Below are 506,127 nucleotides of genomic sequence, written 5' to 3'. Positions count from 1 at the left end.
CCACAGACCAGTTGTTGAGAAATAGCGCCCTATATGATTTGATTTTGATGGTTTGTTGAGAAATCAGCATATAGGAGCTCCTTGGCCATCTGCTGTGTTAATGTGACCACGATTCATTAGTTTTACACATATATGGCCATATCCTCAACTGATGAAAATTGGCATAGCTCTCTTGGTATCTAGAGTGACACCAGTTTTCATCAGGTGAGGCTCTGACCTGTAATTTATAAATCATTTTTCTTACCAAGAATCCAAGCTTTTTAGATAGTATCCAGAAGAGTTCTGTTAAGTAGGGTCAGTTTACTTCTCTCAATGACCAATATGACATTAATCACAGGGTACTTTATATCATTTGTTTCTCAAAAATACAATTTTCACTCCTTGTCAATGATTAAAAAACACAATGAATCTCTTAGGTCTGCACGCTGTCTTTCAGATCTAAGTGCTTCACATAACTGAACCTCCTGAGAATTAACTGTTGTTTGTATAGTTAATCCTTAAATTTCTTGGCCAACAGATTAAGGACTAATTCGCAAGGTTATTGCCCTCTGTGGCTTCTCATTACCGACAGAAAAATGGGAAGAAAAGTCTTCTGATAAAATCAGTGGCTATAAGATTACATTTGCTGGTTACCTAAACCTAAAACAGGTGGTCAGGGCTTATCACCAATCAGAGATGATTGCTACAACCTTTCCAATATAATCCCTCTCTAAGGCCCCGATCTGCCAGGCTGTTCTAGGTAGGTTCCACTGACATGGGTTGGCTTTGCAGAAGATAAGAAAGAACCTTAATGAATGAAGTCTAGGGCCATTCCATAGGTACTGAAAATATGGCCCCCATTACAGTGCCATGCTATAATGAGAGAATTATTGTGTCTGGGCATGCTCCTTCAAGCCAGCCCCTCTCTTCCTGCTGCCGGGCCACGATCACTACCAGGCTGCTGTCGGCCTCTTTCTCCTCCACGCTATTGCTGCCTGGGGAAGTGAGAGCGGGGTCCGGGCAGCAGCAGCACGGCAGAGGAAGCAGCCAGACCCACTGAGCATGCCAGTCCACAGCCCGTTCCCACCCTGCACATGTCCCAGAGGCGCTTTCTTTGTGCTGCTGCTGCCTGGGGAAGTGAGCATGGGAGCACCTCCAGCGCATGCGTGACCAACCTAGATCCTTCCCACAACCCACTGGTGGGTTGGAAGCCACTGCTTGGGAAACACCATGTCAAGGCACTCAGGTAGGAGATATTGGTTTAAGTCCCTGCTCCAAATCAGGTAGAGGAAGGACTTGAAACATAGTCATCCCATATCCCTTAACCCCTGGACTATTGGCTATACGGACGGGACAGTCTCCCTCTCTTTTTTTGCAAGAAAGATCTAGGTTTCAGCTGCTGGAGCAGGGGCTGCCATAGGTACCCAACTCCAAGAGAAGCTTCACGGCTGAGAATCCTGAGCAGATGCCTCCACCTGGGCCATCGGTCAGGACTAGGGCCCAGCTCAATGGGAATTAGGCACTTCCATAATTTTGAGGAGCTGGGTCCCATGCTCTTTGGGAAAGGTTAGTCGTCGCCTGAAGTTGACACTTGCCTTAAAAGAAAAACTATAAGGATGGAGTAAAATAAAAGGGAATATATTCAAATCTGAGCAGCCCTGTCAATGAGAGTGTCCACAGGCGAAGAGAGGCAATTCCAGGACCACTTCCCTAGGATTTGTTTTGCTAATTCCTGTCAAGGAGCTCCTAGAGCCCTTCGCAGGACGAAGAGAAAAGTTGGGATTTTTTAGCAGGAGGAGGAGTGGTTTGCCGTTTCATGCAGATAGAGAGAGAGAGATGCCGTGGGTCGCTGTCAATTTATTTCCCATCATCCTCGTTTCTTTTCTGTTTCCCCAACGTTGTCATTTCTCCATAGAAATCTCCTTACTTACCAACGGACAAAGTTCACTTGCAGCTGTCTTTCTGTCACCTAACACTGAAGTTCAGTAGGCAAGTAAGGCCAATCGTCATTGTATAAAACACAAGATGATTACTGGCACCAATCCCAACAAATGAGGGGGATATTTTCACAGACATGTTTCTGAAACTTTTATTTTGAAATTTCAACATTCAAAAAAAAAGTTTTGACCCTCCCTTCTTAAGTGGCTGAATAATGGGTTAGTCATTTGTGGGAAATGTATCAGTTTTTCCCTGTTTGTTTTCCATAATTATGAAATTTTTAAAATTGTTGACATCTCTTGTGGATACAAAGTATTCATTATCTGCTAACAAGGCACGGTAAAGATCAAAAGAGCAATGAGCGTCTCTAGGCTCCAGGATATTCCTTATATTAATGTCTCCAGTCTTCATTCAACAGCAAATGTGTTCATGTAGGGCTACTTGGAAAAAGCAATCTCCCAGAAGTTCCATGTACACTCTACCCCTTGCTTAAATTCATCTCTCCAATATTTTCCATGGCAACAAAATTAAATAAAGGCCAAACATATAGTCACATCATATAGACCAGGGGTAGGCAACCCATGGCACACGTGCCAAAGGCGGCACGCGAGCTGATTTTCAGTGGCACTCACACTGCCGGGGTCCTGGCCACCGGCCCAGGGGGCTCTGCATTTTAATTTAATTTTAAATGAAGCTTCTTAAACATTTTAAAAACCTTATTTACTTTACATATGACAATAGTTTAGTTATATATTATAGACTTCTAGAAAGAGGCCTTCTAAAAATGTTAAAATGTATTACTGGCACACAAAACCTTAAATTAGAGTGAATAAATGAAGACACGGCACACCACTTCTGAAAGGTTGCCGACCCCAATATAGACAATTGAAACCTGCTTTTCTCCTGTGACAAAGAGCAAGAGAGAAGTCCTTTGCCATAGTTCCTGCTCCCTGCCTGATGGATGTGTAAGCTTTGCCACGGTTGAACGCCAGCGAGCTGGTTTACTATCTGAAGAATGTTTGGAAGGCCCACGATAAGGTAGGAGAAGGGAGGATGCCAGCTCTTTAACGGGCCTATGTCTTATGAGTTCTCACAATATGTTTCAGATTATAGGCCCCCTCAGAGGGACTAGGAAGCAATAAAAGTTTAGCAGTTAGCAATCAAAGAAGCAAGAGTGACAGAACCCATCAGTTTGGGGGAGAAGTAAGCCCAACTCTTGGCGTGGTAGCAACAGCCCAGCTAATGTTCCTATGGCCATGTGGTCAACCCTCTGAAAGTTTAGAGGATAAGATATTTACCCAACAGCACGGATTACCACCTAAAACTCCAAACCCCATGTTCCAGATCCTCAACGATATTTAGGCTAATTCCTATTTATGGCCTGATTCTGTAGCCGTTCCCCACTGTACACGCACTGTATCACACCCAGAGATCCCTCCTCTCTCAACGCAATTTTATGACTCCAAGAATACAGGTGTATTAGAAAGGGGAACCCAAGAGCAAAGGCATGCAGGACTGTTGTCCCACTCAACCCAGGCAAGTGATATTTTGGGGCAGAGCGACCCTTTGGGGCACACCACACAAAAATCTAGGCCAACATTTTCAAACATGGCTGCTAAAGTTAGGCACCTAAAATTATAGTGAGGCACCTATACAAGTGATCTGATTTTACAGCACCTATTGCAATGGGGTTCTGGGCCATGCCTGCGGCTCCCAAGCCCTATGACAACACAAATCATTTGTTTTAGTATGTAGAGTTACATCTATTAAAGTAGTGTTGCCGATGAAGAAAAGAAAGAACCGATAATGCTTTTGTCAATTATTAGTGCCAAGCAACTCCAGCCACGGATCAGGGCCGCCTGGTGCTGCTCACAAGAAAAAGAGAATCCCTGCCCCAAAGAGCTTACAATCGAAGTATCAAGCATGTGACAATGACATAGCCAGAAAGCACAAGGCCGCAATGAGACCGTACTGGTCAGCATGAGAAACGGTGACCTCAGCACTGCCTGACCGCTGCTGAATTTTTTTAGGCATGTGGCAGAGGAGAGTTTTAAGAAGCAGGAGGAGTGTTCTGTCTTGAGCCCCAGGAATGATGCTAAGTATGGTTTCAGGGGTTGGGGGGGACTCAGTTTTTAACCCAGTTTTTGTCTCTCAAACCAGAATCGTCTGGTTGGGTTACGGCTCTGACCTGGCGTATTGATAGTTTTGTGAGAAATGCTACTACAGAGAAGCCTCGTCATACACATTGCTTCCTCTCTAGAGAGCCCCTAAGGTTGTTTCACATACAGCATCTAGTACCAGATGTGACCTCGCTGATAGGCCAGGCTGCTTTGGGTGTATTTTAGGGCACTCTAGATACTTGGGACCTGCTTCTCCTTTACACTAGAATAGCCGCTGTCCACCTTGAAAGATGACAGTGTAAGCACAAGCCTCTGTGACCCCCTGATGCAGTGCAGCTCTCCCGCCTTGCCTGTTCCTAGCTGCCTCTTCCCAGCTTATGTCATGTCAGTATTGAACGTGTTCAAGTCCCTCTTGCAAACATCCTGGAACCTGAGCCTACATCAGCCCAGTGGCCTTGGAGCATCCACAAGTTCCCCCCTGCAGGAGATCCTTTGGAATGCGCCCATTGTCCATTCAGTGCAAACGACTAAGCCAACGAGCTGAGGCTAGTGATTAGACTTGGCAATCTTGCTTTCTCGAGTACTTCAGTGTCAAGACTTTGGATATCCACTTGATAATTAGAATATGGTGACGACAATGGGTGTGGAAGATGTGTAGCCTTCTCTCATGCCTGCTGTAGGTGGGCCAGGTCTTGCCACCATGCAGCAGCAGGCTTAGCACGCACGTCTGGCAGACCTGTAGCTAATAGTTCAGGGTTAGTTTCCTGTTTTCTCACATGCACTTGGTCAGTTGGCCAAATGTGGTATCTTGCCAATGTAAGAATTAAGCTATTCATCTGGAGCGAAGTTAGCCAACACTGTAGATCCTAGATAGCAGAACTTGTGCACAACCTCCAGCATAGTGCACTAGCTATTCTAACGTCTGGTGCAGTCAACACACCTTGTGCCGCAATCATGGTCTTCTTTAGACTGATGGTTAGTCCAAAGCCACCATAAGCTGGAGCAAAGCTACCGCAAAGTTGCTGGTGCTCCTCTTCGCTGTGTGCAATGAACACTGCAGCGTCAGTGAAAAGTTCTCTTATCAGCTGGTGTTTGACGTTGCGTTTTTCTCTTAGACATGCACTGGTGAAGCATATTCCACCTGATCTTGCATAGAGCTGTATATCCTTGGTGCTAGATGCCACAGCATGCCAAAGCAGTGAGGGAAGAATGTTGGTGGCAAAGCGCATCCTGGCTTGACGGCACTATGGATTTCAAAGCTGTCAACTTCATCATCAGCATACTAAACTTGGTCTATAGCCTTCATGCCACCATGGACGGATCAAATCAGATTGAGATGTGGAAGGCAGGGAAACCAATTCGCTCTTGCAGTTGGAAAAGGCCCTTTGTGCTGACCAGGTCAAAAGCCTTTGTAAGATCTATGAAGGCCATGTAGCGAGGTCTTCCTTGGTCTTGACACTTTTCTTGCAATTGCCTTAGTGTGAAGACCGTGTCGATCATTGATCTGTCAACACAAAAGCTGCACTGACTGGTTGGATATACACACTCATCAAGACCTTAGTCTTTTGAGAATGACCCATGTGAATGCCTTGCCAGCAACACTAAAACGATAGCTTCCTCTTTAGTTGTTACAAACACTCTGATCTCCTTTGTTTTTAATCTGTTATGATGTTGGCATCCTTCGTATCATGTGGTACCCTTTCTTCCCTACAGGAGGCAAGCAAAACATTGGCCAGATGTTTAAGTACAATCTGTTCTTCTTGTTTCAGTACTTCAACTGGAAGTGCATTTTTTTCCCTGTGGCCAGGGAGGTGTTGCCATTTCAAGCTCATTCATAGATGGTTCTATAGCAATACTTCAATAGGCTGGAGCCTTGGGCATCGCATTTAGTGCTGCTTCAGAAACAGTGGTTTCAATCAAATAGAGTTTGTGATAGTATTCCACCCAGCATTGCATATGTTTGCTTCTGTCAATGAGGTCTCCATTAAGAGATTTGAGTGCAGCAAGCTTCTTGGCTGAAGGACCTATTGTAGTCTTGATTCCATCATATACACTGCTTAGATCTCCATTCTCAAAGGCTGTTTGCATCTTCTTGCACATACCGACCGCTGTGAATGGGCACATTGCTTTGCTGTTCATTGCAATGCGTTCTTGGCCACTCTGAGTTTAGCACGTCTCAGGACATGTGGTGGTGGAAGTATGCGGTACAGCTGACTTCAGTAACTGGAAGCAGTTCTTCGGAGTATGCTGCAAACCAGTCTTTATCGCGTACAGATTTGTTTTTAACCAGAAGTTAAGATTGTGGCCACATGGATATTTATTCTGAGTGCATTTCATGCTGCATTAGCATTCAGGGGAGGTGCACTCAATGACGTAGCTTCCCTGAGATTTGTAGTAAATTGGAAACACCTTCCTTGGTCTTTTGTGCTGTTGATGTTAATGCGTGGGCAACAGCTGTTTTTGGTATGATGGAATTTTCTCAGCGAAAGCCTTTTTTTTTTTTTTTTTTGCAACATGCATACTCATGGCCTGTGTCACCGTCTGCATTGTGAAAACTGAGAGTGTGGAGAACATCCTGTAGGTGTTTTCTACAATTGACAGTTAAATCCAGTTGGTGCCAGGGTCCAGCTCTGAAGTGTCTCCACCAGACCTTCCGGCAAGGACCACCGTGGAAGCAAGTGTTGGGTAATGCAAAATCCTTGGTGGGTGCAGACCTCCAACATTCTTTGCCCATTGTCGTTCATTTTTCCCAACCCATGGCGACCAATGCATAGCAACCACATCTTGTGATCTGAGTCAACTCTAGCATTGAAGTCGCCTGGTAGATAGAGTTCCTCAACCATTGGTAACTTACGAATGACACCGCTGAGTTGCTGATAGAGCAAGTCCTTTTCTTCAGAGGTGGAGGAAAGTGTTGGGCCATATATAAGGGTGATAATGGCAAAGCAAACTGTGATGGATATTCATGTTGCAACGGGACATTCAACCACAGGTTCTAATAAGATTTTGACTGCAAAACCCACCCCGAGTTTGCTCTTTCCAAGGTAGAACGAGATGTAATCTCATGTAGCAAACCTGCCTCAACTAGGCTGGTTTTGGAGAAGTGGTTATGTCTACATCAAGTTTCTCCAGCTCTCAGTCAATGATGGAGGCCTTTCTAGGGTCACTGACCGCCTCTAGATTGTTTGTTGGTCATACCTGTGCATGTACAAAAAGAGTAACCATCATATCCAAACCTTTGGCACGTCTGCCTTGGCAGACACTAATAAGCAGGCGAAGCCCACCTCTTGGCAGTACCAACTGGGCCTAAAGCCTTGGAGGCCAAGACATACAGAAGCCAGCTCAGCGGCAGAAGATGCCAGAGGGCAGAGCTGAGTTGCAGTGCAAAGTGTCTGACATTTTTCCCCACTGTGCCTTTGGTTCAGGGTTTACACCTCTCACCTTAATTCGACCAAGAACTAGCTGCAAGGCAGTAGCACCAGAGGGAGAGACTCCTTTATGGATACTGGCTTTCATTCAAGTGGGTCTCTGGCGTTCCCTGCCCCCAATCACTCAGCGAGTGGTGGGGTTCCTGGTTTAGGCACCGAGCGCCCAACCCATGGTAGGTTGTAGGTAGGTTGCCAGGAGCAGGCCATACAGGACTGACTGAATGTATACCATGGACCTTTTATACTTACAGAGTAAACAGCAGAGATTTTAAAGCTAGAAGGCACTGCCCTGAGCCCCTAGGCTGCAATTCTGCATAACACAAGGCAGAGAATTTCACCCCGGGATTCTGGCCGTGGAAGGAATTTTCCCTCTAATTTTCAGTGAATTAGGCTCCATCTTTCTTAAGAATGTTGCAACATTGCCATTGTTAATCTCTGTTTTAGCTCCTCTTTCATCCTGATCTTCAGAGCTCTGCGCACGCATGGTTGTCAAGCTCTGTGGTCAGTGGAAGCCGGGGGGTGAGCCACTCCTCCAGAAACCAGGCCATTCATAATGCAACTTGAAGGACTGTGTCTTCCCCCCCGTCCATCAGCTGCTTTCCTTTCAAGCACATCCAACACCATCTGTAAGGGATCGAGGCTGTGACGCGGGGCTGCTATTTGGCACTTGCTGCCCTGCTTGGAATCTTTCGTGTGGGCTGCCTCCAGGAGCCTTTTTGAACATTTTAGCTGGAGCTCTGTGCCCTGCAAAATGGAGCTAATGCTTTACTGATGTCTGCACGACAGCTGGAACTTTTCAATAAGATTGCAGTGAAAGAAACCAGGCCCTTTCCCCCAGAGGCTTAATACAACTGTGTTTGTCTAGTAGGAGGAAGCTGCCTGTTTCCAGCAGGGTATGTCTACGCGGCACAGGTCTGAACGCAGCATGTGTAGACCCACCTGAGCTAGGTTTGCCCTCGCTAAGCCCTGGTATTGATAACAGTGAAGCTGCAGCAGCATGTTCTGCACCACAGGCTACCTCCCTGAGCACTGACTCAGGGCCCCCGGGGGGGCTTGTACACAGACTGCTTAGTGCCTGAGCTAGCGACATGTGCTGCAATCCCGTCTCCCGCTTGCAGTGGAGGAACCCACGGACGCTGCACCCAATTTCTGGCCCAGTATCTGGGAGCAAGCAGAAGGCAGAGGTGTGTGAAATCTCCCAGGCTTGCTAAGTATCCCTGTGAAATAAACCACCTCAGCTTACTCGCCATAGAACCAGGGGCAAACGCATAGCGGAGAGGGTCAACCTTCCATTTTAAATTGAGGGCCCGAGGCTGGGGCAGAGGAGCGGGGCTCCAGCCCTCACCCCGTCAATTCCCAGCGGAGCTCGGCGAGGCCACAGGGAGGTTTGCATACTGATCACGCAGTATCATGAATGCTGGGTGAGTGACAGTCACCGTCACCCAGGGAGAAAAATGAACCGCACCTTTAGCACCACAGCTACGCTGCCCTTTGTTTCGCTTCCTTCCCCTACTGTCCTTTTCTCCCGCTTCCCTGTCTCTGTGTGGCTCTTCTTTTCTCCCCTCCGCAGTTCCTTCCCAGTAACCACTCCTTCTCCCCATGGGGGTCACAGCCAGCGCCTTCCCCATCCCGGAGAATATCTGACATGGGGAAGGATGATACGGACAGTGCTAGCACTAGATGTTAGATTTGTACTCTCGCTGTGCTGTTAAGTACGTGGGGATGGTCACACACCTCTAAGCCATTGTTTCAGGCTGGCTGCAGACTCAAGCAGCCATCGCTGTTTCAGTTACACTCTGTTCACACTAGGGGGAAGAGGAGGGGCAGGGCTACGGAGTGGGCGGGGCCTAGGGTTGCCAAGTTTTCAACCAAAACGTCCGGTTGAAAAAGGACCCTGACCATAACCGACCTACCACCACCGAGTGGGAAGGGAAGAGCTGTGGCTCTTCCCCACCCACCCCCCAGCCTGACGGAGAGAACTGGCTGCTCCCGGACAGTGGGGATAACCTATCTACCACCCCACACCCCGCCGTGCCCGATTAGCCCAGCCCTTTGCTCCAGGGACAGACACACCACCCCTGCCCCACTGTGCCCCAGTTAGCCCAGGCCCTCACTCTGCCCCCCCCACACCCACCCTGCTATGGCCCAATTTGCCTGGCCCCTCACACCGCTCACCTCCCCCACCGCCCAGCTGTGCCCTGAGTTCCCTGGCCCTTTACTCCAGGAACAGATCCCCCACCCCCTCCACCCCACTGTGCCCCTCCCCGCTCTGCTCTGCCTGATTTCCCCTCTCCAGCCCCTCGCTCCACCCCCCCTGCTTTCCCCTCTCCAGCCCCTCGCTCAGGGAACTGACTCCTGCCATGCTCCGCTGTGCCCCCATTGGGCCGGTGGGCCGGCGTCGCGTCTGCTCCTCCTAGCTCGACTCTGCAGTTGGCAGGTGAGTCCCAGTGGATGGCAGAGTGAGTGACCGGGGGGCGGGGGGGGGTGGAGTCTCAGGGGAATGGGTGGGGCAGGGGTGTTCGGATTTCAGGGATTAGAAAGTTGGCAACCCTAGTGGGGCCTCCTGTCCCTCCCCCCAACAGACAGACACTTTTAGGAAGACTCCCTCGCCCCTGGACACCGTACTCCAGCGGAGGCCTCTCCTCTGCTGAGTACAACAACCCAATTTCCTTTCATCTGGCACATCTGTTAATGGTAGGGTGTGAGTCCTGCCCCCCCCCCCACCCCGCAGGGCTAGCAGCGCTGCTTGCTCCGCCCCCCCCCCATCCCCACACATTCCTCCTCACCCCATGTTTCTGGCAAAACGGGCATTTGTCCCGTTTGCTCTTGCCAGGATGGCTGGGACAGGGCTTAAAAAAAGGACCTGTCCAAGCCAAAACGGGCTGTATGGTCACCCTCGTTAATGGGCTTTGGGTTCTCTCCATGTGAACCTACTATCCGGACCTGTTCGTCTCACTGCTCACTGTTCAAGCAGTCCCAGCTTCAGCGCGTCAAACGCCGAGGTGTCGCCAAGAAAACAGACTGGCCTCAAGGCGGGCTCCGTACGTGCCGTGGTTCAGCTGCCACCCAGCTTTGCTGTAGGCCTGTGTTGTTTTCAACCATACAAAAGGCAGCGTGTGGGCTGGCTGGAGGAAGATGGGAGATGCGCCGCACGGCTTTGCCCTTCTCTGAGTTCAGCCCTTGCTGAAGGGAGTGTGCTTCAGTTTGTAAAAGGCGACACTGTTGGGCAGTGACGAAGCATATACACAACGTAGCGCACGGGGAAAACCACAGGGTTTGGATGGGCTACTATCTCGCATCCACTATACATGAGAAAACTATTAATGCTTTCTGTTAGCCTACGTGGGGCATGATTAAACGGGTCTGACAACCCCACTGAACTAGGACGCTGGTGCTACAAACCTGTAACCTTCTGCTCTGTAACCATCGGGCCCCGCTGCACCAGCAGTGGCTAGGCTCTGAGCCCCTGTGGGAACACAAGTGAATTTAGAGAGTTATTGTCTTTGCTATCGCTTTGCAGTTACTAACGTTCACATCCCCAGCAAAGAAAGGGTGCTGGCACGCTGGTTACCGTAAAAGGTGCAATGTTTATGGCTCAGAAGTGTAATGGTCATGAAACGTTATTAAAGGCGTAGGGTATTGCCTTTGCCAAAAGACGCGCCATCACTTTCTTTGGACGCTTTGCCAGCTGTATGAGCAGCGCTAGGCTAGCCTGGCATCCCTTTTGCTAAAACTCTGATCAGGTATATGATGCTAAGACAGTCAAGCCAAGCCCAGAATTAGTACCCATTTTATCAGCTCCCCACCCCCTTCATTTTAGTCCAGCCCTAATTACCATTCATTTAAACAGCTGCTCAGAAATTATTTCCGTTCTTTTTTTTTTTTGGTCTCAATTGTTGTTTCAGCTGCTGTCTTCTTGGACTGGTTATAGAGTTAAGAAAACAGGCAGCAAGTTCAGCATGATTCCTAGATAAAAGGGGTGGGATGTGCGCCTAAGAAAAGCCCATGTCTTAATTGTGGGTACCGGCTCCAGCTAGCATCCTGATTAAATGTAAAGTCCTCCCAGTGATACTTAGCCACTCATTCAAGGCCGGGGGGGGAACCAGGGAACTCGTCAAACCAGGGAACTCGTCAAACGTAATGGTTTATCAGGGCCGGCTCTAGGTTTTTTGCTGCCCCCCCCCCCCCTTTTTTCTTTGGCTTTTACACATTTGCACTTAGCAATGTGTTTTTTTGTTTTGGCTCCCCCGGTGTGGGGTCTGGAGCGATTCCATTTGCCCCCCCCCCGGTTCCCTTTCTGTCTCTCTTCAATATAATAATAAATAATATATGGAGCTATACTGATTTCCTAGAACTGGAAGGGTCCCTGAAAGGTCATTGAGTCCAGCCCCCTACCTTCACTAGCAGGACCAAGTACTGATTTTGCCTCAGATCCCTAAATGGCCCCCTCAAGGATTGAACTCACAACCCTGGGTTTAGCAGGCCAATGCTCGCACCACTGAGCTAGCCCCCCCCTCCCCCCTTTGCTCTGTGCTGGAAGGCAGGGGGTGGGGGGACTCTGGACATTGGGGAGAAGTGATGTGCCTGGGTCAGGGACTGGGATTCTGGACCGGGGTGTGCCTGGGCCGGAGGGCAGGACCCTGGCCCAGGACAGCCCCGGCGGGCTAGGCTGGCAGAGCGGCAGCCAGGGGTGGGTCTCTGCGCGCGCCGCAGGGGGGGGGCGGGGGGCAATGGCAGGAGCCCCTTTATGGGCGGCAGCAGTGGGGTGCAGTGCGGGGCCATGGAGCCGCGGACCCGCTGGACGGCGAGCCCTACTATTACTACGGGGAGGCGAACGAGAGCAGGCCGGGCGCACAGTGCGAGTGGCCAGCGGACTGGGAGGTGTCCTTCTCGCTGCTGCCCGTGCGCTACATGCTGGTCTTTGTGCTGGGGTTGTCGGGCAACAGGCTGATGATCGTCACCGTGTGGCGGGGCCCGTGGGCCAGGCACCGCTCCGCCGACCCCTACATCGGTGACCCTGCCGCCGTGGGCCACCTACACGGCGCCGCGCTTCCACTGGCCCTTCGGCTCGGCGCTGGGCAAGTTCAGCAGCCACCTGGAGCTGCTCAACATGTTCGCCTCCGCCTTCTGCCTGGACTGCCTCAGCTTCCAACGCTACCTGGCCATCGTGCGCCCCCGCGCTGCTCTCGCTGCCCGCGCGCTGGCTGCTGGCCCTGCCCGCCCTGCTGCTGCGCAACACCCAGCCCAGCCTGGCCCACAACCGGAATGCCGCCCCTGGAAATGGGCCGCCCCAAGCACATGCTTGCTTTGCTGGTGCCTAGAGCCGGTCCTGTGGTTTATAAAGCACGGTGACTGTACAACCACTCGTCACTAGTTAGTCAAGCTTCGGTTGCATCCCGAAAGGCATTCCCACTGCTTCTGCATGTGGCCTATGTGTCATTGAAAGGGGCATGATTACGATGCCACAGGCCCATAAAAATAATTGGCAACAGGTGGCAGAAGAACCAACTCATGACATGCTCCCACTGTCACTGGCTCTCTACTGCATCATCAGACCCGCCATGTTAAACAAGTCAAAACTGCTTCCTGGGGTGGCACTTGGCATTGGTGATGACACAGGTGGAAGTAGCAATGTAATTTTGGTCAAGTGGTTGCAGTTTTCCCCAAAGTCTATTCAACTGACTAGACGACGTAAGTGGCACTTACACGGTGAATTGGGCGTGTGCTGGCCCTATCTCGGGGCACACATTTTACCCACAGCGATGTGTTACTACTGCAGCTATTCGGCAATTCCAAAGCCAGACAAGACCACTGTGAGCATCTCGTCTGACTAGCTCTGAGTGACACACGAATGGCCATGAATTTATTTTGCAATATTTATCCAACCCTGCAATATTTGTCCAGGTCCCCAAGGACTAAACTGAGGTCCACCAAGGATTCTCATACCATTTTCTCTTTGAGCAGCTTGCCTCTAAAGCCCATTGTTTCATCTCATGGCTTACTGCTGCCCACAAAACCAACGCTTACTGGATGCACTTACTATCCTGGAGTGTTTGTATGGGGAAGCAGTGTTTCCTAGTAGTTAGAGCAGCGGGGGGCCTGGGGAGGTCGGGGTGCTGTGTTCTACTTTCCACTAGTTGTATGACTTTGAACAAGTCACTTTAGCGTGTACCTCAGTTTTCCCAGCTGTAAAATGGGACTAGATACTAACTGGCCTCAAGGGTGTATTGTGAGGCTTAGTTAATTGATGTGTAACGTGCCCTGAACGTCTCCAATGTGGTATGCAAGTATAGTTGTCCCATTCTCTAGCAAAAAGCTGGTACAGCTGTCCCATGGTACATCAACAGCAATCGCTTACCCGAGCTCGGTTCTGGCTCCTGAGAGCTATGTATGCGTTGTGAGACTCCTAACAACTCACTGCCTTCTTGGCGGCGCTACTTCTTGGCATCTTTAACAAACTGAGTAGTAGACTCAGGCCTCAGAACAAGCCCGACACTTGGCTTAGAAAAGATCCCTCTTCCGGTAAAGCCACCCTGTTTTCCAGTGCTGCCCCACTGTAACTAACCCGTCTGAAAGCAAGAATGGACGTATTGGAAAGAACAGGTACTAAAGGGCGTTTTAATACAGAAGAGAAAGGCAGAACAAGAACCAACGGCTGGAAACCAAAGCCAGACAAATACAAATTAGAAATAAGGCACAACCTTTTACCCAGGAGGTTTATTAACCATTGTAACAAACTACCAAGGGAAGGGGTGAATTCCCCATCTTGATGTCTTCAAATCAGGACTGGATGCCTTCCTGCAAGGTGTGCCTTAGTTACACGCAAGTTCCTGGGCCCAGTACTGGGACACCTGGATGAAATTCTGTGAGCAAAGTGAAAGAGGACAGAGAACATTTTAGTGGGTGAGCAGAAATATTGTTTCCATGTGAGTCTGTGGGATACTGCTAGATAGCTCCAATATCACCTGTAGTGAACAACTTGCTGCCGTCTTCCTGAAAATGATAAACCGCTCTCTAAAGCATGTGTGAATCCTGTAATGTACTTCTGAGTCTTTGCAGCAAGAACCATCGCCCCCCTTCCCCCAGCAGATTCACATTTTCAAATTCTCTCTGTCACTCTGAAGCCATAAATACTCAGGGAAACTCCCAGAAATCTGGAGTCCTAGTTACAGAGAGTTCAAAAGCCACACAGAAGTGAATTCACCCAGACAAATTGTAATCAGATGGGCATAGACTCTGCTAAAGGAGCCGGCAATAGGAAGTAAAAGATTTTAAAATAATCAGAACCACATTGATCTAGAAATGGTTATACTCTAACTGCTATTTGCAAGTAGAACAAATTCGCTTATTTCAGTCTCCCGGTGCAATGCATTGTGGGCTTGCACCAGCAAGTGTGCAAGAGCAAGCCAAACCAAACCAAAATCAATCAATAACATCCGTGCACACGTGTGATGGGCCAGAGATCGATTTCAATGGGAGTTGAAGGTGTACAGCAGCTTGGAAAAAACAAGCCAATTCTTTACGTGTCTCCATGTGGCTTTAAGGGCTGGATTTCAGAAGAACACTGGGTTGGCCTAGCTTTGCTCCCACGGACGTCAGTGGGCATTTGACTGTTGACTTCAATGGGAGAAGAGAGAGGCCGATGCTGAGCACTTCTGAAATCCCACCCTAAGTGCTTCAACTTCAGCCTTCTAAGGTTGCAAGTCCTGGCCATGCTCAATCCAACTCTGCTCAAGGGATCCAAGTCCCACCTGTACATCAGCTAGCACCCACCTTGTGGGAGGTGGGGTTGAGTCAGGGTTTGGCCTGATGCTGTGTTTTGTTTTGCTCCTTTCATTTACCCCCTTTTTAGTTCAAATCCTATTTTTCCCAATTCTCCAGCACCTCTCCTGCCAGAGAATCCACCATCCACCTTCCCACAACCAAAACAAAAACACACCAGGGCTACTTAGCTATCAGCAAGTGGGCTACTCAATCTTCTTAAATTCCAGAGCAGGCTAGAAAAATACCTGCCCTGTCATTGGGAAACCTGAGAAAACAGAGTTCTCGCAAAGGTCATACATTTGGTACCAGCATTTAATACTCAGAAAGGACTGCCTGGGGGTTGTACTAAATAGTGCCTCATCAGTATTCAGCATGACGAAAGAGAAATATAAGGAAAACAGTTCATTTTTTTTCTCTCGCGCTAATGGAGCTCCTTCCCAGCTTACCCTCGGTCAGACAACTGGCAGGCGGTGTGTTCTGCAGATGGAGCTGTGCTGTCACACCTACAGCTGTACATACAATGCCGACCGCTGTAAAGAGAAGTTCAGGCGATACTTTTGCTATATGCGCCCTTGAATCTCCAGGAAAAAAAGTATCCAACCCCATTTATCTTGCCTAGTAGAAGAGTTTGCATCTGGCCTGGATAACCACAGCTTGCCTTGCCGTTATCTGACAACGGCTGTTCTTTTTTAGGTCGCAAAGAGGAAAATATTTCTCGGTGCTGTTGTACAATTGTGCTATTCTTGAAATCTAGGGTGTCCTCATTCTCTGTGAGAATGTCTGTCACCTATTAGAGCCGTTTGACTAACGTACCAGGGGATAATTCAGTAAGTAACTGAGAGCAATTTCATAGATCTTGAAGGACAATTTGTTCTCTTTGTTCCCATTTGATTCACTACCACTCCTTAAACACCTGAAAGAAAGTGTCTAAGGGCCAGATCCTCGAAGGTGCTTGCGGGCCTGACTTCCGTTCACGTCAATGAGAGTTAAGCACCTAAAGACTTTGAAGGATCTAGATCAGTGGCTCTAAAACTTATTTTATGCCCCCCTCCCCCTTCTTTGTGTCTGTAGTCGTCAGTAGCACTTTTCACAGTGGCCTTAGCGCCCAATTGCCACCCTTACTTCTGCACTGCTGCTGCCGCCCCGGGGCTGAGAGCCGGCACCCTGCCGCCAGGGATTGGGGGTGGGGGGAGCAGAACTTGAGCCTGGGCGGCCTTCCAGTGAGGGATGGGGGCAGAGGGGAAGGAAGGCCTCCGAAAGGGTGGTGGGGCTCCAGACATCCTCTTTCTCCCTGCCACTCGGGTGTGCACGGCCCTTGTGCACGAGCCCCAGCCCAGCCACCCCAGGCTGACAGCCAGAGCTCTTCCAAAGAAAATCAATCAATCGAGCACACAGTTCGCGCCTCCCTTGGGAGACCTGCCCTTTAGCTGAGACCTGCTGATCTAGACCTTAGTGACTTAGGACCCGAAGCCCCATTTGCAAAGCACCTAAATCCTTTAGCAGCCTAAGCCCTAATGACTTTAAAAATGGGACTTAGGTACGTTTGAAAACCTTACCCAATGAGAACGTTCTCCTGGTAGTTTCCAGAGGTTTTTAATCAATAAAGAATTTGTAGGGCACTTCTCTAATCTAGCCACCAAAGTAGCAACTCAGTCCTGTGATATCAGTAACGATGACAAGGGCTTGGCTCTCTGGTCCATGTTTTCCCTTCTTTCTTTGGAAGTTGTCCCTGAGCATGCTGGCCTCTGCTATTGCCAAAACCTAAACAAATTCAGTAAGCCGGAGGTTTTGACTCTTTTCCAAGGGTCACAGGATGATTGTCTTGCAAACGTTTAGTTTCAGGATCTGTCTAACCATGCTGAGACAATGGAGAGGACTGTAAAGGTGTACTGGTTCCTGATGTTGGAAAGCTCTTCTTGCCACTTATCCATTGAGTTTTGTGGCCTTGGCTTTAAAGAAATAGAGATGCCCTCAACTCTAGTGTGGCTTATAGTGATAGGTTGACGTTTCTTGCACCATCATGAGCTCAGTTGGCCAAGTGCCTTACAAATTCCTTTCTTTGTCTGTCTTAAGTAAGTCTCTAGTCACTTCCTTTAGCTTGTCTATTTGAATCTCTTGGCAGGTTTAGTAGTAAAGATTTACTAATCCTTGACTTCAATAGGAGGTAAGCACCCAACCTGGTTAGGTGATTTGAAAATCCCACTAGACAGCTATCTGATAATATAGGCACTGAAATACCTTTGAAAATCTAATCCAATGTCTTTTAAGAAAGAGCTTTAGTCTTTCACAGAATGATTTTCTACCTCTGCACTGTGGAAGAAAATAATTCTCTTCTCCTTAACCCAGATAGTTATTCCCAGATGCTCACATATTTGTTCAGCACCTGGCCATCCTACTATTAGTGTTTAATGCAAGGAAACTGGTCTAGATCGCCTGAATTCTCTCAGGCACAAGAGGAAGCCATAAACTTTAACTTGCTTGACTCAACCATCCCTTCCACTGAAACCTGCTCCTGGGTTGAGGCATTCTTCATTGTCTCTTCATCCTTCACTGCAAGCAGCAAACACAGCTGGTAAAGAGATACGCCTCAAGCTCCCATCACCGGGTCTTCCTTAGGAGAAAGCTGACTTCTATGCACTTCCATCATGGTTCAAACTGCGATAATCTATTGTGTGCCCGGCCTGCCACATTCTCTTTCTCAATAGCATATTTTTTTACAAAGCTCAAAGCACTTCTGACCTTTGCGTCTACAGACAGAGTAATTGAGATGCAGCTAAAAAAGGTGTAGTATGATGAGTGGAACTGGAGCAAGAGGTGAGATTTCAGGAGGGACCTACTTCAGTATCGCACCAGAGGGTTCAGAAATGGAGGGTGCTGAGTCTAGACTGCTGGCACACAAACTCTCGAGCGCCCATCATGTAACACTGGCCACTCAGCATACGTTACGTAAAGATCTTTCCCACAACTTTGCCTGCCTGTTGCATGGCTTCCTGCTAATGAAATAGTGGCAGGGTACCTGCTTCCCTACTTTAAACAAAACCATGTAATCAATTGCTAAAGAATCTCCAGGCATGTTTTTAAGTTGTGGGGGCAAATGTTTCAAGAATATCTGCTGTACTTTTTTTTTTGTAAGTGTTTAGATACAGTCAGTTTCATAAGCAAGATCTGACTAAATGGAACTGACAAGCAAACAAACAAGTTAATTCAATCTAAATAAACCCGGAAGAATGTGCATTGTATCACAGTACATATACATCATTCATAAAGTAAAATATGCATTAAGTCTTGAATGTGATCTTGAATTACAATCTTCCGCTATGAAAAAATCACTGGTACCTTAGAAATAAGGCGAGGTCCTTTAAGTGTAAGACTATGGTCCAGCCGTCAGGACAGGAGACAGGGAGTCAACAGGCTGAACTTTGGCGGGAAATCCGGCTTTGTTAGACGGGAAAGGTGACGCTTAATAAGTGTCGGCCCCGTTTTGCGTTTCATGGTTTTGTTTTGTATTGCAACCATTTGTTTCCACCCCTCCCTCTTGTTTCTAGTAGAATCTCTATCCTCTCTTAAATAAACCTTCATTGGTTTCACTACAAGTGCTGTGTGTCTAGCAGGAGTGAGGTGTAAGGTGAAACTGATAAATTGGGGTACTCTGCTTTTTGGGGGCAAAGGATCTGGGATTTCTGTGAGTAACCAGAGTCGGGCAGGATTTCACAGAATGCTCCCCAATCCCTTTGAATCAATCTATTGTTTGCTGCCAGGTGAACACAGGGCTAGGAAAGCACAGAGGAGAGGGCTTGAATGCTGAAAGGCTGATGATATTAGGGAGATGACACCCCTGCTACCACAGGAAGGACTCCGTCAAGCTAGATGAAGGGAGTACCCCGAGAACCATCACAATGGGTATGTCTCTTCCTCAGTGCCACATAAAAATGGATTTTATTTGGTGTAGCTGTTTGTTGTCAGCCCGGTGCATCACTTCACTCCATCGAAAGGATCAGCCGGCTCCAGCTGCACCCACATCGCACTGAACTGCCTGTTGAAAAACAGTTGCAAGCGCTGAGATCTGAGCCACCTATTGTTCCCACTTCAGTGATTGTACACGTGCATTAAAGCTCCATTCATTTCTTTATGTATACGCTTCACTGAGACCTTCAGAATCCTAAAAAACTCGGTTCAACTGGATAAAGGATTTTTTTTTCTGGAAGTCAATGCCTTTAATCTCCAGTTTTAGCTCACAAATATTCGTTTATGGGCAGCTGACACTGGATTGGGCAAACTGTTTTATTTGGTGCTTGGTTTAATTAGCTTTCTTTTGTTTTGTTCCTCATCCTTGCAGCTCATCACAGTAGAACCTCAGACTTATGAACACCTCAGGACTGGATGTTGTTTGTAATTCTGAACAAAGCGTTATGGTTGTTCTTTCAAATGTTTACAACTGAACATTGACTTAATACAGCTTTGAAACTTTACGATGCAGAAGAAAAATGCTGCTCTTAATCATCTTAATTTAAATGAAACAAGCACAGAAACCATTTCTTACTTTGACAATTTTTTTTTTAATTTCCCTTTGTTTTTTTAGTAGTTTATGTTTAACACAGTGCTGTACTGTATTGGCTTTTATTTGTCTCTGCTGCTGTCTGATTGCGTACCTCCGGTTCCAAATGAGGGGTGCGGCTGACTGGTCCGTTCGTAACTCTGGTGTTCGGAACTCTGAGGTTCTACTGTATTTACATTTTCAGTTCCCAAGTAACTCAACACACAAAACAAAACAAAAAAAATGAAGCCTGGAACATATACCAAACATCTGGGAATATGATTACTATTTATCATCTGCAATGCACAACAGTTCCACAAAGTGCTGCATAGCAACTTACAGACCTCATTAGTTTGTTTGCAAGAATATTAAAATACTGCCTATTATGTTTCGTGTCTTGTTAATTTCTAACAGGGAACTCTGTATTGTCACACTCTGGCACACACGTTAGCAAACTACCATGGTAAATAAAGGCTGACCCTGGTTCTCATTTAATTCAGTCACAAAACTCACATTGATATCAAGGGGAACAAGAGCTGATGCACATTTTCAGAAATACTTACATTTGGTGACTTTAGCTTCAACGTCTTATGAAAACATCAGTCATCTGAAAATAGGTGACTGGATTTTTGCCATCTCTTTTTCATAGAATTGTTTTTCTTTTATGAATTTAAACACCAAGTAGCATTTTTCTTCAAGCAAAGCCATCTTGAGTAGCCTGTGTCAACACCCTGGGAGAGAGCAGCCAATCCAAGCACTCCAAAATTGGGGTGAAGGATTCCAAGTGAAATCCCCCTGATCTGATTCCATCCATGCAGTTTCAATTTCATTCTGGGTCAGCGCCAAAAATCTGAAAGGGTAACATTTCTGGTTCTAGTTCCGAGGCAGAAGCCTTATGAGATTTTAGTCCAAGATAGTAAATACACCTGGTCAAATTACTGCCATCAAACCATGTATGTCATGATTTGTGCAGATTTAGCAAGGTTCCCCCATTATTTACCCAACTTATGCAGCTGGTGTGTATTTTATATATTCAAGCAGTTAAACAAAATTCACAACGGTTTTTTAAAAAAAAATGTTTTGAAAATGTTGAGTGAAATACTTGCAAATTACGTTTCATTATTCACCCAGATCTAATGGTCAAAAGTTAGCAAGAACTGCTGATACCGCAAGACTCCCATCATTTGGAGCCAAATCCTTGCAATATTTCATTGCCATCAGCTTGGAACCTGAACTCCACCTTTGATTCTCCCAAACACTAGGCCTACTTGACATCTCTGAGAGCTTTTTCCATATACCGATGTTAAATTACACTGTTGAGCTATGAGAACAGCTGGGTGAAACATGGTCGTTTCAGTTTGTAAGAGCTTGTGTGAACATTTTCTTCAGTTTTGGTTCACCCAGTGCTTGCTTGGCATTCAAGGTTCCTTCAGCCTACAACCAAACCAGCCGGAAGCTCAATCAAAACCCGAGTTTCATCCTCTTCTGAATCAAAATCTTCAGCGGGCCCAACTCTGCTTTAAGCTATGACTCCATCTCTGCAAACTTTTCAGTTAACCTGGTCTATTTTGGGGACTGTAGTGTAACCTAGGAAATCTCCTCAGACGTGCCATTCCAGCCCAGGCCCAGTCCTGTGTGCTGGGAGGAAAGGAGAACAGCTCTTCCCTGAACGCCAGAATGTCTCATTGATAGCTAGCCCCAGGGAGGAGGATGTGCAGAGCAGCATTGAAGTTCTGGGAGAAACGGTGCCTTCAGAGGATATCCCCGGTGTGCCAGCAGGGAGCATGGACATGCTTTTACATCCCTCTGGATATTGCATTGTGCTACCCTCTTGGGATCTGACCAGCTCTCTAAGTTGTTCCTTGCCCTCAGTGGGATGGGTTGTGCCACTGGGGGTACAAGGAGGAAGCAGTCCTGGTGCTCCCCCCGGGACACAGATACTGCAAATGTACCTGTTCTTGTCATCAGAAGTATAAGTGGGGAAGAAAGAAAGGCTCCTTATACTTACACACATGAACAGGCTAGGCACGCTTTAGCTCTTCAGAAGTGCCTGCTGCCAGCCAGCACTGCTGTCCACCAGAGAGGCAGTCAGCACTCCCCTTTGTTGCTGGTAGGGAGGAGAGAAGAACAGTGGTAACTCAGACATGTAAGTAAAGAGGTTTCCTAAGGGGTAAAATGGTATTCACATGTATGTCCTCAGAGTCCAAACTGGACTAACGTTCCCTCAAGCCCTGCAAGAAGAGGATCTTGCACTTGGATAGCCGCAAGACAGTAAAACTTCACACACCTGACCCAGATATGTCCCAACAGCAGCCAAGTTACTATTGCGAAAAAGTGTGTTGGGAAAAAACCCAAACGCTTTTGCATTTCCACAAAGCTAGTGTGCTCAAAAACTAACATGTTCTGTCCCCCCATGGCTTATTTTTCTGACTGCTACCACTGAATATTTTGTGCTCAGACCGGTGATTTCATTTTTCTTGATCTGAAGTCAAATGTATCATTCCCCAGTAGCTGAGAGATTCCTTTGCTCCTCCTGAAACACTGAATGCAAGGCCCTGAGCCCAAGTGACAGGCCAATAAGCAGCACACTTGGCTGCGGAGCGAGACACTGATGGGTTGTGGTTCAATGCACATTGTTTGAGCGCCTCTGGAAATACTGTCTAGCCAGAGTATTGTAGAACTCAGTGGCGTTGTGCAGCTGCTTCATATAAAACCTACATTTTTCTTCAAGTCCTTTTCCCAGTAGTCTGTGTGACATTTAGAATTATTTGGGTAACTTTGCCTCCTTGAGTGTATTGTTGTGCCTGATTTGTCATTGTCCCAGACCTGAAGCAGAGCTCTGTGGAACTCAAAAGCTTGTCTCTTTCACCAGCAGAAGGCAGTCCAATAAAAGATATGACCTCACCCACCTTATCTCTCTAACTGCCCCCTTTGTGAGAGCTAAGGGTTTTGCTTGCAGCAAAGAATTCACTGGATATTGATGAATGGAGCGATTTATTGCAAAAGGTACGACAGGAGATGAATTTTGATATACAGCATGTGAGGGGCTAGCAAACAAGGGGAAGCATTCAGCATCACTTGCCATGTTGGCTTAATTAAAGAATCACAGGTGACTAACCTGATGGGAGTCATAACAACAAACTACTTGTACGGGGAGCTTGCTTTCAGGTTAGTAAAGGCGACACTGTCCCGTTAACATCGTTTGATATATTCTCTTTCTTTCTTACTAATGAGTACAAAGAAATAAAAGAAAAAGAAAAGCACGTTTAAAAATGTCCTAATTATATTGTAATGAGAACTGCACCACCATTACACCTAGTGGGCAGGGCACTGGATTGGGACTCAGCAGACCAGTCTCCAAACCCTGCCTCTGCCACTAGCCTTCTGGTGATCCTGGGCAAGTCACTTCGCTACTCTGTGCCTCAGTTTCCCCATGTGTAAAATGGCTGATGATGCTGGGCAAGTCCCTTCTCTACTCTGTGCCTCAGTTTCCTCATGTGTAAAATGGAAATAATGATCCTAACCCTTTCCTGCTTTTGTAAAGTGCTTTGAGATGTAAGCCTGAAAAGGGCTATCTAGAAGCTAGGTATTATCATGACAACAGCTCCAGAACTTGGGCCAGCTCCCCAGTTGGTGTCAGCTAATATAACTCCACTGAAGTCCATGAAGCTGCACCAGTTCACAGCACCTGAGGATCTGGCCCCATAAAGTCTAAACCAAACTTCCTCCAACATCTTGCATGGTCTGCAGATCCTTCTCACTCAGGAAAAGCTCACCAGAGGGCAGCGGTGCATGATTTTGTGTGTTGTACGGAACACATTTCCATGGACACTGTGGATAAGAAATGCGGTTGTTGAACCTCTGTACAATCATACCACGCTTTCAACATTGTGCAAAAGACGAAAGCATCCAGCATGCAGGCACAATAGCCCCTTTTCAAAGTAACTGCCACTCTGAACAATGAGTCATAAACACAATGGGGCCCGATTCCTGAGATCCCTGCTCAGGTTTCATTCAGTCCTCAGGCAAACTGCACGTATGGCAGGACTTGGCCATAAGGTGCATGATAAATGGGGAAAAAATACATCGCTGAACTCACCAACTTCTGCCTCCCATTTCTGGATGAGTCAATATTGTAAAACAACTCAAGAGAATTAATTCTTTAGAAAACATGACATGATAAATCCCAACCCGATGAAAACGGCTGCCATCTGATCATGGCAAAGGCAGCATACCACTCGCCATATGGACACTGGTGAATACTGTTAGATTAAACCACATGACTTTCAAGAAACTAAGAGGAAGAATGAAATTAACTAAAGAACAGGCAAAGACAATAGAGAGCTAAGTAGGAGCCCACGCCAAAGGGAGTTAAACCCAGAGAGATGAAATACAGAAGGTTCTTGTAAGCGCCAAATTGCTAAACCAAGGAAAACTTTCCACTTGTAAAGACCTCTGTCTGGAAATTTGCCAGACCCAGGGAGAATACCACGCTGTGGTCACTGTGTGTATGAAATCTCTTCAGGACTGAGGTTTTGTTCATGGTAAAATTAAAGGGTCTGTTGCCCATAGAAACAATTTTTCTTCTGTGTGACCTGGATCCATCTTTATGAAAGATTACACAATCAGAACAACCCTGGTGTGACACGAGCTGGTTAAAAGTGGAGAGCACTCATTAGCAATCCCAAATCTGATTGTGTGGCTTATATCAAGCAATCCTTGTCATCAGCAGGATTTCCATTTAATAATACTAGTAATTCAAACACCCTGTTGAATAACTTGCAAAGCATCTAGAACTCTCCGTGAGGAGATTCCTCACTCTGCTATTGCCAGAGAAGCCAAAAAGTTTGCTAAAGAAATGCCTTGGTAATTGATTTTCCAGCTGAAGAAGTAGTTAAAGACAGAATTCCTTCAGCAGAATGTACAGCAGAAAACATGCTTCAGTATAGGCTTCTGTTTTGCATTCAGCGAAGAACTGTGGAGATTTGAAAGTATTTCAAGTTGCAGGCATTATTATTATTATTTTTTAAAAAGCACAAGTAAATCTGCTGCCTATTTGGATTAAGGTTTATTTCTTTAACCAGTATTGCACACTGGTGCAGAGACTGAATCCCGGACAACTTGAGCTGAGCTTGCTGCACAACTTGGGGATGGGTGGTGTGGGAGAAGGTAAATTTAAGACACCTTTATGCCCCCACAGTTCTGGGACTGATTGGTGCAGGCTTGGGGATGCTCTAATTTACCCCAGCTTACCCATGGCGCCAACAGGCTATTCCATCTGACCCAGATTGCCAGGGTATCGGAATGTCCCAGCCATAAGAACGGCCATACTGGGTCAGACCAAAGGCCCATCTAGCCCAGAAGCCTATCTTCCAGCAGTGGCCAATGCCAGATGCCCCAGAGGGAATGAAAAGAACAGGGAATCATCAAGTGATCCAATGGTCCCTCTCCCCTGGCCACCAAGCTGGAAGCCAGAAACAGGTGGTGATGTAGGACCAGGGGAAATCCTCAGGGGGCCTGATACAGCACCTCCAGTGCATCTCCAGTGGGGACTGGCCTTGAGTCAATGAAGAACAGAGAGCCTTTTCTTTACCTTTGCTGCCAGAGGAACAACACTAAGGACCTGAATGGCATTATTGTAGCTCTCTTTTCCCTACTGCTTTTTAACTTTCGGGATTTGTAATGTATACGAAAAGGGAGAACAAAATGAAAATCAGTTTCAAACGGGAAGCTAGCCCCAGCCCTAAATATGGAGGGATTCACACCCCCTCATTTATTCCAAGAGGGGGGAATAATTAAGACACACAAATGAACACACCCACTAGTGTTTGTTCATAACACCTCACATTTTAAGTGACGAATTGTCAAGAAATTAATATTTTTAAATCAGAGACTATATCCATTAATCCCCAGGGGGACATCACAGTAATCCCTAGACCTATGTAAAGTAATGCACCACAACATGGTTAGCCCTGGAAAAAGCAAAGTCTCTAGTACTGTGTGACTTCGTTGCTGCTTTTGCAATCATGTGCTTCCTCTTCAAGTATCTCCCCAATCTCCATTTTGTGAACCTCAAGTGAAAAGCTCAGGATCTAATTCCATACCTGATGTGCTTTCTTCAAATAGCCCCGATAACCACACTGGCTCCATTGCCATTCTATGTTGCTTATTCACTCTTGAATAGACTCTACTGTTCTCACAGGGTCTTCAGCACCACTTCTTCAGCTTAGGCCCAAGGGAAGCCAATTTTCGGCAGGCAGCAGTATATGGCCAGGAAGATTACATCCAAAGCCTCTCCACCTACCTGCAGAGCACAGGGAGGAAAAGACATACTACAAGTGATGCACAGCAGGTGGGTCAAGAGTTTCAGGCCTCTTCCCCAAGCCCAACACATGGTCCAGAAAGCTAGATCTTATTTAACAAGGGTTGTGGTGGATTCTCCATCAATGACTGCTCTTGAATCAAGATTGATTTTTTGTTTTTAATTTGTGGGTCGGTGGAGGGGAGAGGGTATGATATGCTCTAGTTTAAAGGGAATTATTTTGGGCCAGTTCTCTGGCCCATGTTACATAGAAAGCCAGACTAGATGACCACAATGGTCCCTTCTGGCCTTGGAGTCTATGAAACAACGGGGTCCCATTTTGCCCTGGTATTTATGTCTGTTGATTGGTTAGTTTTCCATTTGTGCATAAGAGTGCCAATGGCACAAGCAATGCTGAAGTCAATATGTGGGTAGCTAGCTTGTGATAGACAGGAGGTCAGACTACCAGTAGTCCCTTCTGGCCCTAAATTCAAGTTTTGGGAGGGCAAAAACTTAAGCAGAAACTTGGATGCACAACTTCAGGTGTGCAAATATAAAGGCTACTTTTGAAAATCTGGCCAAGGTTATGCATCCGTTAAGAAAATAGTTGAAGAGGAATTTACTGTTGCAGCAGTGGTATCGTATTTCAGTTCTAAACTAAGGACAGGAGGTGGGTGGACAGCAGGAAGTAAGCTCATGGTCAGCAGCCTGGGATGGCAATGACAAACTACAGCTTGCCAAAAGGGGGAAAAAGAAACTTCTACCGTTTCTTTTAGTCTCTTTTTTCCCTTGGCCTAAATTGCCAAGGTCACCCACCTAACCTTTTAAAGAGTGGGGTTTAACAAAATTGTGAGAGGTGAAATGCTGACTCATTTCTAGCTGGTTTTAGACTTAAGCAACCTTAATTTACTTATTTTTCCGCTACATTTTTCTCTTCCTAACTGTGGATTTCCTAGAGCAGTTGGCCCCCTAACCTCACTCTTTCAGCTACAACTGTATAATTTAAAAAATCCAGGCAAGATGAACAAAGAGTGCTTAAACTTCTTGAAGAAATTCAAAGAGGACAAAAGCTCCTGTGGGATTTTCACCTACTTCTGTACATATTTTCAGTTCCATAATTAGAGCTCTTGTCATTTCATTTGAATCTCTGTCCCATCTCTCTGCCGCTCACCTGACCCCATTTCCATATGCAGTTACACTGTTTCCATTACAGTCCTCAAAAGAGAAGAGTGTTCTTGACCTTCAGTCAAATGACTGAAATCTGGAAGAGCAACACTAAATTTGTAATCCAAGGGAGAGAGCCTTTGTTTCAGATTAAGGGTTTCCAAATAGATCTAACTCCAGCTGGACCCATGAGGCCTGTTTGGTAGTAGCTACTGAAGAGCCCAGTGGGACTTAATATTACCTCCAAGAACTTCAGTGATACACACTCACCAAAGGTCTGATTCTGACAGGTGTTGAGCATCCTCATCTCTGGAGCCAACGTTGGCCAAAGCTAGAAAAAAATGGGCCCTGAAAGACTATTTTGTGGCACCACTAAATGTACAAATGCTAGAAGGATCTATTCCATAGACAGGCTGCTGATAGCGTGAGGTGCACCAGCACCAGGGTAAGAGAGGAAGCTTTACATCAGAGCGCCATGCAGGAAGGCTGCACAGTAGTTTTGAATTTTAAATGAGAATCAGAATTTATTAGCAGTGAAAATCTGCTTGTCTGGGAAATGGAACATGCGGCGAGTCAGATACAATGTGGTGAAACCCACCTAAGCAAATGCCAAATCTAAGAATAGATTAGCTGTGTGTCAACCCTGTTGCCTTTTTATCACATATATGTTTATTTAGTAATGACAGAATAGCTGTTACATAAAAGAGAACCACCTGCTGCCAAACAGTAACCTTTACTGCACAGCAGAATAAATGTCTAAGCTAATTTATGAGAATGCTGTATTTAAGGTTACACTGTACATGCCACATTTTGAAACAATAGATTGTTCAGTGCTGCAATATGATCCCAAGAAGCGTCTACCACATTTTGATTGTAAGCGCACAGCAATTTGGAGCATTCACTGATAAAGAATGTCGAACAAGTCAAATGGAACTTTCACTAGACGAGGATCTGTCAGTATATTTGGCATTGGGGAGGTGTTTGGTGTATCTGATTTCCCCTCTTTTAGTCATCTCCATTTGCAAACACTTAGCTTTATGGCTTGTTATTGTCATTTGTATTACTCGGGTATCTAAGACACTCTTCAGTGGTTCCCAGTAACGCATATGTGCTCTGATTTCACCTGGCCAAACTGCAATATGGTCTACTTTGAGGTCACTTTTTCCCTGCCAAAGGGATGGGCTGTGCAGCATGCATTCCCGAGGATGGATGAGCACTGATCCACAAGACGAGGCTGTGCATTGAAAAGCACTGAAGTGGTTAACCTAGCTTATAATCAGCCTTGGCATTACCATAGCAACTCGAACAGATGCGACACTTATAATCACTCATAAGAAACTGCAGTTTCTCCGTGCACACCCACAAGTAGCTGTTATAATAGAGTTTCTGCCTTGGTCATCTCCAAATAGGCGACAATATAATGCATGGGGAATTAATGAGAGGCAGCAGAACTGTCTCAGACACTACAATTTTTGCCATTATTGCTATGAATCTAAACCAACCTGTGCTTTCAAAAGGTTACAACATTTCATACCCTATTCCTCAATCGCCAGCTATATCAAGTATATTTATCAAAGCGTATCTGAGGGAAATGAGATGAGTTCACTTGTTCTGCCTAATAAAAGGGACATTCAAGCAAAAGTGACCTAAATAATCGCATCAGAGAGGTTCTATTGAAGGCTCCAAGTAGCATTTCTCTATTGCACAAGCAAGAGACCTGCAATTGCCCTTGACTCCAATTGACTTCAGAACTGTAGGTCTGATGCAAAGCCCACTAAAGTCAATGGGGGTCTTTCAATTTACTTCAATGGGCTTTGGATTGGGCCCCACATTTTCAAATACATGCATGTAGTGTCATCTGCTTCTTTGTAACTTATGGAGCCAAGCAAATAATTATTAGAAAGTAATTTTATAAATGATTCTTTTTGCCTAGTTGCAGATTATATTAGAGCAGTTCGAGATTTGGGCGAATACATTTGTTATTCAAAATTATTCACCAGCTAGCATCGGTGAATAATGGAATGGGCTGAAATGTTTTGATTTTCAACAATCGGACCAAATTTTTATTGAAATTTTGGAAGCAAAAAGAAAGTGTGTGGGTAAAGAATTGACCTTTTTTAAAACTTATTTTTTTAAATCCTGCTCTAGTGCATAGCCCTCGTTCTGCTAATAGTTTATGAGCTATCCATCAAGCGTGCTCAATCTTCATCATTCAAGAGAAGTCAGTTAGTTTTGAGTGGACAGAGAGGTTATATGATATCGCTTCTGTTTCTTGGTTGTATAACTCTTCAACTCACATTTCTGGTGCGAATGCTCAGATTGGACATTCATTGAAATTGTGTTTCTATAAGCGCTTCTGTTCACGGCCATGTTGATTATTTGCAGAGAGGGCTCTTCTGAGAGGTTGATTCACAGGTCTTGTGCTGGCCCACTGCAAGGGGTGGATTTCAACCAAGGTGAACACAAAAGGGCGTGGAGCAACCTTTACATTTTTATTCAAGTGAATGTTTCAAATAGTTTCCCATAGCATTTGCTCAGCTCGAATTTGGATGGAATTTGTTAAGCAGTTGTCAAAAGGGTAAAGATTCACCTTTATTTCAGAGAAACGTTTCAGAAACCTGACTTAAACTGCTAGGCCAAAGATTCACACAGTGGCTAAAAGCTGCCCAGTGACCAATTTCTTTAGATGAAGCTTCACCACTTCTGGCTTTCTTTTGAGGGTCAGTGATCACATTCTTTGTAATCCTTGAGAATTTTCCAGGTCATATATTACACCCACCTGAAATTCTATTGAGTTGCTTTGTTTAGATAACAAAGCAATGCTAGCTGATGGAGAAGTTCAGGCCCTGATCCTAGAAGTACAGGGAAACCCTTACATCACATGATGGCCCACTGTAGTCAATAGGGCTTTATATGAGCACACGGTTGCACTCAAGAAGATCCGGGTCCTTCATCATTTTTCAAGAGCCTCTGGGACATAAGATGCTTCTGTCTTATGGGCTACCTCATAATCTGTTACTGTTTCTATAATCATGAACAGTGAACTATTCTTACTACAGTTTTAGGGTTAATGTATTTGCATTCCAATTCTGAGCCCTGCTTTCACATCTCTGACATCATCAAGCAAATTTCACACCGTTGGAAAAATGTCAAAGAAATATAAAAAAATCTGATGTGTGTGATATTTACTGATGCCACTGAGGGACAGGGGGGAGGGAAATACCTTGAATGCTCATATATTTTATTCTCCATCATGCTTCCTATAAAAGAGAGAACAGATCAGTGGCAATTCATTGTTTTTAGCTTTACTTTGTACATGCAAGTGAACATAGTTTCATTTAACTAGTTGAGGTGCACAGGCAAATCACAATGTTTAGAAGAACATAAGAACGGACATGCTGGGTCAGACCAAAGGTCCATCTAGCCCAGTATCCTGTCTTCCGACAGTGGCCAATGCCAGGTGCCTCAGAGGGAATGAACAGAACAGGTAATCGTCAAGTGATCCATCCCCTGTCGCCCATTCCCAGCTTCTGGCAAACAGAGGCTAGGGACACCATCCCTGCCCATCCTGGCTAATAGCCATTGATGGACCTATCCTCCATGATTTTATCTAGTTCTTTTTTGAACCCCATTATAGTCTTGGCCTTCACAACATCCTCTGGCAAAGAGTTCCACAGGTTGACTGTGCATTGTTTTTGTTTGTTTTAAACCTGCTGCCTACTAATTTCATTTGGTGACCTCTAGTTCTTGTGTTATCAGAAGGAGTAAATAACACTTCCTTATTTACTTTCTCCACACCAGCCATGATTTTAACCAGGTGTTTACAATGCGACTCAATTTTGAACAACAGCTTCATTACAAATTGTTTCCCACATAACTTCACAGAGTTAAGCCACCACAGAATGAGACCCAAATTAAGAGGTACAGGCAAGGCAATGGGGTTTGAAAAGAGATGCACTGTCACAAGTCGAGGAAACAAAAGCAGGCTGGTCTAGATGGTGGAAGCTATAAAAATGGTTCTTGGACCAGCTGTGGCAGTGCTATGCAATGGGACCAAAGGAGCCCACACAAATTGATGGGGCAGGGAAAGGAGTGGGAGAGATAAGTTCATATAAGGTCTAAGAACTTCTCAGCAATCTGGGCTGTGGCGTCTAATATGCTGTTATAATTGTTTAGCATTTACACTGAAATAGTGCACGTGGGTCCCAACCATGGGAGAAATAAAACTCAGGACTCTACAGAAAAATCTTTAAACCATGAAATAATAGTCTGCACTTTATTAAAACTGGCTTTTGCGAAATGGGCCAGTGTGAATTACGTTTATATTTCTCTTGATGAATTTGCCATAGGCGCACCACACAAATATTCCTTTCGATCACATGCCCCGACACCAAATTCCCACCCATTTTCCATGTTCTGCCGCTCTGTGACCCTTTCCTGCCTGCGGCACAGTCCTGATGTTACTCCAGCTGATTTCACATGTATCAGGGGAAAAGAAGCAAGCTCACAGAGAATAGAAAGAGACACAGCCCAGCTGTACTTACACAAAGGATTTGATCCTGTTCATTTTGAAGTCGAATGGTGCAGGATCAGACCTACCAGCTCAACAGACAAAGCTCTTAAAAAGAGGGATGTCGATGGAAGAGAGGGATCCTTCGTGAGTTAAAGAACAGGAGAGGGGAGGACCCTATTTTGGACCCGCACCCAAAAGTAGGGATCAGGTCTGTCTTTTAAAGTGTAAAATACCCTGCCAGGAAATGAGCAACAAGTAAAATCTAGGCAAGAAGAAACTTCAAATGATCTGCAAATAGAATCACTGCTGTCACTTCACACTCTGCACTCTGCTCCGGGGCCAGCATGACATGGGAACAAAGTGAAAATGAAATTTAAATCCACTGTCTCCTACAGTGAGATAGATAATAGCCAATGCTTTCAGACATAGGTAAGGCACCTAAATCTAAAGAGCTAAGCTGCTGTTCTTGATGATTAAATACATGGATGTAAAACCCGCCTCAATGTTGGAATGTGAAGTGATCCTCTGAAATGTCAAGACTGCCCACCATGCCCGGTGTAACACAAGTTGAAATCAATGCACAGCCTGAGAAAAAAGTGTTGTGCATGAAAAAAAAAGGTCAGAAATGTTGCTGTTGAAAACAACAGCGACATATTGTATTGTCCCTGAAAGCCACATGGAAAGAATGAAATAAGCCAGGTTGTGCAGTTCAGACAAGTTGATGAACTACTCATACCATGAAAGCTACATTGACAGAAGTGGGGAGAATGAGAAACCAGCCCATCCAACCTGTAGAAACCTCCAAAGCCACAACACTCAAAGCTTTTATTTGGGGGGGGGGTGACGGGTTGGATCACAGAAACCCCCTTGGGAGCTGCCACCCGATGTGCAAAGACTACCTCTGCTCCTGTTTTCCCTGCCAGCTCAGGACTCCAGCACCCTGTCTTGCTGAGCCAGGCACTCCCGTCTGCTCCAACACAGACCCAGGGTCTGAATCACTTGTCCCAAAGCTGCAAGTTTACCTGAAAACAGCTCACAGAAGTGTGCTTATCTTTAGCACTCAGATGCCCAACTCCCAATGGGGTCTGAACCCAAATAAATCCGTTTTACCCTGTATAAAGCTTATGCAGGGCAAACTCATAAATTGTTTGCCCTCTATAACACTGATAGAGAGATATGCACAGTTGTTTGCTCCCCCAGGTATTAATACATACTCTGAGTTAATGAATAAAAAGTGATTTTATTAAATTCAGAAAGTAGGATTTAAGTGGTTCCAAGTAGACAGAACAAAGTAAGTCACCAAGCAAAATAAAATAAAATGCGCAAATCTATGTCTAATCAAACTAAATACAGATAATCTCACCAGTTCCAGAATGCTCCCTTTTACAGGCTACTCTCCTTTTAGCCTGGGTCCAGCAATCACTCACACTCCCTGTAGTTACTGTCCTTTGTTCCAGTTTCCTTCAAGTATCCTGGGGGGTGGAGAGGCTCCTTCCTTAGCCAGCTGAAGACAAAATGGAGGGGTCTCCCACGGGTTTAAATAGACTTTCTCTTGTGGGTGGAGATCCCCCCCCCACTCCTATGCAAAGTCCAGCTCCAAGATGGAGTTCTGGAGTCACCTGGGCAAGTCACATGTCCCTGCATGACTCAATCTTTACAGGCCGAAGCCATTGTCCACATGGTATCTTGTATGTCTCCAGGAAGACTTCTTATGTGGATTGGAGCATTCCAAGATGCATTGTTCTCCAAGTGTTTCCTGATCAGGTACTTAATCTGGCGAATTCCTTCCTAAAGAAGCTGACCAAATGCCTCACAAAGCTTACTTAGAAACCAAGCAAGCATACAGCCCATATTCTTAACCTCAAGTGGAAAATGATATATATGTACAAATAGGATGAATAGATACAGTAGACCATAACCTTTACGGAGATATGTTACATGGCACAGGTAGCACAAAACATATTCCAGTTATGTCCTACATATATTTATAAGCACCCCCCCTAAAGCCTTATGGGGTACACTGTCACAGAGGGCATCTCTCTCTTCCCAGGTGCCATCGCTAGCTTTTTTTAACCACTCCCTGGTCTGATCCATTTCCCTCTACCTAAAAGATACCTTCACCTCCCTATTTAATCATTTACTATCTGTGAAACTCCTTTCATGAGTCAAGATCTGGGAGGATCCATTTGTCCTTTCTCAACATCCTTCTGGTGAAAGAGGACTTCTCCTGCGTTCTAGCTTCCATTGGAGCACTGCTGTTCCATTGCCTAGGCTGATGCTACTTTCCTTTCTTTAGGGCAGTGGTTCCCAAACTTGTTCCGCCACTTGTTCAGGGAAAGCCCCTGGCGGGCCGGTCCGGTTTGTTTACTTGCCGCATCCACAGGTCCGGCTGATCGCGGCTCCCACTGGCCACGGTTCGCTGTTCCAGGCCAATGGGAGCTGCAGGAAGCAGCGCAGGCCGAGGGATGTACTGGCCACTGCTTCCAGCAGCTCCCATTGGCCTGGAGCAGAGATCGGCCGAACCTGCGGACGCGGCAGGTAAACAAACCGGCCCAGCCCGGTCCGCCAGGGGCTTTCCCTGCACAAGTGGCGGAACAAGTTTGGGAAGCACTGCTTTAGGGAATTGAGATGGGGGTATGAGATTAGAGAGGCTTCAAAAACAGAAAACCCAATAATAATGGGAGGTTTCAACTATCCCCATATTGACTGGGAACATGTCACCTCAGGATGGGAGGCAGAGATAAAATTTCTAGACCCCATTAATGACTGCCTCTTAGAGCAGCTAGTCCTGGAATCCACAGGGGGAGAGGCAATTCGTGATTTAGTCCTAAGTGGCCCACCGGATTTGGTCCAAGAGGTGAATATAGCTGAACCACTCAGTAATAGCAACCATAATGTACCTGAATTCCTTGTAGGGGGAGAAATACCAAAGAAACCCACCACAATAGCATTTCACTTCAAAAAAGGGAACGGCAAAAAAATGTGAAATGTAGTTACATGGAAATTAAAAGGAACATTTACACGATTGAAACTGCTGCAAAGAAACTGTTTAAAAACAGAACATAAAAAGAGAGGAGGAAGCTGCTCCCTGAAAAGAGCAAGAGGGAAGCAGGGGAGCAGTGGTGCCTCACTCACAATTCATTCTCCAGTCTCCTCCTGGGCCAATGCAGCTCCAGGCCACCCCACCCAATACTCAGGGCTGATTGTAAAGGCACAATCCAGCCCTTTGACTTGAAAGTCCCTTCTGTGCCAGAACAATAAATATTGGGGTTCAAAGCGCAGTATGTGGTTAAAAGAGAAAATTCTCCTTAATATTTATTTTTGCCTCCTAAGCTGACTCCCTCAGGTAAAAGAAACTCCTTTGACCACGCAGCCCGAACACAGGGGCGACTGCTCTGCTGAGCCACTGCCCACCATCCGGAGGGGGGAAATCAGCGCACCGAATCCAGCTCGTTACACAGCAATAGAAATGTCCCATAGCAGGAGCCCTTAATTTGCGGTTTATTTTGTTTTCTGAGATAAGCGATTAAAAAAACCTCATCACCACAGCTTAGTGAGGTGTCGAAATGCCATGAGAACTGCTCAAATCCCAAACCATAAAGAGGGCAAAAGACTCTCTCAATATGATTGGACAGTGGTGCTAGCCATCTCAAACAGAGCAGGAAGCGGTGGGGCCATGGCCCTGTCCCTATACCGCAGCCAGAGGAGCAGACTGGCTGGTGACGGGAGCTCATGTTTCATCCCTCACAGGGTCTGAAGCTATGGGCAGGTGCATCTGTGGAGGCAGAGTGGCTCTGCCTTGCTCCCAGTGCAAGCCAGTGTCTGTAAGGCCCTACCTGTCTCTAGGCCTTGGTTTCACTTTTTGGTAATGGGGATCGTGCGGTTTACTTTGCTCACAGGGGTAAGATTAGTCTGAAGTTATGAGACAAACACTATGGTGATGAGCATCCCAGAATAAATGAATGATTTGGGATCCTCTGATACCAGCTGCGACAGAGATGTAAAGTACTTACGTTCTGGTTTCATTTGAGGCCACATTTTCCAAAGGGCCTCAGCCCAGAAGGGGCCTGGCCAGTTTTATGTCAATGTAGCCCCACCAGTCAGTGAGGTTGCACTGCTGAAAAGACAGGGTAAGGGACGTCCAACTACCTGATCTTCAGCCACGCAGGCAATAGAGCTGATCAAAGAATGCTAGTCGGATAATTTACTTGCTGCCTTTTGCACACATGCACAATAATAGTGAACTAGAATATCTGCACTCAATTATTTATTTACTTACTTATTTATGGCCTCTAAGGACTTACATTCTAGCCCACCACTGAGAACTCCACAACACTGCATCTGCAACCTACCCTGTAAGCAAAATTCTTATCCTTTTTAGGGACTCAGATAGCCTCCATTACCATAATATCTGAATACTCCAAAATGGTACCGTACTTATCTTTATAATGCCCCGGTGAGGTAGGGAAGTGCTTTGGGGAACTGGCAGACTAAGTGACTTGCCCAAGATCAGGCAGCATGCATGTGGTAGAGCAGGGACCAATCTAAATCATAGGCTAGTGCCTTAACCACTGGACCAAGACAAGTTTTGAAAATGTGGCTTTAAGGTTGGGATTTGGCTCTCATCATTCTTGCAAAGCTGAAGAGGAGCTTCCATGGTCTGGTGCATTAAATTCAACCATCATTAATTCATGATGCTTTATTGATACCCAGACATCAATCAATATTATTTACTTGAGTGAGTTTTGAGTTAGCCTATGAGTGCAATTTCATTTTGCTACAGAAAAAAGCCTTCCAATGGGGATTAGAAGCATGCTGTATGAAAGCAATATGCTCCAGGGTACATTTTGGAGAGACATTCAGCATCTCAAAAATAGAACTAAAAGTGTTTGTGGCAAGGAATATGCTTAATTAGATTCATAGATGAGAACTCACCAGCTGTTCTGCAGACAACCAGAAATATTTGAAATTTCTTTCAGCTCTATGGAGACACAGAAAATGGCTTCTCTCCCTGTTGTTCACCCCGGTCTAAAAGAGCCTTTGCACATATATAATTATCTGTTGCTCTGGTTCAGACAGGTCAGAATGTACACACAATCTCTATGCACAGAGCAAATTTGGCAGGGTTTTTTTCCCCCCCAGCACTGCTCACTTCACTTTTTGACACATCTTAGCTACATTTTCATGCAAAGGACTTTCTGGATGTTAGACATCGCACACAGTTATGAAATGAAAATATTTCAGATGGAAAAATAGCTTTTCTTTTAAGAAAGCTTTGTGAGCTTATTAAAAAAAAACCCACTCTGCAGTTAACTGTCAAATGAAAAAAATCCTTCCTACTTTCTCAAGGATATGTGTTGCTTTTGCGTAGCCAGGCACTCTCTGTCCAGTCTCCAGTAAATTCTAATGGGGTCCTTCTAACTGGGAAAAAGATAAATGACTTCTAGCATTATCTAGGAAGCTTGTAACAAATCCATATGCTGCAGACAGACTCTTATAGCTAAATCACACCTGGAGAGCAGCTGTGACTAGAGTCATGTCCTTTAGTGCCAAAACCCCAGATAGAGAGTAAAAGCCATGGTGCTGAAGAACTCCATAATGTCCTGTTAAGTAGCAGGTTCTGTATCCACTGGTGGGCAACGACAGTCACTCACACACCAAATGCTTGTAGATTAGGAGCTCCAGCTAGGCAGTGACTGCTCTCATTGCTGTGAAAACAACAGTTTGATAGGCTCTGCATACATTAGTTTTGTTATACGATGGCAAATGTTACACGCCGTGTGCCTGATCTCAGAAACGTTTGGCATGCCGTTCCATGAACAAATATGCAAATCAGGCACCGGTGGCCAATCAGGTGCAAAATTGACCATTTCTGTGCATTTGTCCCTAGTTAGCAGGCAATGGCTGAAGCGTAGCCGAGGGCACAAAGGCACACAAAGTGAGCACCTGGCATTTTGGAAAACAGGCTCTCACAAAGGCTTTGTTTTCACACGCTGGGGCGTTTTTCCATAAAGAAAGAGCAGACGGAGCTTTCAGATGGAATGACCTTTATTTTCTATCTGGAGAACAGCAAAACAAGAACAGAAATATCTCCACAGGATTGCCCAGCGAGCAAGCGAGTGTCCCCCTGCAACAAGCTACATCTGACATGCAAACAAGCAGTCAGAAGGGAGACTCTTCTTTCCATTTAAATTGAGAAATGACAAAAAACAAGTCATGACAGATAGAAGCTACGGGAACCCCACACTGGACTCCTATCAGTTGGTTTTCCATGAGTGTTGCTTCTCTCTTTAAATAAGACAGAAGCAGAAAATGGTGGCTGTTTCACTGCAAACTTTCCAGCAGGGTTTTCTCTCACACCTGCATACAATGGACCTATCTGTAGTTTGCAAGATCCAGGTCACCCCAGACAAATCATCACTGTCACAAGGACTGCTCCTGACTATGACAGCCGGAACCTGGTTTAAGCTGGAGTAGACGGTCCTCTTCTGATGTCTCCTCTTTTGCTGCCACCAGAGATTTAATAACCATCATCCCACCAAGCTCTAGGAGCAGCCTCCATCTTTAAGTTTTGACTCGTGTGAGCAAAGGAGTTTGTGGGCAGGGCCTCTTCTCCATTTGAAATCAGACAGGCACAGAGCAGGCCCAACCCCTCTCCCTTACACTCTCTGTTTTGAGTGGTTCATAGCGCTTAGTTAGGGAAATCCCGCCAGGCCTCAGGGATGCACAAAAGTCGGGTTTATCACCCAAAAGCAGCCTGTGGACGCTGCCAGCATTGATGATGAATAGTGCTGACCCTAAGTATCAGGCTGGTGATCCCTACCACCGCTCCTCTGCAGAGACAGACACAGCTGGAATCTGAGGGAGAGGCAATATGTGCCTGAAATACAGTGGGTCTCAGTATAACTGCACTGTATTCATTAATGTGGCCCATTGTGAATACAGCTATAGCATGGTAACGGCAACGGAATGGAATGCTAAATGTGTTCTACTGTTCAGCCACAAGGTGCTGCTATATGTAAAATAGCTTATTGGAACTCAGCTATGCCAGGCAGAACATTAAAGCATCCTGTGATGAGCATATCTAGGGTGACCAGATGTCCCAATTTTATAGGGACAGTCCCACTTTTGGGGTCTTTTTCTTATATAGGTGCCTATTACCCCCCACCCTCTGTCCCGATTTTTCCACATTTGCTGTCTGGTCACCCTAAACACATCTGGTTTGTATCTTGCTCTGTGACCAGTCCATATCTGGTACAGAAGTACCTGCCAGGCAATACTGTGGTGCTTTTATGATGACCACTGTAATTAGGTCACCTCTGTGACACAATGGTTATGTGGTGTCTGTCTGCTATTCCTAAAAAACCAGACGCAGGTGACTGTGTCCAAGTTTGTATCAAACAAGGGGCCCGTAACCAATAACTTATTAAGAAAGTACAATGATAGCGTAAAAATTCTGCTAACCAGGGAACAAAACACTCTGATAAAACGCACTGTGCTATCTGATGGAAAAAAGAGAAAGAAAAAGGCTTTTTTTTTTTTTTTTTTTTTTTTTTTTTTCAGACACTGTAAAGTTCTCACTCTACTTCCTCCATGAAGCATCTCTGACCACCACCAACCTGGATCTTTCCCTAATTTGCAAATGGAATCCCAGCCTCTTAGAATGATTGGCTCTCCTTGGAAATGCCTGTTATTTTACTACAAATACAACCAGGATGTAAGGGTCTTACAGTCTAGAGAGTCATATGAAAGTCACAAAGCTCAGACAATTTGTTTTCATTTGGAAAGACAAATTCCTCCAACAAGGCTGTAAAACTTTTATCTTTAGTCTAACAGAACTACTACAGAGCAACTAGAAGGATGAATAAATGTTCAAAGAGCTTTGAAGAGCTAGTGTCTACACAAAGTAGTAACACTTATTATTCAGTTACTACTCTAAATGGCATCTATTGGTCTCCCTTGTGCTCGTATGAGCCCATGAGTCAATTGATTTGTTAGGCAGGGGTTGGTGGGTTGCTTAGCACTTAGGCAAATCAGTATTCAAAGTCATTCTCTGAAAATGCAGAAGTCACATTTGTTACAGTTAGGTACTACTGAACAGAGTAACAGGTTTCAGAGGGGTAGCCGTGTTAGTCTGTATCAGCAAAAACAACAAGGAGTCTTTTTGGCACCTTAGAGACTAGCAAATTTATTTGGGCATAAGCTTTCGTAGGCGAGAACCCACTTCACCAGATGCATGGAGTGGAAAATACAGGAGCAGGTACAGATACATGAAAAGATGTGATTTGCCTTACCAAGTGTGAGGTCAGTCTAACGAGACAATTCAATTGACAGCAGGATACCAAGGGAGGAAAAATAACTTTTGAAGTGGTAATGAGAGTGGCTCATTTCAGACAGTTGACAAGAAGGTGTGAGTAACAGTAGGACAGTGCAGCCCAGTGGCTAGAATCCATGTAATCGCCCTCGGGTGCAGGGCAGGGTGGCTCAGCAGCCAGTGTTCAGCTAACAACCCTCAGGTTCAGGGCGGTGCGGCCCAATGGCCGGAGTTACAGCCTAATGGCTAGAGTCAATATGGCGGGGAACGGTGAGGGCTGCCACCAGGGGCGGGTGACAGCCCAGGTAGGGGGGGCCCGGGCCCACCCAACTCCACCGGGCCCCAACCCAGGGCCCTAACAGTGACGGAGCGGTCCGTCACTGGGTCAGCAGGGAATCCCACCGAAACACGCTGACCTCACTCGGGTGGGAGATACCACTTGCTCACTCTCCCTGGGTCACTTCCTACCGTACTTCCAGAAGCTGCTCCTCAGCGTGGATGGTCCTCTGGGGCTCCTTGGGCTCCAGGCCTCCAATCCAGCTCGAGGGGTCTCTGGCTCTTGCAAGCAAGGGCTGCGGCAGTTCTTTAGCTGGAGCTTCAGCTGAAGGTCCTTCCCCTCCGGCCATCCACCCAGAATGAGCTGGGCTGCTCCCTTTTATACTGAGGCAGTAGAGTTGGAGCATGCCCAGCACGGCCTGAGGGGCAGGACTTCCGCCGCCCATAGTGTGAGGGTTAACCCTTTCTTCTCCAGTGCGGAGTATGCACACCCCGTCACAGACCCATAAACCTCTGGCTAAGTTACTGACATCTTCAAATCATGATTTAAAGACTTCAAGTTACAGAGAATCCACCGTTTACACTAGTTTAAACCTGCAAGTGACCCGTGTCCCATGCTACAGAGGAAGGCAAAAAAACCCTACGGTCTCTGCCAATCTGAACAGGGGGAAAATTCCTTCCTGATCCCAAATATGGCAATCAGTTTAGACCCTGAGCATTTTGGCAAAGCTCAACAGCCATACCCCAGGAAATAATTCTCTGTAATAACTCACAGCCCTCCCCATCTAGTGTCCCTTCACTGGCCTTTGGGGATATTTGCTACTAGCAGTCTCCGATTGGCGACATACGATTGTAGGCAATCTCATCATACCATCCCCTCCATACATTTATCAAGCTCAATCTTGAAGCCAGTTAGGTTTTTTGCTCCACTGCTCCCCTTGAAAGGCTGTTCCAGAACCTCACTCCTCTGATAGTTAAAAACCTTCGTCTAATTTCGAGCCTAAACTTGTTGATGGCCAGTTTATATCCATTTGTTCTTGTGTCAACATTGGTGCTTAACTTAAATAACTCCTCTCCCTCCCTGGTATTTATCCCTCTGATGTATTTATAGCGAGCAATCGTATCTCCCCTCAGCCTTTGTTTTGTTAGGCTAAACAAGCCAGATGAGGTCTCTTCAGTCCCTTTTATAATGGTAATAACACTTCCCTATATCTAGTGGAAATACCTCGCCTGATGAATCCTAGGATTGCATTAACCTTTTTCATGGCCACATCACATTGGCGATTCATAGTCATCCTGTGATCAACCAAGGTCTTTCTCCTTCTCTGTTGCTTCCAACGGATAAGTCCCCAGCTTCTAGCAAAAATTCTTGTTGTTAGTCCCTAAAGTGCATGACCTTGCAGTTTGCACTATCATTCCATTTCTATTACTCCAGTTTTCAAGGTCTTCCAGATCTTCTTGTATGATATTTCAATCCTCCTCTGTACTCCTCTGTACCTCTCAACTTTGTGTCATCCACAGATTTTATTAGCACACTCTGACTTCTTGTGCCAAGGTCATAAAAAAAATGTTAAATAAGATTGGTCGCAAAACCAAGCCCTGAGGAACTCCACTAATAACCTCCCTCAAGCCTGCCAATTCACCTTTCAATATGACCCGCTGTAATCTCCCTTTCACCAGTTCCTTATCCACTTTTCAATTCTCATCTTCTCTAATTTAACTAATAATTTCCCATGTGGAACCATATCAAATGCCTTACTGAAATCCAGGTAGATTAGATGTACTGCATTTCCTGTGTCTAAAAAAATCAGTTATCTTCTCAGATACAATCTACCTTTTGTAAAACCATGTTGTATTTTATCCCAATTATCGTTTGCCTCTATGTCCTTAACTACTTTCTCTTTCAAAATTTGTTCTAAGACTTTGTATAGAGCTGAGGCTAAACTAACAAGCCTATAGTTTCCTGGATCACTTTTTTTCCCTTTCTTAAAAATAGGTATTATATTGGCAATCCCATTATAGGGTATGGCCCCCAAGTTTACAGATTCATTAAAAATCCTTGCTATTGGGCTCGCAATTTCATGTGCCAATTCCTTTAATATTCTTGGATGGAGATTATCCCCAATTTAGTCCCATTATTATGTTTGAGTTTGACTTTCACCTTGGATGTGGTAATTTCCACTCTCATATCCTTATTTCTATTAGCCACCCTGCCATTACCCTAACCTCCTAACTGTTAAAACACAAATTTTCAACATCACATGTCAAAACATACAATCAATATCCTTAAATCAACAAATCATACATGTTTTTACTATTCATTCGCTAGTTAATTTGTAATAAGCCTAACTCAAAAGTCTAAATCACTGGATTTTGACTCTAATGAGTTCTAAAACAGCATTTTTCTTACTTTGCCTATCTGTAAATGTTGATTATTATCAATGGAAATATATCTTTGTCAGTTTGGGTGTGTATGGTGAAATCAGTACTTGCCGATATTTATCAACAAAAATCTAATCCTTGCAAGCCTAGTTATGTTTCGTCACGGCTTAAACTCAAAATATGCTCCACTGAATTCGGTTTGAGGCAGACAATCATCTTTACTGTAGTTTGTGAGAAAGACAAATTTTGGGATTTACAGGAAAGGTTCACTTTACTGCAGGTTTGAGAATCCGTTCTCTCAGAGTTCATTGGCATTGCTAGGTGCTGTTAAGAGCCAGAGCAAATACTTCTCTGGGCCTCCATTCACACGCAGTGTGTTTTAGATTACAAATAAAAGGATTCAAGAAAGAAAGCTAGAAAAAAAGGGAATAGATTAGAATGAAAGGAACCAGCATATGGAAAAATGGAAAAAAACAGTCAACTCAAGGAAAAACAACACAAGCACAGTAAAGCGGAAGAGGTTTTACAAGTTGGCAGGGTTTGGTGTAGGAGGGGAAAAAAAGCCAAGAATTATATGTGCCAGAATGAAAAAGATAGTGTATCAAAGGATCAACACTCCGCACTTGAAGGAAGCATCGTGAGCAAAGCGGGGTGGAATGAAGTGAGTGGGAGAAGGGGAAGAGTAGATGAGGAAATAACAAAAAGATGTTGAAACAAAAGCCAATTTTTTTTGCATGAACCTGCAGTAAGAAAGTGAACATTGAGCCTAATCTGAAATGTGACCAGGATAAAAGGAATTAAAGGTTATCCCCAGTTTTATTGCCATTTTCTAGAGCTAGTGACCTGGTAGTGTGGCAATACACCGGGTCTCCAGGTAGTTCTAACCTCGTTCTGAATTACTCAGATGAGCAAGAGGAGGGAGCGCCATGAAAGCTTTCAGTCCAGCCCCTCGGGGGTGTGCAGACTTCATTTTGCGCTCCAGCATCCCCCGATGGCCAGAGCTTTCCCAGATAATGGAGTGATGGGTGCGCTCGGAATACCTAGCTACAATGACAAAAAGACAGACAGATGGACCCCAAAATACAAAGTCTGATTACAAACTACAAAGTGAAAATAAAGATGTGTATCTGGGATGACCACTGCTACTTCAAAATCAATGGAAACCATTATATGGATCAACTGGGAGGTGGCAATGAATGAGGCCAGAGCTAAATGTTGATTCCAACCGGAAACTGTCAGGAATGGTAATAAAAAAAGATGGATCATAACTATGAATCAATTCTTGAAACTCAAACCACTATGCACAGGGAATGCCAGCAATAAGGGCCATATTAATACTTCGGTTTACTGGCAATAAATATTGTGGGAGTGGGAGGGAAATTAGTAGGGAGGCTGAAAGGAAGAATCAAATCAAGAGAAAATGGCAATATCCAAGTGGAAATTCTAGTCAGCTAAAAGCAAGTATTTAAAGCAGAGGCGGGCAAACTTTTTGGCCAGAGGGCCACATCGGGTTTCCAAAATTGTATGGAGGGCCGGTTAGGGGAGGCTGTGCCTCCCCAAACAACCAGGCGTGGCCTGCCCCCCCCCCCGCATCCGACCGCCCCTGCTTCTTGTCCCCTGATGGCCCCCCCAGGACCCCTGCCGCATCCACCCGTCCCTGTCCCCTGACCGCCCCCGGATCCCCCCGCCCCTGACTGCTCTCCACCGCCCCATCTGACCCCCCCTCCTTCCTGACTGCCCTCCCGGGACCCCTCTGTTCCCCGCTCTCTGACTGCCCTGCCCCCTATCCACACCCCCTGCTCCCTGCCCCCTTACTGCGCTGCCTGGAGCACCGGTGGCTGGCGGTGCTACAGCCACGCACTGTGCAGCACAGAGACTGGGTCAGTCTGGGCTCTGCAGCTGCGCTGCCCCAGGATCTCGCAGCCCCGCCGTCCAGAGCATTGTGCCAGCGGCGGGGCGAGCTGAGACTGCAGGGGAGGGGGAACAGTAGGGGAGGGGCCGGGGGTAGCCTCCCGGGCCAGGAGCTCAGGGGCTGGGCAGGAGGGTCCCGCAGGCTGTAGTTTGCCCACCTCTGATTTAAAGCCGGGGTGAAAGTGAGCCGGTACGGGCCGGTACTCTGTAAGACCCTGCACCGGCCTATACCCAGCCCACATCCCTGCCCCTTTTGCATCCCCTGTCGGGGGCCCTGCCAACTGGGGAGGGGAAGGGGCAGCACCCAGCCCCACCACTTCCTCCCAAGGCCCCACCCCTTCCGGGGACCAGATTTCCCCCCCCCCCCACCGTACCGGTAAGTGTCCTCAGTTACTTTCACCCCTGTTTAAAGTAATCCTAAACTGTAGATACCTACCAAAGCCAGAGTAGACTGAATTCTCTATCCAACTAACAAAGATTAGTATAGATTGTTACATGGATAGTTATGAAATAACCATGTGTAAAGATTTCTATAGGTACCAAGCAGTTATTGCAATGTTTCTTGGGGCACCCAGGACCGAGAGTCACCTTGTTACCCCTGCCACCAGCACAGGTGTGGCGCTGAGGAGCAACTTGCGGCGGCTATAACCACACAGAAATTTGCTTTAGCCCCCACGTATCCATCCCTCCCAGTGCAAAGGTCAAATATTACGCAGATACTTCTGCACTGCTGCTGGTGGCGGCCCTGCCTTCAGAGCTGGGTGCCCGGCCAGCAGCCACCACTGTCCGGCTGCCCAGCTCTGACTGCAGGGCCAGCAGCAGCACACAAGTCAGCCCGGGAAGGGGACCAGGATGCCTGAGAGCATCCCCCAGCCCATGTCCTCACCCACCGGGGAGCACTGCCCAGGGCAGGTGGAGGGTCTGGGGCTCCCCACAACGGCCCAGCTTGACCCACGCCTGCCCTGGCTCCTGGCCCTGCTCCCCACAGTCGCTGCTCCCTGAGGGCTATGCTGGCCCTGGAGCCAGGTCCCCCCCGCTGGGTGGCTCTTACTGGCACGAGCAGTTGAAGGGTGGTGGAAAGCTGAGGAACAGCTGTGGCCCCGGGGCCCCAAGCAGCAGCAGGAGGAGAGTTGGAGGAATGCCATGGCCACCCGCCCCATGGCACCAGCCCGCACAGCAGCCGCTCTGCACTGCACAGCTTCAGCTTCCAGCCTCCAACCTGGCCAGGGGGCAGGGCCTCGGGGGAAGAGGGGTGGGGAGAGGAGGTGGGCCTGGCACTTACCTGAGAAGGAGAAGGGGTGGGGCCATGGAGAGGGGCAGGGCCTCATGCCAAGGGCACCACAGTCTCCCAATTTTCTGTCTAGGCTAGCCCACCTCAACCCTGCCCCACCCCAGGCAGAGGCTGGTGTCATCGCTGCACCAGCAGGAGGGAGTCATGCTTGTGCTGACCTGGGTGTCAGCTGTCTGACACCACCAACTGTACCACTCAAGTACTCTCTTCTGGCCTATGCCAGACCTTACTTTGCTTTGCAAGTCAATAGGTGCATCCCAGTCCCTTTGAAGCATTCCCCTGTGATATCTAGCCCCTGACACTTGTTACCCACAGAAATACCAGGTCTGTTGTCAGGTCTACTGCCAGGAAAAATACACTTGTAAGATTCAGCTCAGGACCCAGTTCTTTGCTTAACACCATAGCACTGAGATATAGTTATAGTTATAAATAAATTTATTATCAAAGTCTAGAGATTCAAGAGATGAGTAAGGATATTGGAGACAAATGGTTAAATATAAAACAAAATCATAACTCACTTTCTAGAGACTAAACTTAACTAGGGGTTAACCTCCTGTCAAAAGAAGTTTCTCTCTCCACCTAAGTCTTTTGAAGCATTTTTAACCAAGGTTAGCCAAGATCCCGTTTTTATTAATGTAAACACACTGCCCATTTCCTTCGTAGGTGTAGGATGAGAGGGTGTCTTCTTTGCCTCCTACATATCAACTCAAAGTCTATTGTCTCCTGTTCTCAGAGACAGGATAACTACCAGTGGCTTGTTTTTTCTGTGCAGTTTCCCTATTGACTTTGCATCTTTTTGTTAACATTTGACTTTGAATGTACAAGGGCATTCACTGTGTTAGCTTACAATGCTTAATTTCTTACCTCCTGTCTGGAGGAAAACCTTTTTCCACCTCTGTTGGTGACCAATGCCTTGATACAGACTTTAAAAACATATTTTTCAGTATATATGCATATAACTCCTTACATAGTATCATACATACATTTCACAATGATATTAAAGACCAGTGTGATCATGGCTTTCATTTGAAACCTTACAGAACATGGGGGATCCAGTGGATATAGTGTACTTAGATTTTCAGAAAGCCTTTGACTAGGTCCCTCACCAAATGCTCTTAAGCAAAGTAAACTGTCATGGGATAAGAGGGAAGGTCCTCTCATGGATTGGTAACTGGTTAAAAGATAGGGAAAAAAGGGTAGGAATAAGTCATCACGTGACACCCTGGCACCCCCTTATTGACCACTGTCATACAATTAGGATATGTTTTGCACAAACTATGCCTTGTGAGGTATCATTCTAAAAGTCTTGATCTGCTAGACATTAATATCTCATTGGATTGTATGTGCTATCCTCATATGTGAAGTTATGACGTTTGGCTATGTATCTGTTACAGAAACATGTTGTGAGGTTGAAAACAACCACAAGCAGCCTTTCAGGTATAACAGTAAAAAGGCCAAACAATTGTTTATGGATTATTGAGGAAAGGCACAAGCACAAGGATTACCCCAGGAACTGTGTACAATAGAAACCTCTCAGAGATAGTTCCCATTGTGTAGTGCTGTTTGACCCAGGTCACAGCAAAAGAGCTTTCCAGCAAGTGAGAAGATATAAAAGGGTGATAATATCATCATGATGGTACCTTACTCTCTCTACACCAACACACCTGGAAACACCTGAGGAACAAAGACTGAACAGGGGGGAAGTGATGGTCCCAGGCTAAAGGAATTTCTAGCCTGTGTATGAAAACCTGGGAAACCCAAGCTGAAAAGCAAAAGCAGCTTGTGCCTTAAGAATATGCCAGTGTGTTTATTACTCAGGGTAAGAATTTGCTAATTCATATCCTACCTATCTAATATATTAAGCTCAGTTTGCGTTTTTGTTTATTTGTAGGTAATCTGTTTGCTATCCCTTATAATCACTTAAAATCTATCTTTTGTAGTTAATAAACTTGTTTTTGCTTTATCTAAACCAGTGAGTCGTAGTGAAGTGAATGAGAATCATAGCTCAAGGGGCAAAGGCTGTTGCATATTCCTCTCCACAATGAGGGAGGGGGCAAACTTTATGAGCTTACGCTGTACAGTTCCCTGTGCAGTGCAAGATAGGATAATTTTGGGTTTATACTCCAGAGGGGGTCCATGCCTGGGGAGCTGGGAGTTGCCTTGGCTGTAGCCTTCCTATGCTGAAGTTGGTCAGAGAGCCTGCATGTAACTGCAGCTGGGTGTGTCCCTACCTGTATGCATGCTGCAGGCTGGAGGGCTTTGCAGCTTGTCACAGCAGTAAAGTGTGAGAGCGAGCCCAGGCTGGTGGGTCAGGGGGCTCAGTGGTACCCCAGTTCCAGGTGGCACCCCGGGGGAAACCATCACAAGTCAGTTTTCACAATGGAGAGAGGTAAATAGTGGTGTCCCCCAGGGGTCTATACTGGGACCAGTCCCATTCAACGTATTCATAAATGATCTGGAAGGGGTAAACAATGAGGTGGCAAAATTTGCAGATGGTACAAAACTACTCAAGATAGTTAAGTCACAAGCAAACTGCGAAGAGCTACAAAAGGAATCTCACAAAACTGGGTGACTGGGCAACAAAATGGCAGATGAAATTCAATGTTGACAAATGCAAAGTAATGCACATTGGAAAACATAATCCCAACTATACATATAAAATGAGGAGGTCTAAATTAGCTTGTTACCACTCAAGAACGGGATCTTGGAGTCATTGTAGATAGTTCTCTGAAAACATCCACTCAGTGTGCAGTAGCAGTCAAAAAAGCAAACAGAATGTTGGGAATAATTAAAAAAGGGATAGATAATAAAACAAAAAATATCATATTGCCTCTATATAAATCCATGGTACGCCCACATCTTAAATGCTGCGTGCAGATGTGGGGGGACCCTGTCCAGTATGGGGCTAGTGTGGCCCATCTCCCTTAGGGTGTAGGCGCAGGGTGTATGTCACCAGCGTCTATGTCTCTGTAACCAGAGTCAATATACTTGCTTCTGTTAGTGGAGCATTGAGGCCCAATGGCCAAAGTCAATGTATTAGCCCCGCTTAGCAGGACAGCATGGCCCAATGGCCAGAGTCAATAGATCCTCCCTCTTGGCAGGGCAGTAAGGCCTAGCGTCCAGGGTCAATGGATTTATCCCTCTTAGCAGGGTAGTAGGGCCTTGTGGCTAAAGTCAATTAGAACTGTCCCAGTTCGCAGGGCCGTAAGGGCTAGTGATCAAAGTCTATGGATTCATCCCTGTCCGCAGGGCAATAAGGCCTAATGGCCATAGTCAACGGATTCACCCCCGTTCGCAGGGCAATAAATCCTAGTGGTTAAGTGGACTCAGTCAGGGAAGGAGGCTGCCATGCCCAGAAAGGGATGTAGTGGCAGCCTGGGTTCTCCCTCTCCACCAGGCTCCAGCCCAGGGTCGTGGTAGTGGCAGGAACGCATGTCACTGAGTCAGCGGAGGTTGGGGGAACACAGAAACATGTGGACTCAATATTCTGGTTCACTAACCGGGCCACTGTTTGTTTCCCCTGGGCTGCTTCCTACTGTGTTTCTCGCTGTTGCAGTCTGGGCATCTCAGCTGTCACTGGGTTCCCCGAGCTGCGCTGTCCCCCGGCAACTCTGGACTCTGCAGGACCTCTGCGGGTAGCCTGGCATCTGCCTGGTTGCAGCAACTCTGGCTCCCACAGTCTCTGGCTTCGGCTGATCCTTGGCTGGAGCCAGCAGCGTGTGGCCTTCCTCTCCGGCGGGCAGCCCCAACTGAACTGAGCTGCTCCCTTTTATACTGGTGCATTTGGAGCATGCTCAGAAGAGTTGAGGGGGCGTGGCATCCTCAGCGCACAATGTAGGGTTAACCCTTCCCAGTCCAGTGTGGGGCGAGTGCTCCCCGTCACATCGCCCCATCTCCAAAAAGATATATTGGAATTGGAAAAGGTTCAAAAAAGAGCAACAAAAAATATTAGGCATATGGAACAACTGCCATATGAGGAGAGATTAATAAGACTGGGACTTGTCAGCTTGGAAAAGAGACAACTAAAGGGAGATATGATAGAGGTGTATAAAATCATGACTGATGTGGAGAAAGTAAATGAGGAAGTGTTATTTACTCCTTCTCATAACACAAGAACTAGGGGTCACCAAATGAAATGAATAGGCAGCAGGTTTAAAACAAATAAAAGGAAGTATTTTTTCACACAATGCATAGTCAACCCGTGAAACTCCTGTCCAGAAGATGTTGTGAAGGCCAAAACTATAACAGGGTTAAAAAAAGAACTAGATAAATTCATGGTCAATAGGTCCATCAATGGCTATTAGCCAGGATGGGTAGAGATGGTGTCCCTAGCCTCTGTTTGCCAGAAGCTGGGAATGGCCGACAGGGGATGGATCACTTGATGATTCCCTGTTCTGTTCATTCCCTCTGGGGCACCTGGCATTGGCCACTGTTGGAAGACAGGATACTGGGCTAGATGGACCTTTGATCTGACCCAGTATGGCCGTTTTCATGCTCTTATGTTTGGTGAACCAGGAGGTACAGACCAGAATCAAGATATTCCTGTACCCACTGGCCAGTTGTCAAAAAGGGATTCTTGAGTCACAGTTACGACATGAGAAGACCACCAGGAACTAATTGCTGAGATTTACACTGACACGTGCAAATGCAGGTGCAGAAATTTCAGATGAAATAGACAACTAAAATGATTACTAACAAAAAAGAAAACTGTATAAATCCAAATCAAACTGATCAAATAAGAGTGACCACAGGTTGACCCTCACCTCCCCCCACATAAAAGACAGAACTCTACAAACTCCAGAGTACCAGTCATTACAGGAACTATGCTAGAACTTAAACTAATACTAACTTAGCGCTTACAAAGGGTCAAATCCTACAATCATTTCATTCACTGACCATGGGTGTTTGCAAGAGGATCATCTCCATCGTGTTCCTTTTCACCCCACAAGAGCATAGGATCTTTTGTTCACAGGGAGACACAAGTGGAACGTCAGTTACAGCTGCATGTAAGGAAGAGAAAAACAGATTAAAGTAAAGTAGTTATGGGAAGTTGGGCTACTACAGTTCTGGAAATGTAGGGTCTGATCTTGCTTGGCAGTGGCCGTCCTGAACAACCATTGAGTTGAGATGCTCAGCACCTTGTAAGATTGGGGTCTTATGGTACACAGGCCAAAGGCTGGTAATTAGCAGAATTTCCATTCAAAGCCATTAATTGGAACTCACTGACTCTCTCTGGGTTGTTCTCCCTCCAAATCTGTATTTCTCCCCCTTTCCAGGAAGAAACAAACCCAGTCCTGTTCTTTCCAAAGTTCCCCTCCTGTGTATTTATTCTGATGTATTGTATCCCATACACATTTGGTGGGATACAGGTTTACTGCCTAGCCACCTTGGGTTCCCTTCATCTATAGAACACCTGTAATTTGTCATGAAAGTGATATCACAAATTTAATATGGATAAACTATTCAAAAAAATGAACGTTTATATGTTCCAGGACAGTCTGTCGGGACTTAGACATGGGTGCTTAGACCTAGTGGTCGGAGAAGAGGTGGTCAGGCCTAGTGGTCAGAGGCAAAGACAGGTGTCAGAGCCAGAATCAGAGTCCAGGAACCAATCCAGGGGTCAGAGGCAGAATCAGGGATCAAGGTCCAGTGCAGCAGCCCACCATGAAGTTTCTCACTTGCGCAGACAACTTCCTGTGCTTCCTTCTGGCTTAAATAGTGTGGTTGGACAAATCGGTGGTGCCGATCATCATCCCCAATCAGGATCCTCCTGGGAGGTGGCTCTGGGAGGGGTCAGAGTTCTGCTAGCCCCTCACTTCCAATAGTTCTGGATGAAATATCTGGGGGTGGCCAGGGTGTGAGGGCTGCTTGGGAGGCTATGGGCCTATGCTTGAAACCTGTAGGCCCTTACACACTGTCATAACCACAAACAACACTATAACTGAGTGATATGCTAACGTTTACAACCCTTAAACCCTCACTGGATAGAGTTCATCCAGGAATCACGCTCAGTCAGTGAAACCAAAGGCACTTGATGTTTTATTCAAATCAGTGGGCATTATGAAACTGCTTTCCAGGCACATGTACATTCTGCAGCAGTGAGCAGAGCTGAAATTCACTAACCGTTAGGATAAGCCTGATCCTCAGCTATTGTAATACAATGTTCTGAAACATCACTACAATTCTGCTTGTTTTAAAGGATAACATTATATTGCAGCATAGTTGGCATCACTTCCTCTGGAGACGAGTGTGTGTGTGTGTGTGATTTGATAAGGGATCAGGCCTAAGGAGAGTGCATGTAACACTTCTTTGCTGGGAGCCTTTCTTATTACACGATGTGAAAAGGACTTACTCTTTGCAAAGAGAACAGTGAAACAAATTAAACCCTCAGAGTCCTTGAGCTCGGAAGGCAACCTAGTTGCAGAGAATTGGAAATATGGTACAACGTTTTCAATGATATCTAGAATAAAGCAGCACACTGTAAGGAAAAAATATTCAGAGGGCAAAGGTGGTTACACTGTTCCATGAAATCAGAGTAGAGGCATGTGAGCTTGCTAACCTAGATCAAGCATTGGAAAATACCAAAAGAAGGGACAAAAATATTGAAATATTTCACAAATCCCATTCTCCATTCCAGATCATCTCAGTGGAAAGGCTTAACTGTAAAACTAATAATTCAGCAACCTGGTGATTCAAGCAATCATTCTGCCTCCAGCTCGTGTAATAATGCCAAATCCAATGAATTCCAAGCAGATGGTTTATTTAAAGATCATGTTGTACATGGTATAATCAATATCCAAATTACAGCAGGAATGTTGCAAGGAAAAAAAAGATATAATTGTACACATGTGAAAACCCTCCAGTTTGGACATAGACAGGGCAAGGGTAATCAGCACTTCTTAAAGTCTTAGAAATGCAGTGAAAGAACTGAAGTGCGTGTAATTAACAGTGAGAGTCATTGTAGCAAAGCAGATAAAGTTAATTATACAGTAAAGGAACATTTTTATGCAGTCGATGTGGTAGTAATCAGAATCAACAGAAAAGTCCAGAAGGAACTGTGTACAATACGAACAATGACGTGGTAAAAGTGTACTGCACAAATTACTTAAATAAAAAGACATAATATATAGGCACACAGCTGGGGAGGGCAAATGGTAATGAAGAGTCATGGATTTTTGCATACTCTAAGTTATTTAAGAAAATAATGGGCCTCGTGCTGCAGACTTTACTCATGCCAAAGTCTCATTTACTTCATTCTAGAGGTGTTCTAGAGGTTACACTGAGATTTGCAATTATAGCAGGGAACTAAAGCCCAAATCCATTGCCCATCAAAGCCAATAAAGATATTCCTACTGACTTCAATGGATGTTGACTTCTAAGGTATTTGGGTGTTACTGTGTGCCGACTCCTAAGTGCCTAAATCACTTTTGAGAGATTTAGGAGTACTTGTGGCACCTTAGAGACTAACAAATTTATTTGAGCATAAGCTTTCATGGGCTACAGCCCACTTCATCGGATGCATAGAATGGAACATATATTGAGGAGATATATATACACAATTAATTGGCCTCTCAGAGTTGGTAAGACAACTCCCACCTTTTCATGCTCTCTGCATGTGTATATATATCTCCTCAATATATGTTCCATTCTATGCATCCGATGAAGTGGGCTGTAGCCCACGAAAGCTTATGCTCAAATAAATTTGTTAGTCTCTAAGGTGCCACAAGTACTCCTGTTCTTTTTGCGGATACAGACTAACACGGCTGCTACTCTGAAACTTGAGAGATTTAGTCTCCTAAATCAGTTAGGTGTTGCAACAGTGAGTACAGCAACACCTTTAAAAATCTGGGCTCAGATTCTTTTGTTATATATGAAAAATAATCTGTATCCCCACCAAAGTTCATCCGTTTACACTTTGAGTAGAGAGTTACTTTCCAGAAGTAAATCTGTACTTTAGGAGAAAGGAGAAGCTAAAATGTCCTTCTTCTGAAATTTAGACTTGCAATCTAGCATTTCCTTAGGATTCTTCTAGCTAATAAGTGGCTTGGTTCTAACAGTTGAGAGTTTGCATCCACAAAACTGTGGCCAGAACTTCAGATGGGGTGAGGCTCTGGCATATAATGTCCAAAATGTAAAATTATCTTTAAGTTGCATTTCAAAAGCATAAGTGGGAGATTTCCTTATTTTAATGTATATATTTATGAATGGTGTTTGCCAATTTCCCCTGCATTTTAATATTAGTTTGGTTTGGTAATATATATATTATGACAATCTTAACTCTATACTGATGAAGTACCGTATTTTATACTGGAACCAGAGACGACCCTTGCCTGCCGATGGGGGGGAGGGGCGGAGTGAGGGCAGCTGGCTTCAGCAGTGTTACCGAGCATGCTCAGTCTCTGTGAGCATGCTCAGTACAAGCCCAGCAGCAAATCGGGGGGAGGGGCACGTGACCCCGCATACCCCCCCCCCATGTGTCACCTCTGGCTGGAACATATATAAAGATCACCTTTCATCTAGTGTATTCACTGACCTTTTGGGTGAGTGGGAAATTCAGCTTTAAATTTCCACGAGACAGAATTGTGATGAGATTTTCCCCAGATTCTGCACTGTGCCCACTTAGGTATCGCACAGCTAACAATCCAGTGAATAGGGAACCAGACTGGGACTCAGGACATCTGGATTCTGTTTTTGGCAATGACACTGACCTGCTGCGTGACTCTGGCCATGTCATTTCCCCTAGCTATACCTCCGTTTCCCCTCTCAAACTTCTCTCTTGTCTAGTTAGATTGTAAGCAATTTTCGGCAGGAACTGTCTCTTACTATGTGTCCAGATCTTTGTTGGTACCTTTAGGTTTTACTATCACACAAATAAGGGAACGATAAAACAAAATAATAATAATTAATAGCAGACGCTGGGAGGTTCACCGAAGTTTTGTAGGGGATCCTATAATGGAGTAGAGACAGTGTTGCAGCTTCTGTACCCTCCCCCTCCATGCTATCAGTGGAGGGGGTGTGGCTGGGACAAAAGTAGGGAAGGGGTGGATGGGTCTCCTTCACACTCATCTGATCTATAGCTAGTTTTTGACACCTCCTGACCATCAGAGGCCAAAGGTCTCTCTAACTTGTAATTAATTATGATAGTTTAGTTTGCTTCTTCCCATGCTAATAAATCCCTTAAAATGGCCATTTGTTCGTATGTACTGAATAACAGAAAAAAAAAAGTTTAAAGAGACTTATTATTAGGACTACGTGAAAAGTTGTATCTCAAAGCATCATGCTGAAGTAACAGGAGGGGACTTGCTGATCGGAAAACATCCAGCTAATTTTTTCTAAAAAGGCTACAAACCAAACCCAAACCAATTAAATTGAAACAAATGTCTGATTGGTTCAATGAAATTAGCAACACGGAGATGCCGGGAATGGGCACTCAGTGACAAAAGAATTCATCCAGTCCCCAGAAAGATTCAAGAAATTCTTGAGATGGAAAGATTACAAAACAAGGTCATTTTCTGGATATCATTTGACTTAATAATGTACATGGGAGAATGTGGGATAAATACTCGGGTGGCTTAATGCCACTCAGATAATGGAGTTACACCAGCAGAGATTTTGCTCCTGTATCTTTAATTTATCAAACACAAAGATTATTATTTTTGGATGTGAGAATTTCCACAGATTGTAAAATGTCAACAATAATCAGTTATTAAAGCAGATCACAATCTTCTAGATGACATATTCAGAGACACTCCCTGCAAAACACCCCCCTAGGTTTCAAAAAAGATACAGAGATATATATTAATTTGATAGGAAGCATAGATCTAGGACAGATCTTAGTGCTACATTCAACAGTTCATAGCAGTGAACTGAAAGATAAAGAACGAACGTCTCAAGTATCATCAGTTCCAAAGTCAAGTTAGGGCAGCCTGGAAAATTAAACAAGCTGTACCAGCATTGCAGCCTGGTTTCAAACAGTCTGAGAAAACGTAACTGGCATTTGAGAGAAGAAACTGCAGCTTGGAATGTCATTCTGTACAAAGGATACTTAAGCATAATATCAGACACTACAATGGCTGAAATACTACAATTAGTCCATGGTATGTACACGTATGCATTTGCAATGCAAAGGCCAGGGATGCCATGCTTCCAGATGGTCCTGGATTCAGAAAGCAATGCTCTAATATCCATTCTGACATTTGCACCAAACACAGATGTTGGGGCAGAAAAGAGGTGCAAGAGTCCTCAGCCTTAAAGGCGCCATGGTAGATATCTCAGCCACAACGTCCCTAGTCTCACAGGGTCTGTCTCTATTGCAACCCACGCTGTGATCGCAGCCTAGGTAGACATACCTGCACTAGCACTGCGAAAAATAGCCGCCTAGATGAAATGGCACAGGCTTTGGCCATGCAAGTAGATACCCATGTTCCAGGAGGGCTTGTACAGCCTGTGTTGAAGCCTGGACCACCACATTTACACTGCTATTTTTAGCAATGCTAGTCCAGGCAAAGCTGGAGCAGGTATGTCTACCCGAGCTGCAATCACTCCTTGGATTGCATTACAGACATACCTATAGTGACGTTTCTTCCTCCCACCCTTTTGAGATGGTGCCCAGAGCTCCAATACCAAAAATTTCTTGGTACCCTTTTTAAAAACTTTTTTTTAGTTTGATGGCAGTGAAGAGAGGCACTGAAGTGTCCTTGAAATGAGGATTACTTGAGACTGAGGTGATGGTAACAACAAGGACCTTGTACCGATTTCCTTGGCATCAATGAACACCTGTAGATTAAGTGAGGACCTACACTGGCTTTTGGCACTGAGAAATCTTTGTCACTGCGAATGCTTCCTTAGTATCCAATTTCTTAGCTACCTGCAGAGCAAATGGCACCAATGATGGACCCACATCAATGGGTTCCTAATAAGTGAAAAATCAGCCATGGCACTGGTGGAATTCTAGCATTGGCAGGTTCACTTCTTAAAGCGGATGTTCTCAGTGCCAATGAGATTTCAGTCCTGCAGAAGACTTGGGTCCTACACTACTGCCCTGGAACCTGATCTATCTGCAGTGGACTTTGACCTCAGGACTGTCCCTGACTTTGAAGCCCAAGATGGACTGCTCTGTCCCTTCATAGAGACAGATGACTGATCTGACATTGGATCCAGCAACCTGACACATGAGGCTGCTGGCAAGGAAGGCCCACAGCCTCCACAACCTGTCTGGGTGGGCCTGGGGTGTGGAGGCTCTATGCACCAAGCAGTGATATGAGGAATGCTCTTCCCCCAGGCTGAACAAACAATCAATATGCTTCAGGAACATGAAGGCCTACAACCCATATCACTTAAATCTGCCCTGCTTATCTGAGTCCTTGGAGATTGGACCAGCCCTGACCGAAAGCTCTGAGCACCCAAGGCCCAGAATAAACTAAATGCCAAATCATGTAAACTATCTAATATTTTGTTAACTAGCTAAGTACCTAATATGCTAGAAATTAAGGGAGCTGTGGATCAGACGTTGCTACATGCACTGACAGAAGGTCATTACATCCACCGCTGGGCTTGGGAAAGAACGACTGTAGGTGGCTAGGGTCACATGACACTTTTATAATCTCAGCTCTACACAAGGAGTGTTGCAAGATGGTGTTTGTCGGCGCTAAGAGGCACCGGTATCCTGAAATTCCCAGGGTCAGAGTCCAACGTCCCCCAAGTGGGAACATTCACAGGCAATCCGTAAGGAGAAACAAGCATTCTTGATTTAAGAACAATGAATTTGGACAGATGAAAAAGAGGCAAAATCATCTCTATGGTGATTTCAGGCAGCCTACCCCAGACTTCCACAATTATGGCTTTAATTACCTAAGCATTTCGACAACTGTTGCTTAGTGATAATTTGGCGGTACCTGATCATTTTAGTTAGGATTTAGTGATGCCATAGTTTCACTTTACACTGTGAAAAAACAACAAAAAGGAGAGGTAAAATTATGCTTCAATATTGCTCTGAAACACTGTCACCTTGTGGCAATTTGCAGGTGTAGCACTTCACATCACAGTGCAATCCAGATCACTTCTTGAGAATAGGCGCGGTGCTAGAAATAGATTACGGTTCAGAAGAAAGGGGTAGGAGGACTTCTTTTGTCAAAGCAGTCCACCCATCATTACTTCTTATTTTTAGTGAAAAGTCTGGGCATTTGTGATAATTTGAGCTTATACAATATTGTAGTTTGGTAATCCTTTCAACTAAATGATAAATATAATTACTTTCTTCCTCATAATAATGCCTGCATCTGTAATTTTCACTCCATGCATCTGAAGAAGTGGGTTTTTTTACCCACGAAAGCTTATGCCCAAATAAATCTGTTAGTCTTTAAGGTGCCACCAAACTCCTCATTGTTTTTACTTTCTCCTTGTTATTTCTGAATTTAGGACCACACAGATACAAGAACAGACAAACATGACCTGCTACAGTGGGATTGTGAAGAGGCAGAGGGCCTGTCAATAGAGAGCTACTGTACTCCCATTGAGGTCAGTGGAACTGCTCACATGCTTAAAGTTACTCCTGCGTGTAAGTGTTCACAGGATTGGGCCTTACAGGAAAAAGAAAAACAATAAACTTGCTGGAGACCTTCAGCTCAGCAGCTGCAGCTGGCTAGGTGCCAGGCTCAGAACGCAGTCAGGAAATGATGGGCAGCTCTGCATTGTCCTTTTTGAATGGAGGCAAGCCTCAGTTTTATATGAAGGTCTTTAGGAAAATCAGGGAACCTGTAAAAACAAATTTGAGTTGTGATCTGAATTTTGGATAATACAAAGCTTTGCATATTTTGAAGACTAAATACTTCACATATTATTCGCTTCTACCATATCATCTGAGGTTAATAGTCTGATAGTTTTCTATTCAAACTATACCCTCCACGTTCACACTAAAAGCACAGCAGAACTATTTAAAATGGATTAACTAATACAACTGCATAAATATGGCATGTTACGCCATTTAAATAACCATGTAAGAGCATCTACATTACCCCTCTTCAAGCACTATACCTGTTCTGGAATGGATGAAGTAATGTGAATATAAAGAAGCATCCCAGGAGTTCTGATCCCATTTCCCCATCTGACCATTTCAGCTCTACTTTTTGCAACATAGGAATTTATTTATTTGGATTCTTTTAGAGATCTTAATCCGAATTAGAATTATTACCACCAAATTAAGCCTTATTTTCTTCTTATAACAATTGGTGATATAAGAATTACCTCCCTGAATTCTAACACGTTTGGCATTAAAGACCAAAGGCAGACAATTAGGTTCCTCTCCTCCTAGTTATTGTTTCAAGCAACCACTAGGTAAGGGAAGAACAAAGATGCATAAATTTAGAAAACTGTGGGCTAAATATTTAGACAAAAATTGAAAAAGAAATTAACTAGGTTTTCACATATAATTGCCAAAACAAAATGCATCACTTTAACAATAATAGAAAACCACATTGAAAGTAAAATCAACTGTCTTATTCTCTTTTCACTCATAGCAACATACTGTTATAGGTTGGGCTAAACCTCATTGAATCTGGTGGGTGAGCTGATGTCCATCATTTAAGATAGTAAAAACAGTTAAGCTCCTTTATGAAATATCAGTGTCCACTCACAACAAAGGCATGTCCAAGGCCACTCGGAAATGTGAAGTATGTGGGCGAAGGCCTTCACCAAGTATTGGCTGAATGAATGTGGGTGGATACTGGCGGAGCTAATTGATAGGCTAGGAGTGCATGCGTGTGCCTTTTCAAGCATATCATGCAATTCACAAAAGGAGGAGTCTGACACAAATTTTCACACAGGGCTATTGAGAAAACCAGCCCCACACTCATTCGATAGCAGCTGCTGCAGTCCCACAGATTGGGCCTGGCTTCTTGTTCCGGGTGTTGTGATGTGGCACTGCAATCCCATATACCATGCCGCAATGCCACACACTCAAAATTAACCCAGTCGCCCCTCTGTCATGATGGAAGAGTGGCCGGGCTCCAGGTGGCAACGTTCAGAGTGGGGAGCTGGGCTGAGCATTGGGACAAGAACCGCCACTGCCAGGAGAATGCATGGTGGGCTTGCTGTCCAGTCCACCACCGCTTCACCTCATCTGGATGCAAAACTTGATTCTGGCACTGGATGGGGGGAAGACAATAAGAAAAGCACACAGAAACTGAAGGAAAGGAAGCTACAGACACAGCCTGGATAAGCATGGTGTGTGGCCCTGAGAGAAGCTAGTAAGAGGATTTTGGGGTCTGGCTAAGAGAGGATTAGCAGCTGTTGTTTGGTTCCTCGTGTGTTCAGGGAAACAGGACTTTGTACATTCTTTGTAAACAAACAAGACTGCATCAAGGTACCTAACTCCCTCATCAATTTCTCCTCCTAACTGGGCCAACCTACAAAACCCAGAGTTATCGGGTGGGCACTCAAAAGGGGTAACAATAGTTAGGGCCTAATTAAAAAGTGGCAAGTCAAAAAGAAATACTTTTTCACACAATGCACAATTAAACTGTAGAACATATTGCCATAGAACGTTGTTGAAGCCAAAAATTTAGCAAGATTTAAACAGGGATTGAATATTTGTATGGAAAACAAGAATATCCAGAGCTTTCAGTTAATGCAAACAGATGTTTTGGAAGAGATATAAGCCCTCAAGTTTTGGGGTGAAAACTAATCACTAACTAATGGGGGGGGCATATTATCCCACATCTGCCTAATGCAAGGTTGCTTTTTCTGAGGAATCTGGTGCTGGCCAGTCTTGGAGACAGGATACTGAACTAGATGGACTCTGGGTCTGCTCCGCCTGGCAATTCCTATGTTTCCAATCCTGTCACAATGATGCACAAGGAATTCTTAACGTTGTAAACAGTTTCATTGAGTTTAATGGGAATAAGTCTGTGTCTGAACAAGAAAAAGAGAGTCTGCATGTAAATGTGTGTGCAAGGGGAGTCTGCGTGTGTTGAGACATTAGCCATATTTATCAGACCACTGCAAACCAGCTTTTGTATTCTTAAATTATACCATCAACAAACAACATACCTCAAAACCAACACAGATTGCCCAAAATATATTTGGGCACAAGAATCAAAAGAAAAATACAAAAGAGCCCTGAAACTCTAGTCATAGATAACCTGAACAAACACTTTGACCAACAGGCAAATGACATAAACATCGATGCAAAAGACCTACACAGAGTTCTCAGCAGAGCATCAAAGCAATCCCTAACCATACAACCAGCAAAAGAAGACTGAACATTCAAAAAGAAAAAAGAAGAAAAAGAGTTTGATATAGGCTGTCATAAGCAAAGGGGAAAAACAAAGGAACTCTCCAAATTAAAACACTGAAACAAACACTTGAAGCTAACATATCTCATACTCACCACACCACAACACTACTAATTAGTGCTTCGACAGGAATAATAAAAAAATAGATCCCATTTTAAAATATTTAGCACAAATCAAAGACGCATTGGGCAACAATTTCTATTGGCAAACCTGTCAAGAATTTAAACCCAATAAAAAAGAAAAACTTTAGGAATACACAGTAGTAAAATCTGGACAAAACAGTTCTTTCCAAGATCTATATGAAGAAATCCAACCCCAAACTTTATTCAAGAACACAAGAGCATAATTTTTAAAAAGATTCGACTTGAAGATGCGGTTTAAAACCACCAAACCATTCCGGAGATCCCTTTCACAATACTCAAACTCAAGAAAATCCTTCAGAAACACAAATTCAGAAAATATAGGTAATATTTACAAAGACACTAATGGCAGTTAGGAGCCCAACTTGCATTAGCAGTCTGTAGGAATTAGGTGCTTGGCTGCCATTTTTGCCTTTGTAAATTTACTTCCATCTCAAATTGATACTGAAACACAACATAGAAATCATTTAAAAAGCCTTTTACATTTTTAGCCCAACCTCCCCAATGTCGACACTTCCCTCAGAAAAGGTCAGATGGACTAATAATTCCAAAAGCAGAGAGAGACCCTCGACTCAGACAATCTCGGAGGTCGTTATATTACCGATATCATCATCAACTGTTCTGTAGCACCCCCAATGAAAACAATAATACATTTGAGTCTAGCCAGTAACAATGTAATAATAAAAAGCCAAACTGTATTAAGCCACTGATTGCATTTCACCCAGCAGATGATCAACAAACATATTAAAAAATAAAAGGGGATGAGAGTTTTCTGCTTTTTGTAACTTTTAAAAAAGCTTTTGATTCAGTCTGGCACCCAGGATTGACTCGTAAATTGATACTAACTGGAATTAGTGAAAAAACATGACACTATATCAATCTACCAACCTATCAATACAGAAGAAAAATAAACAATTTTCAAACAGCCCTAAGGCAAGAGAGGGGAATAACACAGGGATGTAATCTGAGCCTAAGCCTTTTCAGCGTAGCTATAAATGATTTATCGACTCTGCTGGAGCAGTTTGCAAATTCAAGACTTCCACTAAACAACACAGAGATAGATTGTCTAGTTTTGCTAATGACCCAGTCACACTATCACTCATACAAGATCATCTGTATGTATAGTGCCATCTGGTGACTCCAGATAATGTTACAGTCTCCAAACAAAATCACACCACCAGAAATGGACTGAAATACATGGGCTTTATGTGTTCACTTGGGAAAATATAACAAAATTGAGATATTTGGAGATAATTTTACAATCGTAAAATTTTATTAGACAGAAATTGAACACAGTCTAAATTATAAATACATAGGCCGTACTGCCAACCCTGAATGTTCAAAAATCATGTGTCTTGTCTATGTAAGTGGTTTCCTACATAGGGGCCTTAGATTGTAAAATCTGTAGGGCAGTGACTACTGACTAGTATAGTACCTAACACAATGGGGCCCCATCTCAGCTGACATCACTGGGGCTACCACAATACAGATACCTAATAACAAAAACAGTTTGCTATTCTAATGTCCAAACTACAATATTGTATAAACTCAAATTATCACAAATGCCCAGACTTTTCACTAAAAATAAGAAGTAATGATGAGGCTGGTAGGTCTAACTGATTGCCATATTGGGTTTCAGGAAGCAATTTTCCCCCAGGTCAGATTGGCAGTGTGTTTTGCCTTGCTCTGCAGTATGGGGCACCGGTCACTTCCTTGTTGAAGTACAGTAAATGATGGATTCTCTATAACTTTTAAAATCTTTACATTGAGATTTGAGGACTTCAGTAACTCAGCCAGAGGTTATGGGCCTATTGCAGGAATGGGTGGGTGAGATTCTGTGGCCTGCGATGTGGAGGAGGTCAGACTAGCTGATCAAGATGGTCTGTTTTGGCCTTAAAGTGTATGAGGGAGAAAAGAAAGCTACAGCAGAGATAACATGTTTTACACAGTGTGATGCTAACAGCAACAGATGAAAAGTGTTAGAAAAGTGTGAAATATTAGAGCTGACAGAAATGTTTCACATTTCAATTAGAAATTTGAAAATCTGGGTGGGGGGAACTGGTGGCTTGTGCATGTCTCCATTGGTGGAGTCTGATTATACTGAGGTCATGGTGTATTTGGGTCTCTTAGTGGGAGGAGTCAATGTGTGGGGGAGGAGTGTCTGTGTCAGTGGGAGGAGTCTATGGTGAAATATTTATGTCTCATTTGAAGGAGTCCCTGGGTGCAGTGGAGGAGGGGAAGGTGTTAGCATCTGGGTTCATCGGTGAGGGGGGAGAGGGGAGGTATTGGTGTCAGGGGGTTCTGGGTGCATTGTGGGGGTTGTTGGCCTCAGTGGTCTCTGAGGACATGGTGGGGGTCAGTGTCAGGGGTCTGGCGGGAAGGTCAGGGTCTTGGGGCACCATGGGGGTGTCAATGTCACAGGTCTTGGGGGGGCGTCAATGGTCTCTAGGGAGGGTGCTGGGGGGGTATCTGGGGTCATTGAGATGGGGCGGGAGGGGTCTCTGAGGGCACCATGTGTGGTGTTGTTGTTGGGGGGGGGTCTCCAGGGCGTTGTGAGGGAGGGTGTTAGGCAGGTGTCAGGGTCTTGGGGTGTCGATGTTGGGGGTGTCTCTGAGGGTATGTCGGAGGGTGTTATGGGGGTGTCGGTGTCGGGGGTCTCTGAGGGTGTTAGGCGGGTGTCGGGGTTTCTGGGGGCGTTATGGGGAGTGTTGGTGTCGGGAGTGTCTCTGAGGGTGTTAGGCGGGTGTCGGGGTCTCAGGGGTGTCGATGTCGGGGGTGTCTCTGAGGGTGTTAGGCAGGTGTCAGGGGTGATATGGAGGTGTCGGTGTCGGGGGTGTGAGATGGGTGTCGGGGGCAATATGGGGGTGTCGGTGTCAGGGGGGGTGACGAGTGTCGGGAGGCGATATGGGGGTGTCGGGGGGTGTCAGGAGGCGATGTGGGGGTGTCGATGTCGGGGGGTGTTGGGAGGCGATGTGGGGGTGTTGGTGTCGGGAGGCGATGTGGGGGTGTCGGTGTCAGGGGGTGTGAGGCGGGTGTCGGTGTCCGATATGGGGGTGTCGGTGTTGGGGGGTGTGAGACGGGTGTCGGGGGCAATATGGGGGTGTCGGTGTCGGGGTGTGTGAGGCGGGTGTCAGGAGGCGATGTGGGGGTGTCGGTGTCAGGGGGTGTCAGGAGGTGATATGAAGGTGTCGGTGTGGGGGGGGTGTCAGGTGGGTGTCAGGAGGTGATGTGGGGGTGTCGGTGTCGGGGTGTGTGAGGCGGGTGTCGAGAGGCGATGTGGGGTGTCGGTGTCAGGGGGTGTGAGGAGGCGGTGTCGGGAGGCGATGTGGGGGTGTCGGTGTCGGTCGGGGGGCGATGTGGGGGTGTCGGGGTGTGTGAGGCGGGTGTCGGTCGGGGGGCGATGTGGGGGTGTCGGTGTCAGGGGGGGTGAGGCGGGTGTCGGTCGGGGGGCGATATGGGGGTGTCGGTGTCGCGGGCTGTGAGGCGGGTGTCGGTGTCCGATATCGGGGTGTCGGTGTCGGGGGGTGTCAGGAGGTGATGTGGGGGTGTCGGTGTCAGGGGGTGTGAGGCGGGTGTCGGTGTCCGATATCGGGGTGTCGGTGTCGGGGGGTGTCAGGAGGCGATGTGGGGGTGTCGGTGTCAGGGGGTGTGAGGCGGGTGTCGGTGTCCGATATCGGGGTGTCGGTGTCGGGGGGTGTCAGGAGGCGATGTGGGGGTGTCGGTGTCGGGGGGTGTGAGGAGGGTGTCGGGGGGGGATGTGGGGGTGTCGGGAGGCGATGTGGGGGTGTCGGGGTCGCGGGGTGTGAGGCGGGTGTCGGGGTCCTATATCGGGGTGTCGGTGTCAGGGGGTGTCAGGAGGCGATGTGGGGGTGTCGGTGTCAGGGGGGGTGAGGCGGGTGTCGGTCGGGGGGCGATATGGGGGTGTCGGTGTCGGGGGGTGTGAGGCGGGTGTCGGTGTCCGATATCGGGGTGTCGGTCTCGGGGGGCGATATGGGGGTGTCGGTGTCGGGAGGCGATGTGGGGGTGTCGGTGTCAGGGGGTGTGAGGCGGGTGTCGGTGTCCTATATCGGGGTGTCGGTGTCAGGGGGTGTCAGGAGGCGATGTGGGGGTGTCGGTGTCGGGGGTCTCTAGGGCGCTGCGGGGGGAGCCGGGGCGCGGCCGGGGTCCCTGGGGCCGGGAGGCCGCTCCCCCGAGCCGGCAGGGGGCGCTGCGAGGCGGAGGCGGAGGCGGAGGCGGGGCCGGGCCCGGGCGGGCGGAAGCGGCCGCCGCCGGTTTCCGTCTCTCGGCGGCTGAGTCACTGGCCGCGCCGCTGCCCGCCGCCGGCCGCTCGCTGCCCGGCCCCGCCATGCCGCTGGAGAACCTGGAGGAGGAGGGGCTGCCCAAGAACCCCGACCTGCGCATCGCCCAGCTCCGCTTCCTCCTCAGCCTGCGGCCGCAGCGCCCCGACCCCGCCGTGCGCGAGGAGCTCATGGCGGCCGTGCGGCGCCACAGTGAGTGCGGGCGGGACCGGGACCCGGCCCTTCCCTTCCCCCACCCGCCCCGGCCCCCGGTCCTTCCCCATCCCCTCCCCTCCCCCATCCCATTCCCTCCCCTCCCGATCCCCTCCCCCACTTCATTTCCCCCCACCAGGCCTTAATCCCATCCCCCCCCTTCAGCCCCCGTTCCCTCACTGGTCCCCTCTCCCACTCCATCTCCCCGCCTCCCCCACCAGCCCCTAGCCCTCTCCCCCCACATCCCCTAGCACCAGCCTACAGTCCCCATCCCCCACTCCCCCCCCCAGTTCCCAACCCCTCCCTCCCCAAACTTCCCACTGCCACTCCCCTTCCTGCCCCCTCCACATCCCCCCAACCTCAGACCCCATTCCCTCCCTCGCTGCGGGGGTGCAGCCTGGGGCTTCTCTCCTTCCCCCTGTAACAAGCTGTGGGCCCCCAGCATGCCCTGCCAGCACTCATAGGGGTGGGGGGAGAGGAGAGGGAAGTCTGTCCATAGGGACTGATCCTTTGGGGTCAGTGTTCACAGCATCGCCTTATTCTGTAGGGTGTGGGTGCATCTCAGTCTCTGGGCCCCATGGTCTCTACTGCTGAAGAGAAATGGCTGTCATTTAACTTGCAGTAGCACCTCGCCGTGCCGGTCCAGTTGTGCTTTGTGCTACATAAGCAAGTAAAGAAAACAGCCCCCGTGCCACACTAGTAGCCTGGCAAGAGTCAACAGGTGAATGACATAGCGAAAGAGCAGGCTGGGGACCAGGGAAGCAAATTAGTTGTGCATAAGAGGCAGGAGACTGTCAAACAGAAGAGAATCTGAAACACAATCTTCAATGCATAGTGTCTAAACGTCCTTTTAACAGGCAGCTCCTGATAACTAATCTGGTTATATTCCTCCCTCAATGGGAGTTTTCCTTTAGCACTTCACACTATTGATATGTGATCTTGCAGCAATGTTTATGACAGCAAGAACTACCCCAATTCTCTTTCAGATATGGCCCCATACTATGAAGCACTCTGCAAGCCGCTTGACTGGCAGATGGACATGGAGCTGTTGAATAAGATGAAAAAGGCGAATGAGGAAGAGTTGAAACGTCTTGACAATGAACTGGAAGATGCTGAAAAGATCTTGGGGGAGAGTGAAATCCGTGATGCAATGATGGCCAAGGCTGAGTACTTGTGCCGAATTGGGGACAAGGTGAGTTAAAGGCCCAGGTTCCTTGGGCTGCTGTCATTAAAATCATTCTTAGTCTTTCAAACCAGGCAAATTCCTATGCGTTCCATCCAGTTAGAGGAGGGCCACTGACTCATGATCTGGAGAAAATAGAACCACACCTGGGTGGGGTGAATGGTGAGATCTAAGCAGTGCAGCAAGAGAAAGGAAAGGGATGTAAAACTGGGAAGTGAAAGGCAAACTAAAAAGAGAACAAATAAAAGTTTGCCATTTAAAACTTTTCAAAACGTTTTGTAGACAGTGTTTTCTACCTACCTAGTGTTTTGTTTTTAAACTGTTACATCATAATTGCATATGCAGTGTGAGTTAGTTACTGAACTCATATAATCAGTGGGGACTCTGTTAAGGTATTTTGGGAGTAACTTTTGGAACTTCAGATTTAAACTTTGACAAGTTGTGAATGTTAATCTCCTTTTTTGAAGAAGGTTGGTATTTTAATTATTTAGGATAGACATTTGTACAGTTCTGTTGTGGATGATACACCTTGATCAGAGCATGCTAACTTAGTTTAAACTGGATTTCTAAGATGGCTGCCAGCTTTTTTAAGAGCCAAGACACATTTCACTTGCCTGTGGTTTTTTTGCCCCCACAGTACTGTTAAAATGTCCTTAAGCAAGATAAATCTGTACACTACCCTGGTAACACCCAAGGCAGCTTCTCTTGATAAGACATTTTAGTGGAGTGCCAGTTCCTTTTTATGTTCTAATATTAGAAAATATTGTCTTGTTAGGAAGGAGCTCTGACTGCTTTTCGTAAGACGTATGACAAAACGGTGGCACTGGGACATCGTCTGGATATTGTGTTCTACCTTCTAAGAATTGGTTTGTTTTACATGGATAATGACCTCATCACACGGAATATTGAAAAGGCAAAAAGGTACCATTGTTAGATTTGTGGCAAATACCACCTTTTGAAGTAAAGCATCATTGGTTGCATATGTCTAACAAAACATTAGTTTTGAAGATGACTATAGAACTGCCTGATTGCCAGTGAATAGGTTTGGCTTATTTGTTAATAATTTAAAAAAATTAATACTTATTCTCGTTATAAATGCACGGTGCACTTTGCAATCTGAAAGAAATCTGAGTTCCTGCCACATGGAGCTTATTATTAAAATAAAGTGACATTTGTATTCTCATTATTTACTAATTTTCAGTTAAATCTAGTTCTTATACATTATGATCCTGGATAAAGTGATGAAAGACACAAACGATTATAACCAGGGCTTGAAAAACTTCCCAGATGCCCACTAGCTAGAGGACTAAACTTACTAGCTAGAGTTAGATATGAAAGATGAGTGGATGCTACATCAGTTAGTCATGGGACAATCCCATAGGAGAAATGCTGATGCCCTTACAATCTCCAGCTGCTGGGAGTGGGGAGGTGGAGGTGTTGGGGTTTCTGTGAGGCTGCTTGTTGCCCCTGGACACTACCCGGGGCTTGAATCTTTTGTGTCTGCTCCTGACTAGCCTGTGTTTGATGAGTTTGAATTTCCAAACTTCTTCCTGCCTGTAGCTGCTAGAAGGGAGAGGAACTTTTTCCCCCTTAACACCGTGGAGCTTTCAGGCTGCTGTAATGAGCTGGTCTCCACTACTGGTTCCTGATCATCTTGGCTGTTGCAATGAGAGATCTTTGACTTCACTTTTCCCTCAGTCACTATTTTTTGTGTTCTCCCAGAATGGCTCCTGGACCTGCCTCTGCTGCTGCTTGTGGCTACAGCAGCATTACATGGCTCTTGAAAGTTTCACTGCTGCCCATAGGTTTTGGGGGGTTTTTTCCTCACTTTTTTTTTTTTTTTTAATGATTTTAGTCTACTACTGGTGGTCAAAGCTGTGAGCAACAGAGGCATTGGAGGTGTGTGCCTGCAGACTCAGGATCACAGTACTGCATAGGTTCACGTTTGGAAGATTAGCATCACAACTAAATAGGCTAGAAACTTTTTAATTTTTTAAAATGTAGCTTGAATTCTGGCCTCACCGAGGAAAGCGTCCCATCTACCACCGACAAGCGCATTTTTGAAGCCCTAATTGTTACGATATAGTGTACTTCATAACTAAGATTTCCTTATGCACTCTAATCTTGTTAAATGTACTGCACTCATTATTTCAGATAATGAAAACAAGTAAATATATATCTTATTTGTTTTAAGTCTAATAGAGGAAGGAGGAGACTGGGACAGGAGAAATCGTCTAAAAGTCTACCAAGGGCTTTACTGCGTAGCTATTCGAGATTTCAAACAAGCAGCAGAACTCTTTCTTGATACAGTTTCAACATTTACATCTTATGAACTTATGGATTACAAAACATTTGTAACATATACTGTCTACGTCAGTATGATTGCATTAGACAGACCGGACCTTAGAGAGAAGGCAAGTAAAGCAAATGACTGCATTGATTCAAGCTGATCAAATTATTCTTAATTTTTTTCTCTCTCGCTCTGATACTAGTATATGAAATTTCTAAATATTGTTTGATTGCTTTCAGGTTATTAAAGGGGCAGAGATTCTGGAAGTGTTGCATAGTTTACCAACTGTACGACAGTATCTCTTTTCACTCTATGAATGTCGTTATTCAGTCTTCTTCCAGTCATTAGGTAAGGATATTTCATACACCAGTATCTTTCCCCTGTGTTTCTCATCAGGTCCTGTGAGCAGCTTGCTGCAAATCAGAGCTGAGTTTTGCAGAATTGCTTAGGAGATGGGCTGTAGGTATAGTTAGTATTGTCAAACCCCTGACAGTTAAAATCATCCATTTACTTTAGGTGAATCATTCCTAAATACCACTCTCCCTTGGCAGCACAGTGAGGGAGATAAGCTGCTCTTGCATGGATTTATGGCTCTCTAAAATGTTTTTCTTATAAAATGAGCATTCTGAAAGATGGCATCTGGTTGGATGAGGGAAGGTTCTTACAGGGTACCATCAAAGAGCCAATTTGCTATGTTTGGTCCTAATTCTGTGGTCAGACCCATAGGCTGTATGCCAATACAAGACTCCTGGGTGTGGAATTGGGACGGTAGGAGTACTTAACTCCATTAAAATGGGAATTCTGAAAGGCTTCCTTTAAAAGAGAATATAGTTTTTTATAAAGTTAAAACACTGGATGCATCAGGAAGCCAAATGAGTTTAAATTCTGTAGGTTGATTTTTAAAATCTGAACTTTCAGGTTTAAATTACAAAGGGGAGATTTCATAGCCGCTGGCTATTTAGGGCTGTTTTGAACTGGTTTCTATGGGAACAGTGCAGAAACGAGGAAAGAAAACAGTTTTAAAATCCATTTTTTATCATTGCCACTGTTCTGTCAGTTTTTATGCTGCTGGTTTCTGCTCCAGTTTCCATGAAAATGGGTTCTAGGGTAGCAAAAATAAGACTTTTAAAAAAAAGTCTTCCCCTTTACTTTGGGGAAGACTGGATCTGAATGGCTGCCCTGCAACCAAAAGCAGAGGGCAGAAAATCTCAGCTGCTGTTGAGAACTGCAAGTGCCAGTCTGATAAAAAACAAGAGCTCCTGAAGCGTCTGTAGTTTCTTAAAGCCAATTTAAGACCCTCTCAATAGAAAACTAGTCTTACCCTCAACTATTCTATTCTTAAAAACAAGTTTTGATAAAGCAAACATAAACCAAGTACTATCAAAGATGTGAGTATCTACTTTGATTGTGCCTTTGTATCTCAATGCACACATACGGGACACAGGGATCTAGTACAGTCACATACCATATCATGTTGCTTATTGAACTTCGTTATGTGTTGGGTTTTTTTGTATAAAGAGGAACAGATTAACTCAGAGATTATAGACTGTATTTGTGATTTTTATCTTTTCAGCTATTGTAGAGCAAGAGATGAAAAAAGATTGGCTGTTTGCTCCTCACTATCGTTATTATGTACGGGAAATGAGAATCCATGCGTACAGCCAACTCCTAGAATCCTACCGGTCACTGACACTAGGGTACATGGCAGAAGCTTTCGGAGTCGGTGTAGAATTCATAGATCAGTAAGTTAAAAGTAACTTTTGTAAGTTAGAGACGTTAGTCATCATTTATAAAGTAATGAGTTTACAGTGATCCTGCTACAAATAAACAGACGATACCAAATAGAGAGAAGAGGTATTTACTTACACCATCCACAAACCAAGTTATCTGCAAGATTATTTTTTACTGGTCTCATGTTTAAGTGTAGAAATCAGTTTAACTTTAGTCTGTTTAAAAAAAATTCATTGTCCAGTATTTCTTTTTCTCTCTGCATAAGAATTTTATATTTAGTTTTTACACATGAAGCATCATGAGATAATATTGTCTTAAGGTATCTTTTTTTCTTTAAATGATAAGATCAAGGGCTATCTGGATGACTACAATTGAATTTAGGGAACGAGGCTATAACACAGTTAAAAGTTACGATGTAGATGAGACTTCATCATGTTCTTTAAATTTTGACTGTCCATGTTCCAGTTTTGGGACATTAAGTTCACTACAAGTTTTAACTGGATCGCCTGACTCACCTATCATGGCTGTGTCGATTGGACCTGATATTTGTGGTTTAAATCAGGTAAAGTGTAGGCAGCTGTTGTGCAAGCTTTCCAAAAATCACACCTCAACCTGGACTTGTTTGGTCTCACCTTAGAACTGGAACTACAACTTGTTTTCACTGTGGCCTAAATTGGGATTTGAAGCTAAATCTAGGGTGAAAGATTAGTGGCTTTACCTCTGATACCTGTAACAGCCAGCTTGTGTTTGAATACCTCTAGAGCAGTGTTTCCCAAATTTGGGACGCCACTTGTGTAGGGCAAGCCCCTGGTGGGCCGGGCCGGTTTGTTTACCTGCCCCGTCCGCAGGTCCGGCCGCTCGCATCTCCCAGTGGCCGCGGTTCGCTGCTCCAGGCCAATGGGAGCTGCTGGAAGCAGTGGCCTGCGGGCCGAGGGACGTGTTGGGAAACACTGCTCTAGAGGAACAACTTGCTTCCGTCTATAAGTATTTTTTTTAAATATTCCCAATTAAGAAAAAATAGGCATGAATCTGAGTCCTGACTGAAATGTACATTAATAAATTAAAGCAAAAAATGAACATTTGAAAGGAAACTGAATATAATCATATTAATGAGATCAGCACTTAAGTTATACCAGTTTCTATTAATAGTGAGAGTAGATAGTTATTAATGATTGTAACTTACCTGGTTTACTATAGGCACTTATCCATGTTGTCATGCTCTACTATGGGAATATGGGTTTGTTTATTTTCATTGTCACTTCTTTCCTAGCGACTAACAGGAAGAGTTTAACCCAGGGGTCGGCAACATACGGCACGCGAGCCGATTTTGAGTGGCACGCTGCCTGCCCAGTGAGAGGAGGAGGAGGGGGAAGAAGCAGGGGAGGGGAGAAGCTTCTGCCTCCTGCCCCCGGCAGGGGAGAGCGGTGGGGGGGTCCTGGGCCCCCGCCCCACTCAGCCCCCCTGCCCACCGCTCTCCCTTGTGGGGGCAGGAGACCGAAGCTTGGTCCTGCCGCAGCCAAGCTTCTCCCCCTCCCCCGCTTCTTCCCACAGCTTGGTGCGTTCCAGTCCCTCCTCCTCCCGCTCCTTCTCCCTGTCTGCGATGGCCCTTGCAGGGGGAGGGGGAGCAGAGCAGCAGCGTGCTCGCTGCTCCGTAGAGGAGGCAGAGAGAGGTAGGGACGGGCCTGGGGGAAGGGGGTGGAACAGGGCATAGACTCATAGACTTTAAGGTCAGAAGGGACCATTATGATCATCTGGTGTGACCCCCTGCATGCTGCAGGCCATAAAACCGTCCCTACCCCTTCCCTGGACTCTGCTGTTGAAGTCCCCAATCCTGTTTTTAGTGACTGCAATCGGCAGAGACCCTCCTGCTAGAGATCCCTGCCCCATGCTGCGGAGGAAGGCGAAAAACCTCCAGAGGCTCAGCCAATCTGCCCTGGAGGAAAATTCCTTCCCGACCCCAAATGTGGCGATCAGTAAGACCCCGAGCATATAGGCAAGAGTCTCCAGCCCGACCCCGTTAGCCATTATACTATTTACCCACCATTGCTTGGCTTTCCTTGACTACTATGTTTTACCATTAAACCATTCCCTCCATAAACTTATCTAACTTTATCTTAAAACCAGACAGGTCCGTCGCCCCCACCGTTTCCCTCGGTAGGCCGTTCCAATATTTCACCCCTCTGACGGTCAGAAACCTTCGTCTAATTTCAAGTCTGAACTTCCCCACGGCCAGTTTGTATCCATTCGTTCTGGGCAGGGGGCTGGGAGCACCCCCACTAGCCAAGCACCCCAGCCCTCTGCCCTGCACCTCCACACCCTCCCCAGCCTTCTGCCCTGCACCTCCACACACACACCCCGCCCTCTGCCCTGCACCCCCCCAGCCCTCTGCCCTGCACCTCCACCCCCCAGCCCTCTGCCTGACCTCCCCCCAACACCCAGCCTCTGCCCTGCACCCCCACATTCCCCCAGCCCTCTGCCCTGCACCTCCACACACACACACACACACCGCCCTCTGCCCTGACCTCCCCCAACACCCAGCCTTCTGCCCTGCACCTTCACACACACCCCAGCCCTCTGCCTTGACCTCCCCCCAACACCAGCCTTCTGCCCTGCACCCCCACACTCCTCCCAGCCTTCTGCCCTGACCTCCCCCCAACACCAGCCTTCTGCCCTGCACTTCCACACACACCCCAACCCTCTGCCCTGACCAAGTCCCCCCCAACACCCAGCCCTCTGCCGTGTACCCCCACACACACCTTGCCCTCTGCCCTGACCTCCCCCCAACACCCAGCCTTCTGCCCTGCATCCCCCATCCAGCCCAGCCTTCTGCCCTGCACCTTCACACACCCCAGCCCTCTGCCCTGACCTCGAGTCTCCCCACAACACCCAGCCTTCTGCCCTGCACTTCCACACACACCCCAGCCCTCTGCCTTGACCTCCCCCCAACACCAGCCTTCTGCCCTGCACCCCCACACTCCTCCCAGCCTTCTGCCCTGACCTCCCCCCAACACCAGCCTTCTGCCCTGAACACACCACACACACACCCCAGCCCTCTGCCCTGACCTCGAGTCCCCACCAACGCCCAGCCTTCTGCCCTGCACGTCCACACACCCCCCAGCCCTCTGCCCTGACCTTGAGTCGCCCCGCTCAGCCCGCTGCAGGCCTAGGTGAACGGAACCCCAGGCTGGAAGCGAGCTGAGCAGGCTGGCGGTGTAAGATCAGCATTTTAATTTAATTTTAAATGAAGCTTCTTAAACATTTTGAAAACCTTGTTTACTTTACATACAACAATAGTTTAGTTATATAATATAGACTTAGAGAGAGACCTTCTAAAAAACGTTAACATGTATTACCGGCACGCAAAACCTTAAATTAAAGAGAATAAATGAAGACTCGGCACCCCACTTCTGAAAGGTTGCCGACCCCTTGTTTAACCAATCCTTATCAATTCACAGGCACTTGTTCAGCACCAGCATTATTTTTTCCTTTCTCCACACTTTGATCCATAATAAACCACTCTAGTTCGTTTTATTGCGATATGGCCTCATAAGAATTAGCTGGACCAGGAAACAAAATTAACGTGAGCAGCAGTTTATTAAGCAAACAATCTAACATGCAGGGCTATTAGGAAATGGCAAACAATTTTGTACTGTTTCTCTTAGAAAAACATATACAATTGTTGACAGGTTGTGTTAAATCCCTTATTTTCAATGCCAGGCAGTCAGACAGGTCTTTTTGTCCAATTATTGACTCCTCCATACCATCAGTCTCTTCTGCTGTTTGTTCACATTCTAATGGACTGTTTACTGGAAGGATTCAGGGTTTAACCACATGATCTTAGGAAATGGTGGAGAGCAAGTCACAAACTGCTCTCTGCTTTCCTCTACATTAGAAATGTTAATGGTTTTTAATAACTTGTGGAGGGGAACTTTCAGGCAAGGGACTAGGGTGGGTAAAAATGTGTAGTAAGGCTACTCTCCATTATAGGAAGGGCTGAAACATGAGAAGTAGGCTGTGCAGTTTAATTTTTCAGAGGTATAGGAGGGCAGTGGCAACTGGGAAGAGGACTGTCTAATCTGAGTAATTTGAGCACAGGTGCTACTGCCCAACACTGCTGGTGGGATAAAGATACAGAATCAGAACAGATGTGCAGAAGGAGGAAGTGGGAGTGCTCCGAGCTGGTAAGGAGACTGTTGGCTCCTCCAACTGGCCCAGAACGTCAGGAGATGATAGGTGTGGCAAGAGGTTAAGGGAGACGTACGTGGATTTTGGATTGAATGGGCTGGACGTGGTTTGTAGTAGGAGAAATATAAATGGTGGGGTAACCATGTTTGATTGTGGCCTTCTGACAACTTACTTCAACCTCCAAAATTGAAAGGTGGCTTTCCACAAAGCATAAAATGCATCATTCTGCACTTGGTGACAAGACAAAACTCCCCTTGGCTTCAGTAGGAGCCTGGGCTGATTAGGGAGTTCTAAATAGAGGGTCCTTACCCAGATTCAGAGTGTAAGGGTAATCTTGTTAGCTTTTAGGAAGCAATGACACCGTTATTTAATGTAATAGCATCTAATTTTGTAGTTGCCCTGCCTTGGAGCCATTCCACTAATGTCATTGTAGACAGTGTCAGATGCTCAGGAGCTGTTCAATAGAATAAAAACGAAGTGTACACAATACACCCCCACCTCCTAACGTCCAAACAAACGAGGTGCAGCTTAAAAGAAGAAAAGGAAGGAGATGAGCAAAGGTGGAACCTGAAAGGCCCTTCTAAAAATAGCTGTGGGGGAAAATGAACTTTAAAGCATTTCTTTAAAAGTGGGGTGGGAGGAAAACAAGACACTTCGTGGGACCCTGTAACTCTTTTGTGCAACATCTATATATTTAACATACTTTTTTTTTTAAATTAGGGAGCTTTCAAGATTTATTGCAGCTGGGCGACTGCATTGCAAAATAGACAAAGTAAACGAGATAGTCGAAACTAACAGGTACAGTATCTATAATCTGGTTTATAGGCTGTATATTCTAATCAGTTACTAAATTGACAGTGTTGTTGAAAAGCTTGTCATGGTTTAATTTGACTTCTCACTATAAAACCCTTTCTTCCTAATTTGTAGGCCCGATAGCAAGAACTGGCAGTACCAAGAAACCATCAAGAAAGGAGATTTGCTGCTAAATAGAGTTCAGAAACTTTCCAGAGTAATTAATATGTAACGCTTTTTAAAAAATAACGGAATGCAAAATGTAGATGTTTAAGGCCATTTTGGAAGTAATGTGTACTGTATGAGTTGATATGCGGTAGCTAAGAAAATTATAAGTGAGAAGTAGGGTTTTTACAGTCTGCTTCATTATGTAAACAACTGAACTGTATAAACGTTACAGTCATGGTTTCAGATCCCAGTTCATTAAATATATAATACAGTGGGATGTAATGTGCTATGTTCATGTACAATGTTCAGTATTTTGTTTCATAGTAAACTATTATGTTTAGAAAGCAGGGCTAATATTTGAGAGAGATATCAAAGAACTAGTGACAGTCCCAGAATTACTCATGGGACTTGTTCATTTGTGCCTAAGAAAACTAGATAGTTTAACAGTAGAAGGAAATATTTACATTATAGTAGTACCCAAAGGCTTCTGTAGTGTTTGGGGCCCCATGGTGGTGGGCACTATACAGAGAGATTCCCTCTCCTAAAGGGATTACAGTCTAAAGACACTGACAGACAAGAGTAGAGGGTATACAGCAGCACACACCCTAACCAATATGGTACAGAACGTGCATAGCTTTGTTAGTTGCATAGATTGCAGCTTTAATTGATTAAAGTAACATTGCCCTGAAAAAGGTATGTTTGCTAGCTGCCTACTAATGCTATATGTGGCAAAGAACATTGATCGGTTACATTATCTGAGCATTACGGTCGGGGTTAGATTTCCAAGTTTCAGAATGATGGTATGAAACAGTGGGAGACACTAATGCCATTTGATGCATCAATCAGCAGTAGAAATCACACACTGTAGATAGCCCTGGGCAGCTGTGGAGAAAGAGAAAATTTTACTCTGGTTCAGGCGTTGTCCCAGTGACACACAGCTCTGTCTTTAACAAGAGCCTCCAGCAACTGCTTCCACCATCCTTGCGTGAGGTGGATGGCTCAGAGCTTTCTCTAAAAAAGAAGAGCTCTCAAGTGCAGTGATATTAGCTGAAACTCGATTCGAAGTGCTTGGGAGCTACACCTTTTTACCTTGCGTTCATTGCTGGTCTGATATCTGCTAAGGAAGGTGCTGCTGGGTGTCAAAACCCTTATCTGGGATGTATGGAAGGGAGTGCAGGTGAATGGAGGATAGAGGACCATAATTACACTCTATCTCCACGTGTTGTGGGGGACTCTGGGCATCTCCCTACGTCTGAGTAACTACCACTTTGCTGGCCTGTGGAGGTTAGCACCCTTAGCCACAAGCTGTGCAGGTGAGGGGTCACTTTATATCATGATGCTGTAGATCACTCTTCACTGGATTGTTCTGGAATTCATGCTCTAGGAAGTTGGGTCATCCCCATCCCCTCCCCCAAATACCCGAATTTGTAATCAGCTGGTTGGGAAAGACGAGGTGGCCAGCTCACCTATAACTTTTTCTAAGCAATACTAGTGTGGGCAGTGTTAAAAAATGAAAAATGTTTCACACACATTCCCTGTTAAAAAAAAATCCTGATTTTCCTGAATTTGCCTCGCGTGGTCTGAATAATGGAGGAGAGTGTTGAGAGTTCGTTGCTGTGGTGTCAACTCAAGCAGTTAATTACGTGTTGGGACAGTGGTAGGTGCTCTCACAATAACTGCAGTGTTTACAGTGCTGGAGTTTTAATTTGAATCCAAATTCTCTTTTCGGTGTATTAGCAAACCTTCCGTGAATACAGTATTTCACTCCGATTGTTTTCATTGCTGTGAACGGCTGGTTGCTTCTTTTCCTAACCTGCACTTGTTGTATATTAGATGAAGAGTAGCACGCGGGTAGTGATACACGTCAGGTTAGTTCTGGCTGGCCAGGAGCAATCTTTTTGCCTTTAATTCACTCCTGGCCAGACCACACTGCAGATGGCGGGAGCCAGAGACTCAAGTAATGGGATTTTGAAGGTTGGTGGTGAGACTGTTTAATAGAACTTTTGGGGGGTACAGATTAATTTCCCCTGCTCAACAGTTCTATTTGAACAGGTCTTAAATAACCGATAGTGCTTTGATATGACTTTCTCTAAACCCCATGATGCCATGAGGTGGCTCCTCTCCAGAGGAAGAGAAAATCACTGCCCTTTTTTACACAGCTCTTGTAAGTAGAACCTGCCAAAGTGAATCCTTTTAAGACCATTCAAGCTAAGTTAACAGGAACATCATTCCAAAAGCTGTCTTCAGGGACTAATTAAATGGGGCACAAGTGCCACGGCTTCATTTTTTTCCTCCTTGTAGGGCTAGCCTGCATTTTGTCACAGAATTAAACTTTCACTAAAATTTTAACTTGGCTTTTCTATTTTCACATACATATTTCAACCCTACAGTGAAGAGAACAGACACCCTCAAAGTATGGATATGGAGTTACAGTATAAGACCTTGCAGATATTTTAACTCAGTTAAGAACAAGGGAAGAAACTAAACCATCATCCTCAGTACACCGTAATGCCACCCCCCCGTTCCGTACCTAGATTCCTTGAGGAACTGCCTTTATGTTTGTGATGAAGCTGGTTGTGAAGACTTCACATCTGTGGTTTTTTTTTTTTTTTTTTTGTTCCTGCCAAAATGAAAGTGAGCAGAATGTTAGGATATTGCAAAAATAAGTTCACTCTATGAAGCAAACTTTCAGAACATACAGTTCATTTGCATGGCTGTGTGAAAAAGCACTGAGCCAATTCAGAGCATCAATAACGCACCTCCTAACCGCCAAAACTGAAGATTATTTTTAACTCTGTCTGGGATAAATTCAGTCTAGTAAGGTTAATCAAGGTGATTAGCCTTATCCCCGGGCCATTAATTGCACTAAAGACAAGTATACATGGCCTCATCTTTTAATCCCTCTCCTTCCTCATTCCGCTGCTCCCTACTCCTTTCTCCACAGGAGATTGTATGCTCTGGCCTACACAGCCTCTGTTGTCACTCCCTGACCTGAGCGGGGTCAAGAGCTGGCAGGAGGAGTCAGGGGAGTTCATACCTGACTGATCTCAGGCTTTCAATGATTGTTCAGGGCTTTCAGCTGTGCTGCGGTGATCATAGTCAGGTGACGCTGAGCAGGGAGAGAAATCTTGGCCAGGTGCACTGCTCAGATGACACTGGTTGAAGGCCAGGCCTGTCTGGATTCACAGAAGACCCGAAGAAGAGCTCTGTGTAAGCTCAGAAGCTTGTCTCTTTCCAATAGACACTTGTCCACCTCGCCTCTGGATTCAGAGAGAGCAGCCACGGTTTATGCCGTTTACCTGAATGAGGAATATAAAGGTGGTGTACAATTTTTTCAAATGTCAGCAAAACAGTAGGGGAAGGGGCCAGGACATTCACAGGCAGTGCACTTCCCATGGTATTTACCTATGTGTCTTGGACATCATCACAGCGAGAGGTACTGGGACTGCTCTAACTCATGTCGGTGTGTGGTACAAATTTAAAAACAGGCCTTCCTGCAAAGATGAAGTCCAAAGATTGCAAGAATTCCACCCCAGTCATTCCCTAAATTCTTAGTATACCTGGTGCTGGAGAAACTCCTCAGTGGTCAAGGAGTTAACAATACAAACAAGACCTTCTAGGGTCGGTCTATGCTGTGCTTAGATCCCCGTGGCTGGCTGGTGTCAGCAGACGCGGGTCCATGGGGCTGTTTAATGGCAATGTAGCTGTTCAGGCTTGGGCTGAGGACCAGAGCCTGGGCTGAGGACCAGAGCCTGGGCTCCAGCCCAAACCCAGACGTCTACACTGCCATTGAACGGCTCAAGTCAGCTGGCACGGGCCAGCCACAGGTGTTTAACCTGGATTGCCCCGGAGGATGGGGTAAGTATTCTTTTGCTTCATGCCCGTGACTTGTAGTTCTATCGTGGTTGCATGGATAGCACCTTACACACTTGCTCTCATGCTTTGGTTTTAACCCCCCCTCCCCCAGCCTTGTAATCTGCAGGCCCAGCTGCACATATTTTCCCATAACTCAATCCCACCACCACCAGTGTTGCTTTTTGAATTCTCTCCAACGCACTGACATCACGCTGGTAGTGATGTAGCCAGAACCAAATCCAGCATTCAAGGTGCAGGCTCACCAAAGGACTCAATGCTTCCTGATCCACCTCTGTCTGTGCAGCCCCTCAAAACCAAACCCAGAAACACTTACTTGGTAGAAAACTGCATGCTCGTCTCAAACACGCTTTCAGTAGCCACTGGAGGCTCTTGGGGGTTCTGCTTTGCAAACGCGTGACCTGGATGTTCACTCCTGCCCTCGTTCAGTTGTATTTTCCCAGGGAGTATCCCCATTTCTCCCTCCTCTAGGTCAGAGGTGGGCAAACTATGGCCCGTGGGACCATCCTGCCCGGCCCCCGAGCTCCTGGCTCCGCAGGCTCACCCTGGCCCCATCCCTGCTGTCCCTCCTCCCCCGCAGCCTCAGCTCGCCACGCCGCCAGCGCAATGCTCTGAGCAGGGGGGCTGCAGAGCTGGGCCTGACCCGGTGCTCTGTGCTGCGTGGTGGCGGCGGTGACGTGGTCTGGCTGTAGCGCCACCAGTGCTCCAGGCAATGGGGGAAGGGGGCAGGGGAGTTCGGGGTGGTGGTGTGGATAGGGGTTGGGCCAGTTGAATAGGGGCAGGGGTTCCCAGGGGGCAGTCAGGAAGGAGGGGGGGGGTTGAATGGAGCGGCAGGGGGCAGTCGGGACAGGGAGAAGGGGCAGAGGTCCCGAAGGGGCCATCAGGAATGAGAGGACGGGTTGGATGGAGGGTCGGGGGCGGTCAGGGGACAGGGGGTGTGAGGATGGGGCAGGGGTCCCAGGGGGCCGTCAGGGAACAGGGGGGGTTGGATGGGGCAGGAGTCCTGGGCTGGGGGGGGGGGGCATGACCCCCTCCCCTAACCGGCCCTCCATACAATTTATGAAATCCGATGCGGCCCTCAGGCCAAAAAGTTTGCCTGCCCCTGCTCTAGGTCCTAATCTAAGGGTGTGTTTTTTTTTTTATGGGAGTGAATGGGAAAGGGAAAAAACCCTCAGATAGATGCGCCTACACAAAGCTCTCAGGCTTAGGGAACGACGAAGCCAAGACCTGGCAGAAGCTCCCTGGAGGATTGTGCGCAAGCTTCTGCATTTAAGTGTCTTTACTTAAAAACAGAAAAGCCGATCTCCAAGTGCCCTCCCCCGCCAGGACTGAACCAGGCAGCCAGAAAACAGGGTGCTGTGGCTCTCCCCACACGCGTGAGCATACCAAGTGGGGTACTGACGGGAGTCCCTCCTGCCTGGCACTTCTACGCCCTGGGGTGCGCCCAGCCCAAGCAGGTTTGCAGCCTGCCGCAAGAAATGCTAGAGGCGGAGCCTCCCCCCGCCTGTTGGTACCTTGCTTTTCCCTTTGGGCCGAGGAAAGCCTGTCCCTTTGCACTTGGATGAAGGGACAAGGGAGGTCTTGAGTAGCTTGTCAGTAACACACACCTGCACTGTGGTTGAAATCCCTTTGTTTACCTGCTGCTCTGCTGGGCTGCCAAAGACTGTCTTGCTTCTTTCACTGACGTGCCCTGCCCCATAATGTACCATCATCCATGCACACACACAACATGCCCACCTTAGCTGCTTCTACTAGGGGCCTCACACTGATCTCTGCAGGAAACCACTCGGGTGCCTTTCTCCAACCTTACACTTCACTACACGCCTGGGAATCGACACTCGATCTTTGGCTACTGTACAAAAGTCACCTGTCACTGGAGTGGGGGTCAGGAATTGGGGCACGGTCGGTACCAGGTCAGAGCTTGCAGCTTTAAAATAAGCTGGACATGCTCCAGCCTTGTTTACGCTTGAAGCTACCCAGCGTTGAGCACCATGTCAGCTCCACTTACTGTCAGAAGTGGGTCGTTTCTGGAGGGTGGACGAGCCCTTTAGCTGCAGTCCTTGAGCTAGGTTTCAATTTGCCTGCATTTGTAAGTAAAATTTCTCAAGAGCCTCTCGACAGCTAATTTGGGAAACCAGCAAACCACAAACCAATGCCATTCTTCGTCAATACGCAGCTTAGCGGTGAATCAAATATGTAATTGTAGCACTGGAGACAAACAGCCAAGAACTTGGAACAGCGTTCAGTCAAATCCGAGTCCAACTGCAGATTGGGCAATTGATGGCACGGCCACAGGTCTCTGATCCGTTGTGGTCGCAGGACGTTTGTGATAACAAGCAGAACTGGTGGAATAATTTCCCCTGAAATGCAGCAAAGGGCTGGTTGCTCTCTTGGCCCCTGTGGCCGCTGGTGCAAATAGGAGCAGCTCAGAGTGGAGGGGTAAGCGTAGTTCACAGCTGGCCCAGGGTTGGGGCTTGCCACGGCTTGGAGCCACTTTTCCACTCGCTCCCTGAGCTGTGGGCTCTCCAGCTGCCGCCCAGGAGCTGGGAGTGCCGTTTTTTCTATATATTCTGCAGAATCTGAATCCATCCTGGAGGCGGCAGAAATACACTGAGCAGGGAGGAGATGGACATCTTTAGGTTCTACCAACACTCTACCAGCCTTGATTCTCATTTAAAGGGATTCGGTATGGGAAGTGTTGTTTACCCCTTATTCTTCACACAATGCAAAGCCAACCTGTGGAACTCATTGCCAGGGGATGTTGCGAAGGCCAAAAGTATAACTGGGTTCAAAAAACAATGATGTTCATGGAGGGTAGGTCCATTAATGGCTATTAGCCAAGATGATCAGGGACGCAACCCCAGGCTCTGGGTGTCCCTAAGCCTCTAACCGCCAGAAGCTGAGACGGATCACTCGATAATTCTGTTCACACTCTCGGAGGCATCTGGCACCAGTCACTGTCAGAAGACAGGATACTGGGCTAGATAGACCATTGATCTGATCCAGCATGGCTGTTCTAATGTTAATTTGCTTTAAGAGCCCTGCCATTTTCAGCAGGGTAGACACTGCGAATGTTATCTGTTGGGCCCAAACTTTTCTACTTTACAGCAGCAGAGAAGCCTGTAAACTTGCTCAAATGCCGAGCAGGGGCAGGAGAGAAACTGCTCTTTATGGGCGTTAGGACGTCAGGTGGTGTGACTGGGCTGGGCTTACCCGTGGTGCTCCCTAGCGGTTAGGTCACTGGGTCCCAGCTCTCCCGTCTCCAGTGTCCCTGGCGAGCAGTGACTCCAGCGGTGTTGCGGTCCCTCTTATGGTAGTTAGTGACTCAGTCTTCTGGCCAGGCTACTAGTGGAGTCACCCCCTTCTGGGGTGACGATCCCAACAAGATATATACATCCATATATATCCCCATAGAAGGAAGTCTTCAGCCACCTCTGGGCCCCGGTGGGTTGCACACCCTTGCCTCAGGGCGTGCAATAGCTCTATCCCCCCCTTCTCTCCAGGAGGGTGAGAGATGGGGTCTGTGCCCCCTTCGTGGTTGGTTGATAGGGAAGACTGGGCCCAATCCAAGGCTCTATGAATAGCAGCAATACCAAGCATCCAGCAGGGCTCTGAGGCTGCCTCCCTGGGCCTCTTCCTAACACTTTCCCAGTCCGGGGCCTGGCCGCAGTCTCAGAGCCAATCCAAGGGGCGGGTTCCTTAAGGATAAGCTAGTCAACTCCTCTGGGACCTGGGGTAGCTGCTGCATGCAGACCCCTCCTTTCCTTCAGCCAGGGCTCCTGCTGTACCCTTACTCCAGAGATCTCAGGATAGATGTGTCCCCCTATCCCATCTGCTATTGGCCCCCCTTTCTGAGCTGTCTGGCTCTCCCTTGAACTCCTCCACCTAGACCAGCCAGGACCACTTGAGCCATGAACTGCTCCTTAACCCTAGCTATGTAACCCATCCCTCAGGTTCCATCCTACATGGTCTGGACACCTGAGCAGCCTACCAAGGTTCAGACAAGCAGAAGTTAAGATATACAAGAGAAACATCATCATCATCACACACACACACACACGCACTTCAGTACATCGTGGGAAGTGACACCATATTGGATGATGCCTGTCCTGAGTTTGATGCACTCTGCTTATGGGGAGCTTTGAGGCACCTTCTTTTCTCTCTTAAGAGCAGACACTTAGATAGCAGCTTTTTCATAAACAATCCACCCACCAAATTCCGGGGTACGGGAAGGATGATGCCCATAATCCTACCTTTAAAAAGTAAAATAAAATGCCAAGATAACCTTCCAACTGCCTCTTGCTGAGTCTGCGGCCAGCCTGAAACAGTAGCTCAGAGTCGCAAACTCCCTTGTCTTGCGTACATCTCATGGGCCAGCGATCTCTAAAGCCCAGTGATGAAACTTCAGTGTCAACATTAACTATTGTCTTGCTGGTGATCTTAGCATATAGAAGGGAGTGGAGCCCATGGGGAGGTGACAACTGGAAATACCTACAGGAAACGCAGAGGGAAGAAGAGAGGAGAAACTCAGGGAAAAAGGGGAGAAGCAGAAAGGAGACTGGGGAAGGAAGAGACACAAAGGTAGAGGTGGGTACTAAAGGAGTGCGTATTTTCTGAGTGCTACTGAGCGGGACTCAAAGGCAATAATAAATGATGGTAAGGACACAAAGACTAAATTTTACACTTGACCTTGACAAACATCCTGTTGACCCTAAGAGGAAATACACTGTGGCCTGAGGGGAGCTTGAAGCCTTAATTGTATAAACCACAGATCATCACTTAAAATAGAACGTGGACCTTCCCAAATGAATGCCCCGCCTCTGGGTCGATTCATGCCATTGGTTCGAGCTTAGCACGCCAGCTAACATTTGCTTTTTGTAAGCAAGCGATTTGTAAGTTAGAAGGAATCTGAAACGATAGACGCCAACAATGAGTTCCAAAGAATGTCATCGGAAACCGTTAACTCCTCAACTACTAGATGGATGAACTGGTGACTTGCCAGAAAATAAAATCTTTACCTCAGAAGTGGCGTAATTTTGGTTATAAAGAGCTGTTTTGTGTCTAACAGAGGACTATAAATCCCACTTTACCTGAGCAACTCAATGCATCCTTTGCCCTAAGAGTCACTACTGAAGCCTACATAATAAACTGAGAAGAAAACATTAAAAACAAAACAAAATGGGAACACTCCTTCCCATGCACAAACCCACAACTTTTGTGTCAGATACTCCTTTTAAAAGAAAAGTTGGGGGGGGGGGGGAAATCTTCCCTTTGTGATAAAAATGACAGACACAATTACTGCTACTTAATGCAACCATGGAGCATCACATTACTAATGAGACTTTGATCAAAACTTATGCCCCCGTCCTGCAAACTGACCCATGTGGGTGGACCAGCCCCATAGGTCTCCATCTGAGTCCATCCACTGATCAGCTTGCAGGCTCAGGGCTTTAGATATTGAATGGGATACAGAACTGCTCACTCAGGCAAATTCTCATCACCATCAATGGGAGATTTGCCTGAATAAGGAGTGCCAGATCCTATTTCGGAGGCCATTTCTATTGATTAATGTTCTAGGAATACGTATGTTGACAAAATCAGAGTTCTGTCACACAATATTCCATGCCTGAAGTGAAGCAATGAATTATATTTTGGTAACCCTACGCCCTGGTATCTTTCTGTATTTTTTCACTGCAGAAACGTATTTTTAAAATAAAGAACTATTGTTCAACACACTGCATTTCGTATTTCAAAACAGAAATATTAAAAAGCTTCTTCCAATTATTCTGCTTACACTCCATAAAACAAGAATCTTAAATAAGCAAACTTTCTGTGAACAGGGCAAAGTACTTAGACACTTCTCAAGAATATGCCAAAGTAAACAAGGTTGTACTTTTGAAAGGATCGGATGCTACCAGCCTCACGTACACGGGGGTAAGGGCTGGCAGAATCTGACCCAAAGTAATTCTCTGAAATTAGTTCACTGTGGCACCAATATGGATGTCTACCTTCAGTGCTAAATTGTTTTGCTTGGTACTACAATGAAGCAGAAACATATAATGTATTTCATGCAACCAACCTCGTTTATTGAAAAAGCCTAATTTTATTGCCTTGTGTAGTAACATCTGTTTGTGTAATTTTTTTCATGAAGCAAAGCACAACTTTTTCTTATAAATAGTATAAATTATTTTATTTACAGAAACTTGTTACAAAACAAATAGACTATATCTTTATTTTTCTTTTAAATATCCAAAGTAATTTTTCTATCCCATGACATTTGTTCATGTACTATACAGCAGCCACCACAAAGTTCAGCTGATCAGATGCTCTTGATTATGTATACAAATTATCAAACTATTCACACATTTTACACAGGAGATTGCTTTTTAGAACCAGGCTCAACACTGAGCAGGATACTTTCGAGGCCTACATTCACATTGACATTATGTAGTGCTCAGTTTTAAATTATCTTTCAAACGTAAAATATTTTGCACAAAATGTAAAAATGATTTTCTGCTCAACAGTGAAAAGTTAAGAATTTTTCAAGCCCGATTCCCTCCCCCAGGACAGAATGAGTGAGAGACAACAGAGATTCCTTGGCAAGAGAACTCTTAGAGGAAGACAACTGCCGTAGAAATGACATTTGGAAATCACACATTTTTTTAAATTGTTTTAAGAGGTACTTATCTGGGTTTTTTTGTTTGTTTTTTGTTTTTTTTTCTGGAACACAAAATATTTTAAACATTCTCTTTTTCTAAACTATATCGTTTAAGAATGAATAACCAAAAAAAAGGAGACCGTTCTGTAAATTTCTGTTTGAAAAAAAATATTTAACCCTTGGCATTATTTTGAGATGCACTATTGATGGGCTTGTTTCAAAACACGTTATTCTATTTAAAATGCTTTACAAAAATCACCAGCATCGGTCATTTTTGTGTTTTGAACCCCTTCGAATTAAAATGTTAGAAATATATAGGTGGAAAAAGCAAGCTCCAAAATTTCAACTGAACATTCAAGTCTTTTAAGGAGAAGCTGTCTGAACAGTCCAAGCTTAAAACTAGTTATATCAGGCACTTTCAGTTTTTCCATTAGTTTTAAACCACGAGACCCATACAAATGCGCACGCGCGCGCACACACACACACACACATACACACACACACATACTAAAAAAAGAGAAGCAGAGTGTCACTTAACTAAATGTAGTCTTCTGGGAATCAGACAACTGATAAGCAATGCCACCTAGACCATTTAGACCCTGATCCTGCAATCAGATCCTTGTGGCAGACCTCTGCATGGGTCCAACTGCAGGATCTTGGCGTTAGTTTGTAGGTATCCACTCCCAAGACACTAAAAGGGACACAACTTTCACAAAACAAAGGCATCCCTTAATTTGCAAAGTAGGCATGTTACTGTTAGCTTGGCAGTGAACCACTTCAAATTATAAAAAAGGTATTTGCTATTTTTAATTAATTAATAAATAAATACTAGATGATCTCAATTGTACCAAAACTGGATATAAGAAAAAAAAGACCTGTGCAAAAATACATATTTAAATATGTACAATCAATTAACAAAATATGTCTTCTGAAATAGGGATACTTCAATATTTATAATAGAACAAGAAATTCCAAAATAAAGATACAAAAGTATGGTTTTTGTATAATTCTTTGTTCATCATTGCAGCAATATTTTAGGTTAAGAAAACTGCAGGAGTCAGAACGAGACGTTGGAAAGCCTATAAAAATTGTATCTCTTAAATTACTACGAAAATCTGTCTAGAAACAACCCAGCCACTGCAAATTCAATTTTGCACGGTAAATTAATTTTAAGCTTCCTTAAATATTTACAGTAAGAATTATGAGAGACAATAAAAGCTTCAGGAACCGGGTTCTGTTTAGAACCAAGATCTAAGCTGTAATATTTAAGCAGGTCTGTACTCAAGGGCAGATGAAATTTAAAATGGCCTCACTTCCTAGTCCCAATAGATTAAAACTACGAGCCCTACAGGGCCGGCTCTGGCTTTTTTGCCACCCAAGGCAAAAAAGCCTCCGGCCGCCCCTCCCTCCCTAGCGTGGCAGGGGAGGGCGCCGAGCCCGGCCGGGTCTCCGCTCTCTCCGGCAGCCAGAGCGCCGGGGGGGAGGGCGGCGAGCTGGCCGGGGCTCCGCTCTCCCTGGTGGCCGGAGCGCCGCGCCGCCCCCCTCCAGGTGCCGCCCCAAGCACAAGCTTGGTGGGCTGGTGCCTGGAGCCGGCCCTGGAGCCCTAATGCAGGTGTAGTTAAAACCCGGCCCTACATGAAGCACAGTGATTAAATACTAACTTTCAAATGTCTGCATGGTTTTGAATGAGCTTTGACTTGCCATTAAGCTTTCAGATCAACATAATCTTTACACAACTAAAGATGTTCCATCACTTAAAGCCACAAAGGTTGATGAATATACATTTCTGTTCACCTGAAATGTAAGTCTATCCAACCAAATTGCACTTGTGACTGAAACATGTAGGGGTGAAACCTTGGCACCACTGACTTCAATGGGGCCAGAATTTCACACCCACTGTGCAGGAAACAATCCTTTCAGTTGGGCATCATATTACATCTTCAACTTTTTGTTCCTGAAATACAGTTAGTTTATGTTTGCATAATAAACGTCTGAAGTGTTTTTTCATGGTGACCTTTTATATAAACTCAAAGCTAAAGTGTCTGCATAGAGGCTCGCTGTTGTTTTGCGGTACATAATAATTCTGCAGCAAGTTCAAGGTAACTTGGAAACGTGAACAGGTAACCAACCAAGCACCTGCTGCTCTTAGTGGCTTGAGAATCCCTGATGTACGATGTGCCACCAAACTGGGAAGAAGAAGGCTGGACTGCGTGAATAATTTGATAGGCTCAGATTGTCTGATCTCAGCAATATCTGGTGCCCCTTTAAGGCAAAAAGAGTATATTCTTGATTTAGAAGTTGTTTTCCTTTACTTCACCCCTTAACAAAGGTTCAAGTAAAGTCTCAAAATTCATTGTTAAAAAGCTTACTGAAAATATCCAAATCAATTACATTATAATAATGCTAAAGCCCTTTAAAGGATTTCATTTTTGAGATGTTTTAAAACAAGATAAAAATCTCTCGTGAAAACTGACCGTCTGGACTGTAACATAGTATAGTCCTCTTTATTCATAAAACATCTGTGTCTGAGAAAAAGATGATAGTAACCCATCCAGGTGGACTTAAAGCTGAACTCAGTTGCTAACTAGCATCTAGTGCAGCATTCTGAAATATCTGATTGTGGGTAGCTGAAAGCATGAGAAGTGTTAATGATTTGATTACAAGAACAAGGCATAAACTAACTGAAAAGCTTTCAGAAAATCTTTAAATATTTTAAATATTTAGTTTTAAAAGGGCTGTTTTTACAGGCCGGAAGTTACAACCAACCTAATTCAACTAGTAGAGTTCTTCTTTAAAGTAACAAAGGCTTCTGGTATACAGTATAGGTCAAAAAATATGTTCTTTGGGAATAGTTTTATAGGTTATTTGCCTTTGTTGATTTGATACTTTTGCATTCGGATTTCCTTCATCAAAAGGAATTAACAATTTTTACTTTCTTTTGCAATAGAATCTTACTCAAAATAATAATCGCTTTTCCATCAGGCAAGTACAACATTATTTTTATCTTTGTTTTCTGAACGATGGCCTCAAACAAGTTTTTAAAAGTTTTTGAAACTCCTGACAGCTTCTTATCCCAAATGACTTGCAAAAGGCTGGGCAAAACACAGACTATTTAGTTTCTGAATTGTGCTATTTTTGTGTTCCATTAAAGGAACACTGCTATAAAAACACTAAAGCCATATTCCCTTCTTGAGGGCTTCTTTTCATTGTGCCTAACACACTGTACCCCCGCTGGAGGGTTTCTTTCAATTGACAGCGCCTATCGGGTGGCTAATAACCTACAAAAGACACCATCAGCATAAAAAGAGTCCACAGTAATGGTTGTCCCCAAACATTCTTTTGCCAGCCAATCTATGTCAAATAGTGGCAAGATGATGTACTCCCGTAGGTAACAGCTCACAGATTTGTAGCAAGCAGTCCAGACCACTGTTAACACTGGTAAGAGCAATTATGTGGCTGAACTTCCATCCAGTGTCCATTTACAATATTCACTGCTACAGACATGGCTTCAGGGAAATTCCTTGTTTGAATGACAGTCCAGTAGATTTCCACACCTGAGGACCATGGGAAGCTGGGATAACTCAAAGGCATCTTGGAGTCCAGAATTCCAGATGGAGGTTTTGCTTATAGTGAACGTTGTCCAGTTCTTTTCTCACCACGGCATATTCAGCTATCAAGGACGTGCCTTTGGCTTTCAAACAAAAAAGAAAGCGGTGTAAGCAAGCATGTTGTAATAGATACAGTAAAGGCCACATCAGGCAGGACCTTTCTGGACAGCAAGAGAACACGTCAGAGGGAGTTACAAGGCACCAGGTAGCACTATTAACAGCCAGTCGGCTTGTTTGCATCTGGAATTCTAAAGTTTCTGCCTTCCCAAGTAATTGTGCTCTCCAATTACACTCCTAAGTGGCTGACTGGTGTCGTAGTCATGACAACAATAATCAGAAGCCCGCAGGTGTGACTTTCCTCATTTCTTAAAGGTATACATTCAATTTAATTATTTCAAAAGTAGCTTTTCCCCCATCAGGTTGCTGAGTTAAATGAAAACCGTCAGGAAGTACCAAAAGTGAAAGTTCCTAGAGCAATGATGGCTGAGCTGTATTATCCATAGATAGTCATTTCTTCTTCCTATACAGCATGTACACTAGTCAGCGTACAACAGCAATGACAGACCTGGTCTTTGGAGGAAAGGGAAAATTCAGAGACCTAAGACGGACCTTTGTGAGCTCCTAACACTTCAGTTATATGAACTTCCGCAATAATGAGGAAAAAAGCAAACGGGGGGGTGGGCTTGTAGGACTGGCGGAAATAGAAAGAAATCGTCAATATTTCAACACAGTAGAAAACATAGCATGGGGAACAATCATGCAATGTCAGGGATCTGGATGATCTGATAAATCTTCTCCATATCTAGCTTCTCTGAGTCTATTTTTTCCCTTTAAATAGACTCTTTTCCTTCAAGTGATCGTCCAACCTATTTCTCATAGTTTTGCAAAAACAGCCTTATCTGATTTTTCTCTGTTATTTCCCATTCCTCTCCTCATGACCCCACTATGCATGGCAAAATAGTTTTTAAACAACACATTCATTTCAATGTGATTCTATTTTGAGAAGTAACTAGTCTATAACAAGTTACTCACTCACAAGCTCTGATCCCTTTGTGTTTTCCTTGTAATTTCTGCTGGTTTTAAACTAACAAAAGTAATTGTTAACTACTCTTTTCTCCTGCTCATACTGCAGAGCCTGGCAACAGAGCTCTGGGGAAGGAAGCTGTATTTTATTGCAACTGAGTTATAATCAAAATGGTTAACTACGTTCTGACTGTAGAATGCTTACTGTTGTGGATATGGAAGTCAGAAAGATCCCAGCCTGACTTTCAGATACTTGGCTCAGTTTGCAAGGCTGACACTCAGGAAAAATATTTTTACTTGTGAAGCGAGTGAATTTCATCTGGGAGTAATTAGGTAATGATTATGGAACCCATTATGCCACTTTTAAACGCAACTTTTCAGAGTAAAACCACACTTTAAAAAAAGCGGATTTGTTGTAATAATCTGACAGCAAAAGATTCACAGTGAAAAATATTTAAAAAGAGCAGCAGTCAAATAGGAAAACAGATATCCACCTTTCACTAACAGAATGTCTAGAATCAGCTAGTCAACCAAAACCAACAGGACACGACCTAGATGTTGTAGGGGTCCCTTCTGGCCTTAAACTCTCTGACTATGACCAATATAACCATGTGCAGTCACCAGTGCAAGTCTGCAGATTCCAAAGCTAATCTGTCAAGTGAAATATCTTCAATACAAAATGTCATACCTGATGAAGAAGAGAATTGTTCATCAGTCCCTGTGTCCCTGTGATTGCACTGGTGTGTTTTGCATGAACATTGTTCACCGATGGCAATTTGGCAACCTTGTTTGATTTGCTGCTGTTTATGCTGCTTGAACCAGGTGAGCACTTTCTTTTCTTTCCTATGAATTTGTCCAGGGAAGTGTGTGCATGTGAAAAACTGCTGTGTGAATTTACAGTCAGTTCACTGGCCTGATGAACAAATGGCCCTAAGGAAAGAGTGGAATCACTACTGTTCATCATCACACTCATTCTTTTTATCGATTCTGCAGGGCTTCCAGTAGGAGGGCCCCTCCCTGATTGGTCATGTTTGAGGCTACCAGAGTTAGCTTTGCTAGTCATACAATTGAGGCCAACACTGTGCGACGAAGATGTCATGGATGAATGATAAGAGGTCCCAGAGTTAGCCACACAGTTTTTCCTAAAGGACTCTGTGGAATGAGACGAAGGTGCTAGCAGTGCGGAACTGTTTTTACGCTTCTTTCCTGAGCCGCCGCTGCTACTGTTGCTACTGGTACTGTTACAGTTGGCGCTGCTAGCAGAAGATTCCTTAGGTTTAAAAGACTTGCTGGATTTCAATTTCTGAGGTTTGCTGGGCATAGGTGAAGGTACTGAGGAAAGCACTGTAGGTGTTGAAGGGGACGAAGACACTTGTCTTGATTGCATACTGCAGACAGGGTCCACTGCACCCAGATTAGAAGGATTGGCATTTAGTGTAGTTCCATGTGATGGGACTGATTTACTATTAAGAGACACACAGGAAGGAGAAACCAATGTTGGTGATGACATAACCGTGGTGGGTAAAAGGAAACCTGCAGCACTGACACCATATTGTGACGCAGGCATTGAGTTTGTCCAATGTGGAGCACGAACAGACGCCGTGTTGCTAGATGCTGGGGGAATTTTCCTAGAAAAGAAAAAGAAGAAACGGTTAGTGCTCTTTGTGCACAGACACCAGGCTCTGGAAATTGTCCTGCAGTAGAATAAGCCTATTGGTGTTTGTTCAGTGCACATCTACCAATGTGATATATGCCATCATGTGCCAGCAATGCCCCTCTGCCATGTACATTGGCCAAACCGGACAGTCTCTACGCAAAAGAATTAATGGACACAAATCTGACATCAGGAATCAAAATACTCAAAAACCAGTGGGAGAACACTTTAACCTGTCTGGTCATTCAGTGACAGACCTGCGGGTGGCTATATTACAACAGAAAAACTTCAAAAACAGACTCCAACGAGAGACTGCTGAGCTAGAATGGATATGCAAACTAGACACAATCAACTCCGGTTTGAATAAGGACTGGGAATGGCTGAGCCATTACAAACATTGACTCTATCTCCCCTTGTAAGTATTCTCACACTTATTGTCAAACTGTCTGTACTGGGCTAGCTTGATTATCACTTCAAAAGTTTTTTTTCTCTTAATTAATTGGCCTCTCAGAGTTGGTAAGACAACTCCCACCTGTTTATGCTCTCTGTATGTGTGTATATATATATCCTCAATATATGTTCCATTCTATATGCATCCGAAGAAGTGGGCTGTAGTCCACGAAAGCTTATGCTCTAATAAATTTGTTAGTCTCTAAGGTGCCACAAGTACTCCTGTTCTTCTTTTTGCGGATACAGACTAACACGGCTGTTACTCTGAAACCTGCAAAAATACTGACCTTCTCAAACCCTAAAACATTTTGATAACTTAACCCAACTACGCTGCAAACAAGCGAAGCACTGCTTAGTGATCCGATCCCTTTGGTGGATGTATACGTGGTTACTTATCTGTAACTGGAGTTCCCGAAATATCACGGTCTGCTCTTCTGGGTATGATTTTCAAAAGTGCTCACCATAGGCCTAACTCTGCTCCCACTGAAATCCATGTGAGTTTTACAATTGACTTCAGCGCGGAGTTCCCTCTGCCTCATAGATCTTGAGCCATGGACAGGCATCAAGTCACTAGGGGCGTCGTGCCTTGAAGCAGTAACCTCGGCATTACCAAGGAGGCTCCAGGACAGTTCTCAGCACCAACTGTGATGCCAACACCAAGAGCTTTTGCGGAAGTGTTGTGTTGAGAGGTGACGAGCAGGACCCTCGGGTTTATGGGGAGGTGCCACAGGAGCCTTTTTGACCCCAGAAGGAGAGGAAAGCCAATAGAGAAAAAGACCACAAAAGAACTGCTCTCATTGCAAGAAGCTTTAGAGACTGGGCTGGAGCTGGCACCGTTACGGGCTCTGGGATAGCTTGAGCAGTGGGAAATTATGACTAAATGGGACCTGGATCCAGTCCAACCAAACAGCACTCCCCAACTGAACAATTCAAGTGCTCATGACGCTCCTGGTCCCTGCCTTGCCACTAGCTCCTGCTCCCAAGTCCCCCACAATGGATACCAAACACCCTCTACAGCAGTGGTCGCCAACCTTTTAAAGCACAAGGTCACTTTCTGAATTTAAGTGCAACCCAGGATCTACCCTGCCCCGCTCACTCCATTCCCCCCTCCCTCCGTCGCTTGCTCTCCCCCATCCTCACTCACTTTCACCAGGCTGGGGCGGGGGCTAAGGCAGGCTCCCTGCCTGCCCCGGCCCCACGGTGCTCCCGGAAGCTGCTGGCACTTTCATGTGGCCCCTGAGGGGGGACACGTGAATCTACGCGCTGCCCCTCCCTGTAGGCACCGCCCCCACAGCTCCCAGTGGCTGCAGTTCCCCGTTCTCGCGAATTACCAGTTGATGACCACTGCGCTATAGGGATACCTGGAACCAAATTGTGTGGGTCCACTAAGACCCTTCTTAATCTAGGGCCTTGATAATCTACCCCTAGCCTTGAGGATTATTCAAGATGAGTATGATGTTGAATGCTTTTTCCTAAATTCTGTATACTACACTGCCAGCCTCACGCCTGGAATTATTTCCATATAACCTGGCCCAAAGCAAACCTTTTGAACACGATTTACCGATTGGTGAAAAATGTCTTTGTTCCAAACACATAAACTACAGAAAAGCTCATCTTTGAAGAACAATATGGCTAAAGTTATCCCTACTGTGTCTCAACCTGTTTTTTCCAGAATCAGAGAGAACTGTTAGCCCCAAAACTCCTCAGACAGGAAATCCATCAGTCTCAAAGAGCAACACCACATGCACATTAACTGTTACAGGAAATAAATGGGGAATAACTGGCTAGGTGGTAGCACTGCTGAAAAGGATCACGGAGTAACTATCCTCTTTATAACAGCCCATGGCATATTTGAAGACTTATCAGGTTGTCGTGACTTATCAGGTTGCCCCCCCACCCCCCCCCCCCGGTCTTCTAGTCTCAAGACTCAACATGGCCACTAGTTTTAAGATTTCCTCATAAAAGGTTTAGAAAAATCTGACCTATCGTTTTTGTTGCTCTCATCTGGACTCTAAGAAAGATTTGGAAAATTGGGTAAAGTGTGGACACAATACTCAGGCTGAGGCCTCACCAGTGCTGAGTAGGGCAATTGACTCGTGTTCCGTTTATGATACTCTATACCCACCCAGATCTGAAGATAGGACAAGAAGTAATGAGCATAAACTGCAGCGAGGGAGATTTAGATTAGAAATTAGGAAAAACTTTCTAATTATGAGGATAGTTTAGCACTGGAATAGGCTTCCAAGGGAGGTTTTGGAATCCCTATCACTGGAGGATTTTTTGGAGGTTGGACAAACACCTGTCAGGGATGGCCTAGGTTGACTTGGTTCTGGTCAGCACAGGAGGATGGACTTGATGACCTCTCAAGGTCCCTTCCAGCCCCACATTTCTATGACTCTAGGACTAATACTTACAATTCATCGCAAACCACATTGCTAAGAAAATTTAATATTGAAGCTATAAACAAATCAAACTACTAAAAATATTAAGAAAACCAAAGCTATAGAAAACAGAGATGGGATGAAATACAATTTGGATGTAGAACATGGATTCAAAATTAATGTTTGAGGATGAATCATAATTAGGGTTTGAGGAACTAGAATTTTAGAAACTGCTCAAGAGATTTCATCTCTGTGTCCAGCAGGAAAGCACAAGTTGTCAGCCATCATATTGCTTTAAAAAGGTTCCAGCTACTCTCAGCGCAGCACAAGAATACAAAGAGAGGAGATCTGTGGGTACAGTTTTATGAATAAGTAAAGAATATAGTCTCCTGGTGAATGTAACTCAATCCCCTCCTATTCTCCAGATGACAGTTAAAATGGAGCTGTTGCTCACATTTACCATGTTCCTGGGAGGTGCTAATTTAAAAAGAGGTCTTTAATGAATTATTATTACAACAGGAAAGCCATTTTTCTCTCAAGCTTTAATCTATTTGTATGATAGCAAGAATAATAATACCAAAAACCCCTTTCACTTCTACTCACTTCCACATCTGAGAATTAAGATGCTTGTCCACCATGAAGTTAAGTGCACATCGGATATGGTTCCACCGCTTATCAAACACGTAATAACCTCTTCCAATTTGCCGGCTCCCAAATGTGCAAAACTGAAAATACAGATTTTATTTTGGTGTTTTCTAATTGTAATAACAACTCTCTAAATAATAAATTAACACACTTAATTACAGACCAATAATACACAGGAAAAGTCCAAGGACCTAAGATGGCAAACATGTACATTAGGACTTTGATCCTTATGGCCCAAAAAGTATGTTCAATATATATTCCCAAATAGCTCAGGCTCAACCCGGAAGGAGGACCTCTGAGATGCTGCCACCTTTAATTGGAGTCACCTTGATTAAAGAGAGGGGGAAAGTGGTAGATTTTTTTTTTTTGAGGGGTCGTTAGGTTTGCAACCTTCTCCCATACTTGCTCTGACATTCAGGCCATTCTGTACGGTCTATGTGAGAAGGCCCTGAAGTTTATGGGGGAAGCTTCTTTTGCTCTGAAGCTGAGTCTTGTTGGGAGACAGCTGCTGGTTTTTAGGTGAACTGGTTTTTTAAATTTTGTCAAAGGCAATTAGGATAAGATATACATTATATACAGGATAAGATGTACCTTATATATCTAAATAAATATGTTAGCTCTCTATAAGAAACTGCTTGCAGTCATTTAAAATCTGTTTTTAAATGATTCCACTAAAAGATCTAGGAGTTAAATTACATCACATGCACAAATATTTTAGTAATTATTATTTTTTTTTTTGCTTTTGGAAACGAAAGTATGCCACATGTACCAACTGCTGCCAAGATTTCCACATTAAGCCGTGTTACTGCAAGCCATTATTTCTATGCAAAAATAAGGCTAGCACTGTGATTTAAAAACAGATCGAATACTGAAAGTGTTATTAAACCATACCACTATTTTGCATGTACCGGTTCCACATCTACCCTTTTCTCAAAACACTTTAGAAAGTTTCCGCTTCCACCTGCAATATTTGTGGCACTTTGATTTCTCTTATGTTACAGTGGAGATATCTCAGAATATGTTTTCATAGCACACTGATTCTGATCATTATGATTAAACCCTTCCTGCCTATTCTGTAACAAACACATTTTCCTGTGGCATGAGAACATTTTAGTGAACCCCCCAAAAAATACACTGAAAAACCGTAATCGATTTGTTCACAAATTCAGAACATACAGCGGCTGGCTGAGGATGATGACCTGAATAACGACAATCCAGTTTTTCACCATGTTCTTCTTTTTCATCACACTCTCCCTCATCGCTGGATAAACGGGATGCTGGCTCAGCTGCAGGCAACGGAGGGTGTGGAGATTCATGGACCGCAAGAGAGTCACTAGGGGCATTTCCGCTGTGCTGGGTTGGACAGCCTGGAGGCCTTGACAAGTAAATACATGTAAAAGGTATTACTGAACAAAGGCTACATTAGTAGGAATTATTTATGCCTGGAATTTTTTGCTTGTATAGAAAGGTGCTTTTTTTTAAACCAGGTTTTCCACGTTTCCCTTTCTGTCATAATACCAGTATTTCAGAATTCTTTTAACAGTTACGTCTCACAACTCTCCAGGAAAAGGAGGAATCATTATATCCATTTTGCAGATAGGCAAACTGAGACACAAAGATGAAAGTGGCTTGTCAAGGCCACTCAGCAAGTCAGTAACAGAGCCAGAAATAGAAACAGTAGTCTAGTCCCAACTCCCAGTCCCCAACCACTTCCACCAGCTACTCCCAACCGCTCGATTTGCAGTTGTCCCTTCTTTTTCTCTCCTCCAAAAACTGCTGGGTATTTTAAAAAGCTGGTAACCTACTCATTAAATAAAGGTATCGCCTTCACACCATCCTGACTTGCTGCTATTCTGGATCCGGAGGTAAAGCTAAACTGGATGCCTTAAATTAACTTACTGTTGCAACAACTTCTTCATTTTGCATTCACTTCCTTCTCCTCTGTACTCCAAAATCACATTTCTATTTATCCATTGCCACCTTGCTGGAGCACCAACACTGAATAGCTGCTACAGAATGGAGCTTCTGGTTTGCATTTACTCAAGCCAGCATTTACCTCCCTGGGCCACCCATCAGGGCCTCTTGTTAGAAGGGCAGGAGATACAGCTCACCTAAGACTAAGGAAGGCTATGTCTACACTACGGGGCAGTGTAGACATAGTCGAAGATCCAGTGTGGAATTTTTGAGTGAGAAATCATCAGGCACAGAGAAAGAGCCCTAGGTTGCGAATGAATCTGCATTTCCCACGTGGTAGCACTCATTGGGGAGCAACTTGATGTGTTGATGGCAGACTAATTTCACACTTGGTGGATAAACAGATTTCACTTACCTTGGAAGACTGGGGGGGTGAGGTTTGGGTTTATTAGGTACTAAAGGCTTTGATTCTGTAGGAATAAGTCCATGAGAATTTTGGTGCAGCTCCTGGGAAGTTTTAGAAGGTGAGGGATGTGGTTCCCTGAGAGGGGGCATCTGCTGATGATGATCCGAATGTCGAAGCAATTCCTTTTCCCTGGTTTTGCTTTTGTGCTCGGCTAATAACAAATCAAATCGTTTTCTTCGACCCTGAACAGCCCTCCGCTGGGTTAAGGAATGTGTCTGCAAATCAAAGCATCAAACATTAATCCAAGGCAATTTGATTTGCGGAAAACAAACACTCAGATATATAACAATTCTAGAACACAGGAAATAAAGCAAGGGATGGCTTTTACAAGAAACGTAAAGATGGTCTAATGGGTGTTTATATTCCTATTTGATAAGCCAATAGTAATTAAAGTCAATGCTCTCTGTCAAAGGTCTAATAAGCCTGAGTTTGACATTCAAGCCTTTTTCAATGTCTCACTTTCATTACTAATACAAGAATGCTACCTGACCATTTATTTTAAATCATGAAGCACAGCACATGGTCTTCTCTTAAGAGAAAAGTACCATTTTTTTATGTTTATTTATGGGAATATTGAACATAAGATGTAAAACATACTTTTTAATAAAGAGTACTAAACTTAATAACCTTGTAAATGTCTTTGCTTTTGCATTCCCGGACACCTACTGTATGGTAATGGATATTAAAACCACAAAGAAACAGCAGAATCAACAATCACAACTCCAACAAAGCAACAACATTCAGAGGTTAAGGTGATACTATATCAGGTTGTCCCATTCCTGAAAGATCCTGAACACCCAGTGGAGTTAAATACATGTAGCGCAAAATCTACATGCAGTAGGATAAAAGATTGTTTCCCTTGTTTACATGTGCTAAATTCATTCCCAAGGCCTTACGGTCACACAGTTTGAAGGGCTCAATAATTTGTATTTATTGTGGAAGTAAACAAGCCTATTTTCCACCTTAGTATTAAGCTCTGAAAATATATGAAAACAATATTTTTGAGAGGTAAGTAGAGTGGAAGGAATTTCTATGGGATGCTCTTATTGTCTTTAAAGCTTTTAGTTTATTTCCCTACTGTACAATCCTCTTTTAAAGCGTGACACTTTTCCTTTGGGAGAACAATAGCTTTGTCCCTTGTGTTTTCAAGGAGGCATTACCTTCAAGTTTTCTTCCTTGTCATTAATATCAGTTATGTCTACACTGGTTCCGGAGGTGGTTTATTTGTTAGGTGGTCCCTCTTCTGGCAGCACAGCTGCTGTGCAGGAGCACAGCTAAATATTTCAAGATCACACGATTCATGTCTTTACTTTCTGTAACTTCTCAGGGACAAGTGATCGCTTTTGTTCAAATTGATGTTTAGAGCCTGGGTTCACCAGACTAACTTTTTAAAAGCTGTTTTGTGTACAAAGTTTGCCCTACTAGACAGAGACTCTTTAGATAAGGACTTCTCAGAAAAAGAGTTGAAGCAATATCAAACTACAGACCCGGGAGACAGCACCATTTGGGTTGATACAACCACCTTCTAAAATCTGCTTCAGACTTGGTTCTCCTGTGGGAAAAATTTTGCTTTGTCTAGGTCCCACATAAAGCAGTGACTATATTTTTAATTTCTTTGTGATTAAAATTAATCTTTATAGCCAAAGAGACATTCCCCAATAAGAACATCTAACAATTTTAAGATGGGTAAAATTGAGGCCTGAAACCTTCGTCTGATCCCAAATGAAACGTTACATTTTCAAGATTTTTTTTAAGCCCAACTCTGGTTTACAGTGGAAAAATCATCAGACCCTACTTCTAGATGTTAACAGTGACATTATTAATTGTACAGATCCTTAGACTTTTTTAACAGCAATTTTTATACATTAACATAATTTAATTAAAACTTTGGAAAAATATTTTTTCCCCACCAGAACTAAGATTTTTACCAGTCTCCATCACAGTTTTATCAGAGGATATCATTTTCAATGGACATCACTGAAGTTTAGCAGTAAGCTGAATGATGTTCAGTTTTCTGTCATGATGTGCAGAAAATTCAAACTTTACTTCATAAATTTATTCTGAGGAACATGTCCTACCTTGCATGTCAAAGACCTAGTACAGGGTTTCTTGGTTTCCACATCAACGACGCCACAGTATATATCAGGATCAAACTCTCTCTCTAGCAAATACACACAAATATACCATTATTGTAAAACAAGAGAGATTAAAAAAACATGTTTTGAAAATATTGGTCAGAATTTTAATCATAATATATATAACTGAACCTGTTCTCAAGACACATGCATTTAATAATAAATATTAGAAATTGCTGAATTTTAAAAACATTTTCTCTTTTACTAGTTTCTGACTGGTTGAAACTTAAGCCCCAATCCTGCAGCAGGATCTATGAAGACAGACATTTATGACTGGGTAAAGTCTCACAGCAGAATCAAATTCTTCACAGCAAAGGAACATGTATTCATGTAAAAATAACACCAGACTTAAAAGGGCACCATATCAATTTGAATATTGATGTCTGAATTTTTTAATCTAAGATAAGTAACACCCAAAATTACTGTAACTGAAAGATTAGAGAAAACCATTTCCCTATGTTTCAGTTTACTTTATGTAAGCCATTCAGTTTCCTTTGTACGGGTGGGTCTTTCACACAGCAACAGAAAGACATTTATGGTAATAGGAAAATGTAACTGTACACCCCCCAACATTAGGGCATGCACAGGTAGGTATAATACCTGAAGCACACTGTCAACTCTTTTTAATAATTAACTAGATATCAAGTTGATGGTGTCCCTTTAAGAATGAGACACTTTAAAGGGGAACATTTAAGACCAACCCCAACAAGTAACTGGTCAACTTTCTGCACTGTAATTAAAATCTATCGACTACCTGTTTAAAAGAATGTTTTTGGTTATATTTGTATCTTCATACACTACTACTACTATTATTAATATAGCAAACAATATTTTTTAAATTACCTGACAATCTTTTATGTAAGAATTTCCTATTATTTGTACTATCTTCTGGTTTCTTTTCCAAAAATGGAGGCACAGAGAGAAGACCTTTACCAATCAGTATCTGTCCAGGGGAAGGCAAAGGTGGCTTTGGTATTGAGGGACAATTAAGGCCAGTCTTTATTGAGGAACTCACAGTAGTAGAACAAGTTGGACCAACAGCAGTTTTCAATAGTGCACCATCTATCTTTGGATGAATCTTTTCCACTTTGACAGATGGAGTCATGCTGTAGTTAGTGGGAAATAAAGGAAAAGGCCATTTGCAAATAACTGTAGTACCCCATGGTCATGATTGTCCAAGCTACCGAATAAGTGCTCTATTACTCGAAAATATTCTGAATTGTTCTTTTCACAACAAAAACATAGGTAGTAATAATTCTGCCTCTTTCCCCATTTTTAAATTTTAGAAGTTGTTCATTTTATATACATTTTTTTGCTACTTTCTGATGTCCACAATAAGATGAAAGTCAATCCTTTCCTGCTCTCTTTACACTATCTCTTCAGAAATGTTTCCACAGCACCAGCGAGGAACTGAAGCTGTGTGGTTTAGCAACACAGACAAATGTACATTACACAGTTATAGTGTATTGCACAAACAGCTGGGATGGCCTGATTTTGGCAGAAGACCTAGTGAGAGACGCCATGTTCTGATGACAGCAAATTACAGTGCTAGTACAGCAATCAGATATGTGCAGGTCAACCCTCATGCCTGTGTGTGAGATACCACACAAGTCTGGATCGGACCAGGCATATCAAATGATAGGATCTGGACCTATATTGGAAAGGTCTTCACTGAGAAAGATTCAAGCTGCACCTATGTGGGATTTCTCCTGGAATAATGCTGTTGGTTTGCCTACCCTCTAGACCAGTGGTCTCCAACCTTTTTATGCCCAAGATCACTTTTTGAATTTATGGGCAACCCAAGATCTACCCTGCCCCGTCCCCGACGCCCTGCCCCTTCCCCAAAGATCCGCCCTGCTCACTCCACCCCCCCCCCTCCGTCGCTCACTTTCCCCTACCCTCACACACTTTCACTGGGCTGGGGCAGAGTTTTGGGGTTCAGGAGGGGGTGCAGGCTCAGGGCTGGGGCCAAGCGGTTCCCAGTGTGGGAGGGGGCTCTGGGCTGAGCCCTGGCCAGAGGGTTGGGGTGCAGGAGGGAATGAGGGGTGCAAGAGCTGGGAGAAGTTTGGGTGCAGGAGGGGGATCCAGGCTGGGGTAGAGAGTTGGGGTACAGGAAAGGGTACAAGGTGCTGGCTCTGGGAAGGGGGTCAGGGCTTGGGGTGCAGGAGGGGTTAGGGATGCAGTGGGGGGTATGGGATGTTGGCTCTGGGAGGAGGCTCAAGGCGGGGCTTGCTGCCGGAGGGGGTTTGGGTGCAGAAGGGGATATGGGGTGCTGGCTCTGGGAAGGCTGGGCTTGGGGTGCTGGAGGGGGCTCAGGGCAATGGGAGCTGCAGGGGCGGTGCTTGCAGGCAGAAGCAGCGGAGACCCCTGATCCCCGCTCCCCCCCAGCCGCTTCCGGGAGCGGCATGGGGCTGGAGCAGGCAGGAAGCCTGCCTTAGCAGCTGGCCCGCTTCACCACCAGAGAGCGCAATTAACTGGGAGATCCTCTAAGATCGACCAGCCCATCGCGATCGACCGGTTGGTGACCACTGCTCTAGACCGATCTCCTCTAGAGCCTTTCCAACAGATCGTTGCATTTCATCTTTCATAACCAAACACACAAAATACTTAAAACTGTTACAAATTTTTGCACCAGCTTCTGTGCAAGTGATAACATTGAAATTGATTCTCAAAAGAACATACTCACATTTTATCGTGGGGAACTTTGCTATGTTGTACCGGGTGCAGTAACCTATTGTTTCCACCGATCTGCAGCTTGTCTTTGGGTGATTTCAACAACTTGGAATTGGATGATGATGCACTAGTACCTCCACTGGATGAGCGATTGCTCCCACTTCCACTGCTACCTTTGCTCTTTGAAGACAAAGATGAAAAGAGGGAAAATACTGAAGAGGAGGGAGGGGTCAAAGGCGGCTTGCTGGAGGAGCTGTGTCTTCTTTCTGAAAGGAAAACCAGAGTTTGTAAATTTCAGAGTAAACACAGGAACATTTCCAAAGTATCCTACTTCATCATTTGCTCCATTAAAATTGTTCCTTTACTGGTCTGAGGGCGCCCTACCCCACACAAGCGCTATAGGATTCAGCACATCACAACCGTGGAGTTCTGAGCTCCCTTCAATGCTGCTTCCTAATTAGTCCCTGGAATGGCTTTTAAACTTTGTGAGGCTCATTCCTCCACCAACAATGCTTAGCTGAATAAGCTGCCCTTTAAAAAAATACTCCCATGTTCCTCTCAATCCAAGGAGCACAAGACTGGGAATCAGATCCATGTGTCCCACATAGGGAAGCACAGAACTATCCCCTAGCCCAACCAAGCTTAACTCTCACATTTCATCAAGAATTATCAAATGTTTTGTTCTAATGCCTCCTAACAGGGTGAAAGAACTTCCACACTAATCTTTTGCCACTGCCTGCTAACTCTTAGCTCTGGAACACTTCTAGATTTATTCTGTAATTTTCCTGGGAGCAATTCTACTCCCCTTTCATAATCTGCCCCGACCAGTTACGGCAGAATTCTATCTTACAGCATCAGACATCAGTGATTCATTGCATTCATAGGAAAAATAGTTATTCAGGTGTGTGCTTTGTTTTTAACCAGGAAAAAGATACCTGAATTGCTGAACAGAGAGCAGGCAGGTTACCATGATGCATATGTCAGAGAAGGAATGACTGAGTTTATGGAGTTACATTTAATAAAAGGATAGCCCTGGCATTAACATAAATAAATGTTTAAATATTTCATTTCAAATGTATAGCCTATAGATTTTAAATGTGTGTATGTTATTACAGTTAATCGCTGAGTTACCACTGCCTGCACACCTCACAACTTCATGGAATATCCAGTTCCACCTGCATACAACCATGGTAATAAGCCATTCGCTGACCTGATATCTGGGTAACACAAACTCCTGGTGGTTCCTAGATAACACTTATAGGCAGCTCTCCTGTTTACAGGCATGTCTGTGTCTCCACCAATCGGCCAAGTGCAGCATATCAGACCACAGAGCTAGGGTGCATGTGTGGGGCATGGAAGGGCACATACTTGTTAGTAATAATGTTTCTTCTCAGCTGATACTGTTAACATTGCTTAAAGCCACCCGGGGGAGGTCCAGGTTGGATATCAGGAAAAACTATTTCACTAGGAGGGTGGTGAAACACTGGAATGCGTTACCTAGGGAGGTGGTGGAGTCTCCTTCCTTGGAGGTTTTTAAGGCCCGGCTTGACAAAGCCCTGGCTGGGATGATTTAGTTGGGAATTGGTCCTGCTTTGAGCAGGGGGTTGGACTAGATAACCTCTTGAGGTCCCTTCCAACTCTGATATTCTATGATTCTATGATTTGGCTATTCCAATCTCAGAAATGGCCACAGGGCTATGACAAAACCTAATTAAACGGTCAGGAAGCTTGCCCATCAAGTTGCAGTGAACTCTGTCACCTGGTAGGTATACGTAATGATCACGTCCACCATTCCATACATCCCATCAGGCCCAGGGGAATGTGCAATACTTCAATGAGGTTCTGCTAATTCAATCCAGGAAAAAAATTCCTTCCCAGCCCCAAATATATCACTCTGTGACCAATCCGGACACCCCAGTCACAGGTTGAAGCCATCCACAGAAAGTCACCAACCCTGTGCCAATGTAGCCAGCAACAGCACTGCCACCCCCAACTCTCAGCAAGAGTGTCAGGGGAGAAGTAACCATGGAAAAGTGAGTCAACCTCTCCCCACTAGGCAAGAAAGGTAGGCGGAGCGCCAGATTAAGGCCAGCAAACTCTATCCCCATGATCTGGGAGCAAGAATTTTAAACATGTTCGTCGATGCTGAACTAAAGTATTTGTAACAGGTTAGTTATAAATGAACAGGTTAGATCAGGAAACTAGAGTCATGAAATGGGGTCTGTAACTGACTCACTGAGTGACTCTCAACAAGTCCCTTATGCTCTGTAGGGGTTTATCTCTCTGCGAAATGAGCATCATACTGACAGCACCTTACAAGGATATTGTCAAGTTTTAAATAATGTTTGTAAAGAGCTTTAAGATCCTCAGATAACATTTTCTACAGAAATATAAAATAATTGCAGTAACTATCACCACTTTTTCTTTTAAATACCTGATTTAAAATGATACAAGAAATCTTCTGTGATGTCCAATATTAACCACTTAACATATTTACAAAACTAGACATTGTACAAGAGTTTCAAGCGAAGTGTATTAGCATCTTATATCCTAGTAAATGGATGTGCTTCTAATATGACAAACTGTTTATTGCCAAATGTCTTTTTATAGCAATGGCAAGAATCCCTGGGTAGCTTTGATAAGTTACTATTTGAAGGCCATTAGTTCAGTGAAGTTTTATGATGCAGCTAGGCTCCATACATAAACCATGACAGAATCGTTGTGTGAATTACTGAGATAAATTAGTTAATATCCCCCAAACTACTGTATATTTAGCAAATTCAAAGTCCAAATGCTTGTCACTGTTAAGAAAAGTTTTTGATAATTTCATAGGTCACCAATGTGATCTGTTTTTAACTTAATTCAATTTATTTAAAATAAGAGAAGGGTGTTACTTCATTTAAGTGTATTCGGAGAAGAAAAAAGGATTAGGATAAAAACTGAGGTTAAATATTACCTTGCAAGTCATCATTAGTGTTAAACTGTGTAAAATATCAATTATATCAATTAATCCACGTGATCTGAATACTTTTTTTTTTTCTAGTGAGTTTAGTCTGGCTGTTCAATTAGCCCTGGATTAAGGTTGGATTGAAAGAAGGCCAGACTATACTGTTTGTTGTATTGATATCATAGAAGGAAAGCCAGTCTTAGCATAAGTAAGATAATACAAAAAAAAAAACAACCCCTTTTAACTGGTGATAATTAAAGACCTGACCGAGGGGGTTGAGACTGTTAATCAAATATCAGGGTTACACACCATACGGAACAGAACCAAGTTGTGATAAATGTTTTTAAAACAATGACCTGAATCAGAGTGTTTTCTTTTGTGCAAACCCTGAAAACGTTTGTCCCTTCATGGGGATATCTTGATTTTGCAGACTAGATATTTATACTAATACGCAGGTTCTTCACTAACTCAACGGCATTGGGATATTCCCAGCATCCACAGTAACTTCAAACTCTAGACGGCATCCACTCTTGGAATTTTAGGGAATTTCCACAGCATTGCTCTAGCACCAACAGAGAGCGCTTCTCAACAAATGGTGAGCCCTAGAGTAGGCCAACCACCAACATTTTTACCACTGTCCATTAAAATGAGCTACGCTAGCGCTGTACATACAGTTGAACAAATCCCCAGCCAGCTCCAACAGGTGAGGATCTAGCTTCCTGTATAGAGCCAAGGGCCTAATAACCAGAAGTAGAACTCTTCTTTGCCTTGATGCCTACAAAAACACCTGACAACAGTTAGGCTGCTGCAGCTTGGAGGCCACAGCCTACCATGCTGACTAATGTTGTCCTACTTTACTCCCCCACTGGTCTATATCCATCCATTGTCTCTCGTCTGACACTCACACTCTTTGGGGCAGGGCCTGGTTTTTTGTTTTCTATTTGTACAATGGGGCTAGGTATATGACTGCAGATCCTAGGCACTGCGAGGATAAAATAATAATAGACTTGTTCGAGCATGAAGATTGGCAACGTTTTTTCCAAAGTAGGGACAGTATTTAGGGAGAAGGGCAACTAGAGAGTTCAACATAAAAATGGAGGTTTTCTAAGATATGTTTCAAGTACCAATAGAAATGCTTATTTTAGAAATTTAGGATAGCAATGCAATCTTTATCCTGCATATCATAGAGAAATCTGGGGTAGATGCTATGACAATAGTGTAGTGTATATAACGTACTAGTAATTACAGTAGGAACAGGTTTTGAAAAATGTACTCACCAACAATGATGGAGAGAAAGGGATGCTAATATATTAGTTTCTGTAGATTATAAGCTTTCATTTAAAAAAAAAATTAAGTTTCTGGCCTTTATGATCGCACAGAAAACCATCCAAATGTAGTTAACTAATTTCAATGTCTTCCTGAGTCTGCAAGTTTAAGTGGGGGAAGGAAGCGTGTGTGAAATTAACAAGATTCTGGTCACTATCACTGTTCAGAACTCTGTGAACAGCAGCAATAGAAAGCAGTGAAGTTATTCGTGGGGTAGTAGGACCCACTTGATAGCAGTGTCACTGTGGACCACAGGATCAAGCTTTTGTGTAATTATGGGTCGTCATTTGAAATGTTTTTCTTATGGTGGGTTGAGACAGAACAGAGGCATTCCGCTTGTGGTGTTTGTTGCAAGGAGTTGTTGTGAGCTGGTAATGCTAGCTGTGGCTTGTATTTAATGTAGGTTGTACGCTGAAAGACTTGGCAACAGGCAAAATGAATAGGACTCTCTGGCAAAAAATTAATACATTTAAAGTTAGGGGCTAAACCCCAAATGTAGGTACCAAAATAAGCAGCCTGATTTTCAAAAGTCCTAAGCACTTCGTAGTTCCTGCTGACTTTGAGAGCTAGTGGGTACTCTCACACCTCTGAACTCCTTCTATTTTTGCAACATCTTTTTCAACAGAGCATGACCAAAACGATATGCCAACACATCAACATCATGGGACAGAGAGATAACAGTCCCGCTTTATGGGACTTATCCATCATAAGAATGAGACCACTACAATACTCACATCCCCTTCGACCCAAGGAACCCCAAACCAACCAGTGAATGTAGAAACAAAATCTGAAATAAATCAACCGACAATCAAATAATTGGTGCTCAGATACTCACTATAGCGATGGGTGGCAATATAAACTGTATGAGAGATATAAAGTTTTGGTTTAGTTATATCTGGAATATTGTATTTGCGTTTGGGTTGTTCAGCATCAGGAAGAAATTGACCTAATGCTGCCAACTCTCACGATTTTCTTGTGTCTGGTGATATTCTTAAAGACTTAGCATCTGCAGTCACGAGCATCTTTTTCCCCCCCAGTCCTCAAAATCCTTGAGCAGAGCTTGAAAACTTTAATCCTAAAGGATTAAACATCAGAAAACAAATAAAAAGACCTGTATATTTTCATTTTGATTATTAAGCCAATCTCAGGTTTTGAACACTTAGAGAAGGCAATACTGTGAAAAAAGGAATGAGTTCAGATAACACAAACAAAAAATGATGAAGGAGCAAGCGTGTTTATTGCACGTTTTACTTTTGCTTTTTCCCCTGGTTTCCCCTGGTTCACATATAATACAGAAACAGCTTATGAATTTCTTCAATCTTTCCAATACTATTCACCAAATAACGTTGGCTAATTATTTCCAATCTGTAGATTGTATCCATGCGGTTCACCAAGAATATTCAGTACTCGTTTTAGCTCTTTTGAGTAGTTTTAGTTAGACTTAGCACACACTTCTGTCCTGGGACTGGAAGAGTGTAATTCAGAATCAAACTTCCAGTGAGAATACTCATTTATTAATTCAAAAATGTGTTGTTAATATTCTCCAATATATTCTTAAAATTAGCTATTTCGGTTTATATTCCTGTCAGCAAACTCATTTTCTCAAAAGAACCAAAAAGGAGCATTAACACAGTCAAAATGCTCTACTTACGAGGAACGATTAGAAGAACAAATTATGCATTACTTGGTTAAACTATAAGAAGGAGATAGGAAGAGACATGACAACAGTCTACAAACTAACACCAATGCTGGAAAGGAATTAAGGACACAAGTAGGAGTAATGAGATGAAATTAAAGGCAAATTTAGGTGAAATATCAGGAAAAGATCTGGAGATGAAAGGTCTGTTAGGCTGGGAAACTATCTCCCAAAGGAAGTGGTACAAGCTCTACTTATAACTAAACTCCAGAAAATATACAGTAGGGGAACAATCCTGCCTTGGCAAGGTCGTCTCTAATTTCTATGGCCAATACTGAGACTGGTACTGACAATCAGGAGACAGATGCAGTTTGTCACAGATGCACAACCGTCACTGGAATGTGGGGCATTTGCGGGCAGAAGTGAGGTGCAAAAGGGGTCAGTGAATTTATAAAATAGGTTTTGAATTTTAAGTCATGTTTAAATTAAAACCTGAGCACCAGTATGTTAGTCAGGATGATTTATTTTTTCTACGTATTGTAATACATTAAAAGATGTGTGAGAAATAATGCAGAACACAACAAAATATTTTCAGAAGGATAACTGTAAAAGTTTGTATGTACGAAGTGTTTACCTAATTTAGCAACACTGAATGTATTGCATTGCACTGCATTGCATTGCGGAGTTGTGGAAAAATTACAGACTGTGGAGATTACATATAGTATTTTGTTCTGATCTCCATCTCAAAGAGCCTTACTTGAACAGTTTTGGTATATTAATATATATTCACAACATGAAAAAACCAACCAACCAACCAAGCTTGTTTTAGGCTTTCTTCTCCTCCTGTTGCAGATGCTGCATCTGTTCTGGTTTGGGTATATGAGTCAGGAAAATGCCCATCAAACATTAAATGAGAACCTCTTACACTATAGTGTGTCCATGAAATGTGCTATAAAATATTAAAACAGTAAAAGTAACTAATAGCGTAATGCTGGAATACTAGGATATGTGGACTCAATTTCTTTTATGGTGGTACATTATCAATAAAATAAAATGAGGCCTTTTCCCCTCAGCTATTTCCAAGCCTTTGATCTCTAATTTTGGGTAATCTGCTCGTCCCTGTTTGCTGTTGAATGATTTACCAGAGGTGGGGATACTATTACTACCGGTAGTTTGGGAAGATATGAATGGGAACCAACAGCTGCACTGTTCAATCACATTATTCTGCCCGCACATTTAATGATAGTATGTCTTAATCTTGGTGTTAAATTCACATTTTCAAGTGCTATTTGTTTAAGCTGTGTCATGTAAAAACTAGTTTAAGGAATACAGCAGCTCTTCCTTATGTGAGAAAGTTAATACTCTTCTCCAAACTCGACCTTCATTTTAAAGTACGGCTATGGTTGAGACGTATTTAGTATCAGTTTGACAGTGTCCTTTAACGGAATAATTACCATACAAACTTACTGAACAATCGAGAAGATTTGGCATACTATGCTAAATATATGACATTGCTGGACACTGCTTAATCATCTGCCAATATATTACAGTTCCCATTTGTCATGATCTATTACTCAGTCTAAAAATATTTTAAAATAATTATGTTCAGGTGTTTTACAGTTTCTATAACATCCTTGTTTCCTTCACTTCATATCATTCTCCCCAAATCAAAAAACCTATGCTTTAATAATATCTGATGTGTCTTTTATATGACAGCTCAAAAGGACATTTCAAATGGGACAGCAGTGATTTTTCAAGCTAATAACTTAGTTCCAGTATCAAAAATCTTTTTTTAAAAAAAATCAAAAGATGTCATCTAGATTGTGGACAAACAACTTAGAAGTATTGTGTTACCCTTTTACGACATGTGCTAGACACACAACAAACCTGCTGCCACACAGAAAAGTAAAAACGAAACCATTCCATATTTTTTGGACTCTCCAAGGGCTCAATCCTATGAGGTGCTGATCACTCTCACCTCCCCATCCAAGCTCAAGACTTCGCAGGAGCCTTAAATAAATATTCAAGCACATTTTTAATGAAACCTTGACAAACCCCTAAAAATAAATCTTGACCAATAATTTGCATGTGGCTCATTTTCCATACAGTGATTAAAAAAATTACATAGATCCAGAGAGTTAGAAACCCCCCGGAAAAGGGCGTACATTTTTGCAATTTCTATTACTACAATAACCATACTGAAAGATATGTTCCTGAGTACCAATGGACTCATGATAGAGCAAGACATTTGTGTGTGAAATGATTACTGCCTAAGCAATACAGAATATTGCAATAGAAAGGAACATATTCACTTGAAATACATTCAAATTTTAAAAAAAGTTAAGCGATTTCTAGCACTTCACTTGCCCCTTAGTTCTACTGCCAACGTTTGTGGTTTTGTAAAAACATTTCTGTTTTATTCCCTTTTGCTGTGTGAAAGCCTCGCATGCAGAAAAAGGGAACCAACTGACTACACAGGGAAAACCCTTAAATGAACTATACACAAAGTGCTGTCAAATGCATAAAGTACACCGGAGGTGGGGGAAGCAGCTGATTACCCCTTTCCGTTAGTACTAGGCTGTTGTACCACTAGTGGGTAAACAGTTTTCAGACAAAAGTGTGATTTTGAACCTTACTTCCCCTTAAGACTCACACCACATCAGAAGGTATCTCTTGTATAAAGTTGAAGAGATTGTTTTATATACATCAGCACTCTCATTGCTGTATGTTTAACACAGCAGGTATCAGAGCAGCAGCCTTTACAGTTTTCCGAATGTTCTGTTCAATAATATACTTGATTGAATAACCAAATCTTTTCAGACACTTTTGGTGGTTTTCATTATTGCTGTATGTCGATTAATAGGCATGGGCAACAGAATATAAAATGACACATCGAAAGTTTTGTAAACTCAAATTTTTGTACTGACTCCTTATGTAAGTGTTGGGCAATGAATCAAACTGACCTGTGCCAGTGCTAATAGACCACTCATTAAAAATGAAGCAAACCCACTCAGCTGAACACAGAAATCTACTTCTATGAGAAATGCTGTAACCTTAATTTTCATTCACAAGGCTAGAGCTGTTTCACTTACTTACATGTAAGAATTTAGTTCAGACAGTGGAAGTACTTCAACATACATATGTTTTTGCTACAAAGAGTCAAGAATGGTTCTATGTTTAAAATTCATTTTGTTTGCTGTTTCACACTTCTAATTTCTCCTACAAAACAAAGATAATAAAAGTGCTAACTAGAACACTTAACGTTTTCCACTAAGCGGAAGTCTCAAAGCATATGATTTTCATATTTTTGCTACTCTTCAATTGTGTTGTTTTATTGTTAAAGTGTTCAGACTGTCCCATACAGTATTATACTATTTAGACAAAACACTGAAATAACTAGTTTTCACACAAATCCATATGAATAAGGAAATTTAAAGTTAAAACTGATGCTTCTTCCTACAAAGTATTTAGATCACTGTGGAATTCTATGCATCAGGCAGTACTATAGCTACAGAAATAACTAGGAACAACAGAACATTGAAGTTGAAGATTCAGACTTAATTTCATATTTGCATTTCATGCGTGTGTCAAATGGAACATAAAAACAATATTTTATCGGTTTCCTTCCTTCCATTGTCAGAGAGGTGCATAAAGCTGATCCAGTTAGAAAAAGGACACTGATTAAAAATAGTATTGAAAAACCTCAAAACAAATACCCATAGACACAGTACACCGGGAAACTCCTCCTCCTCCTCTGGGGCTGCACTAGCAACACGGGGCTGGCTGGCTGGCTGGCTGACAGCAATCACCTATGAGCTACATTGGTCTGCCGCTCACTCACTCACTCACTGCTGCTTCATTATCGTGTTCTAATCATGGGGCCTAGATACAAGGATTCTGCCTTAATCTTCAATTGATGTTCCTTTAATCATCAGATCAGTTTTGTTTGCCTGGTAAATCAGGACTGGGTCAGTTCATTTTCTATTGTGTTGTGTTTTAAAGTATGTTATTTATTGAACAGACTGTGTTTAAACAAATTATATTTCCCCAAACAAGAGATTTAGAAGGACAAATCCTTCAGAGAGCACAGGTTATTGATCTGCTAGATTACCAAGGCTCATTAAATGATGTTCCAATCTATCAAGCCAGTCTGGCTGTAATGCGTGTTCACTAGAAACTTTTACTGAGAATTCTTGTTACATTTTTGTAACAACGATAATACAAGTGGCCAGCAGAGGATATTAATGCAATAACTACTGTTGAGCAAAATATCAAAGGGTAGGTAACAAATAACAATATAGTTATGTCACATCCTTCACACAAGAGTTACACTACAAAACCAGTTTTGAGGTGGGTTAGTTAAGGTAGTATATAGCTAACTTTGAAGTGTGACAAGAAATGCAACTCAACTGCATAACACATCCTGTAGGTCAGTGGTTCTCAACCAGTGGTACATGTACCCCTGGGGATAGGCAGCGGTCTTCCAGGGGGGTACATCAACTCATCTAGATATTTGCCTAGTTTTATAACAGGCTATATTAAAAGCACTAGAAAGGTCTGTATAAACTAAAATTTCATACAGACAATGACTTGCTTATACTGCTTTATATACTATACACTGAAATGTAGGCTCAATATTTACATTCCAATTGATTTATTTTATAATTGTATGGTAAATATGAAAAGTCAGCAATTTTTCAGTAACAGTGAGCTTGCATCCGAAGAAGTGGGTATTCACCCACGACAGCTCATGCTCCTATACGTCTGTGAGTCTATAAGGTGCCACAGGACTCTTTGCTGCTCTTACAGATCCAGACTGACACGGCTATCCCTTTGATATGTGACACTTTTGTATTTTTATGTCGGATTTTGTAAACAAGTAGTTCTTAAGCTAGTTGAAACTCAGGGTACACAAGACAAATCAGACTCCTGAAAGGGATACAGTAGTCTGGAAAGGTTGAGAACCACTGCTGTAGGTATTATGGCATTTTATGTCTGATTGTATACTCCTAGCACAACGGGGCCCCAGATCTTGGCTGGGGGTCCCTAGGTACTATAAATAAATAATACGCATAAACTATTTAACTAGGAAAACAGTAATAGAAAACATTCCTTATGTGCAATGTGGCCAAGTTAACATTGCTTCTGCAATCTTAATCCCTGCATTTCCTGATTTAAAATAAATAAATAAGTATGCTTACAACATAGTGTGTACTCTGCTTCGCCTGTGATTCACAATGCCGTCATTTAAAATGCTGAGTAGGATCTGATGGTGATACTTCATTAAGAGTATGTCTAGTGTACAATAAAAGGTGTGTCTTTTGTTAGTTAACACGTTTTAAAACCCTCGGGTTCCCCTCCACAGTTAATAGATGTTAAAATATAGCTTGCCCTGTCCACACTAGTACTTCAAAATGTGTTAGCTAACATGACTTAAAACTGCACCTTAAGATGAGTGGAGAGGCAGAGGAGTGAGTTCACACAGGTAATGCTCTTGTTCGGCTAGAGACAGTTTTCTAGCCATTTTTATTGAGATGGTTGTATCTTCCTCGGAGAAAAAGATGGGCTTATTTTTTTAAATTTAAAGCTCCAAATTTGCATAATACTGTTACAACTACAAAGGCCCCACCCACCTCATCCCTCAGGAATGAGGATTCACAGTTCTTCAGATTTGCTCCTGGGATGTTAAAAGCAACTTTCTGGAAGATTCTGCTGGGTCCATGTCTGTGAGGCAGCCACAATGTCTCTCAGGCTACTCTGCCTCCCGACAGCCTCTTCTGACTGAGCCCTACGGCCAAGCCAGACCGGGAGAATATGCAGCAATATCAAAAAAGAGGTGAGACTTCATTAGACTCTGATGAAGTCTTATTTTAGCAAATATTGACTGAGCATATCAGAAGAGATTTTTCAGACCCTAATACATTGAATTCTCCCCCCCCCCCCCACCACCACATGAGAAATTACTCCTCACTGAGAACTATATATAACGGTCTTACATTTTAAACTTCAGTTGTTCTTATGCATCCTTGTTTTAAACTTTTCAAAAAAAAAATTTTTTTTTTACTGCTTTAGGGCCTCATTGTGCTAGGCACCGTATAAACTGAAAGGGAAGAGTATATTTTTTTCTTCCCTCCCACGGTCATCAAACTCAAAAATATTACTGAAATTATTTTTCCTCAAAACTGCCCATAAAATAATCACCTTCAGGAAGAGAACAAGAGAATGTTTAGAAAAGTTAAGAGCATCTGAAAATAGAGAGCTATCAAGCAAATTGTTTTGCAGCTTTAAATGCAGCTGGTAATTCCAGAGGTCTCGCTATAGTAAAAAGAATAATACTTAATAATATCCAGCATTTATATATTAAAAAAACGGTGCCAACCGTAACTTCATAACACCCCTGTGAGCTCAGTGAGCATCATTCTTCCAATTTGCATATGTCAAGAGGCGCGGATGCGACTTGCCTAAGGACACACAGCAAGTCAGTGGCAGAGCAAGGAGAACATACAACTCAGAATCTCTTGGTTCTCAACTCTGCGCTCATCTCCTCCGATTTTGCTGCCTATTCATTGCTATTGCAACAGCACCCAGAGGCCCCAATCAGGGATCAGGCCCCCTTTGTGCACTGCACACACATACTCAGTGAAAAAACAGAGCCTACTCCAAAGAACTTCACTATTAATTGCTTAAGTAAACTCGCTTTTTCCGACGGATTTTAAATCCAGACACAAAGTAGGGACTCTGGGGTAACATGAAGTGAATTCCCTGAGGCACAGAATTATAACAGCTCTTCATATGCCTGTTGACCCGATTGTAATCTTGTGACAAACAAAATAACCAGCAGTTTCTGATCATACTGAACAACTGGGAACATACGAAGAAAGTCTGGTTAAGTATGCTGGCCCATAGTTATCAGTATTAAAAGCAAGAAAAAGATTAAAAACAAACAAACAGTGAAATCAGTGTGATAGGATTTCAAAATGGGAATGATACTTATAGATACATGGCTGTCAGTGTATGTGACTTGTTGCATTCTGAATAAGCTTCATAGCAAAACAAAACGTGATCAATACCTTCAGGTTAGAATCTCTATTATTTATTTACCACTTGTTTGTTATGCTACACATGTATATAGCCAAAACAACAAGGAGTCTGGTGGCACCTTAAAGACTAACAGATTTATTTGGGCATAAGCTTTCGTGAGTAAAAACCTCACTTCTTCGGATGTATATATATTCTGGCTATACATTAAATTCAACATAGGAACAAAAAGTCATCTTAATCTGCTCATTTCTACTATTTTTGGTAAATACATGAAAGATCTGTTAAACTGAGGAACCCTTACTTGCTACCCCTCCTATCTTTCCCTTTCTCTCAGACTCTATGCATTCCTAATGCTAGTTTTAAATTTTTCCATATAGATGACTAATCTGTTTAAATCCCAGATAAATACGATGCGAGGGAAGCTCAGTAATACATTTTTACAGAATTTAAGATCTCTTTTTACTTTTTTTTTTTTTCAAAGCCCTCAGAGTTAAAAATAACTTTCAAAATAAGAACTGATGGCAGTGCTGTTTCCCCAAGTCTGCAGAAAGACATCTTCTGGCTTTTTTTACAGCTCTCCTGAGAAGTAAAAGAATGAAATGAGCAACACTCTGATAAGGTGCTTTTCAGCTATTCAGAACCTTATGGGTCGCATATGTCAAGAACCATGTGGAAAAGTCAGGGTGGCAGAGGCAAGGTCTTGAATTATTCATAGGGCAGAATCACTAACACAAAATGGAGCGACAGACGGGGCAGTCTGGTGGCATAGGGCCTTCAAATTTACCATATCCCTACTAGAAAGAGACTGATGCAAAAGATGGAGCCACTGAGCATAATTCAGGGATAACATCCAGGAAGGAATCCCAACACAAACCCAGCAGCTCAACAAGAGCTGGATGGGATGGATTTCTCACCAGGAAATTACCTCTGGAGTTTGAGGTTAATAGATGTCTTGTAAATCTGTCAAGCCCCAGGTTATTATGGAAAGAGCATCTGCGTGGTCTCAGATTGCAGAGATTACAACATCCCATAGTAGAGTATATGAACACAAATCTCTGTGTTGCCTGTTGAGGATATTACAATATCCGCATGGTTTGATTACAATATCAGGCACTGTATAACCTATGCTTTTGCCTATACGAAAATTCACTGGTGTGATTTTTACCAATCATAGCTCAGTTTAGAACACAGTGATAATATATAAAAACACTGGCAAACAAAGACAACCTCCACCTAACCAGCAATGTACATTAAAGTACCACTGGGGTCATAACAAAGAAAAAGGTTTGGGAAGTTACTGGGGAATTCTCACACCCGCGCTCAAGCCAAATGACCTTAACGGGATATTATGGGTTTCCAAATCAAACAAGCAAGCAAAAAAACCATAGAAAAATCAAAGAATGCCATTGTAGACATTCTTATTGAAGGTTTTACAAAAGATGAAGTGTTGGAAAGCATGGAAATACAGACCTAAGGTAATCTGAACAACCTTATTTCTGACTCGGTATCTCTGCTCATCCTCCACCCAGCAACTACAACAGCAACAACAAAAAAATGGTTACATTACACCAGTACAGTGTTCCTCTTCAACTCTGACATGAGTTACATGATCTTACTACATACCGGTAGTATAATACTGGTGCATCATATTCATTGAACAAATGAAAACACCACTTACCCACTACTTGTGCCACCTAAATGACTACAGGCTATGCGCCAAACTCATCTTTCCTTGAAGAAAGAATATCTCGTCACATACTAAAAGACCTACCCTGCGTCCATTTTGCTTTCTGTGCCCTTTCACACACAGTTGTGAATTTTACCAGATTACTCTTTTACTATCTACAGTAGGTTGTGTCACCTATAGTTACCAAAATCTGAATCCGCATACACTGACTGGTAGGGTCTGTGTACCCAGCCAGGAAAATCACGTTGAATTTGTAAACGTCTCAAAATTTGCAGCTGAACCAACGTATATGGAATTTTAAAATGGCCCAGCTGCTCGAGTTCCTGACAGACAGGTGACAAAGATATTATTGCAATGAAAAGATTTCCCTATGAAAGGAGAATGAAAAACGCAGACTGTTGAGTTGTGAGGGGAGATGAATCAGAGGAAATATGATAGAAATGTATAAATAATTAATTGTGTAAAGTAGGTAAGTCAGATCCACCTTTTTACAATCTCAGAAAACAAAGAGCACGGGGACTGTCACCGCAAAGAGCAACTGCACCTGAATTTCCCCTTGGTGACCCAGCAAAGGCACACCCTCTCGGGCTTCAGGCTCCCAAACTGTTGCTTCTTGGGAGAAGACTCCCATCCATCTCTATTTATCTGTTGACTCGTATTTTATATTTAGATTATAAACTCTTTGGGGGCAGGGACTGTCTTTTTGTTCTGTGTTTGTACAGCACCTAGCGCAATGAGGTCCTGGTTTTTGACTAGGACTCCAAGGTGCTATGGCAATACAAATAAATAATAATAATTGTTTACATCAGATACACTTAAACTGTGGAACTCATTGTCACAAGATATCAGTGAGACCAAAAGCTCTCTAGGATTCAAGGAAGGATAAATATTTACATGAATAATTAGAATAACAGTTATATTAAATGTTATACAATCTATGCTTCAGGGCATAAGATAATCATTAATTGTTGGGCTTTAGAAAGGAACTTCCCTTATGGACAGGTAATTCCACTATTATATATGTATATTATATATGACAGTATTCCTGCACTTTCCTCAGAAGCATATGGCACTGAACGCCGTTAGAGATGGAATACCAGACTAGATGGACTACTGGGCTGATTCAGGATGGCAATTACGAAATGCTAAAAAACATTAAGTTAAAAGACACAACAAGCTGCAATATCAGTGTGCTTCTCATAGTGACTATATCGGGAAAATAAAAAGGTGTCAGGGATACAGGGCCAGAGTTCAGACTGATTGGGTAACTCTCCATCTTCATGCTTTCCAATTTTTGTTTTTGTAAATGGCAAGCCTTAAGAATTGTCACATTTCCTTGTGGGGAGGTGGGAGAGACAGTAAATTACAATTTTTTCAAGGCTCTTTGACTTAAGATACTCATAAGTATGAGAAACCTTATCTCCACTTTAAAGTTCTGTGTCTTGGAACATAATATTCATGCTGCAACACACAGGGCAGAAGTGATATCACTTATTTGTTTTTGTTGTTTTAAGATCAGATCCTTAATGCTATTTTACACTGGTTTTATGCCTTTGTCGCACGAACATTTTATTACGCATAGGAAAAGAGCAGTCACGGGAATTCCATTAATTCTGCAACAGCTCACTTGGAGCACTAAATATATAAAAATTTGCTAGGCTTCTGCAGAGTATGTTTACGACGTACTGCCTAAAATGTTACAACGAAAGTTTTAGTACACACAAAGTCTCACTCAGCCATTTTAAATTTTATTTTAAAGGAGCCCAGCAGCCAGCTGGGACATGATACCTAGAACTAAAAATTAATGCACATGTAGAAATAAAAAAATATAACTGTAGTATTCAATACATTTAGACTAATAATTTATTCTCATATTTCAGCCCACTGAGTACCATTAAAGGGAAAACGACCACCCTGCCCACCCTAAACAAAAGACCTGGCTTTATAACCGGGAATGCATTAAATCTCTGACTTTTAAATTACACTGCTGAGTGCCACTAGGAAGACAGTTAAAATAAACATGTTCTTACTAGTTTATCTCCTTAATTAATAAATTGACAAAATGATACTGAAGTGTATAGAAGATTGACAGAATTATAATCTACCTTTTTAAATGTTTAACTGCTGTTCCTGTCCTCGTTAAAATAGTTTCTTTAAATAATTTGTTTTGGATTTCACATTTCTGTAGGGAAACAGTTTTAATTTAACAGATTATGCTCTGTTCTCAGCACTTCCTGTGTCATGAAACCACAGTTACCACAAATAAGATATGATACTTCTCCCCCCCTCAGTTAAAACTTTTTAAAACGTTAACTCCAATTTTAGACATCAACTAGGTAAACAATCATATTACTTTATAGTACATTTTAAAAAGAACTAGTGTTTCAAGATACTTAGATGGTTTAGTGCAAACCTCAGCATTTTGAGTTAATAGCAAACTCAACTCCCATCTGCTTTTGAACTTTGGCCAAATCTCTCAAATGACATTTCAGAATGGTTTATGTGGGCCGTTTGCAGCAGTTAATCCCTCATTTTGAGATTATCCACTTTGATCAACTAACTCTGCAAAGGCCTTCTACACAACTTCACCAGTGTTCAACTCCACCCCTGGTAGAGTATAAACAAACTTAGAAAACGCACAAAGTATACGTCTTTTAGTTCCATGTAGTGTTAGTACAGAACTATACCAACCTTCTGCAAACTCCATGCAGATCTGGGCTCTTTGCCAACTCCTGCCTCTGAAAACTGCACAAGAAAAGTTACCCAGAGCTTTCAGCCCTGTGCAAAAAGAAAGGCTGTTCTGGAAAGCCTTCTTGTTAACTCCCATTCACATAATTTGATTGTGCTTCATTGCACCCTTGCTACTAAAGCCTTGCATCATAATTTGGGTCTGCCCACAAACTCCAAACAAGCTCCATGTTTGGGTTTATGTAACATTTGCTACTACAGTAAAGTGCACTTGAATCACAAAGGTCCTGGCAGATAAATAGTAAAACAGGAGGTGGAGTCTAATTTTATTTAATATGGTCATACCAGGAGTCCTTGCTGATGTAAATTAATCCTTCTATTTTCACAGCAACTTGTCAGAGTTTGAGAAGGCGGCACTTAAACAATTTATCACATTGACATGCTAATCACTTACTATCCCAATTTTCTGACAGTTTCTTTAAAGTAACCTTAGCACCCCAGGTATATTAACAGATGTATATTACAATAAACATATACTACTTGAATCTATCTACAATTACCAAGAATATGAATACCCCAGTTTACAGCGATCATGTTTAAAATACTCAAGTACAGAATGAATCTCTAAAGTTACCTTTTACCACAGTACACTGCAGTTTTTAACATTTTCAGATTGTAGTACACGTTATACAAACCTTTTATACGCTATTTTTATGCCAAAGCTCTACAAGAAAAATATGAATTCCTTCCCCATAATTATTGCATGGGCACTAATAGGTGAAATAATGATTACACTCCTATGACTGAAGACTAACATAGAACTGATTAATATTAAGTACTTTGCTGTTAACTCTGCCTACCTCATTTAATGTTATAAAATCAATGTTCAAGCAGCCCATCTACATCATAGCAGAAAGAAAAAAAACTGGTGTATCTGACAGTTTGCCAGCCAGAAGGTGGTTAACACCTGAAGTCATGTATTTGTTTATTATTCACCTCTCCAAACATTACTGATATTTCCTGGCTAGTGCTAAATTACTAACTTCAACTCTATTTCCTGACTAGTCACTTAAAAAGTTCAGTTTACTACCTGACAGAAAAGAATACAGGAGAAGTGGTTTGTGGGTGGTTTCCTTTGGTTGTGCTTTTGTTTCTTTGTTTTATCAAAGCCAAGATTTCTTTTCACACATATCAAATTGCATTCAAATACATTTTTAAAAAGTAAACAACGGCTTCCGTCTTTGAAATGCAAAGGTGCCCAGAGGAAAGACATCTGGCTTGTACAAGTGTCTTTGTGTTGTCAGTTTACTTGTTTTACCACCAAGAATGGCTAGCAGAAGCAAGGAATAGCATTCAAGCAGCTTCCTTTCCAGGAAAGCACAGAGCCTGGGGACTACTATTCTAATCAAACAGATTAGAAACAAATAAATCAAGGCATTGCTGAAGCTCACTTCACATGTCTTGCACGTTTAAAACACCAGATAGCAATCAGTATTTCCCTTTCCCAGGAACTTCAAGAAAGAGTGGTAAATGCTATCTGACCATTAACCACATGAAAAAAACAACTCAGTATGACAAGGACATTTGCCTGGATTTTCATTGTGAAAATCTACTTCACTCCACCTATAATCCACTGTTAAAAGTAGTTACCAGCAGCATATACATTTTGTTGGTTTGTTTTGTATTTACTGCATAGTATTTTAGTGCACCACCAACAATTACATTCTGGTAGTCCTCTGCTTATCTTTAATAGTACACAGAATCCAACTACTGTGGGGGATACCAACATTGTTGTCTTTGTCCCCTTGCCATCTCACATTTATTTGTCTTCATTTCTGTCTATTCCCTTTTAGGAGCAGCAAGGTGACGATCACAGAAGTGCTTTATTTGCAGAACCGGCTATGGACTAGGATCATGCAATCACAGTCAGTTTCATTCTAAGGCAGTGGCATTTATAAAATCATCCTGCTGCTGACTGGGGGGGGGGGGGGGGGGGAGGGGGAGGTGAGCGATGGCAAAACAGGGGCAGGGAGGGGAATTAGGAAGCATGGTGGAGTAATTTGGAAAAGGATAATGGAATGGCCATACAATTGCTTTGAGGGAAAGTGCTGTGATTTTATGCTTCTTTACGTTGTGCTAGCTAGCAACACACACATTCAGTACCTCAGTATCAAAGCTTTTTTCCACACATTTTCCGTAACTTCTGACATGTGGAGCATGATATGGAAGCTTCCAAGCAACTTTAAACTCTGTCTTTAGTAAATCTCTATTTATTTTGTCACAAAACTTTGCCTTTACACTGCCCAATGTATGTCCCACAACTTAATGGCATTTTAAAGGGCTTTTCTGCTACAGAAAAAAAAATACTGTCTGTACGATAATAAAATTGAAAAAGACGTTGAGTTTAATTTCCTTATGATAATAAAGGTCTTAATAGGTTTTAAAGTTTTGGTTTCTAAAAATACTGTTCAAAATTCTCGAAAACATAAAAAAATAATATAGTTGAGATAAACAATTTAAGCTGCCGGTTAACAGGATCATTTCTAGGTTAAGAAGCCTAAAATTAGCCCTATGAGCTGTGGTTTAGTCTGTGTGCATCCACGTCACGCTGGCCTCAACCCTCCCCAACACACTCTCGCTTGTCTGCTCCATTCTAGGGAACAGGCAGAGTACAGAAAATGACAAGAATCCTGCTTTCTAAGTGTCAGCCTGCTTACAAGAATGGAACAGACAGCTAGGAGCAGGGAGAGGAAGAAACAGTGTGATGTGTCCCTGCAGAGAAAGCGAGTTCCCTGGTCTTTGTTATTGTAAGATCACCCAGCAGAGTAATGTCAATTTAAACTACACTGGATCTACAATACTGAGAGAAAAATGGCTTCCCTTGGATCAGCAGAGCGTGAAGAAAAATGTGCCCCCATCTCTTTACTGCATGTATACAGCAATACAAAAAGGAGGATGTATGTCAATGCATTCATATTTTTATGCACACACGGAATACCAAATAGCATGGTAGAAAGGTTTGTATTGGCATGAGTTTGGGGATGACCACACTGCTTGTCAGCAGCAACATTATATAATGCAGATCACCTCAAAGAAATGCGAATGAAACCATTATACCACAATATAATATATTCTGCATATTTCATACATGATGCAAAAAAAAAAACGGTTTTAGGAATGGTTAGAGAGCTTTAAATACGTTTAATAGGGCTATTTTTTGTATCATGCTCCCTGTAAATCCAGATATCTTATTTACCATGTGTGATGGTTGTATAGCTGTTATATAATAATCTAAGAAACTAAGAGGTAGTTACTGCATAACTATAGTGGGTTATTAGAATTTCCTGTATGAATGTATTGATCTAACTTATACTGGGGTAGTGGAATGTTTCTGAAACACCTATAATGATAGAATTCAAGGAGAACTGTCTCCAAGAGGAAGATAATGGCCCCAGATAAGGTCACCTCACCATACATGGAAGACAATGGGCAAAGTTTTGCAGAGCTTACATCCTCCTCACAAGCCTTGTTCTGCCAGTGCTAGGAACGAACAGATCACAGGGCTATAAATGTTAAAATAGTGACTTGGTCTTGGGGAAAGGATGTGATCCAAAGGACGAGTAGGCAGCATTTAAATAACTCTCCCCCTGAAGGTGAGAGAAATGGTTTGTGAGTTAAGGAAATGGTCTAGGACAGCAGACCCCCGAGGTCTCTGGGGAGGTCCATATGAAAGATCTCTGGTATCTAGACATGCATGTAGTCTGTTTAATTGATTTAAGACTGGTTGTCTCTGAAATGCTTTTGTTGTAAATATTTTACTTTAAGGAGGCTGTTCGATTACTGGTTACCTCCATCGTTGCTCCTGGAAGGAACAGAACTGCAGGGTCTGAGCTTAAGTCAGGCCTGCTGAGGTAATCACAGTTGATCACAGGGGACTGCAGCCCAGACTTAGCTGGAGAGTAGGACAATTAGGTGACTCCACCCCAAGATAGGGGTGACACAGATCTGTTTCTAGTCCCTGCAGGGACATCCAACAATTGACTTTGGAAGTCATGACGTTTTTATGTCTAGAAAAACTACCACTGACCCAGGATTCAGTATTTCCTCTCCTGGGCCTCATACAATTGTTTGTGTTTGCTTTTGTTTGTTTGTTGTTGTTAAATTTTTTTGGGGGTGGGGGGGTGTTGAGGAGAGTGGGAGAAAAGGAGGAAACGTCTCTGGCAAGTTGATTAAAAAAAAAATCGCAGCTGCTGCTCCGTATTTGGAAAAGGAGTGTAAATCCTGGAAAGATGAACTGGGGGCAGAGAGGGGGTGCGTGATCAATTCACTGGTGTACGATCGAGTTATATTGTTCTGCAGTCTGTCACATGGATATCAACGCCGCATATGCAGGTACATGTATACAAAAATCATATATTACTAAACACACACATCAGACACACACTAACGCTTATACATTGTCCTACAGATTTTTTTTTTTTTTTTTTTTTTTTTTTTTTTACTATTTTCAAGGATTACAAATTTTACGGAAATAGATTTCTAGTAAATCTTTTCAATCTCAGCTATTGCTGAACATTGCTGCTAGGACAATCGGGGCTGGGTTGCAGAAGTAAGAAGAAGCTCAGTGCCTTCCCAGTGCTTCTAGCACATTCTAAATAGCCAAAAAGCCTCTTGCTTCCATATACAAACGGGTGGCTCTGCAGAGAGAGAGAGTGATTGCTACCAAAGATCAGCAACTGGCCCCACTGCACGATCACTATGCATCTGGGTATTATGGGAAGCATGCTGCCTAGAAAAACACTCCCTCCTCAGCAACAGTCAGAGTCCAGACTACACAAAATTTAGTGAGCAACAGTTGCTGTAATATTCACTCTGTGACTAATGTGATGCGGACACCAAGGCTTACAGTATTATGGACACACACAAGTTATACCAACTTCCTGAGCAACAGAGAAGTGAGGAATATTTTTAGAAGTTGATAAGAAGATAGATGGCTTTGTGGCCCAGATGCTGGGTTGTGGTCAAGGAAGTGACAGTGCAACTACTATATGGGGAAAGGTTTGCACAAAGGTGGCTAAGAACCACTCTCCTGATCCTGGGCCATTTGTGGGTCAATATACACCTCTACCCTGATATAACGCTGTCCTCAGGAGCCAAAAAATCTTACCGCGTCATAGGTAAAACTGCGTTATATCGAACTTGCTTTGATCCACCGGAGCGCGCAGCCCCGCCCCCACGGAGCGCTGCTTTACTGTGTTGTATCGGAATTTGTGTTATATCGGGTTGTGTTATATTAGGGGAGAGGTGCTGCCAGGGACCATCATGGCCAGCGGGGTTTACAATAGGCTGGCAATGGAGGGAAAACGCGAGTTGGCCAACTCTGTGCCACCTACAGGTACACCACCTACTTCCCAGAAGTGTGGTGAAGCTTAATTAATGTTTCTGAAACACTCAATGCTCTGCAGTTGAAAGGCACAGAAGAAATAAACAGTATTACCTTAACTTCCTCCTCCTCACCAATGCAGCTAACATTAAGTATATGTGACACATGTGGCAGTTTCCTGCAATATCTTTGGGAGACCTTACTGAATTAATTTAAGTGTCTTTGGGGACAACTGTATGAAATGAATAGTTTATGTATTATTGTGGGCTGGGATTATATGTAACCTCTTGAAGGGGGAGATGTGACAGATGTGAGACCTGGGGGTCATAGGACTATATTGAACAAGACAAGAATGGACACTTGGAACAAAAAGTGCTAAGTGGTTTTTCTTGGGACTATCTAGGGGGAGGTGAATGCAAATTCCCCACCTCTGGTTATACAAAAACTCAGCCTGCTTTTTGAAGCTATGCTCTGAGGAGGGGCCATTGTCCGATGATCCCCAGTTACACGAGACCAAGATCTAAGTACCACACTGTATAAAGGAAAGACTGAACTATTCATGGTTGTTTGCTGGTTCTAAATCTGAGGCATTTATAAACTTTTAACTATAAGGGAAACCCAGTTATGGGTTTTGAAGAACTGACACCTACGGAGCCTAAAGTTGGGGTTGCGGTGACCTCTGGTAAGCTGTTTAGCATGCGTATAGGTTCTTTTATTGTTTTTACTGTGTTTTCTCTGTAATGCTTTTACCTTAAAAATAAATGTGCTTGCTTATAAAGAGTTGTGCAGTATCTTGTAACTGCAGGCAGTATGCTACTCATAACCACTGGAGAGAAAGCCAAGCAAACACTGGCCTGTTTAGACAGTCTGGCTTCCTGGGTATATCACAGTGTAGATAGGGAACAGTGTAGCCTGAAAAACCCTCGCTCAGGAGGGAAAGAGATGCAGGTCTCCACCCAAGACAGGTGACCGCTAAGGAGTCAGGAGCCTTTGCTGAAGGGAGGTACATCTCCTACCCCACCCACTGAAATAGCTGCATAACGGTGATTACAGACTAAGGCCTCATCTGACTGACAGACAAGGTTTCTGGGAATTACTGGAGCCCCCTTAGGAATTCACGTGACCATGAATGCTATCTCCTAAGATCAGGAGAATGTTCTTTTCTGGTAGAGGCCCATGAAGTATATCTAGCTGAAAGAGAAGACTCCCATTTTAAGGTCACCCTGTATATTTCAGAGATGTGAGCCAAATATTTCCTGACAGCACTTGCCTGTAGTGAGTGGAAGCTCAATTACATGGGAACTGCACTGCCTCTGCAGAAGCCTTGCCCAATGCCAATTCCCAGTAATCAGGGAGTGGAATGAGAGTCTGCCACCACCGCAGGAACAAAAGGTTTTATTTTATTATTAACTGGGGAAAAAAATTCTCAAAGCCAGTCCTTATTCCACCCCAACCCGTGCCAAAGAGATGAGTCATTAAGGCACTGGAGTAACTCTTGTAGGTTGCATGACACCACTGGGGGTGGGGAGGGGGGTGGAGGAGGAAGGCAATAGAAAGACAGAACCGAGTTCAGGGAATAACAGCAGGCAGGAAATTTAGATGAGCTCTTTACCTTTGAGCAGCCCCACAATACTAGGTACACAACATTTTTTTCTCTCCAAACTTCTTTTGGCATTGTGCAATGGATCGACCTGTATTCTCAATGTCAATCTACTGCACAGCCTCCATATGAACGTTTGGGACCAAAACGTTGCATAAATTTTAGGGTGGAAAAAAACCAAACTATTATTTTGTCAAACTATGTATAACCTGCATCCTCCAGGTGGGAACCATATATCCTTCCAGTTCGATCAAAAGGAACTAATGTAATATTTTGGGTATCATTATTACTATCCCAACTACTCAATGGTATTTCACATATTCAGCTAGGATTGCATCTTAGGCTTGTGTGGATACGTGTACTATTACATTTATCTATTTTAATTTTCTGCCTTCTAAATTTTCTAAACCTTGAGAGGATTTACAGTTTTGGGGGAGTTTCACAGTGCAGAACCCACATTATTTTCCAAAGGAAATCATATAAAACATTAATGTGTTTTATTAAGTGACATGTTCAGTACACACCTAGCTGTTATAGAGAAGAACACATAAGGAAAACCAAAATTAGGTAATGAGTAGAACATTACTTGTTAAAATGATTAAATATTACAATATTAATTACAACTAGACATACTGTGCAAAGTTCAGAACTCTAGAAGGACTTTAGCCTCCATTGTTGTTGTTGTGACACTTTTTATAGAACTACAGAAAAAGCAATAGTAGAAATTTAGAAGCCAAGCTGACAAATTTTCTTGCAATTATCTAAACAATTTGACTAAAACAGACTTGGGGCCATTCCTGTAAGTAGAGCCAATTGGACATTCTCCGATGAAACCACCTTTCATCAGAAAATGCCAATTAGTTCAACCCAAAGTGTTTCGCGAAAGCGAGCTAGAAACTGCCTAGTTCCCAGCCAGCTGCCTCGTGGGCTGTGGAGAGGCCTGGAATTCCAGGCGGCCCCGGGATGGAGATCCGAGGTTTCCAGAGTTTGCTGCTCCAGGGCAGCCCCATCATGCCAGGGCTTGTAGGCTCCCTGCCATGGAGCTGACAGACTGGAAGTCCTTGGAGCTGCAACTCGAACTGCAGCTCAGCTGCTCACTCCACAGTAGGGAGCCTAGAAGGCCCAGCTCACCCAGAGGCTCTCACGACTCCCAGGTTCCCTGCTGCAGAATTGGGAGTCTAGAGATCCTGGTAAGGGCTTTCAGGGTCTGTGGCTCCCATTCCAGGGGAACCAGTTGGTCCTGGAGTCTGGAAGCCCTGGCGTCCTCAGGCAGTATGCATGGTGGAGCAGTCCCAAATCCCCAGACTCCAGGAGCTCAAAAACTGACAATGTCAATTTCACTTGGCAGCAGCTGTCCTAGGGAGAAAATTTCACTTCTAAAATTTTTTCCCCAGGATTTCCACTTCACAAGAAGTTTCTAACACATTTGGTTACAATCCAATATGGAACAAAACCGAATTCTAGAAAAATCAAAATTTCTCCCAAAACAGATATCCTGAGTTACGGCCAGGTCTACCTGTAAACAAGTAATCTGCAACCAGTTTTGATGTATTTGTGGTTCTAGTCCTCCTTCTTCCAACCTGCATTAACAGAGTAAATACTTTCCTAATATTTTCCATGTACGCAATTGCCCCACAAGGCTATTGTAAGATTGCATATGACAGAAATGATGGTGTGTGCAATTGTGGCAGGGAGGTGACGATCTCAGTATTAAGTTGTGATCTACACTATGAAAAAGGATAGAAACCGTGTTGTAAACCCTGAAATGTGAATATTCCCGAGTTGCACAAGCAATCCTATTGGCTTCAACAGGACTACTCACATAAGGGTTTGCAAGCTCGGTTTTAAATTACCCAATTTATTCACATAATCTATAGCAACAAGTGTCTTTAATTTTGGTTCACTGGTCATTACAATTCGATATTTAGGACTTTGTCGGTATTTTCATACATATTTGATCAATAACAAATTATTTCCAAAGACGTTCAGCTTTTACCATTTTTAGAAAATTCCCCTACAGAGTAAATGCTGTGCCACTTAATCACGCAAAAAGTCACACTGAGTTACTGGTACAACTAGTTTTGGCATTAATTCTGTTATCTTAATACTGTGAGTTTAAATCAGCAATAAAGGGTTACTTATTTTTTTAAGTTATAGCTATAAATCATGTATTTATTGATGAGACATTTGACAATATGTTGGCAGATGATATTACATAGGAAATGTTATATGCTCCCTCTTCTGGTCATACTTAAAAAAAACACAGTTTGTAGGCTTTAAATATATGAGATGTGTATTGGACGTCAGTTTCTTTGCTTTGTTTTTGTAAGTCTCTGGCACTTCTCCAGGAATTAATAATATTGTCACTATCCGGAAGTTACTGAAAGGTCAAAGAAAACTGGTAATCAATAAATGTGTAAATAAATACTCAGTAATTTAAAAAGTCTATGTAATGCCTAATTAGAAGCTTAAAAATAATTTTTTTCTTCTATTTGGTACACATTAACTTTCTCTTGAGTTTCTACAAGAGCATAACATTAATGCAGCTTTTTGGTTTGCTAGGATTGTGTGTACCATTGTCAAAGATGAGAACACAGCTTCGGGAATGCTGTTTGCTTGCTGCATGGCCAGCAGAAGGAGCAAGGACGCATTGCGTTTTGTGTAGGCCTGGCATGAACAATTTTCTTCCCTCTAGTAACAATCCTGGAAGTCGGAGGGCATTCCTCTCTATGCTGTTATAAAAGCAGTGATACATCCTACTGATCAGAGCAGAAGCCACACCCATATATTAAGTGCCCCTTATTTTCTAAGAAGTGTTAGAAATAAAATTAAGTATGTTTCTTACATAAGCAACAAGAGAAAATACACTGCAGAGAGGCACAAACAAAACTGCATACTGAAGCATTCTAGTAATATTGTGTGTGCACGTACGCGGATATATGCGCCCATCAACATCACAGGCAATGTGTGATGAAGTGGGAGACACATCCAAAATGGGCCCAGTGCATATAGAATTATGTAAAGTGCTACATTCACAAATTATATTAATGTGATCGCCTTTGCTGAAATAATTTTAAAGGACGAAGCCGTGATAGGATTACAATAAAAAAAACTCTTTCCCCTCCTTTCTTCAATATTTTTCTAAAGAGAAAATTTGCGAGTTTGTATAATTCCATCTGTTTTTTATGATTTATTTTTCTCCTTTGAGCCTATTTTCCCTTCGTTTGCTTATCTTCCTCCTCGCTGTATTTTCCTCTTTCACTATGTTTATTTCAGTTCTGCATTTGATTCTCTGCTTTTTTTTTTTAGCTATTCCCCTTCATTTTCATGTTTCTTCCCATCCATTTACCCTCACACTATCTCACCTCCTCTCAAGTTTATCCACACCTATGGAATTGTTTTGCACGTTTCTCCTCCTCCCTGGACATGTCCACCCAGATTACAACTACTGAACTCTAGCCTTGCAAGGCTCTCCTGATAAAGACTTATTTTTGCTGCTAGTGTCACCATCAGTCCTGTACCTCTTGCTCCCCTCTCTCTAGGCAGATACTGCACCATGCTCCTACTTTCCCTCAGCATAGTAACTGTGCTGCAGGCCTGGAGAAGTGTTGTGTGGTTTGTGCACTGCTCAGACACCACCACAAGAGAATATGTGAATGGCCCCTCTCTGGTGAGAAAAGGGAGATGATTCTGAGGAGAGGGTTGGAAGTGAATGGGAGGAGGACAGAATCCGTGCATCACGAAACTATATGTATGCAGGAAAGTAACTTTTTTTTGACAGTTGGGGAGAAAAAAAAAGAAGTCTCTCTTTATCTTTGTAGTTCAATACTTAACAGTGTTTAAAGAGGTTCCCAGAATGCACCTTTCTGGGATTGAAAGTGTTGTGGTGTTCATCTGAGGTTTGCATTTCTTGGAATAGTTTAGTCATGAGAACACATACTTCCCAAAAGAAACAAGCCAGGAAGGCCTTATAAACAGAAAACCATTTTATAGTTGGTCACATTTCAGGATTAAACCTTTTGACAGCGTCCTTTTAATAGTGAGTCCTTGTCTTAGAGGTTTTAAACTATGGGCTACCATCCCCTCTCTCCTCTCCATGCCAGTAGGAACCCGGTTTCTTTTTCTTCTCTGGAATAAGGCTCCTCCCACCTTCCTGGCATTCCTCCCCCAAACAGGTTGCAGCTTCAAACTTCTGTGTACAGTGCTGCTCTGGGCTCCATGCCAATTCCTCCACGCCTCTGGCCTACCCTCTCGATGCATGCTACCTCCTCTGGCTGGGATCCAGACTGAAGGAGCGGTTAGGAACTAGAAAGAGCCCTTACAGTGGTGAAGAAATCCTTCTAAACATACACAGCATGTAAATCGATGCAGCATTGCTTTTCCTGAGTCTGCAGACAGTCTGAAACAATAACTCAAAAGTGCTGTGATCTTAACCATGTATCTTAATGAGATCTAAATGATGAAACTTAATATGATTTAAAAGTCAATATTATTAACTATTTCAGTGCTGATCATTTTAGAACAAAAACTAATGGGTTTATCCCACAATCCCAAATTACTCCTTAAAACTTCCCAAGTGGGACTTTAGTTATGTGCACTTAATAGCCATGGTTTAATTGATTAAAATTGCTAACCTTTCTGTTCCAGATACTCCCTCAGTTCTGTTTAGCAATATGCTGCATTTAGTTAAATTATTCCTCCCTCATGCCTAAGATTTGCTTCTCCATAGGAAGATGAAGATGATTCTTGCGTCTTCCCCACCAATACTAACTATCGCTTCTTCCTCCCTACTTTCCTCTTTTAGACATCAACCCTGAAAAGAGATCCATCCACATGTAGTCCCAAACCGTGGGATTTAAGCAGAAGGCTCACTGTGCAGGATTGGGATTTTCACTGGAAGACTTTATATCTTTACACAGTTCCTTCATTTGAAAATATTTCTCCTTCAAGTTCTCTCAAATAGACGAGAAGATATTCTCTCTCCATTGTGTTTCAATCATTAGGTGATTTCTGCATTGCGTGCTATCTGTTCTGACAGAGTAGCATGAAATTCAATTTGTACTAACCAATCTGAGGCAGAGAGAGAAGAAAGCATACCATGGTAATTTTACATTTTAAGTATTTTAGCACATACAGTAATATGAATTACAGATTAAGCAGTAAACTGTACAATGACTTTTCCTTGGCTTTTAAGTCTGAAATTCAACACCACTGTATTTTATCAGATACTGCTACCAACGATTGCTTTATACCTACATTCAGGGCTTGAAAAAGCCATGTGCCCACAACAGGGAAGCAGTTTTACCAGGAAACTTTCATCAACTTCTTCAAAAACTAAAGCTTTCACTTAACAAAGTTTATAGCTCTTACATGTGTAAAGAAACACTTCTAAATATGAACCGATTGTGACATTACAAATAAACACAGTACACAACTACTTTATTCTGGAAAACTGCAGGGGATGTGGACCTCTGTTATTTTTCATCCTGGCTAGGAGGCATAGAACTTGCTAATAGGTTATGGGTATACATTTCAAGTCCTGTCTATAACTCTGGTTTATTTCCAGTGAGTTTCTTTCCAGGTGGTAGTACTTTTTTATTTAATGATGTTCTATTTAAAAATAACTAAATAGTCACTTGAAAGATTTCTCTGAAATAAATCCCATACTAAACTTTGAGCCTTTCTGGGAATATGCCAAAATGATTCTTGCAAAAGGTATAGAATTTCACATAGCTCTGCCAAGAAGAAATTAAACTAGTTGTTACTGGACCTAGAAACTAAAATCCAGCTGCTGGAAACTACTGTATGAGAACTGCCTGCATGTCTAAATGGAACCTGCTAAAGTTGCCAATGATAATTTGCTAAATCACAGAGATTAACTTGGACTGAGTATATACCACCTGTGCCTATTTGACAATATGCTTGGCAGATAGCTAGCCCATGTGTAAAAAACCAGAGGGTCTAGAAAGTTTTATTTTGACTATTAAACCATTACAGGAGGAGGGGTTTAGGATTACTGATATCAGTTGAAATTCCTACTATTTGTATAAGTATTTTTACATTAGTTAAGAGAGTCCTAGATGACCAGCAGGCACTTCATTACTGAGAAAAATTAGTCAACTGCCAAATAGATTGCTAAATATAATGAAGACCCATCCGTCCGAACGACGTAAGAGCTCATGCAATCTTCTACAAAAAAGCCCAGGTGCAATGGTTTGGGAGCCAGGTTCAAAACATTCCTTTCCCATCTGCATTAAACACACTCCATCTTTGACTTTGTGTATTTTTTAAACACTCTTTCTCCCTAAAAAAAGCCTAGAAGTTAACAAAATATGTATATATGACTTAAATATTGATGTCAAATTTTCAGTTTGGTCAGCTGTCAGTTCTAGTTTATAGTAACCAATAAGGCTTAGATTTATGTTCAGGCTATAATGTGGGAAAAGCAACCAAATGCATATGTTATGCTGAAGGTTCTGAGATACTAAGTTACGTGAACACCTCAACTTTCTACAACGTATTCCAAGGGTCAAGTATAGCAACACTGATTACAATTATCTCTGTCAAATCCAAGAAAAGTTAATGGGGTCATTTATCTTGATTAAAATCGGGTTGGGTATAGCATTTCTAAACCAGTTAAAAAAAAAAAGTTTAAAAATTTACCAGACCCCCTACTAGGCAGAAGACAGAGGACTAAAACCTGCTAGTCACAGACAGATACAACACCTGAATAAGTGTGTGAGTGGAGGAGGGGGAGGTAAGCTAAAGAGCCTGTGTAGTGAGACAATCAGGTGACGGCAACTCCTGATGAGAAGCCCAATCTACAGCTTTCAGCTGCTGGGAAGAGCGTTGGTGCTGTTCTTGGACTCTATCTTTCATATCAGCCTCTAGCTAACAGGTATCTAACAACATGAAGCTCCCCTTCTCTCTGCGGACTGAAAGGAGCAGGTATTTTCTGTCTCTTCTCTTCCTCCTGGCTGTGGCAAGGTTGGGTGTGTTCTTTGCTATTCTACCTCCAACCCTAGAGCTGCAAAGAGAGGATAAAGTGGTCTTTACTAGTTTATCCCTTCCACATTCTCTTTTTTTTTAGGTCCTCCCTGCTGCAGGTCCTCCCTACAGAGTTTTCCAAAAGAGTAGCAAGGTGAAACTGACATTCTGAACAGTGTTACTGTTGCCCACAGAACAGCAGAAGTGAAGCTGAACAGAGTCATTAATCTCATTTGTCACTGCATGCCAGAGCCATGAGAATGAGTCGAGGCACCAGACATGCCAGTCTAAAGACTCAGGAACAGTATACGGTATCATTTTCTCTTTCCAATATTTAACCCTTTAATTATTGAATGGTTGTAAAAAGCTATAAAACAGACAAAGCCATTACAGGTCTCATTCATAGCTCTTATGATACTTTATAAGGTAGCAGGTTTCAGAGGGGAAGCCGTGTTGGTCTGTATCAGCAAAAACAACGAGGAGTCCTTGTGGCATCTTAGAGACTAACAAATGTATTTGGAAATAAGCTTTCGTGGGCTAGAACCCACTTCGTCAGATGCATGCAGTGAAAAATATTTATACCTGCTCCTGTAGTTTTCACTTCATGCGTCCGATGAAGTGGGTTCTAGCCCACGAAAGCTTATGCCCAAATAAATTTGTTAGTCTCTAAGGTGCCACAAGGACTCCTCGTTGTTTTTATAAGGTAGGTAACCATTATCATCCTCCATTATAGGTATAGAAACTGAGGCTCAGAGAAGTTAAGTGACTTGGCCAAAAGCACCAAGGTAGTCAGTAGCAAAGATTAGAATGCAGGAAGCCTTTGCTTTGCAAACCCATGTTTAAACCCACAAGAACATGCTGCTTCTCACACCACTGAGCTGCATACATATTGTGTATGTATACTGTATGCATAATAACATGTATCAAAAAGATTTCAAATACAAGAAATATTAGCCTCTAATTTAAATCTGTAAATTAGAACTAGATACTTTAACATAAATTAAAAAGGCAGTGATGAGGCCGTCAAGGTTATTGTTAATGTCTGTCAGGACTATTATGAACAATAAGAAAGTTATAAAATTATCTACTTATGCGGTGTAGTTGTAGCCATGCTGCTCCCAGGATATTAGAGAGACAAGGTGGGCAAGGTAATATCTTTTATTGGACCAATTTCTGGTGAGAGAGACAACAGAAGTTAGTCCAGTAAAAAAATACTACTTCACCCACCTTGTCTCTCTAATACAACTGTCTAGAAATTTAGAAAGGAAATGGGTGGAGTCATTGGTGATTGCGGAAAATGAGGTTGGATGGAGATGTAAACTATTCAAAGAGTTTGGTTTGCTAAGTAATTTCAGAAAGGTGAGCAGGACATACGATGGGGTGGTTCTGTATGAAACTGGCTAGCTAATCTTTTAGCTATTTTCAGTTTATTTGGAGGTTGTTTCTTGTTTTAACCATAATAAATGTGAAGCTGCTCATCAGTATGACAAGACAGGTGATTAATGATTACCAAACAGCAGTGTACTTATCTGACTCAACATGCCTAAAGTGAAGAAATGTTAGAAATAATGAAAACAAAAAAATGTATAAAGTAAAATGTAAACATTGTCAAAGTATATTAAGTAACAAGATAGAGGAGTTGAGCTCATGTTTAAAAGTGAAGAAAATAGTTTTCTTTGGATTTTTCAAGATCAAATTTTCTACTGAATGAAATCTGTAATTTGTGGTTTTATTTCAGGATTTTTTTTAAAAAGGGGAGTCTCACCAGGTTTGGGAAAAATCACAAGTGCAGTGAAGTAATGCTTTTTTATACATTTTCCAGTGCTTTTGTTGTTGTTTTGGAATATTACTAGAGAGACAGTTTCTTAAAATACTATATAGCTTTTGGTGCTGTGTGTTGTTTGTACTTGATGTTCTTTGAAGCTTGTCCTGGTGGGCTTTTTAGTTTCCACAATAGAATATGCTCTTTCAAAATGTCACTTTTGTCAGAGGAAGGGTAAACAAACTACTCACAGAACTTAATGAGCTAATTTCCTCCCAAAGCATGTTTGTGGTAAACTACAAGACAAGGTAGTTTGAAAGAGTTTTTTAGTTCATATGTTAAAATTTTCTAGACCACATGCAATTAGAGAAACTGAAATATAATTTTTACTCAAAATATACCACATTTAATATTTTAGCAAAATAGAATAGAATATTTGAGCAAAATAGAAGTCTATTTAAAATTTCGGCTGTTCTTTGTTATGCGAAAGGATATTCATCATAATACTGAATTTAAATTTTACTTTTCTTGAGGCAATAAAACTAATATATAAAATATTTAATAATTGTAATTTGCCAGTTATGACTGGTGTTTGTTATAGAATAAATATAATCATTAAAATTGAATTCCAAATGCAATTTCATATTTGGCATGCATAATACCTTGTTGTTGTTGGGGAAAGAAAAATGTTGCTTTAATAGGGTGAAGAAATGCATTTGTTTCTATCAGTGATCATTAGTTTAAGTCCTGGGTGGGGAAAAAATGCTATTGGCCACACAGAAAACTTCGTACAATTTCTTTATGTATCCTTGGGTAGACTGCTTATACTGTGTGTCTTCTTCTACGCTTTCAATATATGGTGGTGAACATATTTCAAACGCACAATGCTTTACATTCAGAAGAGAATTTGGGATTCCTCATTCTTTGTGTTTGAATAAATTCCGTTGACACAGACATAACTTTACTTTTCCTTCAACAGCAGTCATTGCAGAATCTTACTCTATTTAACGTGGTGTATAAACATCTCCTCTCTGTGGCTCTCTAATGGCATCCTGGGCTTTGTCTTGGGTTCCTTTATAGATTCATAGATTCTAGGACTTTCCTCACGGTCCATCCCTAGCAGATCTTTTTATAAGCTCTCGTGGTTTCAGATGACAACTCTAAACTGATGGAAACTGATGACTAGGATTGAAAGTCTGTTCCAGTGGATGCATTTTTTTCTTTGGTTTTTTTTTTTTTCGCCCTGAAAAATTTAATGTTCACGGTTCCACATACTTCAGCACATGGCTGGTCTTTGTGGTATGTAAAACCCATTGCCATGGTTCCTTTAGTTTTTAGTGGAGATCCCAGAGCAGTTGCATGCAATAAATAAAAAAGATAAAACCAAAAAAAATTCACTCTTTTAAAATGAAAAAAAAAAAAAAAAACAAAAAAAACCCCAAATGTGTTTTTCACAATTCTACTTCACAGCAAGCCCTTCTCTTTTAAAGTGAATGTAAAGCAAGATTCTGAATTAACACGCTTGGAAACAAACCAACTTTTTAGTCACAAAACAAGTTCTATGCTGCTAGTGGCAATGCAAGCTTCCACACATCACCCAACTAATCTATTCACTCTTTAGGGGTGAGACAGCAATTCAGTTTCTAGGCCCACACAATTCTTGAACTGTGTGCGGAGCATGCCAACACAGTTGTCATGCTAACAACTATGACAATGGTTTTTATGATGTAGAAACTTTTCTGTGAAGAACCGGACAGAGATCGCCAACAGCTTGTCTATATTATGGGGGCTACAGCCCCACAGATATGCAGCTGTAACCACCACAGTGTAGGCCCCCTACACTGTACACAAGTACAAGGACAAATGCAAAGTACTCTACTTAGGATGGAACAATCAGTTGTACACGTACAAAATGGGAAATGACTGCCTAGGAAAGCGATCTGGGGTCATAGTGGATCACACCCTAAACAGTGTAACGCTGTTGCAAAAAAAGCAAACATCCTTCTGGGATGGATTAGCAGGAGTGTTGTAAGCCAGACACAAGTAATAATTCTTCACTCTACTCCATGCTGATTAGGCCTCAACTGGAGTATCGTGTCCAGTTCTGGGCACCATATTTCAGGAAGGATGTGGACAAATTGGAGAAAGTCCAGAGAAGAGCAACAAAATGATTAAAGGTCTAGAAAACATGACCTATCAGGGAAGATTGAAAAAATTGCATTTGTTTAGTCTGAAGAAGAGAAGACTGAGGGGGGACATGATAATAGTTTTCAAGTACATAAAAGGTGTCACAAGGATGAGGGAGAAAAATTATTCTTAATCTCTCAGGATAGGACAAGCAGCAATGGGCTTAAATTGCAGCAAGGGCGGTTAGGTTGGATATTAGGAAAATCTTCCTGCCAGGGTGGGTAAGCACTGGAATAAATTGTTTAGGGAGGTTGTGGAATCCCTGACATTGGAGACTTTTAAGAGCAGGTTAGACAAACACTTGTCAAGGATGGTCTAGATAACACTTAGTCCTTCCTTGAGTCCAGGGGGCTGGACTACAAGACCTATAAAAGGTCCCTTCCAGTTCGATGATTCTATCCTTCAGCGCAGAAAGGGTTTTAGGGATGTGTGCACATGGGCATGCATATTACTCCTGTGGGAATTCTGTGCAACTGCGGCACAGCAGAAACCCCTGCCCTCCCGCAGATTCCCTTTACTTCCTTGCAGAAAATGGTTTCTGCGGGGAAGCAAAGAGAAGCTGCACCAGTACCCACTCACCCCTTCCCTGCAGCTCAGAGGTGTCTGTTCGAGCAGCTGGGGGGGAGGTAAATCACTGGGGGAGGGGGGATTCCCTGGCCATCCAAGGACATTAGTCCCAGTTGGAGCACGGAGCAGCCGGAGCTGGGTCAGATCCAAGCCCCAGAAACTTCCCCTGGCTGCAGGAAACTGTGCCCCGGGGGTGGGGGAAGGCTTTCCAGGTCAAGATGCCCGGAGTTTGGGTGGACAGGGGGAGCAGATCCTTTGTACAGAGATTCCCCCTCCCGCATAGAACCCCCTCTGCATCAGGGGCCCCCTGCACCCAGAACACCCACACTGAGCTCCCAACCCCCCACCCTGCATCATGAGCTCTCCACCCCGGACCCCTACCCTGTTGAGCCCCAACCAGCTGCACCCTGACCCTCCCCCGCCACCGAGCCCCACTCCCCCAGCCTCCTCCCCACTGAGCCCTAACCACCTTCACCTGGACTCCCCCGCAGAGTCCCATTTCCCCTGTACCCAGAACCCCACCCCAAGACCTTGTGAATCCAGATTCCCCCCTGCACCCAGACCCCACACCGAGCTGCCTGCACCCAGATTGTTGCCACACAGAACCCTGGAACTCAAGGGAATTTTTCACCAAAAAATTAAAAAAAAATCAATTCTGCAAAGTTCTGCATAATTTAATTGTCAAAACAACACAGAAACACAACAAAAATATAATCACACCATTTTCAATTATTTTGGTAATTTATTTCAAAATACTTTTCAGCAAATAATTGAAAATGGTGTGATCATATGGTGTTATTTTGACAAATAAAATATTCAGATTTTTGCAGATTTTTAAAACCTTGTTCGCAGAACATTAAATTTTTTGGTGCAGAATTCCCTCAAGAGTAGCATATGCGCACACACCTACACATCCTGTGTGTTTGGGAAGAAGGAAGTGGAGGTGAAGATATACTGGGGTTCTCACCATCTTTTGTATTAGCACGTTTAGAAAAAGTCTGCTAAATTTCTTTAGCCCTGCATATCCAAAAATGAATACCAAATGGTCCCAAACAAAATCCTCCAACCCTTTAAAATTGTCTACCACTCTGGAGAGGGGCAGAGGAAAGGGTCTGAAAAACTATCCACCCTTCACCCATTGAATATTTTATATGAAACTACTGAATACTTGAACTGTATAGCACTTTAGGTTTTCTTGGTGCTGTACAAATACTGTGTTGGTTGATGTTACCCACACACTTCTAGCATAGTTTATACACAAAAACTTCATATGACCATTAAAACAAACAACAATTGATACTTTTTCAAATAAATAAGTTTACTACTTTCAAGTGCACCATGTTTGCTCTATAGCAAAATCTGCAATTTTAGTTTTTAGCTCAACTGCAATTGTATGACATTTAAAAACATTTAAAAGTCTTCAGATATTAAGAAACATACATACACACACACACACCATTTCAAAATGGGACAACGCTGATGTAGTACTTAAAGGGGGGAACATTGAAATACTTTACTAATCTCAACAAGGACCATCCTTTTGCATTCATGAACGTTATTTTTTAAATAGTTAAAACATTTTGCAATGAACACAGGTTACCTTCTTATACTGTATTTACATTATAATACTGTGTGCACCATCAGCTTTAAAGATCACAAAGACGGATAATCAAAAATTGCCAGGCTTAATCCTGATTTAACCTCACCCTTAATTATTAAAAATGGTTAAGCACTTACCATAATGTGATTGAAATGCCTGTGGTTTTACGACCTGATTACAGTGGTTACACATCACCAAATAGAAATCATCATGAGCCGGGCAAAGACCAAATATTGGCATATCTAAAACAAAAAGACAAAGGGCATATCTCTCAGCTGCTTACAATGACTGAAAAACAACTGTGTTAGAGGACCATATGATGCTATCACTGTACTATCATTTATAGCTCATTTCAATACATTCGGAAAGTGAGAAAAAAGAACATAAAGTACAATAGTTAGGTTAGTGTTGAAATATTACAAACACCACATATTTTTCTTCAAAGCTAAGTATAAAAATCAAACTGACTGTTGCTTGTAGAGCTCTACCAGCAATCTGATGTAGGAGTGATTATTTCATGCCATCTTCAAAAGGACAACAGAAAATCATTATATTTTGATGACATAGTAAACGTAAGCTATTCAGAGAGTAGTTTAAGTTCTATCCCACTTTCTTTAAACAAACTCTAAAATGAAGGTTGTTTTCTACTTAAAATTTTGTAACCATTTTAAATGCACAGTCATTTACCAGGCAGTATAATGTGTCTAATGGTCTTATTTGTTTAACAGTGCATTATATTCCAGCCATCTGGTACCAGAGATCTGTGTAACAGGCATAAGAGGGAGAAAGAGATAAGAGTATGTCAGTGTGTATGTGTATTTCAATGATAACACACATACTTTCAGTCTTTTCAAGTAAAATTAGTTTCTGCAATGTTTATGAAAACCAGTTCCTTAAGAGTATTGCTTAATGTTTAAACACTTACCAGTAATTTCTGAATGCAGTGAATAAAGTATTACATTTAAAAATGAAACCTGTCAAGTATTACCCAATTATTCAGTTGTTCAAAAAAATCAAACTAAGTAGATAAATGCAGTCTCCTAACAATATGTGGCATAAAGCAATCAGTAACATTTTCAAAAAAAGATTATACATCATTTAAATGGTTAAATGTTGTTTTCTTACCTTAAAGAACACTAAAATAAATGTGTACATTTATATGCAAATATTAAAATATAAGTAAATGCAACATAATTATTAATTTGACATTGACAATAGTGTTACATATTTTAAACATTAACATGCGTCATGGATATTCACATATTTCATATATTTTACAGGACTAATACATTCTGGTCATTCAAGAAATCTGAATTATGCAAGAATTTAAAACTGATTTTATACCATGTAACCCTTTTCTGTGGGAATGAATATGGCCATGATCCTGCAAGATGATCTACATGGGCAGATCCCTGCACTCTTTCAGAAACTTAAACTCAATAGGGCTCTACACAGATCAGCTGCCAGAATTGGGGCCTACATTTGTAATAAGATACGATACTTTTAAATGCAGGCATGTTTTCTTTAAAAAATAAATAAATTTTTAACTTTTTAAAACATGTATCTGAATTTTAGATTAAAATGATATAAAACAAATTCCCCATGCAATGGCTGCTACTGAAATCCCTTGTATACACAGATGTGGATAAATCAAATATGGATTGAGTATGACTGCGATACATCACATCTATATTCATCTGTTTTATTTAATTTTCTCTCATATGTTTATATTTTAAGTGCCTATCTAAACCATAGGTGCTTATACAGAAATGGAAATTACAGTAAAAGATATGTACTATTAATAATACACTTGTAATTTGATACATGATCAGGGTCAAGCATTTTATAATTTGTGCAAATACCAAGTCTAGCTTTTACATAAACAATTTAAGAGATGTCATTAGAGAAATATTTAGTAAAACATCAGATGATGACATTTTAAATTAATGCAAACTGGGCAAAGCACAAGCAAATATACCACACATAATAAACCAGGGGATAGACTAGATTAATAAACAGCTATTTTCCAATACCTGCCTTCCCTGATAAATATTACATTTCTTCATAAAATAACTGTACAAACGGTGAGATTCTGTGATGCGCCTCAGAGAGACAGCACTGAGCTCTCAGCCCAGGTGGAAGGGATTGGGGATAACATGGGTTTAAGCCACCTTTGTGCCCTCCTGCTTCTGGGCTTCTCTTGGAGCTAAGTTCCAGAATGGTAGCCGTGTTAGTCTGTCTCAGCAAAAACAACGAGGAGTCCTTGTGGCACTTTAGAGACTAACAAATTTATTTGGGCATAAGCTTTCGTGGGCTAAAACCCACTTCATCAGATGCATGGAGTGAAAAATACAGTAAGCAGTGTATATATACACAGCATATGAAAGATGGGAGTTGCCTTACCAAGTGGGGGGTCAGTGCTAACAAGGCCAATTCAATTAAGGTGGAAGTGGCCTATTCTCAACAGTTGACAGGAAGGGGTTAACACTATTAGCACTGACCCCCGCACTTGGTAAGGCAACTCCCATCTTTCATGTGCTGTATATACATACACGGCTTACTGTATTTTTCACTCCATGCATTTGATGAAGTGGGTTTTAGCCCACGAAAGCTTATGCCCAAATAAATTTGTTAGTCTCTAAGGTGCCACAAGGACTCCTCGTTGTTCTTGGAGATAAAGAGATTCCTGGGGTAAGATAGGCAGCTCACAGTAAGGTCAGCCTCCTGGGACTGCCCTGTGGGTCGCAGTGATGGGTGATATGGCTTCCACCCCCACATTTCTTCCTACCCCCCAGCATGCCCCACGTCAGGGCTTGTGATGGGGTCCTTGGAAAGCAGACTTACAGCTGTGCTCCACAGTGCCTAAGTAACATATGGGAGGGAACAAAGTGAGGTTGGATTACAATGTAGGCTTTACATCATTTAACACAGAATGCTAAAAAATTGTTGGCAATATGGGGGAAATATTGTCTATTGGTACTTATCTGGCAACATAGGAAGGACTTCTTGGCATTATTTTGAGACACCATCATTATATTTAAAGTACCCTTTTACAAATATGTAGGAAATATCGAGGTGTACTTTGAAACTACAGGTGAATTATTATCTGAATGTCTCAAGGTTCATCAGAAATTTTCACATAGACAAAAATGTATTCCTGTAAAAGTTTCAAATTACAGGGTAATTTTTGCATAACATGGGCATACCTTTCTCAGATTATTCCCGTGCCGAACATACGGAAGGAATATATACATAGAAGTAACATTTGGAATTAGTTTTATAAACAGGAGAACACAAAATCACAGGACAGATTTTCCGAAGTGCGCACATTAGACTCCTGGTCTACTACACAATCATCTATCTTAGGGTTTTATACTGCTGCCTATCACCATAATACCACAGTGCCTTCCAACAGCAAGGTCCCTAGTGAACTTCATGGAATATCTGGCTCTTCTCTGTTTTGGGGGCAAAACTGTTTTAAGAGTATGTTTGTTTATTTTTTGATGCTTGTTTTTTTTTTTTTAAAGCTCTTTTGTGGAGTGGGGCGGGTGGAGGATGGTATCTGGGTAGACCAGTATTGTGAATGTTATTTTTGCTATGGCATCAAGACTTTTTTGAAGAAGGTTCTGCAGCATTTCCTAAAAACAGACTCTGGATTCACTTAATCTACTCTGGAAGTTTCTTCCATAGCTGGATCCCCTCAGCCAAAAATGCTTTGTCCCCAGCTCTCCTGAGCTTTCTCCTGATATTTGTGACAACACTGTCCCAGAAGAGCACAACTGTCTCAGTGGATCATCAACTGATTTTCAGTCTTTAATGTAGCTGGAGCCACTGATCCATGAACTGCTTTGAAGATTAGGACCAAGGCCTTAAACTGGCATCTATGGGACTTCAGCACAGGCCTAATGTGCTCACTGTGTATTAACACTAATAGAGACCCAATATTCAGTCTGAGTAACATTTATAGACTCATAGAAATGTAGTACTGGAAGGGGGACTCAAAAAGTCATCAAGTCCAGCCCCCTGCACTGAGACAGGACCAAATAAACCTAGATCATCCCTGACAGGTTCTTAAAAATAACCTATTCTTAATCTCCAATAATGGGGATTCCATAACCTTCCTCGGAAGCCTATTTCAGAACTTAACTACCTTTACAGTTAGAGAGAGCTCTTCCTAATATCTATGCTAAATCTCCCTTGCTGCAGATCAAGCCCGTTACTTCTTGTCCTACCTTCAGTGGACATGGAGAAAAATTGACACCCATCCTCTTTATAACAACCCATAACATATGTGCAGACTGTTATCAAGTCCCCCGTCAGTCTTCTTTTCTCAAGACTAAACATGCCCACTTGTTTTAATCTTTCCTCATAGGTCAGGTTTTCTAAACCTTTTATCATTTTTGTTGCTCTTCTCTGGACTCTCTCCAATTTGTCCACGTTTCCTAAAGCGTGGCGCCCAGAACTAGATGCAGCACTCCAGCTGAGGCCTCACCAGTGCAGAGTAGAGCGGGACAATCGCCTCCTGTGTCTTACAACACAGCCCAGAATATCAGCCTTTTTTGCAACTGCATCACATTGTTGACTCATATTCAATTTGTGATCCACTACAACCCCCAGATCCTTTTTCAGCAGCTGCTGTAGTCTGCAAATTTTAAGAGCATGTTCTTTACTCTATTACCCAAGTTACTCATGATAACCAATCCCAGGACTGGCCCCTGTGGGGCTCCACTAGATATAAATGGTGCGCTGTGAAACTGGGAGAGTATAACGGCTCTTTGAGTACTGTCTTTCAACCAGTTGTGCATCCACTTTACAATAATTTCATCTAGATTGCATTTCCCTAGTTTGCTTATGTGAATATAATGGGCGATTGTGTCAAAAGCCTTATTAAAATCAAGATATGTCACATCTACTGCTTCCTCCCATCCGCTAGGCCAGTAACCCAGTCAAAGAAGAAAAATATGCTGTATTTCAATTGTCCTTCATATTCTTAACATATTAGCTTCCCCAATATAGGATACTATTGACAGAATGCTCACTTCCCTGCAAGGTGACCAGATAACAACAAACATGGTGTTTGTACTTACTTTTGATCTCACACAAACACACACATGCTTACTGCACCTTCCTTCTGCTCCATCTGTTCACTCTTTTGGGGAAAAAAAAAGGGTACTGAAATATACCCACTCAGAGCAGAATTTCTAGCACTCAAAGAGCAGGGTTTGAGTGCATTTCAATGCTCTCATTGCTCACAAGAGCAGAGCAGGGATGTAGAGCAGAAGTACTGTGCTACATGAAATTAATACATCTGGTGCTCTGAGAATTAGGCCTGGCAGATTCTCTTTTACTACAGCATGCTAAACACAAAATTATGCATTAAAAACTATACAACAATCTATACATTTAGATTAACCTTACACCCAGAATTTTTAAGAAGTGTTGAAATATTCTGTAGCTCTAACACTTACAATTCTAATTTTGAAAATTCTAGGGAAACAGTTCCAAAGAACTGTATTAGAGTGATAAAGATAACCGATTCAGAGGGAACAATTTTAGTACAAAGTAAAACCAGCTGAACCTAACAAAAGGAATTCACTGTACACACCTAACACCACACAAAAGGCATTCACTGTACACACAAAACTCCAACCGACTTCAAGGGGAGGTACACACACAAGTCTTGCCGGCTCACACAAATCAGCTGAACTGCACTTTCACCTCAAATCATTACCACACAACTACTTAGATAATAGAGTATCTAATTTAGCTTTTAAGAGTCCTTTGGAATGTTAGTGTCACAAATCCAAGTGTTTCACCAGACTGTCTAGCACTTCACCTTCATTTCTATGAGGGTCAACAAAAGGTAATTTACTAATTGTGTATGGATGTAAAAATTGAAGAATAGGACTAATGCAAGCTATCCAAGGTGAAGGATGGGTGGAAAAAAGCATTGTAATGACGCTACTATCAAAATTATTCTTAAAATGTGTACAGTGAAATCCTTAGCTTTATTATTTGTATTACAATATTGCCTAGAAGTCACAAACAAGATCGGGACCCCATTGTGCTAGGCACTGTACAAACATATGGCAAGGGGTAGTTCCTACCCTGAACATTTTATAGTCTGATTGACAAGACAGACAGAGTGGGAGAAAGGAAGTATTATCATCTTTTTACAAATGGGGAACTAAGGCCCAGAGAAATTAAGTGACTTGCTCAAGATTGCACAGGAAGGCTGTGGAAGGGCGAGGAATTGAACCCAAATTTCCTGAGTCCCAGTTAAGCGCCCACCTACTACTGGTATGTTAGAAAAATAATCTTCTTCCCCTATTTTGGCATAATTACTATAGTGTTGTTCAAGCTAAGCAACAAGCAGTTTTCAGTGAAACTATATCTTTAGTTTGGAAGAGGAATTTAACCTTTGGAATGGAGAAACAGTCATACTGTAGCATGTGTGTATTGTGCAACAAGTATCTTATAAATACTAGAGAACCTAGGTAATATTTTTAACAAAGACATTTCAATACCAAATATCTGCTGTGAGCTATGGGACATGAATCCTTCATATGGTTGGTTCCCCCCTTTTTCCTCATTTAGGAGTTACAAAATTTTGTAATTGATGCTATATAATATTATACTTTTATATTCATCCTGATTTGATGCCATGCACATTCAATCTGAATTTAAAAGTCTAATGCAGTTCATAGTATTTCAACAGTGCCAGTTCCAATGTACCGTTACTTTGAGCTTAAAGATGACATTTGAAAATACTTAACAGTCAAGCTCATTCCTCTCGAGTGAGAGACTTGCAACTGTGATCTACACATTCATCTCAAGGCTGGGCTACTATAACTTCCTTCATCTGGGGCTGTCGGTCTAGGCCAAACAAAAAATTTCAATGTAGGATTCCAACTGTCTTTTTTAAATAGACCTAGTATTTACATGAAGCCAATGGAGAAGCAGTATCTTTTGTAGAAGGTGGGAATCACAGTGGCTGCACTAAATTAAAGCAGACTTCAGGTGCCTTTATATTATTATTGATGTACATCCCGTGAGCACCGCAACTCCCCACATGCATTTCTCCTTTTCAATGTGAGCAACGTGGCTGCATTCCCTGCTGTTGCACATGTTCTTCATGAGTCAAACGTTTGCAGTGAATCTGAGAGCAGCTGTATTTGGCCTTCAAGCCACACTTCAGCCTTCTCTGGGGTGGGATTATTTTAATTCTAGTGCTGTGTTTTACTCTGAGTTTATAAGAAGTCCTGTCCACTAGCTTCCTAGTCCTGTATTCTTCATCCACTACTGAAAGAATTATCCATGTTATATGCTCAGAGATTTTCTTGACTGTACTTATTGCATTACTGCACATTTATTTCAGAAGCAAAATGCTTTATACTTGGCAAAAGCCTAGTGCAGAAAAATTTCTACTGAAGAGGAAAAAACATTGCTTTTGAAGGGGAAGTTTGAATTAACCCATTAAACCAAGCAGCAAGTACCCTGAAGTTCAGCAGGTTTGCTACAGCAAAGTGCTTTTGAGACTGAGCTACCATTTCTTGTCCTACATGAAGGATGTGTCATCATGTTTAGGTTAGGGTTACCATATTTAAAAAATAAAAAAAGAGGACACTCCACAGGGTGCTGGCCCCGCCCCTTTCCGGCCCCGCCCCAACTCCACCCCTTCCCTGCCCCAATTCCACCCCTTCCCCAAAGTCCCCGTCCTAACTCTGCCCCCTCCCCTGAGCGCCCGCATTCCCCCTCCTCCTTCCCAGCCACGCGAAAAGGGCTGCATGAGCACTACCGGCTTCACGGTTTGCCGGGCAGCCCCCAGACCCTGCGCCCCCGGCCGGTGCTTCCCCAGCACAGCTGAAGCCCGGGAGGGGAAGCGCCCAGCCGGGGGCGCAGGGTCTGAAGGCCGCCCGGCAAACCGTGAAGCCGGCAGTGCTCAGGCTTCAGGCAGCCCCCGTGCCTCTGGACCCTGCGTCCCCAACCGGGCACTTTCCCTCTCAGGCTCCGGCGGCTGCTGTGCTCCCTGAACTCCTGGGCTCTGTAAGCACCGAGCTGCCCGAGCGCTACCGGCTTCGGGCAGCCCCCATGCCTCCGGACCCTGCACCGCCGGCCGGGCACTTCCCCTCCTGGGCTCCGGGGGCGCAGGGTCCGGAGGCATGGGGGCTGCCCGAAGCCGGTAGCGCTCGGGCAGCTTGGCGCTTACAGAGCCCAGGAGTCAGGGAGCACAGCAGCCCCCGGCGCCCGCTCTAAGGTAAGCCAGGGAGTATTTTTCCCGGACATGTTCGGCTTTTTGGAAATTCCCCTCAGACGGGGGTTTGATTACCAAAAAGCTGGACATGTCCGGGAAAAAACGGACGTACGGTAACCCTAGTTTAGGTCATCTTGTGTTTTCTGCATATTTTTAGTATTTTCTTTTCAGCACCATTTCATTGGGGAAATTCATGTTCATAGACATAAAAAGTAATAGCATCTGTGTATTCCTGCTCCATGACATATTATAGAAAAAACAAAAAGTTTTATAAATTAATGCCCAGCTTTGGCATCATTCAGCAGCTGATTCCGATCTCAATTGCACTCCAAACTCTCCACAGATTCCCTCTTTATTTCAAAATTTAATCTGAGGTCCTGATACTTAACTAGGGGACCTACTAAGACCAATTTCTCATCCAAAACTGTGAAACTTTCAGGTAGCTTCAATGCTGGGTCCAAAATAGTGGAATAATTTAGTGGAAGAGATCAAAATGAGCCCTAAATCGGACTGTTTTCAGAGATCAATGCACAAAATTCCTCTTTTTTGCAGAAGTGTGCTCGCTGCAGTGTAAAAACAGAGATGGAAGTGAAAAGTGAAACAGAGGAAGAGAGAGAGAAAGCAAAAGGGCAGACAAAAGCAAGGGTGGGGAAAAACTACTTACTATTTCAGAGACTTGGTAAAAGGATACAAATCTGAAGACAGATTTAAGTAAAAGCATTTCCCATAAAAGTACTGCATTAATATTTCTAGCTCTAACCTTTCCAGAGATCCACCTTTCACCCTGTATGTATTTTCAGGTAAAAAGTAGCTTGGTAAGTCTAAATAAAAATGGCCAGGCCTGACTAATGTACTATTACAAATAGGTTGGTGTTGGTTGCTATTTAATATAAAGTGGCAATGTGCATTCCACTGGCTGCTGTGAATAGCAAAATGTTTAAATTATCTAGAACACCTGATTCAGACAAAAAGGTGGAACAAAATGCCTTAAGTACAATATAAACCTGATATTACAGTTCGGACAGTTTTTATTCAGGCAGAGTTAACTTTAGGTATCTACTCACTGTAATGTAATATAACAGATCCAAACACAGGTGTAATACCATAAACTATTCAACACCTTGTTTAAAATACATGTTACTAACTCTTGCAATTTTTAGCATGAGTCTTGCAGTACCTTGCTTCGGCTGCTGGAATCAACTTATCACAAAATCTCAGCTTCTGTTTAAAATAAAAAGGATGTTTGTAGAGCTCATGGCCATTGAGAAAAGAGTGAACCCTAAATGCTCAATACCAGAGGGCAAATAAAATGAACCCTCATTTATTTTTAAACTCTCCTGACTTGGGGTGGGGAGTCTGACTCCTGAGTTTTGAACACTTGAGGTTGGCCTTTTCAGTTTGGCATCGAGGTGCTAGATTTCAAATGGGAAGCATCTGTTTAAATGCAGTTCCACTTAAACTGGTTTCTACCACAGGATTTATAGCCAGCATCATCAACAAGGTAAAATTGTACTAGAATCATGTTTAAAAAACCCTCTAAATTCAACTGGACATGTTGCTGATATCAGTTGTCTGCATCACGCAATTTTCACGGTGCAGACAAGACTTGCTCTGTGTTGTACTGTGCTTGTAGAGCCAGTGGTACAACAAGGATAGTTCCCGACCACAGGTTCTGGCAAGAATAATAAATAATAATGGCAACAAGTCATCCTAAATAAAGTCTTCCTTTGTTCTAAAGACAGGTATTCCCTATTTCTAAGCCCTGGTCTACACTGGGGGGGAGGGGGGTAATCGATCTAAGTTACGTACTTAGATTTACTTACCGTGGTGTCTTCACCGCGGTGAGTCGACTTGCTGCCACTCCCCCGTCGGCTCCGCTTGCGCCTCTTGCGGTGCTGGAGTATAGGAGTCGACGGGAGAGCTCTTGGGGGTTGATTTATCGCGTCTAGACTAGATGCGATAAAATCAATCCCCGCCGGATCAATCGCTGCCCGCTGATCCGGCGGGTAGAATAGACATACCCTAAGAGAGGCCATCTATATCTTTGAGCTGAAAACTAAAGGAGACCAGGTGCTGTCAAAGTTGGCATCACAAAAATCTTATCTTTTACACACACATTCAACTTTCTGTAATGGCCACACATGTTTTTTAAGAAGTTTTACTGTCAAAACAATTTGCTTCAATACTATTTTTCAGAAACAGAGCCAACAGTTCAGCACTCGTGAGCATTCACATCTATCTATATATCAATATTAATGTCAAAAATCAAATTGATGTCACAGTTCTACTGTGTACTTTGGTAGTCAACAATGTAAAGAATTATATTTCTAATCTGATGCTCATTTTTAATTCGCAAAGCATATCTGTCTAACCTTTGATAATATTAGAGGTGTTTTAGGAATGTTAAGTTATTTCCCTTAATTTAAAACAAAAATTTTACTAGTAAAATATATATTTTAGCTTTATCTTCATTTTTCACAAGAATATATTGTCAATTATGCAAGGATAATTTACTTAACCTATTAATAGTATATAAATATCTTAGGATCCAAAAGGTGCTTTGAAACCAATGGAAGTTTTGGATACACATTTCAAACAAGTTTAAATATGCCTATGAGCTATACTTCAGCTATTTTTTTTTAAAAGGCAAGATTTTACATATTGTCCCTTTAAATCTATTACTTTTTTGTTATGTATGCGTGAGCATGTCTGTTTTAAAAAATGAATTTCTGACCTAAATGGATAAAAGCAGTTTGTTCAGCTATATACTACATGATTTCAAAATTAGCTTGTACAACAAATATACAGAAGATTTTTTTAAAAATTGTGTTTTCTGCAATCTACTTTAACTTTGGTCAAAGCAAAATAAAATTAGTAGATAAATATGTGGTCAGTAATAGTCTGATTAACTCTCAAAAAAGAAAGATAATACAAAGTGAAAACAAACCTCATCTGTAACCTACTTCATTATATATGATAAGGATCCAACAGTGGTCGACAGAGATCTGGCTAATCTAGTGCTTATATTAAAATTACAATATTTCTAGACTGCATTAAGTAAGAATAATAGGGCGTGTTAAGATGGAGTTTGACTTTCCTTGCTTTGCAAGTGATTTCAATAGTTCGTCAGTGAATATAAATATACTGTAGCTTTTGCAATTAGTAACACGGGAATTAGGGAAAACGTATTAATTTAAAAACAATGACAACCCTTTGGCTTTTAAGAGATGCAAAAGATGAATTAATTCATCAATCCTCATTTAACACCTTTTGAAACAATTTAACTTCTGGAAAACTTTAAACAAACACAGCAGGCAGGGACATTTCACTCTGGCTTTTAAATGTGCATCTGCTGTCATTTGTGCATGCATACAGCATGTGCTACTGCAAACATGGTTTGCATGTGCAAACCAGGTGCACATCCAACCATCAAATTTGCATGCACAAATTTAGACACTTTTTAAAAATCTGAACCTAATGTTTCTACTTGTGCTGTTCCACATAATAAAGAACTTTAATTTCAGCATAAAATAAGGCAAGACAAATGGACATTCCCCACACCCTAAGGCCACAGTTAACAATCAGCAGAGATGACTGAATTGGAGTTCACTTGGTATGCAAGTGAAGGAGTTGCTGGCAAAGGGTTCTCTGCAAGGAACCTTTGACTTTGGAATTCACACCCCATCCCTACCTGTATAGTCTGAAATAGCCCAAATCTGTTGACCTTCTGGGCACACTGTAAAGCTAATCTGTTTGAGAAGGCATTTATAAAGGGGTGACTGTAACAGAGTTCTTTGGGGAACATAAAGATGGGGGGGAGGTTGTTTTGTAGTACGTTTGCTGACTGAGAAAGGGGGCAGAGAAAGGAAAGGTTGGTGTTTTGGTTTGGTGATTATTTTAGGGTTACCATTCGTCCGGATTCCCCTGGACATGTCCAGCTTTTTGAGCGAAAAATAGCATCTGGGGGGAATTTGTAAATGTCCGGACTCCCCCTCCCCCCCCCGCCATACAGAGCGCGCACGGGTAACAGGGCAGCCGGCCGGATGGTGCCACTTACATGGGGCTCCGACAGCCAGAGAGAGCCCGTCCTCCGCCTCCCCTGCAGCAGAGATCACTCCCTCCCTCCCTGCATTCGCAGATCGCCTCTGGCAGTCTGGAGCTCCTCCCCCGCTCCTCCCTCACTGCTGCCAAGCGTGCCGGGACAAGCGGCATGGGTCGGGGGGTCGGAGAAGGGGCAGGGAGGTTCTGGAGGGGGCAGTCGACGGGGGGGGGTGGAGAGTTCGGGGGGGGCTTTCTGGGGGGTGTGGATAAGGTTTTGGGGAGTCAGGGTACACGTAGGGGGTAGGGTCCTGGGGGGCAGTTGGGGGGGGGGGGTCCCAGGAGGGGGCAGTCCGGGGACAAGGAGCGGGGTGTGTGTGTTGGGAGTTCTGGGGATGGGGCTGTCAGGGGGTGGGGAGTGGTTGGATGGGGCGTGGGAGTCCCAGGGGTCTGTCTGGGGGTGGGGGTGTGGATAAGGGTTGGGGCAGTCAGGGTACAGGTAGGGTCCTAGGGGGCCAGTTAGGATGGGGGGAGGGTCTCAGGAGGGGGCAGTCAGGGGACAAGGAGCGGGGAGAGGGTTGGGGGTTCTGGGGGGGGGGGGAAGTGGGAGGGAGTGGAAGGGGCAGGGGCGGGGCTCCTCCCGTCCTCTTTTTTGCTTGCTGAAATATGGTAACCCTAGATTATTTTTATATCGCATTTTTAGTTATAGTAAGAATGCCTAGAACGCAGTTGTTATATTTAAACCCAAATAAATCAATAAACAAACATACTAAGGATACCCAGTACTGTAAGTCTCTCAGTCAAATGACACCCCAAAAACTATCAACAACTGAATGGCATTGTTACTGACCAATAGCAATGTTCCAAAGCAGAACCTTTAAGGGCAATCCTATGTCTGTAGCCAGTCTCCTGCATGTATACATTCTATTCTTTCAATAATACCAAGTATTGCAAAGCTGAGAAACGATGCATTGCACTAAAGGTAGATTCCCCCCTTCCCCAAATTTAAGACAGAATTTACTGTGGTGAAAGTTGACAGGATAGAAATAACATACCTTACAATGCATTTTCCCAGGATTAAGTCATCCTGCATCCCCCCAAAAATCAGATTCCTGTCCCCCCCACACACACACTTAGAAAAAAGGGAGCTTTGCAATGTATTTTAAGTTAAAATTACTCTAGGAATCCTAAACATAAACCCATAGCCACTGGTTTTCTTTCAACATTATGAGCAAATGCACATTATACTTTTTTCTACAGCTTTTTTTCTGTTCCTGTGAGGATACAGAATATTGAGATTTACAATTACCCTGATCTCCAAGATTTAGGATTCTTGAAAAATTTCAATATCCTGAGTACTGACAAGAGCAGAGGCATAATAAGAGAAGTGTGTCATGTATGGATGCACCTGCAATCTACAATGCAGCTGTGAGGTCTAATTACAGGCTCAAGCGATATATAAAGCATGTATCATATCAGCCAATAACCATTAAATATTTAGTAAAATTCTTTGAACACAAATTCTGTTATACATAATTACTCAAAAAAACCCAAAACACATTTAAAGCTGTGTAATAACCACTACTGTACTATTTTAGTTCAGATTTGTTACATTCAATCCTCCATTTATTTCAATGAGCCACCTTACAAGTTACTGCCTTGTTTTGGAACTTAACATAGGTACCATTAGATTTAAATCCTTTCAGCAGAACAAACACCCCACCACACACAGTTGGTATTCTATTACATGAGGGTTTCATCAGATATTTGAGTAATGATGATAAGTCAGCCAGTTGCAAAGCATATTCCCCATTTGGTCTTTAATTACTATTCAGAGAATTAATGGTATTTGAAATTTCCCTAGCCATTTTTGTATAACATAGTTTATATTACATAAAAAGAGCTGTACACACGTACACAATTTTTCATCATAGTGCATGTCAAAGAATCCATGCTATGTCCTACATTATTTTGGATAAGACACTCTCACAATATCATAAAGTCATTTCTGAAAAGTCTTTTTGTGGTAGAAAAATGTTCAATACATACTCAATACAAATAAACTCAAAAGCGCTACATTAATTTAATGTAAAGATTACAAAATTAAACTCAACAGAATTCAGGAAATAGAAATATCAAGGTTTACATGCTAACATGAAATCAATCATATACAGATAATATTTTTGATTACCAGACTGTTAAGATGTCTCTCTCCATGTACACAGTGTGTGCTATACAAACCATTTGTCAATAGAAGTACCGGTTATGAATTTTCTGATTCAATGAGTAATGTTAGAACGATACATTTAAATAATGTAGTTTTTGTACTAGATACCCTTTTGTTGTTGGCTTTTTACACAGCCGAAGCACATTGGTTTTCTTTATGGCAGCTGTGCTTTTGTAATAGGGGGAAAAAAGGATTTAAAAAAAAAAAAGCTAAAAAACTTAGATTACAATAAATTGCAGATTGCAGCAAAAATTACTTAGACACACTAAAAATGCAGAACAGACATTTTCATGCTCAAATTTTCTCTCGTCCATGACACCGGCATGATTTTTTTTATTTTATTTTTTTAAGGATTTTGATGTTTCAACAAAAATATTTACAACCCTTCCCCATGCAAATTATCACAGCAGAAGTCTATGCAAGAATGGTCAATTCCCTCAATCATCCACATTACATTCGAGGGGACAGATCTGATTAGGCGCTGGTAAAATCTTAGTTACTAGTACATACTGACTCAGCAACAGAGCAGTGGTATTTCAAATCACTTATAGCTTAATCAATTTTCCCCCCAGCTGAGAGCTAGGAAGATATGATGTAAACTTGACTATCACTTTTGTGACACAGAAAGCCAGAGTATAATAATATGGCAATTAACAAATCTATTTTCTAGAGAATGTAAATAAAATAAATAACTAGAGCCTCAGAAATACTGTAGTCTCTATTCTATCTATACATAGTTATAGCACTTTTTACCAAATCAAATAGTTTGTATAAAAAAAGAAAAGTTAAGAATCATATCAAATGGTGATATATTTATGGAACTAATTTAAGAAATCACTGCAATTTTATATTAAAAATGTCATTCATTAACACAGATGTTGGTTTCCCAGGTGCGTAATATTTATATCATATACCACATTGCGTTAGGCTTTGAACCTAACTATTTTAATCTCTTCCCTGCTGACCATGACTGTAACTCCTGTGTGATAGCAGTATGTGTCAGCATTCTTTGAAGTGTCACTTCAAAGACTATGCATCAGGAATGTGACACAGCACCACTGGACATTTTACATCACGTACCTAGTACCTGAGGCAGCAAACCAGCAGTTACAAACAAGAAAAATCATAGAGGTTATTACTGATGATCTTTCAATTGATTCTGAATTCAGATGCATTAATCTCATTACCTGAAAAATGCCAGTCCCTTCTGTTTCATTCCCATCCCCTGTGTACTTGAACATCAACTTCATAAATAAAATGGATTTTGTTTTAATTAACTCTAACATGATTATAAGGTTAACGGATGCTTTCCAGTTTTCAATTAGAATGATTCAAAGAAGTTAATTATTTTAACCAATTATAGAAGGCATTTATTGCATTTCTATTAGGAATTTACTTACTTTGTTTTATATATTTACGAGATCGATATTTAATTTGATATAATTCAAGTGTCTGTACAATACTTCAATGGTGAACTGAAATTTTTTTTAAAGTATTTCCAAACTTATAAGCAGCATACTTGCCAAATAAATATGATCAGTGGATATTTAGCCAGGTTTTTTAAAAACTGTTTCCTGAATTGTGGAATCATGATGGTTGATGCACCACTAATAGTGCATTCCAGCAAATAAAGAGCTAATATTATCAGAACCCACCATGGAGAAGGGTCTCTACCTATGGACAAACTGTCAGCTAGGTTCAATACCACATGGTATAAAACTTTATGTGATTCAATACCAAATATAACCGGTAGATAAATGTGTACAAACTGAAGCAAAGCTGACCTACTTGCCCAGCAATTCAGGACAATCTTCCTAATACCCTGCTGATCAGTTGTGGTATAACACCAACTTACTGCATCCTACAGCATCTTCACAGAAGGGAAACTGTCAACTGTTGTGCTGTAGTCCATGAAAGCTTATGCTCTAATAAATTTGTTAGTCTCTAAGGTGCCACAAGTACTCCTGTTCTTTTTGCGGATACAGACTAACACGGCTGCTACTCTGAAAACTGTTGTGCTGTAACTTCAAAGATTTAAAGGGAGAAATTTAGTTTTTGCCCTTTCACATCATCTGTTCCTTGTGTCAGCACCTCTCCATTCCCATTTCAGCACCGCTTCCATACACTTTACAACAGCATGTTTTTTAGCACTTTGAACTCTCTCTCTCCTAAACATTATACATTAAATGTTCTTAAAATAATGGAACCAGCTTACGCAGAAGAGACGCCACAGATGGGAGTGGGAATGTCTCAGGAAGAACCACCATTGGGATATGTTTTTACATAACACGTTATTCAAAAATAAAAAAATAAAAACCTTAGATTATACTGTGATGTAGAAGGAAAGTCTGAAAAGATTTGCTTTTTAAAAAAAATTTCCTGCTTGTTTTTAATTAGAAATCTCAGGCTTTTGACTTCCCTGTTTTTGGTGCAGACTATATAGATGATTAAAGAACTAGTACAATTATGACAGGACTAAATATTGAAATCTGGTCAATTGAAGGAGAAGGGAATTTATCCAGATTGCATAAAACTTTGGTTTTATTGGCTATGATTACAAACTCTTGACAAGCACTTGGGGAGGGGGGAGAGTGGAATACCTTTCTTCCCTTGTCTAATGTTCCCTGCATCTCCTGCTGAAGACTGAATAAGCTTCCCCTCCACTTCTGTAATCCTCCCATAAAAACCGGGAAGACAAAAACATATTTAAAATTTAGAAACAAGAAAAAAAGACTTAAAATACACATCCCACCTTTACACATCATTAAGTAGAAAAGAGGCCCTTTCCTCCCCTTCTATATGTCAACTTTAAGAATGGGATAGGAAACAAAATACCATACTGTTATAGAAATATATGGTATGACCTCAAATTGAACACAGCATTCAGTTGTAGACATCTTGCATCTAAAAGGATGCAGCAGGAACAGAAATGAGCAACAAAAGTGAGGCAACAGAGAAAGGCTTCCATATGCAGATTAAAGTGGATTAGGAACACCTAGGCCCTGATCCAGAGATGTGAGTCCTGCAGCGCTCCCTAGATTTCACTGGGTCTCTACGCGCGAGTGCCAGTTTCCTGAACACATCACAATGCAGGCTTAGGACCTCATTTGTAAGGAAGTTCAAGAGGAGGTATTATATGGGTATATAAAGATCACAAATCACATTGCGAAGGACAACACGATACTCTGACTGACTGCGTCCAACAGTATGAGACAACACTCAATGAAATTAGAAAAGGAACAATGTAACATGGAAAAGTAAACTTATTTCTGCAGTATGAACTTGTGGAACTTACTGTCTCACAATATTATTGAAAACAAACAATGTACGCTCTGTTCTATACTAAACAAAAGATAACTACAGCAAGTCATTGCTTGAATTACACAACTTAAATTTACAACCACCTCTATAGAATGCTTTGCCTGGCACAGCTATTGTGTGTGCGTGCATTTTGGCATTGGTTACAGCATCTAGGTTGAGGTCCTTAGCTGAAATCTGCCTGAAGACAAGCGCAGTCTATAATGGTTTCTCTCCAATGCAGGCAAGAAGCCAAAATCACCGCAGTTGAACTTGTTCAGCCAGTCTTCTGAACTCTGTCCCACAATGCAATGTTTCATATTTGGAAATTACTCATAAGCTTTTGTTTCCAGCAACAGTGATGAGCATTTTAGGTTAGATTCTTTAGGAGTCCCAGAAAACATGGCTTCTGACCATAGCAATAATGTGCACATTGCAAAATGCTTCTGTCAAAAGCGGTGTTCCTGTACAGCCACACAACACTATTGCAAGGAAAAGATGATACAGTCATTTCCTGTAGTCCATATCCCTTCAACACTAGTCTTAGGAGAGCAGGAACTGTTTTAGTTGAGATTCAAAAATCTCTCTAAACGATCAATAAAACTCATAATTATGTATCTCACTATCAAGTCTCCGTATTTTAATCTAAGGATATTCAAGTAGCCTGAAAATGATGTTGGTCTGTTTCCCAGTGGATACGTATGTCTCTGCATCACAAAAATCATCTGTGGCACCTTTACTGACAGTGTCAGCAGTAAGGAATTAAATTATTACAGAGACAACTAACCCTTTCTACTCTAGAGGTGATCTGCAGGTCATAGGTGAGGTACATTGGCAGAGTAGTGTGGAGAAGTCTGAAGTCTCTTTCTGTGCGGTTCCTATTCTATGGATAAATAGAGAACTTTTCAAGATCACTAAAATCGAATCATAAAAAGCAACTGCAGATACTCTTCTGTTATAAAAATAAACAAAGGAGTACCGACATTCACACTTCATGACAAAAGCGGATTATCACATGGAGTCAGAAGAAATTTTCCCCACAATACTCCACAACAGGCCACGTACTTTTGGAGTTCCTCCTCTTCCTCTGAAAGTTCTAGCATAAGCCCTGTCTGAGTCACCATGACAAATCAGACAGCTGACTGACCTAGTCAGCTACTGTATTTTAAAGAAATTTCTTCCATTTAAATCTATTTCTGTAGGATAAACAAATATATATTCTGAGGGCCCTTTATCCAGCCTACATACAAAGCAATATTTACTCAAATCAAAATTATATTTATTAGATATATTTTAGACAATATCATAATTAGAAATAAATGCATCACTCCAACAATTTAGCTACAAATAAAACAAAACGCTTAGGGCCGAACTCTGCAATCAGATGGACTAACATAGACTGCATTGACTTCCAAGTGATACACACACACACACTGAATGTAGCCTATATTTTTCCCCTCAAAATACTGAATACAGTATATGGTAGATGCCACTTAATAGGAATGGCTTATAAATGGTTGCTTTGGTTGAATGTGTCTTGTATAAACAAAACAGAACAAGCATTAGGGAAATGGTTTTCTGAAATTCTTCTTGAAACTACCTTCATGAAATAAAAGCATTCTGACTGGAAATTCACTTAAGCCTCTCCTCCCAAATATTTTCATTCAGTACCAGCAAGAAGAGGCTGCCTTCAGTCTACCTTAAAGAAGGAGTGTATTTGAGTTTAAATATTTCCACTCTGAAGCACAGATCCTGCATTTCAAAAAATAAAACAGCTAAAAAGAAACGTACTGAAAGCAAAAATTATATTATTTATATGTATGCTGTTAATACATTTTATTACTTGTGTTCCAATAGCACCTAGACAGTGGTTCTCAAACTTTTGTACTGGTGACCCCTTTCACATAGCAAGCCTCTGAGTGTGACCCCACCTTATAAATTAAAAACATTTTAAAATATATTTAACACCATTATAAATGCCGGAGGCAAAGCAAGATTTGGGATGGAGGCTGACAGCTCGCGACCCCCCATGTAATAACCTCACGACCCCCAAGGGGTTCCAACCACCAGTTTGAGAACCCCTGACCTAGAGGCCCTAACAAGGTCATGGTCATACTGAAGCATACTACTTGCATGGAGGCCAGTCAAACTACTTTAGTGCATTTCAGAATAGCTCAATTGCAAGGAGGAAAGAGACAATTTTAAGATTTTTCTGGTAAAAGTGAAATAAAATTCATTAATTTGAGAGCTGCTTTCCAGAATTGTTTTACTTGGTGGATGCCCATATTAATCTAATATGCATTGAAACTGGATGGTGGGGATATTTTCTGCCATACTGAAATATCCTATTAAAATGTAGCCATTTTTCCTCCTTTGCAGAGCTCCTGAATTAGGGAAACATGGCTATTCCTAACTCAAATGGATCTGTTTTTAAGGGGAACTACTTCAACAACAACAAAAAGTCAGCCATCTTTTCCCCGGTAGGCTCATTTACAGCACCACCTGCTATGAAAGATGAACATAAATGGTACCCTGTCCTTTCCCTAATAAGGAGAATAACTCAGAGAGCAGACCCAAAAAGTGTTACTTACTTTCTGAGTTGAAGAAACTATGAATTGCCTTGAGCAATTTCAATTAAACAATGCTTCAATCTCACTAATTTGCTTTTTGATACATACTTATAATTGCTGAAAATTAAAAATAAAAAACAAACACACCAATATTCAGCAGATATAACACTTTGATATAAATTAATTCTAATTTTTCCTCTACTTTTTCTGATCCATTTATAAATTACTACCAACCCAGACTACCACTGCTTGTTAGCCACTGAAATGTGGTGGCTTCCCATTTGTACTCTTTCCATTCACCAATGACGCTGCTATCTTTAAACTTAAAGATCAAAGAAAGCTAGCTATACAATATAAAGTTATGTCTGCCTCAAATTTGACACTCCTTGAAAAGTGTTACAGCAGGGCTCAGTGAACTTTCAGATTCATAACCAGAGCACTTGTTGCAAAATCCTTCCCTTGCCACAGAACTATGTTGCAGAATTTAAATCTTTAATTTTTTTAAAAAGATATCTAGCCTTATGGTTCTGAAAATAACCTTATAAGCTAGAATGAAAACAAATTGGTGCAGGTTCTGTTTCTGTACATGTAACAATAGCTCTGAGGTGTCAACCAGACTACATATTTCAATGCACTGATTGTTGTGAAACCTGGAGATGACAATATAAGTATCATCACTGTTAATATCATTGTTCACTGCTCATCATTTGATCACAAAGTTCTAGCTAATGGGCTTGACCCACAATCTCAACCCACCTTTTACACCTACCCAGGGGCTTGATCATGCATGCTCGGTGAAGTCAATGGCAAAACTCCCTAGGACTTTTATGGTGCAGGACCAGGCCTCAAAACCCCAGCTATCCCTTACTCAACTTGCAGATCTCCAGCTTCCCCACTGACAACATCTACGTAATTTATGAATTATCAATACAAAAATCTGTGGCATAATGAAAATGGAGTCTGAACAACAGCAAATAAATTGCATTTGACATAAAAAAACCAAACATGACTACTATTATTGCTGAATTACTCATTTTTCGTGTTTGACTCATTATAAACATCCATTTTTTATTTGAATGGAAGTTGGCACAGTATTTTTGATCTGCCATACCAGAGTGCCACAGAAGTTAGTCCAAACAATGCTCACGGCACCTACCATTCAAAACTGCTCAAACACAGAGTTTAAGAGGTCACAATACTTAGCATAGACTCTATAAAAACAAACGCTGCGTAAGTATTGTATTTTAGTGCTGCAAATAAATTTGTTTTGTTTGGGAAGCCGTTAAAAAAATAACACATTTCTTAATATAAATGTAGTTGGTGAAAGGTACCAGATACACAAAAATGAAGTTCTTTTTATTCCCAGAAAAGGCATACCAAAAGCATCAGCAGTCCAAGTATTTCTACACAATGCTCTGCTTCAACTCTGTTTTGGTGGGATTATAATCAAGGGGTGAGAGGACAGTTCATTATCTATGGTCTCGGCTGAAGCTATCCTCAAGAATACAAATGGGTAACAAAGTATTTTTAGAATGTGGGTTTTTCCCATTAGGAAACATATTGAGACTAATAGCTCATTTCACACACACCAAACAGAATTCAAATTAGATATTTCTGATTTGTAACTTTGAGATAGTTATCCAGAATTTTCATTGCCAATCCATTACGCCATACAGTCCTGTTGTACAATACAGCTGCAACCATTAAATACTTTTTTGGGGGGAGTGGGAGAGGGAAACAGGTGGGGGAGGGGGGAACAGCATTCATATAATTCATTTGCCAGGATAACTTTAGATTTAAAAGCTTTCCAGCAGAGGGAAGTATTTTGACTGCAATAAAACTCCCTGGCTCTTGTACGTTCATTTCTGCTGTCCTACACTAGAGAGTGAATTCATTTTACCAGGTTTTAGCATATGTTGGAGAAATCTTGCAACGTATAAATATTAATTTACTGCATCCATTCCTTGTGCTGTCTCCTACCCCACTGCAAAAGCACTGAGAAACAGCAAAGAGGGCTTTGTACATACCGGCACCTTCCACAGTAGCTATAGCTTGTCTTCCATTCAAAAAGGAAGAAAAAGTTTAATTTCTAGCATCTTGCAAATAAAGAGAACATTTGGACAATTGGAATAAAAGGCAGTGATTATTAATCAAATATTTCTATGCTTTGGGGATGATAAAACTTTGCCCATATGCTTGTAGTTATTATAGATTTTAGGTTCTAAACGACAATTCTCCAGACTCCTTCATACACACTTTCACTGATACTCTGTGCTGCCCTCAATCCTCTGACTCTTTGCCTAAAACCTACCACTCCCATCTTTATTATTTCTTCCTTATCCCAAGGGTATCTTTGTTCCTATTAACTTATGACAAACACACCAAAATGAGAGATTGTATACTTAGCTGTTACACTTTGGCCTAGGTGTTGTACCATACATTTAAGCATTTTGGGTGCTGGGTTGTGTTCTGAGTTTGGCTGCATAGTAACTTGTAAGTGATAAAAGTCAGATCTGGCCCGAGTCTGCACTTTGGCCATTACTGCCACAAGCATATGTGTACAGAGGAGGGAGATAGAAATCACTATGTGCATCTTCTTTCCTAGGTGCATTACAATGAAAGAAATAGCTTTCAAAATCATTTTTGAAGATGGCAATTTTAGGATAACTTTTGATTGAGGTGACATTTTTTTTCTGCATTGTTTACACGTTTGAGGATGTTATAAATTGTTACAGGAACACTATATTTAAATACCATATTTTCTGAGCTATTTGCCTTTGCCTGAGCTTTTGTGGTTGTTTAAGAATACAGCAGAAGCCACTGAGAAGGCAACATTTGCCAAGCTTTATCGGATATCTCCTATTCTAAGTATAGGGGAAATCTGTTCTAATTTCCGATACTACCTTGTGGCAACTGCTGGCTAATGGTGACTTTTTGGTGATCACATGTGTATGAAAGAGAAATTAAGCACTCGTCGTTCTTGCTCCTTGTAGGGTTTGAGGTACTCAATATCCTTGACTCCCACGGAGGCACTAGATATCTTGCAAGATCAGGCTTATATTATTATAGTACCCCCAAAACAGGCTGAGTACTGTCCAGACAGAAAGGAAGACACAGTCCTAGCTTACAATCTAACATGACATTCTATTTGTAGCACCACAATCATCTCCTCTGCAATAATTGTGATGTCATAATCAAAACCTGGGTTTCAAATAAGAAACAACAGGGATGGAGAGAATGAAAGTAGACACTATAGATAACCTTATAAGTAGCATCATCTCTGAACACAAGATTTTTCAAACTGTTTAATAGAAACACTTATGATTTTTAAAGCACCATAACTCACCTTTATTGTCCACCTGTAACTGTTTTATTCTATCCAAAAGACTCATAGGCCCTTGAAGCACTTTGTATGATGTCTGAATCTTAACATCCCATTAACATAAAATGAGATATGCAGAGGAAATTTTCCTGATAAAATATTAAATGTGACGTGCAAAGGCTGTTTTTAAGACTGTTGTGCCTTTTTTGCTCATGTAGTTTATTTCAATTTAATAAAAATATACACAAAATATTTGCAAACAAGGGCCTATCTGGAACCTTTGACATGATTTAACAAAACAAAAATCATCTCAACCGAGCCCTCCATAGAATTTGAAACCAACTCATCTCAACACTCAACCGAATAAAACTTAACTTTTTGCTTGGGCTTCCTAATCAGCACTATATCTTCCAGTTGTTCCCCCAACCTGCTAATATTGCCCCGTCTCATTTGGATTGAGCTTTAGAGTCTGGACGACGGGTATGTTTACAAGTATCAGGGGGTAGCCGTGTTAGTCTGTATCTACAAAAACAACAAGGAGTCTGGTGGCACCTTAAAGACTAACAGATTTATTTGGGCATAAGCTTTCGTGAGTTAAAAACTCTGCATCCGAAGAAGTGAGGTTTTAACTCACGAAAGCTTATGCCCAAATAAATCTGTTAGTCTTTAAGGTGCCACCAGACTCCTTGTTGTTTTTGGGTATGTTTACGCTGCAATTAAAAACCCTGACTCAGGCTGAGGGTGCTCGGGCTGCAGCGGGGGTCTAACTGCAGTGTACACATACACTGATTGGATCAGGTGATATAAAAGTGTCATAGGCACACTGGAGGCACTGCAGCAAATACCTTTTAACTAACCCTCCTAGCAGCCCCATACGCACAGAAAAGAAGGGGAGATACAATAAGTCCTATTTCAGAGTAGCAGCCGTGTTAATCTGTATCAGCAAAAACAACAGGATAAGTCCTATTGAACTTCACATGACAGCACCTTTAAGGAAGTGCAACTGTCTCAACCACCTTCTAGGAACGCTCTTCAAAGCAAAAATAGTGCCACCCAAGGCAGCACCATCCACTTGCACTGAAGTATACAGGTGATTCAGCAACACCTGATGGGGAACAGTACAGCAAGCTGCTGATAGATCTATCATCAGAAAGGACACCCATCTTCACCCACCTACCAATGCAGTTCCATCTCATATCCATGTCTGTACCCTGATTGACAAGGAGATCTGAAGCATCTAGATATTCTAGAGTTGTTTTGCCACAACCTTCTCTATATTATTAAAAAGAAATATGAGTTTCAATACCGGACAGTTAGCCATATTGTGAGCGTTGAGTGTTGACTCCTTGAGCAAATGTGACATCATAACTTCTTCATGGGCTTGCTTTACTAGAAAATTAGGTAGCTTTAGAATAACCTTGTGGAATCATGTTAACTATCATGGTATTAAACGTGACTTTGCAGTGGATACAGATAGGAACAAGCTGTGTTTAACATCTTGTCAGCTGGCAATGATTAAACCTATAGTTCCAGTAGAGTTTAATCACAGCCAGTTGACATATTAAACAAAACTTGTCCTGTCTATGCTAACTGCAAAGTCATATTAGTGGATATGATTCCTCAAGACTGTGTTTTAATTTTCTAGTGAAGACAAGGTCTAAATAAAAATGGCAACCAGCCCTTCCCAAGGGAGGAGTTAATCTCCATTCTTAAGGACTTAGTACTTTTCCACTGGCTATTACCAGACTGGAAGAACATAGATTCAGTGGACAAGTTGTGACATGAAGTATCCCCAGCACTATGTCAGTGAGCATTACTGTCCTAAACTCAATCCAATAAAACCTAACATTTGTCCCCTTCAGATCTGACTCTACAGCCACCAAGCAGACAGCTGAATCTACTCAATTTTGTCCACAAAGTAATCCGAAATTTCCTCGTGATTGTAGGGACTCTAATCAGCCACTGAGTTCAATCAGCTAGAAAAAAAAATCCACTGGCAGACTTTGTGGATGCTATAGTGGAGACAAAGAACCTCTTCTTCAACCATGGCATAAGAATTCAAAAATTCTTTATGAGACATCCGAGTCAGTCCAAGCGTTCCACCACAAATGATGTCTTCCCTTATGCTTCATTTATTGCAGGTTATCTGTAAACCACTGTAAATGACTGAAGGCGGCACCCAGGGACCACCCTATCAACAGGATATACAGAGAACGCCTAAAATGTTTCTTTTTCCATGTATGTTTTTTCTCTTCAAAATATCAAGTGTGTCAAGCCTGGTCTTCTCTCTTTTTTTCGGAGGACTTCTTGGGGATGGGGAACCTCACATGTATAATGTGTGCGCGCATGAATTTACTGAAAGAACAGGGTGAAAGTATGGCACCTCATGTGTTCATTAGACATCAAAATTTAAGTAGACATTAAAATTGTTTGCTTGTGTCTGTTTTGTTAAACTGTCTAAGCAAAGTGCCCTTTCTCTCTCAATTACTCTGCCTCCAATCTTGTGATGTCATAATTCCATTAGCTCTTTTGTCACGACAGAGCATTCCAGGGTAGGCAAGACACGAACGTATGTAATAACCAAATAGAATTTTCTCCCCTAACCACTCTGGAAGGGTTTTATACATTGATGAATGTTAGTGCACATGTAAGTACTATATCGATGCCAATGGCAGACATCTTTAACAACTCCCCATCCCACCACAGTGTCCGTATTTGTAAATACTAAAATTAAATTAAAAATACTACAATAACTAAAGTTCTGTCTAAAATGAAATTAGCAAAAAGATGCTCGTAAGTTTACCACTATCAGTTACCGGTGCCTGGGTGGGGAGTGGAAGGGGTGGGACTAGCTGCTTCTCACGCCGGCTGCTCCGGGTCGCTGCTCTGTGCAGCGTGGCAGCTGCCTGAGAGTGAGCCTGGCTGGGGAAGTGGTGGCAGGCTACCCCCCGCCAAGGCCCGGCTATCGGAGATAGAGGCCAAGCGAGCCGGAGTCCCCGTTCTCATGTTTCTGGCTTGCTTGGCCACTGTCCCAGGCAGCCGTGCCCGGGGCAGCCTGCCGACACCACCTCACTAGCGAGGCTCTCACAAGCAGCTGCTGTGCTGCACAGACTCAGCGATCCGGAGTGGCCAGCTTCAGCCGTGTGAGAAACGCTTCCATCCCGCTCCCCAGCCAGGCCTGGTTGCCAGGGAGAGTGGCCAAACATGCTGGAGGGGAGGTGCACCAGGAAAAAGATAGAGTCCCCCACCCGCAGATAACTCTAGTGGGGCAGGGAGAGCGCAGAGGTCCTGTGGTGGGGGGGTTGCTGGGCAGAGGAGACACATGGGGCGTGTCCTTCCCTTTAGATTGTGTCTCCTCTCCCCCCAGTATGGGGAGGCAAGCGACATCTATGATAAGAAGGATGAATATGAATGTTACCCTATACTGAGGTTTCCAGTTCATATTGGGAAGGTACATTAAAAGGATTAGGCTTTATGCATCATTGTTTCTGAACAGTACCTAGTGAATACAATGCAATATGTTGTGGTTATGTCCCACGGCAAGAAGCTGGTTTGCAGGGGAATTGAATCCCTGGTTGGTTCATGGACAGTAGGTGATAAGATGTTGGATGAACTGGAGCACAGTCTGTCATATAAACCACATAGATAAAAATAATTGTGCTGAATTATTTCCAGCACAATCTTACATGTAAAATATTGAACATAGTGAAAAGATTCCAGTACACAGAATACTTTAAAATACAACTCTATGAGCTAAATGGTGTCTAGTCTTCACTCCCAGCTGCCAAAGACCTCCCAATCCAAAAGTCTGTTTGAGATCTTGGGCTCACACTCCACACTAGCTGCTGTGGTCCATGCAGTGCTTCAAAGCTCAGCATGGAAGGATACGAATCTTAAAAAGCAACACTAGACAGGGTCCACTGAGATTCTACCTTTGGTAAATATCCTTGAGGATCTGAGAACAAAATGATTGTATATAGTGTGTCAACTATAGGGAAAGGAGTGGCAGCTTGGAGTGAGAGACAAGTAGCTACCAACTGAGAAACACGATGGTCCAGTGGTTAGGGTGCTAACCTGGGACTTAAGACTTAAGTTCAAGTCTCAGTTCTGTCACAAACTTCCTGTGTGACCTTGGGCAAGTCATTTAGGCCCAGATCCTCAAAAATACTTAGGGATTTAGGTGCCTAAATATTTCAGGATCTGGGCCTTGGTCTCACTGTGCCTCAGATAATAGCACTGTCCCATCTTCTAGGAGTGCTGTGAGAATAAATATTAAAAAGATTCTCAGGCACTCAGATACTGTGGTAATGGTGGGCATAGAAATATAATAGATAAGACAGACTATATATTTTTGGTGCAGAGGTCTAAAGTTTGCAGGAGTCCAGTCACGTATAAAAAGTTACCCTGTTCACATTTTCTAGCATGCAACATTTTCCCTGGCCAAAAGGTTTAGTTATAAAGTTTTCTATGTCTGCTTTGGATGATTAAATGGATACATGCTGGCATTTGTTGTTGCCCATCAACATTACTGACAAACACTAAAAGCATTAATAAAAGTTTTTTTTTTCTTTTTGTTTTATTCTGTAAAGAGAGGTTCTCTCTGAACCACATAATAGGTATTATAATCCCATCAAATACAGGTTTAAAATCTGAATGAATTGCCAAGATAGAGAGCTGAAAAGGAATAGACCTTTTAGAATCTTGACAGAATGTTGTTTTCGCTTTAATTCTAATAGTATGTTATGAATTTCCTTCAAACTTAGGCCCCAATCCTGCAAGTTGTTCATGAGATTGAAGTCAGTGGGCTCCGTGCAGTCTCAGGGGGCAAGTTGCATGACTGTGAAAGAAGAATCTCATTCACCCTGTTAACCTTCAAAATACAGAAACCTTAGAGCAGTGGCTCTCAAACTTTTATACTGGTGACCCCTTTCACACAGCAAGCCTCGGAGTGCGAACTCTCCCCCCCCCCATAAATTAAACACACTTTTTATATATTTAACACCATTATAAATGCTGGAAGCAAAGCAGGGTTTGGGGTGGAGGTTGACAGCTTGCCTGAGGGGTCCCGACCCCCAGTTTGAGAACCCCTGCCTTAGAGGTTTGCATTTTAATACTTGAAGGTAGGAAGAAAGAGGTTTGAAAATCAGCCTTGACTGATGGAGCCAGGGTTCCATTAGTTAAGGTTGTAAAGATTTTTGATGTTTCCATAATATTTTGCACAACACTTAGTATAGCAGGCACAAATAATGCTATGTAAGCACCTATGGAACTATCACACCTGTGTGGAAGGAATGAACTTATAAAACAAAGATTAAAATATACGTTATACTGGGACAATGGCAGAAAGATCCCAGTGTTTTTGAGTCACATAATGTACACTCCACTGCAATTCCTATAAGGGCTGCTGCTTACTGATTTTGACCCAGTCTTTGGCAGCAAAATTCTCATCAAATTTCCAGTTGTTGCTTACAGCAGGTCAGTACTACCAGCCTTAGCAAGGCTCCGATCCCTACTATAGTCTGGCTGTAAGCTACCACTGACATTTTCAACTGTCATATAAACTACTCAAAACAGGTCTAACCGACTCAATGTTTAACACACCCGTAGCTCATATATGCTACACTTCCCAATGATAATACCACCAGTGGAGCTCAATCAATGTTAGCAACATTCGAAAATTCTGAGGCCATTGCCCTGATGCAAACAGTGTCTCTGAATTGAGACAACCAGTCAAACATGAAAACCAGACTTATTACTGTTTTTTTCATCTTCAGTTACAAAATTACTGACTTTTGTCTACACCGGTAAACAGTATTTCTATTTGTCCAAGTTCAGGCTGTTTATCCTTGCTTTACTGCTTGCTGTCTGTATGCCACTCTCCCACTATGTATTAACACTGTCCTAAGTAAAAAACATGAGGCACTGACTTGATTGGAAAAAAAGTAGATCAGTGCTCTAGTACTAAAATAGAACTGATCAAGTCAATTTAGAAAACAACAACAGAGGATACTGTAGAATGGTCCATGGGTGCTGCTCCCAAAGATATCGTGGCCCGCTAGAGACTATTTAGGGACAAAGATCATCATGCGAACCAATTAAAAACCTGGTCTGAATAATATGGTAAGTCAGACAGATTTATTAGGATACCTTTGGTTTTAAGAGTCCATTTAATACCTTAAGACATCCACTAAGGAACCTTAGGTATAACAATGGTTTCAAAGATCTGGTGAGTTTTCTCCATATGCATGTTCTTACAACATAATTACAAGCAGGGAAACCTCTTCATGCACGTTTCTTCTTAATAACAAACCATGCTCACCTTCTCTACAGAGTCGCATTGCTTCTCGATTTTTCCCATACTCCTTGAAACTTTCTTCCAATGCTGTTCCTTAAAAAAACAAAAACAAAAGAACACCCAGCCGTTAGGGCTTACAGAGTCGTGGTGATGCAGTCACCCACCAGTACACTTGCCAAAACCCTGTGTGGTCCTACATGGATATACAGGTGAGACTGGCATATAGAACTTGCATATGCACGTTCCCTACCATAAAAACCAGCATCGATATGAGGTACAGACCACCGGTCCACCCAAGATCCTGGAGCTCACACAGTTCCTCCAACAGTGTACCTCTGAAGGGTGATGCCCCACCAGAGGCTCACACACACCTCCTCCATCAGAGTATGCAGAATACCGGGGGAGGGGGGCGGCCCCTAGGACTTACTTACATCTCCAATTGGTGCCCCCGGGATCGCAGGGGCGCAAGGTGCCCACCGGGATGTCTCTCTCTCATGCACCCACCAGCGCTCCCTAGATCCCAGGGATGGGGGAGGGGGAGTTTCCCGTCCCCGGGCTCACACAGACCCTCTGTCCAGTGCACCCAGGATCCATCCCAGAGACAGGGGTGTTGCAGGAAACCCTGCCTCGCACAGATTCCTCCAGCAGCGTGCCCAGGATCCCGGGGAGGAGGGTCCCGGTCCCGGCCCCGGGGCTCGCACAGATTCCCCCCGGCGGCGCTCCGCCTCCAAGGCTCCCGGGGGCAGCTATCCCGGAGCGGTGCCCGGCTAGGGTGGCCCCGTGCCCGGGCGCTCCCGAGCTCCCCGGGGAACGTGGGGGGGCGCTCTGCTCACCATCGTTTCCGTGAAGTTTAGCAGCATCGACCCAGTGGCTCCAGGGCTGCCCCAGCATCGCCTCCGGGCTGGGCAGGGACCTGCGCTCTCCGACGGTCGCCATTGCCGCTGTGGTGGCGGAGGGGCCGGGGCCGCTCTCTCCTCCTCCTCCTCCGTGCCGGGGCCGCCGCCGCCGCTGCCTGGCCGCCGCCGCTCTGCGCTGTTCCCCTCTGACGTCACCCGCGGCCCGCGCCGACATTCTTTCCGCTGCTACAATGTAACGAGAAAAGTCAGCGGGCTCTTAAGGTGGCGCCGCGGTTAAGGAGGCTCCGAGATGTTACCAGGCCACCACCAAGACAGCGGGCTGCTGCCGCCGCTTTGGACGCTGACAGGAGCGGAGCCAGCCGCTTCCTCGGATTCGGGTCCCCACTCACTTCCTAGGAGGCCCCTTCAGAGTCTCACTGAGGCCCAAACGGTCCGAAGCGGGGCAGTGTTTAGGATCCCACCTCATGGCCAGGGGTGTATAAGTAGCGTAGGTGAGCCGGGCTGTTCCCTTCCCCTTTGGCCCGCCCCCACAGTCGCTTTTAGGTCACTGGTGGCAATAAACGCAGCTGTTCTCCTCCCACAGCCCTACAATTCCTACTCAAGAAGCTGCTTTGCAAAAAGGGATGGAGGTGAAGACCCTACAAAAACAAAGTCCACATCACCCACCCCTCTCCTCCCAACCAAGTGAATTCTGAGAGGCAGACTCGTGGGAGGAGGGATATGGCTGAAGAAATGATACAGTAACGTCTTCATCAGCTACAATCTTCTCATTTTAGAAATAACTAACCAACATCTCCCCCTGCACAAATTGGGATCCGATTAACGTAGGTCAATTCCAGCAGCGCTCCCCAGACTCCCTTAAACAGGGCGCCTCCCTCCCCACCTTAAAGTCTTCACGTCACGCCCAGGAGTAGAGGCTGTATAGGAAACAAGCAGGAAACTAACCCCATGTATGTAACTCATCCTCACCCCACCCTATACATACTCCTTTCACAAGGGTCACCCACCAATCTTGCCTTAAAAGGTGCCATTTAATATCTAATACAGTTCGCATTATTGTTTTTCCAGCTAGGTAGATTTACTAGTGGGAATGTCTTCACGACTTTACATCTGTCAAAACACACAGATGAAGACACAGGCTGCCAACTTTCTACGCTCTGGGTTATTTGGGGTTAAAAGAAAGCAGCAACAGCAAGAAAAATCTTTTCCTTTCATGAGAAAGATGTAAAGCTAAAATGATGACGAGCAAGACAAATTATTCTAAAGAATCCTTAACTGCTTCAAGCTCCTAGGTCAGCAGCTCCACTGACCGCTGTACAGTGACACACTGAAATTAAAGGGGCACAACCCATTTAAAGTGGATATTTTAAAATACTCCAAAAAATAAACGTTCTTTGTTAAAACTGAATATATTAATTAGACTGATACCGTTTTGCTTTTTACATTCCACTCAGACTGCACAATTAAATATATTCTGAATAGGTAAATTTCACTTTTGTTTTTACTCAATTTCATTTTCCAGTTATTCACGCACAAATTATTGGTTCTTTACAAAACTGCTGGGTCACGTTTTTGATTCACAGATTTTGTAACTACTGCCCAACATTTTATTTTTAATATCTTCATTTTTTGCCTAAGCTAATAGATGGTGTTGAGCAGTATCTAATTAAGTGATATGACTAGGGCTGTTAGGCAATTAAAAAAATTAATCGTGATTAATTGCACTGTTAAACAATAATAGAATACCATTTACTTAAATATTTTTGGATGTTTTCTACATTTTCAAATACATTGAATTTAATTACAACACAATACAAAGAGTACAGTGCTCACTTTATATTTATTTTTATTACAAATATTGCACTGTAAAAAACAAAAGAAACTGTATTTTTCATTTCACCTAATACAAGTACTGTAATGCAATTTCTTTATTATGAAAGTTGAACTTACAAATGTAGAATTATGTACAAACTGCATTCAAAAATAAAACAATGTCAAACTTTAGAACCTACAGTCCACTCAGTCCTACTTCAGGCAATCACTCAGACAAACAAGTTTGGTTACAATTTGCAGGAGATAATGCTGCCTTCTTATTGTTTACAATGTCACCTGAAAGTGAGAACAGGCGTTTGCATGGCACTGCTGTAGCCGGCATTGCAAGATATTTACATGCCAGGTGCACTAAAGATTCATATGTACCTTAATCTTCAACCACCATTCCCGAGAACATGCGTCCATGCTGATTACAGGTTCTGCTCGATAACGATTCAGAACAGTGCGGACCAACACATGTTCATTTTCATTATCTGAGTCAGATGCCACCAGCAGAAGGCTGATTTTCTTTTTTGGTGGTTCGGGTTCTGTAGTTTCCGCAACGGAGTGTTGTTCTTTTAAGACTTCCGAAAACATGCTCCACATCTCGTCCTCTCAGATTTTGGATGGCACTTCAGATTCTTAAACTTTTGGTCAAGTGCTGTAGCTATTTTTAGAAATCTCACATTGGTACCTTCTTTGCGTTTTGTCAAATCTGCAGTGAAAGTGTTCGTAAAAGGAACATGTGCTGGGTCATCATCCAAGACTGTTAGAACACGAAATATTTGGTAGAATGCGAGTAAAACAGAATAGGAGACATACTATTCTCCCCCAAGGAGTTCAGTCACTAATTTAAATTAACGCATTTTTTTTTTAACAAGCATTATCAGTGTGGAAGCATGTTCTTTGGGGTGGTGGCCGAAGCATGAAGGGGCATACGAATGTTTAGCATATCTGGCATGTAAATACCTTGCAACGCCGGCTACAAAAGTGCCATGCGAACGCCTGTTCTCACTTTCAGGTGACACTGTAAATAAGAAGCAGGCAGCATTATCTCCCGTAAATGTAAACAAACTTGTTTATCTTAGCAATTGTCTGAACAAGAAGGAGGACTGAGTGGACTTGTAGGTTCTAAAGTTTTACATTATTTTGTTTTTGAGTGCAGCTATGTAACAACAACAAACATCTACATTTGTAAGTTACACTTTCAGGATAAAGAGATTGCATTACAGTACTTGTATGAGGTGAATTGAAAAATACCATTTGTAATAAAAATAATAATATAAAGTGAGCATTGTACACTTTGTATTCTGTGTGTAATAAAAATCAATATATTTGAAAATGTAGAAAAACATCCAAAATATTTAATACATTTCAATTGGTATTCTATTGTTTAAACAGTGTGATTGATCACAATACATTTTTTAATCGCGATTAATATTTTTGAGTTAATCACGTAAGTTAACTGCCCTAGATACAAACCTTTGGTGAAAAATATTTCTGATTATTAGCAGCTTTGCATGCTTGGAAGTAACCATAAGTTTTGCAAAATTAAACTCTTCTATGAACTGACTCCAAAAATATTTTTAAAATTCAGGGATTTTTTCCCCTGTGAATTAAAATGTTAAAGTAAAATTACCAATTTAAAGTCACAAGCACTGATCCTGCGAAGTCTTAGACTATGTCTACACTAGCGAGCTTACAGCAGCACAGCTGTACCAATAAAAGTGCACTGCTGTAAGATTGCTTGTGTAGTGGCTCTATGCCAACAGAAGAGAGCTCTCCCTTCAACATCATAAAACCACTTGCATGAGCGCTGACAGCTATGTCAGTGGGAGAAGCTCTCTCACCAACATAGCACTGTCCACACCGATGCTTTTGTCAGAGTAACTTATGTTGCTCAGAGGTGTGTTTTTTCACACCCCTGTGTGACATACTGTAAGTTATACCGACAAAAGTGGCAGTGTAGACAAGCCCTCAGTCACATGCTTAGTCCCACTGACATTAATCTGATTACTTACATTGAATAGAGATAGACAGGTGTGTAAATCTTTGCAAGATCGGGGCCATATACTGTAAACAAATTTAATTACCTGTTACTTATGACATCTTAGATCCTAATCTTACAAAGATTTATGCACATGCTAAACTTTAATTGCAGTGAGTAGCACCACTGAAGTCCTAGAGCTTGCATGCAAACACTTAAGCACATGCATAACATTCATGTATGTTGTCCTATTGAAGACAATGGGACTATTCATGTGAGCAATGGTACACACACATGCTTAAGTGTTTCCAGGACTGGGATTTTAGATTATTAAATGTTAAAGAATTTTAAGAATCAAATTTACCAGTCACCATTTATGCTCTTTATAAGCATATTGTCCACTTCAATGCGGAAATAAAGTTTGTGGACAACACTAAGCTCAGAGGAGTTGTAAGCAAGGACCTTGATAAATTTGAGAACTAGTCTGAAATCAACAAAATAAAATATAGGCAAGTGCAAAGTACTACACTTAGGAAGGAAAAATCAAAGGCACAAATGCAACATGGATAATAACTGGTTAGGCATTAGTACAGAAGAAAAGGATCTAGAGGTTATAGTGCATCACAAATTGAACATAAGTCAACAATGTGATGCAGTAGCAAAAAAGACTATAACATTCTGGGGTGTATTAACCAGTGTGTCCCAAGTAAAACACAGTAGGTAATTGTTCTTCTCTACTTGGCACTGGTGAGGCCTCAAACTGCAGAATTGTGTCTAGTTTTGGGTGCCACACTATAGGTAAGATGTGGACAAATTGGACAGTTGTTTTCTATAATATGTAAAATGCATACATTACACTCAATATTAAGTCTGTGACATAAGCAAAAAAGCAAGTGATTCAGGTGGTAACAGATCTCAAATTCTTTCTTGAATGATGCAAAACTCTTCTTTCTGCTACAGAATCTAAGTGGGAAAAGACCCTATTGGTTTCTCCCAAGTTCATGGGGAACCTAACATCACATCATCACTGAGCTCAAATACTTGTATATCTAGGGAAAGTTAAAAGACAGAATTATAGTCTTGATGTTGAATTTTTCTAACTTATGTCACAGCTCTGATTTGCTAACACAGTTCTGGCTTGTTATGGAGGAAGCTGTCACAGGCATTGTAATCAATAAGGTTTCTTTTTTCTTTTCTTTTTTTGCACATTGTTGAAGGAGATAAACCAGTTTAGCCAAAAGTAAAACAAAAGACTTAATTCTGAAATAAAATTACACGATGAACTAGCCCTTAAAATGAGCCAATATATTTGCCTATTTTTCTGTTAAAAATGTTGACAATGGTCCAGTTATTTAAACATGGTTACTGCTTTAAAACGGCTTGTGCCAATCAGTCAAACAGATACCTTTTTATTTATCTATTAAACAGATACATATATGTTGGTTGTCCTCTTTCTTGCTACTGTCTACTCTTTCCACCTTGTTATTACCCCTGCCCCTCCCCCCATCAACAATGTTTTTGCTATATAGGATTCTGAGCGGGCCTAATTCTGCATGTTGGACCTCAGGCTGGCTTTTACTATACTATTTCGAAACATTTCCCCAGCATGTCATGAATACATCAGTATTCCAGTAGAGGGAGAAGAGTGGCAGCAGAAAGAGCAATTCATCAGTTCAATGGACAAGATTACTGACTGTCAAATCAGAAACTAAGAATAATAAAGTCAGATGAGAAACTGATTTTATGGGAGCTGTAGATGGAGTGATAATTTTCTTTTTCATGGCTTGAGCAGACCAAATGTATGTGCTACAAGATGAGAAAATTACTATTCTTGCACATGCGTTACTTGTTTTTCTTTCCTGAATCACTCAAGTATCATTGTTTTAAAGTATAAATATAGTTTTGGGCAGTACTAAAAAAAGATCTGTCAATGGTTTGGGGGGGGGGATAATTTTGAATGCATAAACAGGGTTTGAAAAACTCACTTGCTGGGGCGATAAGGAATTTGGAACAAAAAAAATCAAGTGGGCATACTGGGGCTAGGGAGCAGAGCAGCCTGAGCAAAAAGAAAAGCCTAGAAGATGAATGATGCAGGAGCCAATATTCCTTTAAGAGAAAGGGAAGGGAGACCAGTAGTACTGCTAATATTTTCCTGCAGGAGGGGGCTTAACTGATGAAGCAGAGCAGTTCAGGGTCTGCTGTTATTTTAGGTAGAACAGGATGCAGAAAGGAGCCTGTGGGCAGATGGGTGAACGTATAGGGAGAAAGAGGGGTATAAAAGAGAGAAAGGGTGGACATGAGGGGTGAGTGAGAAAGCAAATGGGGAGTACAAAACAGATGCATAGACAGAGAAAGATAGATCTTTGGGAAGAAGTGGAAGAAAAGTGAGACCAAAAATATAGGTGAGAAGGTACAGTACAATACGTAGGAAAGAAAACAACGAAGTATAAGGACACAGAAGAAGAGAAGGAAAAGAAGGAACATCACACACCTAAAACAACACAGACAATAGGAAAGAAAAAGACGAGTGAAGCAAGAAGGGGAAACCAGGTTAAAACCCCCCACAAAAGGCAGAGTAAATTACAATGTTAAAGTTCATTCAATAGAAAGTTGATTGACAATGCTACAAACAAATATAATACAAAACCAGAACACAACTGGTTTTAATTGTGGGTGTCATTACTGGGGGACATGAGGTGTAGATATTGCTTCACCTGGGCAAGGAGGCTTCATCCTTGTGCTGGTGGTGCTGGAGAAATTTTTCAAGCCTAAGTCATAAGCATGGAACATAACAGCCATACTGAGTCAGACCAATGGTCTATCTAGCCAAATATCCTGTCTCTGATAGCGGCTTGTGCCAGATGCCTCAGAGGGAATGAACAGAACAGGGCGATTTCAAGTGATGCATGGCATCTGCTCTCAGCTTCTGGCAGTCAGAGGTTTAGGGACACCCAGATCATGGGGTTGCATCCCTGACTATCCCGGCTAATAGCCATCAGTGGACCTATCCTCCATGAACTTATCTAATTCTTTTTTGAACCTAGTTATACTTTTTTGGCCTTCACAATATCCCATGGCAACAATTGTGCATTGTGTAGAAGAAGTACTTCCTTTTGTTTATTTTAAACCTACTGCCTATTAATTACATCGATGACCCCTAGTTGTTGTGCTATGGAAAGTGGTAAATAACACTTCCCTATTTACTTTCTCCAGACCATTCTTGATTTTATAGATCTTTATTATATTTCCCCTTAGTCGTCTCTTTTCTAAGCTGAGCAGTCCCAATCTTTTTAATCTCTCCTCCTCTGGATGCTGTTCCAGATACCGAATCATTTTCACTGCCCTTCTCTGCATCTTTTTCAATTCTAATATATCTTTTTCGAGATGACGCAACTTGAACTGCACACAGTATTCAAGGAGTGGGCATACCATGGACTTATATAGTGGCATTATGATAGTTTCAATTTATTATCTACCCCTTTCCTAATGGTTCCTAATAGTCTGTTAGCATTTGACTGCCACTGCACATTGAGCAGATGTTTGCAGAGAACCATCCATGATGACTCCAAGATCTCTTTCTTGAGTGGCAGCAGCTAATTTAAAACCTATGATTCTGTATGTATAATTAGACTCACCAGCCTGTAATTTCAAGGATCACCTCTGGAGCCTTTTTTAAAAATCGGCATTACGTTAGCTATCCTCCAGTCATCTGGCACAGGCGCCGATTTAAGTGATAGGTTACATACCAGAGTTAGTAGTTTTGCACTTTAAAATTAAGAGTTCCTTCAGAACTTCCTTCAATTTAGTCTAAAACCGCCTCTACCGACACCTCACTCTCGGGATAGTTCCTCAGATTTGTCACCTAAAAAAGAATGACTTGAGTGTGGGGGTTCTCCCTCACATCCTCTGCAGTGAAGACTGTTGCAAAGAATTCATTTAGTCTACACAATGGCCTTGTCTTTGAGTGCTCCGTTAGCACCTTGATTGTCCAATGGCCCCACTGACTGTTTGACAGGCTTCATGCTTCTGATGTACTTAAAATAAATTGTATAGCTATTTGCTCTTCAAGCTCTTTCTTGGCCTGCCTTATTATACTTTTACACTTGATTTGACAGCGTGTATGTTCCTTCCTATATTCCTCATTCGGATCTGACTTCCAATTTTTAAAGGATGCCTTTTTGCCTCTACCTGCCCTCTTTTACTCTGCTGTTTAGCCATGCTGACCTTTTTTGGTCCTCTTACCAATTTTTTTTAAATATTTGGGGTATACATTTAGTTTGAGCCTCTATTATGATCTTTTTATATTGTTTCAATGCAGTTTGCAAGCATTTCACCCTTGTGACTGTTCCTTCTAATTTCCGTCTAACTAGCTTTCTCATTTTTGTGTAGTTCCTTTTTTTGAAGTTAAATGCTACTGTGGTGGGTTTCTTTGACATTTTTCTCCCCTACAAGCATCCAATTCTTCCTGTATAATATTCCAGTCCCCCTTTGTATTGATGATGCCTACCAACTTTATGTCATCAGCAAATTTCATTAGCACACTTTGTGTGCCAAAATCATGAATGAAAATATTAAGCAAGATCAATCCTTGAGGAACTCTTGTAATAACCTCTTTCCAGCCCTGCAGGTTTCCTTTCAGCACAACCCTTTGTCATCTTCCTTGTAGCCAGTTCCGTATCCACCTTACAATTCTTGTACCAATCCCCATGTTCTCCACCTTAACTAATGATTAACCATCTGATACCATGTCAAATGCTTAAATGAAGTCCAGATAGATGAGCTCTACCACTTCCCCTTGTCTAAAAAATCTTTTATCTCATCAAAGCAAGACATCATGTTAGTCTGGCACAATCTACCTTTGGTAAATCAATGTTGCATTTTATCTGATTTTCCATTTAGTTCCAGGTCTTTAATTATTCTTTCCTTCAAAGTTTATTCTAAAGTTTTGCATACTATTGAGGTGAGACTAACAAATCTGTAGTTGACTGGATCACTTTTTGTCTCCTAAAGTGTTATATTTACTACTCTCCAGTCATACAGTACCACCCCCCCAATTTGACAGATTTATTAAAAATCCTTGCTACCAGATTTGCAATTTCATGTGGCGGTTCATTCGGTATTCTGGGATGGAGATTACCTGGACCTCCAGATTTGAGCACATTAAGCACTTTGAGTTTTGCTTCCAACATGGATGTAGTAATTTCCACTTCTATACACTCACTCCCATTTGCCATCTTGTCTTTGCCCCCATTACCATCTTTACTGAGGCAAAGTATTAATTTAATTTTCAGGCCATACCTAGATTATCCTTAATTTTTAACGCATCCTCACTGCTTAGGGGCTCCACTTATTTACTTATTCTTTTATTTATATGGCTAAAGATCCTTTTATTATTTGTTTTAATTTCCTTTGCAAGGAATTCCTTGACTTCGGCAATTCTCACTTTCTTCCTACACTTTCTGACCTCCAAGGCATAGTTTTCTTTGATGATCAATCCCTTCTTCCTTGCTGGGTCTGCTTATTCCAAAAATTCTTTTTCAGGTGGTTATTCCACCAGTCAGGCAGGTATGGAGCCTTTCCCTACAATTTTCTTACTCTTCCTTGAAACACAAATTCCAGAAAGGTTTTGCACCCCGACTCAAAGAAATTCCAAGGGCTGGCCTAAATTGAAAATTTACATCAGCATAGCTACATCTCTCATGGGTGTGAAAAATCCACATCTCAGAGACATAGCTATGCCAACCTAGCCTCCAGTGTAGACAGTGCTAGCTTGACAGAAGAATTCTTCCATCAACCTAGCTATCACCTCTCGGGAAGGTGGATTAATGACAGCAATGGAAGAATCCCTCCTGTCGCTGTACTGACTGTCTATGCTGAAGTGCTGCAGCGGAGCAGCTACAGCTGTGGCATTTTAAGTGTAGACATACCATTAGTCTCCTCCACATTTAAGTCCCTGAGCTCTACAATCCAGCTAAAAGTGAGAATGATTCTATACCCTGGAGATCAGGACACTTTCCTAAAATGTGGGAGACCCAAGTTCAAATCCCTTCTCCACATCAGGTAGAGGGGGAAACTGAAGCCCAAGTCATACCAAGCAAGTGTTGCAATCACTAGGCTAAAGGTTATAATGGAAGTCGTCTCTTCCGGAATCTACCCTTTACAAATGCCTGAAAAAATCCATTTTGGGGCAAATGAAACATGTTTTGTTAGCCCCTAAACAGACGGGGGTTTTTTGATTTGGCAAAATGTTTCACAAGTTTTGGATTTGGTTCGACCTAAAGCAAATTTTTGTTTTTAAATGTATGAACTGCCAGTGAACTGAAAATTCACTTATTCGCCCAACTCTACAGTGGTTGGCAGCAGTGTAACTGAGGAGAAGTATGTCAATTTCAGACAGCAGCTGCCAGGGCTTCTTGGGGCCCGGCAGCCTGCCAGGCAGGTAGCCACGCCCAGGGAGCAGGTTTTCGAAACAAAACATTGTGGGATTTTAGTGTACAAAAACTCAGAGGCCCAAGACTCTTAAAGGTATTTAGGGGCTGCTGCGCTCAGCATCATGCCTGACTGATTTAAGAGCCTAAATCTCTTCCTTTCCACAAGCAAAAGAAGAAGAAGGCAGAAGATTCCAGAAGTGAATCACTGACAAGGTAAGCAGTGGAGAGTTTTGTTTTTGTGGAACAGTGGTGCACCTTCTATGGGAAGAGGGGGCTGGATAGTTTGGATGGCTTCCACCTCAGTAGAAGGGGGACCAATCTCCTCAGGGACAGGCTGGAAAGAGTAGTCAGGATAGGGTTAAATGAATAGCAGAAGGGGAGAGTAAAAAGAGGTAAGATATGAGCACACAGCACAAAATCGAGATGCTGAGAACAAAATTAATCAAGGAACCAAAAGACACGAAGAGAAGAAATTTCTGAATTGCCTATTCACCAATGCTAGAAGCCTGGATAACAAAACAAAAGGAATTAGAATTGCTCAGTTCTGAGCATAAATTCAGTCTAGTTGGCATTATGGAAACCTGGTGGGATGATTCATATGATTGGAATGTTAAAATCAATCATTAGAACTTATTTAGGAAGGATTGAATGGGCAAAAGGGGAAGGGTAGTGGCATCCAAGGGTGGTAAAGGAGTTGGCGGATGTGATTGCAGAGCCATTGGCCATTATCTTTGAAAACTCATGGCGATCGGGGGAGGTCCTGGATGACTGGAAAAAGGCTAATGTAGTGCCCATATTTAAAAAAGGGAAGAAGGAGGATCCGGGGAACTACAGGCCAGTCAGCCTCATCTCAGTCCCTGGAAAAATCATGGAGCAGGTCCTCAAGGAATCAATTCTGAAGCAGTTAGAGGAGAGGAAAGTGATCAGGAACAATCAGCATGGATTCACCAAGGGCAAGTCATGCCTGACTAACCTAATTGCCTTCTATGAGGAGATAACTGGGTCTGTGGATGAGGGGAAAGCAGTGGATGTGTTATTCCTTGACTTTAGCAAAGCTTTTGATACGGTCTCCCACAGTATTCTTGCCGGCAAGTTAAAGAAGTATGGGCTGGATGAATGGACTATAAGGTGGATAGAAAGCTGACTAGATCGTTGGGCTCAACGGGTAGTGATCAATGGCTCCATGTCTAGTTGGCAGCCGGTATCAAGCCGAGTGCCCTAAGGGTTGGTCCTGGGGCTGGTTTTGTTCAATATCTTCATTAATGATCTGGAGGATGGTGTGGACTGCACTCTCAGCAAGTTTGCAGATGCCACTAAACTGGAAGGAGTGGTAGATACGCTAGAGGGTAGGGATAGGATACAGAGGGACCTAAACAAATTAGAGGATTGGGCCAAAAGAAACCTGATGAGGTTCAACAAGGACAAGTACAGAGTCCTGCACTTAGGATGGAAGAATCCCATGCACTGCTACAGACTAGGGACCGAATGGCTAGGCAGCAGATCTGCAGAAAAGGACCTAGGGGTTACAGAGGACAAGAAGCTGGATATGAGTCAACAGTGTGCCCTTGTTGCCAAGAAGGCTAACGGCATTTTGGGCTGTATAAGTAGGGGCATTGCCAGCAGATTTAGGGACATGATCATTCCCCTCTATTCAACATTGGTGAGGCCTCATCTGGAGTACTGTGTCCAGTTTTGGGCCCCACACTACAAGAAGGATGTGGAAAAATTGGAAAGAGTCCAGTGGAGGGCAACAAAAATGATTAGGGGGCTGGAGCACATGACTTATGAGGAGAGGCAGAGGGAACTGGGATTGTTTAGTCTGCAGATGAGAAGAATGAGGGGGGATTTGATAGCTGCTTTCAACTACCTGAAAGGGGCTCCAAAGAGGATGGATCTAGACTGTTCTCAGTGGTACCAGATGACAGAACAAGGAGTAATGGTCTCAAGTTGCAGTAGGGGAGGTTTAGATTGGATATTAGGGAAAACTTTTTCACCTGGAGGGTGCTGAAGCACTGGAATGGGTTACCCTAGGGAGGTCGTGGAATCTCCTTCCTTAGAGGTTTTTAAGGTCAGGCTTGACAAAGCCCTGGCTGGGATGATTTAGTTGGGAATTGGTCCTGCTTTGAACAAAGAGTTGGACTAGATGACCTCCTGAGATCCCTTCCAATCCTGATATTCTATGATTTTATGACTATGTCAGAAATGGCATTACCTGTTTCTGAGTCACTGATAAAACTCAGAAGAAAATGATCTTGAATTCTTATGTTCTAACAGATAAAGCACAACACGGGTATTAGTTGGTGTCTGCTAGAGACCACCAAATCACACTTGGGAACAGGATGAGGGCCTCCTTACTAGCCTACCTATAATGTGTAGGGAAAAAAGCTGCACCTTGGAATTTCTAAAAATATAGAAGCCAATTTCCTAACTTAAAAAGTGTTGCAATCAACATGGGAGAATTCTTTATTAGATCTTGTCCTAACAGATAAAGAGGAATTAGTCACAGAACTAAAAATTAATGATAGTTTCGTTACAAGTGATCATGACTTGATCACATTTATAATGTGCAAGCAGGATAAAGACCAAACTAGTAACAACACACACATACTTGATGCTTTAACTGGGCCAATTTCACAAAGCTGAAAATAATTATGAGCCAAATCAGCTGGCAGGAAGAATTTAATCAGAATAAATGTGAATGATAATTGGGCATAAGTTAAAAACCCCTTACTAAATACACAAAAAGCCACAATCGAGGAAGAAGACTGTACTGATTAAAAAACCGATCTGGTTTAGAAGGGAAGTGAAGGCAGCTGTAAAAAATAAAAAGGTAATATATAAAACAGATTGAAGAAAGGGGAAATTGATAGTAATGAATGTAAATCAGATGATAGGAATTGTAGAAAACTGATTACGGAAGCCAAGGGACACAAGTAGAAGTCGATTGCTAATAGAGCTAAGGACAGAGTTTTTTAACAATATTAGTAACAAAAAGAATCCTGACAATGGTATTGATCCAATACTATATGGATCAATAATGTAGAAAAGGCAAAAGCATTCAATAATTATTTCTGTTCTGTATTGGGGGAGGGGGGACCGGGGGAGCGGAAACATCTGATACAGTCTCATTGTATGTGATAATAACACTCTAGTATCAAAAAGTAACAACTAGTATCTCTGAAGGTTGTTAAGCACAAGCTGCTAAAGTTAGACATTTTTAAATCAGAAGGGCCACAAAACTTGCATCCAAAAGTTTTAAAAGAGCTGGCCGAGGAGTTCACTGGATGGTTAAATGTTGATTTTCAATCAGTCCTGGAACACTGGGGAAGTTCCAGAAGACTGGAAAAAAACCTAATGTGCCAATTTTTTAAAAGGGAAAACAAGATGACCTGGGTAATTACAGGCACATCAGCCAGACATTGATCCCGAGCAAGATAATGGAGCAGCTGATATGGGATTCAATTAATAAAGAATAAAGGAGGGTAATACAATTAATGCTGATCACCATGGGTTAATGGAAAATAGATCCTGTCAAACTAACTTGATTTTTTTTTAAATGAAATTACAAGTTTGGTTGATAAGGGTAGTAGCGTTGATGTAATATATTTAGACTTCTGTAAGGTGTTGACTTGGTATCACATGACATTTTGATTACAAAACAAGGCACACATTCAATGAACTAAAAACTGACTAACTGATAGGTCTTAAAATGTAACTGTAAACCGGGAATCCTCATCAAGCAAGTGTATTTCCAGAGGGGTCTTCAGCGGTCAGTTTTTGGCCCTATGCTATTTAACATTTTTATCAATGACCTGGAAGAAAGCATAATATCATCACTGATAAAGTTTGCAGATGACACATAAATTGTGGGAATGGTAAATAATGAAGAGGTCAGGTCACTGATTCAGAGCAATTTGGAATCACTTAGTAAACTGGGTGCAAGCAAACAATCTGCATTTTAATATGGCTAAATGTAAATGTACCGGTATACATCTAGGAATAAAGAATGTAGGCCATACTTACAAGATGGAGGACTCTCTCCTGGGAAGCAGAGATTCTGAAAAAGTTTTGGGGGTTATGGTGGATAATCAGCTGAACATGAGCTCCCAATGTGACACTGTGGCCAAAAGAGCTAATGTGATCCTTGGATGAATAAAAAGGGGAATCTCAAGTAGGAGTACAGAGGTTATTTTAGCTCTGTAGTTGGTACAGGAGTGACCACTATTGGAATACAGTGTCCGGTTCTGGGGCCCACAATGCCTAAAGGATGTTGATAAATTGGAGAAGGTTCACAGAGGAGCCATGAGAATGATTAGAGGATTAGAAAACATGACTGATAGTAACAGACTCAAGGAGATCAATTTATTTATCTTAACAGAAGATTAAAGGATAATTTGATTACAATCTATCCCAGGACTACAGATTATATGTATCTACATTGGGAACAAATATTTAATAATAGGCTTTTCAATCTAGCCGAGAGAGATAAAACACAATCCAGTGGCTGGAGCTAGACAAATTCAGACTGGAAATAACATGCGTATTTTTAACAGTGAGAGTAATTAACCACTGAAACATGGTGAATTCTCCATAACTGACAATTTTAAAATCAAAATTGGCTGTTTTTCTAAAAGATCTGCTCCAAGAATTATTTATGGCTTTTGTTATATAGGAGCTCAGATTAGATTATCATAATGGTCCTTTCTGGCCTTTGAATCTATTAATCTATTTTCAAAAGGGATTCAGACATTTAAAACTCTAAATCCCTTTTGAAAATACGATTTAGGCTCCTAAATCAGTTCGGTCTTGTGACACTGTGAGCAGAAACACCTAAATACCTTTAAAAATCTGGGACTTTGCCTTTTAGGATGGGAAAACTTTCCACAACCTTTTCCCACCCAACTCTGCTAAATTGGGGTGATAATATTTAAAGTAAGTTTCCCTAATGGTGCATTTAGTATGCAATTGCACGTTTATAAACAAATAAAGGAAAAATAAAAATAAAAGATCTTAGGCCTGATTCTCCATTGCCCTGTACACAGTGCTGTAATTTACATTAATGTAAAGTCAGTGTAAAACGCTACTATTCTGATAGGACAGCCTTTAAAACCATTCTGCAGTCTACACTCACTTTGCACTAATGTAAATGACTACACAAAGTGCAGGCCCAATGTACCCCACACTATACATTACTGTCTTCTTCAGTCATCTCTTTTTTTAAAATCCTACAATATGCAAGGAAGATAAGCCAAAAAGGAAAAATCCTCACTTTTCTTCTGTTGTTCTGTTGACATAAAATTGCTAATATCAAGCATACAGTAGAATACTGTATTAATATTGACTAACGTGTCCTTCTGGTATAGTCAGGTATTCCAGTAACCCTGTATGAATTTAGTGCTTGAAAGTTGTTCAATTCATCAAAAGGAATTTAATTACCTACAAAGGCAGTATTCCTGGTCTCTGTTGTGGGGTACAAAGGCTCAGGTTCACTTGATATGTGCTGTAACAGTTAGGTCTAAATTGTGCCAAGCAGCATACCAAGTCCTAACTGTTGTGCTCTGAAGTGAAAGTCTCAACTGCTGAGCCATAAATCTATACTTCTAATTTCACATGCCAAAAATCATATGACCTTGCAATGTGGGTCCACCAATAATACTTTTACAGCGTTTTCTTCCCTTCAAATAGCACCTGACTTGATGTAATTACAAGTTCCAAGTAAAAAGTTTCAATATAGGTTTTCAAAGAAAAAAATACTAGTTTTAGCTAAGCTGCTCAAGAGAAGATATCAGTAAAAAGTCAGACTGTGTAAAAAAAGCCATACTGTGACAAACATGCCTCACTCTTCCCCAGATCATCTCTGCCACTCAAATGAGTTCTGCTTCATTCCGTTTTGCAGACCAGCTCCATGCTAACTTTATGGCACTTTCTATAATAATCTATTTTTAAAAGCATAAAAAAAGCTGGTTGGCACATGAAAAATTAACTAAAGTAGTCTCAGCTCTTCAAATTTGTGCATGAAAGGCAAATAGAACAAATTCATTATATTTTTAAGTTGTTTCACCATATCAAAGAAAAATACACACAAACAAGTAAAACACAATTGAAGGGGTAAAGGAGAGAGAAATGCCAGGGAGACCAGAGGAAGAAACTGCATCATGATACTATCTCAAGGAATTTTGCACCCCATCATAAAATAATGCTGTTTTACCCAAGACTATATGAATATAGATAAAACTGAAATTTGATTATCAAAAAAACCAGTTAGTATCTCCCAAAGTATATCAAACACATAGATAAAGACTCTTCTTACACAAAACTCTACTCATTCAAGTTACTTTCATGTCCGCTATCTCATTCAGATAAATGAAGTCTGACTGAATGTTTGAGGTTTGACAAGTATGCACAGAAAGCTTATTCTGGCTGTTTGGAAGGTCTCTTTACTTTCCACTGAAACCTGCATTTAACACCTGCATCTTATCAAAACATCACCAAGCTGCGTCTGATAGCACTTCAGTCTTGCTTTGCAACCCTGTGAATATCCTGTTCTTCATGTTTCTCACATCTGAACTATGAGAATACGATGTTTAAGAAAAAAATATATAGGTAAGTATGTCACAGTACCTTTAAAGTATGGTAAAACTCTGGGTTGATTTATCAATTGATCGTCATCTGTTTGGATTGTGGAAGCTCTCTCTGACTTACAGTCGTTTAACTCTGAAACGAAACAAAAATATATGACTACTACAATAATAGGAAATTTACAATCTTTATTTAGCTGACATTCCCTAACTGCAATTTTTGCCTTGAAATATTAAAGTGCTCTAATACAATGCATTTTACCTATTTTACACCAGAGATTATTTAGTTTTTACAGTGAATTTAAATGTTAATATATATTGTAAACAGAGAATGTAATTTAGCATAACGTGCACAACAGGTCTTTCAATGATAGCTCACCAATTTCAGAACTAATATTTATTTAAAAATGCACCGATTTAAGTCTCAACCATCACACCAGTAGTAATATTAATTTAGACTAAAAATGTCTGTGTCTAATTTAGAATCTGCTCCTATGTACTACAGCAGTGGTTCTCAAACTTTTGTACTGGTGACCCCTCTCACATAGCAAGCCTTTGAGTGCGACCCCCTTATAAATTAAAAACACTTTTAAATATATTTAACACCATTATAAATGCTGGAGGCAAAGCAGGGTTTGGGGTGGAGGCTGACAGCTCGCGACCCCCCATGTAATAACCTCGTGACCCCCTGAGGTGTCCCAATCCCCAGTTTGAGAACCCTTGGTCTACAGGTTCAGGGCCTTAGCAACTGTTTTTACACTAGACTTTTTTCCCTCCACAGTGCAGCTCCACCAACAGTAGCAAAGAAGGGCCATCCATTTGTGTACACTGGCCCACAGCGTTTTTACCACCATGGCATGTAACTCAGGTACCCCGTGGTGATAATTTACATGTAACATTGTTCATTATTTTACCACTGACAAATTATGTACAAGAATGAGAGAGAGAGAGAAGCATATTAAGGCCTTATCTACATGAATCTGTTTTTAAACCAGTTAATTAAACCAGTGCAAGCCTCTGCTTTGACACACTTGTTTTGTTTTAATTTTCTCTAAGTAGCTACTAGCTACTAAGCCACTAGCTTCTAGTAATCCTCTCTGGTGCCCATTGTGAAAGGTGGTATAGGCACCCACAGTATTACTTTTTTCTATATCGTCTGCTAGGCCAGCCTTTTTGGTTTGTATTTGTACACCGCCTAACACTATTAGGCTGGGCCCTCTAGGTACTATCACAATATAAATAGAATTTTATTAGGAAATAGAGAACCCTCGACATGTAGATCTCCTCTACTCTATGTGGAAGTTTGCCTAGGCAGGCAAAAGAGAAAAAGTAATGTAGCCAGAAACTGTATTACCTTTCAAAATGTTCTATAGAGCAGAGACTTTTTGCCTTCTGCTTCCTTCATCAATAACCCACACCCTTCCATGTAGAATAGAGTAGTTCTATCATTTATATTGTGATAGCACTTAGAAAGCCCAGGCTCTTTGTGCTAGGCACTATGCAAATACGAACCAAAAAGTCTATCCCCCCAAAGAGTGTACAATCTATGGGCTTGTCTCCACTTATCGGGGAATCAACATGCGGCGATCAATCCCACTAAATCGACCGCCGATCGCTCTCCCGTCGACTGTGCTACTCCACCGGAACAAGAAGCATAAGGTAAGTCGATGGGAGAGTTTCTCCCGTCAACCTAGCGCAGTGTAGACACCGCAATAAGTCGACCTAAGGTACATCGACTCCAGCTGTGTTATTCACGTAGATGGAGGTGCATAACTTAGGTTGACTTAGCCCCATAGTGTAGACCTGCCCTAAGTATAAGTCAAGAGGAAAATACAACAAATATTATGGGATCAGAAGTCAGAAATGAGGTTATAATAATCAGCATGATAAACAGTGTGGTAAGCAGCAACCTAACCACTAATAAGTTTTTGTCGGTATCACAGTAGAGTTGAGTTTTACGGAAGGATGTGAAGAAGGACAATGTGATGACTTCACAGATTTTTATATGCAAGTTCGGACCTTCTGTGCATAAGAGGTGGCAAGGAAGAAAGTAAGATGGTGCTTGTTGGGAGCTTTTACAAACGAGCAATCAAGATTGGCACAGTTTGCAGAGAAAAGTGTAAAAGAGATGACAGGGTGGGTGGAGATGAGCCTTATATGAGAAAAGCATTTGGGGCTTTTTTTTTTTTTTTTTTTTTTTTTTTTTTTAAATGGAGATATCCCATCTCCTAGAACTGGAAGGGACCTTGAAAGGTCATCGAGTCCAGCCCCCTGCCTTCACTAGCAGGACCAAGTACTGATTTTGCCCCAGATCCCCAAGTGGCCCCCTCAAGGATTGAACTCACAACCCTGGGTTTAGCAGGCCAATGCTCAAACCACTGAGCTATCCCTCCCCCCGCTTGATGGGATGGAGATGGGGAAAACCAGTGAAAAGATGTAAAGAGAAGAGTAACATGGTCAAAGCACCACGCCCTACATTTTCAAAACAGTATGTCAGGTTTTAAGCCATACATCTCCCATAAAAAAGTCAATGGAAAGAAGTGTGGCTGCAAACATGAAGGAATACTTTAAAAATTTGCTGTTAAAGAAAATAAACAGGAGTAATGTTGAAATTCACCAGAGCAAAAGCTAAATCCCAGACAATACATATCAGCAGTTTAAGGAGAAATATCTTTACAAGAAAGTTGTAGTTAATAAAAATCAAACCAAAAGCCCACGAAAAACATTAAAAAGCCAGGAAATTGAAAGTTAAGATTACAAGAAACTTTTACATTTGAAAGTATGGAAATTCAGATTTAAGATAGCCAAACTACTGTTGCCCTTTTTCAAACCGAGCAGACAGTCAAATTTCAGGGCAGTGGGAATGTTCCTGTTGGAATCAGAAACTGATGGGAGTCTCATATTTTCTTTGATGCAATCTTGTTTATTTACAAGGAATGTACAAGTCCTGCTTTTCCAAACGCAGGAGGAACCAAGAATAAAAGGAGCAGTTTCCTAGCTTACAGCCCCAAACCTCATTAGCCAACTCCAGACCCAAAAATACTCTAGCTTTTTCCAGGGCCACACAGTGCTCACTGGGTACTGCTTGGCTTTCTTGCTTTTTGCCTTTGCCTCTCCACTCTCTATGTTCTTGTCTGTTCTCAGTTTGTGTATGTTCTCACACATCCACACACACCTGGTCACAGTCCCCACTGAAACAACAGCCCATTTGGTGCTAGTTTCTGGGCAGTCTCTGATAGCCCTTGTTTTAGGAGTGGCCCCTTAACTGTCTCTTACAACTATATTAAATGAAGGATGTGGTCACACACATTGGTTTGTACAAGGTTTCCAGTCAATCCATAACAAGGCACCACCCAACTCATAAAAACAGCACATACCTCAGCTTTGCCAATCATCCCAATGAGGCCTAAAATGGTGACACCCAATAAATCATCCCAAATAGAATATATATATAAATAAAATAAATGACCAATGATACAAGGTTAACTATTTACAGGTATACAGTATCCTTCTGTCAGGAGAGGTTTGCATCACCAACATGAAATAAGTTATTCCTACCCAAAATCCCTTTTGGGCTCTTCTTTCCCTGGATTTCCCTTCAGTCACCAGTGAGGGACTCCTTTCAGTCAGCCCCTTAAGAATATCTACTGTTTCTGTGGAATTGGTTGGCTGAGGCAGACCCAGCCCATTCTGTTTGAATGGGAGATTCATCTCTGTAACAAATTTTCCAGCCTCAACTTCCACAAATACATTCTCAGATTTGGGGTGGGGGAAGGTATTAGGGGGTAGGCAGCTGAAATCCTGTCCCCCAAACTGTAAGCTCTAGTATCTATGTCTAATATGAAAGGGGTTTGAAACTCAAATAAGCCAAGAGAGGAGCAGTCCCAAAAAACTTTTTCAACTTCGAAAATGCTAAATAACACCTGACTGACAAATGAAATGATTTTCCTTCTTTATTATTTGCTACTTGCCAGAAACATTCAGCAAATAAACAGGATCAGTTCTTCTTTCAGACCCACAAGAACTTTGGCAGCTAAGGTTTCCCTGAAACCTCGGGTCTCCAAACAGGTTTTAATCACTTCCCAACACTCCTTTGCTGAAAAGCTACCACGGCGTATAGCTGTTATAATGGTTTCTACCGCCTGGGGCAGGACAATTTACTCACTGCAAACCACTTGCCTACAAACCATTTGTCTCACCTGGGCCATACCTTTCCCTGAACAAGCGGCGAACCGGCTTTGAGAACCACTGATCTAGTCCAACCCCCTGCTCAAAGCAGGACCAACAGCAACTAAATCATCCCACCCAGGGCTTTGTCAAGCTGGGCCTTAAAAACTTCTAAGGGTGGAGATTCCACTACCTCACCAAGTTACCCACTCCAGTGCTTCACCACCTTCCTAGTGAAATAGTGTTTCCTAATATCCAACCTAGACTTCCCCCAATGCAACTTGAGACCATTGCTCCTTGTTCTATCATCTGCCACCACTAAGAGCAGCTGAGCTCCATCCTCTTTGGAACCCCTCTTCAGGTAGTTGAAGGCTGCTATCAAATCCCCCCTCACTCTTCTCTTCTGCAGACTAAATAAGCCCAGTTCTCTCAGCCTCTCCTCGTAAGTCATGTGCCCTAACCCCCTGATCATCTTCGTTGCCCTCCACAAATTCCTTTTGTGAGGCCTCCAGCTCCTGTTTCAGGAACTGTTTTAAATCCCATTGGCCACTTGTCTGTAAGCACCTTCATTACTTGTTCCATCTTCATTCAGGAAGAACACCAGCTCACAATCTCTCCTTGGAAATTGGATCCCATTACTAACACCAGTGTTGCCCTTTTGACTCACGCAGTTCCCCACAGACTAAGGGTGTGCCAGGACAAGAGAAGGTCTGTTGGATGAAGGAGTTCTAAGCACAGTGCAATGAACTATGGCTGTTCAGGGCTGCTGGATGTCCTTTAGGGACTATTGTAGCCCAAGAGTACGACAGAGCATCTCTTGAAGCTGAATCAGCACCCTGCAGCCACACAACTCTAGAGGTGCAAAGATGGAGTTAAAAATATAAACAATACAAAAAAAATCAATAATTTATTATCCTCCTCCTGAGATTTAATATCCATTTTTACATGTACAGATTACAGAATCAAAATGCAAGGACAATGTTTTAAATGGATCCCCCAAATGGAAAGTAAGACAGAATCTTGAGATTTACCTTTGATTCAGCCGCTCATGATTCCATAGTATTGTAATTTATACTAAACTGTGAAGATGCTTCCCATTACTACTTGGATATTTACTAGTTATTGTTACAAACAAAGCACAATGGAATTCCCAGTGGAAAGGTACAAGATTTTTCCTCAAAATACATCAGAGTTTTTCTTAAACATTTCCATAAATATCTTTACAGATAATCAGATTGTTGCCACTACTATCTGACAGTCAACAGATGACTATCAAAATCTTTCCTGTAACTATCTCAAAATGTTGGTAATGGAAACCTATCAAATAAATTCTTGACAATAAAGTTCACTTAAAGTGTTTTTACTTCTCTGTCTGCTGTTTTTATCTGTATAATTATTGCACACACATGTCCAAATTTATTGTTTTTGCCCAAACAGCGAATTATATAGTTTTGCCAGTGGTTTCAGCTGCATCTTCAGTAATTTTCCTTTTAATTTCTATATCTTACTCAACAGTAGGCAGTAAGGTTAATGCTATAATAAGATGTCTTTGCATACTTGCTTCAGCTGTTTAAGTAAGTATAAAACACAGACTAGGAAAATACATGGTTTGGAAACAGTGAATGAAAATTTGGTTGCAGTTTCCCCACATAAATAGGCAAGTCTACTTTATTCTAAAGTACTGTATCTTATGGTATAATTTAAGCCACCATTTGAAGGGTTAGCACACAAACAACATTAGCAGCCAGCTAGGACAGATAAAGACAACAGAATAATATTTTTACATTTTATACAATATTTCATTTCTGAAAAACAAAGTGAAAAATATAGTTTATATTTTTGATGCTATAAGAATATTCAATGCTGATCACAACTTCTTATATCAACAACTCCTGAAGTATTCTATACAAAAGACTGTTAGGCAAACACTACTAGATTCCATGACTTTCCATATATCAATGTTAAAAAAAAAACACCCTTTATGCAACATTTTTAAAAAATGAAAGGAGAAAAGCATATTATGTCAAACAAGGAGTACTTAAAAAAAATTAAAACAAACACACACACATACTTTGTAAGTGAGGGCGTATCTAATCAAGACAATAGAGAGCATATGATTAGACAATTTACAAAATGTATTATTGAGCTTCCATTCCATGTAAAAGAGATAGTGGATTATTCAAAGTACACAGTTATGGTTACTACAAATTTAAGATTTTAAATGAGCTCTCTGGGTATATCACTGTTTTAAGTTGTTGCAGATCAAAATCTGTACATATTTATATTACTACAAGGTAGTAATTTAAAAATACTAGCAATATAATATTCAGATGAATATCATCTGAAAATTTGACGTATTATTTAGGTGCTATACCACTAACCTTAAAAGAGACGTTGGTTCTTATACAGGTACATCACTGTTCTCAATGTAAACAAAGGACAGTGGCATGCACCCCAGGCTAAGGATGTCAGCATTTTTCAAACACCTTTCTGACTGTTCTATTTTATGGTGATGCAATTTGACCTACATTTTCAATGGCTAAAGAGAGACCGAGAAATACAAAAGGGAGAGATGGAGAAGAGAGAGACATTTTCTGTCCTCACCCTCCATTAACTAGATCTTTGTCCCTGGAAGGATTGTTAATAGGGAAGAGACAAGGTGGAATATCTTGGTAGTAAATTTTGAATAGAAAGCTAAAAAATGGAATGATATAAGAAAAAATAAGATTTTTCTATGATCCTGTGCCCTCAATAAGCAAAGCAGAATGTAATGTAGAATCAGTGTTAGATGCTAGAAATAGGAAAGCCCATTTTATTCAATTAGACCTCCCATCATAAGAGGTAATGGGGGCTCTTTCTTGACATACCAATGCACAATCCTGGCAAAATTCCAACAATACCTATACCTCTTCTTTATTGTACATGAATTTTTCATGCAAAACTGTACTAGATCATTGTCAACTCTCACAAAGCCTGGATTTTAAGTACCACGTGTATCCTGTAAATTGGACTATGGCTAAAGATCTTTCCAACCTAGAATTTCTTTCAACAATTACTGTGACAGCTCATCCTCTCCTAGTGTCTACTGTCAGTTTTACCAATTTATGTCTAATTTTAATCACTTATAATCTATCCCAAAGCAAGTAAAAAAAATACTGTTTAAAGTAAAACCCAGTAGCACAGATAAACTTAAGTACAGAGAAACCCAGTGAAAACAGCAGTACAAAACCAGGCTGTCAATATTCAAATGATTCTCCCCCATTGTCAAGTATTCCTAAATCAGCTATATACATTCATTTAATACTAAAATGTGATATAATCAATGTGATATTTTCATTTAAATAGTTTGATAATTTCACACTGAAGACAGAGAAAAAGTTTTAAATGCTTTTTCATTCTATTGTAACTAAAAACAGCTTGGCTTTTAAAATACATTTTTTTTCCTCTCTCAGCTAAGCTATAGTAGTTGCAATGTCAGATGCTTGCTATTATGCAGTCACTGGTGTAAAATAAAATTGGACCTTTAGATTGCAAAATCTTTAGCTGTCATTTTTTCTGCACGTCTGTAGAGTGCCTACCACCACTCTCCTCCCTGCAGTAGTGCTCTTTACTACAATACACATAAACAGTAATAAGAGAAACTGCTGTAATGCATCAAAACTAAGTGACAGGTTTTGATCTTACTTACACCAGTATAAATCCAGTGTCTTCAAAGAAGTTTCTCTGGATTTACACCAATGTAAACGAGAGCAGAAACTGGCGCTAAATGTCGTTTTAATCCACAAATCAACACAAAGTTTAGATTAACTCCTAGTATTGACCTCTAAGGGCAGGTCTACACTTAAAACGCTGCATTGTGGCTGCGTCGCTGTAGTGCTTTAGTGAAGACACTACTATGCCAACATGAGAGCTTCTCCTGTCAGCATAGTTAATCCACCTCAGGGAGAGGCGTTTGTTGCTCTGTCGATGGGAGAAGCCCTCCCATAGCGCTGCCTATACCCGAAGTTAGGTCGGTATAATGGCGTCGCTGCAGATTTTTCACACCCCTGAGTGACGTAGTTATACTGATGTAAGTTTGTAGTGTAGACCTGGCCTAAGATATTACAAGGATAACTTTCTTGTTTATGAAGTAATAGTTATATCTTGGGCTGCAAGCCTCCTGGCCCAGTAGGGAATAAGCCCAGGTCTACACTAGTGGGGGTCGACCTAAGATACGCAACTTCAGCTACGCGAATAGCGTTGCTGAAGTCGGCATATCTTAGATCGACTTACCTTGGCCGTGAGGACGGCGGCGAGTCGACCACTGCTGCTCCCCCGTCGACTCCACTTCCGCCTCTCGTGAGCTGGAGTTCTGGAGTCGATGGGGACCGCGATCGGGGATCAATTTTATCGTGTCTACACTAGACATGATAGATCGACCCCCGATAGATCGATCACTACCCGCCGATCTAGTGGCTAGTGAAGACCTGCCCTAAGCAGCTCTCTTCTTCCCTCCAGTGCTGCTGCCTCTGCTGTCATAGCAGTGTTACAGGAAACCACTCAGTGGTGGCTTGGGTGGGAAGGCAGAGATCATATTGGTGGGGATAGGGAGTGAAGGGGAGAAGGTAAAACCTACAGCCTACCATGCCTCAACAGAGAAAGGACAGACAGTAGAATCAAGGGAGGGGACACAACCTGGAGGGGGGAGTACAGCAAAGATGAAGGAAAGGAATTAATTGTAAGAGGGTTGGAGGAAGATGTGGAGAGAACCAGGAGGACACTGTAGAGGGAAGGCCCTGGATGTGGACAAAGAGACAGGGTTGAAGGAAATACTTCCCAAATGTCTGAATTCCCCACACCTACAAGAGTATGGGGAAATCCTCCCTCTCCAAAACAAAAAGTCATGTATTCCTCCACTCCTATTATCCCTCTGTCTACATCTTCTTTATCTATCTGTCTTTCACCAGATGAGCAAAAGTCTTGTCAACAGAAAAAGTGGAATATATTTTAGTTTCGAACAACTGTGTAAATAGACTTAGGAAGGAGATGCTGGAATTTTTCTGTTGTAAACACAAACTTACTTCAGTTACCCTGAAGTTTCCCTTTCTGACTTGGAGGGGAAGGGTGCAATGATTCACAGAGTTTTCTTAATTATTTTGCCCATTATTAAAACATTTTTCTTTTTGGCTGTTTCATATTCATAGCTTTTGTGTTTGGTTGGCTGCTTGGTTTTGGGGGTATTCCTATTGTTTCAGGATTCTGCTTCAGTTAGAAGAAGAGAAGCTGAAGTTGTATATTTGTTGCTGTCCAACAGCTTAAAAATTCCAAGTACAAGAGCCAATCAGAGTAAACAGACTAGCACATTCCAAGAGAAAAAAATTACAGTGATCCCTCCAATCTAATTTAGAGATATAGAATATAGGGATTCACATAAAGTACTCAATGGTTATTGAGAAAAGAACATATAGGGATTACAGTAGTGCCAACCCCAAGTGTTCAAAAACCATGAGTCACGCCATCAAAATGATAGATTCATGGTAGAGATTGGCTTAAATATCATGAATTCTTTTAAAAAGTTATATATTTTGCATTTAAAGTGCAGTCAGGTCATGTTTTCAAGCTTTCCTCTGCAACAATGAGGGCTAGAAACTTACTTCTTTTTAAAGTAAAATGATATTCTCATGTATATACCTGGCCCTAGAAGCTAGGTTTATAAGAAACACATTAAATATCGCAAGACTCATGATAAAATCATGATAACTGGCAACACTATGATTATGCAAACCACACACCCAGAACTAGAGAGCAGGGAATTGCATAACTGGGAGCGGGGAAAAACATACAGTTTTACAACATAATAACAGCATTCCAATAGTTTGGTTGAGACAATTCCATTTCAGTAAAACACGTGTTGTAGATGAAGAAAACTAAAATATTACTATGATGTTTCTCAATTAATCCAGCTGTTTTAGAGGTTTTGTTTTTTGGTACCACTTTAGAATCTAAGATCAAGAACTCCCTAGTGACGTCCGCTCTAACAAAACAAAACACAACACAAAACAAAAACAAACACCCCTAGACAAACTTATGTACATGACATTTTATGAACACATATGTGCCATGTTAAAAGTCTGAATGAAAAGTTTCCTCATTAAATTAATGTTTAGTTGCTAAATTTTAAACCCCCGAAGACAGCGGTGTCACTGCAGAAATGCTTAACCTTAACACTGATGACACTGATGAACCTTAACACTGATGCAGGGGACTGGAATAGATGACCTCTGAAGGTCCCTTCCAGTCCTACGATTCTAGAACATTTGTGAGATTAGACATGAAATTACACCTCTACCCCGATATAACGCGACCCGATATAACACGAATTCGGATATAACGTGGTAAAGCAGCACTCTGGGGGGGCGGGGCTGCGCACTCCGGCAGATCAAAGCCAGTTCAATATAACGCGGTAAGATTTTTTGGCTCCCGAGGACAGTGTTATATCTGGGTAGAGGTGTAGTACCACAAATCTGTTTTTAAAAAGCTCAGTATTTGTATTTTATGAAATATATTCAAAAGGGCCCCAGTTTAGCAAAGTTCTTAAATATGTGAGTCGTCCCCCTGAAGTTAATAGGTCTACTCATGTGCTTAACAATAGATACATGCTTAAGTACTTTGCTGAATCACAGCAAAAAGGCCAAAAACACGATAAAACATTTAATAGCTAACTTCTAAATGCTACTCTCAATCTAGTGAAGCAATTTAATATGGCATTTAAAATTCTGTTATTGATCAAATTGGCTACTCAGGAAAAGTATTAGTGGAAGAGACTTCTAGTTAATCTCTCTCCTCAAAATAATTAATAAATAAATAAATAAATAATTTGCAATTTAACTTCATTTAATTATATGTCAATTATTCTTGGCAAATGGTATATTCAAACAATACTTCCAATCTGTATAAGTACCTGTTAATACCTTGTGCAGTTACTGCAATTATTTCCTAACATCAGAATCACTGCTATTAGTCTCATATGAGGAAAATAGTTCACCAGTTTCTTCATTCTTCTTTTGTTCATGGTCAAACACACTGGTAATGAAGCATTATAAAAACACTGCAAACTTCTTTACAGCTTTATCATTGTTGTAGCAGATATACCAGTTTAATGTTATTCAGTACACTTCCTATTGACTGTTACTCCCACCAAGAAATGAACACATGCCAAAGGCTGATACATTCACAGATAAAGTGGAATTAAATGGGATTAAGAAACGCACTGTTCACACGGTTAGCTATTTATGAACCAAATGATCTAACTGTAGTCTTTTGAAATCAACTATTTCTATCCCCTGCTCATGTGCAACCACTATAATAGCTGTTCACAGAGAAATATACTCACACCACAGTTCTTCCCCACAAGGCACTGCATGAAGCCTCTTACGTTTCTCAAGCAGAAATGACAGATTTACAATTGAACTGGATATAAAAGAGTGCAGTGATATCTAAACAAAGAGGAGGGCAGGTACTCTTAACAAGACACAGAACTTAAAGGATAAGGTGTCAAAAATAAGATGCTTAGGGATACACAATCATTCTTGATGTTGCTTTGATGGTCCCTCCCCCACTGACAGCTAGAATTCAATTGTTGCATTTCACCCCCTTCTCTGATCTGGTAAATTTCTGAAGCATGAGCAGCTATAATACTACTCCACTGGAATCAAGGAGGCAAAAAGGGAATCAGTCTCTTCAGTCACTGCCCTCCTCCCCATAATTCACCCTTCTATTTTACCCTGAAATGACGGACAACTCCATGGGCATTTCCCCACCATTAAAAAGAAAAAAAGTGGAGCTTCTAGAAAGACAAGATAAAGAAGAGAGTACATAAATGAGGCAGAGGAATTGTAATAGAAGATGTATTAGGCCAACAGTCCTAAAGCATGTAGGTGTTAGGAGAGTTCCAGGCCCTAGATGAACATAAATAGACAAAGCACATTTTTCTTAAAATCTAGTCCATGATCTTCTCTACCTCCAATACACATACACACATCCATAAACACAATTTGTTCTTCTCCTTTTAAATTTTTCAGTGCGTCCTTAGACTGTATTTTTGAGAATTCATAAATAAAATCATTTTCCTACCAGAAATATTTGATATAAAATAACAGCAGAATATCAGGATAAAACCAGGTGACAGAGCCAACATAGTGGCTATCCCTCTGGTCCTCCATCCAGCACAGGGGGATGGCCAAAAAGAAGAGATCATAGCCATAGGACTGCTACAGTCAGCTGAACCTTGTCTGGCATAATTTCCAAATGGAGCAAATGAAAGCAGCCCTGTTGCAATCCTAGGAGCGGCTTGGTGTGTCAAGGTCTAGATGTAACTTACAGCCCTCTGTATATCCCCAATCTCCCAGAACTGTGCTAGCCACAAAACAAACAGTCCTAAGGATCTGGAGCAAAGTTTATTTTAAAAAAATGGAATGGCAAGTGTATAAATAATTAAAAATGGAAATATGGGATAAAATAATTTTCAAAAGAAAACATGGAAGACCATGATTAAATATAAAAAACAGAAAAATGTAAAAGGCAAGAGATACAGTACAGACCCATTTATGCGCGACTCCACTTAAAGCGCGGTAGCGCCATGCCTCCCAGTTCTACCTATTTAACATGCGAGACTTGTTAACAGGCGGTACAAGAACTTGCTATGTAGCACTACAGATTTGCTCACTAACTCACTAACATAGAAATCGACAGGAAGTGCGGCGCGGAAACGTGTTGTACATCTTTACTGATATTGGTAAAGACGTATCACGCACGCTTAGTCACTGTCATGCTAGAGAGAAATATAATATATAGTACACTAACTCCTCACTTTAAGTCGTCCAGGTTAACATTGTTTCGTTGTTACATTGCTGATCAATTAGGGAACATGCTCATTTAAAGTTGTGCAATGCTCCACTCTTACATTGTTTGGCTGCCTGCTTTCTCCACAGCTGGCAGCCTCCCTACGCCCCCCCCCCCCCCTCCAGCGCCTCACGCCCGCCGGCAGACCCCGCAGATCAGTGCCTTCCCCCTCCTCCCCCACCTCCTGCCCACGGCAATCAGCTGGCTTGCGGCCTTTTAGAGGCAGGAGGGAGGAGCGAGGACTCGGCGCATGCCTCCCACCTCCCTCCCGAATGCGGCAATCAGCTGGTTTGCGGTGTTTAGAAGGGAGGGGAGGGAGAGGGGAGGATCCAGGATGCAGTGTGCGAAGTAAAGGGGGAGGAGGTGGGGGGAGAGAAGAGGCGGGTCAAGGGTGGGGGCTTGGGGGAAAAGGTGGAGTGGGCGGGCTGAGGGTTGAGCCCCACGACCCTGGTGCTTGCAGTGTAGGGGAAGCTGCCCTGGAACCTAACCCCCCCCCCCCATTTACATGAATTCTTATGTGGAAATTGGATTCGCTTAACATCGTTTCACTTAAAGTTGCATTTTTCAGGAACATAACAACAACGTTAAGTGAGGAGTTACTGTAGTTATATAGTCATATATATATACACACACACACACACACACACACACACACTCTACATTAGAATATTTTAACCGTAGGCCTAATATAATGGCAGAGGGCAAGCGTCAGCATTCCTACACTGTAGAAGAAAAGCTAGCTGCAATAGATCAAGTAAATAGCGGAGAAACTCCGGCCAAAGTTTGAAAAGATATTGGGATTGCTGAATCTACTCTCCGAGGATGGCTAAAAAACAAATCAAAACTGAATGGCTTTGTACAAAATATCGATTCTGCTGCGGGGCTTAAGCAAAAATGTGTGCGCTATTCAGCAAAACCCTCAATAGACAAAGCCATGCGCACGTGGTTTGCTCAGGAAAGGCTGAAAGGAATGCCGCTAAGTGGGCCAATTCTTCAAGCCCAAGCGACAAAATTTGGAAATTTAACAGGGGATGAATCATTCCAAGCCAGCAAGGGGTTTATAAGTCGTTTTTAAAAGTGTCATGGCATAGCGCAGGTATCGGTTTCTGGAGAAAGCCGATCAGCCGATGAATCGGCCGCGAACGCGTTTCCCGCCGAGTTCAAATCTATTTTACAAAATGAAGACTACCACGAAGAACAATTTTATAATTGTGATGAAACAGCTTTATTTGCAAAACTGCTACCTGATAAGACTTTAGCCTTTAATTACAAGACACAGAAAACAACTGGATTTAAAAAGATAAAAGATCGTGTGACTCTTCTTTTTTGTAATAATAAGACAGGTAGCCATAAGCTTGCCCCTCTTCTTGTTGGCCGTTTTCATAACCCTCGCTGCTTTAATCACCTCAATAGAGCCAAACTGCCAGTAATATACGCTAACAGCAAAAATGCTTGGATGACGAGACACATTTTCGACGACTGGTTCCACAACAGCTTTGTTTCAGTTGTTCGTAAGCATCTGCGGTCGAAGAAACTCGAAGCCAAAGCACTTTTGCTACTTGACAATTGTCCAGCCCATCCTCCAGCCGAATCACTGGTATCAAGCGATGGAAAAATTCGACTGCTATACCTACCATTCAACACAACATCAAAAATTCAACCTTAAGACCAGGGCATTATTCAGAATTTTAAAAATAATTATCAACGGGAGCTGATTTCGGCGATCGTGTCATGCACGTCTTCAGGCATTTCCAAATTCCTGAAACAGTTAAACATGAAGGAAATTATTTATTTAGTTAAAAAAGCTTGAGATGGAGTAAAACAAAAGTCCTTTGAAAACTGCTGGATGAAGGCTCTCGGTGATGCCTTTACTGTCAAAGACGGCTCAGACTCGGAAAACTCCAGCAGTGGCGCTGATTCAGAGCCAGACTTTGAAGGATTTTCGGAAGAAGATGTCCTACAAACACGCACGCAGACAAAAAAGGATAAAGGTAAACTTCTCTTTCAAATGATAAAAGATTTTAGTCTGGATACGTCGCCGGAAATCATTACCGAGTGGCTGGAGATGGATGAAGACTGCCCAACTTCAGAATTTCTGTCCGAGGAAGAAATATTAACGAGCTGCGAGGTTACGCTGGACCGTGAAAGTGATGGCGAGAATTCTAATAATGCAGGCCTAAATGACAATGACGATGACGACGAGGATGTCGTTGAAAAGGTCAAAATTTCACCCACAGAAGCCCTTAGTGCTATAGAAACTGTTGTAAGATGTATGGAGGAGCAAAATACGGAAAATATCGAAATCATTCATCTGCAGCGAATAACAGACTTCATAAGAAAGAAAAAAAAAGTGAGCCAAAATGAGCAGAAAATAACGACTTTTTTTTCTAAGTGAATCAGACACTTTTTTCAGCACGGCCCTCTTAACCCACGGACCGTTAACATGCAGTCGTGACAGCTTGACTCCCGACATCCGCACGTAAACGGGTCTGTATTGTAATAACTTTAAAAACAATACAGGCAAAGGTTAAATATAAATATATAGATAAAAGACATATATACCCATTTTACAGATAGAAAACCAGAAGCACAAAAGGTGACATGATTTGCAGCAGGACAATGGCAGTGCCAGAACACTGCCTTCCACACAAAATTTAAAAAGAGACAAGGAAAAGGTTAAAATACAAAACAAGGAACACTAGCCTAGGATTAACAATAAAAACAGAGGCAGTGGAGATTAGCTATGTGGTACAGCAACAAAAAATAGTAATTTATAATAGGAATTTTTCTCCTAAAGAAAATAACTAAACCTAGTGATGTGTGCAAACATCACTCTGATCACTTTGCTTGTATATGGTTTCCCTTTTTCCATTCCCTTTGGCCCTTATCCTGCAAGCTTATCCTTATCCTGCCTTATCCACAAAGGCAGATCTCTGTACTCATACAAAACAGTAGGAGGGCTGCACAGTGATTCACATGCAGAGAGGAGTTCACAGGACTGGGACCTTCACCTTTTCATTTATTTTTAGACCATAAGCTCTTTGGGCCAGAAACTGTTTCTATTTATATATTTGTACAACACCTAGCACAATGGAGCTTCGATCCTGATTGGGGCCTTTGGGCGTTACTGCAATATAAATATTAACCAATAATAATAAAACAAAACTTTGTTTCCTCAGCTCTGTCAATGCATGCAGACACTTGCTCTACATGCCTGCAGCTAATTAATATTTGATACCAAATCTTGAAGAGGCAGGGCAATCTGGCCAGTCAGTTTCAAAAGAGTAGAAATGAGACAGTGTGTACAGGCCTGCTAAACATAGGGTATCCTTCTAATGGTGTTTACCTTCCAGTTGCAGTCTAATGCTATTAAACGCTTTGGAAAGAAAACCGGAGAAGCACCTATCTCAGATTTATTAGAAGTTGTGAATATAAGAATAGTTACATATGTATAATTCTTTGTCTAAGAAGATTTTAAAAGTTCATCAGGGATGCTACCAACATATCAAATTCAAAACCAGACCAATCTTAACATTGTTATAATCTAGATGGAAAAAATATCCCGGTTTTATGGGGTCCATTCTCCCAACAATGTTCTGTATTTACATGCAAAAGTAATCAAAACCATATCAGACTCCTATCACTTAAAAAATTCAGCAGTTTTCTAGACAAGATAATAAAATTGTCATTATGGTGTGAGCACAAATATAAAAAGGAGTTTCCCTAAAGCAAAACTATGAACATTCCTTCTGACATCACTGATGATGCTGGCTGATGCACAGGGAAGAGCTGGTAAAGGCACAAGAAACAAGAGAAAATGTTTATGAAGTGGACAAGGTAACCAAGAGTAAAAGAAGAAATTTAATTTGAAAGCTTCAAAGTTATTTGCAAGGCATAATCAGAAAAAGTGTATATAAAATGAAGCTGATGCATCTTTTTTAATTTTGTAAAATTCTTTACGAATAGTATAGGGAAGAGTTCTCTCTCAACATTTATTTATAAAACACAATCCTCCAATATAACATAATTGTATAGGCTACTGTGTATGACGAGGACTTTAAAAGCAATGAACTACTGTTACAGCTAGAATATGTATATACGTTTTCATTTTCAAATTTTCAATTGTTTATAAATAAACATTAAGTTAATTATTCAAATCTTGATCTTTAGGTCCAGTGGTTACAGAAAAACACTGTCTAACAAATTCTTTGTTATGAAGAAAAATGTCTGGAAGGCTGCTTCACTTGGCCATCAGGAGAACTGATCTCAAAATTTCAGACAGCTCTTCTCTGCTTTCTCATCTTAAAACAATGATAGCACTGCGGATCATGAATCCCCCAGCACAATTAAGTAGTACAAATATTACCTAAGGAGTAAGCCTTCTCTAAATATACTGAGTAACAACATGTTTTCCTACTTCTGTAGACACCTGAAAAGACTCCTGCACACTTTGAAATCTATTACTCCATTTCAGTCTTTGACTCTGCCATGGTCTCATTGTTGACCATAATAGTCAGCCTTGAATCTCAACAACAGATACAGGAGGTTACACTAATTAGAGCTGCTTTTTATTATCACTTCCCAAGCAATGAAAGACATTCATATTGTGCTAAGAAGAGCACTGTGTGTATTGCCACTATATCAGAAATCTATACAGACAATTGAGTGTGTGTCTACTTGTAACCACTGTGTTCTTTTGGTAGCCTGTTAGTGAAGGAATCAGTGAGTTCCTTACACAACTGTGGTTCAAGAGATTCCATGGTATATCCAACACATTTTAAGAAAAATGTTGCAAGTCTGGGTTCTGCAAATGTAGTTTGATTCTACAAAACATGTCTACTACCAATCTTCATATTTTTGCCATAATTATGACATTAACAAGACTCCATTACATATTTCAAAATGTTCAATCCTTACAAACATTGATAATTTCTCCATTACAGGGATGCCAACTAAGTCACACTTTTGATTTTTTTTAAACCTACTACTGTTACAAGCAACATCTAAGGCCCTGATCCTGCAATCCCTCATGTATTTGTTTAACTTCCCTATGTCCCAATGGAACTTCTCATCATAGTAAGGTTAAATGCACACATTAGTGTTTACAGGATCAGGGACCAAGATTTCTATAACTTCAACATTTAAAAAGTATTTTCTCTATTTTTTCCATTTGACAGCATTTTGTGTACAGTCACTTTCACCTGTTTGTGTGAGTCTTTCACATAGCAACAGAGAAGGTTTTTTTTTAAAATAGGAAAATTAAGTGGAAGACTGAAATTAAATAAATAAATTGGATAGGGGGGTTCAGGGTCAAATATATTGCCTGTAACTACTTTTAACTAATTAAGAAGATATATTTAGATTTCAAGTTGATTGCATCACCTTAAATAATTCTCATGAAGCAAGAGCACAGATTTATTTCATGTTATTTGTATTGTTCAGCACTAGCCTAACTTTACATATTGTCAACCTATAGGCAGGACTTAGAGATGAAAAAAATCACTAAATAAACATAACTGCCAAAGCAATGTAAGAGTGTGAAACAGAAGTGAAAATATTTACAATAAACCACAAAGTCACAGATGCATACTTGTGTCGATTCTTAATATAGTTTTGTTATACTTTCAGCTCTTACAGGTCAGCCTTTATTCATTCAAGTGTTAAAATCAAATTTCTGTCCCCTTCTTTGTTTTTTAAATCAGTTCAATTATTTCTTTAAGGACAAAAAGATCTTTCAGACATCTGGTTCTCAGCCTCTTCCACATCACATTTTAAAGAAACAAAATGTTTGTTTATACCCGTACTCTACTAAAACATTTGTATAACAAAAATGCTCTTAAGTCTTCTGTAAGCCCTTAATACAGGAAAAAGGATGAATATGACACACTGGGGCTTAATCTTCAAAGTGTGTGTCCAAACGGGGCCTAACTAGTATGTACAATTACCATGATGGCATGTATATATAACCAATTAGCTATAGAATTAGTCATTTGCTATCATGGTCATTGAATTTGCAAATTAGATCCTCGCACGCTCATGCACTTTTGCAACTAAGATCCTTTACATCAGGCTTCTTTTCTGCTAGTTTGTACAGTAATTTTTTCTGTTTTATTTATATTCACCCGTAAACTACAGCTTTCAAAGTAGATTCTCTTTTATTCAACTTTTTGGTTTCTTATTGGACTACACTTTTAAAGCCAAATTCTGGTCTCAGATATGCATGTAAAAAACCACCCATCAAAGTCGATAAGAGATGTGGACACGTATCTTGTGGCAGAAACTGATCTTTCTATTGAATGGGCTGCTGCAGTTCGTTCACACTTTTCTCTCATATCGGTAACAGCCAGCTTGCCGCTATGGAATATATATTGCTAGTGGCCTGCCACGTCTGTCCTAGGTGTAGCCAGATATTCCTGCTATGGGATACCCTGCTGGTAGTCTCTCTCAATCTCTCCTATTGAAGCCATTCTACTTTGTATTAAATATTTAAATAGGTATTGGGCCAGAGAGAGATGGGAATGACTCTACAGACCAATGGTCAGGGCACTCACCTGAGAGGTGGGAAACTCCTGTTCAAATCCCTTCTCTCCATCTGGTAGAGGGGAGAATTGAACTGGGCTCTCTCATTTCACAGGTGAGTACCATAACTAGGCTAAAGGTTATAAAGGGATGTCCTTCTCCTCTCCCCAGCCCATCTTCTGCTGAGTTAGGTGTGCTTAGAGCATGCGAGATAGGCAGGGCAACACCTGTCTTCACCGGATGTAAGGATCATCTGGGGCTTTGGTGTGAGATAGAGGTCTGGGCACCTACCTGATGCAGCAGTATACATGGCTAGAAACAGAAAGTTAGGCTCCTAGGTGACTTTCACAGCAGAAATATAGTCGTTGAGTGAGTTTAGGTGCCTATGGGGTTAGACAGCAGCTGAATAAGGTTTTTCATGACTGCAGTGGAGCCAAAATCTGGGTTTTAGGGGCACAAGTCCCTTTGTGGATTTGGGCCTTACACACGTAAGTAGTTTCATTCACTACTCACATGTGCAAGTTCAGTATGTGCACAAGTGCTTGCAGGGTTGGGGCTTAAGTGAGCAAATGCGGTGACCGAAAATCTGGGGGTCGCATTCACTCCAAAGTCCAGAAACTGGAGTGAGGGACTAAGACGTGGTGGCAAAAAAAAGACACAACCTACATGAGGACAGGAATACAAGTAGTTAGTTAAAAGCAAGCATCACCCAAAAAGTAGGCAGCAATGACAACACTGGTGAGGAAGTATGTAGATCAGCACCTCTGCTAAAAAATTCCAGCTGGTATAATTCCAGTGAAGCCCCACCAGGTATTAAAACTGCTATCCCCTTTCACCCAAATGAAAACCTTACATATGACAACCCAGAACCACCACCACCTGCCCTCAGCTGGGATTTATTTTCCTTTAGATCCAAGGAATCTAGCTGCTGCAGTAAAAAATAACTGATGTAACTTACACCTCCCTTCACAAGCATAATTGAACTGGCCTTATATGTCCTCTGAGAGAAGCCAAATTACCTTCTCTTGGTCCGTCAATATACAATGCTTTTTAAATACTGGGTTAATCCATTTGCTATAAACATAGGTATAAGAGTGATATTTTAGCAGGCATTTAGGTAGATTCTACCTTTGGCCCATTCCTCAGTGAAAAGTCATGGCTTGAGGAGTTTCTATGTATTTTAGGATTTTATGCTGCTGTCTATCACCACAGTATCTGAGCATTTTCACTGCAGTAGTGGAGAGCCTTACAATAAGGTATTTCCATACAGCGAGTAAAGCAGCAAAACATGAACTGTGTGTGTGGATGCTGCCACGACTCTCACTTTATTTAGGCTGAAGCTTGAATGCTGAAACAATCTTAGAGGTCAAGATACTGCAGCATGGCAGGCCCCGTCATGTTTTAGGAGAATTGTAAAGTGACTCTTCATAACTATTACCAAAAAAAATTACAATTATTTTATTAATAATAATTATATCTAGGTATTATATAGTGCTTTTCAACTGCAGACCTCAAGGTGCTTTACGTCTATTTAAAAATATCTTTTTATTAACATAGATTCAATATATTCTTCCTTAATGTTCTGAAGACTAGGGTCTTTATTCCATCCTCCTCCCACATCATCTAGATTTCCCTTGTTATGCTGAAAGATGTGTTTTAATCTTCTGGGTTTCCTTTTACTGCTGTGAGATTTTTTGTTAAATATCTTGTATTAAATATTTAAAAGCTGACTCAGAAGTTACGCCATAGCTCTAATTCAGCTTTCTTAAACAGATACTGAGTCAGAGAATCTGGCCACATGATGAATGAAGCACTGTTCAGAGCCACAAGCAGCAGCTGCTTTCTGAAGGGGAATGGCTGTTTTACCTGCATATCTTTTCACAAAATTCCCTCAGCAGTATCAACACAATATTTCAAATGTGATAATCATAACTCCTAGTATATGTACTATATTTAAAATTATCAATGGACAAAAACATTTACAAACTGGCTCAGTGCCAACAAAGGATTCTTCCCGTGTCTTGAAGGCCACCAAACTCATGAACTGAGAGACTCAGGGAGGAGAAGTAAACTGCAGAACTGTGACCCCACACTGAAAACACATATCCATAGTTTCCCTTCCAGTAAATCAATGGGCTTACTGGCTAGAGCACCATGACTGATCACAACTGCCACAGAATTACAAAAGAAAGAGATTATCTCAAAGATCACTGGGGCAGGGGCATAAACCAGTTAGTATTTTATAGGCCACACCAAACACTTTAAACTTCACCCACAATCCAACTGACAGACAGTGCAGATCATGGAACACATATGCAATGTGCTATTAAGGAAAATCTCCCTTAATAATGGTCAGGCAGTTATATTCTATACTGGCAGTAATAGCCAGATAGTTTGAAGGCCTAGCCCCATGTAGTCCGCAGAGCAGTAATCTCAGTTTGAGAGGACAATGGTGACCATAGTCTCAAAGGTCCCAACTGTCAGGCACAATCAGAGGTAAGATACTGCAAGTGTGCCATTTCTACCTGTTGGTTCTCCCACTTTTTAAGCATTATCTCCATTTTATCCAGGTTGATTTCCATCATCTAGTCCTCATCCATACCCTAATCTCAGTTAGCCCCTTATTTGACATGTGTGAACTGAATGTTTTCAACAGCTAGGATCAAAAGGGCAACTCATCACATTACAAGCCCGACTGTGCAATTTCTGAGTACCCAAACTTCCACTGTCTTAGAGGTTCAACTTTGGTTTGACAAGTATAAATAAATGACCGACCATCTTAAATTTATACAGTAATTAATCTCAAAACTCTGTAAAGTAAATATTAAAGAGGATCCCACATATTATATCTGGTAAGATGTGACAGTATTCCTGGGAAAAGATCTGAGAGAAGAAATTACCAAAAATGCCATCAGTGAATAACATAACAAGATCCTATCAGTAGGAAAAGTTACTTATAAATAAAATACTATAAAATACTATTCTTCTCATAAAGTGAGAAAAATAAATTCACGTCCCCTCTGAATTCTTGTGACGTATGGCTTCTGACGGCATAAACAATTAATTAATGTTGGGTAAGTGATGTAGCCAATCTATCACGGCACCATCAGCCAGAGACATCAAGTGCATCAACCCACCATTATGATGATAAAGGGAGCAGTTCAAGGAAAAGCAAGCTGTTTGTTCTTGAGCTCCACAGAGGCAGGACAGGGAGTTCAAGACGAACCAAGGGTAAAGATAGGAGTTAAACTGTGGTCACGGGCAGTTTATCCTGTTGTAACAAAGAAGGATCTTTCAGTTCATATGGCTGTTGTGAAGGGCATGCAAGAGCTGAATGAGCCATCATTAGAGAAGGACCAGTGGCAATATCAAATATCTAGCAAAACTTGCAGGTAATATCTGAGGATACAACGTACAGCTTCCAGGATTTTAATTAAGCCAAAATGCTACTACCAAAAATTTCAAATGTAATGATATATTTGCTTCTGCCAGAAACAAAGATGAAGACCAATTAACTTTGTATGACGCTGTAGCCCAGAACTCTGTAGGATTTGCATTATTATCTGATAATGGACATTTTTCAAGCATGATATGAAGTACATTTTTTAATCAATCATGGTAACACAGATAATAGGCCAAAAACCTGACTACTACATGGTTAATAAAGCATTGAATTATTATTTTGTATTAGTAGTCTTATAATAGTGCCAAGCTTTGTACCCTCTCCCTCACTTCTATGCCCCTATTCTGTAAAAATATCCCAGCATGAGGCCTGCACAAATGCTGGAGTCCCTGCAAGCAAACCTATCTGCATCCATACTGCATCCATCCATTTCTAATAAATGGTGGACTGCTAAGTATGTAAAGCCGCGGAGATTGTTACCCAAGTTAAGGAATATTGTGGTATAAAAGATCCTATTCTACTTAGTAAAAATGCTCCATAGCAGATGGCTGTCCAGTACTATAAATTGTGGTCTTTAAGACATGAAAATTCCAACAAACAGAGCTTTTTGTTCCATTGGTATCTGTGTACAGCTACAATACTAATATACTATTGAAAAGGGCAGGAAAGAATCAAGTACTAGTGTCTAATTTTGTAGGGGTTTCTTTTGTGAGTGTGTCCTTTATGGCCATAATTGTGCTGTTAGAGTTGCTTTACCTGTTTTGCAGGATTTCTTAAGTATTTGTTTTAATAAATTTGTTAGCTTTATCTTTGGTATTCTTGAAGTGTTTTTCCCTTGACGCATTTACAATGATCACACCTGTGGGACCTGCTTTTCTTTTTCTCGTTCCATGATCATATAAAATCATGTGTTAGGTATATCAATTAATGATAAAAGTTTCAATAATAATGCACAAAAGCAGAAGTGTTCAAAATATTTTTGTTCTGTATTTCAAAAGAAGCTGGATGAGTGGACTTGTAGGCTCAAAAAGTTTTACACAGTTTTGTTTTTGAGGGCAGGTTTTTTGTACATAATTCTTCATTCGTAACTTCAACTTTCATGATAAAGAGATTGCACTACAGTACAACGGGGGAATTGAAAAATACTATTTCTTTTGTTTTTTTACAGTGCAAATATTTGTAATAAAAAAAGTATGAAGAGAGCACTGTACATTTTGTGTTCTGTGTTGTAATTGAAATCAATATTTCAAAATGTAGAAAACATCCAAAAATATTTAAATAAATGGTATTCTATTATTGTTTAACAGTGCAATTAATTTCACGATTAATTTCGATTAATTTATTTAATGACACAATTAATCGTGATTTTTTTAATCACTTGACAGCCCTACTTGCAACCAATTAATTAGATTTCTCAAAGTAATTATTAATGAGGAATCATAACTGAACTAGTGTGAATCTAGTTGTGTCCTGCAACAATCTGTTCTTGCCCTACTGCTGTTCGGTATCTTTATCAATAAGCTGGAAGAAAATATAAAATCATTGCTGGTAGAGTTTCCAGAGGACACAAAGAATAGTAGAGTGATAAATAATTATAAGGACAAGTCAGTTCTAGAGAGTAATCTGGACCGCATGGTAAATTGGGCTCATTCAAACAACATGCATTTTAATACAGCCAAAAGTAAATCATAACACAGGAACAAGAATGTAGGTCACACTTTCAGGATGAAGGACTCTATTCCAGAAAGCAGTGATTCTAAAAAGGGATCATGCTGGCTAACCAAGTGAACATGAGTTCCCTGGGCAAGGCTGTGGCTAAAAGGGGTAATGCAATCTTTGGATGTATAAAATGGAAAATATCAAGTAGGAGTAGATATATGGTATTGCTTCTGTATATAGCATTGGTGAGACCATTATTACTCTATCCAGTTCTGGAGTCTTCATTTCAAAAAAAGATGTTGGAAAATTGAAAATGTTTCAGAAAAGAGCTATAAGAATTATGAGAGTTTTGAAATCCTGCCTTTCAGAGACCTAAGAAACTCAATCTTTAGCTTATCAAACAGAAGGTTTAGAAGTGTCTTGATCACAGTTTATTAGTACCCAAATGGGGAGGACATTTCATTTAGCAGGAAGTTCTTCAATCTATCAAGATCCAAAGGATGAAAACTGAAACTAGACAAATTCAGACTGGAAATAAGGTGATTTTTTTTTTAAACAGTGAGGATAATTAACCATTAGTACAACTTACCAAGGGATGTAGTGGATCTCCATCACTCGAAGTCTTTAAATCCAGAGACTGGATATCTTTCTAAAAGACATACTCTAGTTCAACCAGAAGATAGGAATCTGAGACAGGAGTCACTTGGCCTGTGTTATGCGGGAGATCAGATTAGATCATCATAATGCTCTCTTCTAGCCTTAAAATCTATGAAGTAGTTAAAAAGATTTAAATAGCATTTAAAATCCTGCATTTTTATTAAACAAAAAACATTGATAGTGTAGATGTATTGATATAATTCATGATGGGGATTCAATCTAAAGATAAGATCTAAACCTTAGCCTCATTTAAGAATAGAGCTAGAACTACTGACATTTTCTTTTAAATCAAAGTGCTGTTAATTAAAGCATGAGACAAAGACAGAAAACAGAGGGTGCATTCTAGAACCCTGAAATGTTCTAAAATCAGTGACACATATGAAGACAAGAGTCACACAAACATCATTAAACAATGTGAACTATTCAGATGATTTGCTGGATTCTAAATTAACTTTAACCAATAAAGAAAAGTATCTAGATATCACTGTGAAGAGTTCAGTGAAAACATCTGCTAAATGGACAGAGGTGATCAAAAAACAAAAAGTGCTTACACTGGATAAATAAAGTGATAAAAAGTAATACAAAAATAATATAATGGCATTATATAAATTGATTGTAATTCTTCAACTGAAATACAGTATGCAATTCTGGTCACCTCATTCCAAAAAGGACATAGCAGAAATAGAAAGCATCCAGAGAAGGGATACAGAAATTATTACAGTCATGGAAGGACTGAGGAGAGTTTAAAATGTTTAAGATAATATAGATTACAGAGGAAATGAAGAAGGGGGGATAGATAGAGGTATATAAAATAATGAACAGTTTAGAGAAGTTTAATCAGGCACTCTTATCTATCCTTTCTCATAATACTAGAACAAGATCAGGGTGATAGGTGCCTTAAAAAACAAAGCAGACAGTTTAACTAGAGGCAGCCAATGAAATTAAATGGCAACAAATGCAAAACTGATCAAAGGAAGTGCTTTTTTTAACCACACAAAATTAACCAGTGAACTCATTGCCATGAAGTATTATTGAGGCCCAGAACTAGCCCAATTTAAAAAAAGGATTAGATACTTATATGAATAATAAGACCATCCACAATTACATAAAATAATATAGAAAATTTAAGAGATTGAAATGACTTATCTATGCAGATTTCCTCTGCTGTCACTCATCATTGTAATATCTCATAACCTAAACTCATGCTTCAAGATGTAAACCAACCACTAATTACCTAGGATTAGGAAGAAACCAATTGTCCATTATGGGGATTCTTGTACCTTCCATTGAAGAATCTGGTGCTAGACACTATAAAAACAAGATACTGAACTAAATAGGCACTTCCCTGATTTGGTATGGCAATTCCTATGTACCTATTAAAGGCCAGTCTCAGGAGCAAAATGAATCCCTAAGCAAGTTCACCTTTAAACCAGGAAACTGCAAAACATTACAGCGCACACACACTTCACTGTTTCTGATATCAATTTTCAAAACACTACAAAACATCTTTCAACAATGTCAAAACAAAAGACTGACCCTGGTGAGAAAAACAAATGTTTTGAGCATAAAAACACCCATCAAGCATATAAGTTTTTTAACACATCATGATCAAAATGAAAAGAGAAAACTATGGGGAAAAAAACCCTGTGCATTAGACCATCCAGACAAAGCCCACTAAAACTCTTGAAACACGTGTGTTTGTTAAAATATACCACATTAACAGTGCCACTTGCTACAGTTCACTATGCTGTTGCTGCAATGTCAGAGCCTGTGTTTCCACATGCTAAAGCTCACCATATGGCATCAACAAAACCCTAACTTCTCCATCCCCTTGATCTCTCCTCTATGTTTTTGCTGGAACCTAACTTGGGTCTGAAGGAAGCTGCTCTACAGAGCAATGAGGCCCTGCCAGCCATGCTAAAACAAGAGATGGCTTCTGCTTTGGTGTGAACATCTTTAGTGTGGGCATTCTGTTCCCACTGCAAACTGATACTTAGCTGGTCAGTAAAAGGGTACGCAAAGTGCTGGAGACAGCACCAGTGGGTGGGTGAGCAGCTATCTCAGAAACCCTGGCTTCAGTAGGGCCAGCTGGGACCCTGAATGGAGAATCCTTCCAGATTTAGGTGTCTGGTCCTTCTTGGCACAGGCAGGGGGAAGATTGTTATTATGGTTGATACCATATTACGTTATAAAATTAACATTGACACTATGGGGCACTACCTGCTCAGAGATGAGAACAGGGTCCAATGTGGGTACTGGCCATGTGATCTCAATGAGCTAAGAGAGGATCATTCACACCCAACCAGGAATTAGAAGTTGTAGGGGTGGCACAAATACAAGGGCGACAGTGGTAAGGGATACGGGTAGCGATGAGTAAAACAGCAGCAAAGGTGATGAGGGAAACAATGGCCTCGGCAGCCAGGAGACGGGAAATGGGGTGAGAGCTGGGACAGTTCTACAGAGACGATGGTCATGCCAATGCCAATGGAAAGAGTGGAACTGGTGGGGACGGTGACATGGGGAATAACGGAAACGATCACCTCCAGGGGAATGATGGGAAAGGCAACTGCGATGAGGGAAATGGCAGCAGCAACAACATGGGAAACGATGGCAAAAGCAACCACGAGGCAGAAAATCATGGTGGTACCAGGGACACGAGGCCAACAAGGGAGGCCAGGGGGACCGTGCGCAGGACACGATGTCAACGCCACAGGTGAAGGCCAGGACGGCACCCAGAACACGAGGCCGACGCCGAGGGAGACGGTTGGGACGGGGCAAGGAACCCGACGCCGAGGGGGACGACACCCGGGACACGACGCCAAGGCTGGGGCCGAGGGGGACGACACCCGGGACACGACGCCAAGGCTGGGGCCGAGGGGGACGACACCCGGGACACGACGCCAAGGCTGGGGCCGAGGGGGACGACACCCGGGACACGACGCCAAGGCTGGGGCCGAGGGGGACGGCGCCAGGGACGCGGGCAGGGCCACGGCGCGAGGGAGGGCAAAGGAAGGGGACGGTGCCAGGGGCCAGGGCCAGGGGGGCCAGCCGGGGAAGGTGACAGCGAGGGGTGAGGCAGGACGAGGCCGGCGAGCGGGGGTGGAGCCTGGCGCCCGCCCCTCACCTGCTGAGGCTGCCCGCGGCGAGCAAGAGGCCGGTTCCGTGCGGGGTGCAGGCCTCGCCCGCCCTCTCCCCCGCCAGCCGGTGGCGCGGCAGAGCGGGGCCCGGGGTCCGCAGGGAGCAGCTCAGGCCCCAGCCTCCGCCTCCATGGCTGCCGCTTACCCGGCTGCATTGTGGGAAGCTGACCTCACTCACTGCCGCCGCCGCCCCGCCGGCTCCAGCACCCGCAGCCGCCTTCGCCGCCATGGGGGCCGTGACCGATGGTGAGAGCCCGGCCCGGGCCCGGGCCTCTCCACCCGGAGCCGAGCCGAGACCCCAGACCCGCGCCTCATACAGCCCGGGGCTCCGGAGCATCCCCTCCCCTCCCGGGCCGGGCCTCCGCCTCGCGTACAGCCCGGGGCTCCGAGCGGCCTCCCGGGCCGGGCCTCGCCCTTATACAGCCCGGGGCTCCTCTCGGCTCCTGACCCGGGCCCCGCAGCGTTGTACTCGGGTGCCCCCTGCTCTCCAGAGACCACAGAGCCTGGGGGGCCGTGGGCCCCTCCACGTCCCCTCTCCCTGGGGTGCCCCCCAGTCCTGCGTTTCAGTCCCAGAGAGACCCCCCCCACTCCAGTGTTGTGCTTACTCGCTTCCCCTAGCACCTGCAGTTTGTCCTCCACCCCACCCAGCTATGGGCTCCAGGCTTCTCCCGATGCCCCCTTCCCCTTCCAGAACCTCTCCCCCCAGGCCTGGGGGCCCTTCTCCTCCTTCTACTCTAGAGCTACCACCCTTACACTGGGCTCCAGGCTTCCCCAGTCCAGATTCCCCCCACTCAAGAGACCCTTTCAATTTGGGGAACTGAAGGGCGTGCTGTTTGGGGGTTGTGTGGGGTTTTTTTTGGATATACCAAAAATCCTTCTGCCTGCTACAGGAAATGTTCACTTCAGAGCCAGGCTGTAATGGGAGGGCTATCATTGAAATCAGGATAAAACTTGAACCAGGGATCTATCATCACCATAACTTATCTACTGTTAACAGCAGAGTTCATGTGTTTAAAAAATGATCTTCCTCTACTTTAGATGAAGTTATTCGTAAACGACTTTTAATTGATGGAGATGGTGCTGGCGACGACAGACGAATTAATTTGTTAGTGAAGAGCTTCATTAAATGGTGCAACTCTGGATCTCAAGAAGAGGGGTATTTCATTCTCTGTTTTTCTTCTTTAAAGCAATGTTGTCTACATACCAGATGTTTAGATCCCAAAGCTTGTTTTGAAAAACCATGCAGTTCATCTTAAAATATATATTTTTATTTAAGCCTGTTGATTAATCACAGTTAACTCACACAATTAAATCAAAAAAATAATTGCGATTTAAAAAAGTAATCACGATTAATCACAGTTTTCATTGCACCGTTAAACAATAGAATACCAATTGACATTTATTAAATATTTTTGGATGCTTTTGAAATATATTGATTTCAATTACAAAACAGAATACAAAGTGTACAGTGCTCAATTTATATTATTATTTTTATTACAAATATTTGCACTGTAAAAATGATAAAGGAAATATTTTTCAATTCACCTCTTACAATACCGTAATGCAGTCTCTTTATGGTGAAAGTGCAACTTACAAATGTAGATTATTTTTCTTTGTTATGTAACTGCACTCAAAAACAAAACAATGCAAAACTTTAGAGCCTACAAGTCCACTCAGTCCTACTTCTTGTTCAGCCAATCACTAAGGCAAACAAGTTTGTTTACATTTATGGGAGATAATGCTGCCCGCTTCTTATTTACATCACCTGAAAGTGAGAACAGGCGTTCGCATGGCACTTTTGTAGCCGGCGTTGCAAGGTATTTACGTGCCAGATATGCTAAACATTTGTATGCCCCTTCATGCTTCGGCCACCATCCCAGAGGACATGCTTCCATGCTGATGATGCTCGTTAAAAAAATAATGCGTTAATTACATTTGTGACTGAACTCCTTGGGGGGGGGAGAATAGTATGTCTTCTGCTCTGTTTTCCCGCATACTGCCATATATTACATGTTATAGCCATCTCGGATGATGACCCAGCACAAGTTGTTCATTTTAAGAACACTTTACTGCAGAGCTTTCAAAATGCAAAGAAGGTACCAATGTGAGATTTCTAAAGATAGCTACAGCACTCCCTCCAAGGTTTAAGAATCTGAAGTGCCTTCCAAAATCTGAGCTGGACGAGGTGTGGAGCATGTTTTCAGAAGTCCTAAAAGAGCAACACTCTGATGTGGAAACTACAGTACCTGAACCACCAAAAAAAAAAATCAACCTTCCGCTGGTGACACCTGACTCATGATGATGAAAGTGAACATGCGTCGGTCCACACTGCTTTGGATCATTATCAAGCAGAACCCCTCATTAGCATAGACACATGTCCTCTAGAATTGTGGTTGAAGATGAAGGGACATATGAATCTTTACCACATCTGGAATGTAAATATCTTGCGATGCCGGCTACAACAGTGCCATGTGAACACCTGTTCTCATTTTCAGGTGACATTGTAAACAAGAAGTGGGCTGTATTATCTCCTGCACATGTAAACAAACTTGTTTGTCTGAGCGATCGGCTGAACAAGAAGTAGAACTGAATGGACTTATAGGCTCTAAAGTTTTACATTATTTTATTTTTGATTGCAGTTATTTTTTATACATAATTCTATATTTGTAAGTTCAACTTCATTTTTTTAATTTAATTGACAGACCTATTTTTGTTACATTTAAATATGACCATGCATTGTTTACAATCCAAACCCTGCAGCAGTCACATAGCTAAGATAATTAGCATTGTGTAGCCATTTTTTGCCAACTTCCGTGATATCGGTATTTTATTTAAAGCCCCAGGTCTTGGAGTCAAGTGATTAGATGAGAATATCTGCTTTCATTTTTTTTTTTAAGTAAGTATCTAGCCCTCATTGGTGTAGAGAAAAGTGTATGCTTTAAGCACTCAAAAACCAGAAGGCAAATAAAAATCCCTTTTAAAAAAATCTCATAATTTAAATGATTTTTTTAAAATATTTTGGGTTGGTAATATTGAATCTATGCCATTGCTTAAGCATTATTGAGAGAAGCTCAGTACTGTTATAATCTTTCTGCTATTGCAACTGGTTTTACAGCAACCGACAGCTGTAGTAGAGGATAACTAAAAAGTGTGTCCTGGAGAAGACAGTCTGTTGCTTTTGTTCCTCTGTAAAACGATGTGTCAAAGAAAAAGCCCATTAAATTAACTCAATTCAAAATGAAGGGGAGGGCTTTATTAGAGAGAACACTGTAAAGCTAGATGCTTGGAGGAAGTCGTCTTTTGGATGACTGTATGAGCATTCCCCAGAAAGCGTGTTCAGGGAAAGACTGTAAAAGAGAATTGACAAAGTAATCCATATTGCAAATCAAATCTATTCAAAGTAGACACAAGTTTTAAATTAAACTATTAACCATTGGAAAACATCTCCATAGAACTTCAGTGGTCTGACTTGTGAAGAATTGCATTTATGCTAAAGGTCAGCAAACAACATAAAGCAATCCTGTGTGAAAATGTGACACACACAAATTAAATAAACCTGCATCTTCCACTTACCAAAATAAGCATCCGAGAGCTGTGAGGGAAAGTAGGTATCTGTGGAGCAAGGAACTTGCTTTACAATGAATATTTCTGTACTATTCCATTGTTATACTATCGTTAGATATAAATTCCAGAACGCCCCTATAAAATTATGTATCTGCTTTATACAGAGATATAAGCTCTTTGGGGAAGAAATCCTGTCCTCATATGCATTTTTATAGCAGGAGCATCATGGAACTCTTGTCCAAGTAGGACCTCTGAATATTACTGTAATATAAATATTAAATACTAATCTCAGTGGATAAGCAGTCTTCTCTAATGAGACACTTAGATTCACCCATGGATTGCGTCTATTATGTTAATGCCCATTTGGCATCCTGAAAATAAACTGAAAGACTTAATGCTTTAGTTAACCATTATGGTATATGTATAATTAAATTTTCAAGAATTATACATTAAATGGTTGGAATATTACATTTCTTCAGTTGCTGTTATATTTCATGAGCTATTTAGTCTTCCATGGCATTGTAATAGTAAATGAACATTTCCATTAAAAAAAATTTAACTGCTTAATAACAACTTGTCCACCTTTAGATACAGCCAGTACCAACGCATGCTGAGCACTTTATCACAATGTGAATTTTCAATGGGAAAAACTCTGCTTGTCTATGATATGAACCTCAGAGAAATGGAGAACTATGAAAAAATCTACAAAGACATAGGTAAAGAGAACTAAACTTCCTGAGTATTTGTGGTATCATCTGTAAGGCAGTCTAGTATTAAAGTTTGAGACAATTTCTGGCAGATTTAGCATCATTTGTCTACTGTTTCTACAAATATACGTATTTCAGTTTTTAATGAAAAACACCCATGCACCGGCTTTGAGCATCCTGCCAGTATTTAAAATACAAATTCAAAATGCACAAGGGAATACCATTCTATAAAGGGAATAAACATTTCCATGGGGCCATAGGTTTGAAGTCTGTGACACTATAGTTTAGAAAATTGGCTTATTGACACTTAAGAGTACTTTTGCGTCAAATACTGTTCATCTTACCTTTTGGGATTTTTGTTGTTGTTGTTTTTTTGTAAAGAAAATAGTATAGCTGCAGCGCATGAGAAAATTGCTGAATGCAAAAAGCAGATCCTGCAAGCAAAAAGAATACGAAAAAATCGCCAAGGTAAGGTGTTACTTTAGCTGGAGCAAATGCCTGTACCTAAAGTTGCCTAACTATTTCAAATCTAAATACTTACAACTTTTGGTTTTAGATTTGTCAGTTTTGCTCATTGTCCAATTCTGAGCAAAAAGGAGGTTTAGCCATCAAGGGAAAAAATCTGATTTGTTAGATTCTTACTTTTTAGGTATAATTCAATAACAGTAAAATTTTTAAAAAATGCACTCAGTAGTGGCTAACCAATTTGGGATGAGTACTTAGACCCCAATCCTCCAAAGATTTATGAACATGCTTCATTTTACACACACTAAATAATCACATTCAGTTTAATGGGACTACTCACAATATGTGTAGTTAAGCATGTGCTTAAGTCTTTGCTAAATTGGGATCTTAGTATTCTTCATCTTCAAAGTGTGCTAAAATTGGACAGATACTGAAAAACTAAAAGCAAAGATTTGTTGTTTTGAGGATGGACTTGGTTTTATGCATAGTCCAAGAAATAAATTTAAAAACCAGCTATTTTTAGAGCACGCTTGTTCCAAGAAATTACAGTAGTTTGTTTTGTGAATGTATTAATGTCAAAACAGAAATCTAGTTTATATTTCAGAATTACTTTTCATGAATAGCATTTGAAATTCGTAGGGTGTGGACATTATTGGAGGGAGGGAAAGACAGGGGGAATCCCTTGTCGATGTGCAAATATATTCCAGTTTTCTTGTACTTTCCAAACACCTCCACTCTCTGAATCATGCAGGAGTGTGCTGGGCATTCTGGGAGTTGTAGTCCCCAGTTTGCTCAGAGGGTGAAGGTAAACTACAACTCCCATAAGGGAGTGATCCAAGCACCATTTTGAAGGTGGGGTTGTTCTTTAAACGAGCAGGCGGCAATGGCTGTGTGCCTGAGAGCCGCCGCAGTTGCGTAGGGGTGTCCAAGCCCCCCACAGGGAAGGCGGTGCTGCATAGAAGGACGCAGACTTGTAGCCTCCCTGTCTGGAGCGGGGAAGGAGGTACAGCAGGAGTGTGCAGGGCTGTGTCAAGCCCCCAAAGCGCCCCCCCCCCCCCCCCCCAGCCCCACTTCTCCCCAGAGACCTGCTGCCCACTCCGCAAATTTTTGCATATCGGATGTGGATACACCTTTTTGTATCCGTGCAGGGCTCTACTTATGACTATCCAGAGTGACCTAAAGGACCTCCTAATGCCAACTGATAGAGGACACAGGGGTACATAAGGGTTACAGAGTGACTCTGGGCCTGATATCTACATACTCTGTAATATCTAGTCTTCTGATACAAGGTCTTTATGATGACCAGGGTGACACAGGCTTTCATTAATCAGTGAGAGAGAGAGATGGAAAATATGTAAAGTTATGTATATAGTAAAAATTACGTTTTCTAGGTGTATGACTTAAGGTAGTCACCAAAAGTTGGTCTACATCCTCCTGTCAGGCAGGGGGACAGAGATGCTTATCTCACCCTGATTGGTCACATGCAAATTAAGTATTGTATAGTTCACAGTGGATGCCTATTTTCAGTCTGAGCAAAATGCTAATAGATTGCAAAGACTGCAAGAAAAAAATAGCAGGGGTTATCCTATTTATCACTAAGACAATGAACTTTTGAAACTAGGTGGGGTGCAGATGAACCCCCAGTTATTCAATCTATGAGGACAAGCCGGCAGGGGGCTTGATCTTAGGAGATGGGATCTTAGCCAAACTGGTTGAAAATGCTGAGGAAAGGACTTGGGGTAAGCTGTCTTGTAGGAGATAGGGGAATGCCTTGTCGGTTAAGTTTAGGCTCTAGAAAGTGTTATGATTTTGTTTTATCTATAACCATTTGTTTCCAATATTCTTACTTTCTATCACTTGAATCTCTGTTCTTTGATAATAGATAAACTTATTCTTGTTTTCGTTGTAAATATAAGTGCTGTGTTTGAAGTAATCCTGAGTTGAATCTTGCAAGGTGGGGTGTACTTTTCTTTCGGGAGTAGCGAATCAGAGTTCTCTACGTGTTCAGTGGAACAGGCGCTGAGCACCCCAGAGGTGCTGGAGGACTTGGGAGTTTGTGTGGGCTTTTTGCTAACCTTTACACGGAGAGGTGGCCTGGAAGGCAGTGCTTGTGTCGCCAGACGCTGATTCAGGGAGCTGATTCACAGCAGGCATAGACAGGGCTTCCTCTTGTTAAGCGCAGGTGGTAGCGAGGTGCCTCAGACTGCTGGGTTCCCCTTGCAGGCATTACATCCTTTCCTCTTCAAGGCCTTTATCCAGCACTGAGAACTATACAAGTGCACCCATGTGATTTCCAATGTAGGATTGGGGCCAAAATCCAGATTGACACACATACACACAGCCAGCAACAAGTCAATTACTCTCCCCGGACAAACCACATCTGAGGAGTTCCCAGATGTACATTTGATCACGTCTCATAAAAAGGAGTATATTCATAATTTCAGTGGAAACATTTTAAACCATTCCCCTGCAATATTGTACACTAAAGCATTGTGCTAAGGTACAAAACTAGAAGTTATTGGAAATAAGAATCTTTCTTTGTCAAAGATGAGTAAACAGGGTTATAAAAACCCAGTACATTTGTCTTACTCAGAGGCAAAGATATGTTCAAATTAGTTATTTTGCCAGTATCTCTTGGCTGGATAATTTTGAACTCAAGGTTCTGAGTGCTCTTAGCTCCCATGTATTTCAGTAAAAATTCATGACACTCAGCACCTTGCAGGACTAGGTCTAGAGTTAGGCTGGGAGTTAGGTTACTAGCCCTCGAAGGAATGACATTTAGTTTATGAATAGGATTTTATGATAGAATTGCTTATAAGAGCAGAAGAATTGATGATCCAGGAGGTCCCTGCCGGACCTTTATTCTTATGTTAAAGTTTTTGCTTGTGCCATGTTCCCTCTAGTTCTTGATGAAAACTTTATACACACACTGCACAAAGTTTTTTCATGTGAATTTGTAGATAAACTGGCCAGGCTACAGTTGCCCACGTGACTGTAGCTCTGCTCTTTAATTACAAGACAAGACTATTGCTTAAATACAGTATCATACCATCAGTTTTAAAACCATAGATGTGGTTGGGTATTTATCTAACACATGCCTTGAAGATAAAGAGTCAGAAACCATGTATATTTAAAGTACACAGTAAACTATACTTACAAAACAAATAGGTATAAGCGTTGAACAGTAGTGAAAAATTACTAGACTCAATAAACTACCTACCATTGTATTTATGGGCCCAATCCTACAAACCCTTAGTACTGAGCATGGGTCTTTCCACTATGAGTGGTGCTATTGACTGGATCAGGCTTTAGAAATCCTTATCCAGAAGAGTTTAAAAGTTTGCTTTTTTTTCCCCTTTCAGAATATGATGCATTGGCTAAAGTGATACAGCACCATCCAGACAGACATGAAACATTAAAGTAAGTATAGGGCTGACTGAAATGAACATAAGCCAACAGCTGTTCCGTCACTTAACATAAATTATCTTATTATGGATCTTCAGCATTTAAATCAGTTACTACATATTGTAGAGGGTTCGTTTATTAATTAACCTACTCTGCAAAATATTGTTGCTCATTCATGAGCTGCTTCAATTCTTGCGACAGAACAAATTACATTAATTGGTTTCATGTTTTGGAAACAAACTTACTTTTACATCTAAAGAGATAGAGGATGGGTAGAGCCCCATCTCATAGGTGACATATGAGCCGCAGACCTAGACTTAACCCTTTATGGAGATCCTTTCTATATTGTTAATTACGATGGAAAATGTTCTCTTTACACAGGTTTTTGCACAGATGCAAAAAACCCTTTAGTCATTTTTTCATTTGTAATCTTCACTTGTGCAAACTTTGCACACCATACCTATTCAAATGGACCTCAGGTTGTTTAATATTGAGGGTGAGATAATTGTAAGCTAACTCAGTGTTGTTCATTAAGTATCCCAATTAATGCTTATTGCTTAGAAAATAGTGTCTCTTCATTCAAGTGAGTTCACTTGATTTTATAACAAGCTAAGTTTTTTTATACTACTATTGGTGGAGGTTTTTGTACACCATATTCTTCATTTGCTTGTTCAAAAGGGCTGCAATGTTTCTATGTTTAAAGTTTGGTATGTGGTGACTTTCTTTTAACAGGTTTATTCCTTAATATTTTAATTAACCTCCATGCATTTCTGTTCAAAAGTATTGCCATTATTTTGTATTTGAAATGTTATTTATATATTAGTGGGTGAAACTCAGATCTGCATGCTGGTGCAGTCTAGGCCCAAACTCACTGCGGACAGGTTGATCAGAAAAAGAGGGTGTAATGGCAAAGTAACGTGATTGTCACCAGTTTGGAATTCAGTAGTTGTGCAGAACATGTAACATATGTGGCAAAAGAGATGAAATAAATGAGTAGCAGGAAAGCCTCTGCTACTTTGTTTTACATCTTCCTAGTATCCGAGGGGTAGCCGTGTTAGTCTGTATCCACAAAAACAACGAGGAGTCCAGTGGCAGCTTAGAGACTAACAGATTTATTTGGGCATAAGCTTTTGTGGGTAAAAAACCCACTTCTTCAGATGCATGGAGTGATCTTGTTAGTGCCTTTTCCTACAATGGCCCCACCTACTCCGTTTATAAATTACAAGTTATTTTCCAATCAGGCAATTTACACCTTCTAGCTGTCCAACTTACCCTACCTGTAACTTACATCACTGGTTATGTGAGAGCTGAATTTGGACCAAAATCTGTAAAATTGGATATTTAGTACTGATCAAGGAGGAGGATGGGTTTTGACCTCACAATCTCAAATATTCTAGCACCGTCCTCTGAACTTGATTAAAGATGACAGTCACTGGGTGGGAACACTATAGTTTAGTGTTTTCACTTGAATGTTGCTTATACTTAACATATCTGATTTACTCTGGCCACCTGCCTTTAAATTACAAAGGGAAGCTGTCATTCTATGTTTCATGATTTTCCATATCAAATGGAAGATCTATAATTGTCTGACTTTAGAAAATACAACTACTAGGTTAATATTTTTGAGCTGGTGTAAAAATTGACCCTGCATGCAGCATAGAAATTTCCTATTTAACCAGTCGTCGTGCCACTCATCACTAGAAAGCTTCTGATATGTAGATGTCAGAAGTGGCTTTAGTTTTTCAAATAAATCATCCGGAACAGTTAAAAGGTCCATGCATATTTCTTGGAAGGAAGCCACTCTATTTACCTTACACGTCAGTCATCTGAGCACAAGTGTCCTTAGCAAATCCATAGATAGCAGCAATAGTATTTATCAAGTTTGGTTTTCTGCCCTTTCCTTTACATCATTTTCTCTTCCTATTATTTGTATTACAGAAATATGTGGAGGCCTTACTATGGGGTATCCATCTTATGTATTACACCCTGTACAAATACATAGGAAGAGAGAGTCCCTGCCCTGAAGAATGTATGCTCTAAACAAGAGAGACAGACTAGGGTAATGAGAGAGGATTAGTATCTCAATTATACAGGTGGGGAACTGGGACCTAGAGACTGAATGACTTGCTCAAATTAATACAGTAAGAACATGATAAGAATTGAACCAAGGTCTCCTAAATCTTAGTCCAGTGCCTTAACCACCAAGATCATATTACATAAGAGTGGCCATACGGCGTCAGACCAAAGGTCTATCTAGCCCAGTATCCTCTCTTCCAATGCCAGGTGCCCCAGAGGGAATTAACAGAACTGGTAATCATCAAGTGATCCATCCCCCACCCATTCCCAGCTTCTGGCAAACAGAGGCTAGGGACACCATCCCTGCACATCCTGGCTAATAGCCATCCATGGACCTATCCTCCATGACCTTATCTAGTTCTTTTTTGAACCCTGTTATAGTCTTGGCCTTCACAACGTCCTCTGGCAAGGAGTTCCACAGGTTGACTGTGTGTTTTGTAAAAAAAAAAAAAAAAAAAAAAAAAAAAACTTCCTTTTGTTTGTTTTAAACCTGCTGCCTATTTGCTCTCTTGTTTCTGATGGACGCTTATAGAAATTGCTACAAAGCCAAATACTACAAGCCAAGAACCACCAATCTTAAATCAGGAGACTCGTTGAATGAAAGACTCTTAGCTAATGAAACAGAACTGTTTTCATGGTACTCTTAATCGCTGCAGAAGCTGGAGAAAAATTAGTCTGGAAAAAGATCCTGGTTTATTGTGCGTGTACATATACTCGTCATACGGCACAATGGGACACAAGTCTAGAGAAATAATTTCTTGACAGTAAGTTATTAGAACTAGCTGTTCCAAATCCTAGAGCAGACATGAGGAGAGACTGTTTTTGACTTAATCGTCATCGATTTGAAGAGCGGAAGGGACCTGCAATCATCTATCCTGCCCTCTGGTATAACACAGTCCATAGAACTTCCCCGAAATAATTCCTATAGTACCTTTTAGAAAAATATCCCATCTTGATTTAAAAATTGTCAGTGATGGAGAATCCATCACGACCCTTGGGAAGTTGTTCCAGTAGTTAATTATTCTCACCATTAATTTATGCCTTTTCCAGTCTGAATTGTCTAGCTTTCATTTCCAGCCTTTGGATTGTGTTACACCTTTCTCTGCTAGATTGAAGAGCCCATTATTAAATATTTGTTCCCTATGTAGGTACCTATAGTCTGTAAGCAAGTCACCCCTTAAACTTCTCTTTAAGCTACATAGACAGACTCAAAGACCTCCTCACTCTAGGGCATGTTTTCTAACCCAGTAATCATTCTCATGGCTCTTCTCTGAAATTGCTCCAATTTATCTACGTCTTTCTTGAATTGCAAGCACCACAGCTGGACACAGTATTCCGGCAGTGGTCACAACAATGCCAAATATAGAGGTAACATAAACAGGGAAATCTCAAGTAGGAGTAGAGAGGTATGTATCCTATGATCACATTAGCTCTCTTGACCTCTAGAGTCACGCTGGGAGTTCATGTTCAGCTAAGCATCCTTCACAACCTCCAAATCTTTTTCAGAGTCACTGCTTCCAAGGCTGGAGTCCCCCATTCTGTAACTGGCCTACATTCTTTGTTCCTAGATGTATACACTTACATTTAGCCATATTAAAATGAATATTGTTTGTTAAGACAGCTAAACTAGGCACAAGCACACAGGATCTAATTCAAGAAGTGACAGTAAGTGAGCTAGTAGCAGTGACCACAATATAATTAGATTCAACATCCAAAGCGCAGGTAGACTACCAAAAAGTGACACTAAACTTTAGAAAAGGAGATTTCAATAGAGAGAGAAAGTTAGTCAAAAAGGCCCTAGAGCAAAAAGTAAAGGAAGTAAAAATCTCTAGACGTAACTTGGATGCAGCTTAGAAAAATAGTAAGGCTGAAGTCATGTATTGCTGAACAAAAAGGGAACTGGGAATGCAAGGTGTAACCCAGGGGTAGGCAACCTATGGCACGCGTGCCGAAGGCGGCATGCGAGCTGATTTTCCGTGGCACTCACACTGCCAGGGTCCTGGCCACCAGTCCAGGGGCTCTGCATTTTAATTTAATTTTAAATGAAGCTTCTTAAACATTTTAAAAACCTTCTTTACTTTACATACAACAATAGTTTAGTTATATGATAGACTTATAGAAAGAGACCTTCTAAAAATGTTAAAATGTATTACCGGCACGCGAAACCTTAAATTAGAGTGAATACATGAAGACTCGGCACACCACTTCTGAAAGGTTGCCGACCACGGTGTGAACCATTGTGGCTGAATGGTAAAGTTCAAGAGGCTGTTCAAGCCAAGGAGATTGCCTTCAAAATCTGGAAAATTTAACCCGAGTGAAACCAATAGTCCCTGGGGCTCTGAGGCACTATGATAATACTGCTGATAATAAAACAGGAGCATGAATTACAGCAGGCATTAAGAAAGAAGGAAATTAGAAGGGCCAAAGAGGAGTCTGAAGAACAAATGGCTCACTGCGTAAAACCAACGAGAACTTTTTAAAGTATAGTGGAAACAGGAAGCCTGCAAAAGAATCCGGGCTAAAGGGAGCAATTAAGGAAAATAAAAACATTGCTGAGCAGAAAACTGACGACTTTCCATCAGTCTTCACCACAGACAATGTTGGGTAACCTTCTGCCCCAGACCTGATATTTCCTGGTAACAAAGATGAGTTACCTTCATAGATTTGATATGGTGGAAGAGGGGTAGTGGAGCAAATAGATAATTTAAAATGCAGTAAGTCACTAGGCCAAGATGGTAGATATCCAAGAGTTCAGAAGCAGCAGGTCAGCTATTTCATACCTAAGCTAACAGAGATGTGTAAATCTCTCATTAAAAAAGCTACTGTTCCAAAGTGTGGCAAACGTTGTACCCATACTTTAAAGGCCCTAGGGATGACCTGGCTAATTATAGACCTGTAAGCCTTTCGTCCATACCTGACAAGTTGGTTGAATTGATAATTAAAACCAATACCAAAACATTTAGAAGGTCATGATCCAATAGGATCTAACCAGTACGGATTCAGCAAAGGAAAGTTGGGTCTCGCTAATCACTTAGAATTCTCTGAACGTGTCAGTAAAGTAGAGCATAAAGGGAAACCGGTTGACAATTTAATTCAGTGGCTCTCAAACTTTTTTACTGGTGACCTCTTTCACAAAGCAAGCCTCTGAGGGCGCCCCCCGCCCCATAAATTAAAAACACTTTTTTTATATACACCTCTACCCTGATATAACGCGACCCGATATAACACAAATTCAGATATAATGTGGTAAAGCAGCGCTTCAAGGGGGCGGGGCTGTGTACTCCGGCGGATCAAAGCAAGTTCGATATAACTCGGTTTCACCTATAACGCAGTCAGATTTTTTTGGCTCCCAAGGACAGCGTTATATCAGGGTAGAGGTGTATTTAACACCATTCGAAATGCTGGAGGCAAAGCGGGGTTTGGGTTGGAGGTTGACAGCTCATGACCCCCCATGTAATAACCTCGTGACCCCCCCCGAGGGGTCCCGACCCCCAGTTTGAGAACCCCTGATTTAATTAGACTTGCAAAAGGCCTTCACCACAGTCCTTCACAAGAGGCTACTAGAGAAACTCAGTACTCATAGGTGAGAGGAAAAGTATTCTCTTGAATCAAAAACTGTCTGTGAGAGAAAGCAAAGAGTAGGATTAAATGGTCAGCTTTTATCATGGCAAAAGTTTAACGGCGGGAGTCTCAAGGGGCAGGACTAGGTCCAGTGTTTAATATACCTGGAAAGGGGTGGAGGGTAAGTAGAGAGGTAACAAAATGTGCAGATGACAAAGTTATTCAAGATGGTCAGGACCGGAGAAGACCATGAGGAACTTGAAAAGACCTAAACAAGCTAGGTGAATGAGCAACACCATGGCAGATAAAATTCAATATTGATAAAGGCAATTGAAGGGGAAAAATGTAAACTACTTATCTCCTACAGGATTCTAAATTAACTGCATTAACCCAGGAAGGGGATCTGGGAAATCACTATACACTGCGTAATCGGGACCAACTGCTGACAGAAAAAACAATGTGAGGAAGCATAAGGAATGGGATGGAGAATAAATACTGAAAGCATTATAATGCCTTTGTATTAGTCAGTGGTGCACTGTCCTAGCAATACTGGTCACCTGATCTCACAAAGGATATCGCAGAACTGGAAGAGGGTCAGAGAAGAGTGACAAACATGACCAAAGGCCTGGAAAAACTCTCGGGTGATGTGTGGTTGAAGAGGCTGGGATTGCTTGGTTTAGAAAGGAGATGGATAAGAGGGGACGTTACAAAAGTACATAAAACAGTAAGTGTTATAGAGAAGGTAGAGCAAGAGCTTCTGTTCTCCCATATAATGCAAGAATAGGGAGGCATATTAAACTGAAAGGTAGGAAATTCAAAACCAACAAAAGGAAATTCTTTTTCACACGTCTTAAGCTGTCGCACTCATTGCTACAAGAAGTCATTGAAGCCAAGAATTTAACAGTTAAAAAAAGTATATGGATTAAGAATATCCCGAGTTATAATTAATGACCACACCATTTTTTTGGAAGGAATATTAAACCTTGTGCTTTGGGACTTAAGCCAATTTCTAACTATTAGAGAGTGGGGTGAGACCTAATGGCGGGGGATGGCAGATTATTCCACATATGCCTATTGCAGGGTTCTTATGCTATGTCCTAAACTAAGCATCTGGCTCCAGCCACTATCAGAGATGGGATACTGAACTAGATGGACTTTCGGTCTGATCCATTCTGGCAATTCTTGTGTTCCTATATGGAGTATGTAGTTATTTCTTATATGCTCCACTGTGCCCTTCTGTTACTGCTCTTGTAAGACACAGGAGTTGATGAAGTAGTGCATTCATGTGAAAATATCAGGGGTATCTTGTGGAGTTTGTTTCTTCCATTTCCAGGCATTTTTAATCAGACAATCCAGTATTTTAGCAAAGCCACAGAGAATGATTCAGTTATTTTTAATAATTCACAAAAGTTGTGTGTAATTTGTTATTACACTGTTTGTACTGTGACAATTATTGGAATTTATTTGCAGGCAGCTAGAAGCTTTGGGAAAAGAACTTCAACATCTTTCTCACATTAAAGAAAATGTTGAAGATAAGGTAGGAGTATTCTTTTATTTTGGTATCTATATTTATATTCATATGAACATAATTATGAGAAATCTACTGAAAGCTTCATAGTTCATGTATATACTCACTTAATTGGCCATACTTTAGTTGGTGGGTTGTGTTCTTTGTCATTCTAGCTGGAATTGAGACGAAAGCAGTTCCATGTGCTTCTGAGTACCATCCATGAACTTCAGCAAACTTTGGAAAGTAAGTGGTTCCTAAATGAAAATATATGGGGTCAAATTCTCCTCTGCTTACTCAGGAGTAGTTCTATTCTAGCCAGTGAGACGATTTCCATGAGTAAGGGGAGCGGAATGTCTTTTTTCCAATTAGCGTATACAAAGTAATGCCTTCTAGCACTGAAATTATTAAAGTTGTAGTAGTATCTGTATTTCCTATATTAAACTACTGCATTCAGCACTACTTAAGTCAGAGAATCTTTTTCTAAAATAAAAAAAGTCTTCTCAAAATTTATTCTAAGAGCCAGCTATGATGGAGTAGAGTAGGGGCAAACCTTTCATAGTTTTTAATAAACTCCTTTGAAATGTGATTGTAAAAATAGTGACACATCTGTTACCCTTCAGAGCCACAATATAAAAATATGTTCATAAATATTTATTGAACTAACCAAAAATGGTCTCTATCTAAGTTACTGATATGGCTCCCATTTCTGTAGTGTTGGACATCTCAATCCATACTGTATTTATCCTCACAACACCCCTGTGACATAGGTAAATTAATAGGGAACCAAGGCCCAGAGAGACTGGGTGACTTTCCCAAGGACATGCAGGAAGTCTGTGGCAAAGCAGGGAACTGAACTTGGGTCTCCTGACTCCCACAGTAGCGCCTTAACCACTAGGCAATTCTTTCTGATATAATCTTCATATAGTATACTCTGAGGCCAGATATGTACCTATTCCAAACAAGACATGTTCCTGTCTTTCCAAGGTTGAATATCTGGCATACTAAGGCTACAGTTTTGTCACGGAAGTTTTTAATAAATTTCACAGCGGAAGTGCAGATGAAAAGCATTAAATGAGTCAGGTATTAGTACTGCTCTGATAAAAGAGTTCAGAAGGTGAGAAGCAAGGACATTCGTAATGGAAGCCGATACATAAACTTTGTGCATTGATATTACAGGATTTTTCATATACAAATACACAAACACTAATTGCTGTAGTAGCTGAAACAGAACCAATTCAGGGGCAAATGTCAGCCTTAGCTTTGAATTAGTGTGTTTTCCCTTTTTTGTGTCACAGTCTTAGTTATTTAATATTCTGTATAATGCAGCGCTAAACCACAGATCTAAGCCCACTAACACAAAAGATTTTTAACTGGGATAACATTCTCCAGTACAGTTTATATATAAATATCAAGTCTAATCTGAGCATGTTTGAATAACAGACACAATCTACATTTCAGATGATGAAAAACTTTCAGAAGCAGAGGAATCCCAAGAAACTCACATGGAAGCAGAGACTAAACAATAGACAGACTTTGGACTTACCTGAGAATTTCCATAGCTCTTGAACTTTTTTTAAGAAATAAAATCTTGCTGCCACTTCTGTGAATTTGTATGAATACTTGTTTTGTTAGTGCTACAGTCAAACAGTTACTGATCAGTAAAAAGCCTTCATAGACAAAGTGTGGCCAGGCACTGTATTTGTTTTAATACAAAAAGCTTTATATTTTGTGAACTAGGAAAATATTTTAGGCTTTTAAGTTGCAGAGTGAAACGTTTCTGTACGGTAATCAGCTACGATGATAACAGTGTTGGAAATAAAACGTGTTTACAAATAATTTTCTCTTTTTTCTTTTTAGGCTAAAAACCTAGATTTACAATAAAGTATTAAGGCCCTGATCCTGCATTGAGCCCACCAGTCAGGATTCCTGTACCTGCGTGCAGTCACAGTCATGCCAGTAGCCTCTACTCATATGCAAGAGTCCACACTAGTGGACCCAGATGCAGGTTTGGGATCTAAGTCTGGACCAAATGGTTTACTTGTCGTTTTCCAGGGTAGCAGCTATGTGTAGTGCATTTTAGAACCCACCAATGAGAGTTAGTAATTACTCCTTCGTTTCAAATACACTATAAACCTTAAGAATCAGCTCACATTAGTATATGAAAGTTGGGTCACCGACAGCTTTAAATCACTAACATCTTAAGGCATGTCTAGACAGCAGTTTAGTGAGCAGTGAGCTAGAGTGTAAACAGACAGCCTATCGTGCTCTACCTGGCCACGTGGACCCTGCTACCGCACACTTAAAAGGTCCCTGGTGCACTTTCATCTGCTCGACTTTGAAATGGAAGTAGATCAAAGCGCACGATGGACCTTGTCGTGCACAGCAGCAGGGGGCACATGGCCAGTTAGCACACAGCAGGCTCGTGCTGTAGATTTGCTGCAAACTAACTGTCCATATAGACAAGCCTTTATTGTACTGCTACTATTTATTGGTACAGTAACTCCTCATTTAACGTTGTCCCACTTAACGTTGTTTCAATGTCACGTCCCTGCTCCATTAGGGAACATGCTCCTTTAAAGTTGTGCCATGCTCCCTTAGAACGTCGTTCGGCTGCCTGCTTGTAAGATTCTGTGGAAGAGCAGCGACTTTACAAGGGAGCATGGCACAAATTCCGCTTCTCCGCCTCCTCCCTCTCCCTCCCGGTGCTTCCCCCACCGCCAAACAGCTGGGAGGGAGGGGGAGGAGTGGAGACGCGGGGCCCTGCTCCTGCCCCTCCCTCCCAGCACTTCGCGCTTAGGACTTCCTGGGAGGGAGGGGCAGGAGTGGGGAAGCGCTGCATCTCCACTCCTCCCTCTCCCACCCAGAAAGTCCTAAGCGCCGCCAAACAGGACTTTGTGGGGGGAGGGATATGGCGTGCTCCGGAGAGGAGGTGGAGTGGGGATGGGAAGAGGTGGGCCTAGAGTGGAGCGGGGACAGGAAGAGACAGGCTTGGAGCATTCCCGGCAAAATCCGAGCCTGTCCTCTGGGGAAGCTGCCGCTGCTGCTGTAAAGGTGCTTCCTAGCATCCTTGCCTGCAGCGGGCTGTGCCTGTGTGGGGTAAGCCAGAGGCACTTCCCCACCACACTACAGTACTGTACAGTATACAGTATAATGCCTTTGGTCTGCCCCCAAAAAATTTCCTCGGAACCTTACCCCCCGCATTTACATTAAATCTTATGGGACAATTGGATTCGTTTAACGTTGTTTCACTTAACGTTGCATTTTTCAGGAACAGAACTACAGCGGTCATTGAGGAATTACTGTATTGTAGTATCAGAGGGGTAGCCGTGTTAGTCTGAATCTGTAAAAAGCAACAGAGGGTCCTGTGGCACCTTTAAGACTAACAGAAGTATTGGGAGCATAAGCTTTCGTGGGTAAGAACGTCACTTCTAGGAACCAGGTATCCAGGCCCCATGGTGCTATGCTCCCACAACATAGACACAACCAACACCCACAGTGCTTATGGGCTAAGTAACATACTTAATATAATTTGATTACCACAGTTAAGGATGAAGAGGATCTAATACAATTTGCATTCAGAGTCTGTCCTGCTTTAACTATATCAACAGTAATTGAAAGTTAAAAAAAAAAATCTATAATATACATGACCTCAGTTAATTAGTTGCAATATAATATAAAATCCAATATATTAGCGGACATGGAAATCAGTCAGTTACAGGTGTTTCCATTCATTCTCTCCTTGCAGAAATTAAATTTATTAATGACTATTCTAGGAGAACCTTATCAAATGTGGCATTAATGAATCTGACACTTCCTCCTGGGTTAGTACAGAGCTAATATCCCAGTATAGCATTTGAGGGCATTATCGCTTCTTGGCTCTCTGTGAACTGAGGGGTGAAAACATTTTCTACAGGCTGTCTTGATCTTGTGTGATCGTTGAAGGGGTCATGGCACTTTTTGCAAGAGTAAAAGTGTTAATAGTGGTGTCGTGGCCAAATTCCAACTTTTGTAACGACATTCTGCTCATTTAGTTTTCTTCTGTAGCTTGTAAGATAAAATATTCTATTCCTGTCCAAAACCATTACATAATATTAATTACCATGTAACATTCTGTATCCAGCTGCTTTTTAGAAGTTGCTAATGTAAAACATACACAGTAGAACTTTAACTTGAAATATTGACTGGGTTACCTATTGTTAGTTACTGAATTTTGCAAATTAAAGAACAAAACCAAGTCAGATTTAATTGTTTTTAAAGAGACACTAACTTAAAGAATAATTTGTTCTGACTAGTATAGTTCAGTTATTGTTTCCTAATAGTATATGAATTAGTAAGTATTCTGTAGCGTATTGTGTAAGAGCAACAACGCTTAGTAATAAACTTCACTGCAGTACAGTCATTGCTAAGAAGTCAGTGGAAGAGCCCTGTCTTCAATACACAAATTATGGAGATTGAAAATTGGCAAGGCTCATCCGTTGTTTGTAAAGCAAGTTGGCATCTTTTGTAGACTAAAGGCCCTATCTATAAATATAGATCATTCTCACTACGCTAGTATGTTGAATTTTAAATGCTTTTACTATTTAAAAAGGGTCTAAGCAACAGCATGTGCATGGGAAATGCATATGTTTTAGTTTATATGTCTTCATGGTTCTTTTAGAAGCCAATTGAAAATGCTTAGATGATTGAAGTATCTCCTCTCCCAGAAACTCTCACTGCTGGAATTCTGCATGTTTCTGGGTCAGTAAATCTATGGACTTTTCAGTTACTTTTTCTAAGCGATCATCCACCTGGTGTGGAACACAAATTAAAATGAAACAATCTAGTGTACAGATTGAACCGCAAATTCCTGGATGCTGGACAGAAGATAAGTGGTTTGAGTATAGATGTAAGTAAAGTTACATTTTCTAATTCAATTTATGGTGATGCAATGTTGAAATAGTTACCTTCCAAGAAAATCAAGAGTCCCTATTTAAGTCATCTACAAAAGATTGGTGGGGATAAGGAGCCACCATGTTATAACTAGATTTAGTTAGGGAGAGTTAGTGTCACAGTTAAGATAACCAACTGATTTCTACATTTACTACCGTTTCAAATAGTACTACGTTAAAGTAAACTAGGCAACTTTTAGTGTGTGACAGCAGCGTCCACACAGGCCAGTTAGTACACAACACATTAGTGTGCACTAGAATTTACACCACTCCAGTGCAAACTACCACATCATGTAGACAAACCCTAAATCTACTTCCGTAGCATCAGTTTTTTAGCAACACATTTCAGTTCCAGTCTGCCATGACTATCCTGAGAATATGTAGTTGAAACCCCCCCTTATTCTTCTGATTGAATTCCTCCTTCTGTGAACTGTTGAAGCACAGATGAGATACTCTCTGCCCTTGTTCTGGAAACTTATCCATTGTGATGTTGCTTACCTGAGTGGCTTCCACATGTACAAATATAAAATGCACTTGGGATCCCAGCTACACACTATACTACATTTTTTAAAATGGAGATTATTCCTACCATTCTAGCCTGCTTTTTGTGCTTCTCTCTCTGAGGTGGTAGACTGTGTGTTGCCATGATACTACGTCCTAGTCCCACCGTCACATGGACATTGAATACCAAACAGAGGAGACAACACCACAATAATTTTTAGAAGGGATAAAACTGATATTTCCTACACTGGGGGGTTTGTTTTTAAATAAAAAAAGTTATTGTATTCTACTGCAAACTGCCTGGGGCGCAATTTGAATATTAGGCATAGCTAGGGAACAGGGGCAGAATTTTTAACTTAGAAAAACAAGCATGTGATGTAACTTCATGCACTGACAGAATAAGCGGTCATGGTGACACCAGTGCCAAGTGATACTATCACTGCCCCTTCGTGAATCTATGGTAACTTGAAGCTACAGCTAAGAAAATTGCAAAAACACAGGTTTAAGATACGTGGCATTGCACTAGAGAGATTACTAATTATTTTTATTACAGATACCTGCATTTGAAGCTTTCCAGCTGTCACACCTGAATGATACGGCAGCGTCCGCTCATTCTTTTTCTTCTTTTTGAGGCCTAGAAAGTTTCCCCTCTTTTTTGACAAACAAGGAACCTGAAAACAAAAAATGTATTCAGACAAGGCGAGCTAGTGTGGCTTTGGGAGGTCTAAAAGAATTATTTTTGTTTTATGGTATCTGTAAGTTGTATTTCTTATAAAATGGGAGATACCCAATATGTAAAAAGCATTAGACACTGAATATGCAGCATAGAGAAAAAGCAAGTCACCAATAGAAAAATATGTTCTCATTCCTCCCTCATCTTCCTATTTTCAAGCATTTGTTCTTGGTTTACCTTGACCTGCCACTGCTGAAACTCTTATTCATAATTTAGGGATAAATTGTGCTACAACCTTGAAGCAGCTGGCACAAGGAGATGGGATACTAGCAGTGTTCTGCTGCTTTACCTCCATGGCACCTTGCATGTATGGTGGGATATCTCAAACCAGCCTACCGCAAAGCACTTCTGGGTGGTGTTTACTACTCCTCTCCAATGAAGTAATTGAGACATATGTTCAGTTACTGTTCATAACGTGGCACGTACAGATGATGTTGCCTGGGGGCTAAACATACCCTTTATCCTCCAACTAAGACCTTGAAGTCTATGGTCTATGCAGGTAGGTACATTAATTGGGCTGCCACGGTAGTGTGCTATGAGAGCATCCCACTTGACTATTCGAGCAGGAGTTAAAAGCTCCTTACATCATTTCCCATCTACTCACTTCGTTTGGCAGTCTTAGATGGTAGTAACTGTCCTTTTTGGAGAAGAGAGAGGAAGTTAGTTGAGATGGGCTGGATCTGGTGCTGTCAAAGTCCAATCCTGTTTTCTAGAAAATAAAAACCAGACAAACACTCAAAAGGGGAAAGAAAAGAAGAGCAAAGATAGAAAATGGAACTTGGGTCTCTGGTGTTGGCGCTCACTTTGCCCCTCACTGTTGGAAAAACACCAGCACAGCACAGGCTCTTACCAGCCACTCTGAGACCTGGCAGACTGGTACCAGCGATGGGCTGTTTAAGGCATTGCTTTTAGCTGCTTCCTTCTGGTCACAGGCTTACAGCAGTGTTGCAAAATATGCAGTCTTAGGTGACTAAGCCAGAATCTTATTAAACAGAAGGCAAAAGGAGAGAGATTGGAAAGAAATGAAGTAAGGTGGGGAAGGAAAAAGGATACACCGAAGCAGGCCGGGAAAGAGATGAAGTCTCATATTTCAGGTGGTGTTTCATGCTGGTGGAGATCTGGGTCTCTCTCTCTGGTCCAGTGTGGTCAGGGCATCTCTCAGGATTAGGACAAGGAAGTTCCAGGACCCCAGGAGACGATGGGGGTGGCAGACATGAGGGTGAAGCTTGTTCCTTCCCCTTCTTTTGTCGTTCAGTCAGGCAGTATTGCGGGAGCCAGCTTTTCCCCACCCTCTCTTTCTGAGGACCCCAAAAGGGGGGTGATGGAATAGCCCATCTCGGCCGTATTTTGGCCCAGTTTCCAACACACCCATTTTGGTGAGCTGATTTCTGATTCCACACTTTTCTCATTTACCAAGCCTGGTTTTAAATACAGTCCTCAAGTTGCATCAGTAGGCTTTTTTCTTTGGGCTAATTCAATCTCTCTCGCATTTGCTTATTTTCCCCACCACTGTTTGTTGTTCTCAGTTATTGTGACATTTTATGAACTTTCACTCACTTCTTACAGTTGAGCTCACAATTAGGGTAAGCTTGTCGGCCCAATTATCGCAACAGGCCCCTAGTCTATTCTTCTCCCAGGGCCCTCGCTACTCTCTCGCTCACACAATCTCCCCTTTTGGAGCTATTCCACTTTGTATAAGTAAATATTCATCTGGCCACAGAGAGTTTACATGGAATTTTTGTTTTCTGGCCAGCCCTAATAAATGGCAACCCAGGGAAGATCAAGGCTATGCAAGTGTGGGCCTACCATTAGGGGTAACCAGCAGGTGGTGCTGGTCTCCGCTCATTCCCCACAGCGAGAGCTTGTCGTGAAAGCAGTTTTTCCTGGAACATTTCACACCTCTCTCTGTAGGTTTCCCAAAGGAACCATGTTTAAATTTATTTATTTGTAAGCATTTTTGTCAAAAGTGTTTCATTTCTGAAGTTTTTCCATGTTTGATTTTTCCATTCCCGCCCACCTCCACGGTCATTTTTCCATTGAAGAAAAAAATGGAAGATTTTGAAGGTGTTTTTTGTGAAAAATTTGGATTTTGAAGAGAGCCTTTTCTGACAAAGTTATTTGGCTCCGTTCGTGACCTGCTCCAGCCCAGCCAGGGGCATTCAGAATCCCTGCTCCCCTGCCTCTAGTCCAGGGGGTCTCAAGCTGGGGGTCGTGAGCCCTCAGGGGTTGGCGAGGTTATTACGTGGCGGGTTGCGAGCTGTCAGCCTCCACCCCAAACCTTGCTTCGCCTCCAGCATTTATAATAGTGCTAAATGTACAGTGTTTTTAATGTATAAGGAGGGGTGGAGGAGGTTTCCCTCAGAGGCTTGCTGTGTGAAAGGGGTCACCAATGCAAAAGTTTGAGAACCACTGCCTCTGTGAGGCTGCTCTCTGCCTCCCACCCCTGCTGGCTGACTACTTGCTGCCAGAACTCCCCTTGCTGGTCAAGACATGAAGAAGGATCTCATGGATGACTGAGCGGCACAGACACGGTCTTCCCAGGTGGGAGCTGGGAAGGAGAGTCTACAGGGGCAGGGAATTGAATGAGGAAAATATTCTGGGTCTGAGCCTCCAATCAGGCAAATCTCCCATTGACTCCAGTGGGGCCTGCACACACAATTTAATAAAAGACATTTATTTTAGTTGTCTGACCATCGTCAAAATTCTACCGTTTGGAGTTCAGCTGTCAGAGATGTCACCGACAAGTGTCTCCTGGTTTGCCTTGCTCTCACAACCGTGTTTTCCCCAGTTAACCTCTCTGCTTGTTCCTCCAGGACGTTCACATCCAGCTGGATGGTTGCTTTGAAAGAAAAGGAGATGGAGAGAGTTTAGAAACATCACAGTGCCATTTCTGAGCTAGAGATGGGCAGCTCAGCCGACATAAAATAATTTGTGTTCTTTATATTCTCCTCTTCCCTCATCTCAGTTCTTCCCGTGCTGTGACACACACACTGAACACTTGGAGGCTGGCAGTACTAATGCTGGATGGGCTCAGTGAAACCTTTCATTACTTACTAATCCCTTCCAGGGACAGCTCTGGTGACCGACCTGCTCCTCTTTATCTCCTGTTCTAGTTCCAGTAGCCAAACTCGCTCACGTCCCAGTGTTAACATCAGGAGCTTCTTGATAGAAACTGACTTTGTGTGTTATTTTCAAAAGGTGTGTCACATATGTTCTTCTTTGAGTGATTGCTCATGTGTATTCCATAGTAGGTGTGCATGCTTGCCACGTGCACCGGTACCAGAAGTTTTTCCCCTAGCAGTACCCATAGGGGGGAGCGCCCCCCACAACCCTGGAGTGGCGCCTGCCTGGCGCGGTATAAAGGGAGCTGCGTGCTTCCCCCACCCTCAGTTCCTTCTTGCCAGACAGCTCCGGCAGCGGGGAAGGAGGGTGGGATGTGGAATAGACATGAGCAACACATCTCGAAGAACATCAGTTACGGAAAAGGTAATTCTCTTTTCTTCTTCCAGTGATTGCTCATGTGTATTCCACAATAGGTGATTCCAAGCTATATCTGCTGGAGGTGGATAGGAGTACACAGACTCTCAGGACGGAGCACAGCCCTGCCGAACCCAGCACCCTTCCTGGTCTGGGAGACGATCACATAATGCGAGGTGAAAGTGTGAACTACAGACCATGTAGCAGCCCTACAAATGTCCTGGATGGCGACATGGGCCAAAAAGGCGGCCATGAGGCCTGCACCCTAGTTGAGTGTGCCCTCACAATTGACGGCAGGGGGATTCCCGCCAGGTCATAACAGGTACGGCTACACAATGTGATCCCGTTGGAGAGTCGCTGAGTGGAGATCAGCTGACCCTTCATGCATTCGGCCGAGGCGATGAACAGCTGCGAGGATTTTCTGAATGGTTTTGTCCGCTCCAGGTAGAAAGCCAGAGCCCGTCGCACATCCAGTGTGTGGAGGCGGCGCTCCTCACTGGACGCTTGGGGCAGAGGACCAGCAGGAAAATGTCCTGTGGTAGCCGGAGACCACCTTCGGGAGGAAGGAAGCCATGTGGTAGCCGGAGACCACCTTCGGGAGGAAGGAAGGGTGTGGGTGGAGCTGGACCTTATCCTTCTGGAACACCATGTACGGGGGTTCAGAGGTCAGGGCCCTGAGTTACGAGAACCGTCTAGCTGACGTGATCGCCACCAGGAAGGCTACCTTCCATGAGAGGTGCAACCAGGAGCATGTAGCTAGCAGCTCAAACGGGGGGCCCGTGAGGCGGGCCAGCACCAGGTTCAGGTCCCACTGTGAGACTGGGGGCCTGACGTATGGGAGGAGACAATCCAATCCCTTAAGGAATCGGCCAGTCATAGCATGGGAGAACACCGTGTGGCCCTGCACCGGCGGGTGGAAGGCCGATATGGCTACCAAGTGCACCTTGACCGACGAAGGCGCCAGGCCCTGGGCCCTAAGGTGAAGGAGGTAGTCCAAAATGAGCTGGATCGGGGCAGCCAAGGGGGAAACGCCCCGCTCATCTGCCCATCAGGAGAACCGAGACCACTTTGCCACTTTGTGCATGGAGGGTCGCCTACCACAACAACCTGTAGTGTACCTCATCCAGTGCCCTACATGCCCCAACAACTATGGGGGCGATACCCGATAAGCATTACCCTCTTGAATGAACTCACACAGAAAAGTGATAAAAGACAAAAAAACACACACACCACCCATGGGCAAACACTTTCCACAAAGCGAGCACTCCATCTCTGACCTCTCAGTCCTCATCCTCAAAGGAAACCTTGACAACACCACCTCCCAAAGGCAAGCTTATTTTACAGAATCACCTCTAGAAATGAAGGTTGAATTGTAGACCAGTGCTGCTGATTTCTTGGAATGAAAGTGTGCTATTAGTCAGCAACTACACTTTATTCAATGAAGTTGCCATGCAGTATCAAACAGCATATCTAACGGAAGCCTGCAAGATCTTGCACCAGTTCTGGAGTGTACATAAGAAGAACCGTTGGTCTGACCTAGTATGGTCAGTCTAGCCCAGTATCATGTCGTTCAGCAGTGGCTAGTGGCAGATGCTTCAGAGGGAGTGAACAGAACAGGGTGATCATCTAGTGTCCCAATCCCTGTCATCCATTCCCAGCAGCTGGCATTCAGAGGCTTAGGGACATCCAGAGCACGGGGTAGCCCCCTCTGAAAACCCTGATCGAATGTATGCACATGTAAACCTCAAACTCAGAACTTCTACTATATTTTAGTACAGTTGTTAACAAACCTGAAGATTTCTGGGGCTTCTTAAAGGTCAGTATTTGTTTCAGAGCCATGTTAGCTCTCATGAACCTAGTCCTGTATTTCATGGACACACTCAGAAGACCTGGTTCTGCTACGGAGAAGAAAATCCATCACTGAGGTTAATGAGAGGGTGGAACTGAGGCACAGAGAATCAGGACTGATCCCTCATTCAATGTTAAATTACCATTCTGAGAAAGTTTCCATGTTTTCATTTTTGGAAATCCTCTGGGAGATGTCAACGCCTTAATTATTTTTGGAAGATGTGCTCCATGTGCTCCAGAAAAGCCACCTGCTCTGTAGCTAGTTAGATTTACAAGGCCGTCATCATGTAGTTTGAGTTTTTTAATATGTTCTTCGATAGAACGGAAGCATTTTTCCCCATTGTTGTCCTCATATGCGTCATAAAACCTTTTTTCTCATTTTCACAGATTTCAAGACAACCTGAGTCACTTCCACTGGAGGAGTCGTCATCTTTGGGTATCAGGAGATTTTATTTCAGTCAGTTAGTAGACACAGCTCTGTGCCACCTGAGACAAAGAAAAATGACTAGTAATTACATGCAGTAAATATAGAATTCAAATACCTTGCGTCTGACACAAAGGGTTTTTTTAAAGTCCTATGTCTAACATTGGGCCTAACCCTTACAAGAGCTGAGCATCTACAAAACCCATTAATGGGTGACTCGCTGGCCCTCATGAAATTACCGGGACAGCCACTAAACTTCAATGGGCTTTTGTCCATTTTTTCCTGTTATGGCCTATTGAAAATGTAATGACCATAAAGAAGTTTCAAATTACTAAAAGGTGGGAAGAAAATAAATGTTCACCTCTGACATCCCCACAAATGCCAATATCCCAGAAACCCAGCACGTTGTATTTCAATCCCGCACCATTTTTTTCTTCTGTGAAGTATGGTGAACACAGAAAAGGAGTTTTAAAGTGAAGCGATGTTTTGAAAGTTGGTCGGAAGTTCACTTCTGAAAAGTTTTCTAACATTTTTCACAGAGAATCTCTCCGGGCTAGCAAAATGCCGACATTTCTCTTTTGTTTGGTTGATCTGCTGCCAAGGAGAATAGTACTTTGGGTGTGGGAGGTGGGGAAGCACTTAAGCATGTTCTTAAGCAGTAACTTCAATGGAATTTAAATGCTTTGCTGAATCAGAGCTGTACTGGGGAAGTTAAACTATATATGAAGCGGTTTGTAAAAACCCTGCACTAAGGAAAGCAGGAACCGGGCTCACTAGGAACTAGCAGAACGTTGAGCAAGAGGTAAGTACTTGCCCACACCATGTAGTCAGGAAGCAAGAACTAGGAAACGACTAAAAAAAAGATGAATAAGGCCATGTCTACAGGAGGACACTCAGGAAATCCGAATTAACTGCACTAAACCCCTGTGTGAGCACTTCTAGATAGAATTAAAGTTGCCTTCATTTGGTTTTAACTGAATTAAGGCCACTTCAATTCTGAATAACTATCCACACAGGGATTTAATGCAGTTCACTGATCCACTTTAAATTCACACCTTTAGTTAATTCAGATTAATTTTACTGGAGAGTCCTTAAGGCCCTTGTCTACATGGGAAAGTTATACTGGAATAAAAGGGGCTTATATCTGTATAAGAGTGGCTTTTTGGCTGGTTCAGTTTATGCCATTTGGCAAGGCGTTTGAGCTAAACCAAAAAAATTCACTCTTCTACCGGACTAAGAATGTCCAAATGGGGTTTACACTGGTATATAGCAGTTTAAATTCACACCTTAACTTAGACCTTGTCTAGAAAGGAAAGCTCTTTTTGGGGCGTATAAACTGTTTGTTTCCTTTCCTACTGACTCAACCTTAAGCAATGTGTTTCTTGCTGGGTTTGAACCAGGCTGAAGCAAACGCTTGATCTGGCTGCACATTCAGAAGTATTTCCTCCAGGCTCTACACAGAGGTACATTCATCTCACCATGGCAGAATGCAGTATCGTGTTGCTTTTCCCCCCCCTCCCTTTTCATTACCCGACAGCCTGGGCCACAATACTCTTAGGCTGCGTCTACACTACCCGCCGGATCAGTGGGTAGCTATCGATCTATCAGGGATCAATTTATCGCATCTCATCTAGACACGATAAATCAATCCCCGAATCGACGCCCGTACTCCACCTTGGCAGGAGGAGTAAGCAGAGTCGACTTGCCATCGTGAGGACGGCCAGGTAAGACGAACTATGATACTTTGACTTAGCGTAGCTGAAGTTGCGTATCTTAGATCAATCCCCGTCCCCAGTGTAGACAAGCCCTTAGTCATTGTGATGTTTGTTTACATTTCCAAAAAAAAAAAAAAAATGCTAGGGGCAGAATGAAGATTGGGGAGTTGGTGCTAGTCAGATGGGAGGGGAAAGGTTTAAATGCAGTGGGAACTGGCTAGGTCTTTTAACTGTTTACCAGGCATTTTAATGTTTAGGGGGGATTAGAAGATGGATAATTTTTGTTTAAAAAAAAAGTAATGTTGGGAGTTAGCTGAACTCCACTGAAGCACACGGTCAGCATGAACTCTTTTGTAGCCAAGTTGCTTCTCTGTGAATTTAGAATAGTCCTGGTATTCGCTTAAACCTCACCTCTGCCACTGTGGCTGCAAATATCTTAGTAGTGGTCTGGCAGGTGGCGTGCACCGAGATCTCAGCTTCTGATGCTGGCCAGGATTGTCTCATTGTCTTCCCCCCCACCCACCCCATCTGTCTGTTGTAGCCGATGGTTGTCTCCTGTCTTCTCCTTAGTTTGTAAGCTCTCTGTGGAAGGGACCATCTTTTTATTCCACGTCTGTACAGGGCCTAGACCCATGGGGTTCCCATCCATGCCCAAGTTTAAGTGTTACCACAATACAAATAAAAAAGTAAACATGCCACAAAAAAACTCTGTATTGACTGTAATAGGACAGGAAATACATACAGTGTTTAATGAGTGGTGAACTATTGGTTGTTACATGTGGATCATTTGATGGTTACCTGTTCTGTTCATTCCCTCTGGGGCACCGGGCATTGGCCACTGTCGGAAGACAGGATACTGAGCTAGATGGACCTTTGGTCTGACCCAGTATGGAGTTCTTATGTTCTTATGAGTAATCACAACATCTCCACTACCTTTGTCTATTGCATTGAATATTTTGTAAGTTATACCTTATAAGCTGTGCCAAAAATAATAAAACATATTTTGATCCTCCAAGTCTTTATGCTTATGATGTGGAGGCAAAAATATCTAATCCCAACTCAATATGTAAGTTTATTATTAAGTCTAAAACCCATTCAGGCAGGGAGTAAAGAGATCTGTGTTGTTTGAATTGAAGTATTCCAGATAACAGCTGCAATTTTGTATGAGCTGAGATTTTCTCCAGTTACCTTGTATGCATTCTCAATGCCTTAACTCAGTGGGGATTTTCCATTTGTTTTAAAGCATGAGGTGAAAATTGTATAATAACTTTCTCCCTTTAAAGACCAATGCATCAAACATACTGGGCCCTGTTTCAAAGTATTATAGCTATCCCCTTGCATTCTACCAGATCATGATATATAGCTGCATTGAAGTCATTAGTATTACTTACCTCTCAATCCCATTTTTCTTTTTGATATGCGGTATTTTATCATCATCATGTGCCCCTTTTCTGTAGCTCCTAAAAGAGTTGGAAAAATGCATTTGCCTATGGTGCATAGTTAGTTCACTGCAAGCTAATTGACTAGTATAGATTCTCAGCATCCTAATAGCGACACTTTTAAACTGTCTGATCAATTTGCAGATGTTGAAGTGGGTGCTTCTGTCTCAGACCTGCTTTTAGCCAAGTTTTAGGGATTTCATCTCCGTTCACTGGCATGTATTAGGTTCACCGTTACGAGAAATGTCCTGCTTGAGGTAACTTAGGGCTGATCATAAATAAGTTTGTCAGAGCTATGGGAAATTCCATGGTGTGCAGCTAAACATTTTGTGATGTATTCCTTACCCAGCAAGTGAACAACACTTTAGTAAGACAGCAATTTCCCCCCTGATGATTTACACCCGGGGCAGCTAGCCTGAGCCGTTGCTCACCATGGTCCATGCTACCACGACTCCATTGCTATTTTTAGTCAGCTAGATCAATGAGAATTAGTGTGGGTGTGCCTACTCGAGAAAGGAATCACATCCCGACCTGCAAGTGTAGACAGAACCTGACACACGCCTCCCACCACCCTTCATCCCGGGAAAGTCTGCCTAGGGTTTTACAGATTTTACCAAAGTAATAGCTAAGATACCCAGAAAGTCTTCACCCCTATGGCTACACAGCAGCTGGGAGGTGTGATCTCCAGCCTGGGTAGACAGACGCATACTAGCATGTGGACTAGCAGTGTGGACGCTGCTGCATGGGCGGCCTCTTAGGCTAGTCGCCAAGCTTGGACCCAGGGGCTGAGCAGCGGTTCTTGTTTCACCTGGGCAAGGCTCTACCTGCGCTGAGAATCAGACCTCCCAGCAGTGGTGCTGACACACCCTTGGATTTTGAGAAGTACACAAAGCCCAGACCTGTTTGGTGCAACCAGGAGAGACAGAGTCAGACCCTGTTCCACAGAAAAACATTCAGAAGGGAAAGAAGGGACGTAGACCTCTTCTTCAGTCAAGATGTTGGGCGGGAAGGGATGGCCTCAGGATGCTATAGGCATCTTCCAAAAGATTAGTTCCTTTCTGGAGGAAAAGGGGCCTCAGATCTCCCTTCAAGATTTCGAGAGTGGGGAGAGAGAACAGGAGTACTTGTAGCACCTTAGAGACTAACAAATTTATTTGAGCATAATATAATGGAGCTACGAAAGCTTATGCTCAAATAATTTTGTTAGTCTCTAAGGTGCCACAAGTACTCCTGTTCTTTTTGCGGATACAGACGAACACGGCTGCTTTTCTGAAACCTGGAGAGAGAAGGTGGAGATGGGGGTTGTTTCAGAGAGAGAGAGAACCAAGGAGCCAGTCATGGTGCCACTGGAGGGAAAGAGCTGGGCCCGACGACCAGTGTCTGCAGATATTGCTAGTAGACCATTAGGAATCAACATTAGTCAACTAGCTGAAAGTGAAGTAGCCAGGAGGAATAGCACCTCTCAGGGGATTGGAGTGGGGGCCTCAATACCTTTGCAAAGTGACCTTCTCTATAGCCACTTTTCTGAGACTCACACGGCCTGGAGGGCCTGATCCTATTGCTGCAGCTCCCCTGAAGCCAATGAGCCAACCAGTATTGCCATTTCTCAAGGGTTGAACACAAATATCCCAGGACTCAGGATAAAAATCCCGAAGGCTGGCAACATTCCATAATGCTGATTTACATCAGCTACGGATCCGGACCTCGGTTTGCAACAATGCTCTGTGAACCTGGCCATTTGGTTTCCTGGGGCAGGAAGTTTGCAAGCATCTGCTGGAAGATTTGTTTCCAGTAAAAAATATTTTAAAAGAAGAGCAACAAAATTAAACATCCAGAGGGAAGCAATTGCAATGTCTGGTATGTGCCCTACTCCCCCCTTTCCCCCCAAAAACATACCCCCACTACCACCCAGCAAGCCGCACACCTCCCTCCTGAAAAGTCTCAAATAAAATTGATGGGACATTAGGCTTGCTGGCAACGAGAATAGCTGATGTGAGGAACAAGGAGCATTGGCACATAGTAGCTACTTGTTTAGCTACCTGCTCGGCGTCGACACATGCAGCACGTATCGAGCCACAAACACAAGATCAGTCAGAGCAGAAGCTGAATGTGAATATTTCACACAACTCAAAAACAGTGTAACTGACCAAATCCCTGGCATAACAATCACCATCCATGTTCTCTGGTTTAGGAGTAAGCATGCATTGGCACATCAATGCCAGCAGATGGCAGCAGAGGTTAACAATATTTTTCCATTCTTGCCTGCTGTTCCTGGGTTTCTTTTAACACATACATGATTGTTAATATTCATGAATATTTAGTTTTATTATAGTTCAGCCCTGCCCATTACATGCTACATATTTAATCTGAATTGTACACAAGTCCTGTATTCTGATTCTGTTTTTCCTAGCTTTTCTGCTTTCCTTTAGGGAAAATGCATAACGCATGTTCTTCTGACTGGAAGTTGGTATTATGTTGGCTTTTAGTGTGAATAAAAGGCAGAACGGTTTAAGAATTATAGTGATACTTGACTTTTCCAGGACACTTTACATACTGTGGCCCTGATCCTGCAAAATGTTCATATATCCTTGTATTTATTCCTATATTTATTCACGACTAGGCCCTTTGAAGTCAATGGCCCTGTTTAGCAGCAAAGGGTTACGTTTATCTGCATAGGATCACGCCCTTTACAGCTACAAACAGCTTTACTGAAGTTCGGTAGATACAGCTGATGTAGAGCTGTATGACAATGGAGATAGTGTCCTTTTTGCCCTAAGGTAAATATTTAGAGTTATGAAAATACTACAAGTTCTTTAACGTCCACACAGAGCAGACGGGACCTTGGTTTTCAGAGTCTCCTCTGAAAGCTCCAGCCACAGAAAACGGTGGAATTGACGTGTGTGTCGATGATAAAACCTTCGTTAGTCTGTAGAGCCCCTAGCACGCTGTGAGCACAACGTAAATAGAATAGCCCCCATAGCTATATGAAAAGGGCCGATTCACCTTACTGGCCGGCATAGCTATCTCCAAGGAGACAGTTGAAGATCAGAAGGTAAAGTACCTGATGTAGATGGAGTCTGGACTTGCTAAGGGCCTAGTTTTGCCTGCACTAAAGCACATGCATAACTTTGCTCACGAGCTGTCCCATGTGGGAGAGGGCATGGAATAAAAACTGAGCCATTTGTGGCTGGCATCCTTTCTGTTTGGGACCACTCCAATACCGGCTTTGCAATGCAATGTTAACGACACCTGGCTGACCGATGCTGAACTAGTTTCACTGAATGAGAGCTCTGCGATATTTTTAATAGAAACGCTACAGAGACAGCCAGGATAAACATTTAAAAATTGGTCTTGTATTTAGGAAAAATATTTATGCCTTGCCAATTTGTAATCAGGATAATGTAAAACTGATCTCTGTGGGAAAAGGATCAGGCCTTAAAGAATAAAATGTCAGTTGTTTAACACTATAGTGTTACATCATAGGTACATAGTGGAGATAATACACTGTACTTTATGTAACGAATTAGCATCATTAGCATACTTTTTTGGCACAAGACATAGCATATAAGTTATCAGCTAGCAGGCCAGGTTGTTTGCTAATGACTTTTCAATGTCTCTTACATAAAATGTGCTATTCAACTTAAATCTCATTTTACACTAAGTCAAGTGAAATTAATCTGTTGAGTTTAAACTACTGTGTAGAATTTTGTGTCAGCAAGTATTCCAAGTCAAATATTTTCCTGTCATATTGTATTTCACAAAAAAAACTCACAAAAACAATCTTCCCCCCCCCCCGACACAAACAAAACAGCGTAAACTTTTAATCACTAACTACTTTATTTATGTAGCAAGTCACTTGTAGTTGACAATTGTACACAGAGCACCTGGGAACAATGTTGTCCAGAATAACATTTCCTACTAATATTGTGGAAGTGTTATGTTCACTTTTGATTGACTTTCCATACGGTAAGTGGAAGTCATTGAAATACACGTATAATCAGCCCAATCAGTGGGAAACATTTAGAATTGTGTTTCACGTGCATCTTCTTCTTCTGCGGTTGGACACCCCTCCAGGTCAGTATCTGGATGTTTTGATTCATGTGCTATGAATCCGATTAAACCAATTTAATGTGAAATAGAATTGATCTGAGAATGTTAATTAATGAAAAGTTACTTTGGTAAATTTTTGCTATTAAAAACATTGAAAGCACAAAACCTTTGCTGGAATGAATATTCATGTCAGGGGATATCTTAAATTGGCTACAAGAATAGGATACTTCTAGATTTCAGGAGTGTTGAGTAGACAATCCTCTCAAGAAAGCTGATTCTTTTCTTTACTTTTGTAAGTTACAGATAGGCTGAAGTCTCTGGAATTAAGACAAATACTTGGGTGTTTGTTCAGTTTCTTAATTCTCAAACTATGGCCCTTTGCAGCAGACCTCACTCGAGCAAATTCCCCAACTGTGGGACTAAAGAAGGAAGGTCTCCAGGATTAACATCCTAAAGTAAAGTGATGTGCTATTCAATGCGAACATCAGCATCTGGGCCAGCGTGAACACCACATTTCATGAAACTATGGAAAAACCAAACAAAAGCCAAATCAAATAAAATGCATCATGAATGATTTCATAGAATACAAATTCATGTCTTGGTACAGTCCACTTTGTTTAGCTGCTGAAAGTGTGGCTTAAGTACTGCCACTTTGCAAAGAAGGATGGCAACAAAAGAGAAGCAAGGGACCTGTTTGTGATCCTATACACTTGTACATGGACAGTGGGTTAGAAAAACCTGTCGTAGCAGAGCTACTAATGACAAACAAGCCCTGTAATACAGAGCAGTTGTGTGTAGTATATTTGTTACAACAGATCTGTGGGTTTGGGGATTTTATTTTTTATTTTTTGGACCTTTAAGTAATTAAGATTCGAGGAGACGCTGTTAAAGACAGTTACAGCATTATTTGGCTAAGTAGGCAGGGTTGTGAATTTAAAACACGCATACGTTCTTTGTGCTGATTTTCCCCGCCACCTCCCGAGTCATCAAATTTTATCTGCTTGTTTTCATAAGCACAAAACAATGACAAAGGACTTGATTCTCTGCTCACTTACATCAGGGCAAGACAGGAAAAGCCCATGTAATTCCACTGGCTTCAATAGAATAAACAGTCAGTGTAACCAAGAGGAGAGCCAGACCCCACGACTCACACTCCAGATGCAAGAAGGTACACAGAGAAATTCGGAGGACTTTTGAAAGCAGCCAGCAGTTCTGAAGTGCAAGAACTGTCTTGAAAAATCCAATGTATGTACTAATGTATAGGGCATGAATTCCCTAAAAGAAGTCCCAGACCATGCCAGGTGGCACTGTATCACCTATTGCATAATCCACCCCTTCAGGGTTTGTTATTGTGTTCTGTAATGTTACTTTTAGAATAGCAATAATGACCTCAGCCCAGGCCAATCCACAGGGACAAATGGCCAACTGAGTCAATTAATGAGCTATGGTAGGATCGCCGGCTCCTCTCAGGCCACGTCTATACTACAAAATTACGTGCACCAAACTTACATTGGCATTCAGCCACAACAGTTATTAAATCGCTTGTGTCTGTGCACACTTGGCTCCTTGTGTCAGCGGTGTGTGTCCTCACCAGGAGTGCTTGTACCAATGGTATTGTCAGTAGTGGGGCCTTGTGCAACAGCTCCTAAAAGCCGGTTACAGTCAAAGTAAACAATGCCGTGTCTACACGGATACTGCCTTGGCATGTGACTCTAAGCCGCTCGGGGAGGCAGTGTTATTAGGTCAGCGTAGAGAGAAGCTTATGTTGGCGGGAGCCAAATTTAAGTGAAGACACTTCCATAGCGAGGCTGACCAAACCGTGTAGCGTAGACCAGGCCGCAGGCAGTGATTAATTCCCAGAAAGTACTACTTCCTTCTGCAAAACCCTGGAAAATATTCTCAGCTTGATCTTCAGGGAAATCAATCTACAATTCTCATATGATTAAGGGCCCTCTAACCATTGGCTGGGAACTGTGGCCAATGCGAGCTGCGGGGGCGGTGCCTGTGGAGACCCCCTGACCCCCCTGCCTGGGAGCCGCTGCCAGAGAGGTACGTGTGCCGGTCGCTTTGGGAGCCGCGCTGCCCAAGGTAAAAGCCGCCCCCCTGACTCCCTCCCACACCCCAACACCCAGAGCCTGCACCCAAACTCCCTCTCAGAGCCTGATCCCCGCACTCCCTCCTGCACCCCAACCCCCTGCCCCAATCAAGGTACCTCACTTCATTTTCATTTACTTCCCATTACTTATAATATAGGAGGAGGAGGAAGAAAAAAAAGAATGAAAAATGGAGGAGAGCTAAGAGCTTTTTCTTGGCTGGGTCCCGAGAGGGCCCCCCGAAAATGAAGCTGCGCACAGGGCCCCACTAACTCTAAATCCGCCACCGGAAGGAAGAGTGGAAAGATTACAGAACACAACCCAGTATAAAAACCCAACCAAGTCCACACCCCGACGAACAGAAAAAGGAATGGAGTGGCAGGAAAGGAATGGAATGGCAGTCTACAGTTTTTGTAGACTGTAAAGACAGAAGGGACCATTACATGACCTCTGATCGCAACAGTGCAGCAGGTAAAAAGTAGCACAATATTTCTCAAGTGCATAATGGCCAAGGGGTAGGGACAGTGGTAATTGATGGGGGGAGGATCTCTGGGACCTCTGCTGGCAGCTCCCAAGCAGTATGTACTGGCAATGGACTAACCATGTCATTTGCACAGAGCAATGGGCTGGAGAATAAGGTGCTTTTGGAGAGGTAAGAGGGCAGGGGCAAAAGTCTTACACATTTTTCAAATGAGCTTTTTTTCCCGTTCTGGAAAAACTAAGTGAAAGGAGACAAATAAGAGGGATGTTTACTGTCTGAATTGATTCACCCCGTGCAATGACTTATGGATGGAAATGTTGGCCAAGATTAAGAAAAGGAAGCCTAAAGTTAGAGGTACCTACATAACTTGCCCAAGCCCTTTGTACATCCAGGCCTCTGACCCTAACTTTAGGCTCCCTTTTTAAAGATCTTGGCCCAATGCTTAAAGTGCACTTTCACTTCAGGAAAGCCAGCGTTAAACTCATGCCCTAGTTTGCTGCAATTTGTCCCCATAACATTGCTAAATAGTTGTATTTGGCGGCTGTAGGTTTTCTAGCATTGCTTAATTTAGCTAGAGCAAATCCTAGGCCTCCGGCAGAAAATGCACCAGAGCGTACAGGGGTTAACACCACAGCCACTGTTTCTCTTCACAATTGTTTAGCTGGAGAGCTGCTCATTGTTAATGCTAACCCAGTAGTATATCCATTTATTGGAATTCCCAGAGCTACAAATCAATGGGAAGCATGTATATGTGTGACATGTATATTTGTGTACTTTGTCATGTCTCTCTTGCTTTAAAAATAGCTCAATAACTATGTTGCACTTAGAGCTGGAGACATTTTTTTTTTGGGCCAATGGTTTATTTGCTAGAAGTTGCTCTTTGAGGTCAACCAAAACTGTTTGCAAACTTGGGTTGAATTCAGCAGATTTCCCCCCCTTTTGGCAGAAACTTTCAGAAAAAAGTCAAACACATTTGTATTGACATTTTCAAAAAATGAAATATTTTGACTTGTTTCAAAATGATGTTTTATTTGAAAATTTCGCTCAATTTAACAAAAAAAGCAATAAAAGCCACATACAGAAAGAAGAGTCAGCTTTTGTTTCAATGAGAAAAAAAAAGTTAAAAAAGTTCATTTCAGCTTAACCCAAAATGATTTTTTTCCTGGATTTTTTGGTTTGCCCACCAAACATGCAGAGCAATTATTCACCGAGCTCTACTCGTACCATATGTTCAGGTCAACTCTGACACATGTTTTAAATGGTCAAGGAAGCAAAATAAAGTGAATTTTAGGGTCACCAGGTTCCAAACCTGCAATCAAAGGAGCACCTATCAGAATGAATACAAAAACATGCATCTTTTGCTGTCATGTTTCCTTTATCATGCCGGTAGCCACTAACACCCTGTGACATCAGTGATGATATATGAACGCACCAAATGGTCATTAAATATATGCTGTTGGGAGAAACTGAGTAGATTTTATATCAATCAATTCCACAAAGAAAATAAAGCAAAGAAAGTGAGCAAATAACCCCTGTAACTATTTCTCTTGACATTTCAAGATGTGTTAGAAAGTTAATTTACCTTCCTATTTTTGTGTTATCCTATCATTATCCATTGTTAAGTCTCCTTCCTTTGCTTGTTTGCTTTACAATTACTCATCCAACTGAGGAGGGGGAATTGGGCAGCCAGTCAAGCGAGAGAATAGCAATTTCACAGAGAAACAACAGTAATGGACTGAAATGAACTGATTATATAGATACATCAATGTAAATGAGACAAGAAACAGTCCAGTTATATAATCTTCAAATTGCTACCTGTCTGTTGCTCTGACTGCAATTAGCCACGTAAGCTGTACTGAAAATACAGAACGAGAAAATGAACCGACGAAGCCCATTTTGGATCCAATCCTGTTCCTATTCATTTCAATGGCAAAACTTTCATTGACTTCAAAAGGAGCAGGTCCTTTGTGTTTGCTCTAGTACTGTAGACCACACTGGCTGTGGACTCAAGCCAAATAAAAGGTGAAGGAAAGCTCTTCGTTTTCTGTGTACAGAATTTCAAAATAGATTTCCCTGTCTTTCCTGTAAAGTTAGGTGGAAATGCAGGAGGTCAAGATTTTAAAGACGTACTCATAGAGCAAAATACATGACTTGATTTCAACGTTCTTATATTGTACCTCTTCTCTCTTGGCCAGTTAATCACCCTAGCTGGATTTTGAAACAATTGTCCTTTATCTTTCACCAGTACTAGAAGTGACTACTCAGGGAAGTTCAGCTTCTTGGACAATCTTTGTTCAGATTGTCAATGTCGACCTGACCAAAGTATGAAGAACTTACATGTAACATTCAATAGGCGTGCATAATGTGGTTGCAATGAGCTTGATTCTGATCTCACAAATCAACGATGTGCACTGGCTCTCAGAGTCCTAATCAGGCTCTCAGAGTCCAACAATAATTTGTTTGCAATAAGCAAACACGCGGCAAGTTTGTTCCTTACCTGAAAGCTGGTGTTCTGCAAATGACTCCCCCAATCAGGAACATTGGGCTGCTCCACTGCTTACCTTTGACCCAAGTTATTCATCCAATCAGCCCTTCTGAAGTTTTGGCACCCAGCATCACCATAGCCTTGATTATACTTCCCTATCCTTTAGAGGGCAAAGTTGGAGGTGCCTTCCCCATAGGGAAAGTGTGTATGGGGTGGGGGTGGAGGGATGATTCAGATGCTTAATTGTTTAGATGCTTGCTGTTGTCTCCTGGCTCCACAGTCTACATTTGGGTCTATGCAGACTCTGGAATGAATGCTGGAGCTGACAAGAGACGGTGCATTGGCCCCAGTACTAGGATGAAGGCTAAGAAGAGTAGAGGTTTCACTACACCACTAGGGAACTTCTTTTGTTCCTGATGGCTTTAACTAGGGCACTCCTGTAGAGTCTCTCTCTCTCTCTCTTCCTCCCTCCCTCCACAGGCGGGAGTAGCAACATGGCATGACTTGGTCTGGAAGTCAGTTTCTCTTGTTTGAAGTCAGTGTCTTGCAACATGCAAGGTTATTACTCAGGGGACAAGATGCTGCATTCGCTCTGGTTTCTTGCATCAAACAAAACCAGGCATCACCTATAGGGTCTGAGAAATATTCTCTATGTGACTCTTTGGGCATATTCCCTTGCATGTCCTTGGCAAGCCAAACACCTAAGGCAGGGCAATTATGGCTGTGGCAGAGCTATATAACATGTGTTTCAATACAAGCTGACGGCTCCTTGAACAATTGGCTCCACGTTGCACTCATGCGTCTAGGCATATTGTCCTTTAGAAGATGTGGCCTCTGGCCAGTCCCAGGGAGCACGCCCCATAGTCTTGAGGCTAATCACGTCATTCTCATCAATCCCTGATGGTCTCTTCAATATCCAAATCAATTTGAACACTGTCTCCCTCTACCTCCAAGGAGCTGGAGAGACCCCTGGTCCTTCTCTAGGGGCTATGGCCAGCGGCTGGGAAGAACAGAGGGGCAAGTGACTTTCTCCAATGGAGAGTAATCTCTTCCATGCTCCGTGAAAGTTCTGTACGCAAGGAATGGGTGGGAAGCGAGGGGAAACAGGAGAGAGGTGCTGGTACAGGAGATGGGACCGCAGTGACCATGCAACAGCTTGCCTGGGAGGAGATCCTGATGCAAACTCCTTTCCCTGTGAGCCTCTATCAAAGCCTGTGTCCAGGAGGAGGAGTTGGGCTAGACAGCTAGAAGGGGCTGGTAGCCCATCACATGCTTACTGTGGTGTCACGTGGATGCTGGTTTTACTTCACACCAAGTGCCTGGCCAGAGAAGCCCAATGGATTTTTGGCATCAAAATGGGCAGAAAATGCTGGCAGATGATGGCAGATTTAGCTGGGATTGGTCCTGCTTTGAGCAGGGGGTTGGACTAGATGACCTCCCGAGGTCTCTTCCAACCCTAATCTTCTATGATTCTGTTTTGCTGGTTTTGCCAGCTGGGCCCTTATCTCTTCTCCTTTGGGCCTTCAGAACAGCTACAGCTCTGAAACAAAGCCCTGCAGTGGGCGAGCCAGGTGGAGGCACAGCTCTGACTGCTGGAAGGAAATGCTGGTAGGGTCCTAGGCCACAGATGGACCCACCTGTTACCCAGATTGCAGGGGCCCTGTGCCCAATTGCCATGCTAACCGTCCTCAGCTGATGGCAACTGGTACAGCTGGTTCAGTGAGGCTACAACAGGGTTTCTGAGGATGTAGTTCATTTATTTTCAAAGTAAACCCAATAGCCATCCAAGTCTAGGAACTCTGGGCTGGTATTGCAATCGGATAGGCTAGCTGACAAAAGGCACTGAAAGATGCTATTGAATCTAGCCCTGTCCATCTCATTTAATTTAGCTCATTGGCTGGACCCTATCACACTGATTTCCATTAGGCAATTCTAAATCTCTTTGCTGGAACACATGATTCCTACTGTCCACTGCTGACCTGGCCAGTCCATTCTGCACCTACGTTACCGGGGTAAGATCACACCCTCCATTCTGGCAGCTTTTCCCTTGCTCCTTGACGCTACTCCTCGGAGAAGCCCCAGACCAAAGATCCTCTCTAATCTCTCAACCGTCCCCAAACCACGACCACCTCCACCCAGCACTTTTCCCCCCACGCAGCTTCCTGCTGGCCCACTAACTACCAGTCACACAGAGGTACTACATGAATCTTAGTCGTGGAGTAGTTTTTATGAAGCAACGCTGCTAGATCTATAGAGAAAGTATTGTCTGTTTGTGCAGTAAGTGCACCTTATTAAAAATGGATCATATTGATAGGTCATAGCATTTTCATCTCCTCTGTTTTTAAATATACACTAAGTGCCTGATCCTGCCTTCAATCCACCCTCAGTGCTCCCATAGTCCTGAGCAGGAATTGCAACTGGGCACACAGGCAAGGATTTCAAGCATTGCTGCCGAGGCCTGGCAAAGGAATCCACAGCTGGTCCTGCAGTATGATTGCACAATGGTGCGTGGTTGATGTTACAGTATCTTCTCTTCCCATGCCTCTCTGTTTGCAAGTGACACACAGTGGGCCCTGATTATCCTCCTGGAGGCCTTTCTCAGCTAGAAAGAATCACACTGACGCACTCCAGGAGTTCAGAGAGAATGTGACACTGAATCCCCAACTGGCCCCACGTCATTTTTTACTGCAGTTGCTGAAGGTGGTATTGCAGAGGACAGGGCCGTCACTCCCGAGAGGGAGTGACGGCCCCGCCGCCGAACGGCCGGACGTGCCGCCCCCCTCTTCGTTGGCCGCCCCAGGCACCTGCTTGCTAGGCTGGTGCCTGGAGCCGGCCGTGGCAAAGAATCTCCTTGTCACTAGTCATTTTTACAATCACCACCAAGGGGCCAGAAGCAGCTGCTTTAAAGATAAATTACAGTGACTGTTTTGAATGAGAAATTAAAATACACTGAAAGTGACGTTACTTTAATGCAGTGATTCTCAAACTTTTGCACTGGTGACCCCTTTCACACAGCAAGCCTCTGAGTGCGACCCCCCCCCCTTACACATTAAAAACACTTTTTTATATATTTAACACCATTAGAAATGCTGGAGGCAAAGTGGGATTTGGGGTGGAGGTTGACAGCTCGCAACCCCCCATGTAATAACCTCGCAACCCCCTGCGGGGTCCTGACCCCCAGTTGGAGAACCCCTGCTTTAATGGGTTTGTAATTACAAAAGTTTGCTCCTGCAGTGAAATATTTGTTAAGAAATAGACTTGTGGTGGATAATGTCCTACTATTGCTGATATTTTAAAAATATGGATCATCAGTGCCTACGTCTTATATAGCACTTATCAGTAGATTCCAATGCACGATACAGAGGAGGTCATTATCATCACCCCCGCTTTACAGATGTGGAAACTGAGCCTCAGAGAGGGCAAACGTGACTTGTTCAAGGTCATCCATTCGATCAGGAAGAACTGAGAAAGATCCAAGGTCTTCAGAGTCCTAGTCTAGTGCTCTGACCACTAGGACACACAGCCTCCAAAGCATCCAAGTAATAGGGGTCAAATCTTGCAAGCAACCACCTCCTCATCTCCTGTGAAACTAGGGGCAAGGACTCTAGGATTTAACCCAAAAAATTTAGGATTCTACCCTCCCCTTAATTTAGATAAAACGATAGAGGGATTAAAGAAAATCCTTATAGCAGTTTTGCAATTTCCCCGCAGGATAATGGAAGATGGATAGAATGTCGAATGAAAGAGAGAAACCCAGCACTTATGCCAGCTTATCTCCACCGATGTCCATAGAGCTATCCTCATTGCCAGTGATGTGAGAAGAGAAGCTGATCCTTAACGTTTCTTGGGTCAGATCCTTGGCTGGCTTCAACTGACTTCAGTGGAGCTGTGCCAATTTGAACAAGATGGGTATCTGACCGTGCAGTTTCTTTCTTACTGAGAGAGATGTCGTGTTTGACCAGAACCCATTGATTAATTGCTTAACCGTGCATTGTTTTAAGCACTGTGCATTTCTCTGGCAGGTAGACTGACAGGGAATGAAAAGATCAAAGTCTTATTGAGAATATTTTTCTCGAGGATCTCCAAACAAAACAATTAGTCATGTTCTTCATCAGAAGGCTAACCAATGATATAGTAGTGAATGGTACTGTAGCATTGCCTATAATTAAGGGACTGTTCGCATTTTAATTATTAACGGCTATCTCCGGATGTTGATAATTCAGCTATAAAACAAACATTAAAGCAAGTTTGGCAGTTTCTGAGCTATGGAATAGTTAAAAGTTTAATTTTTCATAGAATCAGAGAAATGTAAGGAAGGGACCTCAAGGGATTGTCTAGTTCGGTCCCCTGCTCTGAGACAGGATTAAGTATTATTCTAGACTTTCCCTGACAGGTGTTTGTCTAACTTGTTCTTTAAAACCTCCAGTGATGGAGATTCCACAGCCTCCCCAGGTAACTTGTTCCAGTGCTCGTCTACAGTTAGGAAGTTTTTCCTAACGTCTGACCTAAATCTCCCTTATGACAATTTAAGCCCATTTTGTGTATATGCGCGTGCTCGTGGCTTGTGCCTGGCTTTTTTATAAACATTGGAGAAATTTAAACTAACCTCACCAGTAAGTGTTTGGACAGAACGTTAGTCTGAGGGGTAATGATTCAGATCAGTGTCTGTTTAAGTTTGCGTGACTCCCTTGAAGAGAAGGTGAGTCCAATTCCGCTCTCCGTTACCACGGTGCAAGTGAGAGGAGAATTGGTGCCAGTGCGAATCAGAGCTGATGCCAAATACAAATGTTTGAAAATTACCTTAGTGTAAACCTGTGGTCCCCCTAACTGTGAGGCGCACCCCATTAGGGAGACATGGAGGAATGTTCGGGGGCGGGGGGACATGGCAAGGTCCAGGCCACCCCCCATTGCGGGCAGAAAGGGAGCCCCACTCTGCTCCCAGCTCTTCTCCGGCCCTACTCCCAGCCGTGGCCCTGTTCCTGGCCCTGTGTCCTGACCGCGGCTCCTGTGGGGGGCCTGGACAGAGGTAAGGGGGGGCACAACGTAAAAAGTTAGGGACCGCTGGTGTAAACCCCAAAACAGCAAAAAATTCAGCTAAGACTGAAAGTCTGCCCTGACTTTATGGGATGAATTTTGCTCTGACAGCACAAAATCTGACCCTACAGTCTTCATTTATGGAAGTAACACAGGAGAAAGTAAACAAATAAAAGGGATGATCTATCTAAAGCAGAAAATCCATGCTAATAGTATGGCCTTCCCGCTCGATTACCGTTGGCTAGGTTTCATTCTGAGCAGATCTGAACACAGGGCCACATTCTGCAATCTTTTACTCAGGTGAGTAGCCCAAAAGAAATTCTGCACAGTCGAGGGTTGCAGGATTGGGCCCGTAGGCCAATTACAAGTCAGTGTTATCTCATCCACAAGATGGCGCTCAAGTTCATAGCATATATTCATCAACACTAGCTAAAAGAAGTGAGGTTCTTACCTACGAAAGCTTATGCTCCCAATACTTCTGTTAGTCTTAAAGGTGCCACAGGACGCTCTGTAGCTAAAAGGCTGTAGTTGAAGTTCTCTGGAGAGCAGAGGTGGGCAAACTACAGCTCGCGGGACCGTCCTGCCTGGCCCCTGACCTGCCGGCTGGGGAGGCAACCCCCAGCTCCTCCCCTGCTTTCCCCCCTCTCCAGCAGCCACTCCGCTGCGCGGGCAGCGTGGCTTGCGCCCGCCCACCTCCCAAGCTTACCAATAAACCTGTCCTACCGCTCTGAGCGGCATGGTAAGAGGGCGGGGAGGGGTTGGGTAAGGGGCAGGAGGTCCCGGGGGGAGTCAGGGGACAGGAAGCGATTGGATGGGGCAGAGGTTCGGGGGGGAAGGTCAGGAGACAGTGAGCAGGGGGGTTGGATAGGGGGTGGGGTCCTGGATGGGGACAGTCAGGGGACAAGGAGCAGGGGGGGTTGGATAGGGGGTGGGGTCCCGGGAGGGGACGGTCAGGGGACAAAGAGCAGGGGGGTTTGGATAGGGGGTGGGGTCCCGGGAGGGGACAGTCAGGGGACAAGGAGCAGGGGGGGTTGGATGGGGGAGTTCCAGGGGGGCGGTTGGGGCAGGGGATCCTAGGAGGGGGTGGTCAGGGGACAAGGAGCAGGGGGGTTTGGATGGGTGAGAGGTTCTGAGGCGGGCAGTCAGGGGGCGGGGCCACGCTGCTTGGGGAAGCACAGCCTTCCCTACCCGGCCCTCCATACCGTTTCACAACCCCAGTGTGGCCCTCAGGCCAAAAAGTTTGCCCACCCCTGCTATAGAGCCTCAAGTCGTAATAATAAATACTTAGTGCTTTTACATCCTCAAAGCACTGAGCAAACTTAATTCAGGTAATATTTAGACCACTCAAGTCCCATAAATGTCACAAGTACCAGTGGAGATTTCATGAGGTTAGTTACTACATTGAGATCTGAACAGATGGAATATATTCAAAGTTTTATTGTTGTTTAAAAACTAAAACAGTAAAAACTTTTACTAATTCAATTATTCACTTTCTAACACAAAATCCATAAAGCTTGTCACAAATGACTAGTATCGGATAACTTTTAAATTTAAATATTTGCAGAATCAAACTGTTGAATGACAAGAATAAGCAAAGAAAGAATATTGATTTTTAAAAATGCATCTCTGCAGAGATTACATCACTTTGGAATATTTGTTTGCATAAGTATTTACATCCCCTAGGTATACTCTGTGCAATGCTACTAAGTATGCAAGGAGCAACAGCTAAGAAGAAAGAACTGACTTGTCCGTATAGTCAATGACAGAGGACATTACTTACTCTCAAAGCAAGGTTTTATTCTAGCCTCATTTCCAGCAAGTCTGCTTGGGGTGGACCAGTGGTTCTCAACCTGTGGCCCACGGGCTACTTGTGGCCCAATCAGCACAGAGCTGCAGCCCATGTGACATCCTCAGGGCCATACAGGTAGTATTGGATGCAGCCCACATAACACATTGTGGGCCATATATACAGCCCACAATGGCAAATAGGTTGAGAACCAGTGGGTCAACACTGCATAGGTAGTTCTGTCCCTTTAAGAGGACAAATCAAGCCTCCTTAGCTTAAGTCTAGGTTAAAAAGAAACAAAAATTGGTTGAGGCCCTGTATGCAAGGAGAGGCCAACACCTCTTTGGCTCAGTTGCAAATCAAGCCAGGTGTGACCAGAGACTGGGGCAATGGGCTATTCATTTGCATTGAAGGCTGCAGGAAGATCATTTGCATTGTAAACCACAGGAGACTGCAAAATTAACATGGTTTCACCTCCCTGGTGGACACAGCCCAGGTGGGCTTCCTGACTTTGACGGGAAGTGATTATTCCCCTCTAATCGGCACTAGTGAGGCCACATCTGGAGTACTGCATCCAGTTTTGGGCACCCCACTACAGAAAGGATGTGGACAAATTGGAGAGAGTTCAGAGGAGGGCAACGAAAATGATTAGGGGGCTGGCAGACATGACTTACGAGGAGAGGCTGAGGGAACTGGGCTTGTTTAGTCTGCAGAATAGAAGAGTGAGGGGGGATTTGATAGCTGCTTTCAACTACCTGAAAGGGGGTTCCAAAGAGGATGGAGCATTGCCTAGCTGGCTTCACCCACCCCACTCTGGGTTGTGCATTGGTCATGGACTCCTCTCCCTCCACACGTGGGGAGAATCTAGTCAGGCCAAAGCCTTGTCTCAAAGCTTTTGTTCCATGGAAGCTAAGGAAGGACAGGGAAAGGGATGCTAAATTCCCATTAGAAATTATTGGGGAATGGGCTTCCAAATACACTAGATGCCTTTGAAAAAAATCGCACTCTCAGCTCTTAGGTGATAATGTGCTGATCTTTGTATCTACCATTGCGCATATTCCCAATACTTCCCCCAAAATAAGTTATATTATTTCTGCAATGAGATCAAGGAACAGACATGGAAGGATCTACCGTTATTGTCAGCAGCCTGCTGCATAAGACACAAAGGAAGACATGTTTACCGCCCCAAGGAGTTTAACATCTATACAGACTATCCTTCCTGCTGAACAAGAGCATAGAGGCCGAAAAGGTCATGTGGACTGAAGGCCTAAACTAGAAATGGATTTACAGTCTTATTACCCTGCATCCGGGCTGTGGGAAAACATCTTCAGCTTTGAGTGTACGGATTCCTGAACAATACTGGGGGGAGGGGGGCGGGGGGAAATCACTGACTGTTACCCTAGGCGGCATTTTTCAGTCCTCACGTGGGCAATCCTACTGTGGCGTTCAGGGAGAGTATTGCCTGGGAGCAGCCTCTAGGATGAGACGTGTAAGGCCTTGATTGCTGGTAACCCCACTTCCAGGCATTGTTGACATTCACACTTGACAATCGCAGGATGGCTAGGCCAGTTCAGTAGTGATTGCAAGCCACTTAAGATCACTCGTTAATCTTGTGATCATTCATTCCGGTAGCTTCTTAAGCAATTCAGCTGCCTGCCAGCCTTTACATTGCCTAGCAACCATGCCAGCCACACGGCAGATGTCAGAACATAACTACCAGCAAAATTATTTGTATAAGAAGATAAAAAATAAGGAAAAAGCTGTGGCTATAAACTCAAGTTCCCATCTCGTTTTATAGAAACAGTGTCTGGAGTTTTAAAGGTGTATAGATTGATTGCAGGATAGGTACCCAAGTGTATCTGCTAACAGAGCTGCACAGGTAAACTATTGTTCCAATACAGAGCTCTGTTGACTTAAACGGGACCCCCTGCTTAAAACAAGGGATTCCCCATGCAGAGATTATTACAGTTTATTCCCCCCGACCCATGTGGGTATTTATATTGTGCATCCTGGTATTAAGACAATCAGCGGCTATTCAGTTTAACAAACTGGACACAATAACCACTAATATAATTTCTCATTGTCTGGAGCACTGGACTGGGATTCAGAAGACCTGGGTTGTATTCCTGGCTTAGCCAAGGACCTTGGGCAATTTCACTTCATGGCCCCGCGCCTCTATTGCCCCAGCTACAAGGAATGGGTATAACAATACTGACCTCCTATGTAAAGTATTTTGAGATCTACTGATAAGAACTAATTATTAATACCCAAGGAAAACAAAACTTTCTATTTCACTTAGATCACCTGGACCAGAATCTGATCCCCTTATGCACAATGAGTAGTGTCTTGCTCCATGAGTAGTTGCACTGAAGGTCGTAGGATTGTTTGTGCAACAAAGCACAAGTAAGGAAGGACTGAACAATCTTCTCCTGTATGAGTCAGAGTTAACCACTCCTCTCTTATTACCGTACACAGCCAAGGAATTTTACACCAACCATTTCACAACACCAAATTGCTACAGCATTTGCCACCAAATTTAGTTTTTCATATTATTAGAACTTGGACTGTTTCTAGTGAAGAATTTGCTTGCAGCTTAGAAACAGGTTCAATGACCCTGATAACAAGATACATGCTTTTAAAGGGTAAATTTTATTAAATAATATATCATGCTATTTAACTGGCTGGCACGCAGTATTAACTTTGAAAAAAAAGATTTTTGGACATTAAGGGAAGCCTGTGTATGCACACAGGAGTATTTGTCATGCCTGTTTCTCCCCTCATTGTCCAGAGATGTTACCGATGGGCCAAGAGTTGACTGTTGAGGATACTGAGGTAAATTCTAGAACAGCACCTTTTGATCTGGATTGAAGAAAGAGAGAAAAAGGTAAGTGGAACTACGCTAGGTACAATATTGCTGGCCAAAGCATTTTTTTTCAAGTTTCCTTCTCATTCAGGAAAATGTCCACTGAATGAAAGCCTCAGGATTTGGGTCTGTCTGTGTTTATCATCTTTTCTAAAACGCCTTTTTGGAGACATGTTGTGGTACTGGTACCACCGAGACTTGGAAGAACACACAAACCTTCGTATATTCTCATGCAAGTGGGCCCAATGTAGGGCAGACAGTGGCAGAGAAATCATTTGGCAGGATGTCTCCCACAAAGCTGCTTCATAGAGCCCATCTGTGGCTCAGGCCCAGAGCTTTTCTGCCCCACTCCATGGGTCAATCGACTGCCCAGCCAGTTCATTCAGGGCTAAGGGGATCACTCCTACACAGAGATGGCCCCATGTCTGGCCTGACATACATGTAATACGAGAACTATAAACACCCTTCCCCCATTTTTATGTTACACACGGATAGGGCCAGACCTTTCATAGTTTAGAAATAGGATCATCTTTGCCCCACCTCTATGTCACCTACTGAGTGATGAACCGCCAGATTAAAGCTCAAGGCTTTTTTGCAGCAAGTTTTAAAGTGTAGTCCTCATCTAACAAGACTATGAGACATTGTTCTGTCTTCCCAGCTATGATCTGGAGTTTATTTAAGCTTGCTGCAGTGTAATCTTCTTTTTGGGAAACAATTCCCCTCCCCGTCACAGAAAGACTTCACGTTAAGTGGAGAATCTCTATAACCAGACGGGTAATTTGCACATTGCAATGCATGAAGTGATTCAGGACTTTCATTCTGCTTCACTCTAGGTGGATACCGCAAGATATTAAAGAGGTTCAATGTTATAAATTTGCAGTCACCAGAAGAGGTACTGTCATTCAGTATTGAGTTATACATTAAGGGTGCCAACACTGATTGAAAAAGTTAAAGATGCCTCCCATTGTTATTGGTTATTTCCTATATTTTGAGATCACAAATGTCCATGGATTGATAGATTTAAAGGATAGAAGGGACAAATATGGCTGCATAACCAAGGCTATAGAATTTCACCCAGGAATTCCTGCACTTGTTGAATTAGAGCATATATTTTAGAGGGACCTCTTCTACTATCCTGGGACCAACACAGTTACCAACACAGCATACGACATATTTAGAGACATCCAGTCTTGATTGGAAGACTCCAAGTGAGGGACTGATAAACTGTTCTAAAGGGTAATTATCCTCACTAAGACAAATGTTTATTATTTCTGATTTTGTTTTTTAAACTGCAGCTTCCACCCACTGGGTCTTACTATGCTTTGCCTCCTAGGCTGAAATTGACTTGCAGTCAATTTCTGGCTTGCAGTAGACATCTCTCTCATAGGACAGTGTGCATCATGAAGACGAATCCCTTGGTTATATCTGGGGTCGAGCTGGTCAGGAATTTGACCCCCACAAAAATATTTTTTTTTAATTGAAAAATGCTGTTTTGTCAGCATCAAAACTGTTTTTGCAAAATAGGATCAGTCTCCTAACTTGAAAAAAGTATCAAAATTGTTTGGAATGATTCATTTTGACATTTTCAAAATAAAAAACCCCTGGCTTAGAGTGACTTTTTCATTTTGAAATGTAAGTTAGTTACTGAACAAAGGTGAAAGAAAAAAGGTCAAAATCAAAACAAAATGTTTCAAAATGGTCAGAATTAAGTTTTTTTTGATTGACCTGAACTGAGAAAAAGTTTCCATGAAAGATTTTGCAAAAATTTCAGCTCTTCATCTCAAATTGGGACAGTCAAAGTTTTCAAACTCAAAAATATTTGTGTGATGGGAAATCCATTTCCCACCCAGCTGCAGTGGCTTGGCAGCACAAAACAGCCATAGTGGATGACAGCAATCCTGCCTCTGTTTTGGTAGAATTTGGAACTCAAACCTAGTAGAGATTAAAAGACTCAGATAAAATTCTTCCCAGTGCCTGAAATATTTCTATACTCAGTTTATACATACCTAACGAGACTATCCATTCCAATGATAAGACAGTTACCTTTTCCGTAACTGGTGTTCTTCGACATATGTTGCTCATGTCCATTCCATATTAGTTGTGTGTGTGCTCGCCACATGCACTAGTGCTGGAAGTTTTTCCCTCAGCAGTATCTGTAAGGGACCAGCTCTGGCGCTCCCTGGAGTGGTACCTGCATGATGCGGTATAACCCTCAGTTCCTTCTCGCCTCCAGTGACGGTGCTTCGGCTAGCATTGATTCCCTCTGTTCTTGCCAACTTTGAAATCCTGTAAAATAGTTATACGTAGTTAGTAGTTTTCTTAAGTTACCCTTAGTAGTAGTTCTCAAACTCTTCGCTAGTCCCGAACGGGACCCAGCCGGGGGTCAGGGCATGGCTCGGTCCCCAGGCTTTAGGCTTTGCGATCACTGCAAATGGCCTATGATCCACATACCAGCTGCCTAAGGTGCTTAGGCGAGGGGCACATAAGTGACAAGTGCCGTATCTGCAAGTCCTTCCAACCTAGGACGAAGAAGGAGCACAATATCCGTCTAAGAGCGATTCTAATGGAGTTGGTACTCACTCCGGCACCGCAGCCGCAGTGTTGTTTTGGGCAACAATAAATTCGCATATTGGAATAATACTATACTCAAAATAGAACAACAGCTCTCCTAAGAGGTGTGTCACACTAACTGACTGTGCTGACTATGAAACCTGGAGGGCTCACATGTACTGTACTTCCTGTGTTGCTGGTCAAGTGGGTAGGAACATTGGTGAGCTCATCGGGTAAACATTGTTGTTTGTCATTTTATTTTTGATATTCAATTAGGAATGTTACTATTTCCCACTGAATAGCGTTTGATAAGATTTGGCCAAAACTCGACCCTTTTGTTGCTCTTGGAAAGACTGGCTTATTTTACATCCTCATAATCTGTGTTGGACATTTGCTCCACACCAAATACTACAGGCAATGAACCTGGTTCTCCCCTTAGGCACGCTGGTGTAAGGCCCTAACACTGCACGGGGGGGGGGGGGGGGGGGCAGGTAGGGGCTGCGCTGAACTGGGACATCAGGGCTAGATGCTAGGCCAGGGGTGGGCAAACTTTTTGGCCAGAGGGCCACATCGGGGTTCCAAAACTGTATAGGGCCGGGTAGGGAAGGCTGTGCCTCTCCAAACAGCCTGGACCCGCCCCCTATCCACCCCCTTCCACTTCCCGCCCCCTGACTGGCCCCCTCAGAACTCCCAACCCATCCAACCCCCCCTGCTCCTTGTCCCCTGACCGCCCCCTATCCAACCCCTCTGCTCCCTGTCCCCTGACTGCCACGCCCCCTATCCACTCCCCCGCCCCTTGACAGCCCCCCTGGGACTCCCACCCCCTATCCAACTGCCCTCTGCTCCTTGTCCCCTGACCACCCCCTCCCAGGACCCCCCGCCCCTAACTGCTGTAGTTTGCCCACGTCTGTGCTATACCATTTAAGTCAATGGGCATTTTAACTCTAGCTTCAGTGGGCTCAGAGTTGAACCCAAACCCCGTAACGCCAATGAACGTAGCGCTTACACTCACCTAAAACTGGTGTCAGTGAGATCAAAATGAGTCTTTTTCATAACCTGACTCATCACTTGCTTTACTGTGTTTTTGTAGAACCATGAAACTCTCTCATATGAGCTTTGCCAAGAAATACCTCCTCGGTATTCAATTCAACAAGCCAGATTCTGAGCTGCCGTAAGTCACCAGAGCTCCACTGACATCGGCAGAAACACATCAGTTTACTTCGGTTGAGGATATGGCTCCATATCGGTCCGAACGGATGGCAACATATTAGCATATACAGAGCCGATGGGCATTAACGGAGGATAATTACAGCTATTGCCAGAATACCCATTTCTTTGACATTTTAATGGTGTCTCTTTAATTAGATAGACGGGCACTCAGGTTACTGCAAATAGTTCAGTTGTTGCTGAGCTGAAATGTCACAACCAGCACATCTCCCCAGATGTGCTTCACTATGCACCCAACAGCGGGCCAGTCGGCGCTGGGAAACTCTTTGAACGGGTCCCAGGGGCTGAACATTCCAGTTGGGTGAGTAGTTTTACGAGCAATGCAAGAGACATGAAGTAAGTTGTGATGGGGCACAACCCTCAAGTGCGCCCCCTTGCAGCACCTGTGAATGCTCTGGCTCGGTCCCTACCCCTCAGCCCCTCCTCCTATGGCCTATCCAGCCATAGCCCTCTGGCCAGGTGACCTCAATACATCCAGCCCCTGCCCGGCTAAAGGAGTCCTTCAAACACGACGACGCAAAAGGTGTGCAGCAAAGGAATCTTCCGCCCAGCCAGGCTATACCTCCAGTCCCTGTATGTGACTGCCAGCCGCTATGCCCTGGCTCTGTGCCCCACAGACAGACCGTTCAGGTTCAGTCACAATCTTCCTGGCTCAAGCCTCCCTTGCACCAACCAGCTCTCTTTGGCTTCAGTCCCCAGCCAGTTCCCTACTTCCCAGCAGGCTGCTGGCCCCTGTCTGCACCCTTCCCCATCCCAGGCTCATCTGCTGGACTTCCCTCTTTTTAAGACCCAACCCAACACAGATGCAATGGGTGTGGCGACCTCAGCCCAAGTCTAGACTTCAACCCTTTCTAGCCCAGGATGGGTCTCCCCCAGTCACATAAGGATACAGCTGGTAGCCACCCCCCAAAGGAGACAGAACTAAGGCTCAGACAGGTCTGGGTGAATGGGATGGTACCTCTCAGACATCATGGGGATGAAATTTGGCACTGGGATTGCATTTTAATGAAAGGAGTAGAAGGAGCGAGAGAAAGACTACAGGAGTTGCATGGCCCGGCGGGGGGAGTTCTGCCATCCCTAACACCTGACTCTGGACTCACAGCAGCTCAAGATACCTTTTTTGTGGTTTGTTTTAACTGAATGAGTTCACAAAATTTTTATTCATCAGCTGAAACAAGCTCTGTCTAACTGGAATCAGTCGGAAAAACATTGATAGAACAGTTTTCTGCTGTAAAATGCAGTTCCATCAAAACTGAAGTGCGTCACAAAATCATGTTAATTTCACTGAAATTTTGTTTTAGAAACAAAAAAAGAGGGGGCGGAGTTGAAACGCCCCATTGCAACGTTTTCAGAGCCTCAGGGTCTGATTTTTTCTTCCAAAATGGGTTTTATTTAGGTGGGTTTTTTAAGTTTGTATTATAATAAAATAAAAAAAGCTAAATTGAAATGAGTGTTTTGATTTTCGTCATTGTTATTGTCAACATGAAAAAAACACTGAGTTGATCTGAAATGAAATTGTTTGAAATTTTCTATCATTGCGAGTTTTGAAATTTTTGAGTTTCATTCTAAACTGGAACAAAACTGTATTTCAAGCTCTCAAAATACTCTAAGAAACAGAAATTTCCAAAAAGATTTTAGTTTTTTAAAGTAAGAATACACAATTGCCTTTTATGGTGTCTAGATAACTATATAATTTTTAACAATTTATAATGATCTCAAATATTGAAAGTAATTTTCTCTGATGGAGTTTGACAGCGTTGTGGTTCCAAAGTTGGCAAAAGCTTTTGAGTGAAAAAGAATTCTTTACATTGCAAATAATTTTTCAGAAGAGCAGATTTAAAACACAAACTAAAGTTCCTTCACATTGTGCTGTAAATCACAAGGGAAACATAATTCGTTTACAATAGATTTCAGCTAGAAAACTTGGCAGTCTTTCAGCAAGTTTCATAATTGCTCTATTTTAAACTTAATCTTGAAGATACTCAAGATAGCTTTTCATTTTATTGAAAGGTTAATTTCACACCTACAGAAAAATATCTGCTTTCCATTTGATTTAACGGAGTGTTAAATGTGAAAATTACATAGTCTCTGTGCAACGTTTGTTGCATTTTTAACCCTCGTTGCTTTTTAGACTTCCATAGCAGAACGGAGGAAGCGTAGGCAGTACAGTAGTGTTGCCTTCTTCTTCCCGTTATTGGCAACAAAGCTCGTTGCTCAGATTTTGCAATGAGAGAATGTTTCTGTACAGTTTAGTATTATTCCTGGATGGGAACTGCAAGATGGTGTCAGTGCATGATAATTACAGCACTGACAGTGCAGAGTTGTGGGTCTTAGTAACAGGCCGATGAAAAGTCCACAATACGAAGTGATGCTCCTGTGAATCCAAGTGGTACAAAGAGGGAATGTGAATCCAAATTAGAACAGAGTAGGCATGAGCGATTTCCCGAAATATCGGCAATCGGTTTGGGGTTCACATCCCTTGGCAGTGTGAGGTATCGGAATGGATAAGCGTTCAATGGGTTCATCCTAAGTGGTTGTCTCTCCAGGTCAGATCTAGGCACATTGGTGAGATGTGGAGTTTTTAATCTGCTGCTGCTCATACTACACTAGTGGTCCCTGCAGCCATACATGTTACATGTGGTGCATGCCATCGGCAGAAACAGGGCTGTCCAGAGGGGTGGGAAAGGGAGGGCAAAGGGGCAGGCTTCCCATCTGAGAGAGCTCCCAAACGGAGTGGCACTGTAACCTTGTGTGCCGGGTCACAAGGCCAGTCAGTGAAATTCAGTCAGGCGGCCCCTCTGTCGCAGCCAGAGCAAACCCGGGTGGTGCTGTGCTAAGGGAAAGTGGTTCAGTTGTGCATGTCATGTGAAAAATGTCCAAAGGCGCCCTTGTCCCATGCAATCTCTGTCATGTGGATTTCCGTTAGCAAGCCTGGGAAGCCAGCACTTCCATAAGAATTAATGGAAGCAGTTGGTGTTCCAGATGTTCTGCTACGTCTGAGGCAGGATTTTCCAACCCGTGTCAAAGCGAGAGTGTGTGTCGGTGCATAGCTTTCTCCATGTGTCTGCACAACCTCGGGTGCGTGGCAAAGATGCAGTCTTGCCACAGCACTGTTCTTTTGGGTTATCGACAGAGTATTAGGACTTGCTGCTCCACATGTTGGAATCAAGATTTGTCAAGACGTGTTCACCAATCAAGACAACGCCGACTTGCTTCTGGGGAAGCAAGAGAATGTCATCCCTGCCTTTCTGGACTATGGAGTTGAACATCTCCGGGCAGAAGACCATGGTCCAGAACCTCAGAGCTGGGCCACTGTGATGGGGTCCATTCACCGAAGGTTTGGCACGTCCTCCTGACCATTCTGGCAAATAGCTTGGCAGGTCAACGCCCTTCCCCGTGGCTGTTTCTCCTCTGCAGCTCCTCTCTGATTCCAGGAATCAGAGTCCTCTTTGTGACTCAGCCCTTGGGGTAGCCACTGCTGTGGCTTCCCCTTCCAGAAGGTTCCTGCTCTTCAGCCATCTCAGGCAGTCCTCTGGGTTTTCCAGTCTCTTAATTCCTTCCTCCAGGGAGTTACTTTAGGCAACTCATCTCTGTAGCCCCTCCAAACACTCCTCCCTTCTCCCAGGGAGTGACTGCAGACTTCTCCCTGCCACCTCCTCTGCTTCCAAATTCCTGGCTTTTGTAGAAGCCCTGCCTGTCCCTCACAGGTGAGCTTCTCTCTAATCAGCTGCCTCCAGCTAAAGCGCCCCTGTTTGCAGCCTACTTAGCTCTTTCAAGGCCAGTGTGGGGAGCGCACCCGATCACAGCCACCGGAACCCCTGGTGCAGGTGAGGTCAAATACCGGTGGAGAGTGAGACCGTTGACGAGTTTCTCTATCTAGGCTGCAAGCAGAGTTCAAACAGTTGCCGCAAACTGGAAGGTCTCCAACAAATAGTTCTCGTTGCCTCCTGCATAAAGTCCGTGTCTCACTTATGGACTTAAAAACATTTTGTGCTGAGACAGAGTTCGGGATTTATCAAACCTGCGTTCTACTTGCATTGCTATATGGGTCAGAAAGCTGGACCTTCTTACAAGCAGACATGGAATGCTTCTAGCCGCTCCAAATGCACGGTCAGAGCCAAATCTTGAGCATAAAAGTGCATTTAAGTTGGATCTTCATTCAAGGATTGTTACATTTCCATCACAATACCATCCTTTTTTGGGGGGGAGGGATAGCTCAGTGGTTTGAGCATTGGCCTGCTAAACCCAGGGTTGTGAGTTCAATCCTTGAGGGGGCCACTTAGGGATCTGGGGCAAAATCAGTACTTGGTCCTGCTAGTGAAGGCAGGGGGCTGGACTCAATGACCTTTCAAGGTCCCTTCCAGTTCTAGGAGATGGGATATCTCCATTAATTATTTTTATTATCCTGCCCAGCTGCTTTACCTCACTTTGTACTTTTTAGCACTCTTTCTAGTTCCCAAAGTGTAATATGTGGTGATTTTCCTTCTCTTCCCATTTTTCAGGATAATCGAAAAGTTCCTTCACACAGTCTATCCATCTTTCCAGGATGCTGTTTGGTTTTGTCACCTAAATGGCTAGAAGATGCAGTGAAATTGAAGAATTTGAAGTCAGACAGAACCACAAAGAGATTCATTGCACCATAAAAAGAACCATGAGACAAATAAAGAAGTAAAGAAAAAGAATTATCTGCATTAAAACTGACAATGGCAGAGAAGAGATTGGGTGGCTGAAAATGAGCCAGGAAAGGGAAAGGGTTAGAAACCAAGGAGAGATGAAGAGCAGAGAGCTAAGTGGCAGAGGTGTGGGGGAAGAGAGAGAAGGGGTGGGCAACTCAATAAAAAAACATACTGGTAAAGAACCAGGGATTAGTGTGGAAGTGAAACAAGAAGGAGCAAATGCTAAGAGCAAGGTGGGCTAAGATGGCAGACATGGACGGGTGGCTGGGGAAAGGGAAAGACGAGGCAGCTGGTTAGATGAAGCAAATCACTGAGTAGCCAACTAGCAAGAGGTCAATAGCTAGCCACTGAATTAAACAACAGCCTCCTTGGTTTCACTGGAAGAGGACTATGGCTTGCCTTGGAGTGGCTGGTAGCAGAGGGATGATTTAATTGGTTTTATTTTGCTTACTGGTAAAAGTAATAGCCAGTTGAGTCAGGATGGGAGCAAGGGAGGTCTGAGGGCAGGTGTTGTTTACACATACAATGAAGGATCACCGTATCACAAGGATGGGGAGGGGGCATACGATGCCATGTGCCTACACTGCTAGGGGTGAGTTATGGATGTTGTTTCTTTGGGGATTGGTAAAAACTCCCCGTGCGGCTGGTACTATTTTCAAGTTACGTTGGAAATAGTCTGTGCTTATGCTATAAAAGAACAGTTTGGACACACTTGTGAGCTTGTACTGCTATTGGTGGGATTGCACTAATGTGAAACCATGCGTGAGGTCAGAACAGGGCCCATTCCATCTACAGCGTTTTGTGATCCTTGAGCACAAGAAGTCTTCCTGAAGCACCGGGCAGCCCAACCAAAATGTTTCAGCTCCAAATTACCCAAATCCTTCCCCTTGTTCACAAATCAACAACCTCTTTCCTCAAATTCAGACACTGCCCCATTGGGGCTGCCACAATTTTCGTTTCAAACGTCGCTGGGATTATGTTAACATGTCATGTTCAAACTGCTGCCGCTCTTTTTGTCACGCGTCCATAAAAGTGAAATCTGAACATTGTTATTTTCATGAAGAATTGATCCGGCTTTGCGATCTGATGAAAACTGCTGCATAAATTCACGCCGTGTGAGTGCAAAAATAATTCATCCTGTAATGCGCATAGAAGTACTTGCTGTCTAGTTTGAGAGCTGATATTCAATCTAAAAATGCTTCGCTTTCCAGTATTAATGGCACTGCCTCGTGCAGCCCTACAGGGACAAAGAAAATCAACAGCAGACAAGTTACTTTCAGTGACATGACACAGCAGCCAAATGAGAGCCGTAATTTATCGACAGAACTCGCATTCTTTTCAGAACAGATTACTGCTTCAGTGTGGACAGGCAAGGATTTGATCCAGAATAGATGCCGGGGAACTAGACAAGTACAGACAGACCGGCTCAATGATTTTAGGAGCTAGTTTGACTCTTCTCCGATGACAAGGAGACAACTCATTCAGAGCTGCCTCTATTCTAGTGACCACAGAACAGGCTTACAGATTTTTATCTCCTTTTCACTCTGCATTGCACTTGAAGGACCAGAGTGGGGGGAGGAACTCGGTAGAAACCCATCGTGGTAAACCGTGCATTGGAAGAGATGAATCACCTCAAAGCAAATTCAAGGAAACTCTGTGCCTCGTGTTCTTGTGCACAGAGGTACAATGCAGAAATGGCTCGTCCTTTGGAATGGCACAGCCTGCCACCTCGCCATCTACTTCTATAGCCACCATTATCATAGTCTGTGAGTACCTAATAGTCTTCAGAACGCCGCTGTGAGATAACACTACCCTGTTATCCTCATTTTAATGACATAGAGGCCCAGAGAAACCAAGGCCCAGCCCCAGAAAGGTCCGAACTTTCCTGCCAATAAACGGAACTTCAGAGCTTTCAGCTTGGAAAAGAGACAACTAAGGGGGGATATAATAGAGATCTATAAAATCATGACTGCTGTGGAGAAAGTAAGTAAGGAAGTGTTATTTACTCCTTCTCATAACACAAGAACTAGGGGGTCACCAAATGAAATTAATAGGCAGCAGGTTTAAAACAAACAAAAGGAAGTATTTTTGCCACACAACGCACAGTCAACCTGTGGAACTCCTTGCCAGAGGATGTTGTGAAGGCCAAGCCTATAACAGGGTTCAAAAAAGAACTAGATAAATTCTTGGAGGATAGATCCATCAATGGCTATTAGCCAGGATGGGGTCCCTAGTCTCTGTTTGCCAGAAGCTGGGAATGGATCACTTGTTCTGTTAACTCCCTTTGGGGCACTTGACATTGGCCATTGTTAGAAGACAGGATACTGGGCTAAATGGACCTTTGGTCTGATCCACTATGGCTGTTCTTATGTAGCTTAAATATCTTTGTGTATCCCAAGGTCACACAGGAAGTCTGTGATAGGGCAAGGAATTGCACCTGGGTCTCCCAGATTACACACTGTTGTCCTCACCCCTGCACCATCCTTCTGTGGGAATAGTAGGGATTAGAGTCCCTCCTCCTTCAGGTGATGTGCTCCCCAGGATTGCCCATAGGAAGCTGTCCTAGTGAGTTCTGGGACTGTCATTGTGAAAGGCCAGATGATGGTTTTGCAATGAAATTATACTATGGTCACAGTTTTGATGTAAAACTCAGCGGTAGTTTGCTTAGAGATTTTGGGTTCATCTTCCCCTGAAACCAGTGGCCAGGAGGTTGAGAACCCCTGTGGTTAGAAAGCAAAGGAAATGTTTTCATGAACTCTTGAGATGTGAAACCACCACTTTGGTACAACAAGTACCAATGCCTAGTCCTGTCTTAACCACTAGGAAAACTCCACCCTTTACCAAATTCCCCCATAATAAAAAGAAATCCTACATTATTCCAAATGTCTTCAACTCCCTATCAACCTGGTTTATCACAAACATTTAAATATATTTTGATACATTAACAACTCAGAAAGTGATTTGTGACCTGAAATATACATTCAGTTGTATATACTGCAAGGTATGTATCGTAATGCACAGTGAACCAGAGTTATAGAGCGATGATGCTGTTGGGATTCCCTTGGAGACCTTTTCCATTCAACTTATCCAGTTTTGGGAGAACACTTCATCCAGTTCTCTGGGATCCAAAACGCTTCGTTTGACTTTGGATTTCATCAATCAGATTCCTTTATTTGGAGTACAGCAAAGCTACGCTGAGTTGATCAGACTCGAGCGTAGGGGGTGGGTATAGGCCGTACCACACACCCAAAATTACAGACAACCTCTTCCTTTATAGACATTTACACCATACATTTTGGGCTTGGCTTGGCTACTTTGCAGGAACCACTCCTTGTACAGCATGCTCTGTCCATGTGCTATTCACCTAGAACTTGATCTTCACATTCCAGGTGATCTTATTCATAGGCCCTAGCATCAAGCAAGGTGTTGCTACTTATCTTAGCTAGCCCAGACATCCCGACTCCAGCATACTATTTGTCGAGCCGCTGTTTACAACTTAACCTTCCATTCACCTTCCCAATTATGCCCACTAAGAAAGGAGGCAAGTTACTAATGTCAAGCCCGGCCTACAGATGTCAGTACAGGGGGGGGGACTCTGCAAATAAAATAAGACTTCTTCAGGATGAGTGTCCTTGCAATTAACCTGTACTCCAGGTCCAAGAAAGAATAAACTGGATGCTAGCAGAACAAGCCTCAACCTCTTCCTCATCCACTGTGGGATAAGGACTATAGAACTGCAGGAGCAAATGTAACTTACTACTGTACAAAGAAGGGCAGCCCATTCCCCCTGCTCCCCACTCTTCTTTTCCAGTTTTGTGGATCAATAGGCAACAGTGAACCGAGGGACTTGGAGCCATGGCTGATGCTTCGCAGAGCTCCTTGCGGCTCTCTGTCATGCCAGACACACTGTGAGCCCAGGGGCAGCTCTAGGCACCAGCAAAGCAAGCACGTGCTTGGGGCAGCCCATTTGCAGGGGCAGCAGGGATCCAGCCTGGGAGCTGAGAACCAACAGGGGGCCCTGGGAGCTGTAGTTCCTTGGTTAGCTCCCTGCCTATAGAGCCAGCCCTGGAGCAGGGAAAGAACTACATTTCCCAGCATTCCCTTGGCCACTACCAACATGAAAGAGGGGGAGGGAGGGAGGAAGCTGAGACCTCATGCTGCAGCCTGCAGTGAATGGAGAGCTGCACTGGGAGTAGGGATTCCATGTTTTAACATTCAAAAAATAGGACACTCCACGGGGGAGGGAGGGTAGCCCCACCCTACCCCACCCTGCCCCCATCCACTCCCTCCGATTCCCCCCCCCAGAAACCCCAACCCATCCAACCCCCCTGCTCCCTGTCCCCTGAGCACCCCCTCCCGGGACCCCTGCCCCAACTGCCCCCCAGGACCCCACCCACTATCTAAGCCCCACTGGTCCTTGTCCCCTGATTGCCCCCTCCCAGGACCCAACCCCCATCTAAGCCTCCCTTCTCCTTGTCCCCAACTGCCCCCTCCTGAGACCCCCCCCAACTTCCCCCCTAGGACCCTACCCCCTACCTGTCCCCTGACAAACCCCTGGGACTCCCATGCCTATCCAACCGCTGCCTGTCCCCTGACTGCCCCCCTGAACCCCTGACCCATCTAACCCCCCCTTCTCCCTGCCCCTGACTGCCCCCCCTGAACCTCTGCCCCATCCAACCCCCCCTGCTCCCTGTCCCTTGACTGCCCCCCTGAACCTCCGCCCCATGTAACCCCCCCTGCTCCCTGCCCCTGACTGCCCCCTGGAGCCCCCTACCCCTTCTCCAACCCCCCAGCCCCCTTTCCGTGCCACTCAGACAGCGTGTCTGGCTTCACACAGCGCCAGACACGCTGCTGCATGCATGCTGCCGTGCTCCCCTGCAGAGCCACAGCCCCCCCCCCCCCCCCCCCAGCACCTGCCTTCCAGATTTGAACACCTCAAAATTCAGGAGTGCCCAAGCTCAGTTTGGGCGGCTGTTACTTCATTTCTCCCAAATCAAATCTACTGATCCACTGTAACTTGCTGTAGAAAAAGTAGGATAAAATTGAGCAAGAAATGCTTCCCAGTGGTTATTAGGACTGGAATTGCTATTTTCAACAGCCATTGCCCTTTTGTTTGTTTGTTTGTTTGTTTGTTTGTTTAAAAGGAAGACAGTGATATTGCATTGGCAAATTCCCCATAGAAAGAAAGAATGGAACAAAAGGCACCTCAACTTTTCCTCATTTATGTAGGACAGTCTTATAATATGCATCCAGATATCCTCCAATCACACAAGCTGAAGATTGTTCCACTTTACTGCAGTTCTGTAACCATATGGGAACCAATCCTGTCTGTGTTCTGTGCACATCCAAAATTCCTGCTGAATGACCCGCCCTGGGAGCGAGTTACCAGTGACCCAGGGCTGCGGCGGAAGGAGGGTGCAGGGCGGGGGGGGGGGGGGGGGAGAGCCCAGGGCTGGGGCGGCAGGAGGTGTGTGTGGGGGCAATGGTAGGGGGGTAGGGAGAGCCCAGGGTTGGGGTGGCAGGGGGGTGCAGGTCAGGGAGGGGGGAGAGCCCAGGGCAATGGGTGCGGGTGGTGGGGGAGAGCCCAGGGTTGGGGCGGCAGGGGGGTGCGGTGAGGAGCCCAGGGCTGGGACAGGGGGCAGCAAAAAAATTTTTTTTTGCTTGGGGCAGCAAAAAACCTAGAGCTGGCCCTGCACTGTGAGCTGATCTACAGCTCACTTGGTATTTCAGAATGAGTGGGGGTTGTTGCGTCCCAGGTTACGGGGAACATTTTAACTAATACTTGCCGACACAGGATTAACGTAATAAAAGGAACAGGTTTACTGATTAGAAGTTACAAGTCTGACAGTGGGTACTTATCTATCCCAGCATGCAGTGATGCTACACCAAACCAGCGATAGAATGTGTGGGGACCGGCAGATATTCCAGATGCGGGTACCCAAGCCATCTTCTCCCCTTAACTGGTTTCCATCTCTCTTTTGGAGGGGGTGAAGAGAGGCTTTTCGGGGTCGTCTGGGCTTTGGATGGAGTTCTGCCGATAGCAGTGGTCACTACTACAGTCTTTGTATGTGCCATCTTCAAGTAATGAACGTTACCCAATAGGGCCCCAACTCTGCACCAGTAAAGTCAATGGAAGCTTTACCACAGATTTCAACGGGAGCAAGATCAGGACACTACTGCCTATCCCGAGTACAGGGAATACCGGCAATACCATGGTAAAGTTAATGACTGGAAACTGCCAAACTGTAAGTAGTTTTTGATATCTGAGTTGCCTCAGTTGCTCCACACACTCCACACGGCTAGTCTGCACGATACAGGCTTTGCTGATGCAGTCATATCGGCAGAGCCCCCTAGTGTAGAGGCAGTATATGCCGATGGGAGATTTTCTGACGGTGTCAGAACACGACCTCCCTGAACGACAACAACTAAGCTGTCAGAAGCACTGAGGGTTTTGCCAACATAGCTCTGTCGGCTAGGGAGTGTGGGTTTTCCACACTTCGGACTGACGCAGCGATGCTGCCAAGATTTGCAGAACTTGGAATAGGAAACAGCTGCGCTACCTTAGGGCTTGCCTACATTAGAAGCGCTGCGCCACTGTAGCGCGTCTGGGGAAGACGCTCTATGGTGACGGGAGAGAGCTCTCCCATTGGCATAACAAAACCACTTCCACGAGTGCCGATAGCTCTGTCAGAGGGAGAAGCTCTCCCACCGACATAGCGCGTATGGTTTATTCACACCCCTAGGCGACGTAAGCTGTAATGTAGACATAGCTTAGATCTTCCCCATCTGGAAACAGCTGGCAAATGTATTTTATAAGAGCAACTACTTACTTCCTGTGTGAAAATAAGCCTCCTCTCTGAAAGCTATCAGCACTGCAAGGCTCCTAGCGGAGACAGAGACTGAGCTCGGGAATTGTGCTTTTGGACAGCTGCCTGAGTGCTGAATAAAGGCTCCTGTAATTTGGCTGAGTTAATAAAAAGTTGAGGAAAGTTAAATCATCTCTCCAGGGTGTTCTTACAGGAGACAAGCACAACAGGGTACCCCTGTGAATGTCACAGGTGAAGCGCCATTACTCATCTCGGAGGCAGATAACCTTTATACTTCAGTCTGGCATTCAGTCACTGACATTTTAGAATCATTGATACTTTCGACTTTGCACTGTGCATTAGCACGCTATTCTCCCCGTTTGGTGATATTCTAATTAGGAAAACTGCGACAAGCCACTAATGATGGCCATCACACATTTCGAATCAATCCTGTTCCTCCTGTCAGCACGCAGTGTTGCAGCTTGCACATTGGGGAAAGGGCCCTGAGCCAGAGAAAGATACAGTATAGACTCCACTGACCTCCTGTCATTAAGCACAGCTAAAAAGTTCGCAGCAAAAATTCATTTGCCGTCAGCCTTGTTTCAGATTCTGATGTGGTTCAGTGGAGTCCCCCTCATCTGGTTTACCCCTAGCGATCAAGCACATAGTCGCTCCCATTTCTCAAAAAAAAAAAAAATGTTACCTGCTCTCTTTGGTACCAGGATGACATTATGCACAACAGATTTTTTGGCCTTTGGGTAACTAAGGACAAATGTTGTTGGTATTTGTACAGGCTTCCTAGCTGAAACCTCTACATCACAACATCGTCCACTTCAGCTAATAGGGCAGGGAGCTGGTAAACTCCTCCAGGGAAAGAAGAACCAGATTGGAGAGACTTTATCATTGGAAACAAAATGGGGGAATTAACAATCATCCAGGGGGAAACCTGCTTGAATAAGCCCAGATGTAGGAATTTGCAAGTATTGCTGAGGGATCGCAGTTGGGGGAAACTTATATATTTACATATAAATAAATAAATATAATCATAATCTGTGGAGTTTATAAGCTCCCCAAAGCCATAAAAGTTCGTATCAATATAACAGGCTAGAGACACATGCCCAGAAGTTTTTATATCTATATTCATAGCCGGTTTTCCCCCTAAATGCAAACTTTAAGGTACGATTGTTGGTTGGCCATAAAGAGTGTCGGGTGCCTGAGCACAGTTGTCTGTACTAAGCTGGCGGGAGAAACTCTAACTTTTGACAGCAGATGTTTCAACCTTTATGCTGAATTAACACCCATGACAACGTGGCTGTCAGGGCCTGAGACAATTTTGTTGGCTAAACCCCATTAAACAGGATCTGGTGATTTCAGTGTCTCCCAATCAGAAGCTTCATACCCAACTCCACTGCATCACCTCTACGGCCCAGAACGAACTAGTGTTGAGGGGATGGGTTCCCCACTAACCGAGGCTCGCATATGCTCCTGCCTCATGTGGAGCCTGACCGGGAAGGCCTCCATGAGAGGAAGGATGGTCTGGTCCCTGCTCCTTCACAATCTGTGTGACCTTGGGCATGTCACTTAGTCGCTCTCTGTCTCAGTTCCCCATCTATAAAATGGGCACAACAACACTGCCCTAGTTCACAGGGGAGAGGATTGTGAAGTGCTCAGGTAATGAGGGCTAGATAAGTACTTAAGACACAGGGACACGTAGGGAGGAGGAATGGTAGCACATGGTGGCTCATTCCTTCCTTTCCACGCTGGGCAGGGGAGACACACAGTACAGCTGGGCGATAGCAAAACTGTAATGCCTACAATAACTTGATTTACAAAGCTCATATGTCGCCTGGCCTCAAGCCACTGCAGCTAAGAAAAACCCACCCCATAGTTCAGAAATTCAAACAACTTTTTAAAGCAAAAATGTTGAATGCACTCGATTTCATATTATACAAGAAGAAGTGCAAGCGCCGAATGGCCTGGCTGTGGGCAGTGCAGCATTGAAACTGGCATCTGCAGTGTCAAGAGAAGAGAGAAGTGTCAGCTCGTAGCATCAAAAGCATCATTCGCAGCTATCCAGCTAAGTAGTAGATAGTCACACCAGGGAGTTAAGCTTTTAGCTGTGCAAGGCCTGTGAATTACAGCTTATTGCAGTCAGTGAATCTACTATGAAGATTCATGTTGTCTACAGAATTTGGATGGTGCACGAAGGCAAATCATAAACTATAACTATATGATCTATGGGCTCATTCATTTTTCTTCAATCCTTGAACAGGTTACAATGAACACTGAAGAAAAGAATGATGAACAACCAGCATGCAAGTCACCTAGGGATAAGGCAACTGTAGTTGACAAAATGTTACTTTTGGGACAACTTTTTGGCTTAGTTGCCATGACTCTGCGATACGGTTTGGGATCGTATCTGGTAAAGGCTTTTGTGTTTGCTGCAACTGTGACTCACTACTGATTGCTCCTCAAGGAAGCATTTATACCTTTTCTGTTTCAAATGGTAATCTTATGTTGCCTTTCAGAAAATTAAAGCACTGAAGATTAGTCCATATTAATAGTGCTAATTCATTTGCTCTATATTATCTGTATTTATTGATCATGTGCCCTTTGCCAAGCATCTGAGGGCTTGTGCATCGTTTATACACATAGTGAACATTAATCAGTTCCCAATAGAATGCCTTCAGCAGGCAGCATTTGGAGATATTATGGAGAGCACCTTGTGGCACTCATGATATCTTCCCCAAACCAATGTTCAATGCAAAAGAAAAGGCATGCTACAGTCTAACGGCAACATGTGTTGGCAAGTATCACAAGTCTAAAGTACTAAACACACATCCCACAACCCAAACACATTCCTGGAGGGTCCTATCTCAGTAACAGGTCGGAAAACCCTTCCCAGACACCTTCCCTCACATAGCTGGAGGCACTCTCTGCTGGCTCCCCTTTCAAGTGACGTCAAGGAGTCTTTCCATGCACTTTTCTGGACAAATTCCTGAGTTCGGGATGCAACACAGAAATGCTTCTGCTTCATCCACAAGCTTCAAGGAGAGACAGAAAACAGGCAAAGGAAACGCACATTAAACCTACCAATTATTTTATCGACTCCATCCTGTGTGATGGACGTTGGCTTCACTCACACCTTTTATTGTCATTGACACCCATGCAAAGGGGATGTAAAATGCTACGGCGGTAGAACGGTAGCACCGGCCATCCACTGCACAGTGGCTTAAGTGCCGGCGCAAGGTGCAGGGCAATTGGGAATCAGACTCTCTCGCTTTACTTAACAATCTTTAAAAGCATGTTTCTATACTGGATATTCACCAAATGAGTTTTCAGATTTAGAGACTGAACAGAATGTTTTAGGCTTGCAGGACATAGCGTATTATGGACTTCAGGCTGCAGAAGACAAAAAATACGTCACAACATGCTGAAGAAAATTAAAGTTCTGAAGAGATTAATTTTTTCCCTTTTAGGCAACAGGAACAATCATTTTGCATTAGTCCCAGCTCAGGGTTCCAACACACCTCAACTAATTGGGAAAAACACTTCACTGTGGAGCCAAGGCTGAATTCTAGCAGTGCTATCACCTTGTGGTTAACATTGTTGATGACAACCTGTACAACACGACAGCTGTCCAGCCCATGACAGGGACTGTTGCTATGGACAGACGTGATTAGAACTAATACACTGCCTCTGCCAAGAACAAGTTTTGACGTAAGAGCTGCTGACACTTCATTGTAGTACAATAGCAACCCTGGGCTTCTGAAGGATTTGAAAGAAAAGTGACATTACCAAGGGGCAAATTGTTTGATGGGCTAAATATTCAAGGGCACGTCTACACAGACCTGCAATCACAAAGGTGTGATTTTTAAGCACACTAATTGATCCCTGTGGGCCGAGCTGGGGCACTTTAACAGAGCTCTGTTTCAAACAGTGCTACATTAAAGAGCACTAGGAAAGTTTTAGCAAACACCAACAAAGTCTACACAGACCAATTAGTGCCCAACGTGGTAGAGCACTTACAAATCACACCCCTGTAGTGTGCATCGTTGGTCTGTGTAGACAAGCCCTTTAGTCCTGAGTTATCAGACAGGGAGCAGAACAAGTTCCATAGCAAAGGGCCATTCAATGATGACTACGGGAAGAGAGATGGAGTCACAGATTTAAAAAGACTGCATTTGTTAAACGTAATGATTTGTATTCTGGTATTGCAGAGTGGCCTTGGCTTCATTGTGCTTAGCAAACCACACACACACACACACACACACACACCACACACACACACACACACACACTTCTTGCCTAGAGGAGCTTACAGTGTAGGTAAAAAAAAGTCTTTGTTGAAGATACTAGGGATCACAGAGAGTGAAATCCAACCCTATGTAGTGGATCAGCACAAGGCCTAGAAATATGAGGGGCGTATGGGGGTCTTTCGGGGTGCACAGACCTTGAAATTAATTGGCACAGGGGGTGCATTCATGCACCAAACTTATTTGCTGCTCTGGATGTTTGACGCCCTAGGTGAAACAGTGAGAGGTTGTGATGGGGTATGTACGGGGTGCTCCACTCACGGCTGGGCTGGTGCCTCCTCCTGATCACTCTGGGGATTAGCTCTCAAGGCCGACACCCCCGTCTGCAGTTTGCACGCCGTCACTCCGACTCTGGTCTGCAGCTTCTCTTGCTTCAGGACCCTCAGCGTCTCCTTCGTGACTTAGCCCTCCAGCTAGGTCACTCAGCGTTCCCCCTCCTGGGGTACAGTCCATCACCAGTCCTAGGCAGTCCTCCCATTCACTGCCTCAGTTCTACGCCATGCCCCCAGTGGCTGGTAGGGGGACTGGGCCCAACCTCTACCCTAGGTCCAGTCCAGGGACCCGCAACCCAGCAGTTCTGGGGTTTCTTCTCCCAGCCCTCACTGCTCCTTCCCTGGACTGCTTCTTCTGGTTCCTCTCCTGTCACGGGGTGTACCAGCTCAAACCGTCCTCCCTCTTTCCAAGAACTGATTGCTGCCTGCCTTCCTGCAGCCTTTCCCAGCAGCCCATCTGTTGCCAGTTATCTGTCTTGATACAGGCCCCACCTGTTTCTGTACAGGTGAGCCTGTTCCTCTAACTGGGGCTTTATTCTCAGCCTTGAATCTGGCCCCCATTAACCTCATCACACCCACACACAGGGCCTGAAGGGGTCAATATGGGCCTGAGGGACCAGTTAGGGTACTGGACTGCACCTGGAGGGAGAGCCAAGCCTAAATGAACAAGAAGCCCAGCTGAGGAGGAGTAGGCTGGATTATAAAACCAGGAAGTTTGCAGCAGAATGGAGCTCCAGGGAGAGCGTCTACAGTCAGTCCGTGGGAGCAGAGAGAAGGGGAGGTGTCAACCCAAGAGGAAATTAGCCCTGGAAGAAGGGTCAACCCCAGAGGAGTTGTGGGGAAAGGAAGCCTGAGAGGATTAGGTAGGAAAAGCTCAGGGAAACAGCAGCAAGGGGTAGGACCGCAACATGTTCTTGATTGCCCCCTATTAACTATTTACATAAAAAATTAAGTCCTGCTAGGGGGTTGTCTAGACATACACACACCTCTCTCATGTATCGATCACTCCCGTACACATTACATTTAACACCATACTGGGGCACTGGTTCAGTAATAACTCGGAGGGCAAAGTGGCACCTGCTGAAGCACCAAAGCCATGTATTGCAGTCTCTCCTTGGAGTGTCGATTGCAAGAACCGATCAAGTTAGCTGACGGGGGTTCTGAGGGGCATACAGCCCAAGGTGACATGGCTGCCGGCACATTGAAGTAAAATCATGGCAAAGATTTACTTCAAAGTCTGGATTAGTCACACTTCATGAACTGGCTACCCTTCCAACATGATCAGACCAAAACTAAAGATCTGAAATCAAGTCTGGGTGTTGTGGGGCGAAGTCTGTCATGTCTATGGAAAAGATTTCTATGGATGATTTCTCTAGGTACAATTATTTACTATATTTGGCTATGTTGCACTACACTGTTTACCTGCTCAGACTTAGCAGGGAGATTTTGACTGGACAATGAAGAGTCTAGTCACTGAGCATCACCTCCAAGTAGTAACTGGCTGTTCAGATTCTCAATTTGTAACATCTTTTTATTCACCGCAAAAACGTTATCCACCTTTACCCACTATGCAAGTAGATTTATCTTTAAATGCTAAATTCATTATGCGGACAGCCAGTCATTTGCTGACAATATATTATTTTCAAATAATAGGAACACAGCAATACTGCACCGTCGAAGCAAATTTTGCTAGAAATGCAATTGTCTTTGGATGACTGAATCTCAGTTTGTGCTATTTAAGAAGATTCTGATAAATAGTTTAAACTGACAAATTGACATTTTCATTGCGTTCTTAATAGATCATCATCATCACCACTGGTACACATCCCTGGAGGTCCCTCAGGAAGCTGTCCCGGGTAGTAACCAAAAGAGACTTCATTTCTAGATACGCAGTAAATAAAAACAGACACATTTCACATTCATTCAACACTGACCACCAGTCCAAAGACAACACTCCATTTACGCTGAGTGCAAGAAACGAGAGGGTAGATGGTCTGCAAATTAACTCAGCATCCAAATAAGAGGAACTCAGCATTTTACTCAGCCCTGGATCTGGTACTTTCAATTTGCCAACTCGAGATTTCTTTAAGGGAATACTGGGCTCTCAGGGCAAGCAAGTCACACAAGAGCAGATTCTAGCCCAAGGACTACAGGCTTGATCCAAGCAAAAATACTTTTATAACAACATAGGACTCGATTTTAGGATATGTTGCAGGTCGCACAATCCACGAAGAAATCTCCTCTGATGTAACAGCAGTCAAATAGTGTCAGGCTGGATCCCGAGTGAACTATTCATGCTGCCTCTGGAGCAGCCTGGGAAGGAGACAGACTTGCTGTTCCAATCTTCCTGCTGCTCCGAGGAGGGGTTTTCGGCCTGGCACAGCACATGACTGAAGTGCTGGCACAGCTGGGCTGCCCAGCATGTTGGGAAGGATGGAGCTGAAGCTCAGCCCTTTTTACCCACCTACGCAAAGTGGTGGTGGGGGGAAACAGTTCCTCTGCAGAGCCATCTTCCTCTCCCACAGGTATATATCTATATCTATATGTATATATTACAGCACATGACAAGATGGGTGTTGCCTTACCAAGTGGGGGGCCAGTGCTAACGAGGCCAATTCAAACAGGGTGGAGGTAGTTGTCAAGAGTTGTCAAGAAGGGGTGAGTATCAACAGAGGGAACATGCGTCTGACAAAGCGGGTATTCACCCACAAAAGCTTATGCTTCAATATATTTGTTAGTCTATAAGGTGCCACAGGACTCTTTACTGTATTTTTCACTCCATGCATCTGATGAAGTGGGTTTTAGCCCACAAAAGCTTATGCCCAAATAAGTATTGCAGAGTTTTCCCAGCTCTCTCAGCCATCAATATACATGAAGGGCTATAACAGCTTCCAAGTGCTTTGCTATGAGCCGTGAATGAAAAGACAGTTTCAGAATAATTAGCATTTCATTTCCTGTGAAAGTTCTCTCTTTATTTTAAATACAAAGAACTGGCTAAGTAACCTTAACGTTCTGACACAAACTGACCAATGCCAGGCTGTTCAAAGTCAGAGCACATGTCCTCCTTAACGTTAACCTTCACGCTATGTTAGCAAAGTATGATTTAAAAGGCAGGGCACCAGCCTTTATTCGAACGACTGGGCTTTTATCACACTGAGCATTTTTCAAACGTCAGTCATTTGCTCTGCATTGTGGATCCCACTGACAACACACAGAAGACAAATGGTGACAGACAAAGCGTGGTACTAGAGGGTGAGATGATGTATGGACATAAGAGCCATGTAATGGAGGCCAGAGACAGACGGGCAGAACGGGGTGGATGGTACTACTGGAGTGATGCAGCTGTACAATCCATTGCACAATGACAATAGCACACAGGCCCCTTTAAATGGTGTCCTTTCTAGGGAGATGGACATGCTGAATCTGATAAAGATAAAGCCAGGAGTTAAAAACAAATACACTGGTTTGTGCTTCACGTCCTATGTTACATTTAAGAGTTGAAGTTCAAAACTAACCATTCAGGATTCGTCTCAGACTCCCTAGCATCTCAAAGGTATCATTTCCCTGAGGGGCCCATCATCAGCTGGCATGGGTCCTGGAAGCTGTTAGGTTATTAAATCCCTATTACAGCAGCTCACATTAACCTAATTAACCACAATTATGACCCCAGATACTTGCTTGATTAGACAGCAAAGGCAGTTTCTCACAATTTTTGAATTCATTCCATCCCACCCTGCACTATCCACAGAACCCCCAACAGTTCACTCTTCATGGAGAAAAAGAAACAGTTCAGTAAGTTCTGATAAGCCCACCCCAAAAGTTGCCATCTTAGGTTTCTCATTTTTCCTGTAGGCTGAGGTGGGGCTTTAGTTTTATTTCCCCATAGCTTCAGGGTGCTGACTGCAGCCCCTCACACCCATCCTGAATCTACAACCTTCAAGGCCACCATCCATATCACACGAGTTATAATAGTGTCTCCTCTGTCATCGCAGCATTTGCATGACTGAAAATACAATCAGAAAGTTACACCAAACTACTTTAGGCAGCATACAGTCTATTCGGGTCGCCTGCGAGCACTCAGTTTGGCCAAACAGGGGGGGGGATAGCTCAGTGGTTTGAGCATTGGCCTGCTAAACCCAGGGTTGTGAGTTCAATCCTTGAGGGGGCCACTTAGGGATCTGGGGCAAAATCAGTACTTGGTCCTGCTAGTGAAGGCATGGGGCTGGACTTGATGACCTTTCAAGGTCCCTTCCAGTTCTAGGAGATAGGTATATCTCCATTATTAAATTAAAAAACCAACATAGCAATGAGCATGGTTAACTGTCCACAATGGGTCACATTTCATTCAAGAGAAGGGTAGAGAACAACATCCAGTCTTCTGACAGTGGCCAATGCCAGGGGCTTCAGGGGAATGAACAGAACAGGCAATCACTGAGTGATCCACCCCCTTTCATCCACTCCCAGCTTCCGGCAGTCAGAGGCTAGGGACACCCAGAGCATGGGGTTGCATGAATTGTACTACTGGCAGATAATTAGCATTAGAGAACTTTGAGAGAGAGAAGATACGCTTGCTACCCAATAAGCCCCATACCTATTGACTGTTGCATAAACAGCTCATTAGGTCTGGTTAGGGTACAGCAGTCACACAGGGGTATTTGGTATTCCCTGGCCTACATTCAGGAGTTGCTCATGTTATACCTCTTTTGACCGCAGGTGACTGAAGTCTTTTCTTTTGATGTTTCGCTGGGATGTTCTGCCAGGCACCTCTCCACTGCACTCCTTGGTGTCCTCACTCCAGACAAATTCTGGGAACACAACTGATAGGCAAAAGACAGTGGAGGCCCCTGTTAACATGGAAATGTGACTGCCATTCAACCAAACCACAGAGCACACGACTGTCCCGAAGCATTCCGGAAACGGAGCATTCAGCCACACAGGGAGAAGCTGGCTTTATTTTAAACATTGGTTTTGCAAGTGTAAAGTACTGATTAGTGCACATCTATTGCTGCCTTCTACTGGATGGACTCAGAACTGCTCTACTGGGTGTCACAGCCCTTAAGTTAATACCAAGTCAATCTCCTTTCATTCAAGCAACAGACCTGTACTTCCAGAGCAGTGTGATCTGCGTTGTCTCTTCTGAAGTGATGTGCAACATAGTGACAACCCAGAAGTCCCAGGACACTATGATAGTGTAATGGTTGCATTGTGTCCAGCACAGAGAAAAAAAGACATTCTCATGTTTAGATGCCAGATATTCATCATGCACCAGGAAAGTGCAAACCTGCACTGGAGTGGCATAGATCCACCCCTTGCCCCAGGCTGCTTGCACACTGCACTAGCACGTAGGATGGTGTCGTCATGTCTCCTCCTACAGCCAGCCAGCTTGGCTATGTGGTGTGGAGGGGTTGGGGGCCCCACCCTTCTTCTAACCTCCTCCCTTCAGCATGGCATGGACCCATAGGGTACTGGGAGTGAACAGTCCCTATGCTTAGAGACAGTGATTGTGCATGGCCCTGGCACAGATGGGTGAGGGGCATCCTCCTCAACAGAGCTGCAATTGGCTAATAACTGCTGATCATTTTCAGTTTCATGAGCATCGTGACGAGTCAGTGCTAGCCTGCAGAGATTCAGTGATGGGAAGAAGCCTGTAACTCTACATTGTCAGTGATCAGCAAACTAAAGTGTTCCTGCGCGTGCCTTAGCTACCAAATTGCCATTTGCTACCGAATCGCCATTTATTCCATCAGTCCATAAACGAAAGTGGTCCCCAGCAAGGCTCAAACACATCTAGTTGCAAGACACCATTAGCTATACAGCGTGACTTTCTTTTGAATAGGTTTACACAATTGTCACACAAGACAGCGCGGACAGTGGCACAAAGACATTGTACTCCGAGTACACTGGGCCAGTAAATCAGCATGGCTGCATCACAATAAGGACCTGTACTGCGTTACACCAGCTGAGGACCTGGCCCATTGAGGGAGAGGGAAGTTCAGTGGTAAGCTGCACTTGAAGATGGGCTTTGTGAAGGGATAGCGGGTTGATGATACTTAGAGGAGCTATAGAGAAAGGCGACTCTAAAGAGCAGGTGCCGAGAAATCTTTGTACAGCTTTAAGCTAGTCTAGAACTGCTAATACAGTTTTCAGAGTGGCAGCCGTGTTAGTCTGTATCAGGAAAAACAACGAGGAGTCTTTGTGGCACCTTAGAGACTAACACATTTATTTGGGCATAAGCTTCCGTGGGCTACAGTCCACTTCACCAGATGCATGGAGTGGAAAATACAGTAGCAGGTATAAATACACAGCACATGAAAAGATGGGAGTTGCCTTCCCAAGTGGGAGGTCAGTCTAATGAGACAATTCTATTAACAGTAGGATACCAAGCGAGGGGAAAAAATCACTTTTGTAGTGGTAGTGTCCCCCTACAAATTGGAGCAGGATCTGCAGTTGGACGGCTCTCACCACAAGAGCTGTGAGATGGTGAGAGAATGGACTCAGAAGAAGAGGGCCAGTCTTAATGCGCTATTCACTGTATCTTAAAGGAGGCTACCCAGCAATGTTTCACAGCTACGAAGCACAAGAAGAGCATGAGGCGTTGCAGTTAAGGCTGACATTCTTCCCTGAACCACTTCCCCCGACGTTCCCCTTTAAAAACGAGCTCTAACAGTCCTGTAAACCAAGGGCAGCTACGTGCTTTCCCATTGCATGGCAACCCGGGATGTCAAAGCTGATCCCTCCCAGAGTGCACCTCACTGGTGACTCACTAACTCTCCCTTCCTGCCTCAGTGCTCTGGGACCTCTCTTTAGCCTCCCCTGCTCACTTGTCTAGAGCTATTACAAAACCCATTATTTCCACTGGGAAACAAATAGAAGGAACAATTTTATTGCAATATTTTTCATTTAAAATTTTCATTTTGATTTTTGAAAAATAACCTATTTTGGGGCTTGAGTTTTAGTTACTGGATTCCCCCCCCCTCTACTTTTGGCTCCAAGTTCAATAAAATGAATTAAGTCCAAGGTAAGGCAGGTTCTTCACTTTTCCCAGCCTCTCGAACGTCTCCAACTCTGAGGAAGTTACAGAGCAGCAAAAGGAAAACAAAATGTTGTGGTTCTGCAACTCTGGAACCTGCCCACAGTTCATTCAGAGGGATGGAAAAGGAGAGAAAGGACGGGGGGGGGGGGGGGGGGAATCCCAAAGATTGAAAACCAAATAAAACCTAAATAAAAAACTGAAGTTTGAATTTAAATTTAAAAATTTCCATTGAAAAAAATCGAGAAGTGACATTTTTCCCATTAAAAGTTTCCTGATCAATGAAACCCCATTTGTTGGCATGAATTTTCAGCCCCCTGTTCACTTGACCATTCCACTCAAGTCCATCACCTTGTGATGGTGGACACGACTGTTGAGGCTGTGACCCAATGAGAAGGCTCTGATGTGAAAACATTCTCTCATGGGGATGTCAAGCTACCATCTGAACCCTTCCTTTGACCGGAGCAATGACGCCTCCCCAGACCAGGCAGTCTACCATACTCTTACTAGCATAAGAATCTAAAACACTCATTTTGGGTTCTCTTTTTATCTTTCCAGGTAATTATACAAATCCCAGACCCCTCTCTGAAGAATCATTAGCTAATGGCTAACAGAGATCTTATTTTGGAGATGCAGCTTTCAGCTCACTTTAGCTTATGTCATATGGGGTTGCTAGCAAATATTTGGCTCTCACAGTGTACACCTGTTACAGGTTGTCTCCTGGGAAAAACCGGATCATTTTTCTGCAGTAATAATCCTGCTCTTGATGCAGTTAAAATTCAGCTGCTTATTACAGACAAAATGGCAAAACACCAAAACTAATTTCCAAAAAGGAACACTGCTGTTTTTATAGAGAAAAGAAACATCTTTCTCTTATAATAAACTCATTATATTAAAGTAGGAGATATTGTGAATGCCGGATCGGATGGAGAAATCATTCAAAAGGCACCTGCGTGGGTTGGAAACTCCGATTTTTTAGTGAAGTTTGTTTTTCAACTTTCTGGTACCAGCTGAGGGTATACAGAAATATTAAGATCTGAGCAAAGCTGATCTTATGGCATTTCCAGCTGGACCAACATTTAGTGCTAGAAGTCTCATGAGAGAAGCAATTCTTCAAAGATTTTCAGGCTAGAGCTGGAGAACAAAGAAGTTTGGATAAGATCATAGAATCTCAGTTAGCATAAAGAACCCAGATGTTATGGCTTATGGTGATGGATTCTGCAGACATTTGAAAAATAAAACCAGCTCAACTTATTTAAATGTTTAGCTCACTGATACGGACCCGGTTTTATTATTTAAACCAACAGATTAAATCTTTTAATTCACGTGAAAGTACTCATTCGAAACTTGGCAGGAATCTCATGTTTCAATGTAGGGAGCGCGCGCGCACACACACACACACAATATCAATCCACACACACACAATATCAATCCAGCAGAAACATATTCCCCCGTTCATTCAGCAGAGCAAGGGCATTTTTACTCTCTCCAGCATCCTTTCAGCACAGAGTCCTACCTTTTAATTTTAAACTCTCATTGCGTAGTGGAGGGCAAATGAGGAGGACACAAGACATTGGCTTGGTTTTCCTTCTGCAAAACAGTTCAGATGGGCACAGCTCCTCAGCTGGCGTAAATTGATGTCAGTGAAGCTCTGCTGATTTGCACCAGTTGAGGAACTGGCCCTTCATTTTTTTTTTTAAGCACCGTGGGTCAGATTCTCCATTGCATTACACTAGTTTCGTGCCACTGTAAATGCGGAACGGAGCAGCAGTGAGTCGAGTCCTGTGGTCCATCATGTCGCAATAGTTCTGCATTGCTGCGCCTTCACCCAGGGCCGGCTCCAGGCACCAGCCTACCAAGCATGTGCTTGGGGCGACACCTAGAGGGGGGCGGCGCTCGGGGAGGGCGGGGCCGCGGCCAGGCTCGCCGCCCTCCCCCCCAGCGCTCCGGCCCCGCCAGGGAGAGCGGGGCTGCGGCCGGGCTCCACGCCCTCCTCTGCCGCGCTCCCCGCCAGGGGGCGGGGGGCGGCGGGAGGCTTTTTTACCTGGGGCGGCAAAAAAGCCAGAGCCGGCCCTGCCTTCACCTACTTTGTATGATCACTAAATGATGCACTTGGTTCCTTTTGTTGTGACGAAAACATATTCGACAAACTTCCCACGTCCTTCTCAAACCCCAGTTGCAAGACAACCATCAACTCTTCTACATATCCAGATTTCAGTAATTGGTACGCTTGGGAGCCGAACGCCTGCCTTTCATTTTCCACTGGAATGTACGAAGGGAAAGCCATCACACATATTGCTGTAAAGCAGTAACATTAGCCCACACGATACAGCAGAGATCATTTTAAGGTTTTGCTGTGACTTCAGTTTGCTAATTCTAAGTGAAAGAAAACTAGACTTGAATCCAAAATGCTGCACCGCTTCAGACACATCAAATCACTTCAGAAATGCTCAAAGTGTACCAAAAGGACGTCAGCATGTTTTTTTAAAAGCACTGACTCCTATTTCTTTGGGCTCCAATTTTTCAAGAGTCTAATTATTCTGAGTGCATCCTTTTGCACGCTGCCTATGGAAGACACAGCAGTACTGATGTACAGACTATCCTCACGTGCCTCAAACACGTTGGTGCTGCCGATAGAGTTCCTCTCCATCTTGTAGTCCCTGGGGAGCAGTGTCCCCCTTGTGTCCAGGCTGAAAGTCCTTGGAGACTTCAACGTTCAATGACTCTTCAAGTTAGCCCAAGAATTGGGTAGTTTCTGGCTCAACAGGTAAAGTTGGGCACAGTCTGGGTCCTGTCATGGGCATGGAAAATAGGGATGACACTCTGAGCATGATAACCATGTTATCTCCTTTGGTTTGAGGTGAGCAAGGCCCACCTTTGGTACTGTTAGGCAGACCACCCATTTTATTGGTTCATCCTTTTATTCTGTCCAGAACTATCAATACAATAACTCTTAAACATACACACACTACTCCTAAGCAGTGAAATCCTGGTTCCGTTGACTTCAAAACTCCCATTGTTTTCACTAAAAAGTGACAAAGACTTTTCACTAAAAAGTGACAAAGACTAAAGTCTATAAGGTGCCACAGGACTCTGTCACTTTTGTACAGATCCAGACTAACACGGCTACCCCTCTGATTGTTTTCATTGAGGCCAGGATTTGCACTATTACCTGGCTACTTTGGACAAGTCAATGGACCGGCAGTTGTTAGGCTTGTCCCTTGGAGAGCAGAGGGTTTTCGCTGAAGGGACCTTGAGTCTCAAACTCTTCCCTCCCCTTCATGTCCAACAGAATCCACATTTGCTGAACTTCAGAGCATGTGACAAAGACTCTCTCTTGAAGGGGTGTATAAGTTGGTGGGTAAGAAATATTTTAATTCTGTTGGCATTGCTTCAGGTATTACAAATATTTAAGGGTTATTTTTAGAAAAATTAAGGAAAAAAACCACACTGTGGTAAATTTCAACCCTTGTATCCCACACACAAAGCTGAAACATTTCTCGTCAGCGTACATTCAACATTAGCTTAGGGTGCTTGTTAAAATGTCTAGTTTGTTTGGCCTTGCTGCTCACAATTATGTATGCAAATTGCATCTCACTTTGGATTCTGTATTCAGCTTAGCCCACTCCAAATGCTAAAGAGTCGAAAAAACAAAAACAACCCCCCACCGAATGCAATCAGGAGATTGGCCAATCTAGGTACAACTTAAAGCTTTTTCCTCCAAGGCGTGACTTTACTGCACTGAGCCACACATTCCAAAAAGGAACATTTAGCGAAATAAGGGAAGGTAAATTCATTGGGACAGTCCAGGCATGGGAGAACACATCAGATGATAAACTTAGAGCGTTCTTGTTGATACTAGACTAATGCTAAATACTACACGATCTGCTTATTAATGTCAAGTTTTACATAGAAACTGTTCTTCCTTAAGGAATATGCTATTTTTTGCCAGAGGGAAACAGATGATCTCATCCATATAATTCAGTTGTATATGGAATGAGGTATTAATATTAGAAATTACTTTGTTGAACACTATATGATCTGTTTTTAATTTGAGTTCCTTATTACGGTTTGTTCTTGCTGCCTAATCAAGACTGTCAGTGAAAGAATCAGACTGTTGTTTCTAGCATGAGATTAGCTGAATATGTAGGAAATTTCTTGTGGAACTAACCATTTTACTATTTTTTTCTTCAATTAGACTAAAGTCCATGAAATTCTTACTGCAGAGGACAGATCCTTAGCCAGGGTAAAGAGTCTCATCTTCAACTGGCCTAAGGAATCAGATCCCGTCAAAGATCTGCTCCCAGACCAGGTTACATGCCTTGAATGCAAACTAACATTTCCAGTTGCACACAGCGTTAAACCACATTATACAGGGACTGCTTCTGCAATCTGTATTAATGTGTGTAGTCCTGCTGAGAGTCCTCACATTCTTTCATTCATAGATTCCCAGGCCAGACAGGATCATTGTGATAATCTAGTCTGACCTCCTGAGGCCAGAGAACTTCCCCCAAATAATCCCTAGAACAGATCTTTTAGAAAAACAGCCAATCTTGATTTGAAAACTGCCAGTGATGGAGAACCCATCACGACGTTTGGTAAGCCACTCCAATTGTTCGTTACTCTCACTGTTAAAAATTTGTGCCTTATTTCCATTCTAAATTTGTCTAACTTCAGCTTCCAGCCATTGGATCATGTTACATCGTTCATGAGACAAGACTACAGAATCCAGCCTTTAATGTAGCAGATACATACTAATTCAATTCAGTGGTTTGAGCATTGGCCTGCTAAACCCAGCGTTGTGTGTTCAATCCTTGAGGGGGCCACTTGGGGCTCTGGGGCAAAATCAGTACTTGGTCCTGCTAGTGAAGGCAGGGGGCTGGACACGATGACCTTTCAAGGTCCCTTCCAGTTCTAGGAGATAGGATATCTCCATTAACTTATTTATTTTTATTTACTCTGAGGTCAAGCAAATGATCTACTGGATTTGGCAAATGTATCTGTCCATGCAGAATTTAATGTGACACCCTGTGTGTTCAGGGTCAGCCCCAGAGTCCCAGCCCTAACTCTTCCGCTTATTAAAAAAACAAAACAAAAATCCCAAACCAAACCAGCCTGATGTTTTCAGTGGTGGAATGGGGATTCCCCCCCCCCCCCAGTGTCTCTCCTTTTGTCAATTTCCTCCTCTTCGGATACTGCTAATCCTTGGAATGTTTAATTCTGCCATGCAATAGCACAGCAGTCCCCAAACTTTTGAAGGTTGTGCCCCCCCTTCCCCCCCTTATCCCTGTCTGCAACCATCTCCCCCAGCCGGGGCCATAGCTGGGGGGTGGGTCTGGGACCAGGAGCAGGGCTGCAGCCAGGGGCCGAGTCTGGGGTGGGAGCAGAGCCGCAGCCAGGCTGCGATGGAGGATGGCAGGTGGGCCCAGCAGGTATGGCTCCACTCCTGGCCCCACCCAGGGGTGGCCTACCGGTTGTTGTGAGGACAGCAGTCAGGCAGCCTTCAGTGGCATCCCTGCAGGAGATCCACCGGTCCCGCAGCTTCGGCGGCAGGTACGCCTAAGGCGCAGGGCTGACAGATCACCCGCAGAAACGCCGCTGAAGGCCGCCTGACCAGCGGACTGCCCGCAGGCATGCCACCAAAGGCCGCCTGACTGCCATGCTTGGGGCGGCAAAAAACATAGAGCTGCCCCTGGCCCCACCCCCAGACCTGGGCCGGGAACAGAACCGTGGCCAGCTGGGGACGCGGGAGCCGGGGACGCAGGAGCCGGGGACAGGACCGGAGCAGAGCTGGGGGCGGGGAGGGGCTGGGTGGTGCTCCCTCCCCGCACCTTGTGGGGCCTGGCCTGGGCCCCGTCACGCCCCCTGGATGTTCCTCCGTGCCCCCCTAGGGGTTGCACCCCACAGTTTGTGGACCTCTGCAATAGCAAGAGGGTTGCACTCTGAGGACATGCTACTGCTGAGATACACTTACTGGAATTCACGCCTGAGCCTCTCCTCCCTAGTCTTTTTCTCTTTTTTTGCAGGGGTGGCCTGCAGATGGGTGGCCCAGCCATCAGCACCCACAGTGAATCTCTGGCACTTGGTGCATTTCTGCCATTTTGTTTCCCAAGCTGGTGTAGCCACCTGGGCTTTAGCATTTTACCAGGGCAAAGAGCTGTTCCAACTCTGGCGGGCACTCCATGACAGACAGTGTATTTCGCAAGCCTGCAATGTTTAATCCCCAGACAAGCCACACAGAAAATATACAGTAAGGCACGTTTTGCAACGAGGATCATTTACCGTGACACTTATTCTCTACTGATCCGACCACTCATGTGGTAGGAGGCCACCTGGCTCCTGTGTGTTGTCCGCGGGCTAGCTAGGACGGCAGAGTGAAGCACGTTTTCAGTTTGTATATTTAAGCACAAGTTTGGGCTCTGATCCTGCAAGATGCTCTGCACAAGCAGACTTCTGTCCCCACCAGGAGCCCCGCTGACATCAATGGGGGTTTGCCCACTCTGATTTGGGTGAGGGGGTGAAAAGCAAATATACCGGAAGAGACTTACTTGCCTCTAGTCTGAAGGCACCTGAACGCCCATTGATTTCTGCAAGTAGAACCACCACCAGATCAGGCCCTTATGCGCCTCCAGACACAAAGACCAAGCAGTTGTTCACAGCGAGGAGTATGTTAGATGAAGAGAACAATAAAATGGAGACAGGATGGGAGTGAAATGCCCAGGAGAGCATGTGCATCGCCATAGAGCCCAGAGAACACAATGCCACGTGACCGCCCAGCACACAGGAGAGCTCCAAGAAACACACAGGGGCAGAACATCAGACTTCCATTGCTATGAGCAGCACCGTGACCATTTAACAGGTGCTGCCCTCCAGCGAGGACCCGCAGCAGATCTGGGGGTGCAATGAGTGGGGATGCCAAAGGAACAAACTCTCTCCCCCCATTTCCCCCCCAAGTATCAGAGGGGTAGCCGTGTTAGTCTGAATCTGTAAAAAGCAACAGAGGGTCCTGTGGCACCTTTGAGACTAACAGAAGTATTGGGAGCATAAGCTTTTGTGGGTAAGAACCTCACTTCTTCAGATGCAAGTAATGGAAATCTCCAGAGGCAGGCATAAATCAGTATGGAGATAACAAGGTTAGTTCAATCAGGGAGGGTGAGGTTTAAATGCCGCCCACATTGCTTGAAAGTGGGAGCTGCAGCTGCATTGTCATCCTGCTCATTGCACGATGAGGCAGAAGATGGCCAGCTGTAGTCATCCCTGTTGGATTCATGCAGCAGGAAACGCACCGCGCAAGAAGACACAAGTGCAAGCTGTTATTGTGAGATGTGTGTGTTGTTTCCCTTTTGCAAAGAGCAAAGCATGCACTTGCAGCCCCGATGGCTTATTTTAGGTTAAAGAAAACAACAATTTAAAATGAGGGAGCAAGCAGAAGGTCTGTCTCAGTCAAGAAGATTGCCTAACCTCCCTAGCAAGCAGATTTAAAGGTGCAATGCCCAGCACAGAGAATCCTGCACCCCACCCCTCACCCCAATCCCCTTCCCCAGGCCTGCTAGGTTTTGTGTGATTAGAAAGTTGGCAACCCTAATGCTTTAGCTGAGATGGGGTGTGCTGATGCCCTACATCTCTTGCAACTACAGTGTGGCCTTGGTGCCTCATATTACCCATGCAGAATGACTGGACACCCCCATTTGAAATCTGTCTAGTAAGGCTCTCGGTAACCAGACAAGTCACATTTCCACCTCAGACTAGATGCTGGCAGGCAGCTCCCAAGCCAGTGTCGCTGCGATAGAACCAGCCAGGTAGGAAGAATTCAAGGCAGTGGCAAGAGTCATCCATGCGGCCTCTGCTTCCTCCCAGGGTAAATTGCAGATATCACCTTCCTTCTTTCAGTTTGTGAAGGACTCTGGCCTAATTCTTATTTGCACTAGGGCTTTAGCAGTGTAAGGGGACTTAAACTGGGTCTACGTTACAGTTACACCTTCATCCACATCCTCAGACACTCTCAGACTGGTGTAGAGACTTCTCTTCTCTCAAAGATTAACCCTATGAAAAGTACTGCCTAAGGAATGCAGTTGACTGTGTTCAGCTGAAGAATTAAACTCAAGTAAAAGCTTCTCAGGTAGCCACCCTGAGATATGCTAAAAATAAGTTGAGTTTTCCCTTATGGCCACTGAAACACCTGGGCATTTTTTTTAGCTACACTTACTGACCGAGACCCTGAGTCCTTTGGCATATGGAATGTGAACAGAAAACTATGAAGAAACAACGTTTGTAGGAGAAAGATGTCAGACAAGGAGTGCCTGCTGAATAATGCACAGCTCGCTGCACGCTAGTGCCTGCATTTGTCTGGCTGAGTTCGGTGGAGAAAATGGAAATTCTGTTTTCCTGGCAGCCAGCTGAACACCTGAAGTCTGTACTGTCACAGGGATTAGCATCTGCGGCTGTTACAGACTGAGCAATTTACAACAGCTCAGAAACCAGCTAGGTAATGGGGAGGGCGAGAATGGATGTTGTTCCATTGATCAAATATTAGTAAGTGGAAGATGAAGATTTGGGGTGAGGGGTCCATATTTTTAGCCTAGTCCTAACCTAACCTTTCCTTTGAAAGTGCAAATAATTGCAGGGATTATTTAGACTTCTCAGGGCAGTACTTAGAATCAGATCCAACTCCCACTGAGGTCAGTGCAAAGACTCCCGTTGGCTTCCTTGGGAACTGGATCGACCCCTTTAACCTGCCGATGTCCTAAATTGTGGTTGCCGTTATTTACATCAGCAAAGTGCAGTAGCAAAAAAAAAAAAAAAAAAAAAAAAAAAAACAGGTCAGGTTTTAAACATCTGCTCTGAATGCTGCATGAGCCCCTTTTTACCCTGGTAGGTCTGGAGGGATTCTATATTGATGTGATATTGACAAAGCAGAAGCAGCTGTCAATTACATCCACTTAGACCTTCTCTAGATTCCCTAGCACTTACTCGGGTTTACTTAGTTTAGAATAAATGTATGGGCTCTAATCCTCTGCCATGTGAACTCAATGGCAAGACTCCTCTTGTCTTCAATAGGATCAAGACCAGATCTTAAATGAAACATGACAGGAGCCTTTTAAGCAAGACGAGCTTTTAAGCAGTCTCCCGAGGATTCAGCTTCATGCACTGTGTGTGTCAGGTCAGGCATCTAAGCTGTCGGACTGGAGCGCTCTGGGAAACCACAGAAAGTCCAATTTCACACAAGCACATCCTCTGTAGCAAAGCTGCATATCTGCCCACAGCCCTAATTGTACTGAGAGTGCTAGCTCTTATGGGCAGTGAGCATCACATACAAATGGACATAGTGGATCAGACCAATGGTCCATCTAACCCAGTATCCTGTTTCCAACAGCAGCTGGTACCAGAACTTCAGGGGACATGTACCAAACAAGGCAGTTGGAGAGATCCACCCCATCTTTCCCTTCTACTTTCTGGCAGTCAGAAGTTCAAGGTCACCCTGAGCAAAGGATTGCATCTCTGACAACCTTAGCTAATAGCCAGTGATGGACCTATCTGCCGTGAACCCAGTTATACTTTTGGCCTGCACAACATCCCCTGGCAATGAGTTCCACTGGTTAATTGAATGTTGTGTGAAGAAGTACTTCCTCTAGTTTATATTAAACCCTCTGCCTATTAATTTCACCGGGTGACCCCTGGTTGTATTGTGGGAAAGGGCATCAGGCAGGACTTCAGTGCAGGATGCACAGGCCTGGAGCCAGCCAATCACATGACAAGTCCCATTCTCTTCAATAGAAAGGCTTTTATAAGTTATCAGCTCCACAAGCTTTCCCTTCATGCCCTGAATCCACCCTGACAGGCCAGTGGATAAACCATTGAACTGGGTTTATTCACAGTTCTAGTCTTACCTGCTAAGCTTCGTTTCAAAATTCCGCACTCTCATTGTCTCTTTCAGCTCTGTCCCACGTTGCAAGAACCCATACTCATGTCATATCAGGACGCAGTCCCACCCCTCCTGAAATGACTGATCATTGCCCCTCCCCACCCCTCCTGCCAGGCATCTTTCATCTGCAGGAATATCAGCTGTGAAAAATCCTGTTCTCTCAGTGACCTAAACCTAGTTCCTAACAACATATTTTCCCCGCTCTGTTAGAACCAAAGGTCAACAATGAATGTGCCAGTTTTTGCTCTCTTTCTGCTTAAAGAAAGTAAGACTAGGGCAAGGCTAAATTGTTATCTCTTGTCTCTTGCACACCTGGAGAGAGAGAGAGAGGATTAGGAGGTTGTAATGTCTTTGTTGGCTCTGTCACCGGAGTGCTCTTTTAAGGATATGTCAAGATCTTGTTGAGAAATCTCTTTTGTTTCCAATACCTCCTTTAGAAACTTTCCCCATGTAAAAATTGACCATGGAACTGGAATTTGGATGTGTTTTCTGTATCCTACCAGGCTGTTTAAAAAGCTGTGGATTTTCTATGGTGTGTGGGTGTTTTAATTGGCTATATATTGAGTGTGAACTAGAGCCTGAGCTGGTATGACTCAGCATAGAAACATCCTTATGTTGAATATCTGGCCCTAATTAAGCACAGAGTTGTGTGGTTGGTGTCAGTTTTAATAGACAACCCTTTAAAGAAGCCCTCCCCCACCTACTTCTTGGGCAGTTGTTAGCATGGTCATTTTCAGATCATAAAGCAACTGATTTAAACTCAGTTTTCATTCGTGAGCACATAATAACTGAGATGAGATGGATCCCACCGTGAAAAGTCAGGCTATCTGGGGTCCATTTAGGACATTATCCCTGTTTCACGGAGCACAATGGAATAGGTCACCTGACCTCTCCATGGGCTATTTTTTCCTCACTGAAGATAAGAACATAAGAACGGCCATACTGGCTCACACCAATGCTACATCTAGCCCTGCGTCCTGTCTGCCAGCAGGCCAATGCTGGATGCTTCAGAGGGAATGAACAGAGCAGTGCAGTTATCAAATGATCCATCCCCAGTCGTCCTGGATGGTTGAGGGACATCCAGAGCATGGGGTTGCATCCCTGACTATCTTGGCTAATAGCCATTGACGGACCTGTCCTCCATGAACTTATCTAGTTCTTTGCTGAACCTGGTTGTTGGCCTTCACAACATCCCCTGGCAACAAATTCCACTGAATCATAGAATATCTGGGTTGGAAGGGACCTTGAGAGGTCATCTAGTCCAACCCCCTGCTCAAAGCAGGACCAATTCCCAACTAAATCATCCCAGCCAGGGCTTTGTCAAGCCGGGCCTTAAAAACCTCCAAGGAAGGAGACTCCACCACCTCCCTAGGTAACGCATTCCAGTGCTTCACCACCCTCCTAGTGAAATAGTGTTTCCTAATATCCAACCTGGACCTCCCCCACTGCAACTTGAGACCACTGCTTCTTGTTCTGTCATCTGCCACCACTGAGAACAGCCGAGCTCCATCCTCTTTGGAACCCCCCCTTCAGGTAGTTGAAGGCTGCTATCAAATCCCCCCTCATTCTTCTCTTCTGGAGACTAAACAATCCCAGTTCCCTCAGCCTCTCCTCATAAGTCATGTGCTCCAGACCCCTAATCATTTTTGTTGCCCTCCACTGGCCTCTTTCCAATTTTTCCACATCCTTCTTGTAGTGTGGGGCCCAAAACTGGACACAGTATTCCAGATGAGGCCTCACCAATGTCGAATAGAGGGGAATGATCACGTTCCTCGATCTGCTGGCAATGCCCCTACTTATACAGCCCAAAATGCCGTTAGCCTTCTTGGCAATAAGAGCACACTGTTGACTCATATCCAGCTTCTCGTCTACTCTGACCCCTAGGTCCTTTTCTGCAGAACTGCTACCTAGCCATTCGGTCCCTAGTCTGTAGCAGTGCATGGGATTCTTCCGTCCTAAGTGCAGGACTCTGCACTTCTCCTTGTTGAACCTCATCAGGTTTTTTTTGGCCCAATCCTCTAATTTGTCTAGGTCTCTCTGTGTCCGATCCCTACCCTGTAGTGTATCTACCACGCCTCCTAGTTTAGTGTCATCTGCAAACTTGCTGATAGTGCAGTGCATACCATCCTCCAGATCATTAATAAAGATATTAAACAAAACTGGCCCCAGGACCGACCCTTGGGGCACTCCGCTTGAACTCTGGGTTGACTGTGTGTTGTGAGAAAAGCACTTCCTGATGTTTGTTTTAAATCTACTATCTGTTAATGGCATTGGGTGACCCCTGGTGGTTGTGTTATGTGAAGAGGTAAATAACACTTCCTAATTCTCTTTCTTCACACCATTTGTGATGTTATAGATCTTTATCATATCCCCCCCCATTAGTTTCTTTTCTAAGCCGAATAGTCCCTGTCTTTTTAATCTTTCCTCACGTGGAAGCTGTTCCATACCCCTAATCATTTCTGTTGCCCTCTGTACCTTTTCCTGTTCTAATATATATATATTTGAGATGGGGCAACCAGAACCAGTATTCAAGGTCCAGTGGTACCATGGACTTACACAGTGACTTTATGAGATTTTCTGTTTTATCTACCCCTTTCCTAATGGTTCCTAACATTGTTTGCTTTTTTGACTACCGCCGCACAGCGAGTGGATATTTTCAGGGAACTATCCACAATGACACCAAGATCTCTTTCTTGAGTGGATAGTGCAGGTCCATTAATTCCAAGCTCTTTGATGGAAGGTGCTATCTATAAGTGCTAAGATTTAGTCATTATTATTATTACTACATAAACGATCAAATGGAAATTCCTTCTAGGCTGTTAGGAGTGGAAGGTTCTACCATGTGTAAGTTGTAGAGATAGTTGGAAAATTATGTTTTCTGTGAATTTTTTTAAAGTAATTAAAAGATGTTGGGGGAAATTCTCAAGGAAACTGTCCATTTTTTAAACAAAAAAAATTGAAAATGGATTGTTTTCCCAAATCTGAAAAAAATCATTTTAGGTATTAGTGCATCCAAATATTTGCCATTTATTCCTGTTTTCCCATTCCTGGGTGCTCCTTCCCTTATGTACACAGCTCTTCCTTTCAGTCTCTGCGGGGAGAACGGCTCATTTCGTGGTGCTGACATTTCTGATCTCCTGCAGGAGGTCTGACATCAGAGCGAGGCTGAGGAGCAAGATCATGAAATCTTCAAAATCAATTTTGTCATCTTTATCCTCGTCAAGGGCAGAAATGATTTCCTGGTATTTTGGTTTGCTTTCTTGGCCCTGTGGAGAATTTTAATAAAAAAGTTTTAACATGAAATTCCTTTTTTCCAGCATCTTCTCAAAAATAGCAAAATACTTGTGAGGTAAATGTTGATACATTTCCCTGCTGGTATGACTCAGCATAGAAACATCCTTATGTTGAGGATCTGGCCCTAATTAAGCACAGAGTTGCGTGGTTCGTGTCAGTTTCAATAGACAACCTTTTAAAGAAGGCCTCCCCCATCCACTTCTTGGGTAGTTGTTAGCCTGGTCATTTTCAGATAATAAAGCAACTGATTTAAACTTGGTTATCATTCATGAGCACATAATAACTGAGATGAGACGGAGCATGTCATGGAGAAGCAGGCTATCTGGGGTTCATCCATCCATCCGGGTTCTTATAACTATGCCTGTCACTGAAATTTCTGATTGTCTCACAGGAAATACATACATTATAAGGCCAGAAGGGACCATTGTGAACATCTAGTCTGACCTCCAGGGTAACACAGGACACAGAACTTTCCTTAATTAATTCTTGTATGCACTACAGCAGGTCTTTTAGAAAGACATCCAATCCTGATTTTAAAATTTCCACTGATGCAGAATTCACTACAAAACTTGGGCAGTTGTCCAGGGGTTATTTACCCTCGTTGTTAATAATTTGCACCTTATTTCTAGTCTAAATTTGTCTAGCTTCAACAACCAACCACTGGATCTTCTTATACCTTTGTCTGCCAGATGGACAGACTTGTATTGTCAAATTTCTGTTCTCCGTAAAGGTACTTATAAACTGCGATCAAGTCACACCATAACCTTTTTCTTTGATAAGCTAAATAGATGGAGCTCAATCAGTCTTTCCTGATCTCCGTGGGACCCTACTTGAAATAGACCCCGTCAGTTATTCCCCCATTACAATTAAATGTTGAGACATATCAGTTAGCCAGTTTTCAACACATTTAATGTGTCCCGTGTTGATTTTGTATGATTCTAATTTATTAATCAAAATGTGTGGTACCAACTCAAATGCCTTACAGAAAACGAAGTACAGTAAAAGCGGTGTTATCCGGCACTTTACCAACTGGAAAGCTCTAGATACTGGCATTTTTGATCTTCATTGAAATTTTGGTTTATAATCTGGTTGGTGCAGGGCCGGCAGGCTCCCTGCCTGGCTCTGCGTGGCTCCCCGGAAGTGGCAACATGTCCCTGCTGCTCCTAGGCAGAGGAACGGCCATGAGGGGTTTCGGGTGAGGTGCAGGGTGCAGGCTCTGGGAGGGAGTTTGGGTGCGGGAGGGGGCTCAGGGCAGAGGCTTGGGGTGCAAGAGAGGTTTCAGGGTGCCGGATCCAGGGGGCACTCACCTCAGGTGGCTCCCCGCAAGCGGCGACATGTCCTTGCTGCTCCTGGGTGGAGGCATGGCTAGGTGGCTCTGCGTGCTGCCCCCGCCCCCCAGAGCCAGCTCCGCAGCTCCCATTGGCCGGGAACTATGGGCCAATGGGAGCTGCAGGGGCGGTGCCTCTGGGAGGAGACAGCGCACACAGCTGGCTGCTGCGTCTCCAGCTAAGATGAGCAGAGACATGTAGCCATTTGTGGGGAGCCACCCAAGGTGAGCGCCACCTGGATCTGGCACCCTGAAGCCCCTCCTACACCCCAACCCTCTGCCCCTAGCCCCACACCCCTTCCGTGCCCCAACCCCCTGCCCAGACCCCCTCCCACATCCAAACTCCCTCCCAGAGCTCATGACCCACACTCCCTCCCACGCCCCACCCCCAGCCCTTAGCCCCCTACTGCACCCAAACTCCCTCCCTCTTAGTTAACCGAAATTTTTTACTTACCGGTACCCCCCATTCTCCCAACATGCCAGATACCAAAGCTTTTACTGTATATTACATCAAAGCTATTACTCTTATCAACCAAACTTGTAATCTCATCCAAAAAATATATCAAGTTAGTTTGATATGATCTATTTTTCATAAACCTGTGTTGATTGCCATTCATTATATTATTCTCCTTTAATTCTTTATTAATCAAGTCCTGTATCAGCCTTTTCATCATTTTGGCCAGGACTGATGTCAGACTGACACGCCTGTTTACCCTTTTTAACTATTGGCACATTCGCTTTCTTCTGGTCCTCTAGAACGCTCCCATTGTCCATTGAAAAATTCACATTAACTGTCCAAAGAGCTCTGTGGCCAGCTCTTTTAAAACTCTGGGATGCAAATTAACTGGATCTGCTCATTTAAACATTTCTGACTTTAGTAGCTGCTGTTTAACATATTCCTGAGTTATTGTTAGAATTGAAAATATTTCATCATCATAATTGGATATGAATACATCAACCTGCCTATTCCTAAATACAGGATAGAAATATTTATTGAACACTTCTGCCTCTTCTGCATTATTATTGACAGTTCTACTATTTCTATCTAGTGATGTGCCAGTACCATTGTTAGGATTCTTTTGTTCCTAATATATTTAAAATATTCCTTTTTATGTCCTTAACGTTGCTGGCCAGGAGGGCTGGGGAAAATCCAATCTTTATTTCCTAAGCATGGATAATTCCTAAGTAGTGCATGTTAGAGCAGCCAACAGGCTGTTCTAAACTGTGCTCAATACTGGCACCAAATGGAGAATCAAGAAGCTGTATCTGGCTCTCCAACGGCCTCCCCTCTCTTCTGCACTCAATGGAAGCTGTGTTCATCACGGAATCTGGCCCTATCTATTTAGAACCCATATGAAAGAATATATTCTTCTCTTATTTCAACCTCCAATGAATTCCTTTCCTTCTCTCATACTGTGTTTATATTCCAGACAGAGCTAGGGAGGTTGGGATGACAAGATCCCCTGTAGAGCTGTCACTAACACTCTCAAAAAGAGGTGCTGATAACATGGTGCTTTCAGCTCTCTGTCTGCTAGAGATATCATTTATGCCTCTGCAATTTATCTGGCTTCAACTGCCTTGGAGGTCTAAATCTGATTCTCATGTCAAGTGTTTATGATGTAATGGCAGATTCAGCATTAAACGTGTGTGCATTTCTTCACCACAAATACACAGTATCCAGTCTTTGTATGAGCCCTTGTAATTGTGGAAATGCAGGCAGATACATTAACAGTGGTTTCTCAATTTCTTGCCCTGTCTTGCATACGGAGGTGGCTAGGAATACAGACAAGGAATCCAGCAAGAATTTATTTACATAGTCATTAAAATCTCACTGGGGATTTGCAAGGCGACAATATGTATGTTGTATCTGCAGCCTCCAAAATGCCTTCCCAGGCTGAGGAATAATTTGGCTGGTCATTAGGTGAAAGGCAGACACGGGGTAAAGAGTTTGCACTGAAAGGAGTTTGGGAGTTGGATAGTTCAGCCTGTGCAACGCGTGTTTCATACCTCCAAGTATGCAAGAAAGACTGCTGCGATTGCATGAACAGTGCACAATGAAAACGTCTCGGACTGCAATGACAAAAGGTGTTGACCCGTCCTAGAGGTGAACTAGCACAAGGCGTGGCTCTGGACACCCGCTCTACATGCTCTTACCTGTATGAAATTCATAAACTGGGTTTGCAGCAGGGTTTTGGTTTCAGCTTTGCTGAGTTTGCCCTCGGGGTCAGCAGAGTTGTTGTAAACCAAGGCCGCAGTAGCAAATGCTTTCTCCAGGTCTGAGCCTTTCCCTAGAGCTACGGGAAGAAACCGTTGCATACAAAGGTTTGCAATATTATTGAAAACATTGTACTAGAAACAGCCCCAGTGTCAGGAATGAGAGCCCGCAGCGGTGCCTGCCCAATCACAAGTCCCGCTAAGCCACAGCTGATGGACCTGATTGGCTAAGGCCGTCAGATGGCTTGCTCTTAAGCCCAGTGGCTGCTCAGTGCACATCTCTGTAGAGTCTTTGCCTTCCTGTGTTTGCCTTAGTCCAAGTTCTGCTCCTGCCCTGCACCCAGCCTTGTTCCACTCCTGTCCCAGCATTGCTCCTGCCTTCCCCGACTCCAGGTAATCTGGTTCTGACCCGGATTCCTGGCCCCAGCTCTGTCTCAACCCTGGGCTCTGGTGTTTGGACTCTGACTATGGTTCTGACCCATGGCCCTGGTTCCTGGTTCTGACCAGCAGGCCTGACTCCGGCTCTGACCTGGTCTCCTGACCCTGAGCTGGTGTAAATCAGTGTAGCTCCATTACCGTTAATATATCTCTGAGGATCCGGCCCAGAATTTATTACAAGCGAGGTACCAACATGCACTATATGCTCCGCCCTGCCAAAAACCCAGTGCACCCTACCCCTAAGATTGTGTGCTATGAATAAATCTAAAACAAAAGCACTAACAAAAAGGGAGCCAGGTATAACCAAGGGCTAGGTCACTGGGTCTGTTAGCTCAAAAGCTGCAGAAGATTTAAACGTTAATCCCTCTAAAAGGGGCGTCCCTGGGGAAAGCCGCGGTCTGCAGAAGCCCAGGCTGTGAAGGGCAGAGGACTCACGCACAGCCCTTCCCATTCTATGTGCCATTGGCTGTGGCCTGAGCAGTGCGATTTTGGGGTCTCCACTAAATTTCCATTATTTCCTGCTGTTGATGTTTTTGCCTTGAAAATCAGAACCCAAAAGGATTACGAAACCATGTGGAGTAGGTCTCCTTACCTTTCACAGAAGCCAGCTGCTTGGATATAGGTGTGCTAGTAAGAGGAGGGAAGAAATGCAGTTATACTGGTGAGCCTTGTGTGTCTAGTTCCTTCATAAACTAATTGACTCATTTCTAGTCATTTTATTCCATTCCACAGAAATATTCCATAGGGCTCCTCGAAGAGGAATGAGTTTTCTCCACAGTGGAAAGATCAATATTCTTTACAAGTTACTATCACAAAATAATCCAACAACAATGGATTTATTCGGATTCTCAGTCTCAGCTTCCGGCCCATAGTTTGTATGAAATATGAAATAAGTGGAACAAACTGTAACGCAGTGGCTCACAACCTTTCCAGACTACTGTACCCCTTTCACCTGACTTAAAAATAACTCGCTTACAAAATCAGACATAAAAATACAAGTGTCACAGCACACGGTTACTGAAAAATGGCTTATTCTCCTATTTACCATATAATTATAAAATACATCAATTGGAATATAAATATTGTACTTATATTTCAGTGTATAGTATTTAGAAGGGTATAAAGAAGTCATTATTTCTATGGAATTTTAGTTTGTACTGACTTTGCTAGTCCTTTTTAGGTAGCCTGTTGTAAAACTAGGCAAATATATAGATGAGTTGATGTATCCCCTGGAAAACGTCTGTGTACCCCCAAGGGAACACGTACCCCGGCTTGAGAACCAATGGATGCTCATTTAATATCATTTGTTTAATGACATTTTCAAAGCATGAAAGTACTACAGGAATTGTAAATGTTCAGACTTGGTTTTGAGTGCACCCTGGAGAAATACAGCAGGTCTAGGCATTTTCCACTCTGTACCATTCCCACTTCTGGAGTGCAGCATATGTGGTTTTTATTTTTACCAGAAGTCATTTTGGTGAGAAGGGCTCTTCCTACATTCTATTAAAATTTAAAGCGTGATTACTTTTGCTAAAGTGCTGGAAACTAATTATAGACGAGCCAACATGCTGTGGAATCCATCTCTTGTGATGGATATAGACAAATCTGTCTGCGTAATGAATGTTAAGACAAATGTCAGATTATTAAAGAGTAAAGAACAAAATTTTCACTCACCGTTTGGGCATGTTTGCGGCAGCGGAAGTTGGTTTTTGGGTCGAAGCAGCACCAGGTTGATTTACGGAATATAGTTTTGAGTTCTGAGTGCTCGCAGTGCAGCCACACATCCTTCACAATAGCCTTGTTGTTTATGATCTCTAAGCAACTCAAGTGATTGCAAACAGATGAATTCAAACGCCCTGCTGGGAAAGGGAAAGAGAGCCCAGCCTGGCTTCAGCACGCCCTATCAATAATGTAAATGCCACTTGGTGAACATGGAGATAGCTAAATAAATCAGTCTGGAGCAGCCTGGTTGAGATGATGGAGAGGTATCGGAAGGTAGAAGTTGCTGTTTATTTTATGTAAGACTAAGAGGAACTGAACTGGATTCAACTGGGGCCTGAACTATGGGAATCTTCCCATGGACTTTCAGGCCTTTGATTCACTCTTTTAGTACTGACTACATCAGTATGAACTAGATACCTTTTAGTTTGTGCCAGCAGGCTCCATCTGGGGGAGTTAGAGCGCTCTGCAATTCACAACCTCCGTAGATTAGTCTGCACTGTGTAGACAAGCCTTAAGTGTTAAATGCCAGGCTTCAATTAGACCAGCTTAGCATGAGTTAACCTATACTGCTTTGTCTACACTAGAGATTTACCGGGTATTAGTTAACACCTTGTAACAAGTATCAGAGGGGTAGCTGTGTTAGTCTGGGTCTGTAAAAAGCAACAAAGAGTCCTGTGGCACCTTATAGACTAACAAATGTATTGGAGCATGAGCTTTCGTGGGTGAATGTGTCTGACGAAGTGAGTATTCATCCACGAAAGCTTATGCTCCAATACTTCTGTTAGTCTATAAGGTGCCCCGGGACTCTTTGTTGCTTATTACAGGTGCCTTTAGAACACTTGTAGCAAATTTGTGTGTAGACGCTTGTCATGCCAAGGACTAGTCATGCAATTCAGCGCACACACACTCTCCAGGGATGATCAGGCTCTTAGCTCTCCTCCTCCTTCGGGAAAAAGTTTCCAGGTGACCTGAAACTAACTGACCAACAAGCTCTCTGGAGCTATCCTGCATGACAGACACCACGTCAATGGTTACTGTGCTAGCATGAAAAGGAATCAACTTGGCAGTTGTCAGCACACCTGCCATCTACTCAACGCTCCTCTTGACATCCTTGATATCAGGGATGGTCTAGACAGTATTTGGTCCTGCCATGCGGGCAGGGGACTGGACTCGATGACCTCTCGAGGTCCCTTCCAGTCCTAGAATCTATGAATCCTGAGTGCAGGTTTGATGGCATCGATTTACCACAAAGTGTTCCCTTCTCACACATGTGCCACTGAAACTTGTTCCTGAAGTCCTCTTGTTCTCCAGAATAAATTGGAGCCAGACTGGTTTAGCCTTTTAAAGTCACAGTATTCATGTGAATGCAGTGCTTTGTGTTCTCGAAGGGCTGGGCAAACGTTGACTAACAACAGGCTAACAACACCTGCGAGGCAAGTAAGCAGGAATCATGGGCGTGATGCTCTGCTGCCCGCAGCAGACTCTGAGCACAGCACACAGGAGGAGGACCAACATGGAACCAGTTCTGACGTCTGGGTCTCTGGCCCAGCGCAGGTGAGAACATCCTGGGGGCTGCTCCAACTTGTGCCAGCTGACAACAGTATCTAAAGGAGCGTGCGCCCCTGAACACGGCCACGCTTCCTCCCCATTTCCTGACACGCCCCCTGTGGTAGGGACTGTGAGACAAGTGGAGTAGATCAGGGGTAGGCAACCTATGGCACACATGCCGAAGGCGGCACGCGAGCTGATTTTCAGTGGCACTCACACTTCCCGGGTCCTGGCCACCGGTCCGGGGGGTTCTGCATTTTAATTTAATTTTAAATGAAGCTTCTTAAACATTTTAAAAACCTTATTTACTTTACATACAACAATAGTTTAGTTATATATTATAGACTTATAGAAAGAGACCTTCTAAAAATGTTAAAAAGTATTACTGGCACGCGAAACCTTCAATTAGAGTGAATAAATGAAGACTCGGCACACCACTTCTGAAAGATTGCAGACCCCTGGAGTAGATGCTATTAATTCTCCATCTGTGCCCACTAGGGTCTCCCCCCACACTGAGGGCACCCCCAGCAGGGGAACTAGGGCTGGACTCTGTCCCTTTGTGTACAGGAGACAGAATAGGTCAGAGAACCTCTTTCATTACCTCCATTTCCCAAACAAGGAAACCAGGCCACGGCACTGGTCAGCTGCACTTCTTGTGGACACTGGATAATTTTCCTAGTGTGGACAAGGCTGGGGAGGTTAAGTAACTTGTCCAAGGGCACACAGTGAATCAGTGTCATACACGGGATTAGACCACCTCCTAGGCCAGTGGTCATCCCTTAGAGTATGCGGCCTTCCAGCAAAATAGCATCCAAGAGTAATCCTGTATTTCATTTTGACTGTGGCGGACGGTCTCCGCTTCCAAAAAATCCCAGAGCCACAGGACAGCTCAATCCCCACTCTGAGAACGCCTCGGAACTCGGTTGTGTCTCAGCAGGACTGTTGATATTTGAAAATACACTGGCACACATTACATATTTCTTGTCAAAGTTCTCTAAAAATTGCTTTTAGCATTGCTCTGTCTGCTTTACCTATGACCCTATAGAGTTATACCTGAAAGTCCTATTGGTCCCTTTCCCCCAAGGCTGGACAGTGAATAGGATGGCTTCAACAATTTCCAACTCACTTTTCCTGCTAAAGGGTACAATACCAATGACAAAACTACCCAGAATGAGACTTTATGGAACAGGACATTCAAAGGAGACTGCAACAGATGGCCTAGAGAATTAAAATGTTTTCTTCATTGAGTAGAAGCTAAATTACTGAAGGCTAATGACTAAGGATGTTCACCACCTTACTGTTCTTGGATTTTAATTATCTTAAAAAGCCTGGGAAAAGAGAACCCCTAATTTTCCATCTAAGAGTGTCATTACTCAGACAACTCCGAGTCTCTTTTGAAAGGTTTAAGCTGTCTTAGTTCTCCAGTGCATTCTTCGGGATTGGCTCATGAATAAAACAGAGCCGTAATTGCAGTGACGCAGCCAAAACACATATAATCAATGCTCATTATCCCATCAATTAACACACTAAAATTAAACAAGAGTTAGGGTTTAGTAATCTGCCATCAATTACAAAAAACAACAAAAACCAAAAAACCTTTCTCATGGCGAAGCAATCATTTGCTTTTTCCTCTCTAGGACCATAAAACAAAGCATCAAATGTTTTACAGCTTGGTTAATGTGCAAGAAGTTAAGAACATTTGGTCTTAGAGTCCTGGTCAAAAATGTGGATAGAAACAGGAAACTTGAGGTGCGGATTTCAGCTGCAACAAGCATTGAGAGGTCTGGAGAGCAAAGGCAGCCCTCTGCATGCTAGCTTTTTGTAATGTGTAGATTTGACTTCACATACCTCAAGGACCCTCATGTTTATTACCTTGGCTCCCCAATCCTCAGCATGTTCTGAATTCCAGCAGTGACAGACTTCCTTGTTGGGTGAGAAATGAGTTGAAACAGACATGGGATACGTTATCCGGGTAGAAGGTATCACTAAGCATGTGCACCTTTTGAACAGGAGTCTTAGGGTGTAACTGACAGAGTAGCACAAAGGGTGAAATTCTCCCCCGTGCACAAGACCTCCAATGCAACACCTCAAAACAGGGTTGAAGTTGGGGTTGCCAACCCTCCAGGATTGTCCTGGAGTCTCCAGAAATTAAAGATGAATCTTTAATTGAAGATTATGTCATGTGACAAAACCTCTAGGAATACGTCCAACCCAAAACTGGCAATCCCAGTTGAAGTGGGATATAAAGGGCTAGCCCCTGCCTGGAGGTGAATTTCACCCCAGATATGCAACAGCAGACCCCCAGAACACAACTCCGATATGCACCACTTCTTGCTACTCCATTCCCTGACCTGCATGGCTTCATGACAGGTTTTTTCATGACCTCTACTATATTTGCACATGCTAATAGACTGTTCCCATAGGCTGATCATGCATTGACATATGCTCCCAATGTACCCAGTGCAAACCATGCCACATGCAAACCAAAACAAAGAAGAAAAAAGAAAAGCATGTAGTAACTCCTCTGATTCTCCCTCTACTTCTCCTCCTAACTCACCTTCCTCTGTCTCAGAGCAAGCAGGGCCCAAGTGTGCAGTGTCAAAATGCTGCTTTCTACTTCCACTGTACCCCAAACCCTAGACTGATTCACCCACTCAACTCTGTTTTCCCCCATAATCACAGCCCCTCTCAAATTCAGGTAAAGTGTAGGGGGGAGGGGCGTGCACCCATCCACAACTGCTGCCTCATTTGGCCTGAGAGGGCTGGCCTCGCAGTTAATGGAGGGTTTCTCCGCCACCTGACATAGGCCAGTCAACACCGCGCTGGCTTGCACGTGACCAAATTGGCCCTGTATCAATCTAACAATGGATGGTGTGCCACCAACCTCTGAGCTCACCTTTCCCACCTATTTGATCCATCTCTTCTACCATGCGGTCTCTAGAAGTAGCCAATGCTGGTCAGATGAAAAATCTCTATCATGCAGCAACCGTGCCATGTTGTATTTGGGTGAAAAGTCCATTCCTGCATGCCGCGAGCAATCAATTCCTATTCTACAGCATGAGATTTAATTACTCGTCGCTTGCAGAGAGTAGCTGCAAATGTTGGTAGGGCTCATGGCACTTTCCGCCTCTATTTAAAATTCAGCCGGAAGTAGGTGACATTTTGTAAACATATAGTTGAAACACACAGATAAACAACCGAAAGAGGGCGACTCTGTGACCTGGGCATGAACTAACAGTTTTTCCATCTATCATGTCTGTGATTCTGTGTTAAGGACATATATATGAAAACTTAAATATTGAAGAGAAAACACAAATCTTTTTTAAATGATCAGATTTCACACTATTAAGCAACTTTCTGTTGGTGTAGAATTTTGTTTAGGCTTTAAACCCAGATATATATACATACACCCATAGGACAAGTAAGAATATATTTGTGTCCATATATACATTATTCTGTTTTACATATCTATCTTGATTTCTAGCTAGAATGTGCAAATCATTCATTATTATCGACTGGACAAGTTTTAGCAGATTTCACATGCCCACAATAAAGCACGCACAAACACGTGACTGCATAAATTATTCATGCAATCATTTAAATTAATTGCAGCTGCAAAAGACTAGGCTATGAAGTTTCTTCTTGGCAGTCTCCCAAAGGTGTTTCCTTTTTTATACACTAAAGCATTCCGAAGCTTCACGTTGGTTTACATTTCTAATACAATATGTATCGTGTCATGAGATTACAGGGTTCTATGGCGATGAACTCAACAGTACCCATAAACATGCGTGGGCATGCCCAGGTTTGGGAGGGGGTATGTTAGGAGTAAAGACTAACAGCTTAGTAGATATCATTACAGCTACCACTAAAATGTAAAACCCAAACAAGAATAATGGATTTGGCAGAGTTACTCTTTCCTTAATGCCTTCAGACTTTCTAGCCCTGACATCTCTTCAATAAACCATTGTTGTGTAGTGTTATGGGAGCAGAAATGCTGCTAAATTGCACCCAAGAAGGTAATAAATATATTAGGTTTTTTGGTAAGGGGAATTTCATTCTCATTGGGATCTTATCTTCATATGAACAAATGAATTCTATTAGTATGAATTATTAAAAAATGTATCATTGTAAAGAATAGTTTGATTTTAATAAGAATTGTTGTGGCTATTTAAAATAATCTTCCTTCCCTTCACTACTAAAGTAAATACAAGGATAGAACATTATTTTGCTTAGGTCATCTCTTGGGCTGACGCTTGTAAATACTTATTTACAGGTGACAAAGTTGATGTCTCTTATATAAGTCCAAGTCTTTGTGAAGTTTGTGTAGTTTTCTATATAGGGTGGCTGGGTGTCCAGTTTTCGACCGAAACACCAGTTTGAAAAGGGACCCTGGAGGCTCCGGTCATCACTGCTGACTGGGCCATTAAAAGTCTGGTTGGTGTGGGGCTGGCAGGCTCCCTACCTGGCTCTGTGCAGCTCCCTGGAAATGGTGACATGTCCCTGTGTCCCCTAGGCAGAGGCATTGCCGGGAGGGTGGGGGGGCGTGCTGCCCCCGCTCTGAGCGCCAGTTCCGCAGCTCTCATTGGGTGGGAACTCCCCCCCACATGCCAACCCCCTGCTCCAGCCCGGAGCCCCCCCCACACCCTGAACCCCTCATTTCTGGCCCCACCCCGGAGTCTGCACCCCCAGCCGGAGCCCTCACTCCCTCCCGCACCCCAACTCCCTGTCCCAGCCCGGTGAAAATGAGCGAGTGAGTGAGGGTGGGGGAGAGCAAGCGACAGAGGGAGGTGGGATGGAGTGAGTGGGGGCGGGGCCTCGGAGCAGGGGCGGAGCAGGGGCAGGGCCTCAGGGAAGGGGTGGGGCAGGGGGTGAGGCAAGGGTGTTCAGTTTTGTGTGATTAGAAAGTTGGCAACCCTATATTCTTTTTATACATTTACCAAACATTTGATCAACAGATTTTTTTAAATGGAATTTAAAAAAAAATTCTGGTAGAAACTGTTTTGATAAAACAAAATTCTCCTGCATGGTTTGCAACCCAAGTATTGCAGCCACAGCATGCGAAGCTGAAAGTGATATTGACCAGAGCAGGTACACTTAATGTTTCTACTACTCTACACTTTGAAATACATTACATAGCCTTAAAACTGGAAACCATTAGCAGTAGATCTTTAACTGCACCCATTATATAAAAACTGCTCCACTTATCCCAATGGTTCAGTATATGTCTTTAATCCCTTCACCAGTGTGTACATCTACCTCTCCCCTTTGGTGAATGGAATCAGACCTGCTACAGTATTTGTGAATTTTCTCATGTTCTGCTTACTGGCCTAAAAAAAGAGGACACAGGACCCAATTCTGCGAGCACTAATGGTGATTTGCCTTTAGCCCATGTGGTTGAGCCCTATGTTACTAGACCAAACAGCCCGGAGGCCTGTCCCCAGTCTGCATACATGTAATTTAGCTGATGACCATTGCACTATATGTACATAGTCACAGCTTGTTACACTCCCAGTGGCAGCAATTCACTAAAGTCTGTATCCACTGACTTTCTGGTTTCCCCTGAAATCAAGCCCAGAACAACTGGAGTCTAAGCTTTGGTCCGATATAGTCTGAGCCCTGGCTCTGGAGATCTGTTCTTGGCTGGAAGCTGAATTTGCTCTGGATTTTTAAAATGCGTTCGATCAGCACGTTCTAGTTAATTTCAAAGGGAATCTACGCATGTGGGATATTTTTACTGACATCAGTGAAATTCCCACGGACATCAATGAAAGCTATTCAGCAGGAGGACGGACACCCTTTTAATAACCAGATCCTGCAAACACAGACATACATAACTTTGCCCGCGAGTGGTCCTACTGAATTCAAGGGGACTATCACATCTATTTGTAGGCTGGGGACTGCATTTTATTTTTACAATATTGACGGATGCTATCGAGGTTTATTTACATTTTTATTGGGTCAGACAATTATTTAATGACAATAGACACTGAGATTCAAAAAGTTAAATCTTTATAATGGTTAAAACCCAAAGCATCAACCTCACCTGTCAAAACATACATAGTAAATATCCTTAAATCAGACTCTGGGAAGTTCTCAAGCTGTCTTTTTCATACTTGGCCTATCCATACATTTTGGTGATCAATGGAAATATTTTTTCATTGGTTTGGGTGTGGGTAGGGTGAAACTGATGTTTACCAACATTTACTGATAGGGTCGGCTTGGAGGACTTGACAGAGGCGTTGCCCTTACATTGTTAAAGTGCTTGTATGACGGAGCATATTATAGAAATGCTGTTGGCATTGTATTATTTTCCCATCTCGGAAGCTGTTTACATGGAATGTTCAGAGAGGATTTCAGGCTGGACTGCTATGCAAAGGAAAGTCACTTCATTTTTTAAAACAAATAAATGAGCGTCCTGACAGAAGGAGGGCAAAGTTACCCTGGTATACGCAGGGTACAAAAATAATCACAGGACAATAATTTTCCAGTAAGTGGTTTATTTCTCACAATACCTTTTTTGGCCTCTCCGCCCCTGTGTTCCGAGTTCCTCAGCCCAAACAAACCAGAGTGACAGCTCAGGAACATTTGCCTTTTGGCTGCAATTGCTCTTTTCTAGCTCATTGTTGAAGGCTTCACCCTGCTCCTACTGGCAAAACTCCCACGGCAGGACTACACTACCCGCCGGATCGGCTGGTAACGACCGATCTATCAGGGGTCGATTTATTGCGACTAGTCTAAATACGACTTACGTCGACTTCAGCTACGCTAGTCTCGTAGCCTAAGTTGCGTATCTTAGGTCGATTCCGCCCCCCAGTGTAGACCAGAGCCCAGAAACAGGCCTGACTCCTTTCTTTGCAGGGCACTCGCTCATCTTAGCTACCACAGCCTGGATAATAATGATCGAAGTCTCACGACTGGATTAATGTAGGTGTGTGTAGTGGCCTAAGGAAGTGGTTTCTGAGTTGATTTTGGGAACAGCAAGTGCATTGTTAAAAGGTTTGCCATTTTCTTCCATCCATCATGAACAGACACATTATATATCTCCATTGCAATGATCACTCTTCCGCATAAACCATCTTCCCTTCTGATTGAAACACACCCCTCCTGAAGTCAAGCAACTCAAACTTGGCAGTCAAATTCTGGTAGGATGGAGTCATGGTGAGCATGCGTCTCTCTTAGAAGTGACAACGTCTGCTGTGGGCGGAAATACTCTTCTGATGCTCTTTGGTTCTCTTCTATAATCTGGTTAACTCCAGGTCTTCCACATTCGTTCCACGTTCCAGAAACAGAACTTTCAAGCTTATTCTCACTTCCCAAGCATAACAGTGCTTTAGTATTTACCTTTTCTGAAAGTATTCTGATGGCCTTTGTGATGGGGACCACTTCGCCAAAGGGCAATACAATGATTGCGCCACCAGAGACAATCGGCGGGGCTGTGCATTAGGAATCAGGCCTGTTTGGGACTAGGGGAGAATCATACAGTGTATCAGTTGAGCACCTTTGCCCCATACCATCCTCCCTGAATTCGCTCTTCAGAAATATGTATGTGCAGTTCTGAGAGTGGAATTTAGCTCTGTGGTCATTAATGATTCAAATATTAATGAATCTCACTGCAGAAGACAAAGCAAGTGAAATGTCATTTTGAAAAGCTATTAGAATCAGTCTCTGTCTGTGGGGAAAAGTCATTTCTCATTTCAAGTCCAGACACCTTTCCGAATATGGCATATCACTTTGGACCAAATTCTGCTCCGTAACCCGTGGTTGTGGAGGGCTCTGACCTATGGAGCCAGTGTAGAATCCTAATGAATTCAGGCACCAAACTCCCTTAGACTCATTTGAAAATATCAGGTATAAGGTGTAAATGCACACACCACTCTTGGGTACAATTATTCAGCTACATAATTCACCTGTTAAAATCCCACCCCCAAAGCATTTTATTAAAGGAAATTTGGGGGGAAAAAACCCTCTTTACTGGAAATACAACACCGAAGTGGTTCTTAGGCATGTGCCAGTAGCCATCAGAAGAGTGAATTCCTGTTCAAGAAAAAGACACACAAGGGTAAAAATGTAAATAAAGAAAATGGCAGCTAACGGCAATGACAAGTATTCCCCATACCACTAAAAGTGAATGTTGATGCACTGAAAACGTTACATTAGATGCCTAGTTCAGATAAGGAATGATGTGTCAAGCTGCTGTCGATACTAATATTGAAATGTAGTTTATTCCTGATGTTGGATGGATTCCAGAAGGAAAAAGCTACAGCGTTTCCTCGAAGGAAGGAATAAAATATTTGTTAGGGGAACGTACAAGTTAAGGGGCAGATCGGTTCCAGAGAGAGAGTTTTGAATCAATCTGGTTTAAAAGAAGTAGACTGAAGGATTTAAAGGCTTCTGACACAGTGGGCTGTAGAGTCACTAAATAGGTGTACAATGAAAGGGAAATATTTGAGATAGGCATGAAACAGACTAAGATGACTATTATTATTTGGAGTGTTTTGTCTAAATCTCTAATATTAACTGTGCTGCTCTGGAGGTACCGCATGTGGCAGAATGAAGAGAGATGCGATGAATGTTGCATGCAACGGCTGCTTTCATCCATACATCAGAGACTTTGCCAGGCATAAACAGATCTCAGCTTTAAACAACTCTTTTTAATTCATAGGCTACGCAAATTGGAAATAATTAGGCTACTTGGGTCAAACGCTCACAAGAGGAATGCATGCCACAGAACCTCAGCATCTCCTTGCGTAGTGCGTGTTACCAAACCTTTAGGATTTATCACAGGCCAACTCCGTGCCAAGTGGGAGACAAGATATAAACACTGATCCGCAGCGACTTAGGGGAAGAAAGAAAATATCCAACCAGGCTTACGGGCTGTCCTGTGAATGCAACAGGCACAGTCGTCCTCCTGGTTTTTTTACTCCTCCGAGAAGTAAATTCCATGTCTCTGCCGGTTCTCACTATACTATGGGAGCGGGGTGGAGCCAAGGCTCTGCTCCCTCCTCCCTCCAGGCTAATAGTGCTAGGGAGGGGAATGTTGCAGCTTTGCACGACCTGCTGCCCCTGAAGCAGTGGTACAATGTACCCACCCACAGAATGTGTCCCTAAAGGGCAGCAAAAGGCCACTGGAGCCTTGTTCTCTCTTTGCTTAGCTTTACAGCTGGTGGACAATCTGAATATTGGAGAATTTGCATGGGAAAGACAGGCCTTGTCCAGACAGGGATTTTAGCCACCCGGATTCAATGGAGTTACTGCGGATTTATACCATCACAATGAAGAGCAAAAATCAGGCCTTATACATAGATCCCAAGGCCAGAAGGGACCATTGTGATCATCTAGACTGACCTCCTGTATAACGCAGACCAGGGAACTGCCCCAAGCAGGGCCGGCTCCAGGCACCAGCATTCCAAGCAGGGGCTTGGGGCGGCAATCTGCAAGGGGCGGCAGTCCGGGTGTTTTTGCCGCCCCAAACAGGGTGCCGAATTGCCGCCGCGGACGGCGGGGGCAGTCCGTGTGCCATTAGGGCGGCACGTGCGTTGCCACGGCAGCGGCAATTCGGCGGCAGCTTCTATGTTCAGCTGCCCACGGCGGTAATTCGGGGGCTTCTGTCTTCCAGCTGAAGACAGAAGTTGCAGCCGAATTGCCGCCGCCGCGGAAATGCGCGTGCCGCCCTAACGGCACACAGACTGCCCCCGCCGTCTGCAGCGGAAATTCGGCGTGCTGCTTCGGGCAGCAAAAACAGTAGAGCCGGCCCTGGCCCCAAAGTCATTCCTAGAGCAGATCGTTTAGAAAAATCATCCCATCTTGATTTAAGAATGGTCAGTGTTGGAGAATCCACCACAACCCTTGAGAAGCTGTTCCAGTTGTTAATTACTCTCACTGCCTTATTTCCAGTCTGAATTGTCTAGCTTTACCTTCCAGCCGCTGGACTGCGTCAGACCTCTCTCTGCTAGATTGAAGAGCTCATTAGTAAATATTTGTTCCCCATGTAGATACTTACGAGGGGTGACTTGATCACAGTCTATATGTTAGCTCTTTACAACTCCTGCGCTGCACGTCCTGCTGCTCCAGTGTAAACCAGGCCTACACTCGAAGTCTGTGCTGAAATCCTGGCATAGATAGAGCCCCAGGAACCTCTGCTCCCCATGCTCCAGGCCCCACAGCTCCCGCTGTCTATGAGGGCTGGAAATAGGGCCAGCCCAGGGTGAAGCAGAGGAGATGCCCATCGCTACCCAGATGGAGGGCTAACGCACCCTGGGGTTACTCTCTGCAGCTCTCATTTTGCTGGGATAACCTGCCGTTTAAGCGGATGTGTGGTGGGGGGAAGGGAGCAGCTCTGGAAGGCAGGGAACTGGGCACGGCCGCAGGGGGCTCAGGGGCAAGTACTGAGACACAAACGTGGCTTTGGGCTTTGAGGAGTGCATGAGGCTTCAGGACACAATCATTGTCTGCTACCTGGGGGGAAGGGGATAAAAGCCTCCACAGATTGTATACCTAGTAATACAAACATGTCTAACTGCTAGGATAGCGGAGAAATTGGATACAAAGAGAAACACATGGGAAGGATTATAAATGAGCAGGAAGGACTGCCCTGAACATCAAGGGACATATATGCTTCAAGGCTGACCTAGTTATTTAAGGTTTCAGAGTAGCAGCCGTGTTAGTCTGTATCCGCAAAAAGAACAGGAGTACCTGTGGCACCTTAGAGACTAACAAATTTATTTGAGCATAAGCTTTCGTGGGCTACAGCCCACTTCTTCGGATGCATAGAATGGAACATATATTGAGGAGATATATATACACACATACAGAGAGCATGAACAGGTGGGAGTTGTCTTACCAACTCTGAGAGGCCAATTAAGTAAGAGAAAAAAAACTTTTGAAGTGATAATCAAGCTAGCCCAGTACAGACAGTTTGATAAGAAGTGTGAGAATACTTACATGGGGAGATAGATTCAATGTTTGTAATGGCTCAGCCATTCCCAGTCCTTATTCAAGCCTAAGTTGACTGTATCTAGTTTGCATATCAATTCCAGCTCAGCCGTCTCTCGTTGGAGTCTGTTTTTGAAGCTTTTCTATTGTAAAATAGCCACCCGCAGGTCTGTCCTTGAATGGCCAGGCAGGTTAAAGTGTTCTCCCACTGGTTTTTGAGTATTATGATTCCTGATGTCAGATTTGCGTCCATAAATTCTTTTGCGTAGAGACTGTCCGGTTTGGCCAACGTACATGGCAGAGGGGCATTGCTGTTGGCATTGGCATTAACTAACTAGCAGATCCACCCACTAATAACGCAGTGGGAAAGAAAGCCGTCTGCCAGCAGCAGGCACAGAGGACTTTGGAGAGGAAGCTGGAGTTTACAAAGCCATTTATTTGCCTTACGTCAGGAATCACCAAACTCAGTATTTTTTCTCCTGATGCTCCCCTGTGATGTAATCAGCCCTGTACCGTGACTTTAACATAAAAGGAACATTCCTGCATATTCTCCAGCTGTTACATATACAAACGCATGCATGGATTTTTGTTTTCATTTTTGCAGTCGCTATGTTATCTTCATCAGTGAAGTTAGAGAGGGAAAAAAACTTATTGGACCTTCCAACCCACCTACCTGTCGGTGAAACTATAGTCCCCAGGCAGAGGCTGTATCAGATACCAATCAGCTCATTACTGCTAAACACTACTAAAGAGCCTGTATATCCTACTCCTTCCTTGAATATATTACTGTATCCGTTCTTTTTTGAGCATGGGTATGCTGCTTGGTTCTATTACTAAGTCATTCCCTCAGTTCTGTTTTTCAGATGAAAATGTTTGCTTAAACTTGAAACTTAATAATGTAATAATTATGCCTAGCTCTTACATAGCACTTTCATCTACAGATCTCAAAGCATGTTACAGAGGTCAGTATTATCCCTATTTTACAGATGGGGCAACTGAGGCACCGAGAGGGGAAGTGCCTTTCTCAAGGCCACCTCTCAGACTAGGCGCATATCCCCCCCTTAGTCGTCTCTTTTCCAAGCTGAAAAGTCCCAGTTTTATTAATCTCTCCTTATACGGAAGCCGTTCCATACCCCATATAATTTTTGTTGCCCTTTTCTAAAACTTTTCTAATTCCAATATATCTTTTTTGAGATGGGGCAACAACATCTGCACACAGTATTCAATATGTGGGCATACCATGGATTTATAGAGTGGCAATATGGTATTTTCTGTCTTATTATCGATCCCTTTCTTAATGATTCCCAACGTTCTGTTCACTTTTTCGAGTGCGGTTGCACATTGAGTGGATGTTTTCAGAGAACTCTCCATAATGTCTCCAAGATCTTTCTTGAGTGGTCACAGCTAATTTAGACCCCATCATTTTACATGTATAGTTGGGATTATGTTTTCCAATGTGCATTACTTTGCCTTTATCAACATTGAATTTCATCTGCCATTTTGTTGCCCAGTCATCCAGTTTTGAGAGATCCTTTTGTAGCTCTTCGCAGTTTGCCTGGGACTTAACTATCTTGAGCAATTTTGTATCATCTGTAAATTTTGCCACCTCACTGTTTACCCCTTTTCCAGATAATTTATGAATATGTTGAATAGGACTGGTCCCAGTACATACCCCTGGGGGACACCACTACTTACCTCTCTTCATTCTGAAAACTGACCATTTATACCCACCCTTTGTTTCCTATCGTTTAACCAGTTACTGATCCATGAGAGGACCTTCCCTCTTATCCCATGACAGCCTACTTTGCTTAAGAGCCTTTGGTGTGGGACCTTGTCAAAGGATTTCTGAAAATCTAAGTACAGTTAGTCCAAAACACGAGTTGATTATGTTATTCATTTAGACCCAAATCCTACACTGGGATTTGCGAATGCAGACCCTGACAGTGGTGTCAACTTGCAATTTTATCATGAGTCATGAAAGCCCCAGCTTCTGGAGTGTTGTGATTATGGGAGAAACTCAGCTTGTATTTACAAAAGTAAGTTTCTAACCCTCATGGTTTTGGAGAAAAGCTTGAAAACATGATCTGAGTGCCCCCGAAAGGCTCAGAAAAGAGAAGGCAAATAGAAATAACCGCTCTCTCTCTCTCTCTCTCTATTTTAAGCCAAGCTCATGATTTTGGGATGCTGACCCATGATTTTGGGATGCTTGGAGCTGGCATCCTGGTGGGGTCCCATTGTGGCTCACAGGCTGCAAGGCTCCTGGGTGCTGGGTTGGGACCTGGTACTGTGGAGAAAAAAAATGGCCACGTAAAAGAAGAATGCTTTAAATTTAAGGCAGGTCAGGACAGAAAGTCACAAGTGCCTAGAGAAAGTCTCTCCCCCAGTTCAAGAAACCAGGAGGCATCAAACTAAAGGGGCAAAGCTGGAAGATAAGGATTCCCCTCCTGCTGCAGTTCTTTGATTTGTTCTGGACAATTAAACAACACAGTATTGCTGTATTAGTACTTGGCGAGAGAGAGACAAACACACAGAAATTGGACTCTTTACGTTAAAATTGGGTATTTTTATGTTGTGACACTGACTTACCAGAAATGAATCATGTCTCCAAATGTGCGTCTGTACAATCCTTGTAAAGATCTTGGAAAATACTCAAAATGAGAATTATAAGGTCAAAACATAGTTGTTAAAATATTATCAACTTTTTGGTTTAGCGCAGGCTTATTTTACACTGTTATAATATCACCATACTCTTCAAATGTACATTGTATGCAATAACTTTATTAGGGTCAAACAGATATCACAATATAGATCCATCCAGTGAGTAGCCATCAATTGGTTACAACAATCATATAAGACTATGCTGTTTTATGCTAAGATGCTTTTAACATTACAGCTCATACAATATTATAGACGGATACACTTTTATTTAGAAATGCAGATGATCAGTTTCGATTATGATGCTGTGTTTCAGGCTTCAAACTGAGTAAGAAAAGAGAGTTTAAGGTGACCCTTTTGGCTACACAGAATCCCATATACTCTAAGAAGCAAAGTCCAAATCCTCAGTGAAGCGATGCCAATTTACACCCGCTAGGAATTTGGCCTTTATATATTTTAAAATTAGTTTTTTTAGATTTTGCCAGCTTCCTAACATTTACTGATAGCAGCAAAACCGTTATTCAAAACCAGCATTCACCATAATGATGGAACAGAACTGTCATTTAATGATTTTCAAATAGCATAGATGGAAATATTTCCATCCGGCAAAAAGGAATAATTACGCTTTATAATGTTGACTAACAACGGTCTATGTCCTTGCCATGTTTTGTTAAATTACACATGTGACACGTGGCATATTTTTCATATGGTTTTGGTTACTGATATCTGCACCTCTGTTATCCTAATTAAATAAATACCTTTGTAAACATATAACACAGTTACTTGGTCCTTAGTTTTCACAGCTCACGTTAAAAGTTTCACAAAACATCCATAGAAATAGTGATTTATAGAATGAATACTTAGCTTAGTTAATGGGAATAAACATTGCTCAGGTACCGTTTATGCTACTGAATGCTCTTTCAAGGAAAACATTTTAGTTACAAAGCATTCAGAACTTGGGTAAGCCATAGACCCAACTCTGCAAAATATATAAAATATACATACATTTTCTTAAACGTACATTTAACAAAAAAAGTAGTGGCAGAAATTGAAAAATTCCATATACAGGGTCCAAAACATTCTGTTGGTGTGAAACTGCTTATCCATGCACTAAGTCACACGGGAATTGGTTAATAAAAATAATAATTAAAAAATCCTCTGGAAAAAATATACTAAAAACAAATGCTCTAAAGCATCACAAACAGGCAGTCTTGAAAATTTGGGAACAATGTTACATGCATCATGATATACTGAGTAATCTTTAGAAATCAGAATAAAACACTTCTGTTTTTCACCAAAATGCAGAAGAAAAATTCCATTCTACTTCATTATGTTATGCATATTACATACTACAGACTTGAGGCTACAAAATGCTTCTACCATTTTAGTACACATACAAACTACCATAAAGTTATCTATACAATACATACAACAATACTTACTCCAGTTCACCACCTGTGATGAATACATCATCATCAGTTATCTAGTGACAAAAATAACAGACTAGCCACCACCATCTGCTTCAATAGGTACCATTAGATCTTTGATTTACATTACATACTCTCATGGAGTATTAATTTATTTAAACTTTCTTTACAAATCTGGTGCCACTAAAACCTAGTGTTGTTACACTGTCTACATATAAGGGGTGTAAGAATGCAAACTCTGTGAATGCTAAATTTGATTGGCAAATGAGGTGGGCCCACTCTGACTATAACTCTGTTGCTGGCCATATTCACCCACCTGGCCATAGTTAGCTTGTTGGTCAAAGCCTGCAGGTTGGTTATATCCTCCAGTTGGGCCATAGTTGTCTTGATTATAACCACCTTGGTTATAGCTGCTTGCTTGTTTCTCCATGGTGTCTGGAGGGTGCCTCTGGCCTGAGGAATGCCACCCAGTCTCCTTAAAAACAAACCAAATATTTCCTGCCCAGAGAATAAAGTTCAAGAATCCAAAGACCTAAACAAGAACCAAAGCAATTCATCAGTACAAAGGCCTGATTTTTGTGGTCTAATATATATGTATGTTCAGCTTTATCCAATACATTTCTTTTAATGAAATGAGCCAAGGCTATTTAAAGACAACCCTTCCCAAAAGGCTCAGAAAGCTACATGCTCAGCTGTGAAACAAGGGTTTGTGCCTAGCCCCAAATAGTCAGGGACAGCGGCTGCAAAGTCCATCTTTTTGCCCAAGTAGCTAAACCAGTTGGGGTTTGAAGGGGATGGTTGTTTATAGGGGATGGGAGTTGGCAGAGAAAGCCTTGACTATTTTGTTGTGTTGGCGGTGGAAGGTTTTGCTGTTGTCTTTGTAACGTTAATTAGTGTTAGAGGCACTCACAATTTGCTGAAACTTAAACTTTTCATGGGAACGGGCCAGTTTGACAACTTCCAATTCTTTTTTAATTTGTCAAAATGTCCCCCCACCCCGCCATTTTCTAAATGAACAGTTCTGCTTCTCGCTTTGAAATGACTTGGCTTAGAAATTCAGAGTAAAAACTAAAGTCAACATTGAAACAAAATTTCAGTTGACCCAACCTGAATATGTTTGGATTATCTGTTCATAAACCTTTTTGAGATTTCAACTTTTCAGCTCGATGTGGAGTGAAAAAAAAAATGTCGAAATCTTGAACATTTTTTGCCGGGTCAGGAAGACTGTTTTCCTCCCAGCTCTACTTAAGACAAACACAGAGTGTTTATTTTGCAACACGTGATGGTAGATTCCAGCTGAAAGCAAACAGCCGTTGCTGCACCCAGGAAAGGCAGTGCGAGTGTGCACAATACTGGTTTTTGTGTGTCTCATTCTGATGCTGCTGCTGCGACCTCCTTTGTTGGGCTGTGGTGTTCCACCTGCAGAGCTCATTGCCGCTGAAGAAAATGCATTTGGAGGAGAAGGCAATATACAAGCAGAATACTGAATTATAGGTGGGGTGTATGGGAGGGTGCTCTTATGGACCGTCTGGCTTAGATCCTGCATGGATGAGGATGAGCATCCAGAGGGCTAGTGTAGAGGGGTGGTTACCCCGCTCCTGCCCTGAAGGGCTTAAAACAGCCAGGTTGAGGGCTGTGGCAGGGAAAAGCCAGGCTGATTGGGGAAGTAGCCACAGCTGGGCTGTGCCCCAATCAGGCCCAGCTGGTCCCTATAAAAGGCTGTGAGCCAGAGGCTCAGAAGAAGTCTCTCTCTGCGTTCAAAGAGAGAAGGGCCTGGCTGCAGGGATCTAGAGACAGGGTACCTGAGTGGAGCAGGGCTGGGGAAAGGCTGGGGAGCTCCAGCCTGGAAAGCCCCAGGCTGCGGCCTACCATTGGGCTAAAAGGTACTGGGGGTTGCAGAGGGCAGCCCAGGGGTAGGCCAAGGCAGCAGGTCCAAACCCAGCCTTGCCAGTGATCAGTCGGCTAATACTGCAGTCTGCCCCTGGGCGTGGGGCTAGACGAGGACTGGCAGTAGCCGTATACTGAGGCGAGGTGGGGATAGTGGGTGGGGGTTCCCTGGGGAGGGGAGACCCTAAGACTGAGGGGTTACTGCCAGGGGGCAGCACCCCAGGTAAAAGGGCACCGGGGTCCAGGGCAGGACACAGGGGCCAGAGGACAGGTGGCCCACCGGCCTGCAGAGGGCGCTCCGGAGCTGGAATGAGCTAATTCCTGGAAGTCACCAGCAGGAGGCGCCGCAGGGGTGAGTCCACTGTTCTACAGATAGATAAGCAAAAGCTGGAGTGTCAAAGGAAGGGAAATGGCTTGTTGGCGGCTCCAAGTTTAGCTAAGCATTGGAACCTTGGTCTGTAAGATCTTTGGTGCAGGGACCAAAGGCATAAATATTGGTAAGGCGTAAATATTCCACCCATTAGAGAATCATACCTATGGGAGATACAGTCATAAAATCACACTTGTTTTATAGGTGTGTCCCCAATGTTCACTTTGAAAGTGAACTGACTGTTGAACGAAACTACCCGTTTCCATAGTTTTTCTCCACGGTAACTATCTCAGGGAGGCAGCATTTTCAGTCAAATCATTGGCAACGTTTTAGGAACTTCCAAAGAAGTCAGTGGATCTACTTTGATTTACAGCAGCTGAGGATGTGGCCTAGTCTGTATGTCGGGAGAGCTGAAAATAGGTGCACACACTTTCATTGCCTAACAGTAAAAAATATAAACAGATCTACTTACAACTGAAGTGTTTAAGCTTGACATAACGGGGCTGCGCACTGGCATGCATTTGTTAGACTGCTGTTTGCAAGCCGACATCAGTAATAGTACTTCGTCTGGATCAGTAGCAATCTTTACATCAGACAGTCCCTTTGCCCAAGCAGACGAACCCACCAGCCACAAGAAGGAGAAGACCACTGTCACGATGAAGTCCTGTAAAACCAGAGGAGACAAAAGCATTAGATAGATGGGTCTACTGGGCAGTGACGCATCGGAGGAAATGTATCAAAAAAATCAAACTTCAGATTATAGGACAGAAAGAGAGCTTTGTATTGCCTGGCAATAATCTGATGGTTTTAAGACACAGCCAGAATTTTCAAAAGTGCTCAGTGCCCCCCGTTAGGTAGAGACTTTCAAATGAGCACAGATTCGATTTAAGTTTCTAAGTAAGTGGCCAGATTTTCAGAAGAGTCCATCCAGCCTGCTGGACGCTGAACTGTCTTGCAAAATCTGTCCCTCAGTATCACAAAGCAGGCTGCTGGGTGGTGAGTGAATTTGTAAATCTGGCCCTTGTTTAGATGTCTAGGTAGGAGCTGAGTATCAGAGGGGTAGCCGTGTTAGTCTGAATCTGTAAAAAGCAACAGAGGGTCCTGTGGCACCTTTAAGACTAACAGAAGACTAACTTCTGTTAGTCTTAAAGGTGCCACAGGACCCTCTGTTGCTTTTTAGGTAGGAGCTGAACTCTTGACAGTCTGGCCATGCAAGCAGTTCCACCCATGCTTAATTTTAGCTCAGTTACCATATGCTGTGTGCCCAGGAACTCCTTTGCAAAATGCTGTCACTGCGCATCAATATTTCAGCTGAGTGCCATCTGAAACTGACTAGTCCTTCACTACTGGGAGCAGCAAACCAACCAACCAAAAACATTTCAAGGGCTTGATTCTGCAAGGTACCACGCACCATTACCTACTTCCTACCAATGTGAAGCCACGAGAGAATGAACTTCAGGGCCTTATGAGTCTAACGAACAACTGAAAGTGCATTTATTCTGAACGGCGTTGCCCGTTTTCTGTTACAGACATGCCTACACACATACACACACCTCTCACTTTTTACAGGAACAAGTGACCAAACTCTATTGCTACTGTGTGGGTCTTGGGAGGGAAAAAGGTGTTATTTTTCAAGCTTTTTATGTCCTGCTAAAACTAAGGAGCCATTCTACTGTCACTTTTCATCCCATCTGTCAGTCTGCAGCAGATGGTTGACGTGTTGCAAGTCTAATGTGCCACTCATTACATGATTGTGTCTTGGTATCCCACCATCTCCCATGCAGGCTGCTTTCCCTCTCTTGCCCTCCCTCCCCCCCCCCCCCTTAACATATAAGGGAGGTATGACTGGAAGTGAAAGAATGCAGTACAAAGTGCAGTATGGTGGGCTGACATGCAAAGCATAAGTGATGTTTTAAATTTAGAGGAGGGTCATGTCCTCAGTTCCCCTCCCCCCCATCCTTTTGATGTTGGAAGCCACTCAAATCCATAAGCCACCCTTACAAGAAATAATGAGGAAGCGATTTCTTCACCCTCACAAACAGGATTAAATTTACTGCACCTCAGGAGAAAGCCAAAAGCTAGCTACTCTTCTTAATGGCAAACCTCCCTGACACACAGGGCTGCAGGAGCTAAATGGCCATGCTACGATGCTTTGATTTGCACTGACCTCGCTTCTTGCTACCTAGAGGAATTCTCTTGAAGTTTGTGTTACGGAATTGATGACAAATATATCAACACCCAAGGGCTTCAAGGTGGGTAAAAACGCTAGGCCTGAGTGCAATTCATTTAGTCTCAAGGGCACCTCCAATCAAAGGATGTTATTCTTTGAAGCCTTAGCAGTAAAAAACCCCCAAACCCTAGCTCCTACGGGTATGGTTTAAAGGCAAATATCTTCCTGAAAAATCATAACTGGGGCTGAAACTGGTGAGATAATTGCTAAATTGACATTTAGCACCATTCGCATTTTATTTACTGAGGTCCACTCTTACGGGGCCTGGCATGTAATCTAATTGCACACCAACGCCGCACATAAAATGTCACATGGGTTCCAATCCAAGCCTTTTTTATTAAGCATAATTTGTTTTTCTTAATTCTGCCAGAATTTTAATACCTTGGAAATTAAATCAAGCTGAGGAAGTCAAGGCTTTTTTTTAATAACGTTGGGTAGAAATTTGAGGTGGGTAGAAGCAAATTGAGTGAAAGTAACTTGATAATGAAGATTAAGCTTGCTAAGAAAGGAAAGCTTAACAACTGGCAAAGCACTTCGTGCAGGTGCCTCCAGCCGGAGACTTTTCAGAGCTAATGTAATGTTCACTCTCCATCAGGTGTGTTGGCTAATCCCTTTCCTTTCTCTGCCGTCATTTGGAACAAGAGCGGACAACACAATCAGCTGAAATGTGCTGGATCCCTGGGCTGTAGTTTGTTGACTCCTGTGTGATTGTTCTGCAGCTGCACGGATGCTTTGGCCCTGTTTACAGTTGGGATGGGAATGTCTGAACACCACCAGGTTTCAAGCTGGTGCAGGCTAAGAGTGGTTTGGTCAAACGTCACTCTAGAGCAGGTGGTACAAATGGTAAGGCAGTCCGAGGTTGTCGAATGAGACCCCGATCTAGGGAGAGGGATATAGAAAAATGCCGCTCCAAACTGGGGCACAGAGCATGGGGAGAAAACGTACAGGAGGGCAGGCACAACATGTGTGTCCAGCCAGAAGGGAAATGTCAGAAGGTGGGCCTCTGGGAACCAGGGTGCTGAGTCAAAAGCCTTGTCCCATTCTAAATACCAGAGAAGGTGGAACATGCCAGAAGCCAAACAATTGTCTAAATTGCAGGCCGAGAGGGTAATACAGTATGTGTTTTAATTGGCACCTTTAGCAGGCCACAGAAGAGAGGCAGGTCCCAGCGTCCCTGGAGACCAGGACGCAAGGTCCCAAGACTTTAAAGGCATGACTAGCTGGGTAGAAGGGAACAACTGTGTGAGTAGAACAAGCTTATGTCTACCAAAGGTTTGTCAGTCTGGGCTGACCTTTGTGGTTTTGGCTAGAACCTGAACCCGCTCTGATTTCAAGTGGGTTTGGGCTTCTGGCTGAATGTTTGCACAGTTCTGGGAGGAGCAGAGCTACAAGATAACAACGTGCTGAAAATAAAAGAGAATTTCAAGCTAAATTATTCTGGGGTTTAATGCTTAGCGTGAGGATTTCTCCTTGGTAGTGAAAGCCTGAGTTTCTGCATTCTAAAACAAATCTTACATTTTGAATATTTAATATCCCCTGAGCAATTTTTTTTCTTTCGAACAAAAATCAGCATTTTTAGTAGCTATCCCTCAACGATGTCTATGGATCACTGCAACCTGTATTGTTGCATGGTTACCGCTCACTCCTCACTGCAAAGTTTCTCTCTCAAAGCTCAGCTCACACACTCTGCTCTTTTCCTTTGGAAAAGAGGCCAGGGCTGCACATTCAGGGAAAGCAGAAATCTAGATTTGAAATATACTGTGCAGATCCAAGAGGGTAATGTTAAGAATTGCATTTAATATTCATAGCAAAACAGTTTGTCTGTTTTTGAGTTTGGCAAAAACATTCCTCATTGGAGCACTTTTATGACATTTTATTTTTTTTCCAATGAAATTTTACATGATTTTTCTTTTCTATTAGGACTGAGAAACATTTTGTTGGTGTCAGACTTGTGCCACGTTACTGTTTTTCAAATTTCAAACTGCACTTGTTGTTGTGATGGCTCACGTTAGTCTCACAGTTTTGGTTCTGGGTCCCTTGCTGTCTGAATTGAGCTCAGGTGGCTAAGAGGGTTAGGAGACGTTACTGTGAATGATTTTCTCAGAGGAAGTGTCTGCATTTGGTGAGCTCTGAGACAGTCAACAACAAGAAAAGCTCTCCCATTGGTCTTCCCCCCCACCCCCCAGCCCAAAATAGCCAGAGAGCTACCATAGCGCTTCCTCGTGAAATTTGGAAAATGCAAAATTTCAGCTTGAAACTGGAACTTACTAGAACCATTTCAGCTAGAGAGAGATTCAAAAACCATACAAATTGAACCGACAAAAAACTGGGGAACATCCTCCACCCGTTGTACCAGCCCTAGCGAGTTTATCTTTATGTTTTATGTGCAATTCAGTACCTGCTCATTACATGCATTTAACTCTCCTTTCTCCATCTCACAAAGAAAAAACCATCACTCTTAACTGCAAAGAGACAGCAACTCTCTCTTGTTTTCTAGCATTTCCCTTCATTAATGCCCACTCCACTTGGTTTGACAAAATATATGTAAATATTTACAGTGCACCAGGGAGCATCTGTTTAAGTTTAAGATGCTAAATTCCACTTGCTCCCTGTTAATCTAGTGGCGTGCAACTTGTACGCACACACACACAGGAGCACATCTTGAGCGGGTGCCAATCAGCATGGCTCTATTGAAACGACACCAATTTATACCAGTTGTAGATCTCTCCCAAGGGCTCCAATCTGTTTACAATCATGCCAAATAGACTAGGCTTCACCAGGGACGAGCAGCAATTGATGCTCAATCTTTGGGTATGTCTAATGATCGATCCCCGAACGCGCTCCCCGTCGACTCCGGAACTCCACCAGGGCGAGAGGCAGAAGCGGAGTCGACGGGGGAGCGGCGGCTGTTGATCCCGCGCCGCGAGGACGCAAAGTAAGTCAACCTAAGTCGATCTAAGGTACGTCGACTTCAGCTACGCTATTCTCATGGCTGAAGTTGCGTATCTTAGATCAATCCCCCCCACAGTGTAGACCAGGCCTTTGTAGCCTTAATCTCTTCTGTGTGGGTGGATCTCACTATCGTATGAGCACACATGGTGCAAACAGCCCTCCTGGTCCTGTCCCACAGTGCAATGATCATTTTGGAGATGGCCTGATTCCTAGGACGCCTCAATGAAAACTCAGCCTCTGTTTATTGGTTAATGGTGTGGAAGTTTGTTGCCAGCATATACTAGAGGATAAAGCTTTAAAATGAGCTGCCGAGTGACGAGTGACTATGGCATTCACCCCACTGCCCTCAAAATACAAGAACAAGAGCATCTCTCAAACCTGAGGCAGTCAAATTCACAAACGCTACTTTGCCAAGAGTGTTGCCACCTTCCACACTTCAGTGTTGCGGAAGGTCACTAAGTCAGATGGCATCAAGGGATACTTTGAACAATAGCAACATTTGTACCTATGTATGTTTAGATAGGCACAATCACATGGCAGACTTTAGAGCATATGGATAAGAACATAAGAACGCCCATACTGGGTCAGACGAAAGGTCCATCTAGCCCAGTATCCTGTCTTCTGACAGTGGCCAATGCCAGGTGCCTCAGAGGGAATGGACAGAACAGGTAATCATCAAGTGATCCATCCCCCATCGCCTATTCCCAGCTTTTGGCAAACAGAGGCTAGGGACACCATCCCTGCCCATCCTGGCTAATAGCCATTGATGGATCTATCCTCCATGAACTTATCTAGTTCTTTTTTGAACCACATTATAGTCTTGGCCTTCACAACATCCTTTAGCAGAGCACAGCAGCTCTTCCTCTTCAGCTGCATTAAAAAATGGCAACGAGCATTATAGGGATTCCTCTGGTCTTTCTATACGGTATTTGCTACTGCTGGAGGCAAGTTCCTAATTTTGTAACCCAGCAGTGTGACTGGGTATGGACAACTCTACATTTGGAGAAGATTCAGGTCCAGATATGTGGCTGTTTTTCCAATCCAATCCCCACAATATTTGAAGGGGCCCATCAGAACATTTTAGATTAAAAAAATGCTACAGTTTTCATGGATATATCATTGTGAATTTTTAATTACGAACCAAATTAACGGTAATGAGCCACCAACCATTAATTCCCCATTTCTTTGTAACATCTCCCAGGTGACTGATTGAACAAAGACATTGAACTTTTGTTCTGCCTCCTTCAAAAGAACAGCCAATCATTTCCAGAATATGCACTTTCCTTCAGCCATACAAAGTGCTCCTTTTCTGAAGACAAAGTCATCTCTATATTAGCATGTTCATGTAAAAGTTCTCCTTCGGTACAATGGGGATAATAGTATTATCCTTCTCCCAGCCTATATCTTGTGTATTTAGACTAAATTCTTCAAAGCACGGGCAATTTCTTATGAAATAAAAGTGTAGCAGCTAGCACAAAGGGGCCTTGCTCTTGGTATCATGGTTGAGGCCCTCCGGGCACCACTGTAATTCAAATGAATGAAAAATAATAATGCCTACCAGCATTTCCCTTTGAGATGCTCCTCTTTACAAAAGATTTCACTCAGCTCTAAATTATAAACAATTAGAATGGACGTTCCACATTCTCTCTCATTGTTCTTAGATTCAATAAGGAAGCACAATTTCAACCTCTACTGAAAGGTTTGCAATGTAATTAAATGTATGTGATTTTTCAGGATGACCTATAACTCTCCCCCAGAAAACAGTAAAAGCAGAGGAAGGCACAATGTATTGTAGCTGTCACATTACATATTCTAAGTGGTGTACACATGGAGAAGCTTGTGAAGAAAAACAAGACGATGGAGCGATATGTACTGACTGACGCAGATTATGAATGTTCTCCCAAACAGTGTCCCATTCAGGACATGATGGAAATATCCCGTTGCCTACCCCACATTCCCAAAAGCTTTGTCTGGCTTAATTGAATTGGTTACTATCTGCTTGCCAATGACTGAGACTATATAGCTTTTCAGTACATTATTGAACTAGATGAGGCTGGAATGCATTAAGGTTATCCAGTCTGATTCTGATCTCAGACCAGCGTAAATCAGGAGCGACTCCCTGGGAGATAATGGAGTCACTCCGCTGTGATGTGCTCAGAAACAGGGCCATCAGTCTCAGATTAGCTACCTGCCCTGAGTAATGGATGACAGATGACAGAACAAGGAGTAATGGTCTCAAGTTTCAGTGGGGGAGGTTTAGGTTGGATATTAGGAAAAACTTTTTCACTAGGAGGGTGGTGAACCACTGGAATGGGTTACATAGGGAGGTGGTGGAATCTCCTTCCTTAGAGGTTTTTAAGGTCAGGCTTGACAAAGTTGGGGATTGGTCCTGCTTTGAGCTAGATGACCTCCTGAGGTCCCTTCCAACTCTGATATTCTATGATTCTATGATTCATTAGCGTTGATACTTTTCAAAAAAGTTCAATCTTAGGCAGGTTAAAATTTGGTAGAGTAATAAGTAACTAAAAACAGGGTCTTATAATGGAAACTTTACTGATAGGCATCACTACCTGCACTGTCTTTAGCATTATCATCAGACTGGCAGCAGAGGGAACTAAAATCTTTCGTTATTGGAAATATTTAATCACAATAATGTTTGATTTCTTACTGTTCTCTCCTTCTCAAGAAAATATAAGCTTCAATTAAAGTGATGTTTATGGAAAACTTTAACACACAAATGTGTATATTTGTACAAATAAGTTATACTATCTAATGATTTCTGGGTTGTCCCGATAATAAATATTGCTTTTACTATTTAAAACCTTTAATTACCGAAATATATGTTATATGATTTTCTTGTTCCTGCAAGGAATTAAAATGTTGAATCTGTTTTATTGATACTATACTTCACATTAAATTAGGCTCAATGCGATTTGATTCATTGGCAGTGCTCCTATTGTCTATTTCAGGGTTTCTGTCCTTTTTTTAACTTTCAAGTGACACAGCTTTTCCCCCATTTTTCCTATAGAATTTATTTTAAAAATCCTGAAAAAAGCAAAAAGCAGCTCCCTGAAACGTGAAATTTAAAGGTGGGAGTAATCACAGAATGAACAAATGTTAATTGAAGAGTGAGAGTGAAGTTTAAAAGGGGTGGGTTTTTTGTTCAAGGTCAGCCTGGGATCAGGGACAAAAACAAAGTGAAGACTGAAATCGTGATCTTCTTCTACCTGATGATTCACTGAGGAGCAGGAAAAAATGCATTATAGAAATGGCACTAGGAGTGCCCGTCCCCCGTGATTAGAGGAAATAACTGACAATTGGTCTATGTATCTCTAGTGATGTGAATAGGAGGCCTCTTAGATTGCTTCAGCGCTGCAGAGAACATTCTAGAGTTGTAGAATAACTTTCTTTGGGAAGTTCAGCGTCTCAGGGATCAAAGATAGCCATACATTGGATATATCTTCCTGGATACTACATTCAACTGCAACGTTAACCTGGAGCTGAAAGGTGTGTTACAGGCTTTTCACTGCCAGTATTTCACCGTTACATGGGCTACATGGACTTGTGCCATACATGATGCTGGTCTGCACTTTTAATTTTCATATTGGGAAGTAAACTCAGATGATATAGGCCCTTGAATGAGGTCTGGCTGTACCTGCTTTTTCTTCCTTTGTAGGTTCTGCCTCTTGGTCTCTCTGTTTTGATGATATTTTGCCATTGCACAGAGCAAGGTTTTTTAGGTCTTCCCTCCACTTGTTGTCTTGCTATGTCTGCCTTCTTTTGGCACCAATAGATGGTTAGGGGGAGCAACTAGGCCTGAAGGTGAAAAGTACGGAGACTGACGGGCCACTTGATTGATGACGTTTTTTGCTTCTTTGTGCCTCACCGCTACACTAACTCTTTCAGGTAGAGACGTTTTAAATGACTGTGTCTCATAATCACTTCTCTTTTCCATTGGGCTTAGTGACTGAGGCCTTACTCCCATTTCCTTCCTCTCACTTGGAGAGGTGGCAGATTCTCCACAATTGACTAGGAGACGTGTTTCTGGCTGAAATGGGAAGGGCAGGGCTACTCGGTGTCGATTTGTGCCACCCATGTTATCTCTGTAAGAGAGATTGGTCTCTCCAACCTGAAGAGAAGATTAAGCTTGTTTCCTTTAAGGAAACCGCTTCAAGAGAATATTAAGGTGAATGTTCCAAGAACAGTGTTGGCAGCATCTCATTCCACCTCCAATGTGCTTCCACAAGAGCCTTAAAAATAGAGGGTTTGTGGTTTTGGGGGAGGGATAGCTCAGTGGTTTGAGCATTGGCCTGCTAAACCCAGGGTTGTGAGTTCAATCCTTGAGGGGGCCACTTAGGGATCTGGGGCAAAATCAGTACTTGGTCCTGCTAGTGAAGGCAGGGGACTGGACTCAATGACCTTTCAAGGTCCCTTCCAGTTCTAGGAGATGGGATATCTCCATTAATTTATGGTCAGCACCCAAACGCTCCCAATGAATCTCACTGCATGTACAAATTATTAATTTTATTATTTATTTATATTATGGTAGAGCCTAGGAGCCCTAATCTTGGACCAGAGCCCACTGTGCTAGGCACGGCACAAACACAGAACGTAAAGACAGTCTGTGCCCCAAGGAGCTGGACAGATGGATATAGACAGACACGGGAGTACAAGTACTCAATGAGATAACCAAGAGGGTCAATAATTGACAGCATAAGATGTTATGGTTACTATGCTCCCAACCATGCTGTGTAAATGGACAGGCCAGTTAAAAGTTGCATTTAATGATATTTCCAACAGAAAAAAATCTCAGCAACTTACTAGAATTTCTCTGAAATTTTCATGTGTATTCATTACTAAGATACCGAGCAAGATGTGATGCTACAATGACACTTCATAACAATATTCAGCACCAACAGCTGGTTACAGCTTTAAAACACTGTGCAAACAGACGTCTTAATATTTAGAACTCCCTTATGAGTAACGTAAATTATCCCTGTTTTACAGACGGAAAAACTGAGAACAACAACATTAACCACAGAAGCCTATTAAATGTAACCCCTGGACTCCATTACAATTGATTAAATAGAACACAGTGAATTAATACTACACTGTTACCTGTGACAGACTGCATCATGGATTTTGAATGAATTTTGGAAGCAATATGGCGGTAATATTCTTAAGAGTAAAATATCATGCAATAACAAACTACATGATATTCTGAGATTTTAGTATGATTTTTCCACTCTCCTTGTAAGTTATTTTCTGTAGTGATTGCAGTTGGTCAAAAAATTTGAATTATTTTCCACAAAACAATTGAAACCAACATTTTTCATTTTGTTCAGCTTTTTTCCTGTGGAATATTCAGATTTTCTGATTAAGCAACTTGAAATAAAAATGTACTTCATTCAAATCAAATCAAATGGAATCAAAGCAAAACATTTTTGTATTACACTTTTTTTTAGGGATTTCTCCTCTTTCTCCCTCACCTTTTCCAGTAAATGTTTTTCCCTCCAGTGTGAAAAGGGAGAAAAGGGAGACAAAAACCCCAAACCCAAAACATTTTCATTTTTATTTCATTAAATGGGAATCGAAACTGATTTTTTTATTTTAAATCAATTTGTCAAAACGTTGGAAATTCTGAATGTTGCAAAAAAGTTGAATAGCTCAAAATAGACATTTTTTAAAGAAAAACTTTTCAGCCAGCACTAAAAAGATATTTATGCAACCTTCCTGTTTTTCTTCTTTCATTACTTTTACTCTAGACATTTCCTTTAATAGGTACATCCCTTCTATATTGGCAATTTATAGTATTTTGCTTTTATTTACCTTGTGTTTTTATTATACATGTAAAACTATGAGTCATTGTAGAGACAGTTCTAAACCAAATAGACTGGATCACACCCCCTCCCCCCCCCGCCTCAATGAACTTTGGGGTATTTGAAATCCAGAGCTGAATTTTTTCCCTTAAGCCCCTCTCTAATTGAATTGTTCTCCACAGCCTCATGTTTCACAACTCACCCTAGTGTATCCTTTTTCTCCTCTACAATCTTTGGAGGGAAGAATTCAATATGTGAATAAGGAGACAAGACACAAGTGGGTTCCTGTAAAAACTTGCACATTCAGAGAACCAATTAAATACGAGTGTAGCGTGAGACTCAAACACTCAGAGATTATCTGAATAAACAGACCACAGGGCATCTCACGATTCATGATGCATTCAAGTGCGAATGGAACCCAGGAAGAAAAGGACCCTAAAAGACTGATTTCTAATAAAGTGGCTATTTAATAGCCATTGATTTATATTCTGACCTCGCAAGAATCAATTTTTGTAGAGAAACAACCACAGCTACTGTGCACTGAAGCGGGAGCTGCACAATGCTGTTAGCTTAAATAGTGGGATAAATGAATACCCAGTGTGGAACTGGGCACCCACAGGGAACTCAGCATGGAGGACAGTGGGATGCTGCACAACCAGCCCCAGAAACATTCCACAAATAATGTGACAAAACCCCATCTCAGGGAGCAAAATCTTTCTAGCTGACTTCACAGTAGCTTAGGCCCCTGTGGCATTCTCCACAAATCTACAGCAGATAATGGTCTAACATTTAGGTGTGGATGTAGCTGCTCAATCAACAAACAAGCTGTCTTCAGGGTTAAGCTTGGGCGCCAACGCATCATTTTAGTGGCCTGTTAGGGTCACTCTAAGATCTGTATTGCTCCTAGAGATTTCTCTTCTCCCCCTGCTTTTCCACCTGCCTACTTCTTCCCGGCCTCAGCAATCTCTCCTTCCCAGACCATCCATTCACCACTTCCCACCAGTAGCCAACACAATTGAAAAGTCTCATTGAAGTCAATGGGCAGAATGTACCACACGTACTCACAGGACTGAGACCAAATTATATTTATATGGGCCATGTGGTTTCCATCATCCCTCTTCTCATGGTCCTAAATGATTAAATCAACATTAAATCAACATTAAATCAACATTAAAGTATCAGAGTCAAGAGCCGCGCAAGGAAGTGGGACACTCATCAATTCTCCAACAAGACAACAAACACAAGCACCAAAAATCCAATAGGAAAAAGACACAGATTTGAGGACACTGAAAATTCCCACTTACAATTAAAGGCCCCCTGTTGTTTTCACGATATTTGTTCTGGAAGAAAATGTAAACAACGGTGGCTGCCAAGGAATAGAGGAAGGCAAAGACCGCGATAGTGACGAAGAATTCCGCAGAAGAAGAGAAGTCCCCTATTAGCGAAAGCGTTTCTCGTCGTTTGCCTTCGCAGGTGGGAGCATCAAAATTCACCTGATGCAACCTAAAAAATCCAAGACAGGAGAGGTGAGTTGAAAAGGCCTAGGGATTTGTTACCTACTAGTGATATGGTTACATCCGAGCTGTGTTCTCAATGCTTTAAATGCTGACATATGTCGGTCTCAATCCTATAAACACTTGTGTGTGTGAGCAGTCCTGTTGACTGAGTTCAATGGAGCTAGTCACATGCTTAAGGTTACTCATATGTGCAAGTGTTTGCAGGATTGGGAACGTAATAACCTAAATTAAAACCTTTAAATCAACTGCATCATAAACAAATATTAGCTTTAAGTAAGACCATTTCAACATTTTTGCACAAACATCTGAGATAACGGTGAAGTCCTGTAGGGAAAAGTAAAATTTACTCTTGTTCATCTAAGCAAAAAATCTCAGATTTTTCACTTTTGCAATAATTAAGGGGAGGAAACATTACAAAACCGGGTGACTCTTGATTTCTTGAGAACAATTAATTCAGCACAAAATTGCTTGCAATCTAATCCAGAATGAAAGACAAAGACCGTGCAATTTGCTGGTTTAATAAATCATTAAAGCAAGCTCAGGTCTTGAGTTCAGTTCTGAAATTGCATAGTGCCTGGCTTCCAGTGGATCTTTAACTCATGACTGTGTGGTATGTGGCACTTTAACATAAAAGGCTTTCGAAATGTGGTTGCAGCAGAAAATCAGTGTGTGTGTGTGTGTGTGTGTGTGTGTGTGTGTGTGTGTGTGTGTGTGTGTGTGTGTGTGTGTGTGTGTGTGTGAGAGAGAGAGAGAGAGAGTGCACGAACCAGTCACTGCTGACTCAGCTCTAAATTGCACCAGCATTTCCCAAGCAGAGGCTGTCCCCTCTGTTCAACCAACACCAGCTTCCCCAGATCATGCCATGGAAAGATGTTTGCAAGCCAGGAAGAAGCACTTTGTGACCCAACACTCCCCCTGGCTTGATGCATTGGGTTCTGTTATCCACCACTGGCATGAACAGAGGTTAAGATTAGGACTATGTGTGGGGGGGTTATTTTTAATATTAATACTTCCCAACAAATGCCAGTTAAAAGATCGCCCCATGGTTTGGGCAGCCAATCAATCTCCCCTTGCCATTCTGCTCCAAAATCATGGGTCTCATAGCCGATCCGGAGCGCTGAAAAGTGTCTACTGGCACTCAACTCCGGACACTTATGTAGCTGAAGCACTATTCCCATCACCGCCCCTGGCAAGAACTCAGGTACCAAGTATCTGAAGAGATTCCATTAAGCAGAAAATCCAGGCATGGATGCCTCTGTGCAGGGGCAGCTCCGACTGGCCGACAGGGGCGGTACTGAATGCACAGTGAGACAGGTAGCATCAGACAGACTTCTAGCTTTCCCAGCCTGCCTCAGGAAAGCCAAAGAGCCCCTTTTCTTGCAGCATGAGAAGGTGACCTTGTGATATGACATACTCCAGAATACTGTTCCCCAAAGAACTCTACACATACGGCTAGCCGATTGCAAGGCAGAACCAGACTAGCGAGGCACTATGGTATGAGTAGCCCACGGAATGGAATGGAGCCCAATGTAAAGAGAAATGGTAGAGGCCTTGACTTAAATGGTCCCACACTACAACAACAACTGGTCTAGACCAGGGGTCGGCAACCTTTGGCATGGGGCTCACTGGGGTAAGCACCCTGGCAGGCCGGACCGGTTTGTTTACCTGCAGCGTCCGCAGGTTCGGCCGATCGCAGCTCCCACTGGCTACGGTTCGCTGCTCCAGGCCAATGGGGGTGGTGGGAAGCGGTGGCCAGCACATCCCTTGGCCCGCGCCACTTCCTGCAGCCCCCATTGGCCTGGAGCGGCGAACCGCGACCAGTGGGAGCTGCGATCGGCCGAACCTGCAGATGCTGCAGGTAAACAAACCGGCCCGGCCCGGCCCGCCAGGGGGCTTACCCTGGCGGGCTGCGTGCCAAAGGTTGTAGACCCCTGGTCTAGAAAGAAACCTAATCCCGTTAACTCAGTGTCTGATAGTAACTCGGAAATCAAACAGCATTAGAATGCAGGAACAGAGCACCAGGCAGAAGTGGTGCTGCACGAACAGTGGGCTCAACCATGTCTGTGAGCCCTAGTCTGTTACATTTATAAATACCAGGAACAAAGGGGGTTCTGGGTGATAGCTATTGGGTGGTTAGAAAAGCTGATCTAATGACACAATTGAGGAGCAGATTAAGGAGGGCATGACAGAGGTGCAGATACAATGCTGAGGGTCTAGGAAAGGTGGAGGTGACACAGCTATTGGAGAGGTAGCAGCAATTTCCAAAAGCGGTTATGATCTGAAGCTAAGAAAGGGCTGAGCCTTAGGGGAGACATTCCTTAGCACAGAGGGTAATTAATGTGTGGAACTGAGTGCCAAAGGTAACAGCAGTCATGAATATATTTCTAACTAAAGAGAATTAGGCCCTTAGAGGAAAACAAGATATCCACAGTAGAAATCTCACAAGGTAGATTAATGGACGTCGGTGGATTGCATGGCTTTTTCTTCTTCTAAGCCAAACAGAACCGAACTAAATGCACAGAAGGAACTCTCTCGTTGGCTGATGCATAAAGATATTTACTTGCTGCAGACATATTCTTCACTGAGCTCCTGCTGCTATAACCTTGGTATGGCTAAAATAATTCATTTGTCGCCTTAGATTCCAGCGTTCTGGAGATGTACAGTAACAGACGCTCTTGTCCCCCCTCAGCCAACAAAGTCTGATTAAAACTGAACATATGAGAGAGATACTGAACATATATTCAGACAGTTATCTGACTTGGTTTTAAAGCTTCCTGTCTCTATTATGCAAACATTTTTCATCAAGGCTTATTGTCTTCCCATGGAAAAAGAAAATATCTCCTAGTGCCTGTCTCTGGGATTTTGCAAGTCCTGGAGACAAAAGGTTTTTTATAAACATAATCAGGGTTAGAGTGTTTAAGGTGGCCTGGCCATGGACAGAAAAATAATCTCCAGCCAGCAACTAGCAAGAAACACTTCCCTTGCACACCTTTGCTTATTTACTGGACTTGATTCAAAGCCCATTCGAATCAACGGGAATCTTTGCATTGATCTCAGTGGGCTCTGGATCAGTTATTAAGCATGACCATCCTCTGATTCCACAAGCAGGTTAATTACATTACTGATCACTACATGGAACAGGGGCATCGCCGTTAGCTGCTCTCCAAGCTTCCTTGAGGGTATTTTGCCAATGTATCTTAATTCTGATCTATTCGGGGAGAACCACCACTAGGAATGGTTCGGTCTCCAATGCCCATTTGGTCCTCAGCCCCTCTGAACCTGACAGCAAAGTTGCCAGTTATTTATCTAAGCTCAGTTTACTGAATGCTTCTCTACGAATTTATGGGTCTGAAATACTGCAGAAAATATTGTTATAGCTCAAATATGACTCTGAGGCAACTGTGGTGATGTTTTAATGGCAACCACTGTGGGAGTTTGATGCATACATTTACCAGCTGGGCAGAGCGAAGGCTTTGTCCTCTAATGGGGAAGAATGAAATTATTAAGAGACGGGCTTTGCTCGGAGGATCGGCGCCATCTGGGCAGTTTTTATGTTAACACCTGTTAAACAGACTTGCAAAGACACAAGACCCTGACTTGTAAATTTCACTTCAGACCCAGCATTAGCTTTTTAAGCATCACGGAACTGTGCTTAGTTAAACCATAAAAGCAATGAGGTAGAAAAAGAAAGACTAAAAAGAGGTAATATTAGGAGTTTGCCCACAGTTTATCATTTCAAAATCTGTTTCTAGCCCTTTCTTTTCCGCTTGCAGTCCTGAAATAACATTTTGAGGCAATTAACCTGAGTAGCAAGCAGCTGACCAAAGGTAAAGTAACTAAAGGACGTGATTCTCACCACATTTAAGGGTCAGTCCTGCGAAGTTTCCTCCAATGCCTCTCAAGCTGGGTGCCTGATCCTCAGCTGGTGCAAATCGACTTCATGTCATTGAAGTCTGACGATCTGGCCCTGAGTCTCTCAAAATGATTTTTGCAAGCTCGATGGGATCTTTGAAAACTAATTGATATCGTTTCTCTTTTCTACCCTCCATTCACCTTTACTGTGTCCTTTGCTCTGACCCATGATAGGCCTGAAGTTTTTGTTTTAAATTTCTAACCCCTGGATCTCTCTGGCAGTACCTTCCTGGCCAAGTGTCTTACCGGGATACTGGATACACTGTGATCACACCAGCCTTCTTTCATTACATTATTTTTACTCATGAGCTTCTATGTTTAGATTTTCCCAGCCCCTAAGAGAGCCTGCAGTAGTTGGTGCCACTTGTGGCCACCTCACCTCAGCCCAAACAATCTATAGATCAGCTGTACAGAAGGGCTCAAAAATAGACCATGACTCAGCCCTAGCAGGAGGAAGATAGATGATCCTCACATACAGGTGGTTAGGCAGGATTATTACCATTGCAGGATTTGTTCTGGATGTTCAAAATAAAAAAAGAGTCCTACAAAAAATGAAAACTAGATCAAATTACAAAGTATGAATATAAGCAATTAACACAAGCATGTAGGGACAAAATGAGAAAGGCCAAGGCACAAAACGAGATCAAACTAGCTAAAGACATAAAGGGTAACAAGGAAACATTCTACAAATACATTAGAAGCAAGAGGAAGACCAAGGACAGGGCAGGCCTGTTACTCAATAAGGGGGGAAAACTAATAACAGAAAATGTAGAAATGGCAGAGGTTCTTAAGGACTTCTTTGTTTTGGTTTTCACCAAGAAGGTTGGTGGTGATTGGATGTCTAACCTAGTGAATGCCAGTGAAAATGAGGTAGGATCAGAAGAGGCTAAAATAGTGAAAGAACAAGTTAAAAATTACTTGGACAAGTTAAATGTCTTCAAGTCACCAGGGCCTGATGAAATGCATCCTAGAATACTCAAGGAGCTGACTGAGGAGATATCTGAGCCATTAGCGATTATCTTTGAAAAGTCATGGAAGATGGGAGAGATTCCAGATGACTGGAAAAGGGCAAACATAGTGCCAAACTATAAAAAGAGAAATAAGGACAACCCAGGGAATTATAGACCAGTCAGCTCAACTTCTGTACCCGGAAAGATAATGGAACAAATAATTAAGCAATCAATTTGCAAACATCTAGAAGATAATAAGGTGATAAGTAACAGTGAGCATGGATTTGTCAAAAATAAATTGTGTCAAACCAACCTGATAGCTTTCTTTGACAGGGTAACAAGCCTTGTGGATAGGGGGAAAGCGGTAGACATGGTATATCTTGACTTGAGTAAAGCTTTTGATACTGTCTCGCATGGCCTTCTCATAAACAAAACTAGGGAAATGCAACCTGGATGGAGCTACTATAAGGTGGGTGCAAAACTGGCTGGAAAACTGTTCCCAGAGAGTAGTTATCAGTGGTTCACAGTCATGCTGGAAGGGTATAACGAGTGGGATCTCACAGGGATCAGTTCTGAGTCCAGTTCTGTTCAATATCTTCATAAATGATTTAGATAATGGCATACAGAGTACACTTACAACATTTGCGGACGACACCAAGCTGGGAGGGGTTGCAAGTGCTTTGGAGGATAGGATTAAAATTCAAAATGATCTGGACAAACTGGAGAAATGGTCTGAAGTAAATAGGATGAAATTCAATGAGGACAAATGCAAAGTACTCCACTTAGGACAGAACAATCAGCTGCACACATACAAAATGGGAAATGACTGCTTAGGAAAGAGTACAGCAGAAAGGGATCCGGGGGTCATAGTGGATCACAAGCTAAATATGAGTCAACAGTGTAACACTGTTGCAAAAAAAGCGAACATCATTCTGGGATGTATTAGCAGGAGTGTTGTAAGCAAGGCACGAGAAGTAATTCTTCCCCTCTACTCTGCGCTGATTAGGCCTCAACTAGAGTATTGTGTCCAGTTCTGGGCACCACATTTCAGGAAGAATGTGGACAAATTTGAGAGAGTCCAGAGAAGAGCAACAAAGATGATTAAAGGTCTAGAAAACATGACCTATGAGGGGAGATTGAAAAAATTGGGTTTGTTTAATCTGGAAAAGAGAAGACTGAGAGGGGACATGATAACAGTTTTCAGGTATGTAAAAGATTGTTACAAGGAGGAGGAAGAAAAATGTTTTTCTTAAACTCTGAGGATAGGACAAGAAGCAATGGGTTTAAATTGCAGCAAGGGAGATTTAGGTTGGACATTAGGAAAAACTTCCTAACTGTCAGGGTGATTAAGCACTGGAATAAATTGCCTAGGGAGGTTGTGGAATCTCCATCATTGGAGATTTTTAAGAGCAGGTGGGACAAACACCTGTCAGGGATGGTCTAGATAATACTTAGTCCTCCCACAAGTGCAGGACACGGGACTAGATGACCTCTTGAGGTCCCTTCCAGTTCTCTGAGTCTATAATTCTATGTTTGCTAAATTGGGACAGGTCCCAGGTGAAAAATGAAGAGTCGGGGTTATCAACTAGGATCACCCTCTACCCACCCTTTAAGGACATTTTCTTGTGTTAGGCTGGGAGCTCCAAACTCTTCTCTACTGTCTTACCATTGCTGGATGCCTGATTCAGCTTTTCTGGGGATAACATTGCTTCTCAGTGACTCACAAAGACATTTTCTCCATCTCTTTCTTTCGCTTTTGCTGCATCTCTGCCTACCCTTCTGTTTTCTATTCATCCCCCGTTACTTCTGATCCCCGGTCTCGCTACCCAGCCCACCTCTCCCTCTTTTCATTGGTCTTCTCCCTCAGTTCTTCCTCCACTCAACTGCCCCTTTCTGCTTTTTACAACCATCTCTTGCACCTTTACTCTCTTGTCCCATCTCCTAAGTACAAGGAGCAGCGCACTAGCAGCACTGGCAACGTTCAGTGCTACCTGTCCTAGTAAGTCAATGTGCCAAGGCCACAAAGTCAAGTTCAACCTGGCATGAATTTTACTTGCAGACCTTAGTATAAACACCTGTGAAGAGCCCTCTATTTTTCTATGACATATTTGTGTTTGTTGACTGCTGGTAAATATATGTCCGACAGGGAAAATTTCACTGCATGTGAATTGTTGCTCATACACCTATAGAATAACACTGGATGGGAAAAGGAGATGGCTGAGGGAGGCTGTAGGGAAAAAGAATGGCACAGCAACATTTCTCCTCTTCTCTTTCTATCCTCTGAGTCCTTAATTTCTGTAATTCATTTCTTCTTTCTGCTCCGGCAATGCTAGCAAAGTCCAATGAAACACCAACGCTCCACATGCATCAAACTCAATAAAAGTAGAGATGCCGATAAAAGACACATCTCCAGTTCAGTCTTGCAAAGTCCCAGCAACGTCCCAATAAATTCCTTCCACCCAATGTTGCAAATTCACGTGAGAAATTGTTTTTAGGCAGAGGATGGGTCTGAACTGAAACCCCAGGTCCAAACACCCCTAAACGTTGCTGAAGTTCCAATTCGTACCTGGACTTAGCATCCAGGCTTCATTTCTAAATGCACTGACCTGAAAGCCCAGCTCCAACCACTCCTGAAACTTTGAGGCTTGGACCCATCTTTCTTTCCAGCGGATGCTAAGTGTCCTCCCCTGCAGTCCCAATGCAGGAAAATCTCCAGCTGTCTTGCCCAGAGGATCACGCCCTTAAGTGTGCCGTGTGGAGTAAGAGAACCAGAAAAAACCCAGGTTCAAAGCCTGCCTATGATGAAGCAATGACAAATTTCAGACTGTTGATTCTGACACCACACCGACCTGACTCTTTCACAGTTTAATCACTCTGTCACTGTTCAGTGCCACAGCTTTTAGTTCATTTAAAACTTCATGATAATTTGAGGTTCAGCTCTCGCGTGTGCATCACAGGTCTGTGTTAGCAAGACTGATTCTCACCGATTGCTGGGTAGCTCAAGTCCAAAGTATTGGCCACGTCAGAAATAAAAGCTCTTAACTGGGAAAAAAGCAATTCACTAAAGATGCCAGAAACTTCCTTTCCCCCCCAAATTAAAGTGAATGCTCTTCAAGGTAGGGACTGTCTGTATTTTGTGTCTCTCACAGCACCAAACACATTGTTGCTGCTTAATAAATAAACATTAATAATGATGAACGAGAACCTGACTTTATATCCTGTAAAACGCTCAGCAAAGCGAGATGAACCTTATGGTTTATTGTTATAACAGCATAAAACCCTCAAGAACATCAAGCAACTGGTCTTTCTTGACCACTAGCTAGCAATGGTAGCTATTACAAGCCAAGGTTTCTCATTCTGATTTCTTTTATATGAGTGTAAATTTCTAACAAGCCCACTGACAGCAATACAGGTACACCTTGTGTGAGATCAGACACTCAGACCCTACGTTTTATCTCCTTTTTTTCCCTACAGCTTTGCAAACTAAGTTGTCATGAGAAATGTGATGACAAGACAGCTATATTGTCGAGCTTGACAATATCATAAAAGGGCCCCTTGGGTTTTTTGGCTTCTGCCTTGTGCTGCAATACTAAAGCACTGCTGTCTTTTCAGATACTCACTGTATGTCCCTAGGAAACAAGAGCTTGGAGGTAGGAGAACAGAATAAGGGTTAGCACTGCTGTGCACGGTTTGTGGGAAGCTTGTGAGCTCTTTCCATTTGAATACCCCCTTTCAAGTTGCCTTTCCATGGTGAGGTTTCAAGACACCTTCAGTGGGGAAAGTGGCAGCGTCAAAGGGACCCCATTCCTTATCTAATTGGAGGCTGTGTTAAGGGGAGTTGTCCCCTGCTCATGAATGACATTCACTGTTACTGATCTCCTCTTATCACTGGCGAACACATGACACGTGACATCCACACACTCAATGGGACACCCTGTCGAAGGGAGTGCCTGCTCTGTAGCGCCTCCTGCTGAGTCAGTGTGGTGCTGCACATACTTCCTGCCTCAGTGTCCCTTCTCAGGAAGCCAATAATTCCAGTTGAGGTACTCTGGATGCTTGATTCAATAATATCCTCCTTGTTTATTACAAAACCTCCTACGAAAAAAGGGCCATAACGAAGAGTCCCAAATAACAAAAGGTACTTCTGGCTTTCAGGGATCCGCCCATGCCAGCTCTCTAAGCTCTATTCCCAGTCCCTTTTCTCTGCCTTTAAATCTCTCCTCACGCAGAAGCACAAGCTCTCCTCCCGGAGCTGGGCGGCAATTTATCAACCTCTGCTAGCCCCACTTAGTGCTCAGGCTCGGAAAGGTTGGCGCCGTCGGTTGCTGGTGTCTTCTCCCTGCTAACACAGGTGCTGCAGGAGCCTTCTTACTCCCGTTAGGGTCTGCAGGCATCGGCCCTGCCATAAAGGAGGAGGCAGCATTTATATCGAATCCTCTTCCTAGTTCATTCCTCATTAGCTGAGTGAGAAGAGAGCCCGGCACCACACCCGCTGCAAGGCTCCCGGGCCCAGGCCCTGGCGATTCCTTCTGAATGCCAGGTCTTTGCGGACTCCTTTCCCCTCTCCCCATATTTCCTCAGGCTGTGTGTATCAGACCACCCAAACTCTTGAAGAGCCATGCCATGGGTAAGACTGACCAGTAGGCTGTACTGCTCTGAAGGGGCAGACTACCCCATCACACACCCACATATTGTTCTTGCTCTGGTCCAAAAATCCCCACGGAAAAACAATATAAAATTTTCTTCCTTGCCTTTGTGCTTTATTTCCCCCCATTTTTTGTTTCTATCTGCTACATCCATGGTCAATTTTCTTTGCCATTTTAAACAAAAGAAAGTATTAACAGCAATGCCACCAGAACAACCACCAGAAAAAGAGAGAGTGTCCTGGACACTAGTTATTGCAGTAGCAATTATTGTAGGAACATGTGGTGAAATGTTTCCTTTCGGCTGGTAATCTCTAAAAAGGGGAGGTACTGTTCTGAAATACAAAAGTCATCTCCTGAAATGAATAGAATCCATACAGCTCCCAGGCCCTGGTGAGATAAGAGACCAAAAAAAAACAACCAACAACACATTTTTAATGGTCTATGTTTTTCTAGTGAACAAAGGAACAAAGTAAGGAAACTTCTTTTAGATACATTAGGAAATAATTAAGTTCCCAGCAGTTCCTCCTGAGCATGCTGATTTGTTCTGCAGACAATGGACTTCAGCCATTCTTTCTCTGGGAAATTGTGCATGTAGAGGAGCAGTGCGTCTTACAAAGGTGCTGAATATTAAATCTTTCACCAACTCCATTTGAAGAACATTTACAGATGTGGGCATATGCTGACTTTACATCTGTTATCCATTCCTCTAATGGACTAAATCATGTTCCCAGAAGCGGAGTCTTATATCTACTACTTTGATGAAGGAAAAATACTTTAAATGTGTTCCAGGGTCCTTAGCTAGAAGGGCAGATCTGTCTGGGAAGGAATGGTCTCCACTCTTCTGAAATCCCCAACAATGTATTCTTTTCCATAGCCAACATCTTCTGAAACACCAACGTTTCCCACAGCATGGTTCTCCAGAAGGAAAGCAAAGGAGAGTAGTTCTTAACCAAGCAGGAAAGTGTGTTCTTCCGGTGCTTGGCGTCGCTGCTTATTTAATGATTAAATCCTTAACATCTGAAAGGCCATCCGATAACAGCAACCCAAGAAGCAGGTTCTGTTATAGGAATCAGGAGGGTAGATGGAGCCGGCTAGTAGCCACTGATAAGAAGTCAGGTCCATCAGCGCTGTGAGTTATTTGTCTCCGCTGTATTTATTGCGATTATTATCTGGAGCTTTTATTAACCCCATTGGTTCCTGCAATTAGCCATATTAGGCTCAGGTTTCCTCTTTTGGGGAAGAGTAACATTTGAACAGCAACGAAGCTGAGAGCTTTTGTTGGCTATGACTGGAATCCCTAGAATACACCTCACTCCTGCTCTAAAGTTTAGCCTTTGAAGAGGGATTCCTTACAACGGGGGAAATCTTTAATTGCAGAACTGAAGCAGTAATAAGAGTTCCAGAAGGTACTCTTAAATAATGTGGACACTTGCAAATGGAGCGTTACTACGAAGTATGGACTATTCCATTGTTCCTACCATTCTATGTCCACTTCCCACCAATTCTAACCTTTATCCAGTGACTTCCACTTACTTCTCAGGATCAAGAAGCTGTCAGGTAGGATCTATTTTCAAAGAAAGATGATCTCTTAATACTGCATGTGATCTTTTCAAAGTCTTTCGGAGTTAAAGTTCTCTTTGCCCTTTCAGGGTCAAACATCTACAATTATAAGATGGAGCAGCGGATTCTGTGAAGGTGTGGTATGGTTAAGTAGACAGAGTAAAGATAAAAAGTGACCTACAGGTGATTTCAAAGGATACACCATTTTGCATTTCCTCCTCCAACACTCATTTCATCCCCTTTTCAGAAATATCCCCTTTGGGAGGTTCTTGGAAAGGAAGAAAACGTCTCTCCAAATGTGCTAATTAAGCTATGAAACAATTTTACGCTGCCACCTCTAACCCTGTTCTCCAGCAATGTGCCAGCAATGCCCCTCTGCCATCTACATTGGCCAAACCGGACAGTCTCTCCGCAAAAGAATTAATGGACACAAATCTGACATCAGGAATCATAATACTCAAAAACCAGTGGGAGAACACTTCAACCTGTCTGGTCACTCAATGACAGACCTGCGGGTGGCAATTCTGCAACAGAAAAGCTTCAAAAACAGACTCCAACGAGAAACTGCTGAGCTTGAATTGATATGCAAATTAGATACAATCAACTTAGGCTTGAATAGAAACTGGGAATGGCTGAGCCATTACAAACATTGAATCTATCTCCCCTTGTAAGTATTCTCACACTTCTTATCAAACTGTCTGTACTGGGCTATCTTGATTATCACTTCAAAAGTTTTTTTCTCTTACTTAATTGGCCTCTCAGAGTTGGTAAGACAACTCCCACCTGTTCATGCTCTCTGTATGTGTGTATATATATCTCCTCAATATATGTTCCATTCTATGCATCCGATGAAGTGGGCTGTAGCCCACAAAAGCTTATGATCAAATAAATTTGTTAGTCTCTAAGGTGCCACAAGTACTCCTGTTCTTTTTGCGGATACAGACTAACACGGCTGCTACTCTGAAACCTGTTCTCCTGTGTATCTTCTGCTATTTTTTTCCAGATAAAACAATTACTAACATTTGCTTGAATGTTCCTCTCCCCCATCTTTGCCTACCTTACTCCAATTTGATATGGATAAGACCGCCCTTCACAGCACTATTTGCAGATATATTTCTTCACCTGTAGGCGTGGAGCGTTTATTTATTTATTCAGTACAGTTTACACTTTCACAAGTGTCCAAGCAATTCTGGGGACCTGTGTTGTAGGGGACTCATCTTGAGACATTAGGCCTGATTTTCAGAGATGCCCAGCACTCAACTCCTTTCTTTGACTTATCCCTTCTTCCATCTCCACCGCAGGTACAAACCAACAGAGGCTCTCTTGTACATGAGTCTAAGGGAATCTAACTGAGTGTAAGGGACTCTAACTCAGGTGGCCAGATGTCTGGTTTTCGAAAAGGCCGAAAGGGTCAAAAGTCGAATCCACGGTGCAGTGGAGCTAAGGCAGGGTGCCTGCTGTGGCTCCCACCTCAAGCACTGGCTCTGCAGCTCCCATTGGCTAGGAAGCACGGCCAATGGGAGCTACAGGGGTGGCGCCTGTAGACGGGGCAGTGTGGGGAGCTGCCTGACAGTGCCTCCGCGTAGGAGCCGGAGGAGAAATATGCTGCTGCTTCCGGGAGCTTCTTGAGGTAAGCAGCAGCCTTTGCCTCTCCCCGTGCCCCAACCCCCTAGCCCAGCCCTGATAAATAAATAAAATAAATAAATAAATTAATGGAGATATCCTATCTCCTAGAACTGGAAGGGACCTTGAAAGGTCATCAAGTCCAGCCCCCTGCCTTCACTAGCAGGACCAAGTACTGATTTTGCCCCAGCTCCCTAAGTGGCCCCCTCAAGTATTGAACTCACAACCCTGGGTTTAGCAGGCCAATGCTCAAACCACTGAGCTATCCCTCCCTTCCTCCCTCCTTCCTTCCTTCCTTCCTTCCCTCCCTCTGAATCCCTAGATTCCAGCCTGGAGCACCCTCCTGCACCCCAAACCTCTCATCCCCAGCCCCACCCCAGAGCCTGCATCCACAGCCAGAGCCCTCACCCCCCTGTGCCCCAACCCCCATCCCTCTCCTGCCCTCCGAACCCCTCACTCCCAGCCTGGAGCACCCTCCTGCACCCCAAACCCACTCATCCCCAGCCCCACCCCAGAGCCTGCACCCACAGCCAGAGCCCTCCCCCCAACCTCCAGTGCCCCAACCCCTTGCCCCAGCCCTGATCCCCCTCCCGCATCCCAAATCCCTCATCTTCAGCCCCACACCAGAGCCCGCACTCCCTCCCATACCCCAACCTCCAACCCCCTGCGCCAGCCCGGTGAAAATGAGCAAGTGAGTGAGGGTGGGGAGAGCGAGCGATGGGGGGGGAGGGGATGAAGTGAGCGGGGCAGGGCCTCGTAGAAGGGATGGGGCCTCAAAGGAGGGGTGGGGCAGGGGGCGGGGCAAGGGTATTTGGCTTTGTGTGAGTAGAAAGTTGGCAACCCTAATCTAACTTATGCCATGTACACATCACTGCTAAAACTGGCCCAATGCCTCTTGTGAATACAGGACCAAAAAAAAAAAAAAAAATCAAGTGTCACTTAAGAACTAGATACACACAAAAAATCAAGTGTCAGTTGCTACAGATTTGGCCCCTTGTATTTTTTTAAATTGTTCGCTGTCCAAGAGATGTTCACTTTTAAAATCCTTTCATAACTTTCACTAAGGTCTTCCTAGGGATACGCAAAATCAGAAGCAGTCCTGCTTCAGACATCAGCTTCACTACATGCTTGCACATATGCATCACACACCTGCTGAAACGTTTGTAGGGCCAGGATCCTAAAAAGCTCATTCTTATTACAGCTGGCTTCAGGGATTTAAAAGGGGTCCACTTCCCTAGAATGCTGTCAGAACGCACCTGTGGGTATAATTCCACAACAGACATTATATAAAAAAATGTAATATGCCACTGGCAATTTATCTGGAAAAGCTTTACTAAAAGTGTATGCTCTGTTGGGTGATTTCCAGTCAGAATACGGGAAAATATTTTCCTCTCTCCCATGTTTTCAGTTTCCTGACTCGTTAGTGTCCCAGCACTTGCACATGGCAATTGTGCAAACATTTGATCAAGGCAATTTTTGTTGAAGTTCTGTTTTTAATGAGACAATCTGTTATTCACATGTTCTGCGCTGTATATGCCACTGTGGGATAAACTGCTTATTTCTGTATAAAATCAATGATTAAGCAGTGGGCAGACTGGGACTGCTGGAAGAAGGCATTAAGGCTTAGATCCTCAAAGGTATTTAGGCACTTAAATACCTTTAAGGGTCTGGCTCGAAGTGCCACAACGATTACCTAGGAATCCAGGAGCAGTGCTAGATTCCATAAAAGAATGTGGCCATATTAGCAAAGATCATACATACACTCCCAGTAATCCGTTAACAGTGGATAGCAATAGTGATATATTTCACTAAACCATAGGCAAATCAGTTCAAGCCTAAGCCATGGGTAACAGCAGAACAGACCAAAAAAATCTTGTGAAAGCTTTACAAAGGGGTCCGTAGATTCATCTAGATTTGGAATTGGCATTCTAGAGCAGCACTGTGAACACGTATTTTGAAGGAAGATGGAAAAGGGGGAGAATTTGTTCAATTACTCACTACATTGACACTACATAACCTCAATGGGAATTCAGTCAAATAGCAACCAAAGTAAAGTAGGTAGGAATGTTTTTTGCATTGGCTGCCTATGTTCTGGCATTGAAGTCAGGGCTTGAAATGTTCAAAAATATTCTAGAAGAGAGCAGCATTACAAAGTGGAAAAAAATCTGCAAGAGAAGTAACTTTGAAAAAAAGTCTTGCTTTCAGAAAAAAGTCCTCATGACAGGCTCAGATAAAACACCACAGCATGCAGAATGCCACAGAGACCCTGCATGAATATATATTAAAATAGAAATGGGGAAAGAGCTGAATACATTAATAAATCCAAGGATTACTTACACTTTAAGAATCAACTACGTCTAAAGCATTAGTGAAGATTTCTCTGGCTCCAAAACAGCGTAAAGAAGCATAAAATACCATGTCTATTAAGAGCAAGAAGTCAGCGTGGAACAACAATGTCCCAATTCATCAAAAATGCAATTGCTGCGAGTGCCACAATAGAGGAGCCTACAATTAGTGCTGATTTAAGAATCCAAATGTTCCTTCCTTTGCAACACAACGCTACCTGGAGAATGTTGCTCCCACTTTCCTGCCCATTCACTTCAGAGCCAGTTATGTATCAATGGACTCTCCTGAGCATATATGTGTAACACCAACAGACTCCGGTTGTTGCCAGGAGGGATCGAACCTGGGATCTCTGGAGCTTAGTACATGAACCTTCACTGCATGAGCTAAAAGCCATGTGGCTGGTGGCCCGTCTGGGTTACAAGTGGGGACTCGTCCGGGATTTCAACTGGGACGTCTCTGAAGCTTGGGACGCGCTTCCTCAGCTAGGGGAAGTGGCACCGAGACCACTTAGAGAGAGAGAGAGATTAATGAGTTTGCTCTACAGCCTTAGTTAACAAGTAGAGGATCATGTATTAAGCGCCTGAGGTCCCAGGTTTGATCCCGCCCACCAACGACTGGGGTCTGTCAGTGTTACATATGTAAATCAAGTGATACCCTTCATTGGGATAGGGCAGGCTGCTCTTCAAATTTAGTAGCAAGACAGTTACTGACGAGCCTTAGAGATCTGTAAAGCATAGACAGCCCTTTACTAAGGCTCCAATTCAGCAAAACACTCAACCCACGTGCTTAGCTCTTAAGCATATGCTTAGCTTGAAACTACCCTGATGTTACACCTCAGCCTCCAGTAGTTTAAACATTCCCTTTCCCAGAGCTCCAACCTTGTTCTTGCACTGAGTTTATAGCTGACCTCTTCAGGGAAACTTGACAGTGAAAGCAAAGAGACACATGGGCTTTGTAAGGGTTCCCCAAAACCAATCACTCTACTTTACGTAGCACGAGAAATATGCAGATCTAGACTGAACAATTAGCCAGCCATATGTATTTGCCTGCCTCAGTTTCCTCATGCTCTGGAGGGTTCTTTGGGCTGAAGTCAGAGTCCTCAAGGAGTCCAGGATCCCTTCTCCTGCGCATGGCTTCTCTTCCGAATCATGGAGACTCCCTCTCTCCTGGGCAGCCAGTCTCCTCCCTCTGCACCTGGTCCTGCAGTTCAAAAGGACGCTTCTGCTATGACAGTATGCCCCTCTCTTCCTCCTTCCTGGCCAAGCTTCCTGTGTCTGTGAGTCCCTCGGAGCCTCTCTGCTCTAAACCCCTTCCCCTTCCAGCTAACTTGGTCGGACTGGTTTCTCTAGGCATCAGCCATCCATTCTCCTGAGCTGCTTCCACCTGAGCCATCAAGGTTTAATGACACTCCATTTTCCTTGGTCTGGGAGATACACTCTACAGTCTTGACAGCAAATGGTGGTTTCCACACACTCCGAGGCATTCAATGATACAGCAATTGCACATCCAACAGAATTTATACATTGTATAGCTGGTGGAACTCAGGGTAGCGTCATTGAAGTCGATGAATGTTGAAATTGACTTCAAGAGAGTTATGTTGATTTACATGAGTTGTGAATCTGACCCCCACGTTATTGTTATTGTTTGGCTGTAACCACACATGGAAAAACATGTCAGCACTTTTAAATGCCCTATTCAAAAAAATAAAACCTTTCCCTCTTTCCAATAATACCATACATAACCAAAGTATGTGAATCCGAGTTAAATGAAAAGAAGCATAAACTAATACTGATGTCGTCTCGTGGGAACCCAAGATGCTGAAGACTCAAGTTAGCTTTGTATTCTTAGGCCACATTAAAACGAAAAGGGAATGGTTAAAACGTCCCAATGAGAGCAGCAGGCACCCAGAAGGGTTCTCCGCCTGAACTTGGCGCAGTTGGAGGCCACATTATGGTCTTCGTTCACTTCACTTCCAGTTTGTACTACAGCTATTAAAAAACAGGCCCGGTTAGGCAAATCTATCCACAGAGGGCCAAAATTAGGCATAAAAGGCATTGCTGAGAGCAGGATATGAAGTGGCACGGTGGATAAAGATAATAAAAGCAGTGACCTATTCCTAAGTGCCTATACTAACTGAATATAATTACGCAATAGAGCTCAAGAGCTCCAGCTTTACTGATCTATTATTGAACACAAAGCCTTAAAGGATTGGCTATTAACCCTGTCCATGGGCATAGTTCAGAGGTGATAGGTAAGGAGGTCACACCTTGGTAAGCAGGTTTAAAGGAGACTTTTACAGACTGATAGAGGCTAGAAGGAACCATTATGATCATCTAGTCTGACCTCCAGCATAGCGCAGGCCAGAGAGCTTCACCCTGTGAAGTTCCTACATCCAGCCCAATAACTTGTGTTTGTGCTATGGCATATCTTTTAGAAAGAGATCCCACCTTCACTTAAAGACTTCAAGTGACAGAGAATCCACCACGTTCATTGGTAAGTTGCTCGAATGGTTAATTACCCTCCCTGTTAAAAAAAAATGCAATTTATTTCTAGTCTGAATTTGTGTTGAGGCTTGTCTAGACTAGGACAATGTACACTGGTGTAACACGACACCTACCATAGACCCACTGCGCTGGTCAACTACTGGGGTAAGCCCAGAGCCGGCTCCAGGGTTTTGGCCACCCCAAGCAGCCAAAAAAAAAAAAAAAAAAAAAAAAAAAGCCGTGATCGCGATTGTGATCTCTGGCGGCAATTCGGCGGAAGGTCCTTCGCTCCAAGCGGGAGTGAGGGACCGTCCGCTGAATTGCCACCGAATAGCTGGACCTGCCGCCCCTCTCTGAAGTGGCCGCCCCAAGCACCTGCTTGCCAAGCTGGTGCCTGGAGCCGGCCCTGGGTAAGCCACACCAATGGAAGCCCCACCATACACTGGTACTGCTCTCCCAGAGCAAATCCCTCTCATCCTCCTTCCCCGCCACCCCTCAAACACAGAGCCTTAGCACAAAAGGCCCAATTCTCCCCTGCCTTGAACAATCACTTAAACCTGTGCAAAGTGGATGACAAAGGTCACCATTCTGATTTGGTATAATGACTGCACAAGGTGCCAGGCAAATGAGAATGAAACCCAAAGGTAGCAGGAAGGGTGTGAGTCAAAACAGTGGGTGGCCTACTTGAATGGACACTGCTAATTTTTCTACTGCTACAACTCTCTCTTATGGTCCTTCATCCTGTAAATTACACTAGTTAGACATGTAACTTACACATTCTGTCTTTCACCATTACTAATTGACACTGCTCTCACTAGGATACCTGCTTATATCATTACTTACAGAAGAGGGTACCACCGTGATACAAAAAGCAACGTTGATCGTGTCCAAAGGAGGTCGAGTCACTGCAGCCTTTAAGTTTGTCAACAGTCAGAAAAATACATTTTACAAGCGGAGGCGGAAATTGCCTTAACAGAAATGTGCTCTTTTAAATCCCAGTACAGTGGCTACATCTAATCCCATATGGGTCATACAAGCAAGTTAAAGAAGTATGGGCTGGATGAACGGACTACAAGGTGGACAGAAAGCTGGCAAGATCATCGGGCTCAACGGGTAGTGATCAATGGCTTCATGTCGAGTTGGCAGCTAGTATCAAGTGGAGTGCCCCAAAGGTCAGTCCTGGGGCCCGTTTTGTTCAATTTCTTCATTAATGATCTGGAGGATGGTGTGGACTGCACTCTCAGCAAGTTTGCAGATGACACTAAACTGGGAGGAGTGGTAGATACGCTGGAGGGTAGGGATAGGATACAGAGGGACCCAGACAAATTAGAAGATTGGGCCAAAAGAAACCTGATGAGGTTCAACAAGGACACGTGCAGAGTCCTGCACTTAGGACGGAAGAATTCCATGCACTGCTACAGACTAGGGACCGAGTGGCTAGGCAGCAGTTCTGCGGAAAAGGACCTAAGGGTTACAGTGGATGAGAAGCTGGATATGAGTCAACAGTGTGCCCTTGTTGCCAAGAAGGCTAACGGCATTTTGGGCTGTACAAGGAAGGGCATTGCCAGCAGATCCAGGGACGTGATCATTCCCCTCTATTTGACATGGATGAGGCCTCATCTGGAATACTGTGTCCAGTTTTGGGCCCCGCACTACAAGAAGGATGTGGAAAAATTGGAAAAAGAGTCCAGTGAAGGGCAACAAAAATGATTAGGGGGCTGGAGCACATGACTTATGAGGAGAGGCAGAGGGAACTGGGATTGTTTAGTCTGCAGAAGAGAAGAATGAGGGGGGATTTGATAGTTGCTTTCAACTACCTGAAATGGGGTTCCAAAGAGGATGGAGCTCGGCTGTTCTAAGTGGTGGCAGATGACAGAACAAGGAGTAATGGTCTCAAGTTGCAGTGGGAGAGGTTTAGGTTGGATATTAGGAAACACTTTTTCACTAGGAGGGTGGTGAAGCACTGGAAGGGTTACCTAGGGAGGTGGTGGAATCTCCTTCCTTAGAGGTTTTTAAGGTCAGGCTTGACAAAGCCCTGGCTGGGATGATTTAGTTGGGAATTGGTCCTGCTTTGAGCAGGGTGTTGGACTAGATGACCTCCTGAGGTCCCTCCCAACTCTGATATTCTTTGATTCTATGATTCTAAAGTATTTTACTAATAAATGGAAGATCTATTTTAGAGAGATATAGGGGGAAATATTACCCTAACCCCTCTTCTTCTTTCACCATTATCCTGCATGCTTCTTGCTGGTAGAATTTAGTCACTTAAAAAAAAAATCAACTTCCTCTTTTGCTTATTAATAGATCTAAGCAAATAATTGAATTTTCTGAAAAAAACAACAACATTTTGTTAAAAATTTTTTTCAAAGTGAAACGCTGCTATAGTTTGTTTTCAAAATATCAGAATGAAATGTCTAGACATTTCCAAATTCTTTTTCCTGCTGAAATTATTTGCCAAATTCAGCCCAAATGCACAGACAGTTTCAGTGTACCCCCCAAAATGCGTTTTTTGATGAATTGACTATTTGCCAAAAATTTTCACCCAACTCTACGTATGAAGTGTCATCAGCCTCATCTCTACCCATGATATCACCATTACGGCTAACAGTTCCTTTACACTGCCTCGTTCGCTAAACTCTGCCACTATCCATCCCTTCCCCTCTCCCTGCCCCCCATCCTAATCCCCAAATCTTCACTGCTCAGCCAAGTGGTTTAAGAAACAGCTATTTCTCACCGCTCCAGTTACCACTACATACCACTCCCCTCTTTGGAGTCATGGTGGGTGCAGCGTTTGGTTTCCTCAGCCTTTTCATCGGAGTCATCTGATTTCTGCCCTCAGCCCTAACTACCACTTTAATGTTGAGGAGGCTCAAGCTATACGTCAGGATATACTTTAACCTCTTCAATAACCGTCCACATTCACCCAAACGGTTCATCCTGGCCAACCAAACCTGTGGCTTCCTCTCAAATACCTTCAGCTAAATGCCTCAAAGGCAGAACTGCTTCTCATCAGCAAGAGGAACATCTTCAAACACTATTAAATCTTCACTGACTCCACCCTCACTTTCCTCCACTGCTTTAATTTATTCACTGGGCAATGGGCCAGGTCCTGGCCCATGCTATGGCTGGTCCTTTCTGCTACTTCAGCAATGCCACCAAACTGCCTTAAGCAGACACTTTAGGATTCCCCAGTGTGGAATGGCCGGTGTTGAGCAAAGCAAATCCCAGTCAGTCCTAGAAGTGGGGGAGTGAAAAGGTGAGACACAGCCACATTTGCACGTCTGCTCTGGGAACATGCTGAGCAGAGCTGGGCCAGACCCAAGGACCGGTCCCAGTGCGTTAATATCATTGTCGTCTGTCATTTATACTTTGCACTTAATTCCATAGGACATTTTAGGGCACCCTTTGTGTGAAAAATGCTATATAAAATAAGAGAGAATTGTTTAGTCAACAGCTAGTTAGATACTGTAGTTACAGGGTTGGCCAGCTTCCCACAATGCAAGATCTTGTTAAAGGGGCAGAAAACAAACCTGGGAGCTCAAAGTGTAAACTCACTGTGATTCAAAGGAAAGGTTCCAGAGAGTGTGACACCAATGGGACCTGTATTCTACACTAACATCCCATTCGCATTACACCTGGTTGACTGGCAAACTGACAGAAATGCAAGATCTCCAACTGGCTTCCTAGACTGGCATTGTAATGTCTGACTCTCATCCCGGTTATATAATTGGGGCTGGAATGTGAAGAAGAAAAAAAAGTAGACTGAAGATAAATCAGACATTGGTTGCACTGAAATTTGGCCCAGAACCATCCCCAGTCGAAATTAGGAATAGTCTGAAAAATGAGGGAACATCTGTGATATGGTTAGTGTACCATGTGCCCACGCTATTTGCTATACCACTGAAGAGTGCTGCTGTCCCATCCCACTCCACGTGCCCTCAAAAGCGAACTATGATTGGAAGATGCTGAGTGTAATGAGCAGGTCCTAGGCAAGAAGCTGAAATAATGAGAACAATTTATTCCTTCATATTCTCCCGCCCGGGCTACTTCTGTTCACTGGATAACTTCACTCCCTTAAAGACATAACATCCTAATTAACAGAATGTGCAAGCTACCCCATGGGTTGTAAGCTCTTTGGGGGCACGGAGAGTCTCTTTGTTGTGATTGTACTGCGCCTAGCACCGTGGTCCATGATTCTGACTCCTAGGGGCTCCAATAATACAAATAATAAATACGGTTCTACATGTTCTTCCTAGACTTTTCTCACAGAGCTGGGAGTTATCAGGTGTGACCTCACATCACCTGACAGCCCCGCAGTATCTGTATAAAGGTTTTGCACTTGTTTCATTCATTTGTCATGGTTCTAAATTGAGACAGACAAGGTGGGTGAGGTAATATCTTTTATTGGACCAACTTCTGTTGGTGAGAGAGACACACTTTTGAGCTTCACAGAGTTCTTCGAAGAGACCAGCAGAAGTTGGTCCAATAAAAGATATTACCTCATCCTCCTTGTTCTTCTCATATCCTGGGACCAACACAGGTACAACACCACTGCAAACATGCTTCTGAAGTGACATTTCTGCAACTATTCTCTCGGTGGCCATGATCATACACTCAGAAATAATTCTCTGCAAAGAGAGACACCTCTTAATTTTAAAAATAATAATTTAATAGGTCAAAATCAACAAGGCCTTTATGCCGGTCTTCTAGATGCCCACAGATTAGCAGAGCAAATGATCCCCTAATAATCTGTCAAATTCAAAAGCATCAATAAAAATGTCAGAGTTGGGACAAAACAATGCTTTCTGGTGAATACTGAAAATAAATTCTGAAAAGGTAAGAAAAAAACTTTTATAAAAGGGATTTGATTTGGAAGAAGAGAAACCTAAAAAAAAAAAAAAGGTTCATTCGGGGACAGAAACAGGATTTTTGAAAAGAAGATTGTTTAAAAATGCATTGGTTTAGCCACGGTTTCCCTAATGATAATCTGTGGTTTCTGATCTGGCAATCAGGCCTGGGTTCAATAGAAATACTAGTCCAGCCTTTATGTGCCGACAAGCTTTAACTTTAAGCAAGCAAACAAGCAAACTTTAAAGGGTGCTCAGCAGGGAATTTTTTATTCAAATGAGATACTCAGAGAGAATGAATGAAAAAGTCCAGTCAGACAGAGCTGTCTGTTCTTTGACTTCATAAATGGACACAGGATTATTTGGAGAGGCACTGAATAGTTCACTGAAAAGATACTGAAGTGGTGAGGACAAACATTAATGCTTGTTTTGTTCACTGCTGTGATGCACAGAAACGGTAATGGAAAAAACATCATATTCCCCCTTTCATCTGCTTCCTGGGCCTTCCACAACAGCCGGGTGACAATCAACATCTCCATCTCTCTAGTAAGTCTGGCCCAACCCTGCAAGCACTTATGCATGTGCTGAGCTTTAACCTTGACTTCAGTGGGGCTACATGGATCAGCGTTCACGTCGCACTCCCCGTCAGGACCCGGCTCAGCCCAGGGACGCGAACGATCCGATCAGCGGACTAAATCCGGTGATGAATCCTGATCACGTGCCACGTAAGGTATGTTGCGCATATGCTAAGACGACTCATGTTGAAATTTAAGCATGTGCTCTGCTGGACCAATATTTTCAATACCTTGCAGGATCGAATCCATAGTGCAACCAGCAGGTGCTAAAATAAATTTCTATCACTACTTAACTCAAGGGTGTCGCTGGATTACAAGGGATGGGCTACTGCAGTCCGATAGAGGAAAACAAAGAGGGTTATAAATCCAGGATCTGACTCAAGGGCTAACAGGCAGTACCTTTAAGGTATCCTCCCTCCTCCTTAGGGAGGAGCATCGCCTACTCCCACAAGGATGATTTGCAATAGATTTCATTACATAACACATTATACTCCTCTCCTGCTTTTCCTTTGTGCCTCCTGATAAAGAGTGGTTTTTTTCCTATTTCAAAGTTTTATTTTAAAAACACTGACTAGAGAAGGGTAAAAGATTCTTCCTCTGTCAGAGCAGCTAATACTGGGGGCTGGAGAGAGCTTTTCAAATAAACAGGATTTAAATTAAAAAGGACTTAGCCCACGGAGCAGCAGCTCCCTCAGAAGAGCAGCAGATGGGGTGAGGGTGGGCTCCTGAGAGGAGCAGAGGTGGGTGTCATAACAGGGCAGGAAGGAAGGAGAGGCAGCCATATTTGTTGTGCACACAGGAATGTGGAGTTTTGGTTCAATAGCCAATCATTTTGCATGAAACAGCTATGCAATTATTATGCACATTTCTGCATGCTGATTGGCTAATGACCTTTAGCAAGCCAGAGCACTGAGATTTGCATATTATATGTTTATTGAGATATAACCAGTTATTATTCAGATCAGTTCCCCATCAGCCACAGTGCTGGGATTTGCATAAGTGAGAGATAATCATACGGTTATGGGTTATTAACCCCTAGCATCCCTGTACTCTGATTGGCTGAGATAATGCCATTTTAGTGCAATACACATTATTGCATAGCATTTTTGCTATGAGAAAAGTTTTATTGAAATCAACAGCTGAGAAAGCCTGATCATTTCAATGCGACTTTGCCACTTACAAGAAAAACACGTTAAATACATTTTATGTGGACAGTTATGAAGTAACAGTGTTCAGCACAAAGGCAGTAATTCAGAAATCTCTTATGTGGGTGACAATGGGTGTAGCAACTTTGAAGGGGCTTCATCTGTACATAGATCAAATGCACTCTAAAACCAAGAACATCAGTAGTAAATATCTGCCTGTCAGGGCTTTTTATTCAAACACCAGATTTCAAAGTGACCCTGATGAATAGCAAAATGCATTACAAAATGGCAACCTTAGCAGGTTCTTAGCTGCAGAGAACTAGTGTTTCCAGGCACCAGGATAATTAGATAAATCAAAACTGGAATGATAATCAGCTGCTTAGACTAGTAGAAATAATTCTGAGCAGGTGATTTGTAAATACCAGGGAAGAGGTCCTGGTAGGGATGTCAAAATGATAAGAATCTGTACTGAAAAGTGTACCTAGTGTTAGTTATACCTATACAGTACTATTGTACCTTGTGTAGCATGGCATTGTATGCAAATTATTTTTCAGAAATGAGTTTTTAAATCTCTTGAAATGCACAGATGTGAACCTCTGGGGGTAATTCAGGTGAGAAGTAGATGCACTGTTAATGTAGTTTCTATATTTCATTTCCTGGTTTGAAAATTAGACTCCAACAAATTAGTTTATTGTAATATGTAACATGGCAAACAGAAATCAACTGTGTGTTGATAGGATCCCCAATTCATTGCATAGCTCTTAACAGCTACAGAGTCTCGCAAGGAGTCAAAGAGGGGAAGTACTCTTCAGTTACTCCATGGGAGGAGGGAGTTTGGCCTGTGAACTGGGGGCAGAAGATAGAGAAGGGAGTCGGAAAGAGTCTAGGGAAATAGTGACAGGGTCTGGGAACAAGCAGACTGTAGTTGCTGGACATCGGGTCCCTGGGCTGGCACCCGGAGTAGCGGGTTGGCCCGGATTCCCCTACCAGCTGCTGGGAAAGTGGCACAGAAGCAGAAGACTGTTTGGATTGGCATGTGGACAGCTGAGCCAGTAGGACTTTGAAACCATGGAAGGGGAGGACTACAGTGACCTGGTTGGAGGGTTGAGTCATGAAGAGGAAGCACTGCGAGTCCTGGAGAGCCAGGAGGAACGTGGCGTGACCAACCATCAGAAGGGGAGCGTCAGACCTGAATGGAGCTAATCCCCAGACGACAAGCCTGGGTTCCATACTTACTCCTAAACTTCCTACTCACTGGAGGGGAGTGGTTCAGAGGCAGAAAGGGGAGTTAGATCCATAACTTCCAGTGCATTTGGGTACCCCCAACTCTCTTTTGCTTCTCTGAAAATCTTCTGAACCTGCTCTAGTGTGAGCATGTTGGGAAAAAGTTTCAAAAGCATCTAAGTGGCTTAAGAGCCAAAATCTCATCCAAAGGGCCTAAGGGCCAGACTTTAAAGAGGTATTTTGGCCTCTAAGGATGTAGCGAGGCACCTCATAGGGGGTTTTGAACATCCCACTAGGCGTCTATCTGCATATTTAGGCTGCAAAGACACAGATTTTTAAGGGTATTTAGCCCTTGCTGCACTAAACATTGCAACACCAGTTGATTTAGGAGAGTCTCATTTTCAAAAGTCATTTAGGCACGTATTCTAAATCCCATAAACTGACAGGGGGATTTTGGATCCTAGGGGCCTAAATCCCTGACAACATGAGATTTAGGCTCCTAAGTCAGCTAGGTGTTATCACGCTGAGCGCAGCACCCTTAGTGCCTAAATCACTTCTGAAAATCAGACAAGTCCCTCAATCAATTGGGCATTTTGAAGTTGATAAGAGGATAACATTTCCAAACCACTTTAATACATTTACAAAACTTGTTATGCTGCTTACGTTGAAATCTCCTCTTTTCCAGTGAGAAGCTGGCCAGCAGACGCTTGCAAAGCCAAACCCTGCTTGCCTTTCTTGGGCAAGGAGTCTCAGTTTTTAAAGTTTGTTTAAAGCTGTTCACATTTACCCATTAAAAACTCAACAGTCTAAGCCTGGTTGCTGTAACGTCCGAGAAAAAGAGTGAGAAATCCTGCAGTGCCCATAGCAATAGGAAGGAAAGCATCTGCTAAACCCTCTGCATGTTTCTATCGCTTCGAGTTAAGTTGCAAGGCAGATTTTTAAAAAGACAGCTCTCCCCTATTCAAATGCACCAGTGCTACAGTTGACAGCCATGACAACCACAAGCATAGCCAGAATCCGCGCGGCTTCTCTGATTTCTGATTTTCACCCACACCTCCTTCAGTTTTCAGCCAATGATCAGAAATCAGAAAGCAGCTTGATAAAAACTGCTGTGTGAATATAGACTTACGAACAGTGGGAAATTCACTCTGCTTGCACAAAGCTCACGTTCTTGGGGGTGCAGGTTAGGGATCCCGAAATAAGATGGGTGGACCCCTACTGAGTCCCACAGAAGTTAGTGGTCAGAGTTCTGCCTGTGTAGATCAAACTGCAGAATCAGGTTTGCCAGAGAATGGAAGAAAGAGCCTTGAAAATAAGTGAGAGCTCAGACAGCAGATTGCTTGCCATTGCTTCAAGAGTTGCATTAGCCAGCCTGTACAAAGGCACCTTATCTCATCACTTGACATGAGCATTAAAGAGAAAGGAGAAAGGAAACACTTGTGAATAACAGGCATAACAGGAAAACTAGTTAAGTGAAAGATAACTGACTTCCAGTGGAAGCACAGGGACAGATTTTCAAAGTTAGTAGATGAAACTGTGTGCGTACGTTTCTGAGTACCTAATTTATGCATGCAAATACTTGATCTTTGCACACAAGAGTCTTATTTGCAAAAACACTTTGAGCATCTTCAGTATCTGTCCTAAGATTCTCCTTTGATAAATAATATCTCCCTTCTGATGTGGAACTATACACTTGTAAGTCCTATAATTTAAGTAATTCTGTTAGATTTCCTTGCTTCAGCGGCATCCTATAGACAAGTTGTCCTTCATATTTGTTAGAAATTACTCAGTAGTTATTTGCAAATTAGTTGCCATTTCCTAATGAACAATAATACCGTATACCTGGTTGTTTTCTTCCCAAAGCAATACTCTGCATTCCTTGTATAGTGCCAATTGATACTTAATGACCATTTAGTGTTAACAACTTTTAAAATAAAATAATGTTTTATAATAATTTAAATTAAAAGCTCTTTACTACAGATACTTCTATAATAAATGCTGGTGAAATGACCTATTTGAAAGCGAATCACATTATAAATTCACATAACTCAATTTGCAAAGTCCATCTCATGCATACTAAAGAGATGTTAAAGGCTGTGCAGAATAGTAAAATAAAAAAACCATTTGTATAAAGGAAATATGATTCTTTAGAGTAATATAAATATACCATAAATTAACAGCAATTCAAGAAATCACCAGCAGTGTACATAGTTTGGAAGATGTTATATTTCAGTTAGTGCTGTAAAGGCAAACACATTCTTTCTGGTCTATGCATAATGAAATCATAAGCAAAACAGCATATGATTTCTAGAAGCAATATAACAATTCCAGATAGGGTCATGGTGTACTTAATTTGAGACTGGGCTACACATTCTTCATTGTTCTTTTGTCATCTCAAGATTTCTTGAAGAGTATAGTTGTACAGAAATGCAGTACAGGTTTCTAGAGTGGACCTCATTCATATTTTAAAAGTGATGTTGGGGGTGTCATTTTCACTCAAAGTTGTATAGAATTAGAATCCTTAGCAGCAAGTGCATTTTTTCAATTTTAAACTTTTTTTTGCCCCACTATGTCTTTATTCTGATTAGAGTTTGCAGTGTTATTGTAGCTGTGTTGGTCCCAGGATATAAGAGAAAGAATGTGGGTGAGATATTTTATTGGACCAATTTCTGTTGGTGGCAAAGGCTTTCAAGCTTTCAAGCTACACAAAGGTCTTCTTCAGCTCAGTGTAGCTCAAAAGCTTGCCTCTGTCTCTTCTGGTCCAATAAAAAGATTCTCTCACCCACCTTCTTCCTCAGATATTTTTTAAAATCTTGCCCTAAATATAAAAGTGATTAGGGAGCCTAAATCACATTTTCAAAAGGGATTTAGGGCCAGATTTTAAATGCCTAAAGATGCATTAGATGCCTAATGGGGTTGTCAGAAGTACCCAAGCACCTAACTTCCATTAGAATAACCTGTTTAAGTGCTTTTGAAAATTGCATTTAGGCACCTAAATACCTTTGAAAATGTGGCCCTTTGGAGCTTAAGCCCCATTGATTTTTCAGTGAGTCTTAAGGCTCTTAAGTTCAGTCACTTAAGTGCTTCTGAAAATGCTACCCTTATTGTCCAAAACTTTCTGAAAGAGGTGCCCGATCCAAAGCCCATTGTAATCATGGAATCAGAGAATATTAGGGTTGGAAGAGACCTCAGGAGGTCACCTAGTCCAATCCCCTGCTCAAAGCAGGACCAATCCCCAACTAAATCATCCCAATCAGAGCTTTGTCAAGCCGGGCCTTAAAAACCTCTAAGGATGGTGATTCCACCACCTCCCTAGGTAACCCATTCCAGTGCTTCACCTCCCTCCTAGTGAAATAGTGTTTCACTAACATCCAACCTCGACCTCCCCCACTGCAACTTGAAAGTCTCAATGAGAGTCTTCCCACTGTCGAGGGTGGGATTCAGATCAGGCCCCAGGTAAGCTGCATCTCTGAATATGAATGGTCAAGAACCAAAATGGATTACCTGAAAGGATAGGCAAAGGCTATGTCAATGCTGAGGTCGCTCTCTGACTTGTTTGCACAGTCCACGCTGAGCCGCAGGCCTCCAGAATAACCACCGCATGTTGCAAATGCAAAGATTGCAAAAAGCTGTCAAAAACAAATGACATTTTAATTTTACATTAGTGACAAGAACAAATGTATCTATACAGCAGTTTTCTTGACTGAGTCAGAGGTCGCTGCCCAAGTAACTCCCTCACATTATCAATAATGCAGAGTGGTCAAGAACAATTACTACTTCGAGCTGGGTTTTAATACAAACAGACTGGTTATTCTGAATAGTAATAGGAAGTGAATTCCATAATTAAGAGGCATAATTATAAACTGCTCTTGCTCTCAGTGCCAAAAATTACAACCAGGCAATTTAGACCTTAGTTTAGACTAGGAACATATGGAGAAAGAGTGAAGATTGACCAAGTACAATGGACCATTTGAAATCTTTAAATGCAAGTAAAATCACTGCAAAATGTTATAAGGAGCCAGTATAGGGATTTCGAAGGAGTGACACAAAGGCAGACACATGGTTCATGTAGATATATTGACACAACATGCAAAATATGTTATCACATTATCCTTCATTAGATTTTAATGAGGCCACATATGACTTTGAATAAAAGACTAACACTATTCATTAGTTTTTGGAATCATTGTAATCTTAGACAGATGAGCAGATGCAATAAATCAGTACTAAAGTCAAAGGAAAGCAAAGCAAGTTACAGAATAAATTCAACCGTCCAACTAGGCCTGGGCAAAAATTAAGGTGGTTCAAATCCAGGTTCAACTTCATCTTAATTCCCAAAGACGCGTGCATATTGTATGGTGGAGGTGGTAGCGCTATTGTTCTTCTTTTTTGCTCTATCTCTGTTTTAAAAACAGGAGGACAAAGCTGGCATTGGTTTTGCAGTTGTCCATTTAAGATGCTTTGCAAAAACAAAACTTGACATGGACATGGGTCAGGCACTTGATTCTATTTTTGTAACTTCTATAAATTTTTTTTTTAAATCATACACTGGGCCAAATTTTGTTCTGACTCGCACCAGTATAAATCTGGAGTCATTCCAGTCATTTTAATGGAATTACTCCATATCTACACTAGTGTCAATGAGAGTGGAATTTGGCTGTCTAGATTAGGTCATGTTCATATTAACAATGAAATAAACGATGGGTCAGTGACGAAGGAGGAATACAAGCATAGCACACACACGTCATGTAAAGCAGAGCCTGTCCTGAAGCACTGAAGGGACAGATGTGAGCAGCAACAGGAACAGTAAATTTGAGAATGAAAGAACTGCTGTATTAAAGACGGAGAGACAGGAAACAGAAAACTAGAGCATACTGTAACCCCATCCATGGCACAAGACCCTAACAAGTGCTGTCAACAACAGCTGTACACCTTCACCCCACCAACCACTCCACTTCATGGCACAATCACAGCCAAACCATTATCCTCCTCTGTCTTCAGGTTTCCTTAATATACATGTATATTTTTGCCAGCTGTTGCCAGGTTACCTGGCCTGTTCCTGAGCATTTGGAATGGAAAAAGCTTTTTGCTGGCGCAAGATGATGTGCTGGGGGTGACCCAGAACAAAGCCAGGCCACAGCGTTTGTACGGGCACTAGAGATTGTACGGGAAGGAAGCACTCAACACGAGAGGAACAGCAAGTGGAGAGGAACAGCGCAGAAGTACGAGGTCAGTGACAATGGGAGAGACTGGCTGCTAGACAGTTGGATATGCTGGCCTTTTCCCACATAAGTAATACTTTGTGCTTAATGGCGGGAAGATATGTAGGGCCCAATCCTAGGTCTTTGTGACGTGGCAGTAAGAGCAGGTAACTCCTTGCAGTCAGATATGTCAGACCTACTGGACGGATGGATGGACTGACTAACACTGCACTGTAGGAGACTTAGGGGTGCGATGGCAGATGGGGATCATGACCCATTCCCCCAGCAGCCCTCTATGAATCTTGCTCTCCCCTCTCCTTTCTCCACTGAAGCCATGCTATGCCGTTCTAGGGCAGATGTGTCACTCCTATGGGAGGAAAGAGGAGGGTGGGCACTGGGGCCCCAATCTAATAAAAACAAAATGAGCTATGGCACCTAGGCATGGCTGGGGCAGGGGACTGCAGAGGGCCTGTGAACTTCCGCTCGTTTCCCGCCCTCGTCACCATGGAGACAGGAGTAGACTCCAGTTCCATTTTGGAGATCCCTGTGGGGAACGACGTAGCCACTTCAGTCTCTCCAAATGATTGACAGGAACCTGACCCGTCACGTTCCCCTGAAGTGATGTGTGTGACATGTGGGGCCCCCCATCCATGGAGTCAGCCCAACTCATGTAGAACCAGGCCTACAGGACGGAGAGGGATAAGACTGTCTAGCCACAGGCTCCAAGTAGAAGTGGGGGAGGAATGGGTACACTATCAGGGCCTGGTCCAAAGGGGGCAGTTAGCCAGAAAGCCACAAGCCCATCCCATAAGAAAAAAAATTCTGGCCAAATTGTAGCCATTTGAGTTTGATTCAATGTTATTTATATAATCGGAGTAGGTTTTCATGGAGGACAGGTCCATCAATGGCTATTAGCCAACATGGTCAGGGACACAACCCCATGCTCTGGGTGTCCCTAGCCTCTGTTTGCCAGAAGCTGGGAATGGGCGACAGGGGATGGATCACTTGATGATCACCTGTTCTGTTCATTCCCTCTGGCGCACCTGGCATTGGCCGCTGTTGGAAGACAGGATACTGGGCTGGATGGACCATTGGTCTGACCCAGCAGGGCTGTTCTTATGTTCTATCTGTGTGGGATGGGGGCCCATGTTATGAATTTGCCCTGGGCCCAGCATAATGGGTCTAGCCTCCCAACAAACCAAGTGTGAAGGCTTACCACTCTTAAAGTGAGAGCTCTCTGGGGCGGAGACTTTGTATTGTTCATTTGCACAATACAACGGAGCCCTGATTGTAGTCTTTAGGCGCTATCCCAATAGAAATAATAAGTAAGGCCTGACTCCCCACATGACAGCATCTATACAACACATTTCTACTTAAATCCTAGTGGGATTTCAGTCAGCGATGGGTGGGAGCTGAAAGGAAAATTTAGAAGGGGCAATGATCATTAAAATCCAGAGAAAGAGTTTAAAGCCAAATCAAAACATAAACCCCCCCAGCTATAGCAGGTGGCCTTCCAGTAAATTTGCAATGACCACTGTTAGAATGGAGTCCCAACAATGAAGGGGGATGAGACATTCTCTTCATGCCAGTGTGAGGGCCACCATCTTGGCCACCACAACAGGGACTGAACAAGGGGCCTCCAGAATGAAAACCACGAGCTGCATTAGTTTGCACTGAAGAGCCAGGGCTCCCTAGCTGGGCTTGTAGCAGGCTCCTATCTTCGGTGGACTGTGCACAGAGGGGCACCCGTAACACTCATTCACAGGTATCCCACGGCTAGCAGACACTAGGTTCTTCCCTTTCCCCACAGCATTATTCAGTACTTGTTACATGCCAGCAGTGCCCTTGGCCCTGCCGGTACAAGACACAAAGGACAGACAGGCCCTATTCAGAAAGCTTGAAATCAGTGGGAGTTAGATGCCTAGGCACTTTTGAAAATCCCACTAAACATCTACCTACATCTACATTTAAAAATCTGGCCCTTGGCTCCTCTGTCTTGGCTCCCCATCTGTAAAAGGGGGATAATGACATTTCCCAGCCTTACAGGGTTGCTGTGAAGATAAATACATTATCATAGAATCATAGAATCATAGAATATCAGAGTTGGAAGGGACCTCAAGAGGTCATCTAGTCCAACCCCCTGCTCAAAGCAGGACCAATTCCCAGCTAAATCATCCCAGCCAGGGCTTTGTCAAGCTGGGCCTTAAAAACCTCCAAGGAAGGAGACTCCACCACTTCCCTAGGTAACGCATTCCAGTGTTTCACCACCCTCCTAGTGAAATAGTTTTTCCTGATATCCAACCTGGACCTCCCCCACTGCAACTTGAGACCATTACTCCTTGTTCTGTCATCTGCCACCACTGAGAACAGCCGAGCTCCATCCTCTTTGGAACCCCCCTTCAGGTAGTTGAAGGCTGCTATCAAATCCCCCCTCATTCTTCTCTTCTGGAGACTAAACAATCCCAGTTCCCTCAGCCTCTCCTCATAAGTCATGTGCTCCAGCCCCCTAATCATTTTTGTTGCCCTCCGCTGGACTCTTTCCAATTTTTCCACATCCTTCTTGTAGTGTGGGGCCCAAAACTGGACTCAGTATTCCAGATGAGGCCTCACCAATGTCGAATAAACACAGATTAGAAAGATTATGGGACGTTCAGACACTAAGCTTATGGGACCATATAAATGCCGTAGATAAGAAGATAATTTTAAAACAATATTATCCATTCACTTCCTTTTGGGCAGAGTCTTTAGAAAGTTCCCTCTGCTACAATACCTACAGAACCCCGCCAGCTGACTGCAGATAGGCTAGTGATGAACAACTACTGTTTACTGTACAACATTAGCATATGCCGCCATTACCCTGCCATCCCCCCTGCAGTTCTCTTACCCCCCTCCTATCTCTTGATGCAATATTATAAATGTTTTGGGGCAGGAACAGTCTTTCTCGTTAAAGCACCTCGTCTAATGGAGCCCTGATAGTGGCCTCCAGCTGCCACTATGTTCTGAATAATGAACCACAGTAATAGAAAGGCGTAATACAACATTTATTCAATCACTTTTTAAATGTCAGGTGGTTAAAAACCTAAGCAGGTAAAAGCTGAGATTCGCTGTGTTTTAGCTTGTTAAATATTTATCTCGAAACTATAAATGTTGCTACCGTAACGCGAATAATAGGCCTTGATAGTAAATGAAGCTCAAACATTTCCTTTGTAAACAGGAGTCATTCTGCACTTGGAACGAATTGAATTCCGTACAGAATCGCAATGAAAATTGGTATTAATCATTCTGCTTTCATTTGTAAAGGCAAAGTCAGAAAACAATCTATTTAAGGAGAATGGGAAATACCAGAGCTGAGAGCTTTCTGGCCTAATTAATGGAGTTGCAAATGCAACTATTTTGCAGCTATGTAGGGGGCCCCAAAGATGAATAGACCATAATAAAGAAAGAGGGAGCTAAAGGCGTGCAGGAAGAGATAGCCCTGCTATAAATACACAGAAGTATCTCCTCCATTTCCATTTCTGTATTTGGGGCCCGGGGTTCAAAGAAATGTACACATTGAAGGTACTTCTGTTTTGCTAAAGCTTTATAAGATAGTACACACCTATGCCATTTAAACTCAAGGAGCCCCTTTTAATCCAGGGGCGACTTGATGACAGCCTATAAGTATCTACAGGGGAGGAAATACTTAATAATGGGCTCTTCAGTCCAACAGACAAAAGATCTAACACAATCCAATGGCTGGAAGTTCAAGCGAGACATATTCAGACTGGAAATAAGGTGTACATTTTTAACAGGGAGCGTAATTAACCATTGGAACACTTTACCAAGGTCACTGACCATTTTTAAATCACAATTGGATGTTTTTCTAAAGGATCGACTCTAGGAATCATTTTGGGGAAGTTCTATGGCCTGTGTTCTACAGGAGGTCTGACTAGATGATCACAATGGTTCCTTCTGGCCAGGGCCGGCTCTGGCTTTTTGGCCACCCCAAGCAAAAAAAAAAAAAAAAAACCTGCGGCGCGGCCGGAGCGCAGGTGCAGGGGGACTGGCTGGGGGTGGGGGGGGAAGGAGAGGGAGCGGGTGGGAGAGAGAGAGAGACGGGGTTACAGGGCTACAGCGGGGGCGCTGCCACGCGGCCCATTCCGCTGCGCCGCCTCCTGCCACTAGGGCTCCGCTCCGGTCGGCGGGGAGGGAAGGAAGAGGACTGCCCTGCAGGGTGCTCCGGTCCTCCGCGCCACCGCCCCCTACAGGGCGGCCGGAGCGGAACAAAAAAAAAAAAAAAACCACGTCGAATGCTGCCTCGAACAATCTGCCGCCCCAAGCTGAGCAAGCTGGTGCCTGGAGCCGGCCCTGCTTCTGGCCTTGGGAGCTACAAAACTATCCATCTCTTCATAAAGAATTTGCCACAACCACAGTTGTTACTACTCAGGAGGGAGCAGTAACTTTCCTTTTCCTCTACGCTCTCTCCTCTCCTGTTTTGACATCTTCTCTTCAGTGGGCGAGTCAGTCTAGGCTACCCCTGAATTTGTGCAGCCTCTTTAAATTCCTTTTCCAGCCGTGGTCCAATGCCACAGCCTAACAACACTGCAGGCCAGTTCCCATGTCTGTTTGTCACATCCAGCAGTCTTCTGGGCTTCCTCAGAAGCCTGGGGGAGGATATGGATGTGGGCTCCCGGCTACAGGTGAAAAGACGGCTGGAAAGGGCTCTGCATGTCTGACTTTACAGAAGGCTCCACAAAACCTGGGGCTTGTCCTGACATTGCCTATTGCTTTGTCTCTTGCTGTGGGAGGGTCATCGATCGCTAACACTTTGAATTGATAGAAGCTAACAAAAGCACAGCTGGTCTGGGGGCAGCAGCAGGAAATACACAAACAGCACTTTTGGGGGAAGCTCTACATGTCACATGGCAGACGGGAAGAACAGAGGCTGTCAACAATGGATATTTCCCCCTGGGTTTCATGGCAAACTTGTAAGCATTGTTTTCTTTTTGTTCAAGCAATACTTCTTTGTCCAGGCTCCCTTTTTGCTTTCACTGTTTTATACTGTCAATTGGTTTTGCCTGTGCTGTAATTTTGCAGGGATACTGTATTTTACTATAGGTAGATGTGTGTACACTGCAGCTGGAAACCCCGCAATGGGAACTTGATGGGCCAGATTCAATAAAAACGCCATCTGGGAAATAATTTTATTGAACCTGGCCCCTCTGAAATTGAAAAGTTTATTGTCAAAAGTCATGTTTCATTATGCTCCTGTTTACTTCCTACCCATAAAGCCACACGTACCGATGTCCCCATCTGTGCCATGAATGCACACCATATTTCCTCTTAAAATTAAATAAATCTTCTTCCGACTACACAGCTGCCATGAGCCACTAGGGACTAGACTGGGTCCGTAGGCCCAGCCCTGAGCAAGAAGCGATGGGGGAGCAGCACTGCTCCAGGAGGAACAGTAACTCGGAGGGTCACACACCGTCTAATCACTGAGTACAAAGGGGATGGCTTACTGCTCAGTTTGTGCCCACTCCGTCCAATGGTTGATGACAGGGAGAGATGAGGCAGAGATGAGGCTCCACCCATTTCTGGCAACTCTCCGCCTCCTCCCCAGTTGCTGTGTGTGAATGAGCAGCCAGAATGCTGCGCCACACAGGGCCTGGCCCATGGCCACACTGGTGGGGAGGTCATTGCCTTAAGTTTCCCGCTTGGCCATATTAGGGAGAGTCACATTCTCTTACGTGACCGCTTTAGCTCCTTGTGGCTGAAGAAGCCATGAGCAGCAGGAGGGAGGAGGAGTCAGGGGAACAGCTGCCCTGTGTCAAAAATGTTCCCTTCTCGGGACAGCACAAGTGAGCAGGAGCTGCCCCTGAGGGGGCCTGGGCATCAGAGTGAGAGGGAGCCTGGCCTCGTTCAGCCATGCTGCCACTGCTGGGGAGGGTGCCAGAGCACCGTTGACCGAATGGGAGACCATGTACATCGACTGTGTCCTAGAGTTTAAGGCCAGAAGGGGCCACCAGATCACCTCCACTATCTCACAGGCCACCAAACACCACCCAGCACCCACGCACCAAGCTCAGCAACCAGAATTAGACTAAAGCCCTTAGGAAACTCAGTTATTACGTGCCACAGAGAGCATGGCCTCGATGGGTGGTATTTCCCACACTCCTCAGTGTCTGTAAGTATAATATGCCATGCCATGCACCACTAGCCCACTTATTCCAAGGAGAAATTATTTGTATTACAGTCGCATTCATGAACCCTAAATGAGATCAGGGCCTTACTGTGCAAGGCACTGCACATATTATCCCCATTTCACAGATGGAGAACCGAGGCACAGAAAGATTGAGTGATTTGCCCAAGGTCACGCAGGAAGTCTGTGGCAGAGCTACAACTGAACCTGGAGCCGCCAAATCCCAGTTCAGTGTCTTAACCACAAAACCATACTGCTTGCTTCTTTCAAAAGGCAGCACATCTCTGACACTCAGCGAGGTGGTGGTTAGTACATGCTCTTTTATGAGCCTCCCCTTTCCTTTGTCACCCCCTCACTCCCTCCACAATCTGAGCCTTCACCTGTGTAAACTCCATTGTAAAAATCTCCAGGTAGTGACTATCTTATGTTATCCCTGGAAAGTGTTATGACACTATGTAAAATGGATAAATATCCGGTGCCTCGTGAATAGTCTGTAATGCACAATACACTTCCAGAACTCATTTTACTCCATCTTTTAAAGATCCATTTGTTACTAATTGCTGTGGGGGGAAAACCACACAACAGACCATTGACTTCTAACAGTTGCATTAGGCCAAGCATAGGAGATGCCAGGGTTCAACAGCTCATTTACTTGGATCAATTGGAAGCACTTAGAGTTTTCTTCTATTCTGAGATCAGACCATATCTTCAACAGGAGGACAATCCAGCCTCTAATTTTGCTCCTGCAATCCACGGCACTCAGGTTTACATAATACTCAGAAATATTATTTGCCAGTGCAATGACAGATATCAGATGGTGATCAGTCTGATTCGGGGACACAAACATTTGTACTTGCAAATCAGTTAAACTTTCTGAAAGTTCAGAATTTCAAATATTTGATTCACAGCAAGAGAGGGCAGATATTGAAAATTTAGGTCCGACGTCCTAGCAGTATGTAAGAAAGTTAGCATTTCCCTATCACGTGACACCCCCCCCCCAAACCTTCGCTCATCCTGCCATCCCATGTTTTAAAAAAAAGAGGGGGAGGGAATATATTACTCTGCTTCAAAATAATTTTCTTCAAGGTCTGCTGAATTATATGGGCTTTTTTTTCATTGAACCATTAGATGTAAAAATGTCTGATGCGTCTCAAGTTAAAAGGCTTATGTAGAGCACGTGGCAGCTAAAACATCCTATTAGGATGCTAACTGCCATTTAAAAATTGATGAAACGTTTATATAAACCACTGGCTTTTTGCACACATAGGTTTATTTTATGCAAAAGTCCGTGTGATAGCTCTAACTTTGACTGGTCTTATCAGTTCTGTGAGGTACAATGTCTAGTGATGGAGCCCTGCCCACATTAAATGTGAAGAGGAAAGCGGGCCTCTGTATACACCCAAATTCCTCCCAAGTGGAAAGGTAAGATTCCAGCTTTATCTGCTAATCTTGCCTTCCTGCTATCCCAGGAAAGCTAAAACTCTCATATTCGACCTTAAGGTTGTTTAGCTTCATCTAGACGAGAGGAATGGCTCTCTGGCATCTTCATTCAGTGCCTTCTTCTTCATTAGACAGCATGTTCCTAGGCCACCCTTCTTTCCCAACGCTTCAGTCGATCATAGCTTGACTTTCAAAATGTTTCAAGCTGTGGATTCCTACTCTGAGGAGCTCTGCTAAGATCAGGGGTTCATAGACCACTGTCTGAGAACTCTAATCTGAACTGGATGAAGTCCACATCAAGCTATGCTGAGAGGTACTTCTTCAGAGGTTGAAATTAAATGAAAAACAGAGATTACTTGCATCTGAAGAAGTGAGGTTCTTACCCACGAAAGCTTGTGCTCCCAATACTTCTGTTAGTCTTAAAGGTGCCACAGGACCCTCTGTTGCTTTTTTTAGAGATTACAGTAACAGTCATGAGAACCATCAAGTGCTGTTCCCCCCCCACACACAATCTGATCACACTGGTACAGCTTTGGCACCACTTTCACCATAACAAGACTAGCCTTTAAAACTTTTACTTTATGCTAAAGGAGCTAAAATTGAATGAAACATCTTCCAACACGATTCCCCTTTTCTTAAAACTGGAAAGCAAGAGGGACCACAGGCCATTTTTAATAGCAACATATTAAATATTTGCACTTTTCAATTAGCGATTTTTATCTATTTAAAGTGTATTACAACAAACACACTTTCTGGCATGATGATCAAATAGATATTTCCTTTTCCCAATTCTCTATAATAAAGAGATTGCAAAATGTTTGGCAAATTTTGTACTGCCTAACACCTTCCAATAGGGCTACATGAGAATAAGTCAGAAGAGTATATGGGTCAAAAAGTTACCTTTTGTGCATTGGAAACACTTAGCTCTACCGCCCGGCTTTCAGAGGACACAGTATAACACACAGTGTATCTTGATTAAGTTATGATTTGTTTAAAGTAAATATAAAGACAATTCAACTGAAGTTAGTAATGTGAAGATTCAAAAGCACTGAACAAATATATGGTGAAACATTTAAAGCAGAACTGACCTCCCAAAACGTCACTGTTGAAAGATTAAGGAGCGCCTTCTGATCTAAATCTCTGCCTGTTCCTTTTTTTAAACGCTGGCACTTTTCCCATGCCAATCTGAGATGTGTGCTTCCTGGAATCACTTATCCCACAAGCAGGGCAGATGATCAGATTATTGACTTTGGGATTCCTAATTATATAAACTTGACTGGTTGATAAATTAGAGCTAGCTAACATGATCACATTTGTTCAGTGCTGGGAAGGGGATGATTGGTAAGAATTTTCTTCCTCCCCCTGTTGTCCACATAGATTGCTAAAATAATTTTTATCCTAGTGGGAAATAAAGAGTTACAGCAACCGTCGACTAAATGCCTGGATTTAGCATGCCATCTTTAAACAAACAGCAACATTATGGACAACAATTGTTTTGGTAATAGTTGAGAGTTACTCAGACCAATGCTAATGGGAATTTGCAATATCAGGGGCTTCACAAATCTAAAACAATTGTTTTATTTCATAATGACCCATTTCAGAGTTTCAAGAACCCTCCTCTGAAAATGCTGGTGCTGCCCATTGTTAGAGAGAGGATCCTGGATTAGATTGTCCGGTTAGCAGATCCCATCTGGCAATTCTTATATTTCTACAATCATTCTATTGCGTGAACTGCATTAAAACCACTATAGTAAACCACTCTAGAACATGTGTTAGGTTAGGTTTAAAATAAAAGGCTAAGACTTTCCAAAAGTGAGACACCCAACCTCTGAAAAAACCAAGCATCCAGAAATGGAGGCACGAGAAATCAGTCATTTTTGAGAATCTTGGACAATGGCTTTAGAACAGAAGTGCTTTCTATAGAGTAACACAGTCTCCTGTAGACCCAGGACTCTCAGTAAGTCGTTCTCACATACTAACCCAGGGTGGGATAAGCAAGGTCATGTTTCATCAGGGTACATTTAAACAGATTCTGATTCTCACACTAACAAGTTACAATTCACACATGCTGAGGCCCCTCTATACTGCCAGGGCGTGTTAAAGTGGCCTTGAGTACATAATTCCAAGATAATGATATGGGGCCAGATCCTGAGTGTCCTCAGCTCCCATTAGATCCCAGTCCCAGGTCATTGGGAAGTGAGTGCGCTCCGAATCTCAAAGGAGATGCTCAAGAACTTACAAAAAGGTCCATACTGGGCTGGATTGTCTCCTATACCTCTTAGCTTGGTGTGGGCGCTACTCTAGTGGAACATCTCCCCAACTCAACTCCTTTTGTGCTCCAAGAGCTGACTCCATTGCACGTTCTTCCCCCTCTGCCTGGGGTCCAACCAAGGTTCCCCACTTGTGAGGGAGCAGCTCTGTGAGCAACAAGGATCCGAGCAGGGCAGCAAACCCTGCCAGCCTATTGAACTCAATACAGCTTGGAGCTGTACTAACTAGGTTACCTCTACCTTTGGAGCTCGGGGTGGGATTCCCTGCTCGCATGGCCATACTCGCACTAGTTCTCATTGAACGAGTGCACTAAATATAGGAGTGCTGCTGCGGTAGCTTGCCAAGACCAGCCATTGCAAGTAGAAGCCTGCCTGGACCCCATGGATACTTCTCGGAGTGGCTAGCTCGGGCCATGGCTTGTTGCTGTCTGTACTACTGTGGCTATCCTATTTTTAGCGAGCTAGCACAAGTATGTCTACATGGGCTGGGACTCACACCCTAGCTTCAAGTGAACATGTAGCCCATGTCCTTGGTCCTCTCCCTAGCTGGGGGACCTAGCTAATAGAAGCCATGACCTCTAGGGGGCAGTGGAGCTGTGCAACAGGGCAGATGCCCTTCCTTCTAGATACTCCACAAGGCTGGGAGAACTTGCCAGCTGCAAACCCTGCTGATGGTCATTGTCAAAGGCCCCTTATGTCAAAACAGTGAGTCATGTTTCATGCCCAGAGAGGAGAGAAAAGTGCCCACTTATTCATCCATGCAGGCTACCTGTATTGCAGGCGGCAGTGTAGGGGACAGCACAATTTCTGCAGGGCTATTTCTCTCCCTCCCATATAGGAAAGCCTTAACTCCTCCCTCCCTCAACACACAGTCCAGCACTACTAAGTCAGCACAGATGTATTAGGACTGGTGCAGATTACATCCCCATTGAGGCGAGGGACCATTTTGTAATCTTAATGCACCCCCAGTGCATGGAACTACAATACTGTCTCTGAGCTAACGACGGGCTGCCCCTTACTGCAGCCCTTAGTGCTGTACGTTTTAAAATGAAAAAAATATTTAATTCAGTTCTTAATGGAAGGATTATGGGACTGAAGTTGGGGATGGTCTAAGTGAGGAAAGATGTTACAATAATTTAGCTTTACTATACTTTAATCCCAAGGAGAGAATTTTCTCTTTTCCTTTGAAGAAAATCATCTTTCCTAATCATCTTTCATTGATTAGTCTAAAAAACCCATTTAGCTCCCCCACAGAATGATATACTAGTCCTGTCTCATTATATTTTAATAGAATAAAACCCAGCTGTACACTAGAAGATTAGATATGCAGCCTTTGAGGTAAAGAATATTGTTCCTTCAGATGGCCAGACAGAACTTTCTGTACTGCTTTTCCTATTAAGTTCAAAATGTAATGTAAGCTAATGAGATATATTTCATCATTCTGTATTTGATGGGCCAGCCACAAAACTGAATGCTAATGCTAAAGGTGGCAGTATACACAGAAGAGTTAATATGCAGACAATAAAGGCACACTTAGAACATATCCTAAGAACAGCTTCTTGGTCTTAGTGAAATTAAAGGCTGTCATAAAACAAACCGAGTTAAATTACACAATATGTATAAAGCGATAAGCTGTTTCAGTCCTCTCCATAACATACATAAAATGCTCGGGTTACCCGAAGACTTGTACAAGCTACAAGATTTTCTGTGCTCCATTTCCTTCCCTTTCCTGCATTAGTGGCTTTCTACCCAGACACCAAGACACAGTCTTCCAAAAAACCCAAATCTATTGACACATTGTAGATACATTTATGAGTATATGAGATAACTACCACATATACAGTGATTCCACTTAGTAACTATGCTGGGGTATTCCACAATGTGTTGGAATTGAAGTGTTCAAAGAATGAAGTTCTTTTCCCCCCCAAGACATGAAGCACGGTGGAAATTACAGCTCTTCCCATGTAATCATTACAAGCACATCCTTGTGTACTGTTCTTTTAAAAAAGATGAAAGCAAGGGTTAAACGTTGGCGATTTGCACAGTTAGCTGCTGAATACCTGAGGTCTTGATGCACACCAAGAGTAATGGAGCAGTAAAATTATTCTGTAAGCTGAAAATTTTTCCAAGCACTAGTACTAGACCAGTCACCCAAAAGAAAAAAAATAAATGTACATTGCTGGAGTCTGTGTTAGGGCTAAGTCTGAAATATTACACCTTCTACCCCACCAAACCTGCTGCAACGTGGCCATTTTGAGGGTGGTGTTTTAGTGCAACCCCCAAGTAGCAAGATTTGCCCATTTGCAGTTACTTCTGACCTTCTGTTGTTGTATTTTACATGCACATTCACTACTTTAAACTGTCCAAGTAGGCAGCCAAAGGTAAAAGGCCTCTGAATGGGTAGCACCATCCTTCTGCATATACGTTAGCCAAACATTAGCCTCCCATGCACCACATGCAAAGTCTCCTAGGCCACTCACAGCCAGTCACAAACCTCCTGGAGCCAGAACTGCAAATGGAGATCTCTCTCTCTCTCTCTCTTTTTTTTTTAAAGGATTGCTTTTTATCTATAGATCGCAACGTAAAACGAGATACAGACCCGTGCTGCATGCGATCCAAGTTACTTCTAGTGCATAGGGTTTTCTCCTTCTGGGGTGTTCATAGGGATCTCACATTATGGTAGAATTGAATCCACAGCTTGTGAAACTCCATGGGTGCTTTGGAATGAAAAGTCCGATAGAAGGGTAAAGGATGAGGATTGTGGATGGCTAGCACAATGCTAAGGGCTGAATGAAAACCAAATATATCCATGTCCCTTTCTTGCATAAATCCAAATCCCTTGCATGGCAGCTGGATGTGACAGCAGTTTGTAAATATCTGAAAGTTGTAAACGCTGGAGAGGCACCAAGCACTATTCAGGATCCCACAAGAAAGGATGAGGAGTAATGGTATCAAATTGCTCACAAACCTTATCTGGCAATGTAGAATGGAATAAAATATTTTCTTGTTATTATTATCTTAACAATGTGACTACATCTACCAAGAACAATTCTGGAAGCTCCATTACTGGGAACGGACAAAAACAGCCTAACTAAAGCACTTGTTAATATCCAGGAAGGAGAGTGCTAACTAGTGCAGAGTGAAGTTAGACTCACTACTTGCCCTATCAGTGTTTTCCCATATCTAGAGCCATGTTTCCAAAACAAGGTTGCAGCAGTTGCACCTGCAGGAATGAGTGCATGCCAGTTCCATCCACCAAACCCTACATTTTTGTGCACAAACTGGCATCTGCACTTGAAGACGGGGAGTTATGCAGGTAGTTCCCAATTTGGGCATCTGATCTGGGTGACAGAAATGGGGGGTTGAGGGCACAGCCGCTCTACCAAGCTTTGGGAATACAGCCACGGTGTGGGTTTCTTTAGTGTTGTACAACTGTGCTTTTGGAAAGTCTGGTAGGCATTTCCAGCCAGCTAATGTCCCCAGGGAATGGAACCTAATGGGTGCTGGAATCACTTCATTATCTGTTTTTCTTTGTTCTCTCCATTAGCTTCTTTTCATCTTGCCCAGCATTACCTTGCAGTTTTGTTAAAATTTTATACCAGCAAATGTACAGGGCAGAAATGATGGGCAGTGTTACATTAACTAGAAAATGCAACGCTACTAATCTCTGATGACTATAAGGCATCCCATGGGTGAAAGAAAGAAAAACACTCCCAGAGTCCCAATGGGCTAAAAAAATTATGATGACAGGAAAGGCCACTGTCCTTCAATCACAGCGTATTATTTATGATCTAATTATTGCTTATTGGCAACCTTAAATTATACTTCAGCAAAGATGTTTCTGGATGAGTGAGAGGAAATTAACCTCATTATTGTCCTGTTAGACCACCATGGCAGTGCATATTAGAAGCCACTAATATCTTCCTTTTAGCTGTTAGCATTACTGAGTCAGACAGCTTAGTGGCTTGGTGTTGTTTGCTTTTTTCCATTTTTTCCCCATTTATCAAGAAATGTATTGTTTAACATTTTTTCCATATATCAAGGAAGCTACGACAATGTCTGTAAATTATATATATGGGGTCAAGGAATCTAGAACTAGATAAAAATGCAGAAGATGACCTCAGTGTAAATAGCTTTGTGTTAATAAAATAGTACTGTAGGTACAGCCCCTTTCATCTGAAGATCTCAAAATGCTCTACAATCATTAAAACAATTAGGCTTCCAAACAGCCCTGACATACCTGCCAAGATTCATAGATGTCAAGGTGAGAAGGGACTGTTGTGATCATCTAGTGTGACTCCCTGTATATCACAGGTCAGAAAACGTCCCCAAATTCCTAGAACTTGTAGAAAAGCATCCAGCCTCAATTTAAAACCAGTGATGGTCAGTGATGGAAAATCCACCCCAATCTTTGGTCAATTGTTCCTACAGTTAATGACTGCCATGGTTAGAAATTTACACTGTGTTTCCAGTCTGAATTTGACAAGTGACACTCATCCTCCAGTGACAGCCCAGTCACCAACTCTGGCAATGTTTTCATGAGTCTTACGATAGCTGCAGGGCTGGCTGAGTAAAGGGATGTGTATTAACAGGGACACTGCTGAAAGAGGGCAGAGTTAAGACTGCCTGTGCAATCTTAACTTTCATTTCCTGGTTTTCAGAAGTTTAAGTTGTATTCTACAAGAGGATGACATACCACCAAAGCAATCTTAACCCTGCATTCATGGAGTGTTTTGCCATCTTGCCAGCCCCTAATTATCCCTCCTCTCCCAGGAAGCATTCACATGTCTAATTCTCCCCCCCCCCAAAGGACTCTGAGGGGTGCAGGGGAATTGGGGTGCCCTGGCAGAGCTCTGGGATACTCTGCACCTCCCTCATCTGAGCACCCAATCTCTCCCTTACCACCCATCCCAATTACCTTCCTCACCTCAGTGCAGTCTGTAATGGTGTGGCACCCACCTCTCGTGAGTGCCCCCTTCTGGTCGGGGGTGTCTGCACTTCTCTCAGTTTATTGTGACCCATTCTGGCAGTTTCTAGGGACTCAGCCTTCCCGCCGAGTCACTCACAGTCTGTACAGAACATAATTCAAAACAGATCCCTTTCGGGATATTAGTCCAACAATGTCTTTAAGTGCTCCTTGCCCTGGTAGGTGGCCATGCGGTAAGGGGCCGTGCCCCCAGGACTTCCTCCCTAGAAACTCTTTGCCAACTGTGGTCTCTTCTGGCTCCAGCTGGGCACCTTAACATTTCAGATTCCCTTCTGTAGGTTTATCGCTGTCCAGTTGTAGGTCACTTCCCCAGGCCTGCCCACAACTCTGGGTCCCAGCCCAGGGACCCTAACAATAGCAGTACATGCTGCCATGTCCCTTTAACTAAAGTGCTTTCAGTTCCCTGGGCCACGTCCCTGCAGCCCCAGCCTTCACTAGTGCCTCACCCTTACCTCAGAGCTCTTCTGTATTTAGGCCCAGAAGCTAGCCAGAAGCGCTTTCTCACACCCCTGGTCCTTGCCAGCACTGAGCTGTCCATGGTGCTGCAGTTCCCTTTGACCAGCCAGGAGCACCAACTGCACTCCTTTGGCTTCAGCAAGGTACTGAGTCTGGTCTGCACTGCAGCTCCCTTTTTAAGGCCCGGCTTGACAAACCCTTGGCTGGGATGATTTAGTTGGGGTTGGTCCTGCTTTGAGCAGGGGAGTTGGACTAGATGACCTCCTGAGGTCTCGTCCAACCCTAATCTTCTATGATTCCTTTTATATTAACCTGCAAACCTCTGACTGGTTAGCCCTTTGCAGTCTCCCCCACCCCCCAGATTGGCTGCTTCCTGCGCAGTCTCTCTAGGGCACTTCAAGGACTTAGCTTCACTGCTCCTTTCCTGGGATAGGTCTGGCAGGACTCTGAAGCCTCCAGCAGCAGGGCTCTAGGCCTTGTGCACCCCTCATACAGCCCACATCCCTCTCCCTATGTTCCCCCACCCCATATTACTCTTCTCTTCCCAGGAAGCATTCACATGACTAGTTTTCCCCACCAAAATATTTTGATTATATCCCCCCCCACAAAAGAAACTAAAATTGCCGCCCATAACTCACAAATTGTAGCAACTCAAGTTACTCAGTTCAAAACACCTTTTGTCTTGTCAGATGGGGACTTATGACTAATTTACCCATAGGCTACGTCTACACTTAAGGTGTTACCTCAGCACAGCACTTGAGTGTAGCCTCTCGCTACAGGGACAGGAGGGGTTCTCCCATTGCCAAAGTTAATCCCCCTCACCGAGAGGCGGCGGCTAGATCAACAGAAGAATTCTTCCATCCATCTAGTGCTGCCTACACCAGGGATTAGGCTGGCACAACTATGTCACTAAAGGGTGTGGATTTTGGGTGTAGCTATGCTGATGGACGTTTCCAGCAAAGAACAGCCTTTAGATGTTAACGGGAGGGTGAGTTTACAACAACCAAGAAGTCTGTGATTCATCCAGTCATTAGTACCTCTCTTTTAACAGTATAACGGCTGGTCTACACTAGAAAATTAGATCAACCCAGCTATGCTGCTCAGGGGTGTGAAAAATCCACACCCCCGAGAGACACGGCAATACAGATCTAACTCCTCCCAGTGGGACAGCATGAGCTTACCAAAATAATTCTCCTGTCAACCTAGCTACCCCCTAGGTACTCCCTTAACTACAGCGACGGGAGAACCCCTCTCATTACTTGCAGTGAGCGTCTACATTGACGTGCTACAATGGCACAGGTTGCAGCCTTTTAGGGTAGACAGTCTCAGGCAGCAAAAGTAAACTTGGTGGGGTGGGAGGCTCTAACTCAGAAAACCCTGGGTGAAATGACCCACCTTTGGGTCACAAACACTACCCCACACCTCCATGACATACTCCAAATTTCAAAGCAATCTGATTAACCATTCAGATTTTAGAGCACTTAAGAGTCAAGCTTAGTTTAAAGCATATAAAATGGCAGGAATGGAAACCCTCTCACCATTTTTCTGTATTGCCGAATACACCATGTAAAAAGGTACATTTTATTAAATGTAGTTTTCAGTTTGGGTCCCCCAAAGATTTAGTGAGTGCCATGCACTACCTTGGGTAAAACTCCGACTCCGACCAGTTTGTCCCACAGCTCATCAGTAGTTTGATCTCTCGCTCAATGGGGGAAGGGAAGACAACTAGAAACTTTTTTTAAAATGGTTATATCTCCAGAACCCTTCAGTCAAATGACTCCAAGTTTGGGTCACTAACCCTACCCTGAGCCCTCCCGAGGCACACCAAATTTCAAGGAACTCCAACTAAGAATGTTGATTTTATTAGAGGACTTATAAAGGTTGACCTTAAAGAGATGTCGTGATGCACCCTTAACTATAGTAGCACTCCCCCACCACTATAATTAGAGCTGTTCTCTAGCAGACGATTACAATCAGCTGAATTCCACCCTATAGCTGAATAACATGAGATGCAGGAGACTGCCCTGACTGTCTGAAACCAGACTGGGAACAGTCAATGAAGTTATTTCAAGTGTCCAAGGGCAGTGAGGGAGTAACAGAATACTCTTCCTGCTCGAACTGATAGCCAAGTTCATTGCTCCTCAAGGACAATGTGCTGCCATCAATGGATATCCCATTGATGTCAACAGATGGTATATGTGCAGAAAAAGGATAGGATTGTAAATGCATAAACACCCTGAAGCAAACCCCAAGTACAAAGCCAAATAAGCAGATGCTGCCATTATTTTGAGGACTTCTATTTTCAAACAAGGGTTAAGGATTTCAAACGGCAGGCCCAAGTGCTCCCCCACACAGTGAACACAATGGGTCTAACCCACTGACTCCTTTTCTGGGACCCTAGATCTTTGAGAGAAGGGTCTCATCACTCCCTGACATTCCTTTAGCTCTCTACAGAAGAACACCTCTCAGGGCAAAGTGTTCCTCTCCAATCCGAAATACAACTCAAAACCATGCTTACCGCGCAGACCACCCTCATGAATGGATCTCCCTGTGTGGTTGGTTTGAATGGCGCTCACTGTAAGATTATTGCCACCATGCCCATTATTAAGCCAGAGAGGTTAAACCTAGAGGGTGCAAAACATCCAACATGAACCTTGCATTCACTCAAGATCAGCTTGATTCCAAGTGAGACCTCAACTCAGCAGTGTGCCCAGCCTGGGAGCATCTCAGCAAAGCTGCATACGTCTTTGTTCTGTCTGCAAATGTTCTGAGGTTGGCTGCTTGTGGGCAGTGATGTGGCAGAGTCCAGAAAGTTGCCTTAGATATGGCCATTTCCCTTAACTCTGGAGAGCTGAGCCTGGCCCCTGGTGCTCTGGGGGCTCAGTGCAAGCCATGTGACAGTCTCGGTCACAGAAAGGCTGGGTTTAGCTGATCTTTCTGATCCAATTGAAAATAAGGACGTGAACAGGTTAAAACAGAATGGGTAAATGATCACACTGACAAGAATGGCTGTGTGTGCTGGTGAAGGACGGAGAGAGAGGGGGAAAGGCCAAAGAGTGAAGTGCTGTTTTGTTTTTTGCCTTTGGCAAAATCTCCGCAACCAGCTCACTCAAAATGGAAACAATTTTGCAGGGCACAGGCCATGCATAGAAAATCAGCAGCAGAGAGCTTGGCATATGCGTCTACCTGTGGCCTGGTATTATTAACTCCATTGGTTAGTGAACGCACGTATACCACAGAGCGCTCTGGCGGTGTCCATGCTGCACCAGCGTTCCCATGACATAAGGGGCACCTCTCCATTCTGAGTCTAGAACATGGCCCTTGTCCTGCCCCTCCAGGGCAGGTGAGCTGCAGGGTCAATATTCACAACAGCCCTGTGTTGGGTGCGGGGAAGGACAGAACTTAAACCTGTTAATTCATAGATTCATAGATTCTAGGACTGGAAGGGACCTCGAGAGGTCATCAAGTCCAGTCCCCTGCCCTCAAGGCAGGACCAAATACTGTCTAGACCATCCCTGATAGACATTTATTTAACCTACTCTTAAATATCTCCAGAGATGGAGATTCCACAACCTCCTTAGGCAATTTATTCCAGTGTTTAACCACCCTGACAGTTAGGAACTTTTTCCTAAAGTCCAACCTAGACCTCCCTTGCTGCAGTTTAAGCCCATTGCTTCTTGTTCTATTTACAAACTGCTGTCACATTCTTAGAGACTAAGGTGAACAAGTTTTCTCCCTCCTCCTTATGACACCTTTTTAGATACCTGAAAACTGCTATCATGTCCCCTCTCAGTCTTCTCTTTTTCAAACTAAACAAACCCAATTCTTTCCGCCTTCCTTCATAGGTCAGGTTCTCAAGACCTTTAATCATTCTTGTTGCTCTTCTCTGGACCCTCTCCAATTTCTCCACCTCTTTCTTGAAATGCGGTGCCCAGAACTGGACACAATACTCCAGTTGAGGCCTAATCAGCGCAGAGTAGAGTGGAAGAATGACTTCTCGTGTCTTGCTTACAACACACCTGTTAATACATCCCAGAATCACATTTGCTTTTTTTGCAACAGCATCACACTGTTGACTCATATGTAGCTTGTGGTCCATTATAACCCCTAGATCCCTTTCTGCCGTACTCCTTCCTAGACAGTCTCTTCCCATTCTGTATGTGTGAAACTGATTTTTCCTTCCTAAGTGGAGCACTTTGCATTTGTCTTTATTAAACTTCATCCTGTTTACCTCAGACCATTTCTCCAATTTGTCCAGATCATTTTGAATTATGACCCTGTCCTCCAAAGCAGTTGCAATCACAGGAGCCTGAAGCCACTCACAACAACATTAACACGCTATAAAGGCTTGGTTTCTCCTTTGTATCCACACTGTGCTTAGCATAGAACAACCTCCTACACCACGGGAACTCCCTGATGGCCAGCAATGGCCTGAGCCATGCAAAGTGACAATCTGGGACCCAGTCTTTTAAAACCTGTCTGAAGAGTTTGCCCAAAGTGGGGATCAAATGCCCCTGCTCTCTGCAGCACACAGGACCAAAGCCAAGAGCAGGCGGCATCGTGCTGGTGAGAGTCCTGCTGCTCTAACACAGAGATAGTGACTAGCCCCAAGACAGCAGTCTTCAGTGCTGGGTAGAGGGCACGGGATGAGTATGCTTGGAACACCCCTGTATTCATGGCCAGCTTTAGGACCTGCGCGGCCTGATTCCATGGTCTGGGTCTTCGGCGGCACTGGGTCCGCTCCGCGTCTTCCGCAGCACTGAAGGACTCCCCCGCCGCCGAAATGCCGCTGGAGCGGACTGCCGTCGGGTGAGCCTAAAGCACAGGGCCCTCTTACCCACGGGGCCCAATTCCGGGGAATCGGCCTAAAGCCGGCTCTGCCTGTATTCCATCTGCTGCACATCGGTCATGACATAGAAGTGTCTAGCGCAGGGGTAGGCAACCTATGACACACGTGCCAAAGGTGGCAAGCAAGCTGACTTTCAGTGGCATTCACACTGCCTGGGTCCTGGCCACCAGTCCGGGGGGGGGGGGGGGGGCTCTGCATTTTAATTTAATTTTAAATGAAGCTTCTTAAACATTTTAAAAACCTTATTTACTTTACATACAGCAATAGTTTAGTTATATATTATAGACTTATAGAAAGAGACCTTCTAAAAATGTTAAAATGTATTATTGGCACGCGAAACCTTAAATCAGAGTGAATAAATGAAGACTCACCACACCACTTCTGAAAGGTTGCCGATCTCTGGGCTAGTGCATGCCTGTTGCATGATTCCTCCCCTCTCCTGACACTGAGAATCATCAGTAGAACCTGTTAAGCACTTTCATGGAATGTGACTCCAGCCCTCCCATCATGCTGGCACCAAGCAACGCTAGCAAAGGAGTGCCAGATTTTGGGGAGTTTTCCCTAGGTTTTACAGGCAAAGCTTCCCTGGCTCCTGGCTTTGTATACCGATAAAATAGAGCAACAGGGAGGAGACGCTTGTGGCTTGAGACAGCAACTCAGTGCATCATTATTAATACCTTCAATTAGGGGAACCTATTTTAGCCTTATCTCATTCTTTAATTTTTAAAGCCCCAAATGCACTGATTTCTGGCAATGACTTCCATAGGTTAATTGTGCATATGTGAAAAAAAAAACCTTCCCTTTTAGCAGTTTTCACAGAGTTTAAGGTCAGAAGGGACCACCAGATCATCTGTCTGATCTCCTGTATATCACAGGCCATTGAATTTCACTCATTTACTCCAATATCGAGCCCAATAACTTGAGTTTTGGCTAAAGCACATCTTCCAGGAAGGCATCTGGTCTTGACTTGAAGAATCCACCAATTCCCTTGGTAGTTTGTTATGATGGTTAGTAACCCTCACTGTTAAAAAATTTGTGCCTTATTTCAAAGTTACATTTGTCTGTTTTGTTTTGATTTTGCCACCTTTCAATTTCATTGACTGTCCCCTTGTTCTTGGGTGAAGAGAGAGAGAGTCTTGAGCTACTTCCTTTAAACCATTCATCATTCTGTATACTTTTATCACAGCCCCTTCGGGGGCATAGATCAGCGTTCACAGTGCACTCTTTGTCGGTACCCGGCCCGGCCCAGGGAAGCTAATGATCCAACCTGAGGACCAAATTCGGTGATGAATCCTGGTCATCAGGGCCGGCTCCAGGGTTTTGGCCGCCCCAAGCAGCCAAAAAAATAAAAGAAGCCGCAATCGCGATCTGCGGCAACAATTCGGCGGGAGGTCCTTCGCTCCGAGGCGGAGTGAGGGACCGTCCGCCGAACTGCCGCCGAATAGCTGGACGTGCCGCCCCTCTCCGGAGTGGCCGCCCCAAGCACCTGCTTGACAAGCTGGTGCCTGGAGTCGGCCCTGCTGGTCATGAGCCACCTGTGGCACGTTGCGCATACGACTGTCCTTCAAATGGGAAGCTCCAATGTAAGGGCCTGTGAATCTGCCCAAAACCCATTGTCAGAGCCAATTCCAGACCCTGTTTAGAACTGAACTTGGAAGGATTCAGTCAGCTCTATTTATAACACGGCTATAAGAATTTACTTCATGCTGAATCTTGGCGCACAAATTCAAAACAACATTTTCTGGTATAAATAAAAAAAATGAAATAGCTTGGCTTATTCAAAGCATTCAAAAAATGATGGCTTCCAAAATAAAAATAGCTCTTTGTAAGCTTTGGGAATCAACAGAGAATATGTTTCAAGCAAAGAAACTTTTTCCCTCCTGTATATCTCAGCCCCTCCTTCATCTACTCCCCAAAGAGATTTTCATTCTTTTCACTCTTAATATTGCCTTGTAAAGCTCAAAACTGGACTAATTTTTAAGCAGAATGATACTAAGAATAATGGGGTTCTTAAAAATTGGAAAAGTTCCTTTTCTCCCCTGCTTTTGTGGCGTTATATACTGCCTGCTTACGTCACCTCAATATCCTCTTCAGCTTCATCCTCATGACTTTTCTCCTAACACATCTTCTCAGTCTCTTTCTCTTTTCACAGATTTTTATTCAGGTTTAATATTTAAAGTCGGGGGAGGAAGAAAAATTCTGCAGCTACAGTAGCTTGTGAACATGGGAAATATGGCAAACCTCCCACCCTTACTTGAATTCTCCTTAATTCTATTATAATCTTTACTTTCTGTTTTGAAATATTTGCAATCTCAAATAATCAGACTTCCTTTTATTTATTCTTACTGCTAACGGTCGTGCATTTTCTTTGCTGCTTCCCGATAGGTTTCAGCTCTTGCCAGATACAGGGAAGAGCAAGAATTTGTTTAAAACCAATAATGCATCAATATAGGCTTGTCTGCAATTGAGCAAGCTGTAAATTCAGAAACAGATAAGAGCTAATTACAATGGTTCTCAGGAAGAGATGATGATAGCCAGTGAGACACTTATTAGCACTTATTATCTGCCTTATGGTACCATCTAGAGGCCCTGATCAGGGACCCATTGTTCTAGGCACTGCACATACTAAAAGATATTACTATGAAATTGACCCATTTTAAGTGAAATGTGCAAATACGTGGTTTTTCCTCCATCAGTTTCTGGTTTGTTAATGCCACAACAGAGGGCTGAGTTAGCTATCTAATGCGGAGTAGCTAGCCTGATGGTCCCATGGTCAGGAAGCACAGAGAGAGGATTAAAGCCACCTAGCTGGACTGGGTGCATAACAGCCAGAACCCCAGGATCTGGGCACAAAATGTATATACTGACAGTACCATTCAACACTCAGGCAACACTCCTGCTGATGCCAACAAGGATCTTTCCTACACACCAACTCTACGCAATTCTGATCTCCTTTTTAATTAAAGTACATTTTACCCTAATCTTCCAACTCCCTCGGACAAAATCAGTCAGTTAATGAGTTGTTGGTGCCCAGATGTTAAAGGCTTGTGAGTCTCTTGCAGCGCATCATCTTTGTTTATGCCAAAGAGCTAGGGAAGGTTATTGACAGTTGTGTTCATTTTAAAATTAACTCACCTGATAAACAGACCGAGCTTCCAACAGAAACCCTTAAACGATGTCTCAGGCCTTTGACACTGTCAAAAGGCTGGGGAGAAAGGACAGAGCTTGGCAAAACGCACCACAGAGAAAGCAAACTGTGGAGGAGGGCACGTGCGCAATCCGCAACCCCCGCCCATCTTGTTTTTGCACAGTGCAGTTTGCCCCCTGGCTTTTTTGCAAAACTGGGAAGTTGAACATGATGAGAGGGGAACGTGGAAGGGAGAGGACTTTTGTAGCACCCGGCAGTCTCCGTGGGCCCGATCCTGCACTCCCACTTATTGACGTCAAGAGGAGTTCAGGAGCGACTTAAGGACTGAATTACACCCCATGGGACGCGCACTGGCCACATTTGCAAATGGAGCTCAAGTGGGTGTTAGAAAGAAAATCGAAACAAAACCTGAAAATAATGTATAAAAATAAGCAAGAACTGAACAGTTCTACTAGTCTAGGTAGGTATGTGTATACACACTGTATGTGTGTATATCATACACACAACACAGGGGAGATCCTGCAGGGCCAATGCTACTCCCCCTCACACCAACATATGGGGCCGGAGATATTTGCCACCATCTTCCCCAGGCTGTCTATAGCGGGTGTGTCGTGTATGGCCAGGGTGAGAATGCACATGATGGGGTGTTGCCAGATAAACGTTTTATCTGCCTGCATCCGTGACAGCTGCATTACTCAGGAGTAAGGGAGCCAGGAGTGAATTATGCTCCTGCTCCCATATAGGGGCCCATGAAACCTTAATTGCATTTCTTATGTGTGTTGTGGAAGCTATTAGAGGGCCCAGCCAGAGATCGGGGGCTCTGTTGTGCTGGATGCCGAACAAACACATAGTGAGAGAGTTCCCAACCTGAGGTCCCAAACCAAGGCCTTGATCCTGTAATGGGTGCAGGGTCTGTTCACGTGGAATCCATGCAGGATCGGTGCCTAAGGGCCCAATCCTCCAAACACTTAAGCACGTAAATAACTTACTCAATACAGTAGTACTACCAATTTCAATGGGACTAACGCACAAGAGTCACAGCACTCACCTACCTAAATGTTTCCAGGATAAAGCCCTGTCTGCTGTGTATGCCTCATACTGTAGGCAACAATTATCTGAGGAATTTTAGAGTTGAATGTTTTGCTATTGGTGTTGTTTGCATCTCTCCAGGCTCCTTTAGTTACCACACAGCCAGCTGGACAGGGATCAGAGGAACAGAGAAACCTAACTAAACTTTAGAAACCTCCACATCCACCTCTACCCCGATATAACGCTGTCCTCGGGAGCCAAAAAATCTTACCGCGTTATAGGTGAAACCGCGTTATATCGAACTTGCTTTGATCTGCCGGAGTGCGCAGCCCCCCCGCGCCCCCCCCGAGTGCTGCTTTACTGCATTATATCCATTATACGAAGTCGTGTTATATCGGGGTAGAGGTGTATTGCCCAAATAGTTCCCCTCCTCTCCCATGCAATGGTACCTCTTCACCTATCAGCGAGAGAAAGTGTGACTCCTACAATCCCAATGGCATAAAATTCACACTTCTATCCTGGATGGACTGAAGTATTGAGCGGTTAAGCTGGCCCTGATCTAGGACTGAATCCTGATCTGCCCTTCAGCCCAGGGGAATTTTGGGGGAAAGAAAGTAATATTTTTCCTGGCAGCTGCTAAAAACCACTCAGAAGCTTGAAAAATGAGAAGCATTCACAGCGGGGATAGATTAACGGGAAGCAGCCCCAGCCCCCCAACTGTTTGCCAATAGATAAAGATGAAGCACTGTCAGAGATTACAGTGGCAAGAATGAAATGAGCTGGGCCACACAGATAAATTAAAGGCTGAGCAACAGGTCACTAGAACTGGATATTATGTATCCAAGAGTGCTGAAAGAAGGGAAGAGCAAAGCGGCTGAGCTGTTAGCAAAACTATACAATCTCATTAACATCAGCCACTGTGCTGGAAGAATGGATACACACACATATAGTTATGTTTGCACACCCATCATTATACATAGATGTCTATATCGCCATCTCTCTCTCTCTCTAATTCTACACATCACCAGAAGCATGTGTGAGCGAGTACATGATGGTGTGAAGTGTTGTAGAGGTTTTAAAGGATGAATTTGGGATGGTAAAGAATGTGGGGACTGACCAAGCCCTGAGCGAGCTGTGCAAGCCGCCCGAAAGCAGGCCAATAATATCTCTATAGGACTCCTTCATTATTCAGGATATGCCACATCTCTTATAGAAACAGTAGCTTAGCACGGCTTCACAGACTGGAGGACAGGGCTGCACTGAATTCGCGGAGCTTACTCTAATGCTACCCCCACTACTGCTGTTTTATGTACAGAGATCCTCAGAGTCCAGGGCTCTCCATCGGGTGTGTTTCATGAGCCTTATATTCAAAGTAAAGGATAAGCTGAGAACCCCCGCTGTGATTAGATATTAGACACCTGATCCTAAGCTCTAGATATCCTGGCTTCTGAGGGTATTCAAAGTGCCGACCATGTCTGATGTGTCACATCACCAAGACTTTTCCCCCCGATTGCCACCAAATGTCCTCTTTGAATATTGCCTTTTTGGTTCACCTGGCTTTCTGCAGCTTGTACTTAATTTGTGATACTGACCCTTCCCTAGCAGAAGAAACAATCATTCTGAAAAAAGTGACTGGATATTTATTTTGATATACACCATCTTCCACAACCTTAAGAAATGAGTCTTCTTGTACAGAAAGAGTACAGTTATGGGAAAACGGGCAGCAGGTAGTAACATACACAGTGTTTATAAAATGCTAACAGGCTAAATATTCAAAAGTTACTCAGAATGGGATCTATTGGACCATTTTCAAAAGGAATCAAATCTGATTGGATTTGCCCAGCTTTTGCTTGTGTTTTTCAACGTCCTATACACTACATCATTTCTCTTGTTAAATGTAAAGTAATGGGTCCTTACAGCTGCTTTATTCCAAATGAATGTTACACCAATCAATAAGCAAACGCTACAGCTCTGAGTACAAGTTGCACAGTGGCAACCTTAAGAAATGAATATTGATTTCTGCATATACAGGGGAAGAAGGAATGAGTAACTAATTCATCCTGAAAAACATTGAAATAGCTTCAAAAACAGATTTTGAGATTGCAAAGCCTTTATTGCCAAATTGAATTTCCTTTCTGACAGAGCTCACCTGAGACTAATAGACACAGTATCAAACTTTCACTAGAAATACATAACCTCACCTATGTTTTTCTGACATCCCATCGAACTGTGCTTTCATTTCCATTCCCAGAATCCCCCCATGACTGATATTGTGATAGTAATGAGCTTATACTAGAACTAATATTTTGATATTACAAGCATGTATTTCTTCATACATGTTCTTATGACAGCAATCAGCCTGTAGCTGTATAACAATTATCAGGACTTTTTCAAGACTTTTGAGACACTAAGCATCAAATGAAGAATGACTCAGATTTAACTAATTCTAACATGAAAGAGTCATGGGATCAATGCATGAATTAATTTAATGCTACAAATTCAGAAGTTTACCATGCAACCTCATCAATCCAATAATGGTGAACATTTTTTTGCCTTGCTTAGGTACATGGGTATCATCACTGTTTATACTGCACCATCCAAGTGCATGGCACTTTACAGACAGATAAATAGACAATGTCTTCTTATTTACAGGTGACCAAAGAGGTATATGAATAAGACAGAAAGCTACGGAATGAGGTGATCATTGCTCTACACAAGCAAGCTGGAGCAGGGAAAGCAACAGTATACCAACTTGTGTAATGACCTTACACTCTGCAAGAAGGCAGCTGTCTGGCTATTTCCTTTAAAGATTACCTCAGTTTTCATTAATACCTTTGTAAAACCAGCAACACCTCCTTGCTAATCAACAATATTTTTCTTACATCTTCATAAAAGTACAGTCTGGTATTCACATGCTTCAGTTCAATTAGTATTAAACAGTTTCTAATGGTTTTAAAAAACCCAAACCCTCAAGCACAGCTGCACTATTTTTTAGACTCTTTGATTTGAAATGCCAAAAGTAAAACGATGAATCACAATCTCTTCCCTATTACGAGCTCACTCCCTCCACATTATAATGAAGTGCAGAATAAGTTTTCCAACATAGTTTTCCCCACTATGAGAAGTAAAATATAAATGGAAATATCTTCATGTACATGAATTTCAAGAGAAACACAAATCAGTGGGGGTCAGAATGTGAATGAAAAGAAACCACACCTGATATGACTGGAGATTTCAAAATCATCTAACCACCCCCCAAAACAGTACAGTTACACACACACATTTATATAACTTACCGGAGCAAATATCACCATACACATTTACAAAAGGATTTATAATCCAACTTCCCTCTCCTGAAATAAAGCAAAGGTTGTCTCATACTAAAAATAAAGGCTCCCAAAAAGCTTCTCAGCAGAGAGAGCACCAGCTCCTTGTCTCTCTTTTTATGAAGCAAATAAGGAGAGCAAGAAAATCAATGCTGAGAGAAAGTGAGATGATATACCAATCAGGCAGCAGCCTCAACCTTATTTGCAGAGGGATGGCAAAATGGTCATATTATTAGACAATGACTACACACAGGCTAAGTAAAGAAATCGAATACTTTCCCCTTGGTGAGAAGAAGAATGCTTTGTTGTGGTGTAGTTACCACTATGGTGTGCTATAAAATGTAGCTCATTACTCAACATAGTAAATGCAGGATTTCTTTTTTTTTTTTTTATTTTATGAGCACGCTATAGGAAAGCAGCCTTCTCTCTTCTGTACTGGGTTTGGGTTGCGCCTAAAGATTGATTCAGATCAATGACATTTTAAAAAGAGTATTGGTAGGAGTCAAGCTGCTGTTAATGGAGCAATGCTCATCTTTGGGTATTTACTGTATGGCGACAGATCTGTATTCTGTCGATCTGCATGGATTCTCATGTACATTAAATTCATAGAGAAGCCCAGTTGTGAAAGTGCTGAGGGCCTCCAATCCCCCTAGGCTTTAATGGGCGTTGAGGTTGTCCAGTACGTTACAGGATTGACAGAACTTATTTTTTCTTGGCGGCTTTTCCTTGGTATAAGAAAAGTAGGGAAAAGTTCTAGTCAATTCATTATCCAAAACCTGAAATATCAATCCTGTACCTGCCCCAACCAGATAAAGGGGGAAAGATAGCAAGATTGTATAATAATTACATCTGACAAACACACAGAGACCAGCTCACAGGTTGGATACATGGGATTTTTATAGCACTTCCGTAGAATTCTCTCGGAAAGAGGAACACGATGTACAATAAAATACCTATGACAGAACTGCGGCTGGCCCGGGTCAGCTGACTCGAGCTCGGGCTGTGGAGCTAAAAATAGCAGTCGAGACATTTGGGCTTGGGCAGAAGCCCAGGCTCCAACACCCTGCATTGAGGGTGGGTCTGAGAGCCCAGGCTCCAGCCACGCCCGAACGTCTACACTGCTATTTTGAGCCCGGCAGCCTGAGCCGTGAACCTGAGTCAATTGACCTGGGCTCTGAGACCTGGTGCCACAGGTTTTTTATTGCTATGTAGACGTACCCATAGTTCCCCATGCCTTGCAGCACAGGGCTCTGTCCCTCCACAGCTTCCCATTCTTTGACCTAAACATCAATTCCTCACATTTGTTCCCTCTCCGCAGTTAAACAAGGGGCAAAAAAGAAAACCAGCCCATGTCAGCTTAACTTTCCTACACTGAGCATTTTATTTTGTCCCTTGCTGGGTAACCTTTGACAGGCTAAGTATAAAGCGCCCGTGTATCTTGTCTTTTGGGGCAAAAGTCTTGGTTCATTTGTGGGGGGTCATTCTTCAACCGTTCACCTGGTGTTATCATTTATACCAGTGCATAGCGGGGGTAAAGCGCTCGCAGATCACAACAGTGGCATTTTGCACCGACTCCAATAGTGAATGGCCCTTTCTGCATGCTTCTCCCCCATCTCGCACATGGGCCTATCACTTTGTATCTGAAGTCTTCACTATACGCTGCAATAAACATATGCTGACACACGCTCCTGTGACTTTACAGAAAAACAAGGCAAATGAATACAAGAAAACAGACACTTTTATTTGAGGACAACAGATGCATTGTTATATTCACACAGAAATGTCAACGGTGTGACGACAAGTCTGCAAAGTTAGATTGAAACCCATTTGCTTTCAAAAGCTGGACCGGAGAAAGTTCCAGCACAGGGGAGGTACTGGGCCAGATTCTGTTGTGTTCCACCAGTGCAACTCCACTCCTGACGGCACTGAGAGCAGAATTCGAGCTACCATACTTTGGCCATTGATTTTCCATCAGTATAACCCCACTAACTTCCCAGGGTGGGTTCAGATCTACACTGGTAGGAATGAGAAGAGAAGCAGGCCTTCTCGTTATTGGGACATTCTAGAGGACAAAAAATGAAGGAGGTTGCCCTACTTGGATGATTAGATTTAAGCTGCTCCAGCCAGGCACTCTCTCACAGGCCTGATCTTAAGTCAACTCCAGACACAGTGGATACCCAAAAGTTTGTTGTAAGGTAGGTATTTTGCCTACCACACACTTCCATGTAAATGTGAGTGATGCTGTGCTCTGTGATGTTGCCTTTTCGGAGAGCATGGCCCATGAAGCGCTTCCAGGGGCTATAGCATAATTGGCTTTCAGGTTGGCCAATTACATTATTATTTATGGGAAATAGAGTGTGCAGAGAGTTCTCTTGCGAGAGACTTTACAATGCAGCTCCAGTGCTTGGTGTATTTAAAAGGTAAGTGAAGTATGTGACCAATGCAATGTAGGGTGGCAATTGGGGTCCCAGGCATCCAGATTAAACAGCCATCTCAACTCCTGTGATCTACAGCACTTGGGAGCACTCAAATTCTACTGCATCTTCACTCAGCTCACTGAACAGCTTTCTAATCTGGAGCAACGCATTACATACTGAGTGAATACTGTTTCTGACAAGGACCTACACAATGCAAACACAGAAAGTGCGTTCTTACTTAACTAGACAAGCCATCATTTTAGGACATGAGAGTAGCGGGTGTTCTTTCCTTTCCCCTCCACCCATAGGAGTTTGGGGCTTTATCACGTCTCTCTGTTTCAGAGATGGCAAGGGGGAAAAGAGCGGGGAGGAGAAATTCTATCTGACCCATTTTGTAGTAACGTAACCGCATGGCGGTGCAGTGCCAATGCACTGTATCAATGAACGAATGCACACTGGACAATACATGAATGGCATTCGAGATGGACTGAAAATGAAGCGGCTTCCCTGCAATATGAACAGCACAGTAACAAAAGTGCAACACAGGGATATTCAATAGGATGTGAAAAGCTCACCCAGGAACACACGAAACTTACCATCCAAAATCCCCACTGTAACTGACTGGGGAATAATCCATGTCCTTCCATTGCTATTTATACGGCTTTCTCCACCACTCCGCCTCATACACAGTTGTTCAAGGCGTTTGGCGGATACCCAGTCTCTTGGGTTAATTGAGCTCCCAGCTGACATCTCTTGCTTGTGTACATGTTCTTTTCCACTATGATCATGAACAACTCCATTTTCTCGCTAGTGTGAAAACTGGTTGTATTTTAAAATGCTTTGGTACAGATTACAGCTCGACTCCTGTTGCTTCATGGAAAGGCGTAAGAAACCTCATAATGGACGGTTATGGAATGAGCTGTTTCTAGGGAAAGGCCTTCCAGCCCCTGCCAGTTAGTGGTTGGCATGGTATTCCTTCTCAATAGCCCATCGAAGACCAACTCAGCTGGAAATAGTGTGAGAATGCTCCTCTTTACATGACTTCTCCAGACAGAGCTGGGAGGGACCGGGGTAACCGCCCCGGGTCCCGTGCTTTGGGGGAATGCTGGGCGGAGGCCAGGGTGACCCAGGGGGCTAGCCGGGGGCCTGGTGCCTGTGCCCCGCACTCACCGACCCGGGCGTTTATTTCTTTTCTTGCCCGCAGCCCGCCGGGCTCGGGCTCAGTCTCTGTGGCAGCAGCAGCGAGCGACCCGGCCCTAGCCCGCTCCCGGTGTTGCCTGTCGCTGCAGGGTCCTAGCCCTCCCCCGCCAATCACTAGTGCCAGGACAGGCTGACCCTGACCCTGCCCTTCCGCCTCGGATGGACCCTTCCCTTTTCCGGCGGGACTGTCCACCAGCACAGGGGGCCCCCTTGCTCCTAGCACAGGTGAGTGCCAGCCAGTAGTCTCCATTGTCCCTCACCCATCACCCAACACTGGTGTCCCCTCAGTGTCCCACACCTGCCCCTTCCTCTGCCCCTTCTCCCAGCATTGGGTGGGTCCTCCAATGCCACCTCCGGGCCAGAGCCAGCCCTTATCACCCCTCTGCCTCAGGATCCTCCTTGCCTTTCAGCTCTCCAGCCTTGGGGTCCCCCTTCCCGCAGTACCAGGACCTGGGGTCCCACAACTCTGCTCTCTCCACCACCCACCAGGACTGGGGTCCTTCATCATCCGCTTTTCCACCTTCTCCCCCCCCCCCCAGCCCCCAGAGAAAACAGATCTTAGAGCCCCTCCTCCATGCTGGGCACATATAAGCCCTCCAAGAGCTACCCAGTTCCTGAGACATGGGCTCTCAGCGTTGCAAATATGTAATTATATTTAAAAAATTCCACTGAGGGTAGTGAGACCATATGCATCTGGGAAGTGAGTTTGCTGCAAGGAAGTCCAGGAAGGTGGATTTCAGAATCTAAGTGACGCGACACTAATCGTGATTGGTGAGTTGTTTTTTTTAAATTATATGAACTTCATTATAATTATAAAAAAGAACTACAATACAATATAACAACATTATAATGAAACAGCTGGGCACTATCAATATTTAACCTGCGGCCAGGAGCTGCCCTTGAAGTTAACTGTAACCAGATTTTGCCTGTATAAAAAATGTTAAGGGGGGGCCCTACAGAGGCTGATTTGCCCCAGGCCCCGCACCCCCCTAGGTACGGCCCTGTCTCCAGGTAACGTTATGTTCAGGACAGATGCCTCAGGAAACACACACACACACACATACTGTTAAGGAGGCATTTTTCAACGGCTTCCTCTTGCCCAATTTTAAGTTAAACTCCATTACATTTGAAACTTCAAGCCTGAAAAAGCTCAGACCCATTCTTGTAACATGATCCCAACACAGCGTCAGTTTTCCCTGGGCTGAGAGGTTCCCCTGCTCTAGGTTGTTTCACAAGATACAGATCAGTATTAGCACAAGGAAATTCTTGGGGGAGAAAGTTTATTTGGACTGTAAACTCCTTATTTAGACCACAATCCTTCCAGGGAATCTGCTAGCATGGACCCTAGGATCCAAGCCGAGTCCCACTGAAACTCCCACTTCAGGATGGGGAGCCTTTGATTGTAGGTCCCTTGGGTCAGTTACCATAAACCTAAAAATGCTCCTCTTAAAGTCACTGGGAGCTTTGTCACCGAGTTCAATGCAACTGGGATGACACCCCTTGCCTCGTTCCTGGCCTGTGCAGCACCTAGCACACTGTAGATGCTCGGCTATTACTTCAAAATATCACACGATCTCCTTGACTTTCTGGATCCACTGTGTGAAAGTCTGAGATACCATGCCTGAAATATATACAAACACTGAGCCATTTTCCTCATAGGGTTAAAGGAGGTTGCAATCTGCTAAGAGAATGGGCTGATGTCTCAGCCTCAGCCACTAAAATAATGGGACGAAAGTATTTGTTCACGGAGAATCGCTGGTGCAAGTAACTTGTGAGCCTACAGAATATTAAAGCAGATTCTCATCATGGCAGGATGCATTTCCATATTTCCATTTCGATTTTTATTTGAATTTTTCAAAAACGTTAAAATTAATTATGTCTGAGATACAACTGGAAATCATTTGCCTTTCTGTTGGAAATGGGATCTTTCTTAAGGAACATTCCCCCAATCGTTTCTATATGCAAATATCACAGAGAGTTGATCAATCTCTAGCTTGTTTCAGAAGTTTGCAATGCTAATGAGAAAACCAATTTCGACATATTATGTAAGCTGGAGTCTGCGGTGGAGATTCTTGGCATGCCAGATGTAAACACAGACACCCTCCCGCATTCACTTGAAAAGCATTTGTAAAGGAGCATGTTGCATGAGCATTAGGGGCACCGATTCAGTTGACTTGAGTGGAGTTACTCCTGATTTACACAAGTGAAAGAGAAGAGTCAGGCCCTAGATTCAAAACAGCAGTGCAGGGGAAATCTGAGAAGTGGCCATACTTTCGTTATAGACGGCGCTTGGAGAAGTTTTTGGTGACAATCTAGTGCAGGGGTCAGCAACCTTTGAGAAGTGGTGTGCCAAGTCTTCATTCATTTAAGGTTTCGCATGCCAGTAATACATTTTACATTTACAGGGGCCCGCAGACGGAACCCCAGACTGGCAGCGGGCTGAACGGGGTCAGCAGCCGGGACCCCGGCTGGCAGGAGCCGGCGGATGGAACCCCAGACCAGCAGCGCTGCCGGCCTGGGGTTCCATTCATCCAGGCAGGGAGCAGGCTGAGCGGGGCTGGTGGCCGGGACCCCGGCTGGCAGCAGAGTGCCACTGAAAATCAGTGCCACAGGTTGCTGACCCCTGATCTAGTGGATCACATACAATTTTACAGAACCCTTTAGGGTACTTCTATACTGCAAACAAAACCAAATCCAAACTAACCCCCAGCAGTGAGCCGCGGAGCCTGGCTCTACAGCTCTGGGCTTGAGCGATGGTGCTAAAGATAGCCAGGTAGATGTTCCAGCTCAGGCTCTGAAGCCCAGTGAGGGGGGGGGGGGGTTCAGAGCTCGAGCTGAAACATCAGCAAGGCTCTTTTTAGTAGGGTAGCACGAGCCCCACAAGCTCGAGTCTGTAGACTCAAGTGCTGAGACTCGTTGCCACAGGTTTGGTTTAGTTGGATTTTTTTTTAAAAAACAAACAAAACAGCCTAGACGTCCCCTTAGAGTCTGCTACCAAAAATCCTGCCAAAAGGACTTGGTGGTAGAATGAGAAATTGCTCTGAGGGGATGTGAATGCAGCAGTTCATTGGGGTTACAAAGAGGACCCACGGTGGGAACATTTATTTTGAGATTTGCCCCTTGATCCAGAGCTAGGAGCAGGAAAGGGAATTAAAATCAATGTGCATCAAAAAGGACCTACTTGAGTTGAACTGGATTTAATGGAAGCAAAGGGGGTTAAAATCAAATCTCTCATTTGCACCATCCAAACCATTTACTGTGGCCAAAAAATGGTATATTCTTGCCAACCAATATAACAAAGTAGGTGTAAATGTATACCTGCATGTACCCTTCCTCATACCTCTGATTCAGAGCGACTCCAGAGTGACTTGCAGATTTAGGATTAAAACACTGATTTAAAGTTGAAACCTGAAGCTTATGAAATGGAAAAGAATATATTATATATAAAAATCACTTGTACTACATTGTCACACTCATGGATACCATTGAAACTGGGCGAGTGCATCTTGATCAGAATATTGGCTGCATGTGTCAAAGATCCCATCAGGAACCACTCAAAATGAGACCTGGCAGTTGATCCTGTAAGCAACCTATTGCAATGTCGAATACCAAAAAATCATTCATCACACCTGGTTCTTTTGTGTTATTCAGCAAAGAGGGGAAAAATACTTTCAGCCTCAAGCCAGCCATCTTATCATGAGCTTTAAATCTTGATAGCAAGCCTTCTTCTGCTCCCTTCCCTTTATGCTGCTTCGGGCTTTCAAGTGATAAGCCGCTGAAATGGCACACATTTGCTGGCTCATCAAGTTCTGCTCTAAGTTCCAAACTACGCAACTGTTAAAATAATTCCTAGTTTTAATACTGCTACTGGTACAAGAGAGGATTTAATGTCGAGTCACAAAATATTAAGAGAGACCAGCCAAAGTACAGGCGTCACTTGGGACAGAAAAATCACAGGAAGAGGAGACGCCTACGTAGACGGCATATTCTTCAGTGCAATCACCACAAAATTCAATCTCTGCAAGGAAGCAGCAGTTGTTTGGATAGATTTATAAAGGTACGGCAGAAACCCTAGCACTATTGCAGATATTCCTGGGGATGATCATGCTGGACTGGTAGGAGTCCAGCTGCTCTGGGGCTGACGTTTCATCCTCACCGCTGGTATCTTTGTGGACAGTCTCGGGGAAGAGGTCAAGGAGCGACCTGGCATTGAGGCTTGACTGGGCTTAAAGTACGAGGCAATGGTGTGGAGCGTGGCACTTTTCTTGTCTCCTACAAGCAGAGAAAGAGCTCCCATTCCGCTCCCTTGCTGAGGGGAGGTGCGTTCCCCAACTTCTCCCACACCTGCTTGGATGGTGCGCGGAGAACATCTTCATCCATGGTTAACGTAGATGGAGACTGGACCTCCGCTTACAGGGAGCGCCGCCAGGATCAGAGAGAGGCTCATTTATGGGCAAGTTCAATGACCCCTGTGCCGCCTGCATCTGCTCATGCTGTTCTGTGCAGACTGCAGTCTCCTGCACCGTCAATCGGGTACCTTTCAACAGCACTAAATCCGCTGCCCCTCTAAACAGGAAAAAATCATCCAGTTCCATTAGTGCACTGAATTTAATTGACAAGGGTTATTGGCAAGGAAGGGAGCTAACTTGCAGCCTACAAGTTCTTGAACAGAGGACAGTCATGCCTGACTAACCTAATTGCCTTCTATAATGAGATAACTGGCTCTGCAGATACGGGGAAAGCAGTGGATGTGTTATTCCTTGACTTTAGCAAAGTCGTATTCTTGCCGACAAGTTAAAGAAGTATGGCCTGGATGAATGAATTATAAGGTGGATAGAAAGCTGGCTAGATCATCAATGGCTCCATGTCTAATTGGCAGCTGGTCTCAAGCCTAGTGCCCCAAGGGTCGGTCCTGGGGCCGGTTTTGTTCAATATCTTCATTAATGATCTGGAGGATGGCATGGACTGCACTCTCAGCAAGTTTGCAGATGACACTAAACTGGAAGGATTGATAGATACGCTGGAGGGTAGGGACAGGATACAGAGGGACCTAGACAAATTAGAGGATTGGGCCAAAAGAAACCTGATGAGGTTCAACAAGGACAAGTGCAGAGTCCTGCACTTAGGACAGAAGAATCCCATGCACTGTTACAGACTAGGGACCAGGACTGGCTAGGCAGCAGTTCTGCAGAAAAGGACCTAGAGGTTACAGTGGATGAGAAGCTGGATATGAGTCAACAGTGTGCCCTTGTTGCCAAGAAGGCTAGTGGCATTTTGGTCTGTATAAGGAGGGGCATTACCAGCAGATCGAGGGATGTAATCTTTCCCCTCTATTCGACATTGGTGAGGCCTCATCTGGAGTACTGTGTCCAGTTTTGGGCCCCACACTACAAGAAGGATGTGGAAAAATTGGAAAGAGTCCAGCAGAGGGTAATAAAAATGATTAGGGGGCTGGAGCACATTACTTATGAGGAGAGGCTGAGGGAACTGGGATTGTTTAGTCTGCAGAAGAGAAGAATGAGGGGGGATTTGACAGCTGCTTTCAACTACCTGAAAGGGGGTTCCAAAGAGGATGGATCTAGACCATTCTCAGTAGTAGCAGATGACAGAACAAGGAGTAATGGTCTCAAGTTGCAGTGGGAAAGGTTTAGGTTGGATATTAGGAAAAACGTTTTCACTAGGAGGGTGGTGAAGCACTGGAATGGGTTACCTAGGGAGGTGGTGGAATCTCCTTCCTTAGAGGTTTTTAAGGCCCTTGACAAAGCCCTGCTGGGATGATTTAGTTGGGGATTGGTCCTGCTTTGAGCAGGGGTTGGACTAGATGACCTCCTGAGGTCCCTTCCAACCCTGATATTCTATGATTCTATGACAGGACTGTAGGGGGAACTTGTGTGCTAACTCCTGGCCAAAACAAAAAAAGTGTATTTAGGAGGATTTTTAAGGAGTCCCAGAAAATAACATTTAGGAGCATGGCTAATCTCTCCACTTATTTTAATGGATTTGGGATTATTTTTGTGGCACATTCCCATCAAAATCTAGCAGGTAATCAGTGTAAGTAGATTTGAAAACCTATCCATGTCAATCTGAACATCCACTGTATTTCTGAAGTTCAAAACAGTGCCACTGACACCTCATTATTATTGTTTTGCTCCAAAAATTTGCCTACCCCGTTCCCATAATTAAGTCCCTTTAAGTCTTAAACATTTGGCATTTTAAAAAATAACCTGGAGGCCAAACATGCAGAGGGCGGATGAACACCATGTGGAATAAGAATTAATCAGATCCCTTTCTCTTGTATTTTCCTGAAGGTATTTAAAAGTAAAAAATCTAATTACTGTCAACTGTACTTTAAGTTTTCAGCGATGTAGCCAGCAGAAAGCTGTTATTAAAACTACTGTATAATTGCCTCTTGTACTCTGCTTCCCACATGAGCAGCATTATTTTACTCACAGCTAAAATCTCACAGTATTGGCTTCATAACAGAGCCTGTCAATCAGATTCCACCAGATGATGCCAGAAAAAAGTAACTAGCTAGAAGTGTGTCTCTTCTCCCCTCTCCCCCCATGCTATTGGGGCTCTGTCTCGCCTTTCATACAACCACTAGCACCCCAGCTCAGCAATGCGCTTACGACTGTGCTGAAGTCCTACTGACTCCAACTGGACTTCATTTTAAGCACGGGCTTTGCTGAATCAGGGCTTATGGAAAAAAAAAAGGAGGGTGTTATTCCCCCCCCGATTAGAATAGTATCTCACATACAAAACTATGCTTAGGCATCTGAATCCAAATAACTGTCCTGAAATCAACGGGAACTGTGTGCGCTCGGCATCCCTGGAAAACAGGCCACTTATTAGGTGCCTTCATGGTGCATTAGCTCTTTACATGTCCCAGTTTGAAAGTTGTGGCCCTTGTTTAGTGTCATGCCTGCGTCTTACCTTTTAAACCAGCCTTTCTCCTGCTGCTAAATCTCAGGCCGACAGCTCTCTTCCAGCAGTAGGAGGTTTTGCTGCTGAAAGCCAGGAAGTCTTACCTCCCTGTGGACAATATTATATATCCTTCACCCTGACATGCCCAAATCTCTTACTGCAAAACAGGTGACACAGATTGGGCTGGGTTGTGGCTCTCCAGAGAGATACAACAGCATTCCACCTGAGTGCCCCCCGTGTGCAGAAGGCAGTTTTTGGAGTCATTACTTATTGGAAAATACGAGCAACAGAGGGTCCTGTGGCACCTTTAAGACTAACAGATGTATTGGAGCATAAGCTTTCGTGGGTGAATGCCCACTTCGTCAGACGCATGCGTCTTAAAGGTGCCACAGGACTCTCTGTTGCTTTTTAGAGATCCAGACTAACACGGCTACCCCTCTGATACTGGAAAATAAGAGTCCTCTCCATTCGCTGGGGTGATAGGAGAACACAGAGAGTCAGAGTCTTGGTCCTATAACCAAATCCACATCTTCCATCCGACGCTGCTTTTATCTGCTCTGCCTCCCAGCTATGCCATCAGGTAATCTGACTTTGTCAGCATTCCAATTGCCTGCACACTGCTTCGATTCAGACAACAACCCTGTACTGGTGTTGCTCTCTGGTGGCACAGAAGGAAATTACTAACAAATCATGAAGGAGGAAGAGAAGGCAGAATCTCCGGCAGATCGGCGTCACCTGCCGCGAAAGCACGTCGAGTCACCGAGCAGGGCGGAAGGTCAAAGGCCTGAGCTCAAGAGAGACACTGGCATAGCCAGTGCACACATAGCCTCATGAATCTGGAAGGCTCATAGCAACAGAGGGAGAACTAGGACATGATCATTGTCTGATTTATCTGTGGGGCCACAATAGGCAAAGGGCAGACCTGGCCCGGGCCACCAGGCATTTATCCAGTCCGGGTCCCAGGTGAGGGGGCCAGTTTATCAACCCTTGCGTGAGATCAGGACGAGCTGGAAGAGAGCAGTTCACTGTGTCAAGCCAGCGCCTCTCAGAATTGCCTGGTACGAATAACGAGCCCCACGCATCCCTGACCTCCAACGTGGGGAGAGGACAGGCATATCCTCCAACCCACAGCGGAGGTTCAAAGAAATGAGATCTGCACTTTTCCACTGGCAGGGCAAGAAAAGAGGAACTGAGAGCATGGGCAGGAACTTCCCCATCCTGGCCCATCCCCGTTAAAAGGAGCCCTTGTTCTTTGCGTGGGTGATGGATGGTTGAATGAACAGTAGTCACCCGGCCTGGAGCCCCCTAGTGGCCGGTGCGCTGGAGCAACTGCCCTGCAGAGATCCTTCATCTGGAAGATGGCAGTGCTATGCTATCAAATAAAGAGCTTTGAATGACGTGTGGAACCGGGATAGAGGTTAAGTCACTTTGATTTGGCTTACTCTGAGTGGGGCAGGAGTGACAGAGCCCATCCCCGCAAAGAAACGAGGCATCTTGCATCATTTTGCAGGGGCAACATTTAGAAGAACTTCACCCAGCTTGTTAAAAAGTTTAAGCTAAAGCCCCTTGTGCTGAATGACCATCTCTTGAACGGCCGCACCACAACGGGGTACATGCCTTGGCAGCATTAAAAGAGCAACTGAGTCATGAGTGAGACTGAGCAATTCTAAAGGATGCTGGGTTAGGTTCCCATCATGCAAAGGGTTCTCCACACACTTAACTGTGTGCACTGTGAGTAGCCAACAGGATGACTCTCGGTGTATAAAGTTAAACACGCACTTGTTTGCACACTCACAAGTCGTTGCAGGCTTGGCATCTTATTCACTCTTAGCTTCACTCTCATATTACACACACGCTGGTTCCAGCTCTTTTTCTTTCACTGAGTTATTTCTTCCCCTTCCCAGTCCCCACAACTTTTTATTTTATCCTTTGCTAAAAGAATTCCACTCTCCATGTCTGCCTGATGTCAGTGGGACAGGCAAAGGGCTGCCCTCAGGTACACCCAGGCAATTCACAATGGCTACAACTGGGACTGCACAGGTGAAATTAGTCTCGGTACCATGGACACGTACAGTCAGCAAAGCCTTCTCTCCAGCGGCCAAGCGCCCTGTGCATATGCACGTAGCTGAAATGAGGCCTGGGACAGGTATGGCAATTTCCTGCTAGATCCTTGAAACTCTTAGTGAATTAAATTTCAGTCTCTTTGGAGTCCATTGTATTAAATGCAAAGGTTCTGTATTACGGGGGGCCTGGATTGCATGTCACTTCTCCGGGGGAGGATGGGATGTGAACCCTGGGACGCGTTAACGACATCAAAGGACTGTACTGAACAATGGGCCAGACAAGAATGGAATTTGGGACAAACAGTGTCACATAGTTTGCTTGGGGAATCTTTAGGGGGAGGTGAATGCAAATTACCTACCTCTGATTACGCAAAAACCCAGCTTTGGAAGCTACACCCTGAGGAGAGGGTCACTGGCCATTGATTACCTGTTCCCAGAGGTGACGATCAAAGGCCCAAGTTGTATAAAGGAAAGACTGAATATTCATGGGCTGCTAGTTCTGAGCCAAGGCTGTTGTGAACTGGTCACCACAGCAAAAACATTCTGTGGGATTTGAAGGACTGCCTCCTAGCAGAACCCTGGTGAAGCTGGGGGTGATCTCTGGTAAGGTTATTAGCACACGTGTAGTTTCTTGGGTGTTATTTTATGTGTTTACTCAGTAACGCTTTTACCTTAAGAATAAACGCGCTTGCTTCAGAAGGGCTGCATGGTAGCTTGTGGCTGCTGGCACTCACAGCTGTTCACAGCCTTCAGCGAGAAAGCAAAGTACAGGCAGTTCGGCCTGCTGGGGAATAACAGAGTGTGGACAGGGAATTGTGAGCCTGGAAAGACCCCGGTGAGGAGGGAGAGAGAGACAGATCTCAGCCCAACAGAGGGGACAGCTGAGAAGCCCGGCATGGGTGCCCTCGAGGGACCACAGAGGAGGAATACCAATGCAGTTGCCCTAACCTGTGACAGGGCAGCCCCTGGACAGATGCTCCACCAGCTGAACCAAACAAGAGGAGTCCCCTGATTGAGCCGACGGGGCCTGCAGTCTTGTCTTAGCTGGGGCTATATCTCGCCTAGAGACAGTGAGCCCGCACACCATCTGTCTCCGGGGAAGGGTGTGATACCTCCTGCCTCCCCCCGCTCAGGACAGCAGGGTAGGAAGCTGCGATCTCTGGTCTAACCGAATGTCACTCGTGGGCCCGGCCCAAAGCTTTCAGCAGCCAGGATTTTATCACAGACCCTAGCAGTGCGGGTTAACGAACCCACAGGTTAAGGCCTAAATATGTCCTCACACAACTGACCAAGATCCCTACCAGGACAGGCGTTCTCAACCTCCGCCCCAAGAAAACCCAAAATGGTTTAAAAGGGATTGAACCCTTGCAGGCTGCGTTAGAATCAGGATCCTGGCCCCCTCCCCGCTCCCTATTTCCTGACACTTGCACCTCAGAGATCGTTACTTACAGGTTCCTCAGGAAGGACCGGCTGCTGAGCGTCAGGATGGAGCCGAAACACCCAGCAAGTCTGCAGGAAGAGCACCGCATGCTTCTCTGCCTGTATGGGTTTTCTGTAAAGGTAAGTTTGGGGGTATTTAAACTTCAGCGCTTCATCACGTAACTAACAAAATGAACACGAACGGATGTGGCCCAGGGATCTTGCTCACCAGGAGTTCAAAGCCTCACACTTACCTTTCCAAACAACTCGGCCATTGAGCCGCCAGGGGCAGGCCCGGCCAGGCCACCTGGCCTCCCCACACTGACACCACCACTATCCTGCAAGGGGGAAGGAAGAAGGAGGGTTGCCACGGAGACAAGCAGCGATCACTGGCTGTGAGCCATAGGGACGTTCTTTGGACATTTGTTGGGATCCTTCGATTCTCTCCCAGGTCAGAGTGTCGGGTGGGGAGAAAAGGAGGAGGAGAGGATTGTTGGGGAGGAAAGGGAAACCTGGAGCAGCCAGGGCACCTGGATGGCAACAAGAGGATGAATGGGAATGGCTGGGCTGTAAAAACTAGCCAACAAAACCCACGTAATGCTCGATGATTTGGACCAGTCTTTTCTAAAGGGGTCACGGATGCTGCATGCTCCATTTTTGCCCAGGCTAACCCTCAAGCTGGACACACAACCAGTGTTGGAAAACGCTGGCCTTAAGGTATGAACTGCATACGCCTTGGGGCTGGAGGTGGTGAGCACTTCTTGAGAGTTCCTGATTCCTCCCACCTCCCACAGGCCTTGGGGTTTGCACTGTGTCCATGCAGATGGGAAACTCATCTTCATGTTCTTCTGTGGAGTCCCTAGGGTGCTTGTCTGCTATCTAGGTAAGAAATAAAAGTCCCCGGCTATCCCTTGGTGCTCTTCCTGTTGTGGCATCATGTGTTTCAGGAACTCCCTGGCGTTCAGCAGCAGATCCTTAAAGAGGAGCCTGAAAAGGGAAAACACAATATCTGTAACCACCAGAATAAACCAGAGTCACTCTAACCACAGGCATCAACTCCATGGGTGCTCGGGGGCTGAAGCACCCACAGAAAAAAATAGTGTGCTCAGCACCCAATCGCGGCCCCTCCAATCAGCTCCTCCCCCTCCTCCCCAGCGCCTCCCGCCTGCTAGTGATCAGCTGTTCAGTGGCATGCAGGAGGCACTGGGGGGGGAGGGAGGAGTGGGGCGGGAAGAGGCTGGGGGAGGCGTCTTGGGGGAAGGGGTGGAATGGGGCAGGGCCTGGGGCAGAGGGGGGTGTTTGAGCACCCCTCGGGAAATTAGAAAGTCAGCGCCTCTGATCCTAACCCTTCAAACTTCTTTGTAAGGGCCTGAGCTTGTATGAACGTTTGGGTTGGTCTGACTTTACCTATCCCAAGAATTAAGTCTTGCAAATGAAATGGTGAAAATGTAAAGGCCTATTGTTTCAATTAGAGAGACAAGGTGGGGGAGGCAATATCTTTTATTGGACCAGCTTCTGTCAGTGAGAGAGACAAAAAGGCTTGTCTCCCCACCAGAAGTTAGTCCAATAAAAGATATAACCTCCCCCACCTCGTCTCTCTAATGTCCTGGGACTGACATGGCTACAACACTTTGGTCCTGCTTTGAGCAGGGGGTTGGACTAGATGACCTCTTGAGGTCCCTTCCAACCCTGATATTCTATGATAACACCACTGCATGCAACAGTGTAAGATATTGTTTCAGTTGACATGTTAAACGAAAAACAGTTCATGTTAAGATTAAATCTGGTTCGAGCAGGGATTATGAACATGAACGCAAACCATTTATCTTGCCACATGCTTTTCATTCAACCTTTCAGAAGCAATAAAAGAAGCCGTCGAAGACAGTGGTTCTCAAAGCCAGGCCGCTGCTTGTTCAGGGAAAGTCCCTGGCAGGCCGGGCCAGTTTGTTTACCTGCCGAGTCCACAGGTTTGGCTGATTGCGGCTCCCACCGGCTGCAGTTCGCTGCTCCGGGCCAATGGGGGCTGTGGGAAGCGGCGCGGGCCGAGGGATGTGCTGGCCACCACTTCCCGCAGCCCCCAGTGGCCTGGAGCAGCAAACTGTGGCCAGTGGAAGCCGCGATCGGCCGAACCTGCGGACGCAGCAGGTAAACAAACTAGCCCAGCCTGCCAGGGGCTTTCCCTGAACAAGCAGTGGTCCTAGTTTGAGAACCACTCATCTAGGAGCCGGTCATCTTTCCTGGACGGAAGGAATTAGGAAATGTGTTTGCAGCTGGGCAGGAAACCTTTACCATTGAGCACCCTAGAGAAACTGGGTTCTTGCCTGAAGGAGGAAGGGAAGTAGGAGTGAGGTAATGGCTAGGACATTCAACTAAAGGCTCAATCTCTCTAGGAAGCAGACAGATGGGAGTGTGGCATTGAAAAACCATGAAAGACCTGAGGTGGATGCAGGACCTGGACACAAAAATGAGTTAGATATCTATTTCAATTCTATGCATGACATCACTGCCCTATATAGTTTATTATCATGAAATGCAAGGGTGTGTGTTAATCTCATAGGGAGGAATCTTGTACAGTGCTGACATATGAGAAACCCAACGATCTCCTGAAGACAGAACGATGTGACCTGGTCAAAAGAAAAGAAAGGATATACCTGGTCACCAACAGCATAAGCCTCTCAAGTAGTATTAACAGTAGGATCAGATGCAGGAGACCTGTATGTCCCCTGTGAATGAAGGGGAATGATGTATTTTTTATGTTTGAGAGTTAGCGGTGGTACAAGTTCTTAAGGGAGAACATTTCCTGGAGAGTCTTTTTCCTACAAAGCCGTGGGTTTGTCCAAGTTCAACCGTCATAGAATTTCTGTGGAAATCATTTCATTGGTGTTAGACTGGTGCACATGTTGGGAGGTAGAATATTCAAGAGTTTCCTATTATTTCATGAAGATAGGGACCCTGAGAAAATTCACAATCTTACAAACACTCAGCTTTGGTCTACACTGGGTGGTGGGGGGGAGAAATCGATCTAAGTTACGCAACTTCAGTTACGTGAATAACATAGCTGAAGTCGACGTACTTAGATCGACTTAGTGTGGTGTCTTCACTGCGGTGAGTCAACTGCTGCTGCTCCCCCGTTGACTCTGCCTGCGCCCCTTGTGGCGATAGAGTACAAGAGTCGATGGGAGAGTGCTCGGGGGTCGATTTATCGCATCTAGACTAGACGCGATAAATCGATCCCCACTGGATCGATCGCTGCCTGCCGATCCGGCGGGTAGTGAAGACATACCCTTAGGTATGTGAATGACTTTACTTGGGCAAGTAGTACTGTTGAAGTCAGTGCAACTGGTCACCTGAGTAAAGTCAGTCATGTACAAGATTTCAGAATTAGGCCCTAAAATTAAAGTTTTACTCCCAGCAGGACTATAGAACAGAGACCAGCCTGGATCCTTTTCTGCTTTGTGTGCTATGCACAGAACAGTTAATCAAGTCCCAAGTGCAGACTCTTTAATGCTGTTGTGCATGAGCCAAAAATACTGAAGCTGGGCTCTTTCAGATCCCAGGCTGAACGTTCGCAGGGCTGGATATTGGAAGGGGGCTTTTCACTTGTTAACCGTGCGTGTGAGATCTGGAAGTCATGAAGACACAATGGTCATGGATCCTCCAATGCTTATCAAAGCTGAACCCAGGCCCTATTATCGAAAAACTGTGCAGAAATGGACACCTTTCCATGAGACATCGGATGATAACGAAGGAATGGAGTAAAGCAGAAAATATTTCACCAACACCAAAGCATTGTCCCCTACTTTCTCCAATATGCAGCTATTCTTGCAGCTACTCAGTAATTACATTGAGCCACTTTTGTAGCTCTTTTTAGCCCACTGTAGCTTTGTCTCACTACAATTTCTTTATTAAAACAGAGTACCTTCCTTCCCCCTTAAAGCGATTAGCATGTCGTTCACATTACTCTCTGGATGTAAATCGAGCTATTCCCAACAGCGACTCAAAAAGTACATAATCACTATAATTACTGCTGGCATCTAATTAACATTCAACTTCCTCTCTACAGCAACTACAGCTGGACAACCCATTTATTTCAGGCTAAAACGAATAGTCTCTATTATTTCTCGCCACTCTTAGCAGCCCACCTGTGTCGAACTTAGCATAAGTTTTAACTTGGCAAGCGACAAAGACAATGATAGGTTTCAGAGTGGTAGCCGTGTTAGTCTGTATCAGCAAAAACAACAAGAAGTCCTTGTTTCAGAGTAGCAGCCGTGTTAGTCTGTATCCGCAAAAGAACCACAAGTACTCCTGTTTTTTTTTGAAGAAGTCCTTGTGGCACCTTAGAGACTAACACATTTATTTGGGCATAAGCTTTCGTGGGCTAGAACCCACTTCACCAGATGCATGGAGTGAAAAATACAGGAGCAGGTATAAATACATGAAAGGATGGGGGTTGCCTTACCAAGTGTGAGGTCAGTCTAACGAGATAAATCAATTAACAGCAGGATACCAAGGGAGGAAAAATAACTTTTGAAGTGGTAAGAGAGTGGCCCATTAGAGACAGTTGACAAGAAGATGTGACTAACAGTAGGGAGAAATTAGTATTGGGGAAAAACCACTCCCATCTTTATTCAGGCCTAACCTGATGGTATCCAGTTCTGCAGCTTCGCGCTGGAGTCTGTTTTGTTGAAGAATTGCCACTTTTAGGCCTGTTATTGTTAAAGACAATGATCCGGAATGAGTCGACTCCCTCCCCTCCCCCGTATGTGCTATAAGATTTCCGACTGAAACGGATTATACAACAACCGTGAGCACTGATAGCGATTTCCACTAATTATACAGCTGCTTGTTATATTAGTTCCCTTGACCAGGCCTCTGAAAAAGTAAACAGCTGTGCTTACACTGAATTGCCCACTGCCTTCTTCAGTATTCAGGGCTTGATTCAGCAGACTGCAAAATACGGCCTTCTGGGCTGCAGAGAGTGCTGAGTACAGGGGTGAATACATCCAGGAGAAAGGTCAGTCTAGCTGGCAGACAACGGGGGGGAAGGATGGGGGGGGGGCAGAAGAGCACTGTACTGGGAGTTGCAATGCTGCACATGGAGGGAGAACAGAAGGTCAATATGTATAACCGCTTCACATGCTAAACACACTCATTTAGCACGGCACAATTCCTATGGCCCCAATGCTGGAATAACTCCCACGCACGTTTCTCTAAGGGTACGGCTACACTGCAATTAGACACCCACAGCTGGCCTGGGCCAGCTGTGTCCGGCTCGCAGGACTCAGGCTAAGGGGCTGTTTAATTGCAGTGTAGATGCTCGCCTGAGCTCTGGGACCTCCTATCTCGCAGGGTCCTAGAGCCTGGGCTCCAGGCTGAGCCTGAACATCTACACTGCAATTACACAGCCCTGTAGCCCGAGCCCGAGTCAGCTATCACAGGCCAGCTGCAGGTTTTTAACTGCAGTGTAAACGTACCCTAAGAAAAGATACAGACTGAGCCAGGTCTGGCCCCTGCCTTCGTTTTCATTATACTGAGAACGCCCCTAAATCAATGGGCTCCTAGAGGTAGAGGGACTCCACTAATGGCGGCCTCATTTTTAGAGCAAGATGGAAGTTCTCCTTCACTTAATAATAACGATACCCATAGCATTTGTATGGTCAGTAGCATGTCCACAACCCCTCCCCTGGACTGTAGCAGCAGCGGGCTGGTGAGTTGCCTGGGTCCGAGGTCTTTTTCTTCCAACCACGTGTAACTCTTATGGGCAAGGCCTTTTGAACACAGGCTTTGTTTAGGGGATGAGGATTTCGGTCTTTGGGACATTGGTGCATACTGAACTGCGAAGGCGGAGACAGGAACCAGGACATAGCCTGTGCCTAGGTGGTACCCATATGTAAAATGGACCAGCAAACATTCATTTGTTTTCAGCTTACAAGGTATATCTCTGGTACTAGTGGAAAATAGCTCAAAGGATCCACCCATCAGGGAACTGTTGGGTCCTGCCTGTTTTGATTGCATTAATAAACCCAGTTGGAGGTTAGAGGCCTGTAGCATGATTTGGTAGCATTTAAAGGGTCCCAACTACTCTGATAAGACTCACAATGTTTAACTGGGGTCAGAGAACAGGCATTACTGTGCTTATGTGGATCATCCAGCTGGTGGAAAGGGAGGTAGGAAGAGATGACAAACTGGGGAGACACACAGGAGAAACAAAAGTGGGAGAAACAAAACCCAATTCCCTTTCCAGCCTCTGGCTAGAATGTGGCAGCTCTGCATGTAGGATCTACTCATGCTGGGCTAGATCCTTGGATGCAGGGCTCCATTGACTCCCATAATGCCATTGATTGCCATGAGCTGATGCGCTTTGTTGAATGGAAAAGGCAGAAGGCCAGTCACCGCATCTCCTTGCCGTCTGCACTTGGAATGCCCTTGTGTGCTCTGCTGCACCAGCGCAGCAAGCTCGTGCCTGGGGCGGCGTGCCGGTCGCCGTGAGGGCGGCAGTCAGGCAGCCTTTGGCGGCGTGCCTGTAGGAGGTCCGCCAGCCCCACAGCTTCGGTGGCAATTCGGCGGTGGGTACATCAAGGCGCAGGACCAGTGGATCACCTGCAGAAATCAATGGCAATCAATGGCATTATGGGAGTCTGTACTGGGGGTTGGACCTGGGAGTGGGAAGGAAGACCTGGTTTCTTGTGCTTGATGGCAGTTAAAAATAGGCAAGTGGAGTAGGCCAGATCCTTAGCTGGTAGACATTGGCATAGCCTCGTCGATGTCAACGGAGCCCTGCATCCAAGGATCTAGCCCAGCATGAGTAGATCCTACATGCAGAGATGCCACACACATTGTCAGTATGTTAATACTTTACACGACTGGTGATCAATATCGTGAGTGTACAAGAACAAAGGGGGAAGGAACTGACACAATTACACAGCATCTGGGATACTAAACCTGGTTATTTTTAATAGTCTGGCAGCTTCAGTCTGCACAAGCATCACTCATACAAGCAATAAGTCGAGCTGACAACTCCGCCCAATCTTTGCACATGGGGCAGATGCAAAGCCCTTGAATGATTAGGACAGAGGCGAAGCAGGAGGGTGTGCTGAATGTGGAGGCTTGAGACGGCTAGCTTGTAGCTAAATATCTCACCAGCTGCAAAAGTTCATTTCCAAGTGGACAAATGTGCCATGTCGATTTCTTCACTTCTAAACAGACACTCAGCATCACGGGGGGCTTCCCTCCTGGGGAGTCCATGGAACTCCCATTAGCTACAATGGAAGTCACGTGGGCAGATCTGATGGGATAATGGAACCCTTGATGACTTGGACTGACTGCAGTTTACAAACCTTGCAGGATTCCTCTTCTGCTGTTTAGCTCCTCATCTGTCATCATGTACAAAAGCCTGGGCTCCCGCTGCTAGCGGGTGTGTAACATTTTTATTGCAACTTCATGATGTGCTTCTTGTTCCACATCATTCAGCAGTTAGGGGTCAGATCTGCAGCTAACGGAGCTGTGCTAATCTGGCCCCCTCCCCAGCTTCAAATCCCACTCCTATCATTCAAAACTCCCTTATTGTCTTCCCAGTGCAAACAATGTGCTTTATCTTATTATTAGCTTATTGTGGAAGTCTGGCTAACGACGAGAAGTAGAGGAAAGACGACTGATGTAGAAAAGTAAATGTAGCAGAATCTAGCCAACTCTTTCAGAAACAGCATACTGCACTGTGCAATAAACACTTGGCCCCACATAGCTTGGTCTGATGGTTCTCTGAGACGATCCCTTCTGCAAGAGAGAAAAGAAGATGACTCCAAAGCCTAACTCAGAGCACAGCACGTCAGTGGTTTGTGCTAGAATGTTTGAGCAGTGGATTTTCCACGCTGGATAAAAACTCATCAGCTTGAATGCTTGAGTACAGTGGAGGAAACGAACGAATGGGGCTTTCTATCGTGCTGCAGCTCTCTCTATTTTTGCCCCACGCACAATTTGTTCATCCCACATTTCTTTGCTTTTCCTCTGCCCCAAAAGGAATGTTTTGCAGAATAGGCTAATTATGATTAAAATCCCTCCTCAAGCCACCTCAACAAGAAACCAGCCAATTAATGAATGCTAGGTTGAGTGAGGTTTGGAGACAGCACTCTTCCTTAATCTAGTTATACCCACTTTAAAAAATGGCAAATAATTGTATATATATATCTGACTAGTTCCTTTTCCCCACATCCTTTCTCTGTTGCTTGTGTTTTTTGCCTGTACTCTCTCTGGGGCAAAGCCGGTCCCATGTGCAATTCTTACATGGGTGAGCCGCAATGGGACGGCTTGTGAGACAATAAGTCCTAGATTTTTAGAAGGTATTTCGGCACTGCTGGGCTCAAAGTTGCAACACCTACCTGATTGAAGAGCCCAAATCTCATCTTAAAAGACGATTTAGACGCGTAGGAGCCTAAATCCCATTGACCATCGAAGTGCCTAAATTTTGAAAATGAGACAGACGCTGGCATTGAGTCAAGTATCAGAGGGGTAGCTGTGTTAGTCTGGATCTATAAACAGCAACAAAGAGTCCTGTGGCACCTTGTAGACTAACAGATGTATTGGAGCATAAGCTTTCGAAAGCTCATGCTCCAATACATCTGTTAGTCTATAAGGTGCCATGGGACTCTTTGTTGCTGGCATTGAGTGCAGCAGTGGCTAAATACCTTTAAAAACCTGGGCCAAATTGCTTGCCTACATGTGCGATGTCGTCCTATGCAATTTAGAGTATCTAGCACAATGGTGGCACATTTCAGAGCATCAGGTGCCACTGCATCAGGATCAGGGCATCATGCCGCTGGGCGCTGTAAGACGTGCGACTAGATTGCAGAACAGGAATACAGAATATAGAGCCCACGGCGTGGCACTTCAGAGAAATGTTGAGGAGCTTCTAGTCTAATTCAGACCTAGCCCTGCAAGCTCTTCAGGGCTTGGGATGGAGTCATCCTGTGTGGTTGGAGAGCAACACAATGGGCAAACACTACCAGACTACAAAGACGAGATAATAAGCCAGGGATGACAGTCAACTAATCACCAGGAGAGCAGAAAAGTCGAGAGTCCCACAATTGTGAGACCCTGTGTCCATCTTTTAGTTCTTTCCTGGGAAGATGTAGTTTAGGTCAGCCCTAGGCCAAGGAAGTGGATCTAGAGGCGAGGGCACAGGGAGATCACCACTCATATGGCACAAAGGTCCCTGGGGGATATTCCTGGCACGGGGAGCTCTACAGGAGATGGCACAGCACAGCTCGTAGTAGGAGTCGTTTAGGGAAGCAACAAGGCAAAGCATAGGAGGTCTAAGCCAACGCCCAATGAAATCAACAGATGTACTCCCATTGACTTCAACTGGGATTGGATCAGGCCCTGAAAGATGGAGACGCCTGCCCTCGCAGGAGCATCAAATGAAATGTTCTGCAAACTCCGATCCAATTGTCCTGGTCATCGTTTCATTTCAGATTCCTGGCTCATAGCTTGGAAAGGCTTCCCCTAGCGATACAGCTATGATGGCGGGTTTCATGCACTCTCTGGCCTACCGTGAAAATCCCTGGATTGAAAACTGTTTGCTCGCATGTGTCAATGGAATAGGGAACTAGGGACCAAACTCAGTTGTGATGCGAAGTCAACATTTCCAAAATGGGGGGAGCCGACCCCCCAGTGGGTCATGGGAAGGTTCTAGATGGGTCACAGGGCTCTAGGCAAAGAAATATGTCTCTGAGTGGCAGTGCGACCCACGTGCCAGGTTCACAAGCGCCACTAGCGGGTCGCCTTACTAAGAAAGTATAGAACCGCTGATACAAGTGGATGTAGCTCCCCTTCACTGCTACGTTTGTGTCCTGTGGAAGAGAAGTCGCACCTGTTTAAGCCGGGGCTGAATTTAGTACCATGGTCTGCGTCTTCCCCTTGCCTATTCCTGATTGAATGCAATAGCAATACAGCGCCATGAAGCTTCCGCTGTGGCCTAGGCGTGTTGACACTTCGAGCGTCCGGTTCTTAGAAACCCCAAAGCTCACAGCAAAACTGAGCTAAAGCCATCAAGCACGTGACTTGCACTCATAAAGCAGAACAGGTTTGCTTTGCACCTGACTTCGGTTCACCAAGGGGCTTGCAAAGCTTAGTCAACATTTTTGCAAACAAATCTCGTGCAAGTTTTAGGTTTGCAAGTAAAATTGTAAATAAATGAGTGAAGTTTTTATAAAGTGTGGCACAAGGGCCCACCCTTCCATGCTGGTTGGCAGAACATTAAGTCTGATGTCGCATCTACTTCCAAACTAATTTTCTTTTGAGAGAATCAGCTACTGCACTGAGATTAGATTCATTTATTTGACCAGCTGGTAGATTACTCTGACTACTGTAACAGCTGTCAAGGTTACATGTCACTTGGGGTTGGGCCATGGTAACAGGCTGATGGAGAAAATGCATAAAAAGTTACGTGAAGCCAGCAAAGTCATCTGATCATTTAGAAGAGAATTAATTTCATCACTGGAGCTGGTAAATCTCTGTCACTCTCAAAAAAAAAATCAATGCTAAAAAAGCAATGAGTCTCAGATGATGGAGGGGTGTGTGGGTAAGTAATAAATGTAAAAAATAATCCAAATATGTGATCACCTGCCAAAGATTAATTCTAACCAAAGGAGAAATCATAATGCTAGTATTCGGTGTATAACAATTTAACAAAGATAAGGCCTAAACAACAAAGAATGAAACAAACCAACGAAAACAGCAGCATTAAAAACCAAGTTTTCAGCTGGCCCCAAACTGCCCTACATATTTGAACACACAACAATTCATAGGAACAACCCAAAGGAACATGCAAACTCTGCTCTTGCGTACTTGGATGAACACATCACGTAGCCATGTGCCTAAATACTTACTTTGCACATGCAAATTCCCATTAGGAATCACAAATGCAAGATCTGTATGGGGAACTTTTGAGCACGGGGTTTAGAAGCCTCAGCTGAACATTTGCATTTTAAAATTGAGATAGACACTTCATCTTAAAACTACCCTGTCAGCCTAGGTGCTGAAGCATGTTGCAAGGTGGCATGTAATGCAACTTTAAAATCACCAACCGCCTGAATGCCTATGAAGTCTCCAGGCACAACAAGGGTGCTGGTGGTGAAGTTAAGACTATAGAGTAATGCTAACAAGAATTTGGAGTAGTAAAAAACAAAACAAAACAAAACAAAACCCTAAATATGCATAAGGTGCAGATCGAGGCTACAAGAAGGTGCCATTTTCAGAGTCCTGTTCTCATTCCTGCACTTCCTGATCTTCCAACATATCTCGCTTTATGCTCTGCAAATGAAATGTCCCATTTCCATAGAGAATGAGAAGATATTTAGTAATCCCAAACATTTAGTTTTCCAACTAATAAGTAAAGGTAAAGTCACATCTCAAACATCTTTTATAACAGCTAGAATGGCTTGTTGGTTGATTTTTGCCAGACAATGACTTTAAACATAGTCTAGTAAAGACCTTTAAAATGTCCAACTTCTTAGGCTTCTACTGTTACACAATATCCTGCAACTGCCTTGTCATGTTCTTATTTACAACTTTTTCCCTATTTTCATTTGATTTCAGAGAAAGCTAAAATGAGACATTAGATCAAAGAAAGTGATTTCAATTGGAGATGATAGGTTTTGCATAGATCTCCAAAGTTCTACCATTGCCTGAAGATATTTTACTGTAGGAAAGAACTTCAAGTTTCTAGGCTGTCAGTTTCACTTACAACTGATAATTACAGTTGTAAGAAGGACTTTCAGGTAAGAACCAGAAATGACTTTCCAGCATAAAACTTAGTTGCATCATCTTAGTGTTGTGTATCAGACAATTCAAGGGATTTTGAGGTATGTTTGGAGTCAACCATTGCACTTAGAATAGATGACACTTTCAGTATCAACTACTCTGAACTATTGTGTATACCTTTCTGTACAAAAAAAAAAAGCTTTTAGCAAAAAGGACAATAGAAAAATCATGGCAATGCTTAACATTTCATTGAGTCATGTAGTTCACATTCATTTGGTCTTTTCTTTAAATGCTCTTATTAGTGCTTTTAAGTACAAATCACTGGCTCAGAACATAACTCAATCACACAAGAAATTTATAATACAACAAAGTGTGATAATATATTATAATAGTAGAAGGTTATTGTGATGGAGCGTCTGCCCCACACTGGGCTCTAAGGGGTTAAGAGAAGTCCCTAGGGAGTGTGCACATGAGGCAGCCAATCAGAGAAGGGCTGAGAGGAGCAGCCAGTCAGGGCCCAGCAGGCCCATACAAGAAGAGTTGCAGGGCAAAGCAGCTTGAGTAGCTACTCTACTGCCTGGAGCTCGAGGAGGGAAGGTTAGGCTCCTAGAGGAGGAAGGAGTGCCAGCACCCTGGACAGAGCAGTGCTGCCAGCAGGGACCGGGGAAGCTAGCGAGAGCTCCTGGCTAGCTGCTAAAACTGGCAGACTGAAGCCCTGAGGTAAGGAGGAAGAAGGTGCTGGGGGCCATGGGGAAGTGGCCCAGGGAAATGAACTGAGGAGTCAGAGGGGACGCAGCAAATGGCAGCCATCTACAGGGTCCCTGGGCTGGGACTTGGAGTAGTGGGCGGGCCCAGGTCCCCCCCCTTGCCACTGAGGAAGTGGCCAGACAATGGGCTGCAGTTGCCACTGAGGGAAGTCACTGGACAGCGGACTGCAGGTCCCCCAAAATGCAGGGAGAACAGAGCATGACACAGACGGAGGGCTGTGTCCTGAAGAAGATGCCACGGTCCTGGGATGCAGAAGTGACAGCAGTGAGACACCACCAGAAGAGGGCACACTGGCTAGCAGCGCTAATCCCCAGGACAGCCAGCAGGAGGCGCTGCAGTGGTGAGTCCCTCCCTGTCACAGTTATCAAGCAGCAGTACTAGATGTGCTCACAAGAGATGGGCCCAAGTGAAAAAAAAACCTGGATCCATATTTTGTCTCCTGTAGTAGATTCCCTCCCACCACCACCCTCCCACTCCATTATAGAACTAGCAGCTGGTAGTGAAATTCTAATACAGTTCCAGATTCCAAAGGTCATCCCCTTCCCGGTTCAGGGGAGTCTGAGTCTAGAGTTTGTTTTCAGCCATCTCTAGCATTAATAGTGTTGCATTCCAAATAGTAGGTCAAATTCACTCAGATCCAGAGAACTAAAACAAGGCCCTAGTGACTTAAATGAATCTTGCTAAACAACAAGGGGTGCAAAGGCCTTTGCTGCCTTCTGCACATAAAGGGGGAATTTCACCCTTTATGAACAAAAGTAGTTAACATAAAAACCAAGTGTCGTATTATGTCTTCATTATGACATACAGCAAGTCTTGGGCGAGGAGGAAAGAATATACCAGCAATTACGAGACATATGATAAGAACTGGCCAATTAGCAATACACACGATACTATAAAATTAGATGCAGATGTTTTTCTATTTAAACATAAAATGGAAACAAAGAGGCTATTCCGTGAGTAACATTTTCAACACATGTATAAGAGCTTCAGGCTATTTAATATTGCACAGCAAGTTCACACATTAACACTGCACAGCATGGGGGAAACTGGAGCACAAAATACCAGTTCACCTAAAAGGCTGTTAAATGAAGAATTCAGATTCCATCCACAATAGAACACCCTTAGTAATTCTTTAGTCAGTTAGCCTTTCGCAATTCTCGGACTCATTTCTTCCTGGACACCTGTTGGTCTGGACCGATTTCCGTACGAGGAACAAGCTGTAGAGACCACTTTGCTGCTCCTCTGCACAGCAGCTAAACCCATCACCACTCAGCGCTAGCTATAGAGCACAGTATACATGCTGGGTGAGGGGACAGACTTGTCATCCAATCCATAGGCTGTCCCATCTTGGGGATATGCTGTGCAAGAGGACATTAACCAATCTCTAGGCAGTTTCTTGACTTACGGCAAGATCCTCCCATACGGCATGAATATGGGGATGAAGTTTCCTGCTACCGCCCCTCCTCTTTGGCACATCAGCACGGGGAGGAGCACGCACTCAGCCTGTCTATAGGATGCTGGGTAAGTGGACATACAGCTTCGCTGTCTGAGTTGGAGCTTCAAGTTATTGCACATTGGGTTCAATCCTGTACTAATGAAGTCAATGGGAGCTTTGCCATTGACTCAATGGGAGAGTGAGTGTGCACTCAGTCAGCAGAGCATGCAGAAGGTAATAAAATAAGCTTTTATATATACACATACACATATATATACACACACACACACACACACACATATATATACACACACACACACACTTTTTTGCAATTAACTAATCCTTCAAACAAATGGAGCCTCAACTCAGCACCCTATGTCAGTTTGCATGTTAAGACCCATTCTTGTAAAGATGCTGGCTGAGCTGAATTAATGCATCAAAGAAGCGGAAGGCTCTCTTTCAGTAAAAAGCCGAAATAGTCGGTCTTGAGAAATCTGTCACAAGAAGTAGGCATTTTTGCAAGCTCTTTTTCTCACTATTTTTCAGGATTTGGTTTCTCCTTGAACTCAACATGCAAGCATTGACTGTATACTGGTTAAGGAGCACTAGAGGTAAGGCCAATTAAAATGTTTCTGCTTCCACAGAAAACCAAACGGATTCGTCATGACTCAGCCTTCCAGCTCTTTTGTTGATGTAATTATTTAATGGAAATATTTATGAACTGAGCACAGCCTTCAATATTATTTTAAATGACCAAGGTTGCTTCTCAAACAAAAAAGGCATCATGAGTACAATATGTGGCACTTGCAGTAGATCCTCCCTTCACCTTACTCGGATTTGAAAGGCTCACAGAAGTAGACTCACTGAAATGTTGCAGGGTGTGTTTGTTACTTCTTGCCCGGTTGGACAAAGGATTTTGAGATACGGGGGGGGGGGGGGGGGGGGGGGACAATAAAAATACATAAACTTTTCAGAGCTATATCAGACTTATTCACTACACAGAAATATATTGATTACTACTAATTATTTAAATCCTGGCAACACTGGGGGTCCTAAACCAACATCAGGGCTCCATTGTGCTAGGTACTGTTGTGAATATACTGGTGCACAATCCATACTAGAGCAGGGCCAGCTCCAGGCACCAGCTAAAGAAGCAGGTGCTCTGGGCAGCCAATACCAAGGGGCGGCACTCCGGCCACTATTGGGGCAGCATGTCCGGGTCTTTGGCGGCGGGTCCCTCAGTCCCTCTCGGAGCGAAGGACCTGCCGCCGAAGAGTGGAGTGGCGCGATCGCGCTGCCGTGGCTTTTTTTTTTTTTTTTTTTTTTTTTGCGCTGCTTGGGGCGGCACAAAACCTGGAGCCGGCCCTGTACTAGAGAGGGCCTGTGTCACCCCAGCCGTACAGCCTTGGGTGCCTCATAATGCCTTGCTGGAGTAGCTCCCACCTGGGCCGCTCACAAACAGCCTTATAGCAAACACCGATGCGTGTCTGTGTGTAGCTGCAGCCTCTCTCCTTTAAGGGAATAATATGTCAGTTTATTACCTTAAACAGAGTTACCCAGACACTTCAACTTAAACACATTGGATTAGATAAAACAGTAAAACAAGTTTATTAACTACAAAGATAGATTTTAAGTGAGTACATATAATAAGGCTTAAGAGTCACAAATGGTTATAAGAAAATAAAGATAAATGTTTATTAGTATTTACTTAAGAAAGTCTCTTAGTTGCAAAGCAAACTCACTACATGCTCCAGCAGATTACTGACCAAACTTTCAGGTCAGGACCCCTCCACCAGAATCCAAGGGCTGGTTCCTTTAGTCTTCTCAGGTGTGGAGAATGAGGTGGGCAGGGAGAGGAGGAGGAGGGCCCCTTGGTTTGTCCCTCTCTTGAAAAACATTTCCGTCTGAGACTCAGGAGACAGTCTCTGTAGAAGGATATTCCCTGCTGGGGTTTTTTTCTTCTCACCTGTTTGAACTTCGTTTGTTTCCCTCCCTGCTTGATGACTTTGTTTATTGCTTAAATGCAAATTAAGGCAAGCACACATTCCTTCCTTCATTTAGGACACACCTGACTTCTGCCTGAGCAGGGCAGTGGGGTTTGGAACATGTGTTAAACACGTCATACAGGGAAATCTTATCACTTCACATACAATGTTGCCACAGATTACCAGGACAATACTGAAAAAAGCAAATGATGAGTTTTCAAACGATACAAGGCATCTTCTGCAGTGTAGTTGTTGCCATATCAGTTGCAGGATATTAGAGAGACCAGGTGAGTGAGGAAATATTGGACCAACTTCTGACCAATAAAAGATGTTATCACCTACCTTTAGTCTCAAGGTGTACATTGTTCAAAGATCATTACAATAGCCTGCAGGATGTGAACACTGGAGTGTATTTCCTCACAACTGTGGAGAAAGTTCCTGCCCTAACGAGCTTACAATCTAAATAGACAAGACAAAGGGTAGAAGAAAAGGAGGATTTATTATCCTCTGTTTTACAGATGGGGAACTGAGGCAAGGAGAGAAGTAGTTACTTGCCCAATAATTGTACCCAGATGTCCTGAGTGCAAGCTCAGTACCTTAACTGCAAAACCACCCTTCCTCTCAAGAGAGGGAGCCACAGAAGGATAACAGCTCCAGCAAATTTCAGAGTAACAGCCGTGTTAGTCTGTATCCGCAAAAAGAAGAACAGGAGTACTTGTGGCACCTTAGAGACTAACAAATTTATTAGAGCATAAGCTTTCGTGGACTACAGCCCACTGCATCCGAAGAAGTGGGCTGTAGTCCACGAAAGTTTATGCTCTAATAAATTTGTTAGTCTCTAAGGTGCCACAAGCTCCAGCAAAGGGATTCTGAGGAGAAAATTAAACCCAGCAAGTTTTAAAACTGCTTTCAAATATTTGTGGTATTCACTAATGCATGTTGATGTGAATCTTGCCAGATTTCATTTTAATACAGATAAACAAACATCACCTCCTTTCAAGGTCTGCAAAGGTGTGGAGAGTGGTATGGACTTCAACTTCTCAGTAGCTTTGTGCAAACTGCAGTACCAAATGGCAATTTCATACAATCTCCCTGAATGGAAAACCAGAATGATGGTTAGGGAACTTTTCAGCAAACTCCTTTGAACAAGAAACAATTTTTTTTGCATTCAAGGATTATAGAGGAATTGGCAGCACCGCTATTACAGATCAAGTTACAGCAATATCTCACACTTGTGCTATGAAAGTTGAGCGTTTCTTTTCTGTATCATCTGCAAACTCCTATACCAAAGAACTACAGTAACCGTTGCAGTTGTGTTGTTAAGTAGTTGTGGTTTTAACTGAAAGTTAAACTGTACTATACATGCACATGATGTATTGTTAATTGTGTCCAGGCTTGGTAGAAATTGATTTTTAAAAAATATAATGTCAATGGATATCAGTTTATTTTTAAGCATTTTTTCCTATTTTTATTAATTTAAAGTTTCCCAGTTGACCAAAGTTATGGTGGGGCACTTAGACAATAGGGGGCAGACAATCTTTTAATGACAGTAGATGCTGAGATTCAAGAAGTTAAAACTTTATAACTGTTAACACAGATTGTCAGCATCACATGTCAAAAATATACAAAGTAAATGTCCTTAAATCAAACTCCAATACGTTCAAACAGCATTTTTCTTACTTTGCCTACTAGTACATTTTGATTATCAGTGGAAATGTTTGTGTGTGTATAGTGAAATCAAACATTTACTGATAATCTAATCTTTCCAAGCCTAATGACATCTGTGCACACTATGCAGAAATGTTTAAAACCTTCTATATGTCGAGAACTTCAACCCAACCCTGATGGAACCAGATTAAATGTGTCAAGTCTGGGTACGGTAAGATAGGAAAACAACCAGATCCACTCGGGTTTGGATCATTTCTCCTCCTGTCCTTTGTCTTTTGTGTGCTTAAAGCTGCCTATGGCACCTGGGATTCCCAGGCGGTCACCCATCCAAGTACTAGCCAGGCCCAGGATGGTTTACCTTCCGAGATCGGACGGGATCGGGGGCGTTCAGTCCGGTATGGCCGTCTCCTGTCCTTGGGGCTGGCACTAAGACTGTATACCCTGCTCCTGCCACCTCTGTGCTGTGTGTACACACACTGAGGTGAGTTGCAGCACCTCTACTCTGTAGCACACACAGCACAGCAGGGGGCGGTAGATAGCAGGAACAGGGTATGCAGCCACTGCAATGCCAACCCCATGGGCAGAAGGTGGCAGTGCTGACTCAGGTCGGGGTTGGGTTGGAAAACAACTGGATCCTCTCAAGTTTGGGTCTGGGTGGGTCAGGTCTAATAATTAGGCCAAGTAGACCTCTATTTTTAAGTGAAAATCCTACATGCTTCATAATGTGATATTAAAATAAACTAAATGGAAACAAATGTTGTCAGTCTTGGCCTACAAGCAAACCTCATGACCCATAAGAAGGCAGAGAAAGCTACTGAGGACTTGATGGACAGAATCAAGCAACTCCTTGGTTGGCCTTATACTTCTCCAAATGACGGTCAAGAAAATAACACAGAAACCAGAAATCTTTCATTAATTATAAGTCAGGTTGTAAGGAAATACATCATGTTCACTGGCTTTAAAAAAAAATCAAAATTAAACTACCCCAGTTTTGACAAGAGTACCTACAATCGCTAACAAGACCACATGTATACATACATAGTAAAATGCCAGAAACTAAGGGTACGTCTATACTACCCGCCGGATCGGCGGGTAGTGTTCAATTTATCGGGGATCAATTTATCGTGTCTCATCTAGACACGATAAATCGATCCGTTGATTGACGCTCGTACTCCACCTTGGCAGGAAAAGTAAGCAGAGTCGATGGGGGAGCCATGGCAGTCAACTTGTCGCCGTGAGGACGGCCAGGTAAGTCGAACTCAGATACTTCGACTTCAGCTATGCAAACAGCGTAGCTGAAGTTGCGTATCTTAGTTCGAACCCCCCTGCTAGTGTAGCCCAGGCCTAAGTGGCAACATTATTGTAGTTTAGCATTCTCTGAAGCTCACTTGTCACCTGAATATTCATAAGTGAATTTTCAAATCATCAAGTGGGAAATTCATAGATTTCCCACATGGCAGGACCAAATACTGTCTAGACCATCCCTGACAGACATTTATCTAACCTACTCTTAAATATCTCCAGAGACGGAGATTCCACAACCTCCCTAGGCAATTTGTTCCAGTGTTTAACCACCCTGACAGTTAGGAACTTTTTCCTAATGTCCAACCTAGACCTCCCTTGCTGCAGTTTAAGCCCATTGCTTCATGTTCTATCCTTAGAGGCTAAGGTGAACACGTTTTCTCCCTCCTCCTTATGACATCCTTTTAGATACCTGAAAACTGCTATCATGTCCCCTCTCAGTATTCTCTTTTCCAAACTAAACAAACCCAATTCTTTCAGCCTTCCTTCATAGGTCATGTTCTCAAGACCTTTAATCATTCTTGTTGCTCTTCTCTGGACCCTCTCCAATTTCTCCACATCTTTCTTGAAATACAGTGCCCAGAACTGGACACAATAGTCCAGCTGAGGCCTAACCAGAGCAGAGTAGAGCGGAAGAATGACTTCTCGTGTCTTGCTCACAACACACCTATTAATACATCCTAGAATCATGTTTGCTTTTTTTGCAACAGCATCACACTGTTGACTCATATGTAGCTTGTGGTCCACTATAACCCCTAGATCCCTTTCTGCCGTACTCCTTCCTAGACAGTCTCTTCCCATTCTGTATGTGTGTAAATTGCAAGTGTCCTGTTCATGTTAGCTGGATTTCAGGGTAGAACTCCCCAAGATACCTCTTTAATAACCCACCAGTCACATGTTGTTAGTACAAAACACATTTTATGTGGCTCTTAACATAAAATGGTTTTAGAGGCTACGAAAAATGTGTTTTGAGTGTTTTTCTGATAAGCCAGGAGTTAATAGCTGCCCATATGGCACACAACATTTTTGATGAAGAACATTTTAAGACACGTGCATGTACTGCATCTGAAAGGCATCTGTGACCTCTGCTGGAATGTGGGAAAACTGCAACTTTAAAATGAAAAAAATATTTCGCCACAACCAATTAAAACACACGGCAGTTACTTTTGAAAGTCATTCCATCTAGATTTTTTCAAATAGTTACAGTGCCAGAGTGCAATGAAGTGACGGTAGATTATCATTTGTGTTATTATATTGTGAAGGAGCCCAGGCATGGACCAGGGTCCTATTGTGCTAGGCACTGCACAAACAAATAACAAAAAGGTCCCAAAGAGCTTACAATTTAAGTATGAGACAAAAGATGGATACAGACAGATGGGGGAGTACAAGGAAACAAGAAATGAGAATGGTAGGCAGTGGACGCTGCACACCAGCAACGTAACACTCGTGGAGTTCTTTTGTAGGCTTCACAGCAAAGGAACCAAACTAAACGTCAACGTACAAAATTCACAACATTACATTCAACATGTGATGTGCTTAGGTGTAAGGGACAAGAATGATACTCCAGCCAGAGAAGTTAAAATAAATTTTCAGAGTAGGACTGGATGAGAGTTTTCCATCAAATGTCCTTTTTTAGAAGCATCGATTTGGGATTTTGCTGGAATGAACTCTCTGCAGAATTTTTTTTAAACACGAAAAAGTGAAAATGCTCAAAACAAAACGGTTTGGGCAAAACCCAAACTAGTTCCATTGCGGTGCCTCATGCTTCCGTTTTCCTCAAGGGGAGAGCACCTTGGCCAAACCATATCTCCTGCAATTGGCTACTCCCTCTCTCTATGAGAGATACAGTCTAACCAGAGATACTGGTCTGTAGAGAATGACAGCTGGAGACATCCCAGGTACTACTCCCAGGATGCACTGCAGCAGCACTTCAGAATCAAAATATTTAGGGTTTTGGCCAAAAAAATTGGGTATTTGAATAAGAAATCCACATTTTAAAGACAGCTGTACCCCAAGCTACAGTTCAGTTTGAGACACTTTCCTCAGCGCTGGCTTTAACCCACTGGGAATTCAGCGTAAGAGCAAAGCAACTCAGAACACTTGGTAAAGGACAACACTAGAGACCACAGGCACTGACTTCATCTGTTCCCAGGGAATGCTCGACCCCAACTCTGCCCCGGGCCCCACGCCACTCCTTCCCCCAACCTCCCACCCTGCCTCTTCCCACCCCCGCTCCTCCCCAGGCCCCACCCCCACTCCACCCCTTCCCCCAAGCTCCCACCCTGCATCTTCCCACCCCCTCCCCAGCCTCTTCCTGCCCCCTCCCCCCAGCACCTCCTGCACTGTGGAACAGCTGATAATGGCAGGTGGGGGACGCCGGGAGGGAGGGGGAGGAGCTGATCATCAGGGCCTCCAGTGGGTGGGAGGCGCTAGGGTGGAAAGGCAGGCGCTGAACCAGATCAGCCATGGGATAGGAGGGAACTTGGACTTTCCTGGTAACCCCTTACCCACTGGGACTCAAGGAGTACCTGTACACCTGGTCCCACAGCACCGATCAGTTCCACACCATGTACTTCTGTAGAGCCCAGGGGCCGAGGCAGGCTAGGGGGCAGTCCCGAGCGGCGGTCAAGTGTGCGCAGGTGGTCGGGTAGCCAGCCGGTTAACCCTTACCAGAGGCAGCCCAGGGCAACGGTTGGATTTTGTACAGGGGTCAGTAGCTGGAAGATCTATTCCAAGGGGCCAGGTTCAGTGGGTTGGGGAGGCGAGGTGACAAGACAGGGTCAGGTGATGCAGCAGGCGATCTAGGCAGCAAGCACTGGTATGTTGCTCAGACAGCTTCCTCTTCCTGCTTCAGTCTTTATATCGGCGAGGCATGCAGTGAGAGCACTGCCTGTCCATCCAATCAGGGGCCTGGGATGTGGCTGCTCTGAGCCCAGAGGCCTTTAGCATAAAGGCTGTTGGTTAAGGGCAGCAATTCAGTGCACCACCCTGGTGCAGCACCTGCCGACTTAGCAGGCCTGAGCTCAATACTGGGGTCCTGACAACAGCCTCCTTTCTGACTGCCTAGAGGGAGCAGATCTAAGAGGAGGCCTGCGTTTATTTAACACAATCGACCTAATGGCTTGGTACGTGATTAGCCGAAAGCCCAGCTCACACCCTGTGGCACACTGCCACAGCTGCGTATACTAGAGCCCCACTTTTAGAAGATCGAGGGCAGCTGGCTCTGCAAGATCCCAGCAGCCTTCAGCTCACTCCCTCCTTGGTCCAAAATGGCCTTAATTTATTCCCCTTCACGGTACCCTACAAGGCCCATTTGCTTTCTTTGGCTGTGAGGGAACGGGAAGGCTCTGGTGGGAGATCTTAAAAGTGGTGGATCATTGTTGGCTGTTGTGGCTAATGAGCAAAGGGTTTTTAAAGAAGTGGTCTAGTTTATGCTTATATACACACACACACCCCGTCAAGGACCACCTATGGTGAAATGCCTTTAATGCATGTGTGTAGAGACTCCTAAATAAAATAACTTGGTATATTCCAAAACAGTGAAAACAATTCAAAGGTGGCTTGCCAGCCAGCTGTGCCACACTGATTTCATCAGCAGCACCTTGGGAAGTAGGCCTACATTACAGCTAAGAGATGTAGTTATAATACAACCTTAGGAATACGGGGTGGTTTAAGGAGTCAGAGAGCAAAGAGACTTGCCCTCCAACAGAAAGGATATTCTGCTATAGCAGAAGTGAGTCTCCTAAGTGAATCTGGAGTGTACTTAGAATGTCAATGAGAACTGTAGATCAGTCCATGCTCTCATATTCTTTTTATGTTGTATATTATTCTTCACTTCATTCTTGCACTTCATAATGAAAAAATAACATCTAGCTTGGCTTAGTGACCTAGCTGATGTCATGTGTTCCCTGCTGTTCGGGATAGCCACCCTGAAAGGGAACTTCAAGCTCTCATACATATGGTTGACATGAGGGAGAGGGGATTGCAGACGTCACATACTCAGGATTAGATTTTCACAAGTACTCGGCACCTACAACTAGGGCCTGATTTTCAGAAGAACTCACCTGCCATTTAGGCACCCAAAAGGCAGCCCAATTTTGGAAGCTGCTGAGTGCTGAATTCTTTGGAAAGAGCAAGTAGGGCCACAGAGTCCTTCTGAAAATTCCAGCCTCAGCGTCTGGGATCGGCTTATAAGCACCTCACTGCCGGAGTACAGAAAATAGAGACATCTGATGACCTCCGAGAAGTCTGGCAGCGTGTGTGGCATGATGCAGCGATGGCTTTAAACATCAGAGAAGGAATTTAAAGAGCCCTGCTTAAAGCACCTCCATCCACTCATGTCTTAGGACCAGCAGGGTTCTGGTATGGACAGACACCTTCAGCAGAGCAAAAAGATAGAGAGCAAAGCTATTGAGAAGTTTCTTACCTTCATATAGTTCTTCTCTGATATATAAAACAAGGTTATTCACCAATCCTCCACCCACAGTATGTGTCCTCCCACATGCCACCACGTGGAAGGGTTGATACACTCATCACATGGTCATAATAGATCAACCCTTTATTGTCTATCATGAATTATTCTATATGTCCAATGACTGATTTGGATAAACAATCAATTTGACCAACAAATTTCAAGTCTTTCTGTTCATAAACAGGATTGTGACCTTCTCCAATATACTCACCGTTCTAAATTACTGGCAGAATGATGAGTCCAGCAAATTATACTTGGCCTGTAACCTGTTCATGAGCATGCTGAGAACATATAATATTCCAAATCTGGGCTACTTTGGTTGGACACGAGGTCTCCAGTACATTTCTCTTCCCTAATTTGTTTTCTAAAAGCACAAAATTAAGACTTAACCTTCTGTGGGAATACTCCAAACATATGACACACAGTCCTCCTTGTGGAATATTGGGGTAGGTTATCACCTCAGCACAGTTTTTTGTTTGTTTATTTAAAGTTACCTGTACCAATTGTCTTCTGACAGAGTAGGTCAGGCTCTCTTCCTTGTATTCCTTGAGATTTTCATCAGCCTCATTACACTAATATTCTGTCTGAGTTGCCGAGGTTCCTCAAACGTCTCACATACACTCCTGGTGTGCAGTTAGACCTCATCTCTCATGGTGTATTAGTATTACGTTTGCACCCATTGGCTCCCAACAAGATTGGAGTCCCGTTGTGCTGGGCGCTGGACAGAGAAAATCCCAGTACATCTCAAGTAGGAAATGTACTTGTTATCAACACTTAGTGATGCAACATGAAACTGCTCAGAATGGCTTATCCATTTTGGCCATGCTAATTTACCAGCGCAGAGAAACTTTTGGGAAGAGTTAGCTCCACTGCTCTTCAAAAGAAATGTCTGTTCCTTTACAAGCACTTTGTTTCAGTTTTTTTCTTCCTGGTCTGTTCCTTCAATGCAGCTTGGTGGGGAGCTTGGGGAATAGATGAGCGAGAGGAGGGGGGAAAGAATTGATGGCTCTCTGATGGGTGCTGCAATAGGAAAATGCAGCAAATGTGGGGGTTTCCTCCCTTCTTCACACCTTCAATGTACCCCCTGGGCTATGGCATTGGTCAACAGAATGAGATTTGTCCAATAGCAAAGACATCTTCACTATAAGCATCATTTGCAACATGCATCTTGCAATGCATTGAGACAAAGTGGGGTCTTTTTGTACTGTATTAAAAGCCATTAAAACATCAAGATTACTTCACAGTCTGCAGGCGTATCTCCTAGCCTGCATACAGGGAAAACCTGAGGTTCTCAGATGCTGCTGTGTGGTAAGTGCAGAGGACGGCAATCTGATTTTGTAATGGGGGGGGCATTACACTTCACACCACATTGCGTTTCTCCGTATTCAAGTTCATTGTAAGTGGGTTTTTATGCAATGATTGATGCAAACAAATGCTACTTTGGTTACATACTTGGTCAGCTCTTTTATGATGAGAGGCTCACATTCACAATGCAGTCAATTCATCCCATTGATGACATCAAAATTATTTAGGAAAAAAAAACATATTTCAAACTGAGAGACTTACATTATTCATATGTTCCTTCACTGTTTAAAGTGATTGCAAATGAAGCAAGAGCAAACAGAATGTCAGAGAAACAGATAAACCTCCTAATGGCCGACATCTGTGAAACACCCCTCAAATTAAGACTGAGTTTGGATCCATTTACATCATGGCAAAGTATGCAATTATGACTTAGCTGATTTCAGCACCAGCCTATAGCACATGGTTTTCAGAAGCAAAGGTTTCTTTCTTTGGAAGCTTTCCAGGGTCCTGATTCACCATTACAGACATCTGTAACGTATTAAACTGTGCATTTGTTATCCCCAAGCACTGAGAATCATGTCCTCTGTCTGACTAAACAGATCTCACTATTACTTCAAAAAACACTACAGAATAAATATTACATATCCAAACTCCGCATCTGAGCAGCGATAGCACTCCTAAGGGAACTGGATGGGTGAGTTTGCGGAGATATATGGGACCAGATTTTTAAAATATCTCAGCTCCCACTTAGCCCTTCCTCCCCCCAAAAATGGATAGATTTTCAAAAAACTCCAGCACATTGTCACAATGGAAACTGAACTCTTTAAAAAGCTGGCCCTGTTTTCTGGGTGCCAAATATTTGAAATTCTGGTCCTTGGAGACTGATTCAGGCCTCAGATTTGTAATATTTTCTATATATCTTTCAAATTTACAGTTTTGGACAACAGTAGGCTTTGCATGATGGATGTCTATATCGCAGGTTAGAAGATGCTCTGAGCAGTTTGCAATTGCTTTAAAGAGATGTTGCACAGATAATAATGATAGCTCAGGTATTTTCAGGTAATATACGACAATCTGTTAGCATGTGTAGCTCAGCCTAGGGAATGCATATACTTTTTAATGTGGCCAATAACTCAGTTTATGAGTGGATAAACAGAATCCATCATTCACTGTAAATTTATCTGCCCTCTGCAGGGCTGGGATCGGAACCTATGGCTATAGGGGAACGGAGGGGGGCAATTGAATAAAAAACGCTAAACACATTCTCCATGTCAGAGAGCAGCCGCACCATAGCCAAACTGCATGTTAAAAGCATGCTGCAAGCGGTCCTCCCCTCCACCAGAACTTGGCAGAAAAATATCCAACACCCTTTTCATATTCACTTTGGGTGTATATCTCAATTAATCAGTTTATCAGCAGGCGCAATGGTGGAAACAGCGAATATTAACTGAATAGTGTAGATAGCAAGTTTCAAACTCAGAATCACTAGTATGTGCAGCAGATGCCGGATTCCCTTAGGAGTTGTGGTGCCATCAGCTGCTAGTGTATGCCTGCCCCCAGCTTGCTCCGCAAGCATCAGATTTCCGAGAAGAAATAACCCATTACCAAGAAAAGCCTGCCACCAAGAGCTGCTGCTCCCCAGTTCTGGCCCTATGCTTCCCCAGACCCACAGAGCCCCAAAATCAAAGGATTTGGAGTCATGAGAAGACATTGCTTCCTCCCTTCCGCTTGTTCATGGTGGTGTCTGCCACACATTGGATCTCTCCCCACCATGTACAGGAGGGGAGCAGGAGGCCCTATAAATGGGCATTATTGGTCATTATTATTTGTATTGTGGCAAGGCTTGCTAGCACCTATCAGGATCGGGCCCTCCTTACGCTAGGTGCTGTATAAGCGCAGGAAACGACTTGCGCTGATGAGTTTACAATCTAATCCAATTACGTCTACATTCTCTTGTCACTTACATTGACCATGTGTGTCATGGACATTACCATTTTAGGAGATTAGCAGGACACTGACAACAAAGATCACAGGGGTAGCCGTGTTAGTCTGGATCTGTAAAAAGCAACAGAGAGTCCTGTGGCACCTTTAAGACTAACAGATGTATTGGAGCATAAGCTTTCGTGGGTGAATGCCCGTGCATCCGACGAAGAGGGCATTCACCCACGAAAGCTTATGCTCCAATACATCTGTTAGTCTTAAAGGTGCCACAGGACTCTCTGTTGCTTTTGACAACAAAGAGCCACTTTTACTCATACGGTACAGGCACTTTAAGCAAGGGGAATGGGAATGTCAGCCCATCTCCAATGTAACTGAAATGTCCTGTTGCCATTTCCATCTGCATTCCATTACAAACCAGGTCAGATTGAAACAAGGCACATGGTCAGAATTTTTAACAATGACCCTCGTGTATTTAAAGAAAAAATGCACTACCTGGGTTCCGCACTGTAATGCCTTTGAAGTGTGCAGTGTGGAAATATAACCTTCATACGTAAGAAACCATGAACAAAATGAGCGTTCCCCTTCTGAGTCCCCCCCTCAAGCCAACACTTTTAACATCAACTGAGTCCGTTAAACTTTGGGGTTGTCCCAAAGAATCATCTCACTAACCTTCCCCCAAGCTCTCAGGGCAGCTCTGGGATAGTGGATGGACAGGAATTGTTTATATTGCGGTGAATGGTTCATCGGGCAACTTGTTTTTCCACAGGCCTGTTCAAAAGTGCTGTCCTCATCTGGCTGTGCATTAGGAGAGCAAAAATATTTCACAGATTGCCACAATTCTTGCCTATTGTATTCTCCTTGAAAAAAAGATTCTGTACAAGCCGGGTGGGTTTGATTACTGACAGCATAAAAATCCCCAAGACAGTCTATCAAAGTACGAATACTAAGACAAGTCAAATTCAAGGCCTACTCTTCTTGACTGTCTCTTTTCACCTCCAGGCAGCTACAAACATCTATAGACTCCCACTCCCTTCCCAACTTTCTTTCCTTTGTGGCTAGAAAAATGTAAGCATCTTCAAAAGGTTACATAAGGCAATAAATATTCATTATACAAACATTTGCTTTTGCATGTTTTTTACATAAATACAAAATGTTTGTAGACAGGATTTTCACATTGAATATTCTTAACGACTGAGTGCTAGTCTCATTAGCATAATCCAGCTCTGCTGTGCACATGCAATACACATCAATCCACTTTACATATCAGATTCTGATGGGTGAATTTCACCTCTGGGCAGTGGACTACCACAAGGCCTATGGACCATTTAAATCCCACTTGGGACTTCCAGTAGACCTAAGTGGGACAGGATGGGGCCCCATCTACATAGGACTGAATTTCAGCACATGCGTGCATGCTAAACGCTAATGGTTGTATGCGCCTTGTAAACAGACTTGATTGTAAGGGGAATCCAATCGTCTGTCAATAGTTTTGAGGTGTCTAGACACCTCATCAGGGCCTATACAAGGGTGTGAATAGCACAAAATGAGATTTTTTCCCCCCAGTTCTTTGTGTGTACTCCCCACAAAAATACGAGCAACTGAATTTTACCAATATGAGCGTCTGTACATCCACTATCAAACACACACACACACACAGATAAATATAGAATGATAATGTTCTGCCACTAAGTACTTCAATCCAGTATTCTCCATTCATTGGTGGGTGGGTGGGTCTGTTGTGTGTGTGTGTGTGAGTTTGTGACAGCCCCACATGAACAGGGTGTGTTAAGGTCTGGGGTGAAATGGGAGACATTAGAAACATTCTCCCAGGAAGTAATTTGTTTCAAATTATGTACTCAGCTCTAATCTCTGCATAGGTTGTGTTTTTATAGCTTCATTATTAAACCCCTCCCTCGTGTCTATTTAGGGTGACCAGATACCAAGTGTGAAAAATCAGGACACTTTTTTGGGGGAGAGAGAGAGTTGTGTCTCTAAGACAAAGCCCCTAAGGTCAGGACATCTGGTCACCCTATGTACATTAGCATAGCTGGAGGGAGGAGGGGGAGGGAAGTCTCCCATATATTTGATACACGCAAAATCTGACATTAGTGTCTTCATATTGAGATATTAGACTTCAGGGGCCTGTCACTGCTTTTGGTATCAGTTTGCAGAGACATAGCTACAGAGCCTTTGTATTGCAGCACAAGGACGCTCCCTGAGGGGTTAGACACTGACAAGTGTAGCCGATCTTAGTGGATGAGCATGTTATTATTTTTAAGAGACCTAATACCCCAATATCTCCCTCAGCAGAATTCATAATTCACCACCGAGGTAAATATAAGTGTGATTTAGCTATGCCGGTATACCTCTGGTGTTAACATATCTGAGGTTAGATTCAACTCTGTGTAATTCTTCCTCACATGTCTTCTTTTACAGGAAAGACACTCAATGAGCAACTGGAGTGCTCATCTGAATTCAAAACAACTAGGAACATGCATGGGCAATCTTAGATACATAATCTTTCCTATGCACACATTATAAATAATCATGCAGAAGTCAATATTCTGTTACTGCTACCTACCATTACCTAGCTCTCAAAACACACCAGGTTTTGCTTCTGCAAAACCCTAGACAGAAATATCATTTACTTCATTTGATCCTCACCAGTAAACAATAATACATTTTGTGGAAGTGAATGCAAAGGGATCCATTAGCGAAACTGGGCCAACCAAAAAGTATACATGTTTTTCTGAAAGATAACTATTACAGGGCATTATATAGTCTTCCACCAGGTGTCACCAAATTCTTGAATAATATAGATCAAGTTTTCCAGTGTGTCTTTACAGGAGCCAATATGTCAGGTTCTGATTTGCCACACAGACAAATAGCAAGCAATAAAAGAAACGTATCTAATTTAAGAAGTTGTTGGGGTTTCTTTTAAATAGTTTTCATCATGTGAGTGTCCAGAAAGTTACTTTATTGGCTGTTTATTTGGTTCATGCCCCATTACTCTGATTTTTCACCATTTATAAAAAGAATAAAAGAACCAATGCATTTGTTTTCGTTACCTCCCAGGGGCCTGAGGAAGCTCACTAATTGTTGGAACTCACTATGTCACAGGTTCTACGTAAGCGTAATGGAAAACAGAGCCCAAAGTTTCACGGTTCTGACTGGAGTTAGTGTCCCCAAAGTTTCCCCATGGACTCATTGCCTATTTCCAAGTATTTTTGTTCCTGTTGTCAAGGCATGCCCTCCTTCCCGAGATGTGAACACTCTAACCTCTTTCTTCAACCATACTTTTTATCTGGCTTGCCTCAAAACCCTCCTGTGAGATAGGCAAGAATTATCAGCCCTGCGTTACGGGGGAAACTGAGGCAGGGAGGATACGGTTCAGATTTCCAAAGGGCCTCATTTTGGGTGCCCACTTTTAGAAGATTTTTCAGAGGTGCGGAACACCTACAGCCCCAGTTGTGAAAGTTGGGTCCTAAGTGTCTAAAGCCAGGCAGAACACCCTCGCCCACAAAATTAAGGGGTACTTCAGAAAAATTTGGTGTTAAGTGACCTCAAATCTACACTGTGTGCATGGTCATTGCTACTTCCAGTCCAAACCAAGCTTCAAACACAAAGAGTCAAGACAGCAACAGATGGGATCGCTGAATACCAGGGAAAGCAATGACCGGAAAAGAAAAAGTATCTTTTGGATATTCTTCTATATTAGTCCACATGTGACCTTTCTAAAAACCAAGCCACAACATCAACTGACGAGATGGGATTATTAGCCTCAGGGATAACCTGAAAAAAGGCAGTAGCAAAGGAGGTAAAATTTTCCAGTCTGTACTAGCACGGGGAAAAGACAAAGGGGTGTCATACATGAAAGAGGCCCCATGCAGGGCCGGCTCCAGGCACCAACTTGCCAAGCAGGTGCTAGGGGCGGCCACTCTGGAGAGGGGCGGCACGTCCAGCTATTCGGTGGCAATTCGGCGGACAGTCCCTCACTCCCGCTCGGAGCGAAGAACCTTCCACTGAATTGCCGCCGCAGATCACAATCGCGGCTTTTTTGTTTTGTTTTGTTTTTTGGGCTGCTTGGGGCAACCAAAACCCTGGAGCCGGCCCTGGCCCCATGGCACTAATTCTGGGCATGCTGCCATAGCACTAAATACCAAAAGAGATGGGGGGGAGGGATAGCTCAGTGGTTTGAGCATTGGCCTGCTAAACCCAGGGTTGTGAGTTCAATCCTTGAGGGGGCCACTTAGGGAGCTGGGGCAAAATCAGTACTTGGTCCTGCTAGTGAAGGCAGGAGGCTGGACTCAATGACCTTTCAAGGTCCTTTCCAGTTCCAGGAGATAGGATAGGCTATTGTGTTTAGTTGTTTTATTGGTGCTGTGTCATGTCAAGCCAAGCACTGTGATAATATGCCCCTAAATCAAACAGCATTACAATGTTATTGTGTCAATCTAACATACGACGACAATAAAGCAGCTTTAATATGTTAACAATGTGGAATCAGATTAATGTTGTCTTAGACTAATAGTGTTGATTCTGATTAATCCAGATCAATTGCTCAGCTCCATTACTTCAGATTTTTTTTTAATTTGATCCATAGCTAGTGAGTGGAACATCCCACCCTCCTAGGCTAGGTACTCACAAACCCTTTCAAATACTCAGGCTTGTGGATAAATTGAGCACAGCTTAGCCAGCCTGACGATACAATGCAAAACTAAACCCTCTAATCCTGTACGATGAGATTTTTCACGCTGTATTAATATCGGGGACGCCACAGGAAGAGAAGCTGCATCTCTGCAGCAGGGTCCCGAAGCACTTTTCCACAGGTGAAAACACCAGCAAGTCTTAAATGGTTTAACACACCGAGGAACATTTTTAAACCATGCACCCAAATGACATCTGCAAAATACATGTCAGACTGCACAAGAGGCTGCTGTTGGGGATGTTTGCAAAAGCGCATGCTTCCAACTGCATGAATAACACCTCTTGCCCATTATCCGGTGCCTGCGTTGCCCTGTGATTTTGAACATCTGGCCTTGTGTACCCCACATCAATAGAGTGCTGTATGGCAAGACTTAAACATGCACATCTCCTAACAAAGCTTAAAAATCAGCTCAAAACACAGGGTTGTCACAACGCTGAGGTCTTTGAACTGGGTGATTATAGTTTCTCTTTATCTCCAGTCTCCACAATGTTTCTTCCAGCCGGAAGCTGGAAGCTTACCCTTAAGGGTAGAACACACATGGGAAAACAAAGAATCTTTTATCTTGTTACTGAACTAAGCTGGGATTTAATGTAGCCAGTAGTTAGCAAAGTCCAAGTTGTTTACACTCTATCGAAGTCAGCCTGGCAGCTCTACAACGAAGCCACAGTGGAGCAATGGCGCTCCAGGGGGCAATTCCATACAGGCTTTGAAACCCAAAGCTGAAATCTTTAAGTTTGGGTGCCTACGCCTGGGCATCTGAAGCCATGTAAAAAGTCAATGGGCACTCGGCATCTCTCAGAGTCAGTCAGCCCACTTTTACGGATGTGCTTCAATACGGTGTACGCACCCCAGTCTGCAAATTAGGCCACATATACACTGCATATAACTATACTGAACAATACCGTGTTTTGCAATGTTAAACAGGAGCATTATTGTCAAACTGCAGAAGATATTTGACATAAAGGGCTGGGGGAGGTAAAAAACCAAGCTGTACATCAGTGGGAATATTGCATGCAGAAAGGACTACAGAGCGTGGAAGAAGAAAGTGTGGTCCAAGCTCAGAACAGGCTGGAACAGGTTCCATACCACACCACTGTAACTGGGGGAAAAACACAGGCCTATGATTAGAGGTGAGGTCTCCAATACTAGATGGTCCACAGCCGAGAATCTGCAATGAAAGTTTCAAAGTCAGCTAAAGGAGTTAAGGGCCTAACACCCCCAGGCTTTCAGGGAGAGCTGGGCACCAAACCCACAGAGATGTTTTTGAAAATCCCACCCTTAGGGTTTGCCATATTCCATCCAACACACCTTTCCCTTCTTGCTTAGGCTGCTAATTTAGATAGCTTGGCAACCGTTTGAATTCATCGGTCCCTTTGGCGTCAATGCCATTGCTTGAGCAGACTGGTTAAGCAATGTGATCTGGATCCCTTCCCCGAAGGCAATTCGTATCAGCGCCAAAAAGCTGCTCTAAGTTTTCCAATGGTCTAGGCATCCTAAGTCAGCGCCTAAACTGTATTGGTTGGGAAAAGCATTATACTATGACCTGAAATGATGCATCTTAGTAGAGCATCGGCTATTCACAAAGCTTCACTGTAAAGGGCAGAGATGTCAAAACGTATTAATGTTTTTGTGCATTACAGATCAAAGTGCTGAATAATTTGCTGCAAAAGGCAGCCCTAGAAGTTATTTACCAACCGCAACTCCAATAGGATTTTCTGCCGAAATGCTAGACCTTCAGGAATTGTGCTACGTCTGCCCAGTTTAAAAACCAACAAGAAGGGGTGTTCCTACCGAAACCCCCATTCTGGCCCACCTTTACAGTATAGATCAAGAAAATCTTGAATTTAAATTGATCCAGTCACCATTATTACTAACGTTAGGACAAAGGCCTGCCACCACACAAGTTGATTGCTTTCTGCAAAGCTTCTGATTTGTTCTGCTTAAATTTTGACATAGAAAAATGCCAGGGCAGGACCATGAGATCCGTGTGCACTACTTCGAAACACAGGGAGGAACTGTCAAAAGCATGTTTTTATTCCAAGTCACTTGAGTGCTTTCAAGATGAAAGAGATGAGGTAAATCAAACTAAGAGCGTCCACACTCTTTGCACCAGATGTTAACCTTTTAAGCAAATTTTGAATTCAACTGGTGTAGCTCTGAATATGAACAAAGCCTGATGTTATTTTCTTAAGCCAAACCTTCATTCAGCCAGGATGAATAAACCGGTGGTAGTTTGGATTTCCATTTTCTGACTAGTTACATGTTTTGCTACTGATAAGACACCCTGCTACTAAGAAATACCCATTTATCAGTGTTTGCTGGAATATTTTAATTCATCACATGCTTTTGGAGACCAACGGAGGGGTTCAGAATTCTGAACACCCTAGTCACATGACATTTTGCCATACAGCTGCTATTTATGGTGAACTGTTATCCTCAATACTGCACTGGGCCTTGAGCTAAGAAAGCATAAAATCCATTTCCACGCTGCTGATGGTGCCGGGGGAACAAAACCTCTGCTCCGAAGCATTGCAAGCAAAATGTCATGCAATGAACTGCCCGTGATGAAATGACATGGAGCTGATGGATTTTTAATGCTGCTAGTAACAAAGATAAATAAAAAAAATATTTTAAAAATGTTGGACGCTGCTGTCTTTTCAAAGGATGCAGCTCAGTAAATAAAAAGTCCCATTTATCTGCTTTCTACGTAGAGCAAGCTAATTTGTTTTGTTAAGCTTTCAGTAATAGAGAGATCAGTATTTGAAATGTATACATGTTATGTTAAAGAGAAATTAAATCTCAAGCAGTGTACAAGCCCATCTTAACATTAGATCTGATGGAGTAAAGCACAGAAGAAACAAGCCATAAATCTCTTCATTTCTGCTGGTATTTACAACGTTCAATAGCAAATGACATGAAAAACAGGCTCACAGAAACTTACCTTCAAGAGCAGATTCAGTGGTATTTTATGAACATGGATTTGCTGTACGATTTAAAACCAAACATGAGACACGTAAGTAACAGCCGTGCTGATACAGTACAGCAGCCTATCCACGTTTACATGGATTCTGACAGCTTAAGACAGTGTCCTCTAAGGGCTAAAGGTAAGATTTTGGCACAGAAACTTTTACTAAATTTCCTGACATGGGTGTGGGGAAATAAAAGGCATGGAAAAGTCACCTAGGGGAGGGAGGAGGTTGAAAAGCGAGCCTGCCACACATTCCCCCCTCCCCTGAACTGGTGGCTCCTGTCCCACAGGGTCATGCCCAGCTCCCTGCTGAAGGTGTTGCAATCTGGAGCACAGGGTCACAGAAGAGGTGTAAAGTATCAGAGGGGTAGCCGTGTTAGTCTGAATCTGTAAAAAGCAACAGAGGGTCCTGTAAAAAGAACAGGAGTACTTGTGGCACCTTAGAGACTAACAAATTTATTAGAGCATAAGCTTTCGTGGACTACAGCCCACTTCTTCGGATGCATATGCGGATACAGACTAACACGGCTGCTACTCTGAAAAGAGGGTCCTGTGGCACCTTTGAGACTAACAGAAGTATTGGGAGCATAAGCTTTCGTGGGTCAGAACCTCACTTCTTCAGATGCAAGTAATGGAAATCTCCAGAGGCAGGTATAAATCAGTATGGAGATAACGAGGTTAGTTCAATCAGGGAGGGTGAGGTGCTCTGCTAGCAGTTGAGGTGTGAACACTGAGGGAGGAGAAACTGCTTCTGTAGTTGGATAGCCATTCACAGTCTTTGTTTAATCCTGATCTGATGGTGTCAAATTTGCAAATGAACTGGAGCTCAGCAGTTTCTCTTTGGACAACAAAGGGTTCCCGCCCTCTGTAAAACCACTTTAAAGCAGGGGTGGGACATAATCAGAGGTCGTTCTTCACTGAATCCCTGCCCAGGATGACTGCTGTGAACATCTAAGAAACCAAGAACAATGGAGGGAGAAGGACTGAGCCCAGGCTGGGAAGGGGTCTGTGAAAGAATACCTGGAGTTTTAAGCTGCAAGCAAGAGATGCTTGCCTCCAAGAACCTCTGCAATCTACCTAAAACATCATTTCAGGTGAGAAATTATTACTTGTAACCAGTTTCTGTAGTATTTTAAGATGATATTGTGTTTTTGTTTTATTTGCTGGGTAATCTGCTTTGATCTGTTTGCTAACCCTTATAATCACTTAAAATCTATCTTTGGTAATTAATAAACTTGCTTTTGTTTTCTCTAAAACCAGTTTGTGGAATTCCTGTGCATATCCTTCATAAGAACAGCCATACTGTGTCAAACCAAAGGTCCATCTAACCCAATATCCTGTCTTCTAACAGTGGCCAATGCCAGGTGCCCCAGAGGGAATGAACAGAACAGGTAATCATCAAGTGATCCATCTCCTGTTGCCCATTCCCAGCTTCTGGCAAACAGAGGCTAGGGACACCATCCCTGTCCATCCTGGCCAATTGCCATTGATGGACCTATCCCTCCATGAACTTATCTAGTTCTTTTTTGAACCCTGTTATAGTCTTGGCCTTCACAACATCCCCTGGCAAGGAGTTCTACAGGTTGACTGTGCATTGTGTGGAAAAAAAAAAACACTTCCGTTTGTTTTAAATTTGTTGCCTATTCCTCCACAGTGAGGGAGGGAGCAAATGTTAGGAGCTTACTCTCTACAGTTCTCTGTGCAGTGCAAGAGGATACAATTTTGGGTTTACACTCCAGAGGGGGTGTGCATTTGAGTGCTGGGCAGTTCCTCAGCTGAGCTTTCCCATGCAGAGCTGATCTCAGCATCTGTTTGAAATTGCAACTGGGTATGTCCCTACCTGTGTGTGTGCCAGAAGGGGGCTTGAGAGCCTAGCACAGCAGCACAGTATAAAGGGAACCCAGGCTGGTGGGTCAGGCGAGCTCAGTGGTACCCCAGTTCCAAGTGGCATCCTGGGAGGAACCCGTCACACATAGTTTCTCTGAACCATTTTTTGATTTTGTCCTTACGTGGTTCCATAGTTCTTTGCTGTTAAGCAGATCAAGCCATTTTTTCCACGAAGACTGTGACAATAGTGTCATCAGCCCATAATCTGTCAATTCTCTCCAACTTCCTTCAAGTTGCTTTTGTAAATTTAGTGCCTCACTGCAGTCTCTTTTTGTGTAAGACACATGCTATGTTTTGATCAGTCCTCCTCCTGCTTAGTGCAAATTTAAACATTCTTATGCTAATTGGATGCAGATGTGGAGAGACAATTTCCTGAGAATTCTACCAAGTGTTACCGCAATGCTGGGCCCTCAATCCTCCTTCAAATCAACCAAATAAGAGGCTGATTGATGGTTGGCTGTGGAAGAATTTTTTTTTAAACTTCCACAATAGGCTGTAGGGCTGTATTAGGCAATTTCTTTCTCAATATTGTTTAAATAGTGCTGAACAGCCATACCTAGGACATTTAGAATTACTGCACCTGAGAAGTTCTCATCTTCCACGGTTTTTCTTTTTGGTCTGAGGAAATGGCAGACATTTTTCTTCTTTGCAGTCTCTAATCTTGGACAGTATCCTCACACGTTGTAAGCAATATTCTGAGACTCTTTTCAGACACCTCATCAATAGCATTCAGTTACAATTCCTATTTTTTTAATATGGATGCCTCTGGCCACATTCAGGTCATTTCTTATCCTTTTAGTTGTTCCTTCAATTTTTCAGCTATTGCTTTGCCTGGTCTTCATACTCAATCTAGTAGTGGACCTGCAAGTGTAAATCTGTCTGGAGAAGTATGTTGAGGGCAAAAGGTGTTTTGTTTATTTCTTTACAGTGATCGTGCTGTGCTGTACTGAAAGTAACGTGGATAGCGCAAGACACATGAAATGAGAAACTAGACCTCTAATGTCAACAACTTTCAAATGAATGTTAAGTTCATGTAAATACTGTAAAGTTTAAAGAAGATGGAAAAAGTGGTCTGGGTTCCCTCCCCTTTAAAGAGGGAACAAAGGATTCTTCTTCTAAAAACCCTTGCTATTCGACCATGAGACAGGCTCATGAGAGAACAGAAAACAGATTTCCACCATTGATTTTTCCATCAGAGAGCACAATTACAATGATGCCTCTCATTCGACTCTACTAGGTAAAGCTTAGTTGCTCCTCCTGATCATAGGGGGAAAGAAAGTTCAGACAATCAGGGATAAGGGAAATACCATCCAACTTGCTTTACATTCTCTATTCCGACTGGCCCGGCTCAAACTTGAAATGCCCTGCAGCCCCCAGAGTTCAGAGGCGGAGTAAGAGTTCAAACGGCCGCCTGTATTCTCACCAGTGCAGCACAAACTCAGACTCTTGCATTTATATTTGAACTTTAAGGTTTCATAATTACCCTGAAATACTTACACAAGTGTTGCTAGCCTTTGGTTAATTCTAGCGGACTGCCATCACAGTAGCACAAGAAAAATCTATAACCAAACATTTGTCAGTACTATCGTTCACATTGGGAGCCTTAGCTGGAGTCAGGAGACACAGGCCTTATTCTCAGCTCTCTCCTACATTAACTGTGTAAGTCAAAATCTCTGTGCCTCAATTTTCCCATCTGTGAAATAGGAATAACAGGGACCTATCTCATAGGTGTGCTGTGAAGCTTATTTCATTTGCAAAGTGCTTCAAACCTGTTGGATGGAAGGTGCTAAAAGAACTGCAAAATATTCATATTAACCCTTACTGCAGAGTTCTCATCCGCACCTTACTTACACATGAAGAATTTGCAGCCTGTTTTGATACCTGTACTTTTCGAATGTTGAGAACATTCAGCTGGCTCTATTGTACAACAACTGCACTGGCTGTTCTGTGGTACCCAGTACATGAATACTAAAAATAAAAATAAAAAAAAAGGCAAAATAAATAATTTCCTTGCAAATACTGCAAGCCTGAGTCAGCACTCTTATAGTGACTGTATAAGATTAACCAAAGCTGAATGTCATAGGTTAGCTTCTCAAATGCAACAGTAATGTTTTCTAGGAAACTGCAAGTATGGCCATAAATCTGTACCATATAATTTGATTCATAGTCAAATATATGGAGCTGGGTGAGCGTTATTGACAATTCAATCATTCTGACATATTTGTAATTCACTTCACAAATAACTACAAAGACATTATAAAATAAATGTTCAATTCTGAACAAGACCACAGTTAACTGCTCTCACTAACCCCAGCTGGAGGCATTACATTGCCTCAAATACAATATTTATCTTCAGGTTTCTAAATTATTCAAAGTTACTTCTGTTTTTCTGAAGCCCCAGCATGGCATTATTTTCAGAATTAGCAGCTTCTTTTCTTAGTTACCTGCAGTTGTCTTCTAGCACCGACCCTCTTGTACGTTACTGAGAGTAATGGAAGCCAAGGGGGGCCACAGGTGCTATTTATTATTTGTATTAAAGGAGCAGCTAGAAACCCATACTGAGACTGGGGTCTCGTTATGCTGGGCGCTATACTGTTACCCGCTCAATTTAGGGCGCCCCACCTATACCTTACAAAGGGATCAAGGCAAGACCCATCAATTTAGGCCCCCCCACCCTTTCCCTTCCAAGGGCTCAGGGTGTAAGGCACCCATCTTTACCCACGGGGCTCAGGAAGAAACCCGGTCAATTTACGTACCCCGCCCTTTTCTTCGGGGCTCGGGCTCTACGGGTCTGCGGAAGCTTTTCTCAGTGAAAGAGCCTTACACAGCTGTGCTCTGAACAACTATTTATTAACAACACACATGGAATACGGATACCAAGCAAATCTCTTATGCTCACCACTCCCAAGATACAGACAAATTTCACCCACTGGCCGGTCAGGATCCCGTCATCGGGGGGTTCCCGGCGATGCCTCTGCACGTCACGGTCATTCAAAGGGGTCAGAGTTCCAGCAGCTGGATATTGAACTGCAGTCCGGAAATGGTTCCCGGCGAGCATTGTTTTTCATTTACATTAGATGGGTAAAACTAGCTCCCTCCTTCAAATGTACTAAACCGATCACATGATCCCATTCTCCTAAATAACAAACATTGGAACCAATTACGCACTGGCATCTCTGTGTCTTCTTTCCTGCCCAAGTTCTTTACATTTTATCTTTCATGCCCAAACGGTAACTTAATTAGGACCTTCTCTATTTGTGCAGATGGTCAACATAAAAACACTGGTCAGAGCTTATTTTACCATTTGTTGAGTCTCTTTCTGTATCCCCCCTAATTTCCCCGCATCTTTACCACCTGGGTGGTTACAACTCTCGTTAGGGACATTCCTGAGGTGGGGGCGCGTGATCAGCAGTAGAACATTCCTTTTTCCAATTTTAGGGGTGAACTCCCTGAATTTCACCCAAGGCTGATTAATGCAGGGGGAGGGGACGGGGAGGAGTTGATCAGGTCTCAGGCCTACAATACAAACATATGGTAAGAGACAGCCCCTGTCCTGAACGTCTACATTGGCAAGACAGAGGGTGGGAAGAGAAACAGAGGTAGAGTTGAAGTGACCTTTCCTCAGTCGCCCAGCTGGTCAACAGCAGAGATGAGTAGTCTCATGTCCTATCTACTAGCCAATGCCACCAACCCACTTCCATGTGCACAGAAGAGAGCTTGACGCGGTGTGTGAATATTCTCTTGACCAACGCCTGCTGGCAGAAGTGAAACTAAGGGCTTTGTACAGAGCTCTCTCTCAAGCATCACAAACAATCAAACAGGTAATCTACTTACCCTCAGTGGGGATGGGACCTTTGTACGACGCATTATTTCCATGTCTCCTCCCCACCCCACCCCGCTGCATCCACACTGGCTGACAAAGCCAGGTTAGAAAACTCTGTCCGGAACCATAGTTAAGTAGAGCCAACATGCTTGTCTATAAATAGGTAAAAGGCCCAACGTAGACAGGACTGAAAATCTGGCCAGCGTACGAGGGCACACGTTTACCTTTAAGAAAAGGGCCAGAGTAGGGAATATCCAGAAAGCAGACAGGAATGTTGGTTGCTTTTCCAGCTGAAAGTACCCTACATAGGAAGCTGAATGGTCTTCAATTTATCTGTCTTGGAAGAGAAATGGATGAAGTGATGCTACTGAGATCTGAACCAGTTTCTAGGAAGTCAAATTTCCCCATATGCTGTGATTAGCCCACTAAGCTGTCCCTACACATGAATGTAGGTCTGCTATATTTCATTGAGAAAAACATGGTCCTAATTAGGAAGCGCTCTGTGTTTAATCTCTCTAGCTGATTGCCACAGATTCTTCTTGTGGTCCACACTATTTGCCTGTACCTTAGCCACCGGTTGAACCTCTTGGACCTTAAATCCAGTTCTGAACTATTTACCAGAATTCAGGTTCCTCCCCCTTAACTCCTTAGCTGTTAAATAACTGGTTGGTAGTTAAATTGCTACAGTAGCAACCTCATTATGTCGTAAAACCCATCAACCCCACTGACTCAGATGCTATTCAAATTTTATTCCTCTTCCAACATAAAAGTGTTTTCATTGAATGCTGTGGAATGATCTAGCAGAATCTTTGAACAGCACAACACTAACCCAGCACTACCACTGGCGTGGAGAGTTTATTAAAATGTAACCCAATAACCGATGGAAACATCTAACAGAAAAAGTTGGACAGGAGCTACCCAGCCTTATAAAAATACCCAGGGTCTGAAGGCAGTTTTAAATCCAGATGAGAACTTTCCCCCAGATTGGGAGAGTTTATATTTTTGCTTTACTCCTGTCAAACAAGGTAGTTGGGCTGATCAGAGTTGTAGAGATTGCCCCAGGGAAGGCAGTGACCATAGGCAGCCAAGAGATACCTAGAGTAGTATCACATTGCTCCCAATTTTGAGAGGTAAGTATGCCTTAACTGGCAGCTGTCTCCCCGGCTGCATAGCCCAAAGTCAGAAGTCACAGGGATACCTTTTCTGTGTGGAGAGGGTGACAGAATGTACCTGGACACACCCTATTGTAATAATTTTTGTATGGAATATGCCTTGTAAAATACCATTTTAGAACTCAATTTGCTGGTCAGTATTGTCCTGGTAAAATGTGTGGCAACTTTGTATGCCATGTTAACACCACATGTTCCAAATCCTACAGCCAGTCCAAACAGAAATTGACAAATAGTTCTGTCCTAAACAAAGGAAGATGTGCTCTGCTTAATTTGCATTTAAATGGTAAACAGAGTCATCATGCAGGTAAGGAAAACAAAGGAAGTTCAAAACAGGTGGAAAAAAAAACAGAATATCTTTCCACATAGACGCTCTCTCCTGGGTCTCAGCTGGAAGTGTTTTTCAAGAGGGGAACTGAAGTTATAAAAAGGAGGGGAAAACTCCCTAAGGCACTCACACTCCCCACCCCCACCACCCACTGCATTCACTGCACCTGAAGCAGCCTTTGGACTCTGGGGAAGGGGTCCTAACCTAAGGAGTGGTCAGTCAGACTGTTGACAGCATATGGTGAGAAAACTATGCTTTGAATCCAATCTAGTTTGGTAAGTTAGGCACCAGTCAGCATTTTCATCTCTCTTTTCCTTGCAACTATTTCTGACTTTTACACCTCACTGCTTGTACTCACTTAAAAATCTCTTTCTAGTCAATATACTTCTTTTATTGTTTGAGCTAATCCAGTGTGTTCAAGTTGAAGTGTCTGGGTACCTCCGTTTGCGGTAACAAGTTGTGTGAATATTATTCCTTTAAAGGAATAAGGGACTATTTGTACTGTCCAGTAGAGGCTCAGCCATACGGGACACACTGTTCTGGGGGAAGAACTGGGACTGGGAGTGTGTTGGGGACACCCTGCAGCATAACCCAGGCTGGTAAGAGCCAAGGTGTGGCTGGCTGGCTGGCTGGAGCACACACAGACCTAGCTGTTTGTGAGCAGTCTCCGCTGGAGGCTACAGCAGCAAGGCATTGTAAAAAGCGCCCCAGTTACAGGGCACGGGTGACACCTACTCACTGCTCTGGATTGTGCCCTGGTATTTCTCAGAGGGGTCTTGCAACAACTCCAGCTCTTTCCTGTAAGATGAAAATTGATGGTTCTCTTCCCCAGAGTTACAAACATAGGCCCAGATCCTGAGCTGTGTGGTTAACACACCTTTGTACCCAGGGTGACCAGATAACAAGTGTGAAAAATCGGGGGGTAATAGGCGCCTATAGAAGACAAAGCCCTGAATATACCAGGACTGTCCCTCTGACATCAGGACATCTGGTGACCCTATTTGAACCTCCCTTCGCTCACCCCAATCTTGGGTCCTCCTGGCAAAAGTCCAGCTCAGTGCCAAACCGTCAGTGCAATAGTATTTTGGCTCGGCCCCAAGTTTTCCTACATTTCCTCAGCGTACATCGACTCCACTTGCTAGCGGAATGAGGAGGAGAGGTTTTGCAAAAAACACAGACATTTGAATTTGTAATAAGCGGCTGTACCTTTTGCTGTCAAATCTACAGGGAGCATATGGCCATCATGTTTCAATCTATATTTCTTTTTCCCAGGTGTCCATTTTTATTACTTCATAGCAGCTAAAGAAATACAGGGATTCCAATTTTAACTTCTACATAACCTTGGCAATGCTGTTAGCCGAAGAAAAGGCAACACTTTGACTCCCATCTGTGCAATTCATTTCGGCACTGCAGAATCAACATTCTGTCAACCAATTTTATAATGTATCACAGCATTTGAAACAATTAGTCACACCTACAATCAAAAGAGCAAGGTTTTGCAACAGAGTATTTAGTAAAGATGTCTGTCTTAAGTCAAACTAGCAGCCATATTTTATTTGAAAAGCATGTAAACAAATCTGGCACGTTCATTATAAAAAAAACCACCACTGTGTACCTAGCATGTTCATCACATTTAATATATTTCATCTCTCTCCCCTCATGCTCCATGGAGACAAGTTAATCACAGCTAACCATCTGGTAATCCTCAGAGCAGGCGGCTACAAAATCCTAGGGAGCAGCTGCAGTCAGAGCTACGTTTTCCATTCACACTAAACAAGAGGCAGGAACAGCTGCTTGGCCAGCATTTTTCAGGGAGGTCTCTCTCTTTTTAGTATTCCTGGCTTCTCTTTCCCTTCAGCTCTAGATTTTTGTACAAGTTAATGAGATTTCACGTTGTCAATTTTAATACCCCCCACCCCAAAAAACCAACAATGAATAATTAGTGAAGCCAGAAATGCTGCTTCCAATTGCCAGATGTTTATATGGTGTATCTGCTTTGAGCAACCTCTTTGAGGGCAGGGACTGTGTCCATCTCTATTTGTATTGTGTGCCTAGAATAATGGGGCCTTGATCCCTGACTGGGACCTCCAGGAGCAACACAAATATCAGCAAGCATACCTAGATGACCGCACTGTACAGGATTGTAGAGTGCCCACTCAGTCTCAGGGGTATCCGAGTTTCAGGGACTATAATGTTAAAGTAGGAATTGTTGAAAAATGGGCACAATAATTTCCCAGTAAACCGTACAACCAGGTTTTCCTACAGATTTTTGTTGGGTTAGATGCGAAGTATCAGAGCATGAGTTTTCCCTCTCCCAGCAGACAACGGCAAAGGGCCTGTTAGCTCCCTCAGACAGGAGATTGGGTTGATTCACACATGCTTATGTTTTTCAGATTGAGGCAGTGTTTGAAAAACTTACTTTTTCCTCCATTTGAATTCTTCTAGGACGGTTCAGCTTAGAAAAGAGAAACAGCTAAAGGGGGGGTACTATAGAGGTCTATACAATCATGAATGGTGTGGAGAAAGTGAAAAGGGAAGTAAGTGTTATTTACCTCTACTTCACATACAACAAGAACTAGAGGTGACATGATGAAATTAATGGACAGCATGTTTAAAAAAAAAACCAACAACACACACACACCACAAGTAATACTTCTTCACACAACACACAAATCAACCTGTGGAACTTGTTGCCATGGAAGGTAGCGAAGGCGGAAAGTATAACTGGGTTCAACAAAGAATTAGATGAGTTCATGCAGGATAGGTCCATCAATAGCTGTTAGCCAAGATGGTCAGGGGTGCAACTCCATGCTTGGAAACCCCTAAACCTCTGACTGCCAGAAGCTGCGACTGGATGACAGGGGTGGATCGCTTGATAATCGCCCTTTTCTGTTCATTCTCTCTGAAGCATCTGGCATTGGCCACTGTCACTGGGCTAGCTGGACCATTGGTCTGACCCAGTGTGTCTGTTCTTATGTTCTCCTCCGTCAACATACTTCTGCTTGCACACAAAATAGACCAGCAACTGCTAAAAGGAGCCCCCAATTCCATACCAACTGATCCTCCTTCCCTAGAGGCAAAAGTACCAGCATCAGCATTGCAAAAATCCCAGCAGCGGCTAGTTCATAAACAGGGTGATCCTCCGGCGCCAAGTTCACTCACATGACAGCTACCTGCCAAGCAGACACTGTTTGTAATATAGACATATACATTCACACGCATGCAGTGCGTAAAGTATGTAACTTCACTTTATGGCACACTGGCAGCCATTAAAAAGTCAACATTTACCAAACATTACTACACCGTTACTACAGAACGGTCTTTAAGAAAAGAGGAAAAAACGGTGGCAATCTAAGATACCATTATAGAGTAGCTACTATAAAAAGCTAACTTTTTAAAAACGACAACCACTCCATGCCCTACTCTAGGATCCTGATGTCTAGTAGTGGGTATTAAATTAATCCACATTTTGTATGTCGCCTTTTCCAATATTTAACTGTTAACCTTCTTCAGCTGAAGTGATACACTACTTTTGTAAGACTGTTTAGAATGCTATATGCAACAAAATTCCAAAATGCATCTATCCACATACTGAGTGAAAGAATCTGGCATTTTAAACCTAAAGTGTTATATATAGTGGGTGCTGCTGAAATGGGCATCAGCCCGCTAACATTGACAACATAGAAGACTCATATTTGACTCCCGAAAGCAAAGAAAACCCAAATCCATCATGATAAAATTATAAAATGTTATAATTATTAATTATATAGTTGCAGGGAGGTAAAGTATTGTCTGTGCAGATCAGTAATTTTTCCCTAATGGAAAGACAAGAATATTTTCTGTACAGAACAATGTCAAGAAAGGCTTAAATAATACTGCATTTCTAAGCTACCATGAATTTATCATTTAACTTCCAAGCGTTTGCCATGAGCCAAAAAAAAAATTAGATGACAGGTTAGCATTTAATCTAGCGTAGAAGAAAACACAAGATATGTCAGAGTGGATTTTTTTAAAAGATTCAAAATGGTATAGAAATGTGGTTAAAAGACCCACTAACAAAACAGCTCTAGGACAATCAGTGCCGTCAAAATGATATAGTTCTTTTCTACTTTGTATTATGTACATGCATAAAAGTATAACAAACATGCTGCTTTTAAGACCTTTTAGACGAGGGAGCAATGCAATTTTAATTGCAATCTCTAAATGAATACCAATTTCCCCTGATCCCTGTAACATCCAATGATGACTGGAGAACATTATTTTTTCCATCAGCAAATTAGAGAATAAAATGTGTCAACTTGAATCCATCTTTTGAATACAACATCTGAAATCCCATGTAGAGAGATGAGCAGACATACACATCCCCAAGTAAACAACCAGGCAGGAATTTTACCAAGACCGTTCTCATCTTGAAAATGAGAACAGGAGGGAAAGTGTAATTGACATGCCTAAGAAGGAGTACCGCAGAAAGGGATCTGCAGGTCATAGTGGACCACAAGCTAAATATGAGTCAACAGTGTAACACTATTGCCAAAAAAAAAAAAAAAAAAGTGCAAACATCATTCTGGGATGTATTAGCAGGAGTGTTGTAAGCAAGACATGAGAAGTAATTCTTTTGCTCTACTCTGCTCTGATTAGGCCTCATCTGGAGTATTGTGTCCAGTTCTGGCCACCACATTTCAGATAAGATGTTGACAAATTGGAGAGAGTCCCGAGAAGAGCAACAAAAATAATTAAAGGTCTAGAAAACATGACCTATGAGGAAAGATTAAAAAAATTGGGTTTGTTTAATCTGGAAAAGAGAAGACAGAGAGGGGACATAACAGTTTTCAAGTATGTAAAAGGTTGTTACAAGGAGGAAGAAGGAATTTTTTTTCTTAACCTCTGAGGATAGGACAAGAAGCAATGGGCTAAAATTGCAGCAAGAGTGGTTTAGGTTGGACATTAGGAAAAACTTCCTAACTGTCAGGGTGGTTAAGCACTGGAATAAATTGCCTAGGGAGATTGTTTAACCTGCTCTTAAAAATCTCCAATGATGGAGATTCCACAAACACCTGTCAGGAATGGTCTAGAGAAAATTAGTCCTGCCACAAGTGCAGGGGACTGGACTAGATGACCTCTTGAGGTCCCTTCCAGTTCTGGGATTCTATGAGGGTTAATGAGGGTGAAAGATGGTAAGCAGAGATGATCAATTTCATAAACACTGAAAATGCTTTAAAACCAGAATTCTACCCCCAAAGTAATGAGAGGACAGATTCTGCCACCGTCACACTGACTAATAATTCATTCCCATTGAATGATATGGGACTAATTGCAGACTAAGGGTATATCTACACTACGAAATTAGGTCGAATTTATAGAAGTCAGTTTTTTAGAAATCGTTTTTACACAGTCCATTGTGTGTATCCCCACACAAAATGCTCTAAGTACATTAAGTTGGCGGACTGCGTCCACAGTACCGAGGCTAGCGTCGATTTCTGGAGCATTGCACTGTGGGTAGCTATCCCACAGCTCCCGCAGTCTCAGTTGCCCATTGGAATTCTGGGTTGAGATCCCAATGCCTGATGGGGCAAAAACAGTGTCACGGGTGGTTCTGGGTACATGTCGTCAGGCCCCTCTCTCCTTTCCACCCTCCGTGAAAGCAACGGCAGACAATCATTTCATGCCTTTTTTCCTGGGTTACCTGAGCAGATGCCATACCATGGCAAGCATGGAGCCCGCTCGGCTCATCATCACCGTATATCTCCTGGGTGCTGGCAGACGTGGGACTGCATTGCTACACAGCAGCAGCTCCCTGCCTTTTGGCAGCAGACGGTGCATTATTGGTAGCCATCGTCGTCGTATTCCTGGGTGCTCTTTTAGCCGACCTCGGTGAGGTCGGTCAGGGGCACATGAGCAGACATGGGAGTGACTCGGCCAGGTCATTCCCATCTTCTGCAAAGCACCTGGGAAATGACGATGGCTAGCACTCATAACGCAGCATCTTCTGCCGAGCACCCAGGAGATGACGATGGCTAGCACTCATAATGCAGCATCTTCTGCCGAGCACCCAGGAGATGACGATGGCTAGCAGTCATACTGCACCGTCTGCTGCCAGCCTAAGATGTAAAAGATAGATGGAGTGGACCAAAACAAGAAATTGACCCGATTTGTTTTGTGAAATCAACAGCCTGCTAAACCCAGGGTTTTGAGTTCAATCCTTGAGGGGGCCATTCTGTGTGACAGTTGTTTGTGTTTCTCCTGGATGCAAAGCCACCCCCTTTTGTTGATTTTAATTCCCTGTAAGCCATGTCGTCAGTCGCCCCTCCCTCTGTCAGAGCAACGGCAGACAATTGTTTCGCGCAAAACCAGACGAGGCGGCGACAGCAGCGCGGTGACGAGAGTGATGAGGACATAGACATGGTCATAGAGTTCTCACAAAGTACAGGCCGAGCAATGTGCCCCGACAATGTGCACATCATGCTGATGAGCTCTGCATGGTCACCTGTGCTAATCAGCTCACCACGCTGGCCAAACAGGAAATGAAATTCAAAAGTTCACGGGCCTTTTCCTGTCTACCTGGCCAGTGCATCTGAGTTGAGAGCGCTGACCAGAGCGGTCACAATGGAGCACTCTGGGATAGCTCCCGGAGGCCAATACCGTCGAATTGCATCCACACTACCCCAAATTCGACCCAGCAAGGCCGATTTCAGCGCTAATCCCCTCGTCGGAGGTAGAGTAAAGAAATCGATTTAAAGAGCCTTTAAGTTGAAAAAAAGGGATTCGTCGTGGGGACGGGTCCAGGATTAAATCGAGGTAACGCTGCTAAATTCGACCTAAAGTCGTAGTGTAGACCAGGGCTTAGGATATGATTCAGCATCAATAAGGGACTCACAAACAGGCCCTATATGGGGAGCTTATTCTGTCTGCAGTTCAGTACTAGATTCTGCAAAATCTAGTTGAAGCATTCTTTGAGTGCATCATTTTTTCCTGCGGTCCACCTGCTGAGGATAAAAAACTACCCATTAAAAATAGACAACACTGAACAACAACAAAAACTTTCAAGGCTTGAGGAGCTAATTGGGTTTTATGCTGTGTTACAAGTAAAAGTAACCCAGTTGATCCTTACATTATATGAATGGCCCTTGGCTCTCAAAACATCTGCCCTTTTCCAAATCTTCAAACCGCCTAAGAACTAGGGTGTTCCATGGGTCAGTGCGTAACATCATATATATATTACACCACCATTATATGCCAGAGCTGCACATGAATGATTTTGATCCAAGCTACTATGAGCCAAAAGAATGGCAGAAAACATTTTTATTCTACTGAAGCGAAGAGATTTTTTCCAATCATCCAGCCCCTATAAACTTGTGGGTGCAAAAGCTAAGCTTTAGAGCCAACACAGTCAAACACTATCCAGAGAAATAGCTATTGTACTACTCTAATCATTGGTCGCTATTGACAGCAGAAGTAAAAGAGAGACGACAAAGAACAAACTTCTCTGCTGCCGTTTCACTACAGCACACCACACAGCCTTGTGCCCAGAGCCAAAAGGACAGTCTCTCTTCTGATAAGGAAATCTTTCCCAGAATCTTTAATTGTGCTACAACACAAAATTCAAGTCGTGTTACATTTAAATCATGGACAGTGACCTACAAGACACTGTTATATTTAGCAAAACTTTATTTCACTTGAAAGCCTTTATATCAGGTGAAATCCATTGTTTTGCAAAGCATTGAATTCAGCGTAGACCAAGATGGATGTACGTACCAGGCAGTACATGCACAGAAGTGAGCACACATTGGCACGTGCACTTGTCAAAATGTGAGCCTGGTCTCAAATAAAAAGCAAAATTTCCAATATGCAAACTTAGGAGTCCCAAAGCGTGTCTGACAAAACCTCTGTAATTAAGATTTCAGCTCTTGTTTTGTCACCAAACACCTAGTTATTTGGCTAAAAACCTTACCTACCAAATGCTAGGATGGTAGATATTTATCGTAATGAGTCAAGGGGAGTTTTGCAGAATTTGGCCCAAAATAAGGAATTCACTTATCTCAAAATGTAATAAATAAGTAACAGCTTAACTTCTATACCCGTCCCACTACAGTCAGCCAAAATACCAGATGTGATGCATAGTGATTTTTTGTACCCTAGTTGCTCATTATGAAACATGCAGAATAAATAATTGCATCATCCTTATTTGACCAAGGAAAGTGAATGTGTTACAAGACTCAAAATGCAATTTGTGATTGGCTTTCATGTACATACTTTATCAGTTTATGAGTCACAAGTCACAATTTGCTTAAGTTACGCCTTTTCTACTAATTTGCTATGATTAAGCGAGCATTTGTGCTCTTTATAGGGCCAAAATTAAGGTACCTACAATTTTTTTTAGGATTGCATATGGATCTATAATAGAATGTAGAAGAAAGATGGTAATCAGCCTTGTTATAACCTAATCTATCTTTTTTCTTTGCCCAATACAAAGTTAAATATCTTGATCAAATTTTTGTATCCTGACTTGTAGTCTCTGTACACACTCATGATACAAACTCTCCCTTGCTCTGCAGATTCAAGAACACAGAATCAGCCCTAGGCATTTTGCCAGCCAGAGCAGAAAGATGTTTTTTGGGCACCTCCAAGAGCAGTTGAAAAAAAATAATTGGCTAAGCGGTACAGCGACCCTAGAAATTGACACCAGGGCAACCACCCTGCTTACCTGGCCCTGGAACGGGTCCTGCACAGGTCACTGAAGGATGGATCAGTTCCTGGTTAACTTGAAAGGTTGCCTGGGACTGAGGTTGGGAAGAAAGCCCTGGAAAACCCCTACAATCACTCAGTCCATCAGATGCTAAAGAAAATGTCACCTGCAGGAACCTCCTGCTTGCACAATCCCATACAACACCAACAATTCTCTATCACCCGATGGAGATGTTTCTGTCCTGCTTCTATCTACCTCTTCCTGAGCATTGAGCTACACAGGGGGCTACTATTCCACTGTAGACATGCTCTGCTGTCACCTAGACTAGGAAAAGGTTTAGGCTCCTAAAGTCTCATTAATGAGTTACCCAATTGCTCATTCAAAGGTAAGTTGCTCCTAGCACTGAAGTAGTAAAAACCACACACATACTCCAACCTCAGGGCCTGACGTTGCAAAACTCCCAAACACGCACATCCTGCACGTGACCCCATGGCAGTCATCAGCAGAAATTTAACCCAGGACCTCTCTTGCTAAGGTCATGAGCTACAGGCCTGATGCAAAGCCCATTGAAGGCAAAGGGAGTTTTGCCACGGACTTCCATGGGTGTTGGATCACAGCTGTAGCACACTCCTTCACCTGCCAGTGGACCAGTCATTAGAGGGGGGTGCCACCTAGCGTGCTACCTTTCCGCCATGCATCCCCAAGATGCTACCACAACAAGGGAGCCTGTTTGGGGAGGAGAGTGTGTGTCTAGGAGGAAACGGACCCAGCCCTGGCTGCAGCATCTGTTTCCGTAACAGACTTACTTCTGCTTCCAAGTAGGGTTAAGGCTCCTATTCACCTCACAGCCCTGCAGGCTAAGCAGTGGGGAATGGAGTATACGAACAGGACAACATGGTGTATCCCCACCCACCTGCCTGCCGCCTCCCAGTCTGATCTGTGGATTTTGCCATGTTAGTTAACCAAGAGCATACCCAGTTCAGGGCTTCAAGCCCTGATCTGTACAGCCCTTAAGCAAATGTGTAACTTGAATACCACTGAAGTCAGCAAGACCCACTCTCCTGCATAATCGCATGCTTAAAGTTACACACATGCTTAAGGGCTTTGTTGAACTTGGGCCCCAGAGAGAGTGCTCATGGGATTGTAAGCCGGAAGTCTGCCCCATATTTTCAGCTGTTGACCTGTGCAAAAAGCATCAGACAAGTTCTCCTACAGCCAGATCCACATATTGGCTACATCTAGGAATGCTACATGTAAGCAAATTTTCTTTGCTTAACCATTTTTCAAAGTCCTTTCATCAAGCCCAAAGTAATCAGAACTAGTATCGTATAGATTAGCTATTCGGAAACACTGTATCTGAACTAACTTCCAATAAGCTAGATATTTGAGAAAGCAAGACAACTTAGCAATAAACAAAATGTCTTCTTAAAAGAGGGTAAAACTTCTTGGTATCATCATGACCCATTATTGTGCAAGGCATGCCATGAGATCCAAATCATGAGTGTCAAGGGATTAAAGCCTTGACATAGTCATAATTTTAATTACATTGTTCCATCCACGATCGCATTGAAAACAGTATGGGCACTGATTGGATCAATAAACGAATTCCTTTCAAGTGGTATGAGTTGCACATTCAGCAGGATAAGAGTTCTCTGCCCCGGGCACCAGAGAAAGAACTCATTGGCACGGGTTTGTTATCAGATCAGGCTCACTCTCCAGTTGATTCAAGTGTTGGATCATGGTATTGCCAGACCACTGCTCCCAAAGACTTGCTACAGAGTACCTCGCATTTTCAAATAGCGTCCATGCCCACCACAGTGGGCTTCATTATATTCAGCATCTGAAGCATAAAATATTTCAGGAGATATTCTAACTCCTAAAGCCAGTCAATTACGTTTGCTGAATTAGACGTTGCAACTGCATTTTCTGGAGCAACTGAGGAATAGTAGTGAACAAAAATCCTGTTTTAAATAGGTCACGCCTATAAAATATTTTATAATTACACACAACAGACATGCTTGCATGTCCAATGAGTAATACATGTTACTTGCAATGAGAGCACCTGAATCTGCTTAATCAAAGCTTACTTTATCACAGCAAAGGCTAATTGGCTTCCATAATGCATCATCTAGCAGAAACTAACATTACTGCAGGCTTCACCAACCATTAGTTGGCAGAAAATCCCAATTTATTCTGATAACAGAGGTTTTACCTCAGGGTTTTCTTTGGCCACATAATCAGGTGATTCATCAGTAGCCCATGCCATGCCCTCCAGTTATGGTTGCCATGGATAAAAAGATGGATAGCCAAAGGGGACATGAACGGACCATAATTTGAGGAACGCTTTTTTGGAACTGAATGATACATAATGAGTTTTATGGGGTTGCTTTATTTTTGAGATAAAGTATAAAACAACAACTAATTAATAAACTACCGTGAGTAATGCAATCCAAATAATGCAAAATAATTGATGGAATCAAGCACTCCCCCCTTAGCTAGCTGTCAGTCTGTTTTGCAAAACTCAAGGCGGATTTCCCCTTGAGAAGAGCCCTTCCTTATCTGGGCTTCATGTTTTATCTGGTGCGTTTATTATACACTGAGGAGTGGGCTTTCAGTGAAGGTGTGGCCCAACCCTGCAGCTCATAGATGCAATCTGCATCTGCAAAAGTGTGCTGATATTTTTAGGGAATGACACATACAAATGTTAAGGGGTGAGAGCATCTGATTTTTGCTCCAGTGCTCAAGTAGACATGTATTCATGCAGTGAACTGTGAGCACAAAGAAATGCAAGTCCGGTTTGTCTCTGGAAAAGGAACTCTGGCATTTTGAATTGCTCCCTTGAATTCTGTCACTAAGTGACTGGCCTTAAATTGTACATTTTGGCAGTTGAAAGACCAAAACTTAGCTTTAAGGTCTGATCCAAAACTCAGTTGAAATCAATAAAAAGAAGTCAGTGGGATTTGGATCAGCTCCTTGAAGCAGATGTTCAAATTTGAATATTTGAATGTAATTTATATAGCGGAATACCAGGGCCGGCTCCAGGCACCGGCCAACCAAGCATGTGCTTGGGGCAGCACCTTGTAAGGGGCAGCCAATCTTGGGGTGGCGGGGGGGCACTTAGGGTTTTTGGGTTTTTTTGGTTTGGCGGGGCGGCACTTAGGGTTTTTGGTTGTTGTTGTTTTTGTTTCAGCTGGGTGGCGTTTGGGGGGGGGTTGTTTTTGTTTCGGTGGCGTGGCGCAGCACTGGGGGGGGTGTTTCGGCAGCGCGCTGGGTGGGGGTGTTTCGGCGGGGCGACGCTCTTGGTTTTTGCTTGGGGCGGCAAAAAAGTTAGAGCCGGCCCTGAGCAATATATTTACTAATGACCAGCCAGTAATGAGCATAATATTTAAAATGCTGAGCTCTAACCCAAGTGAATTACAGAGGGTAATTGGTGATACAAGAAATTAATATAAGTGAGCTGGGAGAACCCTGAAAATGAAAAGGCCACAAGTTTTCCCCCCAGTGTTTCCACAAATCCCCTTCTGTCAATATTCTAACAGAAAAGTGCAGCTAGCTGGAATGTTTACGGAAATGCCAGAATATTTGTGGGAAGAGAATTTTGAATAGAAGGGCAATGATTTGTGCCGAATCATAGAAAGATGGTGGTTCCCAACCTGCGCCATCTGGGATGTGAAAACCCCACCCTGTTTTCTTGGTTCTTCTTCCTGTGAGGAGAGGATGAGTGAACAAACACGTGACAGATGTCTAGTCACTATGCTTAATGTGCTAAAGAAAGGTGCTCAGAGACTGCACTGATGAGTGCAGTATAAGAACTGAGATGAAAAAGAATATTGTACAGGTGGCACTGGGCCCCTGGCACCCATGTACTGTGCCTCCTTGTATTCCATGTGCACAAAGGGACTCGGACCTACACCTCCAGGTGCTGCACCAAAACGATTAGCCACTGTTCTGAAGTAAATGCTGCTAGAAGGCCTTGCTTCAGAAAGTTACTTAGGAACAGCTGTACCTTTAAGCACATAGGTTCAGGGCTCTCCTGGGAACCGCAGCGGGGAAAGGAGCAGAACGTGGGGCCACCAGGCAGCCCCATGCCGACAGCTGTCCACTCCCAGCCCTCTCCTCCGGCATGGCTGGCTGCGGTACAGATGGAGGAGACCCTGCGTGGAAGGGCTGTGGTGGTGGAAGGGCAGCCACGCCGGGAGGAGGACAGACAGAGCCAGAGGTGAAAGTAAGCCGGTCTGGTCCGGTGTACCGGCAAGAGCCAGTATGCCGTGCCGGACCGCACCGGCTTCCGCGGCTGGGATTAAAAGGGCTCCGAGCCCTTTAAATCCCACCCACAGCTCTGGCGGCAGGGCTGGGGTCGGGATTTAAAGGGCTCGGAGCTCCCCACCGCTGCGGAGAGCCCAGAGCCCTTTAAATCTTGAGAGGCCCAGCCTCTTCCGGTTGAGGCCCCGCCTCTTCCGGCTGAGGCCCCGCCCCCCAGGACTCCGGCAGTACCGGTATGTCCTGTAAGTTACTTTCACCCCTGGACAGAACCCCCCCCCCAGGCAAGGGGGGTGGATCAATAGGAGGGGATGGGGAGAGTGGGAGAGTGTGGGAGCCCTGGGCTGGGGGTCGGGAGGAGTCCTGTGGAGGGTCACATGAGGAGGTCATGTGACCCTGGGGAGGGACGTACCAGTAAGAAATCAATTCCACTCACACCACCATATGCACATGCTTAAAGTTGCACACCAATTTAAGCTTCTCACTGAACTGATGCCTCAGGTTCCTTCAGGACTCAGGGGTGATCAAGTGAGAAGGGCTGGACATCACACTATCATGATATGAAAGTAATTTAGTGTTTTTCTATGTGCCATACAAATGGATCCCCAAAGAACTGATTCTGACCTCACTTATACAGATGAGAGCCCTGGAGGACCCATGTCCTCTGGTTATCCACAGAAGGTGGTCAATGGCAGTGCAGGTCTCCCCAGATTGGCCCATTTATTGCTCTTTTTGAATTATTTGTATTGCAGTAGTGCCCTCGGAGTCACACTGAGCTAAAGACCTGCCCCAGAGAGCTTACAATCTAAACAGACAACACAAACAATGGGAGGGGAAACTGAGGCACGAAGAGGCAAAGTGACTTGCCCAAGGTCACCCAACAGACTGGTGGCAAAGCCCGAAACAGAACCCATCTTCTGCATATCTGTCCAGTGCTACGTCCACTAGACCACATGCCCTTCAAGCCTACATGCAGGGAACTGCCTTCAGAATTCAGCAAAACTATCTCATTACCAGTTCTTGGAGCCATCTGTAGCCATCAACATTTGTGGCTCAAGGTTTCCAACTGCAAAACCAAGATGAAGTGGTTAAAAATAAATGAAACAGTCTATTTTTGTGCGACAAAAGACCAGCTAAGAGTCCACTCACTGCCTATAAATCCACGAACGTGCCAGACCTGTGCGATTAAGACCATATGTTTGCTAGATGATAAGCCTTTCATTTTTTCTAGGAGACATTGGAAATAGAGCACAGGAAGATTAATCCGCCTCGGAGAAGTGAGAGACTGACTAATTTCTCTGCATTTAGATGTAATAATTGAGCAGACCGATTCTTCCACTTTTCTAATGAAATAATTAAGAAAACGTCAACAAAATATTTTTAAAAAGCTAATTTTGCGTTGTTTCATCAAATAGGTTCCAGCTGAAACCCAGATACAGTTTTAAGCAAACATATACACACAAACGCACCGTTTTTCATATTTATCTAAGCAATTCATCAAACGGGAACTTCTGGCGGTAAGAAGCTGGCACTGTTTCCACTTCATCCTCTGCCAATCACAATTTTTAAAAGCAACATACAGGAGAAATATTTGCTGGGCCTGGTATATTAATTCCTTTATTAGGCTTTCATGTCAGGTGTGCTTCAAAGGGCGATTGTGGAGAGATGAATGCTTCTAAAAGTTAAGAACAACTAAGGCACAATTGTAATTCACGTCACGTTGCACAGGCTTTTAGGCATCCTAAAGGCCATGCATGAAAAATATTTGTTAGATGAGGCGTTATTTCTGATTAAGAGCCTCCCATTTAGAATTCATGGATGATATTGCAGCAACACAGTACTAAACTCTATTCTAGAGCATTGTGAAAGGGCAACCGTGATTTGTGTCCTTTTATATAGGAAGACGACCAAAGGTTTCGACAGAAGTGTAAAATTGTACATGAAGGGCCCAGTCCTGTCTCCGGCTCTGCTCAGGCAGGACCGTACTCCCAAGCAGAGTTCCACTGATGTTCCACTGAGTTCCAACGAGACTCCTCACAGGTGCCCAAATGGATCAGATTCCAGAATCAGGGCCGGAATGTAGCCATCTTGGCTGACATCTCCAGTGCTAAAAGCGTGAGCTGCTACAGCTTGAGCAAAAGCGCCATATCCTCTGGAGACCAGGCACAGAGAGGGGCTTGTAACACACATACGCACCAGTGGGTTACATATGCATAGAATTGATAGGTTACCCTGCATTATGAGCAATATGGAGATCTCTCAGCAGCCAAAGCATAATATTTAATTGTTTTAAAGGGGTGAATGAAGACATGAAAAATGTGGGCAAAATTATCTCTCAGAAAAACCTTTTAGTCATTTAAAATTGAAGAGCATCCCCTAATGGGATTTTATTAATTCTCCAGTTTATCACAATGCTGTGATCTCTGCCGCATGGGCCAGATTTAAATAATTTTTAGCACTTATGTAGTAAAAGTCCCTTTTAAAATATTAATCTTGTATAAACACAGGGAAACGGTGATGCTTATACATTTTAATGTGCACTTGCTTTAAGAATTAGAAGATGAAGGTAAGTTTCCATCATTCAGCCTCGCTGACCCAAAAGCATAATTTTCTACCTGCTGAGGGGCAAAGGAGATAAGAACCCAAAGCAAAGAGCAAGAAAACATTGCAAAAATTATGAACACTACATATAATCCATTTCTTTAGCAGATTGTTCCATGATTCTGCATTTGTGAGAAACAATTTACAGCACCAGATTCATGAAATATATGGGTGTTTAGGTCTAAAACGAGGCATATTCTTTCTAAAAAGAGGACCATTTGCTACAGATTACAATCAGTGGAACACCCGGACACACACAACTAAATTTTAGCCTTCAGTGAATTTCTTTTTCCTTTTACAGAGAAAAATTGGCCCATTACCATTCACTTATTTCTACATAGTCTATTAACTAGTGACATTTAGTAGTCCTTATGTTAGATCTCATGGTGTATCTGACAATAGGGACTGACATTTATGATTAAATACTTTGAACTGAAACCTTAGATGTGTCTACCTCTTGGGAGGAACAGACATCTGAGGAATGAATGTCTGTGATCTTCATATTCTCCTTAGAATGAGAGGGATATGGAGTTGGTTTGTATGAGTCACACGCACACTTTTCACTTGCAATATTTTTAAATCCTGAGATTTAGCATTGATCAAAGTCCAGAAAGCATGTGGGCCTCCGATCCTACCAAGAGACTACAGTATACTAAGGTCTTTTGATATGAAAAGAGAAATCACACCCTGTAATTTAAAGGAGTAATAGGTGGGTAATGCCATTCCTCAAAGTTTACTCAGAGAGGTGGAGGGTTAGGGAGGCGAAATTCTAGGTACTTATAAAAGGAACTAAGATTTATAAACACCTACCATATCCCCTTATTACATACCTGCAGGAGTGTGGGAAAGTGAAAATTTAGCAGGTTTACACAAATAGAATATATAGGCACCTTCCCCAGGAAAATAAATTATGTTTCAAGCAACACCACACTAGAGAATTTGTCCTATAAAAACAAACGGTAATCAAAATTAAAACCCTATCTTCTCAGAAATTTAGGACTAGAACTGGGCAAAATTTGTCAGACAGATTTTTTTCATTGAAAAATATCAATTCAGGTTGATGTAAATATTTACTAATTTGTGGCAAATATGCCAAATTGCTACGGGGAGTGTGGAGGGGGGGTGTCAGAAAAAACATTGAGATTTCATTTCATAAGTTTGTGTCAAATTCTAGATCCATTTTAATTTTTAAAAAGGTTAAACCAAAAACTAAACATATTGGATTGAACAAAGCTTCTCGGTCAACCCCAAATTCCTTTAATTTTTCAGTTGACCTAGCTGCCACAAAGTCAGTTATTGGCACAGCTCTACTCAGGACCAACTTAAACCTCCTAACAGGATTATGCATTTTAACAAGAACAAGCAATTTGAAAAGTTTGTTAGGCCATAGACTTAATCCCTCTTGACAGCAGCCGCTGTCTGGACTGTAACCTTGTGTTTCTTGCAACCAATCCATTCCAAAGTTCATTAGCAAGCCTGTATGTCAGCTTAACAAACAAAAGCCTGCACATGTGTTATGGCCAACAAAGTAGGGACTGAATGAAGGACCCCCAGGGCCAAAAACACAGGTCGCTACAGTCTGAGCTAGAGTGCCAGGCACTGTAGCTGGTCTCCAACATCCTCTGTGGATTGGGCAGAGTAATTCTCTGTGGATTGCTGACCAGTGGGTTAGTCAGGCACCCACCCACATTCACTCTTCTCTCATCAGCTACCAAACACATACTGGCAATTTATTGTTGATGGGCCTTAGCACTCTCCCATGGTTGTAGATAAGGAACAAAATTGCATTGGGATAGTAGCTTCCCCCCTCTGTACAACTGCACGTAAACACCTCCTCAGAGCTTACCTGCTTCCGGTCCCTCCATACCTCTAACTCAACACGGCCACTCTGTAACACTAAGGGTGGCCGGGATGCCTTGAGCACTTGGGGGGGGGGGGGGGTTGGGAGGAGGAAATAGCAGTCACTAAGCAGTAGGCTCCCTTCCCATATCTTAACATACTGCAAAAACTAGACAGTAGTGTACTCTCCCTCTGCAGCTTCCACACCATTGGACAGGACATAAGTGCTGGGCAAGGATGGGGACTGGGCTGGTGCCATCCTGGCAAGAGAAGCAGTCTTGCCATTGCTGGCATGGGTGCTGGGAAGGAGCACGGATGGGCTTATTGTCCTTCTGGATCTGCCCATTTTAGCCTTGTAAACACCGAAGGGAGAGTTTTGATTATTTTCTGCCTTTGATTTCAAAAGGCAGATTAAGGGTGATCGATCGGTTATGAGAGGGTAAATTCTGACAGCTCCCTAGATTATAAGGCCCTGATCCAGCTCCTTTTAAGTCAGTGGGGCCTGGATGGATCCATGGAGTGCCTAGAGTTCCCCATGAAAGTGACTTGGGTTTGAAGGCACAGAGGACAGACCCGTAGCCCAAGAAGCCTCCAGACTGAGCTGACCTAAGCTGGCAGAGAGAACTGCTGCAGCACCCTTAGCTGGCACTGAACTGGATTATTTTAGTTCCTTTTCCCATTCAGCCAAGTTACATAATCAAAAGGTCCTTTGAAAGCCTCTTTCCACCGTCCAGTATTTATTTCCTTCAGCACAGCACTTCGACACAACCAGGCCCATCAGCAAATAGCATGAGAACAAATTTGCCCTAAACAAAACCTCTCCAGCTCTGAAGAAAAAGGAAACACACACTGCACGCGGTTTTCCTGGCAATAACCAAGAGCGATGCAAGATATAAAATGTAAATCAGTTTCCATCTGGATATTCCGATCTGTTTTCCCTCAGCAGCTTTGGAGTTGTCTTGAAATTACACGACTGTAGGATATTTCTTCCCAGCTTTCAATATACAGGCATCATAGAGACCATTAGCAATTTACAGTTTGAAGAGCACGTCCCCTTCACCTGCCAGGCTTTGAGTCAGCTCAGACATTAAGGTTACTTTATGTTGCATTCTACAGTGGCAAATTAAGCCTCCATAGAATCGAAAGCATTCTACTGTCGCCGTAGGAAGAGCTGCTTCAGGGAAGGCACCAAAGTTCTGAATTAGGTGCTTCAGATGGGCTAAGCACTTTGCTTCGACAGCTGCCCCCAAATGGCCAGTCTCTGGGACAAATGCAGGTGGTGCTGCACCACCAGCCCATAGCTGGGAAGCCCGAGAAATACCAGCACCTGAGAGAGTCCTGCCTTGGACAGACTCAAGTAGCCAAGAGGCTGCAGTTGACAAACACAAGTGCAGTGAAATCCGTACAAAGCGCTACCATTATTAGGCAAGCTTCTGTCTTGAGACCACCTGTAGTGGGTGGGTAGGAGGGAGGGAGCCTCACCCCACCCCAATTTGGGCAGCTTACAGAATCCTTCCCCAGTCCTTCCAACAAGGGATTCTCCAAACAAAACCAAACACGTCCCACCGTCCCCTCCTTACCTGGGAGAGGGGGGAATCAGAGAAAAAGAAAAAGATGGTCAGCCTTCTAGGCAGTCTTTCTGTCACCCTTTCAGGGTTTGGCTTATCTGCAGGCTCTAGTGTCCCTGATCAGAGTTAGGGTCTGCCTCCAGCCCCTCCTTCATACCCGGTCCATACAATCTCATGGGCAGCAGGGTCTGCAAATGTCTCTCTCTTCGCTGAGCTGTCCCTGGAGCCAGTAATCTTCCCCCCACTCACCACATCTTCCTGCAGCAGGCGTTCCCTTTTTAAGCTTCCTCTCTCCAGACAGAGTGATCCTTGCAGGTGTGTCTTGTTAGTGCTGACTGCACCCATGAAAACTCATTGGCCTGCTCTCTACTGTTGTGAGAGTGTGCCCCCTCACAGCACCCCAACATATCTCAACGTGTACACAGCATATTTCCACTCTCTGTTATCCGTTGATGTTATTCCTATAAGTGGTCACTTCACAGAGATTTCACTGTGGCTTAAGCCAGTTTGCTGTGTAAAGCTCCCAAGTAATGTTAACCACAGATACATCTGGCAACTGGTTTGAATCCACCCTCCCACTCTAAAAACAGAGCTATCAAAGGCTGTCAGTGTGTCTCAATAGCCATTGGTTTCAGAGTTAGCAATAGCTGTCAGTGTAGGGTGAATTTAGACAGCCATCCTCTAGTCTCCCTTGTCTCTTTCTGACAACACTCTAGGGCGGGGGTCGGCAACCCTTCAGCAGTGGGGAGCCGAGTCTTCATTTATTCACTCTGATTTAAGGTTTCGCGTGCCAGTCATACATTTTAATGTTTTTAGAAGGTCTTTTTCTATAAGTCTATAATATATAACTAAACTACTGTTGTATGTAAAGTAAATAAGGTTTTTAAAATGTTTAAGAAGCTTCATTTAAAATTAAATTAAAATGCAGAGCCCCCCCGGACCGGTGGCCAGGACCTGGGCAGGGTGAGTGCCACTGAAAATCAGCTCACGTTCGGTCTTTGGCACATGTGCCATAGGTTGCCTCCCCCTGCTCTAGTCTCTAAGGGAGGAGCTGCAGGATATAACACCAGGAGAGAGTCAAGTAAGGAAGGTATGTACCCTGCACACAAGCATTGCTTCTGTGGTCAAACTTTCACTACCTTGTTTTCTGGGGGGGGAGGGGGGGAAATGCCGCCAATTGAATATGATGTGCTAAAATTCTAGAAAAAGTTATTTGCTAGCTGTTGATCTAAATGTAACAAAGAGTCAGGAACAGTCTCAAAATGGAAGGGAACTAAAGAACTGAAGAGATAACAGACATTTTATCTTTGAGGCCATATGTACTTTTCACAAACACCATTCCCAAGTAACATATCGGCATGCCAGTGTCTAGCAAATATAGTACTGGAGCAATATTGTAAGTGATGCCTTTAATACTTCTCCTCCGCACATCATCATACAAATTTGTAACAGTAAATGGAATCTAACATTTACCTAGAACTGGATTGCTATCTGCTACTTAGCCAATATTTATAACATACACACGAGTAACTGCTGTCAAAGTGTGTATAAATGTTAAATAAATGGCACTGTTAGAGAAACAATGACAGATGTAATGATGCTGAAGAGTGTAATGTATTCTAATTTATGATAATTTATTTCCTTCAGCTGGAGCACTATTCAGCAGAGAAGGTTGAAAACATCCCAAAGTGCTTGGTGGGATGTGAAAATCGCTAGAATCTCTTTCAAACTAAGCCGAATGCTCTTATGCCCAAAGCAGAACCAATGCTTTAGAGTAGGTGGTTTGGGGTTTTCTCCAGCGGTTTACTTAGAGAGTGCTGGGCAATAGAGCAAAGGGATGTGTAGGTACAACCACATTTCTTTTGCTTGGCTTTAATTTCATCAGACTTTTTGCTGGTAAAGCCTGTGGAGGCTTTCGGTGACTTTAATGCTCTCTGGAACAGAGCCCTCGTAAGCTTATAAGGCAGCAATTTCCAGAAAAGTAAAGCAAGTGTGAATGGAAGAATTCTCTCTGTGACTGATCTAATGTTGGCATCAGTGCCAATTGATAGAGCAACTGTGGGAACCACCAAGAGGTTTTTTTGCATGTTTTAAGCCTTAACTTGTTTAAGATCATAAACTCCCTGACCACTTGAACTTAGATGCTTAACTCCAAGTGTTGATTAACACAGCCTAAATATACAATATGATCATAGCTACGTTTATGTGCCTAAAGAGAATCCAACTCCAGCCTTGCCATGGAATCAGCTGTTTTGCGTATGAGCGATCTTAGGAAACAGACCAGAGCCCCTCTGTTAGGTGCTGTATAGTCAGTGTAGCACGTGGGTTCTCAAACTGGGGGTTGAGACCCCTCAGGCGGTCATGAGGTTATTACAAGGGGCATTGCGAGCTGTCAGCCTCCACCCCAAACCCCGCTTTGCCTCTAGCATTTATAATGGTGTTAAATATATTAAAAAGTGTTTTTAATTTATAAGGGGGGTCACACTCAGAGGTTAGCTATGTGAAAGGGGTCACCAGTACAAAAGTTTGAGAACCACTGGTGTAGCAGCTCTGTGCCCCCTCCTTCTCAATCCCTGCTTAGCTCTAGAAGGCATGGCCGAAGGAGCTCTGCACTCCAGCAATCCCTAGCTACTGGAACGGCCCTTTGCAGGCTATTGCAGCCTGCGCAACTTAGAGCAGCCCTCAGGCGACCCCTATGTTGCTAACCAGAGCTGGTCTGGCACATCAAGGACCATTTTCATGTCAGTTCTGATCACAGCTGGCTCCAGCGTTTTTGCCGCCCCAAGCGGTGGGGAGGAAAAAAACCCCAAAAAGCCGCAACCGGCGGCAGCTCTACCGCCGCCACCAGGAGCAGCACCAGGGTTTTTGCTGTCCTAGGCAGCAGTGCTCTTTCTCTGAGCATTCAGGGGGCCTGGGGTCTTCGGCATCGGGGGTCCTTCCACTCTGCGTCTTCGGGGCACTTCGGCGACGGGTCCCGGAGCGAGTGAAGGACCCGCCGCCGAATTTCCGCCCAATTCCCGGAGCGGAAGGACCCCCCGCCGCCGAATTTCCGCCAAGGGCAACAAAATGCCACCCCCCCAAATCCTGCCGCCCTTGGCGACCGCCTAGGGTCGCCTAGTGGAAGCACCGGCCCTGGCTGCCGCTTCATTCTTCGGCGGCAATTCGGCGGTAGGTCCTTCCCTCCAACAAGGACTGAGGGACCCGCCGCCGAATTGCAGCCGAAGAGCCAGATGTGCTTGCTGCGCTGGTGCCTGGAGCCGGCCCTGGTTCTGATGGCCAGATGTAGGAGTGATAAGAAGGTTCCGTCACAGGCCATCGTCTGTTGTGTAACTAGCTATAACTTACCTACCTTTATCTAACTCCTTGCCAGATACCCCCTAATACACCTCATTGTGATTTGTTGCTACCTTGAGACTATTAGAATATTCTTTTATGTCAAGCAACATACCAATGGACTCCTGCAGCTTGTAGTTCTGCTTCCAAATGAGATGAAGGTGTTACTGGATACTATACAATATTTTATTGCGGCTAACAGAAAATATCATTTAAAACCATGTAACACACTAGGGAGCATCCATAAAGTCACTGACCTGCGGCCATAAAGTAAATTAAATGCAATTCAGAGTTATATCGTGTATTTTGCTCTACCTATTGGCAGTGAAGATCTATGGTCCTCCTGCCCTACCCCAGACTAGCAAGGGCTATAGCACTGGAGAATACGACAATTGAAGTTATACACCTGCTGGACTAGGACATGTTGCTGTCTCTTTAGTTTCATCCCTCATACAGCAGAGCCTCAGAGTTATGAACACCAGAGTTATAAACTGACTTGTCCACCACACATGTCATTTGGAACCAGAAGACCCAATCAAGAAGCAGCAGAGACCAAAATAAATAAATAAAGGGAAAATTTACTGTAGAAAGTTATCAGCCCCTCACAGATCCTGGCAGAAGGCTGAGATGGAAGGAAGTCAAGGGACAGGCCACAACATTCACATTTACACAGATCCAATAGCTCCAACACCAGATCCCACCAATTCAGCTGGGCGGTGGTTTGTCAGAAATGGTAGCAACTGAGGAATGTGTAAATCCTGTTCAACAGCTGTGGGTTGTGGGGGCAGAAAACCTCAGTGTCCCTGCCCCTCCCTTCTCCATCCGCAAAGAGCTGGAATAGCTGGGTGTCTGTACGAGGAATTTCACCCTAAACGCATTTGACTTTTATCTTAATTCTAACATACAGCAGCTCTGACTATGGTGTGTAGCTTTGTAACAAAAGCTTCAGACTTCCAAGGCTGCCATCTCTCACAATTCTATCATGAGTCACACAATGGCTGGCGTGTTTCTTAACGCCCCAGCTCCGGGAGGCATATTATTAGGTGAGAATTCCAGCTCTTTTTTACATGCATGCTCTTCCAGCCCTCCTGGCTGAGAAGGAATGCTTGGAAACAGAACCCAAACACATTCTGAAGAGTCAAACCCGAAGGCAAATAAAGAGAATGTAAAATGGATTTTTTGTTTTTAATCTCAAGATTTTAAAGCCAATCTCATGGTTTTGAACAACTGGGGTTGGTCACACTGGATTTCCCCTCCATCTTTGTGCCCTTGTGTAAAGCTGGTGACAATTGGGCTGTGGGAGACAGGAGACAGCACACACAAGACCACATGAGACAAATTAACCAGCGGAACAATTTACCAAGGGCCCTGGTGGATTCTCCATCACTGACCATTTTTAAATCAAGATTGGATGTTTTTCTAAAATATCTGCCCTAGGAATTATGTTGGGGAAGTTCTATGATCTGTGTTCTACCTGATCACAATGGTGTCTTCTGGCCTGTAATCTATGAATATTGCGTGGGCAGCTGCAGGATATGAGGATTCTCCCGATTCCACTGTCTTGTTTTTAGTAGCTCCACTGAGTGTAGCATGGTTTAAAAAAAAAATAAAAATCAACAAATAGTCCATGCAGTTCCCCCAGTGCGGAGTATGCTGGTCCTAGAACAGGCACTAGCAGACTGCAGACAGGGGGCTCATTTACATAATATCTCCTCTCCATAGGAAGCTCTGTGAGTCTCTCTGAAGCAGCAGGATTCTTGTTATGTGGCAAGCTGAGTCTTTCCCTGCATACGTTGGCCCGCCCTGAAGCCAGCATCTATTGTCTTTCAGGGCGAGACCAATATGGACACACAGATTCTGTGCTGCATCAGGTGCTCGTATTGTAGAGCGAACTGCCGTGAATGAGAGCCTAACACTGGAGCAGTGGGAACGTAGAAAACCCAGTGAACTGAGGTAGCAGGCCAAGTAGTGCATAACACAAGCGATTCCCTTCTATTGACTTTGAATTATGCTGGATCCATAATGCTCTGAAAAACACCTGCTCTGACCATGTAAAGGTTGGGCACATATTACAGTCAAAGATCTAAAACATCTGAACGCAATTCAGGAGTCTCATTCTCCCCTATAGGCAGGTGTCCCTACCCAGACTACATCTCTCATGATGCACCATGGCCAGGGATTCCCATGATATACCACCTCCCCTCGCCAAGAAAGGAAACCACGTTGCATCATGGGAGATGTAGTCCAACCAGGCAGCCCACAGAAAATGGGAGCATGACACACTCAAACTATGAGTCCCACCGCAGCCGCATTCCCAAAGTAAAATATTTCAGTTTTGGCTGAAATATTCTGTTCCAGTGGAAATATTTTGGTACGCCAAAAAAACTGAAGTTTTCCATGGACAATCTAGACAAAAAATTAATTATTTTTCAGTTTGTTTAACATTTTCCCGGTGGGGGATGGGAGAGAGAAAACATTTACCAACATCCCTTTTTAATCCAGCTGGAGCCTTCATGCAAAGGTGTCTGTTCCCCTAAGAGCTAGTTACAGGCTAAATCATCCCACCTTACCCTAATCCACTCCCAAGAACTTTCTTTCAGTTTCCACATTCTCCACTCCCCTGCCTCTCTCAAACCCCAGCCACCTGCATGGAAACTGGGAAGCCCATTATAATACAGTTCTTTGCTATTATAGTTTAACACATTACTGGATGGCTTATTTCTCTTCCTTTATTTGCAAAGCCTGCTCATCAATGGAGCTGAGGATGCAGGGTACCAACTTGTCATTTGGTGAATTTAGCCCTTTTTTGCCCATGTACACATCATCTCCAAAGAGACTGAGGTTTTTACTAATTGGCTCACAATTTGAAGTAGCCAGATTAATTTTTCTGTGCAAACAAATTCCAGCCTGTGGAATACCCTCCAACTGTCCACTGAGAGTATTCAATAGACAAGCTGGTCATCAAAGACATGATGTTGTTTCTGTTCCCCAGTTGGATGACCTAAATTTATAGGAAATTAATTTTGTTTCACAAACAAACCAATCTCGGCTCTGGGCCTGAAATCTTTTCACAAATAATAGTATAAACAGAACGTTTTCTTTCAGCAACGCTCTCAAAAAGAGGAGCAAAAGTGGTCAAAGCAAATTTCTACTGGGGCCTTGTCTACAGCTTTGTCGACAAGTCAGCTTTCATCGACAAAACAGTGGAGGTGTACACATTGAAACGTGGAGCCATGAACTTGACAAGAAAGCCGTCTCCCAGCTCCTCAGCCGGGCTGTTGCCGGGTCTCCGCTCCAATCTGGGCTGCCACCCAGGTTCCCGGCTTGGGCTGGTGCCCACACTCCCTGCTCCCCGCTGGGAGCCATACTGCCCCCTGGGGTCCTGGATCTCCACTCCTGGCTGGGAGCATGGCAGCTGACCAGACTCTGGGCGCGGATCTCTCTGCGGGAAACAAGAAGCCCTGGGCGGCTTCCCTCCCTCCCCCTCCAACCTCCAGCTGGGAGCAGGAAGGCGAGAAGCCGAGGTGCGGGGCAGCTGGGCTCCTGGTGGGGAACTGCATTGAACTGAGGGGACTCTCAGTCCCCCACACTGCCCCTCTTCACTCGGTGGACCCTGATGAGGACGCACACCACCGACAGGAGAGTAGTGTGAACATCAGCCACTGCAGTAATTAATGTGGCGGCTGTAAGTCAACCTAACATAGGTCGATTTAAGACCATAGTGTAGACGTAGCTTTAGAAGTCTCCAAAACGTTCATGAATAGTTTCTCCGTATGCACCCATCTCTAGTCATCAGTTTGAAAGGTCATTTTGTGCTACATTCAATGCTTAGCAAAGTGTATCTTCTGCACCGTAAGAACCATTCACACTCAAATGCATCCCTGCTTCTTTATGCAAGATTAGCATAAAATACTGTTCTAACACACTAAGTGACACTGCATTTATCAGCTCGCTGAGATCAAAGAGACACAGCAGCAAAGAATTTAATTAAAAATGTTAAAATTAAGCAGGAAGGCGCCTATTGTTTAATCTGTTGGCAGACATCTTATTTGAAACGGGGATCGAAATTCGACTCATATGCTCTTGCCCTCCTTGTAGATGATAATCATGTGGATTTATCAGAAGCTGGATTTAAAAAACACACATTTGCCTTTGATTTTGGAGGGATATATTCAAATTACAGGCCCCATATAATGAGTGTAGAAACTGCTCAATTTTCAAACACTTTTCATTCATTAATAAACATTTATATGGTAGCAGCAGCCAAAGCCTCCAAGGAAGATCCAGGCCCCATTGTGCAAGGTGCTGTACAAACACAGAGGCAGTCCCTGCTGCAGAGCGTTTGCAGTCTCAAACATGGGGCTGTGACCCCACTGAATCTAACTCTCCCCCACAATCTCAGATGTAGTTCCTTCAGGATTGCCCCCGCCCCCATCTGTCCTTGATATGAACATCCTCCCCTGGTGGTTTGGTACAGTCCAAACTTCTAACCACATACCACTCTTGCTCTGGGGTGGAGAGTGGTGGTTGAATATCTGTTCAGATTCAACACTAGTTCACTGCCAGAGTAAACAAGTGATTTTTTTTTTCTTTTAATCTCTACCTAAACACCCAGCTAAATGCAGGAAATGTTATCCCTCAAGGCAGGACTGAGCCTGGCTTATTTCTCCCCTTTTGCCCAACTCAGAAGATGTGTCCTCAGCTGAATAATTTCTCATCACCTAGGGCCCCATCCTACAAGAATCAAAGGACTCACTGGTTTTGGGGTGAGCCCCATTGTGGGCACCCACTCAGCACTCAAAGAAGTGCTCAGAGCCATCCACGAATAAGCCCCCAGTACAGACTGAGGGCGTGTGTGCGGTCAAGGTTCCCTTCACAAGTTGCTCTTGCTTGCACCCTGGGCCTGTTATGCCAGCTGTTGGTGAAGGAAGCAATGCCCTGCGGAAGCATTTCTTCACTTAGAAGTTTGAATAACCGTGATAAAATCACTTTCACACATTACAGCCCTGGCCCGGCACAGCCATTACTGTCACATCAGAGCCTTATCCAGAATTTTGTCAGTGTTCCAGAGACCACCCTAAGTCCAGTGCAGAGTTTCATTAAAGTGAACACTAAGACAAAGGCAAAAGAACAAACAGCACGAATCAACTGTAGCCACTGTGCTGCTGGTGAAGAGGAGAATAAACGCTGGTGGAGAGTCATGGATTTATGGCAGACGCAAACTACATCTAATGGCTACAACTGGCTGAAGATGAACTACAAAGCAAAAAAAAAAAAGTGTGTTTGTGCTTTTTTTGTGTTTATTTATGATGTACGGTCCACTAGACACTTCCCTACTCTGCCACTGACCTACTGTCTGATCTTGGGCTAGTCAATTGTGTCTCTATCATTCAGTTTCCCCAGCTGTATAATAATGGGGACAATAGAAAGATAAGGTGGGGGAGGTAATATCTTTTACTGGACCAACTTCTGTTGATGAGACAAGTTTTCGAGCTTACAAACAGCTCTTCTTCAGACAAGCTCGAAAGCTTGTGTCTCTCACCAACAGAAGCTGATCTAGTAAAAGATATAACCTCACCCACCTTTGTATCTCTATTATCCTGGGACCAATACGGCTACCGCAGCACTGCAGACAATAATGGGGATAATGATACCTTCTGCCCTTTGTGAAGCATTTTAAAAACCTACGGATGAATAAAGCACTGTATAAAAGCACTTGTAACCAACAAGTCAAAGTGAGCCACATACCCCTTCAGTGCCCAACGCACAGATGTGCGTGTTATAACCCCCACGTACAGAGCCTGCTTCTTAAACGCTAGCTGTAGAGGCTGATGCGTGTTGCTGCAGAGGGCCCTGGGTCAATCCCTGGGCACGGATAACAAGGCGTCTGTCACACACAAACCTCAACTTTTTTATTTTGTAATTTTACTTTCTCCCTTTTTTTAATATTCAAAACATCAAACCTTGATTGCCGTGTTTTATTTTTGCAAGAGGATGCTTTGGCGGGTAGCAGGGACTAGGACAACATAAAGTAACTTCTCCAAACTGACAAAAAGAACAGGAGTACTTGTGGCACCTTAGAGACTAACAAATTTATTTGAGTATAAGCTTTTGTGTAGCCCACGAAAGCTTATGCTCAAATAAATTTGTTAGTCTCTAAAGTGCCACAAGTACTCCTGTTCTTTTTGTGGATACAGACTGACACGGCTACTACTCTGAATCCAAACTGACAGGGGAGGTTGAACCCAGCACCTTCAGAACCAGAAGTATGAGCCCCTACCACTTGAGCTAAAGAACAAACTCCCTGCAGTAGAAGCACTAGCAGATTCATAGACCTCTGATGTGAACTAGCCAATAGAGGGGACAGAAAGAAACCCACATTCTTTTAGTGCAACACCACAATATGACACCACAGATTGAAGCCTGAGCCCCAACTTTCCCAGTCCTCCTCTGAGGACGGAGAAGTTGTTTAGTCAGACTGTTTGGAGCCCATTGTTTTTTTTAATGTGTATTTTAATTAGAAACCTCATCACCTCCAATTCCCAAACAGTTGGGAGGAAAACTCTCTCTGAAAGATTCAGAATCCCCCAGGCTCATTTTGGGACAGAGAGAGCAGTGGCTCCTCCAGTTTCAATCCAGATAGATCAAACCATCCCACTCCATTTCTTTTCTTCTCTAGTGAAAACAAGGAAGTCAGGACTTAATATTGCAGATAATTCTAAGGTTTAAAAAAAAGGGGGACTAAACTTTGGGAAAAAACTTTTGAGTCCAACTTTATGCACTGTAAAGGAGCAGAAAAGGGCATACTAAAAATGTTCATTTGCTGTTCACCTTTCTGCCAAGGAGTTGTAAACCTGTCTCATGCAGGGGGGTAAAAAAAGCACAATATTTAGTGCCTGCCGCTAGAACAACTGCTACTTCTTCCCATCTGACTTCTATTCCATGTTCCACATGCAGTTCCGCTACCACTGACAAATGTCAGACCAGGAGGGGCTGTGCTTGGAGTCCAGCGTTCCTGAAAACACTAAGTTTGTTGGCGGTATAGGAACATCAAGCATAAGACGTTTCCTGGGTATTACAACCTGGACTCTGAGCACAATAGCATCATTAGCGGGGCAATAATAGGTGCCATCTGTCAGCCATGAGCCACCTACAATGACAAGAAAATACCTGCGATGAAGATTGCCTTATTGGTTTTTCAGGAGGCATAACACAAGCTAATTAACTAGTGGATTGGCAAGGAAGCTTAATACACGTCTATGCTATTTATTTTGAGTTGCAGCGAGCTACATTCTATGGGCCTTGATTCTGTCAAGATGCAGACTCCACAAAGCCCACCTCAAGCCAGGAATGCAGTGGCACAGGTTACTCACCCCTACTATCCTCCCAGGCATTACAAGAGTGCACAACAAAAAGAGATACCTGTATAGATGTCAATAGTTAGGCAATAGATAAGGTGCCAGCAGAAGGCACTCAAGAACACCCAATGAGCAGCTTTTTACATGTAGTTGTTAATACCTGGCACAGTCAGCTTTGAGCCCGGAAAGGAAAAGACAAGGTGAAGGCGTCTGGCAAATCTTCTGATACAGCACGTTTCCCAACTAGCTTTCCAGAGTACAAGGCAATTCCTGCTGCATCCCAGCTCAGAGATGCTGCTCCCATGAACTCTCCTACGTCCGGGCTGTGACTCAGGAACTACATGCTTGATTAACTCCTTATGGCAATAAAAAGAGATGATGGAAACAATCAATATGTAACAAATACATACAGCCAAATACTGGGTCCCATTCAGATATCCAATTGCTGCACAGCCATATAAGATCTGAGCTGCATTTTATCATTTCAAACCACAGAAATGGTGGATTTGCATCAGCCAAGGAATTTCACATTAAGGCAAAGCATTAACATTAGCAGAAAAGGAGGCTAAAACGCAGGGCCGGCTCCAGGCACCAGCCTGGCAAGCAGGTGCTTGGGGCGGCACATCCAGCTGTTCGGCGGCAATTCGGCGGACGGTCCCTCACTCCCACTCGGAGCGAAGGATCTCCCGCCAAATTGCCGCCGCAGATCGCGATCGCGGCTTTTTTTGTTTGTTTGTTTGGCTGCTTGGGGCGGCCAAAACCCTGGAGCCGGCCCTGCTAAAACACCAGTACAATATAACCAATATTTTTTAAAAAAAATCAAAACTCCACTGAAGTGCCACTGTAGATCTTCCTCCCGGGTATAAAAGATCTCAAGGATTTTAGACAGGATTCCTCTCTTTGTGGAATTTTGGGGAAATTTTCTCCCTCAATACTTTGCTTTCATGTATTTCTAAATGAATATTCTACTTGAATGTCTGCAGTACTTTCTGGTATTTCTCATGGAATAAAGATCAAGTTGACAGGCCAGCAGTTTCGCCAAGCAATCATATCCGATTTATTTCGAACATTGGTTCTGGATGTGTACACGTCCTGTCTTCTGAAACTGTGCGTGAACCTAGTGAGAGCTTTGTGTTCCACAGATTTCTGCTCCCACGTCTTGGTCTAATGCTCCAGGTTAAACACCATGTCTTTCTAGAGATATGGGGCCTGATTCCCCTTTCACATACACCGGACATTACACCACTGACTTACACCTGTAGACCATAAGCACCTTGCTATACTTCCATTTGTTTAATATGCACAGCACGGACTCTGAGCAATGTCAGCATGCAACTACCGGTATTTAACTCTGTCTTGGAAATCTATGTGCATTAGTGTGCATGAACCTCCAAGCGCATGCTCAAACTGGGCTTTGCACAGGCACCTGTAACCCAGGTGCCTACTAGGGAGATATCTCTTAAGAGACCCATTGTGAGGAGTGAGTGGTGTCTAGGTCATTGGGTTTTTTTGTTTGTCTTTTTACTGTTGCAAGGCAGATTAAGCACTCCACATCCAGAAGCGTCTGGATTTGGGTGTGGTAGTTTTGGGTCTGCTCCAATAGTTTCCCTGTTGCTGGGGTCAGACTCCATGAGGGCAAGCGGTCAGGACAGCTGCTTTGCAGGGCGCCATGTGCCCTGTGTGAATTGGGAGAAGCTGAGTCCAGGAGCAGGAAGCCGGCGGATGTCCCTAACTCTGAAGCATTTTGCAGCAGAGTTTTCTTTAAATCTATACACTTCATGGAGTGGTGGGTTAATCAGTTCGCTGACTGGCTAGCAGTGATTTCAGCAGAGGAAAAGTCTGCCTGGATTCCAGCTGAAGACTCCTACAAGCAAGTGGAGGGAAGATGTTGTTTAGACTCAGACTGTACAGATTTGGTGATCAAAGACGCTAACTGAGACTCAGACGAACTAAACCGAAGCTTTGGGGAACTCTCAGTTTCTTCTCACTGTGTTTCTGTGGGGACTGAACTGTTCAGATTTTAATTTGTTTTCTTCATGTTTATGTATAACTGTGAAGATAATATCAAAGGGGTAGCCGTGTTAGTCTGGATCTGTAAAAGCATCAAAGAGTCCTGTGGCACCTTATAGACCTTATGAGCTTTCGTGGGTGAATACCCACATCTTCGGATGCACCCACGAAAGCTCATGCTCCTATACGTCTGTTAGTCTATAATAGGGTTACCATTCGTCCGGATTTACCCGGACATGTCCTCCTTTTTGTGCTAAAAATAGCGTCCGGGGGGAATTTGTAAATCACTCAAAATGTCCAGGATTTCCCCCCTCCCCCGGCAGAGCAGAGCGAGCGGCTGGGAGGGCTGCAGGAAAGTCCCGGGCTGGACTCTGGAGCAGCTGTAGAGGAGCCGGATCCGCCCTGCATTCTGAGCCGGCAGCTCTCCCCTGCAGCCCGGTCCGGCAGCACTGTGCAGGGCCAGGGACCGGGTTTTGTTGTGCTGGGGAGCGCAGCCACGTGTCCGGCTCGGCTCGCACAGAGCCCAACACCCTGTTCTGAGCAGCAGGGTAAGGGGGCCAGGGAGCAGGAGAAGGGGCAGGGAGGTTCTGGAGGGGGCAGGCTTTTTGGGGGGGAGTGGAGAAAGTTTTGGGCAGTCAGGGTACAGGTAGGGGGTAGGGTCCTGGGGGGCAGTTGGGGGGGGTCTTAGGAGGGGGCAGTTAGGGGACAAGGAACAGGGAGGCTTAGGTAGCGGGTTGGGTTCTGGAGGGCAGTTAGGAGCAGGGGTCCCAGGAGGGGGCAGTCAGGGGACAAGGAGTGGGGGGCTGGGAGTTCTGGGGGGGGCTGTCAGGGGGCAGGAGTGGGGAGAGGGATCGGAGCAGTCAGGGGACAGGGAGCAGAGGGGTTTAGATGGGTTGGGAGTTCTGGGGGGGGCTGTCAGGGGGCAGGAGTGCGGAGAGGGATCGGAGCAGTCAGGGGACAGGGAGCAGAGGGGTTTAGATGGGTTGGGAGTTCTGGGGGGGGCTGTCAGGGGGTGGGGAGTGGTTGGATGGGGCGTGGGAGTCCCAGGGGTCTGTCTGGGGGTGGGGGTGTGGATAAGGGTTGGGGCAGTCAGGGGACAAGAGGCAGGGAGGCTTAGATAGGGAGTGGAGTCCTGGGGGGCAGTTAGGGGCAGGGGTCCCAGGAGGGGGCAGTCAGGGAACAAGGAACGGGGGGAGGGTTGGGGGTTCTGGGGGGGCGGGAAGTGGGAGGGGCTAGGGCGGGGCTCCTCCCGTCCTCTTTTTTGCTTGCTGAAATATGGTAACCCTAGTCTATAAGGTGCCACCACCCTTTGCTGCTTGTGAAGATAATGTGCGTGGATTATAAAATAGCCATGTCATGCTATGAAAATGAGATTATCTGTTTCTTTATCATAAGATTTTATAAAGTTATTTAATTGAATTCATTTTTTTAGTTCCTTTTGGGACTTGAATGTGGGGAGGTTGACCCTGTGCAATCCTTGCTGAAAATCCTTAGAGACTGAACTCTGAGTCTCCAGCTACTTTTCTATGGGAGTTGGAGTTGGGGGCAATGACGTGAACTCTAGCTCACCCAAAGATTACACACCCAGATAGGATTAGGAAAATTATACATGCACACAAATCAGACACTCAGTTGTATATGCATAGATACCCATAGTCTGCTAATGAAGAACAGCTTATAGTTCTTTATTTATACTGTGTGGTACTTCTCTGGAAAAACGTCCTTAGTTGAAAGTATCCTATTGCCAAACTTACTACAAGACAATATTTTGCAGCACAATTAGAGCCACTGAAAAATCCATAATTATGCGCATTATAAGCACCTGCTTAAAGAGGGTGCGGGGGGAAGGTGCCGGTCATTCTGATTAAGAAAATAAAATCTTTTGAATGTGAAAAAGCTTCTGCTGATGAAATGGTGCCCACAATGGCCATAAGAGTAAATAATGCAGATTAAATGAAGCAACAACTTACAGTTTGCCTATGTTCAGTACTCTTGTTTCTGCCAAATAAAAACATGCCGTCACCTTAGCAACTATGTCACATTGGCGGTACATATGCCATTCTTAACAAGACACCTTACAAGCAGCACATCCACACAGCATGTTGTGGGACCTTTTGTACTTTTTACAGTAATTGTAGACGCTATCGGAAGATTAAAATAAACGTGTTATAGGCACCCTTATTTAGAAGTTATGTGACTGACCAAATAGAAAGGTGACTGCGCACTATCTTCTGTATTGTTTTACAGTCCTGTTATGACATTTAACTGCCTCTGATGCAAAAGGGGAAAGACTGAATTTGCAGGTGTGTGGAACTGAATGTTAGGATTCCCACAGTACTGTACCTGGGACAGTATCACATGTTTCTGTACTACCACGTGATTGCTTTAGCAAAAAGTGACTAGAGGGTTCTTTTCTCTCTGACAGATGTACATACAAAGGCTGGGGGGATTGATGCCCTCTCTTTGGATTGCGAGGCGACTCGCTGCGCAAAACATGTTAACGTAACCAGAGTTACTAGGGCTTTCAAGTCAGGGATCCAGAACTCGGGTTTCAAATCGTAACAGTAGCAGCTTGCTCTTTCTTCCCAGCCGTCCCCAGCCCTTTGTGCAGGCTTTTTACCCAGTGGCTGAAATTATGCAGATGTCAATTTATAGGAAAGAAATGGCTGAAGCATCTCCCTGATACAAATTGGCAAGAATACTTCTGATACATATTACTGTAGTGTGTCTAATGACACAGTTCTCTGTCCCCATGCCTCTTCATTGAAAGTCAAATCATTTTTGCTCTTCCCTTCACAGACTCTTGACTTGCATATATAATAAACATTTAGCATTAATCAGCCTCTCTCCCCAGCCCCTATTTTGAATGCTTAGAACGTTCACACACACGGTGATAATACCAGCTTTTCTTCCATCAAAAAGGAGCCTCACCAAAAACAGATCTCACCAGTTTCAATGACAAACTCCTACTGAAGCAAACAGGGACCACATAACTCCAAAGAGTTTCCTATTTTGTGCAGCCGTGTTTCTTGGCTCTGTGGTTATGGCACTTACTAAGATGTGGGAGACTCAGATGAGTGTTCTAACCCTCTTCCCTTCTCCCCCAAATAGACTTCATCCTGGACCTGAGAAACCTTCCTAATGGAAGATTCATCAAACCTGATATGCCCCCTCAAAAAATTCACAACCAGCTCTCTATATAAAGTTTTTAGGAGTCACAAGGGGCATTATTATAGATGGTCTGGCTAGTTCTGTCATTCAAGGCAGGGAGTTAGCTATTCAAAGAAATGCTTATTATCAGCTGCGATACATATCTTTTTAGATGCAGAGCATATCACCAGTAAAGGATGATCTTCCCTAGTCTTTATTCGATTGAATATTTCCTTAGGTATGGTTGCTGCCTACAGGTTATAGCCACAAAAGCAAAGAGGAATGTAGCTAACTCTAGCAGACTGTTTGTCTTGGTCCTCCCATTATACGTTTTTCTGTTGACTCTCTGATGAACACTATCAAAAATAGTTCCAAATACTTTGTATCTCAAGACAGAGAGAAGTACAATAAACAACTATGTTCTCCATTGGTGAAAGCACTTTAAGTTCCCATCTCAAGACAGATGAAATAATATAGCAAATACTGAAGGGAAAAGGCATTTGTACCCAGACATCTTTAATTTTAAAGTTACTGAAGGAATTAAATCAATACTGATCCCACTGTCTCTTGTCAACCATACTTTTTTAATTAATTAAACACTAAACACAAGACAACCATTCAGACCAGAAATCACATGCCTCCAATTTATGTTCAAGTCATCATCAAAAAACAAAAACAAAAAAACCCTTTGAAATCCATAAAACCTACTTTGTCCAGGCTCACTTTGTAACACTAACTTTCAGATGAGAAAAAAATAGCACAGCTCTTACTGGCAAGGTCTGAGTAAAGTCCAGCTTCTTCCCTTCAAGTTGATACACAGAGTTAGACTATGTCAACATGTGCAGTACAGCCAGCCCCATACATTCAAACATCATAAGATTATCATAGAAAAGAGATTACATCACTAATGGATTTGAAGTTCATTTATTTGTCTTCTGGTGTTTGAGCCTTGAGAGTTCACGTCTTCAAGTTTTTCTCTGCGACCATGAAGGCAAGAAATTTACTACACCGCTACCTCGATATAACACCACCCGATATAACACAAATTTGGATATAACATGGTAAAAGCAATCCTCCGGGGGGGCGGGGCTGCGCACTCCGGTGGATCAAAGCAAGTTCAATATAACACGGTTTCACCTATAATGCGGTAAGATTTTTTGGCTCCCAAGGACAGCATTATATCGAGGTAGAGGTGTATTTTTTAAAGTGAAAGCTGAGAGTCTCATGTAATCACATGACTCCTGGAGCTGAGGCTTTAAGAAAAGCACTAAATATCCAGAGAGTTGGCAACCCTGCATGTGTTCTTATTGCTTTTACCTCCTTTACCCCAATCCTATCTATGGACTGTAACAGGAACTTGTTCCACCATGTCTTAAATGAGATTATGAGCTCTTCGTGGTACAGATTGCCTTTTTATGTACTTTGACACCACCTAGCATAACAGGGACCTGATTCTAAATGGAGAATCCAGCTACTAGCCCCTCTCAAATAATAAAAATAATACATGTGGTAGAGTTTCTACCCGCAGGCCCCTGGGATCCTGGTTTGAGCTTCGGGTGAAGCTGTACACAAGAGTCACAGTGCCAATTATCAGGACTAAGTCTGTCCTTAGAGCCTCGTGCTGCAAGAGGCTGAGCGCGTGGTTCAAGACATTGAGTGTGCTTAAAATCTATTGAAGTTAATGGGATTTGAGGTTTCTCTCACCTTTAAATTGGGGGGGAGGGATAGCTCAGTGGTTTGAGCATTGGCCCACTAAACCCAGGGTTGTGAGTTCAATTCTTGAGGGGGGCCACTTGGGGATCTGCGGCAAAATCAGTACTTGGTCCTGCTAGAGGAGGCTGGACTTGATGACCTTTCAGGGTCCCTTCCAGTTCTAGCAGATAGGATATCTCCATAAATTAATATATAAAGCTTCTGTAAAATAACTAACAATTTTAGGGTGCTTCCATAGCAAAGGGTGACAGTGCTGTCTAAATAGCAACAGCAGGTGGCTACTAGAACAATCGGGCTCAGTTCACAGCTCTGCCAGTGACTCACCGTGTGACCTTTGTCAAGTCATTTAAGCACGCTATGAGAGAACCCTTAATACATTTTTTAATGCTTTACAGTCAACATGACATTATGCCATGCTGCCTATAAGAAATCAACCAGTTAATGATGCTTAGAGGTCAGAGCGACTCATGTGACACTTACATAATTCACTTTTAAAACTGCACATTGTAACACTGGCAAACCAGGTGCCAGCTTATGCCCAGGTCCCCATGCCTCACCTGGATACTGACAAACACATAGCTGGAATGAGTCTGGCTCATCCGGGTATAAGTATTGTTAAAACAGGTATTAGAATTATAAAAATGTGCTCATTGTTTAGACTTGATTGAATGCTTTGTAAATTGCCGCCCGCATTAATCTCACTTATGACATCTGTATCCCATGTTCCAAGGTAATAGCTGAGCATTTGCATTGTAAGCCTCTGTAACTGTGTAAATCACCAGACCGGAAAGGGGCGTGAATTAGTGTGAAATGCTGGCTTCCCACAGAAGGCATTAGGTCCTGCCCAACACAGAAGACCCATTGACACCAGATGAACTATTGCTGAACATCAGAGGGCAAAAGCCATTGTTGATTGCTCTTCCCCCTGGGTGCCCCCAGCCCCATGAAGAGAAGAGGTGCAAGTGAATTCTTCCCATCAGCTAAGTTTGCAACGTGAGACTGAAGGGGGGAAGGAATAAAAAGCCCTAACAGGGAGGAACTGTATCTCTATGCTGCATGGACTCTCAAGGGCAAGATTTTCTAGGCACAAGCAAGAGATCTTCAGTGTTAAGCCTGGGGTAGCCCTAGGACATAGAGTTTGCTTATTATACAAGCTTCTATTACCTTTTGAAACTTAAGACTGTAACTCATTTCTGTGTGCATGTACCTGCTTTAACCTTTAAAAAACTCTTACTTCCTTTTCCTAGTTAATAGATCTTTAGATAGATGATGATAGGATTGGCTACAAGCATCATCTTCGGTGTGAGGTCTAAGGTGCAATTGACCTGGGTAAGTGACTGGTCCTTTGGGACTTGGAGCACCCTGAATAGTATTGTGCCTTTTGGTGAAAGGGACCAGCTCTCAGAGAGACAAGCTTACCTGGGTAGCAAAATAGACCGGAGTACCCCAGGGGACTGTCTGTGACTCCACATTAAGGCTGTTATGGTGTGTGAGGGATTTACACTTGATAATTGGTTGGTGAAATCCAAGTGTAGAACTCACCACCAGTTTAGTGTTTATGCCCTGCTTCTTAACGGTCTACCCTGAGGTTGGTACTCACGCTTTTGAGCCACTAACGGACAGCTTGACACATGTTTTATTCCATCCCTCTTCCTGACCCTGCCTGTGTCAGATCTGTGGGGCAGGGGCCACAGCTTCACAACCTTTAGTCAGGGCCCAATTCATAATGGAGTATCTGGCTGCTAGCGTAGCGTAAGTATCACCAGGCAGACAACAAGGCTACGTTAAAACCTCTGCTCTAAATGCAAATATCCCTCTTCTGGCTCTCACTAGGGACGGATTTAGGGGCAGACAACTGCCTGGGTGCCAGACTTGGGGGTGCTGGGCTCCGACTGCAATTTTTGTTGTTAGTGACAAAAGGGAAAATAGAATGTTGGAAACAACAGGTTTCCGGTATTCCGTATGCAGATTCGTTTGTCACCAACCTCCTAGAATGTTCTGGACCTTTGTAGAAATCTTGTGAAACCTTCCAGACTTTGAGAACTACATTTTCCTTGAGCCCCCTAGAATGTTGTCAGCCAAGCCCGCCAGGGTATATAAGGCAAAGGGCATCACCAGTCAGTCAGTGAGATATAAGAACGAAGTGATGTGAAAGCCCAGCTGAGATATTATGAACCTTGTTTTATTGTGTAATTGTGAAAGTGTACTTGTGTTTTAAGACTTGAAGAGTGTGAGTAGCTGCTAATAAAGGACATATTTAATGAGACGCCAGAGATCTCTATCAAACCCCTATCTATGCAACACTATAAAAGAAATACCATTACTTCTTGGCATGAATAAATACAGATTAACAGACCCTAGCATGCAAATGTATGGTTTTATATGACAGGGATAAATCACGCATTTAAATCATGCAAAGTCGTGAAATGGGCTACAAATGCAATAAAAAAATAAGGTATTCAGAAGTTTAACATATGGAGCAGGGAGTGCTGATAATGCTCCTTGCTTGGGACGCCATTAGATCTAGGGCCGGCCCTGGCCCCAACCATGCGCTTGGATCAACCCTGGCAAATCCCTGCATCCATGTGTAGCCCTGCTGACCTCAACAATGCTGTGCTGCGGTCCATCTGACACAGTTCCCATTACAGGCCCTCCATTTGCCCAGATCAGGTGGTTGGATATCTGCCTTATTGGAGGGCAGAAATCAAACGCGCACAGGGAAATGTAAAGGATGGCTTGAGGCGGCTTTAAAAATGATGGGTCTGTAATACAGTCTGTAGAATAACTTGCTATCCAGAAATGTCTTAATTAAAGCAGATGCTAACCTTCACCGTCGTGACCCAAAGTATCCAGGCTGACATGTTTTTCTAGGCCCATCTCTCCTGATGGTTTTTCAGGACACACTTGGTAGCATTCAGCTCCGACGTCCTTTCATAGATCAAGCAAAACAATTTGACTAAGGCACTCGATGGGTCAGCTGACTAACAGCATTGAGCAGGGCTTAAATTCTCAGAGTATTTCCCGGGGACCCCCGCAACCCTCCTGCCCCCAGCATGCTATAAAAACTCCACAGGGGTTGAAAATATTTACCGGCACTCCGCTCTGGACAGCTCCAGCTGAATTTACGCCCTGCCACTGAGGCAAAAACAAGGCTGTTGCTCCCAGTCCGTCAAGAGCTTTGACTTTGTATCATAGATCTATGTTTGCAAGGCATAGTCAAAAGACTACGAAGTCCAGGCAAATGTGACTCGTGACAGACTGCTAGAAGCAGCTTTGCCCCGGCTCTGCATGCTGACCAGTCAGCTGACCTATGGAGTGGTGATGATGAGTTGGGAATTGGAATGCATAATTCCCACGAGAAATTGGGCAGATTGGATGCCCAATTGTCCTTTGCAGCTTTGGAAATCTCAGCCACACATAATAAAGATGCTCATATATAATGATTATCTGAACTCATAAATCCTGTACATTATTTTAAAGATCTCAGGTTCACTAAGCATTTTAATGTCCAAATGCCTATTGCCTCGTCCAAAACACCTAGTGATCATTTTTCAGAACATTACAGTGCGGGCAGATTAAAGTCACAGATACATACGCATTCTGATTTACACTGCAGGGTTTTCTGTCACTAATTAACAGGCTGGAAAAATACCGATTCATTCACCACCGATGGAACCCCATCAGTGACAATGTTGGGAGGTGGGCTTACATGCTGAGCACTTTTGAAAATCTGGCCTTATGATTTATGTAAATGACGTAATCACTCCCTGGTAAAAACAGCACCTGCTTACACTAGGGGAGTATCTACACTAGGCTGTTTTTTTTGCCCAAAATGGCCCCACGGTTGCCACCACAAAGGGCTCCAGGTAGCCAGGTGCTGTCTATATCCTGTTCAGATCAGGAAGGTACTTAGCACCTTCTCTACACTAGGGCTCTTAGGGTACGTCTACACTACCCGCCGGATCGGCAGGTAGCGATCGATCGATCGGGGATCGATTTATTGCGTGTGCTGTAGACACGATAAATCGATCCCCGATCGCTCTCCCATCAACTGCTGAACTCCAGCTCGGCAAGAGGAGGAAGCAAAGTCGATGGGGGAGCCGCGGCCGTCGATCCAGCGCCACGAGAACGCGAAGTAAGTAATTTTAATTCGATCTAAGATATGTCGACTTCAGCTACGCTATTCTCGTAGTTGAAGTTGCGTATCTTAGATTGATCCTCCCCCCCAGTATAGACCAGGCCTTACTGGGGAAGCTGAACTGGGGGGAAAATTCAGAAATAAGCCTAGTGTAGACAAGGCCAACATGACACTTGATTCTCCAGACTTGAGTTTACTACATAGGCTTTAAAAACAACAAAAACAATATAAATGTGATGACCAAGGCAACCATAGCACCCTGGGCTCCTAAACCTGCAGCAATTTCACTGTTTGGGTGTAGATATTAAAAATGATAGTTCTATCTATAAAAAAAGTATGACTCGAAGTATGAAAATGTCAAGAAGTTACTTCACATTTGAGGGTGAGCTTTTGCATGTGCTGTAGCAAATGGCAGAGAAAAAGCAGAAATCCATCAAGACTTGGCTAACATTAAGAAGCACTTTAAAAAAACCTTGTATTTACAAATAATTCTGTCTACAATAATGCCATATATTTTTGTGTATAGACACATGCCCCATATATAGGGGTGTGAGCATATGTGTGTCTATATCTATATCTAGAGAGAATTCTGCTTTCCCTTGCCTCCTAACTTGTTTGTTGTTGGCAGAAACACAGGTATGATAGCTATTTCTCAGCTGAAGTTGCAGGGCTCTGTTTGAGACATCACAACTGGCTGCTGAGGCTTGCAATGAGAGAAATAAGCAGCAGAAACAGATGAATCCTCAAGAAACAAATATCCTCTTTTCATGCAAATGTTTCTAACAACAACAAAGGGAAAAAAGAATAGTAGACAGAACTGCTTTTAGATAAGTCTTTCCAACATTTTGACACTGACTCAAAAAAAAATGAAATATAGAAAATCCAGACAGTGCAACTCTAATTGTCTTACTACACAAAGAATTATAGATCTGTAAATGTTACCTGTTATAATGTTAGTGTTCTGTCTTTGCAGTAATATCCACCTCCATTACTTAATAGTTAAAGACTCTTGCAAACCTCTTTTCTCATCTTTGTTTTATTGGACCTAAATTGATTTAGTCTCTAAATCCCTTGAATCCATAATTTTGCTTGAAATGAGATTACAAAGCAGCACTGATGATGCACATGAGAAACATAAATAAAAATATATTACACACAGACTTGCATGGTTATCCAGAGAAATCAGCCCTTTTTAAAATGCTTCTTTTTACAGCACTATCTCTTTAGCTGTTTGGTGGTGATCAAAAGATGATACTGGAAAACAGAGAGAAACCATGCATCAGTACACTTTGGGTAAGTTTCTCCTGCAGCAGTCTGCTAATGCCCTGCTTTTCAAGATCTGTGTCCTCTCCTTAGAAAAGACTGGCATGTAAGCTGAATTTTGCCCAGCTGTGTGGTGTTTTATGATGTGAGCATGGTTTCACGGTTGTGACTCTAAACCCATTCCACCGATGACCTAGATTTACAAATATTTGTGCTTACTTCTCCAGTGGTGATGGGTCTGTAGGTTTGCTAGCCCTTCCAAACGCTCTGTTGCAATCAGTATTTATAATAAATATAGTTACTGATTATCATGAGTTAGTCTATGAGCCATTCTCTCTAGGGCAGGTGTCTCAAACAAACGGCTGGAGTTATTTCCTGCAGCCGCCAAGCTCCCCTCCCCCCCCCCCCAGCACACCGCATCCCCACTCCTCTGCTTACCTCCAGGCGCTTCCCGCCGCCAAACAGCTGTTTGGCAGCACTTAGTGCTTTCCAGGAGGGAGTGGGGGGAGGAGTGGGGAGCCGCGCACTCAGGGGAGGAGGCGGAGAAGAGGCGGGGCAGGGATTTGGGGAAGGGGTTGGAATAGGGGCAGGGAGGGGGTGGAGTTGGGGTGGGGACTTTGGGGAAGGGTTTGGAATGGGGGCAGGGAAGGAGTGGGAAGAGGCGGGACAGGGGCGGGGCCTCATGGAATGCAACCCTTGGGCCAATGTACTGGTCCTCATGTGGCCCTCCTGGTGATTTGAGTTTGAGATCCTTGCTCTAGGGGCTTAACTGACAGGTATGAAAATGTGTGACTGCAAACTGTGAGACTGGACTATGTTGAAAATTTGCTCATCTGAACTTTTGACTGCCATACCTCACATGGTAAAACAGAGAGGCCTGTTTCTAAACATCAAGTGTGTTTAATTCCCTCTATCTGCCATAAGCTCAAGACAAAGTCATCCCAGTAAATAAACATAACACCTGGTGTTTCTACAGCACTGTCGATGCTGAAGGATTGTCAAAGCTTTTTATGAACAGATAGACTGGATTGACTTCCTATTTCAGTACGTTATTCATTTCTTTATCATCTTTGCTGTAATAATCCAATCCCTTCCCCAGAATGAAGACGCTTCTGAGATGAAACATGACAGCTGCTTAATATCCCACAGTAACACCACACAACCACTCAGAGCAGGAAGTGAAGAACACCATTTCTGCTAAGAAAAATCATATGCACCAATGCAATTTCTGACTCGAGTGGGACATATTTGGGGGGGGAAGGGAGTTTGGTACCTTTTTTTGCTTCTTTATGATGTATAAAGAACTTTTCCCCACCTCGATATTTTTCCTACTACTTTTTCACGTTGTCTCTGCTGGAACACTCCTTGTGACTAGAAAACTAGTGGGATGATGACATCACAGAAGAGGAACAAATGACAAGGGGAGTGATTTGCTAGTCAGACTGCTTAAAATTCTATTTTCAGACTATTTCTTTAAATAAAAACATACCTACTTGGCTAGTCTGAGCAACGTTTTGGGAGAAAAGGAGGTTTGTGGCTAAGATTCCATGTGCCTGTTCAGTTCAATGGTGAGAAAGCGCAGCTCACGCTTTTGAGACATCTGATTTGGCAAAACCAGGAAAGAACAGACTTAACATTTCCTAACATTGCTAAGGTTAAAAAAAAAAAAAAAACACAATCAGGAAAAAGCTGTTTTGTGGTTGCTGAGAAAAAGTTTAGGCCTACTTTATACGTCATAAAGGAGCAAAAAGAAGGCACCAGAAAATTCTTTAAATTTTCTTTTGAAATCTTAAAAAAAACTTTAAAGTTCAATTTATTGCCTTACAATTCCGCTATCAAATCTCCAACACGCAACACTGGATAGGCCTCCTTATAGGTTCCGACTATAAAGACCGGAAAAATTCAACACTACCAACGTGAGCCGCTTTGATGAATTCCTCTGTGGTCAGCACTTTTTGCATAAAACAAAAATCACTCACACGCCATTTAACACCCAAAATGTAACAGCTGTAAATCCAGCAATTAGCACTGTAATTTGACTGTTCTGATCAAGTGCACCAAAGGCTGCGTAGCCGCTGTGGAATTTGAGAGCTGCCACAGAATCTGCAGGAGTGCTTGGTTTTTAAAAAAATTGAAGTGCTGAACAAATGAACATTCAGAAGAGGGGGGGGGGAAGAGAACGCAGATGCACTAGGAGTGCAGGGAGGAAGGACTGCAAGGAGAGATGAAGAGAGGAGGAAAAAGATGAGGGGAGAAAAAAGGCAAACTGGGAAAAGCAGAAAAATGGGTCATCTGAAAGGTTTTTTAAATCTTCCACACTCTTTTAGACATCAGATACTGAACAGCACTTTTAGTTTCACAAACATCTCTTTAGAATGAACGGTTATTTCCCAATCCCTCTAACATGGTAGCAAAATAGTTACAGTTTGCCCACTCTCTCAGTGCATAAAGCTCCCTTAATCCAATGTACTTCAATGGAGTCAAGAGATGTCTCTCTAGATCACTGATATGCTGGCAAGTATACAGGGTACTACTAGGCAAAGAGTTCCACACCCTTGTTTTGCATGTCACCCGTGACCACAAGAGCTTGCTGTCATATGTTAGTGCTGGCTGGTTTGCCCTACAGAATGAAGTCCACTCTTTAGTCATAGCACAAAATACAGCACAGTGCAGCTTCCACTCACTGCCCGAAGAACCTAATGGTCTGAGAGGAACCACCTCGTGAAGCTCAGAGGCCCAGTTTCTAGACCGAGTTGGTCCTTGCTTGGGATCTTTACCGAGACAGCCAAGAAAGGGGGGCAGGTTTTATGACGTGGAACTTCTCCAAAAGGAACTGGACTAAGAGCCCCAACTCATTGCCCACAGGCCCGAGACAGCCATCTAGGGTGACCAGATGTCCCATTTTTAAAGGGACAGACCCATTTTTTGGGGACTTTTTCTTATATAGGCACCTATTACCCCCAGCCCCGTCCCATTTTTTCACAGTTGCTATCTGGTCACCCTAGAGCCATCAGAGGAGGGTCATTTTGGTCAATACCACCAGAGAAGCTATACGTTTTACAAATAGCGTAGCTACCAAAGTTGCCAGTTCACAACTACAATAAGCCTTTAAAATAGGTCGTAATAACTGAAAGCACCAAAAGCTTCCCACTGTTTATCCCCTGGCTGGCCTAAATTATCCATATAAAAAACGGGGGCAGGAGTGACATTATAACAGGGACACACAACCGCCCATTACATTTAATAGCCATTCGGCAAGAGAAAACACCCTCGCCTTAAAAATGTCATCAGTACCCAGCCCCTGCTAACAAACGGATGCAGGCAGGACTCCCTGAGCCTGCCATACAAAATCTGATGTTCAAAGTGCCCCAGAATTCCAGGGACACTAATGCCCAGCATGGCGGTTACAGACACAAACATACCAGAGTAGAGCGCCTCTGGAGAATCATGGCAGAGAATGCCTCCAAGCAGCGCAGAGCAATCGGAATTCATATTCTCACAACGCATTAAAATGCTGGGCTCAGAAACACGCCATCGAATTTTCAATTTGAATATAAAAATGCACGAAACAGCAAAATATACCTCTTCAAACGAGCTCGATATGTCCCACTACCTATTAATCTCCACACACATGTATAAACACACACACATATATGTATCTGACATCATTTACCAGCCACTCAGCGTTAGGAGACTGTGATTAATCCTATATGACATGCTCTGAACTTTCCCTTCAGACAGTCTCGCCTCCTCCTTCAGACCTACTGGCAATGGGTGTCATTTGACCTGCAGATTTCACTCTGAATAACGATCAGAGAAACAGTGGCCGCTAACCCGTTATTTGCCTCCTTTGCAGCTCAGCCCTGAGACAAATTTGCTAAATGCATAAGGATTTTTTTTAAATGGAGAATGGAAAAAAAACAACACAATTCTCCCTCCCCTCCTATCTGTGCACAAGGATCTGAGGGGGGGGGGGGGAACCAGCCAAAGAGGGGAGCCAACCAAACGGGAAAGTGCTAGAAATCCAAAGAACTTTGCAGCTAGGGTGGCAGGGGGAAGCTAGCTAGCTGGGATGGTGTTAGCTACCCCAGCCCAGGCCCTATTTCCTTTCCCCCTTGCTGTCTCTCCCCCATTTCCAGGTCTTCTTTCCATCCTCCCTTGTGCATTGTTACCCGTTTCTTTAGCTCCCTGCGAGCGGGAACGTGCCCGCAGCCGCCTGTTCTGTGTTTACACTTTTGGGAAGTCTCTGCCTCCACCCTCCCACTCCAGCATGGCTGGGGGAGGCGATCCAGGCTGTGCCCCCCAGAGACAGAAGGGCTTCGACGCATACACCCAGACCACTGCGCCTTCAACATGGCCAGGAGTCCACCAGGAATTGGAAGAACACAACAGCACTCGGCGCGCCAGGATCACCAAGCCCACTACCAGGGCGCGTCTCTCCCTCCCCACGCCCTGGGGAAACGGGGGGGCTGCGCCCGCGGCAGGAGCTTCTCCCGCAGGGGACCGTCCCCCGGAGGACCCCAGCACACCCACAGGCACCAGTGCCAGCAAACGCCTCGCCCCCTCCAGACCTCTCGATGCACTTGGGAGCCAGCTGCAGCCCCCAGCCCCATTTCCAGCCCCTCGCCCAGCCAGGGCGCATCCTCTGCCCTGCGCAGCGAGCCCCAGCCCGCTCCTCCAACTTACCCATTCCAGCACCCGCAGGAAAGCCAGCGGCTCCTTCACCGCCCGGAAAGTGCCCGTGGAGGTGAGCTAGGGAGAAAGCAAACACAAGACGGGATCATGGAGCAGACCGAGAGCCAACCCCGGCCCGGGCCTCTGCCCCAAGCCCCCTCTCCCCGTACCTGGTTCACCGCCTCCATCGCTGCTCCGACGCCTCTGCCCCCAACCTGCAAAGTTTACTGCCCGCCCCGGCTAGCGCGTCAAAGCGCCCAGGCGCCGCTGCGCGCAGAGGCCGCTTGGAGACGCGGTGCCTGCGCCGCTGCGCGCCCGGAGAAGCCACCCAGGAGCCGGGGCTGGAGCTGGGCGCTGCGCTCCCTCCACACAGACACGCCGGGCTGTGGCACACGCGAGCCGAGAGCGCTGGGCGGAGGCAAGGGAGGGGCTGGCCGGGCGCCTCTGCCCCGCCTTCCCGGGCATGTGCGCGCTGCCCGCGCCCCTGGGCGCACAGCGCTGGAGAGGCCAGGGCGCGCCCCGGGGCCAGCGCGGGGAGCTGGTGGGGAGGCGAGCAGCTAAGGGGGGGCGCTGAAAGGGAGAGTCTGAGGAGGGGACCTAGGAGCTGAGATGGGGGGTGAGGAGCAGAGAGAAGCAGGGGGACCCAGGAGCTGAGATGGGGGGGGGGGGTAAGAAGCCGGGCGACCCAGGAGGTGAAATGGGGGGTCAGGAAGTGAGGAGCAGAGATTAGGGAAGCAGGGGGACCCAGGAGCTGAGATGGGGGGGGTAAGAAGCCGGGCGACCCAGGAGGTGAAATGGGGGGTCAGACTGTGAGGAGCAGAGATTGGGGAAGCAGGGGGATCTGGGAGCTGAGTTGGGGGTAAGAAGCAGGGGGACCTGGGAGCTGAGATGGGGGGTCAGGGAGTGAGGAGCAGAGATTGGGGAATCAGGGGGACCCGGGAGCTGAGATGAGGAGGTGAAGGGGTGAGGAACTGAGCTTGGGAGAAGCAGGGGCAGCCAGGACCTGAGATGGGGGATGTCAGTGGACATGGGGTGAAGGAGATGAGCTGAGGAGCAAGGAAGCCGGGGTGGGGATGTGAGTTTGGGGTGGGAAGGTGTTGGGTTATATAGCCTGCTGCAGGGTGGAGGGAAAGGCCCCCGCAGGGCTGTGTGTGGCTAAGGGGAGCATGAGCGATGAGGGGATGGGGTGCAGGGGACCAGCTGCCATTCAGGGGTGACAGGTTTGTATAATTTTTGGTAGTCTATGCCCCCCCACACACCTGCCTAAGGCTCTGGGAAGAAGTTTGGGTGCAGGAGGAGTGCAGGCTCTGGGAGGGAGTTTGGGTGCTGGGTGCAGGCTCTGGGCTGGGGCAGGTGTGCAGGAGTGGGTGCGGGCTTTGGGCTGGAGTTTGGGTGCGGGCTTTGGGCTGGGGCCGGTTATTGGGGTGTGGGCTCTGGGAAGGAGTTTGGGTGCGGGAGTGGGTTTGGGCTGCAGGCTCTGGGAGAGAGTTTGGGTGCGGGGTGCGGGCTTTGGGCTGGGGCCGGTTGTTGGGGTGTGGGCTCTGGTTTGGGCTGCAGGCTCTAGGAGAGAGTTTGGGTGTGGGCTCTGGGAGGGAGTGTGAGGGCAGGAGGGGGTGAGGGTCAGGCTCTGGGAGGGAGTTTGGGTGTGCGAGGGGGTTTGGGGTGCAGGCTCTGGGATCAGGGATGTGCCGGCCGCTTCCGGGAGTGGCGCGCCACGCAGAGCGAGGGCAGGGAGATGCTCTGAGATGCTCTGGGGGAGGTGCGCAGGGACGGCAGGCAGGGCCAGGGGAGAGACCCGGCCCCGAGCATTGGTGGAGCCGGGCCCTCGGGCCCTGAATATTCCTGGAGCACGGGCACCATGAGCTCATACAACTCGCTGCCCTACTGACACTGGAGTTGGGAAGCAGGCGAAAGTGCTGGTGGCTCTGAACCGGGGAGTTCCAACCAGATGGTGAGGTGCAGCCACATTCAAGGGGACCCAGGGGGAAGCTGCCTTGATGCTGTCAGGGGTCTGAAGCTTTGAGACCTTCGTGAGGGTCTTTTTCAACCCGCTATACTCCAGGGATTAATTTAACTGTCTGGTGTTTTGGTTTTTTGGTTAGTCAGAACAACCCTCCCATTTTTAAAATTTGTTTCTTCAATTGTTTTTCTCCTCCTTCAGTCCTCCCCATCACTGGACATGCATTTTTACTTGCAAAAGGAGAAAAGGGGAAGGAAGGGGAAGGTAAAAGGAGGAGCGGGAGGAAGGGGAAAAGGAGAGAAAAAGCAAAGTGAAAACAACCACTCTCTGTGAGTTTTGTCAGAAAGTCTGAAAATTATTTCTTTGCGTGGAAAAATTTCAAGAAAAAATGTTTCCAGAT

General features: G+C 43.6%; 6 protein-coding genes, 2 long non-coding RNA genes and 1 pseudogene across 19 annotated transcripts; 3 read left to right on the top strand and 6 right to left on the bottom strand.

The window, feature by feature from the left end:
• Positions 1 to 14,191: 14,191 nt before the first annotated feature.
• Positions 14,192 to 36,764, bottom strand: LOC122173698 (uncharacterized). The gene is made up of 3 exons (XR_006174400.2): positions 36,677 to 36,764; positions 25,868 to 26,067; positions 14,192 to 14,328 (listed from the first exon to the last, which is right to left on the bottom strand). It is a non-coding gene; the product is annotated as an uncharacterized LOC122173698 (long non-coding RNA).
• A 28,819-nt stretch (positions 36,765 to 65,583) lies between these two features.
• Positions 65,584 to 76,456, top strand: PSMD6 (proteasome 26S subunit, non-ATPase 6). Its single transcript, XM_065550654.1, has 8 exons — positions 65,584 to 65,835; positions 66,822 to 67,027; positions 67,794 to 67,939; positions 69,213 to 69,432; positions 69,548 to 69,656; positions 70,882 to 71,050; positions 75,945 to 76,022; positions 76,152 to 76,456. The coding sequence occupies exons 1-8, from the start codon at positions 65,691 to 65,693 to the stop codon at positions 76,246 to 76,248; spliced, it is 1,170 nt and encodes a 389-aa protein (XP_065406726.1). The 5' UTR covers positions 65,584 to 65,690; the 3' UTR covers positions 76,249 to 76,456.
• A 1,044-nt stretch (positions 76,457 to 77,500) lies between these two features.
• Positions 77,501 to 77,749, top strand: LOC135972522 (uncharacterized). The gene is made up of 2 exons (XR_010588989.1): positions 77,501 to 77,637; positions 77,668 to 77,749. It is a non-coding gene; the product is annotated as an uncharacterized LOC135972522 (long non-coding RNA).
• Positions 77,750 to 86,219: 8,470 nt separating this feature from the next.
• ATXN7 (ataxin 7) lies at positions 86,220 to 217,293 on the bottom strand. Of its 6 annotated transcripts, none has more exons than XM_065550649.1 (14): positions 217,153 to 217,292; positions 213,961 to 214,137; positions 188,787 to 188,879; positions 171,912 to 172,160; positions 171,103 to 171,171; positions 141,213 to 141,317; positions 103,678 to 103,930; positions 101,835 to 102,097; positions 100,935 to 101,017; positions 98,806 to 99,071; positions 97,653 to 97,851; positions 96,435 to 96,556; positions 92,035 to 92,974; positions 86,220 to 90,406 (listed from the first exon to the last, which is right to left on the bottom strand). In XM_065550649.1, the coding sequence occupies exons 4-14, from the start codon at positions 172,147 to 172,149 to the stop codon at positions 90,389 to 90,391; spliced, it is 2,556 nt and encodes an 851-aa protein (XP_065406721.1). In that variant the 5' UTR covers positions 172,150 to 172,160; positions 188,787 to 188,879; positions 213,961 to 214,137; positions 217,153 to 217,292; the 3' UTR covers positions 86,220 to 90,388. The 6 variants fall into 6 exon arrangements, with proteins under 6 accessions (XP_065406721.1, XP_065406720.1, XP_065406722.1 ...); XM_065550648.1 differs by having other exon boundaries at positions 213,961 to 214,079; XM_065550650.1 differs by lacking the exon at positions 213,961 to 214,137 and having other exon boundaries at positions 217,153 to 217,293.
• On the top strand, positions 217,277 to 234,289 carry THOC7 (THO complex subunit 7). The gene is made up of 8 exons (XM_065550653.1): positions 217,277 to 217,411; positions 218,204 to 218,321; positions 221,318 to 221,445; positions 221,818 to 221,904; positions 225,264 to 225,321; positions 232,414 to 232,480; positions 232,627 to 232,696; positions 233,912 to 234,289. The coding sequence occupies exons 1-8, from the start codon at positions 217,393 to 217,395 to the stop codon at positions 233,977 to 233,979; spliced, it is 615 nt and encodes a 204-aa protein (XP_065406725.1). The 5' UTR covers positions 217,277 to 217,392; the 3' UTR covers positions 233,980 to 234,289.
• Positions 234,290 to 237,001: 2,712 nt separating this feature from the next.
• On the bottom strand, positions 237,002 to 295,474 carry C7H3orf49 (chromosome 7 C3orf49 homolog). Its single transcript, XM_065552760.1, is given in 8 exon segments — positions 237,002 to 237,339; positions 238,440 to 238,553; positions 239,220 to 239,324; positions 241,324 to 241,454; positions 243,883 to 243,953; positions 244,214 to 244,426; positions 247,471 to 247,539; positions 295,275 to 295,474. Coding segments are annotated over 8 exon segments (1,209 nt in total). The 3' UTR covers positions 237,002 to 237,033.
• Positions 295,475 to 306,121: 10,647 nt separating this feature from the next.
• Positions 306,122 to 312,348, bottom strand: SNTN (sentan, cilia apical structure protein). Its single transcript, XM_005297863.4, has 4 exons — positions 312,057 to 312,348; positions 310,975 to 311,009; positions 309,885 to 310,024; positions 306,122 to 306,375 (listed from the first exon to the last, which is right to left on the bottom strand). The coding sequence occupies exons 1-4, from the start codon at positions 312,164 to 312,166 to the stop codon at positions 306,217 to 306,219; spliced, it is 444 nt and encodes a 147-aa protein (XP_005297920.2). The 5' UTR covers positions 312,167 to 312,348; the 3' UTR covers positions 306,122 to 306,216.
• Positions 312,349 to 327,342: 14,994 nt separating this feature from the next.
• SYNPR (synaptoporin) lies at positions 327,343 to 504,261 on the bottom strand. 7 transcript variants are annotated; one of them, XM_065550645.1, is made up of 9 exons: positions 503,938 to 504,168; positions 503,780 to 503,845; positions 432,598 to 432,699; positions 415,917 to 416,649; positions 415,693 to 415,795; positions 372,257 to 372,381; positions 343,229 to 343,427; positions 331,396 to 331,587; positions 327,343 to 329,198 (listed from the first exon to the last, which is right to left on the bottom strand). In XM_065550645.1, the coding sequence occupies exons 4-9, from the start codon at positions 416,315 to 416,317 to the stop codon at positions 328,914 to 328,916; spliced, it is 1,305 nt and encodes a 434-aa protein (XP_065406717.1). In that variant the 5' UTR covers positions 416,318 to 416,649; positions 432,598 to 432,699; positions 503,780 to 503,845; positions 503,938 to 504,168; the 3' UTR covers positions 327,343 to 328,913. The 7 variants fall into 7 exon arrangements, with proteins under 7 accessions (XP_065406717.1, XP_008177673.2, XP_008177674.2 ...); XM_008179451.4 differs by lacking the exon at positions 432,598 to 432,699 and having other exon boundaries at positions 503,938 to 504,174; XM_008179452.4 differs by lacking the exon at positions 432,598 to 432,699 and having other exon boundaries at positions 327,343 to 329,141; positions 503,938 to 504,138.
• LOC112058767 (5S ribosomal RNA) lies at positions 433,566 to 433,684 on the bottom strand (annotated as a pseudogene).
• Positions 504,262 to 506,127: the final 1,866 nt, after the last annotated feature.

Source organism: Chrysemys picta, chromosome 7 (genome assembly GCF_011386835.1).
Source record: "Chrysemys picta bellii isolate R12L10 chromosome 7, ASM1138683v2, whole genome shotgun sequence".
Lineage (NCBI taxonomy): Eukaryota > Metazoa > Chordata > Testudines > Emydidae > Chrysemys > Chrysemys picta.
Note: the sequence above shows the minus strand (reverse complement) of the source record. Positions and strands in the feature narration are given on the sequence as shown.

What these genes read in the sequence shown, in the direction of transcription:
- SNTN (XM_005297863.4), bottom strand. Translation starts at nt 312,166, where the DNA reads ATGTGTGGCTGCACTGCGAGCACTCAGAACTCAAAACTATATTCCGTA. An exon ending in GCCGCAAACATGCCCAAACG is followed by an intron (nt 311,010 to 312,056) that starts GTGAGTGAAAAT and finishes TCCTCTTACTAG; the next exon opens with CACACCTATATCCAAGCAGC. An exon ending in AGTTTATGAATTTCATACAG is followed by an intron (nt 306,376 to 309,884) that starts GTAAGAGCATGT and finishes AATTCTCCACAG; the next exon opens with GGCCAAGAAAGCAAACCAAA.
- THOC7 (XM_065550653.1), top strand. An exon ending in GACAGACATGAAACATTAAA is followed by an intron (nt 225,322 to 232,413) that starts GTAAGTATAGGG and finishes ATTTATTTGCAG; the next exon opens with GCAGCTAGAAGCTTTGGGAA. An exon ending in ACTTCAGCAAACTTTGGAAA is followed by an intron (nt 232,697 to 233,911) that starts GTAAGTGGTTCC and finishes TCTACATTTCAG; the next exon opens with ATGATGAAAAACTTTCAGAA.
- SYNPR (XM_008179451.4), bottom strand. Translation starts at nt 416,317, where the DNA reads ATGGAGCATGCAGCATCCGTGACCCCTTTAGAAAAGACTGGTCCAAAT. An exon ending in CGGTCCTTCCTGAGGAACCT is followed by an intron (nt 372,382 to 415,692) that starts GTAAGTAACGAT and finishes TGTTTTTGACAG; the next exon opens with CTTTTTGCAATCTTTGCATT. An exon ending in ACAACAGGGGGCCTTTAATT is followed by an intron (nt 331,588 to 343,228) that starts GTAAGTGGGAAT and finishes CTGGTTTTACAG; the next exon opens with GACTTCATCGTGACAGTGGT.
- PSMD6 (XM_065550654.1), top strand. Translation starts at nt 65,691, where the DNA reads ATGCCGCTGGAGAACCTGGAGGAGGAGGGGCTGCCCAAGAACCCCGAC. An exon ending in GGTGTAGAATTCATAGATCA is followed by an intron (nt 71,051 to 75,944) that starts GTAAGTTAAAAG and finishes TTTTTAAATTAG; the next exon opens with GGAGCTTTCAAGATTTATTG. An exon ending in GAGATAGTCGAAACTAACAG is followed by an intron (nt 76,023 to 76,151) that starts GTACAGTATCTA and finishes CCTAATTTGTAG; the next exon opens with GCCCGATAGCAAGAACTGGC.
- ATXN7 (XM_065550650.1), bottom strand. Translation starts at nt 172,149, where the DNA reads ATGTCGGCGCGGGCCGCGGGTGACGTCAGAGGGGAACAGCGCAGAGCG. An exon ending in TAAACTTCACGGAAACGATG is followed by an intron (nt 171,172 to 171,911) that starts GTGAGCAGAGCG and finishes TGTTTTTTTAAG; the next exon opens with GAACAGCATTGGAAGAAAGT. An exon ending in AATGCGACTCTGTAGAGAAG is followed by an intron (nt 141,318 to 171,102) that starts GTGAGCATGGTT and finishes TTTTTGTTTTAG; the next exon opens with ATATGCCAATATTTGGTCTT.